General features: G+C 43.4%; 2 non-coding genes and 1 pseudogene across 2 annotated transcripts; 2 read left to right on the top strand and 1 right to left on the bottom strand.

The window, feature by feature from the left end:
• The first annotated feature begins 242726 nt into the window (after positions 1–242726).
• LOC145359982 (U2 spliceosomal RNA) lies at positions 242727–242925 on the top strand. Its single transcript, XR_013889660.1, has one exon. It is a non-coding gene; the product is annotated as a U2 spliceosomal RNA (small nuclear RNA).
• A 184-nt stretch (positions 242926–243109) lies between these two features.
• Positions 243110–243301, top strand: LOC145359974 (U2 spliceosomal RNA). Its single transcript, XR_013889656.1, has one exon. It is a non-coding gene; the product is annotated as a U2 spliceosomal RNA (small nuclear RNA).
• A 258516-nt stretch (positions 243302–501817) lies between these two features.
• On the bottom strand, positions 501818–503704 carry LOC145359797 (cytochrome b pseudogene; annotated as a pseudogene).
• Positions 503705–576716: the final 73012 nt, after the last annotated feature.

Below are 576716 nucleotides of genomic sequence, written 5' to 3'. Positions count from 1 at the left end.
GCTTCTTTAAGGAATTAGATGAGATTTGTCAAGCACAACCTCTGAATTGCAAGTTCATGTTCCATTCCCTGGTAAAATTGTTTTCCAAGGTATTTAATTCATGGAAGACTCTAATAACAGAAGTAAGACACACTGGTCCATAATTACTTGGGGCTGGATTCTCCAACCTCACCCACAGCTGGGATTCTCCAGTCCCGCTTTAGTGAATGGAGATTTGGCTGAGCACCAAGTCCTCCGTTCTCACCAGCAGGGGCGGCAGGGCATGAGCGGCTGGAGAATTACCACCTTGATTTATTACTGTCTTAAAGCGAGCTATCGCTTTTCCTTCTCACAAAGAGTTTCGGAAAATTTTCTCCACCGTGTAATGTGTGGAGAACCTCAGATTTTCTGTGAATTTCCTTCACAAAGCAATGGAGGGAAGAAAGAAGGAACAAGAATGTGAAAGTGTGTGTGCCTCCCAAATTAACATTTCTCTCCTCCCCTTTAAAAGCCAGAACGCATAAAAATGATTTCGGTTAAGCAAAATTACCTGACAGTCAAATGATTCTTAATTGAGGATAATTAATTTGACAGCCGTGAAATTTTTATGATGTGACATACTTTTAAAATCAAAACATGTGCTGAAATTGAAAATCAGTCCAGATCAGTCCATGGATGTATTTCAATCTCTCTCCTGCAGTCTGTTAACACTGGCTTGCATTTAAATATGCATTATCCAGTGATTAGTCATTCAATTAATTTCTCTTATCACATATCTGGAATTTACATATCAAGTCTGTGATCAAAATTAGCCAGATAGAGTGGAAATTCAAAAAAAAAGGCAATCTTAGTACTGCAAAGAAAATTTGCAAATTGGAGTAGTAGACTTGATAGTCCACACAGAACAAAGAACAGTACAGCGCAGGAACAGGCCCTTCGGCCCTCCAAGCCTGCACTGATCACATTTACCCATCTAAATCAACCACTTATATCCCTCTGAGAGGTAAAGAATATAATCCACAGAACAGAAGTAGGTCATTTGACACAGTAATCTTGTTACCTCAAATTAGGAACAACACTAGGTGTAAACATTGTCCTGTACTGCTCCTGGTCAGAGCCAGAAACATGGATTACAAACAGATTTCATATGCAGCCCGAGATTTCTTTGCTTAGCTTAGTTTATTTATTAGTTTCACAAATAGGCTTACATTAACACTGTAATGAAGTTACATTGAAAATCCCCTAGTTGCCACACTCTGGCTCCTGTTTGGGTACATTGAGGGATGATTTAGCATGACCGATGCACCTAAACCAGCACGTCTTTCGGACTGTGGGAGGAAACCCATGCAGACACGGGGAGAAGATGCAGACTCCGCACAGGGAGTGCCCCAAGCCGGGAATTGAACTCAGGTCCCTGGTGTGTTAACCACTGTGCTAACCACTGTGCCACCATGCCGTCCCACGTACCCATCTTGTACCATGGCCTCAGTGGATGGATTGATAAAGAAGGAGTCAGGAAACAATTTCTTGAGTGCTGTGAGGCAGCAGTGCTAACCACTGTTTCTGTTCATTATCTTTAAAACATGTGGAATTTTCACATCATTTGTCAGCGTGTCAGGCTCTGACTGAAAACCAGTCTGTATCTCACCAAATGGACAGCTAAGTTTGCAGATCTGATTTTCTTTGCATCAAACCCGGAGGTGCGGTTTATGATGCTGTCATGGGGTGAAGCCTGATAGAGCTGGCACGACTGGCTCCACAGAGATCAGTGTGACATCTTTCAAGGGCACCCTGATTACCAGAGTTAAAACTTCCTTCAACATTCCTGCACACCCAATCACAAAGTTATCAGGGGCTCTCTGCCCAAACCCTGCAAAGCACAATCATCATGGCCTGTGCCCCACCATGGCACAATCATCAAGCCTTCTGCCCTACCATGGCACAATCATTGGAGGCTCTCCCTCCAGGACCAACAACCACTGTAGCAGTATTGCGGCACGCTACCCCTCACTGTCAGCTGCCTCCCTCAATACCAGCTCACTCTCCCTGTGGCTGCAAGCTCCCCCCACCCCACCCCCAAATGGCCACTCCCCCGTCACTGCCAAGTCCCCTGTTCAAAGGCCTCAATGTTTTTCCCTCCTCAATCCACATAACGGGACACCTCCCCACCCCCGGTTGGGTCCCCCAGAGACCCTGCCCCTGGCACAGTTGGCACAGGCTGGCACTGCCCAGGCATATCCCTCACATCTTAAGGGCAATACCTACCTTAGCACCTCGGGAATCACCTTGACTAATTCATGCCGTTAAATACTTGCTGTAAACCTCATTCACATGACATATGAATATTAAGTGAGGGGGAATCATGTGGGCAGAGGGGAGTTCATTAATTATGTTAAAATTTATTTAAATTAATTCCATTGAGGTTCTCGCCCTTTTTGGGCAGGTGCCTCATTACATCATCGGCGTGGGGTATGGGAAAATGGGAAACCCAATCTCACTGGTTATAATCGTGTTTCCCAAGGTGAACGGGATTTTGCGCCCATTTCGCCATTCTCCCAATGGTGAACGCAGGTCTAAAACTACCCCCCACAAACTCAATGCAAAAGAGTGTGTAATCGTCAGACAAGCATTTCCAGTTCTCCCTGGAACAGACCTGTGGGATTCTTTAACGTCTCAAAGTACAGATCGATTCCACTCCCCATTTCTTCAGATTTCCTCCAACTACAAAACATTCCGACCGAATTTTAATTTTGGAATGACGTGAGACACCCGTTTGAAATTCCGACACAGCCCAGCAATATAATTAGCAAACCATATAATTCATAATTTGAAACGTATTGGTCACCTGAATCTTCCTGTCAGAACCATAATGAGATCCACACTGGTATCAATAATGAAAGTTTCCAGCAGCCTTTTCCATATTAATGTTACAAAATTAAAAATCGCTCCTCAACAGACCAATGAATGATTCAATTAACCAAATATTTTACATAACATCTGTTCGTCTAATGTTGAGAAATTGCAGTGAATTTATAAATGGGTTAAATGCAAAGTCTTTTAGTTGTGAAGTTCCTAGTTCTCCAGCCCTCTTCCAATGCAAAGTAAGGAACACCATGTTGAAGTACATTGTGAAGATGAAGAATCTAAACAGAAACTAAACGTGTAAAGAGACAGAGCTGACTAGACAAGATATCTTTAGACTGTAGGACGAAACTGGTGCACCCAGAGGAAATCCACACAGACACGGGAGAACATGCAAACTCCACACAGACAGTGACCCGAGGCCAGAATTGAACCCGGGTCCCTGGCGCTGTAAAGCAGCAGTACAAACAACTGTGCCACCATGCCATCCACAACTGAGAAGACAAGATGAGAGGGACGGCACAGTGGTTAGCATGGCTGCCTCTCAGCGCCAGGGGACCTGGGTTCAACTATGGCTCCGGTGACTGTCTGTCTGTGTGGAGTTTGCACATTCTCCCTGAGTCTGCATGGGTTTCCTTCGGGTGCTCCAGTTTCCTCCCACAGTCCAAAGATGTGTGGATTAGGTTGATTGGCCATGTGAAATTGACACTGGTGTCAGAGGGATTATGAGAATACGGCCTGGGTGAGATTGTGGTCATTGCAGTCTCGATGGGCTGAGTGGGCTCCTTCTGTACTGTAGGGATTCCATGGAATTCTCTGGGACTAAGTATTTACTCCAAATGGCAGGAATAACATAGACCAATGAAAGGCTGGCAGCTGGGCTACATTTTTTTTATTCATTCATGGGTCACATGCATCGCTCGCGAATGTCATTAATTCAACTTTACAAAACTGCCCTGATTTACAAAGGAAGAATGCAAAAAGGGTAGGAAGTTGTTTCTTGGGCAATGGAGAGGGTGCTTCTCTGTGGCTGGACCGAGACATGTTCTTGAGCTAAAACAGGGGCAGTTTCATTCTATATTGTCATTACAGCAGGGTATAACTGTACTGGGCAAGGTAATGCAGTGGTTAGGTAACTAGACTAGCAATTCAAAGAATTATGAGTTCAGAAGTTACGAGTCATTGATTTGGAAATTGAATTCAGTTCTAAAAATCCCAAAACAGACAATGGTGTCTGTAAAAATGATTTGGATTGTTTGAAAAAGCTTAGCTCATTCAATTCCTGTCCATTATTTAGGTTGACAAAAGTGTGATTCCAGTCCCACACCAATGTGATTGATTTCTAACTGCCCATTTAAGAAAGTAGCGCAATAGTATCATCTAGTTGCAATGCTATAAGTAAACAAGACACACTCCCACCTCTTAAGGGTCACGAGAGATGGGCAATAAATGCTGGTTTTGCCAGCAACACCCACATCCCCAAGAATGAATGTTTAAAAAAACTAATGTTGGAGCTGGATGCCCATAAAATGGATATATCCTGTTTGCATAAAGAAAATACTCTATAAAAGGACAATCAGAGACATTGTTTAATAGATAACGTGAATCGAAGAAGAAAAGAAACCATAACGAGAGAAATATTAGAGCAAGAACAATTCTGGATCAGGGAATAGAGAAACATTCATTTTGTCTGGTATGTATATATCCTGGGTCACTAAAGATGACAAGGGAGGAATTGTAAAAATGAGCATGAAGTCCAATGAAAATCATAGACTGCAAAAGAAGGCCACTCAGCTTGTCGAGTCTGCGCAATCCCACCCAGCCTCCCTCCCCATAACCCCATGCATCTACTCTAGCTAATTCCCCCTGACATCCAGGTGGCAATTGAGCATGGCCAATCCACATAACCTGCACATCTTTGGACGGTGGGAGGAAACCGGAGCACCTGGAGGAAACCCATGCAGACACAGGGAGAATGTGCAAACTCTACACAGACAGTGACCTCAGTTGGGAATTGAACCCAGGCCTCTGGTGCCGTGAGACAGCACTGCTAACCACTGTGCTACTGTGGCGCCCCAATATAATGTAATCAAATATAACCAAAACTTACATTCCATAGCCGAACACTTATATTGCCTCATATTTTTCGAGTTCTTCATTTGCTGGGTATTTGACTGCAGTAATCATATTCACTCCTACAAAATGTGTCAGTCAGTCACATTCATTCACTTTGGAAAGTTATGAATTATAAGGCAGTATTGATTTTTGTGTAACAGGATGCCCTGTTATACTTATTCCCACAGCTGCACACTAGATTTATTAAATAGCAAGTTGTTGTTCTAACGTCGTTCTGACTATTGAGCAAATCAATTTATTCTGTGTGTTTGGGAAGATTGCATGCCAGCAAGTTTTCTCCAGTTGTGGCTGTCATTGGCATGAAGGAGCCGTTTCTCAGTCGTGGGGTGATATCCATTTAGTTTAAATGCCCCCTTGCCCTGCAAAAGAGAGGCAAGTGCGTCAGTGAGTATGGGCTAATCAGAGGCACAGTGGTTAGCACTACTGTCTCATAGTGCCAGGAATCTGGGTTCAATTCCAGTCTCGGGCCACTGTTTGTGTGGAGTTTGCACTTTCTCCCCGTGTCCGCATGGGTTTCCTCTGGGTGCTCTGGTTTCTTCCCACACTCCAAACGTGTGTGGGTTAGGTTGATTGGCCATGCTAAATTGACCCTAGTGTCAGGGGGGGGATTAACAGGGTAAATATGTAGGGTTATGGGAATAGGGCTGGAGTGGGATTGTGGTTGGTGCAGACTCGAAGGGTCGAATGGCCTCCGACTGCACCGTAGGGATCCTAGAATTGTAGGTTTGGGTGGTGTGGCGATCATGGTCAAATGCCATTTAGTGTCTGCAAATTATGGAATGTGAGGGTGAGGCTTGTACCAGTGCTCAGTGTGTGAGGGTGCAGTAAACAGCTACATGTGACACTAATAATTAAACTTTGTTCGCCAAATATTTTAAATTAACCACCTTGCCTCAATGCCCACTTTGTTTCTGAGAAGTAATTTTTACTTTGGGCTAAAGGTTTTGAATGAAGCCCATGACGGGAGGCAGTGGTGAAGTGGGATTCTCACTGGACCAGTAATCCAGCGAGCAAGATCTGGGAATCTGGGTTCAGATTCCAACAGGGCAGATGATGAAATTTGTATTTCATTAATATCACTACTGGAATGAAAAGTCTAATGATGCTGATTTTTGTAGGAATCCATCTGGTTCACTCATGTCCTTTAGGGAGAGAAATCTGCTGTCTTTACCTGGTCTGGCCTACATGTAGAATCCACAGAATCATCACTTCTGTCATACTGGTAGGAAAAGAATGGGTGGCACGGTGGCATAGTGGTTAGCCCTGTGCGTCACAACGCCAGGGACCCAGGTTCGATTCTGGCTTGAGTCACTATCTGTGTGGAGTCTGCACGTTCTCCCTGTGTCTGCGTGGGTTTCCCCTGGGTGCTCTCGTTTTGTCCTATAGTCTAAAAGACGTGCTGGTTAGGTGCATTGCTCTGAACAGTGCTGGAGTATGGAGACTTGGGAATCTCAAAGTACATTGATGACCAGCGTGGTTCTTTAGACTTACTGCCCCAAAAGCTTGGACGGATGACGTTATGACCCCCATATTGACAGAGCATGTGTTTCCTCTTTGACTTTGGTCCCTCCATTGCAGCAATGGGCCTGCTCTCCCTATATCTTTTCAAGATCAGCATAGGTTGTAGCTTGACTTCCAGACTCTATTATTGTACTTTAATTAAACTCTATCAATTTCTTCACTGGACTCTTCAGTAAATAGGCGGCACGGAGGCACAGTGGTTAGCACTGCTGCCTCAGAGCGGCAGAGACCCTTGTTTGATTCTAACGTGGGTGACTGTGTGGAGTTTGCACATTCTCCCCATGTCTGTGTGAGTTTCCCCCAGATGCTCTGGCTTCCTCCCACAGTCCAAAAGATGTGCTGGTTAAGTGCATTTGTCCATGCTAAATTCTCCAATAGGGTGCCCGAACAGGTGCCGGAGTGGAATGACTGGGGGATTTCCACAGTAACTTCATTGCAGTGCTTATGTAAGCCCCCTTGTGACATTAATAAGTAAACATTAAACTTTAAATACATCTCCTTTTATAAGTGATGAAGGCCAACAAAAAGTAGCACCAGCTTTAACTGGTGCTTGTCAGTCACAATCTTCGGCCCTCTCCCTAGTGAGGTATACAGCCTCCCAGCAGCAGCTGCGTGCCTTGGCAGCATTGGGCACGGGCTAACCAGCATCACAATTCATGAGTCTTTCTCACGAACTGGGGAGCTTGGCTCCAAATCTGTTATAAAGTTTATTTGGTAAAGAAAAAGTATCATGAACAACTGAAAACTAAACAAGAAAAAATTGGGATGTGGGGAAAATGAGCAGAATTAACACTTATGGCTTCTTTTACTTAAAATTATAGCTGTATTTCAGATATTTAATTTTGCAGTTGAAGGTTAAGTTTCAGTAACTTAAAGGCGATAAATTTAGTGGTTGTAAAATTTGATCTTCAAACTCTGATCCTTATATTTAAATTTTTTCGTGGCCTTGCCTCGATCTCACTAATGTCTTCCAACCCCAAAACCTCTGCTGTTGTCGCTCTTCTCGAATTTGGAGCTATTAAGAATGCTTTAATTGCCTCATAATTACTGGCCCGAAGCTCTGAGATTCTCTCTCTAAGACTTTTTGCCTCAACCTTTCCCTCCTCCTTTATGAAACTCTTGAGAAGTTCTTTGAGCAAGATTTTGATCAGCTGTCCCAATCTGTCCTCAAATGGTTCGGTGTCTTGTAACACTCCTACAAAGTGCCTCGGATAGTTTTGTTGCATTAAAGGAGCGATGTAAATCTAAGTGCTGAAAGCTAACAAAATTATCCAACTCCAGGAGTTGGTTCTTTTCTGAGATTTTATAGAATCATAGAATCCCCACAGTGCAGAAGAAGGCCATTCAGCCCATCAAGCCTGCACCAACAACAATCCCACCCAGGTCCTATCCCATGTATTTACCCTGCTAGTCTCCCTGACACGAAGGGTCAGTTTTATGTTAATTGATTAGCTTTTTTTATTGTCACAAGTGGGCTTACATTAATAATGCAATGAAGTTACAGTGAAAATCCCTGAGTCAGCACACTCTGGCACCTGAGGGAGAATTACACATGACCAATGAACATAACCAACACATCTTTCAGACTGTGGAGGAATCTGAGCACCCGGAGGAACCCACACAGACACAGGGAGAACGTGCAGATTCTGCATAGACAGTGACCTAAACAGGGAATCAAACCCAGGTCCCTGGCACTGTGAGGCAGCAGTGCTAATCACTGCGTTACCATTCTATCCAGGTTTAATGATAATTTGTGTTCTTTTTGAAAACTGTGGCATGTGTGATGCCTAAAAATATTCAGCAGGAAAAGTGAAGAACATTTTTAATGCATCTTCTCGCATATTCCAGAAATGATTGATATAAATTAAAGCGTAATAATTGTTATGTAATCAACATAATCTGATTAGCAGAAATTAAGCTTTCCTTCAAAATGCCATTGATACATATTCTTTGTTTTTTTTAATCCTGTTATAATGTGAGTGTACACATTATTTTGCCAATATTAATAAAAATAGATCTGCTGCACAGAACAAAATCTATTTCCCAAGGGGCTTAGTTATATGATTCAATTAACCACATACTTTACATACCATCTGCTCATGCGACTTTTGAGAAATTACAGTCAAATAATAAATGACTATGGCTTCATTATGCACAATCTTCTGGTCATGAAGTTTCACTTGTTGTTCAGGCCTGCGTGGGTACAAAGTCAATGTCACATCTGTTCCGGGAAGCTGTGAGGCTAGTGATGAGCATCATGGCCATCGATGAAGTGAAGCTGCTTCGAGCTAGTTTGTGAGTGCAATTGGCTACATCATTGAAAGTTTCAGGCTGGTTGCTTGCTCCCTGTAAAACATAGACGACAGGAGCAGAAGAAGGCCATTTGGCCTTTCGAGCCCCTTCCACTATTCAACATGATCATGGCAGATCCTCTGTCTTTCTTCTTTAATCATTTTTACTGGATGTGGGCCTTGCTGGCTGGACCAGCATTTATTGTCCATCCCTAACTGCCCTCTATTTCAGAGGACATTTTGAGATTCAACACATTGCTGTGGATCTAGAGTCACATGCAAGCTAGACAAGGTAAGGACAACAGATTTCCTTCCTTGAAGGACATTAATGAACTCGATGGATTTTCAGACAATAGACAATGGTATCATGGTAATCATTAAACATAATTTCAGAATTTATTGAATTCAAATTTCAATGCCATAGTCCCACTATCTCCACATACCCCTTGATGCTATTAAAATCTAAAAAAACCTCTCTTTTTTAATGCAGATGCCATCATTATTGAGACTCTCAGGTCATTTTTCAAAGTTTATTATGAATTTGTGTTGTCAATAATGTGGGTATACTTGTCCTCATGGCTCAGGGGAGCTTATAGTTGACTTTGTAAGAGAAGCCCCATCTCCTTTTCTTAAGGAAATGGCACGGTAGAGCAAACCCAGAGAATGTGGGCTCCAGGAGGAGAGGAATGAATGGAAAGGGTTAAACAGACAGCACTGTAGTATCCACACTCACTGCAGGCAGACACATGACAAATTACAAATAACAACATCTCTGACAGCATTAACACACAGCGACAGTAAGAGAATTGATTTCACTTATCAAGGTTCTAAAAAGTCTTGAGGAGGCATTTGTGCCTTTGGAAAACTAATCAAGTATCAGACAGATGAGCCAGTTAGCATATCATTGAAATCAGTTTGACAAACCCAACGCTTTGATATTGTAAACAGCTAGACAGGAGATGGCCAGAAAATAATTAAAGTTAAAGTACACAGGACAATGGATCTGTGTAATGTGATTGAAATCAGAACTGTAATGAATTCAGAGTAACAATCTGATGACCTAATTGAAATATAGCACTTTATAATGTGAAAGGGTATAAGAATATGTAAGAACCAATGCTCAGTAGAGTAGCTCATTCTTTCCTACATATGGGCACAGGCAAAAGGACTTGGCCTGAGTACTTCTTGGCTGGGGAATGGAAGATGTAACAATGGAATAGTCTTTAAAGGGCTGCATTCATAATAAAAGTAGGAAGTTTTAACGATAGAAAGTGGGTTTATTATTTACAATGGCTAATAGGCACATCTGTAACCTCTCATTCCCAAGCTGCTCATTAAAACCTATCTCTTTGACTGAGCTCCAATCTAATGTCTCCTTACATGGTTCAGTGTTGTTTTGCCTGATAATGCTCCAGTGAAGTTGAAACATTTCAATGTGTTAAAAGATATTACATGAATGGAAATTAGTGTTTCTCCTATTGAAGCTGAAGAATTGGGGGTTTGTGTTGCAGGAAGTAGCCTTATTTGGCAATGAAAATGATCCTCATACAAAAATAATTGGTTTGACATCACCTTGGAACAGGTGATGGCAAACTTTTCTCAGCATAGAAACCTTTTGATCTCCTAAGAGTATTGAGGGTACGCATCAAATATTGTTATCATATCATTTGCTTGTGAAATAGGTACAAACACAGAAATAAATTTATATAAGTATTTTCCATCAATGTGTATGCATTTATTATTATTAATATTAATTATTTGTTGAAGTAAGAGGGATCTCGGTGTTCTGGTGCATGAATCACAAAAAGCTAGTGGGCAGGTCCAGTAAATAGTTAAGAAGGCAAATGACATTTGGATCTTTATGACAAAAGGTTGGAGCTTAAAAATAGGAAGGTTTTGTTGTAATTGTGCAGGATGTTGATGAGACCTCATCTGGAATATTGCATATAATTTTTAGTCCACTGACCTAAAAAAGACATGCTAAGATTGGAGGCAATCCAAAGGAGATTCGATAGGCTAATTTCTGATATGAAAGTGTTGTTCTGTCAAGAGAGACTAAATAGTCTGGGTCTGTATTCCTTGGGGTTTAAAAGAGTGAGGGGTGACTTTATTCAAATATATAAGATCCTGAGGGGACTCGACAGGGTAGAGGGTGAGATGTTTTCTCTGGTGGAGAGGCTCAAACAAAGGGATACAGCTACAAGATAGAAGGCCGGTCATTTAAAACTGAGGTGCGTAGAAATTTCTTCTCGTAGAGGGTGGTGAACTTCTGGAATTCTCTGCCCCAAAGGCTGGTGGTGGCTGGATCATTAGAAGTATTTAAAGCGGAGGTGGAAAATATTTGATAGATCAAGGAATAGAGGGTGATGAGAAATGGCACAGAAGAGGAGTTGAGGCTGGTATAGATAAGCCATGATCATATTGAATGGTGAGGCAAGCTTGAAGAGGTTGGTGGCCTATTCCACCTTCTAGTACTTCTGTTTTTGTGAAGTACTTAAGTCAGACCTTCTTATCATTTTAATGGGAGGAGTGATATTCTTTCTTAAGCTCACAAATTTGTTTGATATTAGGGATGATGCTAGAGAGCTGGATTCCCATATCACGTGCGGTATTTCAGACAGTTCTCGTTTTTTTTGGAGTATCGGGAAAGAAAGTCTTCACGCAAATACGTTGCGACGAGAGGAAGTAAGTCACAAACTGCTTTCTTTGCTGAATTTGGGCACTCGTGCATTAAGCTGCTTGGAAAATTCATCAACGGAAGTTTGCTGAAGCGTTGTTTTAATGTGATGTCGGAAGTCATGTCAATCGTAGTCATACACTGATGAGATGGGCTTGCCTGTTGGTGCAAAGGGGTTACATACTCACGTACTATAGTCATTTGACAGAAGAACGTATTTCAACAAAGGACTGAAAGTCGTGCAGCTGCTATGAAATGTTACTGAAAATATTCTCATCAGGAATAGAATTAACTTCATTGAGAAAGTCATTCAATATTGGAAAGCATTTTCTATGCAGGAAGTCCAAAACATAATTTCCACAACAACGGTGAAATCTTGCCTTATGCATTAAAAATGATAACACTATTTCCTTGGAGTGACAGATTCACTTAATTTAGCTCTGTAAAAATATCCGTCAGATACACAAATCTCAGAAGCCATGAGGCATTTGTGAAATACTCTGAAAGTTGAACTTTGTGATCTACACAGAACACCAAAATTTCATGACAACTTTCAAAAATTCAGGTGACAGCCATCTCATCTAAATGTAGGAGCAGTGCCGTGTGTTCACTACTCATTTTGTCACACAATTTTAGATATCTCAATTTCAGTGGCCCAGATTTAATTTGCACTGTTCCATCCAGCACATGTTTTAGAGGTTGTAGGCATCTTAACAGTGAGTGCTCATGCAGCATGATGCTTCAGCATTGACCCACTTCCAACACCTGCTTCCCAATCATTGCACTGAGGCTATTGTTGCACAGGGCAACACATTGCTCCCAAATAATTTCACGCCCCCCTCCCCACACCCCCCTCTTTAAGGTCTTCTCCTCATGCCCTCTCTCCGGACGGCCCACTCCCCGCTTGCCTCCATAGCCCTCTCCCCAGCTCTCAATGGCCCACCCTTCCTCTCATTGTGCCACTCACTCACCTTTGCTCCGCCTCCAGCTTCACCGCCTGCTCCGCAGTTTGCTAGGCCTTTGCTCAGCTGCCTTCTCTAGTATCTGTTTAGCCTTCACCCTGACACTTACCATCGCATAGCTGCTGCCTTTCCTTCGTCACTGGTTTTTGCTCCATTTCTCATTTGCTCTGTTGCTTTGCTCTCAACCCTGCTGGAACTTTCAACGTTCACTTTGCTACTTTTCCAGCTCACCTAATCAGAGGCCACCTACTCAGTGCAGGGAAGAGCAGCTTTTCCCAAACTTATAAGGTTCCTTCCATAGAACCCCCGGATGACTTCTCCAGAAGCCTAGAGTTCTGCAGAACCCGATTTGGGAGACACTGTCTTAGAGCATTGGCACTTCCAATAATCCAGTGTTACATATTGTGGCGATATCAGGAAGAACATGTTCACAAGCATTAGAGTCAGATACTTCAGCAAATTTAAGTTTAAGTTTTATTTATTAGTGTCACAAGTAGGTTTACATTAACACTGCAATGTAGTTACTGTGAAAATTCCCAAGTTGCCACACTCTGGTGCCTGTTTGGGAGAATTTAGCATGGCCAATGCACCTAAGCAGCACGTCTTGCAGACTGTGGGAGGAAACTGGAACATCTGGAGGAAACCCAGGCAGACATGGGGAGAATGTGCAGACAGTGACCCAAGCAGGAATTGAACCCGGGTCCCTGGAGCTGTGAGGCAGCAGTGCCAACCACTGTGCCACCGTGAATCCTGCAATGGCAAAGTTAATTCAAAAATAACTTCTTCCTCTCTCAACACTCAGTGGTGAATGGATTGACAGATGGTGGCACTGTAAAAATGATTCAGTCATAACCCTCTCTCGAGGGCCCAGTTACTAAGCCAGCATATAACAATGAAGACCAGAGACTCTATGGTTTTATTCCTGGTTTATGCTGAATTCATTGACACCAGCCAGGGTGACATTTGGGGGGTTCTTTAACTCATGTTCTGCCTCTTCATTAACAAGAAGATAATCAGCCAGAGCTCCCCTTCTGACTAATCTTGAATGAGGACAGGAGCAAGCTATATTCTGCTATTTTGCAAGCCTGAATAGATGGCTAATTGTCAGTGCTTGGCTTTGCACATGTGAAGTGCATATACTTGGCATTGATCCAAACCACAATAAATTTCTGCAAATAGTCCAGAGGAGAAAATCGGGGAGAGAAGGGGAGAAGACTAGCAGAAAACAGTGAGGCCACTTTCTGTTGTAGGGGTTAATACTGATTTGCTTTTTCACTGACTGGCTGACTTCATAGTGTAGGTGCAACCGATGATCTTTATAATAGAAGATTAGAGTATGTCATTGCTTAGAGAGGCAAATTGCTTTCTCGTAATAGACATGCAAAGATCCACTTTCACTCAGACAACACATTACAATTTTCCAGTCACTTGTTTAATAAGAGCCTGAAATGTGACCGGCCAGCAATACTGATTTGATTTGTTCAGAATTAAATTTTTTCTCCAATGGTACTTTGGAACTTAATTGCATCCTTAACAACTGCCATGTTTTTAAGGACTGTTTGGATTCAATACCTTTGTCCTGACTCTTTCTTTTCCAGCACCCTGTCCTCAATTTTCAAGGTGTGTGCAAAAATATTGACTGGAATTTTCCTGTCGCGCCTGCCACAGCAATCTTGGTGTGTCGAGTGTGGGGGTGGAGGGTGTGGGTGGTGGGACGGGTGGGTGTTGTGGACCATGCAAAGATCCGTTGACCTTGGGTGGGATTTTCCGATTTTGGGGACAGCGTGGCAGGAAAACCCTTGTCCATTATTTCCCAAATTGTTTCGCAATGTGTCACTTCTCAATCATTCTCTTTCCTTTCTCTGAGTCTAAGTCCAAGCTCGAAAGGTGTACGGGTTCGATTGATTGGCCCTTAAGTTAAGTTGCCCCTTAGTGTCAGCGAAATTAGCAGGGTAAATACTTGTGCTTGGAGGGATAGGACTTGGTTGAGGTTGTTGGTGATGCAGGCTCGATGGGCCGAATGACCTCCTTCTGCCCTGTGGGGATTCTATAAGTCTGGCTATTCATCAGCACAGGATTGGCTATTTCTTTTCCTCATGATTAGCCATTGGCTTAGTGGTAACGCTCTTGCTCCTGAGTTCAAAGGTCATGGGTTCAAGCCCCACTCTGTAGATTTTACTGCTCTTTTCATCGCTTTCTGCTGGTGTTGATCCTTTCACTGGGATCTAACTCCAGAGCTTTCACTCAGTGACGAACCTTAATCACGATTACAAAATCTTCCTCGTTCCACTCGAGTAGATAATTCAGGAATCAGGAGGAGGGATCCTACTTGATTTCACCTCTGACCCAGACAATTGGTTTCAGTTGCTGGTGTGCCAGCAGAGACAATCAAGTAAAGCTCAGTGCATAATAGTCTGGATGATATAGTGATGTAGTGGCGTAATGGTATTGTCACTGGACTTGTAATCCAGAGACCCAAGGTAATACTCTGGGGACCTGTGTTCAAATTCCACGATGATAGATGGTGAAACTTAACTTCAATATAAATCTGGAATAAGAAACCTAATAATGAACATGAAGCAATTGTCATAAAACCCCATCTAATTCGCTAATGTTCTTTAGGGAAGGAAATCTGCCATCCTTACCTGGTCTGGCCTACATGTGATGCCGGATAGAAACTAGAAGCAGGAGTTGGCCTTTTGAGCCTGTTCTACCATTCATTTTGATCACGGCTGATCATCAAATTCAATATCCTGATCCCTCCTTCCCCCCATATCGCTGAATCCCTTTAGCCCCAATTAGCCATGTCTAATTTCTTCTTGAAATCAGGCAACATTTTGGCCTCATATAGATCCACAGCAATGTGACTGACTCTTAATATCCTCAGGTATGAGAAATAAATGTTGGCCCAGCCAGGGATACCCACAACCTCTGAATAAATAATAGAAGTGCAGAGACATAAAACCTGGCTCAATTTATTCATTCTTCCTTCACTTGGTATTGCAGAACTTCAGTCTGCTGGAAGGAAAGACATGTTGGCAAAATGAATGGCTGATTAAAATTATATCCCTTCAGTTCTTCCTGATAGGCAGACTACAGACCCATACTCAACCAGCCCACTTAAAAAATCCATGACAAAGCATCTACTGTTAGACGTGTTTCTGTGATTGGGCAGTACTTTTTGAACAATCCTGAATGTGCTAATGGATATCCCAACAACCAATTTAAGATAATCTGTTGAGGCAGCAAGGTGGCTCATTGTAGGCTCCATTCTCTGCAAAATAAGTCAACATGTTCAAATCTTGCACATTTTTTAAATTGCATGGGAGCTACAGGTAGGTCAGCTATAATTGCTTTTTCTATGGCAACCACTTGGACAATCCGAGTCCAAGTGTCAACCAACCTTTTCCTCCTGTGGTATACATTGTTGTGATCTTTTGAAATATTGAATTCTTGGGTTTATAAGGCCATAAGATTTAGGAGCAGAATTAGACCAATCGGCCCACTGAGTCTGCTCCACCATTTGATCATGGCTGATATATTTCTTAAACCAATTCTCCTGCCTTTTTCCTGTGAACTTTGATCAACTTGCCAATCAAGAACTCATCTATCTCTGTCTTAAGTATGCTAAATGACCTGGTCGCCATAGGTTTCTGTGGCAATGAGTTTCATAGATTCACCACCTCTCAGCTGAAGAAATTCCTCCTCATCTTGGTTCTAAATGGTCATCCCTTTACTCTGAAGCTGTGGCCTCAGATCCCAGTCTTTCCTACTAATGAAGACATCTTCCCCATGTCCACTCTATCCAGGCCTTTCGATAAGATTTCCTCTCATCCTTTCAAACTCCACCGAGTATAACTCAGATGCCTCTCATACGTCAACATTTTAATTATTGGGATCATTCTTGTGAACCTCCTCTGGACTGTCTCCAAGGCCAGCACATCCTTCCTTAGATACAGGGCCCAAAATTGCTCACAGTATTCCGAATGTGGTCTGACCAATACATCCCTGCTTTTGTATTCTCGTCCTCTTGAAATGAATGCGAACGTTGCATTTAAGTTTAAGTATTCATGTCACAAGTAGGCTTATATTAACACTGTAAAGAAAATCCCCTAGTCACACACACTCTGGCACCTGCAGAATTTAGCATGTCCAATGCACCTAACTAGCACATCTTTTGGACAGTGGGAGGAAACCGAAGCATCCAGAGAAATCCCATGTAGACGTAGGGAGAACATCAGATTTTGCACAGACAGTGACCCAAGTCAGGAATTGATTTCGGGTCCTTAGCGCTGCAAGGCAAGCAGTGCTAACCACTAGGCCACCGTGCCGCCTTCCACTGTGCCACCATGCCACCACATTTGCCTTTCTAACTACCAAATCAACCACTAAATTAACAGGTTTGTCCTGATGATTGCAAAACAGAAACCTTTGGTGAGATGTGTCTGTTTTCAGCAGTATTTAAATTACTCATGTATATTGTGTGGCTGTATAACAGCCCGCAGTGTAGTGGCAATGCAATAATGCTCAATGGAAGTGATTCTTTTGTCTGTTGATTGGTTAAATTCCTTCATCTTCCACTAGATAGCACTGTGTGATACTATAACACAAGGCAATTCAATTTGAAGCTGAATTGAATTAATTCAACTCACCCACAAACTATACAGCTAAACCTGTGGGATTAGTTTTAAACCTCCATCCCCTGCAAATTATCTCTCTCCCTCATCAGCTTATTTTTAATTATAGGTAAAAGATTTCATTTCCATCAAGACTTGCTGCTGCAAGGGGTTGGGAGAAAGATCATTTGAAATAAGTGCCCACTTGCATGAAGATGACTAACTTTTTGAAGACAGCGTTGTTTCCTTTGTGCGGCAAGTTATAACGAGCCTTGCGCTTTGTTTCCCAGTTCTTCTAGGGGCAGTGCATGAATTATTACTGCTTTATAATTCTACACTTTTAAAAAATCCTTCTGCAATAAAGTTCAATTGTTGAATACTTGAGGCAGTTACCAGCACTGCAATTCAGTTTTGAAAATTATCATCTAGACCAGGAACATGAAACAGAAAAGGTTTATTCAACAGAGTGATGTGGACATATTAACCTTCCAATGTCACCTTCGAGGATATTTTTAACTGATAGCGGTAGAGACTTTATTCGCTCACTTTTGCTTTGTGACATAATGATATCATTGCTGAACTCGTGATCCAGAGACCCAGTGTCATGTTATGGGGATCTGGGTTCAAAATCCTGCCAGGGCAGATGGTGAAATTTGAATTCAATACAAATCGGGAGATCTAATGATGACCATGAAACAATTCTTGGGTGGCATGGTGGCACAGTGGTTCGCACTGCTGCCTCACAGTGTCAGGAATCCAGGCTCAATTCCGGCCTCAGATGACTGTCTGTGTGGAGTTTGCACTTTCTCCCCATGTCAGTGTGGGTTTCCTCTGGTCGATCCCACTCTCCAAAGATGTGCAGGTTCAGTTGATTGGCCAGGATAAATTGCCCAGGAGAAACAGCAAGGTAAATACATGGGGATAGGGCCTGGGTGGGATTGTTCTGGATGCAGTCTTGACAGGCTGAATGGCCTTATTCTTCACTGTCAGGATTCTATGATACATTCTATGATATGTTACCTGATTTACAACACTGGGCTTGCTCCTGCAATGGAAACTGAATGAATCCCATCAATGATATTCTGTTTGATTGGCCATTTTACTTTTGTTTCCACCTCTCCTATAGTATATGTTGAGTGCCGTTCCCCAAGTACTAGGAGCTTCCCAGTCTTGTCCAAATAATCAATCTTCATGAATGAGAATATACAGTGAGTGTTGGCCAACTATTCCACCAGGAAGAATGATGTCAAAACCTGTATTGCCTTCACTCACTAGCCACACTGGACACTGATTAGGAAATGGAGCTATAGCATCTTTAACTCCTTGTGTATGATGAGACATTGAAGACAATTTAAAATGCTTGATGTTTGATTTGGGGACTACTCTGGCTGGCTCAGCTACATGGCACGGTGGTACAGTGGATTAGTGCCAAGGACCTGGGTTCAATTCCTGGCTTGTGGAGTCAGCACGTTCTCTCCGTGGGTTTCCCCTGAGGGCTCCGGTTTTCTCTCACAGTCCAAAGATGTGCGGGTTATGTTGATTGATCATATTAAATTGCCCCTTAGTGTCAGATGGATCAGCAGGGTAAACACGTTGGTTATAAGGATAGGGCCTTTCTTGCAACATGAGTAATGCCTGGAGCAACCTGACAATATAAAAACCTACATAACTAGCGATTTCTTTGACACCTGGGCATCTGTAGCATATCAAATGTGGAGACCCAAAAGATTAACGCAAACCATTTCTCCTATGGTGACATGTGCCAAAATGCATCAGATTGCACTCCAGAATGCATATCTTGGATGTAAGCGGATGCAAACAGAGCATTGGGGAAAGTAATGGTTCCAGTACAAGTGTTTTTTCTTCACTATTGAATAAGAGGCATGGTGGCACAATGGTTAGCACTGCTGCCTCACATCTCCAGGGACCCAGGTTCAATTCCAGCCTCGAGTGACTGTCTGTCTGTGTGGAGTTTACATGTTCTCCTCGTGTCTATGTGGGTTTTCTCCAGTTCTGGTTTCCTCCCACACTCCAAAAATGTATGGGTTTGGTGGATTGGCCATGCTAAATTGCCTCTTAGTGTCCAAGATGTGGAATTAGTGGAGTAAATATATGAGGTTATGGGGATAGAGCCTGGGTGGGATTATTGTTGGTGCAGACTCAATGTGCCAAATAGCAAAATTCTGTACTGTAGTGAATTTAGGAGAGTGATGCTTACAGTTGAATGTTCCAAGGTATTAATCAATGTATCCAAAAGTTGGTGTGCAATTGATGCCTTGCTTTTACAATTCTAGGATGTTATATTCAAATCCCTGTATGGCTTTTCCCATCCTTATCTCTATAAACTCCACAAGACCGGTAGCCAACTGAGATCTCTGCCTCCTCCAATTCTGGTCTCCCCAGTGTCCACAGTTTTCATAATTGGCTGCCATGCCATCAACTCCTTGAGCCCTAAGCTCTGGAATTAATTCCTTGAACCTTCTGAGTCACTTGAAGCCTATCATCTCCTTGAAAACTTATATCCATGACAAAGCTTTTCGTTGCCTTCCCTAAGATCTGCTTATGCAGCTTACTGTCAAATGTTGGCCTGAAAATGCGGCTGTGCCTTTCCTAACTTAAAAGGTTCAATCAAATTACTAGTTGTTGTCACTGCATAACCCACACACAGAATTAATTTGAAAACTAGAATGATGGAGGAAGGAGATAAAGATTGATCAGGTGTGAATAGAAATGAAAGATTAGGTGAGCTTTTTTTATTCATTCGGGGGACATGCTCACTGCTGGCTGGCCAGCATTATTGCCCATCATTAGTTGCACTTGGAGATTCAGTCACATTACTGTGGTTCTGTAGGCCAGACCAGGACAGTAGATTTCCTTCCCTAAAGGACATTAGTGAACCAGGTGGGATTTTCCACCAATTGACAATGGTTTCATGGCCTTCAGTAGATTCTTTGGCCAGAATTTTACTGGCACGCTCATCCCAATTCCAGGGGTGGAAGAGGCTCGGAGAATGGCATTCTCCGTCGGCACTGGGTGGGATCGTGCAGACCTCAGGCAGATGTGCGGGTAAAACTCCACCCTTAATTCCAGGTTATTTTATGATATTTAAGTTCCACCATCTGCAGTGGTGGGATTCGAACCCGGCTCCCCAGAACATTAGCTAAGTTTCTGGATGAATAGTCTAGCGATGATACAATTGGGCCACTATCCAGATGGGGCAAGTTTGAAGAGGCCCTTGAATGTGATTGAGGGAGTTGCGGGGAGAGTTAAGAAGGCAGGTCCAATGATTTACAATCAGTTGTTCAGCCAAAGAAAACCAGCTCAGATTCAGTGGAAAATGGCACTGGGACAGTTGTGAAGCAGAAAATTATGTTAATAAATTAATTTTGCACAAACACTTTAAAATAATAATATACGTTGTGGAAATATTTTTAAAGGTAAATATTCCAAACGTCAGAATTCTGTTGTAGGGAGTAAGTTTTGAGTGGGGCAATGGGAGGCAGTACAGTGGTTAGCTCTGCTGCCTCGTAGTGCAGAGACCTGGGTTTGATTCCTGGCTTGGGTCACTGTCTGTGAGGAGTCTGCACATTCTCCCTGTGTCTGCGTGGGTTTCTTCCAGGTGCTCTGGTTTCCTCCCACAGTCTGAAAGATGTGCTGGTTAGGTGAATTGGCCACACTCAATTCTCCTTCAGTGTACCTGAATAGATGCCTGAGTGTGGCAACTAGGGGACTTTCACGATAATTTCATTTCAGTGTTAATACAAGCCTAATGTGACTAATAAGTAAGCTTTACTTTAGAAGGAAAACTGGCAGCACAGTGTGGTCACGCTGTCTCCCACCCAAATTGCTCTTGAGCTTATCTCTTCACTGACACTGAGTGTTGGGCAATTTTCCTTTCTGTAATCACTGCCTATAATAGACAAGTAAATAGAGGACTCAAACTGCATTTGCCAAATCCCAATAGTATCTGCTCTACGCATTTTCCATCAGTAATATTGATCAGTTTTGTGTCAGATTCTCCATTGTTTTTTCCTTCTGTTTTACCTCCATGAGTTGTGGTTTCATTGTGATGGCTATTAGCATTGTTAAACAGCTGAAAATAGCCATTCAATACTCACCAGCATTTTAAATTGCTGAGCAAGAAATCAGTTCATCTTAATCAGTTGCGTATTCTCTCCCTTTCCATGCACAGGTATATTGGCTTGGATTAAAAACAATGGGCAGGGCAAAATTACAGATTACATTTAATATATTTGGCATTTCAGTGCCAAGAAATCACTGCCCTGTGGAGGCATTCCACAGGGCAGTTTCCTAGAACCATAGAATCAGACAGTGGAAAAGAGATGCTTCGGCCCATCGAGTCAGCACCAACATGCCGGAAACATCTGGACACCTAATCCCATTTTCCGATAGAAATCCCATTTACCAATTTATCTCGGCCCAACATTCTTCAGCTGTTTCATCAATGCCAGTTGTTCCAATATGAGAAGGGACAATGTTCACTGATGATAGGACAGTGTTCAGTTCCATTCAAAACTCCTCAGAGAAGGAAGCAGTCTTTACCCACACGCAGATAGTCATGAACTAACATGCAGGCTTGGGTTAAGAAGTGACATGCTTTGCAGACATTGATGTGTACCTTTAAGAAGTTGCATAATGGTGTGACAGTCCACCCCATGTATGAGGCTGCAGGAAAAACATACAGCCACCAAGGAACTAGACATTTAAATTTTTTTTATTCATTTGTGGGATATGGGCATCGCTGGCTGGCCAACATTCATTGCTCATTCCTAGTTGTACTTGGAAAGCAATTGAGAGTCAACCACATTGCTGTGAATCTGCAATCACATGTAGGCCAGACCAGGCAAGGATGGTAGCTTTCCTTTCCTAAAGAACATTAGTGAATTATAGTTTCATGGTTATCAGTAGATTTTTAATTCTGGATTTTTTTTTTATTGAATCCAAATTCCAGCAGCTACCATGGCAGGATTCAAACCCAGGTCCCCAGAACATCTGCTGAGTTTCTGGATTAATAGTCTAACAATTATACCACTAGGCCATTGCTTCACACACAAGAAATATGAAGGAGAGAATGATGAATATCAGTTTCTGATGATGGCGCATTTAGGGAAGGGGACAAAGTAAAATTCTGAACACTTCATGGAATTATAAAGATATTTGTTGACTTTATGCAGACTCATGATACAAATTGTTCTTCTGTGGGTGCAATGACAGATCAGAAAGGACATCTTTCTGTTTGACCAGGAGAGTCCCTGAAGAATATGGGCCCAGATTCTCCCAAAAACTTCCAAGTGTCGAATTCATGAGTAACTATGAGTAACTCCTGCTGGTTTTTTTGGCAGGATTTTCATAATGAATCTCCCACACTCTAAGCATTGCAGAGCGCCTCAGGGAGATTCACACTGAAAGTCAGCGATGGGGCCTGTTCCCACCCGAATGGCTGGCAGCATAGCGCTGGGTGGGTCACTGCGCATGCGCCAATCTTCAGGAGATTGGTGCATGCACAGTAGCCCTGCACTGCTGGCCTCCCAATGACTGGTCAGTCTGATCGCAGCCAGCACAGCAACCCACCGTTGCTGGCCATGTGACCTTACCACCACCCAACTGCTGGCTTCCTGGACCTCTTCCAATATCACCTCCTTAGGCCAGTCCTGATCTCCCTGGCCCTCATCCCCCAGCAATCCTGACGTCCCTGACCATCACCCCTCCCACCACAGTCCTGAGTCCCACCCACCCCCAGGCTGGAAATACCCAGATGGACCTTCCTTACCCCTGATGGGGGCCTTCATGCCCTCCTTCACTCCGGGGGGGGAGTCGGGCCAACAGCCCTCTATCACTGGGGAGCTGTTGTCAACCCCACTTCAGTAAACCACTCCTGGTGGGGGCACAGAGGCCAGCGGGCCCAGAGACTTCAGACCAGGGCCCACTAATGGGATTCAAATCATGATTTTAATATTTAAATCAGTTCCACGCTGATTTCCTGCGCGGAGTTGACATCACTGGAAACCTGAGCCTGGGACACCCGGAGGCAGTGGTGCCCAGCAAGAAGCCTGCTAAAGGCCCTCTGCTGAAGTCTTCCAACCTGCAATGAAGCAGTCTGGGAGAATTGACCCCATGGCTGTAATTATGCTTGTGAGCTGGCCTCCATTTTACTCCCGCAGACATCCCAATGGCCCTCCATTAAATCAGGAAGCTTGACACATGCAGTAAATTTGAATGCCCAACTCACGTCTAACTGGGCGTCTTAACTTCCCGTTAGCCTCACATCAATCTGCGTACGACACTCCTACAACTAATTTCAGGTGCGAGAACTAAATCACTGTAAATCTGAACGACATGGTAGAATTAAATCAGTTGGACATTATTCAGTCAACTCTCTGAGTGCCAGTCCCTCTAGTAGTTTCCACAGCTGTATTGTTTCTGATCATGAATCACTAAAATGTAAAAGTGTAAAAGTTACATCTTACCTTTTAGGTTACAAATGAAACAAAAAAAACTTCAGTGAGTCTTTTCCTGCCTTGTACGATTTTTACTAATTAATGAGATTATGGTCAGAATTCTGCATTCAGTTTTTTTCCTCTCGTCAGTGCTGCATATTGACAATGATGCATTGGAGAGGCTGGAAAGGAGAGTCGGAGAGATTTATGTTACTGCATTATAGAAGACAGGCTAGAAGAGCTCACATTCATCTTGAGAGTAAAGACCGAGGGCGTGATTTTTATTAAAATAATGAATGGAGTAGGCAAGGTGAAAGCGAGCAAACTTGTTGCAGTGTTGTTGGCATTTGCTGTTTGTTGGCCTTGAAAAGACTTGCACTTATATAGCGTTCAGTCACATTTCACAGGTACATCCCAAGATGCTAACCTTCTCCACAAAAGCACCTCTAGTTACATTGGCAAACAGTGCAGCCAATCTGCAATGTCTCACAAAGTGGATGGACAAACAGTTGAGGTGGTGCAGTGGCAACATCACTTGGCACGGTGGCACAGTGGTTAGCACTGCTGCCTCACAGTGCCAGGGTCCCAGGTTCAATCCCTGGCTTGGGAAGTGATAAGAAACACCAAGTATTATGATTCAAGTCCATGCACTACTTCTACATACTCTATACAAGCAATGTCCATTCACATATAACTTATTCTTTAAGAGCAGCAAGGTGGTACAATGTTTAGCATGGCTGTCTCATAGCGCCACAGACCCAGGTTTGATTCCTGGCTGGGTCACTGTCTGTGCAGAGTCTGCACGTTCCCCTGTGTGTGTCTGGGTTTTCTCTGGGTGCTCTGGTTTCCTCCCACAGGTCAATAGACGCGCTGGTTAGATACATTGGCCATGCTAAATTTCTCCCTCAGTGCACCCGAACAGGTGCCAGAGTGTGGCGACTAGGGGATTTTCACAGTAACTTCATTGCAGTGTTAATTTAAGCCTACTTGTGACTAATAAATAAACTTTATGTTTAACTTTAATAATCCAGAGCTCAGACTGATGCTCTGGGGACAGGGATTCAAATCCCACCACAGCAGCTGGTGGAATTAAAATTCAGTTAATTCAATCTGGAATTCAAAGCGCTGTATGGTAAGAGATCCATTGATTGTTATATAAAAAAAACTCATCTTATTCACTAATATCCTTGAGGGAAGGAAATTTGTTGTCCTTACCCAGTCTGGCCTACATGTGACTCCAGACCCACAGCAATATGGTTGACTCTAAACTGCCCTCTGAAGTGTTCTAGCCAGGGTCACTCTGGGGCAGCACGGTGGCACAATGGCTAGCACGGTTGCCTCAGAGCCAGGGACGCTGGTTCGATTCTTGACTTGGGTCACTGTCTGTGTGGAGTTTGCACGCTGTCCTGGCGTGGATTTCCTCCGGGTACTCCAATTTCCTCCCACGTTCCAAAGATGTGCGGATTAGGTGGATTGGCCATGCCAAATTGCCCCTTAGAGTCAGAGGGACTAGCTAGGTTAAATGCATGGGGTTATGGGGATAAGGCCTAGCAGGGATTGTGGTCAGTGAGGACTCGATGGGCTGAATGGCATCCTTCTGCACTAAAGGGTTCTAAGATTCTAAAAGCAATTAGCAATGGCCTTTTCAGCTTTGCCCACATCCTGTGAAAGAATTTAAATGAAATATGTTTGGCAACTAGTTAATCTGCTTTCAGTGGTGGGAGCTATGGAGGCGAAGAAAAATGAGGAGACAATAGTTCACCCAGAGAGTGGTGAGCCTGTGGAATTCACTACCACAGGAAGCAGTTGATGCCAAAATATTGAATGTATTCAAGAGGCGGCTGGATATAGCACTTGGGGCGAACGGGATCAAAGGTTATGGGGAGGAAGCAGGATTAGGCTATTAATTGGACAATCAGCCATGATTGTGATTAATGGTGGAGCAGGCTTGAAGGGCCAAATGGCCTCCTTCTGCTTCTATCTTCACTGCTTCCATGGACGGAGTGTCAGCCAGAATATCAAGGCAGCTTGATTTTTACTCATTGCTCTTCATTGATTAGTCAATGAGGATTTTTTTACTTCCCTGAACCACAGGATTACACAATCCAAAATGAAAGATGTCACCTCCAAAAGTGTAGGCACCCAAAACACTACAGTGTAGTATTAGGCTGTTCAATGCGCTCAAGTTCTGGAGCAAATCTTAAAACCACAGTCTTGTGTTATGAGTTAAGCCTTACTGATGCTTGAAAACTAATTTTATCTTTCAGAAAAAAACAGGACACATATCAGCCATAATTATAAGCCCCCAGAGTGTGGCTTAGTTGGTAACACTCACATCAGAGTCTAGAAAGTTATGGGTTTAAATCCACACCACATTCTGCCACACTAAATCCAGGCTGACATTCCTAATGCAGTAGTGGGGGAGTGCTGTATTGTCAGAGATGGCAGCTTTCAGCTGAGGTATTAAAACCCTCAGCTGGATATAAAGGAACCTATGCCACTATTTGGAAGTGAGGAGGGAGGGAGGAGGGTTATCCTGAGATGTCCTGATGAATGTTTATCCCTCAGCCGACATCGCTAAAATAGACATCAAAAGAGAAAATGCTGGAAAATCTCTGGCCTGGCAGCATCTGTAAGGAGAGAAAAGAGCTGATGCTTCGAATCCAAATGACCCTTTGTCAAAGCTAAAAGGCATAGAAAGTGGGAGATATTTATACTGTAGGGTGAGGGAATAAAAGATGAGTCACAACCACAAAAACCAGGGGAAAGGCTGCTAATGGCAGCCCATAGGGAGAATAAAAGGTGTGAATGGCCAAATGGCAACAAAGCTAAAATCAGAGGGTAAACTGTGACGGATGAAGATGTGGGGGAAGGGGGGAGATGGGTGGGAGAGAGGTAAAATAGGTATAAAGTTTCCAGCATCCACAGTAATTTGCTTTTGCTGGGATTTTCCAGTCCCGCTGCTGTGAACGGATATTTGGCTAAGTGCCAAATTATCTGTTCTTGCCAGTGGAGAGATTTGATTTGATTTGATTTACTATTGTCACGTGTATTAGTATACAGTGAAAACTATTGTTTCTTCCTCACTATACAGACAAAGCCTACCGTTCATAGAGAAGGAGAGAGTGCAGAATGTAGTGCTACAGTCATAGCTAGAGTATAGAGAAAGACCAACTTAGTGCGAGGTAGGTCCATTCAAAAGTCTGATGTTAGCAGGGAAGAAGTGGTTCTTGAGTCGTTTGGTACGTGACCTTAGACTTTTATATCTTTGGAAGAAGGTGGGAGAGAGAATGTCCGGAGTGCTTGGAGTCCTTTATTATGCTGGCTGCTTTGCTGAGACAATGGGATGTGTGTAGACGGAGTCAGTGGATGGGAGGCTGGCTTACATGATGGACTGGGCTAACCAGGGGTTGTACAAGACTGGAGAATTCTGGCCTATATGTCTGTTGGAATGGTTGGAATCCCTTTCCTTGTCCTTCCCCTAACCCCAGCTCACTGCTTTCAACTGATTTCAGATATGAAAATGTCCTAAAAAAAAAGGTCCTTGGCCCAAAGATGGATGAAAATCAAAGATGTCAGTAAATGTTAGGCCGAGTCCATTCAAGATTAAGTACATTTTTGCAGGAACATGCTAATTCCCACAAAACAACCTCTCAACCTGATCAGAAAACCAATTCTGACATCTTGGCTGGGATTTTCTGTCAACGCTCACACCCAAAACTGGAAAATCCCATCTGAGGTCAATAGGCCTTTGCATGGTCTGACCACCACCTCCCCCCCGCCCCCCCTCCCCATGATTCCCATGGCGGATGGGATGAGAAAATTTCCCCTCCTCTCTTTCACGTTCCTTCCTGCCCTGGGACATCCACAGAGGGATGTGAGCTTTTAGCTTGGTTTATTTATATTAAATAAAACTCACTCAGAAGATTACAGGAGGGGGTAGGGAAACAAACGAATGACTCACCAGGATCTTAAACAAGAATATCAGAGAAAGGCAACTTAAACAGAATGGATGTAGAGAGAGTGCAACATCTATAAAACTGTCAGTTTATTAGCATTAGCCAAGGTGGTGATTATTTTCCCACCATGGTTTCGAGTATTTCATTCATTCCCCTTTTAAATAATTTAAAAGAGCTTGTTAAAATATTCAGGAAGGTAGTTTAGCAGTTTAGTTCTCAAGATTCATTTTTGTTTGCTATGAAATCAGTTCAATAATTTACAGTGTATGGTACGGTGGCACAGTGGTTAGCACTGCAGCCTCACAGCACGAGGGTTCTGGGTTCAAATCCTGGCTAGTCACTGTCTGTGTGGAGTTTCTCTCCGGGTTTCCTCTGGGTGCTCTGGTTTCCTCTCACAGTCCAAAAATGTGCAGGTTAAGTCATGCAAAATTTCCCTTTAGTGTCAGGTGGATTAGCAGGGTAAATTTGTAGGGTTATGGGGATAGGGCCTGGGTGGGATTGATGTCAGCGCAGGCTCAATGGGCTGAACGGCCTCCTTCTGCACTATAGGGATTGTATGAAATAATGTCTAACCCCACCAGACGATTCCTTTCCTTGCCTGAAACAGTAGGTAGGGTTTGGGGTGCAGTCCTGTCCTGTGCACAGCCCACCAGTACATCCCCTAGAGGCTGCTGTTTCTATATCGGTGCTCACATGCTATTCAACCAAGAAGGTCAGAGTGATCCTGTTCTTGCCCAGCCTGCACGTTCTAACTAGGGGGTATTGGATGGCAATCAGGAGGATCAATTCCTGCTTTCCCTAATTCTCCAAGTTAAGGAACGTAATGGCAAACAGAAATGTTTGAAGTGCTACTCAAGCTGAAATCAGCAAGCTCGGTACAGACTGAATCGGGCCAGGGGAATTGTCTGCTTTGCTCCAACCACCAGGGGAGATCATCATTATTTATGACAGAAAAAGCATGTGTTTGGATGAATGGCAGACAAAAGAGGCTGGCGTCTCTGCAGCACCTTATCACATCTCCCAGTGATGTCTCACAACATTTGACACAATGAATTACTGTGAAATGCAGTGATTATTATGTAGGCTGCTGACGAAGTACAGAGGGTTGCTTCTCTATGGTGCCTTTTCTGACCCCCCAGAGTGCCCGACAGCCAATGAGGTATGTCAGAAGGGCAGTCATCATTGTCATTTAGGAGCTGACTTACACTCGGCAAGTGCCCACAAACAGCAGTGCAATCACAGCCTTATCTTTCAGGGAGGTTGGTGGAGAGATAAAGCATTGATTCATAGAATCCCCACACTGCAGAAATTGGTCATTCGGCCCATCGAGTTTTCACCAACGTTTTGAAAGAGCATCCTAACCAGGTCCTCCACATCTCCACGCATTCGTCATGGCTAGTCCATCTAACCTACACATCTTGGGACAGTAAGGGGCAATTTAGCATGGCCAATCCACTTAACCTGCACATTTTTGGACTGTGGGAGGAAACCGGAGCACCCGGAGGAAACCCACGCAGACACAAGGAGAACGTGCAAATTCCACAGACAGTCACTCAAGGCCAGAATTGACCCCAGATCCAGGAGAACTTCCCAGATCTCCTTCAAAATAGCGTCCTGTGATCTTTTCCATCCACCTGCAATGTCAGATAGGGCTTTATTGGATTTCTTGACCGGAATTCTCCGATCTCGTCCATGAATGGGATTTTCCAGTCCCGCTGCTGAGGATAGAGATTCGGATGAGTGTCAATTCTCTGTTCTCGTTGGCAGCAGCAATGGGGTGTGCGTGACTTGAGAATACCAGCCCTCACCTAAAAGGCAGCACCTCAGCCAGTGCCGCTCTCTCTCAGCCTCAATTTTCAAGTCAATGAAGTGAGACTTGAACCCACGTTTCCTGACTCAAAGGTGTGAATACCACCAGTTGAGCTCTAGCTGTTCTATGAATGTGTAAATCTTTTCCCTTGATGTCAAACCTATTAAAATCTCATTCTTATTTGGGTATAAAAATTTTAAGTTTTGAAATAGAAGAAATGATCCCGTAATCTTGTGCTCTCAATGTAGAGTCATAATCCCAAGGAATGTTGGTTAGTAAATTAATGTTTAGACACTGTAACTTTGTCTCTGACAGCATTTGGGAACCAGAGGCACTAATGCAGCACCACATGTGGAAACATTGATGTTTGTTTGTTAATTTATTAGTGCCACAAATAGGCTTGCATTAATATTACAATGAAGTTAATGTGAAAATCTCCTAGTTACTGCGCTTCAATGCCTTTTCGGGTACACTGAGGGAGAATTTAGCATGGTCAGTGCACCTAACCATTCATCTTTCAGACTGTGAGAAGAAATCGGAGCACCCAAAGGAAACCCACGTAGACACCAGGAGAATGTGCAGACTCCGCACCGACAGTGACCCAAGCCAGGAAACTTGGTTCCTTGGTGCAGTAAGGCAGCAGTGCTAACCACTGTGCCACCGTGCCACCCGTCATGTGGCATGAAGTGAGAGTGCCAAAACTCTGAAAGCAAAGTAAGTCTTTACTTTGGGAGAAAAAAACCAGTTTGAAACGGAATTCTTATTTCCCAGCTTTTTTGCTGGATATGAGTTGGCAGCATTTGAAAGAGAAAGCTGGATATAAATGTAGAATAAAACTTCAGATTATGAGGTTTCAGCCTGGGGTTTTGCCATCCTGGATCATTTGTTATGAATTTGAATGCTACAAACCACCACCAACTTCCCACCCCACCCTCAATTTTTATTGACTTCAATAGCAAGTCAAACACTCAAATTCCAGAGGTGCTATCCAACAGACAAATGCCATACCATGGTAAAACACCCTCATGATTACTTACAATCCTGAATAGGAATGCTCTTGAAATTGTTGTCTACTTTTCAGGTTCTGAGCCACCAGCTGCACTTTTCCTGCATTCAATAGGGAAGTGTTTCGTTTACGGTGAATCGCAAATTTGTTCTCTTTCTCTCATGTTCGTGTCATGAGATCGCTGGGGAGGCTCAGAGCTTTTAACCAAGTTTAACAGGATGCTGTTCAGCTAATTAGGGAACAATCAAACATCGCCACAGGCATCGACTGCCGGCAATAGCTATATACTGTCTACAAAAAAACACTAAACTCACCCACAGTAAAACAGACTGCCATGCAATGCTAGCTGGGAGGTAAAAAGCTGGATATTAGCCTTAAAGAATTAATTTTTCCTAATTCACAAGCAAGTTGTGTCAATGTGTATTCTCTGAAGTATTGGCTGAACAGGGTCAGTGATCTAGCATGAAGTGGTGTTTAGCCTTTTTTTAAAACATTTCCACTTTTTGAGTTGGAATACGCAGGGTTCAAACCCTGCTCCATTCTACCTGAGTGGGTGGAGACCACAGAGCTCTGATTCTGAAATCTGGGTCGATATCTAATGGGACAGTCTTATATGGTGGGTGTGGTTATGGAGACATTAAACTCAACCTTTTCACCAAACAGGTCAAATCCCCTATTTGTTGATATGAGCTTTAAGCTTTATTTATTAGTGTCAGAAGTAGGCCCACATTATCACTGCAAAGAAGTTACTGTGAAAATTCCCTTGTCACCACACTCCAACGCCTGTTCGGGTACACTGATGGAGAATTTAGCATGGCCAATGCACCTATCCAGCATGTCTTTCAGACTGTGGGAGGAAACTGGAACCACCGCCCCTTGACATTCAATGATGTAACCATCACTGAATTTCCCACTGTCAACATCCTTGGGGTTACCATTGACCAGAAACTCAACTAGACTCAGCACATAAACACAGTGACTACAAGAGTAGATCAGAAGCTAGGAATACTGCAGCGAGTAACTCATCTCCTAACTCCCCAGAGCCTATCCACCATCTACAAGGCACAAATCAGGAGTGTGATGGAATACTCCCCATTTGCCTGGATGGGTACAGCTCCAAAAACACTCAAGAAGCTTGACACCATCTAGGACAAAGCAGCCTGCTTGACTGGCACCACATCTACAAATATTCAATCCCTCCACTACCGATGCTCAGTAGCAGCAGTGTGTACTATCTACAAGATATGCTACAACAATTCACCAAAGATCCTTAGACAGCACCTTTCAAACCCATGGCCACTTCCATCTAGAAGGACAAGGGCAGCAGATAAATGGGAACACCACCACCTGCAAGCTCCCCTCCAAGGCACTCACCACGACGACTTGGAAATATATGCAGAATATATTTGCAGACGCTGGGTCAAAATCCTGGAATTCCCTCCCTGACAGCATTGTGGGTCAACCCACAGAACATGGACTGCAGCAATTCAACCCACAGAACATAGACCGCAGCTCACCACCACCTTCTCAAGGGAAACTAGTGATGGGCAATAAATGCTGGCCAGCCAGCAACCCATAGCCCAAGAATGAATAAAAAAAAATTTGAACAAAGTGTTTAGCTGTACAGTTGGGGTCACTTAGAAAAAATACATCAAGTCAATGGTCTTCAGGGTAAGAAGAGGAGTACTGGGAAGACAGTAAAAAAAAGATGTACTGAGCATCTTGTATTGCTAGTACCTGCAAGAGAAATGACAAGTCAATAAGGATTGATGGAGTCTTTCAATGAACAGTCTATTGGTTTGTGAATCCTTTTACTACTTCCATAGGAAGATCTGAGAACAATAATAATGCACCAGGAGAAGCATAGCTAAGCAAAAGCTGACAGTTTGCTCCTCCAGTAATAGGCCAGAATTCTCCACTCTCATATACCTCACCACCATTGCCAGCGAGAATGGTGAATTTGATGTTCAGCCAAAACTCCAGCGGGACTGGAGAATCCCAGCTGCGGGCGAGGCCTGAGGATTCCGGTCAAGGGTTTAGGAAGTGAAGCTTTGTCCCCACTTACTCTTCTTACACAGGATATTATTGTGCACCCATTGACTACTTTGATTAATCTCCTTTGATATCACCAGCATTGTGCACGGTCTACAAGATGCATGACAGTAACCCACCAAGGCTTCTCTGATAGCAACCTTCAAACCTGCAGCCTCTACTACCTAGAACTACTCATCGTTCAATCAAAATCCTGGAACTCCTTACCTAATAACATTGTGGGTATAAAATCACGTAGACTGCAACGGTTCAGGAAATGGCTCAACGTAACATTTACAAGGGATGGCCTACAAAAGCTGGCCTTGCCAGCAATGCTTAAATCTCATGAACAAAGAAAAGATATTTCCTCTGGCCTGCCATCCTCCAAATAGAATTGGCCACGCATTCTCCCTCCATCTTTTAACAGGTGATTGCAACTTTGCCTAAACAGCTTCAGAACCAAATCAGTTGGTATGATGAATGCAAATAGCTACAAAAAAAAACCTTTCTAGCGAATACCCAGGGGCAGAATTCTCTGGCCACACACATGCTCCAAGATTGGAAATTCTCATCTGATCTCAATGGACGTTTGAATGATTCCCGTGGCGGGTAAGATGGGCAAGTTTCGGCCCCAATCTCTAATTTTGTCAGTTTATGATCTAGTGAGCAGAATAAGAGAGGTTTATCAGTCTTGTCAAGCCTCTGGCATCACAGAATGTTCCTGACTGATTTCTATTCATTAGCAAAAAGTAGGCTCCTATCTCCAGCTTCCTCCACCGCCCCGCCTAAAAAGATACATCAGATGAACACTTAGCCAAATTTCACATCCCTCCTGTCTGCCTGCTTTCCTTGGATTGACAATTCTGCAGTCTCAGTAGTTCTAAAGACATCACATCCCACACAGAGGGAGGAAAAGTTACTCTGGTTATTAGCGATAGCTTCATCATAAAACTATTCAAAACAAAAAGTATTTATCATGTCATTACTCACAGGCCCTGCAATTAAATAATGGAACTCTGCACTCAACTGAAATCTAACTCTCCTGCTTTTAATTTGAAGTATTTTGATGTTAAAATGAAGAGGAATCCTAGATGATTGTGTTAAATATTTGTCCACCAGTATTCTAGGAAGCCCTTTCATGGTCATTCTATCCTGGTCAATTCCTTGGTTCTCTATGGGGAGTACTTCCAGTCCTGCCCACCACGGGAATCGTACTGGGACAGGACAATGCAAACAATTTTTCCACAGATCCCTTCAGCTTGCTACCACTGTCACTGCTTTCAAAGATATCCCCAAAACCTTCTCCCCCAGCCACTAACATTCTAGCCTCTTCCATCAACTACTTATATCTCTGTGTTTATTAACTACATACATTCATTCTATCAAAATGTACTGGTGTTTCCTCAAGAGAAACATTGTTAGAATGTAAGTCGGTATTGTCATTGTTTCCTTATTCTTCCAAGTTGCGACATCCACTTTTCAAAAGGGAAATTTGCACTTTGGCTAAATTTTGGCTCCAAAATGCACTTTGATTTGATTTATTATTGTCGCATCTATTGTTATACAGTGAAAAGTATTATTTCTTGCGCACTATGCAGACAAAACATACTGTTCATAGAGAAGGAAAAGAGGGTGTGCAGAATGTAGTGTTACAGTCACAACTAGGGTGTAGAGAAAGATCAACTCAGTATGAGGTAGGTCCATTTAAAAGTCTGACAGCAGCAGGGAAGAAGCTGTTCTTGTGTCGGTTGGTTCGTGCCCTCAGACTTTTGTACTTTTTTTCTGATGGAAAAAGAAAGAATGTCCAGGGTGCATGGGATCCTTTATTATGCTGGATGCTTTTCCAAGGCAGTGGGATGTGTATACAGTTTCAATGGGTGGGAGGCTGGTTTGAGTGATGGACGGGGCTTCGTTCATGACCCTTTGTAGTTTCTTGTGGTCTTGGATAGAGCAGGAGGCTTACCAAACTGTGATACAACCAGAAAGAATGCTTTCTATGGTCATCTGTAAAAGCTGGTGAGAATCGTAGTGGACATACCAAATTTCCTTAGCCTTTTGAGAAAGTAGACGTGTTGATGGGCTTTCTTAACTATAGCGTCAGCATAGGGGGACCAGGACAGGTTGTTGGTGATCTGGGCACCTAAAAACTTGAAAGCTCTTGACCATTTCTACTTCATCCCCATTGATGTAGACGGGGCATGTCCTTCACTATATTTTTTGGAGTTGATGATTATGCCTTTCAGTTCACATTGAGGGAGAGATTATTGTCGTCCCATCAGTTCACCAGATTTTTCCTGTACTCCGTCTTATCGTTATTTGAGATCCGACCTACTACAATGTTGTCATCAGCAAATCTGATAATCGAGTTGGGGAGGAATTTGGCCACACAGTCATAGGTATATAACGAGTATAATAGGGGGCTGAGAATACAGCCTTGTGGGACACCAGTGTTGAGGTTGATCATGAAGGAGGTGTTGTTGTCTACCCTTACTGATTGTAGTCCGTGTAGGAAGTTCAGGGTCCAGTCGCAGAGGGAGGAGCCGAATCCTCGGCCACGGAGATGAGTTTTGTAGGAATAAAGGCATTGAAGGCTGAGCCGCAGTCGGTAAATAGGAATCTGACATACGTTTTTTTGATATCTAAGTGTTCCAGGGTTGAGTGCAGGGTCAGGGAGATGGTGTCTGCTGGGGACCTGTTGCGGCAGTAGGCGAACTGTAGTGGATCTAGGCAATTTGGGGGGCCAGAATTGATTTGTGCAATGGCTAACCTTTTGAAGCGTTTCATAATGATGGATGTCAGAGCCACCGAACGATAGTCATTAAAGCATACTGTTTGAAAGGCCAGCTTGCAAAATAAATGTGATGGTACCCTCGTTCATTGGAGGCCTGTTAGTTCAGTTGGTTGGACGGCTGGTTTGTGAACTGGAGTGATGCCAACAGCACGGGTTCAATTCCCATACTGTCTTCTCAAACTTACCCCTCGCCTGAGGTGTGGTGACCCTTGGATTAAATTATCACCACTCAGCTCTCCCCTTCTGAAAGGAGTCTATGAGTCATCTGGGGACTATGGCAACCTTTTACACCATTAGATATCTATAAAGCGGAATGACTGCAGACAAACAGGCTAAATTCTTGACCATGCCAAAAATCATATCCTTTTTAGTAGTGTTTAATTTTTCCATGTTTGTATAGAAATTTTATCAACATCCACATAAAAGTACAAAAGCAACTCCTTCTACAGTTGCAAGCAGCCAGAGAGAGAGGCAAAGAATGTCTCTGCATAAGACACTAATTCAGGTTTAACCTCCTGAAATTAGGTACCGCACCATTGACTGTTCTCTCAGGTGGATGTTAAAGATTCCACAGCACAATTCAAAGAACAGCAAAAGGATTCTGCCCAGCTGGTCAACTGGCTCTGGTTGTGTCACAGCTTGGTATAGCTCCTGCTCTACCCAAGAACCTAAGGAATTACGAAAGGTTGTGAATGTAGCCCAATCCATCACACAAACCAGCCTCCCATCCATTAACTCTGCCTACACTTCCAGCTGCCTTGGCAGAGCAGCCAGCATAACTAAGGACCCCATGCACCCCGGACATTCCACATTCTTCCATCGGGAAAAAGATTCAGAAGTCTGAGGTCACGTACCAACCGACTCAAGAACAGCTTCTTTCCTGCTGCTGTCAGACTTTTGAATGGGCTTACTTTGCATTAAGTTGATCTTTCTCTGTCCCCTAACTATGACTGTAACACTACATTCTGCATTCTCTCGCTCTCTTCTCTATGAACGGTATGCTTTGCAAGAAATAATACTTTTCACTGTATGTTAATACATGTGACAATAATAAATCAGATCAAAATCAAATCAATTGTTATCCTGTCTCTTTCAGGATAATGCGGCACAGAGCTTGAACCCAATGATCTTCTTTTATGTGAGAGGGTTGCCTTTGCCTCCTTTAGAAGCACATTAAAAAAAAAAGAGAGCACACATCTACATAACCTTTCATGATGGTCACACTGGCATAGTGGCACAGTGGTGAACACTGCTGCCTCACAGCTCCACGGACCCAGGTTCGATTCCAGTCTTGCACGACAGTCTGTGTGGAGTTTGCACCTTCTCCCTGTGTCTGTGTGGGCTTCCTCCAGTTTCCTCCCACAGTCCAAAGATGTGCAGGTTAGGTGGATTGGCCATGCTAAATTGCCTCTTAGTGTCCTCAAATGGGTAGGTCAGGGGATAAATACGTGGGGTTACGGGAACAGGGTCTGGTTGGGATTCTATGTTGGAAAATAGATGTGCAGACTCTGTAGGCTGAATGGCCTCGTTCTACACTGTAGGGATCCCATGATAGTGGTTTGATTAACTTGCATTCCGAAGTGTATTCCACAGTTCATGTCTATGTCCTAAACTATTCCTCAGTGCTGTTTGACAATTACACATAGTCATTTTGATACCAGATTCTGCGGTTATTGCTTCTGCTCAGATCAAAATGAGTAATGAGGTTATTTCCTTTAAATGTCAAGATAACATCATAAATGAGAGTCTAACCTTACAGTGGAATCCTACGGTTTGTTGTGTACAGAAACTATTAATGCAATAACAGAGACTACATTGCAAATTTAATTCAATGGCTGTGAATTGGTTTGGAAGATTCTGAGGTCATCGTAGAATCTCAGAAGAGGCCATTTGGCCCATTCAGTTTACACTGGCTCGCTGAGGATTTCAGAGGATTTTCACATGTGAGTGTTGCCATTGCCTCCTTTAGAAACATATTAAAATGTAAAAGAGAGCACACATCTATATGATCTTTTATGACAGTCACAGTGGCACAATGGTTAGCAGTGCCGCCTCAGAGCTTCAGGGACCCAGGTTTGATTCCAGCCTTGGGTGACTGTGTGAAGTTTGCACATTCTCCCCACATTTGCCTCAGGATTCTCCTCTTTTCTCCCGTAATCAAAAGATATGTGGGTTAGGTGGTCTAGCCATGTTAAATTGCCCCTTAATGTCCTGAGGTGTTAGATGGATTAGCCAAAGGAAATGTGTAGGGTTACAAGGGTGTGGCAGGGGAGAGGGCCTGGGTAAGGTACTCTGTCAGTGAGCCACTGTAAACTGTACTTGCAGGTGTACCTGAGAACAACATGGGTGGGATTTCACAGCCTCACTCCAGCGAGACCGGACCTTCCCGCCCGAAGTCAATGGCCATTTCTGTTGACTGCCCCTTGCCCACTCTGATGCTGTAGTGGGTGAGGCAGTAGAATTCCGGCATGTGTGTGTATTGGTAGGCAAGCAATGCTACATTGGGTTCAAACTCCATTTCAGAAACATCACACCTAATGTAGACTGCTACTTCAGTTCTGAAGGAGTGTTGTGCAGCTAAGGAAACATTCAACTAAATCCTTGTCTTCTTTCTCAGGTGAATATCAAAGTTCCCACAACATTATTTGAAGAATAGCAAAGGAGCTTGCTCCAAAGTCCTGGTCAATTATTATTTTTCCACCAACACATTCTAGTTATTGGCATTGATGGAGCCTTGCTGTAAATTAAAGGGTCACCGTATTCACATCATGAGTGCATTTCCATAAAAAATTAATTTGCTGTAAAATACTTTGGGTGATCATGATGCTGGCAAATGCACAATATATATGCTTTTTGTCTTTTAAATCATCTGCACAAGAACTTTTTCCAGATAATGCTACCCCAATCACAAGGCTGGTGATGTGAAGGAAGAATGGTCATGATGTGGAGATGCGGTCATCTCATAACACCAGATTAAAGTCCAACAGGTTTATATGGTAGCAAAAGCCATTAGCTTTCAGAGTGCTTGCTGCCCCTTCACACCAGCTAGAAGGTTTACCACTATTGGGTCCCACTGGCAACAGAATCACTGTAAATAACACTTGGAAACATATCTGTGTGTTCTGTATTTAGAAGTTGCGAATGCTGTCAAAAACTCTGCTGCAGATTGCCACTTCTGATACTAACTCAACCGCACATTATAACATTTCTTGACATCTCTTTCATCAGCTATAAGCAAATGGATGCACTTGAGACTACAGTGGACAATTACTGCAGTGGGAAAACGAAAATCTGTGGTCGAGTTACTTTAAGCTTGGACGTCTTGCAGGGCTTGACTGACACAAGCTGTCGTTGTCTGGAAGGATTAAGTGCTGTTTATTAAGTGCATGCAGTGTGCACTCAGCAAGGGCCAGATAATTGCTCACAAACAACTTGGCCTTCATGGCAGGGCTATTAAGAAGATGCATGAAGTTTACATATGGGTTCACTGAGGAATTAATGGGCAATTTGCTCAGGCACATCAAGCTAATGATGATTATATTAAACATCTTTATGATGGATAATTTTAGTACCTTCCCTAAGATCTGCTAGTCCAGGTCCTCAGTGTGTACTGTCATGGACAAGTCTGAAATATACCAACGAAACTAACCAAAAGAGTTTTTCCAGCTTTTCTTCTTGGTGATGTTATGCTTTTCCTGGTGTTGTGAGGCTACTTACTGTGTAGGTGAAAGTGCAATGTGCAAATTCATTATATTGCTCACCCCTGGCACTTGTGTACTGAATGAATGAGAGTCACCTGATGCATTGCTGTACCTCCCAAAGTTGACTTTCAGTCAGCACTGACTGCTTACTGTTTGTATCAGCTTTCATATCCCTCTGAACTGATTGTCCTTTCTCGGAAAAAGGACATTGAGCAAGAGTCCTCAAAAGCGTTTAAATATATTTTTCCTGCAGATAAAGAAAATTGAACTGTCTTTGGTGACATAAGATCACAATTTCTGGTTAACATTGTCCGTACCATTGGACAATAAAGGCTGTGAATATGGTCATAATGTCACAGCTTTGCTACTTCAAAGTTATATATCATCTTCTGGTATTCCTCCACAACTGCCTTCATTTCCCCTCCAAAAAACAGGTGAGGGTATGATTTAAAAATTGTAATTATTTAAACTGAACACAGCAGGATTTCAATCCATTGAGGACAACATTCAATGTATGCATTGTTCACCAATCTGCAGTGTGTCTAAGAAAGATTCATTTATGAAGAGCTTTTGAAGAGATAGAGGTTGGTTAAACGCAATGGCCCATCTAATATTATGCACCTTCTGAAACTAACTAGGCTCAGATGCTGGGAAGTGACAACTTTTGAGGACAACTGCCTTAGCACTGAACCAGCTTTGTAAGGCTACATACATCCTACTTATGATATATACATGGCACTTTCAACACTTTCCCAGGTTATGTTATCCTAGAGTTTTCTGCATTAATTGAAAAAAAATCATAGAATCCCTACAGCACAGGAGGAGGCAAATCAGCCCATCAAGTCCACACCAACTCTCTGACAGAGTATCTTATCCAAGCCTAACCCTACCCCATCCTCATAACCTCATACATTTATCACACAAATTCCCTTAACATTGGGACACTAAGGAGCAATTTAATGTCGCCAATCTACCTAACCTGCACATCTCTGGACAATTCCAAAGCTAAAGTGAACACTGGGGAAACTATCCAACAGGAATACCAGTACAAAAGAGGTGGAAAAATTAAATTGAAAAAAGGACAACAACAAGCACCCGACCCTTCATTTCACACAGAATTTCCTTTTTAGTGACTTTTTGGTGAAATTGCACCCACTGGATTTCAGTACAAACCTCTCTGCCTATCACCCTGTCGGTGAGCAGGGTACTCTTACAAAACTTCCGGCAGACTGCCAAGGTTAATGCAATGACCCATTATCCTTTAAAGATTGACTAATTCAAAACAGCATAATCTGACCTATAAAACATACTGTGATTCCAAGGTGAGACCCACTTGTCCTTAGACATCCATCAGTGGGCTTCTCTCTATCTACTATTTAATTTCTTTTTCTGCCCTTTCATGATGGTGTGCTGCTGGCAAGTCATGATGTGGAGATGCCAGCATTGGACTAGAGTAAACACAGTAAGAAGTCTCATAATACCTGACGAAGGAACAGCCAGTTCCGAAAGCTAGTGGCATTTGCTACAAATAAACCTGTTGGACTTTAACCTGGTGTTGTGAGACTTCTTGTTGGCAAGGCCAGCATTTGTTCTCTATCCCCAATTATCTTTGAGATGTTGAGTTGCCTTCATGTACCTTTGCAGTCCATGTGGCATGTGTACAGCCTCAGTTAAGTTAAGACGAGAGTTCCAGATTTCTGATGGAGCTGCCGTGAAGGAACCGCAATAGTTGCAAAGCATGATGTTATGTGGCTTAGAGAGTATCCCAACTACCTGTTGCCCTCGTCCTTCACGGTGCGTCGCAGGTTTGGAAGGTAATGTTGAAGGGGGCTTGGTGAGTTGATTTCTGTTGCAGGGATTGAACAAGCTTCATCTCCAAGGCCATATAAAGCTTCAACAAAATGGTTTATTGTTCAGCTTGCATTAGGGAGAGCACTTAGAGATATAAGTCAAGATTGGTTCCAAGCTGTCTGTCCCTCGTGAACTCTTACAGCATTCTTATACCTTTTTGTGTTACAATGTTTACATGTGAGCTTCCAATTAAATCATCATCATGCTACTCTAAGTCCTGTTTTTGTTACATTATACTATCTCAATTATCCTGTGTGCTTTTATCTTTCCTCTTGTTCATATGTTGTGTTGATCACATCTACTCTTGTTGTAATATCAAATCACCTCAAATGTCTTCTAACATGTAAATTTGAACAATGGATATAAATCATCACACTTACCCTATGATGCTTGATTAGATTCCAGAAGTACAATGGATCATATCCAGGCATTGTGGGATCATGGTAAATAGTATTGATTCTTTACCGTTGCTACAGTCACTGAGAGTTGCACCTGGGATGTGACTGTCTAGTATTGTCCGGGAGATAGTTATTTGAAATTTGTTTCCATGTTCCTTCTTGCATCAGGTTTGGATATTTCAGCCAGGCTGCCTTTTTAACTCTTTCAGCAAAGTGGCACAGTGGTTAGCACTGCTGCATCAGGGCCAGGGACCCAGGTTCAATTCTCGGCTTGGGTTACTGTGCGGAGTCTGCGTGAAGTTTCTGAGTCTGCGTGGATTCCCTCTGGGTACTCTGGTTTCCTCCCATAGTCCAAAAAAACTGCTGATTAGGTGCATTGGCCATGCTAAATTCTCCCTCAGTGTACCTGAATTGGCGCTGGAGTGTGGTGACTAGGGGATGTTTGCAGTAACTTCATTGCAGTGTTAATGTGAGCCTAATGACACTAATAAAATAAACTTAAACTTAAACTGCTGTCCCTACCAATCTTGTCGCAGCCCAAGTTCCTTTTTAACTCTGCTACACCCGAGTAAAATCATAAACTCCACAATATCAAATCACCCCTTAACTTCTATAGTTCAGAGAATTCCAGCCTAGCTCATAGAACATTTCCTCATAATTCATAAAGGTCCATAACACTAAAAACAAACATTGTGCTGAAATCACATCTTCTATTTTCAACTGTTGAAAGCAGAATAATGAATACCTTTGGCAGGTCAGATTACAATTTTGTGCAATTGTAGTTTACTTAGGCTCATTTACTGAAAATAAAGTTTAATTTATTTGAAGGATCTTCCATCAAGTGTCTTTAATTCCACAATAGATAACCATGGAAAGTCATGTGATGTGACTGCTGCAGAATTGAATCGCTGAGTGTTTGTGAAATTTTGACTAATAACAATTAGAGAGAGGAATAGTTCTGCTCTAAGCACTTTCACAGAGATGACGCCAATTAATTTCAAGGACCATAAACCAAGGTATTTATATAAGGTCTTATGATTTGTTCCATTAGAATGGGATATACTTTAGCAAACTATTAGGAATATATTAACAGGAGTAGGAGTCAACTCTTGAACTTGTGTTTGGACTGATTTTGGCTGATCTATGCACCAACTCCCTCTGCCTAACTTTAGTTCAGTTTCGCTAATATCATTGGCTAGCAAAGATTTTCTGACCTCAGATTTAGAATTATGAATTTATCTAGCATCTATTGCTTTTGGTAGAGGAAAGTTCAATATTCAACATCCCTTTGTATTCTGATGTATGGCTGAACTTCTCTCCTCAATAGTTTCCTTGGAATTTTAAGTTAAATTTAACCATTTGTCCTAGATTCACAAGATGTAGGAACAGAAGTAGGCCATTCAATCTTTACTAGTGGAAAAAAATTCTCTCTATCAATTCTTTTCAATTTCCTTAATGCCATAATCAAATCACGACCTGACATTCAATATTTCAAGAACATAGGAATTAGGAGCAGAAGTAAGCAATCTGGCCCATTAGAGCCTGCCCCAGCATTCAATCTGCTCATGGCTGATCTCTCCCTGGTCTCAAATCCACCTCCCCACTTGTTTCCCATATCCATTTAACACGTTTTTATTAAAAATCAAAAATACATCTATCTCCTTCTTGAAATAATTTAATGATTCAAACTCCACCGCGCTATGGGAAAGCAAGTTCCACAAATCCACCACCCTCTACGAGAAGAAGTTTCTCCTCATCTCAGTTTTAAATCTACTGCCTCTCAACCTACACTGTGACTCTTGTCCTAGATTACCTCACAAGGGGAAACATTTGGTCTACGTTTTATCAATCCCTCTTAGTATTTTATAAATCTCAATCAGATCCCCTCTCATGCTTTTAAACTCCAGTGAGTATAAGCCTAAACTGTTTAATCTCTCCTCCTCCTTCAACCCTTTCATCCCCAGAATCAACCTGGTGAACCTCCTCTGAAATGTTACCGGTGCCATCACATCCTTCCTCTAACAAGGAGACCAAAACTGGATGTAATACACCAGGTGTGGCCTCACCAACACCCTGTACAATTGCAACAACACTTCTCTATTTTTATACTCCAGTCCTTTTGCAATAAATGCAAACAGTCCATTTGCCTTTTTTATTACATGCTGCGCCTGCATACCGACTTTCTGCGATTCGTGAACAAAGACACCCAGATCCCTCTGCCCGGATGCATTTTGAATCTGCTTTCCATTTAGATAATGATTTGCCTTCCTATTTTTTTCAGTCAAAATAGATAACCTCACACTTGTGAAATGTTAATTCAACTACATAATGAGAAGATTCAACAGTTGGAACCCTAGTTGCTTTTTCCAGTAATGTCTGCACTCCTTGCAAAGATTCTTTCTAGGTACTGGCATCTAAAAGTGTATATAATACATCAGGTGGGATCTACGCACAGATGTAGCAAAACATCCTAGCAGAAAGGTGAACCTTTAATTATTATTTTTGATTATTTTTACACCCAGCAACCAAATCTTGTATACATGGACTCTTGAATTTGTTCAGAGATGTTCTAAGATTCTTTCCCTTTAAATAATGATTGGATTTTTTCTCGGGTGAAAATGCTTAACTGTGTTAAAGTCCACCGACCACAGTTTCAAACACTGTTAAGAAATAGATATGATTTTAACTAATTTACATTTGTAGTTGTGTGTGTTGGGCAAAAGCTGTGAGTAGAATTCTCCCCAAAAAATTTGAAGTGCTGATTTCACTTAAAAATTGTTTCTTTCAGCGAGAGTTTCAAAATGAATCTCCTACACTCTGAGCATTGCAGATGCACTAGCGTGAATCATACTAAAAATCGGTGGGTGGGACCTATTCCTGCTGGAGAGGCAAGCAGTATAGCGCTGAGTTGACCATTGTGCATATGCTGATCTGTCAGAATGGAGATAGGTATATGAGTAGTGGCCCTGAACTGCCGATCTTCCAATCATTGGCCCCCTGGGTGTGTCTGAGCCAGCTCCAATGCCCCCCCACCCAACCTCAAGCCTGCCTCAATCTCCCCCAGTCCCCTGACAGCCCCGATCCCCACCGCCACCCACCTCCCCCTCCCCCCCCCCGCGCCCCCCCCCCCCCCCGCCATCCCAGTGACCAGCCCCAATCGTTGGCTTCCCTCCCTCTGTCAATGATCGAGTGAAGAATGGCAATGGGACACCCATCCCCAACCAATCTCCCTCCCCAGAGTCCCTGTCCACTATAGGCCCCACCCCACTCTGGCCACATCTTGGCGGATGCTGGTTGGGCAGTGCCAAGATGCCCATTGGTCAATGCCAGGGGCCAGGCTGGCAATGCCCAGGAGGCACGCCCTTACCCTCAACCTCCTGGGGGGGGCCTCCAGGATCCCCACCTCACTCCAGTGGAATCGGGTCGTCTGCTCCCCATTGTGGGGAGCTATTGTAAACCCAGCTGGAGTGAAACACTCCTAGCTGGCTGGGAGGGACAGTAGCTAGTTTGGAGACTTCAGTCCCAGGCCTGCTAATCAGGTGTAAATGAGAATTTAAATAATCTATTCATCTCTATGCTGATTTCTGGTGCAGAGCTGACAAAGCTGGAAATCTGGCAGCTGGAGACATATGGAGGCCATTGTGCCCAGTGATAAGCCGGCTACATGACCTCCGCTGGCATTTCCCGGCCTGCTGCACTGCTCCAGCCACACAGCGGGATGGGAGAATCTGCTCCCAAAACTTTAATTTTAAGATCCAACTTTAAAATTAAACTTAATTTACATTTCTACAATTGTGCATTAAGGGACTTGAGTTTTAGTTTCACTTTAAAATATGCCTGCATTTCAATGAACTTTTACAGCTCATAAAATAGCAAAATAACTATGCTGTTGCTTAGCAGCAAGGGGTCCACAGACACAGAGAAAGCAGTTCCAGTAGAGTTGGAAGCAGCATTCCATAGAAAGTGCCCGAATAGGCAGGAAAAGGAGCAGAAAATTATCTCCAAACTAAAGAAGGAAAGAATACAAAAAAGCCCAAAGTTGAGAGCGAAGGCGAGGAACAAGAAGATAAATTGGAAACAAATCTTTTGTTCAGTGAAGTTAAGAACGAGAAGCAAAGGAGAGCTACAAGTTAAACAATGGGATAGAATTTTCCCATCCCACTCGCTATGGGAATTGTGGCCAGGGGCAGATCATGCAAAGGTCCGCTGAGCTCAGGCAGGGATTTCTGGCATTACGGTGAGCGCAGCCGGAAAATCCTGCCTAAGGTTGAAGGGTGCGGATTTGGAAAAGTCTAGGCTTGCAAAAAGCTAGATCAGTGGAGACCACCAAAGATTAGTGACTCCTCACTATGGGCCTTACTATGTGAAGCAATGAGGTTGGTTGGCATATCTGAGAGATTACTTGAACGCACCTGATGCTCCAGGTCAGGGGAACAAGGTTGAGATCATCATAGTTAAAAAAAACAGTGACTGTGGGCCCTTTGAAGGAGTTTCACTCCAAGAAAGGTAACATTGATAATTTTATTAGCTAGAGTCATACATCAGATACAGGATTCCCTCAAAGAGATAGCTTTTACAGCAGATCACAGATCAGTTACTTGTATTTTGTTTATTATGAGTTCAAGTTTCTGTTCTGGTGGAATTTTCAAAAGGAATAACTGACCAGCTTTTAAGGTATAACAGTATTCAAGTTTTAAATGCATAGATACTTCAACCTTCCCTGCCACTACTGTTCCTGTGTCAGTTGACCAGTTTCTCCCTGATCCTTGGACAATACGTTTGCGTTTTGAAGACCATTTCAGTCACATGGTCAACTGCTACTGTTCATCTGGAAATCAGGGGCAGGATTTTATGACCTCGCTCGGGTGACATTCGTAAAACTCTGCCCGAGGCCAATGGACAATTCTATTCTGCAAGCATCGGCCGCCCTGTGTTTGCATGGGTTTCTTCTGGGTGCTCCAGTTTCCTCCCACACTCCAAAAGACATGCAGGTTAGGTGCATTGGCCATGCTAAATTTGCCCACAGTGTACCCGAACAGGTGCCAGAGTGTGGCGACTGGGGGATTTTGACAGTAACTTCATTACACTGTTAATATAAGCCTTACTTTTGTCTAGTAAATTAACTTTAATCTAGGGGATGGGCATTAAATGCCTGGGTGGTTGGTGGCACTCATATGCTGAGAGGGCATTCAAATGGTGGAGTAACTAGAAAGATTGGCTGTATGATGTTCATTGCTATTTGCAACAGAGTTGTGATCCAAAGTCATTGTCCTTGTGTATCAGCAAGTAAACATCTAAGCTCTTAGCGAATGAATTATAATTTTTGTATAGCATTGCTGCTACTTGAGTTGTTAAATCTACTTCAAGTGAACGGGCTAATGCAACATTAAGATAGCGGACAAAGGAATGTTGGAATAAGATGTTCAGCATTTCCCTGCTAATGTCCCCCCACTGGTCATTGAAAATGCTTCCTAATTTCATGGTTATAAAGGATTGCCAAGACAGAGTGCACTGCTTGGAATCATATTGATTTACTCACATTATCAGGCTTATTTTGTTCCTGGGTGCAGTGGATTCAGTTATAGTGAGGAAGAAAACTCACTTATAGGCTTTGCTTAATTTAAAAACAAGTAATGCCTAAACGGTGATGGCTTGGGGCAAAGCGGATTGATTTATGGATGATGGCCTGAAAACTATTGAGTCAAGTCAACAACCCCCAATATAAGTATGCCACTTGAACCCATTTTAGTCCGATGTTTTTCACCTGCACCATCGGTTTAAGTAATACGTGAACTCAAATGATGATTGTTTTTACTCATCTTAATGAAGAGTGAAGAGGAATAAATAAACCTGATAAAACTGTGCTCTACATCTTGGCAATCCTTAATAAGAGAGAAATGCAGAAGAAATAGCAGAACATCTGTCCCAAGACAATTTCCTTTCATATATTTTGACAATTGATTGAACAGAGAGGTATCTTTGAGCTTCTCAGAACAGCCTGAAACCTCTTGATAAGCCGCTTATTAACAAATAATAACCAAATGTGTGGATTTGGCTTACTCGTAACTCTACTGGATGATCAGCATGGGATTTGTGGATGACTTTTATACTGTTGATCTCGATCAAGAAGGAGTTGGGATTTCAGCAGTGTATAAATGTTTTATTGTGATGTAGCAGAGGAATAATTCAGGGCTTTCTGCTGAAATTTAAAATCTTTGGATTATCGTCTAATGTATTGAGAAGTCAAGGGAGCATATCGAGAAGAATGAGGGAAAAATCTTCATGTTTTCCTATCACTGAGAACAATGCTTGTCGAGATACCCGAATGACTCAAATTGATAAATGTATTGTCCAGTGTGAAACTGGTCGAAGGGTCAATGGGTATGTTTGATTTGTCAGACGGTGCTGAATTAGCTGTGAAGTTGGAGAATCAGCAATGGACCTTAAGAATGTCTGGAACCCTCCTGAACTGGAGAGATCCAAAATCCATCAGGAACCCTGCTGCCTAATCACATTGTTTTGTACTGGAATCTGCAGGAAATTTGGAAGTTGCAGGAGGAGCCTTTGCTAAGCATCATAAAATCATGTGGTGGAGTAGAGGCCCTTGGGCCCATCGAGTCTGCACCGAGATACGAGAAACCCCTGAACTTCCACCTAATCCCAATTACCAGCACTTGGCCCATAGCCCTGAATGTTATGACAAGGCAAATGCTTTTTAAAGGCTATGAGGCAACCTGCCTCTACCACCCTCCCAGGCTGTGCAGTCTAGACCATCACCATCTTCTGGGTAAAAAACTTTTCCCTCACATCTCTCCTAAACGTCCTGATCCTCACCTTGAACCTTGTGACTGATCCTTCAGCTAAGGGGAACAACTGCTCCCTAACCACTCTGTCCATGTTTCTTATAATCTTCCGCACCTCAATCAGGTCGCCCCTCAATTTTCTCTGCTCCAACAAAAATACTACCCAACCTCTCGTTATAGCTTAGATGTTCCACCCAGGAAGCATCCTGGTGAATCCCCTCTCATGATCTCATGACTGAATCAATGCCAACTGCCCCCATCTTGGGCTAGATTCAAGATGGCAGCCAGCATCCATGGAAAGATACAACACACGTCAGTGATGTACAGTAAATGACCCTCTGGTCAACTCAGTCTGTATCAAGTTCAATATTTTGCGCATACTGCCCACCCCTGTCTGAAAGTATAATTTACTAGATGAGATGAAAAACCAGATGAAACAGAAAAGGAAAGGAAAATAGAGGAATAGATTGGAAAGTTTACTCTGTCCCCTTTTATTTGATCTGAACTAATTCTCTATGTCTCTGTTTAATATAATACAGCACTGACATTTCCATGAACAGGGTCCACCCAGGTTACACTTTTCACTTTGTATATAGCACATTTGAGCATTTCTATGAGCTACTTGCTCACACCTGTAGATAATTTGGTGTATGTTTACATTAGAGAACTCAATAAGGATGGTAACATTGTAAGGTGGTTGAGGGTGAGTAAAAGTCCATCTAACATGCCTCCAATAGGATCTAGGTTATCGGCTGATTTGTAGGCATCTTTCTACTCTTCTGCATTACATAAGTTTCCAGTATCAAAAGGCTCAAGCCCTGAAATGCTCCTTGAACCTTTCATTGTCCACCCAAGATTGACTTTAAAGTAAGATGGATGATCAGACTCCACAGACAAATACTGAACAGCAGAGGCATCCCAGGCATGTATGCTGGGTGCAAGGCATTCACCAGCACTGCAGTGTTACACATTGGCTCAGGTATGGGCATCGCAGCTTGAGATGCCAAGTATTGTGCAGGTAACAATCGTTGTCTGCCGTGCTCACTGCTCTGGCTGCATTTGCATTCCAGATGTTGCAGGATGCGCGCTGTGTGGAAGCCAGGAATATTGAATGTGATGTCCGTGTCAGAAAACTGGATCATTAGCTGAAGTGGATGAAGTGCCTGTTTTATCAAGGAGCTGTCGTCGCACTCCTCCTGCACAAGATTCCTTATCTGCTGGTGTGTACAATCTTATCAGTATGCATCAGGCTTGCATTCTGCACATGCCCCTAGACCGGAATTTCCTGCCAGAGATTAATGGACTTTTAAATGGTTTGTCAAATTTCCAGTCTCACTCGCAACAATTGCCATGGCAGACGGGATGGGAAATTTACATTGAGGAGCCCAATCCATCACGCAAACCAACCTCCCATCCATTGATTCTGTCTACACTTCCCGCTGCCTCGGCAAAGCAGCCAGCATAATTAAAGACCCAGTGTATCCTGGACATTCTCTCTTTCATCTTCTTCCATTGGGAAAAAGATGCAAAAATCTGAGGTCATGAACTAACCCACTCAAGAACAGCTTTTTCCCTGCTGCTGTCAGACTTTTGAATGGACCTACTTTGCATTAAGTTAATCTTTCTCTACACCCAGAGTACATTCTGCACTCTCTCACTTCCTTGTCTATGAATGGTATGTTTGTCAGTATAGTGCGCAAGAAAAAATACTTTTCACTGTGTGTTAATACATGTGACAATAATAAATCAAATCAAATTTTCGGCCAAAGTTTTTGTTATCCTGCTGTTGTCTGTTTTGGTATATCTTATTATTTGACTTGATTTGATTTATTATTATCGCATGCATTAGTATACAGTGAAAAGTATTGTTTCTTGCACGCTATACAGGCAAAGCGCACAGTTCATAGACAGGGAAAGGAGAGAGTGCAGAATGTAGTGTTACAGTCATAGCTAGGGTGTAGAGAAAGATCAACTTAGTGTGAGGTAGGTCCATTCAAAAATCTGATGGGCAGCAAGAGGCTGTTCTCAAATCGGTTGGTACGTGATCTCACCTTTGTCCTGACAGAAAAAGTCTGTCTGATATCAAAAGAGAAAATGCTGGAAAATCTCAGCAGGTCTAACAGTGTCTGTAAGGAGAGAAAAGAGCTGACGTTTCAAGTCCTTTGTCAAAACTGCTTTAACAAAGGATCACCTGGACACGAAACGTCAGCTCTTTTTTCTCCTTACAGATGCTGCCAGACCTGCTGCGATTTTCCAGCATTTTCTCTTTGGGTTTCAGATTTCAGCAGTAATTTGCTTTTGCCCAATCTGTCTGATATCTGAAACCTGTACCTTCCTCGCCAGGCAAACAGAAATTGTGAGTCAATTTGCTAAAAGTAGATTGGGTTAAGTCATTCAGATGTTTGTTTTCAGACATGTATGCGCAGTTCAATGATTGTGTACCTCTGAGAAAATAGAGCAGTAAACAAAATAGAAAAAAAATTGAGAAAGAGACACTTAAAAATCACAGACACAATGCAATCCATTGATCAAAGAATATCCACAACAAAGCAAGCTGCCTTTGTTACTTAGAAATCCAAACTAATCCAATATCAAAAATGGGTGTTATTTTGATGGCTACATTTAAAGGATTGCTCTGTTTCTTCTTTAGCTTTTACCTTTTATTTTGAGTTTGATTGCCTCACTAGCTTCGATTCTTTTCCTCATGTTGGCATTATGTTGTGTGTCTATTTGTCAAACCGCTGACAACCTAATGGAGGGGACAAGATAAATGGTTTCACGCAGCAATGGATCTGTGCAGTAAATGGCAACAGTTCTTATCCATGTCTCTTAAGTCTGGTCTGTGGCTTGTTTTCTTTCAGATCAGAATATAAGTAGTTTCTGGGTGAATGAGAGCAAAGTAGAGATATGCCGCAAGAGGCTTTTGGACAGAGATTGCTATAACAAAGGTTCACTGTGGTAAATAATTTAAAAGATCCATCAGGGTAATGCACGAGTGACATCTGCAACTTTCTTAACATACTTTTCTTTGTTTCTCGTCCACTGGGGAAAAGTTTTTTTTCTAAACGGTATGAGGCAGGTTGTCATTCCCTTCCCTTCCCTCCTCCTCAACAACATGAAAAGGCAAGTTGAGTTCTTGCGCATGGACAAATTCACAACGGGAGCAACTTCACATTCCGTTAAGCAGAAAAGAAACAGCAAAGGAAGAGTGGTATCCTTTTTGCGACGGCTCGGTTATATGCACCCTGACCCACTGCACATGGTCCATATGTCTGGTGAATATCAGCAAATGACTTGAACCTGACAGCAAGCTTGCTCTGCTCTCATTGCACGATACAGGTGGCACAGTGGTTAGCACTACTGCCTCACAGTGTCAAGGAGCCAGGTTCGATTCCTGGCTTGGGTCACCATCTGTGTGGAGTTTGCATGTTCTCCGCATGTCTGTGTGGGTTTCCCCCGGGTGCTCCAGTTTCCTTCCACAGTCTGAAAGGTGTGCTGATTAGCTGCATTGGCTATGCTAAATTCTCCCTCAATGTACCCGAACAGGGGCTGGAGTGTAACGACGAGAAGATTTTCACAGTAACTTCATTGCAGTGTTAATGTAAGCCAACTTATGACACTAATAAATAAAGTTAAAGTTATTGGATTTGCAGTAACATGCAGAAAGCAGCGTTGAGATTCAGGAAGCAACCATGAGGCCAAAGGCCTTTTCTGTTCAAACCACAGTGCGTAGAGCTATTCAGTCCATTGTGCCTGTGTCAGCCCTTCTTAAGAGGTATCCCACACTCAAATCCCCCTTCCCCATGGCTCTGCAATTTTGTCCTCATCACAGTTGAAAGTTGTTCTTGAATCTGTTTATGCCGCCCTTTCAGGCAGTGGATTCCAGATCGTAACAACTTATTCAAACATGTTTCCCCTCAATCTTAGCACTTCTCCCAATCATATTACATTCGTGCCATCTCCAAATTGACTCTCCTTCGAGTGGAAACAGCTCTCTACTCTTCCTCCTATTTCTGGTGTTTCCCTGTCAAAACCTTTCATAATCTTGAACAGTCCTATTAAATCTCCTATTAAACCTATTCTGCTCTCAAAATATCCTCGTTTTTATTGGCTTCTCTAATTGAAGTTCCTCAGCCTTGGGTAGATGATAGTAGCTCTCCTTTGCATTCTAATCAAGGCCTTGACAATATTCTTAAAGTGTGATGTCAGAATTGACGCCACAATCTAGAGGAATTACAACCATTGACATAGATATGTTATTTTTTGTACTCTGCGCCTCTCTCTATAGATCCAAGGATCTTGTGTTCTTTTTAATCAGTCTCCTCTACTTGGCCTGCCACTTTCAAAGGTAATTAGCTGAAGTTCATGAGGGATCATAGACACTGCTCTGTTTGGGAAAGAGAAGTGTTTAAATGTCCTGAGGAGAACTACTCCACATCAAGTATGGGGCAAGGAAAGTATTTCTTCAGTAAGGTTTAACAATAGGTGCATGATATAAAACTTAAAGGTGTGGCTTCAAGTGAGGATGACTGCACGAGGACAAAGATCAGCTGACAGATTGAGCAGACAAGTGGCAAATGGAATTTAAGGCAGAAATGTGAGGCGGGATGCATTTTGACAGAAAGTATAGGGAGCAGCAATGTAGGCTGAATAACGCCGTTCTAAAGAGTGGGTGGGGATAAAGAGTCTTGGGGATTACAGAAAGAATCTCTACAGTGCAGAAGGTCCCCACAGATATTGCCCCAACCCAGAACATAACTGTCCCCCTTATCCACCAACCCCCCACCCCACCCAGACCCCCTGCCCATTTCCTCTCCACCAATCGCATGCAGAGTGGTAGCAGACCCCCCCCTGCCCTCCCCCTCTCCACCAAAGATCCATCTGGCCATCTTTCTCCACCCACCCCCCCCCCCAAAGCAGAGAATGATCTGACCCTCTTCCATGCCCCCACCAGAGAATGATCTGGCCCAGCTCCCTCCCCCTCCCCAACCCCCACCAAGCTGAGTTTGAGAGCTGCCCCCTCCCCAACCCCCACCAAGCTGAGTTTGAGAGCTGCCCCCTCCCCAACCCCCACCAAGCTGAGTTTGAGAGCTGCCCCCTCCCCAACCCCCACCAAGCTGAGTTTGAGAGCTGCCCCCTCCCCAACCCCCACCAAGCTGAGTTTGAGAGCTGCTGGAAGGTCAGACCTTAACTCCTCAGAAGCTGGAATGCCCAAAACAGATCTTTGCGGACCATGTCTGTTTCGCGTTGAATCTGGATGGGCAAATGTGATGATAAAGGGAGAAATGCTGGTAAATTTGGACATCCAGCTCATTAAGTCAATTTAAATGCATGCCAATGTTTGGGAGCAGAGCTGATCGTGGCCATTTTGGGCTCTTGGTAAAGGGGGAACGGGCATGGAGGCAGTCACGGATTGTGCTACTTGCCTCACACCTGACTTTATCTAGTTTTTGCACTCAAATGGGTGCAATATGTTGGTAAAAACGCGCCCTGAGAGAACAAATGTGATTTTGGGTTTCAGAAATAGAGGTGGGGGGAGGAGACCGTATAGTGGTTACCTTTGGACAGCGGACAATGGGCACAGGCCACTGCTAATTGAGCCCACAATCCTGGTGGCTTCGTCAAATGCGATGGGATTTTATGGCCTCACTCGAGCGAGACAAGAAATTCCTGTCCAAAAGCAACAGGCATTCCTGTTGTCGGCCTCTTGCCCGCTTCGATTCCATGACGGGCGAGGTGATAGATTCCTGGCAATGGTGTTGGTCACCTCCTGGTGTGGCAAAACGCCAGCCTCGGAGGGAGGAGGCCCTTAAGTGACCATCAACTGGCCATCAAAGAGGCTCAAGTGACCCACAGGCAAACTGGCCATCCAATTCCTTCTTCATCGTGGGCAAAATTCCAGTGGGGGGCGGGGTGTTGGTGACCTATATGCTGTCACTGTCTTAGTGCCCAATTTCATACAACTTCACCTACCAACCCACCCTTGGGGAATTGTGAAATTTTTGTCCATGACTCTTTGGTTGACCTTGAGGCATTTTCTTGATTAAAGAAACTATATAAATGCCGGTTGTTGTTGCTATATTCCTGCTTTTGTTCATAGAATCATAGAAACCCTACAGAACAGAAAGAGGCCATTTGGCCCATCGATTCTGCACCGACCACAAACCCACCCAGGCCCTACTCTCATATCCCAACATATTTTACTCACTAATTCATCTAGCATATGTATCTCAGGACTCTAAGGAGCAATTTTAGCATGGCCAATCAAACCTAACCCACACATCTTTGGACTGTGGGAGGAAACCAGAGCACCCGGAGGAAACCCACGCAGACACAAGGAGAATTTGCAAACTCCACACAGACAGTGACCCGAGCCGGGAATCGAACCCAGGTCCCTGGAGCTGTGAAGCAGCAGTGCTAACCACTGTGCTACCATGCCGCCCACAGAGAATGGTTTTGATCCATCGACCTCTGGTTTATGGGCCCAGCACGCTTCCGCTGCGCCACTCTTGTTTTCCCATCATGCCTGATGTTTGCGTACCTCGGAAAGAATTTGAATTTATGATTTTTTTTCATGTAACAGCTCCTTTTTACTAGACAATATGTGGAGAGAATATCTGTGCGTGGCACAGGCAATAGCTGGGGAGAAAAGATTTGCCTGCAATGCCTGTAGTGGTGAATTAGCCTGCTATAATTTTCATGTATGAATGCTGCTGAGATACAGAGGTGCCCAGGGCTTATGAAACTTGAGAAGTTGTTCTGTGAAGTTCAAACTTCTGAGCAATATCTTTGATTTTACCCAGGAATGTGATGTTTATCATACACAATAAAAACAGAAAATGCTGGAAAATCACAGCAGGTCTGACAGCATCTGTGGAGAGAGGATCGAGTCAATGTTTTGAGTCTGGGTGACCCTTCGCTGGCAAAGGGTCATCCAGACTCGAAACGTTGACTCTGTTCTCTCTCGATGTGGAGATGCCGGCGTTGGATTGGGGTAAACACAGTAAGAAGTCTCATAACACCAGTCCAACAGGTTTATTTGGCAGCAAAAGCCACTAGCTTTATGTGCCCTGTTTGTGTACAGAACTCCCACTCACCTGATGAAGGTGCAGCACTCTGAAAGCTAGTGGCTTTTCCTACCAAATAAACCTGTTGGACTTTAACCTGGTGTTGTGAGACTTCTTACTCTATTCTCGCTCCACAGTTGCTGTCAGACCTCACACATGTCATAGAATCCTGACAGTGCAGAAGGAGGCCATTTGGCATCATTGAGTCTGCATCGACCACCGTCCTACCCTGGCCCCAATTCCCGTAACCCCACATGTTTACCCTGCTACTCCCTTGACACTAAGGGGCAATTTAGCATGGCCAATCCAACTAACACATGCATCTTTGGACTGCTGAGTTTCTTCAGCATTTTCTGTTTTTGTTTCAGATTCCAGCATCTGCCTGAGTTTGCAACCCAGGTCCCTGGAACTGTGAAGTAGCAGTGCTAACCACTGTGCTACAATGCCACCCACAGAGAGTGGTTTTGATCCATCGATCTCTGGGTTGTTGGCCCAGCACATTTCCGCTGCACCAAGCCTTAATGCAATATTTATTTTGGATTGCATTCTATCCCAATTAGAGCAAAGCTGTGTAAAAGTCTATCAGTGTAACACGAACAGAGTGACATAACACAGTGCACTGAGGAGAATACAGATAGTCTTTTTGTGATTCTGTTGTATGGATACTGACACACCTGCAGTGCTGTTCCAACCTCCTCTTCTTTTCAATCTCACATTTGCTGTAATTTTTCTTATTAACAAATATTTACACAAAATAACTGCACTAATTACAAAGATAATGAAAATGGACATATAACACCACACACAGTACAGAATACGAGAGTTTTATCAGTGATTTATGAGTGGCAGCGTCTCTGAAACAGCAGACACAAATGGAGGGTAATTTTTACTCAGAACAGCATGAAGACAATCAAGTCTCAGTTTCTATACCAGGTTTGTCATATTCTGCAGAGTTCACAACTGACATTCTGTGTGCTTACAGCAGTTGACATTGAGATTGACTCAGTCCACGTAAATACCAGATGTGTGTGAGCTATTTATCTCCCCCCTTCTCGCTGTGTATTGGAAATAGCAGACATCGGTGTACAAAATGGTTGACTTTGCATCTGTTCTTCAAGCTGCATGCAGCTCTCTCCCAGCAGAGGAGACAGCCTGGGTAACTGCAGTGCTGGACACATTGTCCTGATGCAGGAGGAGCAAGTCTGAAGGATCAGCTATCGTCAAAGTGAGACAGGCAGTGTTAATGATTTTAGATAATTAAAATAGCAGGCAAAGGAGCGTAATGTAAAACTCCCCAGGAGATGCCTACAGCATTCAACAGCAGCAAGGCTTGTACATACTTCAATTTACAAGTGACAGGAAGTTCCTATACAGTTAACATTGTACTGCCTGAGTTTTATTAGACTGTTTAGCAAGACAACAGCAACCTGCATTATATGGCAACTTTTATCATAGCAACAATCCCAAGTATTTGCAAAGGTGGAAGTAAGATAAATGAACTTTGAGCCGCAGCCCATGTAGTCTCAGCAACAGCAGAACTCAATAGGGGGCACTGCTAGTACTGTAATCAGTATCAAGAAGAAGAGAGCGATGGGTCCCAGGCTAACGTAAAGACTTTGGGATGAGAAGGGATTGGAGAACTTAGTAGAGTGGGGTGGGGCGGGGGGGAGCTGGGTCAAGGGAGTGGGAATGGGTTTTAAAGACCAGGCAGGAAGGCACCAAGTGGAGGGATGGGTGGCACAGTGTTTAGCACTGCTGCTTCACAGTGCCAGGGACCTGGGTTTGATTTCCCACCTTGGGTCACTATGTGGAGTCTGCATATTCTCCCTGTGTCATAGACTCATAGAGGTTTAAAGCAAGGAAAAAGGCCCTTTGGCCCAACTTGTCCATGCCACCTTTTTTTTTAAAGCTCTAAACTGATCCTAATTGCCCACATTTGGCCCATATCCCTCTATATCCATCTTACCCATGTAACTGTCTAAATGTTTTCAAAAGACAAAATTGTATCTGCCTCTACTACTACCTCTGGCAGCTTGTTTCTGACACTCACCACCCTCTGTGTTTAAAAAATTGCCCCTCTGAACACTTTTGTATCTCTCTCCTCTCACGTTAAACCTGCGCCTTCTAGTTTTAGACTCCTCTGTCTTTGGGAAAGGATATTGACTACATAGCTGATCTATGTCCCTCATTATTTTATTGATCTTCAGTCTTCTACGCTCCAGAGGAAAAAGTCCCAGTCTATCCAGCCTCTCCTTATGACTCAAACCATCAAGTTTCGATAGCATCCAAGTAACTCTTTTCTGCACTCTTTCTAGTTGAATAATATCCTTTCTATAATAGGGTGACCAGAACTGTACACGGTATTCCAGTGACCTTACCAATATCTTGTACAACTTCAAGAAGACGAGACAACTCCTGTGTTCAATGTTCTGACCAATGAAACCAACAATGCTGAATGCCTTCTACATCACTCTGTCCATCTGTGACTCCACTTTCAAGGAGCTATTAACATGTATCCCTAGACCTCTTTGTTCTGTAACTCTTCCCAACGCCCGACCATTAACTAAGTCCTGCCCTGGTTCAATCTACCAAAATGCATCGCCTCGCATTTACTTAAATTAAACTCCTTCTGCCATTCATCAGCCCACTGGCCAAATTGATCAAGATCCTGTTGCAATCGGAGATAACTTTCTTAACTGTCCACTATGCTACCAATCTTGGTGTCATCTGTAAACTTACTAACCATGCCCCTTATATTCTCATCCAAATCATTAATACAAATGACAAATAACAGTGGACCCAGCACTAATCCCTGAGGCACACAACTGGTCACAGGCCTCCAGTTTGAAAAACAACCCTCTATAATCTCTCTTGTGGATCTGCACATAGATGACCTTGTTGATCCTTAAGAGGCCCTACTCTGTCCCTTGTTACTCTTTTGCCCTTTACATATTTGTCTGGCTTTTGCTAAGAAGCCAATTTTGTATCTATTTAGATATCTTACCCTGGATCCTGTGAGATTTAACCTTATGCAAAACCTACCATTCTGTACCTTGTCAAAGGCCTTGCTAAAGTCTATGTAGACAACATCAACTGCACTGCCCTCATCTACCTTCTTGGTTACCCCTTCAAAAAACCAAAATCAAATTTGTGAGACATGATTTTCCACTCACAACTCCAATCTGACTGTCCTTAATTAGTCCTTGCAACTCTAAAATGCCTGTAGATCCTATCTCTCAAAATACCTTCCAATAACTTACCCACCACAGATGTGAGGCTCACCAGCCTATAGTTCCCAGGCTTTTCCCTGCAGCTGTTTTTAAACAAAAACATAACATTTGTCACCCTCCAATCTTCAGGCACCTCACCCGTGACTATCGATGATACAAATATCCATGCTCGGGGACCTGCAATTTCCTTCCTAGCCTCCCACAATGCCCTGGGATACACTTCATCAGGTCCCGGGGATTTATCTACCTTGATGTACTTTAAGACTTCCAGCAGCTCCTTCTCTGCAATAAGTACACTCCTCAAGACATCACTATTTATTTCCCCAAGTTCCCTAACATCCATGCTTTTCTCAACAGTAAATACTGATGAAAATATTCATTTAAGATCTCACTATCTCTTGTAGATCTGCACATAGATGACCTTGTTGATCCTTAAGAGGCCCTAGTCTCTCCCTTGTTACTCTTTTGCCCTTTATGTATTTGTAGAAGTTCTTTGGATTCTCCTTTGCCTTATCTGCCAAAACAATCTTGTGTCCCCTTTTTGCCCTCCTGATTTCTCTCTTAACTCTGCTGCTCCACTCCCTATACTGTTCAAGGGATTCACTTGATCCCAGCTGCCTATGCATGTCATGTGCCTCTTTCTTCTTCTTGATCAGGGCCTCAATATCCTGAGTCATCCACGGTTCCCTACTTCTACCAGCCTTGCCCTTCACTCTAAGAGGAATGTGTTTACCCTGAACCCTGGTTGACACACTTTTGAAAGCGTCTTACTTACCAGTCATCCCTTTGCCTTCTCACAGTCTCCCCCAATTAACCTAGTGTCAGGGGCACTAGTCTGGGTAAATGCATGGGGTTATGTGGATAAGGCCTGGGTGGGATTGTGGTTGGTGCAGACTCAATGGGCTGAATGGCCTCCATCTATACTGCAGAATTCTATGATTAGGTGAGCATTTGTTGAATATATTCGGGCAATGGGAAGCTCTCTCCGTCTGCTATAGGTATCCCAGTTGTCCATTAAACTGACTGTGTGTCAGCCTTGGCTCAGTGGCTGTACTCTTGGCATTGAATGAGCTGTTCCTGAGTTCAAACTTTACTCCCAAGTACTTCACTGAGGTAATATTGCAACTCAACGCAGAGACATCTTTGCATTGTGGGGGGAGCCATCTTTTACATGTCCCAGGATAAAAAGTAAAAAAGAAATAATTTACATTTATACAGAAGTTTCTTTGCTTCATGATTTTCCAAAGCATTCATAATGAATGAAATACTTTGAATTGTGGTCACTGTTATAATGCAGGCAAACATGGCAGCCAATTTGTACATATCATGGTCCCATGGACAACAATGAGGTAAACAATGAAACACCTTGTTATTAGTGTTCTTGGCTGTGGGATACATGCTTGCGAGAGCCTGAATCTTGTGCTAGTCAGGCATTCATAATTGGTTGATCTGGATGTGGACCCAAAGGGGGCAGTCTTCCCAAACAATTCACGTCTGAAACTGATTTAAAACCAAAGAAGGTGCTTGAGGTCCTGTGAAGTCTGCTGTCAGGTGCTTGACATTGAATTTCTTTATGCTCATTTCATTTTATCTGGTTCTGCACTCACTGGACATGCTCACCCTCACCCTCACTTAGCTTGTTGCCCGCCTTCTTCCTCTGCCACCCCTCCTGCACCCCCCCCTGCCCACCCCACACACCTCTCACACCAAACAGCACTATGACTTTTTGAGCACACGTTTCATGCAGTCTGCTGGTTAATTGGCTGTGTGAAGTTGTGATGGGGGTCTGATCAGGTCTGGAAGCACATTTCGGCTGCGATCTTTCTGGCCTGCTGCACCAGTTCAGTGGCTCCCCAGGACGGGAAGATACTGTGCAGGTGGGAACTGGTCTCACACTGAAAGCCATCTTCCCCGCCCTGCTTTGTCGAAGCGATCAGCTTCCTGCCCAAAAATGGCGTGAAACTGATTCAAATATTAAAGTCATCATTAACATGACATTAATCTGTCTGGCACGGCCGTTTCCGACCTGAGGTGATTCCCCCTCGTTGCCGAGGGGTTTTCAGAGGTGAATTGTTTGGGAAAGTTTTCCCCCTTTGGTTCAACATCCAGAGCAACCAATCACGAACGCCTGACTAGCACAGGATTCAGACTTTCGCAAACATGTATCCCACAGCCAAGCCCACTAATAACAAGATATTTCATAGTTCATTGTTGTCCATGGGACCATGATATGTACAAATTGGCTGCCATTGTTTGCCTGCTTTACAACAGTGACCACAATTCAAAGTATTTCATTCATTATGAATGCTTTGGAAAATCATGAAGCAAGGAAACTTCTCTATAAATGTAAGTTATTTCTTTCTTTCTTCCTTCTTTAGGCCACTTCGCTGTGATATGGGACGGGATTTTACAGCCTCGCTCGGGCGAGACTGGAAATCCTTGCCCGAGGTCAATGGAGAGTTCTGTTGTCAGACTCTCGTCCAGTCCGATTCCGTGGCAGGCAAAGTGACGGTGTTCTGGCCATGAACTGAAAAGATTTTGGGAATTTTCTCATCCCGCCCGCCTCTGGAACCATTGCTGGGCAGGACATGGACCATACAATGGTCTGTTGTCCTCAGGCAGGATTTTCTGGCTTTGGGACGAGCGGGGCCGAAAAATTTTGGATCCATATTGTGGCTACAGCAGTGACTATTACACTAAGAGAATGTACGAGATACAATCAGATTAAGTCAAATTGGCTGCAATTAAGTTTGCTAGCTTGATTTCTGAAGGAACACGGGGTTAAAGGAGTGGAGAAATAGTAAATGGTCAATATATCTGTGCAAGGAAGCACTTAATAGAAAATCAGTAGGATGTGTGTGTGTGTGTGTGCTGCATTCCTTCAGACAGGATATATTCATTAAAATTGCTGCTATTTATAAGATCTTCCAGGGATCAGTTTTGTATTGCAGACATTTCAGTGATAAGAATGCCTATGATTATCAAGACACTCTGAAGAAGAATCCCATTAAGGAAATCATGAACCTGCTGAGTTCAGAAGGCATTTAAGAATGAGTTACACTTCTGTGGGTCTGGAGTCACATGTAGGCAGCTTTCCACCCCTAAAGGACATTAGACTTTTCATTCAGATTTTCAAATTGAATTAGATGTCACCATCCGCTGTGGTGGGATTCAAACCCAGGTTACTCTGGATTACTAGTCCAATGACAAAACTACTATGCCAATGCTACCACCACCCATCATCAGACTCAAGTGTTTCATAATACTCTACCTTTGCCAATGTCATGACTTATTCTACACAAATGTGAACCCTTGTAACAGTTTGTGTTCTACATCAGAATAATCCAAGATCTTGCATTTGAACCCTGCTGAATGTCCAACAGCATCTCAGTAAATGAGCCCACAATTTTTTGAATATTTATTTGAACAGAAGATAAATTATTGGAATAGCCTAAGCATGTGCAAGCATTTGATCTTATAGTCGAAAGTTAAGACAGGTCAGTTATCCTTTAGTTTGAAAGATGTTAAGCGAGATTGTTCTGCCTTCCAGCCATGTGTTTCCGGCTGGTGGGAGATAGCGCAATGTTAGCTAGTGGTGGGATTCCCTGGTCCCGCCACTGTCAGTGAGAATTCCAATTGACATTGCCCCACACTGGCAGGAAACCTGTGGGTGGGGGTGTGTTACCGGCGGGACTGGGGAATCCCGTTAGCGCAAACAATTGAAGAGTTCTGGCCAAAGCATAAACTAAATTGGGAGAATTCTGTTTCTGAGTGGCTTTTAAAAAATGAGTGAAAGAAATGTGTGGTGTTGTGGTCACTGTTCTCCTGAAGGCTGGATAGTTTGCTGCGGACAATGATCTGTTTGAGGTTGTGCAGTTGTTTGGAGGCAAGAAGTGGGGGTGTGGGAATGGCCTTGGCGAGATGCTCGTCTTCATCAATGAGATGTTGAAGACTCCGGAAAAGATATCGTAGCTTCTCCGCTCCAGGGAATGAATTGAAAGAAAAGTTAGTAGATTCACTGTTAGATTCAGTCATCAACTATCTTTAGATCCTTGTGAATTTAAAACATACTTCAACAAAATGTCTTCAAGTGCTTTATAATCCTCGATCTTTGTCAGTGTCATGACTTGTTCTACACAAGCGTGAACCCTTGTAACAGTTTGTGTTCTATCTCAGAATAAACCTTTGAATCCTGCTGAGTGTCCAATGACATCTCAGCAAATGAGCCCACAATTTCTTGAATATCTATTTGAACAGAAGATAAATTATTGGAACAGCTTATGCATGAATTGCCGATATGGGCTGATGAGCTTCCTTGCTGCTTAGCAGTTAGCGTGAAAATTTAAGCTTTCATATTGAATTGTTCACTTGGCTACATTATGCTTTAACGTCATATCATTGTTCCTTTTAATTGTTAATATTGTTCTTATCCCATTGAGATCCCAGTGCATAACATGAAAATTATGGATGGTGGAGAATGAATATGAGTGCAGTTTAGTCACATGATTAATGAGGTGTCCAACAACTGCTCAAGCTTCAATCCCATGGTTTATGATGTTATCTGAACCTCCAGCGTAAATTATAGTCGTATCACTCACACCCTGCCATCCATAATTATTGTTTTTCCTAAATGTCATATTATAATTACAGTGATCTGCCCCATTGTTCAATGCAGGATTTGTTACAGAGTCCTTTAACACATCCCCTGAGATCTACATTATAATTTGCTGCCACTTTTCTTTTTGCCGAGACTATTGAAAAGGGAGTGGGAGAAAAGGGCAGGCTTGAGGGAATAGATGGAGTTCCACTTAATATGTGATGCGGCAAAACGCAAGGCACAGATATCACAGACTGGACCACCGAATGTCCAGAACTGTCCACTTAGCTGCTGCACAGAGCTGGTCAGAATGAGGCAACATCAGCATCCATCAGGTCACAGGCTTGTTAGGATGGTTAAAGGCTCGCTAAGGGGGTTCAGCATGTCTGCTCCAGCTCTGGCCAACTTTTACAGATGCACCATGGAAAGCATTCTTTCTGGCTGTATCACAGCTTCGTTTGGCTCCTGATCTGCCTAGGACAGCAAGAAACTACAAAGGGCTGTGAACGAAGCCCAGTCCATCACACAAATCAGCCTCTCACCCACTGACTCTGCCTACACTTCGCACTGCCTCGGAAAAGCAGCCAGCATAATCAAAAACCCCGAACAAACCTTCTTTGTCAATCGGGAAAAAGATGCAAAAGTCTGAGAACATGTACCTACCGATTCAAGAACCGCTTCTTCCCTGCTGCCATCAGACCTTTGAATGGACCTACCTCATATTAAGTTGATCTTTCTCTACACCCTAGCTATTATTGTAACACTACATTCTGCACCCTCTCCTTTCCTTCTCTATGCATGGTATACTTTGTATAGCCCATGCAAGAAACAATAATTTACATGTGACAATAATAAATCAAACCAAATCCTTCTTTGAGATGGCTTTTCTGATAAAGGCTATCTACTATAGAATCATAGACTAGAATCATAGAATCCCTACAATGCAGAAGAAGGCCATTCAGCCCATCGAGTCTGAACTGACCACAATCCGACCATTTATCCTAGCCAGTACGCTGACACTAAGGGGCAGCTTAGCATGACCAATTCACCTCATCTGCACATCTTTGGACTGTGGAAAGAAATCGAAGCAGCCCAGGGAAACCCACACAGACACGGGGAGAATGTGCAAACACCACATAGGCAGTGACGCAAGCTGGGAATTAAACTCAGGCCCTTGGCATTGTGAGGCAGCAGTGCTGACCAATGTGCCATAAACTTTCTGCATGCCGACTGTGACAAGTTCCGTCATCCTATTCTGCATTTACAGAAGACACCAGCAGACTGCCCCGTTATCACTATTGACAGTTTTAGACATTTGTATGTCTTCCCAGATTTTAAAGATTTAGATACTCCAGGTGCACTAATGTAATTCAGTGTCAAAATTTTGTCTGATAACAGTCCTGTGAAACATTTTGGGATATTATACTACATTAAAGTGCAGTATAAATACAAGTTGTTGTTGGGGGCACCTATTGTCCAACTGGCAACACAGATGCCCAAATAGTTTATGTGCTTTGTGAAACATTCCCCAGAACAGTATTCATAGCAACTTAGGAACAGGAATTTATCATTCAGCCCTCGATCTTATTCCACCTTCCAATTAAATCAGGATTGATTTGTACCTCAATGACATTTATTTTCATTGTTTCCAGACCCCTTGAGACCCTTACATAACAGCAATCTACCACTCTCAATTTTAACATTTTCAACTGATCCCCAGATGCAAAGAATGAGATTCTCTGGCTTCCCAACGTGTGTTTCCTGCTGGCGGGAAGTGGTGCGTTGTTTGCTTGTGGCGGGATTCTCTGTTCCTGCCACTATCAGTGGGGATTCCCATTGACGTCGCACTACGGTAGTGGGAAACCCACGGGCACTACCGACGGGACCAGTTAATCCTGTCAGTGTGAACAGCCGGAGAATTCCGGCCAACATATTTTTGGACGAGAGTGCCTGATTTCCAGCACTCTTTGTGTGGAGAAAAGCTTCCTGACAACACTCCTGAATCGCCTCGCTCTAACTTTCACATTAAAGTTTCCCCAGTATCTCTTTTTGACACCAATCAAATAAACGAACTCAAATTAACTTAGGGACAAATTAAAAGGGGCAGCTCCCCCAAAAGGAAGGAGACAGCACGAACAGAAAACAACGTTGAAAAGAAATTTAAAACATTAAATCAAAATGTGATTGTCGGGGTCCATAATACACCTCAGCCCCAAAAAGTTTCCCTGGTGGAAGTAAATAAGTTTGCTCCAACTATCGTATCTAATCATCTTAAATGCCTCAATTAGATCATCATCCAATCAATATTCAAGCAAGTCTGTCCTTGGCAACATGTCCTTGTAATTTAAAATCTTTAGCCCATATTTAGGAAGGCATTCAAATGATGAGGAAAGACAGCTAAAATAAAGAGGAAAGCATTTTCCACATCCATTTTAAAGCAGTGCTGCTTACCACAGAGAATAATCAAAGTGTGGGCTGCACTCCAGATATTGCTTTAAACATTCAAGTTAATTCATTTCAAAAATAGCCCAGAAATGACAGTAATAATCCACTGTCTTAAACCGAGATGCAAACCCCCTATATTTTAAACTGGCTAATGGCACGATTAAAATAATCGAGAAGCAAATACTTTATGAACTTTTTAAGCGTCGACCAATATTGCATTCAGTAATTATCAGGCTCGTATCATTTGGGAGGTTATGTGGAAATGCATAAGGTATACAGCATATACACTGATATTCACTGCTGCAGGTTAGGGCAGGCCAATCTGTCCATGTCAGTATGTACGTTTCATATAGAGTTACAGAGTCATAGAAATATACATCATGGAAACAGGCTCTTCAGCCTAACCCGTCCATGCTGACCAGATTTACTAAATTGAACTAATCCTACTTGTCTGCATTTGGCCCATATCCCTCTAAACCTCCATGTACTTGTCTAAATGTCTTTAAATGTTGTAATTATACCTGTCTCCACCACCTCCTCTGGCAGTTCATTCCATATACGCACCGTCCTCTGTGTGAAAAAGTTGCCCCTCAGATCCCTTTTAAATCTTTCCCCTCTCAACTTAAACCTTTGCCCTTTGGAACCCCCTGCCCTGGGGGAAAGATCTTGGCTGTTCACCTTACCTATGCCCCTCCTGACTTTATAAACCTCTATAAGGTCACCCTTATCCTCCTACGTTCCAGGGAAAAAAAAGTCCCAGCTTATCCAGTCTCTCCTTATAATTCAAACCTTACAGTCTTAGTAACGTCCTTGTAAATCTTTTGTGTGCCATTTCCACTTTAATACCATTCTTCCTGTGGGGGTTATAAATTAGAAGGGGGGGGAGGACTGTAAAGGTGGGTACCATCTTTGGGGCTGTCCCTGATGGACATAGAGGACTTTCCCCCAAAGTAAGTACCCACTTCTTGCTCATCTTTAGCCTGGTAAAAAATCTCACAGCACCAGGTTAAAGTCCAACAAGTTTATTTGATAGGAAACAAGATACCGAAAGGACTACAGATCACGAATATTTATTATCAGATAAACCAGTTGGACTTTAACCTGGTGTTGTGAGACTTCTTACTGTGTTTACCCCAGTCCAACGCCGGCATCTCCACATCATTTTTAGCCTGTCCAGTGAAAGCTGCCAGCCAGCTCGCCTTCCCTCATCACATACATTAAAGTGGTGAAGGTGGAATAAGTCCTTAAGTGGTTATTAATTGGTCAGTTCAGGGTCACGATAGGCATGCAATTTTCCTGATGCTTTGCAGCCCCACATAACATAGAGGAACAGCTCAAGGATAGGTTGGCCGCCCAGTTTATGCCTCCCTGATTTCAGTAGTGGTGTGGAAGGAAGGGGTGCAAAGGTACTATAGAGCTTGCCCCAAATATTTCCACACTCTCTAAATAATTAAATTTCTCTTAAATTGTCTGTTTGATTTTTTTGCTGTCTATCTTATGGTATTGAATTTCTCTCATTTTGCTCTTCTCCACAAGAGCCCATTTTGTCACATCCTTGCAAGAACCTCTGATGGATCCCTTGGCCTTCTCTTTTTCATTATGTGGGTATGCCGGCGTTGGACTGGCGTAAACACAGTAAAAAGTCTGACAACACCAGGTTTTAGTCCAACCTATTTATTTGATAATATACTCACAAGCTTTCGGGGTTAGTCCCTTCGTCAGGTGAATGGAGAGTTCTGGCCTCAGACAGAGCATATAAAGCACAGACAGTTTAGAGATTACTGATTAGAATGCGAATCCTTACACCTAACCTGCTGTTCAAGACCTGAAGTGGCTGATAATGTGAGTGGAAGGAGCACTGATCACAGTTTAAAGAGATGTGTATTGTCTCCAGACAGTACAGTAAGTGAGGTTTTGCAAACCCAGGCAAGTCACGGGGGTTACAGATAGTGCGACATGAACCCAAGATCCCTGTTGAGACCGTCCTCATGTGTGCGGAACTTGGCTATCAGTCTCTGTTCAGCGACTCTGCGCTGTCGTGTGTCGTGAAGGCCGCCTTGGAGAATGCTTACCCGAAGGTCAGAGGCTGAATGCCCGTGACCACTGAAGTGTTCGCCAACAGGAAGGGTCTTGCCTGGTGACTGTCGAGCGATGTTCATTCATCCGTTGTCGTAGCGTCTGCATGGTCTCCCCAATGTACCATGCTTCGGGACATCCTTTCTTGCAACGTATCAGGTAGACAATGTCGGCCGAGTTGCAAGAGTATTTACCATGTACCTGGTGGACGGTATTCTCACGTGTGATGATGGTATCCATGTCGATGATCCGGCATGTCTTGCAGAGGTTGCTGTGGCAGGGTTGTGTGGTATTGTGGTCACTGTTCTCCTGAAGGCTGGGTAGTTTGCTGCGAACAATGGTCTGTTTGAGGCTGTGCGGTTGTCTGAAAGCAAGAAGTGGGGGTGTGGGGATAGCCCTGGCGAGATGTTCGTCTTCATCAATGATATGCTGAAGACTCCGGAGAAGATGTCGTAGCTTCTCCGCTCCGGGGAAGTACTGGACGACGAAGGGTACTCTGTCCACTGTGTCCTGTGTTTGCCTTCTGAGGAGATCGGTGCGGTTTTTCGCTGTGGCGCATCGGAACTGCCGATCTATGAGTCGAGCACCATATCCTGTTCTTACGAGGGCATCTTTCAGGGTCTGGAGGTGTCTGTCACGATCCTCCTCATCTGAGCAAATCCTGTGTATACGGAGGGCTTGTCCATAGGGAATGGCTTCTTTAACATGTTTAGGGTGGAAACTGGAGAAGTGGAGCATTGTGAGATTGTCTGTGGGCTTGCGGTACAGTGAGGTGTTGAGGTGACCGTCCTTAATGGAGATGCGTGTGTCCAAGAATGCAACTGATTCTGGGGAGTAGTCCATGGTGAGTCTGATGGTGGGGTGGAATTTGTTGATATCATCATATAGTTGTTTCAGTGATTGTTCACCATGAGGCCAAAGGAAGAAAATGTCATCGATGTATCTAGTGTACAGCATCGGTTGAAGATTCTGTGCAGTGAAGAAGTCTTGTTCGAACCTGTGCATGAAGATGTTGGCATATTGAGGTGCAAATTTGGTCCCCATGGCTGTTCCGTGTGTCTGGATGAAAAACTGGTTGTTGAAGGTGAAGACATTGTGGTCCAGGATAAAGCGGATGAGTTGTAAAATTGCATCTGGAAACTGGCAGTTGTCAGCATTGAGTACTGAGGCAGTCGCAGCAATGCCATCGTTGTGGGGGATGTTGGTGTAGCTTGGCAGAGTTTCGCAGTTGGTCTGCATCCTGAGCACAAGTTGAGAAAATGTATTCCATTTTAGTTTCCAGAGTGCGGCGTTTGCTGTAAAGCTGGTGTATGAGATGGTTGAGAAGTGTGAGAGAGGTGCGACGGCAAAGTCTCTCAGCGTAGTCTGTGTTATAGGTTGCCCTGAGTGGGTTCGTGATCTGTAGTCCTTTTGGTATCTTGTCTGCTTTCTTGCATCTCTGTAAAAACTTGATGTCTGTGTCGATATGCGCAAGCTTCTTGGAGATCCTCTCCACTTGGATCCGGCAGTTTGTGGTGTCGATAGTAGTCATGATGTGGGTATGCCGGCGTTGGACTGGCGTAAACACAGTAAAAAGTCTGACAACACCAGGTTTTAGTCCAACCTATTTATTTGATAATATACTCACAAGCTTTCGGGGTTAGTCCCTTCGTCAGGTGAATGGAGAGTTCTAGCCTCTTTTTCCCCCAACTTTACTGCTTCATCGCGAAGAAGATTTGATTTTTTTTGTGCTGTTGATCCTAAACCTCAAAGAACCTCAGGCTCTCTTGACAATCGTTCAGCACTGGACAGCTCATTGCAGGATTTTCTTCAAAGCTTAATGCCACCCCAAGCAAAGAAAATGAATGGCAATTGCCTGAAACCACTTAATCTGCACTCCAGAGAATTTTACAATTTCCAACCTTCTGTGTATTGATTAAAACTGAGCAGAAATCTAAAAGAATCTAGCTAGAGGTTCTAAAAATACTCCATGGGATACTTATTGATTGCAAGGAGAGTAACCTTGGTGTGATCAATCAAGAGGGTACAGGTTGAGTATAATGTTGCACTGACTGTCCATATCTAATGTAGGAAAAAGAGTTTTAATGATTGCTCATGGAATGAATTACTTACAGCAAAATTATAATGATTCCATCCTATTGCAGAATCTTACAGGCCAGAAGGAGGCCATTCAGCCCATTATGTTTGTACTGGTTCTCTTTTAGAACTATCCACATTGGGCCCTATTTTACCATTCACGGGCGCGAAAATGCAGTAAAGTTGGGTGTGAGGCCATTAACACGATCCGCGCCTACATCTGCTGAGACCCGGGAATGACTGCGATCCGATTCAAGCCCAAAATGGACGCAACGGCGATTTAAATGCATTTGTATGCATTTAAATTGAATTGATGAACTGTCCGCCCAACTTCATCAGCATTTCCCCCTTTACCACCGCGTTTGCCGATCCAGAATCGCACCGAAATGGACGTGCTGAATAAAAGTCTGAATCGGGTGCTCCAGCTGCTGAAGAGGTGAGTCCAGAGGTTCCAATGGCTCTCTGACTCAGATCGGTGATGGGGAGGGAAAGGGTGGCGTGTCAGATCATTCAATTTTTAAACAACACAACTGAGCCTTGTCATTTAACTAAGGTAAAATGGTGTATGTTTTTCATCTCGAAAGGAACTGTTTCAAGACATAACAAATGGTCTTGGCGCCCTACTCCGCTGAGTAGGGCAAGAATGTAGCCATGCTTCCTAGCCTGATCACATTCCCTGACTCCAGCTTGACAGTCCATTTATGTAGATGTTGGATACGAAGGATTTGAAGCCTGTCGTGAAGAGAATAGGCACCTGACACTCGGCCACTAAAACGCATTAATGAAGAATGATTACCCACAATACCAAAGTGTGAGCGATGCCTGTGGAACTGTTTTCCAACATGCCTCACATCCTTCAGGCAAAGAAAGAAATATGGTTCTACACTTGCAAGAAATATTTTAACATTGCTATCTTGTTGGAAGTCCATTTTTTTTTAAAAGTGGTAGACAGACTCCTTTACAAGGAATTCAACAACTTCAGATGATTAACTCTGCCCCATCTCAACCCTTTATTTTCATTTTTAGTTTTTAACTGTTCTCTACCTTTTATTTCTTTGTTGTCTTTCCTTATTTTTTCCCCATGTTATCCCCTTTCCTAACCTTTTTGCTCCATTTGCTTCTCCTTTTCCCCCTTTTCTCAATTTTACCACCCACCCATCTCCTCCCCCCCCCTCCCCACATCTTCATCTGTCACAGCTTACCATCTGATTTCAGCTTCTCTGCTGTTTGGCCATTCTATTCTCTATTATTCTTGATTAATAAGGAGATCAGGGGTTATGGGGACAATGGGATGAGGAAAAATATCAGCCATGATTGAATGGCAGAGCAGACTCAATGGGCCGAATGGCCTAATTCTACTCCTATGTCTCTGGAGGGGGAGGGGAAGGAGGCCAGATCAGTTTCTGGTGTGGAGGGGGGAGCGGGTGGTGTGAGGCCAGATTATTGTCTGGGGATGGGGGGGCGGTGGGGGGGGGGGGGGGGGGGGGCGTGGTGGTGAGGCCAGATCACTCTCTGAGGAGAATGGGGTGTAGTGAGTCAGATTGGGGGGTGGGTGGTGGGAGGAGGGAGGCGGGTGAGATGTATCTCCAGTGGGGGGGGGAGGGTAAGGGGTCCACTGCCACTCTGTGAGCGATCGGTTGGGGGGGCAGTGGGATAGGGACACGGGGTCGCGATCGGTCTGGGTAGCAGGGGGTGGGTGCATAAGGGGGACAGTGATGTCTGTGGGGGACCATCGCCCCCACTTTTTGCTCCTGGGCCACTTTCTCTGCTTTCTGTGGCCTGAGAGTGATCTGACAAAGGCGCGCATTTTCAATTCTTTTTCTAACTGTGCATGCATAGTTCAGAGCACCGATTGTTTCGGGTGTGCTAAGTCCCATCCACAGCGTGATTCAGACTTGTGGTGGTTTTTCAGGCTGGGTGCGTATGGGGGTGCCTGAAAGCTGATTTCCAAGTCAGATCTGAATTGCGCCCAGATTCAGCACTTAGAATGAAAATGTTAAAATCAGATCCATTGTCCCACTACCATGATGCTTGCCCATTGCTGTAAATTTCTCCTTTCAAATTCAGTGCATACTCAATTCCATTTTGACAGTCACAGTGAGCCTTTACAGCCAGTCTCGATCATAATAGCACAGTGTGTAGTAACAGAACCTCCTTGCTCTATATGGTTTCCCTCTGTATACTTCCACTGAGGAACATTCACAGGTGAAGCACAATGTGTATAGTTGGTAATCACATTAACACTCAACAGATTTTCCTTATGTGAATCCCTAGAGGGCATGGACATTAATGCTTTTGGAAGATTGTTTCGGTCTTTTATTATTCTCAGAGTTAGCAAATCACAGAATTGGATAGTCAGACGTTTTTTTTCCCAGAATGGAAGAGTCAATTACTAGAGGGCATAGGTTTAAGTGCAAGGTGCAAGGTTTAAAGGCAGAGGGTGATGGGTGCCTGGAACTCGCTGTCAGGGTGAGGGTAGTGGAAGCAGATACGATAGTGACTTTTAAGGGATATCTTGACAAATACGTAAATAGGATGGGAGTAGAGGGATATGGTCCCCGGTAGGGTAGGTGTTTCAGTTAAGTCTGGCAGCATGGATGGTGCAGGCTTACAGGGCTGAAGGGCCTGTTCCTGTGCTGTAACTTTTTCTTTGTTCTTTGTTACGGTGCAGAAGGAGACTATTTGGCCCATTGTGTCTGCACTGGTTCTCCAAATAAGCATCATGCCTCAATGCCATTCCCTGCCTTTTCCCCCTGCATATTGTTTCTGTTCAAGTAATTCACCAGATTCCCTTTATTTGCAACTGCATTCAACCCATTGAGTGCTTCAGTTACACAGTCAGAATCCAGAGTGCCAGGAGATCTTCACTCCCATTTTTATATACAGATGAGGCGCCAAAATTCAGCATGAATTATAACCTCAATCAGGAAGTTGATTCTCCAAGACACCAGCCTCATGGGCTTGAGTAAAGTCATTACAGTAATCATCTAATGCCCTCTTGAATGAATCTGCTTCCACCACGCTACCAGGCTGCACGTTCCAGACTCATTGTGTGAAAGTACTTCTTCTCATTTTGAAGGAATCATATACATTGGGGTGTATACAATTGGAACTGTTGGTTATGAACTCCTGGAGTTTGGTTCCTTTTGGGCTTAATGTGCTGCCTTCAGGATATCCAATTGTTCATTCAAAATGTCAGCCTGTGGGTTTTTATTTGGTTCTGGAGACTGCCATCTTCATGGAGTGACCAGTTAAAAATCTCGCAAGTAATTGTTTAGAGAAATGAGAAACTGAACTCTGTCAAGGCGGGTCAATGTTTTAAGCAGTATTCGGGTTGCAAGTGGCTACACTTGCATCAAGCTTTGTTGTCTAACCAATAGCTGGTACAGCATTTCCTTCACTGTAGTTAAAGATTGATGGAAGTTTTGCTTCATGAACCCAAGCATTTTGGAGAATGCTCACTGACTTTACACATTCCACTTTAAATTACTTTGGGTGTGGGTTCCCAATGAATGGCATTTATTAGTAACTTCAATGTGGGAATCATTTAGTGCGTAGTTGGGTACTGATACATTGAGCATTGGTGATGTTTCTGTACATTAAATTTCATTCTCCAAATATTGGCCCATTGGATGAGATTATTTTGATCTTCCTGAGGACTAACCTCTTCTGCTCCAATATTGGCTTCATAGACTAGACATCTTATCTAACTTGATATTCCATTCCGGATGTCATTTAGAAAGAAGAAAAATGATATATGGGTCCAGGATAGTACCTCGAGACTTCAGATTAGTTTCCAGTTTGAGGTTTGACAGTCTTTGTTGCTATTTGGTAAGAAATGTTCTTATCCATTTGCCAAAATCTTGCTCTGGTTCACACTGGCGGGATCTTACAGTCCCACTGACTACATCCCCCCCGCTGCGGGTTTTCCTGCAGCGAGGGGTGCGTTCAACGGGAAAACCCATTGACAATGGGTGGGCCATAAGATCCCACCACCAGCGAGCATGCACCACCCCTCACGCCACAAAACAAACCATGGAATGGAAGAAAAATCCTAACCATTATTTAATATTTCCTCAGACTCTACAATTATTTAGTTTGTTCGATAGCTTTGTGTGGATGGAACATAGTCGGAAAGACTTAGAATAACTAAATGTGTGATGAGGTGATAATTAAGGTTAAAGGTCAGTTCAAAGGTGATAAGGATGAGTATCACATCTCTTCTTTGGTAATCTTACGAATTATCCTACACCTGCCTTCTCTGGTTATTTACTCACTTGCAGCAGACACAGGTTCACCTTATCTACACAATCAAAGAGCCACATAATTTTCCAATACCACAATATTAGATAACCATCTCTGCTCTGAGGAAAACAGCAAGAGAAAAGGGAGACTTACATTTAAAATTGAGATGGATTTTTGGTCAATAAGGATTTTTAAGGGATATTGTGTCAAAGTGGATGAATGGAATTGAGGTACAGGTCAGGTTTAGAACAACGAACAAAGAAAATTATTGCACAGGAACAGGCCCTTTGGCCCCCCAAGCCTGCACCAACCATGCTGCCCCTCTGAACTAAAACCTCTTACACTTCCGGGGTCCATATCCCTCTATTCCCATTGGATTCATGTATTTGTCAAGACGACCCTTAAAAGTCACTGTTGTATCTGCTTCCACTACCTTCCATTGCCATGAGTTCCAGGCACCCACCACCCTCTGTGTAAAAAATATGTCTCGTACATCTCCTTTAAACCTTACCCCTCACACCTTAAACCAATGGCCCCTAGTAATTGACTCTTCGACTCTGGGAAAAAGCTTCTGACTACCCACTGTCCATGCCCCTCATAATCTTGTAGACTTCTATCAGGTTACCCCTCCATCATGGCAGTGAGGATTTTAATTTAATTTTAATACAAGAATTGAGTGGCAGAACAAGCTTAAGGATTGAATGGCCTCCTGTTCTTATCTATTTAAATTATGTTATGGCTGTGATATCTCGAAGTGTTGCAGAAGCAATTAATTTTTTTTTCAGTACTCACTATTGTAGAGTCAGGGTGGAGTTTTCTGGCTATGCTTGTCCCAAAACAGAAAAATCCCACCCAAGATCAATGGACTTTTGCATAGTCCATATCCCACCTACTACGCTTCCCACGATGGGTGGGCGGGAAAGATTCCATACTCAGAAACTCAGGTTTTCCACTTTCTACATCTCTCATTCCGTGATATCATTCAGGTAAATTTCCTCTGGATAATAGCCAGAATATCCTGTAATTCAGACAGTTCAATATATTAATGTAATCTGTACAAATTAAGGTGACAACCCTCAACATTTTCATGTCACTGTGTTTACGTCTGTGTTTTAGTGAGATTCTAATGGTCACTCCTATTAAATATATCTCAAAACAATCCCTGTACTGGAAAAATGAGGCCAGAGGTGCACCAGTTCTGCTTCTTGGCTCTCATTATCATTTAGTAACAGGAAGCTTGCTTGCAAAGTGTGATTCAAGGTTATTGCAACACCAGCAGTGACTCTCAGGTGAATTATGAAGGCATTGAGTGGGAAGTGGGGCGATTAGGCAGCGAGATAATAGTGACCACAAGGTCACTGCTTCCAGTGAAAAAGAAGATAAGCATTTGATCCAAATGATTTTGTAACTTACAAGGAGCTGAGGATTCATTTATGCAGGATCCTGTAAAATAAGCAGGCAGCGCTGAAGGTTATGGTGCGTTTACATCTTGACCACAATGAACACATTACGGTATAGGAAAACACAGGTTTACACGAGACAAGGTGAAGTATATTACCAAATATTTAGCAAGTCAATTTGAAAGGATGTAGGCCGCCCCAAACTTTTAGAATGAATGATGAGAGGAATGCTTCAAAACAGTGCAATTGGTACTACAAAGTAATTGGGAAAAGGGGACTACCTAGATAAAGGGGAGAGTACAGCAGAATCAAAGGAAATGGGCTCTCCTGTATAAAGCCATGTATAGACCAGAGGGCAAGTGGGCTACGGTAGGTTAAGGAGACTAGATAAAATGGATAACATCAAGGCAGGTGAGAATACAACCTGCTTCATAAAACACTTTTATCAATAATGTTCATAGTCAAGAAGCAGTCTGTGATTTTCAGATGATGAGAATTACTTTTTCATAGACTTGTGTTTATATTCATTGTGAAAACCTTTGACACCCACCCTGCAGCCAGAGTTCAATTTCCAGAACAAGTTCACAAGATTCCAAAGAAAGTAAACACAACTGATAATGAGATGGTAAACAGATTCAAGGCACTGATAGAATCTGAGAATTCCTACGGTGCAGAAGGAGACCATTCGGCCCATCAAGTCTGCACTGACAACAATCCCCCTAAGCCTTATTCCCATACCTCATATATTTACCCGGGTAATCTCCCAACATGATAATCAACTTACTATGGCTGATCTACCTAACCCGGACATCTTTGGAAAGAAATTGGAGTACCCAGAGGGTACCCACGCAGTCATGGGGAGAACATGCAAACTCCATACAGAGGGTGACCCGAGGCCAGAATTGAACCCAGGACCCTAGCGCTGTGAGGCAGCAGTGCTAACTTCCGTGCCACCATTCCACCTAGTGAAGAATGGTGGTAAGTGATCGGATCTTTTGGGGAGTGCGTAGATTCATATATACTGGAATCCTGGGAATTTTGAAAACTGGAATATAACTTAGAACATAGAGCATAGAACATTACAGCGCAGAACAGGCCCTTCGGCCCACGATGTTGCGCCGACCAGTTTTTTAAAAAAAACACTGACCCACTAATCTAAACCAATCCCTTTTCGTCCATAAGCCTATCCACAGATCTCTTAAACGCCCCCAAACTAGGCGCATTTACAACCGCAGCAGGCAGGGCATTCCAATCCCTCACCACCCTCTGGGTAAAGAACCTACCCCTGACATCCGTCCTATAACTACCCCCCCTTAATTTAAAGCCATGCCCCCTCGTGCTAGCTTTCTCCATCCGAGGAAAAAGGCTATCACTATCCACCCTATCTAAACCTCTAATCATCTTATATGTTTCAATAAGATCCCCTCTTAGCCTCCTTCTTTCCAGCGAAAATAACCCCAAATCCCTCAGTCTCTCCTCATAGGACCTCCCCTCCATACCAGGCAACATCCTGGTAAACCTCCTCTGCACCCTCTCCAAAGCCTCCACGTCCTTCCTGTAATGTGGGGACCAGAACTGCACACAGTACTCCAAGTGCGGCCGCACCAGAGTTGTGTACAGTTGCAACATGACGCTGCGACTCCTAAATTCAATCCCCCTACCAATAAACGCCAAGACACCGTATGCCTTCTTAACAACCTTATCTACTTGATTCCCAACTTTCAGGGATCTATGTACACATACACCTAGATCCCTCTGCTCCTCCACACTATTTAAAGTCCTCCCGTTAGCCCTATACTCAACACATCTGTTACTCCTACCGAAATGAATTACCTCACACTTCTCTGCATTAAACTCCATCCGCCACCTCGCGGCCCAGCTCTGCAACCTGTTTAAGTCACCCTGCAAACTATGACACCCTTCCTCACAATCTACCACACCTCTGACTTTGGTGTCATCAGCAAACTTACTAATCCACCCAACTATACCCTCATCCAGATCATTAATAAAAATTACAAACAGCAGTGGCCCCAAAACAGATCCCTGAGGCACACCACTCGTAACCGAACTCCATGACGAATATTCACCATCAACCACCACCCTCTGTCTCCTATCTGCTAGCCAATTCCTGATCCAAGTACCTAGATTACCCCCAATCCCATACATCTGCATTTTCTGCAGAAGCCTACCATGGTGAACCTTATCAAACGCCTTACTAAAATCCATATATACCACGTCAACTGCCTTACCCCTATCCACCTCTTTGGTCACATTCTCAAAGAACTCAATAAGGTTAGTAAGGCACGACCTACCTGCTACAAAACCATGCTGACTGTCTCTAATCAATTCATTACTCTCCAAATAACTATAAATCCTATCCCTAATAATTCTTTCTAAAACCTTGCCCACAACAGAAGTAAGACTCACCGGTCTATAATTCCCAGGGAAGTCTCTGTTCCCCTTCTTAAACAATGGGACAACATTCGCTGTCCTCCAATCTTCCGGTACTATACCAGAGACCAACGATGACCTGAAGATCAGAGCCAGAGGCTCTGCAATCACCTCTCTAGCCTCCCAGAGAATCCTAGGGTAAATCCCATCCGGACCAGGGGACTTATCTATTTTCAAGCCCTCTAGAATATCCAGCACATCCCCGGTATCAACTGCAATACTTTCTATTTTACACCCCTGCACCCCAGTGTCTTCCTCAGCTACATTCATGTCCCCCTGCGTGAACACCGAAGAGAAATATTGGTTCAATGCCTCTCCAATCTCTTCCGGTTCCACACACAACTTCCCTCTACTGTCTGTAACTGGCCCTAATCTTGCCCTAACCAACCTTCTGTTCTTGACATACCTATAGAACGCCTTAGGATTCTCCTTAATCCTATCAGCCAAAGTCATCTCATGTCCTCTTTTAGCCCTTCTTAACTCCCTCTTCAACTCCCTCCTAGCCAATCTAAAGCTTTCTAATGCACTACCTGAGCCCTCAAGCCTCATCCGAACATAAGCCTCCTTTTTCTTCCTAACCAACGAATCAACTTTTTTAGTACGCCACGGTTCCCTAGCCCTACCAAATCCTCCTTGCCTGACAGGGACATACCTATCACAGACCCGCAGTAGCTGCTCCTTGAAAAAATTCCACATTTCGGACGTTCCCAGTCCCTGTAATCTCCTAGTCCAACCTATGCTTCCTAATTCTCTCCTAATAGCCTCATAATTACCCTTCCCCCAGCTAAAACTACTGACCCGAGGTTCATGCCTATCCCTTTCCATCACTAAGGTGAACGTAACCGAATTGTGGTCACTATCACCGAAACGCACACCAACTTCCAAGTCTAGCACCTGGTCTGGCTCATTACCCAGCACCAAATCCAATATAGCCTCACCTCTAGTTGGCCTATCTACATACTGAGTCAAAAAACCTTCCTGCACACTTTGAACAAAAACTGACCCCTCTAACGAGCTAGAGCTATAGCAATTCCAATCAATATTAGTAAAGTTAAAGTCCCCCATGACAATTACCCTATTACTTTCACTCCTAACCAGGATCGTCTCCGCAATCCTTTCCTCAACCTCTCTAGAACTTTTTGGAGGTCTATAAAAGACTCCCAGCAGGGTGACCTCTCCTCTCCTATTTCTAATCTCCGCCCATACTACCTCAACAGACAAGTCCTCATCAAACTTCCTCTCTGACACTGTGATACAGTTCTTGACCAATAATGCTACCCCTCCCCCCCTTCTACCTCCTTCTCTACTCCGACTAAAGCATTTGTACCCCGGGACCTGCAACATCCATTCCTGCCCCTGCTCTATCCATGTCTCTGAAATGGCCACAACATCGAAGTCCCAGGTACTGATCCACGCTGCAAGTTCATCCACTTTATTGCGAATACTCCTCGCATTAAAGTATATGCATTTCAAACACTGCTCCGCCCCACCCCCACAATGCCGTGCATTGCAGTCCCCATCTATGCCCCCCTCACTTTCACCCCCTCTACTCAGGATCCCACCCCCCCTCTGAATCAGTTTAAACCACTCCGCACAGCCTTCACAAATTTACCCCCCAGGATATTTGTTCCCCTCTGGTTCAGGTGTAAACCATCACTCTTATAGAGGTCCCACCTTCCCCAGAATGAGCCCCAATTGCTCAAGTACTTGAACACCTCCCTCCTGCACCATCCCCTCAGCCACAAGTTCAAACTTTCCCTCTCTCTATTCCTCTCTAAACTATCCCGTGGCACAGGCAAGAGTCCAGAGATAACCACCCTGTCTGTCTTGGCCTTTAGTTTCCACCCCAACTCCATGAATCTCTGCTTAATATCCCCTTCCCTTAGCCTCCCTATGTCATGTGTCCCCACATGAATTATAACTTGGGGTTGATCTCCCTCTCCCCTAAGAGTCTTGAATATCCTCTCTGATACATCCCGGACCCCAGCCCCTGGTAGGCAACACACCAGCCCTGAGTCCCTACCATTACTACCGACTCTCCTAACTTGTCAGAGTCTTAATGCTACATCGTGATTTTGTGCGATTACCTTTCCGAAAGAGAACACAAAGAAACGATTTTCTCAAACTTTATCTGGTTGGCATCAGAAAGAATTTGTGGTGATGAAAATTATTAACAGAGCGTATAAAATTAGTGAGTAGAGTGAATGGTTCTTCACTGTTCCTTATTTTAAGTTTTTTCTCTTCTAGTCACAGCTATCCATGTGCTTCATTTCCTATCATTTAGCTGGTCCATCATCCAGTTTGTGCCCTCTTGCTTTATCCAAGATCCTTTCATTTTCACTCTATTGCTCTTCTGAAATATCCAATAAAACACACTTTAAAATTAAAACATAACATCACCATCTTCCGCCAGTCTAACAAATCATTAAAAATATTTGAGTAGGTTTCTTTTAGCTGTGATATATCTTTCACAAAGTCATGTTGGCTTGAAGTTGCTGCCTTTACTCTTGCTAAAGAATACAGTACTCATTATTTCCCTCCATTTCAAACATCAAACGAACAAGTTCCGAGGATTAACCCTTGACCTTTTACTTAAAAGTTTTTAACAGCTTACTGTCTGATTTTCTTGTATCAGCCATGGGTGTAATGTGTCATGAAATATTTCTGTCCTGCAAAGGGATAATCTTTATTTTACAGCAGTGGTAGGGAACCGAGGCTAGTGGGTGGGCCACATGGGTGGTCCTTCAGCATCTCACTGGGCCACAAGATTAATATTTGGCTTCTTCGCTAACCATGACCTCAGGAATAAGATAGAATTAATTAAATACATGCTGAGTGTTTCAGAGCAAGTTATAGAAAGTGCTTAATCACTCATATGAACTATCAACTTCAAGTAGTAGAAACAATGAAATATCTACATTTTGATTGGTGAGAGTAATCAGAGGTGGAGATGGAAGATCAGAGGGGGATAATCAGAAGGGGAAGTGGGAGATCGGGCCTGCTAGGGTTGGGTGATGGGGTGTCTAGGAGACCAGCAATCGAGCTGTGGATGGGATCGCATGGTTGGCGTTGCGGGGGCCAGCACTGAGGGGGTACTATGCATGCGCCGATCTCAGCACTGACAGATCAACACATGTGCAGTGGCCCGCTCAGCGCTATGCTGCTGATAGGAATAGGCCCTGCCCACAGAATTTTAACATGTTCACACTAGTACGCTTTGCAGTGCACAGTGTTGGAGATTCTTTTTTAAACTCCTGCTGAAAAAACCTATGTGATTTACTCCACAAATTTACACAAAATTCGACACTTAGAATTCTTTGGGAGAATCCTACCCATTACCTGTGACTCAGTGGCAGCAATCAGACTGAAATGTCAGAAGATTATGAGTTCAAATCCCTTCAGGACTACAGCATGAAATTCAGAGCTGAAGTATCAGCCGAGATTCTCTCTCTGCTCAAGTCTTTGTAATGGTTAAGGACCAGGAATTGTGACTCCATTGGCTACCATTATTTTTCGTAGGCTTTAGACTTACTTTTTTCCCTATTCCTCAGAAATGGGTGGCACGGTGGCACCGAGGTTAGCACTGCTGTCTCATAGCAACAGAGAATGAGGTTCAATTCCAGCGTTGGGTGAGTGCCAGTGTAGTTTGCACATCCTCCCCATGACTGTGTGGGTTTCCTCTGGGTGCTCTGGTTTCCTCTCATAGTCCAAAGATGTGTGGGTTAGGTTGATTGGCCATGGTAAATTGTCCCTTAGTGTCAGGGGGAATGAGTAGGGTTAATATGTGAAGTTATAGCGATAGGGCCTCGTTGGAGATTGTTGTCAGTGCAGGCTCGATGGGTTGTGGTATCTTCTGGTCCCACTGGAGTCTCCATTGTCTTGCTCACCCTGCAGCAGGACTGGAGGATCCTACAGGCATGCAGAGCTGGAAAATCCTACCGCAAGACTTTGATTTTTTAAATCTCTTTTCTTATCTCAGACTGATTGATGCCGATTCATCGTTAACTCAGTTGAGGTCTGTTAACTTAGCAGAAGCCTGGGATTAAAACTGTGACTTTTCTGAATTCATAGTTTAAAATGGGTAGACCAGGTGATAGGTATTGTGAAGCTTTAAAGTGGGTAAGGTGGGATTTTTGCAGTGAGGTTGGCTGTTTGTTAACACATGTATCAACAACAACTGCTGGACTACTTTGATTGACAGGCCAGCTGGTGTAGCATCTATTCAAACAGTTTCAATTGCATTATTTGATTACATTTATCTAAGGGCATTATGATTCACTGGCTATTTTTCAAACACTACAATTATTACAGCAAAGCGTTCAAAATTCACAGTTTGGTTGACAGCTGAAAAAATCTGTACAATGATTAGGGATACAAACAAATGTTTATTTGTTTTTGTTAGAGATTAAGTAGGTTGTGTAACAATAAGTGTCTCTGCCTCTGAGCCCGATGCTCTGGGTTCAAGTCTACTCCAGGACCGAATGGCTAAGGGAGAAGGTGTGTAAGTAACAGGGCAAAACAGTCCCTTCCAACAAATACAATGGGGGTGATAAGGGTGGAAAAGACTCTTGGTTAGCCACATGAAGGGCAGTTAATGGGTGCCTCTACCATAACTATTAGTAACTCCAAACATCAAATCTGTGTAAAATTATAAGTTGTCATAGCAACTCGGACTCCTGAGATGACTAGTCTGGACCAAATTGGTGCCAACAACCAATTAGCTTGAAGGGCTGAGTGGCCTACTCCTGCCCCTATGGAACATAATTGATTACAATTATGGGGTAGACTATGGGGTAGTGATAATCACAGTGGATTAGTAATCTAATGACCCAGGTTAACACTCTGGGGAGAGCTCTGAGGACGTCATACTGACTTGAAACATTCTGCTTCTCTCTCCACAGATGCTGCCTGTCCTGCTGAGTTTATCCAGTTTTTTTTTTGTTTTGGGGAAATTAGAATCCATAGAATCATAGAATTAACTCAAATCCCACCGTGACATCTGTTGGAATTTAAATTCAATCAATAATTTTAAAAATTCTGGAGTTAGTAATGATGGCCACAAAAATAGCACTGATTATTGTACAAGCCCATCTGGTTCACTAATGTCTTTTAGGGAAGGAAATCTGCCATCTCTCCTGGTCTGGCCTACATGTGATTGCAGAGCTACAGCAATGTAGTTGGTTGTTAACTGACCTCTGAAATGGCCTCACTCATTTAGATGCGGGCAACAAATGCTGGCTTTGCCATGATACCAATATCCCATCAAAGAATAAAACTAAATAAATGTATTCATGAGATAATATATATAAATTTGGAAAGAAAGATGCATTGAACAATGCAGTATGTCAATTATACTGCAAATTCCATCAGATTGCGTTCAAAGCAGGAGGGAAATCATAATCAGGTGAGGGTGAGGATGGTCCATTGGGCTTCGGGTATCCAGGCTAGGGTAGAGCAAAGGATCAGGGTAACCAATAAGGTTAAATCAAGGCTTTACCTGATGCAGCTTTTCAAGGTCATCTTAGCCTATTGGCTAAGATGAAGCATCAGATCAAGACTGGGAGGGGGTGCAATTTCTCATCCTATCAGCTTGGATCTTGTTTGATCGAGTCCAGGATGGGATGCAATGGGTGGAATTTTCCGGCCCCAAAACCGGAAAATCCTGCCTGTGGTCAGCGGACCTTTGCACGGTCCGCCCTCCTCTCGCTACGATTCCCTTGGTGGACGGGATGGGAAAATTTCCTCCAATGTCTTGTCCTGTCAGCTTGAATCTGGTTTTGTCTCTCATGTGGGATCCATGAATGGACTTAATTTGAATTGGTGTTTTTGATTAGAATTTAAGTACCGAAACGTGTCAAAAAATAAATCTGTTGTAAAAAGGAAGCTGCCAGGCTAACAGATATTAAAATAATAGTATTGGATGGCATGGAAGTGTTTATAGTGAGTGCTGCCCCATTGAATAGGAGCGCTTTAAGCAGATGCTCCTGACCATGTGAACTATTTTTGTATTGGTCTTGTTGAAAATGTCTGCTGAGTTGTTCTCTATTGAAGGCCATCAATTATTTTCACTTCATCCGTCCTCCAGGCCATTTAGATTTCCGAGATGCTTTAGATACAGTCAGTCTTGAGCTGTCTTTCCTCATGATTACTACAGCAAAAGATTTACTGAAGAATAGCTGCATTGAATTGTATAAGCCTGCTATGTGACTCAGGGAAGACAACAAGCACTGCAATTCTTCTTAAAATAACCCTGTTGCTGAAATCTTCCAGAAACTAAGAGGTTACAACAGCCTGGATCTTAGGTCAGTCAGCCTGGTTCTCTTATAAAATATACCATTAAATCTGTTTCCATCACCCTTTCAGCCAGTTTGTTCCAGGTCACCACTACCCGTACCAAAACAAATTCTCCTGTTCTCCACTTAGGTTCTCTTAATAGAAATCCGTGTCTACTGGTCACCATGCTTCTGTGACTTGAAATAGTTTCTCCTTAATTGCTCTAGCGAAACCCTTCTTGACTTTGAACAATTTCTATTCAATCTCCTCTTAACCCTCTCTGCTCTGAGGAAATCAATGACTGCTTCACCGTTTTCTCCACAAAACAGAAGTTCAAATTCATGATGCCATTTGAATAAATCTCCTCTCCAAGCTCCTGATGTCCTTTCAAAAATGTGGTACCCAAACTGGATACAATGGCTGGAATTCTCCCATCCCACTCACAGCTGGAATTTTAGCGGGTGGGTTGCGAAGAATGTGAAACACCATTGACATATGGGTGGGAATTTCCAACTTTTAGACGAACGCGGCCGGAGAATTCCACTTAGTATTTCAGCAAAGCCAGTTATTTATGAGTCGTGTGATTACTTTGCTGTGCCTTTATTTATAATGTACTCGGTGACTTTTTCAATCTTTAACAGCCTTCCTAACTTGTCCTGCTATCTTCAAAGATCTGTGTACTCATTCTCTCCAAGTCTCTCTGTTCCTCCATCTCCTACGAATTATACCATTTAATTTTTATTTCCTCTGTCTGGAAAGAGGTAGTTCTAAGTAATCAAGGGGAGACAATTGCCTAGTGGTATCCTCACTAGACTTTAATCCAGAAACTCAGAAAATGTTCTGGGGATATGGGTTTGAATATGGCAGGAATTTGAATTTCATTAAAAATATCTGGAATTAAAAATCTGCTGATGACTATTGTCACCAGTAGATTTTCAAACTATGTCGATTGTGGAGAAACTCATCTGGTTCACTAATGTCCTTTAGGGAAGGAAATCTGCCATCCTTATTTAGCCTGCCCTAATTGTGATTACAGAGCCACAGCAATGCAGTTGACTCTTAAGTCACGGGTAGATAGATTTCTGATCAATAAGGGAATTAAGGGTTATGGGGAGCGGGCGGGAAAATGGAACTGATCCACTTCAGATCAACCATGATCTTATTGAATGGCGGGACAGGCTTGAAGGGCTAGATGGCCTACTCCTGCTCCTATTTCTTAGGTTCTTAAATGCCCTTGGACAACTAGAGATGTTCTAGTTGTCCAACTAGGGTTCGAATCCCACCACCACACGTGGTGGAATTTGAATTCAATAAAAAATATCTGGAATTAAGAATCTACTGATGACCATAAAACCATTCTTGGTTGATGGAAAACCCCATCTGGTTTAGTAATGTCTTTTAGGGAAGGAAAGCTGCTGTCCTTACCTGGTCTGGCCTACATGTGACTCCACAGCCACAGCAATATGCCCTCAGCAACTAGGGATGGGCAATAAATGCTGGCCAGCCAGTGACGCCCATGTCCACGAATGAATACAAAAATTGAGTTGCTGGGAGATATGTTGTATAGGTTGGAACATAAAATGGCAACCTCAATAGGGACAATTGATGGATAAATTTTAATAGATTTACATTTCTGAGAAATGTTTACATTTCTTACGTAAGAAAGGAGGGTGGAAGAATTCAGCTAAGCCAGATATGGAATAGGGAAGAGTTGAGTTATATCAAATTCTGATGGTGTTGCATACATGGGGCTAAATTTTAGCAGCCTGATGAGAATTGGAGGGGATGGGGGAGCTTAAAATGGTGATGGACAGTGGTGGGGGATTCATATTACCCATCGTCTTCCACTTGCCGTCCCATCTTGTCATGGGACAGGAATGTGGCAATGGCCCTTCTGCCTAGAGACAAGTTGAGCCACTTAAGGTCCTCTGTTGCCTGACATTTTATAAATGATGGATAGGCCCTCTGGCTTGTGGACAGACTACCAGATAACCCTGGCAGCCTCCTTGCAGCCCAAAGAGGGCAACTTCCAATTTTGCCCCATAGAGATCCCGCACCGAGGACAATGACAATGGGATTACTATTTAAAGGGCGAAAAGCTGCAGCAGGCGACAGTGCAGAGGGACCTGGGGGTCCTTGTGCATGAGTCGCAAAAACCCAGCCTGCAGGTGCAGCAGGTGATCAGGAAGGCAAATGGGATGCTGGCCTTCATAGCGAGGGGGATTGAATATAAAAGTAGGGAGGTCTTGCTGCAACTGTATAGGGCACTGGTGAGGCCGCAGCTGGAGTACTGTGTGCAGTTTTGGTCGCCGCACTTGCACAAGGATATTTTGGCCTTGGAGGGAGTGCAGAGGAGGTTCACTAGGCTGATACTGGAGTTGAGGGGGTTGAGCTATGAAGAGAGGCTGAATAGACTAGGCTTGTACTCATTGGAGTTTTGAAGGATGAGGGGGGATCTTATAGAGACGTATAAGATGATGAAGGGGATGGATAGGGTAGAGGTGGAGAGATTCTTCCCACTCAGAAAGGACAGCAGGACTAGAGGGTACAGCCTCAAGATAAGAGGGGGGGACAGTTTAGAACGGAGCTGAGGAGGAACTTCTTCACTCAAAGGGTGGTGAATCTCTGGAATTCTCTGCCTGTTGAAGTGGTGGAGGCTACCTCACTAAATATATTTAAGACATGGGTAGATAGGTTTTTGGTAGGCAAGGGGAATTAAGGGTTATGGGGAGAAAGCGGGAATGTGGAACTGAGCCACTTTGGATCAGCCATGATCTTATTGAATGGCGGGGCAGTCTTGAGGGGCTAGATGGCCTACTCCTGCTCCTATTTCTTATGTTCTTATGACATGGTCAGCATTCACCCACACATGCTCATCTCTTGCTGGGGTGGGCCCGACTGTCCCCGGTGCCCCCAAACCTCAGTTTGGAAAGACATGATCCAAAATAGCATGGAGCTTTCTTCTTACAGGTGCAGTTCCAAAAGTGACCACTTTCTCACAGTGGCACAGCCGAGACTGTGCAGCTGCTGGCCCTCCTAATGGCTGGCTGCTTCTGAGACCAGCAGCCATCTTTAATAGGACCGCACTTTGATGGCAAGCTGTGCCCGTCAACACTTGAGAACAAAATTCCACCCCATGGAGATGAAAATCTGACCAAAGCTGTTATTTATTGCAGCAGCTCTCCGCCACTCCACCTTTATAATCCAGCTTTTCCATCACACCAACCATGATTTATGAAGCAATTTGCACTCAAAGTTTCTTATTGTGCTTACAATTGCTCTTCTTAAAATCAACGCTTTCAATTTAAGTCACTTCAGTCTTGCAGGAATGTTCCTTTATTTTAAAAAATCAAGAGAATCATTACATTTCTATTTTATTTGATCAAAACAACAATCTTGGGATAATTAAACCAGCCCAAGGGCTCTTCCATTTTGCATATTTGTCCCAGAAGTAGGGTGAGGGCACAAAATTGCTGAGGTAAAAGGGACCTTTAAGTGCTGGAAATCAAGAAAAGAACTTGAATTTGCACAATGCCTTTAACCAGCTCATGACAACAATCTGTATCTATATTGCTTCAGTGTAATAAATCACTGAATGCTGCTTCACAAAAACATTATTAGACAAAATTTGATACCAAAGCACGTAAAAAGATATTAGGATATGTGACCAAAAATTTGCTCAAAGGGGTTCTGTTTTACAGCCTTGGTCCAAACGTGGACAAAACAGCTGAATTCCCGAGGTAAGGTGAGAGTGACGGTCCTTGACAACAAGGCCGCATTCGACCGAATGCGGCATCAAGGAGCCCAAGTGAAACTGGAATCGATGGATATCAGGGGGCAAACTTCCACTGGCTGGAGTCATACCTGCTACATAGGAAAACGGTTGTGGTTGCGGAGGGTCAGTCATCTCAACTCCAGGACATCTCTGCAGGAGTCCCTCAGGGGAGTGTCCTACGCCCAACAATCTTCAGCTGCTTCATCAATGATCTTCCCTCCTTCATAAGGTCAGAAGTGGAGATGTTCATCAATGATTGCACAATGTTCAGCATCGTTTGCAACTCCTCAGGCACTGAAGGAGTCCATGTTCAAATGCCACAAGATGTGGACAATATCCAGGGTTGGGCTGACAAGTGGTAAGTAACATTCGTGCCACACAAATGCCAGGCAAAGACCATCATCAATGACAAGGTAAGTGAGCTTGTTGTACACATTGAAATTGGCTGGTATGAAGTTGTAGTCATCACAGAGACGTGGCTGCAAGGGGCTCAGGACTGGGATCTAAATATCCAAGGATATGTGTCCTATCGGAAGGACAGGCAGATGGGCAAAGAGGGCATTGTTATTGAATTAAGTTAAATCGCTAGCAAGAAGCGATATAGAATCAGAAGGCATAGAATCTCTGTGGTTAGAGTTGGGGAATCACAAAGGTAAAAAAGACCTTGATGGGAGTTATGTACAGGCCCTCAGCAGTAGTCAGGATGTGGGGTAGAAAATAAATTAGGAGATAGAAAAGGCATGTAAAAAAAAACAATATTACAATAACCATGGGAGACTTCAAAATGCAGGTGAACTGGGAAAATGAGGTGGGTAGTGGATCGCAAGAAAAAGAATTTGTGGAATGTGTGAGAGAATTTTTTTGGAGCAGCTTGTGACAGAGCCTACCAGGGAACAGGCAATTCTGGAACTGGTGATGTGTAATGAGGCAGACTTGATTAGGGAACATAAGGTGAAAGAACCCTTAGGGAGCAGTGACCACAATATGATAGAATTTACCCTGCAGTTTGAGATGGAGAAGCTGGAATCTGATGTAACTATATTACAATTAAATAAAGGCAATGACAAAGACATGGGAGAGGAGCTTGCCAGAGTTGTTTGGAAAGGGGGCCTAGCAGAGAAGACAGTGGAACAGCAGTAGCAGGATTTATTCAGAGGGCACAACAGAAATTCATCACAAGGAGGAAGAAACATGATAAGGGGAGGACGAAGCATCCATGGCTGATGAGGGAAGTCAAGGATAACATAAATGCAAAAGAATAAGTATACAAAGTGGTGAGAATTAGTGGGAAGCCAGCGGATTGGGAAGCTTTTAAATGTAAACAGAGGATAACTAAAGAAACCAATAAGGGGGAGAAGATGAAATATGTGTGGAAGCTAACTAATAATATAAAAGAAGATAGGAAGAGTTTTTTCAATATATAAAAGGCAAGAGAGAGGTAAAAATAGGATTGGACAATGAGAAAATGAGGCTGGAGAAATAATAGGAATAAAAGAAATGGCAGAGGAACTGAATAGTTACTTTGCACCAGTCTTCACGGTGGAAGACACCAGTGGGATGCCAGAGCTTCAGGAGAATCAGGGGGCACAGGTGAGTGTAGTGGCCATCACTGAAGAGAAGGTTCTGGGGTAGCTGAAAGGTCTGAAGGTGGATAAATCACCTGGACCGGATGGACTACATCCCAGCGTTCTAAAAGAGATAGCTGAGGAAATTGTGGAGACTTTGGTGGTGATCTTTCAGGAATCACTGGAAGCAGGAAGGGTACCAGAGGACTGGAAAGCAGCTAATGTAATACTGCTGTTTAAGAAGGGAGGGAGGCAGGAGATGGGAAATTATAGGCCGATTAGCTTGACTTCGGTCATTGGCAAGATTTTAGAGTCCATTATTAAAGATGAGATTACAGAATACTTGGAAGTGCATGATAAAATAGGACTGAGTCAGCACAGCTTCGTCAAGAGAAGGGCATGTCTGACAAATCTGTTCGAGTTCTTTGAGGAGGTAACAAGAAAGTTAGATAAAGGAGAACCAGTGAATTATTTAGATTTCCAAATTCTATTCCAAATTTGACAAGGTGCTGCATTAGAGACTGTTAAATATGTTAAGAGCCCATGGTGTTAAGGGTAGGATCCTGGCATGGATAAAGGATTAGCTCACTGGCAGAATAGAGACAGTGGAGATAAAAGATTCTGTTTTAGGATGGCAGCTGGTGACTAGTGGTGTGCCTCAGGGGTCACTGCCAGGACCAAAAATGTTCACAATATACGTTAACAATTTGGAAGAAGGTACTGGAGGCACTTTTGCTAAGTTTGCAGATGATACAAAGATTATGTAGAGTGATAGGTAGTATTGAGGAAGTAAGGGGGGCTGCAAAAAGACTTGAACAGGTTAGGAGAGTGGGCAAGGAAGTGGCAGATGGACTATAATGCGCAAAATTGTGAGGTTATGCACTATGGAAGGAGGAATGGAGGCATAGACTATTTTCTAAATGGGGAAATGTTTAGGAAACCAGAAATACAAAGGGACTTGGGGATCCTTGTTCAAGATGCTCTTAAGGTTAACGTGCAAGTTCAGTCGGCAATTAGGAAGGCAAACGAAATGTTAGCGTTCATGTTGAGAGGACTAGAATACAAGAGCAGGGATGCACTTCTGGTATGGATGGTCTGCACTGTAGGGATTCTATGATTCTGAGATACTGACAAATTTCTACACATCAGTGGCATAAAGGGATTCGGGGATGGCTTGGGACAAAGAGATCAAAGTGAATTATAATCCATTGTCATACTGAATGGTGGAGCATGCTCAATGGCCTACCCCTACTCCTATGTTCCTATGCTACTAAGTAAACATGCAGTCAGATCCGCAAAATCGATAAGAAAGTGAGATTTCTACAGTTAAAGGGTTGAGGTCTTGTTATATGCCCCATGAACTGTGAGAAAGGCAGCAAAAGCCAAGCTTTATTCTTTTGGTTGTAAGTATAAAACTAGTTTGTTATTTGTTTGGATATCTTAACTGTTTTCATTTTTCAGTGGATTTGAGATTTGAAGTTAGTATTTTTGGATGAATTACTTTGGCTGGAATTTTACCAGCACACCCACCAGAGGCTTGTAAGGTTGTGCCCAAGACCAACAAAGAATGCCGTTCTGTGAGCCTCGCCCACCCTGGTTTTGGAGTGGGTGTGCTGGTAAAATACCTTTATCTTGAATTTACATTTTCAAAACAATATTATTCAAAGCGACACTGTGATGTAATCTAAGCTTTAAATGGCACCACACAAGTGCCAGATAATGACCATCTCCAACAGGAAAGGATATAACCATCACCCCTTGACATTTAATGGTATTACCTCCCACTAGCAAAATCCTGGAGGCTACTATAGACCAGAAACTGAACTGGACTAGCCCTATAAATACTATGGCTGCCAGAACAGGTCAAAGGCAAGGAATCCCCTGGTGGATAACTCACCTCAGGACTCCCCAGAACCTGTCACCATCTACAAAGCACAAGTCAAGAGTGTGATGGAATACTCCCCACTTATCTGGATGAGCGCAGCTCCAACAAGAAGCTTGAAACACCCAGGATAAAGCAACCTGCTTTATCGCTACACCCTCTATAAACAATAAATCTTTCCACCCCGACAAACATTGGCAGCTGTGTGTACCATCTACAAGATGCAACTCAGGAACTCATTAAGGTTCCTCTGACAACACCTTCCAAATCCACAATGGCTACCATCTAAAAAGGCAAGGCCAGCAGATATATGAGAGGGGATACCACCAGCTGGAGGTTCAGCATAGTGCTGATGATATCAATATTTGACAGATTGTACAAATTTGCAAGTTGTGATTTGTTTGCAAAAGGTGTGGGAAATATTAAAAGCATTTACAGCCTTGGAGTAAAGGTACTTTCGTTACACCTGTCTGAGCTAGAAACAAAGAACAGATTCCCTCCTGTGCAGAAAGAGACCATTCGGCCCATCGAGTCTGCATTGACTCTCTAACAGAGTGTCCGATCCAAGTCCTTTCCGCTTACCCTATTTCTATAACCCCACACGTTCACCGTGGCTAATCCATCCATCTATGGGGCAACTAACAATGGCCGATCCACCTAACCTGCATATTTTTGGACTGCAGGAGGAAACCGGAGCTCCTGGAGGAAACCCATGCAGAGACGGGGCGAATGTACAAACTCCACACAGACAGTCACCAAAGGCTGGAATCAAACCCGGGTCCCTGGCGGTGTGAAGCAGCAGTGCTAACCACTGTGCCACGGTCTTGCCTTGGAATCAAATTCCAATTGTGAAAGGGTAATATTTAATGTTATCCGTGTCTTTCAGTCTTTTTGCAGCTCTAATATATTCAGAGTCAGTCCCCCTTAGAGCTTTCTAATTTTAAACATTCGCATGTGTTTTTGAGTGGAAGCAACATCCTCTAATTATACCTTACAGCTAAAATGATTCCGTTGGAGGGATCATTATTACTATTCAAGATGTGATACAAAATACCCTCCAGACATGCTATCTACTGATAATCGGAATCAAAACTAAAGATCTATCTTCCTATCTTTAAAAAAAATGAAATTTTAATGTCTCAAATTCGTTTTAATAGACAGAAGTGCAGAAGACAACTCATTCCGTTTTGCTGGTATCACCTACTTTGGGAATTCTCTACATTTTTGATCACTTGTCATGAATCGGTTGTTGCCCTTGAACACTATTGTGTGACTCAAATACTTGTCATGTCAGATTTGTCTTTAGGTCGCCCACCCCTTACATCTCTTGCGCATTTTCTGATGAATTCCCTCCCGTTACCCAGCCACGAGGGGACACTTGATAAAGCAACAACCTTAAATCACAGAGAAAATGCTGGAAAATCTCAGCAGACCTGGCAGCATCTGTAAGGAGAGAAAAGAGCTGATGTTTCGAGTCCAGAAGACCCATTAAAATGAATCCCTGTTTTCCCTCTTAGGAAGGAAATGTCATAGCTCTATTCAAAGAGAAACATAATGGATTGTACGTATGTTTTTTTTAATATAGCAATATGTTTTGTTTTTGTTCATTTATTAATGTCACAAGTAGGCTTACATTAACACTGCAATGCAGTTGCTGTGAAAATCCCCTATTCGCCACACTCCAGCACCTGATCGGTTACACTGAGGGAGAATTTAGCACGGCCAATGCACCTAACCAGCAGACTGTAAGAGGAAACTGGAACACCCCGGGGAAACCCACACAGACACAGGGAGAATGTGCAAACTCCACACAGACAGTGAACCAAGCTGGGAATCGAACCAGGGTCCCTGGCAGCAATGCTAACCACTGTGCCTCTACGCTGCCCATGTGCCACACATGAGGCGCTATCTTTCAGATGATATGTTAAAATGAAGCCCTGTTGTCCCTTTTGGAAGGATGTTAAAGATGCCATGGCCTTATTCAAAGAGAAACATGGATTGTTTTCTATGTTACAATAATAATTAATCTTGAAAAATACATAATTGGCTATAACATACTTGAAGAAGCCTTAGGGTTGTGAAAGACACAATACAAATGCAAATCCTGTTTTGAAGCTGAGAGTTTCATGGTGGTTCACTGTTAACACCATTCCCCACAGCGCTTTATGATTTAATTGTGAACTTTGAGAAGTTCACATGTAGCTTGGAGCTCTTCACATGTAGCCATCGAGTTGTAGTTTCCCCCAGTCAAAAGTCATTGCAGAGCTCTGTATTACTTGGGTCCATTTGCTTTATATTGCTCCAAACCCATTCCCATCTCAAACTGGTACTCAGCACAACATTGTCCTTATCAATAGACCAACAATGGTTTGAGATCAGCCTTAAAAACCACTTTGACTTAATACATTCTTTGTGATGCAATCAGCTGGATATAAATGCAAGATTCTATTATCAATTGCTACTTTTGTGTGGAGTACAAAAGGAAATGAATAGATGTGAGATTAAGAGGACTTGCTGTTAAATTCAGCATCCGTCATATTCCAATCCCACGCTATCAGCCATTCGGTAAGGCCATGGCAGATCTGATTGTAACCTCAACTGCACATTCCTGCCTATCCTCCGATCGCCTTTCATCCGCTTATCAGGAATCAATCTTGTTCTGCCTTAAAAATATTCAAAGGTTCCGCTTTCATCATCTTTTGAAAAAGTTCAAAGATTGGCAACCCTCAGAGAAAGAGATTCTCCTTGGGCGGAACTGGATGTCGGATCAGTTGAGAAAAGCCATGGAAAACTTATCGGTTTCGCAGTCACATTTCGTTTTCTTGTTTGATCGAACAGTACACTGTACAATTTCTAAGTGCTGGTGAGGGTCACACAGCTAGCTGGGCAGGGCAGGGACTAAACATGCTAGCAAAGCTGGGATTTACAGATCAAAAGTTGAATTAAAGCCAATCTGGCAGTGCCACAGTGCCAGGGGGCAGTGCCAGGGCATATTCATCACTGCCTGGGAGCTATACTCGCCTCTGTGCCCCTCGGTGTGGTCATCAAGACTCATTTTCAGTTTTGAAAACCAATAGTAATTTGGGAAGAAGTGGGTGGGAGGATTATTATGAATCAGGTTAGGAACTCCAAAGTACTTTATGGAGACCACCCGAACCATAAGTTTTACATCTTGAATTTGGCTAGGATGAGTATGATATGTTTCACTTTAGGTATGATTCAACAACCTGCTAGGGAGCTTTTGTCAAACACAGTTTATTTAAGAGTATGATTAACATATATAGAAAAAAATTAGCAATACCTTTTATTAATTACAAACAAAAAACAGAAAGACAGCAACCACAGTAATGTATTAACATTTAATTGAATCTTAAAGCTATTCCAACAAACCAAAACCTTTCATAAACAAAACACTCTTTGCAGGTTTAACACAGCATAGATTAAAATCTCACTTGACTGGAACTGAGTCTTTTCAAAACCTGCACTTTCCTTCCGGAAAGCAAAACGTTGCCTTGAGATAGCCAGCAGAATTTCCAACTAGAGCAAGGAGACAGAGAGAGAGAGAGAGAGACTTCAGCTTATTTTTTTGCTTGATGCCCCTTCTAAAACTAAAAACTAAACTGCAGCCTCAGAACTCTCAAAACTGAAACCTTGAACTTATTGGAAAGGAAAAAAGAACTGTCAAAATACACATGAGCTTTTCGTCTTACAATGCAGGATTGTAAACCTAACACCAGAGTAAATACAAACAACCCCCATTTAAGGTATTGTAGTAGCAATAAAAGGACTCATTGTATTCAGCCTGGTAATAACAATGACATCACTGAGCTGCAAAAATCATGTTTTGAAAAAAAAACTTTCTTAAAGGTATACTAACATCACAGGATAAGATTTGGACACAAGTTAAGGCGTTAAATGTGTTAAGTAAATGTTAACGTATTTAAGATTATAGAAATGAGGCTCACGCCCTTTCTGAGTGTGAACCTAATCACATCACTGATGGGAGAGTGGTTTGTGGGGATGATCTCCAACTGATGATATCTCGCCGGTGCAAATCCCATCATCACCCTCTTACAAGACAATGTGGTCTGACAGGATTTGTGCGCATGGTGAATGAGGCCATTAGATTCTGCCCCTAATATCTGCCTTAGATAAGCTATCCCATATTTTTAGACAATGACCACTGGTTCTCAGTTCTCCCACAAGAAGGAACATTCTCTCCACATCCATCCTGTCAAGATTCCTCACGATCTTAAGTGTTTTCATCAAGTTTCATCTTGCTCTTCTAAACTTCAGTAGATAAAAGTCTAGCCTGTTCAATCTTTCTTCATAAGGCAACCTACCCATTCCTGGTATTAGTCTAGTAAACATTCTCTGAACTGCTTGATCCCATCTGTCTTCCTGTAACTATATCTGAAAAGAGCTTTTGTGTTTGATAGGTGTTCAATCAATTTGATTTGATTTGATTTATTACCATCATACAGTGAAAACTAATGTTTCTTGCATGCTATAAAAACAAAACATACCGTTCATAGAGACGGAAATAAGAGAGTGCAGAATGTATTGCTACATTCACAGCTAGGATGTAGAGAAAGATAAACTTAATGCGAAGTAGGTCCATTCAAAAGTCTATGGCAGCAGGAAAGAAGCTGTTCTTGAGTTGGTTGGTACGTGACCTCAGACTTTTGTATCTTTTTCCCAACAGAAGAAAGTGGAAGAGAGAGTGTCTGGGGTGTGTGAGGTTCATCAGGCGATTGAAGGAGCAGCACTCCAAAAGCTTGTGATTCCAAATAAACCTGTTGGACTTTAACCTGGTGTTGTGAGACTTCTCATTCAGTGAACTTGTTTTAGCTTCCTGCTTTGTAGATTGTTGGAAATGGGATTGAGAATGGGAATCCCAAAACAGGGTCCGGCCCACCATTTTTAAATATCTCCTGACTCACCCTGACATCATAAAAAATTGTGCCTTGTGAGTGAAGAGGGAGAAGCAGGAATATAGAGGGGCAAATTTGGAGGTTAAGATGAATTGGAGAGGAAAGACAATGGCTGGCATTTTTGAAGCATTTACGCCAGCAGCATTCTCTGGAAGCTCTGCAGAGAATGGAGATTTGGTTAAGTGCCAAATTCTTCAGCCTCGCTTGCAGCAGCAGCTGGAGATTCTGGCCAATGTCTTTACTACTACTACAACTACATTTATATAGCACCTTGAAGGTAGCAAAAGATCCTAAAGCTTAATGAGAGCTTTATCAGTATGATGTAGCATGTGGGTTAGGCAGGGGAAAATTGGAATAAGCAAGTCTAGAAGTAGCAAAGGCATGGATGAGGGTTTCAGCAGCAGATGAACAGAGGCAGGCTCAGAGTCAGCTTCTGTAAATGGAGATGGAAATTGAATGACTTGGAGATGCAGTGAATACGTACGATAAAGAAATCATCTGAACAAAATACCAATCTGTCATTTTGACCTGTATTCATACAGTAGATGAAATAATTTTCCTAGATTTAATAATCATGTTCAGTTTTTAAGATAGCATTATTGTCTCAAAATTCTGCTACGTGTTTCTAATTAATTGTTTGGATTTTTTAAAAATTATTTCTTTCATGGGAAGTGGAAGTCGCCGGAAAGGCAGGAAAATCTGTTTCCCATCCCTAACTGTTCTTTAAAAGAATGACTTGCCAGGCCGTTTCAGAGGGTTGTAGAGAGTCAACCACAATACCGTGTGTCTGGAGTCACTGAGCGGCACTGTGGCACAGTGGTTAACACTGATGCCTCACAGCACCACGGACCAGGGTCTGATTCCTGGCTTGGATCATTGCCTGTGCGGAGTTTGCACATCCTCCCCATGTCTGCATGGTTCCTCTGGGTGCTCCACTTCCCTCCCACAGTCTGAAAGATGTACTAGTTAGATGCTAAATTCTCCCTCAGTGTACCCGAACAGACGCCAGAGTGAGGCAACTAGAGGTTTTCTTCATTGTAGTGCTAATGTAATCTTACTTGCAACACTAATAAATAAACTTTTAAACATGTAGGTCAGGCCAGTCAGATTTCTTAAGGGCATTAGTGAACAAGATGGGTTTTACTGTAATCAACAACCATTTTATTGTCACTTTTCTTGAGGTTTGCTTTTGATTCCAGATTTATTAATTGAGTTTAAATTCCACCAGCTACCATGGTGGGGTTTGAACCGGTGAACCCAATCACTGGATTACTAGTTCCAGTGACTTTACCACTACACTACTGTCTTGTCATAGAAAGCATCCTTTTTGGATGTATCACAGCTTGCTTTATGGCAATACAGTAATTAAAGAAAGGTTTCCATCTTCCTATTTTAGCTGGTTCATATCATGCATAGACAAACTTGTACCTACACCTTTGTTTTGAAAGCCCTATGAGTCATTGCAGACGATTTATCCTTAGTTTTCTCCCACCCGTCACTGTAAATCTGACAGCAGATTTAGCAAAAGTTATGGCAACAGGCCAGAATAAGGTCCTCGAAAACTCGTCCTATCTACAGAAATAAATATGCAGTGAAAGATTAATTATGTAAAATGTGTCAGGTTTACTCTATAATTAGAAATCTGATCTTTTTTTCAAATTTATTTGTGGGTTACGTCTGTTGCTGGTTGGGCCAGCACTTACTGCCCATCTCTAATTGCCCTTGAGAAGGTGATTTGTGAGACCCACCTCATGAACTGCTGCCATCCATGTGGTGTAGTTACATCTACAGTACTGTTAGAGAGGGATTTCTTGGATTTTATGGTTAGCGAAAGTGAAGCAACGGTGACAGAATCCCAAGTCAGGATAGTGCGTGGCTGGGAAGGGAACTTGCAGGCGATGATATTCCCATGCATCCGTTGTTCTTGTCCTTCTGATGATTGTAGTTATCATGGATTTGGAAGGTGCTGTCAAAGGAACTTTGGTGAATTCCTGCAGTACATCTTGTAGATGGTACACACTGCTACCACTGTGCATCATTGGTGGAGGGAGTGAATGTTGGTGCATAGGGTGCCAATCAAGTGAGCTGCTTTATCCTGGATGGTGACAAGCCTCCTGTCTGCTGCACTCACCAAGGCAAGTGGAGAGTATTCCAACTCACTGCTGACTTGTGCCTTTTTGCTGGTGGACAGACTTTGGGGAGTCAGGAGATGAGTTACTATCTGCAGAGTCCCCAGTCTCTGACCTGCTTTTGTTAGCCACACTCTTGTATAGCTAGTCCAGTTCTGGTCAATGGTAACTTCCCAGAATGTTGATAATAAAGTCAAGGCTGTGTTTTGACTATATTATTTATCCTGTCTTGCACACACAATGTGGTTCTTCATGGGTCTTCTGTCAGGTTATTGCTTCTCTTTGAGGTTCCACATTACCACCATGAGACAAACTCTGCAAACAGAGACATCAAGCAACCAGCCTGCATTCATTAATATGAAAAATGAAAGTTGCATGGTTAAAATGTGTACATTGGAGTATATGAAAGTAATTAATACAATGGATTGCGCCATCTATCAGCCTGGGCTTGAATATTGTCCGGGTGATGCTGCATCTAGACACAGATTGATTCAAGGAATCGCGGCTGTTGAATTCAGCATGTCCGTTATGACTCTCACCAACTTTTACAGATTCACCAAAAAAAGCATCCTTTCTGAATGTATCACAGCTTCTTTGGCTCCTGCTCTGACTAAGACTGCAAGAAACAGCAAAGGGTCATGAATGTAGCCTAATCCATACGCAAACAATCCTCCCATCCATTGACTCTGACTACACATTCCACTGCTTCAGAAAAGCAGCCAGCATAATCAAGGACCCCATGCATACCAGACATTTTCTCTTCCACCTTCTACCATTGGGAAAAAGATACAAAAGTCTGAAGTCACTTATCAACCAACTCACGAACAGCTTCTTCCCTGCTGCCATCAGACTGTTGAACGGACCTACCTTGTATCAGATTGATCTTTCTCTGCACCCTAGCTATGACTGTAACACTATATTCTGCATCCTCTCCTTCTACCCTATGTAACCTAGGAACGGTATGTTTTGTCTGCATACTGCACAAGAAGCAATACTTTTCAGTGATGCTAATACATGTAACAACAACAAATCCAATTAAATTAGATTAAATCAAACTTTTCAGTGCATCCGAATACATGTGGCAGTGATAAATCAAATCAAATTGCACAGTCATTAACAAACATTCCCACTTCTGACTTTATGATGGAAGGAGATCCATGATCGAGTAGCTGCTGATCGTTGGACTGAGGATACTCTCCTGGGAAACTCAGGCAGCAACGTTTCAAAGCTGAGATGATTTACATTTGTTCCAGATATAACTCCAAGGAGTGGAAAGTTTCCATCCCGATTCGCACTCGGCCTCCTGGGCGTTTGGTTGTTTGCAAATTCAAGTCCCAGGCTCGGGATCTCAGCAGAAAATTAAGCTGTTACTTGAGTAGGTCTTTCTCAGGAAGTGTGCTGTACTGTCAGAGGGGCTTTTTTTTGCATCAAACTAAATTGATGCCCTCAGCTGCCCTCCTGAGTAAATGTAAAAGACTGTGCACTATTTCAAAGAAGAACCATGTTTTTGGTGTCCTGACCAAAATTGTTCCTTTAAACGGCATCAGTAAAACACATTCTTATCGCATTGATGTTTGTGGGATCTTGCTGTGCACACATTGTCTGTTGCATTGCCTAGGTTATTACAGTGACACAGTTTTCCATGTACTGACTGGCTGGGAAGCTCAGGGACATCCTAAGGTCTATATTCCAAAAGTGTGTGAGTTAGGTGGATTGGCCATGCTAAATTGCCCCTTAGTGTTGGGGGAATGAGCTAGGGTAAATGCATGGGATTATGGTGATAAGGCCTGGGTGGGATTGTAATTGGTGCAGATTCGATGGGCCGAATGACATCCTTCTGCACCGTAGGATTCTATGATCTGAGATATATATATCCTGCGTTTCTGACTGCAGTGTAGAAACTTCTGCTGGCATCTTAGTGATGAGTCCTTTGGCATTCAAATCAGATTTATTTTTGCACCTTTCGAGCACTGATATGGATATAATTATGTTAAGTTGGTTAATGTTTTTGCTAAGACAGGAGATAATGGTGTGACCAATTATTGCATTAAGGATTCATCTAGTAATACTGTCAACAGGAGTTTCTCTATTCATATCCTTGCTAATGATAGCCCAGCAACTTTGCAATCAAGCCTGGTAACTCTTCAGCCTCGATGCCTGGTCCTTATCCGCAGACTTTCAACAGAAGTGCATTAAAAATTCAAAGTGGTGGAATGAAAAAAAAGATTTTAATGCTAATAGAGTTCTTCCCAATGGTTTTTTTTTGAAGAGGAGCCTAGTGGTGAGACCATTTCCTTATGCTGAACTCCAATAATTAACTTTGGATCAATCATGTTTTGTATGGCCGTGCGCATCGCAGTTCTGTGCAATCAAGAAAGACATTGAAATAAAAATAAGTGGTTATTTATTTTGCACTTTGAAGGCAATCATATACAGTCTAGTGCTCTTGTGTTCTTAATTGCAATCACTCACGACCAGAAAGAATTTACAATTAAGCAGCAACTATGATTATTAGGAAAGTAATTGAAAGTGCAGTGTATGAGGCAGCTTTCATTACTGCAGGTCCCTAAAGACTCTGACTTGTAAGGGACTCTTTTACTGTATCCTTTGTGCATATTATAGTTCTGTGAATTATTCAACACTGGCGCAGAATGTTCAAAATTACTTTTATTTGCTGTACCAGGTTCTGGTCTTTTTATCTCCTGTTCATTTACTCCAGCAGTTTTGAATTGACAGTCAGCAGCAACTGGAGTAGCAAGTCAATAACTGGCGCCGAACCCTCAGAGAAGCTGTTATTATGCTGCAGCTGAAACACGGATTATTGATCATTACACTTATTGGTGTTTTTTTTTAAGTTTTAGGACGGACCTGAGACCTGTAAGGCAGGATGCCATCATTGTTGGGACAATATAGGAGAGAAAATGGGTTCCTTGAACATTATGGCACAGAAGGAGGCCATTTGGCCCACCATGCCTGTACCAGCTCTTTCAAAATGTTAAACAGGATGGTGGTCATTCCCCTCCACGGTGCTATTTATCATTTATAAATGGCAGCTATTCGAAAGAGAGCCCAGGTCACAATAATTCATTTGTGGAACGATTTCTCCTCATTTAGCTTCTTGTTCTTTTACCAGCTTCCTTAAACTTAGGGCAGGCAATGACCTAGTGGCTAGACTATTAAACCAGAATCTCAGCTAATGTTCTGGGGACCCGGGTTTGAATCATGCCATGGCAGATGGTGGAATTTGAATTCAATAAAAAAAAACCTGGAATTAAGAATCCACTGATGATCGCGAAACCATTGTTGATTGTCAGAAAAACGTATCTGGTTCACTAATGTCCTGTAGGGAGGGAGATCTGCCACCCTTACCTGGTCTACAGAGCCACAGCAACCTGGTTAACTTCCAAGTACCATCTGATACGGCCTAGCAAGCCACTTAGTTCAAGGGCAGTTAGGAATCGGAATAGATGCTGACCAGCCAGCAATGTCCCACAAATGTATTTTTTAAAAAATGTCCTCTGTTTACAGACCATCCTGCTATTGGAAAGAGTTTCTCCTTATTCACACTACCAGAATTCTTCCTATCATCCCTCCCATTAACCTTTCCTGTTTCAATGAGCTAAACAAAAGGGCAGTGACGTGACAATAGCAGCGAGGGTTGAGGTAACGACCTTTCCCGATTGCTTCAGCTGTCTACTCCATTGCCCAAGTTGGAACTGTACCATGCAGAACAAGGTGACATATTCAGAAGCTGCACACCCTTTGCTGACCTCAGCTGTGGGGTTGCTGGGGTTAACAATTGACCTCGGTAATATTGTTCAGGAAAGAGGAAACTCAGCCAGGGTCTTGTTCCTGATCATCATCCAATGATACTCCCTGGTTAATGTGGAAATGAGTATATGGAAAGAGCAGATGATTAGGATCATGAATGAATACATTCAGCCCATTAGATCTGTATTCAATTAGATCATGGCTGATTTCCGTGCCAAATCCATCTGCTCACTCTTGCTCTAAATATCTTGATATCCTACCTAGCAAAAATCTATCTATCTCAATCCAATATCTCATTCGTGGCTGGGATTTTCCAATGCTGCTGAAAGTGAATGAAGCTTTGGCTGCAAAGCCCCATTTTCCGTCCTTGCTCACAATGGTTCCCGTCGGATGAGACCGGAGAATCCTGCCCAATCTTGCAGCTTCAAATGCCCTAGAAGGTACAGGCCAGGACTTTCTGCCACCCCCTTGCCACAACCGTGGTGTGTTTTCCACCGGCAGAGGTGACTAGACATTGTGCAGCATGTGGGGAGTTGCCTTCGGTGGGACTGGAAGATGCTGCCGGTGGGAAGGGCAGGAATTTCTCACCCATATGCTGGAATTTTACTTACGTGCCCGCCCCGATTTCGGGGGCGGACAAGGTTTGGAGAACGGCATTTTCCGTTGGCCTCAGAAAGGATCGCACAAACCTCTGGTGGTCGTGCCTGTAAAATTCCACCTACACTCTTTATCGGTGGGGAGAGGGGATAGACTTCTAGATTCTGCCTCTGTATGGAAATAGTCCTTCTTGATTTCACTCTTGAAGATCGTTGCTCTATTTGTAAGATGATGTTGTTTTTGATTCCCCCACCAGAGGAAGTACTTCCTCCATTTCTAGCCTCTCAAATCCTTCTAACATTTTAAAATCATGATTAGAACTAACTGTGAGGCCAGATGTGGTGAAATGTCATTCTGACATTGACATCTCAGTTTTACAACTGAATTATGGTGATTCGACCAGGGATGTCTGAATTGGCTGGCAACAAGGGAGTTCTTTAAGTGGGGAATTAAGTCATGTGAAGAAGCATACAATATTTATTTTGAACAACATTGCAGCGTGCAGAACTTACTTTTCCAAAGTAGCGTTGCCAGAGTCATGTTAGTGAAAAGAGCCAAGAGGGCAGATCCATTATGAAAAGATTTGCCCTATCATCATCAGTGCTTAAGCTCTTGGGAGAATCCCCAAAGGTTTTCTCACACCGTTTTGTCAGTGTACTTGGTAAATGTGTAAAGCAGAGATTCCATTCATTTTGAGTCCTTTGATGTCCTGTAATATGCTTTTAGTAACATTTTATTTGGATCTTCTCAGAGCTGTAGTGTGACCATTTTTCTAATGAGCTGTCAACAGGAATTTACTCCCACATTAATCTGTTCAGTCAGTTCTACATCGAAGACATCCACTGCATTTAAAAGAAAATCATCTCTTGCCTGGTTTAACGGTTAAGCCCTGAACCAGCTATAAAATTTTTCCTCTTTACTTTCTCTGGAGGCCCTGGCCATTAAGGCCCGAATGATTCTAACGCCGAACTGCTCATATCTGCCAGTGTGTCACACTGTATCCATAATAGTGAATAATAGACCTCATTAATCCCTGTTTTTAATTAACTTCATTGAAGTTTCAATTGATAAAAACACAACAACAGATTCAAATTAAGCAATAGATTTAGGAATTCCTGTACTTACTTAGAATTAACAGCTCCCAATTCTCTATTAAATCTGGTGACAACAAGTAACTCACTCTGATTTATCTTGCTTTCCTTGCTAGACTACAGTCTGGATAATACCTTATACTTTTGCATTGGTCTTAGTTGCTTAATTGTACAAAGTGAAGAATGAGGTGCATTTATCACATGAAAATATTATGATATATTGATGTACTTCCTTTGATTGCCACTTTAATGGAAGAATTAACTCATTGTTTCCAATCTCCTACTGGATTCATATGCTAACACAATGCAATATAATTTACCCCACATATCTTTCGGTGCTTAAGAACCATTTAAAGCCAATTTTGGATTCATGGCAGCCCCTTCCGATGGTAGCTGCGTGTTGATCGGACACCTTCATGTGCCCTAGACTAACAGATGATGACTGGTCATTCCTTGCACTTTGGGCATGATTGAGAGAATATACTGAGAGTTTATCCCTCCTGTTGGGTCAATTGGCCATGCTAAATTGATCATAGTGTCAGGGGGTTAGCAAGGTAAATGTGCGGGGTTATGGGAATAGGGCCTGGATGGGATTGTGGTCTCGATGGGCCAAGCAACCTTCTTCTGCACTGTCAGGATTTTATAATTCTATGATGAATGCCAGTTTGTAGGAATCATAAGCATTAAACCTCAAATATCTGTAGGTAGTTGCTGGAACAAAATGGAAATTAGTGGATTATCCCCAGCTGTTTGTCCTTATCGCCACCAGAGTCTCACCTACACCAGAAAAAGCAAGTTAACAGGTGATTCATCACCATAGCTGTTGGTAGGATTTTGCTGTATGCAAATCTGCTGCTGTATTTACCTAGGGCACAACAGTAAACAAACTTTAACTGTTATAGTGGCTATAAAGGACATAGGCCATCATTAACGGATCTCCCCATGGGCTTTGCAGGATATGTGTTTCCTATGAGCAAGAGGGAGCTTGCCTAATGAGTGAGGAGTGGCAGGAGTGTAAAAGCCATGCTCGCAGCTTGGACTGGCAGTTTAGGGTTGGCATGGTGGCACAGTGGTTAGCACTGCTGCCTCACAGTGCCAGGGACCTGGGTTCGATTCCAGGCTCGGGTCGCTGTCTACGTGGAGTTTGCACATTCTCCTCGTGTCTGCGTGGGTTTCCTCTGGGTGCTCCAGTTTCCTCCCACAGTCTGAATGGCATGCTGGTTAAGTGCATTGGCCATGCTAAATTCTTCCTCTGTGTACCCGAACAGACGCTGGAATGTGGCGACTAGGGGATTTTCACAAAAACTTCATTGTAGTGTTAATGTAAACCTATCTGTGACAATAATATTTAAAAAATAGAGCGCTAGTTTGAGTAACTGTCAACCATGAACGCATCCCTTTTCTTTATTTCAATAAACATCATTGTATCAGAGGACTGGTCTTTGTGAAATTATTACAATGAACAGAATAAATTGCTTGCAATATCCTGTAGAGATGGAATGTGTTAAATAACAACAACATGACCTGTATTCTATATATATATAAATATAAATATATATATATAGCACTTTATGTATGATTGCACACATGTTTCTTTCCTGCCGGTCTCCAATCGTTTGTGCACAGGTTTTCCTCTGCCAATGTTTAGGGAATGAGACAGAAAGAGAGGTGAAATAATTGAATATACAAGAGTAGAATTCCCATGTGGATTCTCTCCATGTCATATGAACATATGAATGAGGAGAGGAGTAGGATACTCAGCTTCTCAAGCCTTGCCTGCCAGTTAATAAGATCAGGGCTGATCTGATTGTAACTTCAACTCACCTTTCCACCTACCCCTGATAACCTTTCACCTTGTAGATCGAGAATATTTCTAGCTCTGCCTTAAAAATATTCAAAGATCCTGCTTCCACTGCCTTTCGAGGATTTCGCCTCATCTCTGTCTTAAATGAGTGATCTCATTATTTTTAAATAGTGATGCCTCGTCCGACAAGAGGAAATATCCCTTCCACATATATCTTGTCAAGACCCCTCAGGGTCTTAAAGCTTTTGATCAAATTATCTCTTACTATTCTGAACTCGAGTGGACACAAATCTAAGCTTCTCCACTCCTTCCTCAGAAGATGACACATTCATTCCTGACATTAATCTAGTAAATCTTCTATGAACTGCTTTAATGCATTTGCACCTTTCTTTAAATAAAGAGACCAGTTATATCGGTGAGGCCACACCTGGCCTATTGTGTGCAATCTTGGTGTCCTTATCTGAGGAAGGATGTCTTTGCTATAGAGGGAGTACAGCAAATGTTTACCAGGCTGATTTCTGGGATGTCATATGAGGAGAGACAAAATGGGTTAGGATTATATTCATTGGAGTTTAAAAGAATGAGTGGGGATCTCAAGATTAGACGGGGTTGATCCAGAAAGAATGTCCCCAATGATGGGGGATTCCAGAACTAGGACCACAGTTTGAGGATAAAGGGTTAAACCTTTTAGGACTGAGGTGAGCAGAAATTTCTTCACTCAGAGAGTGGTGCATCTATGGAATTCACTACCACAGAATGTAGTTGAGGCCAAAACATAGTGTGATTTCAAGAAGAAATTAGATGTAGCTCTTGAGGCTAAAAGGGATCAAGAGACATGGGGAGAAGGCAGGATCAGGATATTGAATTTGATGTTGATCCAAATGAATGGCGGAGCAGGCTCGAAGGGCTGAATGGCCTACTCCTACCTCTATTTTCTATATCCCTGGGGATGACTCTAAGTACTCACTTGTTTCTCCAGCATTGCTGTCGTTCTTCCACTGGAATTCGGAGGGGCGTTTGGGAGATCTTGCATGAAAATTGCTCTCCAGCCTCTGGAAACCTCTGTAAATGATATTTCCCTATGACAAGAAAGGTTGGTCCAGCAACAGTGGTAAGGCTGCTTCTATTCCACTGAAGAACAAGAACAGGCAGAGGATCCCAAAACATAAAGCCATGTGTGATTGAATTGTTTTCTTTTGTTGGGGGGAGGAATCAAGTCCATGTCAGTGTTGTTTCAAGCAATATGTAAGCTTAAATCAAATCCTTTCGCTTTCTGAAATTAGAAGTCAATAAAATACATGGCACAGAAAGGAAGGAAATAGAAAAGAAACCAGAACTGGGATCTTAGCTCATTGTCTGCAGCTTTTGAAGTTGAAATTCTGGGTTGTACACCTGCCAATTTATATTCATGTGTCACTGTCAAGATAACAGCAAGCCAAAGAGAGGCATTTAACCATGAAAACTGCAATATTTTATGGCTTGTCGCGATTGATCTGAAGCTGCGCTGCTGCAATTCTGATGTCATTCGTTCTTCCTTATTCCAATCAATGAGCGAGCAAATAAAATTGTCGCGAACACAACATCTGCCAGCGCAACACTTCTCCCACTGAGATTCGCTTTGATGCCAAGACTCAGATCATGAAGGGCAGGCAGCCTTCACTTTATAACCTCTCATGTGTTTCACTTTGATGCTAGAATGAGAATTTTAAAACGTAAACCCTGATAATGATGAGAGTCCGTGGGACAGATTATCGTTAAGGAAGCTATCAAGGGATGAAAAGCTTGGGGAGTGTCTGAGGCGTCTGGATCTGTACTTGACGGAGTTTAGAAGGATGAGGAGGAATCTCATTGAAATTTATAGAATAGTGAAAGGCCTGGATAGAGTGGATGTGGGGAAGATGTTTCCATTAGTCGGAGCGACTGGGACCTGAGGGCACAGACTCAGAGTAAAGGAATGACCCTTTAGAACTAATTTGAGGAGGAATTTCTTCAGCCAGTGAATCTATGGAATTCATTGCCACAGAAGGCTGTGGAGGCCAGGTCATTGAGTGCATTTAAGACAGAAGTAGATAGGGTCTTGATTGATAAGGGGATCAAGGGCTACAGGGAAAAAGCAGGAGAATGGGGTTAAGAAACTTATCAGCCATGATTGATTGGCGGAGAAGTCTAGACTGGCCTAATTCTGCTCCTACATCTTATCGTCTTATGGACTTCAAATTGAGGACCAAAGTGTAAGTTTGAACTGTTCTTTTTCTCTGCTTTGGATACATTATTGAGAGTGAAACAAGTTGAAAGTGAAATATTCAGCATCTGTCAGAAAATCTCTTCTGTGGCTCAATGGTAAATTTTACTTCATAATTTTCCAGTGGTGGCATGCCCCTTTAAGGGGCAAGCTCGCCAAGGGTCCTGTGCCAGGATGCTTGTTTCCACCCTCAGGGGAGAGCTTTTGTTACAGAGTTACATTGTGTGATGACAAAGATGAAGATGCTTGTGTAGTGGCCTGGGATGGATACTGATATTAAGAAACTGAGCACACAATGTGACCAATGTCAATTGCCGCAAAAATTAATGCCTGTGACCCTAATGCACCCATAGTAGTGACTGGGTGGACCATGGGTCGATTTTGCAGGTCCATTCGCCATGTTCCTGCTCTAGCTGTAGATGTGGGGGGGAATTTTTTTTCCCAAAAGTTCTAAATGTCATATCAGCGTGAAAATGGGAGTTCTCCATGCTGGTCTTTTGGGCAACTTTGGCACTACAATCTTCTGACACAACGTGGTGTCCAAAGATGCGTACGTTAGAGGGATGAGCAGGGTAAATACATGGGATTACGGGGGGTGGGGCCTGGGTCAGATCTCTATCTTAAAGCTTATTTATTAGGGTCACAAGCAGGCTCATTCACATTGCAATGAAGTTATTGTGACAATCCCCTAGTCGCCACACTCTGGCATCTGTCTGGGTAAACTGAGGGAGAATTTAGCATGGCCAATGCACTTAACCAGCACATCTTTCGGACTGTGGGAGGAAACTGGAGCACCCAGAGGAAACCCATGCAGACACAAGGAGAACACGCAGATTCCACACAGACAATGACCCAAGCTGCGAATCAAACTCGTGTCCCTGGTGCTGTGTGGCAGCAGTGCTAACCAGTGTACCACCATGCCAGAGAGTTGGTGCAGATTTGATGGGCTGAATGGCTTCCTTCTACGTTGTAGGGATTCTATGATTAATGTCATGAAGCATCCCGAGGTGCTTCATGGAATAAATGATAATGAACCACAGCCGAAAATGTGTCAGAGATGGGTTTTAAGGGATCCCCTGGAAGGAGGAAAGCAGGGTGGAGAGGCAGAGGGTGCAGGGAGAGGATAGGGAATGACCATGAGGCAACTGAAGGCAGGGCCACAATGGCATAGTTCTGGGGATGCACAAGAAAGAAAATTTCATGGAGGGAGTTGGGTTTTGGGCTGGAATGAAATTTCAGAGATGGGGAAGGAGCGAGGTCATGGAGAGAATTAAAATCGAAGAGGAGAAGTTTAAAATCAAGGCCTTGGATAGGACCTTCTGACAGCTCCACCCCTCCTCCAGCAGCTTGTTTCCCAATGGCGGAAGCAGCTCACAATTGGCCCCTGGCAGAATCTTCCAGTCCCAACGATAATTTTGCGTGGCCTTCCCATCCTGTCGCAGGGGGTCACCTTCAACAAGACTGGAAATTCTTAGCAGCAGGAAGGTCCAGAAAATCCCACCAGCAGGAAGAGCTGGAAAATCCCACCAGCAGGAAGGGCTAGAAATTCCCACCAGCAGGAAGGGCTGGAAATTCCCACCAACAAGAAGAGCTGGAAAATCCCACCAGCAGGAAGGGCTGGAAAATCCCATCCCTTGTTTGAGTTGGAGTCAACGATTGCCAACGATGTATTATTGTCATATGTATTAACATACGGTGAAAAATATTGTTTCTTGCGAGCTTTACAGACAAAGCATACCATTCATAGAGAAGGAAAGGGGAGGGTGCAGAATGTAATGTTACAGTCACAGCTAGAGTGTAGAGAAATGTTAAGTTAGTGTGAAGTGGGTCCATTCAAAGGTTTGACAGCAGTCGGGAAGAAGCTATTCTTGAATCGGTTGGTACGTGACCTCAGACTCTTGTATCTTTTCCTGACGGAAGAAGGTGGAAGAGAGAATGTCTGCGTTGCGTGGGGCCCTTAATTATGCCGGCAGCTTTGCCGAGGCAGCGGGAAGTGCAGACAGAGTCAATGGATGGGAGGCCGGTTCGCATGAAGGACGAGGCTACTTTCACAATCCTTTGTAATTTTCTTCTATAAATGTTAGAAACACGAGTTGTTGCTTAAATGATTCCTGGCCCTGAGTGATAAGCAGTAAAATGCATTCCATTGAATGCATTTTTAATGAACAAGGATATCCAAAGGAGATTTAGCATCTTGAAACTTGGGCCACATTAGTTCTTCATTGCAGTGATGCTCTGTTTCTCATCTGTAGTGAGAATGTGAGTGCTTTGTGGGGTTTTCAGAGCGAAAGTAGTGGTTGAGAGACGAGGAGTGAGTTTATTCAAATGGATTTTATTCCAGCAGGGGGTGTTGAGAGTATCCTTCACTGACAGGAATGATTGCGAGATTTACCACCGACCTATTCTTCAAGTGGCATAATTTACTCAGATACCTGGCAAAATGCTGTCAGGACATGATTTATGGATGCTGCATAATCCTGGTTTTTGTTTTATAAACCATCATAATCAGTTTAAAATAAAAAGATCCCAAAGTGCCTCCAATTCAGGCTGATTGCAGTCGCAAATGTTGATAAGCCTGGACATTAATCTAAGTGTGTGTGTGTGTGTGTGTGTACGTGCATATGTGAATGTGTGTGTGCGTTTGCCTGCTTGCGTGTGTGTGTGTGTGTGTGTGTATGTATGTGTGTGTGTGTGTACAGGCCCCCTCCCCCCCACCCTCACCTCCAATCACCGCCCCTCCATTCGCCCAACCCCACCTCAGCGTGTTTTCCGGTGGTGAAGACAGCTCGACACTGGCTGAAGGTGGGATTTTCCAGTCCCTGCAATGTCTCCCGGCTGTTGCGTGTCTCGCCCACTCTGCTGCTGGGGAATACTCTTTTGCTTTTTTCTTATAGTCTGTCCACCCTTCTGACTTGCTCCTCATCCTTGTGGAATGTAAGATTTCTCTTTCAATTTGATATCATCACAAATTTCTAAGTTAGCCATGGATGGTGCCTCTTTCCTTTAGAATATTTCATTCTCACTGGAATGCATCTTTGCTGAGAATTCCGCCACTGCATCACAACTGACCTATCCCTTAGTCTAATATTTCAGTTCACTTTAGGCGGCCCTGTCTTTATGTCCTCACAATTAGCCTTTTTGAAGTTTAAGCCACTAGTCTTAGATCCACTCCTCTCTCAATGTCTAATGCTCCTCCACTTCTACCTTCTGGGTCTCCTTGCCTTCCTCATTCAGTCTTACCCTCCTGTCTCTGACCATTCACCAGCCAAGAAGGCTCTATATTAAGAGATGTGACTGCCTTCTGGTACAAAGTGTCTAGGCATTTTGTCCCTTCCCAATATGTCACAGTGTCTGCAGATCAGTCTTCAGCTCAATGACTGAGCTACTGTTCCTCAAGCTTGACACACAGGGGCAACACAGTGGCACAGAGATTAGTTCTGATGCTTCACAAAGCCAGGGACCTGGCTTGGGCCACTGTCTGTGCAGAGTCTGCACATCCTCCCCGTATCTGTGTGGGTTTCCTCTGTTTCCTCCCACAATCCAAAAGACGTGTTGGTTAGGTGCATTGGCCATGCTAAATTCTCCCTCAGTGACTCCAAACAGGCGCCTGAAAGTGGTGACTAGGAGATTTTCACAGTAACTTCATTGCAGTGTTAATGTAAGTCTACTTGTGACACTAATAAATAAACTTTAAAATTAATACAGCTGTGTTTGCCCTGGATCACACAAGCATTCAGGATTCCCTACATTCTGCTTGCTACACATCGTCTGCCACCTTTAATATCTGCTAATTAATTCATTTTTCTTCATTAATTTACAATTAACACTGCTACTCCCAATAACTGTTTCCGCTGCTGGTAAATTTTACCATAACTAATAAAACCTTGTAATTACTAATACATTACAAGAAGATAAATGCACAAAATATTCACCAGTCAAACACTTACTTTTATTTTCTTTTTATTGTTTCCTTTCAGTACTTTATTTCTAATCAAAAAGCCCATTCAAATTAAGTCCAATTCACGGACCCCACATGAGGGACAAATAAGATCCACACTGACAGAATGAGGCATTGCACCCCCTCTTGGACATGATCTAATGTTTCAGGGGGAGGTGATAGCCTTGTGCTATTAGCACTGGAATATTAATCCAGAAACTCAGCTAATGTTCTCAGGACCCGGGTTTGACTCCCGCCATAGTGGGTGGTGGAATTTGACTTCAATAAAAATGATCTGGATTGAAGAATCTGCTGGTGACCATGAAACCATTGTCGGAAAAGACCCATCTGGTTCACTAATGTCCTTGAGGGAAGGAAATCTGCCGTCTTTACCCAGTCTGGTCTACATGTGGCTCCAGCGCCACAGAAATGTGGTTGACTCTCAACTGCCCCCCAAGGGCAACTAGGGATGGGCAATAAATGCTTGCCAGCCTGCAATGCCCATGCCCCATGAATGAATAAATAAGAATCTTAGCCAAAATGCCGAGATAGTTTCGAAAATTTGCGCCAGGTAAAGCCTTGGTTTAATCTCATTGGCTGTCCTGATCCTTTACTCTACCTTAGCTTAGGCAAACCACAATTGCAAGCATCAACACACCCCTAGTACAATAGGCTAGTCTCATCTTCTGCCTGCTGATGGTTTCATCCCTGCCAAATCTACCTTCATGTGATATCACGATGAGTTCTCTCCGAACACTCTGCTTTGAAGCCAAGGGTGGGATTGCATTGCATTGGATCGCACTGGATCGGATTGGACTGGATCTGAACACAAGGTGCTGCAGACTGCCTCCAGGTCCTCAGTTTGCCCACTCATCAATTATCATTCCATTAGAAACCAGACTGGCAGAGTTGGCACCCAGTCCAATATCAGCACCGTCCAAATGCCTTCATGTCCTTACAATCTTCTCTTTCTTTATTGATTCAAGAGGATGCATGTGGTATGCATATATATGAGTATGCATTCTACAAGTCATTTTGAGAGCTGGCTTTACCCTGTGCGATAAAACATTCTGACAGCCAGTCAGAACAACAATGTGTTTTTTTTTTAATTTCACATTATGCTGAGTTGGAAAGAGCAATAGGAAATGCCTCACGTCTTGTTAATTGTGTCATCCACCACCCAGGAAACATTAGCCGAAATCAAAATGGAAAGCTGGCAGAATTACAAGCGCAGCAACTTTGGCTATCTCATTAAGAGTTCTCAATGGATCATCAAGGCTGTTCACAAAGTGAACATTGAAGAGAAAATGATCAATGGACAGCCCACAATAATGATATTTTGAGCTTCAGTGAGGTGACAAGTTGGTGAATAGAAAGGCTATTTTCTCAGGTGGAAAAGCAAAAATGAATTTAAACTGACTTCTCAATAGTCTGGCATCAACCCTGTTACTCTATCTTCAGTCTTGCTGAATATATCAATGTTTTCTTGAAGGAAAGATGTCCAAAAGGACAATGGGGGCTGCTCGATGGCACAGTGGTTAGCTGCTTCACAGCACCAGGGATCTAAGTTCGATTCCTGGCTTGGGTCACTGTCTGTGTGGAGTTTGCACATTGTCCCCATGTCTGCCTGGGTTTCCTCAGCGTACTCCGATTTCCTCCCACTGTCTGAGAGATGTGCTGGTTAGATGCATTGATCCGAACAGGCGCCGGAGTGTGGCAGCTGGGGGAATTTCACAATAACTTCTATTGCAGCCTTACTTGTGACTAATAAATAATATTCTAACTGAGCGGCATGGGATTGTAATAATCCAACTGATTTACATTCAATTGCCCTTGTTATCGGACAACAAATTTTATGAAACTGGGCACACAAAATGGAAGCAAACTCAAGTTATCCTCAGAGCCCTCCACTAAAATCACAAAGTAACAGACACTGATCAGTAGGCAAGAGCATGCTTTTAGAATGCAAATGAGGGCTAGCACATAAGAGAAATTGGACAGGATGACATCTACAGGAACTAAGTTAAAGAACACATCCCCACCCCATCAAAATCAGCACTTCTAAACCAGTCAAACAACCCATGGAGACACCTAAAATTAACACAGTTGAGGAAGTGTCCCTGGCCCCTCAAGTCTCTTGAGATCAATAACACACCTACGGTTCAAACCCCAGAGATTCTAGACCATTGATAACCAACCAGACAAAAACGATTAACACACACTGAAAACAATTGCTCCAACACTCGAAAACATCGAAACAGGATGGCTGAAGTCAAATACTGTAAATAAAGGATTAGCATTTGACACGTGAAGTTCAGGTATAACTATAGCCCGTTGTGGGGGAGTCTTTAGGACACTTTCGGGACAGTCCGATTGTATGTCCTGACTGTGCTTCTCTGTCGACGTAAAAAGAAAATAAAGCTGTGCCACTATTGAACTTCACCCTGAGTCCGTAGTGGTCGTTTCGCCCACTCGAGCTAACACCCTTGACTCACGTTGGATTAACTTTGTTAACAGCTCCACATTACCTGGATGCTCTCAGCGAATGGCTGACGGTCACACACAAGACATTCTTCCTTGTCCGTGTTCAAGGAAGTACGGAATGCCCAGGAAGAGTAATCATAGCCATTCAGTTCTTTAAATGCCACGTTGGTCTGACTGTCGCAATCAGCAGTGAAGCAAAGGCAATTGCTATTTGAAGAAAGTTACTCACAAAGGTCTGTCCGTCTCCGTGGCAACTATTTCCCCTTTCTTGACAGCGGTTTAAATTCAGCGCCAAACCAAGGGGATGTTTTAGAGTCTAACAGTGGTGTCAGTTAGCAGGGTTAGCAACCTATCACATTGAAGTATTTACAAATAGCAAACCTGGAAGTGAAAAACAATTAATATCCTTTGCTTTGAATTTAAAATTTCAGATATTGAAATAAATGATTATGATTGATATAGCAGCAAAAATTACGATGAAGTTTTTAAAAAGGAAAAACAGTTTTTTTTAGTGTATTTTAATCATTATAAAACAATTGTAAAACAAGTTGGGGGTGGTTTTCCAGACACGCTTGCCCCAAAACTGAAAAGTCTCGCCTGAAGTCAATGGCCCTTTGCATGATCCTGTCCCGCCCATTACTTTTCCCCCCGGTGGATGGGACAGGATGGTCCCACACTTTGTGTGACAAACACTAGGAATTAAATGGGGAATCCGTGGTTGGCCACCCAATAGTAGAGTACAAGATCCAGGGTGATTGGTAATTACCTCACTGGGTGGAACTTGTATGCTTGAGCCCTTTATAAAGCAGGCCCCTGAGTGGGTCCATTATTGTATTGTCCTGGTTGGAACCGGCTTGTGTTCACCGCAGGTTTGTAGTTTTGCTTTACTTTGTGCAGTAAAGCACCATCCCCGCTTCATCTAAAAGTCAGCTGGAGGGGAGGGCCTAACAAAACTAGCAGTGCAGGAACCCTAAATCCGGGCGCCCTTTTTAAAGGACACCTCAATCTCGAAATTTAATCAAAATACCCCCACCCAACTGACAACGGGACTCCCTGGCAAAAAAGGGGAGCATTCCTCCAAATGAAGTAGGGGAATCCACACAAACCTCCTCTTTGATAAGGGGACAACCACTTTGCAGAAGGGGAAACCCTGAATAGAGCCTGACATTGCCCCTGACAATACCGGGGGCACTACCATGGAGCAATGCCCCTTCCATGCCCCTCCAACTCTGGGGGCTACAGGCAATTTGAACCCCCAGCGTGGTCATCACAACTGGTTTTCATTTTCCAAAAACCAGTGGTGATTCGTGCCGACGTGATGCCACACCGCTTCAGGACGATGCAATTTGGGCTGACGTGATGACGTCAAACCCTTTAATGATTTTATAATTTACTTGAAAGTCTGTAGATCAGGTTTACAGACTTTCTGGGAGTTAACCTAATCACATCTCCAGAAGAGGAGAGGGGCGGAGGGATTTAGAAACTCAGATGCTGCTGTATAGATTTGTGTTTCTGAGTCTGTGATCGATTGAACAACCATTAAAGGAATTTCTGATATAGAAAACATGGTTGCTAAATTGTGGCCAAAGTGTAATATTCTGAAAGAATTTAACAGTGAGGCTAAAAGCCTAAGAGAGGACAAGTCAGCAATTCAACTGATTTCTCTTAATTTTCATTTGAAGCGGGGTTCCAGGTCCGGTGGTTTACTTCATAGAATCCCCGCAGTGCAGAAGGAGGTCATTCAGCCCATCGAGTCTACACCGACCACAATCCCACCCAAGTCCTATTCCCATAGCCCCACATATTTACCCAGCTAATCCCCCAACACTAGGGTCAATTTCCATGGCTAATCCACTCAACCTGCACATCATTGGAGGGTTGGAGGAAACGGGAGCGCCCGGAGGAAACCCACACAGACACTGGGAGAATGTGCAAACTCTACACAGACAGTGACCCAGGCCAGGAATCAAACCTGGATCCCTGGTGTTATGAGGCAGCAGAGCCCCATGCCGCCCACGCCAATTGTGCACGCTCTAGAGAACCATAGAATTTGGATAGCACCTTGTAGATTTCCACATTATTCTAAACATCTGCAGACTCTGGATGTTGCTATCAGTTTTAGTGGAGTAATAATAGTGAACACAAACAGTTTTACTGTCTTTACCCATAGAAAATGCGTCAAAAACTCACCCATCACTGGATCAAATTGTGTCTTGAGTAGCCTCAATGTTTCTCTTGTCACAACGTTGTAAAAGACTTACTTTAATAACATGCTTTACAACATCTCAGGATATTCCAATGCACTTTACATCAAGGAAGTACTTTTGAAGTATTGGCACCATTGTAATGGAGGAAGTAGTGATATCAGTTCTTCTTCCAATAATAACATTACATCTATTTGTGTGGACAGACAGGTTTGTAGTTTAACTCAGAGTTATAGGACAACATTTTCCCAAAATATGGCAAAGTGTTCTGATTAAAAACCAAGTGTCCTCCCCAGAGAAACAGCTAGATTTTTTTAGTTCTTCTGACACTTTGGGCACAAACTCACTGGCTGTTCATTCCATGCTGCCGCTGCACCGAGGTCGGAGAATTCGGCACCAGCCAAATTCTGTTCAATGCAGCAGGATGGGAAAATCCCACCGGTGTGAACACCGTAGCATTCCCGCCTTTGTGTTCTGTGCCTCCTTGAGGGACTGAGCCTAAAGGCGCTGGCAAAGTTGGCTCCTCAGAGATCGGGGTGCCAGTTTTGAAGGGTGGCCCAATCTCAAAGGTAGCAGAGAGTTTACCAATTTCTTCTCCAAAAAAAGCTGCACTTTGAAAATGCAGCCTGTCTTCAGTACTGAGCCGTTAGTGTTCAGTGTAGATTTGATGATCAAATCCCAGGAATGGGACTTGAATCCACAAATATCCAATTTAGAGGGCGAACTGCTACCCTCTGAACCATGGATGACATGTGTTGAATATTCTTGGAGACTGTAACACTAGGGGGAGCTCTTGCCTGCCTCTGCTCAGATTAGAAGATCGACCATTTTAGTGGTCAGCTTCCACTTATGGCAAAAGCAATGATTTTATATTTATTTAATGGCTTGTTTCAACTCCTTTCTTCACTGATCACAATTTGAATGATTACGATGAGCCTTATTCTGGAGCTTCATTTACCATGGAGAGCTTCAAGGCTTGAATATTATTAAAGAAAGAAGTGCTGATTTTCAAATTGTCACTGGAGTGGTATAGGGAAGATTACTGGAGTGAGAGGTGGATACTGTCGTGTTCCACCACTGGGGAAAAATTAATTTAAATTATTTTGAAACATATGTGAAAAAAAAAGTAATCAAGTAATATGTGCGGCACTGTGGTTAGCACTGCTCCTCACACTGCCTGGGACCCAGGTTCGATTCTCAGCTTGGGTGACTGTGCGGAGTTTGCACATTCTCCCCGGTTTCCTCCGGGTGCTCTGGTTTCTTCCCCCAGTCCAGAAGACGTGGAGGTTACGCATGCTAAATTCTCCCTCAGTGTACCTGAACTGGTGGTGGAGTGTGGTGACTAGGGGAATTTCACAGTAACTTCATTGCAGTGTAATGTAAGCCTTACTTATGACTAGTAAATAAATAAACTAATAAATAAGCAGTAATAAATAAACTTAAAGTTTAATCATGGGGCTTGAAACCACGATTCTGGGATTAAGACTGCCATTGTCAACTAACAGGGCTAGCCAGTCAGCCAGGCACAAAGTCTTGCCTACTTGTTCACTTATTACCCTTAGAATCCCTACAGTGCAGAAAGAGGTGATTCAGCCCATTGAGGCCTCCTTCTGCACTGTAGGGATTCTATGAACAACATTGTCTAGTGGGCCGCACTCTGAAACCCAGATGGTCTGCATGTGGCCCCCCCGCTGGGCAGCAGGTTGACCCTGACCCTGTGCACCAACTCTCTGTCAATAATCCCACCCAGGCCCTATCCCTGTAACCCCATGTATTGTCCTTGCTAATCCCTCTAACCTACACATCTTTGGACACTCATGTGCAACTGAAGCAAGGCCAATCCGCCTAACCTGCATACCTTTGGACTGTGTGGAGGAAAACCGGAGCACCCGAAGGAAATCCACACAGACACAGGGAGAACGTGCAAACTCCACACATAACGTTACCAAGGCCGGAATTGAACCCGGGGCCCTGACACTGTGAGGCAGTACTACTAACCACCGTGCTGTACGAAGTCTAAAGACAGTTTCAGTTGTCACTCCACTTAAAGGGGGCAGCATTCATATAATGTCGACAAAAAGGATGAGAATTTCTGGCCTGTTAGTCATGGTGGGAGGCTGGATTTTCCATTCCCGCCGCTATCAATGGGATTTTGCATTTAAACCACCCCACGCCACTGGGTAACCCGTGATGGGGGTGCACAGTCGGCTGGACCGGACATTCTCACTGGCACAAAATGATGAAAGAAATATTTCTCTTTGACTGAAAATGTGTCAGGAGTGATTGCACATTTGCCGGCAGCCACAGAACTGACAAACTGCACATGCCCTAAAGTTTGTGAGGCATTTTCAGTTGGTGGCAGGTGTGGCAGTGATTATTCTAAGCATTTATTATCCTTTGAGTGAACACGGTTATCCTGATGTACCCACTTCAAATTTACCACTCACTCATTTGGACTCGTATCTTTGATCCTATTTTTCTGACTGCTTTTCAGTGATATTCTACATTTTAGCTTATTAATTTTATTTCATATATTCTCTACTTCCATCAGTTCCCCTTTGATCTTCTTTCCTGATATTCAAGCTGAAATTCCTTTAATCCTCCCTCGTGGTTCCTCCTCTTCATCCTTGAAGTCTTCTGGTTCTTTCAGGTGCCTTTTGTACAAGAAAGGTAATGAATATTGCCGATGTTAATTGACGCTTTGATAATCCTATGTCATACTGTTCAAGCAACAGTTGTTGCAATTTATTGCCTAATCTATATACTTAACAGGAAATGCTGCAATCTCCCATTTGCCAAATGTATAAATGGATTATGCGTAAAGTCTGGCTATAAAATGTGAAACTCTCTTGTTGGCCTGTATTCCTGTCCAGTGTGATTCATTGCTGAGAGTGCCGAGTTTGCCCTTCAGGCACTGTTGTTCGAATGAAGATGGATCCCATTATGGTTATGTATTCATTACCTATTTCCTCTTCAATTGCTGATGGTAGCATTTCATTGTCTGTCAGTTTCACATTCCAATATGCGTTGTCAGGAGTTCGGGAATGGAAGTTGGAGCTGGAAGTTAGTGTCGATCAGTGGTGGGCAACCTACTTCCTGGAGGCCATGCGTGGACCATCTGGGTTTCTGAGTGTGGCCCATCAGACATTTTTGCTCATAGAATCCCTACAATGCAGAAGGAGTCCATTTGGCCCATCTAACCTACACCACAACAGCCCCATCCAGTCCCTATCCCTGTAACCCCATGTATTTGCCCTGCTAATCCCCCCCGACATTAATGGCCAATCAACCTAACCTGCACATTTTTGGACTGTGGGAGGAAATCGGAGCGCCCAGAGGAAACCCATGCAGATACGGGGAGAATGTGCAAACTCTGCACGGACAGTCACCCGAGGCCAGAATTGAACCTGAGTCCCTGGCACTTTCAAGCAGCAGTACTAACCTTGCCGCTCCAGCTGCCTGCTTGTTGACCGTTGCCCACATTGCAATGGGAATTTCTTCAACAGTCTGGGCCCCAAACTCCATGATTTCCCCCCTAAATGTCCCCACGGGTGCAATTTTTCCAAAATTGCACAGTGTTGGATCAGACATGGAAAGCTGTATGAAACCCACTGGCAATGCCTTTCCTCACCTGATTTAATCGGCTTGGGTCACTGTCTGTGTGCACACTGTCCTCATGTCTGCATGGGTTTCCTCCGGGTGCTCCGGTTTCCTCCCACAGTCCAAAGATGTATGGGTTAGGTTGATTGGCCATGCTAAATTGACCGTAGATGCATAGGTTAGAGGATTAGTGGGTAAAATATGTACGGGTATGGGGGTAGGGCCTGGGTGGGATTGTGATCAGTACAGACTTGATGGGCCAAATGGCCTCTTTCTGTACTGTAGGATTTCTAAGATAGTTCTCCTCTACATGCGCCCTGTCAGCAACATCTTCTGAGGGCACGGTATTAGTTTTGACATGTGTGGTAATGTCACTTGGCTCTTTCTCACCACCATCCCTTTCCACTCCACCACTGTTGCTATACTTATCAGGCCACTCCTTCAACATCACATACCGGATGAGCAGAAATTTCCTCTCATTAAATATTGGGAAGGCTAAAGCCATTGGGTGGGATTTTCTGATCCTTCCTGCCAGCGGGATCCTCTGGTCCCAGTGAAAGTGACCCCCCTCCAGCATGGTCCCCAGTGAAAGGACAGAAGAGCCATAGAAAATGTCACCGACACTGGAGGAACCGGAATATTCCGCCGGAGGCCAATGTTGAGTCACTGCCAATGCTGGAACACATGGCGTTTGAGGACAGGAAAATCCCAACGTTGTTTCCAACCTTTGCTCCAAACTCTGTTCGCTAGTTCTCATAGAATCCCTACAGTGCAGGAGGAGGCCATTCAGCCCATCAAGGCTGCATCAACAACAGCCCCACACAGGCCCTATGGCCATAACACAATGTATTTATCCTGCTAATTCCCCGACACTAAGGGGCAAATTTAACATAGCGAATCAACCAAACTAGCACATCTTTGGACTCTGAGAGGAAACTACAGATTCGAAAGAAACCCACACAAACCCAGGGAAAATGCGCAAACACCACACAAGCAGTGACCCAAGACAAAAATCAAACCGGGTTGCTAGCGCTGTGAGGCAGCAGTGCTAACCACTGTGCCATTGTGCGGCCCTCTCCACCCCCATCCTTCTCTACTTGGCAATAGTGGGCGATTAATCCATCTAATTGCAATCTTAGTGTCACTTTTGACCCTGAGGTGAACTTCCAGTCTCAATTTCATGCCTTCACTAAGGTACCCATTTCAGCCTCCGTAACATCACCTGACTTCATCTCTGTCTCTTCCGAATCTCTTTGGCCTTTAACGCGAGGGGGATAGAATATAGAAGCAGGAAGGTCTTGCTGCAACTGGAGTACTGTGCACAGTTTTGGTCCCCTTATTTGTGAAAGGGTATATTGGCCTTGGAGGGAGTACGGGGAAGGTTCACCAGGCTGATACCGGAGATGAGCGTGTTAGCTTATGAGGAGAGATTGAATAGACTGGGCCTGTACTCGTTAGAGTTTAGAAGGCTGAGGGGAGATCTTATTGAGACATATAAGATAATGAAGGGGCCAGGTAGGGTAGAGGTAGAGAGATTCTTTCCGCTTAGAAAGGAAAACAGAACTAGAGGGCACAGTCTCAAATTAAGGGGGGGGGGGTGCAGTTTAGAATGGAGTTGAGGAGGAACTTCTTCACTCAAAAGGTAGTGAATCTCTGGAATTCTCTATCCATTGAAGTGGTGCAGGCTGCCTCGTTGAATATATTTAAGACACGGGTAGATAGATTTCTGATAGACAGGGGAATTAAGGGTTATGGGGAGAAAGTGGGAAAGTGGAACTGATCCACTTCAGATCAGCCATGATCTTATTGAATGACGGGGCAGGCTGGAAGGGCTAGATGGCCTACTCCTGCTCCTATTTCTTATGTTCTTATATTCTTATGAAAGCCTAATTTCTGCCTTTGTTACATCTAAGCTTGTCTTTATTCCAATGCACATCTGACCAGTTTCTCACATTCTACCCACTGTTAACATGAGATGTAAAATTTTGCTGCGCATGTCTGAACTCACAGCAAGTTTCATCCCTCTTCATAACTGTGCCCGTGGGCAAGCATTAGCTCCCCAGTCAAGTGACATCTTTTAAATTCTCATCTTTGTTTGTCAATCTGTAGTGTCACCTCGCCCTATCTCAGCAATCTCCTCCATCAGCCACACAACCATCCAAGATATCTGTGCTTCTCTAATTCCATCCTCTTATTCATCCAGCATTGGTGGCTTAGCCCCTAAGCTCTGGAATATCCTCCCCATACCTTTTCACCTCTCTACTTCAATTTCCTCCTTTAAGATGCCTTAAAGTCTATCTCTGATCACCATTTATTTTCCTACAAAATAAACTGTTATGTGGCTTGATCTTATATATTGTTTTATAATGCTCCTAGCAACTGCCATGGGACTTTACTAAATTAGTGGTATTATATAACAGTTATTGAGAAGTAAGTGATGACTCACTGCCTGTAAAATGGTTTCTCTGTCTTCCCTAGTCATGATTGAGTAGTGTCTAGGCCTAGTAGTGTGTTTGGCAGGAAATGACATTTCATGATGACCTTGACCTCCCGTGTGAGGTCACTGAACTTCCTGAGTCATACCAAGTTACTCATGGTTTGACTCCTAGCAATGACTTCCATGACTACTTGTTCTCCTCAATTTCATAGTGTGTGTACTGCGGGTCTTCTGGTATTCAGGACACCTTTCCTTCTTCTCACCTTCTCTATTAAGACCTCTGAATTGAGTTAATTTGATTTATTATTGTCACATGTGTTAGTATGCAATGAAAAGTATTGTTTCTTGCACATTACACAGACAAAGCATACTGTACATAGAGAAGGAAAGGAGAAGGTACAGAATATAGTGTTACAGTCATAGCTGAGTTAGAGAAAGATCAACTTAATGTGAGGAGGTCCATTCAAAAGTCTGATGGCAGCAGGGAAGAAGATGTTGTTGAGTTGGTTCGTACGTGACCTCAGACTTTTTATCTTTCTTCCAAGAGGAAAAGATGGAAGAGAGTATATCCGGAGCGTGTGGGGTCCTTGATAATGCTGGCTGCTTTTCCAAGGCAGCAAGAAGTGTAGTCAGAGTCAGTGGATGGGAGGCTGGTTTATGTGATGGACTGGCTTCGTTCATGACCCTTTGTAGTTTCTTATAGTCTTGGTCAGAGCAGGAGCCATATCAAGCTGTGATACACCTGGAAAGAATGCTTTCTATGGTGCATCTGTAAAAATTGGTGAGAATCGTTGCGGACATGTCAAACTTCCTTAGCCTCCTGATGTTGGCGGACTTTCTTAACTGTAGCATCAGTGCAGTGTCTGGTGCAGTGCCTGGAAACCTTGGCGCCTGCAATCTCCCACGGTTGTGACATTCTGTGATGTTTCCCAAGTCAGAGTCATCACTTCTAGCATCGTTTCCGGTACACAACCCAAAATGCATCACTCCTTTCAGTAATTACGGACTAACCTTCGGAATGCAGTCAGTGCTGCCAGCCACGTACAATGTCGGAAGCCCACTACTGAGCCCAGTTAATAAAGAGTACGGTTAGCGTTGGCTGGACCCCGGAATCATTGAAATGAGTAGGCAGTATAAAGCTGGTGCTCTGCAATCAATGCATTGTAATCAATGAGTACAGATTAATCTCACATTACCATCCCTGTGCTTGTTTGTGCAGACTATTGAATTTAGCACCATTATCTCCTCAACAAGGTTTTTTTTGCAAATCTTTAAGGTATCGCCTCTTGCCTCTGAAGCCAGATAATTTATTATTATCCTTGCGCTCTGAAACAAACAATGATAGCACCCCATTAAAACACTGTCACACATTTTCCCCAGTACTGATGTCGGACTAATTAATCTCTAATTCACGTGTCAGTCCTTTCTGCTGCATTCAAGATAAACGCTTGCTACATCTCAGTCCTTAGGTACAGCACATATTTATAGATCTCTGAGAAATATTGACCTATTTTCTTACTCATTTCCTTCAGGATTCAGAGATGCATTTATATGGTCCGCTGACCTGTAGTTGCTAGGGAAAATTATTCAGATTATTTGCATTAAGACGGGCAGTGACTGCTGAGATTTTTCATCGACCATTAGCAGATCCACTGTATCTTATTTTACTGCCTGCAGTAAGTCATTAAAACTCATTTCAATTTTGCCCTCCAACATGGTGGCGTCTGAGGGTGGATGTGACGTGCGAAAGCGCAAAACAACCATCAAATGAATAAAGGCACAGAAGAGTATGTTTGAATGAAGCCACTTTATTTATTAGTGTGGAAAAAATGCAGCAGATTTTGCCAGGTCTTTTTAGCACACAAATACAATTGGCCACGGCAAGGTGACAGAAACCAGGGGTCATAATTCTCTAAACCACCAAGAAGGTTTGAAAAGTTACCAGCATGTAAAAAAATAATGGATCAACATGCATATACCTAAAATAAAAACAACATGAATGTTATCTCTGGTAGCACGGTGGTTAGCACTGCTGCCTCACAGTGAAAGGGACCTGGGTTCAATTCTTGGCTTTGGGTGACTGTCTGTGCAGACAGTCCATGCATGTTCTCCCCGTGTCTGTATGGGTTTCCCCCAGGTGCTCCGGTTTCCTCTCACAGTCCAAAGCTGTGCGGGGGGGGGGCCGGGACGCGGTGGAAGTTAGGTTGATTGGCCATGATAAAGTGCCCCTTAGTGTTGGAGGAATTAGCAGAGTAAGTGTGTGGGATTACGGGGATAGGGCCTGGGGGGGATCAGTGCAGGCTTGATGGGCCAAGTAGCCTCCTTCTGCACTGTAGGGATTTTATGCTATTTTCTGACGAGGAACTGGAAGTTAAGAACACGGGCTTAGAGAAAAGAGTGGGCTAAAAATACTATTCTTTTCTTTGCCAATTCTTAAAGTCATTCAGCCCTTGCTGGTATGGTTCAATGAGTTATTCACACACTGGCATCTCACACAAGTAACCATTATTCATGTGTGAGATTTGACAACCAGAATCTGCAGTCCATCCCACCTTTAGTTGTATCAGGTTTGAGCCCTGTTCTCCCCTTAATTCCATGCCCACCAGTCCCATTCTGGCAGGCGTCAGTGGATAATGAGCAGGCCAATTTTTCTTTCCTGCTCAGAAGACAACTTGGAGACACTCTGCTGGCTCCCTGCCTGAGATCAGCTAAGTCAGCACGGGCAGGCCACCAAGCGTGGCATTTGCAAACAGTTTGTAACTGCAGCGTCAGGGAATCTGAAAATCCTTTGTGTCATCACACCTATTGTGAATGCTTCAGACATTCATTTCTCTTCGTTCCAATTGTTTTGAGTAGAAACGACATGGGAGAAGCAATGGGAGTTGCCAAAAAAAAAATAGAACTGAGAGAAATATTTTTGAAAAGAACTTTTCGTGCAAAATAAAAGATATGCACCAAGCTTTTGTTCATTGAAGGGAAGAGGACAGACAAAATAAAGGAAACTACCTGAGAGCAGTGAAGACAGGGGATCAGACTTTAGGTAAAAACATAGCAAAGAAACAGGAAAAAAAAAGGTGTTGGGGCAAGATTAAGGGAGGTGTACAAGGCAAGTTTTTTACACAGAGGGTGGTGGGTGGCTGGAACTCATTGCCGGGGGAGATAGTGGAAGCGGATACAATAGTGACTTTTATGGGTCTTCTTGACAAATACATAAAAAGGATGGGAATAGAGGGATACGGTCCCCAGGAGGCGGGGTGGGGGGGTGTTGGGTGTTCAATCAGACAGCATGTTTGGAGTAGGCCTGGAGGGCTGAAGGGACTGTTCCTGTGCTGTAATTTTCTTTGCTCTTTGAGAACTTACATGTTGCAGCCACTGCATCATTCTGAATGGAACAGGAACTATTATATATTCTAAAAACAATACAGCAAGGAATGAAACCTTCCGTTTATGCAGCATCTTCAGCACCCCTGGACAATTCAAAGCATTTCACAGCTAACAAAGCATTTTTGAAGTGTAGTTACTGTTATATAGATAGATGCTGCAGTTAATTTGTGCCAGACCATGTTCTCTGAATACCAATAAGTTAAATAACAAATTTGTTTGTCTTTAGTGGTATTCCAAAGCCAGAACAACATCTCTGCTCTTCTGTGAATCATACCCTGGGGCATTTTATGATAAGAAGATGGGGTGCATCAGTCTCTGCTCTGTGAATCGGCTTGCAAAATGCAGAACATAATTAGTTTTTGCAAGAAAAACAGTTTCTCTCTACTTTCTCACCCTTACGCTACTTTTGGGTGTTCTTTTTAAGTGAAGTTTATTTATTAGTCACAAGTAGGCTTACATTAACAATGTAATGAAGTTACTGTGGAAATCCCCTAGTCGCCACACTCCGGCGCCTGTTTGGGTACACTGTGGGAGAATTTAGCATGGCCAATGCACCTAACCACCACATCTTTGGACTGTGGGACGAAACCAGAGCATCTGGAGGAAACCCACACAGAGAACGTGCAAACTCCACACAGACAGTGACCCAAGCCAGGAACTGAACCCAGGCCCCTGATGCTGTGAGGCAGCAGTGTTTACCACTGTGTCACCATGCTGCCCCCATGGGCTTTTCATGGGTCACAAAGGCCATTAGGGGGAAATGTGCATGCATCTCCATCATGTCTCCATTATGAGGTTCACAGGAAAATTATATTTATTCCTGCAAACTGTTTTTCTGTACTGATCCATGTATAGGAAACTCATTATCCACCCTCACAACTACCCACCATTCCGTCCGCGCCCCCCCATCCTCAATAGAGCACCAACATGGTGAGATTGTGACCTCTAGGAGAAGTCTACTGATGAGTTAGAGACATTCTGACAAATAAGCAGAATATGTTTTGACATGTTCAAATGTCACAGTTAGATGCTGTATTGCAATGTATTTTTAATACAGTGATTTATCATCTGTCTTGTAAAGGTAAGCTAACCATTACATGGACCAACATTGTTAAAGCATTGCAGCACTTCTTCCACTGGAGAAAGTGCCATAATGTGTTCAAAATATTGAAAAATTAGTTCGTAAACCTTCTTCTCATGATTGGTTCTTTGATTTAAATTGTACAGACATCTCTAACATTGGCAAAAACACTATTGCTGATGAATTAAAAAAATCTAAGTGCCTGTTCCTCTCCATTTATTGACAATCAATCTGTTTTCAAATGAAAATGTCACACTAATGTGTCACCACACCAGCAAGAACACCTGCATCCCTCCCCTCAAATTATCAAGAAAGATTCTCAATGAGTAGTTTTAGTATGTATTGTATTTAAGTACTGGATGACCTGCCCAAACTTTCAAACCATTTATTATTGCATTTTTACAGTGTGTTCTTTGATGGGTGATTCTCTTAGCCTGCTGTGTTGTATGTTTAGCGCAGTGGGCTGGAGACTCTAGTAGGGGCAATTTCGCTAGGCACCCGGACCTGAGTGCACCTCCCTGTGCCCTAATTCTGGCACTATCAGTTTTGCACCAGAAATTGGTGAATGTCCCCTGGGCATTGGCACCTTGGCAGTGTCAGCCTGTGCTCCCAGCACTGCCCAAAAGGAAAAGTGCCAATGCTCAAGGAACCTTGGCATTGCCCAAGAGACAGGGGTAGTCCAAAGGGGGTAGGGTCCAAAGGGGGCATGGTCTCTGAGAGGGCGATCTGTGGGCATGGGTAGTTCCACTGCTGAATAGGCAAGAGAAAGAGGGAGGCCAGCGATCTGGGGTCACCAGCTGGGTAGGGTGGGGGAGGCTGCCAGCTTTGGTGGTTGGGGGGGGGGGAGCGGTCGGCATTGCAGAAGAGTTGGGACCACTGGTGGGGGGGGGGGTGTTGGGGGATGGGCATGATCATGATCAGGACCTCAGCAATCGGGTCATGGGGGGGTCACATGGCCAGTATTGGGGGATTGTGGGGCTAGCCAGCGATGGCACTAGCCAGCCATTGAGCTGGCTAGCAGACAGGGGCTACTGCACATGCACGGCACCTGTTCTAGTACACCAATGATGAACTTAACATAGCCAATGTACCTAACCAGCACTTCTTTTTGATTATGGGAGGAAACTGGAGAACCCAGAGGAAACACACACAGACAGGGAAGAATGTGAAAACTCCACAGTAACCCAAGCTGAGTCGCTAGTGCTGTGAGGCAGTGGTGCTAACCTCTGCTGCCCATTAGAGAACCAGATGGGTTTTTACGGCAACTGACAATGGCAATCATTAGACTTTTAATTCCAGATTTGTACTGACTTCAAATTTCACCATCTGCTACCGTAGGATTTGAACCCAAGTCCCTGGAGTATTGCCCTGAGTCTCTGGATTGCTGGTCCAGTGACAATATCACTCTGCCATCGTCTCCCCTTAATCATCACTGGATAACTCTTTGCAACATTGAAGCCCAATTGCTTCTTTCAACACATCCCTGAAAACAAGATGGACAAGGTCGTCCTTCAATCTGGTTATGGTTCCGTTATTGTGGAGTCCAACAGGTGTAGACAAAGGTCATAGGTAGAAGAGGGCACTCACAATGTTAAAATAGTGGTGCGGGCTCGTTGGGCCAAAGGGCCTGTTTCCCGTGCTGTGTTGTTCTCTGTTCTAATTCAGAAAGGGAAGAGGAAAGTGCTAGGTTCAAATAGCAGCAAAAGCATTTTATCAGCAGAATCTGTGCATTAGTGAATCTCAGGTTCTCGGAGAGAAATAAAGAAAAAGAAGGCAAAACAATATCGGCCAACTAACTCAAAAAGGATGTGGGTAAACATTAGAGGTAGCACTGATTTGGCCTGACTTAACCCCAAACAACAGCTATTCTCTCCACCGAATGTTATCACTGTGCTCGCACTGCTGCCTTACAGCAGAGAGGCTAATTAACTGAGCCCTCGAGAGACGGTTATGACTGAATCATTTGTACAGTGTTACCACCTTTCAATCCATTCACCACTGAAAGTTGAGAGCGGAAGAGGTTATTTTTGAAGCAACTTTGCCATTGCAGGATTCACGGTGGCACAGTGTTGGCACTGCTGCCTCACAGCTCCAGGGACTTGGGTTCGATTCCCGGTTTGGATGACTGCCTGCACGTTCTCCCTGTTGTCCGTCTGGGTTTCCTCTGGGCGCTCTGATTTCCTTCCACAGTCCGGTAGATGTGCTAGTTAGGCGCAGTGGCTGTGCTAAATTCTCCCTTAGTGTCCCCGAACAGGTGCCGGAGTGCGGTGACTAAGGGCTTTTCACAGTAACTTCACTGCAGTGTTTCTGGGAACCTGCTTGTGACACTGATAAAGAAACTTTAAACAGTGTTTACATCCAGAACAGGATTTCAATTCTTCTGTTGTAACATTCTCCATAGAACGGATCCGGCCACAAAGCAACAATTTAATGAATATTAAATTTAATAATATCCACAAATAAATTATTCTTGACTTTTTCCAGTTTCTTTCTACTTCTGATTAACATCTGAGATTGGTAAATTGAGTTTTCCATGTCTATATATGATCAAACTCTGCCCTGAGTTCAGTCAATTTAGCCAACGTTAGATATGATTAGTTTGAAATAGAATAAAATCACGATTTGTTTCAGGGTTATCTTGTCAGGATGGATGCTACCACATTTTATATTTATTACAATATTGATTGGCTTGTGAAAGGTCACAGCTTTGCTGCGAAAATTCTTTGTTGTGCTGTTAACATCCTGGAATTTACAATCTCTCTCCAGCCAAGACATTTCAGCTCGATTTTATATATAAATTGGCTTTGTATATACAAATGTGATTTGTTTATTCATTGGTCTTACTGACCATGCAAAAATTTGCATATGACACTGCGAATGGATTACTGAGCTACATTTGTGTAGTGGAGTGGAACTATAGAGAGTGCTTAACTGACAAAGCAAATTAGAATTCTGATGACATAATCATCTCAAACTGTTAGATGGGATTAGCTTCATTTCGGGTTTATAATGGTGTGATGACTCCAGCTGCATTGCGTAACTGGACTACCTCATTGCATATCTTACCGCACTGACACTATCCACTATCACTGGACTTTTTCATTACCTATCTGACTGCAATGACCCATTACAGTGCCTATATTCATGGACTGATCAAATATATATTGCATGATGCTGACCCAGGACTGTGTCCCATTCCAGCGCAGTCACACAATGTGGAGCTGCCGGCGTTGGATTGGGGTAAGCACAGTAAATAGTCTCACAACACCAGGTTAAAGTCCAATAAGTTTATTTGGTAGAATGAGCTTTCGGAGCGCCGATCCTTCATCAGGTGAGTGCCATTCACCTGATGAAGGAGCAACGGTCCGAAAATCTTGCGCTACCAAATAAACCTGATGGACTTTAAACAAAGATGTGCAAGTCAGGTTGGTTGGCCATGCTAAATTCCTCTTTCAGGTGGGTAGGTTAAAGGGGTAAACGGGGTGAATACATAACTATGGGGATAGGGCCTGGGTAAGATGCTCTGTTGAAGGGTGGTGTAGACTCGATGGACTGAATGGCCTCCTTCTGCATGATAGGGATTCTATGATCCCTCACTCATTCACCAAACCTCCACGTCAGTCCACTTCACTGTCTCACACTGACGACCAAAGACTTCTTTAAATCCTAAGAGCCTAAGGAATGTTACGGCCGTTCACACCGGTGGCATTTTCCCATCCTGCTGCAGCGAATGGAGACCCGGTTGGGCACCAAAGTCTCGGACCTCGCTGCAGTGGGAGCATGGTGTGAACGGCCGGGAAGATTGTGCCCCAATGTTTCAGTTTAGATTAAGCATTGGAAATGCTGCGGTGAGCTGGAAAACAGCCACAGCATCCGGACCCTGTGTCTCCAAACCATTTGGCGAAAATTCCCACCTAAGAGGATGAAATTAATTAATTTCCCTTTTTAAATAGAGCCGGCAAAAGATCATTTATAATGATGAACAGAATAAAAGGGCAAGATGACATAATGGCACAGTGGTTAGCACTGCTGCCTCATAGTGCCAGGGACCCAGTTTTGAATCCGGGCTTAGGTCAATATCTGTGCGGAGTGTGCACGCTCTCCCTGAGTCTGCGTGGGTTTCCTCCCACAGTCTAAAAGACGTGCAAGTTAGGTGTATTGGCCATGCTAAGTTTTCCCTCAGTGGACCCGAACAGGTGCCGGAGTGTGGCGACGAGGGGATTTTCACAATAACTTCATTGCAGTGTTAATGTAAGTCTACTTGTGACACTAATATATAAACTTTAAGACATTTATTTATAGCGACCATTGCTAAAACAACAAAGAGATACATGACATACATTTAATCTTAAGCCACATGTACATTTGCCACTGTTTGGAAACATAAAATGAAATGAAACCAACATCATTTCAAATCATTTGAAGTATCTCTCAACAGTCCTCATTCTGTGAATATAATTCGACCTAGCTCTCAGATTCAAATTACAGTCGTGACTATTCAAATATCTTCCAAGTCTATTCTTTCTCGTTCATGGAGTTGGGAGATGGAGTGTCTGGAGTGTTTACTTGTGCTATTCACTGTAAAAGGGTTTATGTTGCGCATTATCAAAATCCAATGCAGCTGACTCAGAAACAGGAAATAAAGAGATAAGCATGTAACAAGTAGGATCTATCTTAACTCATTCGAATTGTGTAATCCGTGATTGATTGAAATTATTGGATGTGGGGAAACAGTCCTGATCTTAATGGTGCCTTCAGAACAACTGCTGAGTGGAAATCAAGCAGGAAAATCTCCTCCCTGGGATCTGTGTAAAAAAAAATCACAGAAACGCAGGCCGGAATGTTATGTCCCTCGCCAGTGGGTTTTGAGGCTCTATGACCACTTAAAGGCCTTTTCCCACCCAGCCTCAATTCTAGGCTGCAAGGCAGATGACAGATCAGGGAGGGGAAATCATAGAATCACAGAATCCCTACAGTGCAGAATGATGCCATTCGGCCCATCAGATCTACACCAACCACAATCCCACCCAAGTTCTATACTCACATATTTACCCTGCTAATCCCCTGACATTAGGATCAATTTATCATAGCACATCAACCTAACTCACTCATCTTTGGGAATGGAAATATTTTTTAAATCTTGGGTAGGTAAGAAATGGAGTATGGTGTCACCATCAGAAGCTCACGTCTAATTGTGGACACACTTCTGTGAAGATCTGGAGACCCCTGGACTTTCCTGGCCCCCTGATCTATCGCCCAGAACTTCAATTGTGCCCCCCCTTCCCACCGTCACAATCCCATCCCCCCAGAATATCCCCTACCCTCCCCCTCACCAGGACCTCTACCACTTACCTGGCTTCCAAGTCTCAACACTTTGATCCTGGCATAACCACTGCACTACCTTTTCCGGTCACTGGAGTACTGTGCCTGGAGAACCGCCAGCCAATCAGGTTGGCCGGCAGCTTCTGAAGGTGGGATTTTCTCCTTGTGATGGACGGGTACCCTGCCAATCAGTATTTATTAGAGTGTAAATGGCAGCTGGCCTGTTGGAGTTGACAGGAATGTGTGTCAGATCAGAGAACTATTACAGTACAAAAGGAGGCCATTTAGCTTATTGTATCTGGTGGCATAGTGGTTAGCATTGCTGACTCATAGTTCCAGTGACCTGGGTTCAATGCTGACTTTGGGTGACTGCCTGTGTGGAATGTGCACATTCTCCCTGTGTCTGTGTGGATTTCCTCCAGGTGTTCTGGTTTCCTCCCTCAGTCCAAAGATATAAGGTGGATTGGCCATAGTCAATTGCCTCTTAGTGTCCCAAAATGTGTAGTATTAGCCATGGGAAATGAATGAAGTTACAGGGATAGGGCAGGGGAGAGGGCTTGGGTAAGCTACTATCGGAGAATTTATGCACACTCGATGGTCTCTTCTTCACTGTAGGGATTCTATGATCTGCACCAGTTCTTAGAATGAGCAAAGAACCTTGTGCCCTTCTGTCTGTACCCCTGTGTATTCTTCCTTTTCAGATAATAATCCAATTCCCTCTTGAATGCTTCAGTAGAAGATCTTTACAATTCTGTGTCAAATTATACAGAGGTGAAGTCTTCTCTTCATATCTTTCCTCATGAATCTATAACTCTGTTACTATGTCATAATAGCTTCAGGATACACCTCCGTACTTCTCAGAAGCTTTATTCTGCATCCCTTGATTTACCTTTTCTTAAAACTGTAATCTGGGGACATTTAATCCTAAAGCTTTGTGTTACCCAACCATTACTTCCTATCTTGACTTGTCTTCCATTCTTCTTCTTCAGGCAATCTGAACTCTCCATTTGGGTTTTATCTGTATTCCTCAAGACCCAGGCTCTTCAAAGGAGAGAGAGGCCATGGTGCAAGTCGCTTTCCTAATCCCTCATTTGAAAAGTAGAATATTTGTGGTGAATCGGGGATCTTCACAGTAACTTCATCGCAGTGTTGATGAAAGCCAACTCGTGACAATAATAAATAAACAAAGTTTCACAAATTTTAACAATGAGAGCCACATTTTTGGGACTGGTGTCATCGAGTACAGAAAAGTTTTGCCAGAATGTCGCCTGGTATGGTATTAGCTATGAAGAGAGATTGAATAAACTGGGATTATTCTCTCTGGAAAGACAGAGGTTGAGGTGCAACCTGATAGAAGTTCATAAAATTATGAGGGGCATAGATAGGGCGAACAGTTGGAAACTTTTTCCCCGGGGTAGAAATGACAATTACAAGGGGGCACAAGTTCAAGGTGAAGGGGAAAGGTTTGGTAGAGACACGCGGGGCAAGTTTTTTTACACAAAGGATGGTGGTGGCCTAGAATGTATTGGCAAGTGAGGTGGTTGATGCAGATACATTACCGACATTTAAGACTTATCTGGATAGACACATTAGCAGGTGTAGAATAGAGCGATACAGGCAGTTGGTCTAGACAGAACAACGTGCACGGTGCAGGCTTGGAGGGCAGAAGGGCCTGTGTGTGTGCTGTTCTGTTCTTTGTTCTTATATTTAAAAATGTGATAGATGAACACTGAATATAACAAGGGGAACAAAGCTTCAGGAGTTGAAAGGTTCTAATGGATAGTAGGAAGAAGAACATCACAACCTGCAGCTCGCCACCAAGGTAATGCAAAAACGATAGTGCAGATGCTGCAGGTTTTAATATTGCAAGCACGCATTTAAATTTGATAGCTTATGGTACTCACAATTGCGCACTGAAAGCCAGTCTCCTGCACTGACACAGCTATAATTGAAGATAGATGTCCCAACTAAAAGCATCCACATTGCTTCTGATAGTGTATTCCACTGAGATTTGGAATAGCTTGACCTCTATTCAAAATATAATGGTGGGTCAGCCAAGATGAGAATATTACCCTATTCAAGTTGATTTACCCATGGGGATAGATCCAACTGCTTCTATCAAACTGACTTCAACATGGACACTCCACATATCAGTACGTAGTTAACACACCCGCCCCCAACAATATTGTTTTCATCTCTCCAATTTTGTTATTTGCTGCCTTTTCTACATGTGAAGAATCCATCTCTCAATGAGAATATTGAACTTTGATGAATATTTGCATAAAATACAAAACCCAGCACAATTTTATACTTTGCTACAAGGAAAACATGCTCAATTCTGTGTTAAGGTGGAAGAGGTCTTTGTATAAGCACTCAATGTAAAAAAGCAAATGAGATTCTCATTAATTTTGCCATTGTGTTGTTCATGTAAGTGTCTGTATTAACCCCTCCTCTGCCCTACCACCATCTCAGTACATAACAGGATCACGAAGTGGAAGTCTCCAAATATTATCCCTGTTCTAACAAGTTTAATGCCCTTATCGGGGATGATAGTAAGATGATCGTAAAAAACCCTAGTTTGAAAGGAAAATTAACCAAAATCCAGATTTCCATTCTATGATCCCTTCCAGAAAAATGTATACAGTTTGTCAGGGTGAATATTTGCACAGTTAGAGGGTGGCACAGTGGCAAAGTGGTTAGCACTGCTGCCTACCAGCACCAGGGATCCAGGTTCAATTCTAGCCTCCAGTCACTGTCAGTATGGAGTTTGCCCATTCTCCCCGTGAACGTGTGGGTTTCTTCTGTGCTCTGGTTTCCTCCAACAGTCCAAGGGTGTGGGTTAGGCTGATTACGATGTGGAGATGGACTCGGGTAACTACCGGCTCCAAATGGAGAAGATCTCTAAGAAAATTGCGCATATCGACACTTAGGTTGATTATCTATGGTAAATTGACCCGAATGTCAGGGGGATTGGCAGGGTAATTGTGTGGGGTTACAGGAATAGGACCTGGGTGGGATTGTGGTTGGTAAAGACCCAATGGGCTGAATGGTCTCCTACTGTAGGGATTCTATGATCTCATTGCCAATGGTATTTCTTCTTTAGACAATGTACCAAGGATTGATGCAGTTAACTTTTAGATATAAAGCAGCGAGTGGGAGTAAAGTCTAAGGATTCAAAGTGACAGAAGGTGGGAAGTGCAGTTCCACAAAGAATCGGTGTTGACTATTCATACTTTACATTCTTTATTGGGACTTTGGAATCAAAAATGCAGGGTGGAATTTAACAGGCCCACTCTCCATGGGAACAAATCCCATCATGATTGCAAAATCTTGCAAGGGCACCATAACCGGCTCTGTGTGGGTGGGATTTCAGACCATGATCTTCTCCATGCCCCCACTAGTGACATGAAGAGGTTCACACCCAGAAAGGGCATGAATCTGATTTGCAAGATTTTAAATAGCATTTTAATATTGTTAAATGCCATAGCACCCAGTCATGTTGAAATTCCCCCCATCTCTTCCCACTCCCTCAAGGTGGCGTGACGTCGCAGCCAGATCACTGCCAGATTAGCACTGCCAGGGGATTCAGAACAACCTGCTTTACCAAAAAGGTGGTAAGTATGTGGAGATTGGTGCCATCGGAGTAGTTGAATTGAGTAGCATGGACAGTAGGTAAGCATTTGAGAAGGGGTTGTGATTGTAGATTTAGCTGAGCAAAGATGACAGAGGCTGAAGTGGAACGTTAACACCAGCATGGGCTGGTTGGGCCAAATGGTCTGTTTCTACTCTAATTATCATATGTGGGGCTGAAGTCAAACATAAATCAGGACTTCCAGGAGATTCCAGGAGCTCCGAAGCATTTAAATTTGATTTGAAACATTGGCTCTACTCTCTCTCCACAGATGCTGTCAGACCTGCTGAGATTTTCCCAGATTTTCTGCTTTTGTTTCAGATTCCACCATCTGCAGTAATTTGCCTTTAGTTTTATTCCAGGAGCTAAAATTGGGATAGGGCAGTGTAAAGAGTTAACAGAGGGAACATGGATATCTGAATAGTTAGTGATGGACCTCAACACCATTCAATCTTGTGTTAACAAGAGCGAGAGAGGTCAAAATTATGCCTATGAGATACTCTGTGAACTGTTTAGATGTTGCACTAAAAATGTGTTAAGACAATACAAGAGTCTTACAACAAAGTTCCACACGTACAGATCAAGACAGGAGGATACATCTCACAACATCATGATAGCCATGGAGACTTCATGTGAAAAAAAGTACATTGGTGTTCTCGAAGGAACCACAGAGTTGAAGAAACCTTTGAAAACAGCCTGGAATCTTGACGGAAGAATGCATCACACTGGAACGAAGTTATGATGATCATATCTGATGAGCGGTTCATTCCCTTTCCCCTTCCATTTGACCACAGAGACGCCAGCAGTGGGAGTTACGCAAGCATCATTTTCTCCAGCACTGAACAGCTTTGTGTCTTCACAAAAAAGAGCCAAAGCTTCAAGTTAATTCTTTTATTTAAAGAATGAGTCCAGAGCAGACAACAGTCTCTTGTGGGAAGATGTGCAAGAGTTGACCACGGACTTTGATTCCATTATTAAAGACTTTAATCTTAATTAAAGTCTTAATCATGGCAATCCTGGAGGAAAAACCCTTTGGCGTTTTGCAGACCAGAGATGATCTTACATTGGATCAAGCATTCCAGTTTGTGAGGCAGACCAAGTTTCAAGCATTTCATTAGGTTATAATCTATTGTTTTTCTAAGGCTTCACATGATATCAGGTCAGAATCTACAGATGATCACAGGATTAAGGAGCTGGCACCTTCCAAAGTTGAGAGTCAATTTATTGTCATACTTCACCTCCAGCTGAAGGTCTTCTTCCTTTCAGAGTTCAAGGTCGGCGCAGAAATTGCAGCAGAATCTTTGGCAGTTCTGAATCTGCAGAATCCTGTACAACAATCTTATCCCCAAGTTAATTGTTGACAGGAAATCTCTCTCATTACAGAAGATGAGGCCATCTTGTCACCATATTCTTTCTATATTCCTATTGCCCACAATGGAACAATCTCATATGTTGAGAAGTGGGCCTCTCTTATCACTGCCTACAGAAAGTAAACAGTCCACCTGAAATCTCATTGAGAAATGACCTCTTCTTACAGGAAGTTGGTTGTGTTTTCCTTTGTTGTTTGAGTTCATTGAAATCTCAGATCTTCAATGTTTTGATGCATCAGATGGTACTGTGACAGCCTTCCCAGGAGTCGAAGATCATTCCTCTTCAAAAGATTCTTCCCAGAGTCCTAGAATATCCAGGCTTATTCTGGTTTCATAGGGAATAAAATTCAATTTTCTTCTGCTGTCTCCTTAGGATCAGTCATTTACTGAACAGCCTTCATTGTCCTTGCAGCTCAGACATCCTGAAACATACACTCAGCTTTCTGACAGTGCTGATAAAAGTGTTGCCCTATTCTGCAGATGTTGAAGTTCTACAGGTGTAAAAGAAACTCTCGCACTTCCAAGAAGTTTTCCGTAAGGTTTGGGAATATTGTGGGAGATTGAATCCCTCATGACAGTGACTTGGAGTGGAGGAGAGTGGGAAGTGGCCATTGAAGTCCCTGGTGGCCAGGAACATAGCTGAGCATAGTCAGGTGGCACCTTAGCACTACCCAGTTGGCAATGCTAGGGTGGTGGAGGAAATGCCAAGGGGACTGGGTATGGAGCAGTGCATGAAGTGGGGTGGAACCTGAGGAGGTAGGGCCTGATAGGGCTGGGATATGAAGGCAGGAGCCATTTGGAGGAGTCATGAAGAGGGCATGAAGAGGGGGTATGAAGTGTACCATTGTATAATCCCAATCCTAATCCTACAGGAGTGAGCTTTTTATTAAGTGTAGGTTCCTCATTCAACGAGTTCAACATTTTGGCCGCATGCACCTCCAGACTGGAAATTCCCACCTGAGATCAATGGACCATTAGATAGTCCACCAAAATTTCTGTCCTGCTCATTATAATTTCCATGGCAGGGGGGACCAGAAGATCTCACCCCTTATATTTGATATTGCCTTTAGAACATAGAACATAGATCATAGAACATTACAGCGCAGAACAGGCCCTTCGGCCCACAATGTTGCGCCGACCAGTTAAAAAACAATGACCCTCTAACCTAAACCAATCCCTTTTCATCCATAAACCTATCCACGGATCTCTTAAACGCCCCCAAACTAGGCGCAAATTTAATTATTTTCCAAACTTTGGAAAATAATTAAATATGGAAGTGGTCAGCTTGGCTTGAATTTACGGAGAACTTACAGCACAAAAATTGTCCACTCATCCCAACCATTCCACACAGTGTTTAGGCCCCATTCAATTCTTGTTCCACTCCTCTTCATCTGTTCCATCATTGAAACTTTCTTTTCTTCCTCATGTGTTTGTCTAGTTGCTCCCAAATGGTGGCACAGTGGTTCAGATTTGATTCTAGCCTGTGTGGAGTTTGCACATTCCATTCATATCTGTGTGGGTTTCCTCCAGGTGCTCTGGTTTCTTCCCGCAGTCCAAAAGACTTGCTGGTTAGGTGCACTGGCCATGCAAAATTCTCCCTCAGTGTACCCAAACAGGTGTGGCCAAAAGGGGGTTTTCACAGTAATTTCACTGCAGTGTTAATGTAAGCCTACTTGTGACACTAATAAATACATTTTAAACTTTAAATGTAACTCGCCTCAATTCATGTTAGTCAGTACTATATTCTAACCGATCACTGGGCAAAGAGGTTCGTCTTAAATTCCCTATTGGACCACATTTGGAATATTGTGTTCAGTTCTGGTCACCTCACTATAAAAAGGATGTGAAAGAAGAGAGTGCAGAGGAGATTTACCAGGATGCTGCCTGGTTTGGAGAGTAGGTCTTATGAGGAAAGGTTGAGGGAGCTGGGGCTTTTCTCTTTGGAGCAGAGGAGGATGAGAGGCGACTTAATAGAGGTTTATAAGATGATGAGAGGGATTGATAGAATGGACGTGCAGAGACTATTTCCTCGGGTGCATGTAGCTGTTACTAGGGAGCATAACTACAAGGTTCATGGTTGGAGATATAGGAGGGAAGTCCGAGCTAGATTCTTTATTCAGAGAGGGGTTGTGGTGTGGAATAGATTGCCTGCCTATGATAGTGGAGTTGGATACTTCAGGAACTTTCAAGCAGTTATTGGATAGGCACAAGGAGCATAGCAGAATGATAGGGAGGGGATAGCTTGATCTTGGGATTGGACATAGCTTGGCACAACATTGAGGGCCGAAGGGCCTGTACTGTGCTATAATGTTCTATGTTCTATTGGATAAATTGATGACAGTGCTCCCTGGTGCTCTATCCCCACAACCCACATATTTACCCTGTTAATCCCCCTGACATTAAGGGGCAATTTAGCACGGCTAATCCACCTAACCTACACATCTTTGGAGTGTGGGAGGAAACCACAGCAGCAATAGGAAACCCACACAGACATGGGGAGAATGTGTGAACTCTACATAGACAGTGACCCATGGCCAGAATCGAACCCGGGTCCCTGGCATTGTGAGGTTGTATAAGAATTTTCCCTCTCGCGCAGTCAGTCACATCTTGTTTGGAGAAGTTTGATTGAATGTGATCCTTGATTTCAGATAATTGACCCTGCAGAAATTTGTTTGTTTGGATTTTTGCGTAATGTCACAGTCGATACGGGGAGTGAGGAGAGGGAGAAGAGGCAGAATTTGGGACAGAGTAGAAAAAGATCTATTGGCCCGGTTTTGCACAGTTTGTGGATGAATAATGATAACGTGTTCTGTATGGATTGCAGCAAAACGGAAAATGATTTGCAACACAGTTGGACTTGACTTTGAATTCATCTTGAAATGCTCATTATGTGGAGTATATTATGTATACTAATCTACTGTTGCTTAATTAATGGATATTCATTTGAAATCAACCAATTTGATTGGATAGCCAGCAGGCACTAATTCCCAATAGAATTCTCTAATCTTCATGTGAACCATTTCAAGATCAGTGCTCCTTTAAAAATAGCATTTACAGTGAATTATAGAATCAGGCAGGAGTAGAATCATAGAATCTCTTCAGTGCAGAAGGCGGCCATTTGGCCCATCAAGCCTGTACCGGCAACAATCCCACCCACACCCTATCTCCATACACCATGCATTTACACTGCTAATCCCCCTCACATTAAGGGGCAATTTGGCATGGCCAATCAACCCTATTCTGCACACCTTAGGAGTGTCGGAGAAAACTCACATATTCACAGGAAGAACCCCACACAGAGTCACCCAAGGCCGGAATCGAGCCCGGCTCGCTGGCGCTCTGAGGCAGCAGTGCTAACCCCTGTGCCACCGTGCCGTTAAATAAGTACAACATCAATTAAATATTGTTTTTTGAAAATCTTGTTGAATATTTGTGTTTATCAAGTGTTGAAAGCCACAGTGAGGTTCTGGCTTCAGCTGTGTGAGGGACACCATGAGAGAAAGGGGGAGCTGAAAGCTCCCTTGTGCAACGTCAGTCCTGAGTTGATGCCTTTGCTATATCCCAAGGGAAAAAAAAATCATATCAATGAGAAACTCATTCATGAATATTGCAGTTTTGCTGCTCTAAGGCCAAACTGTGGACATTTGAGAGATTATGTCATCTGAGTAACATAGAGCTCAGCATTTCCCCAGGGCTGTTGGTTAATGAAGTTATCAACACTCATAGTTTTCATTATTTTTGTGGGCCGAAATTCTTTCCTTTCCCTACTTGGGGCGACACGGTGGCACGATGGTTAGCACTGCTGCCTCACTACGCCAGGGACACAGGTTCAATTCCTGCTTTGGGTGACTGTCTGTGTGGAGTTTGCACGTTCTCCCTGTGTCTGCGTGGGTTTCCTTCAGGTGCTCTTGTTTCTTCCCACAGTCCAAAGATGTGTGGGTTAGGTTGGTTCGCTATGCTAAATTGCTCCTTAGTGTCAGGGGATTGGTAGGGTAAATACATGGGGTTACGGGGATAGGGCCCAGGTGGGGTTGTTGCCAGTGCAGGCTCGATGGGCTAAATGGCCTCCTTCTACACTATAGGGATTCTATGATACTTATTTTAGTTCCTGTCTTTCGGTGAGAATGAGCATAATGCATTTCCCCAGTCAAAGCAATTGGTAGTTAATGAGGTCTGCCCTTGCGACTCTTAGAATTTCCACTTGATAGCAAAACCAAGATTGGAATTGCTCAGCTGAGGAGCCATAACTATGAACTATCAATCCTCAGGTCTGCATCACAGTCTCAATGTATCAGTGACATCATGTCAATGTACTGCTATAACTGTTGTGATGATTGATCTTTTAAGGGCAACACAGCAGAGTAAGGGTCACATGACCTTACATGGTCACCGGGATGCTGAAAGTGGAATCACACGATGGTGAGTGAGGCTGCTATGCAGAGTCATTTCAGGAGCTGGCTGTAGCCGTGCAGATACTGTACAATTCTTATTGATAAATAAATTTTGCGTGGGATTGTGGTGAATGGAGATTTGGCTGAGTGCCAAATTCTTCATCCTCTCAGGCAGTGGTGGCAGGATGTGAACAGAATTCCAGCCTTTGTGTTCATTAATAAAGTCTGTGAAAGTGCAGCATTGTATCTGGTGACAAGGATAAATTATGTTGACACTGCCTCTGGCCCGATATCCTGTTTTAATCAACATCTGAAAAAATGTGCTCACCAGAATGCCTCTCCTTGGGCCAATAGACTCCCACATTTGACTCCTCCTCAGAGGACTGAGCACAAAACACCAAATGCCTTGGATATTATTTCCAAGCAAATAAAATAGGGGACAAAGTAAAACACAAAGCAATTCTCCAAAGTGTTTGTATAATTCAACCCTATAACCTTATTTGAAGTCTTACAGCCCCAAATACACCTGACTCCAAAACATTTAATGAATTTCTTGTTTTAGTGAAGGCTCAATTGTAACTTTAACCAATAATCATAGTCCAGAGATTCAAACTTAATTCAAGGGTGAGAGATCCAGATGAATCAATCATGACTTACTATGCTCAACTAAAGCAATTATCACAGTATTGTGATTTTGGAGACCCCCTATTTGACCTGTCATGGGATAAGTTAGTCTGTGGTGTGAACAATGATGCTATTCAATGCAGATTGCATGCAGAATTCAACATAAATTTTAAATGGGTCACAGAGATAGCATTGGCCATAGAACATAGAACACTACAGCACAAACAGGCCCTTCGGCCCACGAGTTGCGCCATGGGAGCATTGAAAATGGTGAACATCAGCTGCAGAGTGTACAAAATTGTACTGATCACCAGTTAAGGCAGGAACCTACGGCACTGAAATAGTCATGGAGCCAGAAACAATTACAGCCTTCAACAAAACAGAAAGGTAGAGAGTAGGCAATCAGTCAGTAATGCTTAATGTGGAATATTATCAATATGAAGGCAACCACAGTCCTGGATCATGTTGGTTTAAGGAGGCTGAGTGTTTCTATTAGCCCAAAAGGGAACAGAGTTTCAGTCTGAAATAACCTCTAAATGTAAACCTTAGCTGAAAGGTAGCCTTCATGCTTTTGAGTTAGAAGATTGTGGCTCCCAGACTCAATCCAGACACTTGGTCAGGGTGTGCTGACACTTCAGCATGACATTGAGAGAGTGTCATGTTTAATTGAGGCTGTAAAATGAGGTCTGATTTGCTCATAGTGATGAAGTGTGGTGCTCCCGTCAGCACATAAATCTCAATCGACAACACAGGCAAACCCTCTAGTCAACCATCTCACTGCTGCTTCATGTATGCAAATAAGATTCCACATTTTACTATATTATCAGAGCAACTACATTATAGAAGTAGCTGTTGAATACTTTGGGACAAAGGAACTTTTGACATGTTAATTTGTAAGATAATTGGAGTATCCTAAAAACAGATAGAGCTAATAATAATGCACCCTAGAATTCCTTTATTTGCCCTTAAACCTCAGCTGTTTACATTATGCATCATATCCGTGATATGGGAAAACAAGAGCTGAGGATATATCACCAAGTTCCAAAGAATTTAGGAGTTGAAATTGTGTTCTGAGGCATTAGTAGAGTGAGTGTGAAATGTCTTTGCTCACTGTTTTGTGAAAGGTGCTTACAACAGTCCATGTGAAGGTTAGTGGATTGGCCCCTTAATGTCCCAAGATGTGTAGATTAAATGGATCAGCTGTGTGAAATGTGTGGGGTTACTCTGTCAGAGTCAGTGCAGACTCAATGGGCCGAATGGCCTCTTCTGCACAGTGGGGATCCATGGTAGGAATGGAAGAAATCCATACAAAAATGCTGATGACTCATTATGAATCCCAGACAGGCAAGATTTCAATATTGCATTAAACCATCAGCCTAGATTTGTCTTTGATTATGACACAAAATCCATCATCATTCGATTTAGAAGCAATGGTGTGGACTGAGCCACCGGTATAGGGTCTAAAGTTATATCACTTTTCTGAAGTTCTATGTGCAGGGAACATCATTTGCAGTAGCTTCCTTAGGAGACAAAATGAGTTCATTAAATGACATGATCATTTGGGTTATATCCGGTGGGTGGAAGGAAAACGTTTGATGTATTGAACTGCATTTTTTTATTTTCAGATTCTCTGCCACCTTGTAATATAAAGAATAAAATATCTGAGAAGGGATTATCAATTGTGGAGAGGTCCTGAGGAATTAATTGAGCTTTATTTTCAAGACTTACGGTGAAATTTAAATGTGTGAAAATGTAAAATATAACTTATTCCATAGGCCGGGTCAAAATGTTATATATATATTTGTGGAAAAGTACACATTGCTGGTGTTATTGCATATGCTAACCATGTTTGCATGAGTTTTCAGAAGTTCCTGTCACACCTTCAGGTCTGCCAGGGTGGCAGGGATAGTTCAGTTATGACACCCCCATCCCAGCAGAAAGTCACCAACTTTCCCCTAGCCCAAGTCCACCAAACATCCAGGGTGACATGGTGGCACAGTGGCGAATACTGCTGCCTCTCAGTACTAGGGGAACTGAGTCCAATTCTGGCCTCGGTCGTTGCCTGTGTGAAGTCTACACGTTCTTCCCACGTCTGTGTAGATTTTCTCCGAGTGCTCCGGTTTCCTCCCACAGTCCAAGGATGTGGGGTTTAGGTTTTTTGGCCATGCTAAATTGCCCCTTGTTGTCAGGGGGATTAGCAGGGTAAATACATAGGGTTACGGGGATAGGACCCAGGTGGGACTGTTGTTGGTGCACACTTGATGGGCTGAAAGGCCTTCTTCTGCACTGTTAGGATCCTACGACCAAAGCTAATTGGTTCAATGAGTGGCAGTTCATGGAAAAAATAGAAAGATAGCTATGTTAATAGAGGAAGTGAACTTCCAAGGGTTAAACGTTCAGATAAAAGGAACATTTTAAAAACTGAAGACAGACTTATATTTATACAGAAACTTTCCTGACCTCAAGAGATGTTATGAAGCTTTAGGACCAATTAAGTACTTTTGAAGTGTGTGACTAATGTAGGAAAACTTGAAAGAGTCAGCGAGTTACATCAGCTTATTTTAGAACATTAACGCTAATTAGGATTTTGTTCAAAGCTAATCCACCTTTGAGGTTTACTCTTTTCTCAATCTACTGAGCTCTTGCCATTTACCCCTAGCTTACTTATGACTGCAGTTAGGGTGGCACAGTGGCACAGTGGTTAGTACTGGTGCCTCACAGCTCCAGGGACTCATGTTTAATTCCCCGCTTGGGTCACTGTCTATGCAGAATCTGCACCTTCTGCCCGTGTTTCCTCCGTGTGCTCCGGTTTCCTCCCACAGTTCGAACGACGTGCTGGTTAGGTGCATTGGCCATGCTAAATTTTCCCTCAGTGTACCCAAACAGGGGCTGGAGTGTGGGCGACTAGGGGATTTTCACAGTAATTTCACTGCAGTGTTAATGTACGCCTACATTAATTAATAAACTTTAAACAGTTACCCTGCCATTTTTGAGTTAGCTCATTTCAGAAGTGCATCAATGCAAAATTGTGACTAAAACACAGGTGACATTTCTGGAGGTGAGGCCAAGTAGAAGACCCTAAGGGAATAGGAGTTAGAGGCTTCCATTTAGCACTTCCTAACATAATCATCAATAAAACTACTGCTGAGGTTTTACTAAACTCCATCTCACTGCATTTAGCCATATCTCTTATTTCCTTCCGTGCCCAATTGGCTATTCATCTCTGTCTTGAGACTACTCAGCACCTTGGCACCCACAGTTCCCTGGAGCAGAACATTCAAACCCACACATCATGCTAAATTGCTGCCTCCTTAATCTGAGGCTGTGGTGCCACTTTCCAGATTAGTCAGCCAGCGAAAAACCATCAGTTTAGTATCAATGCTGTCAAGCCCTTGGAGGATTTTGAATCAGTTCAGTGAAGCTTTAATCAGTAGCTTTCTCCCTGGGATGAAGGATTGTGTTGTGAGCAGCAGCTCTGGGCTTTTACCCATTGGTGTTTAGAAGTTTGGGATGGGAGGGAGTGGGGGTAGGGGGGGAATCGACTCTCCCAAAAAAATTCCAAGCGTCAAATTTGTGTAGAACTTGGAGGAAATCCCATTTTTTTTTCAGCGGGAAGTTCAAAATGTATCTCCCGTATTCTAGTGTAAATCCTGTTGATATTCAGGATTTCCCACCGGAGAGGCCGGCAACATAGTGCTGAGTGGGCCACTGCACATGCGCGGATCTGTCAGCTCTGAGATCGGTGCATATGCAGTGGTCCCTGGCTGCTAGCCGGACCCACAGCTTGCTGACCAGCTCGATCGCTGGTCAGCCCCACGACCCTGCATTGTTGACCATCTGAGGCCCCCATGACCTGATTGCTTCACCCTCAAACATGTCTGGGTCAACCAATCCCCTCCCCTCCCAGCAGCCCTGACCTTCTGATCCACCGCCCCCCCCCCCCCACCAATTCCCAATCCCCCACGGGCAGCACTCACCCCCTCCATTCGCAATCCTGATACTACCAGCAAGCTGCCCCTGCCCCACCCCAATGGCCAGTCCCGATCACTGGCCTCCCTCCTTCTGTCACTCAGCCCAAAGTGCAGAGTGGCAGCTGGACACTCTGCTCCCACAGATTGCCCCTGGTGGCCCCACCCCCACTAGGCCCCAACCCCATTAGGCCTCACCTTCTTGACACTGCACTATGCCCATTGGGCAATACAAATATGCCCCCTGGCCATTGGCACTTTGTCCCTTGTGTCGTGCCATGGGGCCCAGACTGGCACTGCCAAGGTGGCAATACTCGGGGGGCACCCCCTGGCACCCAACCCTCTGAAGGGCCTTGATTGCCCAGCCTTCACTCCATTGGGATCAGACCACCAGCTCCCCACAAGTGGGGAGCCATAGTGAACCCGGCTGGAGTGAAACACTTCTGCAGAGGGGAGAGGCGAGCGGGCCTGGAAATTTCAGTCCCAGGCCTGCTATTGCTATTTAAATTAAATGCAAATTAGGATTTGCATACATTATACAGTCCACGTTGATTTTCGGCGCGGAGCTGACAATGCTGGAAGTCCAGCTGCCAGACACGCTTAGAGGCCATGGCGCCCAGCCTCTGCTAGAGTCTCCTGGCCCACTGCACTACAAAAATAGCTGGGAGAATCATTCCTGTGAAATGTGATTTTGTTGAAACACATACGATTCTGAGTGGGGGGGGGGCGCTCCACATGTAGGTGTAGAAAGATATTTCCCCTTGTGGGGGAATCTAAGGGACATGATTTCAGAATCTGAGGCCATTCATCTAAGATAGAGATAAGAAGGAATTTTTCCTTAGAAGATTGTTAGAGTTGGAATTACGGGAACTGGGGGGGATAATTTTTTGAGTATGTTTAAGATTGAGTTGAGCAGATTTTTGAGTTACAAGACCGTTGGGGAACAGATCAAAATCAGGTCAGCCATGATTGTTTTGAATGGCAGAATGAGCTTGAGGGGCCAAATGGCCTACTCCTGCTCCTATTTCTTACATAAAGTTTATTTATTAGTCACAAGTGAGTCTTACATTAACACTGTGTTGAAGTTACTGTGAAATTCCCCTAGTCACCACAGTCCGGCGCCTGTTCAGGTCAATGCACCTAACCAGCACATCTTTCAGCATGTGGGAGAAAACGGAAGCGCCCAGAGGAAACCCATGCAGACACGGGGAGAACATGCAAACTCCACACAGACAGTAACCCAAGCTGAGAATCGAAGCTGGGTCCCTGGCGCTGTGAAGTAGCAGTGCTAATCACTGTGCTACCGTCCCGCCCCTTGTGTCCTTCCATAATATGCCCTTCTTTAGTGCAGTGCCCAGAGCTGACCACAATTGTCTAGGTGTGATCTCAATGAGCTATAATCCACAAATTGACTTGGGCTTCTAGGGTGGGATTTTCTGGCCACATTCGCCCCTAAACTGGAAAATCCTGCCCAAGGTTAATGGGCCTTTGCGTGGTCTGCTCCTCCCACCCGCCAGGGTGGGATGGGAAAAGTCCCCCCCAAGTTTTTCTTCATTCTGTTCGTCCTTTGTAAGTAGATGACGTCACGTTTGCCTACATTGAAATCCATCTGCCATTTGTTTTTAGCCATTCACTTAATATATCAATTTTTCTTTGTAAATTTCACCACTTCTGTTTTTCCACTCACCTGATGAAGGAGCAACGCTCCAAAAGCTCATGCTACCAAGTAAACCTGTTGGAATTTAACCTAGTGTTTTGAGACTGTGTCCACCTCAGTCCAACGCTGGCACCTCCACACCATTTTTATTGCCTCTGGGCTTCAATGTTAAAATAAAATGATGTAGGAGTTTGTTCCTGGCTGACTTTGCAGTGATTTGAAATGACTTGTAATTAGCTCTATAAATCTGGTCTCCAAGTTGTGCATTGGGTGAACAGTCTGAGTTTGCCAGATCTAATGTAATGTGACCTTCGTTGCAAGTTACTTTGAGCCAGCAATGAGACGTTATTTGCAGCAGGTGACTTCAAAGCTCACATAAACATGATTTCAGCCATACCATCACATATCAAACAAAATTCATTGCATACTCAATCCCTGCGCTACAGTAAAAAAAAGATAGTTTATTATCACAGTGCAACAATTAATCAGTGCCGGTGTGGTTCCAACTGGAGTCAACAAAATTATTCATCATTCAGCCCAAACCTCTTTTAAAAACATATCAATTATAAAATAAACTCCATAATAATTTGTCTATATTGTCAGCGCACTACAGGATTCTGTCATTTACATTATCAAATGATCATATTGTGAAGAGGAAACAGCCCATTATTGTGTGAGTTATTTCTTTAATGAATCCTTTGGTGTGTAGATTAAATAAATCACATTTGAAATTGCCAGCTCTCGTTCTTGTATTCTGTCCCATCAATTCAACTATCAAGACCAGACAAAATTATTTTGCAGTTTACCCCGGGAGATTGTCAAGTGTAATGAGGTTGAGGAATGCGTGGTGCAAAAGAGAGTACACATTATCCAGTAGAAAATGATACGTACACTCTTTGTTGTTTAACCCCATGAAGAACACAATGGCATTTTACTGTGCATCTAAAAAAGGAACTTGTGTGATAGGAGCGCCGTGATGAGAATTGGGCAGGCAAGGTTCCACTGAGGATCTGAAAATTCTGCCATACAGGCCAAAAGGTTCAGTGCCCCTTCTGTGCCCTGTCAGCTGATCAATCACAGAAATCATAGAATCATACAGTGCAGAAGAGGCCCTTCGACCCATTGAGTCTGCATCAACATGAACAGACTTGATGGGGTAGCATGGTAGCACAGTGGTTAGCATTGCTGCCTCATAGTGCCAGGGACCTGGGTTCGATTCCCAGCTTGGGTGACTATCTGTGTGGAGTTTGCATGTTCTCCCTGTGTCTGCGTGGGTTTCCTTCAGGTGCTCTGGTTTCCTCCCACAGTCTAAAAATGTGCGAGTTAGATTGATTGGCCATGCTAAATTGCTCCTGAGTCTTAAGGAGATGTCAGGGGGATTAGCAGGGTAAATATATGGCATTTTGGGGATAGGGCTTGGGTGATATTGTTGTTGGCACAGACTTGATGGGCCAAATGGCTTCCTTCTGCATTGTAGTGATTGTATGTGTGAAACACCTGATCTTCCACCTAATCCTACTCGCCAGCAAGCCTTGAACGTTATGACATTGCAAATAGTCATCCAAGTACTTTTCAAAAGACATGAGGTAACTCACCTCTACCACCCTCCCAGTCATTCCAGACCATCACCACTCTCTGGGTAAAAAAGTTGGGGAGCTTCACTTGGCATCAGTGCCTCCTGGTTCGAGTGGGAAAAGACAATCAGAATTTCTGTTTCAGATTCCCTTCCTATAATACCTTAATGTAATGTAAGACAATGGTTAAGCATAGTGTCCATAGAGAAGGAAACGAGACAGTGCAGAATGTAATGTTACTGTCATAGCTAGGGTGTAGAGAAAGTTCAACTTAATGCAAGGTAGGTCCATTCAAAAATCTGATGGCAATAGGGGAAGAAGCTGTTCTTGAATCGGTTGGTACGTGACCTCAGACTTTTGTGTCTTTTTCCCGAAGGAAGAAGGTGGAAGAGAGAATGTCCAGAGTATGTGGGGTCCTTAATTATGTTGGCTGCTTTTCCAAGGCAGCGGGAAGTGTAGACAGAGTCAATGGATGGGAGGCTGGTTTGCGTGATGGACTGTGCTTTGTTCACAACCCTCTGTAGTTTCTTGTGGTCTTGGGCAGAGCAGGAGCCATACCAAAGTGTGATACAGCCAGAAAGAAGGCTTTCTATGCACATTTGTAAAAGTTGGTGCGAGTTGTAGCAGACATGCCAAACTTCCTTAGCATTTTGAGAAAGTAAAGGCATTGGTGGGCTTTCTTAACTACAGTGTCGGCATGGGGGGATCAGGACAGGTTGTTGATGATCTGGACACTCAAAAGCTTGAAGCTCTCCGTCATTTCTACTTCATCCACACTGAAGTAGACAAGAGTGCATGACCCACTACGCTTCCTGAAGTTGATGACTATCTCTTTCATTTTGTTCACATTGAGGGGGAGATTATATTCATCACATCAGTTTACCAGATTCTCTCTCTCTTTCCTGTACTGTGTCTCATCATTGTTTGCAATTTCCCTGAGTAAACATTGTTATTATTCCATTAGCCAAGCTGCAGCCATTAGACTAACGCTGCATAGGAGTAATATAGGATGGGCAAAGACACACAGAAGGCAGGATATAAAGGAATGGACAAAGCTGAGTATTTTAATTTTGCTTATTTGATCTAATTTGAATGCTTTCTGTTAATTTTTACTTTTGCATGTGATCAAGAAGATGGTGCATTGGTCAGTGGGAATTGGGCCAGAGGTTACTGGCATTGTACTTAAGTTAGTTCTTCATGTACATCCCAGGCAATAAGTGGTTGTTTTAAGATGCAGCTCCCTCTCCCCTCCTCCTATTTCACCTCTTCCCTCTCTTTCTCCTCCTCCTCATCCCCCGCACCCACCCATATCCCCTCACCTGAACGCTTGCGGCAGGAGTTATTCTTCGCAGTGATGGCACTGACTCTCACTGTGGAATTGATTCCACAGACACTAACTCTCACTGGGGAATGGGTTCCACAGCCACTGACTCTCACTGGGGAATGGGTTCCACAGTCACTGACTCTCACTGGGGAATGGGTTCCACAGACACTGACTGTCACTGGGGAATGGGTTCCACAGACACTGACTCTCACTAGGGAATGGGTTCCACAGACACTGACTGTCACTGGGGAATGGGTTCCACAGACACTGACTCTCACTGGGGAATGGGTTCCACAGACACTGACTGTCACTGGGGAATGGGTTCCACAGACACTAACTCTCACTGGGGAATGGGTTCCACAGACACTGACTCTCACTGGGGAATGGGTTCCACAGTCACTGACTCTCACTGGGGAATGGGTTCCACAGACACTGACTCTCACTGGGGAATGGGTTCCACAGACACTGACTCTCACTGGGGAATGGGTTCCACAGACACTGACTCTCACTGGGGAATCGATTCCACAGACACTGACTCTCACTGGGGAATGGGTTCCACAGACACTGACTTTCACTGGGGAATGGGTTCCACAGACACTGACTCTCACTGGGGAATGGGTTCCACAGACACTGACTCTCACTGGGGAATGGGTTCCACAGTCACTGACTCTCACTGGGGAATGGGTTCCACAGACACTGACTCTCACTGGGGAATGGGTTCCACAGACACTGACTCTCACTGGGGAATGGGTTCCACAGACACTGACTCTCACTGGGGAATGGGTTCCACAGACACTGACTCTCTCTGGGGAATGGGTTCCACAGGCACTGACTCTCACTGGGGAATGGGTTCTACAGACACTGACTCTCACTGAGGAATGGGTTCCACAGACACTGACTCTCACTGGGGAATGGGTTCCACAGACACTGACTCTCACTGGGGAATGGGTTCCACAGACACTGACTCTCACTGGGGAATGGGTTCCACAGACACTGACTCTCTCTGGGGAATGGGTTCCACAGTCACTGACTCTCTCTGGGGAATGGGTTCCACAGACACTGACTCTCTCTGGGGAATGGGTTCCACAGTCACTGACTCTCTCTGGGGAATGGGTTCCACAGACACTGACTCTCTCTGGGGAATGGGTTCCACAGGCACTGACTCTCACTGGGGAATGGGTTCTACAGACACTGACTCTCACTGAGGAATGGGTTCCACAGACACTGACACTCACTGGGGAATGGTTTCCACAGACACTGACTCTCACTGGGGAATGGTTTCCACAGACACTGACTCTCACTGGGGAATGGGTTCTACAGACACTGATTCTCACTGGGGAATGGATTCCATAGGCACTGACTCTCACTGGGGAATGGTTTCCACAGACACTGATTCTCATTGGAGTGTGGGTTCAACATACATTAACTTTCACTGGGGTGGCATGTTCCCACAGGCAACGGATTACAGGGATTTGGGTCATGGGAACAGTCTTGTGCTGGGGTATGGATTCCAATGACATTTACTCTCACTAGATTATATATCCAACAGACACTGATACTTACTGATGTACAGGTTCCACATACACTAGCTTTCACTAGAGTATGGTTCCTACATATACTGATTCTTACTGCTGTATGGACTTCACAAACAGTGACAATTAGTGGGATACACATTCGACATTCTGGATTCTGATGTATTCACTCTCACTGGGGTACATGGATACTCAGTATAAAGCAATACATGGTAAAGACCTCACACAACCTTCTCTTTATCCTTTACCTTTGCTTATCTGATACATTATCCCTATGCAATGTCAAGGACACAAAAGCAAACAAAAAACGCCTATACATTAATTTTAAAGACCTGCTTTTTTTTGTGAGAAAAACAAGAAATTTCTATCTGGGTTTGGCTAAGTTATCCCTTTCATTCCCTGTATGAGATAAAAAGAATTTCAATAAACCAAATACATTTCCTAAGCACTATTCTGATTGCTTCATTGATTACAAACTGGAGGAGTAATTTAAATAATTTACATACGACCTACAGTTCGTTTTCTAATTTTCATCGGTAATTTTATTCCAAATCCAATAAGTCCTAGGACATAAAAAAACCAATTCTATTTGAATTGAGTAGCTAGTTTGAAAATCTCATTTAAGGAACCGCCAATTGGGTCGAATGATCGAGAGAGAAAAGAAACAGAATGATCTCCTAGAAACAATCTAAATGAATCCAGTGGACACAATGGTGACAACTATAAGAAACTGAAAGGCTATCATTTAAACATTATTCATAAAATCTTAGCTATCAGGGATCATGATCTTTATTATGTTCTCCACTTGATAAGTGAATATGAGTAAATCTTTATAAATGTGGATCGAACAACCTCCTGATCTCCCTGTTCATTGGTTTAAAAGGTTTGATTTTACATTGTTGGCTGAAAATAAAGTCCGATGTATTTTTTTGGGCACCTTTACAGTCTGGACATAGAAATTCTGAGATAAGGTTTGCTGCTTTTTCCTCAGCCACGCTGGATGGATTTTATGGCCCCATTCGAGAGAGACCAGAGATTCCCACCTGAGATCAATTGTCTGCCCCTCCTCCGCTCCGATTCCATGGTGGGTGAGGTGGTAGAATTCCAGCATAAGTGTCCAGCTAGCGTGAAAAAGGGAGAGTTGCATATCATTTTTTTAAGCGAGTTATTACTCCCTATCTTATGCACATAGTGCTTGACAAAATGGGCTTGGCTGTTTCTAGCTACTAGAGGCAGTTGAGGAAGGCTTAATTTGCCAGCCAGCCTAATCAGACAGCAGAGGGGGCTATTGCGCATGTGCAGAGCACTATGGCTGCACATGCACAATTCCAACAGCAGAGGCCTAACAGAGAGAGAAAGAACTGACAGGTCTCTGCTGCCTCAATACAGCCCCCCAACCCCCAGCTATCAGAGGAGCCTGCGAACGATTGTGAGGCTCGCATTGCCCAAAAATATAACCCCCACCGACCCCTGCCACCCAGACTGATCACACCCCTCCCCACCACTCACAGGCAGAGTGGCAGTGGCTTCCCTTTCCTCTCTCCACCGATTGTAGAGTGTGCATCAGGCTCCCTTCCCTCTCTGATCAGTCCTCCCTAGCCTGGCATCACCCCTTCCAAACCCTGCCACCTCAGGCCCAGCCCCAGCAGGCAGTGCCAAGGTACCCATTAGGCATTGCCAAGGTGCGAGGCTGGCAATACCAAGGTGCCAAGCTGGCACTACCCAAAGGACTTACCCCCCTTGCTCTCTCCAGGATGCCTCAATGGCTTCCAGTTCTACCAGCGAGGGCAACATAACTGTTCCCCGTTCTTGGGGCACAGCTGTTTTCCTCATCAGAGAGAACCGCTCCTGGCAAAACCATAAAGGTAAGTGAGCCCAGACAATTGACAATTAAACACTTACAAAACATTATTTAAATACATTTACATAATTTATTCAGCCTCTTGCCAGAATGGGTGATGGGCTGACTGCGCCAGAAACTTGGTGCCGGTAAGATCATGAGAGCCGAGAAAGCTTTTGGAGCACTGCTCCTTCATCAGGTGGGTGGGAGTTGTGTGTGGAAATGCCAGCATTGGACTCCCACTCACCTGATAAAGGAGCAGCGCTCCGAAAGCTTGTGGCTTGTGCTACCAAATAAACCTGTTGGACTTTAAACTGGTGTCGTGAGGCTTCTTACTGAGTTAACATCGAAACATAGAAACTAGAAGCAGGAGTAGGTCTTTCGGCCCTTCAAATTAGTTTGCAGCGAGGGATGACAACATGATGAATGATGCTTTAATGATGATGTTAGTTGAAGGATTGGTATTGGTGAAAACACTGGGGAAATCATTACTGCTCTTATTGAAGTAGTGTCATGGTATCTTTTAGCATCCAATCAAGAGGCCAGGGAGGGTCTTGGTTTAACATCTTACCCACAGGACAGAACCTCAGACAACACAGCACTGCGAGTGTGCTGTACTGAAGTTTCAGTTTACATTTGCTGCTTAGATGCATGGAAAGCCATCAACATTCTAGTTCATGGATCAAATGTTGCCAACTGAACCACAGCTGACACCTTATTTTAGTCAAACAGCAAAGGACGGTGACAGACTGAAAATATGTAAGCAGTGTTATGATCTGAAATCGTAATCAATGTTGAACCTAAAAGAGTGTAAAATATGGCACGGTGGCACAGTGATTAGCACTGCTGCCTCACAGTGCCAAGGACCCGGGTTCAATTCCAGCCTTGGGTCACTGTATGGAGTTTGCACATTCTCCCCATGTCTGCGTGGGTTTCCTCCAGGTGCTCTGGTTTCCTCCCGCAGCCCAAAGATGTGTGGGTTTAGGTGGATTGGCCATGCTAAATTGACCCTAGTGTCAGGGATATTAGCAGGGTTACGGGAATAGAGCCTGGGTGGGATTGTGGTCAGTGCAGACTCGATGGGCTGAACAGCCTCCTTCTTCACTGTAGGGATTCTATGATTGTCATCGTTCCTTGATTTTCAATATAACTTCATTGGAACAATGTAGGAGGTTGATGATAGAAAGGTCAGATCGGATGAAGCTCTTTTGAGCTGTTTCTCAGGCACAGGAGAGCGGGGCACAGAGAGGTGAATCTGCATCTGAGTGACACTCCCCTGTGCCCACTTTTAACAATGTAGAAATGCCTTTAACTTGCAGCAAGAATTATTCTTGAAAGAAATGCCGGAGGCAGAGGTTCTTGCTTAGTTAATGATTTACTCATACCATTGCAGAATGAGTGAAAAAGAAAAGCAGTCGCATGTTCATTTATTCTTTAATAAACAAATCTCATTTCAGCCTGGAAAGGAGTTCATATAATAGTGTTTTTCTAGGTGAAATTACATTATGTCTAATAGATTTAAAAATATATATACGTTGTAATTTAAGCTTCATTGATTTTTCTTAAAACCAGGCATACATCATGACACGGTTGATAATTATTGTACGTTTCAGCAAAAAAAATGATGTTGAATAGAATTGATTTCCATATAAAGTGCAGATAACAACCAGTGAAAGCTCCAGATAATGCCATATCGTAAGTTAGGGTGCTGGTTAGAAATTGTAGATTTAATCACATTGAGGGATATTGTTGAGAAGTATCCAATTTTCTTGATCCATGCTAAGTGGATGCCACATACAGGTTTGTTTTAAGCTTATATTAACCTGCAAACCAGCCAGATGTGGCTCAATGTTTGTACAACTGGGCGTGCTCCCTCCACATGACTTCTGCGTACATTGGAAATGACATCTGTGAAACTGGGGCCTCTCAGTATTCCTTCATGAATGGACATTGACAAGGATACAATAAAATAAAAGCAAATTACTGAAGATGCTGGAATCTGAAACCATAAGAAAAAATGCTGGAAAATCTCAGCAGGTCTGGCAGCAGCTGTAAGGAGAGAAAAGAGCCGACGTTTCAAGTCCAGATGATCCTTTGTCAAAGGGTCGTCTGTACTCGAAATATCAGCTCTTTTCTCTCCTTACAGACAGAGGTACAATGTTGTGTTCCCCACGGAGACCAATAAATCAGAATTGAATTTACCAAATGTCTCAAACTGGAAAACAAGATTTCGCTTTCCTTTTATCACTTTTGCTTTAACAATCAAACCAAATTAACATAGATTAAACATAAAGTAATAAGAAAATTGCAGTGAATAGATGTTACATGTTAAAAAATGAATACTATAAAGGTAGATCCCTTGATTTACTGAGCAGTTTCTTTATGATATGTGGCATTCATTTCAGCCACAAAGTCCTTCAAAGCTCTGAACTTTCTCATGTAGGATTCCAGCTCCTTTTCTTCAAGGGTTTAACCACTAATTCTCATTCAACAGCAACTCCCACTCAACCCAAGTTCCAAGGACATAGTCTTCACCAAAATGGCTTATTTCGACAGAAGCTCCCCAGCTCTGCTTAAGGCTGTGTTGATGGTGGCACGGTGGCTCAGTGGTTAGCCTTGCTTCCTCACAGTGCCAGGGACCTGGGTTCAATTCTGGCCTTGGGTCTGTGTGGAGTTTGCACATCCTCCTCACACCTGCGTGAGTTTCCTCTGGGTGCTCTGGGTTTCCTCCCACACTTCAAAGACATGCAGGTTAGGTTGATTTACCATGCTAAATTGACTCTAGGGGCAGGGGATTAACAGGGCAAGTATGTGGGTTGCAGGAATGGGACTTGGATAGGATTGGGGTCGGTGCAGACTTGTTGGACCAAATGGCCTCCTTATGCACTGTATGGATTCCATGATTGTCCAGAATCACTATTATATGATTCTCAGTAACGAGCCTGTGAATTATTTGGCTTGTTCCAGTCATTCAGTTCCTTTAAAATGACTAAATCAGCAGCAGTAACCTTAAGTTTTTCTTATCGCCAGCTATGTGTTCATCTTTTTTCAACTGTGCCTTTCAAACATTCCCTCCTTGCAAAACACAGTCACACACATTGAAAAGAGAAAACACTGGATAAACTCAGCAGGTCCCGCAGTGTTTGTGGAGAGAGAAATAGAGTTAATATTCTGAGTCCATATGAATCTTCTTCAGAGCTGCAGAGGAGTAGAAATATGATGGATGGTATAGCTGGGAGAGGTGGACAAGGTGGAGCAGAATAGAAGTTCAGGAATTGGTTGGAGCTAAGGGAGATTGACCAAGATGCAATGGACACAAGTCAAAGAAAATGTTAATGGTTACGTTAAGTTTTTTTTAAAGTTTAAGTCAATTTATTAGCATCACAAGTAGGTTTACATTAATACTGCAGTGAGGTTACTGTGAAAATCCCCGAGTGGCCATGTTCCAGCACCTGTTTGCGTACATAAAGGGAGAATTCAGCATGGCCAATGCACCTAACCAGCGTGTCTTTCATACTGTGGGAGAAAACTGGAGCATTCAGAGGAAACCCATACAAATATGGGGAAGAATGTGCAGACTCCACACAGACAGTGGCCCAAGCTAGGAATTGAACCCAGATCCCTGGCACTGTGAGGCAGCAGTGCTAACCATTGTGCCACTGTGCCACCCATTAAAGAGGTGCTGATAGTGACATAAAGGTAAGATAGCAAAATGTGTTAATAGGAGAACAAAGATCAGTTCTCAGTGAAAGCAAAACTAAAGAACAAACAACAAATGGAGGGGAGGATGGGGGTTGTGTTGGGTTAAACAAAAAGCAAAAAAGGGACTCAGATGGAGGAGAAAATCCACAGTCTAAAGCTGTTAACCTCAATGTTGAGTCCAGAAGATAAGGTGCCTAATTGGAAGATAAGGTGTAGTTTCTCCGGTTTGTGTTAGAGCAGTGCTTTGGTTTCACCATCTCTCCACGGAACATTGCATTCACCTGAGCTCTCCTGCGAGGTCTGGCTGCCAGCTTCACACCTTGGGAGACAAGTTCAGGTTTTACCCTATTCTGTCCTCATGCTGAAGTGGGTGGATTTTCTGACAGGGGTGGATGATTCATGTAGAGGCCGGATAATCATGTGTTGATTGATTCAAATGATGTTCCTGATGTTGAAGTGTCACTGACGGGAGGGGGGACAGTCCCGTCAAACGCTCACGTTGATGTGAAGTACGCTTTGGCTGCTCTCATGAGATTTCCTGCTCCCTCCACTGAACCTGCCCAACACGATCCCAGCTCAAAACTCTGCTTCCCTCCATCCCTGGAAAGGAAACCGATGGGATTGCCAGTGTGATGCTCATGTTGAACTGAAATGAAATATAGACATATTCCTGATGTGTTGATGTACCTAAGAAGTATTGATAGCTCTCTTATAGATAATCGGATATGGTGTCTATTATCTCTTCAATGTTGCAGGTTTGTGATCTGTAATGCAAAGGTCATTGTCCAATAGAGTTTAGAGCTTTTATTTTAAAAGGTTTGTGTTTGGAGAAAGGAGGCCAGAGCACTGACATGTGTAGGAGTGACATTTCCATGCAACCCACTTCTAATAATGTAGAAATACCTTTAAATTGCAGAATGAATTATTCCTGTAGGAGATGCAAGGTGCGGAGGTTCTTGGTTGATTAATGACTGCATTTTGTATTTTTGTTCTGCAAAGGTGGAGAGTTTTACACTTGGGAAAACGAGGGAACAGACAAAAATGTATCCTTTGGTTCCCAGCCAATGTGTATTGTCCTGTTACATTACAGACTCATGTCACAACATAACTTTTGCGTGGGCTCTGTTAAGGAGGGTGATGTCCAATTCATAGGTTAGCGTAGGCTCAAAGGAAATCAGTAAGTGGATCAAGAAAATAGGATACTGCTCAGTAATGTTTGGATCCCAGTGCAAAATTAAATCTGCAGAAAAATCAAACCTTCCAATGGCAAAGGTGTAAAGTTCTGGGACAATTCAAACTGCAAGACTCCTGAAAAGGAGAATTGCCTTGGACATATCACTACAGAGGACTGCATAATGCCCTGAAAAAGAGGAGACCTGCAGCCTGGTAAGTCTGGCGTCTCGCCAGAGCTAGGCTGGCAGGTCCTGGTGAGGCGGATGGGTGACCCAGATCAACACTGTGGGGGAAAAGGGGAGAAGAAGGAGTCGAATACGCTCAAACAAGAGGCACTCACCCAAGCCACCTGGTTTCATTTGGTGCCTTTGGCTTGAATCTCCGTTACCATCTGTTACAAATCTGAATGACACTGGGTGGGTGAACCTCAACTGAACATTAATTGTAGTAAATCTCCGACACAGTCTGTCTCCGACACAGTTTTGGAGTTGAGGAGGAACTTCTTCACGCAAAGGGTGGTGAATCTCTGGAATTCTCTGCCCGTTGAAGTGGTGGAGGCTGCCTCGCTAAATATATTTAAGTCACGGGTAGATAGGTTTTTGACAGACAAGGGAATTAAGGGTTATGGGGAAAAAGTGGGAAAGTGGAACTGAGCCACTTCAGATCAGCCATGATCTTATTGAATGGTGGAGCAGGCTCGAAGGGCTAGATGGCCTACTCCTGCTCTTATTTCTTATGTTCTTATGTAAGGTCTTCACATCCTTTCGAAAGTCAATTCTTGAGTTGAGTTCTAAACCGTGCTTCGTTTAGTTGTTTCTTCAGTGTGTTATTTAAAATATAACTTCAGAACAAAAAAAAATCTATCTTTGTCCGGCTGCGTAGAGGACAAAGCCTAATTATGAAGCAGACCTAAGTCAGAATTCTTTGGCCGTTCACTCTTCACCATCACTGCTAGAAAGAATAGAGAATTTGGCCCTCAGCGAAATCTCGGTCCACTGCAGCGGAGCTGGAGAATTCCAACTGAGGGCGAGGTTGGAGAGTCCAGCTCCTAATTACATTTATGCTGACTATTCAGCAGTCATGTTGAACAGGGGAATTTGGCCTGATAGACCCACTTCAATCCACAGGAAATGCAAATCAAACCTTAACACAGAACGATACATCAGAAGGGACCTAGTTTCTTGCTTGAATTATAAGTGAACACTGTTTATTAAGCTTCAAAGCGCAGTCAGGTGTTTTCCTTTAAGACCTGGCTGTGCTGAACAATTGGAGGATTAAAAATAGTCTCCATTGGTTTTCTCCAAGGTAGCTGTAATTTTTTCAGCTGTTGTATCTCTGTCACGAATAATCATTTTCTGCACTGTTGGAGACATCTTGGCAGACGATCCAAGAGGATTAGACAGCGGTGAGTACTTATCACAACTGCAATCTTGATAGACTAAACTTCTAACGATTTGAGGATGAGATTTTTCAAAACATTGCTCCTGAATAAATTCTGAAGTCGAAACCACCAAAGAAAACTTTAGAAAGCGATCCCCATAGAAACAGATAACTTTTAAGAAGAGTTGAATTTCTTAGTGACGGGGCTTAGTGAAGGACAAGTTTTCATATTGATAAGGTGTTTACTGTAACAAACAAACTAAAATTAACATAGACTAAACATTAATTAACAACTATGCAACAGGACATAGACAGGCTGGTAGATTGGGCAGATAGATGGCAAATGGAATTTAATCCGGAGAAATGCGAGGTGATGCACTTTGGCCGGAATAATGTGGAGGGGAGTTATACGATGAAAGGTAGAACTATCCGGAGTATAGATATGCAGAGAGACCTGGGGGTGCAAGTGCACAAGTCCCTGAAGGTGTCGGTGCAGGTGCAGAATGTGATGAGGAAAGCGTATGGTATGTTAGCCTTCATAGGAAGGGGTATAGAATATAAGAGTAGGAGTCTGATGTTGCAGTTGTATAGAACGTTGGTTAGGCCTCACTTGGAGTACTGCGTCCAGTTCTGGTCGCCGTACTACCGGAAGGATGTAGAGATCCTGGAGAGAGTGCAGAGGAGATTTACCAGGATGCTGCCTGGTATGGAAGGGCTGTCTTACAAGGAAAGATTGAACGAACTTGGGCTGTTTTCCCTTGAGAGACGTCGGCTGAGGGGGGATCTAATAGAGGTTTATAAGATTATGAAGGGGATAGATAGAGTAAATGGTGGTAAGCTTTTTCCGCTATTAGAAATGGATAGAACGAGGGGTCACGGGCTTAGGGGGGCTAGGTATAAGACAAATATTAGAGGGCAGTTTTTCACGCAAAGGGTAGTGGGGGTGTGGAATGCACTGCCGAGTAAGGTGGTGGAAGCAGGCACGCTACGGTTGTTTAAGAGTCACTTAGACAGCCACATGAGCGGTCTACATATAGGGGGATATAGCAGGCCTTACTAAACATTGTAGGCTTGGGATTCCGTTTTTGCCTCAGGGATATTACAGTCTTTGCCTGTTTAATAATGAATTTTTTGTCTCCACAGGCATTTAAGTCCACCTTGTTGACCAGCAAGGGGCATGCATGCGGCAGGTTGTAGTGGGCTGCTCTTGGATGTTGCTTTGGGAGTTGCCTATTGCTTCATGTCGTTAGTGTGCTTAAACTGGACCATCTCGAGGGCAACATGACAGCTCAGAGACTATCTCTGTTGCTGTGCGGACACATGGATTTGGGCCTGTGTCTGTGGGAGTTTGCACGTTCTCCCCGTGGTTGCGTGGGTTTCCTCCGGGTGCTCCGGTTTCCTCCCACATCCCAAAGATGCGCTTTTAGGCTGATTGATTGGGTAACAAATTGTCCCTATATTGGACCTCCCTGATCCTCGCACATTAGGCGTAGACTAAAGTCATGAATAGGTCACTGAGGCAATGGGACGGCGGCGCGGGCTCGTTGGGCCGAAGGGCCTGTTTCCCGTGCTGTGTTGTTCTTTGTTCTTTGTTAACTAAATACTGCACCAACTAAAAAAAAAGTACTTTTGCACTGATTAATGTGGTGATTGTCCCTTTAATGGCAACACGGCAGAAGAGGGTCATCTGGCTTGAGGGACAAATTAGAACTGAGAGTGGGTAATCACTCCAGGGGGTGAGGTCTTACCTTGGGCAGAAGACATCCAGAAGACATGTAGGGACTGGGTTAGCTCTTGAGCAGACAGGGAGTCACCGGTCTCGATATAGTTTTTTCCTTGCTAATAAATACCTTTTGTGTTCTTGACATGTGAGCGTGCATCATTACAATTAACTGACGCAGCCAATTTTTTTTTTAATATTAAACCATATTTATGGCAGATATGTAACATTAAAGATTAAATTCCAAGTTGTTCCAAGATTTCCTGTGGGTTCACATCTCCCAGCCACACCAGGTCACGTCTCCTTTTGAAAGTTGTTCCACTCAGTCCCGAGTACTCCAGACCCTTCTCTGTGACACCTTGGCCAGGGTTTTTGGATGATGAGGTTTCGTTTCCTTCAATTTGAAGAGTCAGTGGGGGACACATCCCAGTCGATGCTCTCTACCCCTTCAGCAATTTCATGCTTCTGTGTAGCATGGTGGCACAGTGGTTAACACTGCTGCCTTACAGCACCAGGGACCCGGGTTCAATTCCAGCTTCAGGCCACTGACCGTGTGGAGTTTGCACATTTTCCCTGTGGGTTTCATCTGGGTGCTCTAGATACCTCCCACAGTCCAAAGATGTGCAGGATAGGTTGATTGGCCTTGCTAAATTGCCCCTTAGCATCAGGGGACAAGTAGGCTAAATATGTGGGATTACGGGGATAGGGCCTGCTGGGATTATGGTCAGACTCAATGGGCTGAATGGCCTCCTTCTGCACTGTAGGGATTTTAGATTCTAGAATGAGCGTTCATCGATTGCAGCCAATTAGACATCCACCCCTCACATGACACGAAGTCCCATCTGAGAGAAGTATCAGCCAATCTGATTGTCTTGCAACCCTCTAGACCTGATAGCCTCAGAAGCTGCAGTGGACGTGACTGGGATTGCATGCACTCCACGGAGGCAAAGATAAATTTTGACGGTCGCAGGAAGGTGGGGAGGGCAAGGGAGGCAAGGTATTGTTGGAAGGGGATGGGAAGAGGATTGGAGTAGGGAAAAGGCCAAGGGTGTGAATGAGGGGGAGAGGTCCAGTAATGACTGGGTCTTAAGGGGGTGGTGGGGAGATGCCTCAGGTTAAAAGTAGACCCCAATGAACTCTCCCACACACCTCTCCCCATCTCTGCCAGCATCTGACCTCAGGACTGAAGCTAATCATTTTTATGCTACCCCCTCCAAGCCCCAAATCTCCTCCTTCCTGTCTTAACATTGAGGCTGGGTGGCAAACAGCCCTTAAATGGTGGATAATTGGCCACTTGCAGCAAGTGTGGGCAGGCCAGCTGAGGCCTCATCCATGCCAGCATAGAGTTGCTGAGAGTCAGGGCGGAAACCCAGCAGCAATCCATCCGGAGAATATTACACTGAACGCCTCCTCCCCCAGCCCACCCTCCGACAAACCTTGGTGATGGAACATAAAATTCAGGCCTTTGTCCATTAAATCTCCAGTGCTCCCACCTGTTCTGTTCTTTTCTTTACACAAAGAGATCTGGATCTCACCAGAATCCTGTCAGGCTGGCTGCTGGCATGAAAAAATGTCTTACACTGCTCTTCACAGCAGTTGATGTTTTTTGTATCTCTCTCTCTCCATGTATCCAAAAAGAAAGTGGGAATCTACTGGGAAACTACTCCACAGGTGATTGATGTGACCCATCCAGGTGACCATTTTTCCATGATCCGAAGTAGTGATTCGAGCCATGAAGTCATTCCCTGCACAGAAGGAGGCAATTCAGTCCATTAAGTCGACACTGTCTTTCTGTAAATGAGTCAATCAAATTCCCCCTGCCTATCGCTGCAGTCTTGCAGGTTCATTTCTTCCAAGTATTCATCCAACTGCCTTGTGAATTTATTTATTCCGCCTGTTTCCACAACCCTCACTGGCTGTGAGTCCCAAATTACTATCACATGTGCGTCAAAATGTTCTTCTAGATATTCCCCCCTCCCCCAGTCACTTGCCAGGAACTTTACATCTGTGCTCCCAAGTTGTTTATCCATCATCTAATGGGAACAGGTTTCCCTTGTCTGTCTTATTTAAATCTGACATAATCTTGTACATCTCTATCAAATATCCCTGCAATCTTCTTTGCTTCAAGGAGAACAACTCAACTTTTTTCCAATCTAACCTTGTAGCTAGAATTCCCTATCCCTGGAAACATTCTATATATTCCCTATCCCTGGAAACATTCTGGTCAATATTTTTTACTGTGTGGTGACCCAAGCTGGATACTATACGCCAGCTGTGACCTAACCAGAGCCTCATAAAGGTCCAGCAAAACCGCCCTACTTTTGATTTCAATACAGCCTCTTATAAAGGCCAGATTCCACATGTTTTGCTGTCTGCAGTCTCACTGAGGCCTGCTATCTTCAGGGATCTATACACCCGTACCATCATGCCCCTTTGTCCTTGCTCACTCTTTAGAACTATGCCGTTAAATCAATATTTCCTCTCCCCATTCCTTCTGCCAAAATGCATCATTTCATGTTTCTCTGTATTGCATTCCATCAGTTACTTGTCTTTCCATTCTGTTAGCCAATCTATGTCCTATCCCAAACAGTTTGTATCATCCTCACAGTTATTCGCTCTCCAAGGTTGGATTCATCAGGAATTTTTGAAATTTTATTTGAATATCCAAGTCATCAAGTATTTCAGAAAAAGCAATGGTCCGAGTACTGTGCCTTGGGGGACTTATTAACTGCTACCTTTCAGTCTGCAAAATAAGCATTTACCAAATTTGCAGTTCTCCGCTCTAAGCATTTGTTAATGTTGGTTCTTTTACTCCATGAGCCACAGTTTTGTTAACCTATCTCTTATGGGGCACTTCATTAAATATTTTTTTCAAACCCATATGGACAACATCTGTTGCATCCTTTTCATCAACCTTCTCTATTGATTCATCAAAAAAAAATTAAATTAGTCAAGCATGATCTGCCATTTACAAATCTGTGTCGCCTCTCCTTCATTAACTCAAACCTCTCCAAGTTCCTTTTGATTATTTTCCGCTGATTACAATTTCTAACACTTTATTCACCACCAATTGTAAATTAACCTGCCAGTAGTTACTAGGACTGTTCTTACACACAACAGTTGGACGTGAGCCAAAAGAAAAGTGACAGAGCACAAAGAAAAGGGGACATGTCCTCTCTCTGTCCAACCCCAAAACCTTAAGGGCGTCACATTTTCCACCGATCAAACACTCCAGCAGTTATTGCCCCACATCTAAGGAAAATTAGAAGATTATGACAAGCTCCTCCATTATCCTCAATCTCACTCTGTTAGCAAGCCATTCAGATGAGATGACTTATTCACTCTAAGTATTGCCAACTTTTCCAGTACCTCTTTCCCCTCATTTTTCACCCCATTAATTTCCTTCACCATCACCACTTCTACTGATATTGTCTTAGCTCCCTCTTCCTCAGTAAATACTCTTACTATTGACAATCCATTTTGACATGTGGGGCATCACGATCGCTGACAACTCCAGAAGGCGGGACTCCCCCTTCCCCCAACCCCCACCCTTAATGAGGAATAGAAATCCCACTTGGTCCTTATTATAGGTCCCTGCAGTGCTTTATATGACAGCGTGGTGGGTCAACATGGGGCTGACAACTTGGAGGAGGAGGGGCATGATGTCTGCCCACCCAACCCCTATTCTTCAACTCATGAATATTTACTGCAACATCTTTATCATTATTTCCATTGAAATCTGGTAGAGTGCATTCTGTCACTGTCCACCTCTCTCTTGTGTCAAACCTCATTTCTGGGTCAGAGGGGAGACAGATGACAGGTCTCAATGCCTCTGCTTCCTGTGACACAGTGGCACAGTGGTTAGCACTGTTGCCTCACAGCGCCAGGGACCCAAGTTCAATTCCAGCCTTGGGTGACTGTGTGTGTGGAATTTGCACGTCCTTCACATGTCTGTGTGAGTTTCCTCTGGGTGCTTTGGTTTCCTCCCACAGTGCAAAAATGTGCAGGTTAGGTGGATTGGTCAAGCTAAATTGCTCCTTGGTTTCCCAACATATGTAAGCTGGATTGTTTAGCCATGGTAAGTTTGTGGTGTTACAGGAATTGAATAGGGAAGAGAGCCTGGTTAAGACACTCTATCAGAGAGTCAGACTGGGAATAGAGGGATACAAACGGATGGTCAAGTTAGGAGCACGTGACTAGCGCAAGCTTGGAGGGCTTAAGGGCCGGTTCCTGTGCTGTATTGTTCTTTGTTCTTTGTAGTCTGGATAGGCCAAATGGTCTCCTTCTGCACTGTATGGATTCTATGATTCATGCAGAGGAGAACCAATGTGTCTACTGCCTCACTCAGTCAGCTGACGCTAGAACTCACCGGAGGGGAATTGTAGCGGGTGGGGGAATGGACCATGGAAAGGTCTGTTGACCTCAGGCAAGAGGTTTTGGGGTGAACGTGGCCAGAAAATCCTGCCCATCGTGTGGGTGTGGGCTGAAGGTCTATTTCTTTGCCATAAATGACTCTCTGATTTATTCCAGTCAGCTAATTTATGCTGCAGCTACCAGGCAAAAAGAGATTTCTTGACTTTAAAACCACGGTATGATGGTCAAGATGCAAATTTCTATGTCGCTTGCTCTAAGCATTTTTGACCCACTGAGACCTTGTGCGTGGGAGTGATCTTTTATTCTTTTGGAAGGAGCTCATGGAGTATTTCCATAAATAAACTGCAGTACACAATAATGTTAGGTATTCTGATGTACAGTAAAGCCTTAAACAAGCCCGGTCTAAAAAGTAGCAGCGCTATTAGCTATCCGGTGTGACAGCTCCATTCAACTTCTATTTAACCCACAGCTGAACCTGCCAGATCTATAGCATTTCACGTTTTTGAGCATGTGGTGACTGAACTGAAATGAATGCATGACCTTCACGGACAAACCTTCATCGAGAATGACACAGCAAGGACGCAGGGAGTGTAAAAGTCCAGGGTTCCTTTCCACTTTCGTCCTGCTGAACCGTGCCCATGTCTCGCACGCGAGCAGGCCTCTCAGGGGGACATCCATCAACAGTACAGGGATTCACAATCTCACAGACCCCCTCGGTCCTGCCCACGACACCTGATTGTAACTTCAACCTGACAGAACTCACAGTGGAGCCACAGAAAGCATGTTAGAAAATGCATCATTGTGTCAGGCATGTGTAATGTGTCTTTCAAAACAGTAATACACAAACATTCGGGATTTGAACAGGGGCTATCCCTCACTGTGAGCTTGCTTTGACGTGCAGTAAATTATATATTTACTTTTCTACAAACTTTTCTTTGACCTCTTGTTGTTAGGACAAAGAACAAAGAAGAACACAGCACAGGAAACAGGCCCTTTGGCCCAATGAGCCTGCACCGCCATCTTAACATTGTGAGTCCCCTCTTCCACCCATGACTCTTGTCTACGCTTATGGCACTCCACATTGGAAACCAGATTGAGGGGAGACTAATTTAGGGACAATTTGTTACACCGATCAGCCTAAGAGCACACCTTTGGGGTGTGGGAGGAAACCGGAGCACCCGGAGAAAACCCACGCAAGCACGGGGAGAATGCGCAAACTCCCATAGAGACCGGCCCAAATCCATGTATCTGCACAGCAAACAGTGATAGTCACTGAGCTGTCGTGTTGCCCATCAGCTGGTCCAGTTTAAGCGTACACTAATGACGTGAAGCACTAGGCTACTCTCGAAGCAACATCCAAGAGCAGCCCTCGCACGACCCACCGTGTGTACGCCCCTTGTTGGCTAAGTACTGCTTTAATATTTTCAACCAACGCAGCAGCCAAGCAATTAACAGCGTGCAACAGCAAATCAAGTCGAGTTACAAAATGTTGTTGCTCCTCTGGAGCTAAACATCAGCCGGTACTGTGGCAAAAACGGAATTAGTTTTCCTTCTTTCCGCAGTGTGCTCCTTCAGTGCAGATATGGATCTAACTAGAAATTAATCATTTGGGACCCTTTACTGCACATACTCATTTGATAACGGGGATAAAGGAAACATTCAGGCGATGCTGCTATCGAATGTCCTCATGTTATGTTAGTAGTTGAGTTTGCACATCGTCAGAAGGTATCCATCAGTTCCAATTGCTCAGCGCGCTGGCATTATTGCTGACAGTACACTTCCAAACAGCAGATTAAAAATCTCTCTGGACGATGAACAGTTTTGTAAGTTTTACATTAGCATTTGGGTTCTGCTTGCAGTGTTAAATTATGGACTGTGGTTAGTATCTAGGTATAAAAGGAGCTTCTCTTCAAAAGGAGTGCAGTTTCTCCCCCACCACCCCCCCCCAACCCCCAAAAGGATCCAGACACAAGGAGAGGTGATGGCTCCAAAACTGCAACAGAAAATGGAATTGCATCTGTGAAAATCTTCCTGAACACTTTGGTTTTCATAGTTTAATCATGGTTCTATCAACTCTGCAAGTTTCATTTCATGTTTACACTCCCTCTATGAAGTCAGCCCTCTAAACTAAACTGTGTATAATTCAACTAAATGAAAAAAGCCAGTGACAGTCAGCTCAATTTTATATATGGCTGATTATTCACAGACTGAAGAGACATGCTTACCATATGCCCACGGGAAAGTTATTTCCTAAATTTAGCAAGGTGAAAGAATATGGCAACTTGCAAGACAGGAATAATATAATTATATATAAATATTATGGCCACCGGAGCAAGTCAAAGGTGAGGAATCCTACAATAAGTAACTCACCTCTTGACTCTTCAAAGCCTGTCCACCATCTACAGGGCACAAGTCAGGAGTGTGATGGAATACTCCCTACTTGCCAGGATGGGTGTAGCTCCAACAACACTCTAAGAAGCTTGGTACCATCCAGGGGAAAGTAGCCTGCTTGATTGCTATCCCTTCCACCAACATTCAATCCCTCCACCACCGATAAACAAAGGCGGTATCATCTACAAGGTGCACTGCAGGAATTCACCATGGTTTATAGGCAGCACCTTCCAAACTAATGACCACTACCATCTGGAAGGACAAGAGTAGCAGCTACCTGGCAACACGGCCACTTGGAAGAGCCCCTCCAAGTCACTCAGCATCCTGATTTGGAAATAGATTGGCCTTTCCTTCACTGTCACTGGGCCAAAATCCTGGAACTCATTCCCTAACAGCACTGTGAATGCACCTACACATCAGAGACTGCAGCGATTCAAGAAGGCAGCTCACCACCACTTCTCAAGGGCAACTATGAACGGGCAATAAAAGCTGACCTAGCTGGTGATGCCCACAACCCATACAATGATATTTTAAAATAAAATGTTTCCATTTCCACCTTTAATAATTTTCTCTCTCTCTAGAGGCAGATATAATTTTGTCTTTTAAAAAGTGTTTAGATAGTTACATGGATGAGATGGGTATAGAGTGATGTGGGCTAAACGTGGGCAATTGGGATTAGTTTAGGGGTTAAAAAAGGGGCTGTATGGACAGGTTGGGCCGAAGGGCCTGTTTCCATGCTGTAAACCTCCGTGACTCTAAGCGTCTATTTCCATTGTCTCTATTACAGATTTCTGTCTGCTCCATTTGTTTCCTTTGGATGAACTGTCAAAAGACAGACTGGGTGATTTGAAAGGGTTGCTACATAGTTTTGATCCTGGCATATTTAAGATTGCAGTGCAGGCACACAACAAGCAGCTACTCCTGAAAAGGTGGAGTAGGCAGAGCCAACCAGAGGACAGACACATGGTTAGGAGAAAAAAAAACCTTGTAGGATCAATATAGAGGAAGTGAACCAAGTGAGTTGTGAAAAAAAAGCATGAGACTGATGGGCAGAATGGCCTCCAGCTGCACTCTAACCATTCCAAGATTCCACAATTCAATGGGTCAAAATTGCTCGGAAAATCTAAGTCGGTCCCAATATTTATGGGCAGCACAGTGGCACGATGGTTAGCACTGCTGCCTCACAGCACCAGGGACCAGGTTCAATTTCTAGCTTGGGTCACTGGCTGCACGGAGTCTGCACATTCTCCTCGTGCCTGTGCGGGTTTCCTCCAGCTTCCTCCGAAAGATGTGCTGGTTAGGTATGTTGGCCATGCTAAATTCTCCCTCAGTGTATTCAAACAGCTGCCAGTGTTGGGGCGAAGGGATTTTCAAACGATTTATAGGGAGGCATGGAATGTGCAGTGGAGTCTGCTGTGCAGGGAATCTTATGCTACTTATATTGTTATGGTTACAGATAAACAAGTGGAGGATATTAATTGATTAAATATCTCAAGCACATATAAGAAGGCTCTGCTGGGGAGTTGGTAGATAGGAAGCAGAGATATGTAATGCTACACTCAGTCAATAAATCCACTTTCAAGAAAAGGATCTGCATCCAATTTCATACTTCAGCATCTGGCTTGAAGCAATATAACATCCATTAATGGCCAAAGAGCCCGGAAAGACTGGCGACAAGGTGGTCCAGCTAATTTTAATGTTGGTACCTCATTAACATTTCATCAGTCAGTCTTCTATCTGGTAGCCAGCCAAATGGGCAGGCTGGCCAATGGGCTCGAGAGAACATGAGCAGCTGGATCTGCAGTCAGGGACACTGACATTGCTGTGATTGGGAAGAGGCTGTTGATCAGGAGGGGTGATGGGGGTGGAGGGGTAGGGGTTAAAGGGGGGAAGCTGGAGAACCAGAGCTTCCTTGAAAGGAGTCTGGGGAAACAGTCCTGTTCCCCCTGGCCCATGTGGAGTGCTGAACCATCCACTTACCTGATGGAGCCCACAGTTTCAGTTTCAAAAACAGCCACAGCAATAGTGAATTTCAAATGGAGCAGCCAATTGTACTGTAGGAGCCTCATGGTATTGAAACAATGTGCTGATCTGGACATGAAAGTTTCGCCCTCTTCCATTCTTTCTGCAATTGGAATACAGATTATATGTCTGCATCAGTGGGTGATTGTCAGTTTTGATTAAAGCAAGTTTCAAGTATGACCTGTAAAAATTCTGGTCCACTGTACATCCACCAGTCCTTTCATCCCATCACCAGAGTCTTTCTTTTAACTATCTTCACCTGAAGTTTGGAAATCCCTCTCTATTTGTCTTCAATTCCCTCTCCTCTTTAGGATCTTGCACCGTAGGAGCCTGATGGTATTTAAACAATGTGTTGATTTGGACAGCATGGTGGCACAGTGGTTAGCACTGCTGCCTCACGGCGCCAATAGTTTGTGTTCAATTCCGGTCTTGGGTGGCTGTCTGTATGGAGTTTGTACCTTCTCCCTGTGGGTTTCTTCCTGGTGCTCTGGTTTCCACCCAGAGTCCAAAGATGTGCAGGTTGGGTGGCTTGGCCATGATAAATTCTTTCTTGGTGTCCCAAGGTGTGTTGGCTAGCTGAGTTAGCTATGGTAAATGTGTGTAGAGTTACAAGGGTAGGGTGAGTGAGGAGTCCTGGTTGAGATGCTCTGTCAGAGAATCAGTGCTGATTCAATGGGCCAAATGGCCTCATTCTGCACTGTTGGGGTTCTATGAAGATCAACTCTACTGATGTCTCTTTTCGTACAGGATCAGTGTTTGATTGATTAAGCTTCTGTGAAAAACCTTGTGAATCATTTTCTACATTTTGAGTGCTATATAAATGCAACCAGCTATTTTCCAAACATGTTCTGCTATTGTGCCAGCTTACATTGATGAGATAGGGACAAGTACACCTGGAATTTGGCAAAAAACCAAAAATCCTGGAAATCCTCCACAGACCTGGCAACACCTATAGAAAGAGAAACAGAGTTCAGAGATTCAGGTCTGTGATCTTTCGTCAGAACTGGAAGAAGTTAAAATATTTTAAGCAAGTCAGATAGGGATGGGGGGAATAGAACAAAAGGAAAGGTCTGTGATGGGGTGAAAGGCTGGAGAGATCAAAAAGGATTTGTGGTGAAGGGCAAAAGGAGTGGTACTGGGGATAAATAATGGTACAAAAGTTGCGTCAGGTGGAGGTGCTCATGGCAGGATTCTGAATAGCTGCTATTCAAAAGCTACAGGAAATAAGAAACAAATAATGGAATTTAGCAAATTACTCTTTATAGTATCCTAAGGACATTGTGGATCAGAAGAATTGATGAGTCACATTTAAGGAGATTACTTCAAAAGTACAAGCCATCATTCACCAAGAATTTCCTGAACCAATAATATAAATTTACTTTAGAAAGTAAGATCATTTCATTTTACAGAGCACTTTATCATGCTATATTCCCCTCCCTTTGTTTTCTTCCTCCTATAGAGTCCCAGTGCAGATGAGGCAATTCGGCCCATCAAATCTGCACTGACTCTCTGAACGAGCAAGGTAAACTAGATAAACTTCCAACATGAGTCACTGGAAAGCAATCAAGGTACCAAGCAGGACTGATTAATCTTTATCTTTTTGTCTTCATGTTTTAAAACTGTCTATTGTTTATATTTCATATCTTTGGATATATGCAGAGATGACACTGTATCAAATTTTATTTGCAGTGCCTAGTGGCATAGTGAACTGTGAAGAAGATTATCGCAGGCTTCAATGGGATCTTGATCAACTGGGCCAGTGGACTGACGAGTGGCAGATGGAGTTTAATTTAGATCAATGTGAAGTGATGCATTTTGGTAGATTAAACCAAGTCAGGACTTACTCAGTTAATATTAGGGCACTGGGGAGATTTACAGAACAAAGGGCTTTAGGGGTACTGCTTCATAGTTCCTTGACAGTGGAATCACAGGTGGACAGAGTGGTGAAGAAGGCATTCAGCATGCTTGGTTTCATTGATCAGAACACTGAATACAGGAGTTGGGACATCCTCTTGAAGTTGAACAAGACATTGGTAATTGGAATACACTTAGAATATTGTATACAGTTCAGATAACCTTATTATAGAAAGGATATTATTAAACTAGAAAGAATGCAATGAAGATTTACTAGGATGCTACCGGGACTTGATTGTTTGTGTGAGAAGGAGAGATTGGATAGACAGAGACTTTTTCTCTGGAGCGTAGGAGGCTTAGAGGTGATCTTATAGAGGTCTATAAAATAATGAGGAGCACAGACCAGCTAGATAGTCAATAACTTTTCCCAAAGGCAGAGGAGTTTAAACTGGAGGGCGTAGGTTTAAGGTAAGAGATACAAAAGCGTCCAGAGGGACAATTTTTTCACACAAATAGTGGTGAGTGTCTAGAACAAGCTGCCAGAGCTAGTAGTAGAAGCAGGTACAATTTTGTCTTTTAAAAAGCATTTAGACAGTCAGGTATAGAGGGATATGGGACAAATGTGGGCAATTGGAATTAGCTTCATGATTTTAAAAAAAAGGGCAGCATGGACAAGTTAGGCCGAAGGGCCTGTTTCCATACTGTAAACCTATATGAGTCTATGCTTTGAAATTTCTACTCTATGGCTTCGCTCTGGCTTCCAACTCTTTCTATAGCTTTTCTATTTTCCCTGAATCTGCATCCAGAGTTAACCAATCAAGCACATTGAGCATCATTAGTAAACAGACTCCCATAATCAAACTCAGAACAATTATATCATTGAATACTGTCTAGTTTCACTGCTGCCTTCTGTACTGAAATGCCAATGGCAGCAGTTGGACCTAATAGCCTAATGGACATTGTATACAACTAGAATCTGGGAACACAGACTCGTAATTCAGAAGAATGTGAGCCCAAATCCCCTTGTGGTAGTTTGAATTAAAGTGTTAATGATATCAGTAAATATGACCATAATGCTGTCGGAATGTTTTGAAAACCTTACTGGTTTGACTGTCCTTACCTAATCTGACCTGAATTTGACTCTGATTTTGCATTGAAAATCACTCATTTTTACAGCTGTCTATGAAGAAGACATACCATTGAGGCAATTAAAGAATGGCTAATAAAGATCAACTACAACGGAAAAGCTGGACCATTCTTCATAGAATAGACTAATAGAACACCTACAGTGCAGAAAAAGGTTGTTCGTCTCATTGAGCCTGCACCAACGACAATCCCAACCAGGTCTTATCGCTGTAATCCCACATATTTACCCAGCTAATCTTCCTGACACTCAGAGTCAATTTTGCATGGCCAATCAACCTAATCCGCGCATCTTTGCATTAGGGGAGGAAACTGGAGTACCCGGAGGAAACCCATGCCGACACGGGGAGAACATGCAAACTCCACACAGACAGTCATCCAAGGGCTGGAATTGAATCCAGGTCCCTTGCGTGTGAGGCAGCAGTGCTAATCACAGTGCCACCGTGCCACTCCAACCACTGTGCCACCCTTGTTAAGTAAATGTACAGTACTCTCCCAAGAAATGCATTCTAGCAATTTCCACATTCAGACATATATCCCATAACCAAATGAATAGAAGATTCTCAATTTGTAGCTGGTAGCTTGTTATCACAAAGGAACAGCAGGTGAATCAGGAAAGGGATTCAGAATTGTAAATTAGTTCCTAAAAATTAATCCCAAATGTGTTTAAGGGTTAAGTCATTCCTTTGTGCAACTTTTCTCACTGACTTTCAAAGTGGCACAGCTGTGCTTACATTATTAATATTCCAGTCAGGTTTTAATGATATCATCCCTATGAGTTTCATTTGTATCTGTTCAATTTAGGCAGCTTAGGATACAATGTAACCTACAGACTAAGTACCATCCACCACAAATAGAGAGAGTTGACTATTTTTGTTGTTATCCTGCTTCTGCTATTTTGCTTCTCATTGTTAATAGTTATGAAGGGAAAAATGTTCTCCCTTAGCGATGCATCCGACAAACAATCAAACTCTCAATATATGTTCCCAGCACATGAGATTTTGAGTTTGGAAACATCGAAGCCCAGAAATTGTATCAATTGCTTCAAAGTTGAGATCTATGTTGTAAATATTTCTTACACTCTTATATTTACTCAGCTACAAATGACACTAGAGACTAGAAGGTACTGCAAATCCCCCAAGAAACCTCTACACATTGGCATATATTCCTGGAGAAGTAATTCAGCTTTGGATAGAACCATAGAATCATAGAATCCCTACACATTTATTAGTGTCAAAAGTAGGCTTACATTAACACTGCAATGAAATTATTGGGAAAATCCCACACACTGGTGCCTATTCAGGTACACTGAGGGAGAATTTAGCACGGTCAATGCACCTAACCAGCACGTCTTTCGGACTGTGGGAGGAAACTGGAGCACCCTTAGTACCCCAAGATGTGTAGACTAGGTTGGATTAGCCATGTTGAATGTCTGGGATTATGGGGATTGGGTGGGGTTGGGCCAGGGCAAGCTGCTCTTTTGAAGAGTGAGGACAAACTCGATGGCCTCATGGCTTCCTTCAGCATTTTAAAGTGGGTGGCACAGTGGTTAGCACTGTTGCCTCACAGTGCCAGGGTCCCGGGTTTGATACCGACTTGTGTCGCTGTCTGTGTGGAGCTTGCACATTGTTCGCATGACTGAGTTTCCTCTGGATGAATCATAGAATCATAGAATCCCAACAGTACAGAAGGAAGCCATTCAGCCCATCAAGCCTACACTGACAACAATCCCACCATATCCCTATAAAACCACATATTTACCTTGCTAATGCCCCCAAAAATTAGGGTCAATTTAGCATGACCAATCCACGTAACTTGCACGTCTTTGGACACTAAGGAGCAATTTAGCATGGCTCATGCATCTCAACAGCATGACTTTTGGACTATGGGAGGAAACTGGAGCACCCAGAAGAAACCCACACAGACAGGGGGACAACATGCAATCTCCTAATGACTAATCCCATTAAAAGTACAATGAACCTTTTAAGTTAACTATTGAAAGTTGGGATCTTGGGTCATCACACTAGCTTCTGACACCTGAATCCAAATCAGGTTGTGAGTGAAACCCTTCTGGGTCTATTAGGTTTGGGAATTGTACTTCTTGGTCTCCTCCGCCCAGTCCCTTGGGGACAGAATGATTAACGTGCCCTGTGTGGGCAATGACTGGCATCTACAGTTTCCTTCAGAGATGTTACTGATTGGCTGCTGTGGGAAATGGAAAATAAAATCACACTACTGTGATTAGTTGGAACCCAGCTAATCTGAATTTGGGGAGTGAGAAGGAAACTTTATTTTGCATCTAATTGTGCCTTAGATGACCTGGGAGTTTTTAAACTGCCAATGGTTGCCTGGAATAGGGAAAACAGATGTTCCACTTCTCACACAAAACTCAGAGAGAAATATTCAATCATAGCTTGTACCAGTCTACCGTATGTTAGCTACTGCTAGTATGCTGTCAATAATTTACTGTCACATCATTGTAAATTACTTATATTGTGTCTCTGTGAATCATGATAAGTGAGTACAGCCCGGTGGTGTACTGGGCTATTCACTGATCAGGAATTGACTATATAAATTACTGTGGTTTTATACTATTTTTGCACATTACAGAGAGAATAATGGCTGTCAGAAGCAACAATGTAACACCAAGTATTCAGTGGAATCATTAATTCCAAGAACAGGTGAAACTCGAAAGACTCATGACTGTTATAAGCACCTTGAGACTACCCTCCCTGCAGATTCAGTGCCTCTCCCTTCGGTTCTGCTTTGTTCAATTTTGTGTCTATTTCCACGCCGACATTGGCTGTCATCCTCTATCCCTGATGAATGGTCATCGTCGCGCAACCAAATCAGCCAGAACAATACAATCACTGCGGGGTTATTGAGAAATAATCTCTCATCAATTACACCGGGGCTACAAGTTCTCTAATTATTGCATCTACGTGGCTGTCCTGCACTTCAGTTCCTTGCCTTTCACAGCCTCTTCACTACATATCTTTGTACTTATTTCGAACACTCATACCATCCTCCTCCTAACTCTTCACTTTGCTCATCAGTATAACCACCTGCACATCTGCTTCCGATCTTAATTGCTTCTAATTTGTATCCAAGCCACAGCCCGATTCCCACTGTTCGGCGTGTTGCTTCATACCTACTGTTTACTTCCTTACACTTAATAGTCTTTGGTAATGATATGCTGATGAAATATTTCCTGGCATGAAAGCTCTTATTCCCAAGAATTGCTTTAGCTTGCATCATTAATTATTGTTCCTGCTTTCATTTCCTATCTTTAACTCTTTCCTCCAACAAAATTTTTCTCCATCGGTAACTTTACTTCGGTTTAGTTCCTCACTGCCCCTGGGCAGCAAAACTCCATCAAAGGTTCAGGTTCATCGCAATGTCTTTTGCTTCAGCCCCAGTAGGTGTCCCCGTGCTTGAAGATCCTCCTTGAATGTATTTCACTGGCTCTTCTTAGGCCAGACCAGTCTTCTTTCCCCATCTGATGGTGTCCGTTCTGCTGCTGTATTGGGTGACGCAGTGGTACAGTAGTTAGCACTGCTGCCTCACAGCGCCCAGCTTGGGTCACTGCCTGTGTGGGGTCTGCACGCTCTCCTGTGCCTTTGTGGATTTCCTCCGGGTGCTCCGGTTTCCTCCCACAGTCCAAAAGAGGCGCATTTGCCATGCTAAATTCTCCCTCAGTATATCGGAACAGATGCCAGAGTGTGGCGACTCGGGGATTTTCACAGTAACTTCATTGCAGCGTTAATGTAAGCCTACTTGTGACATTAATAAATAACTTTAAAAAACTTTTAAACATTGGAGGAGCATACTTACAGGAGGCAAAATACATGTTCTACCAGTCTCAGGCATCACCGTCTCCCACAGGCAAAGAACAAAGAACAGTACAGTACAGCAACAGGCCCTTCGGCCCACTAAGCCTGCAGGGGGCACAGCCTCAAGATAAAGGGGGCGCGGTTTAGAACGGAGTTGAGGAGGAACTTCTTCACTCAAAGGGTGGTGAATCTCTGGAATTCTCTGCCCGTTAAGGTGGTGGAGGCTGCCTCGCTAAGTATTTTTAAGACGCGGGTTGATGGGTTTTTGAAAAGCGAGGGGATTAAGGGTTATGGGGAGAGGGCGGGATTGTGGAACTGAGCCATGACATATCAGCCATGATCTTATTGAATGGCGGGGCAGGCTCGAAGGGCTAGATGGCCTACTCCTGCTCCTATTTCTTATGTTCTTATGATTCCTTATCCTTATCAAGATAGGCTGGGCGAATGGGCCAGGAAATGGCAAATGGAATTTAATGTTCGCAAGTGCGAGGTGGTCCACTTTGGTAGGAATAATGGTAGGAAGGACTATTACTTACGGGGCGAAAAACTGCAGCAGGCGGCGGTGCAGAGGGACCTCGGGGTCCTTGTGCATGAGTCGCAAAAACCCTGCTTGCAGATGCAGCAGGTGGTCAGGAAGGCGAATGGGATGCTGGCCTTCATAGCGAGGGGGATTGAATATAAAAGTAGGGAGGTCTTGCTGCAGCTGTATAGGGCATTGGTGAGGCCGCAGCTGGAGTACTGTGTGCAGTTTTGGGCGCCGCACCTGCGCAAAGATATTTTGGCCTTGGAGGGAGTGCAGAGGAGGTTTACTAGGCTGATACCGGAGTTGAGGGGGTTGAGCTATGAGGAGAGGCTGAATAAACTAGGCTTGTACTCGTTAGAGTTTAGAAGAATGAGGGGAGATCTCATTGAGACGTATAAGATGATGAATGGGATGGATAGGATAGAGGTGGAGAGACTCTTCCCGCTCAAAAAAGACAGTAGGACTAGGGGGCACAGCCTCAAGATAAAGGGGGGGCGGTTTAGAATGGAGCTGAGGAGGAACTTCTTCACTCAAAGGGTGGTGAATCTCTGGAATTCTCTGCCCGTTGAAGTGGTGGAGGCTGCCTCACTAAATATTTTTAAGACGCGGGTTGATGGGTTTTTGATAAGAGAGGGGATTAAGGGTTATGGGGAGAGGGCGGGAAGGTGGAACTGAGCCGCGACAGATCAGCCATGATCTTATTGAATGGCGGGGCAGGCTCGAAGGGCTAGATGGCCTACTCCTGCTCCTATTTCTTATGTTCTTATGTTCTTATCAAGACCTACTACTTATTGTCCACACATGGTTTCTATCCTTTTGTTCACTTCCCTTTCATGTGTCTTTTAAGATATTCCTTGAACATTGCTTACACATCTACTTCCACCACCTTCACTGGCAGCGTGTTCCAGGCGCTCACCACCCTCCATCTAAAAAACTTTCTCTGCATGTCTCCCCTAAACTTTCCCCATCTCATTTTGAATCTCTGCCCTCTTGTAGTTGGCGTTTCCACCCTGACCAGTTCTCTATGGCACTAGTTCGTTGGTGATCATGTCTCTCCATGTGGTGTCCAAGATCTTACGCAGGCAACGCTGGTGAAAGAAGTCCAACTTATACAACACTTTAGTTGTTCTCTTCCATGGCTTGCTGGTACAAAATGCACTTGGTGCTACTATTAAAATGATTGTGTTGACGGTGTTGGATGCACAGACCATGTTGGAAGGTCAATACTTATTTGCCAATTCTTGTGTGATCTTCACATCTCCCTGGAGATGTTGTTTCTGAGTTGGGGAAGAGGCTGACGTCCTCTATGCTCTGTTGTCCAATGTTGATAGGAAGATCTTGTTGCTGTCTGGGTGTCATTGTCTTGGTCTTCATGCAGCTGATATGGACCAACCATGGATACTCAGTGAGACCTTGGAGTCCTCATGCATCAGGCACTGAAATTAAGCACGCAGGTACAGCAGGCAGTAAAGAAGGCAAATGGTATGTTGGCCTCATAGTGGGAGGATTTGAGTGTACGGATAGGGATGTTTTGCTGCAATTGCAACCTCACCAAAAGGTCACATCTGGAGTATTCTGTGCAATTTTGGCATCCTTATCTGAGGAAGGATGTCTTTGCTATAGTGGGAGTGCACCAAAGGTTTACCAGGCAGACAGGGATGGCAGGTCTGTCATATAAGGAGAAACTAATTCAGTTAGGATTACATTCACTGGAGTTTAGAAGAGTGAGGGGGGGAATCTCATAGAAACTTATAAAATTCTAACAGGGTTAGACGGGGTAGATTCAGAAAGAATGTTCTCAATGTTGCAGGAGTCTAGAACTAGGGATCCTAATTTGAGGATAAGGGGTTAATCATTCAGAACTGAGGTGAGGAGAAATTTCTTCACCCAGACACTGGTGAATGTGTGGAAATCACTACAATAGAATGTAGTTAAAGCCCAAAACATTGTCTGATTTCAAGAAGAAATTAGATACAACTTAAGGGGCTAAAGGGATCAAGGGATATGGGGGGAAAGGGGGGATCCTGGCTTAGCCAGGATCAAAATGAATGACGGAGCAGGCCGAATGGCCTACTCTTGCTTATAGTTTCTATGTTTCTAACCAACTGGTGCCATGACTTTTATACTGGTGGTCATGATGTACAATGTGCAACATCCTTCAACCAACAAGCGATATCGCCTATGAAATCAGGGTTAGTCAGCTAATGGCGCTGCCACGGGATGCCAAAGTCTTCAATCACCATTGCCTTCTTCCTGATGATATAGATTACATCGAGGAAAAAGAATGGAGAGAGTATGCAGCCTTGTCATAGTCCTGTGGTGATGTTGAATGAGTCCATTGTGGCTCTACTGGTCTTGACACAGCAACTGGAATCACAGTACAAGGCTTTGAATGTGTTAATATATCACAGTGGGATGTCGTACCTGTCTTGTTATGAATACTTGATGAGGCAGTGAGGTACGATTGCTAATACAGTTAGCTCAGTTGCTAGAAGAAAACAAGGAATCAAGATGAAAGCCTTCAGCCATGGTTCACAGAGCAGGGCACAGTCTTGAAAATAACACAGTGAAACAAGTTCGATGGAAGATGTAATATTTAAATATCTTGTGGTTTAGAAGCTTGAAGGTTCCGATGAGGATTGGAGTTGGGAAGGTGCGTCCTTGCAGTATGAGATTGTGCAATGAGAATTTCTTTCAAAAACAGAAAGTGCTGGAAAATCTCAGCAGGTCTGACAGCATCTGTGGAGAGGGAATAGAGCCAATGTTTTGATCCTGGATGACCCTTCATTGTTTTCAGGTTTTGAGGCAAAAGCAACAAGAAAGAAAGAGTGAACAAACGAATTTAAATTTCAATAGCATCTTTCGTATACTCAGATCAGCCGAAGGTGCTTCAAAAACATTATCTTAGGAATATGTCACTGTTGTTATATCCAGAAACATAACAAACACTTTGAGAACAGCAAGGCCTCACAAACAGAAAAAAGAAATGGGATCAATGATCAATTTATTTGTCTTGGTGCCGTAACATCAATATTGGCCAAGCCAATTCTTCTGTGTCCCTTTAGACATCACATTTTTTTCCTACATTCTTTCATGGGATGTGGGCGTCATCGGAAAAGCCAGCATTTGTTGCCCAGTCCTAATTGCCCTTGCGTGGCTTACCATTCCATTACAGAGAGTAGTTGGGAATAGGCATATGGATAATATTGGAATAGTTTAGGTTAGAGGGTCATTAGATTGGTTCCACTGGTCAGCGCAACATCAAGGGCCGAAGGGCCTGTACTGCGCTATAATGTTCTATGTTCTAATAAACCACATTGCTGTGAACCTAGAGTCGCATATACCCAAGGCCAGGTAAGGAGGGCAGATTGTCTTTCCGCAAGGGTATTAGTGAAACAGATGAGTTTTGTATGATAATCAATGCTAATTTCATGGTTACTATCATTGAGACTTTGGCTGTTGTGGTGGACCTGTCAGGGAAATCTGATGGTCCAGCCAAAAGACTTTTGCCAGGTGGGATCCAGACAGAAAGCAGGGCTGAAAAGTTATTCTGGATTTATTAACTGAATTCAAATTCCACCAGCTGACATAAGGGGCTTTAAACACATGCACCCAGTGCATTAGGTACGTCTCTGCTCAGGCTTCCTCACAGAAGCAACTTATTAGCAGGAGGCCTCTGCGTATGCTAACAAAGCGGGCTTGCTTTGTCAAAACAGAAAATCAACTTTTCCATTTCAATGTCTAATTCTTCAAACTATGGAGAATGTAAATAAATTTCACTGATGAAGATCTGAAACACTCTTCAAAATGCATCATTTTGACAATATGTTGCATTTTCCTCGACTGATATTTTGTGGCATTTCCTGAACTTTTCAATATTTCTCCTTGTCATGGATGCTTGTATTTTAATATCCGTATTGATTGCAATGTCAACACTTTTACCTTCAACTAATTTACTTCAGAAGATGTTTCAAATAAAGTAAAAAGAAATGCCTTTTCTCTGACAGGTACCTATTTCGCAAATGTTAAGCCAGGGATAAGACAATTTGCTTCAGTGTCGCTGAATTAGAGTGAAGTAATCAGCAAAGGTATCGACAGCTGATTGCTTTGGAAAGGCTCCTGCTGAGCATAACGTTGGTGTGGACAGCTAGTGAAGATCTGCTCTGAAAGGTGGCACCTCCAATAAAGCAGTTTAAAGTTTTAAAGTTTATTTATTTATTAGTGTCCCAAGTAGGCTTACATTAACATTGCAATTAAGTTACAGTGAAAATCCCCTAGTTGCCACACTCCGGAGCCTATTCGGGTACACTGAGGGGGAATTTAGCATAGTCAATGCACCTAACCAGCACATCTGAAAGCATTCCGTAAGACATGCTGGTTAGGTGCAATTTCATTACACCTTTCATTGCAGTGTTAATGTAAGCCTACTTGTGACAATAATACAAAAAAAAATGAAATCAACTTTAAGCATTCTTTCAGACTGTGGGAGAAAACTGGAGCACCCATGCAGAAACAGGGAGAACGTGCAAATAATGACCCAAGCTGGGAATTAAACACATGTCCCTGGTGCTGTGAGACAGCAGTGCCAACCATTGTGCCGCACTATGTCTCTTAAGTAGATAACTGATGCGCCAACCTCAATCTTTGGACTCAGAACTAAAAGTGCTGACAGACAACATACCAACTTAGTGTTGGGCCAATAGCTCTCAAGGACAAAATGGTTTTTGACAGTTTAGTGCAATAGAGTAGAAAATGGTAAACGTAGAGATCGGTAGAATGAGCACGACTGGGCAGAAGATCTGATCAGAGAAAGGTCACACTTGAATGCTCATCCAGCTCATACTCCATTTCCCTGGAATATCTTTGTGCAGCACATTCTGTATGAATCCATAAGAAATAGTAAACAAGCTAATACAGTACAGTTCCTCTACCAATTAGCTGGCAGCACATAACTGCCCTTGATATTCAGGCATTAGACTGAGTGTGGAATTAAGGTGTTCTCGCAAAATTCAACTCAATGGGAATGGGGAAATGCCTAGTCAAGAGGAAGGTGGTTGTAAGTTGTGAAGGGCAATCATCTCTGCCCCAGGACATCAATGCTGACGTTCTTTAGGGTCGTGTCCGAGCCTTGACCCTCTTCAGCTATTTCACTAGTCACCTTCCTTCCATCCTAGGTCAGAAACAGGGGAGTTGAACATTGAACAGTCTGCAACGCCATTTTTAACCCCTCAGGTAACTAGGAAGACTGTGTCTGTATTAAGACTGGACAGTCTAGTCAACGTTCAGATTCAGGTTAAAAATTAGCAAGTAACACTCACAAAACAAGTGTCATACAAGGCTAAGAATCATAGAATCCTACAGTGCAGAAGGAGGCCATTTGGCCCATCGAATCTGCACTGACCACAATCCCACCCATGCCCTTCCCCATAACCCCATGCATTTACCCTAGCCAGTCCCCCTGACATGAAGGGGCAATTTTGCATGGTCACTCCACTTAATCTGTATATCTTTGGACTGTGGGGGGAATCAGAGCATCCAAAGGAAACCCACGCAGACACAGGGAGAATGTGCAAACTCCACACAGACAGTGACCCAAGCCGGGAATTGAATCTGAGTCCCTGGCGCTGTGAGGCAGCAGTGCTAACTACTGCACTCCATCTCCAGCTATCTCTCCTGGGTAGTTAACAACAATATTGTTCTTGAATACCTTAAGACTATCAATATCCCAACAGTTGCAATTGACCAGAAATTTAACTTGACTAAGCACAGTAGCTGCAAAAGCCAGTTAGAGGTTGCATATTTTGCAGAGTGACTCACTTTCTAAGAGCTGAAAGCTAATCCACCATCTACAAGGCACAAGACAGGAGTGTGATGGAAAAAGTTCCATTTGCACGGGTGAGTGCAGCTCCAATGATACTCAAGATGCTCAACATTTACAAAGCACTGGAGCAACTCACTAAGGCATCTTCAACAGTATCTCCTTGACTGACAAGAAGAATAAAGGCAGTAAGTTTATACAGACACCATAAGTTCCCTGGCAAATCACATGAGAAGGACTTGGGCCCTTTGAGCGTTGTTGAGAGAAGTCCTCTGTGTACCACATTTCCCATGGGTGCCAGGCAAGCCAAGATTCAGCACTCGGCTCAGCTCTCTTCCCTCGCAGTTACTAAGGCTCTTTACAGTCAGGGGAATTAACAGGGTAAATACGTGGGGTTATGGGGATAGGACCTGGGTGGGATTGTTGTTGGTGTAGGCTCAATGGGCCAAATGGCCTTCTTCTGTACTGTAGAGACTCTATATCATTCTAAGTTACATACAGTCCTGATTTGGAAATATATTGCCTTTCTTTCAATGTCGCTGATTTCCCTAACCACACTACGGGAATACCTGCATCATGCTTACAGCAGCAGTTCCAGAAGGCAGCTCACCACCACTTTCTCAACAGCAATTATAACTTTGCCAACAGTGCCCATGAATGAATGTTAAAAAGTAACAGTGGAAGGTACTTAATGAATGCGATGGTATGTCACCCATAACTGGAGAGCTGGTGATAGCACTGTGTCACCTCTCTTAGGAAAGGCCACTCAGGCACTAAACCGGACAGCAGTGGGTCTTCCATGGGGCAAAGGATTCTGTGGGGTGGCAGGGAGTCCCGCCTGCCAAGTGCTGCCGGCCTTGATTGCAAGGTGGCCGGATTGGGAAGGTGGGGACTGCTGCTGGTAGAATACCCACCTGAAGCATAGTATTGTTGTTGGATTCCCAGGCTGAATGGGGGATGGGTTTGACTACAAGGATAGGGGACTGGTTCTTAATGGCCTACACCCACCTCCCTGCTTCTTCCCTCTCCCTGATGCATGTCTCTTGATCAGGCGCTGAGTGGCTTTGAACAAGAACTACCCCCCCACACTTCTGGGAGCCAGGTTTGGTTGCCATGCCAGCCATATGATGGCCTCCCCCACCCAACACTGCTGGGCTGCGACCCTTAAGAGCACATTGATTGTCTGCTTAAGGGTCTCAATTGACAATGGGGCAGAAAGGCAGTCCACAGACTTATTTAGGGCGGAAGTGGAAAGGGGCATGGTTCCTATCTGCCACCCTCCTGCCCAATTAAATACCACCGAAACCCACCAAAGGGAGGGGCATTAAATCACATCGAGTGGTTCACTTGTCGAGGAATTCAGTGGGAAATCCTGAGGGCGTAAAAAATGCTGAATAAATATTAACTCAATCAATGTTTATTTCAACAACTTGTCAACCACTTAGTCGTGACTCAAAACTCTTAAAGCTTGTTAGTGGAGTGGACAGGCTCTGCGGTAAATGACAATTGAGAAAATGCCACATTGGATGTGAGGCACTTCAGACACCTGCACTTGATAAATGAGTTCCATGCAAATATTCACAGCTCTCACTCTTAATCAACAATGCACTTTGCCTAATACTCACAAACTCAAACATTGCATTCAGTTCATCACTTTAACTGAGATTTTCGCAGCACATGTAAAACATCAAGGCTTATCCTTCCAGGGGTTGTGTAATATTGGCATTGATTCTTTTCACCATTTCATCATCACTTTTCCCTTTGGTACAATCAACAATATTGCGGGTGTGATCTTACTGCCCGTCCCCGCCACACTCCCGCTGCAGCAAGGTCAGAGAGCTTGGTGCCCAGTCAAATCTCCATTCACTACAGTGGGCAGAGAGAATCTTGCCAGTATGAAAGACCATAACATTCTGGACACAGGGTAGAATTGTGCCGGAAAGTGACACGAAAATTGGTGCACTTTGCGCTGGCACCAGTGATGTTTCCCCAATTGTGATCCTCCCTCGTGTAAAACATGTTGCACCTGAATAACAGGCATCTGATTCACCCAACCCAGAGCTCAGCTGAACACTGCAGTCAAAGGGGATCCCTCATAACTCACTCCCAGGCAAGCCAGGAGGATGACTATGAGAAGACCAACTCCATGATTTTCGATAGCGACCCTTACCAAGCTTTTGGATGCAATGGAGAAGAAGTGGGTCACCATCTATATGCGTGTTGGCAGGATACCCCCATGTAACATAACCAATCCCACCTGAGAGGTGGTGGCAGCTGTAGTCAATGGCAGCAGTGTGACCAGGAGAACAGGAGATGAATGACCTCCTACGAGCTGCAAGGGTGAGTGACCACCGCACCTTGCCCCCCCTGGCATTAATCCCATCTGACATCCCCACCATGTTACCCTGAATCCACTGCCAGCTGGCAGCCTCCCAATACCTGACCCCCCAGTATCCTTCAAAACCCCCTGGAACTCCTCCTCACAACCCCTTTCTGCCTCTGTGCAGTGTCCATACATGCTTGTAGTTATAGACTTCCGGCTGGCCAGGTCTCTGCTGTCCCTGCAGACCATAATAGAAGGGAAAGGGACAGGATGGATGGGGGCAATATCTGAGTGAAGACTCCCCACCCCCTATGCAGAAAGGACAATGGAGCTTGCAGGGATGGGCCAGGGGTAAGTTGTCGCTGACAGTGAGGTTGACCTGTCCAAAGGAAGTTAGGGTCCACAGCCCCTTCATCCAGATGATCTGCTTCAACCGAATTGCTCATTGCTCAGACCTTCCCGTTCACTGAACCCAGAACGTTTGTCTTGCAGGATCAACACCTGATGAGCCTCGGCCATCCAGGGGAGGAGCACCCGCTTTCAGCCTTTGACAACACTTTGGAGATGATCTCCGAAGAAGACACAGAAGAGGTATTGCCACTAGCCCAGTAGCGTGAGGTTAAAATCATCCCTGTAACTTCCAACAGTCAGGGTAAAGTAGATTTGTATCAAACATGTTCATTAAAATTCCCCCTATTTTTGCTGGCAAGTGACAATTTACGCTTATTCTGTTTGGTATGCTGGGTGTTTGACTGCTATGACTGCTAAATGTGTAATAGGATGGTCATTGATATGACTTTCAGCCAACCATTTCCCTCTGTGAGTCAAAATGATGAACAACCAACTCAAGGTTGCAGTTCAGATGTGGCATTACTGAGCTGAATGAAAGCAGGTAAAAATTTGCAGTGTTACTCAGGGAGTTCAGGAATGTATGATGGAGAGAATCTGGTGGTTAAACAAACCCATGAATCGACAGTGGTCTGGATTCTGAAATGTAGTTGCTGTTTCACTTCCCACACCCAGTGGTGCACAAGGCAGGTTTGCATTTGCTCCCATGGCGATTCCTTCCTGTCGCCAGGGTCTGTTAGCTTGAGGGACACAGCTCAGCACCGAGTATGGTTGACCAAGAGTTTCTCCTGCTCTTGTCTACTTTTGGTGAGTTGGAAGGACTCACAGGTTGACCCACAACAGACGGGATTTTATGGCCTCACTCCAGCAAGATTGTAAAATCCCGCACGAGGCCAGTGGAGATTTCTGTTCTGGAAACCTCGTCCATCCCAATCCCAGGCTTTTTTGGCCCACATATCTGGCTGCATTATAAACGCACATTCCTTGACATGAAGTCCTGGGGTGGGACTCGAGCACGGGAAAAAGTCTCACAACACCAGGTTAAAGTCCAACAGATTTATTTGGTAGCAAACGCCACTAGCTTTCAGAGCGCTGCTCCTTCGTCAGGTATTCTATAGATTGAAGTTTGTGTCTTTATATGCCCTGTTTGTGAGCAGAACTCCCACTCACCTGATGAAGGAGCAGCGCTCTGAAAGCCAGTGGCATTTGCTACCAACTAAACCCATTGGACTTTAACCTGGTGTTGTGAGACTTCTTACTGTGTTTACCCCAGTCCAACACTGGCATCTCCACATCGTGGGACTCAAACCCAGAGCTTCTGGTTCAGAGGCAGAGATGCTACCCACATTATTTTGGGTAAATCAATCAAACTAAATTAAACCAGCTAAGGGGCAAAACAAGAAGGGCAGCCCCCAAAAAGAAGGCAACTGCCTGAAAGAAAAACAAAGCAGAAGGGAAACTGAAAAAATATGAAATCAAAATGTGATTAAAGGGGTCAATAATACACTGCAGTCCCTGCGGTGCCTAATGGGGCATGGAAGGCCTCAATGGTGTGCTTGGATACTGCATGCTCCCTCTCCAGGGACCCCAGCTGCGAGTATAGCCGTAGTAGAGGGGCAAACAGATCAGATAAACTCCTCAGTTGCCTGCTACCTGGACCTGTTTATAACACATTTGGATAGACACAGGGTCGCTAACAACTAACCACAGAACCTCCCCAAAGCACAACAGCTGTCATTAATGAATTGAATTCACTGCACCTTAAATAATTTCCGAAGATCCATTCCCATCCTCCTGATGGGACAGTTCCATTTAAAATTAGATTAATCTTGTTGCAACACTTGTCAAATATCTCTGATGCCAGCTCTGAGCAATTCATGTTCCAGAGAACTACAAACAAGGACAGAAAAGGCTGGAAATGTTCAGCATGTTCATCAACATCTGTGGAGAGAGGAACACAGGCCATGTTTTCAAGTTGATGACCTATTGACAGATCTTATCTGCAGAGATATTTTGCAGCACTTTCTGCTTTTATTTCAAATTTCAGACCTCCACAATATTTTAGACCATAAGACCATAAGCCATTCAGCCCATTGAGTCTGTTCTGCCATTCAATCATGGCTGACATGATTCTCATCCCCATTTTTCTCCCTGTTGCCCTTGATCCCTTGAAAGATCAAGAACCTATCTAACTCTGTCTTAAAGACACTCAATGACCCGGCCTCCACAGCCCTTTGTGCCAATAAGCTCCACAGATTCACCACCCTCTGGCTGAAGAATTTCCTCCCCATCTCAGTTTTAAAGGAGTGTCCCTTCACTCTGAGGTTGTGCCCTTGAGTTCTAGTTTTTCCCACTAATGGAAACATCCTCTCCACCTTCACTGTATCTAGGCTTCTCGGTATTCTGTAAGTTTCAATTAGATCCCCCCTCATCCTTTTAAACTCCATCGAGTATAGACCCACACACCTCAACTGTTCCTCATATGATAAACCCTTCATTCCTGAGATCATTCTTGTGAATCTTCTCTGGACCGCATTCAAGGCCAACACATCCTTCCTTAGGGGCCCAAACCTGCTCACAATATTCCAAATAGGGTCTGACTAGGCCCTAATACAACCCTGGCTATACATTCCTGCTCTTGTATTCGAGTCTTCTAGTCCTGAGAACTATTCCAGTTACAATATCTGAATCAGTCAGATAACCGCACTAAACTGGTTTTGCAGAACTTAGATGGTTGCTGACTTAAGAATTCTTTGAAACTAGCTAAACCTTTAACACACTGACTCATCCTCCTGACACTTATGTGATGATATTTCTGAATTTTACCCTTCATTAAACCCATTAATACCATGTCAAATCTGAAGTTAAGTACTTTGCAGAGTATTACCTATTGATAATCATCAGGGACGAAGGAGTTCAGTCATGTGGAGAGATTGGAGAAGATGGAGTTGTTCTCTTTCGAGCAGCGAAGTAAGACAAGGTGTTTCTCAAAGTCATGAACATTTTTACTAAACAGAATGAATTGATGGAAACTTTTGAGTGGCAGAAGGCTGGGTAATCAGCAGATACTGATTTAAAACGATTGGCAAAAGACGTAGAGGTGACACGAGGAAAGGATTCTTTACACAGCAGGCTGCTGTGATCTGGAATGCACTGTCTAAAAGGACAACAAAAGCATTTTCAATAGCAATATTCAAAAGAGAATTGGATGAAAACCTGAAGGAAAGATATCTACGGGGCTATAAGGAAAGGGGAGAAGAGTGTGGTTAATTCAGTATCTCAACCAAAGATCTGACACAGTCATTGTTGTTTGAAGGGCTTTCTTCTGCGCTTTATCATTCTATAACTCTGTCATTCTAACAACCAGTGACAATAACAAAGCAATCACAACCTAGAAGTTTTGAGACTTTTTTTTCATCTATTTTTAAAGGGAGAACTATTCCAAGTGAACATCCCTTGCTGAATTCAGGCAGCGCAGTGGGAATCCTTGCAAGCGAACTGATTGTTCAAAGGTTGCTTTTTAACTCTCATACGTCGCTGGTGGGGCCGGCATTTATTGCCCATCCCTACCTGTGCCCCATTTCAGAGGGCATTTGAGAGTCAACCAGATTGCTGTGGATTTGGAGTTACACGTAGGCCAGACCAGGTAAAGACAGTAAATTTCCTTCCCTAAAGGACGTTAGTGAACCAGATGGGTTTTTATGACAAATAATAATTTTATTGACTTCAAATTTCACCATCTGCCATGGTGGGATTTGAACCCAGGTCCCCAAATCTTGGCCTGGATGGCTGGTCTAGGGACAATACCACTGTGCCACTGCCTCCCCTCTCACAGAATCACACAATTACTGTGGTGCAGGATGAATCCATAAAGCCCATTGTGTCTGCACTGGCCCTATGAATGAGCAACTCACCTAGTACCTTCTCCCTTCACCATGAACATTCTCCCTTCTCAGGTCCTATTGTTGCAATTTTGCTGTTTTTTTTTGCTACTTCTAACTGTGTTAAAGTGCTGCAAATACTGGGGGCTGCTCAGGATCTTTATCAAAGGTCACAATTATTTGTATTAAAGAAAGCATTAGTAGGCCACATTGCTGAAGGGTTCATTATACCAATGGTAGGCAACCAGTACACAGAGCCACATGGGGCCCGTCAAGATTCTGAGTGTGGCCCACCAACATTTTGTTGACTGTTGCCCTCGTGAGGGTTGCTACATTCTATTAGTTACCACCTGCATCTTTTTTTTTCCCTGCTGATTTAACTAAGTTAAGTTTATTTGTTAGAGGCTTACATTAACACTGCAATGAAGTTATTGTGAAAGTCTCCTAGTCATCACATTCCGGCACCTGTTCGGGTACACTTAGGGAGAATTTAATGTGTTCAATGCATCTAACCAGCACATCTTTCGGTCAGTGGGCTTGGAACCACTCAGTTACTCACTGAATAACCTTACAGAATGTCAGGAGAGTGTTCACCAACCCTTTCCCTCGCCCAGTGGAAACATACTTTCTTCCAATATATTGCCATGACATGTGTTACTTCCCCACGTACGAAAAATATGAATTGTCGATGAGTTTGTCTTTCCTATTCTACCTTCTAGTGTTGCGTTGTCAGTCTCACTCTGCCTATTCCTGATAGACCGGGGAGTCAGGTCAGCTCAATTGGCTAAGCTGATTGGCTGCATGTTGCTAAGGGCCCTGTAAACAACCACACTTTTCCACTGTACATTGGCCTCCGGCTGACGAGGGTGACTGGAGCCACATACTTTTCATTTTCTGTGCAACTCAAGTCCACTCAATAACCCTTGCCTGAATTCTGGCAAAACTGAGATTCCACCCCGTCAATGCTCATTCACAAGGGATGGAATTTTCCCGCTGGTGAGATTTTTACAGGCCTGCTGAAGTCAATGGGCTTTCTAAATGGCACGCTGCATTTTACCACCTAATTCCTGTCACCACCGGGGTTGGAAAATTCTGCCCACGGTTTTCACACTCCAACCTTAATCTTGCAATTTTGGCCTTTTGGGAAAGACTAAGGGCGGAATTTTATGAAAAGAAATTTAAGTGCCGAACGAGCATGAAAATGGGAGAGAGTTGCACCAATGTTTTGGGTGTGCTCTCAGTCAGAAGCATACAGCAAATGGTCAAAAAAGAAGTGCCAAGATGTGATTCTCACCAGTAGATAACTGGGGGATCTCCTGCCAGCACTGCCCAACACAGCTCCCCCGCAGACATTGGGACCTGCCACCAATTGTTCCTTGTGCCGTTCATGAATATTTAAATCCCAAAAGGTACAAAACTCATTTTGCCGGCAAATCACTACAAGTAAGAGTGTGAGAGATGAGAAACCAGGCACGATCCTGGTAATACAAATATCTCAGATCATGTAGCAACCGACTCAAGAACAGCTCCTTTCCTGCCACCATCAGAGTTTTGAATGGACCTACCTTGCATTGTTGATCTTTCTCTACATCCTAACTGTGACTGTAATACTACATTCTGCACCATCTCCTTTCCTTCTCTATGAACAGTATGCTTTGTAAAGCATGCAAGAAGCAATACTTTTCATGTATCCTAATACATGTGACAATAATAAATCAAATCAAATCAAATTTTTCACCTCTCACTGGGCTGAACCGGTATGATTGTGGCCATTGGCCATTGGAGGAGATTGCTTGAGAAGTAAGAGCATGGTCAACATCTGACATAGGAAAGATGGTTTCCATGGTGCATCTGTAAAGATTGGTAAGAGTTGTAGAGGATTTCCTTAGGAAAGTAAAGGCATTGGTCGGATTTTTTAATTATGGCGTCAGCTTGGAGGGATCAGGACAGATTGCTGGTGAACGGGATACCTAGAAACTTGAAGCTCTCAACCTTTTCCACTTCATCCCTGTTGGAATCACATCCTTCCGATAGTGTGGTGGCCAGTACTGCACACTGCACTCTGTGGTCTAACAAGTGTTTTATACAGCTCAATCACAACCTCCCTGCTTTTATATTCTATGCCTCAGTCAATAAGTGCAAGTTTCCCACATGCCATCTTAGCCTCCTTATCTACCTCTTCTGCTGCCTTAACAGTCTTTGAACATGCACCCCAAGGTCCCTCTGGCCCTCTGTACTTCCTAGCATCCTGCCATCCTAACATTGTATATTCCCTTGCTTTGTTAGTCCTGCCAAAATGCATCATTAGACAAAGCTCTCAATCCAGGAACCAATATAATGAATATTTGCTGTACCTCCTCCAATATCCTTCCTTGGTTATGGAGACCAAAATAGTACAGAGTAGTTCAGATGTGGTCTCACCAAACCCCCGTACAATTGTAGCAAGGCTTTCTTATTCTTGCACTCCATTCTCCTTGCAAAAAAGGCCAATATACTATTTGCCTTCCTAATTGCTTGCTGTACCTGCATGCTAACTTTATTTTTCCTGATGTGAATACACTCAAGCCTCTCTGAACATTAACATTTCCAAGTTTTGCACCTTTTAAAAAGTTTTCTTTTCTTGTGAACAAAATGAATAACCTCACACATCACCATCTGCCAGTTTGTTGCTCACTCTTTCTCTTTGCAGCATCTTTGTGGCTTCCTCATAGTTCACATCTCTGTCTAGAATTGTATTTTAGATCCACTACTTTCTCTCTCTTCACCTCACTCATTAATATAGATAGTAAAAACCTGAGGCTCCAACATTGATCCTTCTGGCAATCCAGCAGTAACAGCCTACCAACTTGAAAATGTTCTGTTTACCCCCACTTGTTGCTTCCTGCAAATTAATCAATCAAATCAGCTCCATGATCCCCTTTTGAGTGTTTTTTTTTGTGTGAGGGGCAGAGAACTTTGAGGGGATCTGAGGAAAGATTTCTTCACCCAGAGGGTGATGGGAACAGATTCTGGAAATCCACCATTCACTGGTTCTCCTTCAGCTGTGTTACTATGTATTTATTTATTAGTCACAAGTAGGCTTACAATGACAGTGCAATGAAGTTACTGTGAAAATCCCCTAGTCGCCACACTCCGGCACCTGTTCAGATACACTGAGGGGGAATTTAGCATGGCCAATGCACCTAACCAGCATGTCTTTCGGATTGTGGGAGGAAACTGGAGCACACAGAGGAAACCCATGCAGACACAGGGAGAATGTGCGAATTCCATACAGATAGTGAGCCAAGCTGGGAATCGAACCCAGGCCCCTGGCATTGTGAGGCAGCAGCGCTAACCACTGTGCCGCCTTTCTGGTTATGTACCTTATATAGTTACTTCCTAAAAAGAAACATCAAACACAATCTCTGAACATTCAATGATTCACTTGGTGCATTGTTTAGACTTCCTCAATAGAATCATAGAGTCATAAAGTACAGAAGAGTCCCTTTGGCCCATCGAGTTTGCACAGATGAACTACACTAATTCCACTTTCCTGCAGTGGGTCCACAGCCTTGAATGTTACGATGTTTCAAGCATTCATCCACATACTTTTTAGAGGTTGTGAGGTTTCCTGTCTCCCTGGTAATGCATTTCAGAGTCCCACCATCCTCTGAGTGAAAAACCTTTTCTCAAACTCCCTCTAATTTTCCAGCCCCTCACCTTAAAATTATGCCCCTCATTATTGAGCCTTCAACTAAGGGGAACAGCTTCATACTGCTCCTAATCTTGTGCACGTTAATCAGGTCCCCTTCAGCCCTCTTTATTCAAAACAAAACAACCTGAATCTATCCATAGATAAACATAAAGTATTGTGGATGCTGGAATCTGAAACAAGAACAGAAAATTGCTGGATAATCTCAGCAGGTCTAACAGCATCTGTGGATAGACAGAGTGGAGCCAACATTTTGAGTCTAGGTGAGCTAAAGCCTATCCATTCTCTCTTCATAGCTGAAATGCTCCAGGCCAGGCATTAGCCTGGTGAATCTCCTCTACACCCTCTGCAGTGCTATTACATTCTTCCCATAGTGAGGCAACCAGAACTGCACACAGTGCTCCAACTGTGGCCTAATCAAAGTTTTGTACAGCTCCAACATAACCTCCCTGCTCTTGTGATCTATGGCATGACTGATAAAGGTCCTTGATGTAATATAAATGTAATAGTATCAATATTCTTACCTGATTATAACTCCTGAAATCAAATCCATTCCATAATTTCAATCAGGAGTTTTGAATTTGTTTCATATCACTTGGATATGTTTGTTTTAGCTCATCTTTTATTCATAACATCTCACCAAATTTGTGCTGGTTCATTTTATCTTTAATAAATAATGTGTCTACTTTCATACCAGCAATCTGGAACCCAGATTACACAGATCCTGCCAATCATTTGACAATACACAACAGATGGGGTAAAACTCACACATTAATCTATCTCCCTCCGTCGCAGGCTCTCGAATAGCAACAATTGTACTCTGTGTTCGACCTGGAGATAATGTGCTGAAAAGACTGCGGTATGATTCTAGCAAAGAACATATAAACCGTTGGAATTCCTTGTCAGCAATACAAGTGCATCTTCCTCTCCATTCTGACATTGAAAGTAAACAGATTGATGCCTAGTTAAGAATAGGAGACAAAAAAATTTAAACAAAGGCTTGATCCTTTTGCTATGAATAATACACAGGACAATTCAAAGTCTGACTCAGGGTGTGAAATGAGCAATTGCAGCTCATGTTAACATTGATATGCATTGCACACCCTGTTGTACATTAGTTAAGCAGACAAATGGAGACTGCAAAAAATTCTTAACCTTCAAATGTAAGCAGCAATGCTTGATTGACAGGATTACATATATCAAAGTATGTTTCCATAAGCCTCTTAGCTTTTTGTGAGATACTGCAACAGCAGTAGTTCCAGCCGTTAACACAAGGCAACTCGGTGAACTTTGCTTTCACACTGTGTCTCTAAGCTGAGAACTTTCACACTCTCCGCCTCGCCTAGTTCTCCCAGATAAATTACCTGATAATGTCATCTTTCACTATTTAAGACAAAACCACAGGGGGAATAAAAGCACTGTGGCTGTGGCACATAGACTGCAGAGGTTCAAGAATTTTTCAAGGACAGTTCCAGATGGGCAACACACACTGAACTTTCTAGCACTACTCACACCCAAGAGCAAATGACAAAATAAAATTAAAGATTAATCAATTTCTTCACTGGGCATGACATTCTGAAGAACTCTAACTAATGGGGTGGCACGGTGACACAGTAGTTAGCACTGCTGCCTCACAGAGCCAAGGACCTGATTTCAATCCCAGCATGGGTGATTGTGTGGAATCTACATGTTCTCCTCATGTCTGCGTGGGTTTCCTCTGGGTGCTCCGTTTTCCTCCCACAGTCCAAAAGGAGTGCCGGTTAGGTGCATTGGCCATCCCCAAACTCTCCCTCAGTGTACCCAAACACGCGCCGGAGTGTAGCGACCAGGGGATTTTCACAGTAACTTCATTGCAGTGATGATGTGGAGATGCCAGCATTGGACTGGGGTGGAAACAGTAAGAAGTCCCACAACACCAGGTTAAAGTCCAATAGGTTTATTTGGAATCACATGCTTTCAGAGTGCCTCCCCTTCATCAGGTGTGTGGGTGCAGTGTTAATGTAATTCTAATTGTGACACTAATAAATAAACTTTAAAACTTTTATGTTGCAATTGTAGTTGGTTTACTGAATTTTGTCAGAATTTTTCTGCCACAGGAACTGATTTCAGTGGGTGAGGCTTCCTCTTTGACATTAGATTACGCAGTGAAGTGACAAGATTTGTTTGTGAAGATATTCTCATCTGGAATTCGGTAGCCAAACTGTAACAAACACTTCTTTATCTTTCTCTTCTTGAAGCGTTATTTATGAATTGACCTTTGCAGACTGATACAGACAATATATACCATGACGCACCCAAATGGCTACACAAAGTAAGATGATCTAAGCCAGAATAGCAATAGTAATGATAAAATCGTCTCCAGGTCAATGGGAAGAGGAAATGTGGGTCTCTAGATAAGGCCATAAAATGTAAGAGCAGAAATAGGCCATTCAGCCCATCGAATCTGCTCCATCATTCAATCATAACTGATAAGTTTCTCAACCCCATTCCCCTGCCTTTTTCCCATAACCTTTGATCCCCTTAGCAATCAAGAACCTATCTATCTCTGTCTTGAATACACTCAATAACCTGGCCTCCACAATCTTCTGTGGCAATGAGTTCCATAGATTCACTATCCTCTAGCTGAAGAAATTCCTCCTCAACTCAGTTCGACTTGGTTGATGTAAGGAGACAGTCTCTTTAAAACTGTAATCCATCTTCCTTCCAAAATGGATAATGTTGTGTATGTACAAGCCTCAAATTTAAATGACTAGTTTGCACAACACTCATTTGGAATTCTATATCTTGGGATTTCTACCCAAGATCTGATACATTAAAATTAAATTTAACCTGAATGAGTGAGAAGTGATTTGGATCAGAATTACTTTTGGATGTGATTTGTTGTTATTAACCGTCCATTATGCTTTTAGAAGTTTGACAGTTTTTGATGAGAGATACTGATTACAGCAAGGAGGAATGAACAAGAAGCGTCTGTTGTAACAGGAATTCATTTACACTTCTCAGTATAAATGAATTCCTATTACAACATTAATAGGAATTTCATAATTTAAATTTAAAAGTTGATTTCTTAGTGTCACAAGTAGGCTTACGTTGACATTGCAATGAACACTTTGGCGCCTGTTGGGGTGCACTGAATGTGAATTGAGCATAGCCAACGCACCTAACCACATGGTGACTCAAGCCAAGAATTGAACCCGGGTCCTTAGCACTGTGAGGCAGCAGTGCTAACCATTGCGCTATCATGCCAATCAATCCTGTAAATCCTGATGTAATTAACACCAGAATCCCACCCCTGCAGTCATTGGTAAATTTGTTGGTGTCTTAGCAGGCTGGAGGAACTTGTAAATGTCTTTGCACACACACGGAGCAGGTGAAATGACCCTCCCCAGTGCGTTGCTGCACAGTCAGGGCGATGATTGCACCAAACCCTTTTCATAGTAGGTGTATCTGTACTGTCTCTCCTCAGTGTGAATTTGCTGATGTGTCCAAAGGCCGTTACCGAGTGGATCTCTCACCACACTCGGAGCAGGTGAGTGTATAATATTTATGAGTCGATATTTTGCATTTAGTTCACCACATACCTGAGGAAAAGCCCATCATTAACTAGGAGGCAATCACTGTGTGGCCCATTCAAGGATTCCAAACTGAATGCTTTGTGAAATTTATGGTCTACATCTTTCTGAAAGGAGTTGTATCAGGTGTCTGAGAAATAAACACTGACAAGATCCAATGTTTTATCCATGGGTTGTGGCCCTAACTAGATGACAGTGAGGAGTGCTTCAGTTAGCAAGACTGTCACCCAGTGTGTGTGTGCATGTGTGCATTTGTATGTTTGTGTGTTTGTGGTGTTTATGCAGGTGCATGCATGGTGTGACACATATGTGTATATATGTGCATGTGTCTGGCGTCCAGCATGTGTGTCTGTGCCATAGGTATGCAGTGTGTGTGCATTTTGTGATGTGTGTGTTGTGTGTATGTGAGTGTGAATGTGAGTGTGTATGTGGTGTGTTGGTGTGGTGTCTGTGTGATTGATGTGTGTGTATGTGGCATGTGGCTATGTATGTATGTGTGTGTGTGTGTAGTGTGTATATACATGTACATGTGATCGTGTGTCATGTATGTTTGCGGCATGTGTCTGATGAGTGGTCTGTGTGTTTGTGACATTTGTGTGTGTGTAATGTGTGTAGTGGATGAGTGTGTGTGTGTGTTGTGTGTTGTGTATATGACGTGTAGGTATGTATGTGTTTGTGTAATGCATGTGGCATGTGTGTGTGGATGTATTTGTGCATGTACGTGTGTATGTGGCATGTGTGTGAGGTGTGTATATGTAGTATGTATTGTGTGAATATGGTATGTATGTGGTTGTACATGTATGTGTTTGGTATGTGTGTGGTGCATGTGGGTGAGTGTACATTTGCATAGCTGTGTTTGAATGAGCGTGTAGTGTGCAAACATCTATGGGAACGTATGTATGCTTGTGGGACTGTGCACGTATGCATGTCTATCGATGTTGTGTGTGTGGATGTTGGATGGGGACAGATACAGTTACATAGCAAGGGAGGCTCCAAATTAAGGTTTACTGTCAAAATATTTGTCAGGTTAATGTGAAAGATGAAAAATTGAGTTTTTATATAGCTTCACTAATCTCACCTCCTGAGAAAATTCTGTTCAATATCTCTGTGAAAAAGGTCTTCGTCATCTCAAAGCCCCTTGATGTTTGCATCAGGATATTTATCATAATACTTCCAAATATTAAATTATGATTTATTAAACAAAACTATCCCGGGGAATTAACCTAATTTGTGTAGCAGCGGGGATATGTTTTCCGAATGGTGTGATTGTTTTCACTACTGGATTTGGACAATTGGGATGAGGAGAATTGGGTAAGCAGTGATCTTGCTACTGTGTGTGAGTGCTTCATTTTGGACGCACCTTGATTATAAATGATGCTGCCCAGTTATCCCTGGTCGTCAAGGTAGACTCATATACAGTGTTGTTATGTATGTTGGGGCATGTCCCTTTAAGAGAATGGTCAGGTAGCCCGACACTCAAGCCCCACCCTGGGGGTGGAGCCTGCCTGAACAGCCTTATAAAGTTTAAAATTTATTTATTAGTGTCAGAAATAGGCTTACATTAATACTGCAATGAAGTTACTGTGAAAATCCCCTAGTCGCTACACTCCGGTGCCTGTTTGTGTACACTGAGGGAAAATTTGGCATGCCCAATATACCTAACCAGCATGTCTTGCAGACTATGTGAGGAAACCGGAGCATCCAGAGGAAATGAACTTGGGATGGCACAGTGGTTAGCACTGCTGTCTCGCAGCTCCAGGGCCAGGGTTCAATTCCCAGCTTGGGTATCTGTATGGAGTTTTCATGTTCTCCCCCTGTCTGCGTGGGTTTCCTCCGGGTGCTCTGGTTTGCTCCCTCACTCCAAAGATGTGTGAGTTAGATGGATTGGTCATGCTACATTGCCCATTAGTGTCCCAGGGTGTCTAGGTTAGAAGGATTAGCAGGGTAAATATGTGGTGTTATGGGGATAGGGCCTGGGTGGGATTGTTGCCAGTGCAGACCTGGTAGAACATAGAACCCTACAGTGCAGAAAGAGGCCCTTCAGCCCATCGAGTCTACACCGAACACTATCCCACCCAGGCCCTACCCCCATATCCCTACATATTATACCCACTAATCCCTCTAACCTACGCATCCCTGGATACTAAGGGGCAATTTCTTAGCATGGCCAATAAACCTAACCCGCACATCTTTGGACTGTGGGAGGAAACCGGAGTACCCGGAGGAAACCCACTCAGACATGAGGAGAATGTGCAAACTCCACACAGACAGTGACCCAAGTCAGGAATCTAACCCAGGACCTTGGAGCTGTGAGGCAGCAGTGCTAACCACTGTGCTACCATGCCAGCCCATGCTGGCTGTGCTCAGATAAAGATGTGTTAATAAACTGTTCCAGTTAGTTTACTACCACTGACCTCATGGTTTATTATTAGTTTCAATAGCAGACATCACTGCATCTAGTCACACCAGGTCACCTAATTGTGGAAGGGCATTGGTGTCTTTTAGAAGCTTTTTATGGCAGCTTTTCACTCATTTGTTAATCCTTAGTGCTGTCTCAGCAGTTGTAGACACACAAAAACATCATAATGTGTCCTTTCTCTTAACAGACACTGACTGAACAATTACGGGTGCCAGTGTCTTGTCATTTTTTTTCCGATTGATTTTATTTCATTGGCTTTCTGACTTCAATGTCAGGGATTTCTGGAATTGATCGAAATTCCGGCAGACTGCAGTTCATCTGGCAACACAGAAGCTGTTAGCCAAGAGCAACGCACGTGGGAAGATCAATAGTTCATAGTTAACAACTCTTAACTAAGCTGATTAACAGGGTGACGGACAAGAGTGAAGCAGAAAAGCTGTTGGGCGGGATTTTACGGCCTCGCTCGAGTGAGATTGGAAATTCCCGACCGAGGTTAACGGAGATTTGCATTGGTGAACGCACGCCCCCTCCGTGGCGGGCAAGGCGATAAATGGTTGTGTATAATAGACACCACGATTAAAAATGGAGAACTTTGATTGCTTATTTTCCCAGGGCCTGTCCTGCAATGCTTAACCAGTGCCAATTAAAGTCAGAAATGGATATGATTTTGGTTCTGCCTGTCAGTATTACAGTGAACACTTTGGGCGGGATTTTCTGTCCGCACTCACCCCAAGACCAGAAATTCCCACCCGCGGTCCTTTACATGGTCCACCCACCTCCCCCCCCTCCACCGCACCCCCCACCCCCTCCCCCCCACCCACCCCCATCCCGCCACCCGCTTACAATTCCCCTGGCAGGTGGGACGAGAAAATTCCACCCTGTTATTTAATTTAAAAAAATTTGCTGTTTGGTCAGCTTACTTGACACGCGTGCAGTTACATCCCTAATTCTGATAAATTCCTGAAGGATCAGGTATCCTTCTGTTCAGAAGGCCCATCGCCACACGTTACTCTCCATCCAACTAAATGAAGCATCCCGCAGGCTTGCAACAGATTGACTGACATTACACTCATATCACAGAACCATTTTGGGCTCTAAATTTCTCCTGAGTCATTGTCAGGGGCAGATAAGAACATAATGCCACGTACCTGAAAGCTTTGAGCCCTCGGAGGCTGGAATAGTTTAGTGAACTCATCAAAATGGAACATTTTTCAATAAGAGCTTGTACTTGTATTTTGTCCAATTCTTGTATCCACCATCCCTTTAGTACTTCCTTTCCTCCCTGAGGGAAGTACTTGATGCTTCAGTTTATCGGCATTCTGAATTCAAGAATCCATTACTGCTTTAGCGTTCCTCATAAAGCTAAATTGCATGAGGGGGAAAGATATTTTCAGTGCCTACAAACTGCTCATTCTCAAAGGCAGTCGAGTTATCCTTTAAAACCAGCATAAAATGCAAGTTATATTGAATATATGTTTACAATGTGAGACATTTCAGCAACAAACATTCTGTTGTTCTCAGCTGTGAATGATACTACAAGTTATTTTTCTAAGTCATAAAACCTGGACTTGGATACTTATTGCTGCTACAAAAGCTGATTTCAGCTGAGTTATCGGTCTGCTACAACAGTAGGTTCAGTTGCATTGTTCCAGACTATCAGCTGTTCTGACTCTCTAAGTTGGCTTACACATATGAACACGGGGATATAGGAGCAGGAATCAGCTATCTGGCCTTTCGAGCCTGCTCTGCCATTTAAGTAAAGTTGTCGTAGTCCCAGATGACCACAGGCTGCTCTCCCCTTTGAGGGTGGGAGCTGTCTGGTGGTGATTTAGCCTGAGGATCACCACACCTCAGGCGAGGGACAACTGGGGCATTCACGAGTAGCCTCAGCCGGTTTTGGAATTGAACGACATTTAAGTAGATCATGGCTGATCTTAATTCTACCTCAAAGCCATCTTCCTGTATTGTAGCCCCTCCACCCTTGCCATCCCCATCCTTTAATGCCATTGGTATCCAGAAAACTATCAAACACTACTTTGAATGTAATCAGTGATGGAGTCTCCACAATCCCGTGGGATAGAAAATTCCAAAGATTCATGATCTTCTGAGTGAAGAAATGCCTCACGTTTGCCCTCAATAGGTTATTTTGAAATGGTGGAAGATAACTGGACTGGGATATCATTTGTGCAAAGACTCATGGGAAATTTAATTTTTTTACTCATTCATGGGATATTGGCGTTGCTGGCTGGGCCAGCATTTATTGCCCATCCCTAGTTGCCCGAGGACAGTTGAGAGTCAACCACACTGTTGTGGTTCTGGAGTCATATGTAGCCCGGCAGATTTCCTTCCCTAAAGGACATTAGTGAACCAGATGGGTTTTTTCAACAATCAGCAATGGTTTCATGGTCATCAATAAATTCATAATTCCAGATTTTTTTTTATTGAATTCAAATGCCACCATCTGCCATGGTGGGATTCAAATCCCGGTCCCCAGAACATTAGCTGAGTTTCTGGATTAATAACCTAGCGATAAGACCACTAGGCCATTGCTGCTTCAACAGTCTGCATTGAGCTAAATAACAAAAAGGGGGAAAATATTTTCAGTGCCTATAAACTGAATGCAAAACTCGCTCATCCTCAAAGGTAGTCGAGTTATCCTTTAAAACCAGTGTAAAATAAAAGTTATATTAAATGTATGTTTATAATGTATGATACTTTGGCAACAAACATTCTATTGCTGTAAGTGACACTATGGCTGGAATTTTACTGTTCTACCCACCATGGGAATTGGAGTGGGTGAAAGGTAGACGATGGAAAGATCTGTTGACCTTGGGTGGGATTCTCAGGTTTTGGCAGCCCCCCCATATAAGCTGCCTCTCTGTAATATCAGGTAAGATACAATTGCCATTGTTCCAGATGACCTTAGGCTGCTCTCTCCTTTGAGGGGAAGTGCTGACTGGTGGTGATTTAACCTGACGATCTCCACACCTCAGGCAAGGGGCACTGTTGAGAAGCCAGGGCCTTCATGATTTACCACAGCCTATACAGGAATTGAACTCATGCTTTTGGCATTGCTCTGCATCACTCACCAGCTGTCCAGCCAACTGAGCTAAACCAAGACCCGCATGTTGATGAAAACATACAGAACGAGGCCCCATCTCACTGCCAAGTTAAGTTGTTTAAATTGTTCTTGGTGGAACAAAGGAGATTGCAGGAAGGTTTGATTGAAGTGTACACGATTATGGCAGTGTTCAATAAGGTAGTCACAGAAAAGCTATTGCCATTAGTCGCTGCTATAAGGACTAGGGGATAAAGATTTAAGATTTTGGGCAAGAGGTTCACCTGAGAACAAACTGTTTTATTTAGTGAGCACCAACGAGATGGAATTCGCTGCTTATGCACTATGCATATAGTGGAAGCAAAAATGATCATTAATTTTGAAAGGAGATTGAATGAGCACTTAAGGTAATTAAAGTTCTCAGTTTATTGGGATGGAGCAGTGGTGTGGTAGGGATGGTTTTCTCCACAGGGAACTAGCATGGGCTCGATAAGCTGAATGGCCTCCTTCAGTGCTGTAATGACTCTAAGGCCAGAATGTCATGGCTGTTCACACTAGAGGAATTTTCCCATTCTGCCGCAGTGAACGGAGATTTGGCTGGCCACCTAATTCTCTGACTTAGCTGCAGCGGGAATGGGAACAGTCCATAAGATCGCACCCTAAGACTCTAAGTCCCAGTGTTTAAGAGGAATTATGATGTGGAGATGCTGGCATTGGACTAGGTTGGGCACAGTAAGAAATCACAATCCCAGGTGAGTCACCTGATGAAGGAGCAGCACTCTGAAAGCTCATGATTCCAAATAAATCTGTTGGACTTTAACTTGGTGTTGTGAGACTTCTTATCAAGAGGAATTATGTTTAGTTATAAGTTCCTGTTCCTACAACAGGTATTTTAAGATCTCTGTTGCACATCCTCATAATGTGTGGCTAACATCAACTCAAACCAGGCGTCTAACCTGGATCTTCCCCGTTTGTCTCATTCAGTAACCCACTAGGTGGCATATTTACTCATGAGTGGTTAACAAGTTTGCAAGTTTGCTTCTATATGTTTTCAGACAAAATGCGGAGGTGTAAATGATGAAGACTGTGCCCCTTTAAATACAGGATTATACATTTTCCAGCCTTGCAGGTAATCCCAGGGTGATGTGCTGGGACCAGCACTCAGTGGATAATTATGTGGAGCTGCCTCACATTATAAATGGATGGTGTCACCAAGCTGAAGAGAGACTCCAGATGCACATGGGCCTGTCCATCTGTCTCTGAAGCATAAACGTTAATTTGGATTAATGAACATCTGTCCCCATCACCCAAACACTGTGGACACATTTATCACTAACTTACATGTTCAACCAGCTCGTGATTAGAGAAAGCACGTTGTGGAAACATAGCTGCCCATCGTTGATAGTTACAGTGTGGTGCTTGAGCTGATGGGTACAATGGTGGCACTCTTCTCACTAATCCAATGATTGGGGCGATATAGGAAAACAATCCTTATCTTCCCATAAAATGAAAGCAAAATTACTGCGGATGCTGGAAACTGGAACAAAAAGAGAAAATGCTGGAAAATTCTGACAAAGGGTCATCCAGACTCGAAACATTAGCTCTATTCCCCCTCCTCTTCCCATGTTACTATAATCCTAGAACACTAAATTATACTTGGACAATGTATTTAGGTACAGTAGCAGCATTTAAAGGGCATCCAGGCAAATACATGAATTGGGTGGGAATGGAAGGATATGGACTCCATAAGTGCATACGGTTTATGTTTAGGCAGGCATCATGATCAGCACAGGCTTGGAGGGCTGAAGGGCCTGTTCCTGTTCTTTGTTCTTTGTAGGTATAGGTTTGCCCCATTATCGGAGTAAATCTTCCAGTCCTGCCCACCACAGGAATTGCTGCGGGTGGAACGGACAATTTTCTAATCCTGCCCATCACAGTAATCGTTGCAGGTGGGATGGACAATTTTCCAGTCCTGCCCACCACAGTAATCGTTGACGGACCACTGAAAGATTTGCTGACTTTGAACGGGAATTCCTGGCCTTGGAGTTGACGACACCGGAAAATCCCACCCCTATGGTTGGACTTTCTGCTGAAAATCAATGGACCGTTACAGCTTTCCCAAATTTTCCGTCTTGGCCTTGACATTCCCTGCCATGTGCGGAGCCAGATGTTCTTTTTAAATTTCCAGACAATTAGGACTTAGAGGGACAGTGAACCACTGTCATCATGCCTCAGGAAACTTGGGTGCAACCCAGTCAAGATTGATGGCATCAGAATATATATTAAAAAAATTAAAACAATTGGGTTGCTCTTCCTCCTCTAGTTAAAATCCAAGCTGGTAGACCAGAGGACAGATGGAAATCATAGATGGAATTTTGGTGCCACTCCTGCCGGTGGGATTTTCTGTTCCTGCCAAGGTCAATGGACTTTGGAACGGCTTGCCACGCTTTCTGTTCCTGTCCCCTACCTTGACAGGGCTAAGTGCGGCACGGTGATTAGGACTGCTGCCTCACAGCACTGGGGACCCGGGTTCAATTCTGGACTTGGGTCACAGTCTGTATGGAGTTTGCACACTCTCCCTGTGTCAGCGTGTGTGTCCTCTGAGTGGTCTGGTTTCCTCCCACACTCCAAATATAGGTGGATTAACCATGCTAAATTGCCCCTTAGTACCCCAAGATGTGTAGGTAAGATGGATTTGCCATGGGAAATGTGTGGGGTTACAGGGATAGGGAGGGGAAGGGGGTCTGGGTTAGGTGCTCTGCCGGAGAGTCAGTGCAGAGTTGATGGGCCAAATGGCCTCTTAAAACTGAAGAAAAATTCCGCCCTGTGACTGATTATCTCCAGTCCTCCAACAATTCATTGTCTGAAGGTGATGTCTGGTCTCAACTCCCCAAAAGTAGAGTTTCGGGCCGGAATTCTCCAACCCGCCCGTCACTTTTAGCCGGTGGGTTGCGGAGAATGTGAAATGTCATTGACAGCCGGGCGGGAACTTCCAGCTTTTAGACCTGCGCGGCCAGAGGATTCTGCCCTTGGAATTTCCCAAGAACTGTTCTCCCCTCCCTTCTCCTCCCATGTTCAACACAGTTTTAGCTCAATAGCAGCATACCACACTATGCGTTAAACAATGCACCTACCCTGACAACGGCATCTACTCCACTTTCTCTCGGTGGATCCTCTTGTGAATGTGCCGATGTGACAGACTAACACAGAGTTCTTGAAATGCACTGTTGGCCAGTCAGCATGGAACAGGAAGAACAAGGCAGGTCAAATTCAGGCAAAAGGCCCCAATTGAAGCACGAAACAATCTTTCTCTTCTTAACTAATCTACTCTTTCAGTTCCAAGCAGACGACACAATAGAAAACAGTGGGAATCATTCTGATTCTTCTCTGAGAAGGATAAACCACTCCTGTGATTTAACAGTATTGTACATGTCTAAAATTAACTCAGTGTCCCATTGTTTTGCATCTGTTAATTCTTTATGTATCTTTGTAAACTACAGCACAGTGTTAAGCAGCCGGCTGCAACCACAGCAAGGAATTTAACACAGCCACATGCACAGTAATTCCTATTAAAAAGGACTGTTAACAGTGTCTGCTTATTAGTTAGCAACTATCAATATTTTATCAGTAATTTCATGCTGGGCGCCGCTTGTTGCAAATGAAAGCATAAACAAAGATTTGGAAGTCGCAGCGTAAAACTGACGCAACTGTCTCTGGTGAAGTAATTTAAGCCATCATCTGCACATATTAAATATTAAACAAAAGAAATTATGCCGCTGCTACTTTGTGACAAGGACATCAGCGGAAAATACTTTCGGGATTATGTGTCTGCATGAGATTCTGTGATTGATCGATTCACGTAAAAATAAATAACTCTCGGCATCAGATTTATGTCAGAACGCTAAAATATTCATAGGGGAGGAAACGTCTCACTGTGGCAATGATACTCACAACACGCTGTGATACTCGAAATTAAAAAATACTACAGTCCATGGGGGAGATGCGGATCTGAGCATATTTTACCTAGGTTTTTAAAATTGTTAAGTTTGAACACAATTTACATGTAAATCGCGGTGAAATATTTCATTCACTCCCACTTTGAGCTTCATTTTTTTTTCCAGTTACAGCTCTTATTACACGCTCAGGGGAGTCAGAAAAACAGTTACATAGAATTACACAGCATTAAAGCACAGAACTGGCGTTTGGCTCAAAAATTTTATGTTGCTACGTGTACCACATTTAACATAAGATACACAAGACTTCGGAGAATGAGTAGATCGTATGGTTCTTTAAGTGTATTCAACCATTCAGTACAATCTTGACTGATTTTTTGCCTCAGCTTCACTTTCTTGCCCACCCCTACAGCAGGGTTTTCAGGCCACACTCACCCCAACACTGGAAAATCCCACCTGCGGTCATCTGACTTTTGTGTGATCCGTGTCCTGCCTGCTAAGATTCCTGTGGCGGGCAGGATGGGAAAATTCCAGTCCTAACATCTCTCGAAAGAACAACAAATCTGTCGACCTCAGCCTTAAATATATTCAGTGAGCAGAGATGTCCACCGACCTACAACCCTTTGGGTGAAGACACTTCTCTTCATCGTGACAGGCCCCTCATCCAATCTGTGCCCACATGTTGTAGATTCCCCTGCCAGGAGATACAAAGGGCAGGAATGTCCATCCCTCCTTCCCCACGCACGAAACAACACCCCCCCAACTCCTCAAGTGCCCAAGTGGCACGTTTTCTGACAAAGGAGGGGGTGGCTGGTGGGAACTTCTAGTCTCGCTGATCTCTACATTATTTTGCACACCCCAACGCTGGGCACCCTGTTGCGGGGAACAGGGCAGACGGAGTTGTCTTCAGCAGGACTGGAAGATCCGAACAGTGAGAAGGGATGGAAAATGTTGCCCAGCATCTCTCTGACAAACCTCTTCAGAATCTTGGATGTTTCATCCTCAAGTTAAGGTGCTAAATTGGGGGAAGGCTAATTACAACAACATTAGACAGGAACTGAAGAATATAGATTGGGGACGGATGTTTGACCTCTGGCATGTAGGAGGCTTTCAAGTGCAAGTTGTTAGAAATTCAAGATCGGCACATTTGTGTAAGGATGGAGGATAAGTATAGCAACTTTTGGGAACCTTGGATAAGGAAAGATATTGTGAGACTGGCCAAAGAGAAAAAGGACACATTTGTCAAGGCTAGAAGGCTGGGAACACACGAAGCGAGTGTGGAATGCAAGGAAAGTAGAAAGAAACTTAAGCAAGGAGTAAGGAGGGTTAAAAGGGGTCATGACAAAACATTGGCCAGCAGTATTAAGGAAAATCCCAAGACCTTTTATACATATATAAAAAGCAAGAGGGTAGTCAGGGAGAGGGTTAGCCCACTCAAGGACGGGGGACAGAATCCACACTTCGAGCCAGAGGAAATGAGCGAGGTATTAAATGAGTACTTTGAATCAGTATTCACCAAAGAGAAGGACTTGGTGGATGATAATTCTGTGAAAGGGTGTGTAGATAGTTTGAGTCATGTTGAGATCAAAAAGGAGGAGGCATCGGGGTTCTTGAGAAACATGAGGTAGACATGTCCTCAGGGCCTGATGGGATATACCCCAGACTACTGAGAAATGCAATGGGGGAAATTGCTGGGCCTTGAGAGAAATCTTTGTATCCTCACTGGCTACAGGGCAGGTCCCAGAGGATTGGAGAATAGTGAATGTTGTTCCTTTGTTTAAGAAGAGTAGCAAGAATAATCCAAGTAATTACAGGTCGGTAAGCCTTACATCAGTGGTGGGGAAATTATTGGAGAGGATTCTTTGAGACAGGATTTATTCCCACTTGGAAATACAAAGAACAAAGAACAAAGAACAACCCAGCACGGGAAACAGGCCCTTCGGCCCAACAAGCCCGCGCCGCCGCATCACCCTACACCTATTCTACCCTGCGTGTCTACGAATAGAACCCCTGACTTAGCCAGATTCAGGGGAGAATAGTGTCAATTTGGTAAAACCAATCAGCCTAAGAGCACATCTTTGGGGTGTGGGAGGAAACCGGAGTGCCCGGAGGAAACCCACGCATCCACAGGGAGAATGCACAAACTCCCACAGACACAGGCCCAAATCCATGTATCTGCACAGCTAGCAGTGCTAGTCACCGAGCTGTTGCGGCGCCCGTCTACCGGTCCAGGATCAAGCACACACACCGACACAAAGTACTAGGCCACTCCCGGAACCTCCAAGAGCAGCCCACGCACGACCCACCGTGTGCATGCCCCTCGTTTGACAACGAGGTGGACCTCCACCTGCGGAATAAAAGACAAAAACGTTAATCACAAGCCTGCCTTTCCGGTGTCTCCCGAGGTTCTAACCCTTATTTAATAACCCCTACCATAACCCTCCATCCTCGTTTCACTCATGTGCCTATCTAACTGAACCTTAAACGAGTCCAACGTTCCCGCCTCCACCACCCTACTCGGTAGCGCGTTCCATACCCCCACAACTCTCTGCGTAAAGAACCTTCCTCTCATATCCAAATTATACCTCTCCCCCCTCACCCTTAAATCATGTCCTCTTGTATTTGTAACCAATCTAGGGAGCAGTCTCTCACTATTGACTCTGTCTATTCCCTTCAGTATTTTATATACCTCTATCATGTCCCCCCTCAATCTCCGTCTTTCCAAGGAGAACAGTCCCAGTTTCTCCAACCTTTCCTCGTAACCCAGCCCCTCCATGCCAGGCAACATCCTGGTAAACCTCCTCTGCACCCTTTCCAGAGCCTCCACGTCCTTCCGGTAGTAAGGTGACCAGAACTGGACGCAGTACTCCAAATGCGGTCTAACCAACGTTCTATACAACTGAAGCATTAGACGGCAGCTTTTAAACTCTATAACCCTTCCTATAAAGGCTAGCATTCCATAAGCCTTCCTGACAACATTCTTCACTTGTGTCGCAACCTTCATGGATTTGTGAACCTGCACTCCCAGGTTCCTCTGTGTTTCTATACTCCTAATTTGTCTACCTTTAATCACATAGCTCCTCTCTACATTATTCCTTCCAAAATGCATCATCTCGCATTTGTCAGGATTAAATTCCATCTGCCACCTATCTGCCCAATGCACCAACCTATCTATATCCTGTTGTATCACCTCACAATCCACTTCGGTACCCGCCAACCCTGCCATCTTGGTGTCATCAGCAAACTTGCTGATCACACCACCTACGCTCTCTTCCAAGTCATTTATGTAGACTACAAAGAGGAGAGGTCCCAGTACTGAGCCCTGCGGCACACCACTGGTCACTGGCCTCCAGCCGGACAAAGTCCCCTCCACAACTACCCTCTGTCTCCTATTGCCCAGCCAGTTCTCAATCCACCTAGCTACCTGACCTCGTATCCCATGCGCCTTAACCTTTTCTACCAGCCTACCGTGAGGGACTTTGTCAAACGCCTTACTGAAATCCATATAGATGACATCAACGGCTCTCCCATCGTCAACCGTTTTTGTCACCTCCTCAAAGAATTCCACCAGATTCGTAAGGCAAGACCTCCCTCTAACAAAGCCATGTTGCGTATCCCCAATCAGACCGCAACGCTCCAAATGCTCATACATCCTACCCCTAAGTACTTTTTCCATTAATTTCCCTACCACCGATGTCAAACTCACCGGCCTATAATTCCCAGGGTTATCCCTGCTACCTTTTTTGAACAGCGGTACCACATTTGCTACCCTCCAGTCTTCTGGGACCTCACCTGTGTCCAAAGAAGAGACAAAGATTTGCGCCAGAGGCCCAGCAATTTCATCTTTCACCTCCCTAAGCAGCCTGGGATAAATACCATCAGGCCCCGGAGCTTTATCCGTCCTTACGCTACCTAAAAGCCCTAGCACTTCCTCCCTCGTAATAGATATTTCCTGCAGCTGATCCTCAGCTCCCTCTAACAGACCGCACGATTCCGAACCCCTCTCCTTTGTGAATACCGACGCAAAGTATTCATTCAGGAGCTCCCCCATTCCCTCCGACTCAATACATATCTCCCCACTTTTGTCCCTAAGAGGACCAATTTTCCCTCTAACTACTCTCTTGCTCCTAATATAGGAATAAAATGCCTTCAGATTTTCCTTAATCCTACCAGCCAAAGCCATTTCATGCCCTCTCTTCGCCCTTCTAATTCCCCTTTTTAGCTCCCTCCTACTCTCTCTATATTCCTCCAGCGCACTCTCCGTACCCAGTCGTTTCGACCTAACATACGCCTCCCTCTTCTTCCTGACCAAGTCTTCAATACCCCCTGTAATCCACGGCTCTCTAATCCTACCTTTCCCAGCCTTCCGCTTAACTGGAACATACCTCCCCTGCAACCATTTCATTTTGCCCTTAAAAGCCTCCCACTTGCCAATAAGTGGACATGTTAGTGAGAGGCAAAATGTTTTGTGAAGGGGAGGTTGTGCCTCACTAACTTGATCGAGTTTTTTGAGGAAGTGATGAAGATGATTGATGAGGGTGGGGCAGTGGATGTTGTCTACGTGGATTTCAGTGAGGATTTTGACAAGGTCCCTCATGGCAGACTGATGCAGAAGGTGAAGTCGCATGGAATCAGAATTGAGCTGGCAAAGTGGATACAAAACTGGCTCGATCATAGAAGACAGAGGGTAGCAGTGGAAGGGTACGTTTCTGAAGTGGAGGGCTGTGACAAGTAGCATTCTTCAGGGATCAGTGCTGGGACCTTTGCTATTTGTAATATGTACAAATGATTTGGAGGAAAATGTAAACGGTTTGATTAGTAAGTTTGCAGACAACACAAAGGTTGATGGATTTCCGGATAGTGATGCGGACCATCAGAGGATACAGCAGAATACAGATCGATTGGAGACTTAGCCAGAGAGAAGGCAGATGGAGTTTAATCCAGACAAATGTGAGTTAATGCATTTTGGAAGGTCTAATACAGATAGAAAAGATACAGTAAATGGCAGAACCCTTCAGAGTATTGATAAGCAGAGGGATCTGGGTGTACGGGTACATAGGCCACTGAAAATGGCAACACAGATGGAGAAGGTAGTCAAAAAAGCATATGGCATGCCTGCCTTCACCAGCTGCAGCATTGATTTTCAAAATTGGCAAATCGTGTTGCAGCTTTATTGAACCTTAGTTAGGCCGCACTTGGAATGTAGTGTTCAATTCTGGTCGCCACACTACTAGAAGACGTGGGGGCTTTGGAGAGGATACAGAAAAGATTTACTAGGATGTTATCTTGTATGGAGGGCATTAGCTATGAGGAGTGGTTGGAGAAACTTGGTTTGTTCTCACTGGAATGACAGAGGTTGAAGGGCAACCTGATAGAAATCTGCAAGATTATGAGAGGCATGGATAGAGTGAATAGTCAGAAGCTTTCTCCCAGGGTGGAAGAGTCAATTACTGGAGAGCATGGGTTTAAGGTGAGAGGGACAAGGTTTAAAGGAGATGTACGAGGCAAGTTTTCACACAAAGGGTGGTGGCTGCCTGCAGCTTGCTGCCGGGTGAGATCATGGAAGTAGATATAATAGTGACATTTATGGGGCGTCTTGGCAAATATGTGATGTGGAGTCACCGGCATTAGGCTGGGACTGGCACAGTAAGTAGTCTCACAACACCAGGTTAAAGTCCAACAGGATCAGATGCAAGTTCTGGGGCAGTCAGACCCGACGCAATGTCCGGGGCAATCGAGGTACGGAGCAGTCAGACCGGAGGAACATTCCGGGGTGGTCGGACCGGAGACAAGGTCTGGGGCAGTTGGAAGGATGCAAGATCCAGGGCAGTTGGACCTGACGCAAGGTTTCGGGGCAGTTGGGCTCAACGCAAGGTTCGGGCTGGTTGGACGCGACACAATGTCCAAGGCAGTTGTATCCGATGCAAATTCCATGGCGGTTGGAACAGATGCAAGGTCCAGGGTGGTCGGCTAGTGGCACTCACCTGATAAAGGAGCAGCGCTGGGAAAGGTCATGCTTTAAAGTTGGACTTTAACCTGGTTTATGAGACTTCTTACTTGGCAAATATATGAAATGGGAATTGGGTGATATGGTTTCCGGAAGGGCAGGGAGTTTTAGTTTAGTTGGGCAGCATGGTGGGTGTAGCCTTAAAATTACAGCCTGTGCTGTAACTTTCTTTGTTCTTTGTGCTATCACTTTTCCCCCAGTGTATGCATCAGGCCTCCCCTCAGTACAAGTATTAAGTACAAATTGCTTTGATCTCTCTGTATGGCAGTGTGTTTTACAGTCTTGCTGCTCTTTATGTAAAGAAATGTATCCTAAATTAATGAATAGTTTGTTAGTAGCTTTTATATATTTAAGGCCCTTTGTTCTGGATTCAATCAGATATGGAAACAATTGCTCCACTTTCACCAACCATTCCACAAATTCAATCTGATATTCACTTAGTTTATTTATTAGTGTCACATGTAGGCTTACATTAACACTGCAATGAAGTTATTGTGAAAATCCCCTGGGCGCCACACTCTGGCACCTGTTTGGGCACACTGAGGGAGAATTTAGCATGGCCAATGTACCTCACCTGTATGGTCTTTTGGACTGTGGGAGGAAACACCCAGAGGAAACCCATGCAGACACAGGGAGAATGTGCAAACTTGGAAAATATGCAAACTTAGCATGGCCAATCCACCTAACCTGCACATCTTTGGATCATGGGAGGAAACCTGGAGGAAGCCCATGCAGTCACTGGGGGGACATGCAAACTCCACACTTTCAGTAACCTTCACATCTTTGGACTGTGGGAGGAAACCAGAGCACCCAGAGGAAACCCAGGCAGCCACAGGGATTACATGAAAACTCCACACTTTCATCACCCGAGGCTGGAATCAAATTCAGGTCCCTGGTGCTATGAGGCAGCAATGCTAACCACTGTGCCACCCTATGAGGAAAGTTTGGCCAAACCAGGTCTTTATCCATTGGGGTTTAGATGATTGAGAGGTAATCATATTGGAGCTGTACCCCCAGTTTGGAAATTTGGAAGAAAATGAAGGAGGAAAGCAAATGAAGGAGAGAAAGATGGTTAGAAATAGATTAGGAGCAGACCACAGGAACAGGATGAATGGTGGCATAGTGGTTAGCAGTGCTGCCTCACAGCACCAAGGATGCAAGTTTGATTCCCAGCTTGGGTCACTGTCTGTGTAGAGTTTGCACATGTCTGCATGGGTTTGCTCCTGTTTCCTCCCACAGTCCGAAAGATGTGCTGGATAGATGCATTGGCCATGCTAAATTCTCCCTCAGTGTACCCAAAGAGGTGCCGGAGTGTGGCGACTAGGGGATTTCACAGTAACTTCACTTCATTGTTAATATAAGCCTACTTTTGACTAATAAATAAACTTTAACATTTTACTTTGAATGACTTGTTTCATGTACTTTCCCATGTTCTCTCCCCCTGCAACCACTGTCCACCCCACACTGAGGAATAGTAGGCTGTTTATCTGCCTGTTGAACCACATTATGAATGCTGCTGCCATATTTATAATGTCCAGGAGTGAGACTTAAGCCTGGTTTAGAAACAATGACCATTGAACCACACGATTTCCTGAGGAGTACAGTACCAAGACATCCTGCAAGAGAGGAGAGCGTGAAATTGAAAGACACACAGCAAGCAGGAATGAATAAAGGAAACAGAAATGAGACACAGCAGAAGAAATTAATAAATAAGATAAAGGCTTTCAATATGTGTTAAATATTTTCAAAACTAATTTCAAAGATATTTAGGTAATTATTGTAATTGAATTTGCTGCTTAGTACTCTAATTGACTTTGATTACAAATGATTGCATTAATGATGAATCTTTGATAATAGCATTTTTTATGAGAATGGAATTCTAATTAATCTTATGAATTCTGTCTCTGAATGTGAATTTTAAATAGTCATTGCTAATAAAGTCTCATTTGATGATATGTGAATATTTGCTTGTTTTGGGGGGATTGGTCGTGAATTATTCAGCTCAATTTAAATATTTAATTAAATTACACATTGGGAAAATTGTTTTGATTGTGAAGTATGTACACTTAAGTACCGGCATGCACAATAATTCCACAAAGGTAGGTTTATCTGATATCGCATTGATGGTCCTGTGTGAAAAATACCTCCTTCTAATCAAAACCCTTTTTTCCCAATAGTGTTGGATGAAATTTAAACTCAGCTGATATCATTTCTGAGGATTAAATATCTTTTGTTCAGCATTTGGAGGTTTGCATCTCTCCAAGATTTAGTCTTTAATGTTGACAAGTGTTCTATTCCTTACCAGGAAGAACCCATTTCACCAAAACACATGGGGAAATCAACAGTGAATTTACATATGTAGATTAGTTTCTTGTCACTTGCTTCCATTATTTCTGTGCACATTGTGTCAAAGTTTTAACACGTTACATAGGAACATAAGAATCAGGAGCAGGAGTTGGCAATTCAGCCTTTCGCGCCTGCTCCACCATTTAATCAGATCCTCGCTGATCTCTGCCTAGTCTCAAATCCACCTCCCCACCTGTTCCCCATATCCTTTCAACCCCATTTTTAAAATCAGAAATATATCTATCTCCTTCTTGCCATAGAGAGCTGTGGAGGCCAGGTCATTGAGTGTCTTTAAGACAGCGATAGATAGGTTCTTGATTAATAAGGGGGTTAGGTGTTATGGGGAAAAGGCAGGAGAATGGGGATGAGAAAAATATCAGCCATGATTGAAATGGCGGAGGAAATGCAATGGGCCGAGTGGCCTAATTCTGCTCCTTGAAACCACTCAATGATTCAGAATCCACCGCGCTATGGGGCAGCGAGTTCTACAAATTCATCACCCTCTGTGAGAAGCAATTCCTCATCATTTCAGTTTTGAATTTACCACCTGTCAACCTATACGTGTGAGTCTTGTCCTACATTACCCCACATGGGGAAACATTTGGTCTACGTTTACTTTATCAATAACTTTTTAGCATTTTATATACCTCGATCAGATCCCCTCTCATCTTTCTAAACGCCAGCAAGTACGGGCAGTATTTTCTAGCCAGGCTCACCCCAGAGAATCTCGCCTGAGGTCAACGGACCTGCTCATGGTTCACCTCTGGCCTGCTCCAATTCATGTGATGGGCAGGAAGATAAAATTCAATCCTATAAACCCAAACTGTTTAATGTCTCCTCATACATCAACCCTAAATGTTCTGGTTATGTGATTAACAACGCATGGAGATTATTTATCTGAAGTTAGGTAGGATATGACAATTTGTTAAACTGCAGATTAAAGCCTCGCTTCAAGAATGCATTTAATTTTTTTGTTTCTACTACCCACTTCAGTCTAGGTAACTTACATGAAAACTCTGTTGTCCTTTAACTCAAATATTTGAAACCAAGTTCACTTCTTATTCTTATGTTTGTGTTTTAATTTTTAACTTGATTCCCTTGACAAAGGTTCAGTGCAGCAAAGGCATTTTCTTGAATCATCATTAATCAGCCTTCTTTGTAACCTTTAATATTTGATGTGTGTCAAAAGAAATTCTCCAAGGACTAAAATCATACTCTGCCCTTTTAAAGTGCTCTACTCTTATCTAATTCCTTTGTAACAAATAAATGCTGAACTGATTGAGGTTTTGAGAATCAACATTTGCGTCATTGCCCTTACAGTTAAATCTTTTGCAAACGGTTCAATTTGCGAAAATAATGCCACTTTCTGTGGATCCCATTGATATTATGGCTGGACATTGTAATTTGGTTATTCCATCAGAGGAAATGGATTTCAGACATTAATTAAAGTGCTGTTGCTGCTTGTCTCATCACATTTAATTTGCACTACAGCAATTCCACTAACTAGCGCACTTAAGTGTTCACCTGCTCTCAACAGCTACTCACTATTTCCTCAGTCCTTTCTCCCGCTAACGTTTCTCCCCCTTGCCTCCACCGCCCCCCCCAGGTTGCTAACTGTTAAAGGATAATGGCAACATGTGAGTGAGAACAACTCCTGTATCTCATTCAAGAAGCCAATCTTCGTGACATGCCTAAGCAGCCACCTTTCATGACACGAGGAAGTTAGTTTGGGTGTAGCTCCTGTAGCGTAATGGGTTAATAATTATGGTAATGAGTTTGCAATGTGTGTGGTGAAGTAACAGTCACACCAGGAGGCCTGTGTAAAGATTTTATTCTGATTCTCTTCCCATACCTAGTGGTGCATTAAAGTCTGTTTCCACAGCTAGTAATTCCTGGAACAGGTCACTAGTCTGTTTCCAGGGACTTATAGCTTGAGAAGCACCACTCTGCATCAAACAAGACTGACCAGGAGTCTCTCCGACTCTTACCACCAGCTAGATAGATTCTTGTTTAGGTGAGGGAATGAAAGGTTATTGGAGTAGATGAAATGTAAAACTTAAAACACAAACAGATCAGCCAAGATATCATTGAATGGTGGAGCAGGCTTAAATGGCCTACTTTAGTTTAGTTTATTTATTAATCACAAGTAGGCTTACATCAACACTGCACGGTAGCACAGTGGTCAGTACTGCTGCTTCACAGTTCCAGTGACCTGGGCTCGATTCCCGACTTAGGTCACTGTCTGTGTGGAGTTTGCACATTCTCCTCGTGTCTGCATGGGTTTTCTCCAGGTACTCTAGTTTCCTCCCACAGACCAAGTTGTGCAGGTTGTGGCCATGCTAAAACTGCCTTTTAGTGTCCTGAGATGTGTAGGTTTGAGGGATTAGTGGGTAAAATATGTAGGGATATGGGGGTATGGCCTGGGTGGGATTGTGGTCAGTGAGACTCAATGGGCCAAATGGCCTCTTTCTGTAATGTAGGGTTTCTATGATTTCTATGATAAACTTACTGTGAAAATCCCCTAGTCGCCACACTCCGGCCCCTCTTCAGGTACACTGAGGGAGCATTTAGCATGACCAATGCACCTAACCAGCATGTCTTTACGACTGTGGGAGGAAACCCACACAGACACGAGGAGAATGTTGCAAATTCCACACAGACAGTGACCCAAGCCAGGAATTGAACTCAGGTCCCTCGTGCTGCAAGGCAGCAGTACTAACCACCGTGCTGCCTTTTCTTTTGCTCGTATTTTGTATGTTCCTACACTGTTAATCCACACCAATATATTACCATCTATCCTTGTTCTTTAATTTTTGCCAACCAACCTCTTGTATGGAATTTTATCAAAAACCTTCTGAAAACCCAAGTACCCTGCTTCCACTGACCTCTCTTTATCAAGTTTTAGTAACCTCCTCAAAAATACTCCATTAGATTCATCAAATATAATTTCCCATTCATAAATCCAAGGTGATTATGCCCAATCACATCACTATCATCTAAGTGTCCATTTATCACATCCTTTAAAATAGATTCTAGCGTTTTCCCTGCTACTGATGAACAATACAGTATGCTACTAACAGGTCTGTAATTCCAGGTTTTGTCCCTCCTTTCTCAAATAGTGGGGTGACAATCGCTACCTTCCAATCTAGAGGAACCAATCCAGAATCATTTACTGTCATAAGTCATTGAGTGTATGCGACATAGCTTGCACATGCTGAGGGTATGAGATAAGGACAGGGAAAGGGTGGTACAGTGGCATATTGGTTAGTGCTGCTATCTCACAGTGCTAGGGACATGTGTTCAATTCTGGCCTCGAGTAACTGCATGTGGGGAGCTTACACATTCTCCCCGTGTCTGTGCGGGTTTCCTTTGGTTGCTCCGGTTTTCTCCTAAAGTTCAAAGATGGGGAGGTGGATTGAAAACGCTAAGTTGCCCCTTAATATCAGGGGAATTGGCAGGGTAAATACTTGGGATTGTGGAGATCGGTGGGATTGTTGTTGGTGCAGGATTGATGGGCTGAATGGCCTCCTCCTGCACGGTAGGCTTTCTATGATTCTATAAAAGGCTGTAAGACACACAGCAAGCTATGAGGAGAACCCTCCCAATGTGTCAGCAAAGCAAGATTCGGTATCCTGTGTACAAGATGGTTGAAGTGCAGATGTGGTTCAGTTCATAGCACTCTCAACTCTGAATCACAAGTTTCCAGGTTCAAATCCCATTCCTGGTCACAAAATCAATGTTGACGTTCCAGTGTGGTACTAAAGGAACACTGTAGTTTTGGATGAAGCATTAAACTGGGTTACCTACTGCCTGCTGGGGTGAATGTAAAAGATCTCATGGCACTAATTCAAAGAAGAGGTTACTCTGGTGGTCTGACCAATATTTATCCCTTAAACAGCATCACATAGAAAAGCAGATTGCCTTGTCATTACCACATACTGTTTGTCAGAATCTGCTCAGCTCAAGTTAGCTGCCATGTTTCCTACATTATAACCGCTAACTAGAATCAGAAAATACTTCAAAAAAACCTTTGAGATGCATTTTATAAATGCAAGATTTTCTTTTAAGAATTCAGCAATAACGCTTTATTCTTAGGATGTAATTTTCTCGCCCACCACGGGAATCATAGCAGGCAGGGGCAGACCATATAAAAGTCCATTGACCTCGGGCAGGATTTTCTAATCTTAGGGCACGTATAGCTGGAAAATCCCGCTCTTATTGTCTATCCGAAAGCCATTGGCAGCAGGACATAATAATCAACTACATTTCACCACAGCTTGGATCAACCCTGACAGGCGCACAGCAGTCTCTCTATTATTTGTGCTCTCCATTTCTCAACTCAAATACTTATGGAAAATTTGATTATGTTCTGTGTGAAATAGATTCTGCCACTGGTGATGTCCCGAGTGGGAAGTGCTGAACAGGAGTTGCTCATCTTCTCCTGTTACTGACGGAAACTAACTGAGAAACTAGTCAAAATTCAAAGTTGGAACAGCATGGTGGTTAGCGCTGCTGCCTCACAGTGTCAGAGACCGGGTTTAATTCTTAGCTCAGGTGACTGTCTGTGTGGGATTTTCACATTCTCCCCATGTCTGCATGGGTTTCCTCTGTGTCCTCCGGTTTCCTCCCACAGTCTGAAAGACATGCCGGTTTGGTGCATTGACCATGCTAAATTTTCCCTCAGTGTATCCAAACAGGCGCCAGAGTGTGATAACTAGGGGACTTTCACAGTAACTTCATTGCAGTGTTAATGTAAGCCTACTTGTGACACTAATGAATAAATTTAAATTTAAAGACACTCTGGCAACGCGGTGGCACAGTGGTGAGCACTGCTGCCTCACAGCGCCAGGGATCTGGGTTCGACTTCCAGAGCGGGTCACTGTCTGTGCAATCTGCACATTCTCCCTGGGTCTATGCGAGTTTCCTCTGGGTGCTCTGGGTTCCTCCCATATTCCGAAAGACGTGCTGGTTAGGTGCATTGGCTATGCTAAATTCACCCTCAGTGTACCCGAACAGACACCAGAGTGGGGATTTTCACAGTAAATTCATTGTAATGTGAATGTATGCCTACTTGTGATGCTAATAAATAAACTTTAATACTTTAAAATCCTATTTTGTCACTGATAATGAATAAACATAAGCACTAATACATAAACTTAAACTCAAAAACCTTAAACCTAAAATAATTAGCATTTTGTTTTTAATGGGATACAAACCAGCGCACATTTGAGTTGTTTGTTTTTTAATGTACTTTTGGTTTATGAGCAACTGTTTTCAATTCCTGTATGATTCTGCCTCACCAGTGGAGCAATTAATTAGAGCCTCATACAGTCTCGATATTGATTAAGATATCACACACTCAGTCAGAATTCAGCAGGGGGTTACAGAATTAAATCCAGAAGTGAGAAAACTGTAGAGTGAGACAGAGAGAAAAGAGCCAAAAGAGAGAGAGAAAGGTCAAAAGGGAAAGTGAATGAAGAGAGAAAGAAAGAAGAAAAGCAAAAAAAAAAGAGAGAAAGAGAGGAAGAGAAAGCAAGAATGAAAGAGGGAGGAAGGGAGAAAGAGATAAAGCAACAGAGAAAATGAGACAGAAAGAAAGAGAAAGGAAGAAAGAGAAATTGAGAGAGAGGGCTTAAGGAGGGAAATGGAGGAAGAGAAAGGCAAGAAAGGAAAAGGGAGAAAGAGAAAGAGAGGCAAAGAATGAGAGAAATGGAGGAAGGGAAAAAGAGAAAAAGAGGAAGTAAGAAAGAGGGGGGAGGGAGGGAAGGATGAGAGGAAGGAACGAAGGATGGAAAGGAAAACATGAGCAGGAAGAGTTGTGAAACTTCCTGACAAATTGACGTCAAACATCAGGGGGTTGATTCTCCCAGCCTGTTGCGCTGGGAGCCATTTTGCAAGCTTCCCGCTGAGTGCCATGGCCTCTGTGAGTCTCCCAGGCAAAGATTTCCATGGTAATCAGCTCCGTGCCGTTTATGACATGGAAATCATGATTTCCATGTGATAAGCAGGCCCGGGGCAAAGGTCTCCAGGCCACTAGCATCCCCACCCTTCCCTCCCAGTCCCATTGGGAGTGGTTCACTCCGGTGGGGTTTACAACTGCTTCCCACTAATGGAAACAGGTGAACCGGCCCCGTTGGAGGTAAGAGAGGCCATTGATGCACTCCTGGGAGGTTGAGGGTAAGGGGGGGTGCCCCCTGCGCATTAGCTGCCTGGCAGTGCCAGCCTGGCTCCTTTGGCACTGCCCATCGGGCATCAGGCACTGCAAAGGGGTGAGGACTATTGGGGTGGTAAGTGTTATTGGTGGCAGAGGGAGTGAGGATGGTCACCGGGGCTGGCCATTGGGCTGGGGGGAAGGTTGAGGCTGCCAGGGGCTTGAGGATGCTGGGAGAGGTGACTTGGGGCTTCTTGGGGGGGTGGAATTCAGGATATTGGGGCTTGCCGGGGTAGGGGGCAGAAGGGGGTGTGCGGTGGAATCATCATTGCTGAATGGGTGGGGAAACATAGGGCCTGGCCCGGGGAGGTCCAGGAGGCCAATGATTAGAGGTGAGTAAGATGGGCAGAGGGGTCAGCTGGCAAGCAATGTGGAGGCCAGCAATGGGGCCCCACAGTGCATGCACTAACCTCCACACTGACAGATTGGCGCACGCGCAGTGGCCCTCTCAGCGCTATGCTGCCGGCCTCTCAGGCAGGATTAGGCCCCGCCCAATGATCTCTAGAGTGAATCATGCGAGGACACTCTGTGATGCACAGAATGTCAGACGTTCATTCTGGAACACTAAAAAAAACTAATGGGATTTACTCCTATTTTCCTGTAAGTTGGGGACTGATAAGTTTTTGGGGAGAATCCCAGCCCATTATTACGTATGTAAATATGCAAATAAAATAATGGAAAAAAATCCGGGCAGATTATTAGGGTTTGTAAAGGTTAACATGTGGAACAGTGTAAACAGCACCTCCCATTATGATGATGTAAAAGACTACATGACTAGGAGAGGAGGAATGTTTGTGCCCTCAGCACTGTTAACACCTAGTCATGGATAGATGTACATAGTTGAGTTATATAAAGTAATCAAACTGTTTAATTCTTTTTAATATACCAATGTATTCATTTTGGAGCTAAACTAACTAACATACAACACTATTTCCCTGGTATGGTACGGTCCATATATTAAGAAATAATAAAATCCCATGTAACACAATAAGTGCTTTAGGGCAATCTCTATTATTCATATGGAGGGAGGCTTCATTCAGTTAGGATCCTGAGATCAGAACTATGCATATTACCAACAGGCCTTTGGAGAGTTAATGATAGCCATCCACTCTTTTGTCCATAAAAGATCATTTTGTTAACCGGGACCCTTGCTCCAGTTAACTGTCAGACACAAAAGCTCTATCTTAAATCAAGACCCGCCTTTATTAGGAAAATGCAAAAATACTTTACCTATTATGATTGCCACAAGACTGATTCTCTTACACTGTATCACAAGCAAATGCTTTTGTATCCCTATAAATCTACTATAAAAAGTTTACAAGCATAGATTTTAACTACTGACACTTGTCTAATGAACTTGTACGGGTGTCTCCCATTTCTACACAAAGGCACTGACCATATAATTCAAATTGATTTATTGCAGCTACCTGACCTCAAGGCAGTGTCATAAAATCATAGAAGAATCCCTGCAGTGCTGAAGGAAGCCATTTAGCCCATTGAGCTTGTGCCGGCAATAATCCCACCCAGGCTCTATTCCCCTAAACCTGTGTATTTACCCCACTAATCTCCCTAACCTACACACCTTGGGACGCTAGGAGGCAACTTAGTGCGGCTGATCTGCCTAACCTGCACATTCTTAGAATGTGGGAGAAAACCGGAGCACTAGGAGGAAATCCATGCAAACACAGGGGAAAAGGTGCAAACTCCACATAGATGCCCCCCAAGGCCGGAATTGAACCCAAGTCCCTGGCATGGTGCAGCAGCAATGCTAACTACCGTGCCACCATGCTGCCCTCAGTCTTTTTGACTCTATTCTGTAACTGGTTCTTATCCATTTGACTGAATCGAATGGTGTGTTGTTTCTGTCCCACTGACTTTATCACCCACCAAAGACATTTGTCACAAGTAGACATCGATCATTTCTGCTTGCAACCACATATTCTCAACTAGAATCAAAACCTTCTTTTCTGAAGGTAGCCATGGTTTCCATGAGACCATTGTAGTGCCCTTTCTTTGTTTGGCCATTTTGTATTCAACTGTAGTTTGCCAGTTATGGTTTTTACTATTTTTGGATTCAGAATTTACTTTAGATTCCGACACATAAGAGCATTTAGAATGAGAACAAGCCTTTCCTTCTTTGAATTCACTTTTTCAAGCACACCAGTCAAAGTGAGCATAAAGATTGTATCTCACCAATTCAATGAATATTGCAGGTGATTAACCCTCAGAAGATTTAAAACCTGCAGTTTCCCTTTGAAGTACTAAGAGGTTTAATTTAGCCTTAGTAAAAGCAATTGTGTGAGTTAATTCAGTGACCCTTTTTAGCACAATTTCAGGAACATTCACACTAAATTCCAAACGTTGAAATTAATGGGCCAAATGGAGACAATGATGAAAAAATTGGCAATAATGTGCTACAAATAATGCTTAGTCCATCAATCCAGTTGTGGAATCCACAAACTGAGCTGCCTATTGAGGGGAGAGTCAGTATTTAAGGTGCAGAAAGGCCTGTTGTACCAGTTAAACCCTGCAGGACATTGTGAGCAGAACTAGGAAATGGAGGAATATCATCAGTGTGTCAGAAACACTGCTGCTCCACAGCGCCAGCGACCCGGGGTTCAATTCCATCCTTGGGTGACTATCTGTGTATGTTTTCTCCATGACTACGTGGGTTTCCTCCAGATGCGCTGGTTTCCTCCCACATTCTAAAGATGCGTGGGTTAGGTTGATTGGCTGTGCTATATTGCCCCTTAGTGTCAGGAAGCTTAGCAGGGTAAATACATGGGCTTCTGGGGGATAGGGCCTGGGTGGGAATGTTGTTGGGGCAGGGTCAATGGGTCTCCTCCTGCACTGTAGGGATTCTATGATTCTAAACCATTTGGAATGATGATGGGGAGTGTAAAGATTTGGGGAAAAAAAGCAGTGATGGCAATGGGATTAATGCTAATTAGATGCACATTGTTCCAACCGCTTGGCCAAGATTTAGTGTGATACTGGATATTTGAGCTTGAATCGCAATCAGTTCTACATGGCATACCCAACTTGCTGTAGTCATGTGACTGTGCCATAAGGAATTCTCTTTGGAGGCTGGCATTTTGAGATCAGTTCAATAAAGACTCACAAAGATAGAGAACAGCTGTCCTTAAACTTGAAACATGGTGTCCAAAATGGCAGCTGGAAGAACCGATGGCTTCACCCACAAGCCAGAAGGTAACAGGAGATCCAGGATCCATCTGTTTTGGAAGGTACGACTCTAGGTTTTTTTTTTAATGTGGTTGAGACGCTTAGTTCTCTGACATTGTACTTCTCTCTCTCCTTCGCCCAACCCAGAGCCCGCTAGTAAGCCACCGTAGGATACATGACAACTTTGCCATGAAGTGTGGCCAATGCTCCCCCTCCACATCACTGGTAAAATAACAGCAGTGTTGGGAGGAGGTCCTTAAGTAGCAGTTAACTGGTCAATTGACATAAGGGAGGGAAGGCCAGCTACCCCGCCAGTTAAAATACCAACAGAGGCAGGAGATCAATGAGAACTGCATCCCATCCCACCCAATGTTATGCTCCCCCGGCATCATCCACCCTTAGTGGGTGGGGATCACACTGAATATTGCAGCCTATGCGTGGGATTTTACCAAAAATTGTGCCAGAGCCTGGATCAGGTGAAAAAAGCTGTGTGAAACTCTCCAGGCTTCCTTTTCCAGCCAGATTAAACACTCTGCTTTCTGAAGAGATCACACAGCCAGCTGGAGGGACCAGGGCCTAAACGTGCCAGCAAAGGCAATATTCAGAGATCAGGGAGCCATTGTTAAAGTTAAATTAAGGACTCCTCCCCCCACACAGGCACTGGGGAAACCACCCAACTGTCTGTGGACAGCAGGAGGAGCCCAGCCCATGGACATGGGACTCCCCTCACAGACATTGGGATCCCTCCCGCAGACAAGACAAACACCCCCAACCCTTGCAGACACAAAGGCAAATCCCCACCACTCAATGATCGTGTCACCTCCCCCCTCTCCACTCCATACCATGCAAGCATCAGGATGACCTTATCCACCCTACCCCACCTCCCTCACTAGCAGTGCCCGAACTCCCTTTGCAGTCTCCACCCTATCCCCTTCAAAGTGGCTGCCACCCCCACCCCCTTAACATTCTGTGTCTCCACCACCTTCAATGTATCCGCTCCCACTCAGCACAGTCTCCAAGCCCACCCCCCTGACGGCCTCTGAACCCACCCCATCAATGCGTCTGTATCCCCCATCCCCTATCAACCATCACCCACCCACACATCCCCCCCACACACAAGGGGACTCTTCTCTGTGCGGCTCTACAGCAGACCCACACCTGGCCCAAACTGGTACCTGACCATGTTCCTCACCACCTGGGGGCTGCGTTCATCTCCGTGCCCCCCGACTTGGTCATCACAATTGGTTTTCGGTTTTGAAAATGAATGGTCATTTTTGCCCTTACGATGTAACACTGGGTGGCTGATACGTGAATGGATGTTACGGTGTCAGGGCTGGTAAGTGGATGTTAACAGATTTAAAATTGTGGAAACCTGGCTCATGCCCAGAAAAAGCATGACCAGCGGGGGAGGCGGGTACGGGCATCTCAAACTAAGATCTCCCTGGCATAAACCCATTATGGACTTCTTGTGAGAATTTGCAGCAAGAATGGGATTTGCACCCATGGCGAGAAGGCAACATTCTGTCTCGAATCCTTAACTCATTGAAATACTGTTCAAAAGGATTACAGCCTGGATTTCTCAAGACCAGCAATTTCCTCCTGAGGTCAACTAGACTTTTGCATCATCTTATCCCACCCATTACGATTCCAGTGGCAGATGGGACAGTAAAATTCTGCCCTATGTATCAGCCATGTTTGCCTGAGTTGTATGATCAGAATTTAACTCTGGTGAGCTGCCTTCTTGAACCACTGTATGTAGACCCACAGTGCTGTTAGGGAGGGAGTTCCAGGATTTTGTCCCAGTGACTGTGAAGAAATAATGTACACTTTTCCCAGAGTACATACCCCAAAAATATATATACTGTTCTTTTCTTTGCCGAGAGAGTCAGCTTTCAGATGGTGGTAACTGGACAAGATGCCTTCATCATATTTCTACCCAAGATACAATTAAATTGATTAGATCGGTACGCAAAGGTTATTTTTCTTCAATATTGCAAAGTGGATCTAGATCACTGGCAAGTGACAGCTGACAAGACATCATTGTATTGTGTGATTACAATGGACAGTTGGCCAAATACACTGAGCTGAAAAATAATCTTTAAATGTTAGACTAAATTAAAAAAAGTAAATTTAATTAAGCTACGACGCAGAATCCATGGATTTTGGCAGCACTACAGGAGCAGAGAGATGCATCTGCCTGTGTGGTGGCAATGGCAGGGAGCGTGTAGGGATGAGTGCCAGATCAGTGGGTGATCGGGAGACACTTCCTGATGTTGTGAGTTGTGGGTTAAGTTGAGGTTTGAATGTTGCTTTAATACTTTATGGACGGCACGATTCATTGGTAACCTGATTGTGCAATCGACCTCATTCAGGATTTTGCCCTCCATCATTGGCCGGCATGGTGGCACAGTGGTTAGCACTGCTGCCTCAGAGCACCAGGAACCTGGGTTCAAATCTGGCCTTGGGTGACTGTCTGTGTGGAATTTGCACATTCCTCTGGATGCTCCAGTTTCCTCCCACACTCCAAAGATATCCAAGATTGGCCATGCTAAATTGCCCCTTAGTGAGAGGAGGATTAGCAGGGTAACTACGTGGGGTTATGGGGATAGGGCCTGGCTGGGATTGTAGCCAGTGCAGGCTCAGTGGGCTGAATGGCCTTTTTCTGCGCTGTAGGGATTCTATGAGTTTGCACTATCCTGAGCCCTTTAAGTGTCATGGCCTCCACTCTGAGGCGCACAGGGCTCAAGAACACCAATAGCAAAGAGGGGGCGGGTTGTTCGAGATGATCCTGGTGTGTTAATTTGAATGGATAGTGTTTAGGAAATCCACTGACCCTATCCTTGTCTGCCTGCATGGGGAAAGGGGACATGAAATCCCATTATCCCATGAGCTGGGGGTGGGACACGAAATGACGGAAAAATTGACATGACCATTTTTTTTTCAGAGGAGGATGGCACGGTTGAAGAATGGAAACTCAAAGCCTGGATCCAGGAGCAGAGATAAGTAAGAACAAGCTTGCTGCCACTGTTCCTAGTACTCCGAAGTAATTAAATGACTTGTGTTGACTGTATGGTCTACAAGGCTATTATTTTCAATTCAGGGATAATTCCGGTGGATTCATACAGGTTGGATAGGAAGAGAGCTTAAAAAGTTCTGGACATATGTGTTGTTTTTGCTGAAGTTTGTAGCAATGAAACTCAGGCTGAGTGGAATGCTGTCAGATGAGAATTCGGGGCTAAATCATAGAACATAGAACACTACAGCACAAACAGGCCCTTCGGCCCACAAGTTGCGCCGATCACATCAACACCTACCAATCCATAGACCTATCTATAACCCCCAATCCCACTAGATCCCATGTACTCATCCAGAAGTCTTTTAAAAGACCCCAGCGAGTTCGCCTCCACCACCACTGACGGCAGCCGATTCCATTCACTCACCACCCTCTGAGTGAAAAACTTACCCCTAACATCACTTCAGTCCTTGCCTCCCCACACCTTCAATCTGTGTCCTCTCGTAGCGACCATTTCAACCCGGGGAAATAGCCTCTGAGAATCCACCCTATCCATTCCTCTCAACATTTTATAAACCTCTATCAGGTCGCCTCTCAACCTTCGTCTCTCCAGGGAGGAGAGTCCCAGCTCCCTCAACCTATCTTCACAAGGCATGCCTCCCAATCCAGGCAACATCCTTGTAAATCTCCTCTGTACCCTTTCAAATCCTTGAAGAAAAAAGCTGGAATTCTACCCGTGGAAAAGCAGAAGGTTGACAGACTTTGTGGTTGAAATTGGTGCCATCTGTGCTGAGTGGGACACTTGATATATCTGTGAGATCTACCTTTGTTGTATCCACTTGTTAATGTATAATTTATAATTTATATTGACTTTGATTTGCTTGTTAATTCATGGTACATTTATTAGTTTTAAAGTATTTGTTAAAGTAAATGTTATGAAATGGTGAAATCTTGTCTTTTATTTGTTTGGTAAATTTGTTCCTTTTTGTTTGTTGATCCCCACGGGGATTTTAACAGAATCTTAATGCCTGAGTCCCATGTATCATAAGTCATCTATGACCTCAGCCTCCAGTGAGCTGGTGAATGTGTTATCTTTACACAAGGCTAGCGACAGGCCAATTGTACCCAATGATTTCCCTCCTGCAGATTCAGCCTCGATGCCAACCTTTGAGTTTTGCACAGTGCCATTATCTGAGCTGATGGCTTCAAGTGTTAGATCAAGTGATAGTATTTCTACCTCAATGGTCTGCAGCAGGCCTCAGAGAAGGGTCGTAGGTCGAGGGGGTAGAGGCAGTAGGGCGCAGGAGAGGATAGGTCAGGGCAGGGTCTCCTTGTTAGGCACACTGGATCCATTAGGTTAGTATAAAGACATTATTTACCTCCTGGATCCAACAGGGTCACTGGGCATCATCTGTTCAAGTTTGAAATCTTGAACATCTTGCAGGCTCATTATAATATTCAAAGTGCTAACTTGGCTCCTTGGATTGAGTTGGTCACCTGCCTATCACTCTATCTCCATTAAGCCCCCAAAATATTTTAATTGCTTTTTTTTAAGTCAGGACGGCATGGTGACACAGTGGTCGGAAGGCACAGTGGCACAGTGGTTAGCACTGCTGCCTCATAGTGCCAGAGACCTAGGTTCACTTCTGACCTTGAGTGACCATGTGGAGTTTGCACATTTTCCCCGTGTCTGCGTGGGTTTCTTCCGGGCGCTCCAGTTTCCTCTCACAGTCCAAAGGTGTGTGGGTTAGGTTGATAGGCCATGTGAAATTGCCCCTTAGTGTCAGGGGGTTTAGCAGAGTAAATATATAGGCCCTGATTTTAACAGCACAGCTTCTCCGAAATCAGGGTAGGTGAGGCTCACTGAACAGCCCAGCACCAGGGGTCATAGTTTGAGGATAAGTGGTAAACCTTTTAGAACTGAAGTGAGGAGAAATTTCTTCACCCAGAGCATTGTGAATGTGTGGAATTCATTACCACAGAATGTAGTTGAGGCCAAAATGTTATCTGATTTCAAAAATAAATTAGATATAGCTCTTGGGGCTAAAGGAATCAAAGGATATGGGGGAAAGGGGGGAAATCAGGATATTGGATTCGCTGATCAGCCATGAACAAAATGAACGACAGAGCAGGCTCGAAGGGCAGAATGGCCTACTCCTGCTTCTAGTTTCTATGTTTTTACACCTGATTTCGCAATTGATCTTAGCCACAATCCTAAGTGGCAAGGTTGAAGGCATATTGACGTCAGGTTTCTGATATTTAAGACTTTAACTTTCTCACCCCACGAAACCTGTCCATTTTATGGTGGTTGAAATCCCCTCTTAGCTTATGTATAAGTTTGTTTATTAGTGTCACAGGTAGGCTTACATTAACACTGCAATGAAGTTACTATGAAAATGCCCTTGTCACCACACTCCAGCACTTTCTGGGTGCACTGAGGGAGAATTTAATATGGCTAATACACCAAATCAGACAGTGGGAGGAAACCGGAGCACCCGGAGGAAACCCATGGAAATACAGGGAGAATGTGCAGACTCCACACAGGGAGTCACCCGAGGCCGGGATTTGAACCCGGGTCCCTGGCACAGTGAGGCAGCAGTACTAACCACTGTGCCACTGTCCCTGGGCACAAAAAGGAAAATAATTCATTTTTTGCCAATTTCTTAGGAACAATACCACTTTAAATCAGTTAGGGTTTAGTGAGGCACCTGCTGTGGATTTCTCTTAATTGTATTTCAGTTAATTACAATTTGCATGTTTGATGTTGCAGCTTGAACACATCTATATTAAAAGAAAGTGAAACACCTCATCTTCAAGGAAGCACGAGTGCTGCTGAATTATTTAAGCGGCTCAGCGTCTGTTCCTTCTCTGCTCCGACTCTGGTGGATGTAAGTCTGGATTTGCTTTCATAGAGATCGGCTAGAACTACCACCCGAGCTGCTTGTCAGACAGATCACGCTGACAGAGGCAGAACCACATGCAGGCAAATAAACAGAGAAAGAGAGTCACACAGACAAAGCAAGAACAGAGGCAGAGGGAGAGACAGAATGATTGAGGGAGAGAACAAAGGAGATAAGGAGAGAGAGTGAAAGAAAAAAGAGAGATGGAAAGGAACGGGGACAGCGGGAGGGAAAAGGCGAACAGAAGGCAGGAGGATAAAATAACAGGGTTAGCATTAAATGATGCAGTAACTTCATTGCAGTGTTAACGTACACCCACTTGTGACACTAATAAATAAACTTTACCCGACATGAGTTACCTTGCAGCCATGTCACTGTAATGGCTATCAGGTCACATATTTATTTGTATCTATTTGATTGGCCAATCCATCAGTTTTGTGATGGATGCTATGGACATTCAGGTTCAGAACCTTCTGCAAACCAATTTCCGCAAACTCTGGACTTACTGATGTTGAACTCCTAGGTTTGTACACTCTGTCCCTACCTGCCATACTCTGTCATTATCCTTAATGTCACCTTGCTCTCTTGCCTTGTCATTTTCCTTTAATTTACACATCTTCCCTCATATGATCTCTCCCTACAGCTCCCTCCCCCACCCTAACCCCCACAATATTTAATTTAAAGTCCCCTCACCCACCCTGGTTATACAACATGCTAGAACTCTGATGGTACCATAGTTCAGGTAAACCATCCCAGTGACAGAGCTCACATTTTTTCCAGGAACCAGTGTCCCATGAATGAAATCTCATTTCTCCCACATCAATCTTCAGGCCACACATTCAACTCCCTTATCTTACTTACCCTCTGTCAATTTGCCTGTTGCTCAGATAATAACCCAGAAATGATTACCTTTGATACTCTGCTTTTTAATTTAGCCTTTAGTTGTTCATACTCCCTGCATAGAACATAGAACTTCCTAGTCCTATCTATGTTGTTGCTACCTACATAGACCACAACCATCAGATCCTTCTCCTCCCACTGCATGTTCCACTCCAGCCCCAAATAGGTGTCCTAATCCCAGGCATCGCACAGGCAATATAGTTATCTTTATGTACTCTTGGCTACAGAATTTTATCTATCCCCTTTACTATACAGTCCACGCCTTTCTTATTTACTCCTGATGTCATGGTTTGTTTGCTCATTTAACCTGCACTCTGGCTCTCAAGCATACAAACCAGTTGGTTAATTGCAAGGGTAGTATCTCTTTTACTGCAGTCACATCCTCCGGTCCCTGATGACAGGCCATACCAGATGACCCTAGACTAAGGAATGTCCTGGAAATAAGTTGCCAGGTAACTTTCCAACTCCTCGATTCACTGCAGTGTCTGCAGCTCAACCTCCAGCTCGGTGACTCTGAGTCAAAGCTCCTTGAGCTGCAGAAGTGAATGGCAGGCATGGTTGCTTTAGATCACATTGGCGTCCAATGGTCTCCGCACACTACAGCAATGATGGGGAACTGAGGTTAGTGAGTGGGCTGCATGAGTGGCCCTTCTTCAGCTCAGTGAGCCACAAGATTGAAATTGGACTTGTTCACTATGACCCCAGGAATAAGATTGGATACATTTGCCAAATATTTCGTAATGAAATGCTTAATCGGGAACTGTCACCAACTTCAAGTTGTAAAACAAAATCAAGATTTACACTTTGGACACAGAGGGAATGCACGGCTCTCACAAACAATGTTGTGAGCAATCAACACACACCTCACTTCACTTGTCTTTGCTTTACGTGTGTATCTCTTCAATCATACTCATACTTTAGTCATTCTGGTAGGAAAAAAACTATGCGGACGGAGATTAGTGGAATGTGGCAACCCTGCCTGTGGGCAATGGTCAACAAAGTGTCTCATGGCTGCACTCAGTACCCAGGTGGGTTGTAGGCTGCCCACCTCTGCATGACAGGCACGACATACCACCTACCCTGCCATCTTAATGCATTTTAATTAACCAATTTATTAGTTATTTTCTTGAGTAATTATTAAGATTAATGCATCCAGTCTTGTTTGCGCTTCTAGTCTTACTATTTTAATAAACTTTCTGCTTACCCCAACTGAAATTTTCTAATTAAATAGGAAACATTCACCAGTCAATTATTGACCAGCTTCTCTCTGAGTCACACCTCAGTATTTGTTTCGGAATGTGGACTGACTAATTCCTGGTTACAGAAGAAAGTGGCCAAAATCTCCTTGGAATTCTTCCTCTCAATCCTTCTGGCACCGAAGACCCCTTGTTGGGGATACTTAGCAAGCATTTTGCGTGAATGTTTATAAGAAGGAAGAATATTAGAAAAGAAATAAAACTTGGCTGAGTTAAATGTGAGATATTATAATGAAGAAAAGTACAATGCAAAAAATGCAAGTAATTCCAACCAAGTCTGGCAGCATCCATGAAGAGAGAGAGACAGTGAACCAATGCCTGTAGATGATGACCTTGCATCAGAGTATAAAAGATAGGAGAAGTGAGTGAGACTACATGTATTGGGATACAGTGAAAAGTATTGTCTCTAGAGCGCTATACAGACGAAGCATACCATTTGTAGTCTACATAGGGGAGAAGGAAAAGATAGAGTGCAGGATATAGTGTTACAGTCACATTGGGTGAAGAGAACGATCACTTTAATACATGAGAGCTCCATTTAAATATCTGTTGACAGCAGGGAAGAGGCTGTTCTTGAGTTGGTTGGTAAGCGATGTCAAACATTTGTATCTTTTTCCTGATGGAAGAAGGTGGAAGAGTATGTCCAGTGTTCGTGGGGTCTTTGATTATGCTGGCTGCTTTTCCGGGGCAGCGGGAAGTGTAGATGGAAGACATGGTGTCAGAACCTGATGGGCTCCATCCAAGTATCCCGAGAGAAACAAGCAACAGAAATGGTGGGCTTGATTCTTCCATTACGACCTGTAGTTTTTTGGATGGGTTGGGTTGGGAGCTGCGTGTCAGCCATTTTGCGGGCTCCCCATGAGTATTTATGACTCGCGCGCATCTCCCAACTGGAAGAAAATGGTACTGCCAGGAACATGCAGATGTTTGGCGGAAAGTGAGGTAATAATTTGAATATGTTTATGTAATTTAAATGTCATTTCAATGTGATTATCCATTCCGTGCTGGCCCCAATAACAACTCCCACCCTGCCAGGAATACTTCATTTTGGCAGGGCTTAAACTAGCTCCCCACATTTGGGGAACTAGCGGGAAACCCTATCGGAGTGAAGTGGGGGGCAATGGGGACCCCTGGAGGTTGGGCAGTGGGGGGGGGGGGGGGCGTGTAGTGCCCCGTGGGCTTGGGCCCACTGGCAGTGCTAGTCAGCGCTCCGTGGCACTGCTCAAGGGGCAAAGTGCCCACGTCCAGGGTGGCGCCCTGACACTGCCCACCGGGCATTGGGCAGTGCCAAGGGGGAGTGGCCTATTGTGGGCAGGGCCTAGGGACGATTGGTGGGGGGGGCCCACTGCCACTCTGCATGGGGATTGGCCTGGGCTGGAGGGTGGCCAGTGATCAGGGCAGGCTTGTGGGGGGGAGGTTGGGGGAGGGTGTGAGTCGGGGGATTGCCACTACTGGGGGTGGGTGGGCTGTACACCGGGGCTCTCTGGGGCAGAGGGGTGGTCAGGGTTGGCCCGGGAATTGTTGTGGGGGCCGCGATCAGGTCTTGGGGGCGGTTGGAGAGGGCAGCACTGCGGTGGCCCCAGGCTGGTCAGAGAGCGAGCTGGCCATCAAACGGGGAGTCTGGCAGATCGGGGCCACTGCGCATGCACAGAGTTCCAGAGCTGTCAGAGTCCAGTGCGATATGCCCCGGTCCCCCGGGTTTTTAATGACATTCACGACTGGGACCTCTGCATTGCACAGAGTGCGGAGATTCAAGTGTGAAGCTGCACTGAGAAAACAGTCGTGATCGAGGACAGTTTTCCCACCAATTCTGCACTTTTGGGAGAATCGCCCCCGGTACTTGAGGGCTCTCTTCAGAGAGGCTGAGTGACAGAGGACTTCAGAGTGAGTAGAGTAAAACCCTTTTCGAAAAATGAGGGCAGAGTTAATCTGACTAACGTTGGATTAGTTTTACATTTGCGGTAGGGAAAAATTTGCAATGTTTAATTAAAGATAAAGTAGTTAAATTATAAGATGAAACAGAAGAATTAGAAGCAGCCAACATGCACTTCGGGAATGGAAATCATGCTTAACAAACTTAAGAAGGTTGTTTGAGATGGAGCAATACAGTCAATGTGAGCTGTACGGACTTTCAGAAAACCTTTGAGAAGGTACCACAAAGGTAGCAAAGGCATCTAATGAGCACTGAAGACCCACAGGCACAGCATTTCCACTAATTATATCAATTGCTTCAGATGTCTCAGCCTTTCTCGGATTCCAGTGAAATTAAATCTTGAGTGATATTTCAAGGACATTTAGTTATGGGTTTAAGCAGCTTCTGCTGCATTTGTCAAAGCGTCAGGGGACTTTGGGGAACTTGCAGAATCCACAATCATAACTGATCTATCGCTGCTACTCAGGCACTGAGCTCCACCGTTTAACATGATCAGAATTGAAGGTGTTGGAACTTAATCCTCTGTCTTCATGCTCCCAGTTAAATTCAAACCAACTGACTGGATATACAGTCCCTATTCCATTGTTAACAGGCCCTCCTATCTAAATGTGAGGACCTGTGAGCGCTGAAGGTTAAAGGGGATGGAACTAGCAGGGGTTTCACAAACTCAGTTCAAACTGGTCAGGAGCAAAGGAGCAGGTTAGTATTTAAGAGCAGCTCTTTAAGTTGGAAATGAGTAATTACTGCAGCAAACACTGTCCCAGGCCTGGGAAGACGCTGCCACCAGGACAGCACTGTGTTGGGGGCAGTTGATAATAAAAAGGTCTACCTCCTGTCTTTGGGGATCAAGGTTTTGGCTTGGCTCCCCAATTAAATCTTCATCGTCTGTGTCAGGGAGGCACAACTGTTGTTCCCCTAAACTGATCCCGCAGGGGATCCTGACTTGAGGTCACAAAAATGGTCCCCACCATCTCATGCACACATTCAGCGCTTCACCCTCTTGCCAGGTACAGTTCATAGAATTCCTAGAGTGCAGAAGGAGGCCATTCAGCCCATCAAGCCTGCACCAACAACAATCCCACCCAGGCCCTATCCCCACAACCCTATCTATTTGCTCTATGAATCCCCTGATACTAAGAGGCAATTTAGCATGACCAATCAACCTAATGTGAGGCCGGAATTGAACTTGGGATCTTGTGATGCAGCAGTGCTAATCTCTGTGCCATCATTGTATCTGGATTCCAGCTAAGTTGGTGGCTGCTGTGACAGTGAATATGCACAGGTCTAGTAGGATTGTTTCACCTCCAAGACAGGGGAAGCCATGCTCAAACTGCATGGACTTCTGTTCAGACTGCATCCTGACTACTGTCTCCGGTTCTAGTTACTAAGATGCAATGAAAGACGTTAAAACACTGGAGGCATTACAAGAATAGCCACAACATTGAACCTCAATATCAACATCCTGGATTATGAGGAAAGAAAGCCTTGGGCAATTTAACCTGGAAGGAGAGACCCAAGATCCTTCAAGTGCAATACAAAATAGTTATATGCAGAAAGCTTGTTTGAATTTAACTTAGCGTGAACAAGGAAGCTCATAGTCGAACTACCTTCATTACGGGTGGATTAGTGGAGTGTGGATAGTGGATTGGTGGAGTTGTAGATAGTGGGTTGGTGGAGTCGTAGATAGTGGATTGGTGGAGTTGTGGATAATGATGAAGATTGTCAGAGAATACAGCAGGATAAAGGTAGGCTGGAAAATCGGGCAGAGAAATGGCAGATGGAATTTAATCCAGGCAAATGTGAGGTGATGCATTTTGGTAGATCCAATTCAGGTGGGAGTTATAAAATCAATGGCAGAACCATCAAGAGCATAGGCACACAGAGAGTTCTGGGCGTGCAGGTCCACAGATCCTTAAAAGTGGCAGCACAGCTGGAAAAGGTGGTGAAGAAAGCATATGGCATGCTTGCCTTCATTGGACAGGGCATCAAGTATAAAAGCTGGTAAATTATTTGAGTTATATAAGACATTGGTTAGACCACATTTGGAATACTGTGTCCAATTCTACCAGAACTACCAGAAGGATGTGGAGACTTTGCAGAGTATACAGAAAAGGTTTACCAGGATGTTGTCTGGTATAGAAGGTATTAGCTACGAGGAGAGATTGAATAAACTGGGATTGTTCTCCCTGGAAATACAGAGGCTGAAGGGTGACCTGATAGAAATTTATAGAATTATGAGGGCTATAGTTAGGGTGAACAGTTGGAAGCTTTATCCCAGGGCAGAAATTTCAATTACAAGGGGACACAAGTCTCAAGGTAAGGGGGGAAATATTCAGTGGAGATGCGTAGGGTAAGTTTTTTACACAGAGAATGGTGGGGGCCTAGAATGCCAAGTGAGATGGTTACCGACATTTAAGACTTATTTGACATGAACAGATGGGGAATAAAGGAATAAAGCAGTTGGCTTAGATAGGACAACATGATCGATGTAGGCTTGGAGGGCTGAAGGGCCTGTTCCTGTGCTGTACAGTTCTTTGTCCTTTGTACTGATCGCGCTAAATAGTATTGCAGTTACTGACAGCTCAGTGCCTGAGTTACGTAGATAGATCTGTGATGATTGTGGATTCTGCGAATCTCACGAAGTCCCCTGATGCTTTGACAAATGTAACGTTACAGAAGCTGCTTAAATTCATAATTAAATGTCCTTGAAATATCACTCAAGATTTAATTTCGCTAAAACCCAAGGAAGGCTCAGATATTTGAAGAACTTGATATAATTAGTGGAAACATTGTACCTATAGGTATTTAGTGGCTCAGTATCAGAGGGTGCAAAATAAAGGGAATGAGCAATGTAAAACTGTGATGAAAATGTATGGTACCACACTGGGGGCAAGTGAAGGGTGCACTCAGTGGGGATGTAACTCCACCATACTATATTCACTCAACATCATTACAAACATGTAGTTCTTTATTGAGACTTTTTCCTGCCTGCTTGATGATTTTTAACCACAAAGCTGAGAAAGGAAATGTTTTTGTGAAGAGCTTCAATCTCATTGAGGAGATTTCAGGCCAGTCCATATCCAGCAACCCGCTGTAAAAACTCTGTTTGTGGTTTGACAGCTATGACAATTAGGCTGAGATGTTTGGTTTCCCCGCCGCAATCAGATTTTTGAGTGGACCTACCTCGCATAAAGTTGATCTTTCTCTACACCCAAGCTGTGACTGTAACACTATGTTCTGCACTCTCTCATTTCCTTCTATATGAACAGAATGTTTTGTCTGTATAGCGCATAAGAAACAATACTTTTTGCTGCATGTTAGTACATGTGATAATAATAAACCAGATCAAATCAATTCACAATTTTCTAAATAAAATTCTGAATTGCACAATCCACAAAATCCTCAAAGAGAAGTCAAAGCCTGATTTTAATAAATCCTTTAAGATATCCGTGGATCTGAACCTGTATCTTCATCAAAAAAGAATAAGTTCCTCCCTAAGCAACACTCCGTCTGTAGCAAATTGAAACTGAAATCTGCCCATAAGTTTTTGAGATATATTGTTCACATCACGCAGCCTAAAATGGTGAAAATATTACTTTCAACGTCAGAGATAATGTTGGGGTTAACGAAGGATAGGACTCATATTGAGATAGCATATTTCATAACTACAGAATGATTTACAGCCAATTAAAAGCTAATCCTCACCACTACATAAAATGTGAAAGTAATCCTAAACTGTTTAGAGCAAGCATTACTTTCTGATTATTTAGAACAAATCAAAAACATTGCTGCTACGGTTGACATGATGTAACGACTTTAATCAGGCAATTGAGGTCGGCCTGTTAGAATATGAACTTCCTGATTATGGGCTAAATTGACAGGCCAATCAGAGAGCCTCTTGCATTGAGCTTAACAAGGAGCGTCAATTCCTCTGGGACTCCGAGTGGAGAATGCTGGCTGAAAGCGCTCTGTATGCTGTTGTCAGACTTGTAAGTAAAGGGATTTTGGTGAAGGGACTTCTGCCTCCTAGGATTTATTACAAATGATTGGCAAGCTGGTTACAGTTTTAGTAACTTCCAACAGTAATTACTGGACAAAGCTCAAGGGACATAGGAGGAAGGTATCGGGATTTTTAATTCGATGATCAGCCATGATCAAAATGAATGGCAGAGCAGACTCAAAGAGCAAAATGGGCTACTGTTTCTTCTAGTTTCTATGTAACTCTCATCTTTGTGGAATTGCACATCTATCATTATGTGGACCCATTACCATCAGTGAAAGGGGGGAGCAGTAAATGGTTTATTCTCCCAGCAAGGACTTATAATAGAAAGAGAATGACCCATCTAAACTTGTTTTGGCTGCAGATACATTAATAGTCAACATCTATCTCCTAAGGTGAATAATGGATTTTGACCAGAGACATAGAAACTGATTGTTAACCTCAAATTGACTCATCAATGGATAAAACCACATTGTTTAAGCTCATCTGGCCTTTGGAAAGATTTACAGTTACATTCATGGACTCCCATAACAGTCTGCTGTCAACATTGAGTCTGTCAATGCGAAAGCAATATTCTAGGCTGACAACAAGACATTCCTCATGTCTAACCTCCTTGAAGCCTGGTTCTCCAAAAGATTCCTGCCATTGTGTGTAGAGCAGATCATGTCTCTGTAGGAATTCGGCAACTCCTGCTTTCAGCGAGCCGAACCTGTCTGAATTTTAAATCCAGTGTAAATGAATCCTCACTGGACTCTGACATTCTGGACTCTGACATTCATACGAATCAATATTCCTGTCTTTTTTTTTGCATAAAGTTACTCCTTGTTGTAAACACTTCCTTTCCTACCTCCCTTTTGTGTGCTTCTGTATGTCGGTATAAGTGCTTTTGTGTGTGTGTGTTTGTGTAAGTTCTTGCATGTGTGTGTGTGTGTGTGTGTGTGTACCCGAGTAAACAATTGTGTGTGTTTGTGTATCTTTATGTAAGCATTTTTGTGTGTGTGTATGTCTGTGTAAGCACATGTATATCTCTGTGTAAGCATTTGTGTGTGTGTGTGTGTATCTCTTTGTAAGCGCTTGTGCATATGTCTATATCTTTGTGTAAAGGTGTGCGTGTGTGTGTGTGTGTGAGTAGTTGTGTGTTTGTGTAGCTGCATGTGTGTGTGTCTGTATCTCTGTGTAAGGGCATGTGTGTGAGTGTGCGTGTAGTTGTGTGTGCATGTAGTTGCATGTGTGTACACGTGTAGGTGCGCATATGTAAGTGTAGTTGTATATGTATGTGTAGTTGCACGTGTGTCTGTAAGGATGTGTGTGTGTGTGTGTGTGTGTGTGTAGTTGTATGTGTGTATATGTGTGCATAGACTCACATAACAGACCATCCTCTGAATTTACGAATATGCAATTCTTCTGACTTATCCCTGAAAAGAATTTGCTGGATCACTTTTGTGAAACATGCCACAGCCCATTTCAAACACAAAACCTCTGCACATGAACAATGAGAAGAAGATAAAGGAGTTCAATTTGCCTCTCTACTCCATCCAAAATATAAACCTGAATACTTTAAAACAACCTCAATAGAGATCGAGATGGAGATTGTTTCAAATTGCAACATCACAAATTTCCTGCTTAGCTTTAGCAAGGAAACCTTCACCTACTGCATGTCCTGTGATTTAACCCAGCAGGACATCATGCATCACTCACCTTTTAGTAAAAACAAAATAATGCAGATGTTAGTGATCTGAAATAAAAACAAAACTAGCTGGGATCACGTCTGGCAGCATCTGTAGAGAAACAAACAGAGTTAAATCTTTGAGTCCAATATGACTCTTCTTCAGAACTCAAGTGTTTCTTTGTGCACAGCTGCTGCCAGAGCTGCTGAGATTTTCAAGGTCTTCCTGTTAATGGCCTTTGTTGCACATCACACAGCGGAACTTGTGAATTTTCATGACATTCGGAAAACCTCACTGTAAAGAAAAAATATCTCAGCAACAGCCCCAAGATTTTATCTTGATTAAATTGTCACGGCCTGACAGTTTGCAATGTCAGGCAAACTCCTCCACAATGTTCGAATATTCACTGACTATTATTCTCTGATTGTCAAGTGTTTCTCAACACTCATTGACTCGCCAGTGACAACATTACAATCATGATCCTTCACCATGGATACTCTCATGCACCAACAGTGTAGAGTGCGATGGTCATCAGCATCTGCTTCTAGCCTCGATAGGCTTATTATAGAACAAAGACAGTTCGCAAAGCTTGCAGTACACAGCATGAAGAATACATCAAAGTGACTTGAAGGTTATGATCTGATTTTGGGGTCAGATTTTCATTCAGAAGTGCTGCATGTTGGCTTTATCACTTAGAGTATATTTTGGCATCCTCAATGAGCTTACAGAATTTCTGTCACTTGCAAGAATCATTTACTTTGCGTGTAATCTGCTCAATAGTATCAATCATCCTCTAATATATTGAATATAGAATCATGAAATCCCTACAGTACAGAAGGAGGCTGTTCGGCTCATAGAACCTGTGCCAACAACAATCCCACCCAGGCCTTATCCCCGTAACCCCATCTACTTACCTTTCTAATCCCCCTGACGCTCAGGGGCAATTTAGCTTGGCCAATTTACCTAACTCGCACATCTATGGACTGTGGGAGGAAACCAAAGCAGCCGGAGGAAACCCACGCAGACACAAGGAGAATGTGCAGACTCCGCACAGACAGTGACCCAAGGCGGGAATTGAACCCGGCACCCTGGTGCTGTGAGGCAGCAGTGCTGATCACTATGTCACCGTACTTTTATCTTTGTGACAAGTATGGCTCAACTTCACACTGGTGGGAAACCATATGGCAAATGATAGACAATTTCATTACTGCAGCCTGGTCTTGTGGTTTGTCTAATTTATCTGAAAAGGAAATAGTTTATCAATGAAATATCTTTTAAAATTTCCATAGGATGGCATCCCCCCTGCCCCCCTCTCCCTATGTGTCTCCCTCTCCCCCACTCTCCCAGGAAGCTGCCAGCAGGATCTCCCAGTCCCGTCCATGTCTTCGGTGTTTCATCCAGAGGCTGTCACCCGAGACAGAGGCAGTCACCCAAGTGACCTGCAATGTGAGGTAGTGGTGCTAACCACTGTGCCGTGGTGCCGTTCTATACTATGGCAGCACACCCTGGCAAACTCTAATCTCCCATTATTTCTGGAAGCGATGTTTTACTATGGAGCTCAAAAGGAAGTGAATTAAAGGCAGCGGCGAACCTTCGTCTTTTACTTGCACATAGGAATCTTAACAACCCCAGTTTAGAATTATTGAGCCCAGTGATTGCTTTTCATTAAAATTAATGAACCGTTGCCTTTGTAAATAGTTTAGATTTGCAATTTCTAGTTGCCTTCCCTCAAACTATGATGTTGCCTTTCTGGATGCACGCTGATACATTCCAGCTAATCTAGTAATTAAAAGGAAGAAAGGAATCTTTTGTCTTCTTTTTGATTTGATAAATATAACGATATACTTAATTCCAAAGCAGATTCTCCCGTTAAAGCCCATTACCCCGGCTAACTCAATCCGCAATAACTTCAGTTGGAATCAGTTACGTTTCACACTAGCTTGTGGAGGGGCGAGATCCAGCTGAATGCAAATGAGCTCAAAATAAATTAAACCTTCACAATCTTGTTCCACTTGGGAAATAGGATTTCTGATTGATGAGTGAAGTGAAAATAATTGTTGGCCTCTTATGTTTGCACCACAAGATGTCACTAAATGACTGCGCGCTGAGGCTATACACACTGTGCAAGTGTATCTACTGCCCTCTCTTCCTAAGAAGCCAAACTGAAGAGACAAGTCCAATGGCACACAGTTCCAATGTTAAAACTACATACTCTGGTCTTGTGTCAGATTCCAATATCTACTAAGATGCCCCTGCTGGGGAAACGTAAAATTGCTTCTCGGCCTTTTGTCTAAGATCAAGTGTAGTATCGACATGCTGGACTTGGTTGAAGTCATTAGGTTACAATTTAGCTTCATTTGAAGCAATTTTTAAAAGCGGCATCTTGGCTTTTTGGCTAAGATGCAAATTAGATCAAGCCCTGGAGGAGGAGCTACACCTACTCCAATCAGCTTGGATCATGTAGATCAAACCTAAGACAGGAGGTGAGAGCCCTGTCTTATCAGCTTGGATCGGGAATGTCCCAACTTGTTGGGACTCTGAATTGGGTTTAATTTGACTTGATTGGATTGGAATAAAGTTTAAAAAAAAACATGCTCTGATCTTGTGTCAGATTCCAATATCTACTAAGATGCCCCTGCTGGGGAAATGTAAAATTGCTTCTCGGCCTTTTGGCTAAGATCAAGTGTAGTATCGACATGCTGTACTTGGTTGAAGTCATTAGGTTACAATTTAGCTTCATTTGAAGCAATTTTTAAAAGCGGCATCTCGGCTTTTTGGCTAAGATGCAAATTAGATCAAGCCTTGGAGGAGGAGCTACACCTACTCCAATCAGCTTGGATCATGTAGATCAAGCCCAAGACAGGAGGTGAGAGCCCTGTCTTGTCAGCTTGGATCGGGAATGTCCCAACTTGTTGGGACTCTGAATTGGATTTAATTTGACTTGATTGGATTGGAATAAAGTTTAAAAAAAATTAGAGAGAACCTTGACCGAGTGTTGCTGACTGGCACATTCCAAGGTCCAGGACTATGTGCTGAGGGACGCGCTGAAGCTTGGGGCAGCTGCTGCAAAGGCACAATGGGGAAAGGCCACACTGTAAGGCCTTTTAACGGAGGCAGACCGAGGGCCCAGGAACTGCACAACACCCTTGGCCTGAGTAACTGTGTGCCAATCTGAGAAATAACGGCGCACAGTAAATTTTGAGGCATGTATGTAGTTTTAAGTTTTGAAATGTTATGACTGTAATTTGTATAGAACTGTAAAAATGATTTTATTCTGCACTGTTTGCAATTTATAGACATGTAGATTTGTATTGGTTTAACTGAGATTTTTATGAGTAAAGTATATTTTTGAAATATAAAACAGTTAGAGAAGAAGATCAAATAAAGTCAGGAGATAAGGGTTGGGTGATACTAAGCTTGAGTTTTAAAAGGCTGAAAAACATACATAGAAAGAAGTGAACAACAAAAGCAACTTGAATTTATAGCACCTTTGATGTGATAAAATGCAGTTCACGGGAGTGAAGCAAGATTTCACACTTAGCTACATAAGGTGACACCTGGGCGATGGCGAAAAGGTTGATCAAAGAGATAGATTGCCTTAAAGAACATGAGAACATAAGAAATAGGAGCAGGAGTAGGCCATCTAGCCCCTCGAGCCTGCCCCGCCATTCAATAAGATCATGGCTGATCTGAAGTGGATCAGTTCCACTTACCCGCCTGCTCCCCATAACCCTTCATTCCCTTATTGATCAGAAAAGGATGAAAAGAAGACAGAGAGGTGGAAAGGGTAGCAGAGGGAATTCCAAACTTAGAACCTAAGCAACTGAAGGCATGGCCACGCATAATTGATTAAGTTGGAAATGCAGAAGGAGCCAGGACCAGAGGAACACAGAGTCCCCAGATGATTGCAGGCTGGATGGGATTGTGGAGATAGGGAGGGGAGAAGGTCTCAGAGGGATCTGAAAACAGGGTGAGAATTTTAAATTTGATGCACTGCTCATAAGAGAATGAATGTAGGTCAGTGAGCTCAGGACCGATAGAATAATGGAATTCGACGAGAGCAACTTCGGAGGCAATCGTTTTAGAAAATCTCAAATTTACAGAGTGTAGACTGAGGGCAAGGAGTGAATTAAAACAGTCAAGTTTACAGGTAGCAATGGTATGGACAAGGGTTTAGGTAGCAGATGAGCTCAGGGAGGAGTTGGAGAATGTTAAGGCGATGGAAATAAGCAGTCTTAGAGATGGCATAGCCTCCAAGAAGCTCAACTCCCAATTAAGTTTAACTTAAAATTTCCAAATGGCCTAGTTGAGCCTCAGAGAGCAAGGAAGGGGATGGATTAGTAGCTGTGGAAGAGTTTGTGGAGGGATGGAAGACAATGGCTTTGGCTATGTATTTAATTTAAATACTAAACATTTAATTGGGACGAATTTATGTTTATCAAGTACTGGCTCTCTGATAAGCAGGTTGATAGTTAAACAGCAGAGGAGGAGTCAAGAGAGGTGATGGTAAAAAGGATCTGAGTGCTATGACCTTAGAACCACAGAATCTCTACAGTGCAGAAGGAGGCCATTTGGCCCATTGAGTCGGCACCAACTCTGTGAAAGAACATCTTACCCAAGCCTTCCCCTGTCTCCTATCCCTGTAACCTATGTATTTACTCTCCTAACCCACCTAACCTACAGAGCCATGGACACTGTGAAGCAATTTAGCATAACCAATCAACATAACCTGCTTATCTCGAAACTGTGGAAGGAAACCAGAGTACCCGATGGAAACCCATGCAGACATGGGGAGAACATGCAAAGTCCACACAGACAGTGACCCAAGGCCAGAATTGAACCTGACTCCATGGCAGTATGGGGCAGTAGTGCCATTGTGCCACCATGCCACCCTCACAAATTTCTGGCATGCATAAGAGTTGGTGCTGACTCAATGGGCCAAATGGCCTCCTTCTGCACTGTAGAGATTCTGTGGTTCAATGGTTGTGGAACTCAGATCCTTTTTACCACCACCTCTCTTGACTCCTCCTCTGCTGTTGAACTATCAGCCTGCTTATCAGAGAGCCAGTACTTGATAAACATAAATTTGCTCCAATTAAATGTCTAATATTTAAATTAAATATATACCACATTTTTGGATTATGGCATTGAGAGACAGAATGTCAATGAGATGGACCATGGATACGTCCCTGGGGGAATACCAGGGTAAACAATGCGGGAGCAGGAAGAGAAGAAAATGTTGGTGATCCACTGGTTACAATTACATAGATAAGAATGGAACCAGGTAAATGCACTCACCTGGAGGATGGTGGAAAGGTACAGGGGGTTTGGGGGGGCAATATTATTGTCAACAGTGTCAAAGGTTGAAGACAAGTCAAAAAGAATGAGGAGGTGTAGTTTACCTTCGTCACAATCACATTGGATGTCTTTGTGACTTTGAAAAGAGCCGTTTGTATTGGGTCTGGAATGGAAAACTACTTAGAAGAATTGAAACATGGAATTCCGGGAAAGATGGGAATAGATTTGGGAGACAATGCCTTTAAGGAGTTTAAACAATTCTAAAGTTTAAATATTCTAGAAATATGAAGCTATAATCCTGACTCAATGAATGTGTAGGAAAGATGAAGAAAATGTTGCAGGATATTTCTGATGTTTGGGAAGATTAAATAAGAAAACTTGAAAGAACTGATGACTGTAATTGGAAAATAACTATGAAGTATTGCAACAAATAGAGTAATGAAGGAGATGGGAGACCAGGCATGATTCACCGATCAGATCACAGTTTCCTGACCTGGAATGTGAGATGGATATTGGAAGAATTTTCTCATAATTAAGACTGGAGACTTGTTTTTATGTTTTACTGACAGATAGAATGGTTTAAGTAAAAATTGTGGGTCGAGCATTAAACAATCGAACTGGCAGCCGCATCTGAATTCTTTAACAACTGAACTTATACATCAGCAATCCAGCAGGCACAAAGTTTACAGGTTTGAATCTGCGAAGGTCGCACTAGGACAGTTATCCCAAGGTGATCCTGTTATTACTACCTAAGTGCTAAGGCTTGTTCCCCTGGTTTTGTGAGCGGAGTAACATAGCTGGCAGTAAATTAAATAATCCAATTGAATGCAAACTGAAGTCACACAAATGAATGAGGTTAGCAACTGAAATTGAACAACTTTGCTTATGCTAACACAGCTGCTGTTATTTCAGCTGGCAGTAATGAAAGAAAATGGCTGCCAAGCACACTGGGCCAAACAGCAATGTTACAGGCACACAGCAGTTCAGATTTTCACAGCCGGGTCCTGTGTGCACAGAGATGGGAGAGTATCTCAACTGAACTTGTGATTTTCAATCTGAGCGGGGGGGCCGCTGCAGGCTGGAATAAAAATTGGGACTGAGGGCAGGAGAAACGTTGGCTGTTCAGAGGCTGGCCCGATGTGGGTCAGGTGACCCAAGCACAGATTAAAGAGCAGAACATCTGAAAGGTTCATTTGCGAGATAGGTGGTCAATGGCAAGGTCTGTGTGCCTTGGAAGGGACAGCACTGACTTGTCAGCTGAGTGTCAGAGTTGTAAATGTTGCCCAATATCATGGGCTTTCGGTCTGGGGGAATTGTCACTGTTGCTGTCTGATAACTCTCTTGAACTGAAAGCGTGTAATGAATTCACAAGCACGCGGCGATCCACTTGTACCTGATACAAAATCCTGCCTTTATGCAGCAGATAGAAAAACTCAGTGAGTGGATAAATGCTCATTATTCCATCCACTCATCCTCTTGAGTCTAAACTGCTGACCCCTGAGCAAGTCCCTCATAGCTGTACACAGTGGAGGGAGGAAAGCAGTCAGTGGTCCCAGAGCACCTTGGTACCTTGGAGTTACAATTGCAAATATACCTGACACCAAGCATTTGTGCAGAGCCATTTCTTCACCACATCTCGTAAAATCCCTACAGTGCAGAAGGAGGCCATTCGGCCTATTGATTCTGCACTGACCACAATCCCACTCAGGTGCTATTCCCATAACCCCACATATTTACCCTGCTAATCCCCTGACACTAGGGTCAATTTAGCACAGCCAATCAACCAAACTCAAACATCTTTGGACTGTGGGAGCACCTGGAGGAAACCCACACAGACACGTGGAGAACGTGCAATCTCCACATAGACAGTGACCCAAGGCCAGAATTGAACCCGGGTTCCTGGTGCTGTGAGGCTAATTACTGTGCCACCATGCCACCCCATGTTACAATTGCGGGGGACACATGTCAGGATTTGCCTTTTCCACTCCTTGATTGATCATACCAGGATTTGTTTTTGTAATGTTTCAAGATGACAGTATTGATCCAATGGCTTAATCATTTTCATATTTGTTGCCAAGAAACCAGTCTGATAGACATCCTTGTGTTTCACAAAAGGGGCATTATTGAGCCAAAAAAAAACACTCAGGTAAAGGTCTAAAGGGATTCAAGAAGGTAAACTCACATCCTGACCTTCACAGCACATGCATGCGTGTGTATACACACACACACACACACACACACACACACACACACACACACACACACACACACACACACACACACACACACACACACAGAACAGAAAAAGGTTGTGGGCTCTCACACACATACAGAACAAAAAAAGGTTGTGAACATAGCCCAATCCATCATGCAAACCAGCTTCCCATCCATTGACTCTGTCTACACTTCCTACTGTCTCGGTAGAGCAGCCAGCATAATTAAGGACCCACACGCACCCAGGACATTCTTTCTTCCACTTTCTTCCATTGGGAACAAGATAAAGTCTGGGGTCATGTACCAACCGACAAGAAAAGCTACTTCCAGACTGCCATCAGACTTTTGAATGGATCTACCTTGCATTAAGTTGATCTTTCTCTATCTTCCACACACCTGATGAAGGAACACCGTTTCCGAAAGCTTGTGGGATTACTATCAAATAAACTGGTTGGACTTAAACCTGGTGTTGTGAGACTTCTTACCCAGCTTGTAATACCAGACATCAAGAAGGATTCTGCAGGGTTGACAGGGTCGAGTTTGTCATTGTTATTCCTGATGCCAAGGTTGATGCCATGGCATCCATCCGGTTTAATTTATTTTAGTCTTTATGGCACTTGATTGAACTGAAAGGTTCACTAGGCTGGTGCAGAGGGCAATTAACAAAAGAGGATCTGAGATCAATTAGCTGCCTTCGAGTTGCCTGTAGTTGACTGTGGTCATAGCTGCAGGCAACTCGCAGGCAAAAGCAGCTAGGTGCTTTCAGTTCCTCTTTGCAGTTCAGAACAATGGAGGGTGAGTATCTGAGATATGTGAAGGGAAAGATCAACACGCACAAAGCAGACTGCATGCTGTCGGAAGACCATTCAGCTGCAATCAAAGGACAGTTAAAAGGACCAGAATGAAATTGAATGGAAGCAAAGGTTTTCAAAGAGTTTGAAAGGATTTCAAAGACTTTGAGATTCCATAGAAGGCTCAGAAATAAATGCTGTGTTGAAAGTTTGGGGCTGAGTGAGCAGTTGTGGAGAAGAGAATCTCCCCCCTAGTAAAAATGACTGATTTCTGTCAGTCAGAGGACTTGAAAGGGATCTTATCACACCTGCAGCTTCTTATAGAGAGAAAGGGGAATCCTTTCTGCTGGGATTTGGAAACCTGCCAGCTACCCAGGGGGCATGCAGATTAAAGTGACCAGGTCACCTCAAAGTTTGCACACTTGACAGACAGAGATAAAGATTTTGATCAGTGAGATGCCTGAAATGACCATGCCAGGAGTGATCTGTAGGTTTACCAGAGCTAAAACAAAGAACAAAGAAAATTATAGCACAGGAACAGGCCCTTCAACCCTGCACTGACCATGCTGCCCAACTTAACAAGCAGAAGGCGCAATCCAGCCATGAGACCCTCATCCCAGGGGAGAGTGCTGAGGACAACCCCCTTGGCCCCAATCCAATTCCCCCTCCAACTGCCAGGACCTTTGGGGTATCCTCCTTCTGACAGGGCACTGCACTTAGCTCCTTGATCTTCCTCGAGGTCCAACCTACCAGGTCCATACTGGTCTAGACAAGCACGAAAGCCCACCCAGTACCATTCTCACTGGGGAGGCAGGTGAATAGCGAGAGGGCATTAAATTGGGCTTCAAATCAACTAATGACATTCAAGTAAATACTTTGGCATAATCAACAGGTTCCCACCCATTCTGGGTCCTGGTGCTCCAATGCTAGTGACCCATATTGCCATGGTGGGGGGGTTACAGTCTGCAGTTAGCTTCTCTGGCAAGCTCAGATTCATGCCAGTCCTGGCATGGAACTCCCAAATGCAGAAAAAGTTGACAGAGTGTGGGAAGATTGCAGCATCAAACTCTCTCAAAAAAAAGGACTGAAACATTCCAGTTTTCGAACTCCTTTGTCTCTTTATTTGTTTAGAATTTTTTGGGGGGAGATCCCCCCCTGGCCTTTTGACCCTTCCACAAACTCCATTTTCTGGTCACTAGTTCCAACCACTTCCCTGTGGCCACTACCCAAGTCGGAACCATTTCAGTTACATCCTCTATAACCATGAACAGGGGTATATTTTCTATAACTAAGGCTGCCTACAGCCACCTTCATAGTATCACCAATCTTTACCCTGTGTGAGCCCAATTTCTGCGAGGACTCTTTCTTCACTATTCTACTCTAAATGAACCTGAGCCCAAGCAAAAGTCTGCTGCCTGTGTTCAATCTTGTACCATGTCTCATTCACCTGTCACTGCTCCTCGCTGACTAACTTACACTGTTTCCTGGACCAGCAATGCACAAAATTTAAAATGCTTATTCTTGTGCTCAAACACAGCTTCTCTCAACAAAGCTTCCAAATGTCAATTCAACTTCACGTTTGCTTTTAAAAACAAAAGGAATTTGAATTTGCACAACCTCAAGGGTGGCACGGTAGCACAGTGGTTAGTGCTGCTGCTTCACCGCTCCAGGGGCCTGGGTTCGATTCCTGGCTTGGGTCACTGTCTGTGTGAAGTTTGCACATTCTCCTCGTGTCTGCGTGGGTTTCCTCCGGGTGCTCCAGTTTCCTCCCACAGTTCAAAGATGCGCGGGTTAGGTTGATTGGCCGTGCTAAAATAGCTCCTTAGTGTTCTGAGATGTGTAGGTTAGAGGGGTAAATACGTAGGGATATGGGGGTAGGGAATGTGTGGGATTGTGGTCGATGCAGACTCAATGGGCCAAATGGCCCCTTTCTGCACTGTAGGGTTTCTATGATTTCTATAATTCTTTCATTCCCTTGATATTCCTCAAACTCCTGCGGAAATGATGAATGACTGTTCCTCCAACAATGTAGCACTTCCTCAATATTGTGCCCCAATGTTAGCCTCGATGAGGTTCTCAAGCGTCCGGAATAAATCTTCACCTGCAGCTCTGCGATGATTGTGCTGATACTGAGCCAAGGTGAAGCTACAATATTTCCCTTGGGAGAAATCAATAAATGTATAAATTTGATAAAAGCTTTACAAAATTTGAATTCTAAGCATAGGCATTGGAATCAATTGATTATTATACAACCACTCTTGATAGGACTGCATCTGATATAGAAACATTCTCACTAACCTTATAACCACTGACCTTCAGTATTCCTAATACCTTTATTCCACTGATTATTGGATCCTTTCATTTATCCTCTTTCACTGCCTATTCTTCATCTTATAAGGAATAGTTCTGGGTCAATGGATATATTTGTTTTCTCCAGCACCAAATGAAAATCAATCTTTCTTCTTATTCACTTAGTCCCCTTTCAACCCTTTAGATGCAGTTTCATTAAAGTTTGCTTGTTAATTTTTAACCCTTGCACCATTGTCTCTCATTGACTCTGTCTCCAGTACACAATCTTTACTTATATTCCTTCTCATGTCTCAGAGGCGCGAGATGTGCTGGCTTTGGAGAGGGTCCAGAGGAGGGTCACGAGAATGATCCCGGGAATGAAAAAGTATGAGGAGCCTTTGAAGACTCTGGGTCTGTACCCGATGGAATTTAAAAGGATGAGGAGGGATCTCATTGAAACTTACAGAATACTGAAAGGTAAAGGCAAAATATTATGGATGCTTCAATCTGAAACAAAAGCAGAAAATGCTGGAAAATCTCAGCAGGTCTGACAGCAACTGTGGAGAGAGAATAGATGTGGAGATGCCGGTGTTGGACGGGGGTAAAACAGAAAGATATCCCGCAACACCAGTTTAAAGTCCAAACAGGTTTATTTGTAGCAAAAGCCGCAAGCTTTTGGACAGCCTATCCCTTCGTCAGGTGGCTGGGAGTTCTGATCGTAAAAGAGAGAATAGAGCCAACGTTTTGAGTCTGGATGACTCTTTCTCAGAGCCACTTTTTTTAAAAAATGTTTTTGGTCATCCATTGGAGGCAGTTTGGTCCAGGTAATTGGAAGTTGTTGATAAGCATATGGCATGGGAGGAATCTCGGATGTAGATGGGAAGGGACTGGACAAGAGGAGAGAGAATGGAGCCAAGATAGAGAGAAATGTGTTCAGTGGGACAAGAACAGGCTGACACAATGGGCCTACTGGGGCAGTCTTGATTGTGGATTTTGGGAAGGAGGTAGAAGAGGGTTGTCTGATGTTGGGAGACTGTGAGGTTGGAAGCTTTGGAGGAAAGATCTCCGGAGAAGGTGACATCATTGACAGCCCTGGAAACAATGGCTTGATGTTTGGTAGTAGGATCATGGTCCAGGGGGAGGTAGAAGGAAGTGTCCAAGAGTTGCTGCTCAGCCTCTTTGAGGTAGAGTTCCATATGGAGGACAACAAAAGCACCACCCTTGTCGGCAGGTTCAGTGACAAAGTCAGAATTGGACCTGAGAGAGTGAAATGCCACATGTTCGGAAGGAGACAGGTTAGAGTGGTAGAGGGGAGCAGAGAAAATTGAGACAGCCAATGTCACGTCTACAGTTCTTGACATGATCAAGTGGAGGTAAGGGGCCAGAGGGAGGGGTCCAGGAGGATGGAGAATGCTGGAGGTGGGTGAAAGAATCTATTGAACGGGGAGGAGAATCCTGATGAAGTTCTGACAAAGGGTCCTCTAGGCTCAAAACATTGGCTGTATTCTCTCTCCACAGATGCTGTCAGACCTGCTGAGATTTTCCAGCATCTTCTGTTTTTGTTCCAGAATACTGAAAGGCATGGATAGGGTGGATGTGGGGATGAAGTTTCTAATGGTAGGAGAGACTTGGATTTGAAGGCACAGCCTCACAGTAAATGGACAACTTTTAGAACCCAGATGAGGAGGAATTTCTTCAGCCAAAGGGCAGTAAATCTCTGGAATTCACTGCCACAGAAGGCCGTGGAGGCCAAGACATTTAAGACAGAGATAGATAGGTTCTTGATCGGTAAGGGGATCAATGGGTTACAGGGAAAAGGTGGGAGAATGAGATTGAGAAACTTTATCAGCCATGATTTGAATGGTGGAGCAGATTCAGTGGGCCAAAAGGCCTAATTCTGCTCCTATATCTTATGGTCTAAGTGGTCACAAGAAAGACATGTGAGCTGGGTGAAGAATGCAGAAACCTTCGGTTTTGAAGTTTTAGTTAGCAGAGTTTGCCCCTGTCGGTTCTGAAATATAAGAGGTTGTGAGCGTGACAGCCTTTGGTAGTTTGAAGAAACTGATCGGAACACACACTGAGAATGCTGTAATCACATGCATACAAACTTCTGTTACAAGGCCCTCAACTGTCTTTAGTCATCGACATAGATGTGAACAGGGCCTAACATTTGATCAGGCCTGTCCCCTTGGGCAGCTATGGAGGAGTTTTGCCAAGATGGCATGTGCTGTACTCCACAGGGAATCGATTCACAAAGACTGTCCACCATTTTAACTCATAGATCTGTAAAAGAGGCAAAGCGTGATCCAACTTCTCAACCTATTTGTTTTTGTAAATGTGTCTTCAGGATGGTTCCCACCTCCTCAAATGATCTATGTGTTCCTTCACTATCTTGTCCTGCACTTTCACCTCACAAGACAGTGGCCCTATCCTGGCCACCACAGCTCCTGAGACTCAATTCAGTCCGTTTCCAAAATGCTTCACAAAGACTGGATCATCAATCTCAAATGTTCTTCTCACTTCTGATGAATCATGGTTCCTTTTCTGACAACTCTGCCTCATATCCACCCTCCCCACCAAAATCAGAACCATCAGGTTCAACCAGGTCCTTAAGCATCAACCTATTAGCAGCTCAGCTGGAGCTATTCCAGTGGCAGTTCGTGGGATGATTCTATAGTCTGGCAGAAAATGCACCACTATAGTTCCTAATGAAACAGGTTTTTGCTTCTTCATAACAGCCTTGAGTTTTTGCACAAAAGATATAAAAGTCTGAGCTCACGTACTAACTGACTCAAGAACAGCTTCTTCCTTGCTGCCATCAAACTTTTTGAATGGACCTACCTCGCACAAAGTTGCTCTTTCTCTACACCCTAGCTATGACTGTAACATTACATTCTGCACAGTCTTCTTTCCGTATCTATGAATGGTATGCTTTGTATAGCGGGCAATAAACAATACTTTTCACTGCATTCTAATACATGTGACAATAATAAATCAAATCAAATCACATCAAAAGATTCTTGTAATGTACAAGGGAACTCTTGAGGATGGAAAAAGTGGACATTAGTTGAACTTATAAAATAAGTTAGTAGTACTTGCTTTGTTTAATTTCTTTCACACGGACAACAAAAGTTTGTTTTCTTTTAAAAGCATAGTTCTTGTTAGTTATTTACTGGGTGTTTGGACTTCTCTTTAAATGTTTATAGTCCCTGGCAGGATTGTAACAGTGATAGCAATAAACATCATTATGCACCGTGATGCTGCCTAAGTCCATTTTAAATTGCAGGTACGAACACAATTGTGAAAATAAAGCAGAAAAAGCTGGAATTGCCAGCAGGTCAGTTTAATTCTGATTTTTAAAGTTATTATATTAATACTGATTATAATATTAATATCGATATTAATATTGACAGCATACATGGGCAACAGTGAATTCCATTTCATGTTCTGTCTTTTTCTTCCTTCAAAGTGTTTGGCCATGAATGCCAGGTGTTTACCGCTGTCTGTTGACTTGCATGACCTACATGCTTGGTGGTGCATGTTTAATGGTGCAATATGTTGATGCTTCATTATATCCACGCTCAAGTGACAAGTCTGTACTACATATCTATCCCATGTGACCTCCTGGGAAAGGAGACAGTGAGAGAGGGAAATGTATAACTAACATTATTTTGCAGTTTTTGGCAAAGTTTTTTTTTATTCATTCATGGGACAAGGACATCACTGGCTGGCCAGCATTTATTGCCCATCCCCAGTACCCTTGATCTGAGTGGTTTGCTAGGCAATTGAGAGTCAGCCACATAGCTGTGACTCTGACGTCATGTATAGGCCAGACCAGGTAAGGATGGCAGATTTCCTTCTTTAAGGGACATTAGTAAACCAGATGGATTTTTTCTGACAGTTGACAATGGTTTCATGGCCATCAGTAGATTCTTAATTCCAGAATTCAATAATTTTTTTTATTGAATTCAAATTCTGTCATCTGCCATGATGGGCTTGAACCTGTGTTCCCAGAACATCTTTGATTAGATCTTTGGGTAGGATATGAGATCAGAAACCCCAAAGTATATTATGCGGTGAGATTATATTCAACTATTTGCTATTTAGGAATTAATGTGTGGATAAAATGTTTCACTCTAGGTATGGTTCTAAGGACACACTGGGAAGCTTTTATGAAAGCAAACGTTACTTAACTATAACAAATGAATTAACTTAATTTTTAATGACTGAATGATATTTGAACAGGACAAGATACAATTCACAATTACAAATCTATCCCTCTGAGTTCCAATTCAAACAATATCCCTCTTCCAAATCTATTAGCAGAACAGAGGCTTATGTGCTTGTTCTCAGGTTGCCAGCCCTAAAGCTCCCAGACTGTCTCGAGAGAGAAATAGAGAGACATGTCTTGCTTCTTTCAGGACCAGGAAGGAACAGACTGTTATAAAATGAAAGAGGAAATATGTGTTTTCCATGCAAGCTTAGCTCCCCCCATTAATTACATGACTCTGTCAATCAACGTACTCAAAGCCCTACTTTGAAATCCCATGAGAAAACCCAAGTAAACACAAACGCATTAACTTTGATTAGACCAACACACCATTAGTTAAAATGAGTTACTATCCTGCAGTCTCTGTACATAGCTGCATGTTCTTTCAGACAAATTGACTCTGTGCAACAAAGCACTGTCTCTTACAAGAAGCATAATATAAATATATTTCTGAAAGGCACAGCATCAAAATGGTATAATAACTTTACTAACAAAGGAAGGCAAAAAATTAATCAGATCTCTTGGAGATGGCAAGAAAATGTTTTCCTGCATTCTTTTGTTGAGAATGATTATTGTACAAGACATTGGAAATGTGCACCATTCAGAACTGTCTGAAATACACCGCAAACCTTTCACATGCAAACATTTAAAGATGCTGCATTCAGGTCTAATCTAATGTTTGTGTTTTGACATATTTAACAAGTTGCCACCATGCATCCTCACTGATAGATAATTGTGTTCAATAATAAAGATTATGCTGAATTATTGCACTCCCCCCCACCCACTGAAATACAATGAGGCATGATAACACGTGGTAAAATTCATTTTCTCACTCCCTCTGTGCTTTATTGTTCGTTTTCATTGTCATCTGTGGCTTAGAAATAATTTCCTTTGGTATTTAGTCCTTTAGTACCAGTTGTTTTCTTTTATTATTTGAGAGCTCCCTCCTTCCTCTCTTTAGATTTTTGATTGAAACCGATACTAGACTGATGTAGCAAACAGTAGTTATATTCTTCATATAATGCACACATTATTTGGCAGCCCACTGAACGTCTAGAACAAAATAAGCTTCCTTTCATTAATTATCTCCTGCAGAAACAGACACAGGTCATGGGCAGGGTTTTCTGGCCCATCCTTCTGGTGAGATTGTCTGTACCTCATAAAAGCAATGCCCTCTACTACTCCCTCACCCTCTCCACCCCATTGTGACAGGTTAACTGAGGGGTGAGATGGATAACTTACTTATCAATTGGACAGGAACTTCCCACACTGGCAGCCGAAGGCAAGCCACCTTTGCCATTGGAAAACCTTCTGTAGGAGTTGGAAAATCCCACCCCATCTCCTCCTCAAGGTGTTCAGCCACAGTTTTCTGATATTCATGGGACTTGGGCATGAGGTATTGGATAGAAGATGTGTTGTGATGATACTGTGCCCTTAAGAAATGTATTTGAATCATGTTGTTGTGCAGGATTTGTTGTTGCAGTTCTGTGCACTCAGAGCTGTTCTGTCTGCTGGCATCCTCGATTGTTGCCTCTGCAGCATAATTGTTTCTAATGGTTAGAATGTTGGTTTTAATCTGAACTAATGCTGTTCTGCTGTTTTCCCCTGGGATTTTGTGGAGGTGGGTTTTGATTGCGATGATCAGCAGGTATGGTCATGCAATGGGACAACTGGACTTACACAGAATGTTGAACTTGAGACGCTGCTTTGAGAGAAAGCAGTGTCTCTCTTTCCCCCTCTTTGAAGTTGGTGATAAGAATCTTTCTTGGAAATTCTGCTGTATGAGAGTGGATCTTTCTCTGAGAGCTGCTGTTTTGTAAGCTGCCATCTGGATCTTTGTCCAGAAGTGTTAAAAACCTGAAAATCCAGCATCATGTGAGCCTTGTTTTTGTGCTAACTAATTCTGAAGAAGATTGTATGTCTGTGGGGTATTGCTTTTAATTGGAACAACAGAGATAGCTAGCTGTGAAGGATAATACTTTGCCATGTCTAAGTATTTTAATTGGTAAAATTTATGCTAATTTTTTTGTTATATTCAGACTGTGTTCCCAAATAAAATTGTTTTGATAAAAGCTTCCTAGTGGATTACCTGAATCATACCCAAGGATGAAGCAACTTACAATTAGCCTAATGCTAAAATCAAAAAAAGTTGGCATCGAGGCTAACTACAAAATTTGCCTTAGCGTTTCTGATCTGGGCCTTAACAGCAGGTTGACTGGATAGTATGTCAAGTGCCAAGAAAGCACTTCCTTCTCTAAACACTATCCCTTTACTAAAATGACCTCTTCATCTTATTTTACCAGCTTTGCTCAAGTGAAATATATGAATTTTTTTACAAAATGATTGTGCAATAACGGCAGAAGCTGACTTAAGGTTCACTGCAAAGTTTGTTTTTCTCTCCAAGAATTCACGGCTCAACAATCTGAGCGATCATACTGTGAGCTGGGGAGCATTTCTGCATTGATTCACAGGTCACGTCTATCATGGAGTGTAATAGCGTTCGCACAGAAAACAATCCATTTCTCACAGAGCAAAAGTGCAGCAATCACCTCATCAAACATTTGTTCAAAATCCTTCGCATGATAACATTTAAAAACTGAATAGAAAAGGTGACAAAACACTGTGTGACTCTTTTGGAACATCCAGGACAGAAATTTAACCCAATTGGCAATCTCACAAGAGTGGGGGGGAATGGACAGCGGATCAGGACTTTGATTCTAAGTGGAGTGTTTAACTGTTTTGCTGAGCTGTTTAACTCAACCACAGCATTAGAATCCCACCTTTCAAGCTTCACGAGCAGTCAGAGACTGTGAGCTGGCTGGCAGCTCGGATCTCAACCAAATCAAAGGGACTTTGGTAGGAACCAATCAGATTGGCTCCATTACAAATTTATCAATCACACTTCAACAAGTAGGCAAATGAGGATGCATCATACATCACACCTCCCACCTTCCCCCGAGGGTGACATGGTGGCACAATGGTTAGCACTGCTGCCTCAAACTAAGAAGTCTCACAACACCAGGTTTAAGTCCAACCAATTTATTTGATAGCAAACTCACAAGCTTTCGGGGTTTGCCCTTTCATAAGGTGAATGGAGAGTTCTGGAGTACTACTCTAATCACTCGCCAGGTAAAGGCAAAGGGATAAATGGGAACATGTTGGGTTTCCAAGAGACCAGCAGTTTCTATGGATTTTACCATCCGCTGGCAGAGAATCTTCCCTTCCCCTTGCGTGTTTACATTCTGGGACAGTATTGACAAAGGACAGTGGTGTAAGTTAGGGCACACTGCATTCCAATTATTGATGATTGGGCTTTATGTTGGTTGTGGAGTCATATCATTAACACTGAGGGTTCACTGTCAGTGAAGAACTGGGGTGTGAATTGAAGAAGGAATCTTCCCTGAACAAGATGCCCAAGGCCGAATGTTCCTGGCGGCACGGTAGCACAGTGGTTAGCACTGCCACTTCACAGCTCTAGGGTCCTGGGTTCGATTCCTGGCTCAGGTCACTGTCTGTGTGGAGTTTGCACATTCTCCTCGTGTCTGTGTGGGTTTCCTCCGGGTGCTCCGGTTTCCTCCCACAGTCCAAAGATGTGTGGGTTAGGTTGATTGGCCATGCTAAGAAATTGCCCCTTAGTGTCCAGGGATGCATAGGTTAGAAGGATTAATGTAGGGATATGGGGGTGTGGCCTGGGTGGGATTGTGTTCGGTGCAGACTCGATGGGCCAAAGGGCCTCTTTCTGAACTGTAGGGTTCTATGATTCTATAGAAACCAGCCACTGACCTGATCCTGTATTGGAATAGTTGCATCATCACCAGAAAAGCAATCATATTCCGCACTTAAGCGGAAAAACCCAAAGTCTGAGTCTGGCAATAACAATAAGAAGTGTCACAACACCAGGTTAAAGTCCAACAGGTTTATTTGGTAGCAAAAGCCACTAGCTTTTAGCCATTGGCAATAACAGTGGCACAGAAGTTGGTGTAACTGGAATGAAAGTGTCTGATGTTGTGGGAAACCAATCACTCAGAGACTACCAACAAATCGCAATGCTAAAATTATGTTGCATCAAATGCCAAAGGCAATAAATTTGACTATTTTCTTAATCTTTAAGAGGGGCCTTAGCAAAACTAGAATAAATGGGAATCAGATGAAAAGCTGTACTAGTTGGAGTCATACCTAGCACAAAGGAAGATGGTTATAGTGGTTGGAGGTCAATTATCTCAGTCCCAGGCCACCACTGGGTTTGGAAGGTACTGCCTAAAGAGTGAGTTCCTGCAGTGCACCACTTAAATGATGCACACTACTGCCACTGTGCATTGATGCTAATTCGTTGATGGGATGTGGGCATGGTTAAGTGGGTCAGCATTTATCGCCCATCCCTGATGATATTTAAGAGTCAAACCACATTGCTGTGGATCTGGAGTCACATATAGGCTAGGCCACATAATGATGACAGATTTCCTTTGTTAGTGAACCAGGTGAGTTATTATGACAATTGACAACGGTTTCACAATCATCATTTGACTTTAAATTCCAGATTTTTACCGAATTCAAATTCCATTGTCTGCCGTGGTGGGATTCGAACCGGGTCCCCAGAGCATTACTCTGGGTCCAGTGACAATACCACTACACCAACGCCTCCCCCAAGGTATTGCAGAACCAATCCATTCAATAAACTGTGTCACAGTGAGTTAGTCTGAAATACTGGTGTTAAGGCTGGTGGTTTACATTTTATCCTCAGCATGCAAGTTGACCCTTATTTTTGGAAGGATGTTTCAAAGCTTCAAAGGTTGTTTTTATATATCACAATATTTGGTATACTTGAAAAAGGAAGTATTCATTGTATTTTGGGACAGCTGGATAGCATGTGAGGCACCCTGTTAATGCAAGACTTATTTTTGTTCTTTGCAACTCAGGCAGGTATGCAGTTTGACTTACTTACTTTTTCAATGAACCATCCAAAACCCCTGGTCCTCGGCTATGCATTTCTGAGGTGGACACTGCAAAATGTGCAGGATGATCCCACCGGAGTCTCAAGAACAAGAACAATTTGTGTATTCGTGACTCTGCCACCACACAGCCTTGCCAACCTCTCAAAATATGGATGAAAAATAGCACATCCTTTACTTAAAGCATAAAAAATGACTGATTAGGATAAGGTGTGTGATACATCTTAATTAATGGCTACCACTGTGGCACAGGGGTTCGCCCTGCTGCCTCACAGCTCCAGGGAACCAGATTTGATTCCCAACTTGGGTCACTAACTGCAGAACCTGCACATTCTCCCCATGTCTGCATGGGTTTCCTCCAGGCGCTCCGGTCTCCTCCCACAGTCCGAAGGATGTGTTGGTTAGGTGCATTGGCCATGCTAAATTCTCCCTCAGCATACCCGAACAGCTGCCGGAATGTGGTGGCTAGAGGATTTTCACAGTAACTTCATAGTGGTGTTCATGTAAGTTATTTATCAAACTGATAAATAAACTTTAAACTCTTCCACTTTTAACACAAAAGAACCAGCTTCACTCTGCCCTTTTACCATTTAAATTCCCATGGTGAAACTCGACAAATTCTCTCCATTATTTGCGTTTCCCCAAAAGTAAATTAACTCACTCTCTAATTTCTCTAATATTTTTAATACGTGGCATTTTTTTTGTCCCGATACAGTTTTGTAGACATTGAGGTAAGTAGGTGTGCAATATAATGGTGAAATCAGGATTCCCAACTAGCTATCAACTCTCCGGGCCCAAAATGCTGGAAAATCTCAGCAGGTCTGGCAGCAGCTGTAAGGAGATAAAAGAGCTGATGTTTCGAGTCCAGGTGACCCTCCGTTTGGGCCAAGGCTGCAGTGTGGAAATGTGATCAGAATGTTGCATACAGTGCTTTAATATTAATACAAGTAGAAGCTGGATAAAGAATGGTTTATTATTCATGCCTGTAATTTTTTAAGAAAAATTATTAGTGATTCTGTATTCATTTAGGAAAAATTGTACTGCAAGAGGACTGATGATTTAAGAATGGATTTACACTTCTATTTTGAGAAGTTGGCTCAGGAGCTCAGTAACTGACTATTGAACTCAGCTACCATGGGCTTTACAAGTTCATAAGAACATAAGAACTCAGGGCAGGAGTAAGCCATCTGGCCTCTCTAGCCTGTTCCGCCATTTAATAAGAACATGGCTGACCTTTTCATGGACTCAGCTCCATATACCCACCTGCTCACCCCTAATTCCTTTACTGTTCAAAAATCTAACTACCTTTGCCTTAAAAACATTCAATGAAGTAGCCTCAACTGCTTCACTAGGCAGGGACTGATGTCCAAGGACTGATCTTTATTTACTAAAGAGCAGCTGCTCTTCTCAAATGTTCTGAGGATATTTGATAAAGATGAGTGGCACGGTAACACGGTGGTTAGCTGTGCTGCCTCACATCACTAGGGACCTGGGTAAATTGTGGGTGGTACAGTGGTTAGCACTGCTGCCTCACAGTGCTAGGGACCCAGGTTCAATTCTAGTCTCAGGTCTGTGTGTATCTGTGTGGAGTTTGCATGTTCTCCCCATTGTCTATGTGGGTTTCCTCGAAGTGTTCTGGTTTCCTCTCACAGTCCAAAGACTTGCAGGTTAGGTTGATTGACCATGCTGAATTGACCCTTAGTGTCAGGGTAAATACACAGCATTCTGGAAAAGAGCTTGGGTGGGATTGCTGACAGTGTAGGCTCAATAAGCCAAATTACCTCATTCAACACACTTGGATACTGTGATTCTAAAGCCACCATAGTCTCCTTTGAGTGGGAGAGCAGACTAGTGGTGGTTTAACCTGAGGACCACCACACTTCGGGTTTAGAAGGCACGCCTTTCATGAATAACCTCAGCCAGTATGGGAATTGAACCCACGCTGTTGGTGTTGCTCTGAATCACTAACCAGTCATCCAGCCAATTGAGCTAAACTGATCTCCTTGCTCTGGAACCTTCTAGACACCTAACAAAGGAACCGTGTTTCCGAAAGCTTATAGGTTTACTATCAAATAAACTGGTTGGACTTTAACCTGGTGTTGTAAGACTTCTTACTGATATTATGAGTTGACAGAATAGTGTGGATCTAAAGCCGACCTTCCACCCAGCACATTAGTGAACCAAATGGAAATCATAGATCAATACTTCCGATCGGATGGAAATTCAGTGGTAGAGCAATATTATCCAGAAAAGAGTACAATTTATTTACAGCTGGTAGTGGATGAGGAGTTAATACACAAGATTGTGTTCTACTCCAGTTTAAGATGAACAAGTATCCTGTGCATATACACCTCACTTCTGTTCTGCGTATGATCTGTAGAAAATAACAGATTGGAGTTGATGTTCTGTAGTTACTATTCAATTAATTATAGGAGTGGGTAAATACTTAGCAGAGCTTTACTTTCCTTGAAGTTGTTATTGATGGCTATTCCTGTTCCCCAAGAGCTTAAATAAATCAAGAAGACAGCGCAAATTGTATATGCTCCATTGGACAGAGTTTTTGCCTAGGATTCAAGGTCTTGCTGGTTGCATTTTTGAAATATTCTTAATGGAAAACCATGCAGAAGTAAGAGATTCAAAAGATGAACAAATAATTCTAAAATTAGGATAAAACTAAATAAGATACATATGAACATGTATTCAAAGGCAATAATCCATACATAAATGTGCATAGAGAATAAAACTGTGTTGAGTTGTATGATATAATCGACAGGATTGAGGGGCTAAGGCTGGAATTCCCCAGCCATTCATGCCCCACTGTCACTGCCAGTGAGAATGGAGAATTTAGCGCTTAGCCAAATCTCTATTAGCTGCAGTGGGACTGAAGAATCCCAGCTGCAGGCGAGCGAGGTCAGAGAATCTGGCCCTACTTCTGTTATTATGTTGAACTATACCTATAGCCACACACTGACATATCCAGCAGAATGTGGGTTCAGTCCAAGGATCAAGGGCAGCACGATGACATGGTGATTTGCACTGTTGCCTCACAGTTCTAGGGACTCCGGTTCAATTCTGGCCTTGAGTGACTGTGCGGAGTCGGCACATTCTCCCCATGTCTACATGGGTTTTCTCCGTGTGCTCCAGTTTTCTCACGCAGTCCAAAGATGTGCAGGTTAGGTGGATTGGCCATGCTCAATTGCTCCTTAGTGTCCAAAATATGTGTAGATTACGTGGATTGGCCATGGAAAATGTATAGGGTAATAGGGGGAGGGCAGGGAAGAGGGCCTGGGTAAGATACTCTGTCAGAGAGTCAGTGCAGACTCGATGGACCAAATGGCCCCTGATGCACTGTAGAAATTCTGTGATTCTTTGATCGCAAGATTGGAAGAAATAGGAGCAGCAGTGTATCTTGTGATTCTTGGAGATAGGCTGAAAGACATGTTCTTACAGCAAGCATTTCAATACTGACTGGGATTAGGTTTCCTGTCACAGAGACCCAGATAATGATAAAAGTAATTGAACAGGGCATAAACAGAATAACACATAAGCACCACATACACATAAACATCACGTGCACATAAAGACACACAATGTGTGTACACATACATCAAGCACACATATAGAGTTACAGATATGTACACATGTATATATAAATACATACATTTAAAAACACATTGCATACACATGAGAGACACTAACTAGCACATACATAATTAAAACACGAACAGTTTTGGAAAAGCTCAGCAGGTCTGGTAGCATTTATAAGGAGAGATAAAACAGAACTAACTTTTCATGTCCTTTCAGCTCTTCGGCAAGAACTAATGAGAAGGAGAATGTGTCACCGTGAGAGATTGCAACAAAATTTAACAACTTTAAGAACAAAAGACAGATAGCCTGGTGTGTGTGTGTGTGTGTGTGTGTGTGGTGGAGTGAGGGTATTTGTGTTGAAGCAAAGTCAGCGTTGAGCTGCAACGGAAGATGAGATGCTGTTCCTCAAGCTTGCATTAGGTTTCACTGATGCATTGCAGCAAGCCAAGGATAGATACATGGGTGTGGGAGCAAGATGCTGTGTTAAAATGGCACGCAGCAGGAAGGTTGGGGTCATGCTTGCAGACTGAATGAAGGTGTTCTGAAAAGCCATCACCCAGTCTGCATTTAGTCTCCCGAATGTAGAGAAGACGGCATTGCGAGCAGTGAATACAATAAACCAAATTGAAGGAAGTGCATGTGAAACATTGCTTAACTCGCAAGGAGTATTTGGGGCCTCGAATGGTAAGAAGGGAGGAGGTAAACACCCTCACTCCACTCTACACACACACACACAGACACACACACACAGACACACACATACAGACACACACACAAACACAGACACATACACACACACACGCACATACACACACACACACAAACACACATGCACATACACACACACACAAACACACACGCACATACACACACACACACAAACACACACACACACGCACATACACACACACACAAACACACACAAACACACACGCACATACACACACACACACACATACACACACACACACAAACACACACAAACACACACGCACATACACACACACACACAAACACACACGCACATACACACACACACGCACATACACACACACACAGACACACACGCACATGCACACACACACAGACACACACGCACACGCACATACACACACACACACAAACACAGACACACACACACGCACATACACACACACACACAAACACAGACACACACACACGCACATACACACACACACAAACACACACGCACATACACACACACACGCACATACACACACACAAACACACACAAACACACACAAACACACACGCACAGACACATACACACACACACAGACACACACGCACATACACACACACACAGACACACACACACACAGACACACACACACATGCACATACACACACACACACAAACACAGACACACACACACGCACAAACACACACACGCACATACACACACACACAAACACACAGACACATACACACACACACACGAGCATGCATGTACACACACCATGGATGACGGACCACTTTTTTTTAACAAGCTAACCCTTTGTATCACTTGTAAACATCACCCTTCACCAATACTTGAACCCCTGTTATCCAGCTCAGTGTCCCCTTTTCTCTGACTAGAAGCCATCCTCCCACTCCCCCAATTCCTTACACAACTTCAAGTTGATACCAAAAAGGAAAATGCTAATAAGTCTCAGCAGGTCTGGCAGCATCTGTAAGGAGAGAAAAGAGCTGACGTTTGGAGTCCAGATGACCCTTGTCAAAATGCTGCCAGACTTGCTGAGACTTTCCAGCACTTTCTCTTTTGGTTTCAGATTCCAGCATCTGCAGTCACTTTCTTTTATACGAGTTGACATCAACCTGCTCACTGATGCTCAGTCTGTGTACAAATGGGGGCACTCAACATCACACCTAATTCCAGCTTTGATCTAAACATGGATTAAAGAACTGAGTTCCAGGGGTGCAGCGAGAGGGCCTGTCCACCATTGACAAGACACAAGACAGGAATGTGATTGAACACTCGCCACTTGTCTGGATTAGTGCAGATCAAAAGCACTCAAAGCTCAGCATCATCCACAATAAAGCAGCCCATTTTACTGGGACCTCATCCATCACTTTGAACACTCACTCTCTCCACCATCAGTGTACAGTGGCAGCAATGTATACCATCTACAAGGTGCACTGCAGCAATTCACTAAGGCCTGACAGCATGATCCAAACCCATGATCACCACCAGAACAAAGGGAGCAGATCATGGAGACATCACCTTCAGCAAGTGGGGGACAGGGGGTTTAGTGGGGATGTGAGGAAAAATATTTTCGCCCAGAGGGTGGTGATGGTCTGGAATGCGCTGCCTGGGAGGGTGGTCGAGGTGACATGCCTCATGTTCTTTACAAAATATCTGGATGAACGCTTTGATTTTTGATTTGATTTGATTTATTATTGTCACATGTATTAGTATGCAGTGAAAAGTATTGTTTCTTGCGTGCTGTACAGGCAAAGCATACCTTACATAGAGAAGGAAAGGAGAAAGTGCAGAGTGCAGTGTTACAGTCATAGCTGGGTGTAGAGAAAGATCAATTTAATGTGAGGTAGGTCCATTCAAAAGTCTGATAGCAGCAGGGAAGAAGCTGTTCTTGAGCTAATTGGTACAGGACCTCAGATGTTTTACCTTTTTCCCAATGGAAGAAGGTGGAAGAGACAATGCATGGGGTGCTTAATTTTGCTAGCTGCTTTTCCGATGCAGTGGGAAGTGGAGACAGGGTCAATGGTTGGGAGTCTGGTTTGAGTGATGAACTGAGCTTCGTTCATGACCCTTTGTAGTTTCTTGCAATCTTGCACAGAGCAGGACCCATACCAAGCTGTGATACAACCAGAAAGAATGCTTTCTATGGTGCATCTGTAAAAGTTGGTGAGAGTCATAGCAGTAATGCCAAATTTCTGTGTATTTTGAGAAAGTAGAGGCATTTGTGGACTTTCTTAACTATAGTGTCGGCATGGAGGGACCAGGCAGGATGTTGGTGATTTGGATACCTAAAGACTTGAAGACCTAAAGACTACCATTTTTACTTCATCCCTATTGATAGAAACAGAGGCATGTCCTCCACTATACTTCCTGAAGTCAATAACTATCTCCTTCGTTTTGGCATGTCATAGCATTCAGGACTATGGGTCAAGTGCTGACAGATGGGAATGGTAGAGAGTTTAGGTTTTTTCAATGCGTTGGTGCGAACTTGATGGGCCGAAGGGCCTCTTTGTGCTGTATGATTCTATGATTCTAAGTTCCCCTTCAGTTTGCACATCATGCTGGCTTGCAAATATATCATTGTTCCTTCACTGTCACTGGGTCAAAATCCTGGATCTCCCTCCCTGACAGCACTGTGGATGTACCTACACCACAGGGATTGCAGTGGATTAAGAAGAAGATTCACAGCCAATAATGAAACCACTCTCACAAAGAGAATTAGGCACAAATGGTGGCCTCGCCAGCAAAGATTGTAACTCACAAAGGAATAAAAGGTAGTTGTTATTACCCATAGAGTCATAGAGCTTTACAGTACAGAAAGAAGCCCTTAGGCCCATCGTGTCTGCGCTGGCCATCAAGCACCTACCTATCCTAATCTCATTTTCCAGTACTTAGTCTATAACCTTGTATACTATGACATTTCAAGTGCGGATTATAGGCTGAAGTCAATGCAACGCTCTGGCACAATTGAAGAGGAACAGGAAAGTACATTGAAAAAATGGAGATGCAAACAACTTCAAAGGACTGTCCATGTGACTTTCTAATATTTCCTCAAAATTAAAGAGAGTGCATAATCAAACAGCAGTGCTATCCTTCAGGCATAAGTGGGGCCAGTAGGTCAAGTCGAGATTGTGTAAAATGTGCTCACTATCACAGTTGGGCAATATATCACTTACATATGTGAAGTATACCATTAGTGTGAAAAATGTAGACCACTTATAAAACAGCCGTGCCCGTCTGCGACGCTGGGTAAATGAATACTTGCTCCTCCATCACCATCAGATGGATAATCTCTAACTCCTTCATCATCAGCACAGCTTCTACGTTCTCCACTACTTGTCCACTTTGGCCAGTGTTGACTGAATAGGCTACTCTCTTGAGTGGTATCTGCATTGTGGGGGTGGTGGTCACCAGTGAACCCTTAAATTGCACTCCTGAATTGCCCACGGTAGGCTGAGATAGCGGGCTAACCCAAGTTAATCACACTGCATTGAAAGATGCAGCACAGGTAGGAAGGTGTGTCCGCGTCCCATACATTCTAGCCTCACATTTAAACCTCAGGCACACTAACAAAACCTGCCATGGTCAGTTGGGACGATTGCAATCAAAATTTAAAAATACAAGCGTTGAAACATAGGGGGGAGTGTTCCCATCCTGCCTGCCACAGGAATTGCAGTGGGCTTGAGAGGGGGGGAGGAAGCATGCAAAGGTCGGTTGACCTTGATTTTCCAGTTTTGGGGCAAGTATGGCTGGAAAATCCCACCCTTACAGCATTTTCATGGTGTCAGCAAGCTGAATGATGTGGGGTGAAACCACTTTTTAACAATACCCATCTGATGCATTAAAGCCTTTTTATGTTTTCATTTCGACTCTAAATGCGTCTCGATTCCAGATTTATTTTCCTCATGTGTTTGAGGAACAGCGAGCAATTCATTAGCTGACTGGCCAACTGGCTTTGCCAACGCTTTCAATCTTTGTCCCTTTACCTGCAAAGTTTGCATTCTCTTTAAAGGATTGCGACACTTACTCAAAGGAGTTGACTAGGAAGAAAAAGTCTCCTCTAAGCACCCCCCACCTCCCTCCCCCTCCGGAAAACGTCTGTTATTTCTGATGATAAGATCCTTCTATCTGCCCTGTGCCCAGTACAGCCCAGCTATAATGAGTTCATTAAAGCAAAAGCATGCGCTGGCCTAGAATGAGAAATGAAATGGTAATGAGGTGACTGCTGGTTGCAATAAGATCGAATAATGTGACAAGTGGAATTAACCTTTTTTAATTAGTTCTTTCAGTAGCCTGATAGCCTACTTTAATTCGTTCTCTGATTTCTGATTGAAGTAGGTAATGGAAGTTCCTAAAACACTTCAGTAATGCAGCCACATGATAGGAGGTTCAGTTTAATTTCTCCTCAGAATGATTGTGGCACTGCGACTTTCTCTCACAGTTTAGTTTGTCTGAGTCGGGCTCCATTGCTTGCACATGCTGGAACTGAAGATATACAATCAACAGTCTAAATCCTCCCTTCCAAAGTGCCAATTAAAACTGCTTCTTTTTGAATCACAAGTGTTTTAGGATTATGATGATGCGTCAGAACGATTTTAAAGCAATTAATTTTATGGCTTACCGTTGTGGACAATTAAGCTGTTTTTAATTTTAAAGTGACGTTTCTCCTGATTATTCCCAATGCACACATCTCATGCAGTCAGCATGAAGACCACGTAAGATCATAAGACATGGGCACATACACCTCCATTATAAAGTTGCCTGATTCACCAATTACAACTGCTACAAACAGCCATCGAACACCAGCCTGCTCTTATGTTTTACAGCACAGAAAGAGGCCCTTTGGCCCATTGTGTCTGCCGGCCATTTGACCCAAATCTATTCTAACCCATTTTCCTGCACTTGGTCCGTAGCCTTGTATGTTATGGCTTTTCAAGTGCTCATCTCAATGCTCCTTTAATGTTATGAGGGCTGCCGTCTCTACCACTCATTCAGGCAGTGAGTTCCAGATTCTCACCATAGGAGAGTCATCGAGATATACCGCATGGAAATAGACTCTTCGGCCCAACTTGTCCATGCTGACCACGTTTCCTAAACTGAACTAGTCCCATTTGCCTGCATTTGGCCCATATCTCCCTAAACCTTTCCCATCCATGTACCTGTCCAAATGTATTTTAAATGTTGTAATTGTACCCGCCTCTACACTTCCTCTGGCATCTCGTTCCATATACGCACCACCCTCTGTGTGAGAAAGTTGCTCCTCAGGTCCCTTTTAAATCTCTCCCCTCCCACCTTAAACCTATGCCCTCCAGTTTTGGACTCTTCTACCCTGGGGAAGAGACCTTGGCTATTCACTTTATCTATGCCCCTCATAATTTTATAAACCTATAAGGTCAAAAGGTTTTTCCTCAAATCCTCTCCAAATCTCTTGCCACTTACTTTACATCTACACCACCCCTCTGCCAAGGGGCTAATTTCTTCCTATCCACTCTACCTATGTCTCTCCTAATTTTGTACATGCACTGCCGCTTTAATATTGATAACTCTAGGCAAAAGGAACAGTTTATTACAGCACTGGATTCAAACAGAATACTGAGTTGACAAGATCTTGCATAGTCGGATGAGGGGGGGAGACTGAAGAGACAAGGATAAGTCAGGACTTGAAGAAAGGTTATGTTTGGAGTAAAACTTTCACCATCGGTAGGGCTGGAAGTTCCCACCTGTTGGAATGGCTGGAAAATCCCACCCATGGCATTTGATTTAAGTTTATTTATTGGCGTCACCAGTAGGCTTACTTTAACACTGCAATTAAGTTACTATGAAAATCCCCCAATCACCATACTCTGGTGCCTGTTTGGGTACACTGAGGGAGAATTTTGGACAGCCAATACACCTAACCAGCACATGTTTCGGATTACGGGAGGAAACCAGAGCACCCTGAGGAAACCCACGCAGATACAGGAAGAGCATGCAGACTCAGCACAGCCAGTGACTCAAGCTGGGAATCAAACCCAGGTCCCTGATGCTGTAAGGCAGCAGTGCTAACCACCGTGCCATCATGCCGCCCATATGTAGATTTTGTGCCCAATCTCAATCCCTCCATTATTCCAATGTTGGGTTTTAGCATTTAACTGGGACAGAGGGACAACATTTTACAGCCCTTAATATACTTAATGCACAATACCTTTCCTTATAATCCTTGGGGAGAATTTACAGGCACGTTCTTCACACCCTGGACTCTAAGGCAGGTTGGCAGAAAGTTTGGAGAAATGGTATGAATGGAAGTTTTTTTATGTCATTTGTTCAGTTTTACCAATTCAATCATAATCTTCTGTTGAGATAATGGTAATGAATCATGGGATCTCCTATGGAAATGCCAAGGTGCTTCTGTTTTCCAAACTGTTTAAGTATCGGGAGTCATCAATGAAAGAGCTGATACCATCTGCAGCTCTGTTACTTTATTCACAGTTTTCTGTTTGGAATGGGGGAATTACTGCTCACAATGTGAGGATAGGTTGACACCGATGGGATTCTCCAGTCCTGCCAGAAACTCTCCCAACCAACCACCCATGGATTTTCCGCCAGCATAGGATGGTGTTAATGGGAATTCCCAATTGGCAGTGGTGGGACCAGAGAATCCCACCACTAGCTAACAACGCGCCACCTCCCGCCAGTGGGAGACTGGAGAATCTCGCCCTATCTTTGACCATTTGAAATTTGTGCACAAATCAAACCTGTTGATTTTATTTGGACCTGGAACCAGTTGAATAGGAGGAATTCATCTGCGGCACTGCAGGCCAACGATTCGGAAAAGCAGAAGATGGAATCTATGGGACGGCACTGGGGAACGCAGAATGAAACATTTCAGGTGGCAATTTCCGTCCGTGCTCACCCCAAAACTGGAGAATCCCACCTGAGGTCAATAAACCTGCACCCCCACCCTTCCTGCCCGCTATGATTCCCATGGTGAGCAGGACGGGAGAATTCCCTTCATTGAAGTTCTACAAGAAGCTGAAGCAAAGGTTGGGAGGATTCATTGGCAGAGATACTATAGAAGAGTTACGGCATGGAAAGAAGCAATTCCGTTTATCGTGTCTGCACCAACTGAAAAAAAAATCTATAATAAACTAGCTGCCCTGTAGCTTTGCAGGTTCAAGCACTTGAAGTGCAGTTCCAGCTACCATTTAAAAGAGATAAGTTTTTTTGCCTCCATCATCAAAGCAGACAGTGAATTCCACACACCCATCAGTCTCTGTTTTCCTTCATGTCCCCTTTAATTCCTCTACTAATCATCTTAAATCTGCATACCTGCAGGCACTGGGAGGTCGGGCTAAGTGCTCAGTGATCTTTGGCCCAGGAATAGGATGGGATTGGATTGGCATCATCCAATCTCATAGGGAGAGAAGGAGTGGAATCCGGCCTTTGGATCCCGAGGATTTTTTTTTTCCCTAGGAATCAAGGTTTGGGGTTATTAGTGTTGGTATGGCCATGTCTCTCTGAATGAAGCAGCTCAGTATTTTCATGTCTTATTGAGAGATGTGACAACTGCTGCAATGAATTAATGAAATTTTTGTTTTAATTTGTTCATGGGATGTGGGCATCATTGCTGGGTGGTCTGTATGGTTTAATTGCCCTTTGTTTTTGTTCTAAAGGTTGGATATTGAGTGGCTATTTCAGAGGGCATATATCCACCATATCACTGTGTGTCTGGAATCACCTGTAGGCCAGACCAGGAAAGGATAACAGATTTCCTTCCCTAAGGGACATTAGTGAATTAGATCGGTTTTTACATCAATCAATCAATGGACTTTTAAGTCCAGATGTTTTACTGAATTTAAATTCCACCATGTCTGGTGATGGGATTCAAATGTAGGTTCTCAGAGGACTCAGAATCCCTACAATGCAGAAGATGCCAATGGAGTCTGCACCAACTCTCCAACAGAGCATCTTACCCACACCCTAATCCCTGATCTATCCCTGTAACCTTCTATATTTACATGGCCAATCTACCTAACCTGCACATCTTTGGACTATGGGAGGAAACCGAAGCACCTGGAGGAAACCCACACAGACACGGGGAGAATGTGCAAACTCCACACAATCACCCAAGGTCGGAATTGAACCCAGGTCATTGGATTGCCTGGTCTCTGAATTACTAGTTCAACAACAATACCAGAGTTGAATATCAGCCTAAGAAACTAGGAACATCCACTATAAACTCTTATACTCTGTGTTTTAAAGGGTTGCGAAGATCCAACTTACAAAGCGAATGTTTAAAAATAAATCCTGTTTCTTGAGCGTGTTTAAGGAAGGCATTGCCTCATTCTGGATCAAATAATTATTGAGATAACACCTTCAAATTGAAAAGACGTCCTGCTTCTATTAATTAACATGCTAAAACACAGGAGCTTAGAGGTGAGATTTTTTACTCGTAAACAGTGAAGTAAGTCAGTCTCTCAATGGATCATTTTTACTTGTGTAGTGTCTACAATCTGTACCTTACTATAAAAAGCAATTACTAAACTTGTATTTTAATCTTTTATTTCACCTAGGTGTCCTGTGAGAGCTCCGCAGATGAGGGCTGATATCAAGTGAGTAAGAAGAAAAATGAGAGTAACAATGAAATAATGTTCTTTTGGTTCCTGATCTGATTCTTAAACGTTGGAGGTTGTGGGGTAAACAGGAAGGACTATCGGACTTGAAACACTTCACTGGGTTCAAGACTTCAGGAAAAGTGAGATGCAGCAATGTGACTTTTAAGGCTTTGTTAAGTGCTGTAATACTCAAGAGTATTGATCCTTGTTCAAGAATATGTCCTTGACTTTTAGATAAGTACATGGAACTTAGTACGATAGAGGGTTATAGGTAAGCCTAGTAATCTCTAAGGTAGGGAAACGTTCGACACAACTTTGTGGGCCGAAGGGCCTGTATTGTGCTGTAGTTTTTCTAGGTTTCTGTGTTTCTATGTGGGTATGTTGGTGACTGAATATCAGGGGTACAATACTGCAGTATATTCCTGACTAACATTTCTGTCAAGTGAAGCTTCCTGCTAAGGGCACAGGGTGGAAGGCAGACAAATGGAACAAGCAGATTCATGAACAGTGAATGAAATGAACAAAGTAATTCATCCCTCCATTGTCAGTTTAGGATAACTGCATCTACCTTTTTAGCAAAGAGAATACTGATGTCCCTGATGCAGTCATGTTGCTGTGACACACAATTCACTGCAGGCCAACTCAATCCGTAACTTTTCCCTTTTGGTCACAATATAAAGAAACATTAGGGTGACACAGTGGCACAGTGGTTAGCATTGCTGCCCCACAGTGTCAGAGACCCAGGTTTGATTCCCGGCTTGGGTCACTGTCTGTGTGGAGTTTGCACATTCTCCCCATGTCTGCATGGGTTTCCTCCGGGTGCTCCAGTTTCTTTCCGCAGTCTGAACAATGTGGTGGTTAGATGCAAGAGCCATGCTAAATTCTCCCTCAATGTACCCAAACAGGTGCTGGAGCGTTGCAGCTAGGGTATATTCACAGTAACTTCATTGTAGTGTTAATGTAAGCTTACTTGTGACAGTAATAAACAACTGGGCTGACAAGTGGCAAATAACATTCATGCCACACAAATGCCAGGCAATGACCATCACCAATAAGAGACACTCCAACCACCACCCCTTAATATTCAATGGTGTTACCATCACTGAATCCCCCACCGTCAACATCCTTGGGGTTACCATTGACCAGAAACTCAACTGGACTCACCACATAAACACAGTGGCTACAGGAACAGGTCAGAGGTTAGGAATACTGCGGTGAGTAGCTCACCTTCTGACTCCCCAGAGTCTATCCATCATCTACAAGGCACAAGTCAGGAGTGTGATGGAATACTCTCCACTTGCTTGGATGGGTGCAGCTCCAACAACACTCAAGAAACTTGACAACATTCAGGACAAGGCAGCCTGCTTGATTGGCACCACATCTACAAACATTCAATCCCTCCACCACTGATGCTCAGTATCAGCAGTGTATTATCTACAAGATGCACTGCAGCAATTCACCAAAGACAGCACCTTCCAAACCCTCAGCCACTTCCATCTAGAAGGACAAGGGCAGTGGACAAATGGGAACAACACCACTTGCAAGTTCCCCTCCAAGCCACTCACCATCATGTCTTGGAAATATATTGCCGTTCCTTCACAGTCGCTGGGTCAAAATCCTGAAATTTCCTCCCTAATGGCATTGTGGGTCAACCCATTGAATATAGACTGCAATGATGCAAGGCAGCTCACCACCACCTTCTCAAGGGCAACTAGGGATGGGCAATAAATGCTGGCCAGCCAGCAATGCCCATGTCCCATGTACTAATAAAAAATAAATAATATATAAAATTAAACTTTAAACATTTCTATGCTGTGTGTGTGATTTTTCACTTGCAAGTGTGTGTTCTACAGTTCACTTAGAGAGTCTGAATTGCTGTGGCAACATGCACTTCTTACATGCATGTTGCAGTCAGGAACTATGATGGTGATGGGAGAAGTTCCTATTTTCTTTTCATCAGTTGGTCGACCAGGAATCTCTCTCATTCTGACTGCCTGCCATTGACACACTCTTATTTGCAGATAATTGAACTGTTTGGTTATATTATGAACGCACCTTCCTTGGCCATTAATTCTGGGGGTGGGATTCAAATTTAGAGCTTCTGGATTAGAGGCAGAGACACCCCTCACCATGCCACAAGACCTCCCGAGAATGTTACACTGCAATACTTATTAAAATATTCTACAAAATCTTCGCTGGGCCTATAATTTCTGTTCAAGAAGAAAGTTCCTCATACAATAGTGTGTAAATGAATCGTGTGTAATTTTTGTTCAAAAAAATCTTTTGTATCTACCGATGTTACTTAATTTGTTGAAAATCGCAATAAGTGAAAAGGACACATCAACATAAAGATTATGGTTGATTTTCCATTATATTTCTTTTTAGATGTCTTTCTCAATAGTAATTGGTTCTCAAAGGCAAATGGCTTTGATCTGTTGACAGCCTGCATCATGGCAGTAGTCTAAGCGTTGAGAGTTCCATCAGTTCTTGATGAGCTGACTACCAGTATAAAACTACAAAGGACATTCATACTTTATTCCTGAAACTGTCATGTTGTGTGATTATATAACTCCTGCTAATGATTGCATAAGATGATTCTAGATTGGAAACAATTTGATGGTGACTGAAATGAGTGCTCATTAAGAGAGAGGAAATTGGAAAGATATTTTGCTGGGCACATTGACATCCAGAGAGACCGAAGTGAAGGTTTCTTTGTCAAGGCCTGAATTCAAACTCTTTAATGAGCCTTTCGTACCTCCTCTGAAGGAAAACATAATTTTGAAGGAAGAATATTCGTGACTTTTTAAAAGTAGTTGTGAGTTTGCATTGATTCAGATTTGGTCTCTGGAACACACACTGTAAAAACTCTTTTGCTCAGACCTGGGGGATTGTTGACTGTTCTACTCAACAAGACTAGTGAAAATTCAGTTGGTCTACCTTCAGAGAGAAACAAACATTCTTGTCTTTTATAAATGGGGAAAATCACTTTTACCTGTTTATTTTGGACAACAACTATGGTATTGTAAGTAAAAGGATAAGCATTGTTAAAGTGATCGCCATGGCATCTCGTATAGAGTAAGCTTCTTCCTTACTTTGCTGAATGCAATAAGACATAAAGAACAAGGAACAAAGAACGACACAGCACGGGAAACAGGCCCTTCAGCCCAATGAGCCCACGCCACCATCTTAACAATGTGTTTTTCCTACTCCACCCTTGACCCATGTCTATGCTTATGGTACCCCCATTGGAAACCAGATTAATGGGAAAATGCTGGTTCCACAAGTGTTACTATCCCTCCAGCACTCCTTTGATTTGATTTGATATATTATTGTCACATGTACTGGGCTACAATGAAAAGTTTAGTTTCTTGCACACTATACAGGCAAAGCATTCCATTCCTAAGAGTACATAGGGGAGAAGGAAAAGAAATGGTGCAGAATATAGTATTACAGCCACAGAGAGATAAATAGAACATTATCAAAGAGTTCAAAAGAGTTAGAGTACAGTGCAAAGCATAGAACGTTTAAAGTTCATTTATTTATTAGTGTCACAAAGAGGCTCACGTTAACACGGCAATGAAGTTACTGTGAAAATGCCCTTGTTGTCACACTCCGTTCTGGTACACGGGGGGTTAGCATGGTAGCACAGTGGTTAGCACTGCTGCCTCACAGTGCCATGGACCCAGGTTTGAATCCTGGCTTGGTCACTGCCTGTGTGGAGTCTGCACATTCTCCCCATGTCTGCATGGGTTTCCTCCGGGTGTTCCAGTTTCCTCCTACAATCCAAAAATGTGTGGATTAGGTGGACTGGCCATGCTAAATTGCTGTTTGATGTCAGGGGGACCATCGAGGGTAAATGCATGAGGTTGTGGGGATAGGGCCTGGGTGGGATTGTGGTCGGTGCAGATTTGATGGGCCAAATGGCCTCCTTCTGCACCTTAGGGTTCTTTGATTCTATACACCGAGGGAGAGTAGAAGGTAGGTTTAGAGGGCGTGCTGGGGACAGTTTGCGAGGAGTTGCCACATTCCAGCTCCATCTTAATTACTCATAGAATGACAGAATCCCGACAATGCAGGAGGAGGCGATTTGGCCCATTGAGCATGGACCGACAACAATCCCACCCAGGCTCTATCCCCATTAAAAACCCACATATTTACCTTGCTAATCTTCTTGACATGAAGGGGCAATTTGGCATGGCCAATCAACCTAACCTGCACATCTTTGGACTGTGGGAAGAAATCCACACAGACAGGAGGAGAACGTACAAATTCCACACAATCATCCAAGGCCAGACTTGAACCTGCGTCCCTGCTGCTGTGTGGCAGGAGTGCTAACCACTGTGCCACCGTGCTGCCCTGATGACCATGAAGCCATTATCAATTGCCAGAATAACCCATCTGGTTCACTAATGTCCTTTAGGGGAGGAAATCTGCCGTCCTTACCTGGTCTGGTCTACATGTGACTCCAGAGCCACAGCAATGCGGTTGACTCTCGACTGTCCTCCGAAATAGCTGCGCAAGGTATTCAGTTCAAGGGCAAGGAGGGATGGGCAATAAATGTTGGCCCACTTGTGACACCCATGTCCCACGAATGAATGAAATAAATGGATCGAAGGCAACATGCTTCTTGCACGTGTGTTAGAGGTCCTCTAACAGTGCACAGCTTGCAACCGATACCAATACTTGCCTCAATCGCCTTGCATACGTACGCACTCTCCAGCGGGGATCACAACATGTTAATCACCCATCAGGAAAGGGATCTGATCCTGGAGGCATGAATACGTATCAGCAAGTCCTTCAAGTTAGTCGACAATCCTGATTGCCAAGAAGTCCCATGCCTGGAAACAGCAGTACATGAGTTGATGAATTCACATTCTAATATTCCCCAGTTTAATAGGATAACCTTTTAATCCTTCATTGAAAATTGAGTGGAACATTAAACATGGAGATCTATTGTTTACAACTGATGATAGCAGAAGCTTTACAGAATCTCTATAAATTAAGTATGCTGTTCTATTGTTGAGGGCCGCAAGATTTGCTTTCTTCATATTAGGCTGTGTCTTCTGCGGCAGCAATAGAGCTGGAAAATATAAATAGCAGTGTAAATATGAATGAAGGTTTAATATTATTCCTTGCTGTACAGAACAAATGTTATTACCATTTGAACTGCAGGCTGTGTAAGCTGGCAAAAGGAGATAATATCTCGCATGTAAAGTGTGTCAATTTGAATGATGCGCCTACCTTTCACAAGGGGGAGAATTGGAACACAGGCAGTGGGCTGCTGTGAAACCTTCGGCAAACATGACCTGAGAAAACATTCTGCCGTTGCTGCTTCGATTATTGCCTTCAAAATGCTAAGAGCAAGCTGATATCGTATTTCTTATGTATTTATGCTGGACCATTACAGAAGCGCAAATAAAAGCTGTTCCTCTTAAGGATTTTGATTTAGTAATTTTAGGAATGGATGATTACTGTATGCAATTTCCACTCGGTTGAGTTTGAGGTGCAGAGTTCAGAACAGGTAATTAGTTCTAACTTTACTTATCTTTTCCCAGCCTAAAGACATTGTGCTTTTTTTATTTTATTCCTTCAAAGGACGTGGACATTGCTGACTAGGCCAGCATTTATTACGCATCCCCAATTGCCCTCGCAAAGGTGAACTGCCTTCTTGAACTGTTGCACTCCCTGTGATGTAGGTACACCCACAGTGCTGTTAGAGAGGGAGCTTTGATCCAGCGACACTGAAGGAATGGTGACATATTTCCCAAGTTAGGATGGCTAATGGCTTGAAGGGAAGTTGCAGGAGGTGGTGTTTCAGTGCATCTACTGCCCTTTTCCCTTAGGTCATAAAGTTTATGGTTTTGGAACATTCTGCCAAAGGCAGCTTGTTGAGCCGCTACGGTACATCTTGTAGATGGTCCACACTGCTGCTGATGTGCACCAATGGGACAGGGAATGAATATTTAAGCTGATCCCTGAAGGGCCAAACAAATAGGCTGCTTTGCAATAGATAACTGGGTGTCCGTGAGCAGATTATTGCTAAGCAATAGCCGCTTGATGGCATTGTCGATAATCCTTTCCATCACTTGCTGATGATGAATAATAGGCTGGCCAGGTTGGATTTGTCCTGTTTTCTGTGCACAGGACATACCCAGGCTTCCTACATTGCCAGTAAAGCTATGTAGCTGTTGTGGACCAGATTGGCTAAGGGCACAGCTAGTCCTGGAGCAAGTCTTCTATTCCATTGCTGGATTGTTGTCAGAGTCCACAGTCTTTGCAGTATCCACTGCCTTGCAGTGTCTTGTTTCCAAGTGAATCGAATTGTCTGGGACTGACATCTGTGATGCTAGGAACCTCGAAAGGAGGCAGAGATGGATCATCCACTGTACACCTCTGGCTAAAGATGGTAGCAAATGCTTTAGCCTTGTACTTAGGTGCTGGGCTCCCCATCAAAAGGCAACAAAAAACCTGGGGACATCTAAGGATAGCTCTTTCGTTACCTCCATACTATTCCTCAAATCCATTAAAGCAATCTTACCTCATTGTGGAGGACTTGTGCAGGTGGCACAGTGGTTAGCACTGTTGCCTCACAGCAGCAGGTACCCAGGTTCAATTCTCAGTTTGGGTCTCTGTAGATGCGGGGTCTGTACATTTTCCCTGTGTCTGCATGGATTTCCTCCGGGTGCCCTGCTTACTACCACATTCTGAAAGAAGTGCTGGTTAGCTGCATTGGCCTTGTTAAATTCTCCCTCAGTGTACCCGAAAAGGCGCCAGAGTGTGGCGACTAGGAGACTTTCACAGTAACTCCATTGCAGTGTTGATGTAAGCCTACTTGAGACACTAATAAATAAACTTTAAAACAACGCCAGTGACCCGGGTTCAATTCCAGCCTTGGGTCACTGTCTGTGTGGAGTTTGAACGTTCTCCCAGTGTCTGTAGGCGTGCTTTGGTTTCCTCCTGCACTCCAAAGATATGCGGGTTAGGTGGATTGGCGATACTAAATTGTCCTTTAGTGTCCCAGGAGGTGTAGGTTAGGGGGGTTAGTGAGTTAAATGTGTGGGGGTATGGTTATAGGGAAAAGGGTGGGTCTGGGTAAAGATGCTCAGTTGGAGAGCTGATACAAACTTGTTGGGCCAAATGGCTTCCTTCTGCACTGTAGGAATTCTATGATTCTATGGTCCTATGACCATGACTAGACAAGAATGCCAGATAATCAACCTTGTGTGGCCTCAGGACATGTTTTGTGATTTGCCAGGAGCATGACAATATCATTCACATGAACTGACCTCATACTAGAGTCTAAAATTAGCCACCAACGTACCAAAAACCATCCCAACATATCTGCATTAGGCATCAGCCTCATTAGTAAGGGCAACAACAAGGCAAGAGTGGAAACCACATGGAAACAATAAGAATGCAATTTTCTTCTCTTCCTTTGTAAAACCCGGAGCACTTATTCAGTTTGCAGTACCTTCTACAGTAGATTGAAGGTTGCTAAAGTAGAACGATTGTGTTCATTTCCGAGATGGATTCAGGCAACTGGGGTGTGTCCGGAATGAGAAACTTGGTGCATCTCAATAGATTGTTCAGTTCAATACAGCACTCCTTTTTAAACAAGGGGGAGTCAGGATCTGTCCTACGGGCCTCTCGTACACATTTATTATCATCAATTAGTAGTTTTAGTTTCCCGAACCATGTTAGTAGATAAGCGTAAGTCAATCTCCGACTGTCCCTCCCCCACCGCTCCCAACTGATGTTCTTCCATCAAAATAATCAACCCTGCTCCAACCTTAAACGCTGCTTTTTCTTTCAGGATGGAAGATACAAAATTGTTGTTAAAAATTGAGATCACTCTGTGTTCCGTTTGCCAGTGTGCTGCCAAGATGAGGTCTTTGAATGCTGACAACAGGTGAAGAGCTTTATCTCAATGCTTCAGGTGGCATCTGACCAGAGGCTACAAAGGTAAAGTAAAGATAATGTCAAACAATTTATTTTGCTTTTTACAAACTCGAGCTGTTGATAAGATTCTGTAAATTTGTTTTTTGGCTCCAACCGTATACTCATTCTGCTGGCTTCCGTGGGGTGAAATCGCGGGTTAACTGAGGAATGCCATTTTCTCGGTCTGTGAGTTATGTCAACCATATTGTTTGACATTCCCCCAACATGCAATTGAACATGTGTAGATGGCAAAAATGTCAATAAAACATTGCAAATACTTTATGACACAGTCAAGCTTGGTACTAAACTTATTTTCCTCTTGGTCTTTTCATTTTTTGGACGGAAGTTCAGCTTAAGCCTGTTGGTCTGATTCTGCCCATCAGTAACAGTTGGTGGTAATAAGGGGGCAATTACACTAAAGGGTTTGCATCAGTAACAAGCAGCTTATACTAAAATTGCACAAATCAAACCCTGCAAGTGTGAGGCAGGGTTTATACAATATGCTGTAGGAATACAAACCAGTAATGCTGTTCCTGAATGAATTACAGACCTCAGCCTCTGATATGCATTTTTTCTTTTGAGTTTAATTGCAAGATTTGCAAAAGGGTTTGCGTAGATGCAATCAATGATTCTATGCATGTGCAGTGAAGAATAACATAGAGAGCAGGATTTTCTGGCCTCGCTTGCCCAGACAATAGGAAACCCCGCCTGAGGTCAAAGAATCTTTCCATAGAAACATAGAATCCTTATGATGCAGAAGGAGGCCATTTGGCCCATCAAGACTGCACCAACCACAATCCCACCCGGCCCTAACCCTGTAACTCCACATATTTACCCTGCTAATCCCCCTGACAGTAATTTGGCAATTTAGCATGACCAATCCACCTAACCCACACATCTTTGGACTGTGGGAGGAAACGGGAGCACCCGGAGGAAATCCACACAGACACGGGCAGAATGTGAAAACTCCACACAGATAGTTACCCGAGGCCTGAATTGAACCCACCCCTCTGGTGCCGTGAGGCAGCAGTGTTAACCACTGTGCCACCGTGCCGCTCCGATTCCCGGGACGGTAAAATTTCAGCTGTAGGCTTACTGGTGTTTTTATTTCTACCCATTAATTGTGAAAAGGAGCATTCAAACTTCATAGAATCGCAGAATCCCTCCAATGCAGAAACAGGCCATTCAGCCCATTGAGTCTGCACTAACTCACCAACAGAGTATCCAACTTAGGCCCTAACCCTGAAACTCCACATTTTTACTTTGCTAATCCCCCTAACCTGGGGCACTAAGGAGCAATTTAGCATGGTCAATCAACTTAACATGCACATCTATAGATTTATCTATTGTTCAATTCTCTAGCACTGTAGATAGAGAGATACAGATTGGCTAGGGCACTGGGCAGAAACCCTAAATGTTTTTCAAGCATTCTTAGGTTTTTCTTAATCCACTTGAGATGGCAAGCAAGGCTTTATCTAAGAAGCAGCACTTCTGCCAGTCAGGCACTCCCTCAGTATGATACTAAGATTGCGTACCCATATCTCTGAAGTAGGGCTTTAACCCCTGCCCTTCCGCCTGATCCCGGAGTTCTACTACTGACCCAAGGCTGCCTCGTCAGGAGGATGACAGAGCTTACCAGTACACCATCATGCAGCATGTCGTTGCTGGAGCAACCTCATATTTTGACAAAAATAGGAAGTAGTTTAAATGAAAATAAAGCAGCAATGAAATGAATAATTTACATTCAAGTAAAACATTATGCCACACGTTATAATGAGTCAGAAAGAAACATGACATTAAAAAGCTACACTTCTGCACCTCAGTTCTCCCCAGACATTGGATTGAGGTAAAGTTCTTCACCAACATATTTGGAGTTTCCACTGCATTTGGCTTGTTCTCCACTACCCTGGAAGATCTGCTATTCGGTCTGGGTGATACAAACAGTAAGAACATCACACCTTTTGATGTTTGCATCACTAAAATAGACAAAATAGCAGCACGGTGGCATTGTTGTTAGCACTGCTACCTCACAGCGCCAAGGATGCGGATTCAATTCCCGGCTTGGGTCACTGTCTGTGTGGAGTTTGCACATTCTCCCCATGTCTGCATGGGTTTCCTCCGGGTGCTCAGGTTTCCTCCCATAGTCCAAAAGTATGTGGATTAGGAGTATTGGCCATGATAAATTGCTCCTTAGTGACCCAAGATGTATAGGTTTGAGGGATTAGCAGGGTAAATATGTGGGGTTATGGGGATAGGGCCTGGGGAGGATTGTTGCCAGTGCAGACTCCATGGCCTCTATCTGCACTGTGAGAATTCTATGATTCAATGAAAATAAATTTTTTTAAAACAGGCCATGAACTAGCCTCCTCTCATTTTAGAGGGAGATGATCATCCCAAAAGGATTCCAAGAAGTACACTGTAAATTGAAAGGAGCAAGAACTTTTCTGATTGCCAGTAATGCATTACACAGAATTCAGAACAATTACAAAGTGATTTGATGATACATGAAGAGCAGTTCAAGCAACTAGTCCCTGACTGGATTCCCATGTGAAGACTCCAATTCCACAGTTTTAATGGGAAAATGGAAGCCCTATTCAAAAATTAAGAATGACCAGAGTAACTATCCAACAGTGAAATGGATAGAAGTTTTATTTCAATATAAGGATGATGATGTTGATGGTTCATGGGGGAAATTGGGCTGATGGTGCACAAAAAGACCTCATTTTGAATTTGTGTGTTGGGTGATTTGACTACGTAATCTACAATTGTTCATGTTTCTGCAATTGTATGACCAGATCATTTAGGATATAGTTTTGGACTGAGTTGAAGTGTATTCACATTGTCTGTATTCATCAATTGACAGAGTGATTAATTTCATAATTTTAAGAGCTTGCTTTTTTTGCCAATTTTACTTTTAATTGGGGAATGAGCAAAATTTCAATCCATTATCTGTATTTCCATTGGCTCAACTCACTCATTAATTTACATTTCAATGAGAGCAACACACCCTGGGCAGGATTATTTGGCCACACTCATCCCCAAGGTCGGAAAATCCCGTCTGAGGTCAACGGATCTTTGCGTAGTCCGTGTCCCACCTATTACGATTCTCATGGCGGGCGGGATGGAAAAACTTTGCCCCCTGACTCACTTAGATGGTCTTTCATCATCACTTGGAGGGATAAAGAGATCACCAGGATTTGTGTCAAAAGGTAAAGTAAGTATATATCATTCCAGCTTCTTTAACCCTGATAAGCTGGTGGCTAAGGAGATAACATTGTGTGATTTCAAGAAGAAATCAGATATAGCTCTTGGGGTTAAAGGGATCAAAGGATATTGGGGGAAGGAGTAGACTCGAAGAGCTGAATGGCCTACTCCTGCTTCTGTGTTTTAATACAATTGATCAGATGTTCATGTTCTTGCGATCTCAGACAGAGCAGGAGGCATACAAAGCTTTGATACATCCAGAAAGAATGCTTTCTGTGGTGCATCTGTAAAAATTAGTGAGATTTATTGTGGACATGCTGAACTTCCTCAGCCTTCTGAGAAAGTAGAGTGTTGGTGTTAAGTGAGTTAATCCTCATCAGATGTGCGGGTTAAATATCAAACTGAACCTGAAAATTTCAGTATTTACAACCAGACTACATTTTCACATTGCAATTCAAAGGAGTTCAGATATATTTATTCATAATTGAATTGAATTTATTTTTGTCACATGAATTGGGATACAAGTGAAAAGTATTGTTTCTTGCGAACTAGACAGACAAAACATACTGTCCATAGAGTACATGGGGAGAAAGATGCAGAATATAGTGCTGCAGTTACCGATAGGGTTAAAAGAAAGATCAACTTAACATGTGATAGGACTATTCAAAAGTCGGATGATAACAGGGAAGAAGCTGTTCTTGAGTCAATTGGTGTGTGTTTCCAGACTTTTGTATTTTTTTCCCGATGGAAGAAGGTGGAAGAGTGTGTGTCCAGGGTGCATGGGTCCATTGGAGGTGTAGACAGAGTCAATGGATGGGAGGCTGGTTTGCATGATGGACTAGGCTACGTTCATAACGCTTTGTAGTTTCTTGTGGTCTTGGACAGAGCAGGAGCCATATCAAGCTGTGATACATCCGGAAAGAATGCTTTCTATGTTGCATCTGTAAACATTAGTGAGAGTCGTAGTGGACATGCTGGATTTCTTTAGCCTTCTGAGAAAATAGAGGCATTGGTGTTAAGTGAGTTAAGTTAAGTTAGTGTTAATTGAAAGTTAAAGATATTTGATGGGTTTATGTGTATTGTTTCACAAGTTACAAAAAGTTTCAAAAGTAAGGTGACTAGATTAAGATTCAAAAACAACTTGCACTTATGTAGTGTCTTTCAGATAACAAGCCAAAACAATGCATCTAGGAACACTACAAAACAAAATTATGCAACAGAATGAAATAAGCAGAGATCACGCAGTGACTTGGTCAAAGAAGCATGTTTTAAGGAACATCTTAAAGAAGGTGAGGAGGAAACATCTTAAAGAAGGTGAGGGAGGGAATTCCAGAACCTAAGGCCTGACCATCAAAGATGGAACAATTATAATTGGAGATGATCAAGAAATCTGAATTAGATGAGTGCAGATATCATCCCCGGAGGGTTATGGAAATGCAGGGAGGGATGAGGCTATGAAAAAATTTGTAAACAAGAGTAACATTTTTAAAACAGATGCATTGGTTCCCAGTTAATCAGTACCAATCGGAGAGCACAGTGATGATGGGTGAACAAGATCCAGATCAAATAAGACATGCCAACATTGGATCACAGCAATTTTGCGGGAGGTAAAATTTGGATGACCAGCCAAACGTGCATTAGAATAGTGAAGTTCAGAGGTAACAAAGGCATGGATGGCTCATTGAATGATGTTGGGTTTTGAGCTGGTTGTGTTGAAACTACTCTTGGCATCAAGATGACTTTTCAAACTTCTCTTCAGGCTAAAACAAAAGCATGTTCTGGGAAAATGACTGTTCAGCCCATTTCTCATGAAGTTTTTGTATCAGTAAAGAGTGACCAGATGCCTAATTTCAAATGTAATAGTACTCCTAGTCACCTCTTCACCCATGGCTCTCAGCCAGACCTCAGGCAACACATCTTTCTGACCGTTCACTCATCAGCTGGGAGACATCAAGTCCGCTAAGAAAATTGCTGCCTGAGAATCCCAGTAGAAATTGTCCCCTGCTGAGTACCCTCCTCTCTGCCTTTGAGCAGTTTGCCCATATCTGCTCTTTCTCCATTCTCCCAGTCATTTTCAATTTAAGAGAAAGCCTTACTATGCCATTCATGTTTGTACCAACTTTATTCAACGCAATGTTTGGAATAACAGTCCAAAGATATGCAGCTTAGGTTGATTGGTTATGCTGAATTGACCCAAGTGTCAGGGGATTAGCAGGGTAAATATGTAGGGTTATGTGAACAGGGCCTGGATGGGATTATGGTCGTTGTACACTCGATGGGCTGAATGGTCTCTTTCTGCACTGTCAGGTTTCTATGATTCTATAACACAAAAAAGACTGTAATATTGCCCCGCCAATGCCCTATGTTTCGAACAAACGTTAGCCAATCACACCCACCTCCAGAAGATCTAGCAAAGTTCTTCTCGATGCCATTGGCTGGGGTGGGGGTTGGGGGCTGGGAAGATGTCTTTCATACTATTTAAATTTGTGTTCCGTCATGCTAGGTTAAGGCAGTGCATTGACTGAGGCATGGAGGTCCAAAATGGTACAAGTGGCTTCAAAGCTGTGTTGCATCTATGTTCTGGCCACATGTCATGACCTGCCCACTCTGTGTGCTGCCAACAGTCATTAGTCATGTGTGTGCACAAATCTCTTTATGAAGATGGTGTCCTGTGCACTAGCCATGATTTCTGAGAGAGTATTCAGAAACCTTAGTGTTGCGATTTAAAAATGGAGCTCTCCACTGCCCAATTTGACACGCAGCTCTCTCAATTTCATCTTGTGACTTGATATGAAATAAAGCAATGCTGTCAGTACACTGCTGCAACACTAGTGAAGCAAATGAAATGATGCTCTAAACTATTTCCCTTACAATTTGTATAGAATTATCTCCTGGCCGTGTGAAAAATTGCTGCTTATCTCTCAGCCATTAATCTCAGCGTGATTGAAAATGGGAACCTAGAGAGTCCAGAACTGACCATCATCCTGTGACGCAGAGTTCTGGAGAATTCGTGAGACTTGCTCCTGGATAAGTTATTTTCCAGCTGACCAGATTTACGGAGGAGTATCAGTGCAATGAAATATCAAATACCTTATGATCTTAGAGGAATATTAACTGGGATGTTTTTGCTGTATAGATTTTCATGTGATTATAAAACAATACATCTTTTCAACCACACACTGGGTCCAGCATCAAACTAAATAAGGAAGCTGAACATGCAAGAAGATTTTTAAAAATCTGCCTTAGGTCGACATCGCTAGTAGCTAAAACATTTATATATTTCGCTTGCTCACATTTATGACAGAGATAAACACAGTCTGAATCTCCACTTGCAGCTTTAAAGCACAGAAGAATGATGAAATTATGACAGAGATGCATTGCCGAAAGATAATGGAAAAGATGCTGGGCAAAGGTTGCTGTCAAGTCCAAGATAAAAGCGTGCGCACTTTTACAAATAATGTGGATAATTTACAACACTTGGGTTTAAAAGCAGTGAAAATAGGTGTTTTGACACCATCAGGTTCCTCTTTAAAGAATGGACAGCTTTAATCCTGCAATGCATGGAGGGATATGTGGCCATCATCAAATCATCACATATCCGCATTTAAAAAAAAATATTGTGGGGTGCAAACTACATGGAAGAAACAGTTGAGAGATTACACATAATTGCTTGCTCTGCAATCCTTTAATGGGCCTCCTACCAAGAAAGACCTGAAAGTGTCCATTCCAGTTCACTACCCCCTACTTAGTCGGGCTTTCGCTGTCAGCTGGAAGCCTGGCTGCTTGGATGATTCAAAGCTATGTGATGTTTAATTGACAGTGTAAATAAGACCGTAGATTTATATCCTACTTGAAATTACAGAAACATTTGCAGATCATTACCAAGTTGCAGATAGCCCTGTGGAACAGCAATACTTGCAAAACTTTAAACTTGGAGAACATGCAGTACCCTTGGTGAAAAGTGTCTATATGTGTGTGTGTGTGACATCATCTAACTACTTGGTTTACAAATATAATGATGGATGATGATTGCCAGTTGAGCTGCGTAGCTCATCCTCCTAGAGAAGACTGCCTTCACCTATCAACTTAGATAACTATACGGATGATAATTTTAAAATGTTGACTGCTTTAACTAGAAGTTTATTCCAGTTATTGGTCTTGCAGTGCAAAGAATGCTTCCTCATCCCAGTCCAGAATTTGCTTATCATTATGTGAAACCTCTGATCCCTTGCCTTGCCGATTCTCCTCCTATACCCTGATAAACCCTCACCATTATCATTTGCACCTTAATGGCAATTTTAACCTAACCTAGCTGTCAGCAAACTGGTGGGAGTAGGTTATAACATTGGTTTTGCACCCTGTCTGATAGAATCCCTACACTGCAGAATGAGGCCATTTAGCCCATCAAGCCAGCACCAACAACAATCCCACCCCCAGGCCCTATTCGTATAACCCCCACACATTTACCTTGCTGGTCCCCTCTGAGGCAATTTAGCATGGCCAATCAACCTAACCTTTACATCTTTGGACTGTGGGAGGAAACCGGAGCACCTAGACAAAACGCAGGATGGGGGGAAACACGCAAACTCATCACAGTCATCTGAGACCAGAATTGAACCCAGAACCTTGGTGTTGCGAGGCAGCAATGCTAACCATTGTGCCACCATGCCACCCTGATCTTATACTCCATTGAGGTCACTGATGAACTCTACTGAGTAGATTGTGAGACTAATGCTTCACCCAATCCTGTGGGCTTCTCACTACATTCAGCTTAAATTTGACCAAAGCATTTCCAGATACTCCTCATAGCTCAGTGTGTCAGGTACTATGCATTGGCCACCTGCCCCCTTCCTACGCTGCCTTCAGCATCTGATTGCTGTTCCTGTTTTAGAGGTGATCATATTATGACACTGCCCCCTCTGTTAGGAGGATTGAATAACAAATAAGACAGGATATACTTGCAATAGAAGAGGTGCAGCTATGGTTCACTCAATGGATGTCTGGGATGAGTGGAAATTGTCCCATAATGAGAGAACAAATTGAGCATTATGATCTCTGGAGATCAGAAGAATGAGAAGGGATCACATTGCAACCTATAAGATTCTGAAAGGGTTGATAGGGTGGATGCTGAAAGATTGCTTTTGTTGGAATCTAAAACACAGGGGCACAGCTACAAATTAAGGTTTTAAAGCTTATTTATTTATTAGTAAGTAGGCTTACATTAACACTTCAATGAAGTTACTGTGAAAATTCCCTAGTCGCCACACTCTGGTGCCTGTTCGGGTACACTAAAGGGAGAATTTAGCATGGCAAGTGCACCTAACCAGCACATTTTTCAGATTGTGGGAGGAAACCAGAGAACCTGGAGGAAACCCATGCAGACATGGGGATAATGTGCAAACTCCCCACAGACAGTGATCTAAACCAGGAATCAAACCCTTGACCCTGTTAGTGCCAACCACTGTGCCACCATGCCACCTCAAGGAGTCAATCATTTAGGATTGAGATGAGGAGAAATCTCATCACTCAAAGGGTTATCTTTGGAATTGTCTATCCCAGGGAGTTGTTGGTGCTCCAAATACATTTAAGGTTGAGGTAAGCAGATATTTGTTCTCTCAGGGATTTAGAAGATACAGGGAATGTGTTGGAAAACGGAGTTGAAACCTAAGGTTAGCCATGATCGCATTGAATGGCAGAGCAAGTTGGGTGAGCTCTGTGAATTGTCTGCAGAATGCAAAGAAGGACCCGCTGGAACTTCTTTTTTTACGTTTTGTTTGAATAATCAAGGACATACTGACACAAAGTTAAATCTGAGAATGCTTTGTGCCTTTTGAAAATTTATTTCCACCACAGATGTTTTTCTCCCACTTCAGGTAAAAGGTAACACAGGAGGAAGAGAAATCTGTGGAGATTTGTACCATCTCTACTTGTTATTCTCGTGGCTTGTTGAAGACTTTCAGCTGATATTGCGGAGGCTCCAAAAGTCAGAAGGAATAATAGTCTTCTTATTTTATTGGAAAACTGCTTAAAATATGCATGAAGACGACTCCATGATTACATTTTAGACAGAAAATCATTTCATTTTCTATATCTATGTCACATGTGACTGCAAATATTTTAATAATGAATCAATACATGAAAGTGTTTCTTCATCATCGTTTCTCCCGATCCATTTCTTTAAAATGATGCAAGGACTTGAAAGTGGTTGATCTGTCCTTTAAATAAGAATGCGTGGGTTGTAAATAAGATTGCAATAGTGTAACAGGCAGTTTGAGTAATACACTTGCTGGAAACTCATGATTGCAAAATCTTCCCCCTTAAATGTTTCAGATGTTTTATTCCAGTCGGAAGAATCTCCTTTATCAATAATCCATTCATACTACGGCACGTGTACTGACTGGTATTTGTCAGGAAGCACAATACTTGCTGCGAAAAAAATCTAAATGAAACCTCACCATCCTAACAGTATGATGTTCCTTTCTGCTTTGTTGGAACAAAGGCATTGGCCAGAATTTTGCCATCCCACCCACCATGGGAAACGGGCATGGGCAGACCATGTGAATTTTATGGTTTTGGAACAAGCGAGGCCATAAAATCCCACCCAGTAACTCTAACATCATTTACAATAGGATACAATGACCTTGGCTATGAGTACATCAGTGATTATAGTACATACACTTATTAAGACTGGCAGTAGGATCATGGGTCTAGATCTTCAGGTCTTCAGATAGCCAGAGATCGGTCATAGCCCAGAAGATGCTATGGAACCCCTTGGAAGTCCCAAAGCAAAGGACTCGACAGAAGTTTCCCTGGAAGATTTAGCTTCCGATGGGCAATTCCCCTGCTTCCTAGGACCTTCAGAAAAAGTCTCCCACTCTGAATTAGGGTTGCAGCCTTTGGAGTGTTCTGACTTGCATACTTCGATAGAAATATCAGAGAGAAACAAGTTCTAACTCCTGGGTAACTATACAACTGACACCCTTCCCCACTCCCTTTACCCAGCTGACTTCACCACCTACCCAGCTCACACAGCCTACACTCCAGTCACCCTGCCACCCTATCTACCCAGCTGGCACCTGACCCACCTTGCCATTATGCCACCTACTACCCTGCCACCCAAGCATCCTGCCTACCCTTGCTTCTTGCCACCGTACCCACCCATCGGGCAACACTACCTACCCTATCTACTTACCTCACTCATACTCAGGGAGAAATCCTGTTCAAATGTCCCAAAGCTATTCATTGTGGCAGTGAATGAATACTTATCAAAATAATGTCATAAAAAGCTATGCACTTATGGACTAAGGGTGCATAATGAATTGCAAAGTTGGCTTGGTTACTTGAACACTGGGGACTCTTTATTAGAGGCTTGCACTGTTCTACAGTCAGATCTAAGACCATGCAACCAGTCCCACACTGGGAGGAGCTAATCCCCCAAGAGTCACCCGACCCATATTCTTAAAGGGACAGTACAAATTCCAAACCCCAATATTCGTTATATATATCTGTCACAAAAGGGAGCATGGCTTAGCTTCCCATGGTAATACTGCACTGAAGAAGGCTCACGGAGGGAATAGGAAATATGGCTTTCATAGAATCCCTACAGTGCAGAAAGAGGCCATCTGGCCCATCAAGCCTGCACCAACCACAATCCCACCCAGGCCCTACCCCCATATCCCTACATATTTACCCACTAATCCTTCTAACCAATGCATCTCAGGACTCGAAGGGGCAATTTTTAGCCTGGCCAATCAACCTAACCCACACATCTTTGGACTGTGGGAGGAAACCAGAGCACCCAGAGGAAACTCATGCAGACACGAGGAGAATAGCAAACTCCACACAGACAGTGACCCAAGCCAGGTAATTGAACCCAGATCCCTGGAGCTGTGAAGCAGCTCTGCTAAGCACTGAGCTACCGTGCCACCTAGGGAGTGGGTGGAATGTAGAACTTGCTACCATGTGGAGTAATTTTACTGAAGAAAATCTAACAGGATGCTGGATAAGTACATGAGGGAGAAAGATCATAAGATTATAGGAAAAAGGAGCAAGAGAGACCTCTGAGCCTACTCTGCCAATCAATAAGATCATGCTAACCTGATTGGGGTCTTTACTTTATTTTCTTACCCACTTCTTTACATGCCTTGACATGATCAAAAATTGTTTATCTCAACCTGAATAAATTTAATTATCCAGCCTCCACTACTCCCGTGAGAGATTCTCCCCCATCTTATTTTCCTACTTACTTTGAGTCATCAGCAAATTTAGGAACTATATCTTTGGTGCCTTCATCCAAGTCATTTACATAAATTGCAAACAGTTGATGTCTCAGCACTGATCTCTGGGGCACACCACTTGTTACACCTTGCCAACCAGAAAAAAAGACCCATTTATGCCAACCCTCTGTTTCCTGTTTGCCACCCAATCCTTTGTCAATGGCAATACACCATCATTTTTTGCAATAATCCTTGATGTGGCACCTGATCAAATGTATCCTGAAAATCTAAATACAGTTCATCCACTGGTTCCCCTTTATCCACAAAATATGCTGCAAAGAACTCCGATAAGTTGGCTAAGCAAGATTTCTCTTTCACAAGACCATGCTGGCTGATTACCACAAATGTTTCCTAGTACCCTTCCATAAAATCTTTAATAATGGCTTCTAACATTTTCTCTGTGACAGATGTTAAGCTCAGTGGTCTGTAATTTCCTGCTACCTGTCTCCTTCCCTTTCTGAATAAAATTAGTTTATTTATTTCCAATCTAATGGCACTTTTCCCTGAACCTAGCGAATTTTGAAAAATTAAAAGCAATGCATCAACAATCTCACCAGCCCCTTAGTTAGAGACTCTAGGATGAAATCCATCAGGGTCCAAGGACTTGTTAACCGCAGCTTCAACAACTTTCTCCGTACCATGTCTCTAATGATTGTAATTTGGCCAGGAGGCAGTCGAATCTCTGGGAACTTTGATGTAACTGGGCTTGCTGAGTCTTTGGGTTAACCTGAATCAATCCCATTACTGTTAGAAGCCCGACCATCTCTCCAGGGGTATGGTTTCTTCGGTATCTGATCCAAGTGCTCAACCTTCAAAGTTGTGCATAGATGATGAGCACTAAAGGCAAGTTGACTACGGAGAAAAGGTGAGGGCGTGGGGGGCAGAAAGATCACAAAGCAGTCAAGTCAAAACTGCGCCTGATGTTTGTGCCAGCAGGGTCAATGGCAGCCAGTGAGGTACGGGAAGCCTGACGTGTGCTCCACCCTACTCTGTTTCCCCTTTGCCAGACAATCAATGACAATACACCATGAGTTTTCACTTTCTGCGATAACCTTTGGTGTGGCGCCTCCTGAAATTGGAGTGGGGTGAGGGGTGGACAATGGAAACGTCTGTGGTCCTCGGGCAGGATTTTCCGGTCTCGCTCGAGCGGGGCTGTAAAATCCTACCCATCTTTTCCTCTTCACTGAGGCTTACTGGTACTCCAGCTGTGACTAACAAAGTTATCAAAGAACAAACCAAACCTCAGACTCCTTGGTTTAAAAGGAGACTGGGGAAACATATGTGGATCCAATAACGGTTTTGTTCAAATGCTTCCTTTTAACTTTCAAATATCCTCTCCTCTCACACCTAGCTGTACTCCTTTATGTTAAGAGGGTGTTTGCGACTTTTGTACTGAAGAACATATGGCTCATTAAATGGGAATTTTGACAGCTCACACCTTGACGTTAAAAATATTGCAATCGAACTATTCATCTGAGAATGCATGTGCACAATTATGCAAATTACTGTCTAATTAAACACCGATACTGCAGCGAGTGTTCCAATAATAACCTAATGAGTTTAGCAAGAAAGCCAGTTGAAGTGGACTTCCTGCAACTCGTTTACAAGACTGCTAAACAAACAAGATTCATTTACATATATATTCAACGGAGATATATTGCATTTTCGATTGTATTTAAATTTATACTGATTCCTACTTGGTTGTTCTCCAGTGAGTTTGAATAAATCAGAAACAGTGAAATATTATTAAATTGTAATTCCTCATTTAACTCATAATTCACTGTCAATGGATCTATCCAGAAGTAAGCAGAGCAGTTCACATTTTATCACAGCTTCATAGACCTAACAGGACTTATGTGGGTGCAGGTCTGTTCTGAACTCTCAAAATATGTAGTAAGTACTCTGTTCCAATCCCACCCAAAGCCAGATTGATTTTTTTTCGCCATTTCATAGAATCTATATCGTGTAGCAGGAGGGCATTCGGCCTATCGAGTTTACGCCAACCACAATCCTACCGAGGCCCTATTCCCATAACCCCTCATAATTACCCTGCCACTCCCCCTGACACTAGGGTCAATTTAGCACGACTAATCCACCTAACCAGCACATCTTTTGGACTGTGGGACGAAACCAGAGCACCTGGAGGAAACCCACGCAGACACGGGGAGAACTTGCAAGCTCCACACAGATAGTGATTCGAGGCCGGAATTGAACGCGGGTCCTTGGCGCTGTGAGGCAGCAGTGCTAACCACTGTGCCATCGTGCCAGCCCAAGGATTGTATCACAGGAACCTTGAGGATTGTATCACAGGATCATACAACACAGTGGAGGTCATGCAGTCCGTAGAACCTATGCTGTCTTGTTATTTAACCAGTAGTTGGTAAATTTAAAAACATTTTCAAAATGTGCCTCCACGTGCCTTTTGACCTAAAGAAAAATGGAGGGCAGTATATTATGGCATCACTTGACCCGTGTCCAGGAAATCCCGTCCGAGGTAAATTGACATTTCCATTGTCCGCCCCTCGCCCATTCTGATTCTGGGGTGGTAGATTTCTGGCATTAAGTTTTTGGAATCTCCCTGAAGGGGTGCAAGCAAGTATATTTAGTGAAAAGACCCAGCAGTAGTTAGTTAGATGTGGCGGGGGGGTGCGGAGGGTGTATCTGTTTTGTGGGTGGAGTCTGCTGCTAGCACATTTTTTTTAAAATGTGTGCAACGGATTGCAAAGGTTTGATTTGTGTTGAATAGAATTCATGTTTAAAATTCCAAGATTTTTTTTGATTCAATCGTGGGACAGGGGCTGGCCAGCATTTATTGGCCATCCCTAGTTGCCCTCGAGAAGGCGGTGGTGAGCTACCTTCTTGAATCGCTGCAGTCCACGTGCTGTGGGTTGACCCACAATGTCGTTAGGGAGAGAATTCCAGGATTTTGATCCTTCCGGTTTCACCAATTTGTGCCAAATTTTGTTGAAAAAAATCCAGCGTAGCCCTGTGGAAATTCAAAATCACTTCAGGTGTAAAACAATGAGGATTGACAGCTGTCATCCTATTAGCTTAGGGAATCCGAACACTCACACCTTCTTCTGCTTCTAGTAGGCGGCAGAGTGGCGTAGTGGTTAGCACTGCTGCCTCACAGCACCAGGGATCCGGGTTTGATTCTGGCCTTGGGTGACTGTATCTGTGGAGTTTGCACGCTCTCCCCGTATCTGCATGGGTTTCCTCCCATTTCCTCTTACAGTACAAAGATGTGCAGGTTAGGTCAATTAGTCATGTAAAATTGCACCTTATCGACCAATGATATGTCGTTTAGGGGCATTGGCCAAGGGAAATGCGTGGGGTTACAGGGATAGGGCAGTGGAGAAGGGCTGGGTAGGATATTCTGTCAGGGAGTCAGATGGGCTGAGTGGCCTCCTCTGCACTGTAAGATTCCATTGCTCTATGAGTTGCGCATCAGAGTAAAGCTCTGAAAATGCTTTATGAGAACAAGAACAAAGAAATGTATAGCACAGGAACAGATCCCTCGACCCTCCAAGGTTGTGCCGATCATGATGCCCCAATTAAACAAAAAAATCTTCTGCTCTTACTCGGTCCGTATCCCAGTATTTCCTCCCTATTCGTGTACCCCTCCAGGTGCCCCTTAAATATTGTTAATGTGCCTGCTTCCACCACCTCCTCTGGCAGCACGTTCCAGGCACCCACCACTCTCTATGTGAAAACCATCCCCCGCACATCTCCCTTAAACTTTCCCCCTCTCACCTTGAGCCTGTGTCCCCTTGTAATTGAATTACAATTGAATTAGATCATCCTTTCCAACACTCACAACTTTCGTCTCACTCTTGAGCAGCTTTTCATCGAAAGTGTAGAATATTCTTAACTGTCAGAGTTAACACCAGTAAAAAGGGTTGATATTTTCTTCCTAAACACCAGGAATGAAAAAAATTAGTGATGCCATCCAAAATGTCAACCTGTGCGGCTCTTCCTGTGTAGTTCCAGCACTTAGCTGTTTTTTGTTCACTAAAATATTGGAATAATGAAGATTCTCAGTTGTACTGTAGATGTAGTAACATATCTTCAGCACTTTCACTCAAATCATTACTCCCTGATCCAGTTACTATCAGCCTCCCGTGATATTTTACATATAGCTAGCTGTTCTTTTGGCCAATATAGACTCATAGCTATCGTAATCTGTGCTCTTTAGGCTGCTGACTGTTTGATGAGATCTTGAGATTTATGTGGTTAAACATGGATATCTTTCTTGACCAATTTTAACTATTTACTGTTCCAAGTATGGTCCTGCATAGTGTTGTTCCCAACACAAAACCTCCCTGCTTACAGAGTGCTCTTTTCTGACTGTTCTCTTACCATGTGACTATATATATCACACCGTGGGAGGTGCCACTCTCCAGTCCCACATTAACTCTTGCTCTTCCGAGCACCTTTATATTGTAATGCATGCAGACACATATTGGGTAGAATCTTACCGAAAAAATTCAAAGTATCAAATGAGTGTGAAAATGGGAGGGAATTATGCCCATTTTTTGGGCGAGTTAAAAATCCAATCTTTCCACACTCTGAGAACAAAAATGAAGCAAGATCTGCTTCCCATTGGCAGGGGAGGAGGCAAGGCCAAAAATCGACAAAAGCCAGCCATGCCCCAGCTGTTGATGGCCTTTGTTGCAAGGAACAATAGACCGACAATCACCAGCCTCACTATCCACCTCCCACCCCCCCTCCCTCTGCCTCCCCCTCCCCCACCTCATATAGGTTGGCCAATTGGCCCTCCATCCCCTGGTCTGTTGGCTCCCCTGTCTTAGTCGATCACCAGTTGCAGAGTGTGCAACATCCCCCCCCTCCCCAATCCCAGTTGCAGAATGTGCAGAGCCTCCACCACCCACCCACCCCCCGCCGCATGCCCAACCCCCTTCAGGCCCCAACCCTTCCATTAGACCCCACCTTTCAGGCACCGCCTCTTTGACATTGCCCAGTGAGCACTGCCAGTGTGCCTGGCTGGCAGTGCCAGGTTGTCTGGTGGGCAATGACTTGGTGCCAGGCTGGCATTGCCATGATGCCAGGCTGGCAGTGCCAGGATTACACTGCCCCCACCCCACAGCTGTCGGGGAGGGCTTCAATGGCTTCCAGTCCATACTGGCGAGGCCGTTGTGACAGGTGCCCTTTGAAGGGGACCATAACTGATCCTCGCCAGTAAGGACCTTCACTAGTGAGGCTTCTAAGGCAAGTAAGACCAGACATTGCATCAGGAGCTCAATAGTAATACTTAAATTCTATTTAACATAGAATTTAAATATTTAGAACAGCCTTTTCCGGTGCAAGGCTCATCTTGCTGGATATCAATGTTGGTAAGATTGTGAGAGGCTAGAAATCAGGCTCGAACCTGATGTTTTGGCTCTCTTGTGATCTTACCAATTCACCTTGCCTATCAACCAGCAGGATAAGAAGGTAAGGTTGCCCTTCTCATCACAATACCAATTTTTTCAAACGACATAAAGTTTATATACATTATCCCTCCTTGTTAATTTTAAATGTCAAGTGAAAATTCTTCACCAAACAGAGTGAAGAGGAGTTCACCCTGAGTCATCTTCACTTCTCATCAACTCAAGTTTGTGTAATTGGAACCCACGCTCCATTTTGAGTTTTGTTTTCATCTCTCTGTCTATCTCATCCCTTTCATTTCCAGTTTCTTTCCGTAGGGGCCCAGATCTTCCTGTCAGTGTAGAACGGGTTTCTAGAGCTGAGCATGTCTTAATCCACCCACTGTAGTCTTTGCAACTTGTGGTACAGATTAGAGCAGGAATTCAATGTCAACCGCAGCCAGGTGTCCAAGTATCAGGCATAATTCCAGTGTAGCTACATCCATTTTTCTCATCTTGTGCTGGAGATAGGCCTCTAAAGGTCCATTTTAAGTTGACTGGCTAACATGGTATACAAACGGAGTAGACAACCTCTGAAATTGCACACCCTTACTGCACTCACAGTGCTGTACACCCATCAAACCTCCCCCTCAACCCCAAGGACAACAATGCTCATTCTCTCCATCACCTCCTGACAATTTTCACTCCTTCCCCACCTTATCTCAGAAAAATGATCAACAACCCCTTCACCCCTACACATCCCGACTATATCGATCCTTCCGACATTGGCTAGGCAGGAGATAGGGATTTCCGAAGGTGAGTCAAGAAAGAAGTCGGGGGTGGGGGTTGGGGTGGGGGGAGCAAAATGGGGAGGTGGACGTTGCCAGGACGGGCGAACATTGCTGGGAGGGGGTGAAAATTGTCAGGTTGGGGGGTCGGGAGGGGTGAACATTGTCAGGAGGATGTAATCATTGCTGGGAGGGGGTGAAAATTGCCAGGTTGGGGGGTCGGGGGTTGAACATTGTCAGGAGGACGTAATCATTGCTGGGAGGGGTGAAGAGTGTCAGGAGGGGGCTAAATATTGCCCAGAGGGAAGGTAAACATTGCCAAGAGGCAGGTGAATGTTACTCAGAGTGCCATGGTGCCCTTGTGCTTTGACACTCCACATGATTCACTTTGAGTTAACATGTGCTGAACAGACTTTACAAAGCTCAAAGTAAATCCATTCAAAAACTGTAGGGAAACAGTCCAAGTCTCCATGGTTCTGGCCATCTGCTGTGACTGTTGTAGGAATTGTAAAGTTTATTTAAAGTTTATTTCTTAGTCACAAGTAGGACTAACATGAACACTGCAATGAAGTTACTGTGAAATTCACCTAGTCGCCACATTCTGGAGCCTGTTTTGGGTCAATGCACCCATCCGGCATATCTTTCAGACTGTGGGAGGAGACCAGAGCACCCAGAGGAAACCCACGCAGACACAGGGTGAACGTGGAAACTCCACAGAAACTGTGACCCAAGCCAGGAATCGAAACAAAAGTTGAAACCATTCCTAAGAAGGAAACGTCTGACAGCTGTCCAAACTCTTGATCAAAGAGCAGGTTTATGCTTTGAGAGAAAAATGCATTCTGAAGGAGAAAAGTTGGAGAGGGAGGAATGTTTAGGGAGGTAATTCCAGACCTTTTGACCTCAGTGGCTGAAACCCCAGTCACCACATGTGAACTTGGCGAGAGGGTGATAGACAAGTATTCAAAGTGGAGGAACACAGCATTGTGAAAGAGTTGTAAAGCTGGAGGTGGTTACACAGCCTGGAGGGAGTGAGGCCATCGAGGTCTCTTGTTTCATAGAATCCCTACAGTGCAGAAGGAGGCCCTGTGGCCAATCGAGTCTGCGCCAACTCTATGTTAGAGCGTCTTACCCAGGTACACCCTCCTACCCCATCCCCGTAAACCCACATATTTACCCCACTAATTCCCCCTAACCTATACATTCTGAACACTAAGGGACAATTCAGCATGGACAACCTATCCAACCTACACATCTTTGGAATGTGGGAGGAAACCGGAGCACCCGGAGGAAACCTATGTAGACACGGGGAGAAGGGGCAGACTCCACACAGACAGTGACCCAAAGTCAGAATTGAACCAGAGTCCCTGGTGCTGTGAGGCAGCAGTGCTAACCATTGTGTCTTGTCTCACAATTTCAGCACTTCTAAGCAATATAAAATTCTGGCTATTGTCTTGGCACACACAGAAGTAGAGACAAGATACAGCATTATCCATGATGTGGCAAGGATTCAAGAGGGAAGGAAGGTAACTAGAGGAAGGGAGAGCACACAATGAGTGAGTGCAATTTGAAGTGTAAATCCTCCATGCAGACAGTGGAAAATGTTGACTATCCCCCATCAATTTCCATGTAAATGATAGATCTTTTGGTTTCAGTGTACAATTCTTTCTGCCTACACTCTGACTGCTACCATTGTAAATGTTAATCTGTTAACTGATTATCCATCTGTTGGAGTCTAGCCAGAGTCTTTAAGTAGAAATTTCAGTGTAAACATAAGAGCAACTTTCTTTTGCAATATAATTTCATGTTTGTACCACAGTGTGATTTATAATTTAAACTGATTTTGCAAATCATGTACAACTGTTTACAACAGTTAAAATACTCCCAACATTCCAGACAGGTTATTAATGCAATACATATGAATGAAAATATAAATAAAACTCAAGCAGTGAGGTAGAGAATAAATAGTGAAGCTTAGCAGCAATTTAAATTACAGGCAATGCACTAAATGAATAAACAGATGCAAAGGTCATTGAGCTGGTTTAGTAATATTCAGAAAGGGCTAATAAATTAATTATGTAGAGCAGGATATTTTCAGGTCTCTGGAGATGGGGACATGATGGCACAGTGGTTGACACTGCTGCCTCACAACTCCAGAGACATGGGATCGATTCCTGGCCTGGGACACCGTCTGTGTGGAGTTTTCACATTCTCCCCGTATCTGTTTGTGTTTCCTCCCACACTTCAAAGATGTGTGGGTTAGGTGCATTGGCCATGCTAAATTGCCCCTTCATGTCCTGGGATGTATAGGTTAGAGTGATTAGTGGGGTAAATATGTGGGGATTACAGGGATAGGGCCTAGAAGTGGGATTGTTGTAGTTGGGCCGAATGATCTCCTTCTGCACTGTAGGGTTTCCACAGTTTCTATGATGGCTTGTTAAATAATGATGGGATCAGAGGGTTGCCTGGTGTCTTCCTGTCACAACAAAGTATTCCCAAGAGAGGGGACAACAGTGATATGGCCTTCTGCCAACAGGAAGAGGGTGCCAGTTAAACCAATTAAGCGGACAATTAATGGACACTTCCTGCCTTGTCTGCATTTTAGCTGCCAGAGGACAGGTCAGTGCATGGTGGATGTGATGTAACCCTGTGAGATGGATCACCCCTCAGATCACCAGGGTTTGCCTGCCTGGCCCTGCCACAGGAAATTAAAAAGAAATTGACCTGGCCTTCGAGGGTGTCTCCACTTTGGGGCACCCTCTTTTCCATCCTTGAGGTCATTTCATTCCGTAGCTACTGATAGGACTAGCTGCTCTGAAAAACAGTCTGCAATCCTCAGGGAGCACAGTGGTTAGCACTGCTGCCTCACAGTACCAGGGACCAAGTTCAATTCTGGCCTTGGGTAACTGTGTGGAGTTTGCACATTCTCCCTGTGAATAAGCGTGTTTCCTCTGGGTGCTCCAGTTTCCTATCGCACTCAAAGATGTGTGGATTAGGTTGATTGGCCATGCTAAATTGCCCCTTAGTGTCAGGGGGACAAGCAGGATAAATACATGGGGTTATGAGGGTAGGGTCTCGGTGGGATTAATGTCAGTGCGGGCTCCATGGGCCAAATGGTCTCCTTCTGCACTATAACGATTCCATGATTCCATGATTCAAAGAACAATACAGCACAGAAACAGGCTCTTTGTTTCTCCAAGCCTGCACTGATCATGTGTTCCTAACTAGACCATCCATTTATATCCCTCTATTCCCAGTCTGTTCATGTGGCTACCTAGATAAGTCTTAAATAATCTTAGTGCGTCTGCCTCAACCATCTTGCTCGGAAGTGCATTCCAGACTCCCACCACCCTTTGTGTAAAATACATACCCCATATATCTGTATTGAACCTTGCTCTCTGCCCCCTTACCTTGAACTTGTGACCCCTTGTGTCTGTCATTTCTGACCTGGGAAAAAAAGCTCCCAACCGTTCACCCTATCTACGCCCTTCATAATTTTATAAACTTCTAGATGGTCGCCCCTCAACCTCTGTCTTTCCAGGGAGAACAACCCTAGTTTTGTCAATCTCACCTCATAGCTAATACCAGGCAACATCCTGGTAAACCTTTTCTGCACGCCCTCCAAAACCTCCACGTCTTTCTGATTGTGTGGAGATTGATTCAGTCTCAGGAATGGCCAGTTTAGCAGCTGCCACTGGTAAAATGTAGATCAACATCTCATCACCATGTGGGATAATGACCACTTGCCAACATAGCAGTGGCGCAACCCAGAATTGAGAATATTCCAGTCATTGAGTCATCCAAGCATAAGAGTTACTCAAGAGGACAAAGTCATCTGCAAAAGCCAGGGTTGAGTAGTTTACTTTTGCTCTGTCTAGGGTCATAAAGATACTGGAATTGGCCTCCTTGAGACTGCAAATCAGCGGATCCATTGCAATGTTAAACAAAATGGGTGAGAGTGGGTCTCCTTGCTGTATACGCCTCTCTATACTTATTGGTGTAGTCTTGGACTTATCGCCCTTGATCACCGTTGTGTTGCGAGTGTAGAGATCTTGAATGAGATCCACAAAGGCTTGTGGGAGTTTTACATGCTCTCATGCTTTAATGAGTAACTTATGACTGATAGAATCGAACGCCTTTACCAAATCAACAAAGACAACAGCCAGGTCCTTGCGATTTTTCTTAGCACCCTTCATAATATTTTGCAACACGGCGATGTTCTTATTGCAACTGGATGTTGCTGCCAATCTTAATCTTAATCTCAGGAAACTTAGAAAATCATGCTAATAGGAGATGAATCAAATGGAGCCTAGATTCAGGTCAGTGTTTCTCCTGTGTATTCCCCTATAGAGCCTTTAATGTTTCCAATCGTATTTGTCATGGATGCCAATCCTTTCAGTGTTCGTTCTCTCTCAGACATCAGTGAAATCAACTGTAAGCAGACTGTTAAATAAATTAAGAGCCCATGGTGTTCAGGGTAAGATCCTGGTGTGGATAGAGGATTGGCTGACTGACAGAAGGCAGAGAGTGGGGATAAAGGCGTCTTTTTCAGGGCAGCAGTCAGTGATTAGAGGTGTGCCTCAGGGGTCAGTGCTGGGGCCACAACTTTTCACAATAGACACTAATGATTTGGAGGAAGGAACTGAAGGCACTGTTGCTAAGTTTGCAAATGATACAAAGATACGTAGAGGGACAGGTAGCATTGAGAAAGCAGGAGGGCTGCAGAAGGACTTGGACAGGCTTGGAGAGTGGGCAAAGAAGTGACAGATGGAATACAATATGGAAAAGTGTGAGGTTATGCACTTTGGAAGGAGGAATGGAGGCATAGACTATTTTCTAAATGGGAAAATGCTTCAGAAATCAGAAACAGAAAGGGACTTGGGAGTCGTTGCCCAAGATTTTCTTAAGGTTAATGTGTAGGTTCAGCTGACAGTTAGGAAGGCAAATGCAATGTTAGCATTCATGTCGAGAGGGCTGGAATACAAGAGAAGGAATGTACTCCTGAGGCTGTATAAAACTCTGGTCAGACCCCATATGGAATATTGTGAACAGTTTTGGGCCCTATATCTAAGGAAGGATGTGTTGGCCTTGGGGTCCAGAGGAGGTTCATAAGAATGATCCCTGGAATGAAGAGCTTGTCATATGAGGAACGGTTGAGGACTCTGGGCCTGTACTCATTAGAGTTAGGATGAAAGGGGTGTCTCATTGAAACTTACAGGATACTGTGAAGCCTGGATGGAGTGGAAGTGGAGAGGATGTTTCCACTAGCAGGAAAAACTAGAACCAGAGGGCACAACCTCAGGCTAAAGTGACAATCTTTTAAAACAGAGATGAGGAGGAATTTCTTCAGCCAGAGAGTGGTGAATCTGTGGAACTTTTTGCAGCAGAAGGCTGTGGAGGCCAGGTCATTGAGTGTCTTTAAGATAGAGATAGATAAGTTCTTGATTAACAAGGGGATCAGGGGTTATGGGGAAATGGCAAGAAAATGGGAATGAGAAGATTATCAGCCATGATTGAATGGTGGAGCAGACTCTATGGGCTGAGTGGCCTAATTCTGCTTCTACATCTTATGGTCTTAAGAACAGCAATGGATGATGGGAGATCCACCATGACACATTTCTGAACAACAACTTTTAGTATTTTGTTTTAAAACAAGCAAATAAAAACAACAGATGTTGGCTCTCTCAAGACACTGAAAGACATGTCACAATTTTTTTTTGGTTTTCCACAGAAAGAATTGGAAAATTTTAAGCATTATACCACGTGCATGCCAATTTCACAAAATCAGTAAAATACTTCACCCATGTGATAAATTTTATGATTCTAGGTTTCCAATGTGGAGTTTTCTTTGTGGGAGCAAAGATGGTTGAACTGGGTCTGATTAACAACACTTCTGATTTCAACATCTGCCACTGGGAGTACGGTGGAACATGCCACAAGCAGTGACTTGCGAAATGTGCATTTTTATAGCTTTCGTGTGCCATATGCATTCATGAACTCACAATATGATCTCTTTACACAAGCTATCAGCTTACAGGGGACGGTCGCTTATCGGGGGTTGTTGTGACATAAAAGAGTAAGATTTCAACCAGTAGGCAAATGAGAATTATTCAGAACTAGCAGCATGGAGTCAATGCACGGTGGCACAGTGGTTAGCACTGCTGCCTCACAGTGCCAGGGACCCGGGTTCAAATACCATCTTAGGTGACTGTCTGTGCGGCGTTTGCATATTCTTATTGTGTCTGCGTGGGTTTCCTCCAGGTGCTTCAGTTTCCTCCAAAGATGTGCAGTTTAGGCCGATTGGCCATGGTAAATTGACCCTTAGTTTCCCAAGATGTCTAGATTTTATGAATTAGACATGAGAAAGGGCAGGTTGGTGGACCTGGGTGAGATACTCTGTCAGAGAGTTGGTGCAGACTCGATGGGTAGAATGGCCTCCTTCTGTATTGCAGAGATTCTATGATTTTATTATCTTATAAAATAATCTATAGGAGGAGAGGAAGATGCTAGAATCTTTGGTTGTAAATCAGTGTTAGGACATTTCAACGAAATTCTTTTGAGCTTTTACAAGTACAGAGCTATTCGGTGGTTATGAAATGAAGCTGAAACAGAATAGATCGTCCTAAATCATAACAACATGGACATAAAAACAACTCTGACTTTCACGACTTCTCAATTAACTGTCCTAGAATGAGAAAAGATAGAAAACAGGATACGGCAAGTAAGAGATAGAAGATTAACGATCATAAAATCTGCGAATACCTGGAACGAGTAACACATATTCCACCCTATCGTTTATTTCAAATTACCTTCTTTCAACTAAAACCTCTAGCCTATAATGAAAACAGAAAGTGCTGGAAATACTCTGTATGACTGGCGGCAAAAATGGAGAGTGAATCAGAGTTAACCTTCCGTCGTGTTCCTCTCTTCAACATAAACACACCAATCATACAACAAGGATTTGTGGAACAATAGCGTGGATTTGTTACCTAGAGACTTGAGGCAAATCAGTTGACTAGGAGATGTTCTGTGTATGACACATCCAACGCCTACTACTGCTTCTTGTAAACTGATGGTAAGGCATGGGGCTAATCCTGTTGACATGTTTGTGATGACAGTTGTTTAAGACTCATCCTCTGGAAAGTACGTGTATATCATCATCCTGCAACACAGGCCTTTTTCTAATTGAAGACTCACTGTTAGAAAACTAAACTATTTACATGAAGGCAAAGTAAATTGACCGTGCGTGAGAGTCTCTGACGTCGCAGCCGTGTGATTCCCGCTGACAGGTGGAGGTGCATTGGTTGCTTGCAGCAGGATTCTCTAGTTCTGCCAGTGTCAATGGGAATTCCCATTGATGTCATCCCCACGCCAGTGGGAATCCCATGGGCTGGACTGGAGAACCTCGCCGGCGTGAATGGCTGGAGAGTTCCGGCTCTGGGTTTTGATCAAGCGATACCATAAACTCCCGCCCAAGGTCAATGGACATTTCCATTGTTGGCCCCTCACCTGCTCCGATTCTGTGGTGGGTGGGGTGGTAGAAGTCCAGTGTTTATGTCTGAACGAACCATTATATTCATACAACAAGTTTCTGAAATGCATCAATGTTTTGCATATCTTTCCAGACTTAGCTTTGGTGAACTTTGTTGGAGTTTGCTGTACATTTTCAGAATCTTGGTTAGAGGTGATTTGTTTGCATTGCATCCTAGATCATGTTTTGTTCACAATCAGATTACTTGCTTGTATTCTGATTTGGTATTCTTTTTGTCACACTCTTACACCATTTGGTGTTCGTATTTGATATAATTTTGGTTCTGGGCACATGCTGACAATATCTACTGCATTCCAATGCCATTATTTGAATGTTGTACTCTGTCCGAAGTTGAGGTTGTGTCATTTGTTATCTGTATCCTGGTCGTGGGCTTCTTACGCCCTTCCCATTTTACAAGTAATGCATCACCTACTCCTGGGAGTGTCAATGAGTGATTGGGAAGGGTGTTTGCACTTATCTGCAGAATAACTGTTCCGCAAGTGGAAGAACTGCATGGTGTCAACCAGTTGCAACATGGCCACTTCTAGCTTGTGTTTCGTTTGATGGTGTTTCATGAATAAGCGTTTCACCGCTTGAAATTTATGTTCCACCATTGCATTGGATCTGATGTAATAAAGTAATATGGTTGACTTCCCATCGAATCATAGAATCCTTACAGTGCAGAAGGAAGCCATTTGGCCCATTGAGTCTGCATCAAGTCTCCCAAAGAGCACCACGCCCTCTCCCTACCCTACCCCCATAACCCCACACATTTACCATGGCCAATCCACATAACCTGCACACCTATGAACTGTGAAGGAAATCAGAGCACCCAGAGAAAACCCACACAGACATAAGCTCCTATTTATTGAGCTAACAACGGTGATATTATCTTCTAAGAACATGCATCCTCGGAACTCACAATTGAGGCTCTCATGTTGTCGGAAAATCCTGGCTTACAGGCAGCCTGAACAGTAACCATTGATAACAGTGCCTTACAAAATGAGTATGGAATGTCACTAGCTGCTCAGATGTCTTCTCCAGGTCCACCAACTAGTACTCATTCTTAGCATCAAGTTTATAGAAGAATTTGATGTTCACAAACTTGGGGTTCGGTTCCTCAAGTTCTAGAATTTTAAGAGGATATTGTTTTAGAGCTTTTAGAGCAGTGAGTCCAAACGAATGATGATGTTTGTCATGAAGGTACACCAATCTATGTTGTGTTGAACATTTCAAACCATCTCTCTCCAGCCTATCCTGTTTGGCTTTCATCTTGTTCTGGATGTGGATGGCACACTTATGCAGCAGATTAATGGATTGAGTTGCATCTGCACATAGATGTAATACTGCATCAACCTTGAAATGTCCAACCCTACCGAACCTCTCCATCTATAGGGATGTTAGGTCAGTTACTAAGATGATTGGTGTGTCCTTGTGTTGTGTTGCCTCCATAATTGGGTTGTAGATGCTGTGTGTGGTGACTTCGGATAGATCCCTACATGCTACTAGGCTTTCAATGACTGAATCCATTGTGTCTCCAGTATATCTGCAGTGAACATGGTGAGTTTTTCAACACTTCAATTCAATGGATCCAGGAACAGAACCTCTGAACCATTGTACATGGCGTTTGGCATTGCTTAGTTGAATCATTACTTGCCATGCCTGGGGAAATATAGATTTCAGTATGTAAGTCGAAGGATGTTTGCCTCTTTAATCCAGTTTTTAGGACCTTAACTGGAACAGGACAGCTGTCCAGGCTTGAGATGCATTATCTTTAGTGGCCGCAGCCTGAGCTGGTCATAGGCTTTGTTTGACTGCAATAGTTGTACTGTTGAGCTCTCTCTGCTTTTCTCCTGGGTTAATTCTAAGCTCTGCCACAAGGCTGTGATTTAGGCAGGAATAGGAATTCCAGTCTTCAAAATTAAAATAATTGTGTTTTTTTTGTTTTGCAAGCCTCTTCTGGCTGTTACTGGGTAGATACTAGACTGTTGGATTTTAACTTCCCCAGACCTCCGTGAGGGACAGTAAGCAACAGTATTGGAGTCTCTTCCATCTACGAGTTCTGCTTAATGTTAGACGTTGCAGAGTTTTCCATTTAATCTCTGTTCTTGCTTAAATTTCGTAGCAACTATACTTATACAGATTAAGACCTCCCAAATTCAAACAATCTTATTGAGACATTGAGTGAGATTTTACGGCCTTGCTCAAGCGAGACTAGAAATTTCCATCTGAGGTAAAGACATTTCCATTGTTGGGCCTGGTGGTAGGGTTCCAGCTCTGATACCAGAACAATGGTGCAGTGTGTAGGATTTGCACAGTTCTGCAGGATTACACACAGTGAGGCTTGATATTTTTTCATTTTCAATCCAATTCTTTTCTTCTGCTGCATGTGACTAGTTGAGGCTTCTATCAGTCAAATCTTCAAAAATCATGCTGTCGCCATGTTATGTTATCCTCTTTGATATAAACGCACCAATCATGATCAGTACAAAAATAACATGGATTCTGAAGGTAAGACCATATACAGATAACTGGAGATTGTGCATGCTATATCTACCATCCACTGCTGCTGCCTGTAATCCTAACAAGTGTCAATTTGATGTATTATTGTCACATGTATCAGTATACAGTAAAAAATATTGCTTCTTGCATGCAATACAGACAAAGCATACCGTCCATAGAGAAGGAAATCAGAGAGTGCAGAATGTAGTGTTACATTCACAGCTAGAGAAAGATCAACTTAATGTGAGGTAGGTCCATTCAAAAGTCTGATGGCAGCAGGGAAGAAGCTGTTTTTTAGTTTTTAATACCTCACATCATGATGAGAAGGCCATGATTATTAACAGTTCAAAATGTGCCCTCTTATAGATATATATTCCTCTTATCATAATCTAAGCTGGGCCTCCCCCCATGTAGGAGGTCAGTTACCAGTGGAAATGTAACTAGAGACTGACGTGGCCATTAATTGTCCACTTAAGGATTCAATAAACCCAAAGGTCATCCTATTAATCCCACTCCCCTGCACTATTTTGAATAGGCCGGGGTGAAGCTAAACTCAGGTTGCTCCTATACAACTGGTAGATTGACAATGAAGTTAAATGTCTATTTTCCTAATAAACACACTTCCAACTGCATTAATCACTCTTAAATGTACCTAGCATGATTTTTGAAAGTACATTTCGTTTCACAGTGTATTTTAAAATGCTGCCCAGATGTGTCGGTTCTTGACAGATTTTACATTTGATGATGTTTAAATGAGTTTAGCAGAGGGGCTGGGGGGGTTGGTGGGGGAGGGACACGTTCCAAAATGGCACAGTTTTGGATGTAATTTGCATTTGAATTGCTGATCATGCCCAAAGTGGAAACTTGAACCCAATCCTTTCAAAAGAGGTTTCAGCTTCTTTGTCTCTCACTTGTAACATCCAACTGAAATGGGCTAATTAATAAGGATCAGCTGTTGCGAGTTACAATCCAGACTTGTATGTCATGAAGCCTTCACGAGCTTTATAAGTCATATCACAACTTACCACAGTCTGTCAGAGTACCAATTTGCTTAACAGGCTGCTGCTTTTGTATATTGATGTTGCTCTCTGACATTCGCTTAATAATAAGTCTCAGATGGATTGAACTCAAATGTCCGTCTCTCTCAATCAGCTGATAACTGACAGTTCTCTTTCATTTGACTTCTTTGAAGTAGAAATCTGCCTGGACATTTTTCAATCACAATACGTGGAATAAAATTCCACAAGGGCCATTGTATCTCACCTTTCTAGGAATAAGGTCACAGAGAGAAATTTGCAGAGCGCTCCATATTTCGAGGTTCCAACGTGTCTTATTTTTAAAGGGTGTCCCGTTTACATTGATGATCATAGTCAGCAGCCCGGTGGTGGTATTGCTTAGTTAGATGTCACATTCCTGCCCAAATGTCCTGTGTTTGCACTGATCATATCAAGTTGGATTTATTTACCAGGACTCTGCCCACATTTTTTTGTGAGTCAAAATGTTCAAGATGAAACGTTTCAACTAAAAGAAGTGATAAACTTAAAAGCAATTGTATGTACAATGGGTGTGATCTTACCTACCGTTCACGCCATACTCTCGCTGAAGCGAGGCTGGAGAATTTCGCGGCCAAATCCCCGTTCACTGCGGCGGGATGGGAGAATGGCATGAACGGTGGTAAGATTCCAGCGAATATTTCCTTGTAAGACATAATCGAGAAAGTCAGCCTTTAAATAAGTGACTGACTTTTTGATATTTGTTTCCAATTCCCTTCTCACACCCTATGGCACACTAAGGCAGATTCTTGACTGTTTCCATATTAGTTATTCCTGGGACAAGTCTGTCACTGGGGGCTTATAGCTTGAGGTGTGCCACTCCACATCACGTGTGGATGACTAAGTGTCTCCATCCACATTATGGACACATCTTCTTTTGCCATTAAGTGCCCTGGGTGGGATTCGAACCCAGAGCTTTTGAGTCAGAGGCCAGGATGCTACCCACAGCGTATCCTCTCCCGTGAGTTTCATGGCAGCATGGGGGTGATGTCAATGGGAAATCCCAATCACAGGGGCAGGACCAGAGAATCCCACCGGTGTGAATGGCTGGAGAATTCCCCCCTCATGTCCTCACTTGGCAGGATTGTTTAGAGCCTTGGGTGGTGAGGCAAGAAAAGACAAAAGGATAGATGTTACATCTCCTACACTTGCAAGGGAAGATGCAGTGGGAAGGGGATTGGGGGCATTGAGAATGATTTCGGAGACATTAACTCTGTTTCTTTCTCCGAAGTCATCTGTTAAGTATTCCGAGTATTTTCTGTTTTTACTAGGAAACTTTTCCTGTTATCCTGGACACAGTTTATTCTGGAATAACTGTCTTATGAGGAATGGTGGAGGATCTACGTCTGTACTCGTTGGAGTTTAGAAGGATGAGTGGGATCTTATTGAAACTTACAGGATATTGCAAGGCCTGGATAGAGTGGACGTGGAGAGGACGTTTCCACTAGTAGGAAAAACTAGAAACAGAGGGCACAACCTCAGGCTAAAGAGACGATCCTTTAAACAGAGATGAGGAGGAATTTCTTCAGCCATAGAGTGGTGAATCAGTGGAACTCTTTGCTGCAGAAGGCCGTGGAGGCCAGGTCATTGAGTGTCTTTAAGTTAGACATAGATAGGTTCTTAATTAATAAGGGGATCAGGGATTATGGGGAAAAGGCAGGAGAATGTGGGTGAGAAAAACATCAGCTGTGATTGAATGGCGGAGCAGACTTGATGGGCCGAGTGGCCTAATTCTGTTCCTTATGGTATTATGGAATGTTTTCTGTTCTTTGACCTCAGTACTGTTGTGGGACTTTGTGTGCTGTCATGTTTCCCACATTACCCACATGCCAACAAGCGCTTGATTGTGAAGCTTGTCGCGACGTCTCAGTTTGTGGTTGGCATCATAGAAAATACAAGCAAGATATGTTCTCACTTCTTAAACAAATGAAATTAAAGTCTATCATTATTACAAAGACAAAAATGAAGGCCTGCAAACAGACTATACTGAAATAAATTGTACCATTTGGGAATAATCATGCAAAAATAGAGCAAAAAATGGGTAATTTTACACTTTGTTGTGCTTTTCATGGACTGGAATTTTCTAGCCATTCATGCCCAACTGTTGCTGCAAGTGAGGATGGAAAATTTTGCACCCAGTCAAATCTCCATTCACTGCAGAAAGACCAGACAATCCTACTGGCATGAATGGCCAGACAATTCTGACCAGGATCTGCCTCTGGCTAATAATGTATTCTGAAGTGGAAATGGAAGCTTCCCCCAAGGTCACGCAGGGCTGATAGTGATTCCAAATAAACCTGTTGGTTTAGTTAGTTACTTAGTTAGTAAGACATAAGTAAGTTAGTGAGACATGCAGCCCGGAGAGGCTCAATGTTTCATCCCTTATTCATATTGAGTTAGTTATCTGACATGAGCAAACCATAGCAATGTGAAAGTTATGCTCAGTGTTCAGAGATGTTCTTTTATTCATTCATGGGAGGTGGGCATCGCTGGCTGGCCAGCATTTATTGCCCATCCCTTGTTGCCCTTGAGCTTGCTAGGCCAATTCTGGGGGCAGTTGAGAGTCAACCACTTTGCTATGGCTCTGGAGTCACAGGTAGGCCAAACCAGGTATGGACAGATTTCCTTCCCTAAAGGACATTAGTGAACCAGATGGGGCCTTTCTGGCAATCAAAATTGGTTTCATGGTCTTCAGTAGATTCTGAATTCCGGATTTTTTTTTATTGAATTCAAATTCTACTATCTGCTATGGCGGGATTTGAACCTGGGCCCCCAGAACATGAGCTGAGCTTCTGGATTCATAACACCACTAGGCCATCACCTCTCCTAAGCTTGAGGTGGAGATGTCAGCGTTGGACTGGGGTGGGCACAGTAAGCAGTCTCACAACACCAGGTTAAAGTCCAACAGGTTTATCTGGCATCATGAGCTTTCGGAGTGTCCGAATAAACCTATTGAGCTTCAGGCTGGTGTTGTGAGGCTTCTTACTGTCCCCTAAACTTGGGAAGGGCTAAAAGTTACTGACTTAATTACCAAATCTCTGTCCTACAACCCAATCTGCGCATCAGCATTGGGTTCAGCTGTGATAGCTGCCCTTCTTCCAATAGCCTAGAGGCGCTCACTTTTAGTAGCTCACATGTCAATGATGTCCTGTCGCAGAGGAAACTGGGGCCTAAAAACATGTACGGAATTAAATGCCAACGGGATAGTAATGGCTACAGGAAAGAGAGCAAAGATTTAGTGAGGGACAAAGAAAAAACTTGCCAAGAGAAAGAAAAGGTATTAATAAGTATGACAAGTGTTATGAACTGCTGTAATTTCAAAACCAAGTAAATAGGATGCTCATGTTTATATTTCATTCTGAGTGCGATAGTGGTACTGGTGTTAATTCTGTGCAAATAACAGCGTACTGCTTGACAGAAACTGAAGTAATTTACTTAGTATTCATCCAATAATCTTCAGTTACACTACTCAACCTAGCCCTGATAATTACAGTATATGTTTGCATTACATCTGTAGTGATGAATTCGCTGTAATAAATCCATTGATATACTCAATAAATAAGTATTTGCAGGAGGTTTACTGCACATGCTATAAGCGGTTGAAGAGGCTCGAGGAGTAAATAAGGACAGCAATCTTAGCTATAATTCTGAGGAATCATATCACAGAATCCCTACAGTGCAAAAGGAGGCCATTTGGCCCATCAAGCCTACACTGACAACACCGTTACTCTCATGTATTTACCCTGCTAATTCCCCAGACACTTAGGGGCAATTCAGCGTGGCCAATAAACCTGACTTTCGTTTTTAAGTTAATTTATTAGCGTAACAAGCAGGCTTACACTAACATCGCAATGAAGTTACTGTGAAAATCCTCCTGTCGCCACACCGTTTGGGTACACCGAGGGAGAATTTAGCACGGTCAATACACCTAGCCAGCACGTCTTACAACCCATGCAGGCACAAGGAGAATTTGCAGACTATGTACAGATGGTGACCAAAGGCAGGAATCAAACCCAGGTCCCTGACGCTCTGAGGCAGCAGTGTTAACCAGTGTGTCACTGTCGGAGGAAACTGGACCACCCAGAGGAAACTCATGAAGACACGGAGAGAATGTGCAGACTCCACACAGACAGTCACCCGAGGCTGGATTTGAACCCGGGTCCCTGGCGCTGTGAGTCGGCAGTGCTAACCGCTGTGCAACCGTGCCACTCTTAATCGCGCAAGTATAGCTGGATGTTTTAAAACTCAAGGGGGTACTTTTGCAATTGTATGAAAGGGAAGGCAGCAATTGGGCAGCCCGATTTACATTGACTCTGATTTTTATTTTCGTTGAAGTGGATTTGTTGGTATCCGTATTACACAGTCTCTCCAAAGTTAAAATTACCCCCAATCTGTCTTCTTCCAGCCTCTGGCAATTGGAAAGCAATTTTCTATCTGTATAAAAACTTACTGACAGCTCATTACCACATCCTCGAAGCATTACTCTAAATAATAACCCCAAACTGTCCGTCACTGTGAAAGTAATACCTGCGCTAGCGTGACTGGTGCTTGCTTTTGCACTGTTGACAGCCAGGAAAATAAGTTCAAAGAGTCTGGGGTTTGAAAGTGACCAGAACAGTGACTATCCCCCGACTAGTGAAAATGTAGCTCATCCATGCTCTATTCACCCAACTGTATGTTTCATTCTATTACTGACAAAACCATGCCAAAGAAGGATAATTCCAAGTCGAATTATATTTATTGAATCGATAGCAGCACAAACAGTTAAACTGGCAAAGAGGATGAAGTGAAATTTTCATAGTTAGAAGGTGTGAAATAGTACTCAAACCGATTGGCCATGATACTAATGATTGGCAGAGATTGATAGTGACTGGAAGTGATTTGTCATGACTAGGAGTGATTGACAGTGACTGAGAGTGATTGGTCATGACTGGAAGCGATTGATAGTGACTGGGAGTGATTTGTCATGACTAGGAGTGATTGACAGTGACTGAGAGTGATTGGTCATGACTGGAAGCAATTGATAGTGACTGGGAGTGATTGGTCATGGCTGGGAGTGATTGATAGTGACTGGGAGCGATTAGTGGTGAGAGGAGATATTTTGGAAGGACAGTTGTGCTCCAAACCCTGGACCTGAAGCTTTGGGTTCAAATCTAACATCAGACCTTATTGGCTATGGAAGCAGTGTTCATAATGCAGATCATTGGACTGATACTAAGCTTGGGTATCCTTCCCCAAAGGGAGAAGCAGAGTGTGTCTGTAAAAATACATTGGAAACAAACTGGGAGCAAGGCTGCAATTGGGAGAGTTGTTAGGAATATTCTCAAGGATTTATCTTTTGCCAGTATGGTGCCCAGCTCGACTTCTCCCAGGGAGGATTTTGGCTAATTCTACTGCAGGAAAAGGGTTTAAATGTTTTGCACACAAGCTGTGTGTTTACTCACATCTGTATGGACCCTACACAAACATGTACACTTATGCAAAGTGGTTTCAGGTTCAAAAGAAAAGTAGACCCATGATTGTATTGATGCCAATCATGCCTTCAGAAAATTCCAAAGTGTTTTGTAGTCAAAAAAAAACTTCTAAGTACAGTCAGTGTTGTAATGTGTGCATTTCCCTTGTGTGAATAGCCACCCTCACTCACCCTGTTCCAACATATTGGCCAAATGCCCCCTACCATCACTACTCTACCTATAAATTAATTACAAATCCCTGTCCTTTCTACCAACTAAACAAAATCAAGCTCCACTAAAGAAGGCACAATCAGTTATTGCCTGCCTCCCACACTGTTCAGGGTGTACATCCTGGCAATAAGTCTTGCTTCCTTAGTGATTAGTCTCAATCATATTTTAGTATGTTGTTTGCATCCTAGTCTTCTGTCCTTCTAAGTATCAGCTCAGTGGAAGGGCCAAACATGCTGATTCTCATTGGTTACATCACAACATTATTGACAGCACCTCAGCAACATCACTGATTAGTAGAAGGGTTAATGAGGTCTGAGCCTGATAGGTGTCCTTGCCCCTGTCTCTCTTACTGCACCACGCCCATTAGTTCCCCCTTTACAGTCAACCAGGGATGTGGAATTCAGTACCAAATGTCTTGAGATCTGTCGTCAAGGTACTTTCAATTTCCTCAGCTTTCAAGACCAGAAGAAGGGCCTTACATAAATCAGAGTTAAAGGTTCAACAGAAGCATGTACAACATTAATGAGTAAAACCACATCAGTGCTGGGAGACTCAATCCTTGGGGGCTCCTTGTAACACATCCTCAAGCTTTCAGTAGCTCTATTGTGCTCTGCAGGCTCCCCAACCTCTTCCACTGGCCTTTACTGACATCAAAGCAACTCAGAAGAAGGCTTTTTTATTATTCCATGCAGAGATCCCTTTAGATTCTCAAAGGGTAATGTTGTGAAGCCAAGCTTTATAAGAATGACTTTAGGCATTCACTGGCTGAAAATCAGTGTCTAAGTTCTAAAGTAGCAGGCTGTAAAAGTGGCTACCAGGTATCAGGGGCCTTTTGGAATTTCTGAATAGTCTCAGAATTACCTCAAGCATTTGGAATGTTCTTAATTAAATGACCCTGGATGGAATGCCCTCCCTTGAATGGATATGCTGATAGAAGACAGAGGGTGGTGGTTGATGGGAAATATTCAACCTGGAGTGCAGTTACAAGTGGTGTGCCTCAAGGATCTGTTTTGGGGCCACTGCTGTTTGTCATTTTTATAAATGACCTAGATGAGGGTGTAGAAGGATGAATTAGTAAATTTGCTGACGACACCAAAGTTGGAAGAGTTGTAGACAGTGAGGATGGATGTTACAGTTTGCAGAGGGACATAGATAAGCTGCAGAGCTGGGCCGAGAGGTGGCAGATGGAGTTTAATATGGAAAAGTGTGAGGTGATTCACTTTGGTAAGAGTAACAGGAGTACAGAATGTAGGGCTAATGGAAGGACTCTTAGTAGTGTTGACGAGCAGAGAGATCTTGGGGTACAAGTGCATAGCTCCCTGAAAATTGGCACTCAGGTTGATAAAGTTGTTAAGAAGGCGTACGACGTGTTAGCTTTTATTGGTAGAGGGACTGAATTTCGGAGCCGTGAGGTCATGTTGCAACTGTACAAAACTCTGGTGCGGCCGCACTTGGAGTATTGTGTACAGTTCTGGTTGCTGCATTACAAGAAAGATGTGGAGGCATTGAAAAGGGTGCAGAGGAGGTTTACCAGGATGTTGCCTGGTATGGTGGGAAGGTCTTATGAGGAAAGGCTGAGGGACTTGAGGTTACTTTCATTGGAGAGAAGAAGGTTACGAGGTGACCTGATTGAGGCATACAAGATGATCAAAGGATTGGATAGGGTGGACAGTAAGAGCCTTTTACCTCGGACGGTGATGGCTAACACAAGGGGGCATAGCTTTAAATTAAGGGGTGGGAATTAAAGGACGGATGTCAGAGGTAGGTTCTTTACTCAGAAGGTAGTAAGGGCGTGGAATGCCCTGCCTGCAGCAGTTGTGGACTCGCCAACTTTAAGGGCATTCAAATGGTCAGTGGATAGGCATATGGATAACATTGGAAATAGTTTAGGTTAGAGGGTCATTAGATTGGTTCCACTGGTTGGCGCAACATCGAGGGCCGAAGGGCCTGTACTACGCTGTAACGTTCTATGTTCTATGCTAAGACAAAATCATTTGCTGAATTTACACTTTTTATTGTCTTTGCACTTACCCAATCTCAAAGTCCACACACAATTAACAAAAAAATCAAAGTCTCAAACTGTGTGGAAACAGGAGTTTCAGATCTTTTTTTTCAATGAGGTCACAAATCCAAACTTACGCCACTCTTGCAAAAAAAATGCACAATCTGTTTCCCACCAGTAGGGGGAGAAGGTGGTGCTAAACGTAAGGACATAAGAAATAGGAGCTTGCAGGAAAACTTGCAGGAAATCTGGCAGCTCACAGTAGAGGGCACAATCATGGTTGCACAGAACAGAGGTATCTGTCAGCCAATCCCCCAACCCCCCAACACGGATATCGGCTGGATATGCCAGGCTAGCATTGTCTTCTTGCCCCTGACCTCTTGGGGGCCTCAATATCTCTGTTCTTAATGGCAAGACCACCATGTCAAGTCCCTGTTGATGAGGACCATACATGATCCTCGCTGGTGAGGACCTTCACTGGTGAGGACGCAAAGGCAAGTGAGCCTGGATGATTGCATCCCGGGCTCACTAATAATATATAAATCCCCACGATCTCACTGGAAAACTGGTTCTGGTAAGATTGCAAGAGGAGAGAAATCAGGTGCCAACCCGATTTTTTGGCTCTTGCACAATTTTTCCAGTTCATCGATTGGCAGGGCGAGAAAGTACGATTGCCCCCCCACCCAATGTCTCTGAGCAACATTTAACAAAGGGGGCGGCAAAGGAACCATTTCAGCATAAGTAGGTGTGAATGGCCACCATCAATGATTTCGAACTGTTAATCAGTTATGTGGTCAATGGAAGTATTGATTATTGATTTGATTTATTACTTTCACATGTATTGGGATACATTGAAAAGTATTGTTTCTTGTGCTCTACAGACAAAGCATACTGTTCATAGAGAAAAGCATAGAATGAGAGTAAAATGTTGAATTAGATGGAATGCTGGGGACAGTCACAAGAAGTCCCCATACTCTGGCAGTATTTTGAAATTGGTGGTGTACAAGAGGCCAGAATGATTTGATTTATTATTGTCACACGTATCAGCATACAGTGAAAAGTATTGTTCCTTGCGCACTATACAGACAGACTATAATGTTCATAGAGAAGGAAAGGAGAGGGTGCAGAATGTAATGTCTGGTGGGTTCATGACTGAAACAGACTTCATATAACAAATCTTATGCACTTCAAGAGCAAGGGAGAAACAAGACAGTATAGAGACAGTGTGTGCATGTGTGGGTGTGTTGTTTGTGTGTGTGGGGTACATGTTATTTGGTGTGTGCGCGTGTATGTGTGTGTGTGTAAGTTGAAGCATTATTTGTCTTTCACTGGGCTAAGTGCAATCAAAACTGGACCTGCTTGCTTGTGTCTTATAGAGTCACATCAATAAACAGTAAAACATTAACTGAATTGACAAGTATATCCTTAAGAAAGTCATTCCAACCCTCTTCACTTGATCGTAAGAGTAGCATGGAGGGTTTCTACAGACAAATAAACAAAACCTAGCAGCCCATGCAACTGCATTTCCCATCAACTGGTTCTAATCATCAATTCCTCTTGTTGCTGTTTGCTTACTCCTGCTCATCTTTTGCACATATCCACATCATGACATCTTTTGCTTCCCTGAGACCGACATTGCAGCACCTAACCCCCAACATTTACACATCCACAAACCCTATCTACTTCCAATAAGCTGGCAGTATTGAATTGGTGTTTATGAGGTTTGGCATATTTGATAGACAAAGCAGCAAGTGGCACTGGTTCCCTTATGTTTATTAAGTGGAGGGAATGTGAGCATCTGTCCCATTGTACCCACAATCAATGGTTATTGGATTGTAGTTATAATTCACTAATATTCTGAGGGAAGGAAACTTACAATTCTTACCTGGTTTGGTCTCTGTGTGACTCCAGTCCAACACCAGTGTTGTTTAGATAACAATTAGAAAAGAAAAATGAGCTTCCAGATTCACCACTGTTAAGAATATTCACCATGAAAAATAAAAAATCTCAGACTGATTTTCCTTAGTGAGAAGCAGGTGAAAAATAATTGGTTGTCACATTTGCCTGCATAACACTGCACATCAAAAATAATTGATTGGGTATGAGGTTCCGATGTGACAAAATGCAGCAAAATATAAGTTCTTCCTTTCTCTACTGGTTCACCTATCTTATTGTTGATCCTCCACACATTTAGATAAAGTGACAGCAATTTTATTTCCTTACTGTTATTCCCTGCATGGACGTTTCTCTTTGGTGCACTGTTTCTGTTAAACTCTCTGTCCCTTCCTATCCCACTCACATTGCTCTTCTCACATCTATGTACGTTTCTGTTGCTTCAGCTCTTTGGATTTCTGGCTTCCCCTTCACTTGAACACTCATGTCTCTTCTATAATTTAAAGCAACTTTTACATACTCTGACCATATTTGTTGGTGCACTCTTTATACACTCTCTCAGTTCCTGGTTACATAAAATCATAGGATTCTTACTGTGCAGAAGGAGGCCATTTGGCTCATCGAGCCTGCATCGACAACAATCTCACCCAGGTCCTATCCCTGTAACCCGACACATTTATCCTGTTAATCCCCAAGTCACTAAGGGGCAATGTAACATGGCCAATCCACCTAACCTGCACATCTTTGGACTGTGGGAGGAAATCAGAGCACCAGGAGAAACCCACACAGACACAGAAAGAACGTGCAAACTCCATACGGACAGTGACACAAGGTTGGAATTGAATCCGGGTCCCTGGCGCTGTGAAGGAGTAGTGCTAACCACTGTGCCACCATGCCATTCATAGTGCTATCCTACACTGCTTTCTCATTTTGCTTTAACTTACCAAATCCTCCCCCTCATGTGAACGTGTACCACCCCTCTCCCACTCCATTATTTAATTTTAAACCCTCTCTTATAGCCTTTAATTATCTGGCTCACCAATTTACTCCATGGTCCAGTGAAAAACTATCCCAAAGATACACCTCACCTTTCCCCATGACTGATGCAGTGTTCCATGAATTGGAACCCATTCATCCCACATCAACCTTTGAGCCACTATCTGATCTCATTTACCCTCTGCCAATGTGCTTGTGGGTTAGGCAGTGATTCCAAAGTTAATTCCTTTTATATAGCTGCTTGTTAATTTAGCCTCTCTCAGCAGGTCCTCTCTCCTAGTCCTCTGTATTTGGTGCCCACTTACACCATAACAATTGGATCTTGTTCCACCCACACAAAGTTGCTCTCCAGCTTGGTGACATGCTTAACCCTGACACTGAATGGACAATACGACCCTTGGACTCATGCTGTCAGCTACAAAGAATGATATCTATCTGCCTAAATATATTATTTTCTATTGCAGCTACATTCCTTTTTACTACTCCCACTTGAATGGCCCCAGAATATAGAAGAGGTTAGTTTACTCAGGCACCCTGCAATCCCACCTGTTGTCTCTTCTTGCAAGTTGCAAGAACTTCAAACTTGTTAGTTAATCACAATGTCTGAATCTCCTCCATTGTTATCTTGTGGACACCATTATCTACCTCGGTCACGCTCACACCCTTCTGTCCCTGGCAACAGACCACAGCAGAAATACCGAACCCAACGGGTTTTACTAATTCCCTTAACTAACTCCTAACTCATCTGCTTTTTTTTCATTCATTCATTGAACATGGGCATTGCTGACTGGACCAGAATTTATTGCCCATCCCAGGTCACCCTTGAGCTGAGTGGCTTGCTGAGCCATTTCAGAGGGCAGTTGAGAGTCAACCACATTACTGTGGCTCTGGATTCACATGTCGACCAAACCAGGTGAAGAGGTAAATTTCCTTTCCTAAAGGACATTAGAGAACCAGATGGGTTTTTCCGACAATCGACCATGGTTTCATTGTCATCAATAGATTCTTAATTCCAAATTTTTTTTATTGAATTCAAATTCCATCATTGGCCGTGGCGAGATTTGAACCTGAACGTTAGCTGAGTTTCTGGATTAATAGTCTAGCAATAATATTACTAGGCCATCACCTCCCCTGCTGAGAAAAGCCACATGTTATTTATTGGCCACTCCTTTGATTTCTGATTTTACTTTGGTGGGTGAGCCCCAATTATCAGCATCCTTTCCTCAAGAACCCATCTTAGATCCTTTAGAGTTTACCAACTCTTTTCTACTAAAGAAGTGCCAAAATGTGGAATGATGCTGCATAGAATATGATGGAAATTGTTGAAAACATTGAGGATGGATGCACACGAGTAAATTCAATCCACATGGGAGTCTTGGATGAAAAAGTACTTCACTACTCTACTCAGTTCAACTTCATCAGCGTCTCAATAACATTTCGGCTAGTGTCTATCTTCCAATGGTGCAGATGATGACACTATATTCTCAGCTCAGTTTTGCAGGTGACACTGATAAATGATGAACCTCCAATGCTGGTGAACTGTAGCCAAGTCTATTAGTTACATGAAGAGTTTTTTTTTGTTGTTCTTCTCGCAGACAACTTGCCGGCTAAACTACAGCACGGCTGCATTGGTCATGTTCTCACACGGGGCCAGAATAGAGATATTTAACCATTCCAGCACCAGAACTAAGCCTAAAGGCCAGGTGTCGAGTGAAATTTACTCCAAATTGAGAGCTCTTTAAATCAGGCGGTAATCAGTCCATTAATTCTGAATTTTAACACATCTATTTTGTTTTTTTTGTTGGTACTCAAAGTCAAACACTGAAGATAAACTTGATACTTTAATCCATATTGAGCTTTGGATGAGTTGGGTTATGCCAGATAATATAACAGCCTGTGTCAATAGTTCCTGAGTTTGATGTATCAAAGTACATGAAAGATCACTCTAGTTTTACCATAGGATGTGAGCTGCTCAGCACTTAGCAGAAAGATAGACTTTGGATGATCATTTTTACTTCTACGACTGACGGTGGGCAGAAGTAGTGTTTTCATCTCTGTTAATCTGTTTGTCTTTTGTTTAAGCTTTCATTGGCATCGCAGGCCAGGCCAGCATTTATTGCCCACCCTAATTGCCTTTGAACTGATTGAGTTGCCAAACTGTTTCAGACAGCAATTAAAGAGCCAACCACAATGCTGTGTGTCTGGATTCACAGGTATGAGTTTAAAGTTTATTTATTAGCGTCACAAGTATGCTGACATGAACGCTGCAATGAAGTTACCGTGAAAATCCCCTAATCGCCACATTCCGGCGCCTGTTTGGGTACACTGAGGGAGAATTTAGCGAGGCCAATGCACCTAACCAGCACATCTTTTGGACTGCGGGAGGAAACAGGAGCACCCGGAGGAAACTCATGCAGACACAGGGAGAATGTGCAACACGGACAGTGGCCCAAGCCAGGAATTGAACCCGGGTCCCTGGCACTGTATGGCAGCAGTACTAACCACTGTGCCGCCCTGGTAGACCTGGTAAGAAGGCCAGATTCCCTTCCCTAAAGGACATTAATGAACTAGATTGTTTTTTAAACAACGATTGATGATAGCTATCATTACTAACATGAACACACGACCACATGAACTAGGAGCAGGAGTAGGCCACTCAGCCCCTCGAGCCTATTCAATAGATCTTCAATAAGATCATGGCTGATCTGATTGTAACATCAACCCCACATTCCCACCTACCCTCAATAGCCTTTCACCCCCTTATTAATCTACCAAGTTCAGCCTTAAAAAAATATTCAAAGACTCTGCCTTCACTGACTCTTGAGGAAGAATGTTCCAGAAACTCTCAGTCTCTCAAGGGAAGAAATTTCTCCTCTGGTGTCTTAAATGAGTGATTTTTTTAAACAGTGACTTCTAGTTCTTAAACATCTAACAAGAGGAGACATCCTCTGAACATCCATCCCATCAATAACCTTCAGGATCTTAAAGGCTCAATCAAGTTGCCTCTACTCTTCTAAACTCTAGTGGATACAGGTCTTCATAAGACAACCCGTTCATTCCTGGTATTCGCCTATTAAACCTTTTCTGAACTGGTTCTGATGTATTTACATCTTTACTTAAATAAGGGGACCAATAATATACACTGTGGTCTCACCAAATCCCTTCACAACTGAAGCATAGCTACCCTACTCTTGTAATCAATTCCCTCCACAATAAATGATAACATTCTATTAGCGTTCCTAATTACTTGCAGTAAAAATATGCTATGATTCATCCACTATGCCATCCAGATCCCTCTGCATCTCAGAGCTCTGCAATCTCTCATCAATTAGACAATGAGTTTCTTTTTCATTCTTCCTGCCAAAATGGACAATTTCACATTTGCCCACGTTACACTCCATTTACCAAAGTTTTATTGTCTCACTTAATCTGTCGATGTTCCTTTATAGCCTCCTTACATCCTCTTCACCATTTATTTTCCTACCTATCTTTGTGCCATCTGCAAATTTAGCAACCATACCTTCAGTCCCCTTATTTAAGTATTCATACAAATTGTAAAATGTTGAGGCCCCAGCACTGATCCGTGTGTCACACCATACATCACATTCTGCCAGTTAGAAAAAGACCCATTGATGTCAGTTCTCTGTTTCCTGTTAACTAGCCAATCTTCAATCCATATCAATATGCTACTCCCTACACCACGATCATTTATTTTATACAACAACCGCTGATGTAGCACCTTATCAAATGCCTTCTGGAAATCTAAGTACTAAGTTTCCCTTTATCCACAGCACATGTAACTCCTTCAAAGAACTCCATGTGGTTTCCGTTTCACAAAATATTTGTCTTATTTTGGATCTTCATCTGCTGAGGTGCTCTTCCATAAGGAATAAGGGGATCCCAGTTTTCATCTATGTGTTTAATGAGTTGATCTTGCCAAGGGCAACAGTAAGGACAAGATAATTAACATCAGTGCCTTGGAGCATTGGAACCGGGTCTCACTTTGTTTGCCATCCATGGACCCCTGTTGGCAAGAATGCATTAAGATGAGGCTAAATTTTGGCTGGATGTGATTGCTGCTGGGATTGAACCGTCTATGTGTACTTAGTGCCTGTACATTTGCACAAAGAATGCTGACGCAAGTAAAGCAGTGGCAGGCTGCCAGCATCCAACCAGCCACTGCAAGAGGCAAAAGAATCTGAGAACAAGTCGGAGAAAAACTGGGACTAAAAGAACAATGTATCTAGAGTGGAGATGCCTTAGGCTGTGGTAGAGGCTGCCACAGACACTGTGCAAAGTGCAGCCTCAGAAAAATGGCATAATGACTGTACTGCAAATACATCACACATCCAGATCCATTACTGGATACTGTCACTAAGGTATTGAGGATACTGACTGTACCACTCCACACATTCAAAGACAGTCCATTTCTCATCAATGTTTTCCCTTTTTTCTGCTTTATCTCAGCCTTCAATATTGCCACACCCTCACCAGCTCTCCTCCTCCAACTCAAAACCTTGATAAAATGTCGATTATTATTCATCTCTAAGTTTTCAGAATAGTTGACACGAGATTACTTGATCTTATCCTCAATCAGTATCCATGCTACATTTTCAATAGGGCTTATCAGATAGGGTTACAGGTGGGACCATTATCATTTCTTTTGTAATGATAACTGCAGTGAGGATAGTTTTAAAGTTTATTAGTGTCATAAGTAGGCTTACATTAACATAGCAATGAGGTTAATGTGAAAATCCCTCAGTCGCCACACTCCAGTGCCTGTTCGGGTACACTGAGGGAGAATTTAGCATGGCCAATGCATCGAACCAACACATCTTTCCGACTGTGGGGAGAAACTGGAACAGCTGGAGGAAACCCGTGCAGATGCGGAGAATGTGCAGACTTCGCACAGATAGTGACCCAAGCCGGGAATCAAACCCAGGTCCTGGTACTGTGAGGTAGCAGTGCTAACCACTGTGCCACCCAGCTTTCACTAGGTCAAAATATGTGGACTACCCATCATGGTACTAAGAATGAGGGGTACAAGATACATTAATGTGCCATGGGTAGGAAAGATGCTTCATAATATTTCACATAGAATGGATCAGGAAACTACCTCATTACCATGGGTTGATTAAAAAGGGTAGAGTATTTGTTAAGATTTAATCTATAGCTAAGGAAGCCCACCAATGCCTGTACTTTCTCAGAAGACTAAGAAAAGTTGGCATGTCAACTACGACTCTCACCAACTTTTATGGATGCACCATAGAATGCACTCTTTCTGGTTGTATCACAGTTTGGTAGGCTTCTGCTCTGCCCAAGACAGCGAGGATCTACAAAAGGTTGTGAATATAGCCAATCCATCTGACAAACCAGCCTCCCATCCATTGACTGTGTCTACATTTCCTGCTGCCTTGGCAAAGCAGCCAGCGTAATCAAGGACCCCACACACCACGGACATTCTCTCTTCTACATTCTTCCTTTGGGAAAAAGATACAAAAGTCTGAGATTATGTACCAACTGAGTCAAGAACAGCTTCTTCCCTGCTGCTATCAGATTTTTGAATGGACTTATAGGGGAAGCTACAGTTCTAAATACTTTGTTATGAATGCAAGGTTTTATATGATTATGTTTTGCTTTGTCTCTTTATATTTGATTTATCATTGTCACATGTACAGTGAAAAGTATTGTTTCTTGCATGCTATACAGATAAAACATACTGTTCGTAGAGAAGGAAACAAGAGAATGCGGAATGTAATGTTACAGTCATAGCTAGGGTGTAAAGATCAACTTAATGCAAGGTCAGTCCATTCAAAAATCTGACAGCAGCAGGGAAGAAGCTGTTCTTGAGTCAGTTGGTACATGACCTCAGACTTTTGTATCTTTTTCCCAAAGGAAGAAGGTAGAAGAGAGAATGTCCATGGTGTGTGGGGTCCTTGATTATGCTGGCTGCTTTGCCGAGGCAGCGGGAAGTGTAGACAGAGTCAATGGATGGGAGGCTAGTTTGTCTGATGGATTGGCTATATTCACAACCTTTTGTAGATCCTTGCAGTCCTGGGCAGAGCAGGAGCCTACCAAACTGTGATACAACCAGAAAGAATGCTTTCTATGGTGCATCTGTAAAAGTTGGTGAGAGTCATAGCTGACATGACAACTTTTCTTAGTCTTCTGAGAAAGTAGAGGCATTGGTGGGCTTCCTTAGCTATAGATTAAATCTTAATTCATGTTAAATGAAGGAATGAAGAGTGTCACATGATCTCCTCCAAGTCGTGCCTGACAACAAGACTGAGGTGCTTGGTTACCATCGGGACAGGGGGCTAGTGTACTGCACCTGCCATACTTCAGAGCTGTAAACAAAGGGATGAACGGCCAGGCTAACTGTAGACACGCTTTTGGTCTCTGAGCTTTTGGACAGGAAGAGAAAGACAGAGATCTCACAGAGACAGTAGGTTGCTGCTGGCATTGTCAGCAGTGAGGAGATGGCTACGAGCCAAAAGGAAAAGCGTAAGTAGAAGAATGGTCTTGAGGAAAAGATACACCCAATGGAAATCTAAAGGACCTGGAAAATTTGCACTGGTGAGGCAGGAAAAGAAATTGTTAGAGTGAACCTAACTGCTGGTAGTCAGTTCGGGAACAGAAGGCAACACCTTTTGATGATCACTTGATATTTCTCCGCAAAGCAGGGACCCACTAGTAGCTGGGAGTATCTGGGGACTGTTTCCTATAAACAATGTATTCTTGTGAGAGCATGCTTAAACACATTTTATGTAACACGGGGGTATTGATAATGTTAAAACATTAACGAGAGTTATCTTTTCTGTAGTTTTCAGTGTTAGATTACCTGCAGGTAACGTTTAGTTGTTGTTGCTTTTGATTCATTTGTTACAGTTAAAGTCTTAAAACTTTTAATCTTTGTGTGAAATTCTTTCAAGTCAGCCATGAGGAATTCAAAAATCTTTTTCAACATTGTTGCTCCTTATGGAGATTGTAACAATTTCAATGTTTTGCACGAATTAAGGGAGGGCAAATAAATATATTTCAGTGTTGTGTTTGAGTTAATAGAGTACAGAGGACATTACTGTGCTGGATATAAGTTGATAAGGTACAGTGTACGTTGCTGAGCTAAATTAAAGTTTACTTATTAGTCACAAGAAGGCTTACATTAACACTGCAATGAAATTACTGTGAAATTTCTCTAGTCGTCACACTCTGTTTCCTGTTAGGGTCAATGCGCCGAATTAACACATCTTTCAAACTGTGGGAGGAAATCCATGCAGACACGGGGAGAACGTGCAAACTCCACACAGACAGTGACCCAAGCTAGGAATTGAATCCGTGTCTCTGGTGCTGTGAGGCAGCAGTTCTGACTACTGTGCCACTCCGAGCTGGATATAAGTTGATAAGGTACAATGTACGTTGTTGTGCTGGGTATAAGTTAATTGGGTATAGTGTACATTGCTGTGCTGGATATAAGTTAATTGGATATAGTGTACATTGCTGTGCTGGATGTAAGTTAATTGGATATAGTGTACGTTGCTTTGTTGGATATAAGTTAATTGGGTATAGTGTACATTGCTGTGCTGGATATAAGTTAATTGGGTACAATGTACATTGCTTGACTGTGGTTTAGTTTGGTATACCTACATTGCGATGTTGCATTTGAGTCAATGGGAGTGAGTCATGCTGTGCAGTGACTGGATAGGTTTTGAACGGTTTGAGGATAAATTGCTCTATTACAGAAGAGACAGCAACGAGGAAACATTTCTTTCCATCAATCAAGATAGCTGCAAGTAAATTGGACAATTCCTTTCGAACTTTTGCTGAAAGTTATGGTTACCTCAACTTTTAACATAATTTATTTGGGCAGTATAGGCTAACACTCCAGAACGGCTTTTCACATTTCCATTTAGTCTAATGGTCATAACCCCATTCCCATTAAATGAATGAGAAATCAACTCTTCCCTTTTTCATCAGAATATACTGCCAGAGAGGTTAGAGTTCAGAGAATCCGTCTTCAAATCCAATATTTAATGGGAAAATGCATTGGAGTGAACACCATTCAGTAAAACCTCGTTTGTATCATTGGGTCCCGAATGAACCGTGAAGAATTAATATGATTTATCAATCCTCACCCTGAATGGAAAGGTAATGAGGGAACTAACTGAGGGGTTGAGTCGTGTGCGGTACTTAAGTGATAATGAATGCCGAAAAGTTCCCATTAATTGATCAACGTGTGTCAGAGATGGTCTTTCTGCACCGTAAACATATCTTCAAGTGTTATTCCCCACTCGAGAAATGAAGGTTTTCAAATTTATGGCTTGTATTAAAGACAGCTCAACATTTTATGATCCAACTAAATTGAAGAGCACAATCATTAATATTCAGACATTCCCAAACACTTAATCATTTAGAAAATAAGCTACGCACTTCTGTAAGATGTCAGTCTCGATTGTAAAGTGGGATAAATCTGAGAATGTTCTGTCAGTTACTGCTCATATGGGGAAAAGATAATGGTCATATTGCTATGGCAAGAATCTGCAGCTGTCTCACTCCACTGCTAATGTTCTGTTGCAGATGGCAATTTGTGACCACTTTCGATCATGTTAGTGCTGCATTTTATTGTTTTCCCTACTGTTTCTGGGCAGGCGAAACAGGTTTATTCATGCATTATTTACAAAGTAAAAGCTAACTGGTGATAACAGCAGTGGCGTCTAGTTACATTGTTTTTTTTTAAGTTTATTTATTCATGTCACAGGTAGGCTTCCGTTAACACTGCAATGAAGTTACTGTGAAAACCCCCTAGTCGCCACATGCCTGTTCGGGTGCACTGAGGGAGAATTTAGCATGGCCAAAGCACCTAACCAGCAGGTCTTCCGGACTGTGGGAGGAAACTGGAACACCCAGAGGAAACCCTGGCAGTCATGGGGAGAATGTGCAGACTCTGCACAGAAAATCTCCCAAGCCGGGAAACGAACCTGGGTCCCTGGCACATTGAGGCAGCAGTGCTAGCCACTCTACCATTGTGCCAGGATATTATGGTTCCAATTTAACAAGGTGCAAAACATGGGCTGAAAAGGGGCAGATTACCTTGGCCAATATTATTACCAGTTCAAAGCTGTAAATCTAATCTAATAATTCAATCTAATAATACTTGCAATGTGACCAATTGAATGCATCCTATCCATTCTCCTCCCATAATGACCTTTTCTCTAACCTCAGGCTGAAGCCTTAGCCTCAAGTCTGCTCCCTTTAAAAAAGTTCCTTTATATGATTGTTAATATCACGTGTCTTTAAGAGAGCGAACCTTAAACTACAGTCAAATATTACCACCTCAACAGGATATGATGTATCGATCATAGAGTCATAGAGGTTACAGCTTGGAAACAGGCCCTTAAGCCCAAGATTTTACCATTAAGCTAGTCCCAATTGCCCATGTTTGGCCTGTATCCATCTATACCAATCTTACCCATGTAACTGTCTAAATGTTTTTCAAAAGACAAAATTGTACCCGCTTCTACTGCTACCTTTGGCAGCTTGTTCCAGATAATCACCACCCTCTGTGTGAAATAATTGCTTCTCTGGACCCTTTTGTATCTCTCCCCTCTCACCTAAAATCTACACCCTCTAGTTTTAGATTCCTCTACCTTTGGGAAAAGATATTGATTGTCTAGCTGATCTATGCCCCTCATTATTTTATAGATCTCTATAAGACCATCCCAACCCTCCTATGCTCTAAAGAAAAAAGTTCCAGTTTATCCAGCCTCTCTTAATAACTCAAACCATCAAGTCCTGGTAGCATCCTAGAACAATTTTTCTGCACTGTTCCTAGTTTAATAATGTCCTTTCTATAATAAGGTAACCAGAACTGCACACAGTATTTCAAGTATGGCCTTACTAATGTCTTGTACAACTTCAACAGTACATCCCAACTCCTGTATTCAATGTTCTGACCAATAAAACCAAGCACGCCAAATGCCTTCTTCACCACCCTATCCACCTATGACTCCACTTTCAAGAAGCTATGAACATGTACCCCTAGATCTCTTTGTTCTGTACCACTCCCCAACGTCCTATCATTAACTGAGTAAATCCTGCCCTGGTTCAATCTATCAAAAAGCATCATTTTGCATTTATCTAAATGAAACTTCATCTGCCATTCATCAGCCCACTGGCCCAATTGATCAAGATCCCATTGCAATCCTAGTGACTGTCCACTATGCCACCAACCTTGCTGTTATCTGCAAACTTATTAACCATGCATCCTAAATTATCACTAATATAAATGGCAAATAATAGCAGACCCAGCACTGATCCCTGATGTACACCACTGGCCACAGGTCTCCAGTTTGAAAACAGCTCCCTGCAACCACCCTCTGTCTTCTGTCATCGAGCCAATTTTATATCCAACTGGCTACCTCATCGTGAATCCTGTGAGATTTAACTTTACGCAACAACCTACTATGTGGTACTCTATTAAAGCCTTACTCAAGTCCATATAAACCATGTCAACTGCACTGCCTCATTTACCTCCTTGGTTCCCCCTTCAAAAAACTCAATCAAATTCATGACACATGACTTTCCACTCACAAAGCCATGCTGACTCTCCAAATGCCTGTAGATCCTGTCTCTCAGACTACCTTCCAACAATTTACCCACTATAGACAATAGGCTCACTGGCCTGTCATTTCTAAACTTTTCCCTGCAGCCCTTCTTGAACAAAGGCACATTTGCCACTCTTCAATCTTCCGGCATCTCACCTGTGGCTGTTGGTGCTTCAAATATCTCTGTTAGGGGTCCCTTAATTTCCTCCCTAGCCTCTCGTAATACCCTGGGATACAGGATGGTCCAGGGGATTTATCTACCTTGATGTACTTTAATATGCGCAGCACCTCCTTCTCTGGTATATGTATATTCATCAAGACATCACTATTTATTTCCCGAAGTTCCTTAACATCCATGCCTTTCTCAAAATTGTCGAGAAATATTTGTTTACGATCTCATCCTTCTCTTATGATTCCCCACATAGCTGACTTCGTTGATCTTTAAGAGGCCCTATTCTTTTGCTATTTATGTACTTGTAGAATACAAAGTCACATGACTTGTAGACAGCCTGTAACCATCAATGGTCAAGGTCAGACATGTGTTTCACCGTTTGCCTATGGACATTATCTGTATGCAGCCTCATCTTCAAAAAAAAAGAATTCATATTATTGTTTCACTAATCACAGTGTCAACTGAAACTTTTACATTGAAAAGTAGAACATGGTGGCAGCATAGTTACTGTAGATTTGACTGAGCAGAACAACTGGTGTAAAAGTGTTACAACCATCAAGCCTCACTGTTGTAAGTGATTCTACTGTATTGCTGGAATCTTACATATAACCCACTCTACATTTGTTCACCGGTGGCATCTCATTCCAAGCAGGAAGCACCAGGTCCTGGTAAGATTGCTGAATGTTGGAAGAGGTTAAATAGTAGAAGTTGAACAGCAGAATAGTATAAGCAGAAACAGAAACAAAACAGCAGCCTTCAAGTGGTAACACTTAAGGTAGAATCCTGTAGACAGAAGAATTAATTATTTCTGAAGAAGTAATTAAAATAGAATAGAGCATAGAATAGAACAACTAGAACATTGAATACAGGAGTTGGGACGTCTTGTCGAAGTTGTAGAAGACATTAGTAAGGCCACACTATTATAGAAATAATATTATTAAACTAAAAACAGTTCAGAAAAGATTTACAAGGATGCTACAGGGACTTGACAGTTTGGGTTATAAGGAGAGACTGAATAGACTGGGACTTTTTCCTCTGGAGCTTCGGGGGCTGAGGGGTGATCTTATAGGGGTCTATAAAATAATGAAGGGCATAGGTCAGCTAGATAGTCAATATCTTTTCCCAAAGATAGAGGAATTTAAAACTCAAGGGTATAGGTTTAAGGTGAGAGGGGAGAGTTACAGAAGTGTACAGAGGGGCAATTTTTTCATACTGAGTGTCTGGAACAAGCTATCAGAGGTAGTAGTAGAGGCAGGTACAATTTTGTCTCTTAAAAAGCATTTAGACAGTTACATGGGTAAAATGGCTGCAAAGGGATATGGGCCAAACATGGGCAATTGGGACTAGCTTTGTGATTTTAAAAAGGGGTAGCATGGACAAGATGGGGTGAAGGGCCTGTTTCCATGCTGTAAACCTCTATGACTCTATGAAGCTAAATACAATGGGGAGGTCTGGGAAGTAGAACCTATCTGTAAAATGCCATTTTGCTAGTTGTTTTCATTTTTGGGATCTAGCAATCATTTTCCCACCCAAATCACTGTACCTTAGAGGGAAAGCTGGAAAAAAATCAGAAAGGCTCAACAGTGCCACCATTGTGGTCAAACAGCAGCTGATAAACAGCTAAGGCAGTGGCCACTACAGGTACATCAACTCAGAGTTCAATTCACTTTCAAAGAGTTGTCAGAACAGTTTGAATTGTTGTGACTTATTCCCGACAACATTAAAAACCGAGCAAAAAAAACTAAAAGAAGACCGCACATTTCCAGCACTCAGTCCAAAAGTATCTTATCTAGGCTTATATTTTTCTGTCAAGATATCACGCTGTGTTTCTGGACCTCAGTATTTCCAAACCAGCCACGCTACCAGGCACCCCGGGTCACCATCAGTAAGACTGGAACATCCTGCCAGCGGGAAGGGCCAAAAATTCAGCCTTTTGAGTCTGATTGGTACATTCAGATTGAAAAGAACAATATAATATTGTTGATCCCTATATGAATGCAATTTGTTTAACATTTCAAATGTGCTGTGACTGATATTTGCTTCCCTACACTTGACTGATGCAGAAAGCCTGCCTCCACTGCATGTAAAGACATCATATGATAAGATTGATGTGTTCCTCCCACTCAATGAATCTGTCCAAAGGACCTTTTTGTATTGCATTATACATTAGTTCACAATGCGAGTGCATACCATTTTAATGTATACAAGAGAAAGCATCTACATACGGAAAGCAAGTTCTTTGTGCTGTGAACAAGACAAGCCACCCTCCATGAAAGTGAAAGGTTAACTTTCACCAAAAGATTGGGTCCTACAGCTCAAAATGCTCTAAGCTTTCAATTGTAAGTGTTGTTGTTTAGAAACCAAATTTCCTTAGTCTCCTGAGAAAGTAGAGGCTTCGGCATGGAGGGACCAGGACAGGTTGTTGGTGATCTGGACACTTAAAAACTTGAAGCTCTCGACCATTTCTACTTCATCCCCATTGATGTAGCCAGGGGCATGCCATCCACTATGCTTTCTGAAATTGATGACTATCTCTTTCATTTTGTTGGCATTGAGGGAGAGATTATTGTCATTGCATCAGTTCATCAGATTCTCTATCTTTTTCCTGTACTCCGTCTCATCGTTGTTTGAGATCAGATTCACAACAGTGGTGTTATCAGCCATCTTGAAAATCAAGTTGGATAGGAATTTGGCCATATGGTCAGACCTATATATAGAGTATAGTAAGGGGCTTAGGACACAGCCATGTGAAGCACTGGATGATCACAGAGGAGGTGTTGTTGCCTATCCTTACTGATTGTGGGTTTGGAAGTCTATGAACCAGTTGTAGAGGGAAGAGTTGAGCCCCAGGCCACAAAGTTTGGAGATGTGTCTCCTAGGAATAATGGTGTTAAAGGTTGAGCTCTGGTCTATGAACAGGAATCTGACATAGGTGTCTTTGTTATCTAGGGTTGAGTGTAGGGCCAGGAGATGGTGTGATGAGGCTGAGAGAATCCCTCCAAAATTGCCAAATCTTGTTTCCTGGCTGATGCAGTCAACATTTCAGATCTGGATTAATGAAAATTACAAACTTAGCTAATCACACTTAAGTTTCAGCGGGATTCAACTCACGTCAGTTTTTATTTTAAATGGCATTGTGTGGGGCAGCTCAGTGGCACAGTGGCTAGCATTGAAGTCTCACAGCGACAGGGACCCGGGTGCGATTCCCAGCTTGGGTCACTATCTGTACGAAGTCTGCACGTTCTCCCTGTGTCTGTGTGGGTTTCCACAGGGTGCTCTGGTTTCCCCCCACAGTCCAAAAGACGTGTTGGTTAGGTATATTGGCCGCGCTAAATTCTCCCTCAGTGTGCCCGAACAGGCGCCGGAGTGTGGCGACGAGGAGACGTTCACAGTAACTTCATTGCAGTGTTAATATAAGCCTGCTTGTGACACTAACAAACAGACTTTAATCCTCCAACCTTGGAAGCATCTTGAAAAGAAGCAGCCTCAGCTGATGAACAAATCAACACTAATAGGTTCAGCAAGAGTTTCAATGATGTTGCGCGCAATCGATAATTAGAATATGATCTGAGGCAAAGCTGCAACCAGTGATAAACAAGCTTCTCATTGATAATGCTGCTGTTGTCTGAATGCTTTCTCTTTTAATTTGCAGATGGAGGCTTCTGTTGTTCATAGCTATGCTTTGGCTCTTTTGATGCAGTTGGCAGGGGAAAGATCCACACAGGGAAGGGGCTTAAGCTGACAATCAATACATATTTTATAGATATATCACAGGGTTGGCTATAAATCAATGATCATCTACGTAAATAGATTTTGTCTTTAATGATTTTTATTTTGCATAATTTAGGAGCAAGCTTCTCAAACTGCAGTACAGATAGCTTTATTTTCCATTTGGCACAGACGATTCGATTGTATTTGTTTGCACCAACTTAAGCAGTAATGAAGTTTAAAGTTTATTCAATAGTGTCACAAGTCGGCTTACTTTAACACTGCAATGATGTTAATGTAAAAATCTTCCTGTCGCCACACTCCAGTGCCTGTTGGGTCCATTGAAGGAGAATTTAGCATGGAAAATGCACCTAACCAGCCCATCTTTCGGACTGTGGGGGGAACCGGAGTACCCTGAGGAAACCCACAGAGATACAGAGAGAACGTTTCGACTCTGCATAGACAACGACCCAAGCTGGGAATCGAACCTGGGCCCCTGGCACTGTGAGGCACAGTGAGAAGTCTCACAACACCAGGTTAAAGTCCAAAGGGTTTATTGGTGTGAGGCAGCAGTGCTAACCATTGTGCTTCCATGCTGGCTGAATGAAAGACTTCTGGATGAGCGTGGAGATGATTGGGGTTATGTTTGGTGATTTGTTAGATGTTGTGTTGATCCTTTTGCACCTCTTGGTGTGGTACCGAGACATATTGGTCAGCATGTCCTCAGGTTTAATCTTAGTGAGGCTGATATCAGCTGGGGTTGTAATGAGACTGGCTGATTGGCAAGTGAGGCAAATAAACTGGGGCAAATAAGATTAAGGGGAGATTTTCTAGCAGCGTACAAGGCTACAACAGGTTTGGAAAAGACAGACAAGGAAAAACAGTTCTCATTATCTGATAGTTTACGGACAAATGGCCACAACTTTATGATTTGGGCTCAAGATGCAGACTGGTCAATATTTATCCTCAATCCATACTGCAAAAGCTTTAACTAACACCACTTTACAATATACAATCTATTACATAATTTTCTAATCATTGTGCCAATGGTTTTTATGATATGCTCCTGTGACTGTTGATATCTCTTATTTTACAGTAATGTCTGCATTGCTACAATATGTCCTTAGAGACAACCTGCTGTTGTATGAGATTCTGTAGAAATACAAGCCCATTCTCTCCAGAATTTAAAAATGGAAAGTGTCCAGTGGGGTCTGATTTTCATCCCAAGAACAATCTTTCACACAGTTAGGAAACTCCCATCTAGTGACTCTGTCTATTCTTCCCGCTGTCTTGGAAAAGCAGCCATCATAATCAAGGACACCACGCATCCTGCACATACTTGCTTCCACCTTCTTCCATCGGGAAAAAGATACAAAAGTCTGAGAACACATACCAACCGACTCAAGAACAGCTTCTTCCCTGCTGCTGTCAGACATCTGAATGGACTGACCTCGCACTGAGTTGATCTTTCTCTACACTCAACAACCTGCGCCCCCCCCCATGCCAACACTATAGTTAAGAAAGCCCACCAACACCTCCAGTTTCCCAGAAGACTAAGGAAATTTGGCATGCAGCTACATCTCTCACCAACTTTTACAGATGCACCATAGAAAGCATTCTTTCTTGTCGTATCACAGCGTGGTATGGCTCCTGCTCTGCCCAAGATCGCAAGAAACTACAAAAGGTGGTGAGTGTAGCACACTCCACCATGCAAACCAGCCTCCCATCCATTGGCTCTGTCTACACTTCCTGCTGACTCGGTAAAGCAGCCAGCATAATTAAGGACTCTACGCATCCCGGACATTCTCTCTGCCACCTTCTTCCTTCAAAGAAAAGACAAAAGTCTGAGGTCACGTACCAACCAACTCAGGAACAGCTTCTTCCCTGCTGCTGTCAGATTTACCTTGCATTAAATTGACCTTTCTTTACACCCTACCTATGATTGTAACACTACATTCTACACACTTTCGTTTCCTTCTGTATGAACAGTATATTTTGTCTGTATAGCGCGCAAGAAACAATACTTTTCACTGTATGTTAATACATGTGACAATAATAAATCAAATCAAATCAAACCCGAGCTATGATTGTAGCACTACATTCTGCATCCTCTCCTTTCCTTCTGTAAGAACAGTATGCTTTATCCGCATTGCAACAAGAAACAATACATGCAGCAATAATCAGATCAAATGTTCGATGCTGAGGGCACTTGTGCCAAGTTTCTGACATGTGAAATATATTAATTGCGGGGTGGCCCCCTTCCACTCTTGGTGCAGAGTTGTAATCTCTCACCTCATTTCAAATCATTAGTACTGTACTCCCCAGGAAAATTGCTCCAACAAATGTCACACTTCAAATTCACATGGTTATTTAAGATCTTGAAATTAAAGTTGATTTCAAATGGTGCAGATTTCTTGCTGTTCGCACTTGAGACTGCCAATCGTGGTCGCGAAAGAATGCAAGCTATGGAATTAAAACCAGCATGAACTCTTGTTAAGAGCTGTGGACACTCTGCAAGAGGACTGAGTGGAGTTTCAGCGCAATGTTTCTCAAATCAGATGATACGAATTAATATACTACATAGAACATACTGCATAGAAGCTAGTTACTCAACCTTAAAGATGTTTGCCAGAATTTGCAATCAACATGAGCCTCTTTCTACATTATTTCATCCAACTGTTTAGCACTAATGATTCACAGTGCCAGGGAGACAGGTTCAATTCCATCCTCGGGTGACTGCCTGTGTAGAATTTGCACATTCTCCCCGTGTAAGCTTGGGGTTTCCTACGGGTGCTCCGGTTTCCACCCACACACCAAAGATGTGCGGGTTAGGTTGATTTGCCATGATAAATTGCCCCTTACGTCAGGCAGATTAGCAGGGTAAATAAGTGGGGTTACTGGGTTTGATTACTGTCGATGCAGACTCAACGGGTCAAATGCCTCCTTCCGCACTGTAGGGAATTCTATGATTCTGTGACTCTATCAACTATATCAGACTATTATTTTTTTAAAGATTATTTATTAGTGTCACAAGTAGACTTACATTAACAGTTCAATGAAGTAACTGCGAAAATCCCTGTTCCTTTTTCTGTTCTTTTTTCCCCACATGTACTAACCTCAATTCCCCTCAAAGTCATACATGCCATTTGCCTCAACAGTTCCATGTGTTTGGAAGTTCATACATTCCAATCACTTTTTGGGTAAAGAAGTTTGTCTTTAATTCCTTATTGGATTTATTGGTGACTGTCTTATAATTATGGTCCACAGTTTTGATTTCCCCACCCCCTCCCCAATGCACAGTAAAACAGAAACATTTGCTCCACATCTACACTTCAAACCCATTTCTAATTATGAAGACCACCAATAGACCATCACTTTGTCTTCTTTATTCCAGAGAAAAGAGTCCCAGTTTGTTCTCTTTCCTGATTGGTATTCCATCTCAGTACTTATAAATCTGATATGAAAGATTCTTTGAGGTGAATTCCTGCTTTTGCATTGCGCAACTGATCAGCTTTTTACTCAATTATATAGCTCAGTAAGCTACAGCTCTCTGGCCTGAAGGATGGCACAGTGGCACAGTGGTTAGCACTGCTGCCTCACAGCTGCAGTGACTTGGGTTCAATTCCAACCTAGGGTGACTGTCTTATGTGAAGTTTACACGTTCTCCCTGTACCTGTACCTTCTCCAAATAGTCCGGTTTCCTCCCACAGTTCAAAGGTGTGCAAGTTAGGTGGATTGGCCTTGCTAAATTGAAGTTAAAGTTTATCTATTAGTCACAATTACATTAACACTGCAATGAAGTTACTGTGAAATTCCTCTAGTCGCCTGTTCGGGTCATTGCACCTGACCAGCATGTCTTTCAGACTGTGGGAGGAAATGGGAGCACCTGGAGAAACCCACGCAGACACGGGGAGAATGTGCAAACTCCACACAGACAGTGACCCAAGATGGGAATTGAACCCAGGCTAACCACTGTGCTTCTCCAAATTGCCCCTTAGTGTCACAAGATGTGTAGGTTAGATGGATTAGTGGTAAATACATGGAGTTATGGAGATAGGGAGGGAGAGATGGCCTGGGTAAGATAGTCAGAGAGTTGGTGCATGCTCAGTGGGCTGAATGGCCTCTTTTGCACTGTAAGAGTTCTATGATTCTATGAATTTTCAATACTCATGCCCCCACCCCACCCCCACCCCACTATGGCAGGTTTTCTAGCGATGGAGATATCTGGCAATTTGCTTCACTTGCTTGACTTTGGATAGGCCAGAAGACCCCGCCAGTGGAAACAGCGGGAAAATCCTGCCTCCTTTCGGATCAGGACTGAAATAAATCATTTCTTAATTTATGTCTGTTTTTTAACTACTCTTTCACTGCTCCAGCATGTACCCTGTAGTTCACTGGATAACACTTGCCTCTGTGTCTAAAGGTCCAGATACAACTCCAGGGACTTGAATAGAAAATCCAGATATGACACTCCAGTGCAGTACAGGGGGAGTATTGGAAATGTCATTCTACAGATGAAAAGCTTACCTGAGATCCCGGCCGGAACTCTATCACATTGTCAGCCACAGAATTGGAGCAGACGATGGTCCGACAAAGGAAATCTCCATTGATCTCGGACGGGAATTTCCAGTCACCCCTGAGCGAGGCCATAAAATCCCACCCCTCATCTGCCATCTTAAGTGGATGCAAAATATCCTCTGGAAGAAGAGCTTGTGTTCCAGCCAATAGCCACACTTGGTCAAGTGCTGCTTTGATGTCAAGAACGATCACTACTCACCTCCCGTTTGGAGTCTCATTTATTCTTTCACAAGATGTGGGTGAGAAGATGGTGGTGAGCCACCTTCTTGAGCTGTTGCATTCATGTGGTGTAGACATATCCATAGTACTGATAGGAAGAGAGTTCCAAGATTTTGACTCAACGACAGCAATATAGTTCCAAGTCAGGATGGTGTGTGGTTTGGAGGGGACATCCAAAGATCTGCAGGTTAGGTGAATTGGCCATGCTAAATTGCTCCTCAGTGACCCAAGATGTGTAGATTGGGGGATTAGTGGGATAAATACGTGGGGTTACAGGGATAGTCCTGGGTGGGATAATCTGTTGGAAAGCCAAATGGCTACCTTTTGCACTGTAGGGATTCTATGGTTCTAGTTGGTGGTATTCCCATGCATCTGCTGCCCTTGCTTTGATGAGTGCAACTCCACTTAAGAAACTTGACACCATCCAGCATAATGTTTGATGAGTACCCTGTCCACCAATTCTAAACACTAACTCCTTTTATCACCAACATGCAGTGACAGCAGTGTATACTAACATGCAAATTGCACAGTAGCAACTCATGTAAGGCTCCTTCAGTAGCTCCTGCCAAACTCGTAACATCTACCGCCTATAAGGACAAGGGCAGCAGACTCATGAGAACGTCACAAGCTGCAAGTTCCCCTCCAAGCCACACATTATCCTGACTTGGAACAATCTTGGTGTTTCTTCACTGTCATGGTATCGCATCGAATAAGAGATATATATCAAATTCTGGAACATCCTTCTGAACATAGCACTATGGGTGTACATGCACCAAATAATGCAACGGTTCAAGAACGCAGCTCATCACTAACTTCTCCAGGCCAATTAGGAATATGCCCTCAATTCCTCATGACATTAAAAAAAACCTTTCAATTCATCGCTAACTCAAAATTTAACAATTAGGTTAATGTATTCCTTGTCCTGAGAAGGAATGAACTGGCTCTCATCACCTTCAGCTTCCTCAGTTAGACACAACAAAGATTTAAGCTTCTTTATCACAAAGATAAGCCTTTTCTGAATCAACATGTATTTAACTATTTAAACTGTGAGCAATAATGATCCTGAGGATTGGGAGGAGTTCAAAATTCAGCAAAGGAGGACCAAGGAATTGTTTAAGAAGGGGAAAACAGAGTATGAAAGTAAGATGTTGGGGAACATAAAAACTAAGTATAAATGTATTTATAGGTGTGTAAAGAGAAAAAGATTGACAAAAATGAATGTAGGCCGCTTAAAGTCAGAAACAGGAGTATTTATAATGGGGAACAATGGAATGGCTGAGGAACTAAATTCATACTTTGCTTCCATCTTCATAAAGAAAGACTTGTTTTAGTGAGGACTTGAAGGAAATCGGTATTAGTAGATAAGTGGTATTGTGGTAATTAATGAGATTGAAGGTGGATAAATCTCCAGGGCCTAATAATCTTCATCCCACTGGCAGCAGCACTTGCTTTTCATTCCGGAGAATTACGGCCTTAATAAATAACCTCTTCTCCACACGAAACCAACCAAATTACCAAACCCGGAGACCAAATGGAGTGGACACACGCACCACTTTGCTCTCGCTAAGAGAGCTTTAAATGCTAGTTTAGCCCGGAGTCTTAAAATTGAGGATAATACATCAACCAGATTCAGTAACTATCCAGCAAAAACACTCAAGGAGGACCAAGGAATTGATTAAGACCTTAAAGAAGTGCCTTTGATCACTGGCTTTCATTTTGGATTAAAACTGAGCTGCGCTGTTACTTTATAAGTTCTTAGTTTACCAAGACTTGTCTAGACTTAATTCATCAGATTTTTCGTATTTTATAGGTTGGCACGTCCAAAAGTAAAACCTCAAAGAACTAATAAACTTATTCTGCAGTTTTGTTTTTACGATTAATGCTGGAGGCAGATAAACTCATTAAAGACATAATTGCAGTATTCTCATGAGAGCACAAATTCTTTTATTGGTCAGCATCCAATGCAGAACAAGGATCTGAATTAAGCCAAACAATTACTGTTCCTTTCACAAGATCAGTTTATCTTACTTCAGACTGCACAACTGTGATCAGTTGCCTTGAAGAAGTGGCATTGGTCATTACATCAACAACGTACTGTTGACCACATGTATCGCAGTTCAGAGATTATCAAACAAATAGCATGCCTGCCATGGCTAACTCCCTCTGCCGCATATATTTACAATTCCAGAAAGAGATCTTGGATGAGATGTGGACTGAATTTCCAATACAAAGGCTGGAAACAGGAGTTGGAACTGTTTTTGGTTCGGTAACGTGTTTCTGGTGGGGGAACTGATCAAAGTTCAGATTTTCCTAGTGGGTAACCCTTAATTGATATGATGAGGGGTCACATGAAATCATATCATTGGGTGAAGCAGTGCTCCTAAAGCTTGTGATTTCAAATAAACCTGTTGGACTATAACCTGGTGTTGTGTGAACTCTCAACTTGTCCACCCCAAGACCGGCATCCCATGTCATGGCCTTAATTGATAGGAAGATGGGTTTCCTGTCCACTTAGAGCTGTTGGGATCAGGATTGGAAATTGGAAGTCAGATTCCATATGGGATGCATTTAGACTGTCCATGGCAGTCAGCACTGAGGCTGCTGGTTTTCCTAAGGGAAATATTTGAGGTTTATTCCAAAGCCTTTCACCTCACCAGAGATGTCAGAGGGGTGCTGGAGGCCTGGCACCCTGGACAGGGCTGGTCCTTCCTTCACCGATGCCAAACTGGATCTAATGCTGAGGCTGTGAGGGAGGGGAGGGTGGTCCCCTACACTGAGTGTAGCAGGAGGAGGCCACTTAGAGTCGTAGAGGTTTACAGCATGGAAACAGGTCCTTCAGCCCAACTTGTCCATGCCGCCCAGCTTTTACCACTAAGCTAGTCCCAATTGCCTGCATTTGGCCCATATCCCTCTATACCCAGCTTACCCATGTAACTTCTTTGTAAACCTCAGCATCCTCAAAGGTCCACAGCTTTCAGGAGGACCATGTTATGGAGAGACCACCACAATGACCAAGACTCATGCAGAATGGCATTGGATGGCACGACCTGTCCACTACAGACACCAGAATCACATTGTCAGAAACCTGGTGGCCTACTCAATGGCTATTCTACTAAGTAGGAGGCATTGGTTGAAATGCCTTTAGTTTCTGAAGCGCCTATAGAGATGTCTGTAGCCAACTCTTCAAGATGTCTCCTTGGATCCATCCACTCTGCGGGGGGTTGAAATGATCCCAGGAAACATGAAGGATGAAGAAGTCATGGCAACTGCCACAAAAGTAAGCAAGGGGAAATTTTCTGTTATGATTGCAGACCATTTGAATTGAATTGATTTATCATTGTCACCTGCATTGGGATAAAGTGAAAAATATTGTTTTTTATGGGCTACACAGCCAAAACATACTGTTCATGGCGTACAGAGGGGAGAAGGAAAGGACAGGGTATAGAATATAGTGTTGCAATATAGTTTCCAATAAGGTGAAGAGAAAGGTCAGCTTAATGTGTGATAGCAGTAGCTAAAAAGCAGTTCTTGAGTTGGTTGGTACATTTAATAGTTGAGAGAGTGGAAGTCTTTCCAGTTGATGAATCTGACTGTCCAATCACTGAATATCTTGATGACTATGTAGGTGCAGTTAATGGTGCTCTGAAACCAGTGGGGATCTAGCAATGGTGGTGAAAGCCAATGCCTTCTGTCACTGCGATATGCCTGTTGTTAAATGTGCTGTCCAACTCTGCAATGATGGCACCAATGACCAGCGAGGTCATTTTTGAGATGCCTTTGAAGTCCACAGCTGATCCTTGGAAGAGCCAGAAGGGAAGACGTTCAAGGCCTCGGTGACTTTGGCAGCCACTGGCAGTGTTTGGTGACTAGTACTGCATGGTGCAATGTCTTCAGTGACGAGCTTATAGATGTCTATGTCCACCTGCTTGGAAAATTGCAGTCAACTGCAGCTTTGATTTCCAGGTAGCCCTGTGGCCATTAATGTTATGTTTAATGTTTCACCCTTGTTGCTTTTCTGTGCTTCTTTCCTCTCCATGCCCTCCTGATGCTCAGGGTCCTGCCTCTCTTGCCAAGAGTGGTTGTCACGGGGCCCAAAATCTGACAGTCAAGCCCCACCTTTGACAGCTGAAGTTTTCCTTCTGGGCCAATATCTGCCCGATTGTCCTTGGCAGCTTTGCCCCCTCTCTTCTGCCCCTTCCATGCCTGCCCAGTGCCAAACTTGGTTAAAGCCTGACTGCTGAGTGCCCACTCGCCCTTTGCAATGCCAAAGTATCCCCCCTAACAAAATAATCAGTCTCCCTATGCTCTACTGACCTTGTTTTGAGGCACTGAACTTCCTTGAGCTGGTCTGGTGCAGGTAAGCCACCCAGCAACTTAAAAATCAGAAGTGCAACCCCTAAACGTTCTTAACAAGTGTTGAAATTAGCTTCATTGACCTGAAGTGGAAAGTGGCCTTCCTGTCCCACCTGTCCATTTTGTGCTGCGGATTATTGCCGCTGCTGGATTCAATGCCTTGAAGTTGACGTGTCAGCCTACACTAGTATTCTCAAGGCTTCCCCCTCTTTCCCTTTCAGAGAATGCCCCAAAAATTAACCTGATGGATTCCACCCATTTCTAACCTGACCCAGTTCTGAGGCAGTATGTGAGGTGTGCATACACTGCAGAGTTAGCAGAGGACTGGAAGGTCTAATTATCAGTTGCACAATTACTTTAATATGCATTTCTTTTTTACTTTTAAAGAATTATAGAATCCCTACAGTGCAGAAGGAGGCCATTCAGTCCATCGAGCCGGCACCAACAACAATCCCAACCTATCTCCTTAACCCCATATATTTATCCTGCTATTCCCCCTGAAACTAGGGTCAATTCACCATGGCCAATCAACTTAACCCACACATCTTTGGACTTTTTAAAGTTTAGTTATTAGTTCACAAGTAGGCTTACACTAACACTGCAATGAAGTTACTGTGAAAATCCCCTAGTCGCCACTCTCCGGCACCTGTTTGGGTACACTGAAGAAGAATTTAGAGTGGCCAATGAACCTAACCAGTACATCTTTTGGACTGTGGAAGGAAACTGGAGCACCCAGTGGAAACCCACGCAGACATGGGGAGAATGTGCAGATTCTGCACTGACAGTGACCCAAGCCAGGAATCAAACCCGGTCCCTTGCCAGTGTGAGGCAGCAGTGTTAACCACTGTGCCACCGTGCCGCTCTGAGAACCAATAACAGCATGCAAAATGAGATTCTTCTATTAAAAATGTACATTTACCTGGAAGTCTCAGGATAGACTAATTGCTAGCTGTGGAAGTTTTAGCAAATGGTTGCCCCCAAGCGACAGTAGCAAACCCGTCTCCCCGTTCCCCAACTCCAGAGAGGCACCTGACACATGCACCAACTATCAGTGCTGGAGGCTGTCAGTGGGCTTATCCAAGCAGTTACTTTGGATCCAAGCCCAGAGATTTCATGCCATTAGTATATTTAGCCACAATATGTCCATGTTATCTGTTTACAGTGTTTGTTGCAGCTCCAGACATAGTCCGCATTATCATCAAAAGACTGAGCTCAACTCAAAAGTAGTGTGCGCAGATATAATTCAGCTGATTAACTCTGTATATTGCAGATTTCCATTTTTACAGGCATTGAAGATACTTAAAAGCCTATTCACCAATAATCCCATTAGCCTATTAAATATGAGACTAAATGAAATATTATCACATTGATATGTACAGGGCCCTGTTTGCACAGAGCTGGTAAATGGACTGATGTTCAAGCGGATTCTAAACCTCTCCCCTTTTTGGGGGCTATTCCCGATTAAACTTACTCCTTGGATACTCACTCCCAGTTAAGGTTGAGAAAGACAAGCCTCACAGGCACTTAAGTGGGTCTGAAGAATGGATTGAACTCTTCCATGAGGAATCAGAAAGAACATTATTATCCTCTTGATAGCTTTTTAAACAAGTGTTAGCCAGTTTATAACAACCAGAAGGGTCCAAGCACCTCTTCCCAAAATACACCTCTCCACTGAAAAGTGTACAGAAATGGGCTTTCAAATTTGCTTACAAAAGAAATTATAACAAACCATATATTTTCTAAATTATATAAAAAGTTTATTAAAGAACAAAACATTCAAATCTCATTCAATGGTAATTGCAATATTGATCGTTTTAGGAAAAGTAAATATAATTGTATGTTCTATTCGTGAATCCAGGTCATATTAATGTTACAGAGAGATATTTAAGATAGCCATTAATATTTTAAGTACTATTCATGTTAAATCATAATAGAAAGGTACTAAGTCTAGCAAGGTACCTCCATTCCAATTACGGGGAAAACTATCATCACTACCCTATAGCAGCTATGCCTTTACTTTAAGAGATACAAGAGTGGGTCCAATAAATCTGAAAATCCTACAAATAGAGATAGTGTTGAGGAGATTCAGAGAAAGGATAAATAAAGAAGGGTAGAGGCTAAGAACAGATGAACAATTAACATGAAACAAATTCAAAACATACTACAATATCTTACATATCTTATAGGGATAGGGCCTGTGTGGAATTGTTGTTAGTGCAGGCTTGATGGGCCGAATGGCCTCCTTCTGCATTGTTAGTGATTCTAATGATTCCTATGAAATTGTCAAAGAACAGTCAAAAGAAGGGTGAGACAGGTTAGGGAGGATGAAGGAAATCTTTTTTTGGTAGAGAGTATAGCTGAGGTATGAACTGAGTATTGTGTCTTCACTGGAGGACAGAATGCTGCCAATGTAGCAGTAATGAGATGTGACCATTTTTATATTGGATAGGATAAAAATAGGTAAATAAATGGTAACTAAAAACCTCAAAACAAGCAAAGTCATCCCATCTGGATATGTTGCACTTTGAGTAACCAAGGGAAGAAAGGTTGGATATTGTTAAGGCTCAGGCCTCGACCTTCCAATCCTCCTTGATTGTAGGGGCAGTGCAAGAAGACTGGAAGTTTGCAAATGTTACACACCATTGTATTTAAGTTCTGATATTGAGACTAATAATAAACCACAAGGCCAGTGGAGGTAACTAACTAGAATATTTTGTTAATAAGATTAATCCTAGCATAGTCAGGATAAAACTGGCTACGTAAGCTCCATCCAGCGTAGACCTAGAGTCCCAGGTCACTTGACCCAGTGTCTTAAAGGGGCATGCCCCTTTAAGAGATAAATGACACACCCCTATTTAAAAGAAAGGAAGGGATAAACTCAACAACTACTGGCCAGTCAGCTGGTTGTTACTTACGGACAAATTTCAAGACATCTTAATCAACATTTGGAAAAGCATTGGCTAATAAATGAATGTCTGTATGGATTTTTTAAAAAATTAATTGCATTTGACTGACTTAATAAAGTTATTTGAAGTAGGAGAGGATTGACGAGGACAAGCGATTGATGTCTGTATGGATTTCATGAAGCAAAAATACCACATGGTAGAAATGCCAGCAAAATTGACACCTGTGGGACTGAAGTATAAAATTTAACATTAAATTGGTTAAGAGAACATAGAGAGTAGTGTCGATCAAGTTACTGGGAGGCAAGTTTTCAGTGGTCTTGTCCAGGGGGTCAGTGTTAAGTTCACCACCCACTTTGATCTGTATTAATGAGTTAGACTTGGACATGGAGGGCAGTGTCTCAGAGATAGCATGAAACCTGGAAAGGAAGTAAAGAATTAGGATGATAGTAACCAACTTCAGGAGGACAAAGACAGGCTGGGGATATGGACAGAACTGCGGAAGATGAAATATGGAGAACTGAGACATGACCAATTTTGGTAGGGAGAGTTGGGAGGGGATTAATGCAGCTGTCAGTTGAACAACTGAGTCAATTCGGGTAACTGGAGGTTGAACTGGAAAATCCCAGTCAGCTTCCTATCAGTGTCCTTAACAAAACTCCTAATCACCCTAATCTGTTGCCCCCCACCCTCTGCACCCAGGGGTGAGCAGACCTGCAAAGCATTAAATCTGCTTCTCCTGAAGTAGTCAGAACCAAGAACATGGCTAAACGGATGTGGTACCGTAGTAGTATTTTTGCTGGACTCGTAATCCGGAGACCTATGGTAATACCATGGAGACCTGATTAGAATCCAACCATGGCAGATGGTGAAATTTGAATTCAATACAAGATCTGGAATTAAAAGTCTAATGATGACCATGAAACCATTGTTAATTTTGCAACAAGCTGTCTAGCTCACTGACATCCTTTTGGAAAGGAAATCTGCCATCCTTATCTAATCTGGCCTACATGTGATTCCAGGTCCACAGTAATGTAATTGACTCTTAAATGCCCTCAGGGATGGGCAATAAATGCTGGCCGGCCAGCAACACCCACATCCCACGAACAAATTAAAATAAAACTGTCATGATAGCCAGTGCTGGAATTTTTGAGCTCTTTCTGCCTTTGTTCCCAACCTTGGTCAGACTCGGAAATTCTGCCCAGAGATTAAAGCTAACTTTAGTTTGTTTTTGCATGAATGCTGATGACACAGCTAGCTATCTCACTGCTTTCTCTTCCATCACTCTCCCTCTCTGTTGCTAAATTATTTGACTTCTTATCTAACATACCATACTGGATGAGCAGAAATTTTAAATTAAATATTGGGAAGACTGAAGACATTTCCTTCAAAACCTACTCTGTTCCCTAGCTATTGACTCCTACCTTTCCTTGTCCGTGATTTGACACTATAATCTGGATTGTCATAACCTTGGTGTCATATTTGACCTTGAAATAGGCTTCCAAGCTGGATTTGTACCATCATTAAGACTACCTATTTTAACCCTGTAAAATCACACCACTTTGTCTTTACCTCAGCTCATCTGCTAATGAGGCCCCTTTTCATACATTTGAATAGTAGAATCATAGAGTCCTTACAGTGCAGAAAGTGACCATTTGGCTATCGAGCCTGCGCTCTCAACAATCCCACCTAATCCCTATCCCTAAAACCCTAACGCATTTGCCCTGCTATTCCCTCTGATGCTAAGGGACAATTTATCATGGCCAATGCACTTAACCTGCACATCTTTGGAGTGTGGGAGAAAACCAGAGCACCCAGAGGAAATCTATGCAGACGCCGGGAGAATGTGCAAACTCCACACAGACAGTCAGCCGAGGCTGGAATTGAACCTGGGTCCTTGGAGCTGTGAGGCAAAGTGCCAGCAATTTGCTATATGACTATTCCAATCCATTCCTGGCCAACTGCCTGTTATATATTTAAAAGGGTTACATGGCTTGGGAGGGTGAGAACATAGAGGGATTTGAAAACATGGATGTGTAGGTTAGGTGCATTGACCATGTTAAATTGCCCCTTAGTGCCCCAATACGTGTAGGTTAGACGGATTAGCCACGGCAAATGTGTGGGGTTACGGGGATAGGATGGTGGGTGAATAGGCGTGGGCCGATGCAAACTTGATGGGCCTAATGGCCTCCTTCTGCATGATGTGGAGATGCTGGCGTTGGACTGAGGCAAACACAGCAAGAAGACTCACAACAGGACTTTAAACTGGTGTTGTGAGACTTCTTACTCCTTCCACACTGCAGGGATTATATGACTCTATGAAAGCTTCAATATCAAAGTGAGATTGAGCAATTGTATTTTTAGTACTTTGCTTTGTTTTTTAAAGTTTGATTTCTTTGAATGTTTCAGTTGAAGGTTAGAATAAGAAACAATCCATTGCATTTTTGTTGTGCTCGTATTTGCTGTTCCGCTATTGTCACACCAACAACGTGCAGCTTTATTGCATCGCTACAAGTGCAAACAGTTGGGTTTCAAGAATTTCCTCTGAGGATTTGTGTGTTTCTGGAGTAAGGGCATTAACAAAAGCTAACACTCATTGTGTTGTGTTTCCAGGATAGAATCTTTTTTTGCAGATCGTGTTGATCCACGCAGCATCTTTATGGAATAGTTTTTTTATTATATTGTTGAAGCGTGGGAGGTTAACTTTCCCCAAGGCTGGCGGAGAGGCGAGCTTGTTGGAAAGATAATTTGGTCTGAAATTCATGTCGAACACAGATTCAGCTTTCTGTCTGGCACTGATACTGAAGGCACAGTGGGTGGCACAGGGCGTGGGTAAGATGCTCTTTCAGATAGTTGGTGCAGACATGATGGGCCAAATGGCCTCCTTTGCACAGTTGGGATTCTATAAACGAAGTCGGATCTCATTCCCTGAATAGGTGAAAAATATTCAGTTCTCACTTGGAGCTTTGACAAAAGCAAGCCGTTTTGTTTCAGGTAGTCAAGAACAATATTGTGTCAGCAGCTTGCAGACAAAATCTTGTCCGGATTATAATAGAGCTCAGTGTCTGCCAGCGTCAGGGATGATGAATCATTTCAATTATAATATCCACAATGTTTTTTTTTTATGATCAGTATACGCAGTCATGTTTCCTTCCCTAATGCGGCATAGAGCGCAAAGCCCCTGTAGGTTGATGAGAGAACCTGACTCATCACATAAGCATTCTGGAAACATAGGGCCACACAAACTAGAATCAGGAGTGGGCCATCCAGCCCTTCCAGCCTGCTCCGCCGTTCATTTTGATCATGGTTAATCATCAAATTCAATGGGGGGGGGGAGTTTTCCTGTACTGCTCGCCACGGGGATCATAGCAGGTGAGGGGGAGGCAGACCATGCAAAGGTCCACTGACCTCGGGTGGGATTTTCTGTTTTTGGAGAGAGTGTGGCAGGAAAACCAATATCCTGCTCCTCTTCCCTTCCCCCCATATCCCTTGATCCCTTTAGCCCCAAATGAATATCTAATCTCTTCGCCCGTCAGTCTGCTTCTGAGTCAGACGGCACGTGGCTCCATGTCCCACTTCGGAGACTTGAATCAATAATTCAGGCTGATACTCCAATGCAGTACTGAGAGAGGATTGCAAGCGCTGTCCTTTGGGTAAGGTGCAAAACCAAGGTCTTGATTGCGCCCCACCCCCGCCCTCCAAGTTATTTTAGAAGATTCCAAATGTATCCCTCAACCAACATTGCTAAAAACAGTTTATCTGGTCATTGTTGAGATTTGTGGGATCACGCTATGCGTAAATTGACTCACCTGTTTCCTCTGCAGGTCGTGTATCCTTGATCCATAAATCTGGATATTGAGCACCGACAAAACTGCATTTTACTGTTACCTCACTGACCTTTAGCATGGGTAGTCTAGTTGTTTGTCTGCATCGTTTACCTTCAGATTTCTCTGGTGAACATGTCAAAAAGAAACTCATTGTAGGTACCATTTATTTACTATTCAGCGACACATCTTTCTTTTCCAGCATTTTAAAAATAATTTAGACTATAGCTAGCCTAGACAGAAGCCATTGTAACGCAAGTTTATATGAGATACCCGGAAACCAAACTTGTCTGATGTTCAAAATGCGGTCAGCCTGACGGATATCGGATAAAGGAAATGGTGGCACAGTGGTTAGCACTGCTGCCTCACAGCGCCAGGGACCCAGGTTCAATTCCCAGCTTGGGTCACTGTCTGTGTGGAGTCTGCACATTCTCCCCGTGTCTGCGTGGGTTTCCTCTGGGTGCTCCGGTTTCCTTCCACGGTCCAAAAGACACACTGGTCATCTTGCATTGGCCATGTTAAATTCTCCTTCCATGTACCCGAACAGGTGCCCGACTGTGGCGACTAGGAGATTTTCATGGTAACTTAATTGCAGTGTTAATGTAAGCACTAATAAATAAACTGAAACATAACTTAAACTCAGCCTATGCCAATAGTAATTGCATGTCATTGTTCACTTTGAGATGCATGAAAATCAAGTCACTATTTTCAAAGATTCAGAGTACTGAATCCATTCAAGTTTGAAGTGAAAAATGGCCAGTATCTATGATAATGAGAGCTGTAATAATTATGCACTGCATTCACACCCAGTAAAATTGATGTTAGAATCTCAGACATTGAAGATAATTTTATAATTTGACTGCTGGGTTTTGAGTTGGCACCTCTGAATTTCAGGATATAATGGGTGCCATGGCCCCCCACACCACGCTATCTGTGCCCCCTCAGCTCATTGGCCAGGTGACCTATCAGTCTGGATGGTCACTGTCCAAAATGACCAATTCGGCAACCAGTCTAAGGCAACTGACCCAGGAAATCTGACGCCACCAGATTTGGCCCTACGGGTTCTGAACATAGCCCAGTCCATCATGCAAACCAGCCTCCCATTCACTGACTCCATCTACACTTCTCACTGCCTCATAAAAGCAGTCAGCATAATCACAGACCCCACGCACCACAGACATTCCCTCTTTCACCTTTTCCCATCGGAAAAAAGATACAAAAGTCTGAGAGCACGTACCGGCTGACTCAAGGATAGCTTCTTCCCTGCTGCTATCAGACTTTTGAATGGACCTACCATGAGAGGTTATTGCAGAAGGTCAGGGGTCATGGAGTTGGGGGTAGGGTGTTAGCGTGGATAGAGGATTGGTTGTCAAATAGGAGGCAGAGAGTGGGGGTCCATGGGTGCTATTCGGATTGGCGGATGGTGACTAGTGGAGTGCCCCAGGGGTCGGTGCTGGGGCCTCAGCTATTTACCATTTATATAGATGATCTGGAGGAGGGAACCGAGTGTAGGGTGTCGAAATTTGCTGATGACACCAAGATTGGTGGAATGGCAAATTGCGCGGAGGGTGTGGAGAGTCTGCAGAAGGATCTAGATAGGCTGGGCAAATGGGCCAGGAAATGGCAAATGGAATTTAATGTTGGCAAGTGCGAGGTGGTCCACTTTGGTAGGAATAATGGTAGGAAGGATTATTACTTACGTGGCGAAAAACTGCAGCAGGCGACGGTGCAGAGGGACCTTGGGGTCCTTGTGCATGAGTCGCAAAAACCCAGCTTGCAGGTGCAGCAGGTGGTCAGGAAGGCGAATGGGATGCAGGCCTTCATAGCGAGGGGGATTGAATATAAAAGTAGGGAGGTCTTGCTGCGGCTGTATAGGGCATTGGTGAGGCCGCAGCTGGAGTACTGTGTGCAGTTTTGGTCGCCGTACTTACGCAAGGATATTTTGGCCTTGGAGGGAGTGCAGAGGAGGTTTACTCGGCTGATACCGGAGTTGAGGGGGTTGAGCTATGGGGAGAGGCTGAATAAACTAGGCTTGTACTCGTTAGAGTTTAGAAGAATGAGGGGAGATCTCATTGAGACGTATAAGATGATGAATGGGATGGATAGGATAGAGGTGGAGAGACTCTTCCCGCTCAGAAAGGATAGTAGGACTAGGGGGCACAGCCTCAAGATAAAGGGGGTGCGGTTTAGAACGGAGTTGAGGAGGAACTTCTTCAGTCAAAGGGTGGTGAATCTCTGGAATTCTCTGCCCGTTGAAGTGGTGGAGGCTCAAAGGGCTAGATGGCCTACTCCTGCTCCTATTTCTTATGTTTTTATGTATTAAGCTGATCTTTCTCTACACCCTATCTGTGACTGTAACATTATATTCTGGACCCTGTCCTTTCCTTCTCCCCTACGTACTCGATGTACGGTAGGCTTTGTCTGTATAGCATGTAAGAAACAATGTGTTTCACTGTATGCTAATACACGTGACAATAATAAATCAAAAATAAATGGAAATTTGAGTCTGCCTACAAGGTCCTTCCAATTGGGGAGAAAAAGAGGTGGTTAGTTGAGATTGGAAACCTGATCACTTTTGAGAACTTCCTACCTGGATGGCTCATCCTTACTGTGTGCTGGCTATATCAGCAAGTCTTTCTCCTGACTCTGATGAGAATTTAATTTGGCACCAATTCTACTGCAGGTACTTTGCATGCAAAAGAAAGGCTAGGAAGAACAATGCTGTAGACTTGGCTACTGAAAAGCTGAGTAGAATTTCAATATTGGACAGGACAGTCCAGCAGGATTTTGGATAAAATATGCAAATGTGTAGGTCGTGTTGGCAGTTGTTGAAACCCATTTACAGTTACAAAAGGTTGGCATCAAAGTTCAAAGAAGTTGTGAAAAGCTCTCATAATTACTGGGACGGTTGTTTTTCAAAATAGAAATGGGAATGAACATTTCTAGGAGTACGGTAAGGCATATGCTCCTGGAAGAGATAAAGGGCCTCGCTCCTCACCTCTCCAGCCCTCCCTGACACACCTTCCTTGATGTTGTGTGAGCCCTTCCCCCGTACTAGATCCTTTCCAATCCCTTCCAGCCATGACAGAGTTCCATCAGATCCTGTGAAAAGTTTTTAAGCTCCTCAATATAAGAGGCAGGTTCCCAACAAATAGTTAATGACTATCTGGGTATTGAATTGGGTGTCATTTTCTGTTGCACTCGGCTTATTTTCACTGTGACTTTGCATGGGGCTCTGTGGTGGCACATCCTGCCATTTCTTAATTCTCTGATCATGAGACCTTGGGGATGCACTCTGTATTTCTGGTTTTGCCTCTGCTCAGGGCTGTGATGTTGGGCCTTTGACAACATGAAGTGCTATTCCAGTAGTGAGGACAATCCTTCCTGATAAGTCCTCTCTCAAAATTGAGTAAGAATGAGAACGCCGAGATTGGGAGTGAACCGGACACACACACACAAGCTGCTTGATGTGGGGACATACATAGGTCCTGCCCCTCCTCTTCCTCCTCCTTACACCTCAAAAACCTATACACACCAGTTTGGGAGAGGGAAAAAAAACGCAGACTGAAAGCCAACCATACATTCATATGAATTTTATGGAGGCTGGCTTAGAATCTGTATCACTGGGGGCAAATGCAAGATTAATGTCAGTTCAACCCAACTCTTTAGCTTGGTCATGGTTTCACCCCCATTCTATGGTGAACAAACATTGGTCTGTCTCTTTCTAGCTCTGATTCTTAATTAAAGGAGAAAAACAAAGGTTTGGTTAGTTAGATCTGCTGCTTGGCATTTTTTAACGATTTACAATTTTTAAAAATTAGCAATTTATTGCTTTGACATTGTTTTTTATCTGCTCGACAAGATATGTATGTTTTGTTTATTGTCTTAACTTTCCTTTTGAAATTCATGTCTAATGTTGTGCCAAACTAGATCTCAGGCAGCTGCTGTTGGGTATAGAAACATAGAAGATAGGAGCAGGAGGAGGCCATTTGGCCCTTCGAACCTGTCTGCCATTCATTATGATCATGGCTGATCATCCAACTCAATAGCCTAATCCTGCTTTCTCCCCATAACGTTTGATCCCATTTGCCCCAAGTGCTATATCGAGCCGCATCTTGAATACATTCAATGTTTTGGCATCAACTACTTCCTGTGGTAATGAATTCCACAAGCTCATTACTCTTTGGGTGAAGAAATGTCTCCTCGTCTCTGTCCTAAATAGTCTACGCTGAATCCTCAGGCTGTGACCCCCGATTCTGGACTCCTCCACCATCAGGAACATCCTCCCTGCATCTATCCTGTCTGGTCCTGTTAGAATTTTATAAGCCTTTATGAGATCCCCTCCTCTTTCATCTGAACTCCAGAAAGGGAAATGAGAGGCTCAGACTTCTGATTGCTTTTTGTGGGGTGCTGATGAAAAGGGTTATTTTTGCTCCAGTGAAGTGTTGAAAAGTCACAGTATCCGTGGAGTGAGCATCAGAGGTTAGTGAGGCTTTGACAGTGTTATTGCATTTTAGCTCTAACTACTTGAGTTTGTTCCTCTCACCCCAAATGCTGGTTGGCCAGCTGAGTATTTCTCAAATTTTCTGTTTATGTTTTAGATTTCCAGCATTGCTAATACGATGCACTCCTGCCATAAGCTCCATGCTGGGCACTTAAAAGTGCTGTTAGTTTCAATTTAACATGACAAAATATTTATTACTCAATGCAAAATGTAATGTTTTTGTTAACAAAGCCCACTTCTGTGGATCAAAATAACACATTACTGCTGGTGAATTAGTCAATGTTAATTTGCTGGAAGGCTTTGCCATTTTTAAACTTGGAAACAAAACCAGGAACAATAGAATATCATAGAATAGAATCATACAGTGCAGAAGTAGACCATTCAGCCCATTGAGTCTGCACCGACCATAATCCCATCCAGGCCCTATCCCCATAATTCAATGCATTTTACCCTAGCTAGTCCCCCTGTCACTAAGGGGCCATTTAACATGGCCATCTCAACAAAGATGGCCATCCTCCCATTCATCACTCAGATAAGAGGTTGCAGCCCCCATATCACTCAGACATGAAAGTGACCCACATGACTCCCCTTCAGACCCTCAACCAGCCCCCGTTCCCCTTCAGACCCTCACTCATGAATCCACTTACCACCCCCCCCCACTCAGCTCCCGTCAGTCCATGCGCCTTGGCAGTGCCAGTGATTCACTGCACTGGCACTCTGGCCTGCCATCTTAGGCTCTGAGGGTGATCAAGGAGGTACGTCCAGTGACCGTTTGCTCCTCTGCCCCTGCTAGGCTGTGAGGAAAGGGGGTATTTAGGCTGAGGTCAGGGGGTGGATTTTCTCACTCTCCTCTGAGATGGGCGATCTGTGGCTGGACTGCCCCTTCCAGCCCTGGCAGGCCCCTGGCATGGTGGTTTCAGGCAGTCCTGTGATCAACATCACTATTCCTGCATGTCAACTGTGCAAATTCTGAAGGTCATTTTATCCTCCATGGCCCCTGGTCACCTGGCAGGATTTTAAAACATTACAGCACTCTATCTGCAGCAAATATTTTCATTTCTCCCCGTCAGAAGCTGCAGGTACAAGCAGATCCATTTAAAATTCTCTGACAGAGAGGCAATATCAATTTCACTTAGGCTGGGGTGGGAGGATTGTAGGAGGGTGGGGTGAGGGGGTAAATTCTCCATAGCTGTGCATTAATCCCCTGTATATTCACACAGTTTTGAGTTGAAGTCTCTGAGCCTTCCTAGCAAGCTGAAACCTTTGAAACCCTCTCTATTCATTTGGAAACCTTTGCTCTCTATCCATTATAAAGTACAGTTCTTTAACATGGCTTCCATTGACAGTTTAATGGATTTCTACTGATTGCTCAGGTCATTAATATATGTGTTAATTTATATTTTCCCTTATGCTTGAATGCATTTCAAGTACTTCCATTATTCCTAACAGCAATGTTGACATAGACACTGAGCCTGATTGACAGCTATGGTTTTTCAAAGGGAATAACTGGTCTGCAAAACAGGAGCATTTCACTGGGGGTGGAGGGTGGAATGACTGTCTCCAAGCACAGAGATCAGGATGTCGTTATATCCCAATCACTGAAAGGTGGGTCTCACCAGCGGGTTCCCCAACATGGCCTCATTTGCATCTTTCAGGTAGGTGAATCCTATCTGATAGATGCTGCCAGCACCAGTGGAAACACTGTCAGGCATTTAGCCTGAAAGTGGGAGCGTTCCACCTTAGGTTTTAATTGGCCTAATTTGGCTATGCACCATTTGTGTGTGGTATAGCTTTGGCACACACACCCACATCCTGCCTCCAGAAAAACTGAGCCTAAAGATTGTGCACCTCAGTCTTAATGTCCCAGCGGAGGGGAAGAATTTGTCTAAAGCATTCATGTTGAGATATAGGCATCACTAGTCCAGCGAGGTTCAAACCCTTTCTCGCAGAATATGCAAATACTTGGATTCGCCACCTGATCACAAGATAAATAAAGAATAAAGCAAAGAGGAAATAATTAATCATAGGTGATAAAATAATTGGGTTAAAATAGTCACCCGTCACCTAATATTAACTTTTCTTTATTCATTCGTGGGACATGGGTGTCATTGGCTGGCCAGCATTTATTACCCATCCCTAGTTGCCCTTGAGAAGGTGGCGGTGAACTCTGACCCTCAGAGTATAGACCGGAATTTTCCAGCTGTTCACGCCAGTGGGATTCTCCAGTCCTGCTGCTGTGAACAGAAATTTTGTTGAGCGCCAAAATTCTCCATCCTTGCTGGCAGTGGAGGTGGAATGTGAAAATTAAGGCCATCAATTCTGTGTAAAATGCATTTTCCTAATTTTGGGCTGGTCAGTGATTGACAATCATGATTTTGCAGTCTCTCTGAGTTCTCAATTTTAATAATTTTAATAAAGTGAGTTCTCCTGGGAGATAATAACGTTAATACCTACCAACAATGCTGCTAAGTCAGATTGGCTTTGCGGTTGCTTTGGAAAAATCAGAAAATAATCTCCACGTGAGTGATAGCTGGCTAGCCTCTGCTGCTTTGGAGAGGTATGTGTTAGTTGTTTTATATTCCTGATTGAAAGGGGATTCCTACAGGCTGTCAGACACTCCACAAAGCCAGATGTTCTTGCCTACCTGTCAACTGACAACTAAAGGGTACTGCAGACAAACACCTTCCCATTCTGCTGATGAGGTTCATTGTAAAACCACAAACATTATGTATAAAACAAATGCCAAATGAACATCAAAGTGATACATTAACCAAGTCTCAGAAAAAAACTGAACCTGGCACAAATATTCTGGGTTATATCCCAGAATCATAGAATCCCTACAGTACAGTAGGAAGCCATTCGGCCCAGCAAGTCTGTACCAATAACAATCTCACCCAGGCCCTATCCACGTAACCCCACGTATTTATCTGCTGAACCCCCAACACTTTAGCATAGCCAATCAACTTAACATGCACAGCTTTGGACTGTGGGAGGAAACTGGGGCACCCAGAGAAAACCCATGCAGACACGGGGAGAATATGGAAGCTCCAGACAGATTGTGACCCAAGGCCAGAGTTAAACACAAGTTCCTCGCGTTGTGAAGCAGCAGGGCTAAGCACTTTGCAACTGTATCACCCATGTATAACCCATTCAATATTTGATCCATCTTGAATGCACTGATTCTCTGACAAAGCATCTCACCCAGGCCCCAAGTATTTATGCTAAACCCCCTAACCATGATAAAGTGGATTCAAAATTGGCTCAGTTGTAGGAGACAGAGGGTGATGGCAGAAAGCTGCTTTAATGACTGGAAGCCAGTGTTCAGTGGTGTACCACAGGGATCTTTGCTGGGCCCCCTATTATTCATCATTTATATAAATGACATCGATGACCGTGTGAGGGGTAGGATTAGTAAGTTTGTGGATGACACAAAGGTTGGACGGGTGTTTAACAGCGAGGCAGAGTGTCTTGGGCTACAAAAAGATATAGACGGAATGGTCAACTGGACAGAAAAGTAGCAGATGGAACTTAACCCTGAAAAGTGAAGTGATACACTTTAGAAGGAGTAATTTGACAAGAAAGTACTCAATGAATGGTAGGACACTAGGTAGTTCTATGGAACAAAGGACCCTTGGCATATTTGTCCATAGATTTCTGATGGCAGAGGGTGTGTTAGTAGAGTGGTGAAAAAGGCATATGGGCAACTTGACTTTTATCAATCGAGGCATAGATTACAAAAATAAGGAAGTCATATTGGAGTTGTAACGAACATTGGTGAGGGCACATCTAGAGTACTGTGTGCAGTTCTAGTCGGCACAATATTGGAAGGATGTGGTTGCACTGGGTGCAGAGGAGATTCACCAGGACACTACCTGGGATGGAACATTTAAGTTATGAAGAGGTTGGATAGACTTGGATTGTTTTTGTTGGAGCAGAGAAGGCTGAGGAGTGACCTGATCGAGGTGTACAAGATTATGAGAGACATGAACAGAGTGGATAAGGAATAGTTGTTTCCCTTAGTTGAAGTAACAGTCACAAAGGGACATAGGTTCAAGGTGAGGGACAGGAGGGTCAGGAGGGATGTGAAGAAAAGTCTTTTTGTCCAGAGGGTGGTGATGATCTGGAATACACTGCCTGGGAGAGTAGTAGAGGCGGGTTGTCTCTCATCCTTTGCACAGCATAACATTCAGACCTATGGGCCAAGTGCTGGTAGGTGGGATTAGGTGGGAGTTCGGATGTTTCTCATGTGTCGGTGTGGACTTGATGGGCAAGAGGGCCTCTCCTGCATTGTATGGCTCTGTGATTCTATGACTTACACAGCTTTGTACACCAAGGGGCAAATCGCCATCGCCAATCTACCTAACCTGCACATCTTTGGACTCTAAGGGGTAACTTAGTTGGCTATAATCTCTGATGTTGCTTCGTAATACCTCAGAAACTTATCCTTCATTCAACAAATCGCCTCATGCAGCATTATAATTTTTAAAGCTGGTTATTTGGGGTAAACACTGAAGCCTTTGAAACTGATCCCAAGAATTCCGATAAATGCACGAAGGGCCCAAATCAGATCACAAGAGACTCTGGGCGAGATTTTAACTTCTTCAAAACCCATCTATTGTTTGCAGGGAACTAAAACTGCCTCACCACCCAAATAGGAATATCAATATACGCTTAGCGACAGGTTACTTCAGTTTGAAGAGTACCTCAAAATCCCTGACTTCAACTAACCAATCAAATTACACAATTAAGGGAGAGACTTTGGGGCTGCCACATTCCCAGTGATGGATGACTTACTGAGCCACAAACAAGTATGCTCTGAGTGATCAACTATTGATTAAAAACAACAAAACCTAAAGTGTTAGACTGGGGAAAGATAAATATCTAAAGTTGCCGCTTTCTGTGACTCAGAGAGTGTGCTAACAGAAGCGGGAGGCAATTGGGAAGGAATGCTAACAGTCACAAACCCACGGGGATAGTGATAAGGAAAAGTGCAAAGTCGTGAATCTCCACCGAGAAGATGAACTCTCGTAATCCTCGACTGACAGTTCCCTGAGTAGAAAGCACAGAAACAATGGGAAGAGGCAAGGGAATGGCACTGAGTCATGTTGTCATTTACAGAGCTGGTGTAGACATAATGGACCAAATGCCTTTTTGTGTCATAACAATTCTCTTATTCTGAGGCTCTGTGACTGCTGTTTCCTGTAGGGTAATGTTGCTTCATTGTAAAGTCCTGAGATATCGGGCAGGACTTCACAGCCTCGCCTGTCCCGAAAACGTAAAATCCCGCCCAAGCTCAATGGACCTTCCCATTGTCTACCTTTCGCCCACTCCGATTCCCGTAACGGACAGGGCGCTAATATTCCGGCCATTCTCATCACAAAATGACGCGATTTTATTGATTTTGGAGTCTGTCACTTGTAAAAATCAAGGAAGGAATTCTCTGGAAGTGTTGGTCTAAAAGCCGAAAATTCCAGGTCAACTGTCAATGGGGTTTCACATTTTCCACAACCCGCCCCTAAATTCAAGTGGTGGGCAGGATGGGAGAATTCCGGACGAAGTTTATTTTACTGTTATATAGACATGTCTGATTCTAACTCTTATTATTTCCAAAGATGTGGGGCACGATCTTACTGGCCATTCATGCCATGCTTCTGCTTCAGCAAGATCAGAGGGTTTGGCACCCAGCCAAACCTCTGTTCACTGCAGCAAGACTGGAAAATCCCACTGGTATGAATGGTGGTAATATTCCAGCCGTGGTATTTGCCTAATAATACCAAGGTGTGCAAAAGCAACAATGACATGCAGTTATAATTGATAAGTCATCCCAATGTATTACTAAACAACATTTGGCACTGCAAGATTTAAGGAGATATTCGGACCGGTGATCAAAAGCTTTGCGGAAAAAGACAGATTTTGAAGAGCATCGTGAAGGAGAAGAATGAGGTGAACCTTTTAGAGAGGAAGTTCCAGAGCTTAGGGCACAACTGCCAATGGTGGAGCAATGGAAATCAGAGGCCAGAATTGGAAGAGTTTTGATCTTTTAGAGAGTTACACGGCTTCAGGACGTTATAGAAAGCACTGGAGCAGAATTCTTATCAAGGCCAATGAAAGAGCAAAAGAGTAGGGTGAAGCAGAAAAAGGGTGCGTATGGCAAACATCGGGCTTTCAATTCAAGTGAGGATCAGGCTGAATATATTGAAATATAACCAAAATTCTGCTGATATTGGAAATCTGAAATAATAAACAGAAAATGCTGAACAAACTCAGCAGAACTCACAGAATCTGTGGAGAGAGAAACTGTTTTGAGTCATACTACGCTTCAGAAAACTTGAAACATTAACTCTCCACAGATGCTGTCAGACCTGCTGTGTTTATCCAACATCTTATGTTTTGATTGGAAAGCCAAATGGGACTTGAAAAAAGGGAAATAAGAGAAGCAAAGGTGCCGCACCAAAGACTGCTGCATAAGATAAAGGTGCACAGTGTTATGGGCAATATATTAGCATGGATAGAGGATTGGTTAACTAACAGAAAGCAAAGAGTAAATGGGTGTTTTTCTGGTTAGCAATCAGTGATTAGTGGTGTGCCTCAGGGATCAGCATTGGCATCGCAATTGTTTACAATTTACTTGGATGATTTGGAGTTGAGGGCCAAGTGTAGTGTGTCAAAATTCACAGATGACACTAAGATGAGTGGCAGAGCAAAGTGTGCAGAAGACACTGAAAATCTGCAAAGGGATATGGATAGTCTAAATGAGTGGGCAAGGGTCTGATAGATGGTGTACAATGTTGGTAAATGTGAGGTCATCCAGTTTGGTAGGAATAACAGCAAAATGGACTATTTATTTAAATGGTAAAAAATTGCAGCATGCTGCTGTGCAGAGGGACCTGGGTGTCCTTGTGCAAAAATCACAAGGAGTTGGTTTGCAGGTGCAGCAGGTAATTAAGAAGGCAAACAGAATTTTGTCCTTCATTGCTAGAGGGATGGAGTTTAAAACAGTGAGGTTATGTTGCAGTTGTGTAAGGTGCTGGTGAGGCCACACCTGAGTACTATGTATAGTTTTGGTCTCCTGACTTGAGAAAGGATATACTGCCACTGAAAAGGGGTGCAGAGGAGATTCACTTGGTTAATTCCAGAGTTGAGAGGGTTGGCTTATGAGGAGAAACTGAGGATACACATTGGAATTCAGAAGAATGAGGGGAGATCTTATAGAAACATAGAAGGTTATGAAGGGAATACATTAGATAGAAGCAGGAAAATTGTTTCCAGTGGCAGGTGAAACTAGAACTAGGGGACATAGCCTCGAAATAAAAGGAAGCAGATTTAGGACTGAGTTGAGGGGGAACTTCTTCACACAAAGGGATGTGAACCTGTGGAATTCCCTGCCCAATGAAGCAATTGAGGCTTCCTCATTGAATGTTTTTAAGGCAAGGATAGATAAATTTTTGAACAGTAAAGAAATTAAGGGTTATGGTGAGCGGGTGGGTTGGCGGAGCTGAGTCCACAAAAAGATCAGCCATGATCTTACTGAATGACTGAGCAGGCTCGAGAGGCCAGGTGGCCTACTTGTGCCCCTGGTTCTTATGTTTAAAGAGAAAGAGTGTGAGAAGAGATGGGCTGTTAGCTTAGAAGGGAATCTGCTAATCGCATGTAAATAGCAAAGAATTGTAAGAGGCAAGATGAGGCCATTTATAAGCTGGAAAACAGATCTATACATTGATTTGATTTATTATTGTCTCGTATTTGGATACAGTGAAAATTGTTTCTTGTGCTTTACAGACAAAGCATACCATTCATAGAGTACATAGGGGAGAAAGAAAGGAGAGGGTGTAAAATGTAGTGTTATAGTCATAGAAAGATCAACTTAATATATGGTAGGTCCATTCAAAAGAGTGATGGCAGCAGGGAAGAAGCTATTCTTAGGTTGGTTGCTATGTGCCCACAGACTTTTATATCTTTTTCCCGATGGAAGATGATGGAATAGAGTATGCCTGGGGTGTGTCGGGCCCTTGATTATGTTGGCTCCTTTTCTGAGGCAGTGGGAAGTGTACACAGAGTCAGTGGATGGGAGGCTTGTTTGGTCAAACCCCTTTGTAGTTTTTTGCAGAAGCGACACCAAGCTGTGATTCAACCAGAAAGGTTGCTTTCTATGTACATCTATAAAAATTGGTGAATGTCGTAGTGGACATACCAAATTTCCTTAGCGCTCTGAGAAAGTAGAGGCGTGGTGGTCTTTCTTAACTATAGTGTCAGCGTGGAGGAACCAGGACAGGTTGTTGGTAATCTGAACACCTAGAAACTTAAAGTTACATACATGGAGGCAGAGGCCATGAGTGGACTACTCAATGAGTATTTTGCATCTGTCCTTAGGAAGGAAGATAATGCTGCCCAAATTATAGTGAACTAAGAGATGGTTGAGATATCGGATGGGCTAACATCGTTAAAGAGGAGAGAATTGAAAGGCTAGGTGTATTTAAAGTTGATAAACCACCAGGACCAGATAGGATGCATTGTGAATGCTAATGGAAGCAAAGCAGGAAATTACAGAGAGATTTGTTTAATCTTTCAATCCCCTTTAGATACATGGGTGATGTCGGAGCAATGGAGAATTGTAAATATTGCACCCTTGTTCTGAAAAGAAATTGCTCTAATTTACTTTTACAATACAATCACCCTTTTATTAATCCCCCCCTTGCTGCTGCTGTTTCTAAATCTCTCCTTTACTCATCTTCACCTTTCACTTGATATTTTCCCTCATTTCTTGTTCCATTCTTATATTCCAGTTTATCTATGCTTTTGTTTCACTTGTTAGCTTGTGCTCGTTCCTGTATTAATACCAGTTTAATTAGAAGCAGATGGACAGGCATCTGGGGAACATTTCTCCAACTAGCTGATGATGTTAAACCACTGATGTAAATTACCTTAACCAAATTTGTTGTCAAGTGCCTAACAGGCATGATGATGCAATGCTGCTATCAAACAAGCAGTCTGAAATACACAGAGCATCAATTGGTAGTGCTGAAGAGCATAAGAAATCGGATGAGGAGAGGGGCCATTCAGCCCTTTGAGGCTGTTCCTACTTCATTGTTCAATAAGAGTAGATTCTTAACTTTATTTATTAATGTCACAAGTAGGCTTACATTAACACTGCAATTAAGTTGCTGTGAAAATTTCCTGGTCGCCACACTCAAGCACCTGTTCGGGTACACTTGAGGGAAAATTTTAGCATGGGCAATGCACCTAACCGGCACGTCTTTCGGAGGAAACTGGAGCGCCCAGAGGAAAGCCACAAACACAAGGAGAATGTGCAAACTCTGCGCAGTGACCCAAGCCAGGATTCGAACCTGGGTCCTTGGTGCTGTGAAGTAGCAGTGCATTTAATACTCATCCCTGATTACTGGCATGGTGGCACAGTGGTTAGCACTGTGACATACTGGTTAGGTGCATTGGCCATGCTAAATTCTCCCTCAGTGTACCCGAACAGGCACCAGAGTGTGGCGACTAGGGGATTTTCACAGTAAGTTCATTTCCATGTTAATGTAAAGCTATTTGTGACACTAATAAATAAACTTTTAAGGAATTGAGCCTCAATTCTACCCACCCAATCCAAAATACCTTCATTTCGTGAGTATCAAAATAATTGAGCAGACATTAGAATTACAGAGGCCCTAAAGTGCAAAGAGAGTCCGTGCCGACTCTCTTACCCAAAAACTTATCCAGATCCATTCTCCTATCCTATCCCCATAACTCCACACATTTGCCATGGCTGATCCCCCTCACCTAACATCTTGGGACATCAACGGGCAATTTAGCACGGCCAATCACCCTAACCTGCATATCTTTCAGACTGTGGGAGGAAACTGGAGTACCCAGGGGAAACCCATGCAGACACGTGAAGAATGCGTAAACTCTGCACAAGCCAGGCCCCCAACCCTGTAAGGCAGCAGTGCTAACCACTGTGCCACTGTGCCTTGTCTTGATAATACAATCGCTATATAGGGACCGGACCTCCTAATCAGTGTCCCAAAATCTGGAAGGAATCAAAAACCAGCTGTACTTGAAGTTGGCAACACTTCCTCCCTGAAATTACTGCCCATTTTCCTTGAAACATTGCCGCTCATCATGTCTTTTGTGAACTAAGAATCCATTTGCTGCATTCCATTGATGACTCCAAATGCAATCACCCCCACTCCATTTGTTAATTATTTACTGTTTATTTTTAAACTTGAAAAGATTTATTTTGTGTGAAGCTCTGGTGGTGGAAGTATAATTCTGATACACTGTATTTCTAGCACATTGATCCCCTGCTCTTTGGGTCAAGCCAAGTTTATTGTGCAACAGCCCTGACAAAGGGCATCTGGACTCGAAACGTTGGCTCTATTCTCTCCTCACAGACGCTGCCAGACCTGAAATTTTTCAGCATCTTCTGTGTTTTTTCATATTTATTTTATGTCTATGGCCTCACTCCTTCCCTTCTGATCCTGGCTGGGTCCAGCTCAGCAGAGAGGTCAGCCCAACTATGAGTTTTAATTATTTATTATTCTACTCCTCCCAGCTTCTTCTTCCAGATTCTCATTGACTCCTGTTTTGCTAGGACTCTTTGATGCCAGACTTGGTCAAGTGTGATCTTGATGTCAAGGTCACATTTGAGGCCTCACCTCTGGAGTTCAGCTCTTTTGTCAATGCTTGATCACAGACTGTAATGAGTTCTGGAGCTGAGTGACCCTGACAGACACCAAACTGAGTGTCAGTGAGCAGGTTATGGCTTAATAAGTGCTACTTGGTGAACCTGTTAATAATCTCCTTCCACCACTTTACTGATGGAGTGGTAACTGGCCACTTTGGATTTGTCCTGCTTTTTGTGTACAGGACATATCTGGTCAATTTTGCACATTGCCTGATTGGTTCCAGTGTTGTAGCTGTACTGGAACGGATTGGTTAAGGATGCAGCAAGTTCTGGAGACCAAGTATTCAGAACTATTGCCAGATTATTGTCAGAGCCCATAGAGTTTGCAGTATCCAGTGCCTCCAGCCACTGCTTGATACTGTGCAGTGAATCAAACTGGCTGGTTGTCATCTGTGATACTGGGGACCTCTGGAAGAGGCCAACATGGATTATTCACTTGGCAGGTGAGGATGAGGATTGTTGCAAATGCTTCAGACTTTTCTTTTGCATTGATATTTTGGGCCCCTCCATCTTTGAGGATGGGGATATTTGTGGAGCCTCCTTCTCCAGTGTGTTATTTCATTGTCTACCAATATTCATGACTGGATGTGCCAGGACTGCTAAGCTTAGATCTGATCCGTTGGCTGTGGGAACACGTAGTTCCGTTTTTACCTTGCTGCTTAACGTGCAAGTGGTCCTGTGTTGTAGCTTCTCCTGGCTGACCCCTCATTTTTAGATATGCCTGGTGTTGCTCCTGGCAGGCCCTCCTGCACTCTTCATTGAACCCGTGGCGTGGGGGACATGCTGGGCCATAAGGCTACAGATTACGGTTGAGTACAATTCTACTGCTACTGATGAGGCCAATAGCACATCATGAATGTCCAGTCTTGAGTTCCTAGGTCTGTTTGAAATCTATCCCATTTGGCAGTGTGGTTGTACTACACACATGATGGGAAGTATCCTCAGCATGAAGATGGAATGTTTCTTTTCCAAGGATGATACGGTGTTCACATCCTACCAGTTTGAGAAAATATTGAGTTGTCAAGGCTGCAGAATGCATTCTGCATGTCCATCAACAGAAGTGGTTTGATCATGGGCAGATATATCTGTGGCAAGCAGATTTTTGAGGGTGAGATCAAGTATATTTTTCACTCTTGGTTTCTTCATCAACTGTCACAGACTCAGTCTAGCAGCTTTGTCGTGTAGGACTTGGCCAGCTCATCAGTCAGGGTGCTACCCAGCCATTCTTCTTCACAGGCATCCACAGTATATTCTACACCCTTGCCGAAGGAATATTACATCCAATTGGAGTTCAGCATGGAGAAGTACTCATTGATCAGCTGAGAGGGTAGAGGAATATAAGATAACCAGCAGGAATTTCCTTGCCCATGTTTGGCCTGATGCCATGAGATTTCATGGGGTCTGGAGTCTATGGTGAGGGTTCCCAGGGCAAGATATGATTCCATGAGTGTGTGTATGACTACATCAGGCAGTTGCTTGACTGTTCTGTGAGGCAGCTCTTCCAATTTTTGCACAACCCTCCAGATGTTAGTGAGGACTTTGCAAGGTCAACAAGGCTGAGTTTGCTGTTGTTTTTTTCCACTGATTAGATTGATCCCAGGTGGCCTGTCCAGTTTTATTCCTCTGAGAATTTTTAGCTGTTTGATATAGCCGAGCGGCCATTTCAGTGGGTAATGAAGAGTCAATCATATTAATGTAGAGTTACAGATAGGCCTGACCAGGTGAGGACCACAGATTAACTTCCCTAAAGGACATTAATGAAGCAGATGCATTTTCCAAATTTTTTTTACTGAGTTCAAATTCCATTACCTGCTGTGGTGGGATTCAAACCTGAGCTCCCGGCTGATTACCATGGCTTTCAGGATTACTAGTAAGCTACAAAACTACACCACCTCCCCTGGAGCCTTGGTTTAACAGTTTATTTTCCTTCGGTTTCATCAATCATTCTGCACTGCATCAGAATTTCACATGGATCCAGGTCTGATCCAATTTGTATACCCAGCTTTGTTACTCGACTTGATTTGATTTGATTTATTATTGTCACATGTATTAACATACAGTGAAAAGTATTGTTTCTTGCACGCTATACAGACAAACCATACCATTCATAGAGAAGGAAGGGAGAGAGTGCAGAATGTATTGTAGTCGTAGCTAGGGTGTAGGGGAAAGATCAACTTAATGCAAGGTAGGTCGATTCAAAAGTCTGATGGCAGCAGGGAAGAAGCTGTTCTTGAGTTGGTTGGTACGTGAGCTCAGATTTCTGTATCTTTTCCCTGGCGGAAGAAGGTGGAAGAGATAATGTCCAGGGTGTGGGGGGAGGGGGGTCCTTTATTACGCTGGCTGCTTTGCAGAGGCAGAAGGAAGTGTAGACAGAGTCAATGGATGGGAGGCTGGTTTGCGTGATGGATTGGGCTACATTCACAACCTTTTGTAGTTTCTTGCATCTTGGGCAGAGCAGGAGCCCAGACCAAGCTGTGATACAACCAGAAAGAATGCTGTCTATGGTGCAGCTGTAAAAGCTGGTGGAAGTCGTAACTTGTGTTTATTCGGTCAGCTTGCCCTGCCCCATTTATAAATCCAATTCTGTATCCTGTCTCTGTTGCAATTAATTTCCCTTGTGTTCCATACACGTGGCATCATACACTTTCTAGTTCCTCTACCTGCACAACAAGAAGGCTGTAATTTCCAATAGCAGTGCGATCAGTATGCCCCAGGGGGATTTCAGGAAAAGCAAAGAACACATTCTAATTGCAGGAAGTGTAAATACAAACACTGAAGCATTCTCTGTTATTCATATTCTAGTGTTTGAAAGCTTTATGTTGTGAAATTTTCAATTTCTGTGTGTGCTTAAAGGAATGAAGAATAATTCCATCAGTTCAATCCAAGAAAAAGGGGCACTTTAGATGGAGAATAAGAAGCGGGCATTCGAATGGAGTTTGTTAAAGATTTTATAATTCATAAACTTTGTAGACAAGCGAATCATTAAAGAATATTAAGATGTTATTAATCCTGCTTTCCAGCTGCAACTTTCATGGATTTTCTCAATGATCAATTACTCTCCTGAGATAGGTTATTGTTAAAAGGTTCAGTGCATTCTGCCAAGGCATTAATCACAATCAATAATGCATTGCAGCAATGAGTCGAAATTATCTATGTTTGGGTAATTGAATAAATGTATCTGTATTCTACATGCTTGATACGAAGAAAGGTTACCTCTCAACAGAATGGGATTCAAATAGAAATTCTCATCAGATTATCTGCCGCTTGTACAGCTACACCTCTCTCTTAAAGGAGCCTTTATTGACTTGATTTAGCCTGCCGCGCCTCCTCTTCACGCTTGCAGGCTTTTCAATGCGCACCCAATTCCGCTCAGTAAAATTAATGCTTTCTTTACAAACTAATCGTTTTCAGCCCTTTCCCCAGCTTTGCAGGCTGATCTCAGCACTAATTAAAAAATAATCCGAAGTGAAAAAAGGGATCATGACCGGTTTTGCAGACAGCCTCACGACTGTTCTTTCATCCAGCTTCTCCGCATTGTGTCCTTGAACAAATCGCTACCTTGTTATATACACAGCCTCCCCACCTCCTCCACCTTCATCTCTAAGAAGTGCACTGATCTCATGGACTTCTTTGCCACAAAGGTTGTGGCCATTCCTTTGGCTGCCTCTGCCACTTCCATCCCTTCCTTAAATCCATTGGGCCAAACTTGTGTTTCTCCTGCTTTAGTATCTCTTTCTGACTTCTCTCTTATCTGTTATTGTGCCTTCTCTGAGTTATCACAGAATCAGAAAATCATAGAATCCCAATGTGCAGAAGGTGGCCATTTGGCTCATCAAGTCTGCACCAACCACGATCACACCCAGGCCCTATCCCAAAGTCCCATGTATCTACCCTAGCTAGTCCCCCTGACACTAAGGGACAATTAAGCATGGCCAATCCACCTAACCCGCACATCTTTAGGCTGTGGGAGGAAACAGGAGCACCCGGAGAAAACTCACGCAGGCACGGAGAGAATATGCAAACTTCACACAAAGAGCGACCCAAGCTGGGAATCAAACCTGTGTCCCTTGAGGCAGCAGTGCTAACCACTGTGCCACCCACTTTTCTAGTTTGTCTAGTCCATGAGCTTGACATTTTGCTTCCTTGACATTGTTCCCATCAAACTACCAACCCTGCAATGTCCCTTCCTGAGCCCCATGGTTCCATCTCTCCAGATACCCATCCCCCTCTCTGTCAAATCTGCCTTCACTACCCTCTGCTCAATAAAAAACAACCTTGATCCCCTCAACCTTTCAAACTTCCACATCCATCTCCTACCTCCATTTCTTTACCAGTCTTCTTGAAAGCATCTTTGCCAAATTCATGCCCACTTTTCATGCAACTCTGTGTTTGATTTCCTTCAGCCTGGTTTCCATTTCCACCAGATTATGGAAGTGGTCCTTATCAAATTCACAGAATTCCTGTCAAACCACTTGTGGCTTGGTGTTAAATTTCCATTGATAACCATCTTGCAAAGAACATAGATATATTTTGCTACATTAGAGATGCTGCATAAATGTAAGTTGCTATTGCCTGCATACCAGGCGATGAAGAAATGTCAACCATCACTTCATATGTGGGGACATCATTTTAGGCATCACAGGGTGTTTGCTTACCATTGAGGTTTGTAATGCTGCCACAAACAAGAGAAGATCTGTCTTATAGAACACGCATGACATGATTGGCCTGACTGTCAATTTCCAGTTAGCTGATTAGTCTTTGGAAACAATGGGAAGAATCTACCTGGCCCAATATTTGAAGGTATGAATGAGAGCAAATTTGGGATTGCGGCAGTGTATCAGCCCTGGGACTTTCTCCCACCAGCCCGGCAGCAACACGTAGCCAATTACCCAAAAGGACTCAATGGGGGCTCAATGCTGATCATGCAGGGAGCAGGGAGTTTCCTGGCATTGCACTGGCACTTCATTGAGTTGGGAGGTTGCCAACAGCTTAGAACTGGTCTCTTAGTGGCAGCTGGGAGTAACATTGGAGTGAGTCCTCCTGTCAATGATCCCATGAGTGTGTCATAGCAGTGCAAAGGCTACAGCCTCGTTCATAGCTCCACTTCATGGATGAGTAACTCATCTCCTGACTCCCCAAAGCCTGTCCACCATCTACAAGGCACAAGTCTGAAGTCTGGTGAAATACTCATTACTCGCCTGGATGAGTGCAGCTTCAAAATACTCAAGAAACTCAACAACATCCAGGACAAAACAACTCATTTGATTGGTACCCCAAACACCATCTTAAAAATTCGCTCCCTCACCACCAATACACAGTGGCAGCAGTGTACATGACCTACAAGATCCACTGCAGCAACTCACCAGTGCTCCTTCAACAGAACATTCCAAATACACAAACTCTACCATCTAAAAGGACATGGGCTGCAGATAGATGGAAACACAACCACCTGCAAGTTCCCCTCCAAACCACGAACCATCCTGACTTGAAAGCATATTGATGTTGATTCGTGTCCATGAACCTCCCTCTCAACAGCACCAACATCACAGAGCTTGCAAGGGGTCAAGAAATTTTTAAGTTTATTTATTAGTGTCACAAGTAGGCTTATATTAATAGTGCAATTAGGTTACTGTGAACATCTGCTAGTCACCACACTCTGGCGCCTGTTCGGGTACACAGAGGGAGAATTTAGCATGATCATTGCACCTAACCAGCACGTCTTTTGGACTGTGGGAGGAAACTGGAACACCCAAAGGAAACCCATGCAGAACAGGGTGAATGTGCAAACTCCATTCAGAAAGGGAATTCAAGCCGGTTCCCTGGCACTGTCCCACTAAGAAGGCAGCTCATCAGCACATTCTTGAGAGCATTTAGGGATGAGCAAGAACTGTTGGTCTTGTCAACAATGCCTATTTTCAAGGAAAACAAAAAAATTAAAATAGTATACATTTTGTGTCCAGGCTTCTGAAACAGCATCCTTTTTGCCCTCACACTACCTTTATCTGCCTCAACAATGTTCGCTCCTGCTGGTGGGGCTTCCAACTGTTCTATTGCTGTGAGGCATGCCTTGAGCCTCAGGAACTCACCTACCATCCTTAATTGGACAACAAAAGTCAAGGCAGCTTTGATTTGGTCATCTGGAAGATTCCAAGACGTACCTTTGATCTGAATACATCAGGGTCTGCAAATGGTCTTGACACCTGAAAGTTTTCCAAATGTTTTGAATCTCACCCAGTATTACAAAATATTAATTAATTTGTGCAATTCTCTTGTACTGAATGAGTAGAAAGGATTTCTGTCCCAGCTTAATTCCTGCATCAATAACTCAAACCGGCAAAGGCAACACAACAACCAGATTACAGACATTAATCTGAATAGAATTGTCTTTTATGTCAAATGTTTTCCACAACACTTCCCTACGTTTGTCAAGTATTGCAATGTATTGAAACAAATCATGTCAAAAAGTTTCCTGAAAATGTCATTGTATAGCCTGCATGTTGCCAGTCTGACGAACACAACTCTTTAATAAAGCTATTTTTAGCGACCATCAGCAATCCAAAATCCACCTGACTGTGACTGCTGAAGACAGATCATGTCTTACCGATTAGAGGGAGAGGCGATGGCCTGCTGATATTATTGCTAGACTATTAATCCTAATGTTCTGGGGACTTGTGTTCAAATCCTGCCACGGCATATGGTGGAATTTGAATTCAATAAAAATATCTGGAATTATGAATCTATTGATGACCATGAAACCGTTGTCGGAAAAACCCACCTGGTTCACAACTGTCCTTTAGGGGAGGAAATCTGCTGTCCTCAGCTGGTCTGTCCTACACGTGACTTCAGAGCCACAGCAATGTGGTCTACTCTCAACTGCCCTCTGAGCAAGGGCAACTAGAGATGGGCAAGAAATGCTTGTCCAACAGTGGCGCCAATGTCCCCGGAATGCATTTTTAAAAAATAGAGGGCCAGACATATTCAGTGAGCTGGTCACTTCAGTATAGCATGAACACAAAGGGACTGAAATTCAGCCATTCTGCCAATGAATGTGAACAGGAACTGCACCCAAGTTTATTGAAGGTTGTTGACCTTGTTGAAAATTTTTGGGTACAGATTAATTTGTATTGTCACAGATGGGGTCAGAAGAGAATTGAAGCCCTTTTTAACACTCCCCCCTTATTGTCTGTAATCAGTGTTGTTTTCAAGAGGAAGATGAGTGTCTTTCTTAGCCCCTAGGATTTGGGGTCAAATTAAATAACAGCAGAAAGCTTTCAGGTGTTAAAATAAAGAGGATTATGAATTCATGCATTCACCCCAAAAGTCTAAATGGTGCATCACTCATGCACACAAACACATAAGAATGATACAGTTTAAGAGAATAGTGTATTTTTAGAAGTTAGAAACAAAAGAATAGTTCATTCCTATGTTTGCCTCATCATAGGAAAAACATGGGCCTGGTGAAGATTACAGCTGGGACTGTCCATCCTTCCCACCAGCAGGATTTTCCTCTGCCACTGAAGACAAACTCCCCCCCCTTCCAGAGAGGGTTCCCTGGTGGCAGGATGGACAAGTCATGTAAAACTCCATGTACATCAGTGGGACCACGGTGGCACAGTGGTTAGCACTGCTGCCTCACAGTGCCATGGTTCAATTCCAGCCTTGGGTCACTCTGCGTGGAGTTTCATATTCTTCCCATGGCTGCGTGGGTTTCCTTTAGATGCTCCAGTTTCATCCCACACAACTAAGATGTGTGAGTTAAGTTTATTGACCTTGATAAAATTTCTCCCTCTTGTCAGGGGGATTGGCAGGTAAATATGTGGGGTTACAGGGATAGGGCCTTGTCGGTGCAGGCTGGATTGGCCGAATGGTCTCTTTTTGTGATGTAGGGATTCTATGATTCGAAGGGACAATCCTACCATTGGCCAATGGTAAACCACCTCCATCATTGGAAAACATACCATGGAAGGTCGAATATTCCCACCTGATGTTTTATGCTCCAAATGATAGTTAAGTGTTTTTAATAAATATAATCCGAAATCAGGAAATATTGTAGGATTTCCTTGAAGAGATGGATGTTCAGCAGGCCACAAAATTAATTTCTTAATTTCTGGGTGGCACAGTGGTTAGCATTGCTGCCTCACAGCTTCACAGACCTGGGCTCGAATCTCGGCTTGGGTCGCTGTCTGTGTGGAGTTTGCACTTGCATGGGTTTCTCCGGGTGCTCCAGTTTCCTCCCACAGTCCAAAGATTTAGGTGCATTGTCCATGCTAAATTGACCTTTAGTGTCCTGGGATGTGAAAATTAAAGGGATGAGTGGAGTAAATATGTGGGGTTATAAGGATAGGACCTAGGTGGGATTATTGCTGGTGCAGACTCAATGGGCCAAATGGCCTCCTTCTGCACTGTAGCATCTCTATGGTTTTTCATAATTTCATCTTACCAGAATATAAAGTTTCTATACACATGGGCTTGGAATAGGGATCACTGAGGAGATGTTTTAGATGCAATGGTCTCCAGATTTGAAAAGCATGGGTCTTTTCTGCAGCTGATGTCCTGTACTTGGTTTGGTTAAACTGCATGGGTTTCACGTTGGGTCATTAGATAGGTACAATTCTTCATCTGAAGTCAGTTTTGGTCACATCCATTTCCCAATCCGAACAATTTGGAAATCTAAAACCACAGCTACACAAGTACATGAGTACTTCGTAGCTACTTAGGATGAATTGCTTTCTGCCTGGCTCTCATTGTTGGGGTTCAAACTCAGAAACATTGGGTGAAATTTTCTTCAATTTTGATGAAGACCATAATTGGGCAGGAAAAACAACGTTGAACTTGTCGGCAACATGAGCTTTCTCCTCATATCATATAGCCAATTCATCACAGCCAATTGACCTAACCAGCACATCTTTAGACTGTGTTAGGAAACCGGTGCATCTGGAGGAAACCCATGCAGACATGGGGAGAACGTGCTAGCTATGAACACACAGTCAGCCAAGGCCAGAATTGAACCTGGGTTCCTGGCGCGGTGAGGCAGCAGTGCTAACCACTGTGCCACCCCACGAAGAGAATGCAAGCTTAGCGTGTTTAATCTTTCCTTATAGTTTAACCCTTAGAGCCTAGGTATCATCCTCAAAACTGATATAAAAATGGCCAATGTACATTTTCTAAAGTATAATTTGCTAATAACTGTATGCAGTATTCTAAATTTAGGAGAACCAGGGCTTTTTCTGGCTGAAACCAGGCTTCCGCCTCCCATCCTATTCCTCACGGTATAAAGGCCAACATTTCATTAGCCTGTTTGATTATTTTCTGTACCAGCTCATAGCATTTATTGAAGCATTTTAAAAAGCTATCATCAGCTCTGAAAGGGATCTTTCTCATACCTCAGGAAAGTAATTGATCTCCACTAGGATCAATCCCTTCCAAAGTTTTTCAAAAGGCCTAAATAAACCTCACAGTATTTGTTTGCAAGTGAGGATTGAATTAAGGCCTTAAGGTAGTGCAGGAAAAAAAGTGGAGGAGGCTAGCATTTATCCAAACAAAGCCCCTGGATGTGGGAGACACGCTAAAAATCATACAAACGCGCAAAATAGGAGCAGAAGTAAACCATTTGGTCCAAGAAGCTTGCTCTGCTAATCAATAGGATTATGGCTAATCAGATTCTATTTCAAGTTCAACATTCCTATAAACACCTGATAATCTTTGATTCTCTTGCTTAATAAAAATCTATCTACCACTGCCATAAAAACATTCAATGACTCCGCTCCCAGTAATATCTGAAGGAGAAAGTTCCAAAGTCGCACAAAACTCTGAGGAAAAAAAGATTCTTCTCATCACTGTCCTACAAGGGTGACCCCTAGTTCTGGACCCACCCACGAGAGGAAACATCCTTTTCATGTTTACTTTGTCAAAAGACCATTCACGATCCTACAGCCCTCAATCAAGTCATCCCTCGCTCTTCTCGACTCTGGTGGAAACAAGTACTGCCTTTCCAACCTTCCCTCATGAGACAACATGTTCATTCCGGGTGTCAATCTCGGAAACCTGCTCTGAACCACCTCCAATACAATTACACCCTTAAATAAGATCAAAACTGCGCATAATATTGGAGATGGAGTCTTACCAATGCCCTGAATAACTGAAGCAAAACATTCTCACCTTACATCCGGTTCCTCTCGCAATAAAGGATAACAATCCATTCGCCTCCACGTTGTACCTGCATACTAACATTTTGTGACTCATATATGAGAACACCTTGTTATTCTGCAGTTGTTCTCCATTCTCTTTTTTATTATCCCTGCCAGATTGAACAACTTCACACTTTCTCACATTTTACTCCATCTGCCAGATATTTGCCCACTCACTCAACCTGTGTATATCAGTCAGTAAACTCCTTGGGGTGAACTGTCTCATTTTGCCCCCACAGGGGTCAGAGTGGGTGAGGGCAGACCATGGAAAGGTTGTTGACCTCAGGTAGGATTTTATGATCTCAGGGTGAACAAGGCCGTAAAATCAAACAACTCTACAAGCATCTTCTGTCACTACCTTCCACACACCTGACGAAGGAACACTGTTTCCGAAAGCTTGTGGGATTACTATCAAATAAACTGGTTGGACTTCAACCTGCTGTTGTGAGACTTCTTACTGTGTTTACCTCAGTCCAACATCTCTACATTCTGTCAAGAAGCCAATTTTGTACCCATTTAGATACCTCACCCTGGATCCCGTGAGATTTAACTTTATGCAACAATCTACCATGCAGTACCTTGGCAAAGGCCTTGCTGCTCCTCTGGGGATCATACCCCAGGCAATGGCTTCTTTCTCGACAAGGGGGGTGAAAATTGAAGGGATACTAGAATATATGCAAAGGTGTCAATATTCAAGAAAGAAATGGTACATCTGAAAGCAATGCTTCACTACAGGCATTTCTGTTTTGATTACGCTCTCTCGGAGTTAGTACAAGAATCAAATAAAATTTGCATTGAGTCAAGTTTGCATGCACTCTGTAATTCCTTGCTACAATTAAACCCTCTAGGAGATTGCCACAATCCAACTAAAAGCCTAAATCTTTGACCATTGGGTTGAAATAATTATACAATGTTTAAAAAAAAACACAAGCTACATATGCAAATCCCTTCAGGCTTTCCTTGGAGTACAGGAATAAAAAAGAATCAATCTCATTGATACAGCCTGAAGCAACCCAGAAGAGAAATCTCAGGAGCATGTCAAAACTATGCTTTTTTTTCCCCCAAATATTTTGAATATGTTGGTTCCAAAAATACCGGCCCAGAGAAAAGAAGAAAAGGCTGAACAAGATGGTCAGAGGTAAAAGTGTGACATGGTGACACAGTGGTTAGCACTGCTGCCTCACAGCATCAGGGTCACAGGTTCTATTCTGGCCCTGGGTAGCTGTCTGTGTGGAGTTTGCACATTCTCCCCATGTCTGTGTGGGTTTCCTCCGGGTGCTCCAGTTTTCTCCTACAGTCCAAAGGTGTGCAGATTAGGTTGATTGACCATGCTAAATTACCCCTTGTATCAGGGGGATTAGTAGGGCAAATATGTAGAGTTACAGGGTGGGATTGCAGACTCGATGGGCCAAATGGCTGCCTTCTGCACTGTTGGGATTCTGTGAAAAGTAACCACAGTCCAAGAATTCACTGGCAGTGTTGCCAACCTAATTTTACACAATTTTCAGATCTATGCTCATCATTATATTTTAGTAACTGTAACTTATACAGTAATTTCATTGCAATGATAATGTAAACCTACTTGTGACACTAATAAGAAAAAGTATGCAAACAATCCAGTCAGGGATTTTAAAACAGTCGAGCGAATATTTATTGATTAAATAACGCAACCATTAACCAAATGATCCCTCTAAAGATGTTAATCAGCAGGTATGAACGTGAGCATGGAGTTTGGAGAGATGCAAATAATTAGAGATGTAGATAGCAAGATAAGTGCTTACACCACAAAACAAGTTCGGAGGGAGGAAATTAGTTTTAACCATTGCTAGATTGATGTAAAAAGCATTGGGAATGTCTGCAAAGGTAAATAGAGTGTAGGAAATCATGGATAGAGACAAAAGTGGCAAGTAACATTCATAACATAGATACAGCAGTCAATAAAGAAGCCAATTGCTATGTTGCTTCATAGTGAGAGGAATTGAGTAGAGGGATAGGGATGTTTTGTTGCAATTGTATAGGGCATTGGTGAAGCCACACTTGGAGTATTGTGTGCAGTTTTGATGTCCTTGTCTGAGAAAGGATATCCTTGCTATAGAGGGAGTACAGCGAAGGTTTACCAGGCTGATTCCTGGGATGGCAGGTCTGTTATTCGAGGAGAGACTAAGTTGGTTAGGATTGTATTCACTGGCGTTTAGAAGAGTGGGAGGGATCTCATAGAAACTTGTAACATTCTAACAGGGTTAGACAGGATAGATTCAGAAAGAATGTTCCCAATGGTGGGGAGTCCAGAACCAGGGGTCATAATTTGAGGATAAGGAGTAAACCTTTTAGAACTGAGGTAAAGAGAAATGTCTTCACTCAGAGGATAGTAAATGTGTGGAACGCATTGCCACAGAAAATAGTTGAGGCCAAAACGTTGTCTGATTTCAAGATGAAATTAGATATAGCTCTTGGGGCTAAAGGGCTCAAGGGATATGGGGGAAAGAAGAGATCAGGATATTGAATTCTATGATCAGCCATGATCAAAATGAATGGCGGAGCAGGCCTGAAGGGTCAAATGGCCTATTCCTACTTCTAGTTTTTATGTGCCAAACAAGTGCCAGGCAATGACCAGCTCATAGAATCCCTACAGTGCAGAAGGAGACCATTCTGCCTTTCGAACCTGCACCAACAAAAATCCGATCCTGACCCCATCTCTGTAACCCCATGTATTTATCCTGCTAGTCCACTTGGCACATGGGGACAACTTAGCATGCCCAATCCACTTATCCAGCACATTTTTGAACTGTGGAAGGAAACCGAAGCATCCGGAGAAAAACCATGCAAACACGGGGAGAATGTCCAAACTCCACACAGACAGTGGCCCATGGCTGAAATTGAACCCAGATCCCTAGCACTGTGAGACATCAGTGCTAACTACTGTGCCACCATGCTATTCAACAAAGCAGAATCTAACCTTGACATTCAATGACATTACCAGCACTGAATTAACTACTAGCAACATCCTGTAAGTTACTGTTGACCAGAAACTGAACGGGACCAACCACGTACAAACTGTAGCTAAAAGAACAGGCTGCAGTGAATAACTGACGTCCTGACTCCTCACAGCCTGTACACCATCTATTTGGTCTGGAGTTCAGAGGAATATTCTCCATTTGCCTGGATGAGTGCCATTCCAGCAACACTCAACAAGTCTGACACCATCTAAGACAAAGCAACCCAATTGGTTGGCATCCGATTCACCACCTTAAAGATTCAATTCTTCCACCCCTGATGCATCGTGACAGCAGTGTGCACCGTCTACATGGTACACTGAAACCACTCACCAAGATTCATTCAACAGCGCCTTCCAAACATGCAACTTTCACCTCGCATAAGGTTAATGGCAGCAGGTCCATGGAAACATTACCACCACCACCATCTGCAAACTCCCTTCCAAGCCACGCACCACCCCATCTTGGAACCACTGTTGCTGAGTCAAACCCCTGGAACTCCCTTCCTAAAAGCCCCCTGGATGTAACTACACCATACCGACTGCATTGGTTCGAGAAGGTGGCACACCAACACTTCCTCTAGGACAGTTAGGGATGGGCAACAAATGTTGGCCTAGTCAATGACACCCACATCCCATGAAACAATAAACCAAAACAGTATACGATACAAGCAATTTAAAGTTGAAATACTAAGTAGTATTATGAAAGAAGCTTCACATTACTATCTCAAAATCTATGGGTGGGATTTTCCGATCTCATGCACGACCGTCTGCATTCCAGCCAAAACTCCATTCACTTTCAGCGGCACTGGAAAATCCCAGCCACAGATGACAGAGGTTTCTATCCTACATCTGTTAAACAACAGTGTGAGGAGTAAACTGGAGGATGTTTCTGAGTACAGTCTATTCTTAATGATAAATTATTCCATTCACTCTATTTGGTAGTTCACTAGCTCCATGTTTCTTGTTTACTCATGTTGCTTAATTTGAATTATCAAATGTTCTACTATTTTTAGTATGCAAATAATTTTGAATGATCAAGTGTACAATTGATGGAAACTCAGTGGAATAAAAATAGGGGAGAGAATAACGGTCGGTTAGAATATTAATATAATGCAAATTGACATAATACTCAGTTAGGAACAAATCAGTATTTTGGAAAGGTTCACCATAGCTTCCTTGCTTTTGTACTCCACAGCTGAGATTTTCCAGTCCGATTTTGGGACTGCAGAGTTGGAATAAAGAAAGAAATGTCTGCTGTGTGGTTAAGGTGGAATTTCTGCTCCTGTTTTTATATTCTGGCTATTTTCTGCATTGTGAACAATGGGCAGAACATGAATTCTTCGTGCTGCAATCTAGAAGGTGTTGGTTCATTCTAGTAGTGAGCATTTCAAACTTCCGGACATTTTATCGGTTTTGGAAGCCCTCCTAAATCATATCTACAGAGTGGAGACATAGAACATGGTTTGTAGGCAGTCGCAGTACAACAGGTCAGTGAATATGGTGTTGTTCCTTTTGCATGAAATGCAGTAACCAGTATATGTCTGTTTACTAAGAGAGTGATGACAGTGTTGTGTTTGGAAAAAGCTAAGTGAATAATGTTGTTGCCAATTTGTTACTTCTGACAAGTCTAAAAGAAAGCATTGTAAATGTGTAAAAGTCTTCACATGCATGTGAATGGTTTATCCACTGAATGAAATACTATTCTGAAATGTTGAGAAAATTGTGCAATATTGAGAGGCTAGCCCAAAGTGAGATTCAATGGTAAATGTATAAACTCACCCCATTCCTTTTGTTCATTCTTTGCAAAATATCTCAGCCATATGTTTGGCTGTTTGAAAGCTTATATGTTTTTGGCTGCCTTCAAAAGCACGAGTGAATATTATAGTACAGAGTGTGCACATTCAGTTACCTTGTTAGAATGTAACTGGTGACTACTTTGTATTGGATGTAATGTGACCAATGGGAACAAGATTTAAGGGTCAGCTGACCCAGTAAACCATGGAACCAATTACAGAGTGATGTAATCATCAGCTGACCAGGAACTATGTAGAATTGTGGGGAATTTGGAGTGGCCCGGGGGGGCGGGGTAATGATGTTTCTTTATTAAACCCTTGCTTTGATTTATAAGTTGGAACAAGTTTTGTTGCATTTTCATTAGCCCCATTTTGAAGTGTTCCTTCTGAAGAAACAGCCTTGGGGAATGTGAGTTGATGGCTGTTACAGACTGCTGAAGAGCTGGTCTGATTTATCTAGAAATAAAGGTGGTTGTTTCCACCTGTGAAGAAGAGCCATTTTAACACTGACCCACTTAGAACCACAGAAAATTTAGAGCACAGAAGGAGGCCATTTGGTTCATCTTGTCCATGCCAGCCCAAGGGCACCCAGGGGCCATTAATAATCCCACCTTCCTGTGCCTGCCTCATAGCCTTGTAACTTTACAACACTTATGGTGCAGATCCAGGTACTTTCTAAAAGAGTTTAGGATTTCTGCCTCTACCACAAACTTGGACAGTGAATTCCAGACGCCTGCTATACTTTGCTTAAAATAAATTCTACCTCATGTCCCTTCTCCACTTACTGATACTTGTCTTGAAACTATGTCTCCTGGTTCTAGAATTCTCCATCAAGGGAAATATATTTTATCCTGTCCACTCTCTCTCTCTCTTCCCCTAATAATTTTGTACACCGCTACCAAGTCAGCCTTCTTTACCCCAAGGAAAATAACCCCCAACCTAACCAGCCTCTCCTCATAGCTACACTTCTCTAGCTGTGGCAATATTCTTGTAAGCCTCCTCTGCACTCTCTTCAGAGCAATTCCGTCCTTCCTGTTGTATGGTACCAGAACTGCACACGATACTCCAGTGTTTTATACAATTCCAACAATATTTCCTTAGCTTTATATTCTATACCTCAGTCATTGAAGGAGAGCATTCCATATGCTTTCTGACAGTAGGCTTGACTTCGGGCTATCAAGCCCTCCAAGTGATGAACATTTTGTCTGCTGGCACTGCTGGAATAGGGATGGGATCGGGAATTAATTACTCCCAATTCCTGCATTCAATGGGAAAATTCTGGCCCGTGTTTATATTTATGAAGTGTAGGATCCACTATGCCTTTTTTTTAAACCACTTTCTCAAGTTATACAGCCACCATCAATCATTAGTGCACGTATACCCCCAGCTCCCTTTAATTCTGCACTCTCGTCTGCTCTCCTGCCAAAATATCACTTCTCTGCATTAAATTTCGTCTGCTGTGCCTGCCCATTCCGTCAGCCTGTCTTCATCCTCCTGAAGTTTACCACTGTCACTGTTTATTCTGCTTCCAAGTGTTACGTCATCTGCAAATTTTGACATTTTGCAACATGCACCCAAGTCAAAATTATTCATATTTTTCAAGAAAAGCAGTGGCCTGAGTATGGACCCCTGGAGAATGCAATTTAAACTTTTCCCCACTCCAATGAGAAGCGCATTTTGAGTTATCAAAATTACTTGCATCATTTAAAAATACATCTAAGCAGTGCCCCCATAGCTTTTTCCGACAACAAACGTTTTTTTGATCATTTAAAATTGAGTTAATTTTGTATATTTCTGCTCCCAGCACAAAACTCTAACAGACAGATGGCAATTACACTCTCTTCCACCTTCTTCCGTTGGGAAAAAAAGATACAGAAGCCTTGAGATCAGGTACCAACTGATTCAAGAACAGCTTCCTCCTTGCCGCCACCAGACTTTTGAATGGTCTTATCACATATTAAGCTGATCTTTTTCAGTATCCTAGCTATGAATGTGACACTTTATTCTGCACCCTCTTCTCTCCTTCTCCCCTATGTGTTCTATGAATGGTATGCTTTTTCTGTATTGTGCACAAGAAACAATATTTTTCACTGTATATTAATACATGTGACAATAATAAATCAGATTAATTCAAGAACAAGACAAGTTGTTTAGCCCAACTGGTTAGGGTTAGTGGTGAAACAGCATAATAAGGATAGTCCTAATCTGAAGGGTATTCCCTATGCCCACCTATATTGTATCTAAGCCATTGTCATTCAGGCATCTATCAAACCCATTTTTGAATATGCATTGCTCTGCTGCCATTGTACTGCCAGATGTGTGATAGAAATCCCAATCGCACACAGTAATAAGGTTCCTTCCACATCTAGGCTAATTGCATTGACAAAGCCAGAACAGCCCAGTGGAAATTTCCAGTCACAAACTCTGGCTGTACAATCCACAGCCTCAGCCTGCTGTGTAACAGGTTTCTTATGTTCTCTGTTCCCAGTCTAATATTTAATCTTTTATCTATGCCCTCCTGCTCTGAACTGCTGCAGAATTGGCCCTGTGTTGCACTCATTCTCACACTCCCATCTCCCTCCCTGTACTGGGAGCCCCTCCTCACCAAATTGGCCATCAGTCATCTGCAATTGGTACAGAAATAACAGAGATAACTTTGTTAAGACTGACATACCAGGCTTACAGGTCTCCTTTGACGAAGAATAGCGATGACTTCCACATCAAGCATATGAACATTAAAAATGTAAGAGAAGCTCAGGATGAGAAAAAAACATTTAGCTCACCAGAGCTTATAATCTAGCACTCTGATTCCCTCAGTTAGCATTCAACTGGGCTTTGACTGTCTCTGAAGTCTCCAGCAGTCCAGCCCTTCCTTATAGATTATTCCAGACATTTCTTAACCATTGCATGAAGATATTCCTTACGGTACCCATTCTAAATATATCTTTTGTAAGTTTATATTCATTGATTTCAGCTCCTATTAACCTTCTTTTAAAGTAATATTCAGGAATTACCTTACCCAAACAGCTTTAATATTTGATGTACTTCACTTCGATCTCCCTCCCCTCTTAACCACTTTCTTCTTAGCCTACAGATTTTGAGCCACACTGACCTTTCCTCTAAGGTCATGCCTTTTGTGTTTAGAATTACTCTCAAGGCACTTCTCAGCATCGAAACAGTCTTTCCACATCTCACTTGCATTGGACTTACAAATCTATTGAAAATGTGACTGCCAATGAGAACTCATCACTTGGACATTAAACATGAATTGTTTACTGAGCTAAAACCAGCCTAACTTTTCAAATGATTTAATGTAAAGAGGCACTCGCCTTTCTTGACTTTAAAAAGAAGTTAACTCCTTTGTAAACTACTGGCATAAAATTGTTGCTATGATGCCTTTGTGCACACCATTCCCAAACACCAGGAAGAGAAGGACGGCTGTTGCATGTTTACACTATCACAACCAAGTTCTCCTCCAATTCACATGCCATCCTGACTTAGACCTTAGGTGGGATTTTCCAGTCCACCTCCTAGCCAACCTTGCCCACCCTCCCCCCCCCCCTCCCTGCTACCCTCCATGGCATGATTTGCAGTGGCAGAGATGGATTGTCATTGGCCTCAGACGGACTCTTCCAGTCCTGTCAATGTCTATGATGTTTCACATGGCTCATCCATTCCACTGGAAGGGATCTCGCTGTGGAGGCTTGGGGGGGAGGGTGTCATCTTTGGCAGGACCGGAAAATCCTGCCTGCGGCAAAAGTTGGAAAATCCCGCCTGTGGAGTTTCCATTCCTCTGTTGACTTCGGGCCAAAATTTGAAGCTCCTTACTTAACAGTTCCACATGAGCACCTTCGTCAAACAGTCTGCTACAGGCGGCATGTTGGCACAGTGGTTAGCACTGCTGCCTCACAGCACCAGGGACCCAGGTTCAATTCCAACCTCGGTTCACTGTCTGTGTGGAGTTTGCACATTCTCCCCATGTCTGTGTGGGTTTCTTCCAGGTGCTCCGGTTTCCTCCCACAGTCCAAAGATGTGCTGGTTAGGTTGATTGGCCATGCTAAATTGACCCTAATGTCAGGGGAGGGTAAATATGTGGAGTTACAGGAATGAGGCTTAGGTGAGATTGTGGTCATGGTCACCTATTGCACTGTCGGGATTCTATGAATAGTTCAAGGAGTCAGGTCAATACTGACTTCTCAAGGGCAATTAGGGTTGGGCAATAAATGCTGTTTCAGTTGGTAAAGCTCGTATCATGGATGGTAAAGAAACTCCATGCTCAGAAGGTGTCACATGTTAGTGGTCAATCTTCTAAAAATAAAGACAGGGTTTTACAGAATTGTTACATTACTTGGAGGTCAGAGAAGGTTAGATTGGAGATGATTAGATTATCTCTTGTTGGAGCTAGTTCTCACCTGGCATTTCTGTGGCACAAATATTACCTGCCACTTATCAGACCAAGCCTGAACATTGTCCAGGTATTCCTACACGTGGGCATGAACTGTTTCTGTATCTCAGGAGTCATAAGATGGTGCTGAACATCATGCAATCATAGTGAACATCTATCCTTCTGACCTTGTGATGGAGGGAATGTCTTTGATGGAGCAGCTGTAAAGGTAGCATCTTCAACCCAACCATCTACAAAAGAAGAGGAGTGAAGAGGGGGTTCCAGGGGGAATGCTGAATAACCTGTAAACAGATATAGGAAAGCTGACACGTAGCTATTGAGCAATAACAATCAGAAAAGAAAGTCTTCATCCTTAATTAATGTTTTATTCAGGTGTACAAGTGTAAAAAGATATAAACAATGTCAGACAAGGAAGGACTTCCTGACCCACTCACATTGTCCTGCAGAATCATGATACTGCATGCATCTCAATATAAACGCTCCATGCTCACCCAATGGTTAGCTCAGTTATCTAGGTAGTTGGAGCATGATGCAGAATTATGCCACTGGTATAGAATTAATCCATGTTACATTCTAGAAGTTGATGGAGGTCCATTTTCCCATCTCACCCCATGTTTACGGAATGGTGTCCCTCAAACTAGAAAACCATTTGTGAAAAATATCATCCATGGGATAATTATCCTTGGATTGTTTAGTTTACTAGGCCATTTCAGAGGGCGGGATTTCCTGATTTTGGGCGTGTGCGGCTGGATAGTCCCAATCAAAGTCTAGGCTATATTCATAAACATTATATTCCTTGGAGTTTCTGACCCGGGTCGTAACAGAGGAGGTATGCAGTTCAAACTTTGAAACATTTGTTCTGTACTTCTACTGATGCGTTCCTCTGCACAAGAAAGAGAAAAAGGGACAAAATATCAGCTAAAATCATGTTTCATCCACTGGTGACATAATATCAGTGAAGGGGCCAGGAGACTGAACTGTTCCTGATGATTGCAGTGCACAAGAAGCATACAGGCTCTAGAGAGAGGTAGTAGGCCCGAGGCAGAATATTTGATCCTTTCCTTCAATATGGAGTTTATGAACCCTGCACTATCACATCAATAAAGAGCTGCAGTCAATTTGGGACGAGGAGAAACATCATATTTTTTGTTTGTTTTCTAAATATCAGAGCGGCTGATCAAATTGGAAAGGTTATGTCATAAAACATTATGGCAAGTTTCAGTTGTTTCTGAAATGAGTAAAAATTTAACTCCCAAGGTGAATTCCTCCTAGCCGTGACTTGGTTACTCTCCAGTTGGTCTATTTTCATTCTGTTCATCTGCTCTTGTACTGAAGATGACATTCTCATTTCCTCCCATATTTTCAAGCCTTCTGATACGTCTTTCCTCAATTCCACTCAAAAAAGTTAGTTTGGTGAGATGAGAAGGTGATTTTAATGCCTTTTGAGGATCCAGCAAGCACTGCCTGAGAGTATGGAGGAAGCAAGTTCAATTGCGAACTTTCGAAAGCCAATTGGACACACATCGAAGACATAAAAATTGTCAGGCTGCAGGGAAAAGGAGAATAAGTGAGACCAATTGAGTTGCTCTTGTGGAGACCCCAGGTACCACAGACCAAATGGCCTCCTCCTGTGCGGCACCCATTCCATGACTATGACAAATTCAAACTGATTTAGATACAAAGTAAAGTAGAATAGTGCTAAGTCCAGTCTGTTGCGTCGCCATCAAGGGGGTATACTTACAGAGAGGGCTAGTTGCAAACAGGATCAGAACATTGCACAGAACATTGACCCACATTCCCAATGACAGTATCTCCCCACAGCGGATATAGAATTAGCCCTAAATAAGAAAACCTGAGTAATTCTGATTTTAATCCTCCGATATTGGTCGGGAAAGATTGGGTGGTTAAATTGGCAAATGTGCCCCCGATCTTTACAACAATGAGTAAATAATACATTTCTGTAACTCTGTTCGTGACCAATTATAAAAAAAGGTTTTAAATTGTATAATTTACTGCATGTTCAGGGCCTCTTTCATGTGGAACATGTTTTATCCGACACGTGTGTGACACAGTTGACTGAAAATATGCTTTATACTGAGAGTATAGAGGAAGCAAGCTCAATCGCGGACTTTCAAAAGCCAATTGGATTCACATCTGAAGACACAAAAATTGTCAGGCTGCAGAGAAAAGGAGAGTAAGTGAGACCTACTGAGTTGCTCTTGTGGAGACCCAGGTACCACAGACCAAATACTCAGTATGACTGTGCTTTAACTGTATGGATGTTGAATATCATATCTTCTCTTTACTCCCTTTATTGTAGAAAAATGCAGCTTCCATAGGCAGGTCTGCACATCCCACAATCTGAAACTAATTATCAACGAGAATAACGTGTCACAGCATCAACAGCTACCAAAATAATTTCACTGAAAGTTGTGTGGAATGACCCTGGCATGGTGATACAGTGGTTAGCACTCTGCCTCACAGCACCAGGGACCTGGGTTCAATTCCCGGCTGGGGTCACTGTCTGTGTGGAGCCTGTATCAGCGTGGCTTTCCTCTGTGTGTTCCAATTTCCTCCCGCAGCCCAGAAGATGTGCTGGTTAGGCATATTGGCCATGTTAAATTCTCCCTCAGTGTACCTGAACAGGAGTGTGGCCACTAGGGGGATTTTCACAGTAAATTCATTGCAATGTTAATGTAACCCTACTTGTGACACTAATAAATAAACTTAAACACCAATTGGTTACATCTCTATTATTCAGGCTAAAACCAGTAACAAGTTTACTTTCAAAATTGTAATTACACAGAAGCAAAAGGAATAGAGAAATGTAGCAAAACTGTCAAAAAAAATCAAAAACCTTTGAGCGAAGCCTTTGAAAATTATAACATAAAATTCCTGCTTTATTGCTGTAATATAGCAAGTAAAGTTATCAAAGTAACTGAGTGGGGAAAATTTTATTAAACTAAAGCAACCACTTTACAGTAGACATGGAACATGGTAGTTAACCAAGATTTATTTTTGGGGGGGGCAGATATGGCACCAATTGCCAACATGTGGTTGATTTTTTTGTAAAATCCATGCCAAATGATTAAATCTCAAGAATATGTTTTAACAGCTGCTGTGCATCCACAGGATTTACAACCCAGGGAAGAATCCTGGAAGCAATTATTACTTAATACCCTTCGCCCCTACATCCCTCTGGAAAGATTGTCTGGATAGATGGCCTCAGAGAACCTAGATATGTCATTTACATTGGTGTAGCCTATCAACTACCCCCCTACCCCCCCACCCGCCCCCGTATATAGAAGCTCTTGGCTCACTAGCTAGTGCCCCTGCATTAAGCCAGAAGTCCCAGGACTTGTTGGTCATTGAAGGAGCACTCATGGTGTGGTTCAGCAGGTTTTAAGTGTGTATTAAAAAGTGTGTGTTCGACTTGGAAGATTGGTGCTGTTCTCTCTCTGCAGATGCCATCAAACCCGTTGAGATTTTCCAGCATTTTCTGTTCAGGTTGATAATCAGTCTGTCATTCCTTCCCATTATGTCTCAAAGAAATAAAAAGAGGTGGGTGAAGATTGAACAATCAAACCTTCCCTCCTTTCCAGCACAGGGGAAAGATTCCTTCAGAGCCACCTTTCGAACCTGCTCCGCTATTCGAAGAGATCATGGCTGATCTGATTGTAACCTCAGGTCCCCATTCTCGCCAACCTCGATAATCTTTCATCCCTTGCTTCTCAAGAATCGACCTACCTCTGCCTTCAGAATATTCAAAGAGTGCTTCCATCACCTTTTGAGGAAGAGAATACTCAGAACTTTCTGAGAAAAGTTCTATTCATCTTTATCCCAAAAGGGTAAATCCTTGTCTTTAAACAGTGGCCATACTAGATTCTTCCATAAGAGGAAACATCCTCTCTGCATCCACCCTAACAGAACCCCTTAGGATCTTATATGTTTCAATCAAGTCACTTCTTACTCTTCTAAATACCAGCAGATACAAGCCTGATCTAACCTTTCCTCACAAGATCACCCACCAATCCAGGTATTAGTTTAATAGATCTTCTGTCAGTTGCTTCCAACACATTAACATTCTTTCTTAAATAAAGAGACTAATATTGTGCACAGAACTCCAGCTGTGGCCTGTATGACTAAAGCATAATTTCTCTTATTTAAGTTTCAAATAGTAGTCTTGGACCCATTCCTCTCTCCTTCAAATTCAGTTATATTATGATCATTGCTACCTAGGGGTGCTTTCACTCTGAGTTCATGAACTAATTCTAACTCATTGCACAATATCACGTCTACAACAGCCTGTTTCTACTCAGTGTGTGAATGCGTTGTTCGAAGAAACACTCCTGAAAACATTCTATGAAATCTTTATCTAAACTATGCAGAATCTGCCATATGTGGGGTAATTAACATTTGAAGTGTAGACTAGACGGGTTGATTGGAGGTTTGCAAGCTGTGCCTGATGCCTCGATATCAGCCTCTGCACAATCCTGATGAAGTCTCTCGGTGTACTTTTTTTCTAGATGAGCATTCTCCATTTCAGTCTGACACAAACCAGAAACTCCCATGATTTGGAATGGATGTTTGACCTCTTCAGGGATGCTTTGAGTACACACCTCAGTATGACTGAGTCTAAAGGCTAGGGAATAATGAGGCCAAAGTTGTAATTCAATTTATAATCAGACATTCATAACAAATGACAAGATAAATGGGGGTCATTTGGCCCATTGTGCCTGAGCTGGCTTTAAAAGAGAACTCCAGGCTAATTGCACTGTCCAGCTCTTGAACTGTAACTCGTAATACCTACACATTGAAGTTAAAAGTGAAGATTGCTGCCTCTACCACGCTTAAAGTCCGTGGGAGCAATCTTACCAAAAAAATACTAATGAACGAGAGAGAACCAGGGAAGTATATTTTTGGATGCGAGGTTGATTTCGCCGGTCATCAGGTGCCGATAAGATTGTGAGAGGCAAAATATTGGTCGCGGACCCTATTTTTTGGCTTTCTTGAAATCTTACTGGCTCACTCACTCATTGACTGGTGGGGTGAGAAAGTAAGATTGCCCCCAGTGAGTTCCAGACATTCACCACCCTCCAGATAGATACGTTTCTCTTCAAACTCCTCTCCAAACCATTTTAACAATTATCTTAAATTTACACTTTGGTTATTGGCTTGTTTACAGGAGTCGGATCCTTACTATTCTCTCTACTGAGGCTCCTAGTGATCCTGCAATCTCAATGGAACTAACCTCTTCTGTTCCAAAGTACACATACTCAACCTTTCTTTGTAACTGAACTTTTCTAGTCCATGTAAATCTCATCCACATTCACTCTACTAGAATCCCTATAGTGTGGAAGGAGGTCCATCAGCCTATTGAGCCTGCACTGACAACAATCCCATTCAGGCCCTATCCCCATAACCTTAGGTATTTACCCTGCTAATCCCCCGACACTAAAAGGCAGTTTAGCATGGCCAATCAACCTAACCTGCACATCTTTGGATTGTGATAGGAAACTGGCACACTTGGAGTAAACCCACATGGGGGACAACGCACAGACTCCACAAAGTCACCCAAACCTGGAACTGAAATGGGTCCCTGGTACTGTGAGGCAGCAGTGCTAAGCACTGTGCCATCCTGCTGTAGTCACATCCTGACCAGCACCCTGAGCTAGTTTCTCAGATGACCTTACAGTTTCATTGGGAAGAAGGCTGCAATTACAGCATGACAAGTTTGCTTAGGCAGTTCTCCATTATTAATATGAACATAGGAATTTATAATGAGAAGCGTTGACAGGAACTGCATGCAAATATATTATTTTTAAACACATTGTGCCTGGTGCGCGTTGGGCCCTGATGCACTTTGGCATCACATTTCAATGTCACACACAAGCATCAGACTTTGGAACTCATGCAAGTTCTTCATCTAGTTATAATGAATCACTCAGAGCAGATAAGAAATGTCCTCATCTAATGTATTGAAATCAGTTGAATTTCTTTTATCTCTGGATTCAGAGTCAAACAGCAAACAACGGAAATCCTAGAAGGACTGCACCATTATTCAAACTTGACAGCTGGATTTAAATCAAGCCCTTAAATTAAAATATTCTTATTTCTGACCAAGAAAAGCCTTTTGGTAACACAAGGTTCTGTAGCACAACTGTTCGATAAAGAAGAAAAATGTTATAAAACTCCTCCCTTCCTCTTTAACTTCCTCCAGCCCTCCGAGGTCACTAGGCTCTCTCAGTTCTGGCCCCTGGCACAGTGAATTTTGGCACCAAACCTTCAGGTACTGATGTCCTTGAGCATGATCTTACCTGTCATTCACACCATAATCCCATTGCAGCAAAGCCCATCCAATCTCCGTTCACTGCAGCGGGATGGAAAAATCCCACTGGCATGAACAGTGGTAACATTCAGCCCTAAGCTTTGGATTTCGCCCTCTTAATTTCTCTGTCTCTTTTGACCTCTCAGCTCTTTTAAGTTGCTCCTTAATACTATCTCTGATGTGGTAATCTTCTTTTTCTGAGCAGAACTTCACAGGTGGCGCTCCCCTATTTGACAAATCTTCAGAGAATGCTTGCCAGCTGACCTGGGCTGGCACTTAGCCACTTAATGCTCTGAAGTGCTGTTAATTGTCTGGAGGAGAGTGTCCTGTCACAGATAGTCCTGTCCCAGGTAGCTGAAGACAATCTGTTGGCCTGCAGCTGAGGGAGTTACCTCTCCTACCCTCCCCACCTCTCCACACCACACCCTTCTGCCCCCATCCCAACCTTCCCTGAACAATTATTTTGCTACTAAGAGGCCTGTTTTGAGATGGCAATGGACAGCTCACCCTAAGTCTTATCCACGGCCAAATAAAACTGCAAACCCATCAGAGGTGGTCAGGAGACCGGCAGGAGGGAGACCTGGGGAATATAATGGGCCCCGTAACTTGCAAGTCTGCTGGTGGGTACCCATAAATGTACGTCATTTTACATATCTCTTGGTCCTCATTGTAAAACTCAAAAAGTAGACACAGTAAAGGTAAACTATGTAGATATACTATGGCTTATACATTAATGTACGTGAAGAGATCAAATATGTTCATTCATCTACCTCCAGTGGGCCAAAGAAAGCCTATTTGCTTTTCAATAATCAATGAAAAAATAATGAGTTTACTGCTTCTAAGGCAATCCCTTGAATACCTGGTCCCATTATTTTTTGAGTGAAGGTTTGCGCTCCTCATCCACTCCCACGCTCGGCAGAACTCCCTCCAGTTCTTTCAAGAGCACAACTTCTCAATGATCATGTGCAACATCTATAGGAGATATTTACATGATATATCCTCCGATCTCTATGGGCTTGTAAAATAAGCAGCTCCAATGATGGAACTGGAACATTCTCAGAGCACCATTTTAGATTGAAAGAACTTTTGTCAAGATCCCCGGACATTACAGTGATTCCGCAATGATCCCTGGATGTTAGCTCAATAGCACTTAGGTCAATTTAAATAATTAGAAAGAAACATTCAATGTAATGCAAAGCTTTTGATTTCTGAGCAGCTTTACTATTTTTAACCAAATTACAGGTATTTAGATTTTCTCTGAGCATTCCACTGAAGGAAGTACTTTAATTTTCATTCAGACCATGAAATCCTGACAGAAGCGTTTGAAATGGTGGAGCCTGAGACGGACAGCTGGAAAAGTCGGCTAGAAATCCAACCCAGAGTAAATTTCCTCTGTCACTCAGTTTTAAGATATTACGTGAAATGAACTTGAGAGGTCTTAACCCAGTTATGGGTGCAGCACCAGAAATAGCCCCAAGCTGATATTAAATTGTCAGATTAATTCAGAGAGGCTTTAGGATGTGGAAAGTAGGAGACTGCCACATCAATGCAGTGATATTGGCATTGAGGCATATTACTGATATATGATTAAACTGTGCTTTATTGAACTTAAGGGTACTTGAATCCAATACAGGGGGAGGTGATGGCCTACTGGTATTATTGCCAGGCTACTAATCCAGAAACTCAGCAGATGTTTCAGGAACCCGGGTTCAAATCCTGCCATGGCAGATGGCAAATGTGAATTCAACAGAAATAAAATTTGTCAAATTGACAATTTACTGATGACCAAGAAACCATTGTCGATTGTCAGGAAAACCCATCTAATGTCCTTTGGGGAAGGAAATCTGCCACCCTTACCTGGTCTGGCCTACATGTGACCCCTGAGCCACAACAATGTGGTTGGCTCTCAACTGCCCTCCATGGCCAACTGGGGCAATTAATGCTGGCCAGGCAGTGACACCTATTAAAAAAAAATAGAAAGTGTTTGATGCACTAGCATGAAAATCCCTCCATGTGATAAGGACAAAAATGACAAATGTTAATACAAAAATGACCAATTCTTGCCAGGTGGCCGAACATTGCTCAGGGAACAACTGATAGCTCAAGGCAGATAGATTTCAATAATAACACTTGATTTGATTTTTGATTTGATTTATTATTGTCACATGTATTAGTATGCAGTGAAAAGTATTGTTTCCTATGCGCTATACAGACAGAGCATGGGGAAGGAAAGGAAAGAGTGCAGAATGTAATGTTACAGTCATAGTTACGATGTAGAGAAAGATCAACTTAATGCAAGATAGGTCCATTCAAAAGTCTGATGGCAGAAGGGAAGAAGCTGTTTTTGAGTCGGTTGGTACATGCCCTCAGACTTTTCTACCTTTATCCCGGTGGAAGAAAGTGGAAGAGAGAATGTCCTGGGCATTTGGGGTCCTTAATTATGCTGGCTGCTTATCCGATGAAGTGGGATTTGTAGATTGAGTCAGTGGATGAGAGGCTTGTTTGAGTGATGGACTGGGCTACGTTCATGATCCTTTGTGGTTTATTGCTCTATTGGACAGAGCAGGTGCCATTTCAAGCTGTGTTACAACCGGAAAGAATGCTTTCTATGGTGCGTCATGGACAACAGTGCATGGCACACATAGCGACTGGGTTAGAAAGGTTAAGAAGCTATAATTGCACAGCGTGGGCACTGGTGTTAAGCACCTGTGTACATAAGGTTCACTTTTATAAATAAACTCCCACTAATTGCACCCTTTCTAAGGCTCTTTGGTCTGATAAACTGTGTTCCTATAATTCTGACCTGAAAACTGGATTCCTGCACGAGACAAAGGCAGGGTGCTCAGTCCAGGGATTCCACTATGTGCTTTGTGCAAGGTTCCCACTATACAGATAGCGTCCTTTCGCAGTGACTGAATACATCAGCCAAGGCTGTTTCTCATAGGGAATGTCTCCCACAATGTACAGGGCTCACATCACCCATTCCACTCATTGCCAGTGTATGCACTTTGCACCCTTTGAGGTGCTGCTGGTTCCTCATCCCATAAGCCTCAGTCTCAGATAGAGTACAATGTTGGTAAATGTAAGGTCATCCATTTTGATAGGAATAACGGCAAAATGGATTATTATTTAAAAGGTGAAAAATTGCAGCATGCTGCAGTGCAGAGGGATCTGGGTGTCCTTGTGCAAGAATCACAAGGAGTTGGTTCGCAGATACAGCAGGTAATTAAGACAGCAAGTGGAATTTTGTCCTTCATTGCTAGAGGGATGGAATTTAAAAACAGGGAGGTTATGTTGCAGCTGTATAAGGCGCTGATGAGGTCACATCTGAGGTACTATGTACAGTTTTGGTCTCCTTATTTGAGAAATATACTGGCACTGGAATGGCTGTGGAGGAGATTCTCTCGGTTGATTCAGGAGTTGAGAGATTTGGCTTATGAAGAGAGATTGAGTAGACTGGGCTATACTCATTGGAATTCAGAAGAATGAGGGGAGATCTTATAGAAACATATAAGATTATGAAGGGAATAGATAAGATAGAAGCAGGGAAGTTGTTTCCACTGGCGGGTGAAACTAGAACTAGGGGGTATGGCCTCAGAATAAGTGGAAGCAGATTTAGGACTGAGTTGAGAAGGAACATCTTCACACAAAGGGTTGTGAACCTGTGGAATTCCCTGCACAGTGAAGCAGTTGAGACTACCTCATTAAATGTTTTTAAGGCAAGGACAAATAAATTTTTGAACAGTAAAGGAATTAAGGGTTATGCTGAGTGGGCGGGCAAGTGAAGCTGAGTTCTCAAAAAGATCAGCTATGATCTTATTGACTGGCAGAGCAGGCTCGAGGGACTAGGTGTCCTACTCCTGCTCTTACTTCCTATGTTTTTATGTTCAGTGACACTGGTCCTCGGACAATTTATTTCATTCACATACAGGGCATCGCTGGCTAGGCCAGCATTTATTGCCCATTGTTAGCTGCTCCCCAAAAGCTGGTGGTGAACTGTCTTTTCAAACTACTGCAGACACTGCAGTGTAGACACACCCACAATGCTGTTAGGGAGGGAGTGCCAGGATTGTGACCCAGCAGCAGTGAAGAAGCAGGGATATATTTCCAAGTCAGGATGATGAGTGACTTAGAGGGGAACCTCAAAATGATGGTGTTCCCGGGTATCTTCTGCTCTTGCTCTTCTAGAATCTCGATGCACATGATCGTGGATTTGGAAAGTGCTGCCTAAGGGGCCTTGGTGAGTTCCTGCAGCGCATTTTGTAGAAGATATACGTGGCAGTCACTTTCATTGGTTGTGGATGGATTGAATAGGTAACAATCAAGTGGGCTGCTTTGTCTTGGATGCTGTTGAGCTTCTTGAGTATTGTTGAAGCTATATTCATTCAGGCAATTGGAGAGTTCTTCATTGCACTCCTGACTTGTTCCTTTTAGATAGTGGACAGGCTTTGGAGAGTCACGAGATGAGTTGCTTGCTGCAGGATTCCAAGAGTTTGACCTGTTCTGGTAGCCACATTATTTATATGGCTAGTCTTGCTAAGTTCCAGTGTTGACTACCAGATATTGATAGTGGGAGATTCAGCAATGATTCCGTCAAGGAGCAAAAGTCCCCTTTTGTTGGAGATGGTCAGTACCTAGCACTTGTGTAATGCTAATATTACTTGCCACTTATCAGAAAAGACTGGTCTTACTGCATTTGGATTTAAGAGCTTCAGTATCAAAGGAGTAGCAAATGATACTGAACATTATGCTATCATCAGTGAACATCCCAACTTCTGACCATATGATGGAAGGCAGGTCATTGAAGAAGCAGCTGAAGATGGCTGGGCCTGGGACATTAATCTGAGGAATTCCTAAAGTGTGTCCTGGAGCTGAGGTAATTGACCTCCAGCCACCAGTTAATGAAAGGGATGGATAGGGTAGAGGTAGAGAGATTCTTCCCGCTCAGAAAGGACAGCAGGACTAGGGGGCACAGCCTCAAGATAAGGGGGGGGCTGCAGTTTAGAACAGAGTTGAGGAGGAACTTCTTCACTCAAAGGGTGGTGAATCTCTGGCATTCTCTGCCCATTGAAGTGGTGGAGACTACCTCGCTAAATATATTTAAGACACGTAGATAGGTTTTTGGCAAACAAGGGAATTAAGGGTTATGGGGAGAAAGCGGGAAAGTGGAACTGAGCCACTTCAGATCAGCCATGATCTTATTGAATGGCGGGGCAGGCTTGAAGGGCTAAATGGCCTACTCCTGCTCCTATTTCTTATGTTCTTATGTTCTTTTGTAGAACCATCTTCCGCTGTGCCAGGTATGACTCCAACCAGTGGAGGATATTCCCCTGATTCCCATTGACTCCAGTTTTGCTACACTTCTTAGTACCATAGTTGGACAAACGCTGCCTTGATGGCAAAGGCTGTCACTCTCAACCCATCTCCAGGATTCAACGCTTTTGTCCATGTTTGAAACAAGGCTATCACAAGGTCAGGAGATGAGTGATCCTGGTGCAACCCAAACTGAGCATCCATGAGCAGGTTATTGCTGAGTAAGTGCTGCCTGATAGCACTGGTGATGCCCCCCTCCCCCCATTTCTTTACTGATGATCCAGACTGATGGGCAGTATTTGGCCTGATTAAATTTGTCCTGTTTCTTGTGTACAGGACATACTTGGACAATTTTCCACATTGCGGAGTAAATGCCAGTCTTGTGGTTATGCTGGAATAGTTTGACTAGGTGGCTGGAAAGTTCTGGAATACAACTCTTCAATACAATTGATGGAATATTATCAGGGCCCTCAGTCTTTGCGGTATTCAGTGCTGTCAACAATTACTTGATATCATGTGGAGTGAATCGAGTTGGCTGGAGACTGACATCCGCGATGCTGGAACCTTTGGAGGAGTTTGGATCATCCGATCTGGATTTCTGGCTGAAGATTGCTGTGAATTCTTCAGCTTTATCTTTTACACTGAGGTGTTAGGCTCCTCCATCACTGAGGATGGGGATATCTGTGGAGCCTTCTCCTCCAGTGAGTTGTTCAATTGTTCACTACCATTCATGGAGTTCCTCAGGTTAATGTCCTTGACAAAACCTTGGATGAACAGCTCCTCACTCACCTGAAGAAGGAGTGACACTCCGAAAGCTTGTTCTATCAAATAAGCCTGTTGGACTTTAACCTGGTGTTGTGAGACTTCTGGATGTGACAGTATAATAGAACTTAATCTGATTCATTGGTTGAGGAATTGCTTAGTGCCATCTGTTACTTGCTGCTTATGCTGGTAATGCAGGTATGTTAGCTACCATCTATGGATCTTGAGTCTAGTGAAATGGCTCTGAACAAGAGTTCTTCATGTGTGGAGTGGGCAGTGCTGCACCATCCTTGGCACCATTCTGCTGCTGCCTTTGGTGAGCCTGATGCCTCCATATATGTCTTCTTCTCTGGTGCCTATGAACAAGAATGACAGCAAGATCATCAGGCCCCATGTTTCATACATTCTCTTCACTCCAGTATCAAAGAGAGAGACTTGATGGTTAACCTCTGTCCCCTCTTTTCTGAAGCTAGCTGTCAAAGTCCACCAACTCATGCCCTGGCCATCATATTGATGATGTTGAGATGCCAGCGTTGGATTGGGGTAAACACAGTTAGAAGTCTCACAACACCAGGTTAAAGTCCAACAGGTTTTTTTGGTAACACAAGCTTTTGGAGTGCTGACCCTTCATCAGATGAGTGGGATTTCAGTTCACAAACAGGGCGTATAAAGACACAAACTCAATTTACAAAATAATGGTTGGAATGCAAGTCTTTATAGGTAATCAAGTCTTAAAAGTACAGACAATGTGAGTGGAGAGAGGGTTAAGCACAGATTAAAAGAGATGTGTATCGTTCCAGTCAGGACAGTTAGTGAGATTTTGCAAGCTCAGTCAAGTTGTTGGGGTTTCAGATAGTGTGACCCGAACCCAAGATCCCGGTTGAGGGTGTCCTCACGTGTGCGGAACTTGGCTATCAGTCTCTGCTCAGCGACTCTGCACTGTCGTGTGTTGTTTCACCGTATTGATGTCCAGCCCGTACTTCATATTCTGCTTTTGCAAGACCGTACACCATCATTGCCCCACAACACATGACCAATTAGCTACAGCTTTGTCCACTCTACTATGCCCAGAGCTCTCATCTCAGGGTCAGGCACTGCCCCAAACTTCCCCCAAGACTTTGCCCTCCACACTGTCCATGGTGAGGTTTGGGGGGGAGGGCATTGTCAATACTCATACAGCCAAAGATTAAGGAGCAAATTTTCTCATTCTACCCACCACAAGAATCATAGGGGCGGACCGTGGAAAGACCTGTTGACCTCAGGTGGGATTTTTTGGTTTCGGCCAGAAAATCACACCCTAACAGTGACATACTTGGACAGTGTGTCAGTGTCAACTCTCTCGGGGATATATTTGCTTGCCCAGTTGGTTAATTGAATAAGGACACCATGATAGTCATCAATTTTGGAAGTCGGTGTGCTAAGGCGTAAATGCTGAGCTGCAATCAGTGGCACTCACTTACGTAAGTGGTGTTTGAGTGAGTATAAATGGGTGAGAAGTTTGACTCCAGGCATGTCAATTGAGTTAGAGTTGAGCAGTCTCAGCTGCAGCAGGATACTGACGGCTGATGAATTTTTCAAGCAGTCTTGTTCTTGGCAACATTTCACCTCCAGAAATCCCCCCTTCCCTGAGATTTCAGTGGAATCGTGGAGTCTGTGATGACTCCTCACGCTCCAACTGCACTGCCCCAGTCTCTCCTCCCTTTTGGGAGGCCCTTCTAAAAAGTCCATGGCCCAGCAGTATTCTCGAGGTCATTGCTTTTCACGTTTGATCTCTGCTTCTGCTGAGACCTTCTCTCAGTCTGTCCTGTGTCAACCCATTGGTTTATCCCAGGTCCACCCCCAGGTTGCTCACCATGTCAAACTGCTGGTAGCTCCCTCCCTCCCCACCCATCTGAGTGAACCCCATTTTCCCCTCTGGAGTCAATTCCCCCCCCATCCACTCTCCTTCAGAGTCAACCCTTCACTCTCACCCGACGAGCCCCCAGTACCCTTCCAGTGTTAGCCTGATACCTTTCTAGTTCGTCCTTCACCTCTGAATACATGGAGCCGAAATGCGAGTGCTACCCTCAACTCCCCTCAGAAGTGTGTTTTTGATTTGATTTGATTTATTATTGTCACATGTATTGGTATGCAATGAAAAATATTGTTTCTTGTACAGTATACAAACAAAGCATACCATTCACAGAGGAAAGAAGAGAATGCAGAATGTAGTGTTGCAGTCATAGCTATGGTGTAGAGAAACATCGACTTAATGCGAGGCAGGCCCATTCAAAAGTCTGATGGCAGCAGGAAAGAAGCTGTTCTTGAATTGGTTGGTATGTGTCCTCAGACTTTTGTATCTTTTTTCCAATGGAAGAAGATGGAAGAGAGAATGTCCAGAGTGCGCGAGGTCCTTGATTATGCTAGCTGCTTTTCCGAGGCAATGGGAAGTGTAGACAATGGATTGAGGCTGGTTTGCGTGAGTTTCCTAACTGTGTGAAAGTGTGAGCTTGTAGTCAGAGCCAATAAATGGGAGGTTGGTTTGAGCGATGGTTTGCCAGGTGCATGCCTTTTGCTTTGTTGTGTTTTGCTCTGTTCTGACACCACGCCACCATGATGGATTTTTTGTTGGGGGGGTTGTTGTGATTCTAGTGTACGGGCCTGATGAAGAAAAGCTAACAAATTAAAACAAGGTTCTAAACAGGAATCGCAACCTGCCACTGACATGGGGAGGGAACGATCGCAGCAAGCTTTGTACTTCCCAGGATATTTTCCACCCCATCACTGAACCCACCCAACGGGGAACGAAAATCGTGACCAAAGCCACATAATTTTATTTGAGATGATGGTTGAGGAAGGCAACAACCGAGCTGCAAACCTGGCAATGTTCAAGTGGGCGTTGAATTTACCCTCGGATACATGCGCTTACTTAATATCACGGTAAAACTTGCAGCTTTGGAGATTAAACGCATCACTCTTAATGCACATTGCCAGTATCAGAGGGATTTAAAGTGCTCGAATTAAATGAAAAAAACATTTTGCAAATCAGCCTAATCTACAAATATAAATTTTATTCATTTAGAACATGGCAGTAATGGGGTCTGTGCATTAGCATAATAATTATATCATCAAAGTATCTTAATGACAGAATTGAGATCTTGTCCCACAGCTTAAAAACATATTCCTTAATCATCTTCATTTGCATCATAAATGAGGCCTAATTAGCAAGGCTGAAATTTGATTTTCTGAAGTACTCAGCTTCTGAATCAGTTTCAAACGTACAAAGTTTAGACAATCATGAGGCCAAGTATTAGCTCAGTGTGATTTTTTTTTAAGTAGTTTCACAGGTAGGAATCGCACTGTTTTGGTGCACTGTCCTCTCACATCAATACAAGGGGTGAGATCGCAGTGTTTAGCTCATAATGCCGAAAGGATAGTTTATTTTTTTTCACTAGTGTCACAAATAGGCTTACATTAAACTGCAATGAAATTATTGTGAAAATCCCCTTCTCGCTCACCACCCTTTCCAGGTACACTGAGGGAGAATTTAGCATGGTCAACGCACCTAACCAGCATTTCTTTCGGACTGTGGGAGGAAACCGCAGCACCCAAAGGAAACCCCACCCCGACACGGTGAGAATGTGCAGACTCCACACAATGACCCAAACCAGGAATCGAACCTGGTTCCCCAGCATTGTGAGGGATCAGTGCTAACCACTGTACTATCGTGTCAATAATTACTGTACTTTATCAATCCCTTTTAAAATTTGTATACATCAGTCAGATCCCCTCTCATCCTTCTAAACTCCAGCGAGTATAAGCCCACACTATCTAATCTCTCCTCATTCATCAACCCTTTCATCCCCAGAATCAATCTGGTGGAACCTCCTCTGAACTGCCTCCAATGCCATCACATCCTTCCTCAAATAAGGAGACCAAAATTAGACACATGACTCCAGATGTGGTCTCACCAACACCTTGTACAATTGCAACAACACTTCTCTATTTTTACACTCCAGTCCTTTTGCAATAAATGCTAACAGTCCATTTGCCTTTTTTATTACATGCTGCGCCTGCATACCGACTTTCTGCGATTCGTGAACAAAGACACCCAGATCCCTCTACCCGGACACATTTTGAATCTGCTTTCCATTTAGATAATAATTTGCCTTTCTATTTTTTCAGCCAAAATGGATGAACCTCACACTTAACCACATTAAACTCCATCTGCCAATCTCCTAGCCTATCCATATCTGTGTTAAATCTTTATATCCTTTTCACTGCCTGCTTTCCCACTTATTTTAGAATCATGTGCAAATTTTGCAATGTTACAATCCATCCCTGTTTGCAGGTCATCTATATAGATTGTTAACATTTGAGGTCCAAGGACTGACCCCTGAAGCACTTCCCTAGTTGCACTTCACCAGCCACGAAAGGACTCTTTTATCCCAGCACTCTGCTTGCTGTCAATCAGCCAACCCTCAATCCAATCCAGTACTCTATCTCCAGTTCCCTGTGATCTCACCTTCTGGATCAGTCTTTTATGCGGCACCTTGTCAGTATTAAAAGACCATATTCTAGTCTTCACCTTAACAAGGGTGTCAGGAGTGGGCCTGAAACCCCTTACTTTCTGATCCTAAGGCAAACAAAATGACCACAGGTTGGATATAATGTTGTACATGCTGTTAGTAACAATTTGCATCTCCATCTCCTTATGTGGTACATATATAGATGAAACAATTTGAATGTTAGAAACCCTACAGTGCAGAAGAAGGCCACTTGGCCCATCGAGTTTGCACTAACCACAATCCCACTCAGACCCTACCCCCATATCCCAACATATTTACTCGCTAATCTCTCAAACCAATGCATCTCAGGACTCTCAGGGGCAGTTTTTAGCATGATCAATCCACCTAACCCACACATCTTTGGACTGTGGGAGTAAACCGGAGCACCCTGAAGAAACCCACACAGACATGAGGAGAATGTGCAAACTCCATACAGATAGTGACCCAAGCCGGGAATCGAACCCTAGAGCTGTGAAACAGCAGTGCTAACCGCTGTGCTACCATGCCACCCATAATTTGAAGGGAGATTTTTAATCTGTAAGGAAAAATTGAGCTGCAATAAAATGTGAATGCTTAAAAAGTGAAATATGAAGTGATGGGAAAACACAGCAACTCTGTCGACATCGATGACTGAAAAAGTCAAACATTAAGACAGACATTAACTTGTCTTTTCTTTTTAATAATGTGAACGGACATACATTCATCATACTGACTGCACTTTCTGCTTTGTTTCCCATTAATTGATCTGATGGCTCTGCAAAGATTTTCTCTGTCAATTTGTGGCAAAGTTGCAAATGCATTAATTATTCCCTTGCAGGCAATGGAAAAATGAAATACTGATCCGGAGATGATCACATCGTTAAGAAATTTTTTTTATGGTGGTATGATATTGCTAATTTTTTCTTAATCTGAAGAGTCTCAATCTATTCATAATCTGTCAAAGAAACTGAATAAAGAACCTCCACAATGACATTTATCTGCAATATGGTTTTAGCTGACACATTTCTTTCCACATGCAGTCATTAAAACTTTGCAAGTACCATTCTGTGAATGCAGAACAAGTCAAGCAGAAGCAATTCACTAAAGGCTTTTAATAATTCAGCAAAACAATCAAAACTTTTAGTCAGGATTTGCGGCATTGGATGGTGAGTGATGCAGTAAAATGCTTTGAGTATTTGAAAGGAATGTGAAAAGAGGCTGAGGAACATTGGATCGGGAGAGGATATTGAATAAGATTCTAACACAGGGAGCGTAACCTAACTAACCAGTGGTTAGCACTGCTGCCTCACAGCGCCAGGGACCCAGGTTCAATTCCAGCTTTGGGTCACTATCTATGTGGCGTTTTCACATTCTCCCCATGTCTGCATGGGTTTTCTCCGGGTGCTCTGGTTTCCTCCCACAGTCTGAAAGACGTGCTGGTTGGGTGAATTGGCTGTGTTGAATTCTCCCTCAATGTACCCAAACAGGTGCCGGAGTGTGACGAATAGGGGATTTTCACAGTAACTTCATTGCAATGTTAATGTAAGCCTACTTGAGACACTAATAAATAAACTTAAATTTAGTAGAACTTTTGCTCCGAGTCAAACTCCTGAGATTTCATTACGTAATCTACGCTGACACTTCCAGTGTTTTGCAGTGTTAGAGGTGCAGTACTTTGGAGGAGATGTTGAACCAAGGCTCCATCTAACCACTTACGTCAAAGCTTTATGACAAGTTTCCTAAGAAAAGCTGGTGAGTACTCCCTGGTTTCTTGGTCATTTATCACTCACTAAAACTGATTGCCTGATAACTGCCAAGTACTTAATTGGTTGTAAAATTCTTTAGACTGCTGTGAGGGCATAAAAAAGATATAAAGGATCTTTTTTGGTACAAGTCATGTGATGAAACCTCCAGGAATACGTTTAACCAGAGTGGGCAATCCCACCTGTAATTTAAAATCTAAGGTTAGCAATGACAGTATTATTGAGGCATAGGTCACAGATGTGCTCAGGAAGGCAGGCAGATGGCACTAAGTCATGATGCTCATTTGGAGAGCTGGTGCAGACACGATGGGCCAGATGGCCTTCTTCTGAACTGCACCAATGCTCTGATTATGTGTTTGACTCGAAGGTGGCGTCATTAAGAAAGGAAGTGTTTTTCTGTTTCTAAAATTGACAATGTTCAAATGCTTTGTTATTTTACTGAATGATTTCGTTTTCAAAAGAGAGTGCTATCATCAGATTTTTTTTGATTATTTTGATCATTATAAATCTACATCCATGACAAAAAAAGTCACAATTCTGTTTTATTTGTTTACCATCTAGGATGAACCTGAGAATCCTGCAAATTTCCCTGGCTTCTTGTTGCATTCTTCACCAATGGAAATAGACCTCAAATATTTGGCTCAGTTAACAGTGGCAATGCTAGAATGCCAGTCGATTTAAACCCCCACCGTCTCTTGCTATCTTCAGCTAAGTTGGCAAGAGGTTAGAGAAGATGGCGAATAGAGGCAGTGTGTTGTTATTCCCTGGCACACCCCCAATTACAACTGATTACCCAGTGGCATTCTTAGGTTGCCCTTTGCACCAGGGATTATTGGACATGGGAAAGGATTTTACACAGGCAAAAATAACATTAAAACAAAAGGGACCAAGAAGGAAACGTCAAAAATTCCCATTTACAAACTGAACCTATATTAAAAACAGGGAAGAATTGAAACAAGGGTTTCTTTCATGTTACCCATTTTTAATTTAAGGATGAAAAAGAGAGTGCATCTCCAAGGTACTAATGTCTCTTCAATATTTTAAGCCAAATAACATGCATAAATTTACAACAAAATACAAAGAGCAAATTTTTAAAAAATGAATTAGCAGCAACAGAGCTATCACCTGAACTTCAGAAACACTCTGCTGATTTCTCAAAGCTACACTTCCATTTTATTATTTATGGCATGGCAAAATGCGAAGGATTGGATACACTTGCTTCTGAAAGAATTAGTCAACAGATGGCTTTAAAACAATGCATAAAGTGGGCTGCAAGAAAACAGAAAAGGTATGTGGACATACGAGTAGGGTGAATGATTTTCTGGTAAATTAATCACCCTTCACCTGTCTTGCAACAATGGACCTTTAGTTGCCTTTTCTGAAAAACCTTCATCTTTTCTCCCAGCAACAGATTCATAACCGACTATTGTGGAGTCAGGATGCTTAAGTTTCAATCAGTTGTTAGCTCCGAGCATAGGTTTCAGCTTCAAGGGTCAGATAAAGAAGGGGTGGAAGGAGGCCCAAGTGGATCATTAGGAATTATAGAATCCCTACACTGCAGAAGGAGGCCATTTGGCCATCATGCCTGCGCCAACAACAATCCCACCAGACCCCATTCTCGTAACCTCATGTATTTAATCTGCTAATCCTGCTGACACTAAGGGACAATATACCTAACCTGCACACCTTTGGATTGTGGGAGGAAACTGGAGCGCCCGGAGGAAACACATGTAGACACGGGGAGAACATGCAAACTTCACACAGACAGTCAGTCAAGGCTGGAATTGAACTGGAGTCCCTGGCACTGTGAGGTAATCATTGTGCTGCCGCGCTGACCAACTATGATCTGTTTGCAAAAGTAACAGCAATATATTATTATAGTTGGCCACCCACGTGTCTGAAGCATGTGCTAGATGCTAGGGGTGGCACGGTAGCACATGGTTAGCATTGCTGCTTCACAGCTCCAGGGACCTGGGTTCGATTCCTGGCTCGGGTCACTGTCTAAGTGGAGTTTGCACATTCTCCTCGTGTCTGCGTGGGTTTCCTCCGGGTGCTCCGGTTTCCTCCCACAGTCCAAGAATGTGCAGGCTAGGTTAATTGGCCATGCTAAAATTGCCCTTTAGTGTCCTGGGATGTGTAGGTTAGAGGGATTAGTGGGTAAATGTGTAGGGATATGGGGATAGGGCCTGGGTGGGATTGTGAGTTGGTGCAGACTCGATGGGCCAAAGGGCCTGTTTTGGCACTCTAAGGTCCTATGATTCTATGACTCTTAAAATATATGTCCAGGGTTGTTTAGGTTGTTTCTATTTGTGCCACATTCCTTGTGTCCATCTGTCTTTGAATTTCAATTCAGTATGTTGCCAGGAGTAATATTTTCACAGATATTTAGGTTTTAGTAGTTTTGGTATGCTGACAAACTTTGAAAAACTCTTTGTCACGTCTCAATGGGCTCATTCATCATTTCCAATGCAACTTGAGTGAAAATACCAGGAGGACATAATATACCAATTCATCATTTACAAGCAGACATAGCCTCAAACTTAGGATACATAGGGTGAAATATTAGATTTAACAACACGGGGGATAATGAACTGGTGGAATGGGACCTAAAGGACGGTAACAGGGATTGACTGCATCAGACAATTTGTAAGAGAGGTGAAGAACTATTGGACAGAATACAGGGCCATGGAATTTATCAATGGGTTTGTCATCTCTTAGACACTGAGACCAGACAGATGGATTAGACTGGTCATCACTGGTTCTGTACGTTCCAATGCTTCTACCAATTGCATCTCATTTTAAATTGAAAAGAGGTAGCGTTGTCACAATCCATATGGCAATGGCTGGGGAAAAGAGCATGGCTCTCAAGGAGCAATAATTTTGCCCCAACATATAATTTTCTGTTCAGACAATGTTAAATTAGTGCAACTACAGTCAATTAATCCACAAATTAAACAGAATTCTTCATTATTATTTTTTAACATTTTTCAAAATATCCAATGTCCACTGTCTTAATAAAGAAGTCACACCTTGGATTTTAAACCATTGATAAAACAATAGAAGAATTTTATACAAAGATATTAATGGTTTATTGGTAATGCCACAAGGTACTGCTTCAACTCCGCCACGTGTAGGTTGGTCAAAGTAAATGCATGAGGATAGGATACGGGTGGACATGGATAAGATGTTTGTCAGAGAATCAGTGCAGACCCGATGGGCCAAGTGGCTTCTTTCTTTCCAGCAGAGATTCTGCGAACTGCCATAAACATTTTAAAACATTTCCTCAAAAATACAGATTTTTGTAATACTTTTTCTAAGTCTTGCTAAATTGACTATTGTAATGCCCTCCTGGCCAGCCTCCAAGATTGTACACTCCCTAAAGTTGAACTCATCCAAAACTTTGCTGCCAGTGTCCTAACTTGCACAAAATAATTTTTATGTTCGCGAACCTATATTAGCTGTCAGCAACACCTCAGTTTTCCAAATTCTCACCCTTGTTTGCAACCTACTCCTTGGCCTTGGTCCCTCTCTAATTTATACTCCTCCAGCCCTCTGACATTAGTGTCCTCCTCCAATTCTGGCCTCTTGAGCATCCCTGACTTTTAACTGATGATCAGTGGCTGTGCTTATCACCTTACTCAGCCTCGCCTCCTGAACCCCCGGGCTCAACTTCTCCACCTTTCTACCAGTCTTCCGTTCTTCAACAGTGTCAAACGTCATTCCATAATGATCCCGTGAAGCAGCTTGTGGTCATTTTACTTCAAAGTACTATATAAATGTAGTTTGTTAACATAGAATCCCTACAGTACAGAAAGAAGCCATCCAGATCTGCACCAACTCTCTGAAAGAGCATCCCATCCAGACCCTAGCCCTATAACCTCACGCATTTACCATGGCCAGTCCACCTAATCAGCACATCTTTGGAGTGTAGGAGGAAATCGGAACACCCAGAGGAAACCCACGCAGATGCGGGGAGAACGTGCAAACTCTACACAGTCATCCAAGGCCGGGATTGAATCTGAGTCCCTGGAGCTGTGAAGCAGCAGCGCTAACCACCGTGCCCCCATGCCATGTTGGAGTTGCACAGTTGAAGATTAAGTTGAAAGGGTCAGGAGAATTGGGAAGGTTAATCGAGATTCATGTGTTATTCTGAATGAGCAGAACCCACGTCTTCATTTCCCTCTGGTAAGTAAAGTCCCAGATGACCATAGGCTGCTCTCCCCTTTGAGGGGAAGGGCTGACTGGCAGTGATTCAACCTGATGATTGAAGGCATGGTTAAGAAGGTAGGACATTCATGAGTAACCTCAGCTGGTATGGGAATTAGACCCATGCTGTTGGCATCTCTCTGCATCATGGAACAGCTGCCCAACCAACTGAGCACGTTTCAATCAAAGGACACCCACAGAGAACAACAGGTGTGTAAAAAATAAGTTGTGGTGAATATGGAAACAATGCCTAAGATTCAGATCTTTGGGAGATGAAGTTTGAGTGATGAGTATGATTGACAGTAACTGTTCACAGTTAGATTGATTTGATTTGGTTTATTATTGTCACATGTATTAGTATACAATGAAAAGTATTGTTTCTTGCATGCTATACAGACAAAGCATACCATGCATAGAGAAGGAAAGGAGAGAGTGCAGAATGTAGTGTTCCAGTCATAGCTTGGGTGCAAAAACAGACCAACTTAGTGTGAGGTAGGTCCATTCAAAAGTCTGATGGCAGCAGGGAAGAAGCTGTTCTTAAGTCGGTTCTTATGTGACCTCAGACTTTTGTATCTTTTTCCCAAAGGAAGAAGGTGAAAGAGAGAATGTCTGGGGTGCGTGGGGTCCTTATTTATGCTGGCTGTTTTTCTGAGGCAGTGGGAAGTGTAGACAGAGTCAATAGCTGGGAGTCTGATTTGCATGATGAACTGAGCTACATTCACGATCTTTTGTAGTTTCTTGCTCTTGAGGAGAGCAGGAGCCATACCAGGCTGTGATACAACCAGAAAGAATGCTTCCTATGGTGCATCTGTAAAAATTGATGAGAATCATAACAGCCATGCCAAATTTCCTTAGTCTTCTGAGAAAGGAGGTGCGTTGGTGGACTTTCTTAACTATAGTGTCAGCATGGGGGAGGGACCGAAATAGGTATAGAATGCTATGAAGCAGGATTATTCTAAATAACCATATCCCTGCCTGGTCACTGTATTTCAGAGGATATCTGCAAGTTGTGTTCTGGGATGTTGAAACAACTTGGTGGTGAACTGCAGCAAGAATTAAGCTGAACATGATGTGTCTGTTCAAAGTGAAACATTGCAATGAGATCATGCATTTGCTGACTGGGGAGTTTTTTGGTAAGAATCAGCCTTAGCATCATCCATCTTGAAGGCTTGACATATATTGAACATAATACAAACACTGCAGAAAGGAAGGCCGCTGATGTATCCCATTTGTGTAGTGTTGAGCAAACTATCTTGTTGGTGTGCACTGGGACTAGAAAAGCTGCATTCAGGAACATTAAGAATAGAATGTCTATCTGATGAATGGATCAATATTGCTAAGGGTTTTCCAACTCTTAAGCTGTCAAGATGAAGAATGGATTGAAACATGTAGTCAACTCTTGTGTTAAAATTTATAACATACATATAAAGCCATAACGGTTTTCAATAAGCAAACCACAGATTCCATTTCTGATAATCGTGAGTGGTTTTGATACAACATTATATATTTTTTCAGTCAGCGTACATTACATATTTTAAGGATGAATGGAACTTTGCTTGATGCAGAAGACTTATATTGGCTTAGCGAAAAAGAGAGAGTAAGGCAGTCGGATTAATTTTGGATTGTAGCACAAAAGATATGATGGCCTGTTTGCACTGTCGATGTTGATAGTCATGTGGCATCATTATGACAAACTGGGTAGAACGACAGGGCTATTAATGTCAGTTATTGGGAAATATATATTTAACATAACACCAACATGTACATAATGGATACAATGTAAAATAATGAAAAATAATGCTCCAGTTACTTTAGTATTAAATGTGATCAGAGATGTAGAAGAAGAAGGGCCAAGGATAGATCGTTGAGGACCCCAGGAGCAACAATGGCGGACAGACAGAAAAATCATTGCTGAGGATCCAGTTGGACAGGTTGGAATGGAACTAACTGTGGGTGATGCACTGCAGAGGACAATGAGGCATTCCAGGAGAGTGTTGTGGTCAGCTGTGTCGAGTCAAATGCTGCAGAGACATCGAGGAGGAATAGTATTCCCTAGCCACATAAGAACATAAGGAACAGGAGCAGGAGTAGGCCGTCTAGCCCTTCGAGCCTGCCCCGCCATTCAATAAGATCATGGCTGATCTGTCGTGGCTCAGTTCCACATTCCCGCCCTCTCCCCATAACCCTTAATCCCCTCTCTTATCAAGAACCCATCAACCCGCTTCTTAAAAATATTTAGCGAGGCAGCCTCCACCACTTCAACGGGCAGAGAATTCCAGAGATTCACCACCCTTTGACTGAAGAAGTTCCTCCTCAACTCCGTTCTAAACCGCCTCCCCTTTATCTTGAGGCTGTGCCCCCTAGTCCTACTGTCTTTTTTGAGCGGGAAGAGTCTCTCCACCTCTATCCTATCCATCCCATTCATCATCTTATACGTCTCAATGAGATCTCCCCTCATTCTTCTAAACTCTAACGAGTACAAGCCTAGTTTATTCAGCCTCTCCTCATAGCTCAACCCCCTCAACTCCGGTATCAGCCTAGTAAACCTCCTCTGCACTCCCTCCAAGGCCAAAATATCTTTGCGCAGGTGCGGTGCCCAAAACTGCACACAGTACTCCAGCTGCGGCCTCACCAATGCCCTACACAGCTGCAGCAAGACCTCCCTACTTTTATATTCAATCCCCCTCGCTATGAAGGCCAGCATCCCATTCGCCTTCCTGACCACCTGCTGCACCTGCAAGCTGGGTTTTTGTGACTCATGCACAAGGACCCCGAGGTCCCTCTGCACCGTCGCATGCTGCAGTTTTTCGCCACGTAAGTAATAGTCCTTCCTACCATTCTTCCTACCAAAGTGGACCACCTCGCACTTGCCAACATTAAATTCCATTTGCCATTTCCTGGCCCATTCGCCCAGCCTATCTGGATCCTTCTGCAGACTCTCCACACCCTCCGCACAATTTGCCTTTCCCCCAATCTTGGTGTCATCAGCAAATTTCGACACCCTACACTCGGTTCCCTCCTCCGCATCTTTAAAGTTTATTTATTTTTGAAGTTTTAAAGCTTATTGGTGGGATTCTCATCCAGGTTCAGCTCAAAATTGGAGAGTCCAACCCAAAGTCCATAAGACCATAAGACATAGGAGCTGAATTAGGCCACTTGGCCCATCAAGTCTGCTCTGCCATTCAATCATGGCTGATATTTCTCTCATCCCCATTCTCCTGCCTTTTCCCCATAACCCCTGATCCCCTTATTAATCAAGAACCTGTCTATCTCTGTCTTAAAGACACTCAATGATCTGCCTCCACAGCCTTCTGTGGCAAAGAGTTCCACAGATTCACCACTCTGGCTCAAAAAATTTGTCCTCATCTCCATTTCAAAGGATCATCCCTTTGGCCTGAGATTGTGCCCTCTGGTTCCAGTTTTTCCTACTAGTGGAATCATCCACTCCACTTCCAATCTATCCAGGCCTCACAGTATTCTGTAATTTTCAATAAGATCCTCCCCTCATCATTCTAAGCTCTAATGAGTACAGACCCAGAGTCCTCCAGTATTCCTCAGTCAACAAGCTCTTCAATCCAGGGATCATTCTTTTGAACTTCCTCTGGGCTCTTTCCAAGGCCAGCACATCTGTTCATAGATACGGGGTCCAAAGCTGCTCACAATACTCCAAATGGGGTCTGACCAGAATATTATACAATGCCACAAATACATCCCTGCTCTTGTATTCTAGTCCTCTCAATATGAATGCTAACGTTGCATTTGCCTTCCTAACTGCTGACTGAACCTGCACGTTATTCTTATGATATTCTTGAACAATGACTCCCAAGTCTCTTTTTGTTTCTGATTTCCTGAGCATTTTCCCATTTAGAAAATAACCTATGCCTCCATTTCTCCTTCAAAGTGCATAACCTCACACTTTTCCATGTGGCATTGTGTCATCTGCCCCGGCCCACTATGATTCAGGTGATGGGCTGAATGGGAAAATTCCCCCCATTTATTCATCACAAGTAGGCTTACACTAACACTGCAATGAAGTTACTCAATAGTCCCCCAGTCGTCACACTCCAGCACCTGTTCGGGTACACTGAGGAATAATTTTGCATAGCCACTGCACCTAAACAGCACATCTTTTGGACTGTGGAAGGCAACTGGAACACCCTGACAGTCCCACGCATTCATGGGTAGAACATTCAGATTCTGCACAGACACTGACCCAAGCTGGGATAAAAATTTCATTTTCTTAACAAAACCCCATAACACCAATGTGAGACAATCCAGCGCCTAGCTTTGCATCCAGAACACCCTGTGGCTGTCTCCGCACTCCTTCCTGGTAAGCTGGCCCAACTGCAGCCAACACCCTTAAACAGAAATCCCATTCTCGTTGGCACTTTTGTTCGAGGCGGGAGTTCTGAGCCGAGAATGTTCCCAGCTCTCGCTATCCACCTGAAAACCCAGGTGCAATAGAGTCATCCCCAGTGTTATGAATACCATCTGTGCCCAGAACAAAATAGATTGTCTGTTCACTATTACATTGCCATTTTTTTGGGATCTTGCTCTTTCCCACATTACAAACATGGCCAAACGGCAAAGTTTAAATTAAAAGAATTTTGGAACATCCTGAGATCATTATAATAAATGAAAATTATTCTTCCCTTCTTCCTGGTTCACTTCCCTCTCCATTTCTAGGTACATTCACTCATTTATATTCCTTAGAAACACTTTAATTGTTCCTGAAACAATTCACTTATTGTTTCTGCATTTCAATAGTTCATTGTTCAGTGAATTTGGGATATTTTGTTTGAGGATAAATAATGTTTAAAACTGTTTCTCACTGCTTGTTGGTAGCTCCATGCAGTCATGAAAATTTCTCTGGGAATAATTTGCTTTCTTCCTCTCCTACGCCACCTCCTTTTCCTCACCCTTTCTCTTCTACTTCTATTCATCTTTATTTTTTTTCCTCCTCCATTTTCACTAGCTCTCCCTCAGCTTTTGTGTCTGCTGGCCATATCTCCAGGTGTCCAAGAATCCTCTCAGACAATCTGTGTAATGTCTCATAAAACAGTGCAATTAGTTTTAGGTGTGTTTTACTTTATTATTTTAGGACACACACAGCACTCCACCTCACGTTCTATCATTTATTCCAAGATGCCTCAAGTTCCCTTTCCCTTCAAACATCTTTCATCAGTCACCTGATGGCTGATACCAGTTGTATTGTAATAGGCAGACACTGACTTTTGCACTATTATCAAATGAGATCGACGATGAGAGCACACAATATCGTATGCTGAAAATTGGCTCTTTCCGCCAGTAATTTTTACGGTCATTATTCTGTAATTTGTTTATATTCCAAAAGATAGGCTTTGCAAGAGACTTCTTGCATTCAGGAGTATCCTTTCTGGTTGTATCACAGCTTGGTATGTCTCCTGCTCTGCCTAAGACCGCAAGAAACTTCAGAAGGTTGTGAATGTAGCCCAATCCATCACACAAACCAGCCTCCCATCCATTGATTCTGTCTACACTTCCCACTGCTCGGCAAAGCAGCCAGCATAATTAAGGTCCCCGGACATTCTCTCTTCCACCTCCTTCCGTTGGGAAAAAGACACGAAAGTCTGAGGTCACGTACCAACCGACTCAAGGGCATCTTCTTCCCTGCTGCTGTCAGGCTTTTGAATGAACTTACCTTGCATTACGTTGATTTTTCTCCACACCCTAGCTATGACTGTAACACTACATTCTGCACTCTCTCGTTTCCTTTTCTATGAACAGTAGGCTTTGTCTGAATAGCGTGCAAGATACAATACTTTTCACTCTATACTAATACATATGACAATAATAAATCAAATCAAAAAATAAGATACTTACAGGAACCTAATGCAAGTTACCTTGACTGGTGAGCATTTTGTTTTGAGGGCACAGGATCCCTTTTGTCATTGCCTCCTTTTTGCCAATTCCCAAAGTAATTTCAGTCAATCGGGCCACTCGCTGAAAGAACACATGGATAACTCTTTCACGGACTTCAGTGGATGTAAGCCCCAGTTGGCTATGAGAGGGTGGTATGCCAGTGTTTAGCGGCCTAGTAGCAGCACAAGTGATGTGCTGATGCTTTCCCTTTACAGTCTGTGAGATCAACTGCTGCAATCATAGAATCATAGAACCATACAGCACGGAAGGAGACCATTCAGTCCATCTAGACTGTACCGACAACAATCCCACCCAGGCCCTATCCACGTAACTCCTCATATTTACCCTGCTAATCTCTCTGACATGAAGGGGCAATTTAGCACAGAAAATTCACAAACCTGCACATCTTTTGACTGTGGGAGGAAACTGGAGCACCTGGAGGAAACCCACGCAGACACAGGGAGAATGTACAAACTCCACACAGACAGTGGCCCAAGACCGGAACTGAATCCGGGTCCCTGGCACTGTGGGGAACCTCGAAAGCTTGTGAGTTTACTATCAAATCAATTGGTTGGACTTAAACCTGGTGTTGTCAGACTTCTTACTGTGTTTACCCCAGTCCAACGTCGGCATCTCCACATCACACTGTGAGGGAGCAGTGCTAACCATTATACCACGATGCCATCCATATGATCCCTCCCATCCTGTGTTTTCCACATTCCCTGAGCAAAATTACCGGGATTGAATTTCCTTTTTCAAGGTGCCAAATGACAAATTAGCGATTGAAAAAGGTTTTTTTTGGAAACATGATAATTCTATTAAAAATCCTCATAAAATTCAGAAAGCCACTTGTAATGGGCACGTTCCTTGAGAAATATGCCTGCTTGATGCCTTGACAAGGCAGTTAAGAATTGGGTGGATGGTGCAGGAGAAACAGGAGCTGCAACCTCTCCCCACAAATAGAGTTCAAAGGATTATTTTTCAGCTGACTTGTGCCCAAACAACCCAGCACAAGGAGCAACAGAATATCTCACCCAGTGCGACCATTAGTGAAGAGCCTGTACAAGTCAGACATAACTCAGAAGCCAGCATAATAAAGCTTATTGTAGTTTGGAAGCATTATTTTAGGAGCTTGTGTGACATTGCATGTATTACAACCCTATGAATTCCTTCTTAATGGAACAATGCGTAAGGTAATTATTCTAAATGGTGCTTTCGAGTCAATTGGCTTAAGAGCTATTTGAAGTCTGCAATGCGTGCCAGAGCAGTTATTAGCTTGGTTACAGCTGTCATATTAACTCCTCTTGCAGAAATAATAGAAGTTTCTTTGATTTAATGAATGAAAATTTTTTAACACTTCAGGCAGAACCCCAGTCGAATCTCTTCATTAGGAATGACAATAACTCATTCTGCTTGAAAACAGTAATTACGTATCTCAGTGTTAAACAGCAACTCCCAGCATCTGGGTGGGGCACTATTGCAACTTGGGCCGTTCATGGGAATGGGATTTGGAGCTCCTGCCAATAGGGAGGCACAAAAGTCTTTAACCTTCCTCGCAGTGGTTACCAATCCTCGTAGATTGCCCTGGTCTCTCCACAATGAAGGGGTAATCTCAGGAGGAAATTTGAAGGTCATTTTTAAAATAGTGCTTACTTGCAATTTCCTTTGAACACTCTTTATTGATTATTAAGATAACAGCACCATGAGTGCACCATAGAATCATGAAAAAGAGGCCCTTTGGCCCATCGAGTCTGCACCAAAAGACTTGACCTCCAACTTAATCCTATCAACCAGCACTTGGCCCAGAGCCTTGAATGTTGTAATGTGCCAAGTGCTCATCCAGGTACTTTTTAAAGGATGTGAGGCAACCTGCTTCTACCACCCTCCTAGGTAGCACATTCCAGCCCCTCTGGGTAAAAAAGTTTTTTGTCACATCCCTCCTGCCCTCACCTTGAACTTTTGCCCCCCTTGTGACTGACCCTTCAAATAAGGGCAACAGCTGCTCCTTATCCACTATGTCCATGTCCCTCATAATCTTGTACACCTCGATGAAGTCACCCCTTAGTCTTCTCTGTTCCATCGAAAACAACACAAGCCTACCTAACCAATCTCTCTTTGTAACTTAAATGTTCCATCGCAGGCAGCATCCTGGTGCATCTCCCCTTTCGTGCAATCACATCCTTCCAATAATGTGGGGACCAGAACTGCACACAGTACACCAGCTGTGGCCTTATCAAATACAACTCCAACATGACGTCACTGCTTTTGTAGTCTCTGCCTCGACTGATAAAAACAAGTATCCCATGTGCCTATTTCTTTACCCTACGAACAAGCCCTTCCATTTTCAAAGATCTGGGAAAAACAGCCAAGATCTTTTTGTTTCACAGAACTTCCTGGTGTAATGCCATTCATTGACGACTTCCTTGTCAAATTGCTCCTTCCACACTGCAATATTTCAGGGACTGTCTTGCCATCACGTTCTCTAGGGTAATTATGATGGGCAATAAACACTGGTCTAGCCAATGACACTCAAATCCCATGAAAGAATCATAAAATATCAGAATCAACAAATCAAGTAATGATGTGTCAATCTGCTTTCCGATTGGCTGATGGAAAGCAGTGCCACATGAATATAGAGTATGGGCACAGAGCAGGTGGAAACAGGATGTTCCATGATGGCAGCTCCTACTGTATATTCAAGCAAAGTTGGTAACCCCAGCCCTGAAGTGGTGGACTACTCCAGTGTCTGAGGAGTGGCGAATGGGCCTGAACACTGTGCAGTCATCTGCAAACGTTCCCTCATCCTGGAAGGAAGGTCACTGATGAAGCAGCTGAAGTTGTTTGGGCCTGGGATATTATCCCGAGGAACTCCTGCAGAGATGTCCCAGGATTGAGATGATTGACTTCAAGAAATTTAGCACCATCTGGGACAAAGTAACCCACCCCATGTATCCCTTTACAATCCTCAATCCTGCTAACACAGTTGCACAGCAATAGAAATGTGTACGAGATATAAAGGCTGCGATTCTCCCAAAAAAGGTTCTAAGTGTTGAGTTTGCTGAAAAACTGGTGTAAATCACATTGTTTTTTTGCAGTGAGACTTCAGACAAGAATCTCCCACATTCTGTGCAAATGCAGAGATCGTAATCAAGAATATCATTAAAAGCTCGGGATGTGGGATCTATTCACGCTGGAGGCTGACAGTTCCGAGCCTCTGCGCATGCACAGTGGCCCCTGTCTGTCAGCCTACAGTTTGCTGGTAAGCTCGATCGCTGGCCCCCGGCCAGTCATGAGCCAGCCCTGAACACCTGATCTCCATCCCGTCCCCTCCCCCAGCAGTGACGATTCATCCCACTTCACCCTCCCACCCCCTGCAGAGCCACCCTCCTCCTAGGGAGGCAGACCTTCCCCCAGCAGACCACACCTCCCCCCACAGCCCGCCCCGATCGCTGGCCTCCCTCCTGCCCCATCGATCTCAATTCAGTCCTGGGCCCGCTAATCAGATTTAAATTCCACTGAAAGCAGATTTAAATCGCTTACCGGGTATTCCCACCATTTTCCAGCTCGGTTCAGATGGCACAGGATATCTGGTGCTGGGAGTTGCGCATGCAGCGGGAATGCATGCGCAAATCCAGCGAATCGACGGACGCACGATTCTCTCATGCCGTCATGCTAAAAAATTAGCACGGCAGGATGGGAGAATTGCCCCTAAAATGTATAGCATGAACTCGCCATGCCTTCTTTCGTTGCATCGTTCATTCCTGTGACTTTCGCGTTCTAGAAGGACAGGTACAGCAGCTGCATTGTGGCACTACCAGCTGCATTGGGGCAATACCAGAAGCAAGTTCCCCTCCATGCCTCAAGCTGGAGGATAGAATGTGGGAAGATTTTGGATGGGCCACATGATGGAGGAGCTTAAAAATGATCTTTAATATCATGTACCCAAGGACAGAGAGTTAGTGTGAGTGAGAAAGGATCAGGAGAAAGGCAAATGGAATACATTGGGGCACATCTAGATAGGGTAGCTGCCATTGATGAAACCCTAACGGCAGCAGGGGGCCATAAATAGATTTGATAGAATGTCACAGAGACAGAATGGGAGGAGGTTTTGATGAAGATCTTTGTACTGAAGCTAAGCTCAGGATCTAACAGGATGTCAAATATCCTAGCTGAGCCTCATATCCTGGTCAGGGAGTGTGAAAACATCAAAAGGAAAGGAGTAAGTATTGTGGCAGAATCTGAGGACAATGGTTTTTGTCTTTCTAATGTCAAGCTGGAACAAGGCATGATTTATCCATGTCTGGCTATCATTCCCACACAGGCCAGATGCAAGACAGTTTCATAGGTAATTTGAATGGATGAAGAGGGGGAAACCTCAGAGAAACATGGGCTGGAATTCTCTCATATCAAACACCCCATTGTCACCAACAGTGAGAACAAAGAATACGGTGCTTAGCCAAATCTCCATTCACAGCAGCAGGACCCAAGAATCCCAGCTGCTGATGAGGCCGGAGACTCCCGGACATGATGTGGAGCACAAGTGAATGGGAGACTGGGATGCAGCTGGATCCTGTGGCTGAGGGATGGGTAACTTGTGTAGATTGTTTGTTGAAGACAAAACTACCAAACTTTACTCCCAATGTGGTGTTTGGCGGCAGTGTCTGGGTGAAGTAGGTTGGTAAAGAACGAAAGGGCCAAGGCCTGATCTTATCCTCCAGATAACAAAAGTGAACAATACACTAAAACTCAAGGGAGGGCAAGTTTTGCGCTGTTTGCAAAGGTTGAGTCCAAACATAATTAAATACCCCCAGGACCCAATAAATGAAATACGTCAGGGAGCACAGGAACTTCATTGCTAAGAAGCAACAAAATGAAATTGCATGCAAAATATTTGACACTGATTAAAAGTTACATGAAGCTCTATTCAATAAATCACTGTTAGCCAGAGAAAATATATCAATTCAAATATTTATGCTTGTAGTAAATTAGATTTAGTGCGAAAGTAATGTGATCTGGAGTCATGCAAAATCATAATTTTATACTTCGAACAGTGAATACAAATTTAAAACAGGGGACCTCTGAAGGAGCAATATGATCCCCCTCCATTGAAACTTTGAAAATAAGACTCTAAGATTTAGGAGAAGAAGAGGCCATTCGGCCCATCACGTCTGCTCCACCATTCAATTATGGATGATATGATTCTCATCCCTATTCTCCTGCCTTCTCCCTGTAACCCTTGACCCCCTTATTGACCAAGAACCTATCTATCTCTGTCTTAAAGACACTCAATGACCTGATTTCTATAGCCCCCCCGTGGCTATAGAACAGGTTCACCACCCTCTGGCTGAAGAAATTCCTCCTCATCTCAGTTTTAAAGGAGAATGCCTTCGCTCTGAGGTTGTGCCCTCGTGTTCTAGTTTCTCCCACTCATGGAAACATGCTCTCCAAGTCCACTCTACCTAGGCCTCTCAGTACTCTGTACGTTTCAATTGGATCCCCCCTCGTCTTTCTCAACTCGATCGAGTATAGACCCAGACTCCTCAACTTCTCATATGACAAACTCTTCATTCCTTGGATAATTCTTGTGAACCTCCTCTGGACTCACTCCAAAGCTAGCACACCCTTTCTTATGGGAGAGATGTCATGTACCCTCAGACTGTATCTGGACGGGTTTGACAGCACAGATGTATGCATTGTCATACACAACATAGGAACGACATGGCAGAATCATGGAATAATACCCCAACATGCTTCTCAGGTCTTGAGTTGAACTCTTGGAGGTCTAAATGGTAAAGGTGATGGTAATGGATCACAACTGTCTCACGTAAGGGAGTGACAACCTTCTCTACATCTTCATAAAATAAGTGGACTCAATAATACGCATTAAAATAATGTGCAAAAGATTCTTACAGAAATTGCTTAAATGAATCAGCCATAACTCCTTGAATTCCAGTGTCTGCTCTCTCAAGTTCCTAGGATTCACACAAATAGGATTCAGTAAGTTCGGGTCAATGATCAAAGCCTTCTTAAAAATTGATGCCTACATGTATATAAAAGGATATATTCATAATTAATGGCACCAAGAATTTTTAAATATTTAATTTGAAATCATGCTGTGCAATATTTAAGTAAAGCAAAAATTGTGCTAAAACTCTTTCATCTCTAATCTTAACCATTGACCAGTGAACAGATTAATATCTGCAGGCAGCGCAGAACAGCAAATACAGGAATTCCTTGACATATGTGATTACATTTATTGTATACAGGGCCACCACAGCCAATTTTAGTGTAATTTTGCATTCGCTGTCCAAAGTTAAAATACACATAGAAAGAAAATTGCTGTAGCATCTCGAAATATTCCAGCGGATCGTTAACCATTGTCAGTGGTTGAACTTCATTGAGAAAATTGACTTCATTGAGAAAAACTGACGCTAAGAGCTTGATTTTACCATTGCATCGCGCAAACTTGGTGAAGTCAAAAATGAGCGATTAGCGTGATCCGTGTCCGGGTCCACACAGATGCTCACTTTACCAAGGCCCAAAAATGGCCGTGATCCGAGTGGCGCCCGATACGGGTGCAATGGCAACTTAAATGCATTTGCATGCATTTAAATTGAATTAATGAACTGCCCGCCCAACTTTACCAGCATTTCCCCCTTTACCATTGCGTTCGCGTGTCCAGATTCGGCACAAAACAGGCCTGCTCAGCAAAAGTCTGTTTTGGGCGCTCCAGCTTCTGAAGAGGTGAGTCCTTTTTCTGTTAAAACCCACAAACCCTAACATAGTTAGGATCTGAGCTACAGACACTGAGGCTCATCAGGGGGAGAGAGGGTGCCATTGTCAATGGGGTGCAAGTGACATCCACCCCCCCTAGACTGGCTAACTCTAAGGGTCAGGGACAAGAGGGGGCTGCTGGGAAGAGGAAGGGGGGTGAGGAGCGGAGGCCTCAGCCTCTTAATCTGCAAAACAGGTTTGAGGTTCTTGCTGCCAGACTGGAAGAGGACGAGGCAGGTGAGGTTGGTGAGCAAATTGCACACGGTACAGTGATGCAGCAGGACACAGGCAAAAAGAAGGGAAAAAGGAACGTAGTAGTAATTGGGGACAGTGGGGTGAAGGGTATTGACACTGTCCTTTGTCACAATGACAAAGTGCACAGAAGGGTGTGTTGTCTGCCTGGTGCTCGGGTCCGGGATGTCGCAGCTGGGCTGCAGAGGAACCTGGAGTGGGAGGGTGAGAATCCGGTCGTTGTGGTACATGTGGGTGCCAACGACGTAGGCAAAGTGCGGACTGAGGATCTGGGGAGGGAGTATGAGAAGCTGGGAATGGAATTAAAAAGTAGAACCGACAAGGTGGTCATCTCTGGGCTACTGCCTGAACCGTGTGCAGACGGGCGTAGGGTTGACAGGATTAAGGAAGTGAATGGGTGGCTCAGAGATTGGTGTGGGAGGAATGGGTTTGAATTTATGGGGCATTGGCACCAGTATTGGGGTAGGTGGGACCTGTTCGGGCGGGATGGGGTTGGTCTGAACCGTGCTGGGACCAGAGTCCTGGCGAATCGTGTAAAGAGGACTGTAGACAGGGCTTTAAACTAATTAGGGGAGGGGACGGTGCGAGGGTAGGTGACCTTACGAGGTCTAAAGTTAAGGAGAGGGTACAGGTAAGGGAAGAGGCCGAGGATGTCCCACTAATAGAGGGAGTAGGGGGCGTGAGTATGGTTGGTGGAGTTACGGCAAATAGGGTCCAGGTGAAGGCTGGGATGAAAGCGCTGTATCTGAATGCACGAAGCATTCGGAATAAAGTGGATGAGCTGGTGGCGCAGATCAACACAAATGGATATGATCTGGTGGCCATTACAGAGACGTGGCTGCAAGGTGACAGGGACTGGGAGCTGAATGTCCAAGGGTATCAAGTGTTTAGGAAGGATAGGCAGGAGGAAAGAGGGGGGGGCGTAGCTCTGCTGATTAAGGATAGCATCAAGGTGGTAGCAAGGGATGATATTGGAGCCAAGGAGCAGAACGTGGAATCGTTGTGGGTGGAGATTAGGAACAGCAAAGGGAGGAAGACGCTGGTGGGTGTCGTCTATAGGCCCCCGAATAATGTTCTGGAGGTGGGGCGGGCTGTTAACGCGCAAATAAGTGCGGCGTGCAGGAATGGGACAGCCGTAGTTATGGGGGATTTCAATCTGCGTATTGATTGGTCGACCCATGTTGGACACGATGGGCTCGAGGAGGAGTTCTTGGAATGCTGCCGGGATAATTTCCTTGAACAGTGTGTGTTGGAGCCGACGAGGGAGCGAGCTATCTTGGATCTGGTGCTATGTAATGAGGCGGGTAGAATTAGGGACCTTGCGGTGAAGGATCCTCTTGGGGAGAGTGATCATTGTATGGTGGAGTTTCTGGTGCAGATGGAGGAGGAGAAAGTGGGTTCCCGGACACGCGTCCTTTGTTTGAATAGAGGGGAGTACGGTAGGATGAGAGAAGAATTGGCGAATGTGGACTGGGGGAGTGCATTGGAGGGAGGGTCTGCTGAGGAGCAGTGGAGGATCTTTAAGGAGATCTTTCTTGGTGCTCAGCAGAAATTTATTCCGATGGTCAAAAAGGACTGTAGGAGGAGAGGTAATAAGCCGTGGATAACGAAGGAGGTGAAGGAAAGTGTTAAATTAAAAGCGGAGGAATTTAGAGTAGCTAAGAGTAGTGGGCGAGAAGAGGATTGGGAGAGGTTTAAATGTCAACAAAGATTGACAAAGAAGTTGATAAAGGAGGGTAGGAGAAACTATGAAGCTGGGCTAGCGCTTAATATAAAAAAGGATAGCAAGAGTTTTAATAAATATATAAAAAGGAAGAGGCTGGCTAGGGTGAACGTTGGTCCTTTAGAGGATGAGAAAGGGGACCTAGTGGTAGGGGATGGGGATATGGCTAAGGTCTTGAATAACTTTTTTGTTTCTGTCTTCACGGAGGAGGACGTGAAATATTTGCCGGGTGTTAGCGATGGAAAGGTGGTAGGACTGGAGGGTCTTAATGACATTACTGTTACTAGAGAGGCGGTGCTCGACAGACTGGAGGGGCTGATTGTGGACAAGTCCCCAGGACCGGATGGAATGCATCCAAGGGTTCTGAAAGAAATGGCGGAGGTTATAGTGGATGCATTGGTGGTTATTTTCCAGACGTCGCTGGATTCCGGGGAAGTGCCGGAAGATTGGAAAACGGCTAATGTTACGCCGTTGTTTAAGAAGGGTGCCAGGCAAAAGGCAGGGAATTATAGGCCGGTTAGTTTAACGTCTGTGGTAGGTAAAATGTTAGAATCCGTCATTAAGGAGGAAATTGCGAGGCATCTTGAGGGGAATTGCTTGATAGAGCAGACGCAGCACGGTTTCATTAAAGGGAAGTCGTGTCTGACAAATTTACTGGAGTTCTATGAGGATGTGTCTAGGGCGGTCGATAGAGGAGAGCCGGTGGATGTGGTCTTTCTGGATTTTCAGAAGGCGTTTGACAAAGTACCTCATAAGAGGTTATTGCAGAAGGTCAGGGGACTTGGAGTTGGGGGTAGGATGTTAGCGTGGATAGAGGATTGGTTGTCAAATAGGAGGCAGAGAGTGGGGGTCAACGGGTGCTATTCGGATTGGCGGATGGTGACTAGTGGAGTGCCCCAGGGGTCGGTGCTGGGGCCTCAGCTATTTACCATTTATATAGATGATCTGGAGGAGGGAACCGACTGTAGGGTGTCGAAATTTGCGGATGACACCAAGATTGGGGGAACGGCAAATTGTGCGGAGGGTGTGGAGAGTCTGCAGAAGGATCTAGATAGGCTGGGCGAATGGGCCAGGAAATGGCAAATGGAATTTAATGTTGGCAAGTGTGAGGTGGTCCACTTTGGTAGGAAGAATGGTAGGAAGGACTATTACTTACGGGGCGAAAAACTGCAGCAGGCGACGGTGCAGAGGGACCTCGGGGTCCTTGTGCATGAGTCGCAAAAACCCAGCTTGCAGGTGCAGCAGGTGGTCAGGAAGGCGAATGGGATGCTGGCCTTCATAGCGAAGGGGATTGAATATAAAAGTAGGGAGGTCTTGCTGCAGCTGTATAGGGCATTGGTGAGGCCGCAGCTGGAGTACTGTGTGCAGTTTTGGGCGCCGCACCTGCGCAAAGATATTTTGGCCTTGGAGGGAGTGCAGAGGAGGTTTACTAGGCTGATACCGGAGTTGAGGGGGTTGAACTATGAGAAGAGGCTGAATAAACTAGGCTTGTACTCGTTAGAGTTTAGAAGAATGAGGGGAGATCTCATTGAGACGTATAAGATGATGAATGGGATGGATAGGATAGAGGTGGAGAGACTCTTCCCACTGAAAAAAGACAGTAGGACTAGGGGGCACAGCCTCAAGATAAAGGGGGGGCGTTTTAGAACGGAGTTGAGGAGGAACTTCTTCACTCAAAGGGTGGTGAATCTCTGGAATTCTCTACCCGTTGAAGTGGTGGAGGCTGCCTCGCTAAATATTTTCAAGAAGCGGGTTGATGGGTTTTTGATAAGAGAGGGGATTAAGGGTTATGGGGAGAGGGCCGGAAAGTGGAACTGAGCCACGACAAATCAGCCATGATCTTATTGAATGGCGGGGCAGGCTCGAAGGGCCAGATGGCCTACTCCTGCTCCTATTTCTTATGTTCTTATGTTCTTATATTACAGAAAGAAAACTGGCGACAAGGATGGGATTTTGGTTCCTCATGAACATCGAAGAAAGATTATAAGAAAAGAATTGTGGGTCTTCATACTTTGCATATTAGAAGGCTGGGAGAAGCAGCAACAGGGTTAAAGATTAAATTGCCAGCGGCCTCTTGAGTGAGATGGCTGTCAAGGTAAAGAAACACCACCCCATGAACGAAATGGATGTGTCCATTTGCTCTTGCTCTATCAACAACTCTAGTGGTTTTGAGAAAGCTTTGCATATCATGATGATAAATAGTTGTTGGATCTTCCACATTTTCTCTTCCCACCATGTGCCCCTTATCTTTCAGATGTGTCCTTGGATGTCGGTCTTGAGCTGTTGGAATGTTGCCTTCTTGAATTATGGCCTTGGATTGTTCTGCAAGACAATGAATGGTCTCACTTTTGTTCAAGGAGATCACTTATATCAGCATTGCTGCCATTAAACCAGTCCAAGTGACAACATGGTGACACAGTGGTTAGCACTACTGGCTCACAGCAGCAGGGATCCGGGTTTGATTTCCAGCCTGGGTCACTGTCTGTGCAGAGTCCTCCCTGTGTCTGCGTGTGTTTCTTCCCGGTGCTCTGGTCTCCTCTCACAGTCTGAAAGACATGCTGGTTAGGTACAGTGGCCATGCTAAATTCTCCTTCAGTGCACCCGAACAAGAACCTGAGTATGGCGATGAGGGGATTTTCACAGTAACTTCATTGCAGTGTTAATGTAAGCCTATTTGTGACACTAATAAATAAACTTTAATGCTTGAACTCAATGGTTTGGTACAGCTGACTTTATTTGCTCCTACTGTTCTGGAATTCAACTGAACGTGTGAAGATTTTCCAAATTGATTGTGAACTTCATTTGGAATTTCTTCATTTCCGTCAGGTTGCTTTAGGCTGAGGCATTGATCGTCTCCCTCTTGATTTCTGGGTCTTGCAATGTCTTTGTGCTGGACAGATTTTCATCACCATTTGAACAAGTCTAGGATCTGTCCATAGTTTTGATTTTTTGCCTTTGTGAAGTAAACTGATCACAAGGTGATCACAATGGTGCTTCAATTGCAGAGGGTAAGATTCAGCCAGGGTCAGAGCTTCTAGTTATTATCCACTGATCTGTAAATAGCTGCTGGTGAGGAAGGCTGTTGACTAAAATGTAACAGTTGAACAGCGTGCCAGAACCATGATCTAATTGAGCGGGGCATGGATGTTCAAGAAGCTTGATGGTTTCCTTCTGTTTTTATGTGAAAACCCAGAGCCTCCATTGATTCCATACCTAAGTATCATTTCATAGAATTATAGAATCCCTCCAGTGCACAATGTGACCATGAGGCCCATCGAGAGTGTATCAACCATAATCCCACCCAGGCCCTCTTCCCATAAGACCATAAGACATAGGAGCTGAATTAAAACACTCAGCTCATCGAGTCTGATCCACCATTCAATCATGGCTAATGTTTTTCTCATCCCCATTCTCACGCCTTTTCCCCATAACCCCTAATCTCCTTATTAATCAAGAACCTATCTATCTCTGTCTTAAAGACGCTCAATGACTTTGCCTCCACAGCCTTCTGCGGCAAAGAGTTCCACAGATCCACCATTATCTGGCTGAAGAAATTCCTCCTCATTTCTGTTTTAAAGGATCGTTCCTATAGCCTGAGGTTGTACCCTCTGGTTCTAGATTTTCCTACAAGTGGAAACATGCTCTCCATATCCACTCTATCCAGACCTCTTAGTATTCTGTAAGTTTCAATAAGATCCCCCCTCATCCTTCTAAACTCCAACGAATACAGACCCAGAGTCCTCAACTGTTCCTCATAGGACAAGCTCTTCATTTCAGGGATCATTCTTGTGAACCTCCTCTGGACCTTTACCAAGGCTAGCACATCCTTCCTTAGATATAGGGTCCAAAACTGCTCACAATACTCCAAATGGGTCTGACCAGAACCTTATTCAGCCTTAGAAGTACATCCCTGCTGTTGTATTCTAGCCGTCTCAACATAAATGCTATAACATATTTATCCTGCTAATCCCCTGACACTAGGGTCAATTTGTTATGGCCAATCCACCTAACTCGCACATCATTGGACTATTATTTCATAGAAACATAGAATCCCTACAGTGCAGAAGGAGGCCTTCTAACACATCAGGTCTGCACCAACTCTCCGACAGAGCAACTTATCCCCGTAACCCCACATGTTTACCCCACTAATTCCCCTAACCTACACATCTCGGGACACCAAGGGACAGTTTAGAATGGCCATTCCACCTAACCCATACATCTTTGGAGTGTGTGAGGAAACTGGAGCACCCAAAGGTAACCCATGCAGACACAGGGGGAATGTGCAGGCTCCGAAGAGACAGTCACCCAAAGCCGGAATTGAATCTGAGTCCTTGGTGCTGTGAGGCTGCAATACTAACCACTGTGCCACATGTGCATTGAATGCAGTCCGTTTTAATTGTACCCTTCTGTTAGCGCGAGTGGGCGACACAACCACTACGGACTCAGGGTGAAGTTCAATAATGGCACAGCTTTATTTTCTTTACGTCGACGGAGAAGCACAGTCAGGACATACAATCCGACTGTCCCGAAAGTGGTCTAAAGACTCCCCCACAACGGGGTACAGTTATACCTGAGCTTCGCGTGTCAAATGCTAAATCCTTCAAATCCTTTATTTACAGTATTTGACTTCAGCCATCCTGTTTCGATGTTTTCGAGTGTTGGAGCAATTGTTTTAAGTGTGTGTTAACCGTTTTTGTCTGGTTGGTTATCAATGGTCTAGAATCTCTGGGGTTTGAACCGTAGGTGTATTATTGATCTCAAGAGTTTTGAGGGGCCAGGGATACTCCCTTAACTGTGTTAATTTTAGGTGTCTCCATGGGTTGTTTGACTGGTTTAGAAGTGCTGATTTTGATGGGGTGGGGATGTGTTCTTTAACTTAGTTCCTGTAGGTGCCAACCTGTCCAATTTCTCTTATGTGCTAGCCCTCATTTGCATTCTAAAAGCATGCTCTTGCCTACTGATCAGTGTCTGTTACTTTGTGATTTTAGTGGAGGGCTCTGAGGATAACTTGAGTTTGCTTCCATTTTGTGTGCCCAATTTCATAAAATTTGTTGTCCGATAACACTTCCAAACTGAAATGAGTCATTGCAAGTTAAACAACCGCAAAATGCTTTTACGCGCTCTCAATTATTGCAGGCATGTGATTTGATGTCAGCTGCAGAGTTTAAAAGTTCACATCTCCATAAAGCAGAATTGCTTGTTAGTTGTATATAATTTTATTATTTACATGTTTTCTCTCTGAACGCATGATGTACCTCACGCTGCAACTTTGCTTCAGCAATGATTATCAGGATTTCAACTGGGGCCTCTGGGCAGCATGATGGCACAATGGTTAGCACTGCTGCCTCACAGAGCCAGGGACCTGGGTTCAATTCCAGCCTTGGGTCACTGTCTGTGTGAAGCCTGCACATTCTCCTCATGTCTGCTAGGGTTTCCTCTGGGTGCTCCAGTTTCCTCCCACAGTCCAAAGATGTTTGGGTTAGGTTGATTGGCCATGCTAAATTATCCCTTAGTGTCAGGTGGATTGAGAGGGTAAATGTGTACAAAGGCAAAGATAGGATCTGGTTGTTGGTGCTTGATGGGCCAAATGTCCTCCTTCCACACTGTAGGGATTCTATGATTCCCTATTAAGGGTAAGAATAAATGCGCTGCTGTTGTCAATGCTTGCGTGATTTTATTTTGCATCCAGGTCTTCAATAGCATGTTGCAAGAGAAACTCTCCATCTTCCCTATCTAGTGGAAGTAAAAGTTTCCCTGATACTGATCGAATTGGAGCAGAGGGGACGGGATTGGTTAGCGTGGGCCAGCAGGCTGGGTTGGAGAAGAGGGAACAGGGTTGGCTAGCATGGGCCAGCAGACTAGGTTGGTGCAGAGTGGGCTCTGGTTTGTATGATCCTAAAGGAGACATTGGACCGGGAGAAGTGGTTCGAATCAACGATAGGTTATGGGTTCTTCTGTGGGTCTCCTGTTAGGTCCTATGTACACGGGGTGTCCTGTGAGAGGCTGGGTCTGGGTGCTTCGATAGTTACTCTGCAGTTAGAAGTTTTCTTTTCCACTTTTAACTCTTTTGGAGTAATTATCAGCTTACAACTGGCAGAACCAGCTGAAGATAGAGATTTAAACCGTTCCTGTCAGATGGTTCCCAGCCCAGCACAATTGTCCAGGAGGAGTTAAGTCTTTGGGGTAATTGTCAGATAAACCCTTACATGGGAACTTACTGGAGGGATTCTCCAGCGCATTAGTGGGATACCCCCCAAAATGCAATGCTGGGGAACACGGAAGCTATGGGCCACCAGATATACTTAAACAGGTGACCTGGTCATCTATCCCATTGCCATTTGTGGAAACTTGCTGTGTGGAAATTAGCTGCCATGTTTCTTATACATTACAACAGGGAATTCACTTCTAAAGCACTAAATTGGCAGTAAAATGCTTCGGGGCATCTTAATATTATGAAAAGTGATTTTTAATTGCAAATCTTCCTCTTTTGCAGTGACAAGCAACAACAGATTAAACTTCAATGAAATTCCTATATTATTAATGGAACAACATACACCATCTTGTTGTAAAACCTCCTCTTTGTTCTTATTTATTCATGAATTCTGCAGGTTAGAGCTTATCATTGGCAATATCCTGTTTAATGCAAAGGCTTATTCCCCAAAAAAATGTTGCTCATTAAAATGTTCATTTAATTTAATTTCTCTTCTCTGTTAGGCTCACTAACTCTCTGAGCCACCTCAGCCCTCAGGACATCATTAGCAGTCACTAAAGAGATATTTTCAACAAAAAAAACGCAACTATAGAAAAAATACCAAATTATTGATGGAGTACATTTTTAATATTGATTATTTATGAAACGGTATTGATGTTCTCATAATGGCACGCTTCATTTACCAAGTATTTAACTCAGTCTGGAGATGTGGAAAAGCCTGCTTCGAAACTTAAATGCTAAACTAATTGATCTCATTAGAGGATCTAATTGTGGCCGTTATCCAATGAGAGCTCACATAGTAGGGCAGCGTGGGTGGCACAGTGGTTAGCATTGCTGCCTCACAGTGTCAGGGACCCAGGTTCAATTCTGGCCTCAGGTCAGTGTCTGTGTGGAGTTTGCACTTTCTCCCCATATTGGGATAGCTTTCCTCAGGGAACTCCGGTTTCCTCCCTCAGTCCAAAAATGTGTGGGTAAGGTTGATTGGCCATGCTAAATTGACCCTAATCTCAGCGGGATTAACAGGGTAAATGAGGGTTATGGGAATAGGGCCTGGGTGGGATTGTGGTCGGTATAGACTCAATGGGCCAAATGTCTTCCTTCTGTAGTGTAGGATTCTATGGATATAAAAACACAAGAAATAGGAGTAGGAAGTTGCTCCTTCAATGTGATAACAACTGATCTTCATTGAGTACAAGGGTTGAGAAATCATGTTGCAGTTATACAAAACCTTGGTTAGACCACATTTGGAGTATTGCATGCAGTACTGGTTGCCACACTACCGGAAGGATGTGGAAGCTTTGGCAAGAGTAAGAAGGTTCACCAGGATGTTACCTGGTCTCAAGGGTGTTGGCTATGAAGAGAGATTGAATATACTAGGATTATTTTCATTGGAAAGACAGAGGCTGAGGGGAGACCTGATAGAGATCTATAAAATTATGAGAGGCATAGATACGGTGGACAGTCAGAGGTTTTTTCCCATGGTGGAAGTGTCAGCTCAAGGGGTGAGATGTGGAAAGCTTAAGGGAGATGTACAAGGGAAGTTTTTCACGCAGAGTGTGGTGGATGTCTGGAATGTGCTGCCAGAGATAAAGGTGGAAGCAGGCACATTAGCAACATTTAAGAGGCATCTGCGTGGGTACATGAACAGTGACGGAATAGTGGGATGTGGACCAAGCAAGGGCAGTAGGTTTTTGTTTTAGTTTAGTTGGGGCACCATGATCGACATGGGCTGGAAGTGCTGAAGGGCCTGTTCCCATGTTGAACTTTTCTTTGTTCTTTACACCACTTTTCTGCTCATCAACCTTCAGATCCTCAGAGACCAAACATATGACCATCTCAGCCTTATACCTTTTCCACAGAATGGTGCATCCATAACTGTCAAAAATTCCAAAGATTCACAAGCCTCTCAGTGAAGAAGTTTCTTGTCATCTCATAAATGATCGGTTGTTTATCCTGAGGTTGTGTTCCTATGTTTGAGATTCTCCAGGGAATAATGGACAGGATTTTCTGGTGCCACTGAGGTTGACCCTTTGCAATGGGTTTCCCAGCGGCTGGGTGGGTGAGCCATGCAAAAGCCTAGGAGCTTTGGTGGGACTGGAAGAGCCAAAGGCTTGCCAATCTGCTGCAGAAAAACCAACCATGGGAGGGCTGGAAAATAGCCCAGATCTGCCAGTTTGCCAATCCATTTGCTCTGTGTCCTGCAGTTTTGGTTAAATGCCAATGATCATCCTAACAATTCTATTTAGTACTCCATGCTTAGGCCCAATCATTTCAATACATTCTGGGAAAAATTATGGATTTCCTGCTGGTTTACCCAATGACGTAAGCACAACGGAATTATGGCAATTAATCCCTATCAAATCCAAGATCAAATAAATCGGTTGGACTTAAACGTGGTGTGGTTAGACTTCTTACTGAATTAATCCCAGAGCAGGAAGTTCCTCCTTTAATGTAATAACAACTGATCTTCATTGACAACATTGAGTACAAGAGATGGCAAATCATGTTGCAGCTTTGTTAGGTTGCATTTGGAGTATTGATTGCAGTACTGGTCAGGGCCTGATCACTTACAACGCAAGTTACTAAAGGAAATGGCAATGGAAATAATGCATGTGTTGCTTGTCATCTGCCAAAATGATGTAGGACCTAGAACACTCCTGCCATATTGGAGGGTCACAAATGTAACCTCACTATTTAAAGAAGGAAACCATTTATTTGGAATCTCAAGGTGCGCTGGTCCAGCTCGTGATTCCAAATAAAACAGTTGGATTTCAACCTGGGGATTGTGAGGCTTCTTACAGTGCCCACCCCAGTCCAATGCTGGCATTGCCACATCAGGAAAAAGGAGAGAGGGAGAAAACAGGAAATTTCAGACCATTAGCCTAATGTCGGTAGTGGGGAAAATGCTAAAGTCTATTATAAAGGATGGAATAACGGGACATGTAGAAAATATCAATTGGATTAGACAAAGTCAACATGGATTTTCAGAAAGCTTTTGATAAAGTCCCTCATAAGAGTTTGGCCTAGTAATATATTGGTCTGAATTAGAAACCAGGAAACAGAGAGTAGGAATAAATCGGTCATTTTTCAAAATGGCAGGTGATAATGAGTGGGGTCCCACAGGGGTCAGTGCTTAGGCCCCAGCTATTCACAAAATACATCATTGATTTAAATGAGGGAACCAAACATAATGGCCAGGTTTTTCCCCAAAAATTCTAAATTTCTAATGTGTGGGGAAACTGGAGTAAATCCCACTTTTTTTTTAAGTGAGGTTTCCAGAATGAATCTCTGACAATCTGTGCATCAGATTGCCCTGGCAGGATTCACTCCAGAAATCTATGGACAGAGACTGTTCTGACCCGAGAGGCTGGCAGCACAGCGCTGAGCAGCCACCGTGTATGCGCTGATCTGTCAGTGCCAACACAGGCACCTGATTGCCAGCCTTCAAATCGCTGGTCACTCCGATTGCTGGCCAACCCCGCAACCCCCCAATTGCCAATCACTCGCCTCCCAGTCTTCCCCAGGACAGCCCCTATGTACCCCTACCCCAGGCAGCCCTGATCTCCCTGACCATCTGACAGTCCTCACCGGCCCCCCACCCCTCCCAAACTGAATAGTCTTGATCTGCCCTCACCTCCCATCAGTTCCAACAGCCCCCTTGACAGTCCCAATCTCCCCACTCCCGATAACCATCCCTGACCCATCTCCGGCAGTCCCTACCCCTTCCCTCACCCAGATGACCTGCCCCGATTGCCTTCATTCCCCCACCGAACCTGATTGCAGAATGACAGTGGGTCCCCCCACCACCAACCACCCTCTATAGGCCCCACCCCCAGTGGGCCCTGCCCCCTCCTACACCTGCTCCTATTTTCTATGTTTCAATGATTGCAGACATTTTGGAGAGGGAAATAAATTAAATCCTCATCCACAACCTGATTAGGGCCTCTGGCTCCCATTCGTGTGCGCGGTTGCTGTTGCCGTGTGCTGCTGGGTACCACTCTTGCACATCATTAGCCCAGGACAATTACCTCAAATATAAATGTAACCCCATCCAACACCGGGATTTGTGGCAACAGCCATCACAGCCAGAATTCCCACCCACATGCTGGAGATGAAGTAGGAAGAAAAAAAATAGCTGGTCGTGAATTTGGAAGGAATCTGTGAAGGTTCCTATGAAGCACCTTCCAAACCACTTTACACCCTCTAGACAAGAAAAAGCATAATATTCAGAAGTGCCATTTGATTACATCACATGCCTATGTTTCACCAAATGGATCATGTCTCGGGACCTACAGCCCAGTCAGCCTAACATCTGTGATTGGAAAGATATCAAAATTTGATGTGATTTGATTTATTATTGTCATGTGTAGTGGGATACAAGGAATAGTATTGTTTCTTGCATGCTAAACAAAGCATACCGTTCATAGACTACATAGGGGAGAAGGACAAGAGACGGTGCAGAATGTAATGTTACAGTCACAGATCAGGTGCAGCGAAAGATCAGCTTAACATAAGGTAAGTCCATTCAGAAGCCTTGAGGGCAGCAAGGAAGTAACTGTTCTTGAGTCAGTTGGCACATGATCTCTGACTTTTGTATCTTTTTTTCCAACGGAAGGAGGTGTAAGAGAGAATGTCTGGTGTGTGTGGACTCCTTGATTATACTGGCTGTTTTTCTGAGGCAGCAGGGAACCCCAACTAATGGAGAAAATGTTTAAAAAAAAAGCCAAAATTAGAATAAGGGATCGTCAGCATGTTTTTCAAAAGGGAAATTCTTGAGTGAGCCAAATGTATTGAAATCTTGGAAGTGATTGAAACTGTAAAGAAATGTGATGTGATAGATGTTTTATTTATGATTTCCAAATGGCTTTTTGATAAGGGGCCATGCAATAGGTTGAAGGGAGTGGAGTCATGACATGAGTATAGAGGATTGGTAGCTAGTTGGATTTGAGACTAAATTCAGAGAGTAGAGGGAAAAGGTAGCAAATCAGAATGGCAGAAGGTGGAAAGTGAGGTCACACAAGGCTCAGTGATGGGACCAATACCATTAATAATTTATATTCATGAATTAAACTTTGCAATCAAAACCTCAGAATTGACTTTTCTGGTGCGTGGAGGGATTATAGAAACATAGAATCAGTGCAGAAGGAGGCCATTCAGCTGATCGTTTCTGCACCAACAACAATTCCACCAGGCCCTTTCCCTGTAACCGTACATATTTACCCTGCTAATCCCCCTGACACTAAGGGTCAGTTCAGCGTGGCCAATCAATCTAACCAGCACATCTTTTGGACTGTGGGGGAAAACCAGAGCACCCGGAGGAAACTCACACAGACACAGGGAGGACGTGCGAACTCCATACAAACAGTGACCCAAGCTGGGAATCGAACCAGGATCCCTGGAGCTATTGGGCAGCAGTGCTAACCACTGTGTCACCTGCTGCCCAGAAAAGATCTTGATGTCAGATTCATTTTGGTGGGGGAGCAGTGGAGTAGGAGGCTGTTAGCGTTGTTATATATTTTAAAGGCTGCACACTGCTCTAAGCAGCACGTGGCATAGTTGTTCGCACTGCTACATCAAAGTGTGTGATGTGGAGATGCCAGCGTTGGATTGGGGTAAACACAGTAAGAAGTCTCACAACACGAGGTTAAATCCAACAGGTTTATTTGGTAGCTTTCAGAGAGCTGGCTGCCCCTTCGTCAGGTGAGTGGGAGTTCTATTCACAAACAGGGCATATAAAGACACAAACTCAATTTACAAAATAATGATTGGAATGCAAGTCTTTACAAGTAATCAAGTGTCAGGGGCCCAGGTTCAATTCCTGGCTTAGATCACTGTCTGGAGTTTACATGTTTTCCCTGTGTCTGCACGGATATCCTCCGGATGCTTCAGTTTCTTCCCACAGTCCAAAGGTGTGCTGGTTAGTTGTGTTGGCCACACTAAATACTCCCTTGGTGTATCCGAACAGGTGCTGGAGTGTGGCAACTAGGGAATTTTCAAAGTAACTTCATTGCAGTGTTAATGTAAGCCAATATGTGCCTAATAAATAAACTTTTAAAAGAGCTGATCACATGATTCGATGGTGATGGCATTAGGGTGTCTCACAGGCTGATGGTTTCAGTTTGGACTCTGTACAGGCAAGGCATTCTGGCATAATGGCTAGCACTGCTGCTTCCCAGCACCAGGGACTCACGTTCATTTGCAGCCTTGGTGATTGTGTAAAGTTTTCACATTCACCCCACGACAGTGTGAGATTCCTCCGACACTCCAAAGTGTGGGTTAAGTTGATTGGCCATGGTAAATTGACCCTTAGTGTCAGGGAGATTAGTAGGGTAAGTGTATGAGGTTACGGCGATAGCACATAGCTGGAATTATTTTCAGTGCAGACTTGATGGGCTGAATGGCCTCCTTCTTCACTGTAGAGATTTTATGAATAAACCTTGCTTTTGTTAGTTTGAATTGATGCGTGTAAACCACGTTCTTTCCTGTAAGTTACAACTCACAACCCCTAACCTAGTTAGGATATTAACAAGTATAGTATCACTGCCAGTGCAAAATAGACCAAAGTGGGGCCTTAATGGGGAACTGTCTCTGTGGAGTCAGCAGCTGGCCTGATTCCCAGTCTGGTGACCCAGTTCTCAGGCTGCCTCGGAGAAAATCTCTCTGGAGGTGTGGATGCATCGGAGAGACATCCTGATTCGCCTCTCCACCATATCCCCAGGCAACCTCATCCCCCTCTATTCTGCTTCAAAACCTATCTCCCCAGGCCCTGGGAAATTCAGCCCGCAATTAGTTGATACTGAGGTGGACTGTAATATGTTAAAAGAAGACATTAATAAAGTTGTAGAATGGGCACGTAATTTGCAAATGAATTCTAACAGAGATGAATGTGAGGTATTACGTTTTGGAAAGAAAAATAATGAGTTCACGTTATACTTGGAAATAAGAATCTAATTGCAGTGAAAAGCAAACGGAAATAGGAGCAGAAATAGACAAATTATGAAAAGTTGCAATGCAGGCTAATGAGGCCATAAATAAACAAGTATTAGGATTTATTTCTTCAGGGAGAAATTTGAAAAATAGAGAGGTTACATGGAACATTCACTGCAGATTAGTTAGATCACGATTGAAGTACCCATGGATTATGTTCACTGTATTATAAAAAAATTGAAGAGGGCCAGGAGGGTTTAAAAATATTTGTGAGAACGGTATCAGAACTACAAGTAATACCTATTAGGAAACATCTTTAAAATGGAAGGCTGAGGGGTGATGCCACATACATAGAACATAGAACATTACAGCGCAGAACAGGCCCTTCGGCCCACGATGTTGCGCCGACCAGTTAAAAAACAATGACCCTCTAACCTAAACCAATCCCTTTTCGTCCATAAACCTATCCACGGATCTCTTAAATGCCCCCAAACTAGGCGCATTTACAACTGCAGCAGGCAGGGCATTCCAATCCCTCACCACCCTCTGGGTAAAGAATACATCTTCAAAATTATGAAAGGTTAGAATAGAATAGACACAGAGAGAATGTTTCCACTTGTGAGGAAGAGGTAATCTACAGGACATGTAAGGTTCAGGGTTTTGAGATATAAAATCCTTCTAATTAAAAAAAAACTCTTCAAATTCTTAGGGCGGGATTTTCCATCCGCGCTCACCCCAAAATTCCGCCCGACGTCAGCGGTCCTTCCCCCGCCCACTATTATTCCCATGGCAGGTTGGGTGGGAAAATTCCCCCCTTAACTTCGAACACTCAGGCCTTCAACTGTGTTTGACTTCCAAGATATGAATAACAAGCTTTAATGAATCAGGTAGAATTTATTAAGTAATATTTTGTCTGCACTTAACAAGAAACAGCGAAGACAACATAGAGGTTTCTCATCAGTCAAAATCCTAGGGTTCTGCATGCTGCCAGCACAGGCAATGGCCTATCTTTAAGTGATGTTGAACTGTGTCCAGAAAGCCAATATATCACCTGGCCAAAAAAAACTATATTTTGCCGACTTTTATCCCTTAATTTCTCATTATTCCTCCATCATTATTTGGGAATAATCCAAATTCAGCCCTTCTTTTGGTTATAGGATGCAAATCAGTTTGTGCCAACCCACTTCTGTAACTCGAGCCATACAGACTAAAGACAACTATTCAGCCCTTTTCCCCTGCTTGCTGGTTTGTAAATTGAGATGAAACTCTTTCTTACTTCCTTAGAAGCTGAGATTCTATTACAGGCAAGTGACACATTTCCTTTAAATACAGAATAGTTATAAATAAAGTCATATTCTTTTGTCAACATATTTTAATGCAAGCCTTGCAGACATTGGAAAATAAGTTTCCTTTCGGCACAGATCACTTAAAGCAATGCATGGGTTGTTTAAAGATAAAATGCCATCCTAAATTCAATGGGTTTTAGCCTATCCTTCAAACTGTATTTTTTTTAAAACTACCTCCACCTAATTGTAACGTGGGCATACAACTGTTCTGCTTCAGAATTTAAAGTTGCAAAGCAATGCTGATTTTCACAAACAACTATGTGCCTGTAAAGAATTACAAGCAGCAGAAATTCAACTGAACCATTTAAGAGGTAAAAAAACAAAATCCAAATATGTTACAAACCCTAAAGATTTGTGGAATTATCAAATGATCCATCTATCAGTAATGAACAGTCACTAAGAAATCAGGTACACGGTACATACTCATGTGACTCGGCCAATGTTGTCTACCTGATAAGCTGCAGGAAATAATGTCCCAAGGTACAGTACATTGGTGAGAATATGCAGACGCTATGACAATGCATGAAAGAACACCATGCAACAATTGGCAGGAGCGTTCCTTTCCAGTTGGGGCACACTTCAGTAGTCAAGGGCTTTTAGCCTCCGAATTTCGGGCAAGCATTCTCCGAGGCAGCCTTCAAGACACATCACAACGCAAAATTGCTGAGCAGAAACTGACAGCCAAGTTCCGCATGCATGAGGACGGTCTCAACCGGGATCTTGGGTTCATGTCATACTACATGTAATCCCCATAATTTGGCCTGGGCTTGCAAAATCCTACTAACTTTTCTGGCTTGAGACAATTCACACATCTTTAACCTGTGCTTATCCCTCTCCACTCACATTGTCTGCATCTGTAAAGATTTAATAACCTGAAAAACTCGCATTCCAACCATTATCTTGCCATTGTGTCTTTGTCTATATATGCTGTGTTTGTGAAACCTGCCTCTCCACTCATCTGATGAAGGAGCAGAGTTTTGAATGCTTGTGATTCCAGATAAACCTGTTGGACTTTAACCTGGTGTTGAGAGTCTTCTTATGTGCCCACCTTAGTCTCCACATCATGACTGAGAAATCAGTCAGGGAATTCAACAAAAACTGAGCCTGAGAACAGTGGGAATGAGAAAAACACACATTCAGGGAATGGGACTCAAATACGAAATTCAGAAGATGAATTTCAGAGTTTAGGATCTAGATGGTTGAGAGCACAGCAGCTGCTAACAGTCGGTCAATGATGCAGGGACGGACAAGAGACCAGAGTTAAAAGAGAGAGTTCTTGGAAAGTTGGAAAGGCTGGAGGGGATTACAAAAACAGTGAGATTTGAAAGATGAGAATTTTAAATTGAGGTGTTAGTGTACTGGGTACCAGTGTAGGTGAATGAGCACAGGAGTAATGGGTGAGTGGAACTTGGTGCAAGTTAGGGGAAGGTCAACTGAGTTTTAGATGATCTCCAGGTCATGGTGGGTGGAAAATGGATGGGGGGTTGGGGAGCTGGCACTATAACAAAATCCGAGCGTTCCACTTCAGGCTTCCTGTAGCTGAGGCAGGGCTGACGACTGCTAACATTATGGAGATGGAAGTGGATAGTCTTAAAAACGGAAAGGCGGAAAACTCGGCTCTGAGTCAAACAAAGACCAAGGCTGATTTGAGCATCCAGGAAAGGGGATAGAATGGGTGACTAAGAAGTGGAATTTGGGGTAGTCACAGAGAATCGCTGGAAGCCTCCAACCTTGTCCATGGCTGGGATGCTGCAGTGCTGCTGTGGGTGCCAAATTCTCACCGGCAGTGGGGCAGGAATGAATGAGATCAGGATATCCCATCCAATGAGTTGCTAATGTTTGCAATGGTTTAAAATCTGTCCATCTCCTTAACCTGCACTAGAAATAGTGGCTCCACCTTACTAGGCCTACATTCTTCCACTAACTCCTTCATGTGGGCTCTGCTCAGCAAAGTATCTGGAACCTTTCAGCCGACATACATTTAGTCAGCTTAGATGTGCCTTTGGCTATACACTTGGCTAGGTTTCATAGCTGGAGCTTTGGAGCTCAGTTGGTAGTGAAGAGCTGGAAATTCCCATCCCTAATAAAACACTTGATAGCTGAGGGAATGCCGTAATTATCATCCGGAGCCAAAGCTCTTTGACTCTGCAGTTGGTTGCTGAAGGCAAAATGGATTCGGCTGAGCAAGCCTCCAAAACACTGAAGTCTTGCTGAATATTAAGTACAAATACAGCTTTGATTGCTGCATTTTGTATTTCAGTGACTCATACAAGACACCAATTAATAATACATCCCCAAAACACTTGGCCAGCTTGGGGGAAGTGGACTGAAAAGCAAAATAAAATGTTTTTGCCTCTGTTCCAAGTGCAGATTATTTCAACAGGGACAAGTGGAGTTATTTCTCTCTGAGATTTATTTTGCCTTAGATATTCCAGTTTCAGGCCCTTTTTGCTCCTAAAAGCCACAGGGTTTCAATATATTTAGTGCAATCGAAGGAAAATTGTTAATACAATCCATATCTATAATTTCTGTAAGATATTAAAACGTCACACCTGCAGCTGTTACATCTTTCTGTCAGTTTTTTTCACTATCAGTCACTACGGCCTAAGGTTTTGCCCATCAGGCGTGTGCTTCTGGCAGGCATGGAACAAGGCATAAAACTTAACTTCCAGCCACAAGAGACCCTGGTACGCGATTTTATGCTGGGTTGGCCAATTAATGGGCCACCACTGTGTAGCGTGCACTGGGAAAGGTTTCATAGAAATCATAGAAACCTTACAGTACAGAAAGAGGCCATTCAGCCCATCGAGTCTGCACCGACCACAATCCCACCCAGGCCCTACCCCCATTTCTCTACATATTTACCCATTAATCCCTCTAACCTACACATCTCAGGACACTACGGGGCAATTTTAGCATGGCCAATCAACCTAACCCACACATCTTTGGACTGTGGGAGGAAACTGGAGCACCCGGAGGAAATCCACGCAGGCACGGGGAGAATGTGCAAACTCCACACAGACAGTGACCCAAGACGGGAATCGAACGCAGGACACTGGAGCTGTGAAGCAGCAGTGCTAACCACTGTACTACCGTGCCGCCCTGCTGGTTTAGTGCTGCTTTCTTTTTTTTTATTCATTCATAGGACGTGGGTGTCGCTGGCTGGCCAACATTTATTCCCCAACCTTAGTTGCCCTTGAAAAGGTTGTGGTGAGCTGCTTTCTTGAATCGCTGCATCCACGCTGGGGAGGGTGGGAACAAGCTGGATACGGAGGAAAAAGGGTGTGCTACTAATGTGCTCCCTCAGGTAGACAGCCAATGGGGGACCTGTCTCTGGGAGTTAATGGCCTGTACAAAAAAACATTGCAATGGGAAAATGCTGCAGAGTGTTGAGGCCCCAAATATAAACACAAACATCAGTCCCTAGATACAATTTTAAATTTAATTCAGCCCTAACAATTCACCCCGCCTGGATCAAGATTGCATCTAAAACATAAAGGCTACCTGGACAATCGGCCTGCTTGCCAACCATAACAACACATGGGCCACATAAAATTGTGTTCAATTGGCTCATTCATGGGATAAGTTGCCTGCTTGATTGTCAGTTGTACACTTCCAATTCTTGTACCGATCGACTGAAATGTTGTGATGTGTGGTGATGTCAAGCCATGTCCCTGGTGTCTTTTCATGCAATTTTGCGTGTCTTCAGGTCAGGCACATGGCCTGAGAAGCATGAAATGATGACCTATGTGCACATATATAATTGTTGTGATGATAGTGTTAATTCATGACTTTCATCAGCTGCTCATCTATTTGATGAATTTCTTCTTTTAAAAGGATACTTTCACTAAATCATAGAAGAATCACAGAATTCCTCCAATGCAGAAGAGGCCATTTGGCCCAACAAGTCTGCATCTATTCTCTGACTAAGTATCTCACTGAGACCCTTTCCCCCACACATTTATCACGACTAATCTCTCAAACTTACATACCTTTGTACACTAAGGAGAAATTTAGCATGGCTAATCCACCTAACCTGCACATCTTTGTACTGTGGCAGGAAAGAGGAGCACCAAGAGGACACCCATGCAGACATGGGGAGAATGTGCAAACTCTGCAAAGACAGTGGCCCAAGCCGAATTGAACCAGGGTCCCTGATGCTGTGAGGCAGCAATGCTAACCACTATGCCACCTACTATAAAGAACGCCGATTAGAAGCTGCTAATTTGCATCACCAATATTACAATCCATTCCACGGAGATGCACAGACAATGGAAGACCCCCAACAAAGATAATGGCTCCCCTGGAAACAGCTCCTTCCGATCTCATCAGGCTTGTGCGTGGATCATTCGGGAGTTAGTGGCCGAGACATTAAGAAAGTTGATTACCTCAGCCATGAAGCAACGGTTGAAGGGATACTATGCAAGGTGTGATCTAATCCTCTACAGACTTTGGAATACACCACCAACAGGGAGAGGAGGGCCATGTTCTTTAACCTGAGTGTGCATGCTAAAATTGGGAAGGAAACAGAGACCAGGAAGACAGCAGGGGTCTTCTTCTCTCTCCCTCCCTCTTTCCACAACATTTCATCTCAGCCTACATCCTTTTTGGCGGAGGAAAAATGTCTACATCCCTACAGCGAACAGACTGTATGTTGAAAAGCTTTGGATTATCCACAACAACAATTCCAGGAATAAAGGGGATCCATCAACCACAACCGAAAATAAAGTGCTTTAGCAAAGAACCGGGTTCTGGATAAGATCAGTGAAACTTCATTGATTTTGCTTTACTATTTGCATTTTACTTGGCCAAATTTAACATCTGACACTCTGTGAAGCTGTAACTTTGCTGCACGCTTTGTGTTTGAATGTGTGTTTGCGTGTGAAGTATGACATTATTGCATATATTTTAAATATTTTTACCCGAGTGAGTTTCAGCAATTAAACTAACTCCTTATACATTTAACTCAGGGATAGCTGATTTGTCACAGGACTGCGCACAGTCAGGTACACATACTGATTGGCAATATCTCATCCTTTTTTTTAAATTCAAACCTCTGTTAGGATCAACTAGGGAATGGGAAAAGAGGAGTTAGTTCACCTTCTACTCATCTAGTCTGCATACACGAACCAGGATTTTTGCAATGATTCCTGCTGGTGTGGAGGCTGGAAAATTCCACTCATTGTATTTGCGTTCTTCCCTGATGAAGGTGCTGCAGTGCTTCTAGTGGTGGGAGGCCATAACAAAACGTTTGCAAATCTCCACACACATTTCCCTCAGAAATGTGTATCAAGGAATTCACCACCTCATCCCTACAGGCCAGTTAGGTTGACAATGTAGAAGCTCTCCTTTAGGACAAGGGCAGCAAGGTGGCACAGTGGTTAGCACCGTTGCCTCACAGTGCCATGGTTCAATTCTGGCCTCAGGTGACTGTATCTATGGAGTTTGAACATTTTCTCTGCGTTTGTGTGGGTTTCCTCCAGGTGCTGCTGTTTCCTCCAACAGTCCAAAGGTGTGTGGGTTAGGTGGATTGGCCATAGTAAAATTGCCCCATGGGGTTTTGGGGATATGGTGGGCAAGGTACTCAGTCAAAGAGTTGGTGCAGACTTGATGGGCTGAATGGCCTCCTTCTGCACTGTAGGGATTCTATGATTCAATGTTCAAGGGTAAAAGGGCAGCATGGTTAAACTAACATCAAGTAATTTCAGAAGAGATTCCTCTCAAGGAATAACGGTTCAAGTGGAAATAATTTAAGGAGAAATTCAGCATCGTAACTGAAGAAGCAATTGCTTAGTCTTACGAATCCCGAGAGCTTCCTAGCAACAGCCTCTCTCCCCTCTCAAACTAAGGGTTCTTTAGAAGCCTACTCTGTTCCCCAGGTTGCCCTGACTCTGCCACCTTCACCCACTGTCTTGCAGTCTCTCTATAAGAAATCCAGGAGTCGGCTGTAAAGGAACAGTGTTTTATTGCACAAAATTAAGTAAAACCACAAGCCTGTGGTGAACACAAACAGGATCTAACCAGGACAATGCATCATCTGACCCACTCAGGGGCCTGCTTTATGTAGGGCTTGGTATACAGGCTCCAACTGTTGAGTTAATTACCAATCCCCAGGGAGATCATATTGAATGAGTCCTACAGGGAGATCAATCAATGATTCCCCATGCAAGCTTTGGGCTTCATCACACTCTCCAGCTGTCTGTCTTTACACACCTCAAAGCTGAAGCAAACTCACACACTTCCTCCAAAGAAAAGGTTTCTTCATGGGAACTTACGTGGCATCCAGCCATAAACCTGATTGTTAGTCAGATCCTCTGAACCCCCTTTGCACCACACTGTTCAGATCTTTGTCTGAGCCTATCTTCACTACGTTGATGACTGTGTCAGTTGTGTTATTGCTCAGTCAGATCTAAAGATTTTAATCAATTATTCACGGTCCGTATCTGACACTCCTCCCTGCATGAACAGCTTTCTCTCCAGCGCTGGGGATGAATTTTTTCACTGTGATAAACCCACCAATTCACAGCAACAGTGGGGAGGCAGTGGTGCTGGTATGGCACCCACATGAGGCCCAGGATTGTTGCTGAATCCCAACCAGAGGTGCGAAGGGGGTCGCAGGGTTGGTGGGGTTGGCAGAAAAGGCACGGAGCTGGTTCTTGGCAGGACCCCTCAATCAGACACTATGTGCCTTTGAATGAGGGACCCTTCCTCCAGATCTCACAAACCTGACAGGTGAGTTGGACAATGGAGTTTGACTGAGAAGAATAGCAGAAGTTTGATTGCAGAGGATTTTTGACTGCTGGAGGAATTCAAATTGTGGGCTGGTTCACAAGGCTTAGGGGAGGAGGAGGAAGGGAGGGAAGGGGAGGAGGAGGAGGAGGGGAGGGGACGGAAGAAGGAGGAAGAGGGGGAAGGGGTTTGCGGTTGGCTAGTGGCTTTGGGCAAACACTTACCTATTTCATCCGCATATTCCTAATGTCCCTAATTCAGCTTTCCTCAACTCTGGGAAACAGCCTGGAGAGATTAACTTCAGAGTTTAATGATATTGGATTTAAAAAAACGTTAACTGCTCCAAGAATTATCCTGCACTAATTGAAGTCTGACTGTGGTGAGTAGATTACTCACAGATATCCAAATTAGCCTCTGTTAAACTCAAAAGTTTTCTGACTGGAGCCAGGTTGCAATCAGGATGCAAAAATCAATCCACTCAATCCCAAACTCATCCATCATTGTGGATCTTCCTCCAACTTGTTTGAAAATTTCCCAATTTATAAACGGAATACAAAATGTTAACTACCATTGCGGGATTTAAATTTAAATTCTCTGGATTATTAGCTTAGTAACATATCCACTTTGGCAGCAATAATAGTAGGAGGGGTTATTATTTAAAAGGCAAAAAGTTGCAGCATGCTACGGTGCAGAGGGATCTGGGGGTCCTTGCACATGAGTCGCAAAAACCCAGTCTGCAGGTGCAGCAGGTGATCAAGAAGGCAATGGAATGTTGGCCTTTATAGCGAGGGGGATAGAATATAAAAGCAGGGAGGTCTTGCTGCAACTGTACAGGGCACTGGTGAGGCCGCAGCTGGAGTACTGTGTGCAGTTTTGGTCACCGCACTTGAGGAAGGATATATTGGCCTTGGAGGGAGTGCAGTGGAGGTTCACTAGGCTGACACCGGAGATGAGGGGGTTGGACTATGAAGAGAGACTAAATAGAGTAGGTCTGTACTCGTTGGAGTTTAGAAGGATGAGGGGGGATCTTATAGAAACGTATAAGATAATGAAGGGGATGGATAGGGTAGAGGTAGAGAGATTCTTCCCGCTTAGAAAGGATAGCAGGACTAGAGGGCATAGCCTCAAGTTGGGGGCAGTTTAGATCAGAGTTGAGGAGGAATTTCTTCACTCAAAGGGTGATGAATCTCTAGAATTCTCTGCCCATTGAAGTGGTGGAGGCTACCTCGCTAAATATATTTAAGTCACGGGTAGATAGGTTTTTGATAGACAGGGGAATTAAGGGTTATGGGGAGAAAACGGGAAAGTGGAACTGAGCCACGTTAGATCAGCCATGATCTTATTGAATGGGGGGGCAGGCTCGAAGGGCTAGATGGCCTACTCCTGCTCCTATTTCTTATGTTCTTATAATCACCACAGAACTCCATGAGGTATGCACTGATCTAATGTGGTCTTTTGATCTTAGGGGTCAGACAAGTTGTGGCAGATTAGAATGTGCATCTTCTGAAGCAGGAAACAGGAACAACCATTTGGAATGAATGAAACAAGGGTAACTATCCTCTCCAAATGCATTTAAACCTGCATTAAACTCCTTCCCTCCTACTTTCCAATTCTTGGTATTGCTCCTAATTTCCCTCCCATTCTTTTTTCTTCAGTTTGCCAGGCAGTGACCATCACCAATAAGAGACAATCTAACTACTGCCCCTTGACATTCAGTGGTGTTACCATCACTGTCCTCCACTGTCAATATCCTGGGGGTTTGACCAGCTGGATGGCACGGTTGCACAGTGGTTAGCACTGGGGTGTTACTGTGCCAGGCACCCAGGTTTGATCCCCAGCCTGGCTCACTGTGTGTGGAGTTTGAATGTTCTCCCCGTGTCAGCGTGGGTTTCCTCCGCTTTCCTCCCATATTCTAAAAGACGTGCTGGTTAGGTGCATTGACCCGAACAGGAGCCGGTGTGTGGCGACAGGGGGATTTTCACAGTAACTTCATTGCAGTGTTAACGTAAGCCTTACCTGTGACGAATAAATAAATAAACTTTAACTACTTTGGAAACTCAATTGGACTCGCCACATAAACACAGTGACTACAAGTCCAGGTCGGAGGCTAAGAGTACTGCAGTGAATAACTCACCTCCTGAACCCCCAAAGCTTGTCCACCATTTACAAAGCACAAGTCAGGAACGTGATGGAATTCTGCCCACTTGCCTGGATGAGTGCGGCTACAACAACACTCAAGAGACTTGACACCATCCAGAACAAAGCAGCCCAATTGATTGGCACCACATCTTCAAACATCCACTTCCCCCACCACCTCAGTAGCAGCAGTGTGCGCTATCTACAAGATGCACTGCAGGAATTCACCAAAGATCTTTAGACAGCACCTTCCAACACACGACCACTTCCACCTATTTGGAAAAGGACAACGGATACATGGGAACACCACCATCTTCAAGCTCCTCTCCAAGCCTCTCAGCATCCAGGCTTGGAAATCGTTCCTTCCCAGTGGCTGGGTCAAAATCCTGGAATTCCCTCCCTAACGGCATTGTGGGTCAACTTATGATACATGGAATGCAAGAAGACAGCTCACCACTACCTTCTCAAGGGCAACTGGGGATGGGCAGTAAATGCTGGCCAGCCAGTGACGTCCATGTCCCATAATTAAATTTTAAAAATAGTTTGTATTTGCAGTTCTTAATTCTAACGCATGGGTAGGGAGTGGAACGTCAGTGAGATTCCTACCAAGCACAGGCTGCTTTTTCAACAAACAAGTTAATTTATTGATATTGAAACCTTTGTTAAAAATGGAGAATGAAAGGGTTTCATTACGAATATTATGACTTACACCCTCCATTGACAAGCAACCCCCATTCTAATCTTGATCTGCTTTAATAATAGTTAATAAATAATCAGAAGTTGACAAGTACATAATGTTCCGTCAGTCTGATATGCAGCAGCTTTTCTTTCAGCAAACATGAACATGAGCCACTTTGCTATATCATCTGATGGAAACAAGTCAACTTTTGCAATGGGGGCCAGAGTGTGCTCTCGTGCTGTGAAGATTTTAATTAGATTACCCATTGACTGGATAAATGGAAAAGCACATGAATGTAAGGATTTACATGTGAATGCACTGCAGAAAAGGCATGGATAGGGAAATCAGGAAAATGGCTTACACCTCAGCGCTCCTTTTTATTGTTATTATTGTGTTAGTTTGCGTCTTCTCCTTTCATGTGTTACTTGTGTTTCCTCTTGGGACTGGGAGAGCTGAAAGCAATCGATAAACTGTAACAATCGCAAATGATTTGCAGAATTAATGGTTTGACAAAACCCCATTCTTAGGAGTCTTTTCATGTCCCTTGAAGTGTAAGAGAATTGAAATGACATGACAGTGACAATGAGGTGTTTTGCATTGTGCAAGGAGCACAGAACAGCACACAAACACAGCAGCATAGAAAACAGAAGCAGGAGTAGGCAATTCCAGCTTCAACATTCGAAGATGAAGAAAGAATACAAAACAATTAAGGACTGTACATATGATGCTGAACTTGCTTTTCCCCTTTAGTACGTTAACTTTCAGGGTGTTCCTATTGGTGTCACCATTTACTTCCTGCCTGTCTCTAGGTTTACTTGAGAAGGTGATGGTTATCCTTCTCCTTGAACTAGGCTGCTCTGGTTCCCTAGACACTTTGAATAGGATTTTTCTGGCCACACTCACCCCAAGACCGGAAAACCCTGCCCAAGGTTAATGGACCTTTGCATGAACTGTGTCCTGCCCGCTGCAATTCCAGTGGCAGACAGTTTTGGAAAATTCCGCCCTTTGTCTAGAAAGACTGTGCTTGCTGGTCCCTTTCTTCTGGAGTGTCAGTTTTGATTTGATTTATTATTGTCACATGTATTGCTATACAGTGAAAAGTATTGTTTCTTGTGTGTTGTACAGACAAAGCATACTGTACAGGGGGAAGGAAAGGAGGGTGCAGAATATAGTGTTACAGTTATAGCTAGGGTGTAAAGAAAGATCAACTTAATATGATGTAGGTCCGTTCAAAAGTCTGATGGCAGGGTAGAAACTGTTCTTCAGTTGGTTGGTATGTGACCTCAGATCTTTGTATTGTTTTCCTGAAGAAGGTAGAAGAGAGAATGTCTGGATTGCGTAGGGTCTTTGATTATGCTGGCTCCTTTTCTGACGCAGCGTGAAGTGTCGACAAAGTCAATGAATGAAAGGCTGGTTTGCGTGATTGTCTGGGCTTCATTCACGACCCTCTGTAGATTTTTGCGGTCTTGGACAGAGCAGGAGCCATACCAAGCTGTGAATCAACCACAAGAGAATACTTTCTATGGTGCATCTATAAAAGTTGGTGAGAGTCGTAGTAGACATGTCAAGTTTCCTTAGCCTCCTGAGAAAGTAAAGGTGTTGGTGGGCTTTCCTAACTATAGCATTAGCATAAGGGGACCGGGTAGGTTGTTGGTGATCTGGACACCTAAAATCTTGAAGCTGTTGACCATTCCCACCTCGTCCCTGTTGATGTAGGCAGTGGCATGTCTTCCACTCATCCAGTTTGGTATCTAACGCATGGGATTACCCAATCAGAGCACTGGATTTTGTTCAGTTAGATCCTAGAGACAAGTTTGGAAGAATTGAAAGTAAAAAGTTGTTGTTAATAATAACTGGTGGAGCCAGTTGCAATGCTCATCATAATGCATAGAAAGAATGAAGGTCTTGAAATCTAAGTAGAATCATAGGATCCCTGCAGTGCCAAATGAGGCCAATTGGCCCATCAAGCCCACACCGCCCACAATCCCACCCAGGCCCTGTCCTCTTAACTTCATGCATTTATCTTTCTAGCCCCTGGCTCTAAAGGGCAATTTACCATGGCCAATCAACTTAACCCACTCATCTTTGGACTGTTGGAGGAAACTAGAGCACCCAAAGGAAATCCACGCCAACACAGGGAGAATGTGCAAACTCCATACGGACTGTGACCTGGGCCGGATTTGAACCCAGGTCCCTAGTGCTGTGAGGCAGCAGTGCTCATCACTGTGTCACCCCTCAGAGTTAACCACATTGCTGAGAGGCTCATGTAGACCAGACCATGTAAGGATGGCAGATTTCATATTTGTGAACCAAATTGACTTTTGTGACAATTGAGTATTATCTCATGGTCATCATTAGACTCTTAACTTTTACCAATTTCATTTTGGTTGAATTCTAATTTCAATTGGATTCAAGTCCTGGGCCCTAAATCATTCCCTGGATTACTAATCCAGTGACAACATTTACCACCTGCCCTTAATTGTTAACACTCTAGCTGTGAGTGATGTGAGCATCATAAATTATGTTAACACTAGGCAACCTACACCATTAATTTTCAGTCTAATTGACTGTGACTTTAAATGGTTGTAAATGAGGGCAGCATGGGGACACAGTGGTTAGCACTGCTGCCTCACAGCGCCAGGGACCCAGGTTCAATTCCCAGTTTTGTGGAGTTTGCATATTCTCCCTGTGTCTGCATGGGTTTCCTCTGGGTACTCCAATTTCCTCCCACGGTCCAAAGGTGTATGGGTTAGGTTGATTGGCCAAGCTAAATGGCCTCTTAGTGTCAGGGGGATATGGAGGATAAAGATTTGATTTGATTTGATTTATTATTGTCGCATGTATGAGCATACAATGATAAGTATTGTTTCTTACGCGCTATACAGATGGAGCATACTGTTCATAGAGAAGGAAACGAGAGGGTGCAGGATGTAGTTTACAGTCATAGCTAGGGTGTAGAGAAAGATCAACTTAATGCAAGGAAGGTTCACTCCAAAGTCAAAACTAATAGATGGATAGAGCCTGATTGACATTGTTGTTGGGTCCAATGGCTTTCTTCTGCTCTGTAGAGATTCTATAATTAAAAAAAAATCTATAATAATGAAGGCATGAAAACCATTGACTGCAATGGTGAGTGGATTTATGATAATGAACTTTTTCTGGCCTCGATGAATTGAGCAGCTTGACAAATTATGGCAGGGTGGAATATTGATGTAGTACCATTATCCCCTGAACCCTCCACCTTTGCATGATGGCGCAAGCCATTTACTGGGCAATTGCTTATGGAACAAGTTTTAAACAGCGGTATAGATTTTAAAAAGGTTTTGCTGCCACCCCACTTCATCAGTAAATGTCCAGGTTACGACATTGGCTGTCAGGGTTTTGGCTTACTGTGTTACAGATAAAACACGAACAAAGCAAATCCCTGACTGTGTCAAAGTATTTGCTTCTGCTTAGAATTGTTCTCATTTAGTCGAACAGTATTTTGCCAACAGTGTAATCTTGATTGTACCATACCATACTATGCGTGCTATGCAGAAGGAGGCTGTTCGGCCCATCAGCTGAATATTAAGCATGTCTGCATTAGGCACCCCAGCAGTGTGCATGATAGCCTCAAATTGAGAAGTTTTGATGTCCTGGAGGTCTTTGAGGAGGAGCCCAGGGTGCAGAGGTGACTCGTGGAGTACATGGGGTACCCGCTTCCAAATTGGCTGATGACACCTGCCATGACACCTCGTCACTATCTGCTGAGTGTTGCCCTTCACCCATGCCAGCTTAGAGTCGCTACAACGTCTTAACCTTACATGTCCTACCACTACATTTCAGTGTCTCCCCAGGATGTTTGTTGGAAGTGGAAGTAGCCAGCTGTCTGCCACGCCCTGTGGCCTGTGATGCCCTTGGCAATTGTTCTCTGGAAGGCCTGGACCTTGAGGGCCTTGGTCCGCTTCCAGGTGTCAGGGACATATCCATGATACCTTCTTCATCCTGCTGCTCTAAAATGCCTTGGTGTCAGGAAGGGGGGGTCAGAAGGTGTAGCCACAGCTACACTCTCCTGGGTGGAAGGCTCCAGCATGGGTTTGAGCCCTTCCGCCTCCCTTGGGGTTTCTGTGGACCCCTGGGTCACTCCATGTGATGGCAGAGCTTCTGCAGTGAGCTCCAAAAGCTGCCAGTCCTGGAGGGCCACCTGCGTTCTTGCCATGGTGGTTGAGCCCTCAGCGATGGTCCTCTGAGTCGGGGCCTACCTATCAATGATAGCAGCAAGTGTCCTGAAAACTGAACCATGCTCTGCAGCCTCTCAGCCATGACCTTCTGCTACTGGGCATGTTCTCAAATGCTGCGGTCATAGCCTGCTTGGTCTCCTTCAAGCCTCTCAGCCATGAGCCGCAAAATCCCAAAGACTGTTGAGGCCCTCAGCTGTGGCCTGCTGTGACTTGGCCATTGCTTGGAACCTGCTACTGATGGTATTGATGTACTTGAGGATTTCCTGCCCCTCACTTGCAGTGTTGACCTGGGGACCACACAAGGCAGGCAATAGCTAGTCTATCTGAGAGCTTTGGAACTCTCAATGGCCTCGCAGTCAGTCCAATGTTGCTGTCAGCCCCTCCTGCATTCTCTGTTGCTGCCTCTCCAGCAGCTGAGGGAGAAGTGATCATAGAGGACCCGCATGTAGCCTGGGGCCAGCTGAGTGGCTGTCTACGACAGATATGCAACTTTCTTGAGATTTCTCCAACAAATGGAGGACTGGCAGATGCTCACATCTAAGCTCCAGTCTGACCATACTGTCGCTATTCCCTCCTCTCACGCAAGCTCCAGAGCCTGGGGGGTGAGGGCCCGAATCTCAGGCACACCTACCCTGTGTCTTCATCCTCTCTCCTGTGGGGACAGAAGGAGCAATGTAAAATCTGATGGCACGAGTCCTGAAGAGTATCGAAGGTTGGCCCTCAGAGAGCAAGGGTTGTGATACTCTTGGGAGGAGGATGGAGGTGCTTGGGGGTCGGAGACTGGAAGCATGCAGGGTGCTGGGGGTCATTAAGGGGGAAGATGCTAGAGGAGGTTAATCAGTCACCCTTGCTGCCCCCCCCCCCCCCGGATTAGCTTTCATGAAACAGCTCCTTGCGACACTGCTTCCTGGTTCTCCTGGCCAGTGACCTGGAACTAATGTACGCTGCTACCTCCTCCCAGACTGCGTTTCCATCCCTTCCTCTGGGACGGCATCCTGCTGGGGGGGGGGAGAAGGGTGTCCTAAATTGCTTCCACTGTCCCCAGCAACCTAGCCACACCTGCATCTGAAATACAGAGAGCTGTCAGGCCATTTCTTCCTTCGCTACTTGTCTGCCTGTCCATCCTTGGGTTTTTTATGGAGTTTTCCCTTGTTAGAGCAGATCAGCTGCAGGCAGTTTGGGTGAGTCATGCACCCACTAGAGCACTCTAGGGAGTTTAATGCAGTTTGCCTCGTAACCATGGAGGGGAAGCCAAGTCAGCACTTGCAGCTGTGCTGATGGAGGGGGGTTGGTTGGGATTTGTGATGCTCGGGAGCAGGGGAGAGAGAAGGTCAAGTCATTCAGCAATGGGGCTAGGGGGTGTGATGAGGAGACCATTCACAAGGAGGTCCAGGAGGAGGGATGAGGGGCATAAAGGGGCCAGTGATATTGGGAGGGGTGTCTCCGATGCCTGTGGGGAAGGAGGAGACTGCATCTGGCCTTGGGGGGGAGGGTTTCTAGCAACAGAGTTTTTTTTCCACTTTTTCTACACATGTACAGTTTGTGGCTCCAATCTGAGTTGCTGGCTGTCTGGTGAATTAGGCTCCACCTACTGCCTCTATCAGCTAGAAATGGTCTAGCCCATATTTTCAAAGACCGAGTGCATAAGGTTGTGCGTGAAAACTCACCCAAAAAATGGACCAGGAACTCTCCCGTTTTCACACTGCCTGGACACTTGGAACGAATCTCATAAAATTCCACTCCATATATTTGTATGTCATTCTGGATGTCCTTTGGCATCCAAAGTTATTTGGTGAACGAAGAATTATGGCTGGGGTTTTGTTTATTCCATTGCAAATGAAAATTTACTGGCCAGATTTTGTGGGGTGAAAGTACCAGGGCAGAATTGTGTCATCGGTTTAGAGTGAATCAGTAACCAGGTTTACACCGCACATGATTTCTCACGAGCATTTTTCTATTAATTTCATTCTTGTCCTTTTGTCTAGATACCTCTTATCCCATTCAATCTTTGTGATTTTATTACTTTTTTGGGGCATTGATATATCAAGATAAAGTTGTATCGCGCAGTCGATATTGAAAATACACCGTAGTGAGAAGCAGCATGATGGCACAGTGGTTTGCACTGCTGCCTCACAGTGCCAGGGGCCTGGGTTCAATTCCCGGCTTAGGTCACTGTCTATGTGGAGTTTGCCCATTCTCCCTGTGTCTGCATGGGTTTTCTCTGGGTGTTCCGGTTTCCTCCCACAGTCCAAAGATGTGTGGATTAGGTGGATTAGCCATGCTAAATTGCCCCTTAGCATCAGGGGCACTGACTGAAGTAAATGCATGGGATTATAGGAATAGGGCTGAGGTGGGATTGTGGTCAGTGCAGATGCGATGGGCTGAATGGCCTTCTTCTGCACTGTAGGATTCTGTGATTTTCTACCCTTACCAAATTTATCAAGCAGCTCTAATATGAAAAAAAAGACAAATTTCACTTGTATAACCTTACAGTACCAAGCAAAACAACCCAAACATAAATTAACAAGTGAAGTGCAGTCAACATAAACTATAATATGGAGTTGCCAGCGTTAGACTGGGGTAGGCACAATAAGTAGTCTCACAACACTAAACGAAAATCAACAGTTTATTTGGTAGCACAAGCTTTTGGAGCTGAAACAACTACATGATGACATCCCATCATCAGACTCACCATGAACTACTCTCCAGAATTGGTTGTATTCTTGGTTACACGCATCTCCATCAAGGACGGTCACCTCAGCACTTCACTGTACTGCAAGCCCATGGATAACCTCACAATGCACCACTTTTCCAGCTTCCACCCTAAACATGTTAAAGAAAACATGCTCTATGGACAAGCCCTCTGTATACACAGGGTCGGCTCAGATGAGGAGGATCAGAATAGACACCTACAAATGCTGAAAGACACCCTCGTAAGAACAGGATATGGCACTCACTTCATTGATCGACAGTTCCGATGTGCCACAGTGAAAAACCGCACAGACGTCCTTAGAAGACAAACATGGGACACGGTGGACAGAGTACCCTTCGTCGTCCAGTACTTCCCCTGAGTTATGACACCTTCTACAGAGCCTTCAACATGTCATTGATAAAGACGAACATCTCGTCAAGGCCATCCTCACACCTCCACTACTTCCCTTCAAACAACCAGGCAACCTCAAACAGACCATTGTACACAGCAAACTACCCAGCCTTCAGGAGAACGGTGACCATGACACCACACAATCCTGCCACAGCAACCTCTGCAAGACGCGCTGGATCATCGACACAGGTGCCATCATCTCAAGTGAGAAGATCATCTAAAAAGTACGCGGTACATACTCTTGTGACTCGGCCAACATTGTCAACTTGACATATTGCAGGAAAGGATCTCCGAAGGCGTAGGACATTGGCGAGACCATGCAGATGCTACAACAATGGATGAATGAACACCACTCAACAGTCACCGGGCAGAAGCATTCTCTTCCTGCTGGGGAACACTTCAGCAGTCACGGGCATTCAGCCTCTGATCTTCAGGTAAGCGTTCGCCAAGGCGGCCTTCACGACACACAACGCAGAGTCGCTGAGCAGAAACTGATAGCCAAGTTCCGCACACATGAGGATGGCCCCAACTGGGATCTTGGGTTCATGTCATGCCTGGCTTATATAATCTCACTAACTGTCCTAGCTGGAGACAATTCACATCTCTTTAACCTGTACTTAACCCTCTCTCCACTCACATTATCTGTACCTGAAAAGACTTGATTACCTGTAAAGACTCACATTCCAACCATTACTTTGTAATTGAGTTTGTATCTATATATGCCCCGTTTGTGAACTGAACTTTTCACTCACCTGATGAAGGGGCAACACTCTGAAAGTCTGTTAGACTTTAACCTGGTGTTGTGACACTACTTACTGAACATAAACTACAAATTACACAATAAATAGCAGATACAAAATAGATCAATCTCTCTCCTGGGCAGTCCATTCAGCGTATATAAGCTAATTTCAGCCACAGGACCATTCAAAGCTCTGAACATTCTCTGATAGAATTCCTGCTCCTTTGCTTCAAGAATTTATCCTGATCTCCAGCCGACAGCAGCACCAAATTCCAGGGTCTGCACAGTCTGCATCAAAGTGATATGTTTCTGCAGAACCTCCTCAGCCCTGGCCCTGGTATTCCGGAGGGTGCAAGTGCACAAATGTTCTCCGCAAGTAACAGAACAGCTGCTGTAAGTGAGTTTTTGCCTATTCCCTGCTCCTGAACCCAGCCTCCATCTCGGTCAGCCTACCTGTGCTGCGACACCAAGACTTGTGCTTGAATGACTCTGTGGCCAGAATTTTAGCGTCTCGCCAGCCCCAGAATCGGGGTGGGCGAGGATCGCAGAACAGTGTTCTCCATTGGCATCAGGCGGAAACTTGCAAGCCTCGGGTTGGCGAGGCAGTAAAATTCCAGCATGTGTTCTTTAATCCTGTTTCGCTCAGTGTCAGTTACCCCAGAAACCATGAGTCTGTTCTTAAAGCTATTCTTTCAATTAAGCTGAGGTTTCTGGTTCACTTCCAGTGAGGGCCTATCTCAAACAAAATGCAAGGATTGAAACCACAAATTCAATTAACAACTGAGTTGATTTGTGATTAATTGAGAGGAAACATTTTATGTAAGTGTATACAGATGGTCTCAGAGAAGGGCTTCCGGGATATTCATTTATCTTGACTCCAAAAATCAATTAATCAATCATTTTCTCTCCTGGTTTTTTTTTTAAACTTTATTCCAATCCAATCAAGTCAAATTAAACCCAATTCAGAGTCCCAACAAGTTGGGACATTCCCGATCCAAGCTGATAAGACAGGGCTCTCACCTCCTGTCTTGGGCTTGATCTACATGATCCAAGCTGATTGGAGTAGGTGTAGCTCCTCCTCCAGGGTTTGATCTTATTTGCATCTTAGCCAAAAGACCGAGATGCCGCTTTAAAAAATTGCTTCAAGTGAAGCTGAAATGTAACCTAATGACTTCAACCAAGTGCAGCATGTCGATACTACACTTGATCTTAGCCAAAAGGTTAGGTCAATTGCCTATGCTAAATTCTCTTTCAGTGTACCCAAACAGCCACTGAAGTGTGGTGACTAAGGGATTTTCAGAATAACTTCGTTGTAGTGTTAACGCATGCCTACTTGTGACTAATAAATAAATAAGTAAACTTTCAACTTTAGTTACCAGGCTCGGAGATGAGAATTCCAGGCTCCCAACACCCCCCCCCCCACCCCCCAAAAAGAATCTCCTGCCCTCACAGAACATCGTCCCTCATTTGCATTGCAAAGTATGTAGTCACTCAGCCTACAGAATCAATAATGTGTAAGCTGGAGTAAATGCAGACCATCCAAATACCTGCCCATGTCAACCTCATAGCAGGAAATCCACTGAGGTTGGGCAAGGAGTGAAGGTAGGGATTGTTGCCGGGGAAGGGTACAGTGAAACTGAGAGCGTCCATAGCTATGGTGATGATTGCATTGGCTGGTAGGTGGTGAGTCAGCAATCCCTTAAAACCACAGCCATTCACTTGTCGGTGGCGTTAAAAGAACCTTTGGAGACTGCTGCTAACTTATGTTTTTATCCCTATGATCCGATGGAGAGGCAAACATGAGGAAACTGAAATTTCATATTGCCTGCATCATTGCAAGACAGATAGGCGCACACACAATCTCTGGCCTTTTTAAATTGAAGACACTCAGGGATGGTGGAGAGTACACAGAGATAAAGAAGAGGTTACCCTTCTTCATATTCATCAACATCTCCCCATGGACACAAAACCTTCAGTTTTCCACCATGTAGGTGAGTTGGGGGAATGCATAAGTTCCATCTTGCATCTTAATGGGTGGCACAGTGGTTAGCACTGCCGTCTCAGAATGCCAGAGACCCAGGTTCAATTCTGGCCTCAGGTGACTGTAAATGTGGAGTTTGCACACTCTCCCTCATGTCTGTATGGATTTCCTTCCAGTGCTCCGGTTTCCTTCACGTTCCAAAGATGTGCTGGTTAGGTGGAATGGCCATGCTAAATTCTCCGTTAGCATCGGGGGACTAGCAAGGCGAATAGGTGGGGTTAAGGGGTTGGGCTAGTTGTCGCTGTAGACTCAATGAGCCAAATGGCCTCCTCCTGCACTGTAGGGATTCTATAATTACATAGCCATGAATGATTATCATTTGTACCCGCACTGCTCAAGAGGATGTCTGACACGGCCATTTTTTATGTCGTGTTTGACGGCTCACTGTTGTCGGAAAAGAGATGAGAAGTGTCATACTGTGACATAGATGGCTTTACACACAGAGGTTTAGTTTAGTTTAGCTTATTTATCAGTGTCACAAGTAGGCTTACATTAACAGTGCAATGAAGTTACTGTGGAAATCCCCTAGTTGCCACACTCTGGTACCTGTTCGGGTACACTGAGGGAGAAATTAGCATGGCTAATGCACCTAACCTGATCTTTCGTACTGTGGGAGGAAACCCAGAGAAACGAGAGAACATGACAGTGATTTAAGCTGGGAATTGAACCCGGGTCCCTGGCACTGTGAGGTAGCAGTGCTGACCACTACGCTTCCGTGCCACCTATACATGATGCAAGATCAGCAATAAGCAGGGGGAAGGAAATGTGGTGTGACCCCTGATAGACCACAACACAACTCAGCATACAGAGGAGGCATACACAAGAGATGTGGAATGGGTGCAGTTGTATTTAGATGGGTGGAAAGCATATGTACGTGATAAACACCTGTGTCATTATCACATTCCTATTATTTCTTAACCCTCCTAGCCCTGTCACTACAGCTTGGTTCTTCCCTGACATCCACAGCACAGATAGAAACAACCTGACTTCTTGTCTGTGATGACCCTAGCACGATATTGGAACAGATCTCAAATAATGACAAGGCAGAGTACAGGAATGAGATAGAGAATCTGCTGAAAAGGTGCGGCGATAATAATCTCCTCCTCGATGTCAACAAAACAAAGGAGATTGTCATTGACTTCAGGAAGCGTAAAGGAGAACATGCCCCTGTCTATCAACAGACACAAAGTAGAAAGGGTCGAAAGCTTCAAGTTTTTAGGTGTCCAGATCACCAATAACCTGATCTGGTCCCCCCCATGCTGACACGATGGTTAAGAAAGCCCACCAACACCTCTGTTTTCTCAGAAGAATAAGGAAATTTGGCATGTGAGCAACGACTCTCACCAACTTCTACAGATGCATCATAGAAAGCATTCTTTCTGGTTGTATCACAGCTTGGTATGACTCCTGCTCTGCCCAAGACCGCAAGAAATTACAAAAGGTCATGAAAGTAGTCCAATCCATCACGCAAGCCAGCCTCCTATCCATTGACTCTCAACACTTCCCGCTGCCTTGGCAAAGCAGCCAGCATAATTAAGGACCCCACGTACCCCGGACATTCTCTCTTCCACCTTCTTCCATCTGGAAGAAGATATAAAAGTCTGAGTCACATACCAACCGACTCAAGAACAGCTTCTTCCCCTGTTGCCGTCAGACTTTTGAGTGGACCTATCTTGCAATAAGTTGATCTTTTTCTGTACCCTAGCTATGACTGTAACATTCCATTTTACATTCTCTCGTTTTCTTCTCTATTAACCGGCATGTGTTGTCTGTATAGCAGGCAAGAAACAATACTTTTCAGTCTATGTTAATACATGTGACAATAATAAATCAAATCAAATCATATGAGTCCATGCCAGTCCCGTTACAGGCTCCCCACTGATGTGTCCCGGTCTGCTAATCGAGCAGGGCAGCAGGCTGGGACAATTGTACCCCACCCTCCGCCCTTATTCTCACACAAATGCCAAAAATAGAAAAAAAAACTGCTGGTGTCTAATTGGGCTTCAGAACATACTTTGGGTTTTTTTTACTCTAATAGTTTTAATAAATTTACCTTGATCTTTACAACATGGCCTTCTACAAAGAGGTTTGCCTTTCACTTTTTGCTATGTTCACGTGAGTTACGAAAAGATGGCAAAAAGGTAAATCCATTCAACTCTGAAGTGCCTTATTTAAAGTCCGACAGGTTGTGTCTGACGAATGGAATATACTCTGTTTTATGACAGATGGTAATAACACTCTTCATTTGTTCGATGTTTAACCCATATTCTATCTTTTTATATTATTTTACATTTCACTCAAATGCCACTGTCAATACAGTGACTGGAAGCAAGATGTTCAATACCTTTCTATATCCTTGGCTGGTTTGAGTGAAGCATATTAAATAGCACTTACACCAGGCAGGTAATACTCAACACAAAGGCAAACAAATGTTTCTGAGGAATTGCGAAATGTTAAGGTGCTAAAATCACTGCTTTGTATTTCCATTGTTCTTGGTTTTTGCTTCAAATTTCTGTCCTTTGTAATTGCTACTTTGTGCTTGAAATTTCTTCACATCATAAAACACACAGAGAGTCACTCCATCTGTGACACCTGGCACTGGAAAAATCTCCTGAAGTTTTAATTTTTTTTTATTAGTGTCACAAGTAGGTTTACATTGACACTGCAGTGGAGTTAGTGTGAAAATCTCCCTGTCGCCACACTCCGGCACCTGTTCGGGTACATTGAGGAAGAATTTAACATGGCCAATGCATCTAACCAGCATGTCTTTTGGACTCTGGGAGGAAAGCAGAGCGCCCGGAGGAAACCCACACAGTCACAGGATGAACATTTAGTCTCTGCACAAACAGTGACCCAAACTGAGAATCAAACCAGGGTCTCTAGCGCTGTGAGGCAGCAGCGCTAATCACTGCGCCACAATGCCAGACCATACCTGTCCGAATACCAATTCTTTACCCTTTCGCTGTTTGCTTTCTTTGTAAATGCTACTTTTTTTCTGTGATGTTACAGTCTCCGTCCCATTGCCACTTCTCATAAGATGCTCCTTTACTCATCAAAGTGTTACAGTTTGACTAATCTGACTAGTCATTTCTCCGCTTGCAGTCTCCTAGCGCACGTCTCGTCTCTGTGTTTGCACCTGCTCAAAATCTTTGGTACTTTTGAAAATCTCTTTGACTGCTCAACTTTCTCTGCTTCAAGACTCAATTGTTGCACCTTTTATCAGTGATAACCCCCTCATGCATCCTGAGATATTCCAGTGCACAATCTCTGTGACTTATTCATAGTAAGAAGTCTCACAACACCAGGTTAAAGTCCGACAGGTTTATTTGGTAGCAAAAACCAGTAGCTTTGGGCCTCTGACCCTTCAGAACTCTCCACTCACCTGACAAAAGGTCAGAGATCTGAAAGCTAGTGGCTTTTGCTAGCAAATAAACCTGTTGGACTTTAATCTGGTGTTGTGAGACTTCTTACTGTGTTTACCCCAGTCCAACGTCAATATCTCCACACCATGACTTATTCATAGGTCAAACATTATACAGTGTTACATACAGTACTTTAACTTTGATCTAACCAACGTCTTTTAGACATTTAACATTACATTGATGAATGTATACTCAATGCTGTCTATGTGTAAAAAAAAATCCTATTTGTCTTTTTATGCCTATTTCTATTTAAAGTTGTATCTGCACCCTTGACTCTAAAAGGTTAGGAAGGAAAGATTTGCATTAAATAAGCACTTTTCATGACCACAGGATATCTCAATGGGCTTGTCGTGAAGATGTGACATGTGTTTGGGGAATGTTAATCTTCAATTTCATTTGTTGGTGAGATAAACAGGCTGGAAATCTCCAGCCATTCACTGCAGCAGGATAGGAAAATATCATGGCCATGAATGGCTGGAGAATTCCACCTACATTGCACATCTTTGATTTCTGCCAAGCAAAGGAACTGAATTTAGGCTGGCTGCAGAAGTCACCTGACCTACGAATTGGCCAAGCCTGGAAACTTGTGACCTTGGATTTGTCAGGAGACATGGCTACAGGCAGTCTGGGTGATGGACTTCATACCTGACATTGTCTGTACTCACTACAAAATGTAAAGGCAATGACTAGACTTTCTGATACAGAAACTACCAAGAACAATGGAGAACTAATAAAGCTATTAAACTAGTAAAGTTTTTATGCTGCAACTATACCAGACATTGGTGAGACCGCATTTGGAATATTGTGTTCGGTTCTGGTCACCTCACTATAAGAAGGATGTGGAAGCATTGGAGAGAGTGCAGAGGAGATTTACCAGGATGCTGCCTGGCTTGGAGGGTAGGTCTTATGAGGAAAGGTTGAGGGAGCTGGGGCTTTTCTCTTCGGAGCGGAGGAGGATGAGAGGCGACTTAATAGAGGTTTATAAGATGATGAGAGGGATTGATAGAGTGGACGTGTAGACTATTTCCTCGGGCAGATGTAGCTGTTACTAGGGGGCATGACTATAAGGTTCATGGTGGGAGATATAGGAGGGATGTCCGAGGTAGATTCTTCACTCAGAGAGTGGTTGGGGTGTTGAATGGACTGCCTGCTGTGATAGTGGAGTCGGCACTTTAGGAACTTTCAAGTGGTTATTGGATAGGCACATGGAGTACACCAGAATGATAGGGAGTGGGATAGCTTGATCTTGGGATTGGACATAGCTCGGCACAACATTGATGGCTGAAGGGCCTGTACTGTGCTGTAATGTTCTATCATGCAAGGAGGATGAGAAGGACACCTACCCGTTTTGATGGCATCTTGATAACTTTGATAATGGGAGATCAAAGCTCATTTTGTTAACATGGATCACCCCCCATTGTGCATGAAAGGCAGATGTCAATGACCAAAACCCCTTTATGAAAAGCTACGATATAAGGTTTCTCTTTGGGCTACTGCGTAAGAAGAAGTCTGAAAATGGAACTGTAACCCTAGCTTTCTCCTTGCTATCTTAAGTCCAGAGCCCTATCTCTGTTATTTATTGGAATGCATCATCAAGGTAGAGAAATCCTATCTAAAGGAACTCAGTCTGATGATATCATAGAGAGGGAACAGACAAAGTCATTGTAAGGGGCACTTCAAAATTCCAAATTAGCATTTTCAGGAAAAAAAAACAAGGACCACAAAGGATTGCCTCAACCACCAGTGGTGGCACGGCGGCACAGTGGTTAGCACTGCTGCCTCATAGCGCCAGGGATCTGGGTTCACTTCTGGCTTCGGGTCACTGTCTGCAGGGAGTTTGCACATTCTCCCTGCGTTTGCTCAGGTTTCTTCTGGGTGCTCTGGTTTCCTCCCACAGTCCAAAGATGTGTGGGTTACATTGATTGGCCATGATAAATTGACACTAGAGTCAGGGGATTAGCAGAGTAAATATGTGGGGTTATGGAAATAGGGCCTGGGTGGGATTGTAATGGGTGCACCCTTGATGGGCCAAGTGGTCCTCCTTCTGCACTGTAGGGATTCTAACAGTGACAGCTCATATAAAATTAAAATAGCTTTTTATTTTTTTGCCACTCTATCAGTGCTGCACTAGAGTGTCATTGTTGAATTTTGTCTTGAAGCCCAAGAGAGGAATCTGAGCCTGGTACTTAGTAACTCAGAGGCATGAATGCTACTAACTGAGCCTGTGCTGACACTCAAAGTTTAGTTTTAAAGAAGTTTATTCCCTTGCAGTACTCATTATTTCACGGGACTGAACTAACTGTATTTACAGATTGGCATTTTTCAGAGATTTACAGCTGTTGGGTGGGTTTCATACCTTAGAAAAATGTCCCGTTGACTTTGCAATTCTAAACTTCAAGTTATCATCCCCTTCCCCAGCTTTAGGCAACACCAATCTAGTTTCTTGACGACATGGGTCCATATGGAGGTGATGGCCTAGTGGTATTGTCACTAGACTATTAATCCAGGAACTCAGCAAGTGTTCTGGGGACCAGGGTTCAAATCCCACCATGGTAGAACTTGAATTCAATAAAAAAAATTTGGAATTGGAAATCTACTGATGACCGTGAATTGTCGATTGTCAGAAAATCAAATCTGGTTCACTGTCGTCCTTTAGGGAAGGAAATCTACCATCCTTACCTGGTCTGGCTTACATATGAATCTGGAGCCACAGCAATGTGGTTGATTCTAAACAGCCTTCTGAAATGGCCTAGCAGTTCAAGGGTAATGAAAGATGGGCAATGAATGCTGGCCAGCCAGCAATGTCCATGTCCCATGAATTAATTAAGAAAAAATGCAAATATTCTCAAAATCAGTAAGAAATGGAGAATTTATGTTGGGGCAATAAGTAGTGTTCTTCTAAGAGTAGGACAATAAAATAAAGTTGAGGAGATTTGTTTTGCTGCATTTAATCTGTGCTACCACTGAGATGTGAATTTGCTGAAAATCTCTTTTTGTGATATACGATGGATTAAAATTTAATTCTGACGGAATGGATCAGTCACCCTTCAGAGTATCCATCTGATTTCCAATCCATCGATTTCAATATGAGGGACAGGAAATCAGATAAGGCTCTGGAAGGGGTAGCTGCTTCACTCCACCAATTTACTGCCCAGACAGTGAGGAGAAAGTTGTACTCCATGAGTCAACGATAAATGCAAGGGGGATAAACTATGAGGAAAGATTTGGGAAATACTGAAATGTAACGACTAGATTAAGCCTAGGCACATGAAGTATTTAATCAATGAGATAAAGGAAACCCAGAAGGCCAATTTTCCAACATTGCATGCAACGAGCGATTCATAAATCTAATTTAACTCTGTCATTGGTGTAATAATGTCTATTTAGGAATTAGAAGTTATGAAGCACTTTATTAACAGTTAAGAAAGATTTATTTTCTTCACTGAATCATTTAAATGGTAAATATGCAAAATCTTTAGAGACACAGTATGGAAAAGCATTAATATTTTGTGCCAGAGGCGAGTATAGTGTTAGCTCTGTGATCCTGATTAGCAAGGGAATTCTTCTCAAAACATAAGAGAAAATAAATGTATCAAGACATGAATTACTGAAAAAGATACTTTTTGTCAAAGTTTCTCATCTTGCACTCATCAGAACACAATGTAAGGGAAATCTCATAGTTTTTTTGTTTGTTATTTTTAAATTATTGTATTTATTATCAATTATAATTATATGTTTTTATTATTTATATTGTAAAATATTATGAATAATATATATTAGATATATAATTCATATAAATTAAATAATTAGTTTAAATAATTTGGTTAATTTTACTTTACTTTGTATTTTTGCACATATCTTGGTGAACGCAAGACTGAAAAGGTTCAACAAGAAAAAGTTTAAATTCATCTATTAGTGTCACAAGTAGGCTTACATTAACACGGCAATGAAGTTGCTGTGAAAATCACCTAGTCATCACACTCTGGTGCCTGTCCAGGTACACCAGAGGAGAATTTAACATCTAATCAGCATATCTTTCGGACTGCAGGAGGAAACCGGAGCACCTGGAGGAAACCCATGCAGACGTGAGGGGAATATGCACACTTCGCATTGACAGTGACCCAAGCCGAAAATTGAACATGGGTCCCTGGCGCTGTGAGGTAGCAATGCTAATCAAGTCTCTTCACCAGCAATACTCAAGTTCTGTCCTACCAAATGAAAACAGGAATTACAAAAATGCTCTTGAGAGGTCGAAGGACAGGTCTGGTGAGGCACCTCGAGAAATGTCACAATTCTTGGCCACTTGTAGCCTGTTATCATAGAATCCTTACAGTGCAGAGGGAGGCCATTTGGCCCATCGAATCCCACCCAGGCCCTATTCCCATATCCTGTTAATCGCCCTAATACTAGGTCAATTTAGCATGGCCAATCTACCTAACCCGCACATCTTTGGACTGTGGGAGGAGACCGGAGTACCTGGAGGAAACCCACACAGACACGGAGAAAACATGAGCCTCCGCACAGAGAGTGATCGGAGGCTGGAATTGAACCCGGGTCCCTGGCGCTGTGAGGCAGCAGTGCTAGCCACTGTGCCGCCATGCCACCCCAACTTATCTACATTAAGCAGTCTAGGTGAAGAAATGAGTTTGCAACCTTGTGAAATTAACACAAATCATTCAAATAGTTTGAGCAGTGTGGGCAGAGGATGCAATTGAAAACATCGCAAATGGAGTTGGATCAGTTCTGCAATCGGAAGTTGAAATGGCAATCTAAATTTCAGAGCAACAGTAAACGATTACACTGAATGAAAAACAGAGTGACACAGGGATGCAGCAAAAATAATTAGCAGAGGAAGATTTAATGTCACGGTATATGGAGAAGGAATTAAGAAGCAAATTGAATTCCAGAATACATAGCCAGCATTGAATCATATAAATCAACAGAGATTATATTCTATAATGCGCTGGTCAGACCTCACTTAGATTGTTAGGATAGATTTTTTGATTGATAGGATTATTTCTGTCATAGTGGGTCAGAGCTGACTTAGATCAAGTCCAAAGCCCTCCAAAAGCACCCTTACAAATTGTTGTTAAAAAGGCTAAAAAAAATGAAAAGAGTGATTCTTGCCCACTGTTTACGAACTGAATTTCAAAACAGTGCATACATCTATTGCAGAAAATGGAAAAATAAGAGAAATAAAAAATGTAAAGCAAGTGAGGTTTAAAGGAAAAATAGGGAGCTTTATGCATAATAATTGAAAGAGAAGATTACCCAGTGATTTTGTTGAGAAACATATTTAACATGGGTGTCCTGTGGAATAACACTCATTTCTGAATCAGAAGGTTCAAACCCCATTTGAGAAACTTGTGCTCAAAATGTACAGACACTTTAATACATTATTGACAGAGTGCTAAACCACTGAAGAATTCATCTTTCAAATGAAACATTAAATGGAGGCCTCACATGTTCCCCCTAAGCAAGCATATAAGGTCCCTTGACACCATTTCAAAGGGGAATTTTCCCCATCCAGGGCAGCACAGTGACACAGTAACTAGCACTGCTGCCTCACGGCATCAGGGACCCGGAGTTCAAGTCCAGCCTTGGGTGACTGTCTATGTGGAATTTACACCTTCTCCCTGTGTCTGCCTGGGTTTCCTCTGGGGGCTCCAGTTTCCTCCCACAGTCCATCAGTGTGCGTGTTAGGTGAATTGGCCATGAATTGGCCAGTGACCCTCGACTTGGGTCACTGTCTGTGTGGACTTTGCACGTTCTCCCCATGTCTGCGTGAGCTTCCTCCGGATGCTCCGGTTTCCTCCCACAGTCTGAAAGATGTGCTGGTTAGGTGCATCGACCCAAACAGACGCCAGGGTGTGGAGACTAGGGGAATTTCACAGTAGCTTCATTGCAGTGTTAATGTAAGCCTTACTTGTGACTAATAAATAAACTTTACTTTTACTTTATCTTTCTCTCCCTTGTATCCTCTGTCTGCCCTTTAGCTATACAGGAGTGTAATTTGCATAAAAATGGCCAAACCACAAATTAGGTATCAAAGACAACATTATAAATTCCACAGATATTCAAGACTATAAGTTTTTGTGATGGTCTACTCATTAAAAAGAATTCCCTGGGCCTTCTGCATATCATTATTAATTTAAGGATGCTGCTATGAATTCTCATCCATCTGAAACTATTCTCTGTGTAGCAAAGAGGCTGTGAAGTATTCAGATGGTGTGTCTAATGAGTTCATTGTAGACCAATGTTAAAAAAAAAGCCTTTGACCTTCCTTGGGATATTATAGCCCCGAGTCAGCAATATATCAGAAGCTAACTGAGGACCAAAAGATAGAGGTAATAATGGAAAAAGTGGAAGAAGAGACAGGGAAAATGTCCTGGAAATGAAGTGAATGGCAACACAGAGTGAGAAAGGAAGAGAAGAAATGCAAGGATGAAAGCCTCTGAAGGAAACAAAGAGTTTATTTCTTGGTGTCACAAGTCGACTTCCATTAACACTGCAATGAAGTTACTGTGACAATCCCTTAGTCGTCACACTCTGGCGCCTGTTTGGGTACAATGAGAGGGAATTTAGAAAGGCCACTGACATAACCAGCACATCCTTTAGACTGTGGGAAGAAACCAGAGCACCCAGAGGAAACCCATGTGGACACGGGCAGAACTGTGCTCAGATGGTGACCCAAGCTGGGAATTGAACCTGGGCCCCTATCACTATAAAGCAGCAGGGCTAACCACTGTGTCACCTCAGGGGAGGGGAAACAGTTGTAGGCTTTGGCCTACAATGTTCTGTAAGAACAGCGTGCAGTAGGAAACTGTTGAGAAAAAGATTAAGAAAATGACTTTGAATCTGCAATACAGGAGCATGTCATTCAACCCAAATCATCCCCGATGCAGATAATTCTCTACGCAAGTAGAGAATTTGTACATTCTCCCCGTGTCTAAAGATGTGAAGATTAGGTTGGATTGGCATGCAAAATTGACCCATGTGTCAGGGGGATTAGCAGGGTAAATGAGGGTTACTGAAATAGGGCTAGGATGGGATTGTGGTCGGTGCAGACTCGATGGGCTGAATGGCCTCCTTCTGCACTGTAAGAATACTATGGCTAAGTTGACCCTAACTGACTCTTTCTAACCTGCCGCACCCCAACCTAAAAGATACCCTTCTCCCACCTGGGTACATTAAACTTCCTAAATCTTTCAGTATCATCTGTTTCAGCCCCTCTATGTGGTAGCAACTTCTGCATTCCCTGTCTAAAGTAATTCCATCTAAGTTATTTATTTGATCTGTTACATTTATTCCCCCTTGTCCTGAGCTCACATGTTCCCCACAGCCTACTTAAAAGAAAAGACAAGCTTGGAGAAATTGTACTAAAGATGATGGAGTAATATGGGTCCTTTTTATTACTATCTAGAGACCAAACCACACGCTTCCCAATGTTTTCCAGAAGTTGCAGCAAACATGCTTCAGTAAATGATGATGAATTGTGTGCACGGACTGTAGCACTGGGCGACAACATTCCAGATAACTAAAGGTCTTTACAGCCAGGCAGGGTTATTTTCCGATTTTTCTTTCCCTGCTGCTGGTGCTCTGGAAGTATTTTGCAGTTGCTTAACACACAGAGATATGCAGCAGCATAAACATAGATGGCACAGTGGTTAACACTGGTGCCACAAGTGACCACAACTCAGTAAGCTTTAAGGTACTGATGGATAAAGATAAGTCTAGTCCTCAAGTAAAGGTGATAAATTGGGGGAAGGCTAATTATAACAATATTAGGCAGCAACACGGGTGGAGAAGGTAGTCAAGAAGGCGTATGGAATGCTTGCCTTTGTTGGGTGTGGTGTTGAGTTTAAAAGTTGGCAAGTCATGTTGCAGCTTTATAAAATCTTAGTTGGGCTGCACTTGGAATGTAGGGCCCGATTTTACCATTATGGTGTGTCTGCGTGGTAAAAACGTGGTAAAGTTGGGTATGAGGTGAGTAGTATGATCCACACCCACCTCCGCGCCAATTCTCCTTTTATCAAAGCCCGAAAATGGCCGTGATTGGGGCCACGCCCAAAAACGGGTGTGACAGCCATTTAGATGCATTTGCATGCAATTAGATTGACTTAATGGGCTGCGCACCCAACCTTCCCGGCACTTTGCCCTTTACCACCGCGTTCGCCCATCCAGAATCGGCGCAAAACAGACAAGCTCTACTAAAGTCCAATTCAGGCACGCCAGTGAGTGAGGAGGTAAGTGCCGAAAGCTCCCTGCTTGAAATCATTGGGGGAGGGGTTGGCCTGCTGCCGCTCTGCCTGTGATCAGCGAGGAGGGAGTGGGGGAAGGACGATTGGTTTGCGTGGCGGATTAAGTGGAGGGCTAAGGGGTTCAGTAATGTTGGGGGAGTGGGGCAATGTCTGTGAGGACCTGGGGGAGGCATCATCCAGGAGTGACGTGGCAGGGGAGCCGCATCCTATAAATTATTTTTTGCACATGCACAGGCTCGGAGGCATCGATTGGAGCTGCAGGATTTTGGGCGTGTTAAGCCCCGCCCACAGGCTTCTACAGCATGATTTGGAATCGCTAATTTTTTCTTTAGGCACAGTGCGTATGGGGGCACCTCAGGACAGGTCTAAAACTCGGATCGGAAACACTCTCACTTTCAAGTCTGCCCAGAACTTAGAATTAAAATGGTGAAATATGGCTCATAGTGTTCAATTCTGGTCATCACGCTGCCAGAAAGACAAGGCTTTGGAGAGGATACAGAAAAGATTTACCAGGATGTTGTCTGGTATGGAGGGCATTAGCTATGACGAACAGTTGGAGAAACTTGGTTTGATCACTGGGACAATGGAAGTTGAGAGGCAACCTGATAGAAGTCTACAAGATTGAGATGCATGGGCAGAGTGGATAGTCAAAAGCTTTTTCCCAGGGTAGAAGATTCAATTGCTAGGGGAGATAGGTTTCAGGGGTGAGGGGCAAGGTTTAAAGGAGATGTACGAGGCAGTTTTTCAGACAGAGGGTGTGCTGCCTGGAACTCACTGCCGGGGGAGATAGTTGAAGCAGATACGATGCTGACAAATATATGAATAGGATGGGAATGGAGGGATACGTCCCCGGAAGGGTAGGGGGTTTAGTTCAGTTGGGCTGCATGGTTAGTGCAGGCTTGGAGGGCTGAAAGGCCTGTTCGTGTGCTGTATTTTTCTTTGTCCTTTGTTCTCACAGCACTAGAGACTCGGGTTCGATTCCCAACTTGGGTCACTGTCTATGTGGGGTTTGTATGTTCTCCGCATGTCTGCATGGGTTTCCTCGGGGTACTCTGGATTCCTCCCACAGTCCAAAAGATGTGCTGGTTAAGTGCATTGGACGTGCTAAATTCTCCCTCACTGTTCCTGAACAGATGCCAGAGTGTGACGACTAAGGGATTTTCACAGTAACTTCATTGCACTGTTAATGTAAGTCTACTTATGACAAACATGAATAAATGAAACTAGTTGGCTGGTTCCAATGACAGCAGCTCCTGCTGTTTCAGTTACATTCCTGTAGAGGGCAGGCAATTCAAGCAATCTCTTTGAAGGTTTCTTCTTGGGTTACGGGGGAATGGGACCTGAAGATGAAGAGAGTTATTCAAAAGCCCATTGGCTTGGTGGGACTGGAGGATCCCACTGGTGAGAGAGTCTGTAAAATTCCACATTCAAATGAAGGAAGTATCCTGCATTGAGAGTGCAAATCTGGAATTCGGTTTGGAATCTGGACTATTTTCTACTTAGAATGTAAACAGACGGAAATCACAGGAACTATGAACAAAACATAGGCCTGAATTCTGATTTGGGTTGACTTCTTGTTGATCCCTAGAGTTGACCAAAGAGCCTCTCTTAAGGTAACAATGCTGTAGATAAGATATGAGACTGAGTTTTCAGGAAGATTTGCAGAGTCACCCATGTTTTGAGTAACTATTCCCCTAGAAGAGTATTGTAATAATCACCCATCTTGAACATAAATGAAGATATCTTCATTCTAATTTTTCATTCACTAAATTGATGCTAAAACCAGCCCGCATTAAATAGAGATCGTAATATCATAATAAATAGAAGCAGAAAAAGGCCACTCAGCCCATCAAGCCTGTTCCACCATTCGTTAAGATAAAGGCTGATCTGATTGTGACCTTAACTCCACTTTGCTTTGTGCTTCCTGCCTTCCCCCCATCATCTCTCTCCCCTATAATATTTAACTCCCTTTTCAATCAAAAATCTAACTCAGTCTTGAATATAACCAATGATCTAGCTTCCACTGCTGTCTGTGGAAGGGAATTCCAAAGATGGCTGACCCTCTGAGAGAAGAAATTCTTCTTCAACTCCTTCTCAAATGGAAAATCACTTACTTTTAAACTCTGTCCCCTAGTTTTAGATTTCCGCAGGGAAATCTCGCTGGTGTAAAAACCATTTTGGGTCTCCTGTTTGACTCTCTGCACCATGCCCAGTGGTTAGCACTGCTGCCTCGCAGTACCAGGAACCTGGGTTCAATTCCTGGCTTGGGTCACTGCCTTTGAGGAATCTGCACATTCTCTCCGTGTCTGTATGGGTTTCCGCTAGGTTCTCCGATTTCCTGCTTAGGTGCATTAGCCATGCTAAATTCTCCCTCAATGTACCCAAACAGGTACCGGAGTGTGGCGACTAGGGGACTTTCACAGTAACTTCATTGCAGTGTTAACATAAGCCCACTTGTGACACTAATAAATAAACTTTAAACCCTGCCTTCTGTTAGTTAGCCAATCCTTTAGCCATGCTAATAAAACACCGCAAACACCAGGAGCTCCTGTCTGGTTCAGTAACCTTGAAGTGGCACCTTATCAAATACCTTTTGCTCTAAGTACACTACATCTACTTGTTCCACTGTATCCACCCTGTTTGTTACACCTTCAAAGTACTCCAGTCAATTTGTCAAGCACAATTTCCCTTTCACAAAATCATGTTGGTTTTGATTATATTGGAAAGAAACCGAAGATGGGAAAGAAATGTATTGCTGCATCTGGTCTGATAAAAATCTCCCACTTGCTACCAGTCCACATTGTCACGTCAACCCTCCTCCGCCTGCTGCGGTGCCCCCCCCCCCCCCCCCACCCCTTTAAAAGCTTATTTTTGGCAGGTTTGCAGAGAGAAGTCGCTGGGTTTCCCATGTTGCCTGATTATTGTTTATTGCGCTTGTGAAGGTGGTGTACAGGCACTGATTGAAGACTATCACTCCAGAATTACATGGAAAAATAATCTTCAACACTTTTCTGTCGAGTATTCCCCTTGATATTTGAACGTAAATTCTGCATTTATAGCTACATTAACATTTGGCTCCTTTGACAACTTGTATTCATTACTGCTGACATCCTGCATAGCTCTCACACTCTCTAGTTTCACATCCTGACTGATCTCTCGCTTATCAAATCTTGCTCCGTGTTAGTTCATAAAACTAACCTGCATGCTGAACTCTTGTCATGTCCAGATTAACCCTATCATTTTTGTAGACATTTGCAATCAGGTGCAGTGCTGGGGGAGGAATTGAAATCATTCATTTTGACAACTTTACTGAGCTTGTTGTGTTTGTGATCGGAACGTTGACTGCACACCTCTCACCAACAAGCAGAGTAGAGGGGTAGGGAAAGAGAAGAAAGAAAGGGGGAAAGGTATCAGAGCAGGTGAGGAGCAGACCATGGAAAGGTCTGTTGATCTCGGGTGGGGTTTTCCGGTTTCGGGATAAGTGAGGCCACCCAGAGAAGAGAGAAAGAGAAGGAAGAGAGAGAGAAGAAAGTGAGAGAACGAAGGAAGGATGGAGAAGAGGCAGAAAGAGAGAGAAGTGTGGAAGGGGCAGAGGGAGAGAGGGTGAGAGGGAAGGAAGGGAGAGAGAGAGAGAGAGAGAAGGGTGGAAGGGAAACAGAGAGGGAAGGAGGGGAGGCAGAACATAAGAACACAAGAACATAAGAAATAGGAGCAGGAGTAGGCCATCTAGCCCCTCGAGCCTGCCCCGCCATTCAATAAGATCATGGCTGATCTGTCGTGTCTCAGTTCCACATTCCCGCCCTCTCCCCATAACCCTTAATCCCCTCCCTTATCAAAAACCCATCAACCCGCGTCTTAAAAATATTGAGCGAGGCAGCCTCCACCACTTCAACGGGCAGAGAATTCCAGAGATTCACCACCCTTTGAGTGAAGAAGTTCCTCCTCAACTCCGTTCTAAACCGCTCCCCCCCTTTATCTCTACTGAGGCAGGAAGAAAAGAAGGAAGGAAATGAATAAATTATGTTTGATGAGGGCAAAACTTTCCTCCAGGGTGAAATCTCTCAGTGCCGCTCCAATCTTTGGACTCAGAGACTAGAGTGCCAACCCTGGTCTCTGAATCTTTTATATTTCAAGATATCTCATAAGAGCTTTAAAGTCTAAATTTGACACCAACCAACATAGAGATATTAGCAGTGGGAACTCAAAGCTTGATCAACAGATAGATTTGATACGATTTATTATTGTTACATATATTGGGATTGGGATTCAGTGAAAAGTATTGTTTCTTGTGTGCTATACAGACAAAACACACAATTGATAGAGTACATAGTAGAGAAGGAAAGCAGAGGGTGCTGAATATTGTGTTGCGGTTACAGATAGGGTGTAGAGCAAGATCAGATTAGATCTTAAAAGAGTAATAAATGGGAGAGAGTGGTAGAGTTGTGATAAAGTTTAGGAAGGAAATTCCAGGGCTACCTGTTCATGGGATGTTACTGGCTAGGCTAGTTTTTTTCCTAATTTTTCTTGAGAAGAGTAGTAGTTAGCTTCCTTCTTGAGCCACTTAAATCCATGTGGTGTAGGTACACACCATATTACTGTTTAGTAGGGGTTTCCAGGATTTTGACCCAGTGACAGTCAAGGAACGGCGATATATTTCCAAGTAAAGATGGTAAGTGGTTTAGAGGGGAACCTGCAGGCGCTGATGTTCCCCTGCAGTTTACTGCCCTTGTCCTTTGAGGTGGTAGATGTTGCAGGTTTGGAAGATACTGTCGAAGAAACTTTGGTGTGTTACTGTCGTGCCTCTTGTAGATGGCACTATTGCGACTGTGCATAAGTGGTGGAGGAAGTGGATGTACTGGGCATAACAATATTATGATTTCAACCAAAATTGAGCTTCTAATCTTGACTCATGATCACTGGCTAGCTTTATTTCTATACAATTGGCCTTTGCTTCTGTATTCACTTGGGATAAAAGTTCACAAAATTGCTTGCCAAGGGGGATAGCAATTTCCCTGAAACTGTCAGCACTTTAATACTTTAATAAATTCCCTCATACTTTCGTTACCTTGAGACATTTTATTACTTTAGTGGCACTGCATAAGTGTAAGTGATGTTGCTGCATTAGTCTAAAAGGTTTGCTACCGTTCTGCAAATCTCAGCATCAACTTGGTTTAGATAGTTTATTGAACTGAACACAATACTCCAGTTGAGGGGAGTCTCTCCAAGGCTCTGTGCGACATTCCTTTGGTATTCAAGCCTTCTTGAGATTGGTACAAATAGCTAACAACTCCTTCACGATACACAGGAATTCTAAGTGCTCCAGTCAATTGTTAAGTGAAGTATTGTGATTACAGCTGAACACACACACACACACACACACACACACACACACACACACACACACACACACACACACACACACACACACACACACACAAAACCCTCATTATAAAATAGCAAAAGAAAAGTCTCCTGTTGTTTACAGGGCTGTAAGTTCAGGGCAATGTAGTCATCCTCTGAATTAATTGTGTGGATTTCATCTTTGAAAGAATCGAAATGAAATTTCAACAGGTCGAGGGAGAAGTGTTAGTGCCAGCAGTCTCCACTTCCTGCTGAGTATGATTGACCTGTTATTTCTAAATCGCTATAAAGTATAAGCTGCTCAGGGCATCTCATTCCAATATGTAGTAGCCGTGGGTGGTATATTGCAATCTAGCTAAGAGAATCTAGCTAAGCACCTTGCCATATTGTTCCCGCTTTTGAACCATACAGAGCTTTGTCCAGTAAAAGGGAACACTCATTATCAGACAATGTTGCCACTACTCATTCTGAGGAGGTCCCTGCTCTTGTACTTTTAAGGATCCACATCACAAATCTGCAGAATAACTTCGAAAGCAAACTGCAATGAGTTGGGACGAAGGTGAAGTGCCTCATCCAAGCATACCATACCTGTCAAACCCACGACCTCTAACAGCTCAAAGGACAAGGGCAACAAGGGCAGTCTCCACCTGCAAGTTCCCTCTGCAAGACACGCACCAACCTAACTTGGAAATATATCCAAATGTTGACAATCTTTCACCACCACTAACTCAGAATCCTGGAACTCCGACCAGTGTGGTGGGTGTACCCACACCACAGGGATGACATGACAGCAGTATAGGAAGAGAGCTCCCACCATCTTCTCAAGGACAATTAGCAATGGGCAATAAATGCTGACCCGTCAGCAACACCCATGCCCCACGAAAGGCAAAAACGGCAGATAGCATCTGTGTAAATCAGAATTTCCTTGCTCCGATTTCTTTTCTTTGCAGAGCTGTTTTTCTTTTCTGCGTTCAACCGCTGCGTCAGAAAGAGGCTTATGGACTTATTGTGCTGTCAAATTGAATGTGCCAATTATATAAAATGAAATATTGATTGGCTTGTAGTCAGTCAGCTGGAAGTACTGACCCTGTCTGTAAACAAGGACGGTTTTAAATATAACCTCTTTCCCGAGACAATTTTACCGGCACAGTAAGGAAACACATCACAGGTCTGGCCCACAGCCAGTTGAGGAGTCAGAGCACCTGTGCACTCCGAGCTTCTGTCCCTGCGATATAATGTCTGCTTTGGAAATGCACATTTGAAACATGAACCTATCCTTCTCACATCAATCAGGATTTATGGGATAAAGTGAACTCCCGAGTTTGATTTTTCCTTCCCTCATAATCTTTCATTTTCAATATTTGTGAATTGAATCATAAGCATTCAGCTTAGAAGAAGGTCAGGCACAAGGAGGGAAAAAAAAATCAAACCATTGGAGTTCAACTCTCTATTGTAGTAATTCTCCTTGTATCGCTTTATATTTGGATTAACATAAATGTTTTTTCCTCCGCTGCTTTTCTCTGTGATTAGCCCGAACTGCTACAATGAGATGGGGAGAGGTCAAATGGCTTCACTTTTTCCCCTTTTCTTGTTTACAACAGGTTTATTTTTTAAAAAGAATACGCTTGCTGTTTAAGTGAGCATTGAGCTGTTAACACTCTGTGCCTGTCAAAGTCACAGACACAGTAAAAAGTCTGACAACACCAGGTTTTAGTCCAACCTATTTATTTGATAATATACTCACAAGCTTTCGGGTTAGCCCCACGAAGGGGCTAAATAAATAGGTTGGACTAAAACCTGGTGTTGTCAGACTTTTTACTGCGTTTACGCCAGTCCAACGCCGGCATACCCACATCAAAGTCACAGACAGACAGGTTCCTTTGATTTTATTTTTTCAAAAGAGACAATAGTACTTAGAATCCTTACAGTGCAGAAGGAAGCCATCCAGCCCATCGAGGCTGTGCCTACCACAATCCCATCTGGGCCCGTAACCCCATGTATTTACCCTGCTAATCTCCCTAACACTAAGAAACAATTTAGGACGCTCAATCAATCTAACCTGCACATCTTTGGGCTGTAGGAGGAATTGGAGCACCTGAAGGAGACCCACACAGACACGGGGAGAATGTGCAAACTCCGCACTACACTGACTTTTCTCAGTTTGTTTACCGAATGGAGAAATTCCACCCCCTGTTCAGTAAAGGGCTGGGATTCTCCGACTTTGTCCATTCTCCAGTCCTGCTGCAGTGAATGGAGATTTGGCTGAGCACCAAGTTCTCCATCCTCACTGGCAGTGCTGGTTAATGAGATTGGAGAATTCTGGCCCAGGATTTTTTTTCTGGCAACTACTTTTTGCTAATTTCTATTTTTATTCTGAGATTCCACTTCCTTGATGTTACTTGTGTTTATTGCCATGACTAAGTGATGGCAGGCTACTCAATATTTTAAGGGATTTTGCACAGACTGACAAGTTTCCCCCAGCACACTCACGTCTTTTTGCACAGAAGTCACTGGATGAATACCAGTTGTAGGAAGCTTGAGGATTTTTCTCTTTCCAAACCCAAATATGTCAAGGCATTTGATCTGCTCCTACCATTTCCCAAGCTATAATTCACTCATAGACAGGAGATGGAACCAATCAGATTCAATGGAGTGAAGTAAAGTCGTCACAGTCCCCACTTTGAGAGGGAGAGTTGACCGGTGGTGATTAAACCTGAAGATCACCACATCTCAGAGGATGGGAGGATTGAGGAGGTGGGGCTTTCATAAATAACCTCGGGGTGCCACCGTAGCACAGTGGTTAGCACTGCTGCTTCATAGCACCAGGGACCCGGGTTCGTTCCCTTCTTGGGTCACTGCCTGTATGTAGTTTGCACATTTGTGTCTGCATGGGTTTCCTCCGAGTGCTCCAGTTTCCTCCCAGATTCTGAAAGATGTGCTGGTTAGGTATATTGACCTGAACAGGCACCAGACTGGCGAATTGGGTGAATTTCACAGTAACTTCATTGCAGTGTTAATATAAGCCTTACTTGTGACTAATAAAGAATCTTAACTTTAGCTGGTACAGGAATTGAACTCATGGGGTTACTGTCACTCTGCATCACAAGCCAGCTGAGCTAACCAACCCCTTTATAAATTCAATAATCCACCAAAGGAGACCCAACAATTAACCTTCACTGATATTAAAATTACCTGAGGTCCACTTGGAAATTGTAATACAAGGTAATTGTTTAGATACGAACTGGTAGTAATGTTTTTAAGACTTCTTATTAAGTCTTTATTCAAAGCCCATGTGGTTAGTTCATCAAACCTAGCAATATGACTAGCTTCACCTCTCAGTCTACATTAAATGAGTTTATTTTAGCTCAGCCAAGATTAGGCACATTGCGATTTACTCCTGTGGCACAGTTACAGTCATCTAGTGGGAAGCACTCTTGTCTCTAAGTTAGAAAATCAAAGGTTCAAATCCCACTCCAGAGGTTGTACCTGAGCAACACCTTCAAGAGCAGGAAGTGGAGAAAATTGTCAACAAAGACAGGAAAAAAATTAGCGCATTATTTAAGGTGCTACAAGATCTTCAATATAGGAACTTGAATCTTCTACACATGCAGTAATGTAATACGCCTCCGCTGTGCATAATGTTTAATATAAAAGTTATTAAGAAACTATCTCTACATTTCAGAATCATGATCTCAAATCACAGAGAACTGTTATGTGGCATGACAGGTGCCTCAGTGTTAGTCCTGAGTGGTTACCTTATAATCTTCTTTTCATTACTATATTGAGCTGTTGGAGATAATTCCCCTTTTTAAACAAATCCCTCGGCAAACAGCTTACTCCTCAAATCCTGACAGTTCAAGTCTTTTATTAAAACTGGGCTGCAACGCTCAAAATCCTGAATTAACACTGCACATTCGCCAACTAGTCGAAATAACTTTTCACCATTTATTTTCTCGAATCCGTTCAAAACTTTGAACGCTTCTCTAATTATTGCCATTCCACTGGATAAACTCCACAGTTTTCAATGTCTTTTCATTTGCAATCTTTTAATTCATTCATTTGTGGAACATGGGTGTCGCTGGCTGGTCAACATTTATTGCCTATCTCTAGTTGTCCTTGGGAAGGTGGTAGTCCATGTGCTGTAGGTTGACCATGTTCATTATAGCCCATCTGTTGGATGAAGTGTTGAACCAAGATTACGTGTGTTTATTAAGGTAGTTTAAAAGATCCCATAACATTCTTTTGACGAGGAACTGGGAGTTTTCCCAGTGAAAATAACATTTTGGGATACAATGTATGAGTTCTTTAAGGCATGTTGAGTGGTAACCATGGCACGCTTACAAGGAATTGGTGACTTTGCATCTATGGCTCTCAAAGCTCCCAACGTTTTCCTTACATCATGTCTAGTTTTGTTGTAGACTTAATGAGGGAAGGGAGGGTATCTTGCTCATGGGCACTCCACACCTGAACATAGGACCTGAAATCGGGAAGGGGCTACACTTCCCCTCCCATCCACGCCCAAGAAGCCACCCCCTTGATTCAGACCCATTTCCCCTTCACTGTGACTCTCTCACCACAGCCCCCATTCTGCCCACACTCAAATGCAATGAATGTATTTTGCAAATGGGAAACAGTTTGCAGTGGATGGGGCTTGGTGTTTGGACCCTTGCTGTTTTTTTTTGTTTAATATTAATGCTTCCGACTTAAATGTGGGCGGCACGATTGGAAAATTTGCAGATCACAAAAATGGCCCGTGCAGTTGACAGTGAAGAGGATAGCTGTCAACTCAAAAATGATATCAGTGGTTTGGTTGAGTGGATAGAGAAGTGGCAAATGCAAATCAATCCCAGAAAAGTGTAAAGTAATGTATTTGGGGAGGGCAAACAAACCAAGGGAATACTTAATAAATGGGAAGCTGTTGAGTGGGATTGAGGAAGTGAGCGACCTTGGACAGCATGTCCAAACATAACCTTGGAATGGCACTCTGGCACAATGGTTAGCATTGCTTCCTCAAAGCATCATGGGTTCAATTCCCAGCATAGGTTACTGTCTGCGCAGAGTCAACACATTCTCCCTGTGTGGATGTCCTCCGGGTACTTTGGTTTGTCCCTCAGTCGGAAAGATGTGCTGGTTAGGTACATTGGCCATGCTAAATTCTTCCTCATGTACTCAAACAGCTGCCGGAGTGTGGCGACTAGGGGATTTTCACTGTAACTTCATTGCAGTGTTAATGTAAACCTACTCATGTCACTAATAAATAAACTTTAAAGCAATTTCATATGTCCTTGAAGTTGGCCTGACAGGTAGATAAGCCTATAGAATGCTTTTCTTTATTGCGTGAGGCATTACGTACAAAAAACAGAGATGTAATGCAGGAATTATATAAAACAATGGTTCGACCACAGCTGAAATCTTGTGTGCTGTTCTGGTAACCACATTACAAGGAGGGTATCATTGCTCCGGATAGAACGTAGAGGAGATTTACAGGAATCTTGCACGGGCTTGAAAATTGCAGTGCTGAGGAGAGATCGGATTGCTTAAGGTTGTTTTCCATGGAATGAAGGAGGCTAAGCGGTGACCTAATTGAGGGGTACAAAATTAAGAGGCACCCAGATAGAGTAGACAGCAGAGGCTTGTCTCCCTTAACTGAGGGGTCAATTGTCAGGGGGCATATTTTTAAGGTCATTGGTAGAAGGATTTGAGGGGGCATAAGGAAAAGCCTTTTAATCAAGAGGGTAGTGAACATCTGGAATTCATGGCCTAAGTTGGTTAAAATGCTCACCTAATTTAAAAGGTATCTGTACATGGATCCTGTAAGACCAGGTGTTAGAATGTGAGATTAGTGGCCAGTTTGTTTTTGGTCAACACATACATGTTGGGCTGAATGGCCTTGTTCCATAACTTTTCTATGGTCCTATCTCTACCTGAAGATTCATGGGTAATCCTCACTGTAGACTCCATTGTAAGACTATCAATGGCCACCAGTCTAGGATGTGCTTCCACTACTGGAGGGCTATCAACTTTTGAATTGTCAGCTCACCAGGATGAGATTTCTACCCCAATGGGGGATTGATCAGAGGGGAGGCTTGATGCTGCTTGGGTAAGTACATATTCTTGGCTGAAACCCCAGACAAACATTGGGGTATTAAAACACTTGAACTTCAGAGAAAACATCATTTGATTGATTGTCCAGCTTTCTGAACTCTGCTGTCAATTTCACAAATTTTCTTTACACATTAAGTAGTTTCAAGATTTTGTGTTTTTCTGTTATTGATACAGTAATTGGTCTGGTTGGTTTACTGCCTTCTAAGTGAAATAACCTTTCTTTACACTGTAGCAAGCTGTGAAGGAATTATTTTTTAAGTTTTTTTTTAACACATCCTACAATCACTATAGAGTCATTGGTTTGGTAGACTGCATCCATGTAGCAATGGGCATGGAAGTGCCATAGCTCGGCACATAGGTCATGAAGGTGCACCCTTCACCACCAGGGAACCCGGGGTAGCAAGTCACTGTCGATGGGACAAAAGGATGTCACCAAGGGAAAATTGAAGCCTGTGTGTTTTTTTTAGTGAACTCAAGGCAATTTTATTATAGAAATGGTTTAACAAAGCAAGAAAACAGGGAGAAAGGCTGAGGAGATGTACCTTCACCATCAGTATTATTACTGGTGACACCAGCACTACCCATTTTGCTACTCTGTGTGTGGATCCAATTCCATGCATTATTGCTAAAGATTGAACCATTAACTGGGGCCCTCCTTTGATGCTCAAGCTCTATCCATAGATTTAGTGATTTCTCCATTTCTTCCAAGTGTGGATCTCTCTCCTTACAAAAGTTAACAGTAACATTGACCGTTCATTTTTCTTCAGATCACCGGCTGCCGATGCTTTGGCAACATATTCCCTGGCCAACAAGACAGCATTTGCACGATTTTTCAGTCCATCGAAGACTCATCACTTCCCTGGAAGGTTCACTGCTTGACTCTGACTCACTCATTTTTTGTAAGGTCCTGTAGTGTGCCAGTTCTACAAAATAGTGGTTAGGAGTTACTGTATCCAGCAGATCACAGCAACCCCATGTCGAGTTACAGCTTGATTGAAGAGTCAATGCAGATTCGATGGGCCGAATGGCCTCTTACTGCAGTGTAAGGATTTTATGATTCTAACTAGGTACAAAAAAAAACTTTTAATATTTAGAACATGAATAGGTGAGGATTTGGAGCTGCAATTAATGGGCAATTGTATGTCCAATATTTTTTGTGCAGATAAATTAATTTGCACAAGAAGTCAGAAATGGAAAGCTTTACTGTATATTAATGACCTGGACTTGAGTACACAGGGGATATTTTAAAGTTTTTAAATAAAACAAATCTCACAAACGTACCAAACATTAAAGAGAATTGTAACATTTCAAGGGGGAATAGACTGGTGAAATAAGTAGACATATGGCAGATTAAATTATATGCAGAGAAATATGAAATGATACATTCTGATAGGAAGAGAGAACATTGTCTCATCATTGTGAGTTTTCAGGGAGAAACCTGGGGGTTCTTATGATCTTGGTAAATACCAGTTTTTTTTAATGTGTATATCAGAAGCCTCAGTTATTTATTAAAAGCATAAAGCCACAAAGGCTCTAATTTCAAACAGAAGAGGTTTTGCCATACAAGAGTCAAAACAACAAACACAATCCTAGCTGACCTTTTAAACCCAGGATTAACTTACACTGAACATGAATCAACAGGCAATTCATGGTCAATTATAAAGCAAAGCGCAACTAATCCGAGTTCTAAAGACAGGGTCTTCACTAAAACATGGCAAACATCTGCAGGACCTCCAGAGCTTGACCTGGACAGTGTAGACCCACCAATGATATCTTTAACTAACAGCAACAACTGTGCCTTTGTGTATCCTCAGCTCCTGGATCTGGCCTCTGTTTTCCTTACCTGCCTGTACAGCACCACTGGACTCATCAACTGCAACAATTGAGCTCAGATATCTTCCTGTACTTTTAGGGGGGGCAATTCTCCCATCCTGCTGCACTAATTACCTGCTGCAGCAGGCCAGGAGAATCGCACGGGGTGCGCATCTCAGGATTCCCGCAAATGTTTGTGCCCCACTAGCGTCCCCCAGTGCCAGATTTCTGCTGCGATCTGCTACATGCCGGAAATCAGCAGGGAGCAGGACTTAGCGGGTCCAGGGCTGAATTCCCTGGGCCTAGTAGCATCTCCCACCCTGCCAGAGTGTTTCACTCAGGGGCGGGGGGAGTTACATTAGCTCCCCACTTTTCGGGAGCTAGAGGCCCAACTCCACTGGAGTGAAGGGGGCAATTGGGGCCCCTGAAGGAGGCCAGCTATTGGGGCTTGCCTACTAGGCATGGGGCGAGGCATAGGCCTATTGGGGCGGGGCCTGTGGGATGATTGGTGGGGGTGGGTCTTGCTGCCATTCTGCATTTGGATTAATGGGGGCAGGAGGAAGGCCAGTGATCGGGTTGAGCTGGGTGTGTCTCTTCCAGGATGGAGGTCCGTTGGGGGAGATTGGCGTTGCGGGGGCAGTCTGGTCTGGGATAGGGGGCTGGGAATAGTTGGGGGACCCACATTCGGATGGGTGGGGGGAGGGGAGGTTGGGGGGGCAGCACATATGCAGAGGCCCACTGGTTTCAGCCTCCCAGGCAAGAATAGGCCCTACCTCCTGAAATGTTCTGATATTCACACTGGTGGCCTTTACATTGCACAGAGTATGGGAGATTCTACTGTGAACTCCCAGTGAAAAAGAGCAACATATATTACTCCAATTTTCCTGCAAATTCAACAACTAGGACTTTTTTTGGGAGAATTCCACCCATATGGCTTCAACCAGTTCCCGTTTACCCAGAAGTTTTGGTTTCAGTTTTGATTTCCTTCTTTCAGTTGCAGTTTCAGTTTCCAGTTTTCGTTTCCTTCTTTCAGTTTGCAGTTAGGGTCTGTCTAAAACCCACACGCACTGTGAAACCGTGGATTTCATCAGAGGGTATTTGTAACAAATATTTGAAGGTGACAAGTTGCAAAGGCTAGTTAAAAAAGAAAATATGTGGGATCATTGGCTTAAAAATAGAAACATAGAAAATAGGAGCTGGAGGAGGCCATTCAGTCTTTCAAGCCTGCTGTACCATTCATTATGATCATAGCTGATCATCCAACTCAATAGTCTGATCCCACCTTCCCCAATATCCATTGCTCCCCTTTGCCTCTAGCGTTATATATCTAATTACTTCTTAAAAACATACAACATTTTGGCCTCAAATACTTTCTGTGGTATCAAATTCTACAACCGACTACTCCGTGGGTGAAGAAATTTCTCCTCATGTCTGTCCTGAATGGTCCATCCTGTATCCTCAGATTGTGACCCCTGACTTAATCAATAGAAGAATTCAATACAAAAGCAAGGAAGGTGTGTTGCACCTTTACAAAACATTGTGTTCATTTTTGAGGTGCCACAGTTCAGAAAGGATGTCAAGGCCTTAGAAAGATTGCAAACGAGATTTATTGGAATACTATCAGGGATGAGGGACTTCAGTTACACCGAGAGATTGCAGAAACTGTGATTGTTCTCCTTAAAGTCAAGAAGGTTAGGAGGATATTTGATTGAGGTGTTCAAAATCAGGAATGTGTTTGGCAGAGTAACAAAAGCGAAAACTGCTTCCCGTGACAGACGTATAGGACACAGACTTAGGGTGATTGGTAAGAGAGGTGACATGAGGATTTATTTTCACACGGCCATTTATGATCTGGAATGCATTGCCTGAAAGGATGGCAGTTGATACAATGTAACCAATGGTGACATGCTGTGTGGGTCAGCTGACCCAGTAGACAACATAACCAATGGCAAAATGATGTGGTGAACAGCTGACCTGGTATAAATAGAAAGCAGAGGGGGATTACGAGGAGCTTGTGTGGCCTAAAGCATAGAAACCCTACAGTGCAGAAAGAGGCCATTCAGCCCGTCGGATCTGTACTGACCACAATCCCATCAGGGCCCTAACCCGGTTTCCCTATATATTTACCCGCTAGTCTCTCTAAGCTACACATCTTGGGACACTCAGGGGCAATTTAGCATAGCCAATTAACCTAACCCACTGTGGGACCGTGAGAAGAAACCAGATCACCCGGAGGAAACCCACGCAGACACAGAAAGAATATGCAAACTCCACACAGTGACCCAAGCCAGGAATTGATCCGAATCCCTGGAACTGTGAAGCAGCAGTTGAGCTACCCACGGTAGCACAGTAGTTAGCACTGCTGTTAACCACTGTGTATGCTGGAGCAATGAAGCTTTCTTTATTAAACCCTTTTTCTTTGATTTAGTTTGCGAAGTTAATTCTTTTATTGCTTGCAACTTAAGTATCCTTACTGCCAGATGAACTGTGGAAGCATTTTTAATAGCATCATTCGAAGGGAATTAGGTAAATAATTGAATTAACACAGCGTGGAATTTTCCCATCTCGACTGTTTTGGGAATCATCTTGGGCGGGACGAAAATTTGGAGGACCATTTAAAGATCTGTTGACCTCGGGCACGTCCTGGGGGCGCGCTTAGCCAGAAATTCCGCAGTGGAGTGGAAATTATTTTTGAGAATTCTACCAAAGAGCTAGTATGGTAGGTCAAATGCCCGCTTTCTCTGCTCTATCATTCTAGGGCTCTGATTCTCAGCTTTACCGTGACAAAGTTTCCATTTCAGGCAGATCAAAAACCTGTTCCCATTAAACTGCACGCAAATGGAATGCACATTTGCAATACTTATCCTGATAACGATTCATATTAACCTTTTGCCTTTAAGAGATGATTGTTAAAACATCCTCTCCCATCTGCACCTAAATGATTAGAGCGAATGCTATTATAGTTGGAGGAGTGCATTCTTAAAGAGTAGTGCAAACAAAGTAAGGATGTTTTGTTATTGTTTTTATTAATGTTTACTTGTCTTACCAGCCAGAATCGAAGAGGAACACTGATTATGGAATATCTCTACCAAAACTGAATATGACTTTATTGACAGGATTGAAAACATCTTTTTCATCTTGTCCATCAGTGTCTATCTGAAATGCAGTTGCAAGCGGCGGAAGACTGAACTCTCCAAATGATGAGATAGATTGATTGGATTGGATGAACAAATCAAAAATTCTATTTATTGTCATGACAACTGGTCACGACCTCAAATTACTTATGGATATGGTGAACTTCCAGCAAGACATGTGTTTTTTTAAAAAAGGACATACGAGCCAAAGTTGCCTGTGAAGATATATTCTGAGAGTGTAATTCATTGACTGTCTGGAATGCAGTTTACCGACTGTGTGGATTATACCAGCCCTGAGAGAAACCACAGAATGGTGCACTCAATTTCAGACAGAGGTACTTCAAAGAAAGAAATGCAATGCAAAAACACAACTATAATTTCTTGCAGGGATAGAAATTGACGCGAGGATCAGGGATATGCCATTCAGCCCTTCAAAGCTGCTTTGCCATTCAACATGATCATGGCGGGTTCTCTATCTCAATGCCATATTCTCATTTTGGAAATTGATTACCAACTCAGCAGAAACCAGCTCCTGTGAGTTATATCTCAGACTGTGAACATGATGTGTGTTGAAAGAAAACAGTTCTTTTGTGTTTTTCACTGCCAAGAATGCACAAGAAAATCAGCTAAAAGCCTCTGTGTGCTAGCCTAAGGTTCCAGTTCTACTGTGCTAGTGAAGGCCACAGCTGAAAAACACCTACTATGCATCCCTGCATTGGCAGATATAAAGTCCCTCTCTCTCTCTCTCTGTAATTACTGAAAGTAAATCACAAGCCAGCAATGTAACAGTTGAAAAGAGAACAGACCAACCCCCTTCCATCTGCAGAACCCAAAATCTCCAAACCAATTGCTCTGCTGCCAAAGTCAAAGCTAGCAGGATCACCCAACTTAACAGCTGCAACATTTTACCAACTAGTCCTCATGGGTAAGGCAAAGACTGAATCATACACATTGTATAACTCTTTTATTTTTGGACTGACTTCTTATTTCTAATCTGTCTTTACGTGAGAGTGTCTTTATTTTTCTCTCTTTTTAGTTACTAATAAATTCACTTTTTCTTCAACATAAGAACACCTGGTAGAAGGGGCTCCTTTTAAAATATAAATATATTTTAGACTGGGAGAAGGTGTCTATGAGAAAATGAATTATTTTAAATTAACCTTGTGACAAACCAAGGGGGTCAAATAAAGAAGGGAAGCTAATTCATCTTATCTCACCCGGGAGCATAACCATATAGGGGTATCACATCCTGAATCATAACAAATTGGGGTCCTCACCGAGAGACTGTTTGTAACATTGAAGACAATTCTCCTGGGCTACCTGGATCCATTACAGTTTGCCTACTGCTGCGAAAGGTCCACAGCAGGTGCCATCTCTCTGGCCCTGCACTCAATCCTGGAACACTAGATAACAAGAACACCTATATCAGCCTCCTATTTATTGACTACAGCTCAGCCTTCAATACTATTATTCCCACAAAACACATCTCCAACTCGGTGGCCTGGGCCTTGGCACCACCCTCTGTGACTGGATCCTGAACTTCCGAACTCTTAAGCTACAATCAGTAAGGATAGGCAACAACACCTCCTCCACGATCATCCTCAACAGTGGTGCCCCACAAGGCTGTGTTCTCGACTCCCTACCATACTCCTTATACACCTATGACTGTGTAGCCAAATATCCCTCCAATTTGATTTTTAAGTTTGCTGATGACACCACCATAGTGGATCGGATCTCAAACAATGATGAGGCAGATTACAAGAATGAGATAGAGAACTTGGTGAACTGGGTGCAAAGATAATAATTTCTCCCTCAATGTCAACAAAACTAAGGAGATTGTCATCAACTTCAGGAAGCATAAAGGAGGACATGCCCCTGTCTATATCAATGGGGATGAAGTAGATAGGGTTGAGAGCTTCAAGGTTTTAGGTGCCCAGATCACCAACAACCTGTCCTGGTCCCCCCATGCCGACACAATCATTAAGAAAGACACCAATGCCTCTACTTTCTTAGAAGTCTAAGGAAGGTTGGCATGTCAGCTATGACTCTCACCAACTTTTACAGATGCATCATAGAACGCATTCTTTCTGGTTGTATCACAGCTTGGTATAGCTCCTGTTCTGCCCAAGACTGCAAGGAACTACAAAATATCATGGATGTAGCCCAGTCCATCATGCAAACCAGCCTCCCATCCATTGACTCTGTCAACACTTCCAGCTGCATCGGCAAAGCAGCCAGCATAATTAAGGACCCCATGCATCCTGGATACTCTCTCTTCCACCTCCTTCTGTCAGGAAAAAGATACAGAAGTCTGAATTCATGTACCAACCGACTCAAGAATAGCCTCTTCCCTGCTGCTGTCAGACTTTTGAATGGATTTACCTTGAATTACATTGATCTTTCCCTACACCCCAGCTATGACTGGAACACTACATTCTGCATTCTCTTGTTTCCTGCTCTATGAACGGTATGCTTTGTCTGTAGCACATGCAAGAAACAATACTGTTCACTGTGTGTTAATACATGTGACAATAATAAATCAAATCAAATTTTTAATAAAAACAAAGCATGGGTGATACTGGCACAATGGCATTTATTGTCAGTACTGATTAACCATAAACAGTAATGGTGTGCCTTTCTTTGAGCCTCATCAGTATTTGTGGTATTGATGTTTCATGGTAACAATGGGTAAGGAATTAGCAGATTTTAATGCAGCAAAGATAGCACATGTCTCATTTCAGATGTTTTGTGTCTCGGAGGGGAGCTCGCAGGGAGAAACTACTTCCAATTTTGTTTTTATTCCTTTGATGTGGAGATGCTGGCGTTGGCCTGGGGTTGGCACAGTCAGAAGTCTCACAACATCAGGTTAAAGTCCAACAGGTTTATTAGGAGTCATGAGCTTTTGGAGCACTGCTCCTTCATCAGGCACTCATCTGATGAAGGAGCAGCGCTCCAAAATCTCATGATTCCGAATAAGCCTCTTAGACTTTAACCTGGCATTGTGAGACTTCTTATTACTATGTTCTTTTGCCGATGGGATCTATGTTGCTTGGTGGGTGGCTATAGCAGGCTTGGTGAGTTGCTGCTGTGCACCCTTTAGGTTGGATGTTCTGCAGTAGCATTGCCCAGAATCGCTATAACACAGAAAGGGGATATTCAGCCCGTAATGTCTACACCGACTGTTCATCAGAGTTTATACCTAGTGCCAGTATCCCATTGCCTCTGTTGCCTTCCACGTTCCACCTTTCAAATAAAAACCGACTTCTCATTTGAATGCCTCAATTGAACCTGCCTCCACCACACTCTCAGGCAGCATATTTATGGGGAGGTGATGGCCTACAACTTGACTATTAATCCAGAAACTCAGCTAATGTTTTGGACACCCAGGTTCAAATCCTGCCATGGCCGATGGTGGAATTTGAATTCAATAGAAAATATCTGGAATTAAGAATTTATCGATGACCATGGAACCATTATCGATTGTCATAAAACCCATCTGGTTCACTAATGCCTTTGAGGGAAGCAAATCTGCTATCATTACCTGGTTAGACGTACATGTGACTCCAAAACTACAGTTGGGCAAACACGGCCAGCTAAGCCCCTATCAAAACGCTTAAGTGGCCTTTTCCTACCAGCCTCAATCTTCAAGCTGCCATATGCTGGTTGTATCAGGGCACCGAATAGAAAAAAGTGAACTTTCTCGACCTCAGGCGAGAAGGAAGGGACATCTCAGTCTGAAGGTCCTTTCAGATTTTGGACAGCGTCCTCTCAAGGACCTGGTAGCTCCAAGCCCTCCCTCCACCTCTGAGCTGCCCCTTGACACTGAGATCATCTCCCTCCTGAACCCCCAGGGCATTCACTACCCTCCTGCCCCTGGGACCCATGGTACTAATCTGGAGTGTAGTTCTGGGACTGAGGCTCAGGCAGAGGACTGAATTACCTCTTCTGGCCACTACAGCATTGTGGGTGGGGTTGGAGAACTGTCAGTCAGTCTGATTGGCTAACAGTTCTCCAAATCAAGGCTTCCATCCAATGGCGAAACAAATGCCATCTGCTGTCAATCTCAATTGAACTTAAAATGACAAAATGCCTGTCAAAGTCACTGGTGATGTGACCAGTGCCAACTCTCAGGATGGTGGGTGCAACTACTTACCACCTTGAAAATTTCAGGTCCATGACCTATGCACCACCTTCTTCCTTGGTAAAGACAGATGCAAAGTTTTTTTCTTCTTGGCCGTGTTCCTGCCTCCAAGCTGAATCCCCTTTCTGGTCCCTTATCAGCCTCATTCCTCCTATTGCCAGCCTTGTATTATTTAGATGCCTATTTATATGCACTAGTGATGGAGAGGGAAGGTGTTGGAGCTCAGTTATGGGGTGCTGATGGAGAGAAGAGCTTTATCCTGGATTTTGTGGGGGTTTGTGAATGTGGGTGCACCTATCCAGGCAAGTAACAAGTATTTCAGTACACTCATATTTCGTGCCTCATGGGTAGGGGAGACACACAGTGGTTAGCACCGCCTCACAGGGCCAGGGACCCGGTGTTCGATTCCTGGCTTGGGTCACTGTTTGCACATTCTCCCCATGTCTGTGTGGGTTTCCACCAGGTGGCCCAGTTTCCTCCCATAGCCCAAAGATGTGCAGGTTAAGTGGATTGGCCATGGTAAATTGCCCCCTAGTATCAGTAGAACTAGCTAGGGTAAATGCATGGGGTTTTGGGGATAGAGCCTGGGTGGGATTGTGGTTGGTGCAGAATCGATTAGCCAGATGGCCTCCTTCTGCTCTGTAGGGTTCAATGAGTCAGGAGATGAGCCACTCACAGCAGAGTAATCTTTGTGTACGGCTATAATGTAACTTGTCTAGTTCAATGTTAACTCCGTATCCTGATTGTTGGGTGGTGAGTTGGGAAGGGGTGGTGGTGGTGGTGGGTTGGACAATCATTGAAGCTCTGGGGAAGTGTTGCACCTTTTCTGACATCATAATACAGAGAAGGTTATTGATGGAGAAATGTGACGACCGGTGTGATTCAAGCAGGCTGCTCTGAGGGTGATCAGTAGAGATAACCTGGAACGATGATTTTCAACATCCAAAGCTGGATCTTCCTGTATATCAGGTATGACTCCAGCCTCTGTAGGATTTTCATCCTGACCCCACTGACATTATGTTTGCTAGGGCTCCTCAATGCCACACATAGTACACTGCAGCTGACCTGATATCAACTTCCACTCGAACAATCAAACAGTGACATTAGGTGAGATCTAGTTCAAAGGAAGCATTGGTCAAAGGGCTCAAAGTTCGGAGGTGACGCAGAAAAATTTACTCGGCTTGTACGGAGGTTTAAAGACATTTGTGCAAAGTCAAACCTGTTACGTGCCATCCTGGAATGGAAGTTGAAATCAAAAACTCTGCCTTAGATGTCCCGACTGGGTGAACAATTAGGCCAAAGCTCACAGTTTCCAAACACCCACATGTGGTTTTCATCTTCCAAACAAAACCACACTTCCTCTATAAATGGTGCGTGTAATTGGAAACTTATCCCTTGTTGAGGGGGTGGGGGGGTGTGGGGAGCGGGGTGTGGAGGCGGGATGGGGGGGTGGGGGATGGAGTGGGTTGTGGGGGGGGGGATGGGGGTGGGGTGGGGGTTGTGGGGGGTGGAAAAGGTATGGAGGTGGGGTGGCGGGGTGTGGGGGATGGGGGGGTGGAGGTCAGTGGCAGGGGCAAACCCTAATGTTGCAACAGAATTTAAAAAGAAAAAATGATTTGTCAGCTAATGGCTTTGGAAAGATTATTGGATGAGGCTAAAGCAAGGCAGAGAAGTGGCAGCGAGACATTGGGTGGGATTTTGCAGCCTCGCTCATCCTGAAACCATAAAATCCCACCCGAGGTCAACGGATCTTCCCATTGTCCGCCCTTCACCCGCTCTGATTCCCGTGGCGGATGGAACAGTAAAATTCCAGCCTTTCTAGCAGTGAGGGTTAAATGATTCCACTGGGAGCAGTCCAGGCAGAATAGAGGAATTATGATTTAATACATCAGGAAACAATAATGAAAGAACTCATCATTCCATCAGTGAGAATTTACTAATATCTTACACTAATGCAGAACATTAAACCTGCATGATACTTATAATTACCCTTCCACATTCACTTAAGCTGCTGTCAATTTTTACCATAAATGCCTATTATGCAACAGTTTGCATTCACTGTATAAATAAACTTCTCATCTGATTTGGCTGAATGTGAGGGCTGTTATGTCAAACAATCATTAAGGCTGCATGCTGACAATTTGATGTTCTTGCATGTCATTTTGACAGTTGGAATTTCTCATTTCTTCTTCTCTGTTTTAAGGAGAAGATAAAAACAAAGTGATTAAAGAAGATGAATTCTCTAATATTCATCTTCTAGCCCCATGCGAAAAGGAAATGGTACATAGACTGGAGAGGCAGGCTACCAAGGGTGCTGAACACATATTGAAACACTTCACCAAGTGGGCAGCAGGTGGCACTGTGGCTAGCACTGCTGCCTCACTGTGCCAGAAACCAAGTTCTATTCCAACTTTAGGTGACTGTGTGGAGTTTGTACATCTCCCCCCCACCCCGAGTCTGCACGGGTTTACTTCAGGCTCCCCGTTTTCCTCCCACAGTCCAAAGGTGGATTGACCATGCTAAATTGCCTCTTAGTGTTCCAAGATGTGTAGGTTAGGGGACTTAGCAGGGTAAATACAGGGTTAGGGGCTGGGAGGATTGTGCAGGCTCAATGGGCCGAATGGGCTTCTTCTACACTGTAGGGATTCGATAAAGTCACACCTTCCACTGAAAGTAATATATGAAGGTTGCTCACAATGACTTTAATCTTTCTTATATTGAAACATACATTGTCAATAGACACAGGAGTAGGCCATTCAGTCCTTTGAGTGTTCTCCTCAATTGATTATGATCGTGGATGATTCAATACCCAGATTCCCCTCGTATTCCTTGTTCCATTTAACCCCAAGAGTTATATCTGATACCTTCTTGAAATTGCACAACACTTTGGCCTCAACTGCTTTCTCTGGCAGTGAATTCCACAGATTTACCACTCTCTGGGTGAAGAAATTTATCCTCACCTCAGTTCTAAAAGGTTTACTCCTTATCCTCAAACTATGACCCCTAGTCTGGACTCCCCCACTATCGGGGACATTCTTTCTGAATCTACCCTGTCTGATCACATTAGAATTTGTTTCCATGCAATCCCCTCTCACTCTTCTAAACTCCAACGAATATAATTCTGACTGACTTAGACTCTTCTCGCATGACAGACCTGCCACCCCAGGAATCAGCCTGGTAAACCTTCACTGCAGTCCCCAGTAGCAGGGACATCCTTCTTCAGATAATGACACCAAAACTGCACACAATACTCCAGCTGTAGCCTCACCAACACCCTACACAATTGGTAGTAAATCATCCCTTTTCCTATACTCATCCTCTTGCAATAAGGCCAACATTCCATTTGCCTTCTTTACTCCCTGCTGTACTTGTGTGCTCACTTCCAGTGACTGATGCATGAGGCCACCAAGGTCTTGCTGAGTAACCACCTCACTTAATTTACACCCATTCAAATAATAATCTGTATATTATCCCATTATTGCTACCAAAGTGGACAACCTTAATGGGCCACATGGAGCCAAGTTATGCACAAACATATCTGAGTATGGCAGTTCTTCACAGCACACTTGCTCACACTATCCTTTCCAAGCAACAGTTCCGATAAATCCACCCAGAGATTTAGACAGCGAACACTCATTGTGAGCAAGCAAGAGCTTATTGGCAAAGGACAAAGAAGAGCCTGCTGTCCACAGCACCATTAAATACACATCAAAGGATTGGCAGGAGGAATTAAAACTCACGAATCCTGGCTGTAAAAGAAAATTGCTCTCCGAGCACCAGATGCAAGTCTAATCATCATAAAACATGCAAAGCAGCAAGCGGCAGATGTTGACTTGAGTGGCCCGCAGTTTTGGTTACAGTTCACTATGCTGATGACTACAATGGAACTCAGGTACACGTTCTCAAGACAGGGGTCATTTGGGCCCCCATGCTTCCTTATACTATTCCTATCAAAGGAACTGACATGAATCAATTTATCTACTCTGATTCTGAGATTCTTAAGGAAAGATCATGAGATGGAGCTTAATTGATCACATTGACCCCATTAGCTCTGTGGCAACATGAATAAACAGTCATCTTAAGTTTGTGCCCAGTAGCAAGGCACAGGGAAAGAAATTGTGTTGTCCATTCAAATGTCAAAACATCCAGACCATCCAATACCTGCATTTGTATGGCAAAGTTAAGGAAGTGAATTGATTTATTATTGTTATATGTATTGGGATACAGTGAAGAGTATTGTCACTCCAGACAAAACATATTGTCCATAGTATTGCAGTTATGTTTAGGGTGAAGAGAAAGATCTGCTTAATATGTGATAGGATCATTCAAAAGTCTAATTGCAGCAGGGAAGAAGCTGTTTCTGATTCGGTTGGTATGAGTTTTCAGATTTTGTATCTTTTCCCTGTTGAAAGAAGTTAGAAGAGAGAATGTCCGTGATGCATGAGGTCCTTGATTACGCTGGCTGCTTTTCTAAGGCAGTAGGAAGTGTAGACAGAGTTAATGGATGGGAGGCTGGTCTGCATGATGGGCTGGGTTTCGTTTGTAAATGTTTGTAGTTTCTTGTGATCTCGGTCAGAGCAGGAGCCATACCAAGTTGTGATGCGTCTGGGAAGGATGCCTCTGATGGTGCATCTGTAAACATTGGTGAGAGTCATAGCGGACATGCTGAATTTCCTTAGCCTCCTGAGAAAAGTGGCCCAGTCAACATTTGGTTCACCTCAAGGTAAGGCAGCAGGCTGGATCACTGCAATAGTGAAATAAGAACATATGAAATGAAATTCAGCATCCATCCTGCGTAACGTTATTACAGGCACAATAAGATATGCTCTGGCCACAAGCACAGCTGCCCTTTGCTAGTAGATTTGCTTCACTTCAATATACAGCATGCTGTGAATCAGCCTTGGCACACACGTCTTCATTATCACTGAATCAAGCAGCACGATGCACAGACTGACACAGAAGATGAACTGCGGGTTGGATTTGACTTTGACAATGCAGGTGTTCTTTAACTTTTGGCCTCTCATAATGACTATAATGATTGTCTGATGAGGTGATAGGGAATACCCACAGCCAGGCTCAAATTGGTGGAGGATTGAGATTATTAATCTTTTAATTCTTTGAAAGAGGCACCCTGGATAGTCTTACATGGGCAAAGTCAAAGTCACAGACCTCCTCCATGTGCAGGCTACCTACAAATTAGTTCTTGTGTCTTGTTCCTCTTCAAGCTCACTTACCATGAAAGCAAGGATAAGGGTTCACAAATGTCCCGCTGTTAAAAGATTGGCATGTTAGCTGTGTTGGAAGGTATATTTGGAAGCAGGATTCGATCATTTGTTCCTTTGCTTCAATTATAGGCTTAAAGCAGGAGCAACAAACAATTATAATGGCTCTGGTCAAAGCAGCATCTTCCAAACTATGTTAGGGGAGGCAGCGGCATTATGGTATTGTCATTGGGCTAGTAATCCAGCGATCCAAAGCAATGGTCTGGGGACCCAAGTTCAAATCCCACCATAGCAGATGGTGAAATTTGAATTCAATAAAAAAAAAAATCTGGAAATAAAAGTCTAATGATGACCATCTAAAAAGTCTAATGATATTGCTGTGGATTGTCGCAGCTCACCTGGTTTATTAATATCTGTCGTTCTTACAAAGAACAAAAACAGCCCTGGAAACAGGCCCTTCGGCCCAACGAGCCCGCGCCGTCATCTCAAATCCACCAGTCCCCCTCTCCATCCACGACCCTTGTCTAATGTTTTATGGCCATCCAGATTGAGGGAAACTGATTTAGGGACAATTTATTCCTGCCAATCAGCCTAACAGCACATCTTTGGGGTGTGGGAGGAAACCAGAGCACCTGGAGAAAACCCACGCAAGCACGGGGAGAATGCGCAAACTCCCACAGACACCGGCCCAAATTCATGTGTCTGCACAGCAATCAGTGATAGTCACTGAGCTGTCGTCTTGCCCAATATCTGGTCCAGTTTAGGCACACACTAACGACATGAAGCACTAGGCCAATCTCGAACAACTTACCCGGTCTGGCCTCTACGTGACTGCAGAGATTCCAGATTCACAACGGTTGACTGTTAAACGTCCCCAGGGATGGATAATAAATGCTGGTCCAGCCAGCAACACCATGAAGGAATTAAAGAGAAAGTGAACTTCTGACCATTGGAGAAGGTAACAACATTGCTGCACAATCCCCCTGGTTGACTTCCCCTGGCACAATCCCCCTGAACTGAGCAAGTAACATAGCGCACTGTTGAGGAATAGCAAGCAAGAGGCGGTCCCACAAGGATCAGCAAACTGAAGCTTAAAATGAGCACACTGACATCTCATTATGGGAAACTTCAGGGTTTTGCTGTTGCACAGTGGGTATACAAATGAAAGGGCTGATTATCTAAGTAATGTACCAACTACTTGTTTTCTTAAATGTGTGATGTGTAGTCACCCCACAGACTGATGCAACACTGTCAATTTGTGGGGCACCATTACTGTTTTGAAATGGCCCAAGGTGCTTCACAGAAGTGTTATCAAACAAACATTGACACCAAGGAGACACAAAGAAGGCAACCAAAAACTTGCTCAAAAGAGGTAAGGTTTTAAGGAGTGAATTAAAGAAGAAATCAGAAGAAAAAAGGGGAAAAGTTTAGGGGATAATTCCAGATTTTGGGGTTTAGCAACCTGGAAGCACGATCATCAATACTGATGAAAAGTGAGGAAGGCGGCAGAATGGGAGGGTTCCCAACAAATTTGGGAATTTAAGAACATCAGACCATAAGATATAGGAAAAGAATTAGGCCATTCGGCCCATTGCATCTGCTCCACTATTCAATAATGGCTGATAAATTTCTCAGTAAGTAGTCTCACATCAGGTTAAAGAACAACAGGTTTATTTTGAACTCCACTCACCTGATAAAGGAGCAACACTCCAAAAACTCGTGATTCCAAATAAACCTGTTAGTCTTTGACCTGGTGTTGTGAGACTTCTTACCATGCCTAGCCCATTCCAATTTCGGTATCCCCACATCGTAAGTTTCTCAAGTCCATTCTCCCAACTTTTTCCATAACTGTTGATCTCCTTACCAATTAAGAACCTATCTATCTCCGTCTTAAATACACTCAATGGCCTGCTCTCCACAGTCTTCTGTGGCAATGATTTCCATAAAATCCTCTGGCTGAAGAAATTCCTCTTCATCTCAGTTCTACAGGGTCGTCCGTTTACTCTGAGGCTGTGCCTTCAGATCCTCGTTTCTCCTACAAATGGAAACATCTTCTCCACGTTCACTCTATCTAAGCTTTTCAGTATTTGTTGCAGCCCTGCTGGAGATTGCATAGATATGGTGGAGCTAAGTTATGAAGGGATTGCACATATCAACCTGAAAGGAGTGAGGGGTGTTCGAATAGTAAACATAAAAGTGGCTTCAACCACTGTGGTTAGCATTTCTGCCTCACAGCACCAGTGACCCAGGTTTGATTCCCGACTTCGGTCACTGTCTGTGTGGAGTTTTGCACATTCTCCCCGTGTCTGTATGGGTTTCCTCTGGGTGCTCTCCCTCCCTTCCAAAAATGTGCAGGTTTGATGCATTGGCTATGCTAAACTGCCCCTTAGTTGCGTGGGATGCATAGGTTAGAGAGATTAGTGGGGTGAATATGTGGGGTTACGTGGACAGTGTCTTGGTGGGATTGATTTTGGTGCAGTCTCAATGGGCTGAATGGCTTCCTTCTGCATTGTTGGGTTTCTATGATTCTATGATAACCAACCCAAGTAGAGTTGTTCACATACATGGGCCATGATGATGCAAAGTTTATGAAATCTGTCACATAGAGCCTGTTTGTGCTGTAGTGTTCTTCAGCCCACAAGTTGAGCCGATCATATCCCTACCTACCAGGCCTATCTTTATCCCTCAATCCCATGTACTCATTCAGAAGTCTCTTAAAAGACCCCAATGAGTTCTCCTCTACCACCACCAACGGCAGCCGATTCCACTCATTCACCACCCTCTGAGTGAAAAACTTACCCCTGACATCTCCTCTGTATCTACTCCCCAGCACCTTAAACCTGTGTCCTCTCGTAGTGACCATTTCAGCCCTGGGAAATAGCCTCCGAGAATCCACCCTATCTATAACATCTTATAAACCTTTATCAGGTTGCCTTTCATCCTTCATCTTCATAAGGCATGCCACCCAATCCAGGCAACATCTTGTAAATCTCCTGTGCACCCTTTCAACAGCTTCCACATCCTTCTTGTGGTGAGGTGACCAGAACTGTGCACAGTACTCCAAGCAGGATTTGACAAGGGTCTTATAAAGTTGCAGCATTATCTCCTGACTCCTAAACTCAATCCCTCGATTAATGAAGGCCAGTACACCATACGCCTTCTTGACCACCTCCTCCACCATCAATGTTATCAGGTTGGTGTTCCAGCCAGGGGCAGCAGACCTGATTCTTCTGCCATTTGGTTTCCATAACATGTATTTTCTTTTTCGCTACCCGAGAAAGTAATGCAATCGGAATGCTTTACTAATAATTCCCATCATAGGCTGAAATTGTTGCGTTAACCAGCATGGATTTTTGCTTGTTTCACTCTGAGCAGGAATACATTTTGGAATTTAATATCCCTTTATGTACTGAACACATATGAAAGATTCAATTACAGTTATGTTTCTGGGGCTTTTGCAGCCAGGAAATCTATTTAGAAACAAATATTTGAAAAATGTTGTGAAGTAGCAACACCAAGTTGTGTAGTCCAGGGTGCATTGGCATACTGGTGCTGTCATTATACCAGTAATCCAGAGGCCAGGACAATTTATCCAAAGGCATGATCAGTCCCACCACGGCAGATAGGGGAATTTAAATTCAATTAATAACTCGGGAATAAGTAAAACTGGCATTAGCTGTGCTGACCATCTAACTGCCAGACTCGTGAGGATCCATCTGGTTCACAAATAACCATTTAGGAGAGGAAATCTGCTGCTCTTACCTGGTCTGGATTAACTCCAGACCCTTGTGGTGGGGATATCCCCTAACTACACCCTGAAGTGGCCCAGAATGCCACTCTTACTGGTGATTAGAGATGGGTAATGAATGTTAGCCTTGCTAATGGTACCCATGTTCTGTGAAGAATTGAAGTAATTGTCACATCAAGTTTAAACTTTATTTATTAGTGTCACAAGTTGGCTTACATTAACACTGCAATTAAGTGACTATGAAAATCCCCTAGTTGCCACATTCCAGCACCTGTTTGGATATACTGAGGGTGAATTTAGCATGACCGAGGCACCAAACCTGATTTAATGCAGATAGAAACAGGGCCAAAGACAAAGATATGAAGTTCAAAGATATACAGGGTTAGGTAGGTTGGATATGCTAAATTGCCCCTTAGTGTCAGGGGGACTATCTAGGATAAATGCATGGGGTATGGGGATAGGGCCTGGGTGGGATTGTGGTCAGTGCAGACTCGATGGGCCAAATGTTGTCCTTCAGCACTGCAGGGATTCTATGATATTAGGCAATGTTGCCAAAAGCTTGGTAAAAGAAACTGGACTAGAAGGTTGAAAACAGCTGATTTTAATTTGAGGCAGTGGATGGAGAGATGGAGTGGTGATTAAATGGGTGAAGAGACTACAACATTGATTGAAAGATGGAAGAAATACAGCAGCAACAACATGAAAGCGGGAAGAGAAACTATTGACTATCCTTTGAAATGGAAGCGTTGAAAAAAGTTAAAAGCGGCCCCACTGAGCCTTACATCGCAGAAGGGCTGAAAAAGGATCATATCAAAGGACGCAGAGAGGTCGGCAAGAATGAGGAGCGATAGAGCTTTGTGTTTATAGTCAGAGAGGTGTACTTTGTACCTTTTGAGAGCTGAGGTGAGAGTGGAAAGTCGATTGGAACCGCGAGGAAGATGTATTTATTTAGGTGGCGACAGCGCACTCAAGAGCTTGGGGAAGAAAGGTTGGAGATGGTGCAGGAGTTTGCAAGGACAGACCGGATGAGGAGAGTCACTACAAGGCGAGATGGATAGTGGGTGGGAGATGGCGGTGAAGGCGATTTTGAAAAAGAAGATCACAATACGAGGTGAGGGAATTTAATAGTCAGGAAGGGTATTTGAGTTGTCAACAGTCTAACAGATTTGCCTCAAAAGGGGACAAGAGAAGGATCTCATGGACAAGAGAGAGGTGAAGCAGACAGAAGCTATGCCTGGCAGATGGTTCCAAAATAAGTCCACACGAAGTGAACTTAGCCAAGAGGACAAGAACTGAGAAACTCAGAAAAACGCGAAATAATTACTGTGAAAATAGAAAAGATATTAAAAATACTTCTGTCCCTGCATTACAATGCATGGGGCAGCATGGTTAGACAGTGGGACGTACTGCTCCCTCATAGTGCCAGGAGTGGGTTCGATTCCCAACTTGGGTCACTGCCTGTGCAGAATTTGTACGTTCTCCCCGTCTGCCTGAATTTCCTCCGGGGACTCTGGTTTCATCACACAGTCCAAAGATGCATGGGTTAGGTGGACTGGCCGTGGTAAATTACCCCTTAGTGTCAGGGGGACTAGCCAGGGTAAAGGCAAGGGTTGTAGAGTTAGGGTCTGGATGGGATTGTGGTCAGGGCAGACTCAATGGGCTGAATAGCCTCTTTCTGCACTATAGGGATTCTATGACTCTACATCTTTAATCCACTTACTCGAGATTAACAGGCTATGATCGCAAGAGAAGATCAATTATATTATTTTCTTGATATATTCAAGTGCCTTCTTTAAAAACTGAACATCTTGTGCAAAATTTAAAATAGCTGTATGCAACTATTAAGCCTCATCATCGTGAACATCAAGGGTGAGACTTTATGGTCTCACTCGTGCTGAAACGGTAAAATCCCACTCAGATCAACCAACCTTTCCATTGTCCGCCCCTCACCCGCTCCGATTCCTATGGCTGGTGGGGTGATAAAACTCCAGCCCACACCTTTAATTGCCTAGGTCATCAGATCTGAAACTTGTTTTCTTGTCCTCTCTTTCTCTCCTTGTCAGTCTCATCTTTCAGGGTGAACCATAAAACCTAATGCTTCACTGACTATCTCCTCATGAGGTTTGACATAAATTTCTTTGATCGTGCTCCTATGAAGTTACCCAAATTTCTCTGCTATTTCAATGATTTTTCCTTGAAATATAGAAATGAAATGTGAGCTATACAAAGTAAATCAATGCTGTCACTGTACATTAGAGATTAGGTGGATTGGCCACACTAAATTGTCCTTTTGTGTCAGGGAGATTAGTAGGACAAATACCTGCGGTTACAGTGATAGGGCCTGGGTGGGATTGTTGGTGCAGGTTCAATGGGCTGAATGGTCTCTTCCTGCACTGTAGGGATTCTATAGTCTATGATTAGCATATGGCAGCAGAAATTATATGTGAATATGTCAATAAATAGGGAAATTCAACAGCAGGCAGAAAATATCATCAGCTGAAGGAACCTCTGGGATCCTGTCCAACACCACCTTAACTCTGGGAACCCCAGTGTAAAAACAAATGATCTATAAAACTGAACAGGACAGATGGTCTGGGATTCCCACACATAAGGCAGCATTTGATAGGGTATCTGTTAGGAACCTCTTATGTGACTCATCGCACGCACACACGATATGCCTCCATAGGCAGCATGGTAGCACAGTGGTTAGCACTGCTGCTTTATAGCTCCAGGGTCCTGGGTTCAATTCCTGCCTCGGGTTACTGTGTGTGGAGTTTGCACATTCTCCTTGTGTCTGCAGGGGTTTCCTCCCACAGTCCGAAGATGTGCAGGTTAGAAATGCTAAGAAATTGCACCTTAGTGTCCAGGGATGTGTAGGTTCTAGGGATTAATGGGTATAATATGTAAGGATATGAGGGTAGGGCCTGGGTGGGATTCTGTTCAGTGCTGGCTGAAGGGCCTCCTTCTGTGCTGTAGGGTTCTATGATTCTATATTTGTACCACAATTTACTTCAGCTGATGTCTTGCCCGCAGCAACATGACTTTATCTTTTCAATTCGGTTAGGAAATATAGTAAGTAATTGCTAACTCCTGTGCTCAGATCAGCATCAGGGGTTGTATGGTCTCCAAATGTGATTTCAGACTGTCAATATTTGTTTGTTACTGACAAGTGAAAGAGCAAAAAAAAAAACTTGCCCCTGGTTACACAAATTTACATATTGCAATTTGTTGTTGTCTTGCAATCAACCAGTGAAAACTCAGTTTGGAATTGTTTCATTTCAGTCCATCTTTTTTTTGTTGAATATATTGACAGCAGGAGACACAGAATGAAGGAGTCACATATGAGTGAACAATATAGGAACTCTTGCATTTACACCCAGGGGGGAAAGCAGCCAGCATGATGGAAATTTTCACTCTACATACAATTTGAGTTTGAAAGGCCAAGCCTTCAGAGAGAAATCCAGGGGGCTTCTTACTGCCTGGGATCAGCCTCGTTTTCCATTGCAGAAAATCATTGACATTTTCTTCTCCAGTCCAGGATCTGACTCATTCTGGACTGGTGCAGGGATAAGTGAGAAGAGCTGAATACATTTGCATCGCTCACGAAACATTCTCTCTCTGTTGGGATAAAGACACAAAAGTCTGAAGACACATACCAACCGACTCAAGGACAGCTTCTTCCCTGCTGCCATCAGACTTTTGAATGGACCTACCTTTCATTAAGGTGATCTTTCTCTACATCCTGGCTATGGCTGTAACACTACATTCTGCACTCTCTCATATCCTTCTCTATGAATGGTATGCTTTGGCAGTATAGTATGCAAGAAACAATACTTTTTGTTGTATACTAATACATGCGACAATAATAAATCAAATCACATCAAAAGGAGATGTACTTTTCCCTCTGTGGGCCAGTCTTCCAGACCCAAACTGCATGCAAAATGGAGCTGACATCAAGCTGCTCCTGTATTGTTGCCTCGCATGCGACAGTCTTTTCCTCCAGTGAACCAGGCTATCAGAACAGTCATGTGAAGACAATCTTGTCTTGTGCTGGATGTAAGAGAGGGATTATTTTCTTCACTTTATTTCGCACAGCCAAGAGTGGCCTCCTATTGCACAGTAAATTCTATAATGTTTTGCATGCACCCAGAACATGTGATAATATAATTTGTCCATTGCACATACCTTGTCACTAAATAAAGCATGAAATCTCCATAATGCAGCAGCATAATCCATATATTCATTTAAATGCATAGAATTTGGAAACAAAGTCAAACAAAATGATGACCACTGCATCAATCTTGTGGATTAATGTACATTGAGTGTAACTTATGCTATCAACTGATGTGGAATATGTTGTGCACTCAAAGGTCATCGTATCTATCCAATCATTAGCCAGTTCAATGTTCTCATTTCAAAACCCTAATGTACAAATCAGCTGTTGGAATTTGCAAATTCATCTTCATATCACCAACTGCAGCTGTAGAATCATAAAATTCTTACAGTGCAGAAAGCAGCCTAAAAAGACTGGCAAGACCAGCTCCACAGAGACTGGAAGGCTGCCATGATCACAACCCTAAGAGACAGGCTCACTGACATCCCTGCAATGGACATCAGGAGCCCCCTCCCCACCGTTGTCAGCATACGTTTATTGTCAGTAGCAATCACCCCTCCCACCCATTCATTGTTGCTGTCAGATCCCATCCCCCCATCGCTGCCTTGTCCTTTGAATCTGTCTCTGACCTGGCCCAGGTTGCCACTACCAAGGTGCCAGAAGCCTTGCCATGTCTCTAACCACCAGTGAGGGGGGGGGGGGGGGGGGGGGGGGTGCAGAGAGAGTGGGGAGGGGTCTACATTGAGAAGATTGGCTGGGATAAAGTTTTCAGCATCTCCTAGAAGGTTAGGGAGGAATAAGGCTAATACGGCTGAGAAAATGATTATAACAAAGAAGCCAACAAAGGTCTTTGTATGAGAAGTAGGGATGGTAGGAGATTTTGCCTTCATCAGACTTAATGCTTACAGGGTTGTTGGAGCTGGTTTAAAAAGGAGAAATAAACTGTTATGGTGGGGATTAGGAATGGGACGAGGAAATGGAAGGCTAAGAAGTGTTTGAGGGTGACGTTATCCACTGAGAAGCCTACTCAGATCCATTGTATTAAATATATTCCCAATATAGGGAAATGCGGACAAAAAGGTTAGTAATAACTGTGGTGCCTCAGAAGGATAATTGTCCTCATGGGAGAACATAGCCAGTGAAAGCTGTTGTTATCAATAGAAATAGGAGAATTGTGCTGATGTTTCTTTGTTAAGATAGGAGCCATAGTACAGTTCTCAGGCAATGTGTAAGAATACGCAAATAAAGAAGGCTCCCTTACCATGAATATTACGAATGAGTCAGTCATAGTTAACATCTTGGCTAGTGATTCCTGCATGAACAATGTCACACCAACACAGGGGAACATCTGACGTCTTTGGAAGGTATGGCATTATGCCACTTAGGCATGTTATGGGAGTGGTTTGCTGAGTTCACTCAGTGCCTGGTTTATGATGCGGAGCATCGCCAACAGCGCGGATTCAATTCTCATACCAGCTGAGATTAATTATGAATGATACACCTTTATATTTAACTTTGCCTCTTGCTCCAGGCGTGGTGATCCTCAGGTTAAAAATCACCACCAGTCTGTTCTCCCCCTCAAAGGAGAGCAGCCTATGGTCACCTGGGAAAATGGTTACCTTAACTTTTATCTCTTTACATTGATGGTACCAGGTTCACACCCTCAATGACTGTGAGCCTGATTGATGGGTGGCAGAGAAGATCTCATTTTGAGATCTTCCTGGTGCAAATCCCGTTATGTCCCTCTCACGAGAGTTTCTGGCCATAATGGGATTTGTGCCCATATCGAATGGGCCCAGAATATCCCAGTTAGTAGCTTCAACAGTGCAGCACTCCCTCAATACTGCAGTGGATGATCAGCCTTGATTTTTGTACTTAAGTCCTGGAGCAGAAACCCTTGTGGCTCAGAGCTGAGAGCGCAGCAAACTAAGCCGCTGTTGACTGGGGGCCAGTTTATAAGCAGAATCCACAATAGCTTTTAAAAGAGAATTAAGTATTTTAAGTGAGGAGGGAAGGATTAAGTTCTTTCAGACAGCCAGGACAAATATGATAGGTCAAATAGGTCATGTATTAATAATGTAATTCATGTAAGATCCTATTCCAAAGGCTTGTGGCATAAGTTTCTGAGCTCCGTGCACACAGATTTTTATATCTCACAATGTTCCCGCAGTAACAGCTGGGATAATTGGGTTGCAGTTAAGGCAACTGTGTCAGGTACACTAATGGAACGCGCAGCTGGCTTTGAGCGATTAGTGCCTCGATGTGGAGCATATTGGCTTGGGCAACGATGCTGCCTTTCATGCCACTGGATGTGGAGGATCTTGCAAAGATGGCATTCTCCCCTGTATTTTTTTTTTTAAATCCATTCACAGGACAATGGCATCGCTGGCTGGCCAGCATATTGCCCATCCTGAGTTGCCCATGAGAAGGTGGTGGTGGTGGTGATCTATCTTCTTGAATCGCTGCAGCCTACATGCTGTGGGTTGACCCACAATGCTATTAGGGTGGGAATTCCAGGATTTTGATCCAGCGACTGTGAAGAAACGGCACTATATTTCCAAGTTAGAATGGTGAGTGGCTTGGAGGGGAACTTTCAGGTGGTGAAGTTCCCATGTATCTGCTGCCCTTGTCTTTCTAGACAGAAGTGGTTGTGGGTTTGGGAGGTGTTGCCTAAGGATCTTTGAATTGTTGCAGTGCATCTTGTAGATAGCAACAGCAATGTGTACTGAGTGCCGGTGGAGGGAGTGGGTGTTTGTAGATGTGGTGCAATCGAGCGGGCTGCTTTGTTCTGAACGGTTTCAAGCTTCTTGAGTGTTATTGGAGCTGCACCCATCCAGAAAAATGGGGACTTTTCCATCACACTCCTCACTTGGGTCTTGTAGATGGTGGATAGACTCTGGGGAGTCAGGAGGTGAGTTACTCGCTACATTATTCCTAGCCTCTTGTAGCCACTATGTTTATGTGGTGAGTCCAGTTGAGTTTCCGGCCAATGGTAACCCCAAGGATGTTGACAGTGGAGGATTGAGTGATGATAACACCCTTGTTTGTTTTGGGGGTGGTGGTTAAGTAATCAAGTCTCTGGAATGTATGAAATAAACTATGACCTTAATCTCGGGTTTAATATTCTGTTCCTCAAATACTCTTTTCCTCAGTCAGTAGAGCTGGAACACTGGAGGTGATGATGAGTTTCATTATCTTTGTCTACCTTTATGAAGAGGAGACTCCAAAGATATGGAAATGGTTCATATTTTCCAGAATCTCATTGTTGATCTTAATGGATGGAGGGAGTTATTTTATTTTAACAAGGGATAAGCTAAGAGGATAGGAACAGGGGAGACTGAAGTAATCACTTTATCTTAATAGAGATAGAGAATTCCTTTCTCTAATACTTAAGACAATGCACCTATTGTCCAGAAACTGGTTAGTCTGATCCATACTCACCTAAACTTCATTCAGATTCCAGTAGAGAATTAAGTATTCTGTTAGAATTAATGTTATGATTGGTAATATTTAAACCAGATCATTGAACAGTACTGGGCGCAGCATGAGAATCATTGTGAATATGATGCTTTAAGAAGTTAAATATTAATTGATCATGTTGTTTGGTGAGTCTGGGGATGATCAACATGAGGCAAAGCTGTACTTTTAGCAATTTGGGAGTTATTTTTAATGTTCAAACCACATCAAGTCAGACAGAAGGAGTTCAAATTTTGCAAACTTGCAGCCAATCTCTCATTGGGTAAACTAATCATGTATTATAGGGGCAGCATGGTGGCAGAATGGTTAGCATTCACAGCGCTGGGGAGCTGGATTCAATTCCCAGCTTGAGTGACTGTCTGTGCAGAGTCTGCACATTCTCCCCATGTCTGCATGGGTTTCCTTCAGGTGCTTTGGTTTCCTCCCACAGTCCAAAGGACATTCTGGTTAGATGCATGCTGAACAGGCGCCGAAGTAAAAATCCCTTAGTTGCCACACTCTGGCACCTGTTTGGTACACTGAGGGAGAATTTAACTTGGCCAATGCACTTAAGCAGCATGTCTTTCAGAGCAAACTGGAGCACCTGGAGAAAACCTACACAGTGAGGATGAAGGAGCTCACCAGGAGCTATTTTAGTGGTCAGATTTGGATGCACAGATTGAGGAAAAAGCCAGTTTGTGCCGAGCTTGCACCAAAATCAGGAACGCACCACCATTGTTACATTTAAACCCCTGGGAATGGCCCAAGATGCTGTGGTAATGTGTTTATATTGATTCTGCTAGCCCGTTAGAAGGTCTAATCTTGCTGGTGGTGGTTGATGCTAATTCCAAATGGCTGGAGGTGGCATTAATGTAGTCCAATTCAGCCGACCTGACCATCAAGAAACTAAATGTTCAGAATTCAGTGACCCCAAAATCCTTAATTTCCTATACAGGAATTTACAGATTACACGGAACAGATGTGGCCACCTCTGATTGCCCTTGAACTGAGTGGCTTGCTAAGCCATTTCAGAGGGCAGTTAAGAGTCAACCATGTTGCTTTTGATCTGGAGTCACATGTAGGTAAGGGTAGAAGAATAAAGAATGTTAGTCAACTGATTAGATTTTTTTCAACAATTGTTTCATGGTAATTTTATTTTAACTGAGTTCAAATGTCATCAGCCTATGATGGGATTTGAACCCAGGTCCTCAGATCATTGGCCTGGGTCTCTGAATTACTAATCCAGTGACATATTACTATGCCACCACCTTCCTCTTGCTCTGCAGGTGTTGATTTCACCCCTTCCTTTGGTGGTGATTCAACAACTAACACTTGACATTGTTGCCAGTTGGCTATGTAAATAGGATTACCACTCCAGATGGCTGTCCAATACAGTATACATGGACATCAGGTAAGGGTGGAGTTTAATTGAGATGTGGAGACCAAGCATTTTCAAATAGACCTGTCTTTTGCATTAAGGTTAGGGTTAGGCTCATTGGGATCATAGGATCTATGGCACAGAGACAGGCCCTTTGGCCCAAACTGGTCCATGCCAATCAAAAAGGTCATCTAAGCTAACCCCGTTTGGCCTATATCCCTCTAAACCTTTCCTATCCAGGTATCTGTCCAAATGCCTTTTAAATGTTGTCAATGTCCTGGCCTCAACCACTTCCTCCAGAAGCTCATTCCACATATATACAACTGTGTAAAAAAAAAAATTGTTGCTCAGGTTCCCATTAATTCTTTCTCTTCTTAAACCTAATTCTCAATTCCCCAACCCTGAGAAAAAGATAGATTCACAAATAAGGAAATGAAACTTCAGGCTGGTATGATGATGTGGAGGCAGCTGGCAATATAGCCATACCCAAGCCAACTCCCTCCAGGAGAAGTGGGAGGCAAAATTGCAGAGGGACCATATGCATTCAAAAGGAATTACTGACTGGAAATGTTGCGTAGCACAGCTGACTACCTTTAAAAAAGCTGCCGTATCTCTGGCTATTAATGAGGAATTGTTCACTCATTTTTCTGTGGAGGTGTTGATTTCCTTGCTGCAAGTGCTCCCAATTATCAGACATTACACCTCTATTTTACGATACAAATCTGGCATTGTCAAAGTCAGAAGAATCGGCTTTGTTCCATTAATTGTTCCCCACTTGAGCTGTTGCTTTTAGAGGCAAATTTCATATTTCTGAAGGGATTACTGAGCACAAGATATTTATGTATTAAAGGCAATTGGATGGTGCTATCAAAACAGCCATCGTCTGATGCCCATGAGGCAAGACCTGATTGGCTGGCAGTATCATTATTATGTTCAAAGTGTACTCTGAAAATGCTGAAATAATCATTTGGTTATCGAAGGATAACAATTTTAAATGAGTGTAAAACATCTGTTGATAGGAAAAGTGTTCACTCATAACGCTATTCAAACCCCATGAATATTCACACTTCTATTCGTCTCCAATGTGACTTTGAGAAGGAGGCAGCGACAGGGAAAGTATTCTCTACTAACGCTGAATGCCACTCATTTCTGAAGTATCCAGTTCCATCTTGCATGAACAAAATTATTGGCATGAAGTGACTGAAGATGGAAGAGAGCGCTGTGCACTTCATAGCACCATTAATGATTCTTGATGCTCGCTTTCACTCAAGTTCATAATCGTATCTGTGCAATTAATTATTTAGCACTTAGAAATAATAGTGACTCATATGAGTCAAGATCATGTGATATCAGTCTCATTACTTCCAGGTTAAAAATAGCCAATGTCTTCTGCCATTTAAGATGCATGAGTATCTCTTAAGATTACGCATTTTCCTTTCTTAATACAGCAGAGCAATATGTTTAACCTTTGTTTTTCACCTTCTCTAGGAGCTTTTTTTCCTTTATCTTTCTGTCACTTTGCAGGTGTGGAAGATCAGCTTGTGGAATATACACAAGCCAAGAGCTGTATAAATGACCCAGAGTTCTCCTTCCTCCAATTTTTGTCTCTTTTGGCTGAACTTGATTTTGGAATAGTGTAAGGATATAATGAGTAGAATGCTTCCATGTCTGCTTCATGAGTTCAAAAGGGGCTGGGTTGAGGAGAGTTCAGTAGGGGACCCGAAAATCGGTTTCACAGTGGAATAAATTTCCCACAGGATCTCCCACTGTGCCCGTCTGGTGTATTGGGAAATCCGCTGGAGGGAAATTCATCTGCATCCCTCTAATGGGACTGCCTGAGGCCAGAACTCTCCATTCACCTGACGAAGTGGCAAACCCCAAAAGCTTACAAGTTCACCATCAAATAAATCAGTTGGACTTAAACCTGGTGTTGTCAGAGTTCTTACTGTGCATTCCGTTAATGGGATGCAGATGAAACCCTGACCATTTGCTCCCATTTCTCTGCGGTAGCAGCGGGAAAACACTCTGGTGCGAAATATGTTCAGAACAGTGTGGCACATGGATGTCAGGGCTGATCTGACCAATCCCTGGGGCTGCCTCTGGAGGCCGCCAGTTAACCTGAACTCAGAGAACCACAATAGTCGGTGAGGGGATCATCTCCAGGTGGATGTTCCAGATTTGGTGTCCTGGATGGGGTCCATATTCCAGCTTTAGAATGTCCCTGGAGATCCATCTTCTTTCTGAGGAGGTCTACCTTCTTTCTTCAATAGTGGGGCAGTGATGTTGGATATCTTTTCAATATAGCAAGTAGGATGGAGAAACGTGTACCACCCCAGCCTACCGCGTCACTTAATGTGGCAAAACCATCCCCTCCTTGGATTTATAATGAGAGGAAATTTTGGTGTGCTATCCCACTGGCCTCCCCAACATGAAACACTTAAGAACATAAGAGATAGGAGCAGCAGTAGGCCATCTGGCCCTTCGAGCCTGCCCCACCATTCAATAAGATTATGGCTGATCTGTCGTGGCTCAGTTCCACATTCCCACCCTCTCCCCATAACCCTTAATCCCCTCGCTTATCAAAAACCCATCAACCCGCGTCTTAAAAATATTTAGCGAGGCAGTCTCCACCACTTCAACGGGCAGAGAATTCCAGAGATTCACCACCCTTTGAGTGAAGAAGTTCCTCCTCAACTCCGTTCTAAACCGCACCCCCCTTTATCTTGAGGTTGTGCCCCCTAGTCCTACTGTCCTTTCTGAGCGGGAAGAGTCTCTCCACCTCTATCCTATCCATCCCATTCATCATCTTATATGTCTCAATGAGATCTCCCCTCATTCTTCTAAACTCTAATGAGTACAAGCCTAGTTTATTCAGCCTCTCCTCATAGCTCAACCCCCTCAACTCCAGTATCAGCCTAGTAAACCTCCTCTGCACTCCCTCCAAGGCCAAAATATCCTTGCGCAAGTGCAGCGACCAAAACTGCACACAGTACTCCAGCTGCGGCCTCACCAGTGCCCTATACAGCTGCAGCAAGACCTCCCTACTTTTATATTCAATCCCCCTCGCTATGAAGGCCAGCATCCCATTCGCCTTCCTGACCACCTGCTGCACCTGCAGGCTGGGTTTTTGCGACTCATGCACAAGGACCCCGAGGTCCCTCTGCACCATCGCCTGCTGCAGTTTTTCGCCACGTAAGTAATAGTCCTTCCTACCATTATTCCTACCAAAGTGGACCACCTCGCACTTGCCAACATTAAATTCCATTTGCCATTTCCTGGCCCATTCGCCCAGCCTATCTAGATCCTTCTGCAGACTCTCCACACCCTCCGCGCAATTTGCCGTTCCACCAATCTTGGTGTCATCAGCAAATTTCGACACCATACACTCGGTTCCCTCCTCCAGATCATCTATATAAATGGTAAATAGCTGAGGCCCCAGCACCGACCCCTGGGGCACTCCACTAGTCACCAACCGCCAATCCGAATAGCACCCATTGGCCCCCAGTCTCTGCCTCCTATTTGAGGACCAATCCTCTATCCACGCTAACACCCTACCCCCAACTCCATGCCCCCTTACCTTCTGCAATAACCTCTTGAGGCACCTTGTCAAACGCCTTCTGAAAATCAAGACAGACCACATCCACCGGCTCTCCTCTATCCACCGCCCCAGACACATCCTCATAGAACTCCAATAAATTTGTCAGACACGACTTCCTCTTAACGAAACCGTGCTGCGTCTGCTCTATCAAGCAATTCCCCTCAAGATGCCTCGCTATTTCCTCCTTGATGACGGATTCTAACATTTTACCTACAACAGACGTTAAACTAACCGGCCTATAATTCCCTGCCTTTTGCCTGCCACCCTTCTTAAACAACGGCGTAACATTAGCCGTTTTCCAATCTTCCAGCATTTCCTCGGAATCCAGCGACGTTTGGAAAATAACCACCAAGGCATCCACTATCGCCTCCGCCATTTCTTTCAGAACCCTCGGATGCATTCCATCCGGTCCTGGGGACTTGTCCACAATCAGTCCCTCCAGTCTGTCGAGCACCGCCTCTCTAGTAACAATAACGTCATTGAGACCCTCCAGTCCTACCACCTTTCCATCGCTAACACCCGGCAAATTATTCACGTCCTCCTCCGTGAAGACAGAAACAAAAAAGTTATTCAAGACCTCAGCCATTTCCCCATCCCCTACCACTAAGTCCCCCCTCTCATCCTCTAAGGGTCCAACGTTCACCCTAGCCAGCCTCTTCCTTTTTATATATATTAATATAAAAAAGGATAGCAAGAGTTTTTATAAAGTGCTAGCCCAGCTTCATAGTTTCTCCTACCCTTCTTTATCAACTTCTTTGTCAATCTTCGTTGACATTTAAACCTCTCCCAATCCTCTTCTCGCCCACTACTCTTAGCTACTCTGAACGCCTCCGCTTTTAATTTAACACTTTATCATTCCAATCCCCGCTGTAGGATTTAGCAGTAGGATAAGAGACTTCCTCCCAGTGCTGTTGGTGAAAACCAATCTCTTGACGTTGTTGGAATCCCATGTTTTGGTTTGGTTTATTATTGTCACATGTACAGGGATACAGTGAAAAATATTGTTTATTGTGCACTATATAGACAAAGCATACCATTCATAGAGTACATCAGGAAGAAGAAAAGGAGAGAGTGCAGAATATAGTGTTACAGTCAAAGATAAGGTGTAGAGAAAGATATGCTTTATATATGGTAGGTCTATTCAAAGGTCTGATGGCAGCGGGAAGAAGCTGTTCTTGAGTTGGTTGGTATGCATTCTCAGATTTTTGTACCTTTTTTCCTGATACAAGAAGATGGAAAAAGAGTATGTCCGGGGTGCGTGAGATCCTTGATCATGCTGGCTGCTTTTCCAAGGGGGAAGTGTAGACAGAGTCAATAGGTGGGAGGCTGGTTTGTGTGATGGATTGGCCTACACAGGAGCCATACCAAGCTGTGATACATCAGGAAAAGATGCTTCCTATGGTGCATTTGTAAAAGATTGCTGAGAGCTGTAGAGGACATGCCACATTTCTTTAACCTCCTGAGAAAGTAGAGGCATTAGTGGACTTTAACTTGCTCGTTTTGGAGCTTCTAACCCTGCAATAGAACAAAAGCATCATCAATGAGGGTCCAGTGAGGTGCACTTCTATGCTGCACTGGAATCTTCATTATTTGCAAATGTCAGGTGGATACCCCCCACCCTATTAGATGATAGATGGCCAGACTTCCAGAATATTTTTTTTGACAATATGAACAGCAATAGCAATTGGTAGAAAGTGACTTTCTCACCAGGAGAAGAAAAGTAGAACACAAGATCAGGCCTTTCGGCCTTCCAAGTGGGGCAGGGACTGAATTTGGGGCAATGTTTTCAGTCGAGTAAATGAAGGAACTGAAGTATTCACATATCTGAAGACAGTTATTATCTATGAGTTAGTGCACGTATTTTAAAATCCAACTTCATTTGTTCCAGTACAGCCTTTTAAGTCTGCGAGCCATAACTTCAGACTTAACTGATGATTCATACATTATTTCTGTAAATGTCACTTATAATACAGATGAAATCTATTTTCATCTCAATCTCGGTCTTCAAATTCTGTATCATCTTTTGCCAGGTATCAGCATGTACTGCCTGTCAATGGTGCAGCAGTTGTCTGTATTGATCTGGAGTTAGCAGGAGGGCAACACACCAATCATATTAGATTTTTAACCGCCATAAAGGATCACTACACAAAGGACCCTTGCCCACATATTTGATTCTAATGATCTTTCAGTCAAATCCACGGAAATCTTGAAACAAATCAAAGGTTGAAGTGAGGCACATCGACCGGAAGTGAGCCAATAATAAGAACCACAAAACTAAAAGGGCTGCAAGAGAAACTTGTTCTAATGAATAAACAAACTGATTGCTGGGGAAAAGGAGTCTCATACTTCACATATTTTGCCTTTTTTAAAATGGTACAATTTCTGCCTTGTTGCACAATCAGCCATCTGAGTGCAAAGTGCACTCAAAATTGAGCTGCTTTTCAGAATTGATTTAATGGTTCAAGTTCCCAGTCAAACACATTTACATAATCACAAACATCAAATTGTCGGTGTATCAGTCCAATTAGATAGCATTTGAGAATGTAAATAGTTCCTTTCTTCAATACTTTAAGTTCAAAGATGTGTAGGTTAGGTTGATTGACACGAAGGGACAATTTAGCACAGCCAAGGAGATTAGCAGGGTAAATACATGTGCTATGGGTTAGGGCCTGGGTGGGATTGTTGTCAGTGTAGGCTCAATGGGCTGAATGACCTCCTTTTGCACTGTAGTTATTCCATGATTTAAAAAAAAAATTCTGATATAGTTTTATTTCTATTCTGTGTTTTCAGTCTCTTAACCAATTTCTTATCCATGCTGATCCAGTCCCTTTAATCCTAGGTATTAAACTCCAGATTTTCTAGAAGTCCAGCATTGCCCCCCTTGGAGACTGCCATTGGATCTTAGTACAGCTAGGAGAAGATAGTTCATGTCCTCTTTTTATGGCACAAACAACAGTACAATAAGTGTAAAGCTTCAGTGTGATTGTTAAAGAAAGACTGAATGAGTGAATGGTAGCTGAAGTAAATTGGCAAGTGGGTAAGTAGGTTTATATAGAGTGAGTGAGATGGTAAGTGGGTGAAGAGATAGGTGGGTGAGGTATCAGCTGAGTATGCTGGCAGGTGGGTAAGATGGAAGTGGGTGAAGTTTTAGGTGAGTGAGATAAATGTAGAAAGCTGTTGAGGCAGATAAACGTAAGGAAATCAAAGATGTTTTAAGGAACTGGTATTTTTACTGGTGAACATTAGAAATAAGACATAGTTGTAAGTGGGTCTCACTTAATGTTTCTGTGCCTGGAAGGGTAAAAACCCTTTTGCTAGATTCATACTGGACAAAGGTGTTTGCACGTGTGGGGGTTGGTTTCAAATTCCATTGTGATTCTATTGTGCTTCGAGAGGGCTATGGTATAAAGAATAAAAAGTTCAACAGATGTATGTGGGCATTTCTTAGCAGCTGGAGGCCTTTTTTAAGGGGAATTTCTTTTTTGTTCTTAGTTTTAGCTGGATATATTGCAGTTAGAAACAGGACACCTAGAAGTGAACATTTTTCAACTCTGCCAGGAGAAGCTGGACAAAGATTGCAAAGATTTCAGGTTTTCCGAGGAACAAGTTGCAATTCAGATAACCAGGAAAGTCAAAGAGAAAGAACATCTTAAAATAAGTTTAGAGAACAGAGGCCAAGGTATTGCTCAGAAGAAATTAAGAAAAGTAAACAAAGGATTCAGAGTTAGAGACAATTGCAGCAATTGGGTGTAAAGTGCGCCAGCAAACTTCAGAGGTTAATCAAACTGTTGATGATATTTTATTAGAGCCTGAAATCAAGAATTAAAGTTATTCAGTTTGTGCAGCAGTCAAGACACAGAAAGGGGCAAAATATGGACTAGATTTACTGTTAACAGTGGAGTGGAAGCTTTGTTTAAAAGTGTCATTTGGAAAAGCGGGACTGGATTTTGAACTGCAAACCACTAATAAAAAAACATTGTGAAAATATTTTCAGACAGATTTTCTTAGGAGTGAAGTTTGGAAACTCTCATGTGACAATCATCTGGGGACATTGAGAAGAAATCCATTGACATTCACTTGAGATTCAGAGTGTAGAGTATATTTGACCACAGCCATCTTGTGTTTGAAAAGACATCTTATCACTGTGACCATTGTAGTTTAAGATATATTTTGTAATCCATATTAATCCTAAAATCTGTGTGTATTTGTTAAGCTAAGGGTGAAGGGGGCAGTGCAGTGGAGGGATAGTAAAGGAATATTGCATCATCTTTCAATTGTTTCATGCTTTTTTTCCTTGTTGTTAAAACTAATTAGAGGTCCCTGACTCTGAAAAAGCATAAAGGTTATGATCCTTTGAGCCAAGGATGTATTCTGGGAATTCCTGTCCAGTTGTAACATTGAGATCTACAAAATCATGAAGCATGTGGCAGGTAGGTAGGGTGGGTCAGATGACAGGTAGGTGAGGTGGTAGGTAGATAGGATGGCAGGCGGTTGAGATGGTAAATGATTAGGGTGGTAGGTAGGTGATGTGGTTGGTGGATTGAGTAGGGGGTTGGATTGGAAGGGGTAGTCAGAGCTGCGATTTCAACACTCACCAATGGTGCAAACACCATGCAGAGACACCAGAACACTAAGGTTCATCTTGTGGCACGTAACACGATCTAAGGCTGGTTGACCCTACATCCAACTTTGTTGCTATGCTGCCTGACCATCATTGTGCACTGAATTTTGTGTTTATGATGATATAAAGGCACCACTCATAGATGATTACATAAATGTTTTGTGGGTTCATTTATTTAGACTACTTATGCGAGGACATAGCTCTGTCTATAGCATGTCACTTCCACTGTTTAGCATTCATGTAGTCCTGTGTTATAGCCTCACTAGATTGATGCTTTATATTTAAGGATGCTGATTCAGGCATTCTCTTCTAGTCTTCTCATTGAACCAAAGTTTGACGGTCATGGTAGAGGAAGAGATATGAGATTATATATTGTGATGGAATATAATTCTTCTGATAATGGTTTCCCAGTGTTATGTACGTTGAGGCATAACCCCTTTAAGGGAATGAACCATGTGACCTTGGGTTGGGGTGAACTGTTGGGATCTACCCAGAGTGGGTAGTTAACGTTTGAAGTGTGGCGCGAGTAGACAGAATAAAGAGTGAAACAGTCATTGAGGAAGCCTCAGGATTTAACATACAGCAATTTACAGACGATTAGTTTGGAGCTGTTTGATCTGTTCTGAATATATCACATTTTGCACTGTGGTAGTGCAATTGTAGATGTCCTCAGTGTGAAAACCAGACTTGTGTGGTGGTCACCAAGATGGTCACCTCCCAGTGCTGTCCTAGGTAGATGCTTTTGCAGCAAGTGAACTGGTGAGGGAAAGTTCAAATAGATTTTCCCTCTTATACATTCTCTCCTCATCTGTCGCAAGGCCAGTCCAGCAATTATCATCTCCAGTGGATTCCAGTTCAGTTAAGAGTACTGTATAAGCACCAGGAAACAGTCATCATGACCTGAAGCACATTGTACCTGGAAGATGGTTCTGAAAAAGGTATTTATTTAGAGGAAAAATGATCAGGTCAGCAATGAGAACAATGCCACGTCTGTATAACGGTATGACTGTGTGTATGCTAACACACAGAGGGACCTTGGGTGTGCAGGTCCACAGTTCCTTAGAAGTGGCAACACAGGTGGCCAAGGTGATTGAGAAGGCATACAGCATACTTGCCTTCACCAGCCAGGGCATTGAGTACAAGAGTTGGGAAATCATGTTGCAGCTATATAAAACCTTGGTTAGGCCGCATTTGGAGTATTGTATGCAGTTCTGGTCACCATACTACCAGAAGTATGTGGAAGTTTTGGAGAGAGTGCAAAGAAGGTTCACCAGGATGTTGCCTGGTCTCACAGGCGTTGGCTATGAGAGGTTGAATAAACCAGGATTGCTTTCATTGGAAAGACAGAAGCTGAGGAGAGACCTGATAGAGATCTACAAAATTATGAGGCATAGACAGGGTGGATAGCCAAAGGCTTTTTTCCAAGGTGGAAGTGTCAATTAAAAAGGGAACACAAGTTCAAGGTGAGAGGGGGAAAGTTTAAGGGAGATGTGCAGGGGAAGATTTTCATGCAGGGAGTGGAACGCGCTAACAGAGGAGATGGTGGAAGCAGGCACATTAGCAACATTTAAGAGGCATCTGGATGGATACATGGATAGGAAGGGAATAGAAGGATATGAACTGAGTAAGGGCAGAAGGTTTTTTTTCAGTTTGGTTAGGACATCGTGATTGGCATGGGCTTGGAGGGCCTGTTCCTGTGCTGTACTTTTCTTTGTTCTTTGTCACTGATTTTGTGTTGCTATTGAGCACAATTGTCTCAGAATTCCTCATGTCGCACTTCAGAATATCGTTCATCTGAATTTAGCTGGTACCTCACTGGAAGTAAAGTTCCGATTAACTTGTTCACTTTCTTACCTCTTGCTGCAGTTGACCTGCTGAGAGTTTTCAGCACTTTCTGCTTTTATTAAAGACATGAATCACCTGCTTGTCCAGTGAAGAACATATAAAAGGTGACTCTTACGTTCTTTGCAAGTTTTAACCTGTCTTCAGACAATGGCTCCCATAATAGCCACGAGTTCACTGATATGATTCCAATGTGCTTTTCTGTACAACTGCTCTTTCAAATTGCTCTCGATAAATAAAATACACTTCACATGGCCCCGACAACAGCAAAATCATTTCTTTTATCAGACGTTCATCTCATAGAAGCTGATTTTCTTTTTCTCCCCGAAGATAAAGATTTAACCTGGCTGCAATTCACACCAACAATGCTATTGTGAGAACTCGTCACAGTGTGTCTTTATATAAAACTCATCGTGGAAAGCTCTTGTTGCTAAGTGAGCTTACCAGCCTTTAACTTTGGCCTTAAGGCTGTGATTCTTGTCCTCAAACTGCACTTACCTATCACGCAGTGTTATTTTGAGGGAAATCCTTCCTCAGTCCAACTTTTAATCCTTCCCGTTTACACATCTCGCGAGCAGATTCCACTATCTGAATCACGATAGTTAGGCAAAATTCCACCACGCAAATGCGTCTCGTACCTCGATCGCTCAGTCATTTTTTTTTTAAACACTATTGCCAAATGTATTCATCGGTCTTCCAAAGCCATCTTCTGCAATTTCTCCTTCCTTGTCCCAGCAGTCAAACACTTTTTGCATTGCCGGTAATCAGACTGTTTGGTTAAAGCTAGCTGATCCCAGGGCCCTGCTGTATGAATTGCGCAAAGTTGTGAATATTGCTTTATCGGAATGAAATGTCGCAAGTTAATACTGATTGTGACAGATTACTAATTGAAAGATGCTGTGTCTACTGCACAGAAATGCTTGCTCCTGGAGATTACAAACAGCTGAATTCATTGTTCATGCACTAAACCTCCAGTGCGCTCCCTAGCAATGATTTGAGTCAATAAAGCAATACAGCTCAAGTGGACAAATGAGTCTTGTAATGATGCGATGCGCCTGCTAAACCGTACATTCATCATTTTAACAGGATCTTTTCAAAAGTAACTACGAATAAAATGTGGATGCATCATTCTAAAGGGTTTAAACAGATATCTATTTACCCCACATAGGCCTCAGCTGAGTTCCAATCCTAATATCAGTCAGTTGGTGACCTTTTTTAATTCCATTAACATTTTAATTCTGGGTTTGGTGCCCAATGTGTGACAGTGAGCTTGATGAGTGCTCACGTGGCACCATCTGAACGACAGTACACAAACATAGGAGCAGGAGGAGGCCATTTGTCCCTTCTGTTCGGAGTCTGCACGTTCTCCCTGTGTCTGCGTGGGTTCCCTCCAGGTGCTCCGCTTTCGTCCCACTGTCTGCAATACTAATCAGATGCATTGGTCATGCTAAATTCTCCTTCAGTGTACCTGAAGAGGCGCCAGAGTGTGGTGTCTAGGGGATTTTCACAGTAACTTCATTGCAGTGTTAATGTAAGCCTGGGTTGAGACACTACTAAATAAACTTTAAACTTAATACATCAAGGAAACTCAGTCACTGCCCGTGATTCCTGCTGTGAGGTGTACCTTTCTGCTGCTGCCCCCTTCACAGGTTCCCATTCAGCTGCCCTTTGCTGACCACTTACCTGAACAGTTGGCTGCATCTGGTGCTGATGTTGGTGTCGGTGAGAGTGCTGGATACTTTGAACAAATCAGAAATCTAACTGAAGAGTGACACGCATTGCTGAGGTTCAGGAAACCTCCAAAGTGTAAAAAAAAAAGCACTCTCAGTAAAATCACTGTGAACAAATCTTTTATGAACAACAGATAAGAAATCAGCAGTGATTATTGACTATTGTCATGTTTCCAGAGTTTCATTAAGCACTCCCTAATGTCATTGTATCCTTACATTGGTGTCAATGGCGAGTTTCAATAGGCCCAGAAAACTGGTGGATTTGGTCATTAAATTTTAAAGTAATCAAAATATCTTTCCAATTGAGTGATTATCATATCATAGAATTATAGAATCATAAAATCCCTACAGTGCAGAAGGAGGCCATTCAGCCTGCACCGACAACAGTTCCACCCCGGCCCTAGCCCTGTAACCCCACACACACTCTGCGAATTTCGCTGACACTAAGGGGCAATTTAGCCTGGCCAATCAACCTAACCTGAACATCTTTGGAGTGCCGAACGAAACCGGAGCACCCAGAGGAAACCCACGCAGACACAGGGACAACGTGCAAACTTCACACAGACAGTTACCCGACGCTGGAAATGAACGTGGTGCTATGAGACAGCAGTACTCACCACTGCGCCACCGTGTCATCCATAAATGTTAACGGAGAAGCTGTTTCTCCCAAGGCCGTTGAGTCTAAGCAGCTTAGTTGTCAGACCAACTCGTATTTTTGCCTGTTTTAACAGCCACCCCACCCATCCTCCAGGTTAAAGTGCCCTCCAGGCAGTTTCCATGGTAATCAAATCCATCTTGAGTTTGGGACAATGGGAATTGTGTTTGATAGCTTACACTGCTACAAAGAACAAAGAAAATTACAGCACAGGGAACAGGCCCTTCGGCCCTCCAAGCCTGCAAAGATCATGCTACCCAACTGAACTAAAACCCCCTACCCTTCCGGAGACCATATCCCTCTATTCCCATCGCAGTTATGTATTTTAAGGCGTTGTTTAACTTGTCAGACCCAATCCTGAGAGATAACCTGAACATGAGAAGAATTGCAGACTGTTCAAGTCTCACACCTGCACATTTTTGGTTGTTTCAGAGGGAGCTGTATTCAACATGAAAAGCCTGTACACATTTAACTGCAGGAGTGCCCTCCTATATTCGAACAGGCCACTCCCTGCTGCCCCATGGGTTAATGCAGCTCAAACCAAAATTCAAAAATGAGAACTTTTTGCTACCATAACTCTCAACACAGCCATTGGAGCAGCAATTAATTGAACCTGAACTTCAATCTGCCCTGTACAGTATATCATTTCAATAAAGATATTGGTTTTTGGTTAGAATAATTGTTTATCAGGCTAGAATCATCATTAGCAGGCCTTTAATCTATGGATAAAATTGTTGCAAGAAGCTACTGAAACTACTGCAGAAGGGAAGGTGATGACCTAGTGGTATTATCGCTAGACTATTAATCCAGAAACTCAACTAATGTTCTGGGGACCCAGGTTCGAAACCCGCTATGGCAGTTGGTGGAATTTGAATTCAATAAAATATATATGGAAATAAGAATCTACAGATGACCATGAAACCATTGCCAATCGTCGGAAAAAAACCATCTGGTTCACTAATGTCCTTCAGGGAAGGAAATCTGCCATCCTTACCCAATCTGGCCTATATGTGACTCCAGAGCCACAGCTATGTGGTTGACTCTTAACTGCCCTCGGGTAACTAGGGATGGGCAATAAATGCTGGCCAGCCAGTGACACCCATGTCCCATGAATGAATAAAAAGAATTATTCTCTTGGAGCCTTGTGTTTACTGTTGAGCAGGCTGAGGTATTTTAAATTAGTTATAGCTGAGATGGAAAATATTCTATTGATGACAGCCCAAGCGAAAAGGGAACAGTTCTAAAATGGTGCCCACTAAATTGTTCTTTTTTATCTCTAGCAGCTTAGTTTTCAACCCTTCAATGTGATGACTATAGATAAGCGTTTTTTTCTCCCTCTTTCTTTAATTCCCTCAAGAAAAGTCATTCCTTGAAATCTGAGTCTGGCGTTCAGATGAAAGACGGTTTCATTTTCCCAGATGCTTACTTCTGAAGTATTCTGTTCAAAAACATGGGGAACAGAAATATCATTCACGCAGTGTCTTTTCCGTCCTATTGAAGCTTATGTCTTACTTATGGTGTCAAACCATAGTGCATGTGCAAGGCTGTCAACTCCCATTTTCACCTTAAATGCTTTGAAGGTTGAGTTAGGAAACAAAAACTTTGGGATTTATTTTGATGGCGGGGAATCAAAGTCCACAGTGCAGCAGTAACAGGATTGTTGGATGCTCCCATTCCCTCAAACCACTCTATTTCTTCAAACCCTCCTCTTTGACCAAGTTTTGATCAACCGTTTTGACGGTGGCACAGTGGGTAGCACTGCTGCCTCACAGCACCAGTGACCTGAGCTCAATTCCCAGTTTGGTTCACAGTCTGTGTGGAGTCTGCATGTTCTCCTCGTGGGTTTTCTCTGGGTGCTCCGGTTTCCTCTCACAGTCTGAAAGATGTGCTAGGTTGGTGCATTGGCCATGCTAAATTCTCGCTCAGTGCACCCCCCAAACAGATGCCAGAGTGTGGCAACGAGGGGATTTTCACAGTGACTTCATTGCAGTGTTAGTGTAAGCCTTACTTGTGAGACTAATGAATAAACTTAAACTTTAAACTTCTTCTTCAGAGGCTTGGTATCAAATTAAACTTTAATACTTCAAGGCAACTCATTCAGTGCCTGTGATGCCTGTAATGAGGTGTACCTCCCTGCTCTGCCCCCTTTCGCAGGTTTCCATTCAGCTGCCCTTTGCTGACCACCTACAGGCATCTGACAGCTGGCTGCAGCTGATGCTGGTGTTGGTGTCAGTGACAGCGCTGGATACATTGGACAAGTCTGAGATCCAACCAAAGACAGGGAAGAGCCACACATCCTGCTGAGTTTCAGGAAAACTCCAAAGTATAAAAAAATGCTTTCGGCAAAATCACTGTGAACAAATCCTTTATGAACAACAGATAAGAAACCAGCTGTGATTATTGAGTATTTATTGTTTCCAGAGTTTCATTGAGCTCTCTCTAATGCCATTGTGTTCTTACACTGGTGTCACTGGTGAGTTTCAGTAAGCCCAGAAACTTCATTGCAGTGTTAATGTAAACCTACTTGTGATGCTAACAAATAATCTTAAACTTTAAACATCTTCTTCAGAGGCTTGGCATAGTGCTCCCATGAAGTGTCTCAGGACATGTTAGTGTGTTAAAGGTGATATATAACTGCAAGATATTGTTGTTCATAAGGAACAAGAGGGAAGATTGTGTTCGTTAAGGATTAGTGATGAAGCAATGCCTAGCTCATGTTCTCACTGTGTTTGTGGGGTTTCTTCTGGGTGCTCCAGTTTTCTCCCACAGTCCACAATTGTGCAGGTTAGATGGGTTGGCCATGCTAAATGCACGGGGTTGTGGGGATAGGGTGCGGGGAAGGCCTGGGTGGGATGCTCTTTTGGAGGGTTGGTGCAGACTTGATGGTCTCATTCTGTAGGGATTCTATGGTTCACAGAATCGAATTACTCACGAGTTAACAGAATCATATTCTTCCCAAGTCTGAGTGGGGTTTGCCCCCACAGTGTCCCAAAATGTATAGGTTTGATGGGTTTTCCGTGATAAATGCAAGGGGTTACACGGATAGGGCAGGCAGAGGGCCTGGGTACTCTGTCAGAGAGTTGGTATAGACTCGATGGGCCAAATGGCCTCTCCTGTACCGTAGGGATTCTACATTAACTCAGGTTTACAAACATTCTGGTTGGAGAAGGAAGGGGGAATGTGAGGGTTCTGAGGTTGAAGTTGGATGGGTACCTGAAGGAATTGAATTTGCAGAGCTCTGGAATATAGCAGGAAAATATGATTCACTGGATTGTTCTACCGTGAACCAGTATACACCTGACAGACTGAATGGCCTCCTTTTCTGATGCAAGTGACTCGATGGGTGAGGTTTTCTGGCCCTTTCCATCAGCACGATGAACAGTGATCCACCGTCAACCCATCACAGACTCCGTGGTTGTGGAGAGATTCTGCCAAGAAAAGCAGCTGGGCATGTATCACACTGTCATGTAGAGGGGTGGGGCACCAACACGCTGGCAAAGCCCGGCTACACTGAGCTCAGGGCACCATGTTTAATGGGCACCCGAATCAGTACATGAATAAACATCCTTCCCAGCCCACCACGGCTCAAGGGCTACCCTCAACCTGCACCCCCTCCCCCATTCACTCCCCGATTGGAGCTGGCATCCGATCTCTTTCCCCCATACCTTCCTCCCCACACAGCCGTCAGAGTCTGCACCCACCCCCCTCTTCCCGTGATCATTGGACTCCTTCCCCCACTGCGACAGCTGGCACACCAACCACCTCCCCCCCAGAACTCAATCATTGCAGCACTTCCGCCAACCTGCCTCCCCACCCCCCCCCACCCGTCAAACAGCCATCACCGGCATCCCTAGCTCCCATGTCCGCTCCTGATTGCCTCTGCAAGTAAATGAGGACGTCCACGTCCCGCCCCCATTACCAGCCGCAGCCCCCCACCCCACAAGGCTCCCACTGGAATCCGCCCCGACAGAGCCTTTTGGTAGCAGTGCCAGGGGACATTGCCAGGCTACTGCCAGGCTCTCCCCTGGTTCAAAACTTCTGCAGAGGGTCAATATACTGCAAGGGGGGGTGGAGGGGGGTGGGTGGGTTAGGAATATTAAAATGCATTTAAATCAAGTTCATTATGGGTTTCAACCTGATCTCCTCATTGGCGAGCGGCAGGTAAAAATTGGAGAGATTAGCGATTTCCAGATCTGCTGCCATTCACACAGATAGCAAGGATGGGCTTAAGAGAAGGAAAGGGAAACGCGCAGGCCCTGAGGTGACCCCAATGTCTCTATATACTGGCAATGAACCTTGTAGAATAGAATCTAATGCATTTTCAAACTCCAGAGTTACATTTAATCCAGACAATAATGAATATAATACCAGCAACAAACCAAAATATAAACACCGGCAAGGTGATTTGCTCCTCCCTTTATTTCTGCTCATACCGGACTACTCGGTAACGGAGTTCTGTTCATAGCTAGGTAGGTGTCGCAGGGGGTGGGGAGGGTGTTGGATGGTATCAAACAGTTACTTAGGTTACTGGGTGATACACTATCTGTGGCTGGGATTTTTCCAGCACACCCATGAATGGCAATACCGTGGGTGGTGTGGGTAAATTTGGACATCTGTTCACAATGCCCAGCAGTGTCAGGGCCATAACATCCCACCCTGCACTCACACATGTAGGACAGTACTGAAGCGGGTCATAGGAAAATAGGAATATAAGAACAGAAGTAGGCCATTCAGCCCATCAAGCCTGTTCCTGATCGGAAACTCCAATGCTCTTTGCACCCACTATCTTTAGGTTATTGCTAATCGGAAATCTATCAATCGTTACTTTATGGACCATCCCAAGGCCCCTCGCATCCTTTCTCATCGGGCACTATGGGCGGGATTTTGTGGCTGCGCTCGCCCCAAAAGCAGAAAATCCCATCCGAGGTCAACGGTCCTTTGCGCCCGCTACGGTTCCTGTGGAAGGCAGGACAAGAAAATTTCGCCCTGTGTCCCTCGCTATTCCCTTCTCACTCACCTGCTTGTCTTCCTCCCTTCAGCTCTGTGCTTCAACCACTCCCTGTGCTGGCGAGTTTTACATCCTCACTCCACTCCAGATAAGTAAGTTTCTTCTGAATTCTCAATTTGATTTCTTGGTGGCCAGCTTAATAAAATTATCCCTCTGGACGTAAACCATTTGACAGGGGAGCCATGGCTGTCCTGAAATCACAGCATTTACGTAGAGGAATGGGGGAGCTTGGGGCAGGCAGAAGTCTGTGGGAATGTCTTAGAACTGTTGGTTTATCCATCTTGCTGGTGTAAGCGAGAAAACGATATACAGAAAATGTTGCCAGCAGGAGGCCAGAACTGTCAAAATATTATAAATAAACATGTTATGGCTCTGAGGATTAAACCTACAGAGATCATAATAATTGTCATGTAATCGGCAATTTCAGATGTAAAATAGACCAACTAAGAAAAACAAACACTGATTACTTGCATTAATATTGTGAAATCTTGACTACATGAATTATCTAACCCATTATGCAAAACTGCATTCTAACAGCGCAGACAAAGAAATCACTTATTAGTGAGCCAACTTCATAGATATGTCAGGGGATGCGGTGGAAATATTTGGAAATGCGCTGTTTTTTATGTATGGGCAAACAAAGCAGATATTTTATGATGGCAATATTTCATAATGTGGAGATGCTGGCGTTGGACTGGGGTAAACACAGTAAGAAGTCTCACAACACCAGGTTAGAGTCCAACAGGTTTACTTGGTAGCAAACACCACCAGCTCATTGTTTGGGAGGGTGGGGGGAGGCCCGATCATTCTCTGGAGGAGTTGGGGGGGGGGGAGGCCCGATTATTCTCTGGGAGGTGGGGGGGAGGGAGGCCCGATCATTCTCTGGAGGTGGGTGGTGAGGGGGGGTGGCGGAGTTCATTCTATCCCATCAAATTTCTAATTCTGATCATTCCCATTTTAAATGCTACTTAGATTATATCTCACTTGCCATGAATGTTTTTTTTCCCCTACACCAGCAAGTTCAGAAGAAGTAGAAATTATCTTATTAAAATTTCCCAATTATCTTCTAAACTTGGAATTGCAGCTCTTAGAATTTACTGCAAGTTGGCTGTTGCGAAACACAATTAGAAAGGTTGTTGAATCAAACAACGGTTATTTGTACGCACACCTATACGTTTCATTATACAACTTCAGTAAAGGCCTGGATATGTACCTGGGTGGATTTTGCAAGTACAGGCAGCAGAGAGAAGGGATTCCATAGCTATAATAGTGCACGTGTACTTAATAAATGAAACTATCAAAGTGCTGGGCTGTGAGTATGTGAAATATACACTGCGGAGGGGAGGCCAGGTGGATCTCTGGTGTGGGTGGGGGATGGCGAGGCAGGGGCAGGGGCAGGGACAGGTGGGGGGTCCGCTGCCACTCTGCAGGCGATCGGTGGGGGCGAAGGAGACAGGGGGTTGCAATGGGCCTGGGTAGCTCGGGGGAGGGGGGAGGGTGGGTTTGGGTGGATAAGGGGGACAGTTATGTTGTAGGGGCGGGGGTGATGCCTGTGGAGACCATTGCTCCCACTTTTCGCTCCCGGGCTGCTTTATCCACTTTTTGCAGCCAGGGAGCAAGTGATAGCGGCGCTTTTTTCAATTTATTTTCTAACTGCACATGTGCAGTTCAGAGCTCTGATCGTTTCGGGCACACTAAGTCCCGCCCACAGAGCAATTCTGACTCACAATTTTTTTTTCCTGGCTAAGTACATATGGGGCACCTGAGAGAACAAATTTCCAAGTTGGATCTGAAGTCTGCCCAGATTCAGCACTTAGAATCAAAATGGTAAAATCGGCCCATAATGTGCAAAAAGCACAACATTGGTAATCGCTTTTTTTTGGCCTGGGTTGCATTTTAATACTTTGGACGGGATTCTGTGGTCTTGTCTGTGGCAGGAGCGAGAACAGGAAATTTGGTGTTCCAGCCAAAACTCCATTCAATTTCAGCAGCACCGGAAAATCCCAGCCACGAACCAGGGTGGAAGATTTCGGCCAATTGTCTTAAATGCTGGAAAGTAATTGTGCTCATTCTGTGTCTGAGTTACAATAAAGTCCCAGATTGTTGTTGCATTATTGGAATGAACTTTAGGACAATTCAGTTCTTCTGTGAAAGGTCTTGTGAGGTCCTGGACAGCATCTCTGCCCCTGAGCCAGAAACTCCAGGTTCGAGTCCCACCCCAGGACTTAGAACATAGAACATAGAACACTACAGCACAAACAGGCCCTTCGGCCCACGAGTTGCGCCGATCACATCAACACCTATCTATAACCCCCAATCCCATAAAACCCCATATACTCATCCAGAAGTCTTTTAAAAGACCCCAGCGAGTTCGCCTCCACCACCACTGACGGCAGCCGATTCCATTCACTCACCACCCTCTGAGTGAAAAACTTACCCCTAACATCACTTCTGTACTTTCCTCCCCGCACCTTAAACCTGTGTCCTCTCGTAGCGACCATTTCAACCTGGGGAAATAGCCTCTGAGAATCCACCCTATCTATTCCTCTCAACATTTTATAAACCTCTATCAGGTCGCCTCTCAACCTTCGTCTCTCCAGGGAGAAGAGACCCAGTTCCCTCAACCTAACTTCATAAGGCATGCCTCCCAGTCCAGGCAACATCCTTGTAAATCTCCTCTGTACCCTTTCAATAGCTTCTACGTCTTTCCTATAGTGAGGCGACCAGAACTGCGCACAGTACTCCAAATGAGGCCTGACCAGGGTCTTATAAAGTTGCAGCATTACCTCCCGACTCCTAAACTCAATCCCTCGATTTATGAAGGCCAGTACACCATACGCCTTCTTGACCACCTCTTCCACCTGCGAGGCCGATTTAAGAGTCCTGTGGACCCGGACCCCAAGATCCTTCTGCTCCTCAACACTACCAAGACTCCTGCCCTTGATAGTGTACTCGTTCACCCCGTTGGTTCTGCCAAAATGGACGACTTGGTGGCCAATGAAGGGGATTTCATAATGCCGCCAAACAAATTGTGTGAGTCAACCTGCAAAATCTTTCCAAACACGTTAATGGTTGGCAGTAAGAGCAGGAGAGGCTCCTGGTCAACTACACTTGATGTGGGTAGCACCCCTCAAGCTGTAAGCCTCTGGCAATAGACTAGCTATACTATCACAGGATCCTTACAGTACAGAAGGAGGCCATTTGAGTTTGTACCAACCACAATCCCACCCAGGCCCTATTCACGTAACCCCACACATTTCTCCTGCGAATCCACCTGACATGAAGGGGCAATTTAGCATGGCCAATCAAACTAACCCGCACATTTTTGGACTGTGGGAGGAAACCAGAGCACCCGGAGGAAACTCACGCAGACACAGAGAGAAAGTGCGAACTCCACACAGACAGTGACCCAAAGTCACCCGGGATGCTGGCGCTGTGAGGCAACAGTGCTAACCACCGTGCCATCATGCTGCCCACCTGTAGCAACCTATTTTAGGAATTACCCACTATAGAAACAGACCAAAGTCTGCCTTAGGGAGTGGGAAGTGGGAACTAACAGTGGGAAGAGAATAGAAGAAGACAATTTTTTCTGTGTCTGCATTTTTCCAGCTTTTCACATTTCTTTGCTAGGGAAGTTCCATCTGTCTTTCTATTGAATTCTTGCATCAGAATACCATTTAGAAACATAGAAAATAGAAGCACAAATAGGCCATTTGGCCCTTTGAACCTGCTGTTCCATCCATTTTCATCATGCTGATCATCTAATCCATATCCAGATCCCACTTTTTCCCGTATCCCTTGATCCCTTTGGCTCCAAGAGCTATAGTTAATTTCTTCTTGGAATTACAGAATACTTTGGCCTCAACTACTTTCTGTGGTAATGAATTGCACGGATTCACTACTCTCTGGGTGAAGAAATTTCTCCTCATCTTAATCATAAATAGCTTATCTCTTATCCTCATACTATGACCCCTCGTTCTGGACTCCCCCATCATTGGGAACATTCTTTCTGAATCTACCCTGTCTAACCCTATTAGAATTTTATCAGTTTCTATGAGATCCCCACTCAGTCTTCTAAACTCTAATGAATAGAATTCTGATTGACTTAGTTTCTTCTCATATGACAGAATGCCATCCCAAGAATTGGCCAGATAAACCTTCGCTACACTACCTCTATAGCAAGGACATCCTTCCTCAGATAAGGATACCAAAACTGCAAACTATACTTTGGATATGGCCTCACCAGTGCCCTGTACAGTTGCAGTAAAACATCCCTATTCCCATACTCAAATCTCCTTGCTATGAAGGCCAACATATCATTTGCCTTCTTTACTGCCTGTTGTGCCAATGTGCGTACATTCAGCACTTGATGCCCGCGGATAACAAGGCCTCGCTGAGTACCCGCCTCGCTCAATTTGCACCCTTTCAAATAATAATCTGCCTTCCAATTATTGGTCCTGAATAGCCTCACATTTATCCACATTATGCTGCATCTGCCATGCATATGCCCACTGATTCAGTCTGTCCAAATCACAGTGAGGCATCTCTGCATCCCCCCCACAGCTCAGCCTCCCACCCAACTTTGTACCATCTGCAAATTTTAGTGATTTTCCCCATAACCAGTTTTATTCATATTTATTTTTCAAAATGTTTTTAGCGAGATTCAATTTTTTTGTTACAGGCGTTATGGCAAATTTATTTTTAAAGAGACACAGAAACATGATTGAGACGGTATGGGGTTGGAGAAGTTATGCCAGGGAAATTAGCCAATGTCCTAAGACAATGTTCTCAGTTTACCCCTGTCCAGTTGAATTCAGTTTTATCATCTGCAATGAAGATGTCTGCAAATAATCTCTGACGGAGGTGCGGCATTGCCAGTAGTTGGCAAGGTTAGCACTGTCCAAATTGATACACCTATGTTTCATCTTCAGCCAACACTGTAATTTTAAACATGATTATGTATGCAGTGCGATGAAAAAAAATGTGCGGTTGAGCAAGTCTGGCATGAGAAGGAGTAAATAAAGAGCAAGTTAGCAGGCGATATTTAATCCTGTTCCATCTGCCTGTATGTAACATGATACTGTTAGTTCGGTTTATTTTGCTCGATGCTTTACTTCAGGCTGTTTGTCTTTGTGCCCGTTCCTGGGTGTTGGGGAGCACAGATCAGTGTGGCTATCACCTCCTGATGAGGTATTGGCATCCTCCAGGGAGCTGAGCAGTCTGGAGTGGCGAACAATTAGCTTTTACAGCAAAACATCCACTCACCAACCATCAAACAGAAGCAGCCATGCATTACTAGTTACTCATACACTATTGTTCTTGCCTAAGTGTGGCACTGTCCATCTTTCAGCCTGAGCCATCACATCATCCCTCCACACCATTTCGATAAAGACTGATAATTCTCCTGAGTCTTTAAGAAGGGCACAGAGGCTGGTGGAGGTACGGCAAAAGAATGGGGGGGTGTCATCTTTTCTCAACCCCATGAATTTTTTAAAATTCATTCGTGGGGCATGAGCGTTGCTGGCTGGCCAGTAATTATTGCCCATCCCTAGTTGCCTGAGGGCAGTTGAGAGCCACCCGCATTGCTGTGCCTCTGGAGTCACATGTAGGCCAGACCAAGTAAGGGTGGGAGATTTCCTTCCCTAAAGGACATTATTGAACCAGATGGGGCTTTCTTTTCCCCCCAACAATTGTTTTATGGTCATCGGTAGATTCTTAATTCCAGAATTTTTTATTGACTTCTAATTTCAGCATCTGTTGTGGTGGGATTTGAACCCAGTTCCCCAGATTATTAGCTGATTTTCTGGATTAATGGTCTAGCAATTATACCACGATGCCATCACCTCCCTTATGCCTTGATTGTATGCCTTTGAAATTTGAGCAATACCACTTTAAGGGCTATAGCATCATTGGCCTGATTTCCTGCACCACACTCCACATCCAAGGTCAAGAACATAAGAACATAAGAAATAGGAGCAGGAGTAGGCCATCTAGCCCTTCGAGCCTGCCCCACCATTCAATAAGATCATGGCTAATCTGCAGTGGATCAGTTTCACTCACCCACTTTCTCCCCATAACCCTTAATTCCCTTGTCTATCAGAAACCTATCTACCCGTGACTTAAATATATTCAATGAGGTAGCCTCCACCATTTCAATGGGCAGAGAATTCCAGAGATTTGCCACCCTTTGAGTGAAGAAGTTCCTCCTCAACTCCGTTCTAAACTGCGCCCCCCCACTTATTTTGAGGCTGTGCCCTCTAGTTCTGTTTTCCTTTCTAAGAAAGGTTGCTGCCGCTTTCTCTTCTGTTCATGATGCCGTTGTCAATCTCTCCTTTGCTCCAACCTACTAGTGTCCTTCTATTCTGCTCCACCTGCCTCTTCGACTATATAATTCTTTACATTTCTACTCCCCTTCAGTTCTGTAGAAGGATCACTTGGACTTGAAATATTGGGCAGGATTTTCCTCTGCCTCTGCAGTATGTTTTGCAGCTGTGGGGGGCAGCATTCCTCTCGCTGGAGGCAAAATCTTACAGTCCTATCATTGTCAATGGGGTTTCCCATTGGACAAACTCCTCACCACTGGGAGTTGGTGGTGCGCCGCCGGTGAAACTATAAGAACTCACCGGTGTAAATGGCAGCAACATTTCAATGGTTAACTCTGTTTCTCTCTCGCCACAGATGCTGCCAGACCTGCTGAGTTTATCCAACATTTTTCTGTTTCATTGCTGTCACTGTCACGGTGCCACAGATGTACAAATGTTTGCTTCTGAGAGGCTAAAGGCAGCCTAGAGGTTTCAATTCCAGACGATACCTACACGGCTAACCCTCTCACTTTTAACGTAGCAGTGGAGGAATGTTACCAAGAGATTAAATCGAAAACAAGACATGCTGGAAGAAACCATAGTGACGAATGCATAATTTATGTTTGGTAAATAGAATCAAAGATAGCCCGTTATAAACACTGTAGTGATGGTTGATTTGAGAGAAGGAGCTAATGCAATATGCCAGAAGCATATACCACATTACCACAAGAACAGCTTCTTTCCTGCTGCCATTAGACTTTTGAAAGGACCTATCTTGCACTAAGTTGATCTCTCTCTGTACCCTAGCTATGACTGTAACATTACATTCTGCACTCCTTTCCTTCTCTATGGACAATATGCTTTGTCTGTTTAGTGCACAAGAAACTATACTTTTCACTGTATACTAATACATGTGATAAAAGATCAAATCAAATCAAGATCATTATTCACAAAAACCATGAGGGACGCCAGAAAATGGGTAGGTTTTTTTGTCAATTGCTACTTATCATTTTGTCTTGTAGAATTTAGGTGCTACAACATCAAAGAAAAGCATTTCAGAAGTTATAAAAGTGTGAAGCTAAAACACAATCAGAAATCAGGCCAGTCAGCATCGATGAAGGTGGCACGGTGGCATAGTGTTTAGCACTGCTTTGGAAATAGTACATCAAAGACTCATGAGAACATTATCAGGGGTAAGGGGTTATTTATGGTGAAGAAGAAAAACTTGAAGATTGGCCCTCATTCCATTACAGCAGAGAATGCTAAGGTAACTTAAATAAGGGTATACAAAGTTATGAAAAATTGTGATTTAACAAATAATAAAAAGTTGTTTATTGTGTTTGGTGATTCAAGTAACGAGGCGGAATAATCATGCGAGAAGAATGAAGAGGATAATTTATCATAGTGGCACAGTAGTTAGTGTTGCTGCCCCACAGCGCCAGGGACCCAGGGTCAATTCCAGCCTGGGCTGACCATCTTTGTGGAATTTGTATATTCTCCCCGTGTCTGCCTGGATTTCCTCTGGGTGGTCCGGTTTCCTCCCACATTCCAAGGATGTGCAGGGTAGGTTGATTGGCCATGTTAAATTGCCCCTTTGTGTCATGGGATTAGCAAGATAAAAATGTAGGCCTGGGTGGGATTGTTGTTGATGGGCCGAATGGCCTCCTTCTGAACTGTAGTATTTCTGTGAATTCTCTGGAGACAACAGAAAAATGCCTGGGATAGATTTCCTAGCTCTTTGCCTGAAGGTTAACACGGAATCCAAGTGCATGCATTTAGGGAAGGAGGAAGCACATGCCTGTAAGAACCATGGAACCATAGAGAATTACAGCTCAGAAACAGACCTTTTGGCCCTTCTTGTCTGTGCCAAACCATTTTTTGCCTAGTCCAACTGACCTGCACTTGGACCATATCTCTCCACACCCCTCTCATCCATGAACCTGTCCAAGCTTTTCTTAAATGTTAAAAGTGACCCCGCACTTACCACTTTACCCAGCAGCTCATTCCCCATTCCCACCACTCTCTGTGTGAAGAAGTCCCCACTAATATTCCCTTTAAACTTTTCTCCTTTCACCCTTCACCCACACCCTCTGGTTTTTTTCTCCCCTATTGATTTACATTAATGGAAGATAATTAGGTGGCCTCCATAAGGAGTGTGCATTGCTTCCCACTCGGTATTTTTTTCTGGCTTTGCTATACTTAGGTATTCATACAGTCTGAGGAACAGGAAAAATCTATCCTATTGTTCCAGTTCTGATCCTTTAGAATTTGATCAAGGATTCTGGCAGGCTTTTTTTTTGCTATATCCAATCAAATCCAACCAAAGTTCAATTCAAAGCCTCAACCAGTGAGACATTACAGATCCAAACTGACAAGACAGGCAGGCCTCTTCCTGTCTTGGGCTTGATCTACACGACCCAAGCTGATCGGAGCAGGCATTGCACCCCCTCTAGTGCTTGATCTCATATGCATCTTAGCCAAAAGGCTGAGATGCTGCTTTAAAAAAGTGCTTTAAATGAAGCCACAATGTAACCTCATGACTTCAACCAAATACAGCATGTCGATACGACACTTGATCTTAGCCAAAAGGCCGAGGAACATACTCAGGAATCGGAGAATATTGCCTCTGGGATTTACAGAAGGATGTCTAAAGGGTTTGATTTTAAACTCACTTGTTAAAGTGGGGCTGCAGCATAGGGGTTTGGTAGGGGGCATAACTCATGGGCTCGGGTACCACACTCAATAAAGAGTAAAATTGAACAGGGCATCAATCCTATCAGTTCCTGACAGGCAGCCTTTACAATGCCCCCATATTTGCATAATCTGAAGAATTTGAATATATTAAACAATTGGAAGATGTTTGCTTTACTGTGACCAGAGTATTATGATTCTCACTGCTACTTATGAGAGTTTACAGGATTATTTTCTGGCCCTATGATTCCTGTTATAACACAACATATATTTTTTGAACTGTATCATTATAATACAATACAATAAAACTTTACTGTAGAATGTCACCCTTTGGAGGAAATGTATTAGTGCTGCACCAGGATATTGTATCGTTTCTCAAATTGAATTGAATTGTGGCAGCAATTTAGCAATAAATATCAACAAACTCATTTGGTAATTGGGATTATTTTCTCTTCATACAGAGAAAAGTGCGTGCTTTATTGTTGTTCCTGAAGGACCTGCAGATTTTTCAGAACGATGAAGTGATGGTAACCATGGAAACAATGGAATTGGCATCGACAGGACTTGCGAGATTGCGCCCCTGATGAAGCTACCTCTGGGTAGGCTTCTGCTCTTTCGTTTGATAGGCTGACTTTCCACGCGACTATTAATCCAGAAACTCAGCTCATGTTCAGGGGACCCACGTTCGAATCCCATCACGGCAGATGGTGGAAATTGAGTTCAATAAAAAGAAATCTGGAATTAAGAATCTACAGATGAACATGAAACCCCAATGTCGATTGTCGGAAAAAGCCCATCTGGTCCACTAATGTCCTTAAGGGAAGAAAATCTGCCCTCCTTACCCGTTCTGGTCTACATGTGACTCCAGAGCCACAGCAATGTGGTTGACTCTCAACTGCCCTCTGAAATGACCTAGCAAGCCATTCAGTTCAAGGGCAACTAGGAATGGGCAATAAATGCTGGCCAACCAATGATGAATAAATTAAAAAAAACAATAAATAAAAATTTCCGGCATCAGCCAATATATCGGGGGGACTCAAGGGCTTGCCATTGTGCCACAGAGTGAACGAAAATTCAAAGGGGGGCTTTGTCACGTAGCAGTTGGCTACAGGATATTATTAGCAAAGATTAGGAGCATATGCCTGTTAGGGGCTTGAGAAGAGTAGGAGAGGACCATCCCTATTCTGGAAGTGACCCCTTATTCTAGCTTTTTTGCATTAACAGCAACCTGGCCTTCATTTAATGATTCTTCCGCCTTTTCAATGCAACAAGCCTGTAATATATATGCATCGGACATGGAATAAACAATCAGGAAACTTAGCTAAATTATACCACCTAACCAACCTCACAGAATCCACTTTCATGACACAATTGGGAGCACCAGTTATAGAACAAAGAACAAAGACCTGTACAGCACAGGGACAGGCCCTTTGGCCTACAAAGCCTGTACCAACACATGGCACCATAGTAAACTAAAGATCTTTTGCCTCCAAGTCATCTGTATCCCTCTATTCCCTGCCTATTCATGTATCTGTCAAGATGCCACTTAAACATTGTTATTGTATCTGTTTCTACCACCTCTTCTGGCAGCGTATTCCAGGCACTTACCACCCTCTGTGTAAAAATCTTGCCTCTCACATCTCCTTTAAACTTTCCCCCTTTTACCAGAAACCTATGTCCCCTAGTAATTGACATCTCTGTGCTGGGAAAAAAAGCCTCTGACTATCCATTCTATCCATGCCTCTCATAATTTTGTAAACTTCTGAGAACTAAGCATTTCTTTATCAATTTATAAGAACTTGACACCCATTATATGTTTGTTTGGGAACGAGCAGACAAATGTCAAGAGCTTAAGGCAGTATTTACGATGATGACGGGTTGACTTGTTCCCATGACCAGGGAAACCTTAACCATCAACAAAGTAAGTCATGGAATTAGGCTGATTCAACTGCAAAGAAGCTTACCAAGGAAAGATAGTTGTTACGGAATGTTTTATTAATTAATAAGGCTCTTGTAAAAAAAAACTTCATATTTGCTGAGATATTAACTTACATTATAATTTTATTAAGTTAAAAACTTGCATATGATTGTATAAAACAAAGTATTCCTCTATCAATGTAAATAGTATCTGCCATCCATTAAACATTTGTTTGAAGACTAGTCGACAGTATTAACTGCTAGGGATACCAATTGAAAATTAAACTTCAATCAAACAAGCCTCTCTGGCTATGAAGGTCAGATATCAGCATTTATATTTGTATGTTAAGCAGAACCCAATAAGAGTACTCAATCACTTACCTATCAGACTAAATTCCTTCTCAATTGCAGCACAATCCATTAGCATGTTTCGGTACTATTGCAGAATCAAGAGCAACTTTCATGCTCTGCTCCCTATAACTTATCCAATAAAGCTTGTGGGTTATCCCTCTCTACATCCAACACCATCAGAGATTGGAGTGGCACAGTGGTTAGCACTGCTGTGTCACAGCGCCAGAGACCTAGGTTCAAATCTTGGTTTGGATCACTGTCGGTGTGGAACTTGCACATTCTCCCCATGTCTGTGTGAGTTTCCTCTGGGGCTCCAGTTTCCTCTCACAGTCCAAAGAAATGCAGGTTAGGTTGATTGGCCATGATAAATTGCCCCTTAGTATTGTGGGATTGGGAGGGTAAATATGTGAGGCTGTGGGGTAGGATCTGGGTGGGATTGTTGTTGGTGCAGACTTGATGGGCCAAATGGCCTCCTTCTGCACTGTAAATTTTATGAATAAGAGAGAAATATGGACTGTTCTTATTCTGCACACACAAAATGTTTTACCTGTGGAGCTAAAAATGTGGGAGCAGTGAGAGAATTACAATTACAGCAGTAAAGTCAAATGCAACAGCCATTTAATAGAATGGGTTAATAAAAGGAAGATACTGCGGACGCTGGAAATTTGAAATAAAAACAGAGAATGCTGCAAAAAAACTCAACAGTTCTGGCAGCATCTGTGGAGACAGAAACAGAATTAACATTTCAAGTCCACATAACTGTTCTTCAGAGTTGAAGAGAATATAATAGAATGTGTTATCAATTTCTTTTCACAGGTCAAAGAGGCAGCAATAATCGGATACAAATTTATTAGTGTCACAAGTATACTTACATTAACACTGCAATGAAGTTACTGTAAAAACCCCCTAGTCGCCACAGTCCAGCACCTGTTTGGGTACACTGAGTGAGAATTTAGCATGGCCAATGCACCTAATCAGCAGTTCTTTCGGACTGTGGGAGGAAATTGGAGCATCCGGAGGGAACCCACACAGATACGGGGAGAACATGCAGACTCCGCACAGACAGTGACCCAAGCTGGGACTGGAACCTGGGTCCCTCACGCCGTGAGGCAGCAGTGCAAACCACTGTGCCACCCATAGGGAACCGATCCCTAACAAATGTAAGAAGCTCCAAGGAAATTACTGACTTGCATTTCGCCACAGAAATTACATGCCCTGATTTGATCTTCCACAATATCATAAGGTAGTCAAAGGTGTAGCATGTTAGATTGTGACTTTGTCTAAAATTGACCGAGCAGATTTGTTAACTGGTTCATGAATACACTGTAGACTTACAGAAGCTCTACTTTGGGTGTAATCAGAAATTCTGGTGCAAATTGCGAACAAAATTATGTTTGTTTTCAATTTTTTTTTATTCCCTGACTTGCTGCTTAGGTTTATTTGCATGCCACAGAAGACAAGCTCTGTCAGGCACCAGTGCAATCAGGCGATGTAATTTTTAAAAGCATTTTCCAAACAAAATATTCCTTGATTTAGTGGAGAGTGATAACTTGGAGCAATTTGATTATTACAGCTGAAATTGAGTTTTAGCATTTAAAATCACAGTGTCAATCCACCACTTGTGAGTAACCTGAATTTAAATTACTTAAAAAACTACAAAGAACTATTTTCTATTTAGTTTGGGCTACAGTAATCAATTATTTTGCAAATGTAAAAAAAAAGTCATTCAAAATTAACCTGGAAGTGGCCTTGCATCCAAAGATTTCAGCTTTCTTTTTGCACCTCTTCAAAGGCTTTGCAAATGAATACAATTATCAAAAGTTCCCAATGGTGACTAATTCACTCTGGGGTCATGGCATGTTTTGTTGGAGGGGTTTGTTTCCAACATCAACTAACACAAGATCACAGAAACACGGCTTTCATTTCAAATTCTGTGATCTTCTGCATCAATCATACTGACAGTGAGTGAATCTCACTGAAAGAATAGGGCAGTCCAGTGGAAACACCAGGTCACAGTATTTAAAAATGCAACAATGGATCCGCATAACATTATCAAGTTGTCTGCTGTACAATACTACCGTGTAAACTGGTCTAGATATAGGTCCTAAATTTTACCGCCTTGCCCACCTGAGACTCGTAAAATCCCACCCGAAGCCAACAGAGAATGCCGTCCGGAGGCCTGGGTCCCTGAATACTGATGACTTATTATTTGTCCATCCCTATTTCTTTGCTGAATTAGATTGGCTGTCCAATTTGAACAAGACAGGCTGAGAATTATTTTTCGAACCTTGGTTGTGGCAAATTAATTATCAGTATACTTCTTTTCAACTCAGCAAAATACACAAGTAGAAATTCAAAGTTAACTTGAATCAAGGTTGGCACGGTGGAGCAGTGGTTAACACTGCTGTCTCACAACACCAGGGACCTGGGCTTGATTCCCAGCTTGAGCCACTCTCTTTGTGGAATTTGTATGTTCTCCCCATGTCTGTGTGGGTTTTCGCTGGATGCTCCAGCTTCTTCCCACAGTCTGAAAGACACCCTGGCTAGGTGTATAGACATCTTTTCTACGAGTGGCACAGCGGTTAGCACTGCTACCTCACAGCGTCGGGGGCACGTGGTTCGATTCCCAGCTTGGGTCACCATCTGTGTGGAGTTTGCACGTTCTCCCTATGTTTGCGTGGGTTTTCTCCTGGTGCTCCAGTTTCCTCCCACAGTCCAAAGATGTGCAGGTTAGGTTGGTCGAGCATGCTAAATTGCCCCTTTGTGTCAGGGTAAATATGTGGGGTTACAGGAATAGGGCCTGGTAGGATTGTTGTTGGTACAGACTCGATGGGCCAAATGGCCTCCTTCTGTACTGTAGGGATTCTAATGACTATGCTGAATTCTCCCTCAGTGTTCCTGAACAGGTGCTGGAATGTGGCGGCTTGGGGATTTTCGCAGTAACCTCATTGCAGTGTAAATGTAAGCCTACTTATGACAATAATTAATAAAATAAGCAAATAGACATGTATTTTCAACTGTGAGTGTTTTGATTCCCTTTCTTCAGCTATCCAATGGGGACAGGACCATCTGTAAGCAGCCCTTCAAGTCATATACCACCCTGATTTGGAATTATTTTACCATTGCTTCACTGTCATTGGCCAGTAACCTGGGACTCCCTCCCTAACAGCAGTGCTGTGTCGCTACATGACCCGGACTGCAGAAGGCAGCTCAGCATGGTCATCTCAATTTGGGATTGACAACACTTGTTGGCCATGTCCACATCACAAGAACAAGCTGCAACTAAAACCCTTGGAAAAGAATCATTTTCCTGGTTCCCTGTTGCATTTCAGAGACCATGCTTCTCATAAAAAATATGTGAACATATGTCATGGTCAATACACATGAACTTCTTAATCATCCAGGGCTTTTACGACTGCTGTGTTTTATATCTTCATAAACTAACACCTGATCTTCTGTCCTCAAGTAATCCCACATATTCCTCGGAGACATCAGTGATGCAATGTTTCAATTCTGTTTTTCTTTGCTTGATTGAATGTCAAAGTTCCAATCCTCCACAGAAACGTACAGAGAGTTGGTGAATTTGAGTGTGATTGCTCACTGCACATGGAATATTGATAATGTATTTTCCGAGTAAAGTGAATGTCCTTAATTATCACAACTGTTTTCATTAGGGAAATAAAATGCAGTTGGATTGTAATTAACCTGATATATAATTAGAGGTTTTTGAATTTGTTATTAGCTCCCACGTTATCGAAAAATATTCGTGTGATTTGGATGGAGAGATCTTATATAAGATATCATACCACGCACAACACAGAAACTGGGCTCGTGTTTATAATCCACACAAGTGTCACCGCCCCCTTCTTCTTCAAACCGTATCAATACCGCCTTCTATTCATTTCTCCCTCACATGTTTACCTAGGTTTGCTTTGCTTCAAATATTAATTGCGGCTGCAATTTCTACATTTTAACCACCCTCTGGATAAAGGTTTTTTTGTCCCCCAGTTCTTACGGAATTTGAACTTGCCTGGATGGGTGCAACAACGCTCAAAATAAAATGTTATTAAGCCTGAGAGAGTGCAGAAGAGATTTACCAGGATGTTGCCAGGACTCAAGGGATTGAATTATAGGGAGAAGTTAGGACTTTTTTCTTTAGAGCGTAGAGGACTGAGGGGTAATCTTATAGAGGTGTATAAGATCATAAGAGGCATGGATAGGGTGAAAGCACTCAGTCTCTTTCCCAGGGTTGGGGAATCGAGAACTAGAGGGCATAGGTTTAAATGAAGGTGGAAGAGAATTAATGGGAAGCTGAGGAGCAACTTCTTTACACAGAAAGTGGAATGAGCTTCCGGAGGACGTGATTGAGGCAGGGACATTGACTACATTTAAAAGCTATTTGGACAGATACATGGATAGGAATGGTTTAGAGAGATATGGGCCAAATGTGGGCAAATTAGTTAGATGGGCATTTTGGTTGGCAAGGACCAGTTTGAGGCAAAGGGCCTGTATCCGTGCTGTACATTCCATGATTCCATGAATTTATAAATGACTACCCGGGGCAAGATTTAGTGCAGCCCCCTTGAGCAAGATGGTTGGGGGGGGTGGAAGTGTGGATAGAGTATAGACCTGGAGGCCGTTTCTCTGACTCCTGCTTGTGGGGAAACAGAACACAATTAAGTCAGAAGTGAGAAGAGTCCAGCACGGGGAGTTAATCTGTTAGCAGTGGAAACCATGGTTGCAATTCTGCCATCGTGACCATGACGTTTCTGGCCATTCGCGGTCGGAGATGCGCGTTGTTGGCCTTGTTCCAAGATTTGCACATGTGCCGGGAATGCATACACATCTCCCAGAGCCGGAGAACAATTGCCAATCAGACACGCTGGAAACCAGCGGGAAGGCAGGGTATGTAATTTGAATCTTTTTAAAATACATTTTAAATGTATTTTAAATCTAATTATCGGTGACTTTCTGATCCCAATTGAATCTCCCACCCTGGCAGGATTTAGACTAGCTCCCCACACTCAGGAAAGTAGCGGGAGATTCCGCTGGAATGAAGAGGGGGGCAACTGGGGCCCCCAGGGGGTCAGGTGGTGGAAGCTGATGCCCCCTGGTCATGGGCATGAGATATAGTAGTCAGGCTTGCTAGGTGTGTGAGAGTGTGAAGGAGAGAAGGTGACTCATATGAATATTAAGTTTTGAATCCTGGCAGGGGAAGATGTTGGGTGGGTGTGTGAGTGACAGAAATGTAGTGAATTGAGAAATTGCTTTGAGGCTTGTGGTGCACTTGGTGGGATACAACATTCGGGCACCCTTTCACTGACCTTGGATATTCGTGTCAAGTCATTGAACCTCTTGCAGCATTAAGAACATAAGAAATAGGAGCAGGAGTAGGCCATCTAGCCCTTCGAGCCTGCCCCGCCATTCAATAAGATCATGGCTGACCTGAAGTGGATCAGTTCCACTTTCCCGCTTTCTCCCCATAACCCTTAATTCCCTTGCCTACCAAAAACCTATCTATCCGTGTCTTAAATATATTTAGCGAGGTAGCCTCCACCACTTCAACGGGCAGAGAATTCCAGAGATTCATCACTCTTTGAGTGAAGAAGTTCCTCCTCAACTCTGTTCTAAACTGCCCCCCCCCCCCTTATCTTGAGGCTGTGCCCTCTAGTCCTGCTGTCCTTTCTAAGCAGGAAGAATCTCTCCACTTCTATCCTATCCATCCCCTTCATTCCATGGATTTCCTTGGGGTTTCACTTCTAGTATTGGCCTCTGCTGTCATCACTGCCTTCATCTTGGACATCTCTCACCTTTCTGCCCCTCCATTGAGACCTCCAGTGCAGCTCCCATTCATTTTGGAATCCGCTCTGTGCCATAATCAATATTTCCAGGTCAGAATCAGCTGTATAATGACTCCCTGCACCTGTTCCGGTCACAATACACCTCCTCTTTATAAGACGCAGGCTACGTTAGGTGGGGCAGTCCAGCTTTAATCATTGCTTGACTCGAACAATTCTAAGCCCCCTGCTGAGATGTGGAGACACTCAACAGAGTGGTTCGCAGTGGCTGCAAGCTGGAACCGTGTTAATCAGAAGTCAGTGAAAAGTTGGTGTGCTGTTTGTATCACATTGAAAGGGAGCGTGTTAATCTTAACAAATTCTGGGGAGTGAATGATATTGAGTAACGCCCAAATCATTGCCTTTACTGCGAGAAGTTGATGTGTGTAATTTGAGTGCTTCAGTTCTGGTGCTGAACACTATCATCACTAACAGCTGAAACTGATCCTTGGAACAGTTCTGACTTGATTTGAAAGATCACAGTGATTGTACTACACGGGAGGAAGCCATTCAGCCCATTGCATCTGGGCTGGCCAAAATAGAGCTATCCATATTAATCCCACTTACCTGCTCTTGCCCTGTAGGTCACCTTTATTAAAGCAGCTTTGAAATGAGATCCGGGTTGCTGCCGCGGCCACCCATTCAATGGCTTGATGCTAAACAAACTGCCTGCTTCAATACCTCTAGTAGCACGCCCTTTAAAGGGGCAAGCGCTTGGAAGGTCATGTGACCCATTTGGCCAATCGGGTCCCACAGCACGAATCCTGTAGCTGAGCGGGTTTTCCTTGCCAGTTCGGAGTGTGGAGTCATGGAGTAAGATAATAAACCGTCCATTAAATAGTCTACTTGGTGATCGCCCATCTTTACAAGATACTACATTCGGTGATGAGGATCTATTGGACAGCCTTCCTACTGCCTCAGAAATCAGGAGAGCAGACCTTACGTGGAAACAAACTCATGTAGATAGAGTAAACAGTGGTAAGCGTTTTCCTAGGTTGGAAACGCACATTATGAGGGGCCACGGGCTTAGGGTGAGGGGGTTGAGGTATAATTCGGATGCTAGAGGGAGGTTTTTCACACAGAGGGTAGTGGGGGTATGGAATGCTCTGCCAAGCAAGGTGGTGGAGGCAGGCACGCTGGAGTTGTTTAAGAGTGACTTAGACAGGCACATGAGCGGGATGGAGATGGAGGGATATAGGAGACTGTTTTAAATAAGGTTCAGGAGCCTTGGGACATCCCTGGGAATGTATAAGGATGTGGATAATACTAATGCTTTTCTCTTTTAATTCACAGGTGCATCGGTCCGCCTTGTTGTCCAACAAGGGGCATACACGCGATGGGTCGTACGCGGGCTGCTCTTGGTTGTTTCGAGAATAGCCTAGTACTTCATGTCGTTAGTGTACGCTTAAACTGGACCAGATGCTGAGCAACACGACAGCTCAGTGACTTTCACTGTTTGCTGTGCGGATACATGGATTTGGGCCAGTGTCTGTGGGAGTTTGCACATTCTCCCTGTGCTTGCGTGGGTTTTCTCCGGGTGCTCCGGTTTCCTCCCACACCCCAAAGATGTGCTATTAGGCTGATTGGTGTAACAAATTGTCTTTAAATTAGTCTTCCCTCAATGTGGAATGCCATAAGCATAGACAAGGGTCATGGGTGGAGGGGGGACTCATAATGTAAAGATGGCAGCGCGGGCTCGTTGGGCCAAAGGGCCTGTTTCCCAGGCTGTTTTGTTCTTTGTTCTTTGTTCTTTATTCAGCAGTCTGTGAGTGTCAAAATGCCCATTTTGGAAAACTAAACCAATTCAAACCTAACACGGAGCGAGGAGCGCAATATTGAATCATAGAATCCCTACAGAGCAGAAGGAACCCATTCAGCCCATCAAGCCTGCACCGACAACAATCTCACCCAGACCCCACCCCTGTAACTCCACATATTTACCCTGAAAATTAGGGGCAATTCAGCATGGCTAATCAACCTAACCCATATATCTTTGCACTGTGGGAGGAAACTGGAGCATCCAGAGGAAGCCCACACAGACACAGGGAGAACGTGCAAATGGTCACCCAAGGCCAGAATTGAACCCAAGTCTCTGGCAATGCTAACCATTGTGCCACCGTGCCACCCAAATATAAAAATAATGCAATTTTTTTTAAGGTCGATGGAATCAGGGTGAAGAGGAGCAGTGGATATTCATATCCACTGTGGGACTCTCACCTATAGTCTGATAAGGGTCTGACTTCTCCAGATGCCCCTGACTCCAAAACATTTAAGGAGCTTATGGAATTAGTCAAGGGACATTATCGTCCAAAGCCCTCAATGATAATACGGTAATACAAATTTAATTTGATGACAAGAGCACCAGGGGTGTTGATAGTGGCATTCACACTGCGCCTTAGACAAACAGCTGAACAAAGCGAGTTGCGTCTGCACTCAATGACATGTTGCGAGACCGACTAGTCTGTGATGTTAACAATCTGACAAAAGAACAAAGAACAGTACAGCACAGGAACAGGCCCTTTGGCTCTCCAAGCCTGCGCCACTCATGCACCCAACTACTCACCTGATGAAGGAGCAGCGCTCTGAAAGCTAATGACATTTGCTACCAAATAAACCTGTTGGAATTTGACCTGGTGTTGTAAGACTTCTTACAATGTTGGATGGAGACAGGATCAGGTCTTATACTATTGTTATACTATTGTAATGAGGCCTTGATCCTTTGTCCTTTTCACTGTCAGATGAGATTACCTGCAGCTGCTAGGGATATGGTTCAGAGTGGCTGGGGAATACACCAAGAATTGATGGCAGTATATTGACAAGATCAAGCAGAAACTGGGCACGTGGAAGTCACGCTCCCAGTCCATTGCAGGCAAAAACTGAGTCATTTGGTGTGAGGTGCTCTCGGTGCTGTATGTGGTACAGGGTTGAGCCAATACCCCGATCCTGCAGTGTAGCAGTCACCCAAGCCACTTCAAGTTCATCTGGAAATCAAAGGTGGATCATGTCCGAAAGGACAGCTGGATAAGGGAGGGCAAAAGGTACACAAGGTCACCCTCATCCTGATGGCCAGCTTTGTGTGTGGCTGTATCAAGCTGTGCAAATATTTGATTTGATTTATCATTGTCACGTTTATTAATATACAATGAAAAGCACTGAGGTGGAAGAGAGAATGTCTGGGGTGCATGGGGTCCTTGATCATGCTTTTCTAAGGCAGCGGGAAGTGTGGACAGAATCAATAGATAAAAGGCTGGTTTACTTAGTGGACTGGCTTCGTTCATGACCCTTTGTAGTCTTTCGTCGTCTTGGGCAGAGCAGATGTCATACCAAGGTGTGATACAACCAGAAAGAATGCTTTCTACGGTGCATCTATAAAAGTGTGTGTAATATCACTGGAGAGCAGTGAGGACAATGAATCACTGGCCATGCAGTATTAATCCATCTATTCAATTATTTTATCTCTTATGGCAAAGATTGTGTGGAGCTCATTGGGAGTCTCTGTGCTGCCACGCATTGCCCTCAAAGCAGCTGTGGGGCTAGGGTGGGGGGAGGACAGGAAAATGGAGATGATTCCTCCTTGTGGAATGTGTTTTTGATAAGAAGGTCTGAGGAGAGACGCAGTGGTCTTTGTCGAGGCTCATCCCGAGCACCACTGTGATGCAGGACTCTGTGGTCTACGGGCTGTTCCCAGGGACGCACACCGAGACAAACATCAGCTGCTGCAAAAGGTGCACTTTCCCTAACCATACCTAACTGTACAGAAGCATCACAGAGTGCAACATGACCGATGGATATGATTTGAAAATAATTTTACTCTCTGTAGTGGAAATATTGAAATATATGTAATGTTCTCATTACTGAACTGAAGCAACTCAGAGCACATCTTGATCTCTGGAGAAAACATGAATATCATTGCACTTTTCTGCTATAACAATTTGAAATGTTTTGTAATGTGTCTTTCAGTTTTATATGAATAAAGTATACATTTTTGCCAAAAATGCGCCTGTGGGAGGACTTTGGATTGTGTAAAAAAAATGATAATCTGACTCTGAATGCCATTCAGTGAGAGTTGAGCCCCACTGTGATATGAGGGCAAATGATTAAAAGCTTGGTCAAAGAGGTAGTTTTTAATGAACATATTAAATGAGAAATGCGGGATATAGAGACAATGGGGTTTCGTGATGGAATTTCAAAATTTAAGGCTGAGAGAAATGATGGCATGGCAGAATATTTCTAGACTGAATTAAATGGGGGGATGCGTGAGAGACTAAGGAGTTGGAGAAAGCAGATAGCCAGATAACCTGGTGCTACATTGCTGTGCCGGGGAGTTGGGTTTAATTCCGGCTTGGGTGACTGTTTGTGTGGAGTTTGCATATTCTCCCCATGTCTGTATAGATTTTTTTCTGCATACTCCGGTTTCCTCCCATAGTTCAAAGATGTGTAGGTTAGGGGGATTGGCCATGCTAAATTGTCCCTTGTTGTTCAAAGATGTATAAGGTAGGTGGATTGGCCATGGTAAATTGCCCCTTAGTGTCTAAGGATGTGTAGATTAGGGGGATTAGAAAGGTAAATATGTGGGGTTACAGGGATAGGGCAGCATGGGGGCCTGGTACGAAACTCCATCAGAGAGCCAGTACAGAGTTGATGGGCCGAAAGACCTCCTTCTGCACTGTTGGGATTTGATAATTCTATGATCTCGAAAATTTGCGTAATTGGAGGTGATTACAGGGTGGGGAGGGTTTTGTGGGCGAGGATGCAAAATTGAGCTCTTTCTTAACCGAGCGTCAATGCAGACCAGAGAAATCACAGGCAATGGTGAACAGGACTTGGTCTGGACGGACCTTACAAAATGAAAGAGATCAGTCATCTCCGGCATTCTTGTGGCACACTCCCAGGAGAAAAGAGTGCTATGGAGTGGAAGCACCGCATTGCTTGGGGATAAACTGGCAGCAGTGAAAGAAAATCACTATGGAAAATGCAAGCACTGTTTTCAACATCGAACTGCTGGAAGCCGAGGAAATGCAAAGACACAAACACTGTGCTGTCCAATTACATAGAGATGATTTAAATTTTGAACTCAGCCACTGACTGAACTATTCTGGTTGCAATGTTGAGAAAATCCTAATTTAAATAGAATTCATGTGTTTTCTGAGCATTGTGCACAGTTGGTGAGCAGGTTTCTATCACGCCAAGCACCTGCCATTACTGTTTCAGCTCCAGTTTCCAGCTGGGGTCTGACTAGTTTATTACAAAGTCTCAACATAACTTCCATAGTTAGTCAAGAGTTAGAGGCCTGTGTCTGATTTTATTTTTAATTGCTTTTCTCTTTGGTTTACAGTTTGAAGGAAATGATGACTCTGCCATCACTCACATAACCAAGAACAATCTTAACTTTGTAAAAAGGGAATTGAATAAATCCTTGGAGAGAAAAGTCCTGGGAGGTGAGGAAAGAACAGGAGAGTGCAGCCAGAACAAACATAATGGGCTGAGTGGCCTCTTTCTCGGCTTTAAGGTGCCCAGATTTTGTCAGGTTAACTGATTTGAATGCAGCTCCCTTTATTTCCTGCCTATACCATGCATTTTTGCTTCCAATGAGGCCTGTCTCTAGAATGATGTGGAGATGCCAGCGTTGGACTGGGGTAAACACAGTGAGAAGTCTCACAACACCAGATTAAAGTCCAACAGGTTTATTTGTGGCAAACGCCATAGCTTTCAGAACTGGCTGTTCCTTCGTCAGGTGGGTGGAGGAACAGCCAGTTCCGAAAGCTAGTGGCTTTTGCTACAAATAAACCTGTTGGACTTTAATCTGGTGTTGTGAGACTTCTTACTGTGTCTCTAGAATGCCAGTGAGAGCCCCAGCCCTGGTCAGCAGTGTCCCCAACATGCCCCCGACACCTATGGCCATGGACCGAAGTGCCTCCTGGATGCTGGCAACACCTTTGGCTGTGGTTCACTGCATCTCCAGGATGCTCTGGACCCTTTTACCCATGAGACTAAATCCCTATGCCAGACTTTCCACTGCGGACAACACCATTGTGATGTTGGCCTGGTTTGCATACTGTGCCAGCACCACCTGTTGTGACAGCACTCTGTCTGACTCCTCTAAACAGCCTTGCAGTTGCAGTATATTTGCTGACAGCCCTTCCATAACTCCCCACGTTTGCTGATGCATTTCCACCAGCCTCGGGATGAACGAACCCCGAAGCCCAGTATCTGGCTTGTGGCCACCTGAATCCTCGACTCCGACAGACTTATGTGTAAAAAGTGTGACAACACCAGGTTTTAGTCCAACCGATTTATTTGATAGTAAACTCACAAATAAATTTGATAGTAAACTATCAAATAAATCGGTTGGACTAAAACCTGGTGTTGTCAGACTTTTTACTGTGTTTATCCCAGTCCAACACCGGCACATCCACATCAAGACTGATGTGTACCCAAGCCCTCGGACATGCCCGCCTCCACCTGATGTGCACCAGCAGCTGTGATGTGCTCACCAGGAAGTGACCCAGAGGCCATAGCACGAACAGAGAAGCAAAATCAATTTAATTTTGAAGTGTTTTTATTAGTGTCACAAGTAGGCTTACATTAACACTGCAATGAAGTTACTGTGAAAATCCCCTAGTCGCTACATTTCAGCACCTGTTTGGTACTGATGGAGAATTTAGCATGGCCAACGCACCTAACCAGCACGTCTTTCGGACTATAGCGGAAACCGGACCATCTGGAGGAAACCCACGCAGGCAATGGGAGAACATGCAGACTCTGCACAGACAGTGACCCAAGCTGGGTTTTTGATAAAAAGACTTGCAAAAAGTGAATCAAATGGAGAGAACTAAGTGTTGGACATAATTTCAAAACTAAACCAACAAAGAAATTGAGACTGCTATTCCTCTGATTGTGACAGAATGAGACCCGAAAGAATTGTCAAACCCCCAGACCATCTGATTTTATGAAGTTAAGAGACTAGAGTGTGGGGAGAAGGGGCAGCATGCCAAGGATTAAATGGTAAATGTATTTGGGTGAGGACTTGGTGGAGGCGGTGGGAGGGTGATTGTCAGAGCCATGGCTAATGTGGGACTGGAGAAGAGTACCATCCACAAAGTGATGCAGAGAGTCACATGATTGTAAACTGTGTGGTTGAGTCTGGAAGGAGCCAGCATGGAGACAACATCCATGCACCTTGGATGTGTACACAGTTCTAAATTAATAATAAATGGTTCATGTTCATCTATACAAGCCTCCAGACCTCTTAGTGAGACACCAAACAATCTTTACAATGTGTCCCACCTTCAATGCTGGTTTACAATGCTCTCGATGCATCCCGGACATTCTCTCTTCCACCTTCTTCTTTCAGGAAAAAGATACAAAAGTTTGAGGTCACGTACCAACCGACCCAAAAACAGCTTCTTCCCTGCTGCTGTCAGACTTTGAATGGACTTATCTTGCATTAAGTTGATCTTTCTCTACACCTGAGCTATGACTGTAACACTACATTCTGCAGCTCTCATTTCCTTCTCTATGAATGGTACACTTTGTGTAGCGTGCAAGAAATAATACTTTTCACTCTATGTTAATACATGTGACATTAATAAATCAAAGCAAATCAAGGTGGCTAGCATCTGTGAAAATGTCCTTCATTTTAAGTGAGCGCTTTCAGGGGAAGAAGGGACAAAAACTGGAAGATATAATTACTGGGGTGAGATTCCTCGGCCTCCCCCGGCGTGGTTCCCGCCTGTTGGAGGTGGTGCATTGTTTGCTACCGGCAGAATTCTGATTCTTCCGTTGTCAGTGGGAATTTCCATCGAAGTCACCCCACACCGGCAGGAAGTCTGTGGGTGGGGATGCTTTGCTATCGGGACTGGAGAATCCCACTGGCATGAAAGGCTGGAGAATTCACATAAAACTGCATTTTCTGCCTGCCTTTCACTCAATATACATTCATCAGGCAAACCAGCAACTGAAGAAAAAAATCAAATCGACAAATAATGAAACAGTTTATATAAATTTACAGACAGTAACAGGGCAACTGTTAATGGAAGATTATTAAAGGTGAGATACGGATTAACTGAGAGGTGAGACAATTTCAAGGGGCTCCACGGTTTACTCCTGTTCTCAGGCTACAAGGAGGTATGACATAATTTTATTTTATTTCTTCAAATCTGTTGAAAAAATATCGGAGCAAATTTTGCCGTTCCACCCACCACGGGAAGCTGAGAGGGTGAGGGGTGGACCTCGAGCAGGATTTTCTGGTTTCGAACCAAGCGCGGTCGAGAAATCCCACCCCATCATATTTCACTCTCCAACCTTGGCCTCCATAATTTTAAACACCAGAAGACTCAGCAGTCATACATTCAATCTCTATATCAAATGAACCAACGTTTTATCATTACTTAAAGATTTTCATGTACCTTCAGCAGTGTTTGAACGTCTGTATCTCCACGACGACACTTTTTCATTTGCCATCATAAACCTTCATTACAAGATCTGTATACTTAAGGAATATATGTCAGAGCTGCTGTGCTTACATGGCAACAGATGGTTCATGCATACATAAAAAGGCTAGATTTTAAATTACTTTTAAATTATTCAAACTCCCATGGTGAAGCATATATATATATATATATAAATTTCTTTTTACCTATAATTGATTCAACCTTTTCCATCCCTCATATTATTTTCCATTCCTCATGCTTGCTCTCATTAATTTCTGTGACTGATTAATAATTTTCCAACTTTCTTTGTATCTCTGTATGTTCTCGTGTTATAGAGTCCATCTCTCTGAAATTCCTCAGCCTTTTTCTCTCATTTTTTTACACTTATGACCCCACTGAGGAAGAGAATAGGAGCCCTTGATGACAAGGGTGTCAGTGCTGGAAACTGAAGTTGTGAAGTGCTCATTGCATCCAATCTTAAAGCACTGGAAATCTGGGTGTTCTTGTGGAAGAAGGTAATGAATAGTTCAATGTGCATGTGCAGGCGTTGCTTGGTGTTGTTAGATTCAAGAATTCACTGACACCTCGTAGGTCTTGGATGAGTTTATTAGAAGTTCATTCAATATGTACACCTGCTTTTTAGTCTTTCTCGCCCTCTGTCTCTATTGTTCTTACAAAGTATTATTACTCATTGCTCCAGAGAACACCCATTTACATTCATTGGTCAATTAAATGCATCCCATAAGGAGATCAACACTGATTAGTCCAGACCTATGGTCATGCATTGTGCGTGAATTAGTGGTCTTCTGCCAAGGTTAGCTAACTCACACGCTGTGAGTACGTGACAAGCGGAACAGCACATGTAACGTTGTAACATGATCAGCTTCAGTAGGGTTTATCCCGTCTGAAAATGCTAATTGAAATATACTGTAGAAAATGTTATATAAAAGAAAGTAAAATAAGAGTAAAATAAAACAGTGGCTTCCCACAATGTGTCCTAACAGCACCGGCATGTATGGAAGCGCTGGCATTTGAGGAATTTTGGGAGGCAGGATTTGGTTAAACTATCAACTTGGAAGGTTGTAAATACTCTGCAAAGGCCATTGAGTAACCATTATATCATCATACTGCCCATCTCAAGTTTGCTTACAGCCAACCTAACTGTGAACACTTATGCAATTGGCAGACAATTCTGACTATAAATTAAATAACTAAACACCTTAGTTGAAAGCATAAACTTGTTAATAGTCAGTTTGTTATATAAAGATAATAGACCTGACAATTTCTGGTTTGGTGCTTAATGATTACTAACTGAGCTGTATTTTTTTTATTCATTCCTGGGGCATGGACTTCACTGTGTGGCCAGCATTTATTGTCCATACCTAGTTGCCCTTGAACTGAATGACTTATTAGGCCACTTCAGAGAGCGGTTGAGACTCAACCACATTGCTGTGGTTCTGGAGTCACATGGAGACCAGGCCAAGTAAGGACAACAGATTTCCTTCTCTTTTCTGACCATTGTTTCACAGTCATCAGTAGATTAGTAATTCCAGATATTTTTTATTGAATTCAAATTCCGCTGGGATTCAAACCTAGGCTACCGGAACATTAGCTGAGTTTCTGGATTAATAGTCCAGTGATAACACCACCAGGCCATCACCATCCCATCTTAACATCCCAAAGTCTTAACATTAGATTGTCCCTAAGTGTAACTTCTATCAGCTCTGAAATCTAATGCCAAGACCTCAAGCATCTTCTATTTTCCCTTGTTCCATTTACCACTGCCAGCATATGCTTTATTATCAGGAGAGGGGATTTGGAATTGGATTAGCCAAGTGTGAAAGAGTTGGGATGGGGAAATGGTGATGAGAATGCAGAGACTCTTACAGATGAATTCGGCAGGTGAATGGTTTTTCTTGGAAGGAATGATTACGTTGCCGAATTATTTTTATGAAAGAAGCATCTACACATGACCAGGATTCAACAGAATTTATTCCAAGCCATTTGTGCTTAAAATGGGCCACCAGATTTAATCTACCTTTTGTATTCCTTTGACTTACACATGGTTCAGTAATTATGGAATTATAGAGCAGTGACAATGCAAAAGGAGACCAATTTAGTCTCCATTTCTATGCCAAGTCTCTGCAAAAGCAACTCAGCTTGATCCATGCAACTCCCTATTTTCTTTAGCCCTTCATTTCCTTCCCTTCAGGTGCTTATTCAATTTACTTTTCAAAGGAATATTGAATCCACCTCCACCATATTCCCAGGCAGTGCCTTCCAGATCCTAAACACCTGATGAGTAAACATGTTTTTCTTCAAGTTGCTAATGGTTCTTTTGTCATCGAAAGTAGAAAACTTACGTATTAGTGTCACAAGTAGGCTTACATTAGCTCTGTGATGAAGTTACTGTGAAAATCCCCTAGTTACCACACTCCAGTGCTTGTTTGGGTATACTGAGGGAGAATTTAGCATGACCATTGAACCTAACCAGCACATCTTTCAGGCTAAGGGAGAATGTGCAGACTCCGCACAGACAGTGACCCATGCCAAGGATCGAACCCAGATCCCTGGTGTTGTGAGGCAGCAGTGTTCACCACTGTACCACCATGCCTTAAATTAGTACTCTTACATCTCAACCCTTCCAAAAGTCCAGCATGTATTGCCCATTCCTATTTGTCTTTGGGAAGGTGGTAGTGTGCTGTGTTCATTAACCACTGTAGTCCTTGTGGTGTAGGTATATGAACAGTGCTGTTAGGGAGATGTTCAATAATATTGACCCAACAACACTGAAGGAACACCAATACATTTCCAAGTCAGGATGGTGGTTTTCCCATGTGTCTGCTGCACATGTCCAGAAGACCATAAGACCATAAGCTATAGAGCAGAAATAGGCCATTCGGCCCATTGACTCTGCTCTGCCAATCGACCATGTTTCTAGATGGTAGCGATTCTGGGTTTGGCAGGTGCTGCCTGAGGATCCTTGGGGCTTCCTACATTGCCTCTTTTAGATGGCACACACTGTTCGCCCACAGTGGAGGGAGTGAGCATTTGTGGATGGGGTGCTAATCAAGTGGTCTGCTTTGTCCTGGATGGGGTGTATTGAATTCCACTCCTGAACCCTGCCTTGTAGATGGTGGACAGACTTTTTGGAGATGGAAGTTGAGACGTTCGCCACGGGACTCTGAGCCTCTGATCTGCTCATGTAGCCCCAGTACTTCTATGGTGAGCCCAATTCAGTTTCTGGTCAATGGTCACCCCCATAATGTTCATAGTGTAGGATTCAGCAATGGTAATGCCATTGACTGTCAAGGGGCAATGGTTGAATTCTGAGGAGTCATGAATGGTGTCGAACATTGTGCAATCATGAAGGAACATCCCCACTTCTGACCTTGTGATGGAAGGAAGGTCACTGATGAAGCAGCTGAAGGTGGTTGGACCCTGGACACTACACTGAGGATGATACCCTGGGACTGAGATGATTGACCTCCAAACACCTCAACCATCTTCCAATGAACCAGATATGACTCCAACCAACAGAGAGTTTCCCCCAATTCCCATTGAAAGCACATGAGGGTGGAAATAGTGCTGAAGATATGTGCTTGGAACATGTCCACCCCTAGCCAAGCTGTTGCAATACAGCTACAACACTGACATCAACCCAACAATGTGGAGTGACAAATACAAGTTGGCTAATTATTACTTCATCAGTAAATCTCGTTCATCAGTAAAGTGATTGAAGGAATCATCAACAGAGCTGTCATGCAGCACTTGCTTAACCTATTCATTGATGCTCAGCTTAAATTCCTTCAGGGTCACTCATTACAGCTTTATATCAAACATAGACAAAACAGATGAACTTCAGAGGTCAGGTGAGAGTGACAACCCTTGACATTAAGGCCACATTTGATTCAGTGTGACATCAAAGGCCCCCAGCAAATGCAGGACCAGTCAGCGATGAATTCGTAGAATAGAAGCATAGGATCCCTACAGTGCAGAAAGAGGTCATTTGGCCCATCGAGCCAGCAACAACAACAATCCCACCCAGGCCCTATCCCCGTAACCCCACATGTTTAACCTGCTATTCCCCCTGACACTAAGGGCAATTTAGCATGGCCAATCAATCTAATCAGCACATCTTTCAGACTGTGGGAGGAAACCAGAGCACCCGGAGGAAACTCACACAGACATGGGGAGAACGTGCAAACTCCACACAGACTGTGACCCAGAGGCCGGAATTGAACCTGTGTCCCTGGTGCTGTGAGACAGCAGTGCGAACTACTGTGCCACTGTGCTGTCCCAAATTAATTGTTTTAAAATTTATTTTAAATATCCCTCTTGCCCTTAATCCTTAAGGGCATGGGTTTGGAAGATGCTGCCAACTAAGTTGATACAGCACATCTTGCAGATGGTGCAAACTGTGGTCACCTGAGCCAATGGAGGAGTGGGGCAATGTTAAGTTCATGGATAAGATGCCAGTCAAGCAGTTTGTTTTATCCTGGATGGTTTTGACTGTTGTTGTAGCTGTAGTTACCCTTACCAAAGGCAGAGTATTCCATCATAGAATCAAAGTCATAGAGCCCTACATTGCAGAAGGAGGCCATTTGGCCCATCGAGTCTACACTGGCCACAATCCCAGCCAGAGCCTAACCCCATATATTTACCCCAGCTAATCCCCCTGACACTAAAAGGTAATTTAGTGTGCTCGATCCACCTGGCCCGCACATCGTACTTCTGACTTGTGCCTCGTGGATAGTGGAAGAGTCTTAGGCTGGGGTTTTCCTACCACGTCCGCCCCAAGACTGGAAAATCTGCCCAAGGTCAACAGACCTTTGCATGGTCTTCCCCCAACCACCCCACCACCACTCCCACACTGGGCAGGTGGATTGGGAAGATTCTGCCCATAATATCAGTACTTTGCTGCAGAATACTCTTGCGGCCAATAGGATGCTCCTGTTAATTTCTCGTAATGGTGATCTCCAGGTGGGGAACTGAGCAACAATGTTAAACATCACAAGGGGATAGATAGACCTTCTCCTGTTGAAGATGGTCTTTACCTGTCCCTTGTGTTAATGTTATTAAAGTCTTGTTGCACAAATAAACTGCTTCATAATCTGAGATGTTATGAATGGAATTAAATGTTGTGCAATCATCAGCGAACATTCTTATTATCTGACCTTATAATATAGAAAAGATGAAGCAGCGAAAGGTCATTGGGCTAAGGACAGTGCTATGAGGAATTCTTGTAACAATGTCCTGGGGCTGAAGTAATTGGCCTCCAAAATTCACAACCATTTTCCTTTGTGATGGATACAACTCCAGCCAACAGAGCAATTTCCTCCAAAAACTGTTGACATCAATTTTGCTAAGATTCCTTTACATAGAATCATGGAATCCTACTTTGCAGAAGGAGGCCATTCGGCCCATTGAATCTGCATCAAACACAATCCTATCCGGGCCCTCTCTGCACAGCCCCATGCATTTGCCTTAGCTAGTCCTCTTGACACTAAGGGGCAATTTAGCATGGCCAATCCACCTAACCTGCACATCTTTGGACTGTGGGAGGAAACCAGAGCATCTGGAAGAAACCCATTCAGACACGGGGAGAAGGTGCAAACTCTGCACAGATAGTAACCCAAGCTGGGAATCGAACCTGGGTCCCTGGTTCTGGGAGGCAGCAGTGCTAACCACTGTGTCATTGTGCCGTACTGTAAAATACTGGCTTGTTGGCAGAGATGCTCTTTCTCTCTCTATCGTATCACAGCTGAAATTTGTCCTGGTTTTGACCAAGACTGTAATAAGATCAGAAGTGGAGTGGCCTGTTTGAACACAGTTGAACCTTGATGAACAGGCTATTGTTGAGTATGCGCTGCTTCATAGCACTGACATTGAAACCTTCCGTCACATTGCTGGTGATTGAGGGTAGATTGATGAGACAGTAATTGACTCAACTGGATTTGTTGCGGTTTTTGTGGACAAGATGTACTTGGGCAATTTTCTCATTTGCTGTCTCGATGCCAGATTTGCAGCTGTACTGGACCATTTGGCTAGGGACACTCCTCAGTCTGGAACATAAGTCTTCAGCAAATCAGCTGGAATGCTATTGGAGCTCACCGTCTGGGAGTGAGCGGTGATGGATTCGATTATATCCTGTATTCTTGAGAGTTTCAAAGAAAGAGATGTGATTTAATAGAAATCTACAAAATATTTGCAGGGATAGACTGGGTAGATGCAAGCCAGGTGTTTCCTGGGGAGCCTAGAACCAGGGGGCACAATTTCAAAATAAGGGTTGGGATGGGGAGATATTTACACAGGGTGTTGAGTCTTCAGGATTCCCTACTCAAGAGGGCTGTGGAAGCTCAGTTAGTGAATTTGTTAAAAGCAGAGATTGGTATTTAGAAATGACAGAAAGGGATATGGGGAGAGTGTGGGGAGAAAGCATTCAAATCCCTACAATGCAAAGGAGGCCATTCGGCCCATCACGTCTGCACTGACCACAATTCCACCCTGGCCCTATCCTCATAACCCTACATATTTACCCTACTAATCCCCCTGACACTAAGGAGCAATTTTGCATGGCCAATCAACCTAACCCACACATTTTTAGACCATAGGAGAAAACTGGAGCACCCAGAGGAAACCCACACAGAGATGGGGAGAAGGTGCAAACTTCACATGGACAGTGACCCAAGTCTGGGAGTGAACCCAGGACCCTGGTACGGTGAGGCAGTAGTGCTAACCACTGTGCCACCGAGCCACCCTCAAGAGAGTGAGTTTACCATTGATGTGGATGATCAGGCATGATTGTATTGAATAGTGGAGCAGGTGTGAGGGACTGAATGATCCCATTAATAATATGTTCCCATGACATTTACAGCTAAAGCAAATGCTACATGCTTGGCTTTTGCACTCATGCTGGACTGTCCATCATTGAGAATGGGCTGGTTTGTAGAGACTCCGCCTTTGTTTTGTTGTATAATTTTCTACCATCATTTATATCTGTGTGGCAGCACTGTAGAGATCTGGTCTGATCCTTTAGTTGTGAGATTGTGCATGTCTACTTTGGCATAATTCTTCCACTGTTTAGTCTGCATATAGTCCTATGTTGCGCCCTCACTGGTTGACACCTCACTTTTAGCTATGCCTGGTGCCACTGCTGATGTGTCGCCTGCACCCCTTAGTGAACGATGGCTAATCCCCTAGCTTGATGCCAGTGGCAGGCTGATAGAGGAATACTCTGGGCTATGAGTTTAGAGATTGTGGCGGAATAAAATTCTGCTGGCACTGGTGGCCCACAGTACCACATAATGGTTAGCACCGCTACCGCAGACCACCAGGGACCCGGGTTTGATTCCTTGGGAAGTGCACTGTCACCACACTATCTGTGCAAAGTCTGCACATTCTCCCCATGTCTGCATGGGTTTCCTCCCACAATTCAAAAGAAGTTCTAGTTAGGTGCATTAGCCATACTAAATTCTCCCACATTGTACCCGAATAGGCATCAATGTGTGGCGGCTAGGACATTTTCATGATAACTTCATTGCAGTGTTAATATAAACCTCCTTGTGACACTTAAACTTATCTTATAGATGACTAGTTTTAAGCTGTTATCTTTGTTCTGAACCTATCCCATTTAGTACAGCACAAATACCTCCCAATGTGGTGCAGCAGTTTCATGTTACTGGACTAAACATAGAAACATAGAAACTAGAAACAGGAGTAGGCCATTCGACCCTTCGAGCCTGCTCTGCCATTCATTTTGATCCTGGCTGATCATCAAATTCAACTTTCTGATCCCCACATTTCCCCTATATCCCCCGATTCCTTTAGCCCCAAGAGCCACAGCCAACTTTTCTTGAAATCAGACAATGCCGTGGTCTCAAACACGTTCTGTGGTAGTGAATTCCACAAATTCACCACCCTCTGGGTAAAGAAACCTCTCCTCGCCTCAGTTTGAAAAGGTTTACCCTTTATCCTCAAACTATGACCCCTAGTTCTGGACTCCCCACCATTGGGAATATTCTTTCTGAATCTAACCTGTCCAACTCTGCCAGAATTTTATAAGTTTCTATGAGATCCCCTCTCACTCTTCTAAACTCCATTGAATAGAATTCTAACAGACTCAATCCCCCCTCACATGGCAGATCTACCATTCCAGGAATCTTGTGATTCTGAGAGACATGAGTTCAACTGCTGCCTGTTATCATGTGATGCCTATTTCCGACATTCCTATGGCAACTCAAATACAATTTCACTGATGGTGAAAAAAAAGTGAAGTTGTCTTATCTTTAAGCAAAGATTATGGGATAGGATTTCCAGGGAGATTGTCTCAGTTTCCAACTGTGAATTTGGAGAAGATGGAAGAAGACACCAGATAAATAGCACAAATGATTGTCTGAGGTTTCTGCCAATCCGCTCTCCAGTTTGTGGTGGGAAATCGAGAGATAGTCCCTGCTGTCTATGCATTGGGGCACCCTCTGTCTCACACTGGTCCATTGCTGCATAGTATAAGTATAGGCCTTCATGTGAATGCCCAACCCAGGCTTCATTTGGATCTGCCTCTCCATGATGCTCACCAACCTCTCTATGGAGGAAGCAATAGAGAGCTTGCCCATTTGAGACATGGCAGAGATCATGGACTGGATGGACTCCTCCAATACTCACACATCCGTTTCAGTGGCAGGTCATTGCAATCCTCCTCAAACATTTTATTTGGTATCTTCAATTGCCATCTCGGCTGCATGCATTTGCACAGAGTCATGATTTCTAGACACCAACCTGGCATGGTGAAACCATGATCAGGCAGAGGACAAGCCTAGGCCATTGCTCTTGGGATGTGCTGATGCTTACAATTATGGTTTGCATTGGGTTGAGTAGAGTAAAGGATTAGGGTAGCCAATAAGGCAATTTTTTGAAGCCATCTTGGCTTTTTGGCTAAGATGAAGTGTCAAATCAAGCCTGGGAGGGGGTGCAGGGCTTCATCCTGTCACTTAAATCTTGTCTGATCGAGCCCAGGATGGAATGCAATGTCTTGTCTTGTCAGCTTGGATCTGGTTTATCCCTAACATGGGGACCATGATTCGACTGAATTTGAATTACATGATGTTTTGATTAGATTTGGAGTTCTGAAAGGTACCAATAAAAACAAATAAAAAACAAAGCTGCTTATGTCAAAAAACATGTTTCATTCTTGGATATATTGTCTGCTGCTCGCACAAATACAGAGTAATCCTTTAACCCAATGGCAATCTTTGGAGTGTACCCCAAGAAAGTGAGTTTGCCATTAATAAAGTACAAATTAATCCACAATAAATTTGCTGTAATGATGCTGTGATCATGAATTCTTCACTATGAATTTTGTATCACATCAAGGCAGTCATCATGGTGACATAATTTCTTCTATATCGAGCCAAATGCACCAAACAAAACATAAAAATAAGAGTCACCAGGGAGTGATTTAAAGGCAATAATCTCATCTTTGGATTCCAGTTAATAGCCGTCAGTCAATTTGCTTTGCTCATGAGATTTACAACATCATCTCAACCTTTCAGTAACTTTGCTGCTTTTTAATCACGCTGAGGTAGCCATTATTCTCTGTTCACTGGGCACATCTCAGTTGTCCACCTATTAAAAGGATTTATGAGCAATTATGCAGATGCTTACATATACTGTGAGTAAAAGTGGCTCCAATAGGGGCAAGCCAATTATTTACATGATGTCTCCAAGTCTCCGCTTTTTCCAGCATTTACCGTCGCATCTATCACAGCCACCACACACCAGCACAGTCCCCATACTATCCACCTGGATAATGATCACAATTGGAAGTTGGCCACTCTGAGGTGGTAGAATGAGACTAGGTTTAAGTATTAGAGTTACAAGTAGACATTAACACTGCTAAAAAAGTTATTGTGAAAATCCCCTAGTCTCCACACTGCAGTGCCTGTTTGGGTACACTGAGGGAGAATTTAGCATGGCCAAATGCACCCTAACTAGCACGTCTTTTGGACTGTGGAAGGAAACCGGAGCACCCGTGGGAAACCCTTGTAGACATGGGGAGAACGTGCAGACTCTGCACAGACCCAAGCTGGGGGATTGAACCTGGGCCCCTGACACTGTGAGGCAACTGTGCTAACTACTGTGCCACTAAGATTAGATTTATTGCTCAGGCACTGCCCTACTGCAGAGCCATTGGATATTTCAATGCTGTGCCACCACATCTGATTGAATTGCTGCATTTCTTAGAGATGTAATGGCTCAGGGAGTGACCCACTGGATTGTTTGATGTTGTTCTAAACCATATTCAGGAAGTCCCATCTTGATCTGTAACCTGGATAAGATATCCAGTGAAACATTGCTTAGGGGCACATTTTGTGTATGGTGGAATGTTCGTTTTAAAAGATGGAGATAAATTAAATGATGGAGATTATACAGTCACAAAAATTAATGTAATCAAAAATTACCTCAATTTGATGTCAGTGGGGATTTATGTAGTTGTAGGGTTTATGAATAAACAATTAAAGTTAGTGAATATTAAAAAAATGAAATTGTACATTATAATTTATTTATGAATGTAAAATATGCTTATATATTCTTGATGCATCAACATTTCTGTGAAACATGCTTCTGATTTGGGGCTAAAATTTGCTTGACTGCTCAAGACAGAGTAAGGAAACTCAGACATGGAGGAGTGGGAAACAGGGATCAGAAGGAATAGGACAGAGTCTGAACTAAATTATAAGGGGAAGATTTAAACCTAACTTATCTGGTAGGAAGCTAAAGGCATCAAACAGCCACCAATTTTATTTTTATTCATTCGTGGGACATGGGCGACACTGGCTGGCCAGCATTTATTGCCCATCCCTAATTATCTAAGGGTAGTTGAGAGTCAACCACATTGCTGTGGCTCTTCAGTCACATGTAGACCAGACCGGGTAAGGATGGCAGATTTCCTTCCCTAAAGGACATCAGTGAACCACATGGGATTTTCCAACAAACAGCAGCTCACCACCACCTTCTCAAGGACAACTAGAGATGGGCAATGAATACCAGCCAGGAGTGATGCCCATGTCCCACAAATGAATGAAAAACATAAATGACAAGGGACCCATGTTCGATTCCCAGCTTGGGTCACTGTCGATGTGGAGTTTCCACGTTCTCCCTGCATTTGCATGAGTTTCCACGTTCTCCCTGTGTCTGCGTGAGTTTCCTCCCAGTGCTCTGGTTTCCTCCCACATTCTGAAAGACATGCTGGTTAGGTGCATTGACCAGAACAGGTGCCGTAATGTGGAGACGAGGCAAATTTCACAGTAACTTCATTGCAGTGTTAATGTAAACCTTACTTGTGACTAATAAATAAACTTACTTTATTTTTCATGGTCATCTGTAGATTGTTAATTCCAGATATTTTTTATTGAATTCAAATTCCACCATCTGCTATGGCGGGATTTGGAACCAGATTCCCCAGAACATTAGCTGAGTTTTTGGATTAATAGTCTAGCTTCCCCCATAAGTTAGTGTATAACTGTATTTTTTCACCAGACAACTCACGTACAGTACAAATGATCATGATTACAGCATTTATGACAATTGTGAGATTCAAATAAATCAGTGCATATGGATTGCTGTTACATGCGTTAATGGGAGGGCAAGGTCATAAGTATTTGCATACATCTGCCCAAAGCAGATGGCCTATCCAATTATATCATTTTCACACTGGGCAGGTTAAATTAGATTAACCCCAGAGAAACTTGGAGAATCAGAGCACAAGGATTGGGAAACTGGGTGCAAACTGAATGAGTGAGAAACAGGGCTGAAGGAGGGAGAAAAATAACTTGTGGAAGGAGGGTCCAGGGAAGATGAGAAATGAGGAGGGGATGGGGCAGTGTGTGGCTAGGAAGTTGGAGTGTTTTGCGGAAGGAGAGTCTGGAGTGAGTCTGGGGTGGCTGAATGGGGATAGTTGGGGGTTCAGTAGAGGGAAGGAAGGAGGAGCAGGGTAGTTTGAGAGGTTGGGGTTGTCAGAGAGTTTGTGCGGAGGTAGTCAGGGTGTCTTATAGTGGGAGGTTAGTCAGGGGTTGGAGAATAGTTTGGAGAGGTGAAGGGTACTCGGGAGGGTGAGTGTTGTAGGATGTGTGTAGTTCTCAAGGTTTCATGAAGAGGTTGTAAATCTTGTATAGTCTTAGTAATCTTTATTAACTACTTACAATTATGTACAGTATAGGGTCTAAGCTGGGATAAGTCTTCACGCTAGTGTTGGAAGGGTGTTTTTCAGAATGGGGATCTGTAGTTCTTTGTGTTCTCAGGGATCAGTGCTGGTACCCTTCCACCGCTACTCTCTGTCTTCTATAACCAAGCCAGATGTGTGTCCATCTCGCCAGTCCATCCTGAATCCCATGTGATTTTAGTTTTTGTACCAGTCTGCCATATGGGACCTTGTCAAACACCTTATTAAAGTCCATATGAACTACACCCACAGCCCTGCTCTCATCAATTTTCTTTGTCACCTCTTCAAAAAACTCACTCAAGATGTTTATAGTATACATAAATGATCTGGAGGAAAACGCGAGTAGTAAATTAATGAATGACATGAAAATTGATGGAGTTGCTGATAGTGCCAAGGATTGTCAGGATATAGATAGATTGGAGACTTAGACACAGAAATGGCAGATGGAGTTTAATCTGGTCAAATGGAGATAATGCATTTTAAAGGATCAAATTTAGGTGTGAATTATACTGTAAATGTCAGAAACCTTTGGAACATTAACAGACAGAGGAATCTGGGCAAGGAGTTCCACAGTTCCCTAAAAGCGGCAATACAGGTAACTAAGGGGATTAAGAAGGCATATGGCATGTTTGCTTTCATCAGTCAGAGTTTGAGTATAGAAGTTGGGAAATCATGTTGCAGCCATATAAAATCATGGCTATGTGCATTTTGAGTATTGTGTGCAGTTCTGGTCACCACATTATCAGAAGGACATGGAAGCTTTGGAGAGAATGCAAAGAAGATTCACCACAATGTTGCCTGCTTTCAAGGATGTTGGCTATGAGGAGAGGTTGAATGAACAACGATTGTTTTTATTGGAAAGGAGACTTGATAAATGTCTATAGAATTATAACAAGCATAGACTGGGTGGAAAGTCAAAGGCTTTTTTCCCAAAGTGGAAAGATTCAAGATGAGAGGAGGAAAGTATAAGGGAGATATATGGGGGAAGTTTTTTATGCAGAGAGTAGTGGGTGCCTGCAACACACTGCCAAAGGAGGTGATGGAAGTAGGCCCTTAGTAATATTTAAGAGGCATCTGGATGGGTACATAAATAGGGAAGGAATAGAGGGATACAGACCGAGTAAAGGCAGAAGGTTTTATTTTAATTAGGGCATCATGATCAGCACAGGCTTGGAGGGCCAAAGGGCCTGTTCCTGTGCTATACTTTTCTTTGATCTTTGATTGTCCTCAGGCAACCAGGAATGAGCAATAAATGCTGGCCTGCCAGCGACACCAATGTCCCAAGAACTAATAAAAATAATACACCAAGGAACTAGTTTAAGGATTGACAAAACCTAGGGTGCCTGGCAATTGAAGAAATAATTCAAAACACCGTCTGCAGCTCCTGAGCTGTAATTGTTTCATTTTTTTTTCCATATTCCATTGCCTTTAATTCCATTGATGGCCATTTACTGAGCCCCCTATCAGATTGGTGACAGGATCCACTTTGTAGCATGTGCTTCCTGTCATGGCTGCCTTGTTCATACATGCCAGTCAGATTTAATTTATCTGAAACCCGCTAATGTTACAGTGAGCTGCTCACCAACCATGTGTTGCAAAATAATTGACAGAATGTATTAATATATTATCTAATTAAAACTAGACTTGGAGGAAAGCAGTCATCAGGTTAATTAAAATTCAATTATATTCAAACTCTATTATATGAAAATCCATCGCAAACACATTAAATGTAATCATTTGAAATTGTAATAAAATCACAATGTTAAAGATCAGTTTCATTGTATTTTAAATTAGACTTTTAAATATATCCAAAAGTTCAAAGTTTGCATTACATACTCAGAATTTGCTTCTCTAAGCCTTTCTGTCTCTGGTTCTGTTGTGTAGTTCCTTGATCTCTTCATTTTCATTATTGTTTTCAAATTTCTTTTGTTTTTAACTCTATTTTTTTCCCTCTTTGCATCATTCTTCTTTCACTTTGCTGCTCGCTTTTTCTCCATTTATTTCTGCTACATTTTCACATGATAAACCTTGACAAGGAAGCCATTCATCCCAACTGGGTTTGCACATCTGAGGAAGACTCTATGTGGGCTAATTTCTCTCTTGTTAATAACCAGATAGAGACAGGCTGTTAGAAAACGCAAAGCTATTTCACAGTATTTACTTCCTGCTTTCCGTTCTGGCAATGGCTGTCTGCCATTCCAACCCAACAACAAATAGAAGCCTCATCGATCTGTGAAAACCATGACTCTAAAATGCACACGGCATATTAATGTTTCATTGCTTGCGTTGGGCAAGCTCTGCAAACCAGGGGAGCTCAATGCTGAGTGCTGAACTGGACAGTCTTCCAGTGATTTTTAGAGGACACTCCAAAAGTCCTCTCACTAAGTTATGGCACGGTGGCACAATGGTTAGCACTGCCACCTCACAGTGCCAGGGATCAAGTTCAATTCCCGGCTTGGGTCACCGTCCATGTGGAGTCTGTAAATCCTCCCTGTGTCTGCATGGGTTTCCTCTGTGTGCTCCAGTTTCCTCCCACAGTCCCAAAAAATGTGCTGGTTAGATGCATTGGCCATGCTAAATTCTCCCTCAGGGTACCCAGACAGGGGGCGGAGAATGACGACTAGGGGATTTCCACAGTAACTTCATTGCAGTGTTAGTGTAAGCCCACTTGTGACATTAATAAATAAACTTTGAATATCTTTTGTGCCACCAAGAAGATCTTGAAGGTCAGATCTCCGCCAGATGGTAAGGTTATCCGTCAGTGCTTAAGAATATGGGCAGTTCACCAAGAACATTTTCACGAAACCCAATGATGTAAATAGTCTCTGACATTCACTCGGCATTCCAGAAATATTCTGTTGGCACAACTTTCCATTTTTTTCACAGCTCTTCAGAAGTCAAGGTGGAGGAACTGAAGAATCCTGGTGGGAATTCTCAACCACTATTTTAAAAAAATCTTACCTTTCCAGGTTGCTGAATTGGCCCCCGTGCAAGTCAACTGAATCAGCCTGACAGGTTCAATCCCTGATCTGTGCTATGGGGTCTCTCAGGTGGAGCAAAGTTACAGTTGGCCCAGATTAGGGATATGAAAGTCAGTCAAGGTTCCTGAGGGTGCTTTTTAGAAATGGACATTTTGTGTTGGACATGACGACCATCATTCTCCATTGTTCGCACCCCACTGCCACTGCAAGAGAGAATGAAGAATGTCTACTCAGCCAAATCTCCATTTACTGCAGTGGGAATCCTGCTGATGTGAATGGCAGGAGAATTCCGAACAATGATTCCTACCATGAGGAAACTTGGAGTGAGCCAACCAGTTCTCAATTGGCAGTGCCAGATGGGCTTGTTCAACACTGAATTAGTTTGCAGATGTTGGCACCAATTTAATGGAAGTGAAGGAAGGGACTTCTTTCCTCTTAACTGACCATCAACATCAAAGATAAAGGAGGCTCAAAAGAGTATGGATGGGATTTTCCAATCCTCTTCAGGGTGTTTTCTGTCGGAGAAGGTGGCTTACCATTGACTGCCAGCGGAGTCTACTGGGTCCTACTGATGCCCACAGCACCTTGAATGAGTGGCTAGTCCATCCCACTGCAGGGGAAGCCATCTTTGGCGGGGCTGGAAGATCTCGCTGGCAGGAAGGGCCAGGAAATCCCACTCTGTTTTTTTTTCCTTTGCGAAGCAATAATTTCAACAATATGTACGTCTAGGCAAAACACAATCCATAGAAATATTTTCACACATTATTTCTGCGCTCGAGAGGTAAAAAGTGTAGCCTGGTTTATTTGTTCAGTCACTTATCCAGGCAAGGCTCTACATTAGCAGTTTGAATGGTGAGGCACTCCTTAGGTAGCTGCAACAATCAAATCACGGAATAAATTCTCACACATTCCATGCCCCGCAGGCATGAGTTATGTGGAGTGCATTTCTAATAGGGGAACCAAACCAACTATTAGTGCAGTACTGAGACGCCAGCAGAAGTGGCAGATAAAGGACCTCCTGACAGTAGGCACTGCAAATTGGCCCGCATGATTTATTTTCTGCACCCACTCCCATCCGACCAACGATCAGTGCTGCGCACATTAACGTTTCCAAGCCCATAGCTAAACCGGCTTAGCTAGGCACCCTCGCTCTTGGAGAGTCAGGCGTTTTATTGTACATTTAATGTACCTTTACTCCAAAGGACAGAGACAAATCTCTTCGAAAGAGTGCAGCACCTCAAACACGCATCAAATTCTGTCCTCTCCAAAGTTTTGCACGACAAAATGTGCAGGGAAATCATTTTTATAAAACTTGATGGAACTTCGCTTCAATTAAAAGTTTGCTGAGAGAAAGAAAAAAAATGTCAGACCCTACAGCCACACAACTAATGGAAATCTTTAATTATGTAGATAAGTGCAAAACTGATGTTGTCGATCATGCAGATCCTTATTAGGCCACATGCAAAACCTACTACAGAGCTAAGCTGCATTAATATGGGGAGAGATTTCATTTTAGTGCTGACCCTTTCGAGTTCATTACAGTTTTCTTTTCCTCTGGCACTTTCTGCTGCTCAAGTGTACTCTTGCACGCATCGTTGAAATGGGAGTCAGAGCATGAATAACTTGCACTCTCGCCCTTGTTGTAACAGATTATTCCCCCTGGTGCCCGTCCAATTGTTGAAGGCTCCTCACCTTCAGGCCTCAGAAGCTGTGACCTGATAATTGACTCTTTCGGTGCAACCTCCGTTGAGCTGCGGTGAGTTCCATCACATATGGACACATTTCAAGCACACCTCTGAGGCAGGCATTACCAACATGCTACAGCCAGAGGAATATAAGTTCACAAAAAAGCAATTAAGGAAAGTCCTACTCGAAATGTCGAGTCAGCCACACCAGTCACAGACTGCGACCAATTTAGCTGGGTGCATTTTAAGGATGATTTTCTATCTCGGCTAAATGTCCTGCCTAGGTTACATTAAGGATAATGGAAGAATTTATTCATAACTTATCTAATTAAAAATCTCATTCGTGGAAAGTAATGGTCATATTAATTGAAGCAAAATTTTAATTTGCAATCTTATGATCAATGCTGCTTCCGAGTAAAATTGCAATACTAAAGATCAGGTAAAATATTAACTACTTTCATCGACTATTCTTTAAGATCTGTTTATCTTTCGGGATTTTGTTTCACCTTTTGGGAATTCCCATTCTGAAATGGGTTAGAGATACTTTATGGCAAATCCATTCCCCATTGCGCAATTATCTGATCCAGAGAATCCCAACAGTGTAAAAGGAGGCCATTTGGTCCATGAAGTCTGCATAAACTCTCCAAAAGAGTATCCCATCCAGATATCAGGAGAACGTGCAAACTCTGCACAGTCACCCAAGGCCAGAATTGAACTGGGGTCCCGGGAGCTGTGAGATAGCAGTGCTGGCCATTGTGCTACTGTGTTTCCCAGGCTTTTGAAGAAAGGAAACACTTGTGGTTTGGAGATAGATGCATGTAATTGTTTCTCCCCAGTTACTGTAATGAAGTTTCTTTGACCAGTACAAACTGTCTTTTCAGGGTAACTGCTTGGCTGCAAATCAGTGCCACAAACTTTATTAAGCACCCTTGACAATCTCGGAAACATATTAAAGATAGAGTAATTCTCCTAATATTGGGGCAATGTAAGTTCAGTAAGGTTCCATCTTAGAAGTAATGTGGTTAAAGACTAAATATTAAGTCTCAGTGCTGCAAATTGAGGGATAAATATTAACTATTGAGCAAGCCAATGTTAAATAATTCACCCAAAAGGCAACACCTCCAACTGGGCCTGGTGCTGCTGAGATTCCAGTCCAGATTTTGTGAACTTTTGAGAGGTGACTTAGTGGAATTGTTGGTCTGATTCAGCACAATGTCCTCTGCAGGGGATCTGGACTCTGTTATGTGCCTCAAATAAGCAGATTTGATATTTGAATTGAGAGCATCCTTTGATTTTGGCACTGCATCTGATGTTTTGGACAAGTGGAAGTGATGTCGGGTCAATGGGGGCTGTTCAGGGGGTGGCGGGGGGGTGAACCCTCCACCAGTGAGGGGAATCTCATGGTGAAGTGGTAAGTCAAGGAGTGGAGGAGTCTCTTCCTGTTCCATTCTCCTGTGATGATTATCGCATTTGGGATTCTCCAGTTTCTCTGCTTGTGGGAGAGAGAGCGAGGAGAAATAACGAGATATCAGCACATCAGATCTGACTGCAATTGAAGCCGAAACCAGCTACTCGCTAGTGCCCTTACACCCAAGTCCAGGTGAACGTACATTTACTTCTCATGTCTCAGATTTGGGCTTGATTCAGAGTTACATCACGTGCCGTAAGTAGACATGTAACCAATAACCTGTACAACAACAGCACTGTTAGGGAATGAAGTTACAAACTACATTCTGCAGTTATCCATTGGAATCGATTCCATCTGCCACTGGGGACATTGTGATTACAAACCAGTTAGTCCCACATAGTTCTGTGACCTCGTGTGCAGTTCAACTTTGATGTTTGCCTACGTTAAAAATAGCGACTATTCTTGAGAAGCACTCTGGGATATCATAGAGACATAAAGGACGTGATGTAAATGCAAATTCTTTCACTGTATCTACATAAATCCATTCTTTTTTTTAGTATTCCTAACGCAAAGTGATGTAACAAGCCTAATCGCATCCGCCTTTTTCCTTCAAGCAAAAGTCAATTTTCAACATGCATGTTTACAGTGTGCAGCCTCAAGAACTGAAAGGCTTTCTTTTCATTTGTGGACAATGGACATTACTGGTTGGCCAGCATTTATTGCCCATCCCTAGTTGTCCTTGAGCTGAGAGGTTTGTTTGGCCATTTCAGAGGGCAGTTGAGAATCGACCACATTACTGTGGCTCTGGAGTCACGTGTAGTCCGGGCCAGGTAAGGACGGCAGATTTCCTTCCCTAAAGGACATATTAATAAATGTCCTTTAGGAGAAGGCCCTCGATTCTCTGTTATCTCCAGCTGATGAGGCTTTGCTCCAGAAGAACATATTCACCAATTTCCGTTTATGTCATTGTTTTACTGTAGCAAAACATCACAGGAATATTATCAAGTGACATTTGGCACTGATACAGTTAAGGCGATTTAGACGGTCATCAAAAGTTTGGTCACCAAAGAGTTAAGTTTGTAGGAGTGTCTTAAAGGAAAAAGAGGTGGAGGGATGGAAAGATTCAGAGAATGATTTCCGGAGTTTACCTAGAAACATAGAAAATAGAAGTAGCAGTAGGCCATTCGGCCCAATATACCTGCTCTTCCATTCATTTTGATCATTGTTGGTCATCTAAATCAATATCCTGATCTCTCCTTCCCCACATACCCCTTGAAAACCTTTAACTCCAAGAGCTAAATTTAATTTCTTCTTGAAACCGCACAACATTTTGGCCTCAACTATTGTCTGTGGTAATGAATTCCACAGATCCACCACTTTCTGGGTGAAGAAATTTCTTCTCGCCTCAGTCCTAAAAGATTTACCTCTTATCCTCAAACTATGATCCCTCGTTCTGGACTCCTCCACCATCTGGAACATTCTTTCTGAATCTACCCTCTCAAATCCTGTTAGAACTTTATATGAGATCCCTTCTCACTCTTCTAAACTGCAATGAATACAATCCTAACCGACTTAGTCTCTCCTCATGTGACAAACCTACCATCCCAAGAATCAGCCTGATAAACATTTACTGCACTTAATAGCGAGGACATCCTTCCTCAGATAAGGACATTAAAACTGCACACAATATTCCAGGTGCAGCTTTACCAACGTCCCATACAATTACAGTAAAACATCCTTATTCTTATACTAAATCCTCTTGTTATGAAGGCCAACATTCTTTTTGTCTCCTTAATTGCCTGCTGTACCTGCATGCTTACTTTCAGCGATTGACACACTGGATACCAAAGTCTAGGTTGCTGAAGGCATCGTCACCAATGGTTGGATGAGGAAATTGGAGGGAATGCAGAGATGGCCTTGTAAATATTATCCCTCCATCCTGCTGGTCCTCCCTCAGCAGCTTCTGAAATACTGACCAACGTCACTGGTGTTCTCAGCTAAACACTTTATTAAAGGTATTGCAATGTGCAGCCTTTGCAATAATCAAGAAAGATTGAGTGGGTCTTTAAGTATGGCATAAACATCCTAAATCTTAATAAAATCTGGGAGCTAAATATCTCACTAAACTGATGCAGTGCTGCTCAAATTAATTATCCTACAAAACAAAATTATGTTTAAACGTGTGTCGTACAAAAAGCAGGCATGACTTTCAGGATCCCTTGAGTCACTTAAAGCAGAATAGATAGCATAATATAATCACAACATCAGCACCCTACTTCAAAACAAAATAACCCTATTCAGTACATTATCATCTTTTTTTCATCTCCTTGCTTTATTTGCTGCTGAAGTGTCATCATCTCAAAATGAAAATCTCTTCATAATTTTCCTGGATAAAGCCCGCTGGACATTGTGTGAAAATTTTAATTAATTAGAGAATCTAAATGATATGCTGACTGTTAGCAGAAGCACAGTCCTGCTTTCCATATTATAGAATGGATGTAGAGGCACTGAAGGAGGTGCAGAAGGATTTTGTAGGATCTTGCAAAAACTGAGAGGTTGCACCCTTCGAGGAAGATTGAACAAGTTGCAGGGCCCTTCTCGAGAAGTGGGAAAACTGAGCTTTGATCTGAGAGTGGTCCTTAAGATTACGAAAGAGTTTGATGGAGTGAATTCAGAGAAGATTTTTCCACATTGTGGGGGGGGGGTGGTATACAAAACCAGATGTTAACATAAGATAGTTATTGTCAATTTAGGGGAAATTTCTTTACCCGGAGAAGGGTTAGAATGTGGAATTTTCTCTCACAAGAGGTAAATAACATGCAAGTATTTACTGGAACCTAGATAATCATGAGGGAGAAAAAAATGAAAGTGTGTTAGTTGGGGTTAAATTAAATTCTGTATATGTAATCTGGGGGTAAAATGTACGGCATCTTTATTCAGTGACTGGACCCAACCAAATCTCTGTATAAACAAGATATTCCCACATTTCATTGTAAATCCTCTTAGAATATCATGGGTGTGATCTTACCAACTGTTTACACCATGCTCTTGTGGCAGCGAGGTCAGAGAATTTGGCCAAATCTCCGTTCACTGCAGCAGAGTGGGAAAATCTCGCCGGCGCAAGCAGTGGTCACATTTCGGCCCATGTCTTTGAAAAAATTCCCTGGCATGTCCAGTACTACATTGATCTTTCTCTACACCCTAGCAATGACTGTAACACTGCATTCTGCGCTCTCTCCTTTCCTTTCCTATGAATGGTATGCCTTTTGTGTATAGTGCGCAAGAAATAATACTTTTCACAGTGTACTAATATATATCGTAAGAAGTCTCACAACACCAGGTTAAAGCCCAACAGGTTTATTTGGAAGCAAACACCACTAGCTTTTGGGGCTTTGCCCTTTCGTCAGGTGAGTGGCGACTCACCTGATGAAGGGGCAAAGCCTCAAAAGCTAATGGTGTTTGCTCCCAAATAAACCTGTTGGAGTTTAACCTGGTGTTGTGAGACTTCTTACTGTGTTTACCCCAGTCCAAAGCTGGCATCTCCACATCATGAGTACCAATATATATGACGACAATAAATCAAATCTGTAGCCATAGCAAAGAGTACTGGATCTAGTCATTGGTAATTCTAACTTATTGACACTTAATGCTATCCAGGTAAGGATTGTAACATTGAGAATACCTTCTGCACAAATATTTCTTTAGAACTCGATGCATTGTTTTGTTTATTTATATCACACTGCAGACTTATATGCCATCCATTTTGTGTTTTCTCCAATAGAAAACTTTAACAAGAAAAAAACTCTTTGTGTAATTCCCTTTTGAAAGTACCCAGAGATTCTTGTAAGGTCTTAAGCATTCAGAGCTTGTCCATTTTCACTTCCAGTGTGGTTATCTGTTAGCGAAACCCAGTGTTATAATTAAAGATTGAATAGCATTTTGTGTCTCGTAGGATCTTCCAGTGTCTGCAGGCAACAGCGAGCATCAATTTGAGCTGACTGGAAATTAACCGTAAATGCACTGTTTAAATATTTAATCGACAGTTATGAAGTTGAAATTTGTATTAAAGTATTCAAAGGCAATATTTATGAACTCTTAGCACTAATGTACTTTCCGTCTCATCCAATTACTCAGTTAAAGTTTATTAGTGTCACAAGGAGGCTGACATTAACACCGCAATGAAGTTATTGTGATAATCCCCCAGTTTCCACACTCCAGCGCCTGTTCGGGTACACTGAGGGAGAATTTAGCATGGCCACCGTACCCGACCAGCATGTCTTTTGGACAGTGGGAGGAATCCGGAGCGTCCGGAGGAAGCCCGCGCAGACACAAGGAGAATGTGCAAACTCCATGCAGACAGTGGCTGAAGTCGGGAATTGAACCCTGGTCCCTGGCATTGTGAGGCAGTAGTGCTAACCACTGTGGCAGGATATGATGATATGGGACAAATGTTGGGAAGTGGGATTGGCAGGACTTTAGTGGTTGTTATTGCTGGTGCAGTTTCGATGGGCCGAATGGCCCTTTCTCCGCTGTGCGTCTTTACGACTATGATTAGTGGTTTTGCGAACATTTAGTAATTTATCATTCTTCGAAGCATCATTTTTCACAGAGGTATTAATCTGATTAAAACAAATATCTCCTTGATAATTTATTCCTGCTATTATGATGTAAGACTTCAGGGGATATTAGTTTCAAAATCTTTCAACAAATGGTCTTGGTAGTGAATTGAATATTTAAGGTGTCTACATGGCTGCTCTCAATCTGTCCACAGTTTCACATGGGTGGACGGTAAGAGGCCAATTAATGGAGCAGAAAAAACTTTTTGAAAGTATTTGATTTTTAAGGAGCAGGTTTTGGGTTGGGGAGAGCCTGACAGGTTATCCTGTTTGGGCCTTAGATGCTTGAGCAGAAAACAAAGAACAAAGAGAACCAAGAACAATACAGCGCAGGAACAGGTCCTTTGGTCCTCCAAGCCTGCACCGATCACGTGTTCCTAACTAGCCCATCCATTGTATCCCTCTATTCCCAGTCTGTTCATGTGGCTGTCTAGATAAGTCTTAAATGATCCTACCCTGTCTGCCTCAACCACCTTGCTTGCTGGTGCATTCCAGGCCCCCACCACCCTCTGTGTAAAAAACGTCCCCTGCATATATGTACTGAACCTCGCCACTCTCTTACCTTGAACTTATGACTCCTTGTGTTTGTCATTTCTGACCTGAGGAAAAGAAAACAGAGAGGGTTTTTCCCTCATGGACTCTCTGTGCCAATTGGGAGTCAGGTTATCTACAAAAGTGGTAAGATTCAAGGTCTGATCCTACATGGTACTCCCTAGCTTTTCCCAACTGATCCTACAACCCACCCCCACCTCCCCCATTCTCTGTCTTCTCCCCTTCATTCCCCACAGTGAGACAAACTGCATTTGCCTGGTTCTGGTGTTCCTGCCATGTAGACCTGTGGGACTACCTGTAGAATAGACTACCACTCCCAGGGGCTCTGCTGGGACAACAACAGAGTTGCCAGTCAGCAAATTGGGCAGCAACTCCCTGAGGTGGGACTTGGTCCCGAGTGAGATGTCCTGCCTGCACTCCATGGAGTGTTAGATGGCTTCCAGTCTCTTGACATCAACGGGCATGGATTTCCCATTGACTTTATCAATAGCTGGGCAGAATAATCATGCGCTAAGCACGTAATGTTGATAAACAGGCTCTCTGAGCAAAATTGTCTTTTGAATGAGTCATTAAACCGAAGCCTCATTTGCCCTTTCAGGTAGACACAAGGGATCCTATGGCACTATTGACATTCCAGCCAGCGACTGCTCCCAACATAGATCCCTCAGCCAGTGTCGCTGAAACAGATTACCTGGCCATTTATTTCATTGCTCTTTGTAGCAGCTTCCTTTGCATAAATTGGCTGCCATGTTACTGACAACACTTCAAAAGTACCTCATTAACTGTAAAGAAGTTCAGGCCATCCTGTGAGTATGCAAAGCGCGACAGTACATAAATGCAGTTTAATTTTTCTTCCTAACAGCCTCACATTTATGAAATTATGACCTGTGCTTGCATCAGCCTGCCCTTGCTCCTATTCATCGTTCTTTCCTTTTGTCTGGTACTTGACATCTCTACAACAGCTTTGGAAATTGCTATAAGTTTTCTCTTACAAATGTCAAGCGTCATTAAGAGCTGTCACTGCAACACAAAAGGGATTAACATTATAACAACTGAATTCCTGGCTTTATAATTTGAAAATTTCTGAAAGAAACAATTTAATTTGTTGCTGAAGGAGCAGTGATTTCTCTGTACTCTGCAATGAATAAAATACCCTCTGCACCTCGATCTAATATCACTTTTAGTTTTCGTATTAAGGCATTCTCACTTTGCCCTGGGGATTTTTTTTCATTGAAGGCACCACCTTACTATACCAGCTGCAGATCTGAAGTTACTGTCCATGCCCAAGGTTACAAGTGTACAGTCACTCCAGTGCAACTTTAACACGCAGAAGATTCACAACGTCTTTCAGGTTTTAAAAGCCAATGACTGCGGATGCTGGAATCTGAAACCAAAAGAGAAAATGCTGGAAAATCTCAGCAGGCCTGGCAGGAGAGAGAAGAGCTGACCTGTTTTTGCTGAAGGAGCTGGCTAGCACGAGGGGACATATCTTTAAATTGAGGGGTGATAGATATAGGTAGGTTCTTTACTCAGAAAGTAGTAAGAGTGTGGAATGCCCTGCCTGCAACTGTAGTGGATTCACCAACATTAAGGGCATTTAAATGGTCAATGGATAAACACATGGATGATATTGGAATAGTGTAGGTTAGATGGGCTTTAGATTGGTTTCGCAGGCTAGCGCAACATGGAGGGCTGAAGGGCCTGTACTGCGCTATAATATTCTATGTTTCTATGCCCATTTCGAGACCAGAATACCTTCGTCCAAAAGGTCTTTTCTCTTACTAGATGGTGCAAGACCTGTCTTTCAGATTTTATTCTGCATCCCTTGGGCCATTTCTAGGGTTGAGGAGAGTTCTCATTGAGGGGCGGCATGGTGGCACAGTGGTTAGCACTGCTGCCTCACAGTGCCAGGGAACCAAGTTCAATTCCAGTCTTGGGTCACTGTCTGCGTGGTGTCTGCACATTCTCTCTGTGTCTGCATGGGGTTCCTCTGGGTGCTCTGATTTCCTCTTACAGTCCAAAGATGTTTGGGTTAGGTGGATTGGCCATGCAAAAATTACCCATTAGTGTCAGGGGTAAATAAATAGAGTTATGGGGATAGGACCTGGGTGAGACTGTTATCGTGCACCTTCGATGGGCCGATTGGTCTCCTTTTGCGCTGTAAGGATCCCATGCACCTATGGTTCTATACATATCAGACCTCCAGGCATGCTGCTGTGGCCAATGCAAATTTTGCTGAGAATCATATAGTGCTAATATGGCATCCGGAACTCACTTCAGGTTCTTTGAAGGGTTCTCTTCAGGTGTTGCTGTACCTCTGTACCTCTTTCAAAAAACAAGCCCTTATGACACTGGGAAAATTTGATTAGTTTTATTTATATTACAGCACATCAAGCCTACTCCTTGAATCCATGCCAACTACACATAACCAGAGGACAGGGCATTGCCCTAGCCCCAGATATTTGAGAATAGGCTGGTTTTACTCTGATACTTGCTGTAGGTAGCAAGATGATGACAAGTCACATTTTTCAACAACTGTCTCCTCATACAGATCTTCTGTAACTCAATTGGCAGCACCGTCACATCTGATTCCCCAGGTTTGGGTTCAGGCAGTACTGAGCGTGTGCTGTTCTATTAAGGGTGCATCTTTCGAATGAAAGGCTAAGCCAAGGCCCCATCTGCCCTCTCAGGTGGACACTACAGATCCCACGGCACTATTTTGATGAAGAAAGGAGGGGTTATCCCCAGTTTCCTGGCCACTTTTAGAACAAAAATTAAAATCACTTTAAGAAATTAAGAAAGGTAGCACTGCTACCTCATAGCACCAGGGACCCAGGCTCGATTCTCAGCTTGTGTCACTGTCTGTGTGGAGTCTGCACATTCTCCCCATGTCTGCAAGGGTTTCCTCTGGGTTCCTCCCACAGTCGAAAGATATGTGGGTTAGGTGGATTGGCAATACTAAGTTGCTCCTCAGGGGCACTAAGTAGGGCAAATACATGGGGTTATGGATAGAGCCAGGGTGGGATTGTGATTGCTGTAGACTCGATGAGCTGAATGGCCTCCTTCAGCACTGTAGAATTCTATGATCATTGTTACAGTTCTCCT

The sequence above is a fragment of the Carcharhinus amblyrhynchos genome, chromosome 29, assembly GCF_965287045.1.
Source record: "Carcharhinus amblyrhynchos chromosome 29, sCarAmb.v2.hapA, whole genome shotgun sequence".
NCBI lineage: Eukaryota > Metazoa > Chordata > Chondrichthyes > Carcharhiniformes > Carcharhinidae > Carcharhinus > Carcharhinus amblyrhynchos.
This window is presented reverse-complemented; position numbering and strand designations above follow the sequence as displayed.